General features: G+C 41.6%; 9 protein-coding genes and 1 non-coding gene across 19 annotated transcripts in view; 9 read left to right on the plus strand and 1 right to left on the minus strand.

Annotated features, from left to right (window-relative positions):
- The window catches only part of dlg5b.1 (discs, large homolog 5b (Drosophila), tandem duplicate 1), a 28,767-nt gene extending 26,578 nt beyond the window's left edge, over window positions 1-2,189 (plus strand). For all 3 annotated transcript variants that reach the window (XM_076999867.1, XM_076999869.1, XM_076999868.1), the window contains one exon: window positions 357-2,189. In XM_076999867.1, the coding sequence (XP_076855982.1) occupies window positions 357-460 (104 nt within the window). In that variant the 3' untranslated portion in view covers window positions 461-2,189. The remainder of the gene's footprint in view (window positions 1-356) is intronic.
- Window positions 2,190-3,861: 1,672 nt separating this feature from the next.
- LOC143510480 (calcium-activated potassium channel subunit alpha-1-like) lies at window positions 3,862-94,457 on the plus strand. Of its 4 annotated transcripts, none has more exons than XM_076999870.1 (33): window positions 3,862-4,146; window positions 23,576-23,740; window positions 40,388-40,449; window positions 47,253-47,346; window positions 47,705-47,816; window positions 51,351-51,426; window positions 52,370-52,445; window positions 52,688-52,858; window positions 53,876-53,967; window positions 55,876-55,986; window positions 56,358-56,463; window positions 56,904-56,986; window positions 57,107-57,176; window positions 58,172-58,327; window positions 58,923-59,032; window positions 59,119-59,187; window positions 59,545-59,631; window positions 60,341-60,417; window positions 61,650-61,823; window positions 67,459-67,491; window positions 68,081-68,152; window positions 68,603-68,693; window positions 69,258-69,354; window positions 73,198-73,422; window positions 73,726-73,918; window positions 74,094-74,198; window positions 75,487-75,570; window positions 75,970-76,100; window positions 76,271-76,465; window positions 77,153-77,271; window positions 86,864-87,073; window positions 91,942-91,970; window positions 92,672-94,457. In XM_076999870.1, the coding sequence occupies exons 1-33, from the start codon at window positions 3,862-3,864 to the stop codon at window positions 92,854-92,856; spliced, it is 3,945 nt and encodes a 1,314-aa protein (XP_076855985.1). In that variant the 3' UTR covers window positions 92,857-94,457. The 4 variants fall into 4 exon arrangements, with proteins under 4 accessions (XP_076855985.1, XP_076855986.1, XP_076855988.1 ...); XM_076999871.1 differs by having other exon boundaries at window positions 52,688-52,783; XM_076999873.1 differs by lacking the exon at window positions 61,650-61,823.
- A 9,949-nt stretch (window positions 94,458-104,406) lies between these two features.
- Window positions 104,407-238,676, plus strand: LOC143510484 (calcium-activated potassium channel subunit alpha-1-like). The gene is made up of 32 exons (XM_076999876.1): window positions 104,407-105,041; window positions 126,577-126,735; window positions 129,130-129,191; window positions 163,903-163,996; window positions 164,823-164,934; window positions 166,602-166,677; window positions 168,372-168,447; window positions 168,711-168,881; window positions 169,407-169,498; window positions 169,600-169,710; window positions 171,394-171,499; window positions 171,995-172,077; window positions 172,217-172,286; window positions 172,705-172,860; window positions 173,963-174,072; window positions 174,149-174,217; window positions 174,645-174,731; window positions 178,906-178,982; window positions 179,692-179,724; window positions 180,462-180,548; window positions 184,329-184,416; window positions 185,615-185,711; window positions 188,159-188,383; window positions 190,644-190,836; window positions 191,116-191,226; window positions 213,284-213,367; window positions 213,805-213,935; window positions 214,079-214,273; window positions 215,580-215,698; window positions 220,633-220,833; window positions 236,959-236,987; window positions 237,985-238,676. Exons 1-32 carry the CDS (start codon window positions 104,760-104,762, stop codon window positions 238,164-238,166), a joined length of 3,768 nt encoding a protein of 1,255 aa, XP_076855991.1. The 5' UTR covers window positions 104,407-104,759; the 3' UTR covers window positions 238,167-238,676.
- Window positions 238,677-241,080: 2,404 nt separating this feature from the next.
- On the plus strand, window positions 241,081-300,741 carry LOC143509622 (calcium-activated potassium channel subunit alpha-1a-like). The gene is made up of 20 exons (XM_076998475.1): window positions 241,081-241,787; window positions 252,576-252,737; window positions 267,429-267,490; window positions 268,742-268,835; window positions 271,635-271,746; window positions 279,653-279,728; window positions 280,324-280,399; window positions 280,615-280,785; window positions 282,376-282,467; window positions 284,670-284,780; window positions 287,561-287,666; window positions 287,948-288,030; window positions 288,178-288,247; window positions 291,990-292,145; window positions 292,621-292,730; window positions 292,818-292,886; window positions 293,272-293,460; window positions 294,555-294,631; window positions 300,142-300,209; window positions 300,574-300,741. The coding sequence occupies exons 1-20, from the start codon at window positions 241,506-241,508 to the stop codon at window positions 300,739-300,741; spliced, it is 2,334 nt and encodes a 777-aa protein (XP_076854590.1). The 5' UTR covers window positions 241,081-241,505.
- Window positions 294,452-345,934, plus strand: LOC143510489 (calcium-activated potassium channel subunit alpha-1-like). The gene is made up of 11 exons (XM_076999884.1): window positions 294,452-294,631; window positions 323,928-324,006; window positions 324,149-324,245; window positions 325,823-326,047; window positions 326,317-326,509; window positions 335,852-335,935; window positions 336,503-336,633; window positions 336,821-337,015; window positions 340,430-340,548; window positions 341,339-341,476; window positions 345,464-345,934. Exons 2-10 carry the CDS (start codon window positions 323,969-323,971, stop codon window positions 341,472-341,474), a joined length of 1,218 nt encoding a protein of 405 aa, XP_076855999.1. The 5' UTR covers window positions 294,452-294,631; window positions 323,928-323,968; the 3' UTR covers window positions 341,475-341,476; window positions 345,464-345,934.
- LOC143510490 (uncharacterized) lies at window positions 309,661-312,625 on the minus strand. The gene is made up of 3 exons (XM_076999885.1): window positions 311,927-312,625; window positions 310,319-310,635; window positions 309,661-310,184 (listed from the first exon to the last, which is right to left on the minus strand). The coding sequence occupies exons 1-3, from the start codon at window positions 312,400-312,402 to the stop codon at window positions 309,823-309,825; spliced, it is 1,155 nt and encodes a 384-aa protein (XP_076856000.1). The 5' UTR covers window positions 312,403-312,625; the 3' UTR covers window positions 309,661-309,822.
- Window positions 345,935-353,564: 7,630 nt separating the features above from the next.
- On the plus strand, window positions 353,565-400,869 carry LOC143510485 (calcium-activated potassium channel subunit alpha-1a-like). 2 transcript variants are annotated; one of them, XM_076999877.1, is made up of 19 exons: window positions 353,565-354,217; window positions 368,052-368,192; window positions 372,165-372,226; window positions 378,747-378,840; window positions 380,462-380,573; window positions 383,128-383,203; window positions 383,508-383,583; window positions 383,832-384,002; window positions 385,960-386,051; window positions 394,581-394,691; window positions 394,998-395,103; window positions 395,341-395,423; window positions 395,570-395,639; window positions 396,117-396,272; window positions 396,761-396,870; window positions 396,950-397,018; window positions 397,913-397,999; window positions 399,370-399,446; window positions 400,672-400,869. In XM_076999877.1, exons 1-19 carry the CDS (start codon window positions 353,936-353,938, stop codon window positions 400,818-400,820), a joined length of 2,124 nt encoding a protein of 707 aa, XP_076855992.1. In that variant the 5' UTR covers window positions 353,565-353,935; the 3' UTR covers window positions 400,821-400,869. The 2 variants fall into 2 exon arrangements, with proteins under 2 accessions (XP_076855992.1, XP_076855993.1); XM_076999878.1 differs by lacking the exon at window positions 353,565-354,217 and adding an exon at window positions 354,537-354,777.
- An 18,340-nt stretch (window positions 400,870-419,209) lies between these two features.
- LOC143510486 (calcium-activated potassium channel subunit alpha-1-like) lies at window positions 419,210-442,055 on the plus strand. Its single transcript, XM_076999879.1, has 11 exons — window positions 419,210-419,296; window positions 419,766-419,862; window positions 420,933-421,157; window positions 421,391-421,583; window positions 422,529-422,663; window positions 424,701-424,784; window positions 425,066-425,196; window positions 425,378-425,572; window positions 431,244-431,362; window positions 437,714-437,905; window positions 441,795-442,055. The coding sequence occupies exons 1-10, from the start codon at window positions 419,259-419,261 to the stop codon at window positions 437,892-437,894; spliced, it is 1,398 nt and encodes a 465-aa protein (XP_076855994.1). The 5' UTR covers window positions 419,210-419,258; the 3' UTR covers window positions 437,895-437,905; window positions 441,795-442,055.
- A 10,530-nt stretch (window positions 442,056-452,585) lies between these two features.
- LOC143510487 (calcium-activated potassium channel subunit alpha-1-like) lies at window positions 452,586-523,951 on the plus strand. Of its 4 annotated transcripts, XM_076999881.1 has the most exons (30): window positions 452,586-452,915; window positions 462,123-462,278; window positions 473,912-473,973; window positions 476,651-476,744; window positions 477,013-477,124; window positions 487,397-487,472; window positions 490,468-490,543; window positions 490,734-490,904; window positions 494,827-494,918; window positions 495,855-495,965; window positions 496,262-496,367; window positions 496,689-496,771; window positions 496,910-496,979; window positions 499,787-499,942; window positions 500,233-500,342; window positions 500,424-500,492; window positions 500,914-501,000; window positions 508,287-508,363; window positions 512,957-513,050; window positions 514,276-514,372; window positions 515,247-515,471; window positions 515,771-515,963; window positions 516,149-516,259; window positions 518,657-518,734; window positions 519,024-519,154; window positions 519,300-519,494; window positions 519,730-519,848; window positions 521,026-521,213; window positions 522,469-522,498; window positions 523,923-523,951. In XM_076999881.1, the coding sequence occupies exons 1-29, from the start codon at window positions 452,586-452,588 to the stop codon at window positions 522,477-522,479; spliced, it is 3,480 nt and encodes a 1,159-aa protein (XP_076855996.1). In that variant the 3' UTR covers window positions 522,480-522,498; window positions 523,923-523,951. The 4 variants fall into 4 exon arrangements, with proteins under 4 accessions (XP_076855996.1, XP_076855995.1, XP_076855997.1 ...); XM_076999880.1 differs by lacking the exon at window positions 522,469-522,498; XM_076999882.1 differs by lacking the exon at window positions 522,469-522,498 and having other exon boundaries at window positions 496,262-496,313.
- Window positions 523,952-536,426: 12,475 nt separating this feature from the next.
- LOC143511074 (U1 spliceosomal RNA) lies at window positions 536,427-536,596 on the plus strand. The gene has a single exon (XR_013130148.1). It is a non-coding gene; the product is annotated as a U1 spliceosomal RNA (small nuclear RNA).
- The last annotated feature ends 40,120 nt before the right edge of the window (window positions 536,597-576,716 follow it).

A 576,716-nucleotide genomic window follows, 5' to 3' on the forward strand; every position in this document is an offset into this window, starting at 1 on the left:
GTATTGGAATCCTAAGAGCTTGAAAGATTTTTCTATTGGGCAGTCATTGCTCACTATCTGCTTACAAGAGCCCAGCAGTAGGGAAGGTTCCAAATGAAACAAGTGACTTCCCTGAGCTAGCATATGCTTCTACTAAAAGAGCTTCTACACGATATAACGGAGCAAATGCACAACCTTATAAAGCTAAGCTGAGAACCTTAGCTTCTATAGAACCTTATAGAGCTAGCACACACCCTGATAGGACCTTATAGGGCTAATTCAGAACACTCATAGATGGTTTAGGTCCTTTAGCAGCCTTTACCAGAATGCTACTGATTATTAATTACCATTATTCATCACTATTGTTGTTGTTACAGGTGTGGTGCATGGAGGATCTCTCTCCTCCATCTGCACACAGGTGATGGCCATAGTGGAGCATGAGCAGACAAAAGCCTTGTGGCTGCCTGATGCATCGGTGTAAAACTGCAATTACAGCCCTAACTAAAACTACAGCTCCCATACTACTCTACTACAACTCCTCACTACTCAGACTCTTTAAAGCTGTATGGTAACAAATGTTCACAAATTGAATTAGCACAAGCCTCTACATGGCAACAATGCAAAATACAGGAATACTCCTGTACATCAATCTAACACTCAAATCAGCAGAAAGGTACTGTGAAGGTACACATCAAGTCCAGTTTGAGTGATCTGCAGTGCACTAAATCCACTACATTTGCTCAGTAGTTTGTACTGTGGTAACGTTGACTTATGATGGCTCTGATTCCTGCTTTGGTCTTTAACACGGTAAAGATTAGAGCAACGTAGTGATGCAGCAGGCACTTTCATAGACACTATTTATAATCTTATTACACTTTTACTCAATCATTTATTGTACTTGTCTCTTCAACTCATTCTGGGCTGTGTTCCAAATCACACCCAGCTAGACACCCTGGGCCCTACACCCAGTTACTCCCAGCTGCAGGAATGGTGGTAGGGGCAGGTACTTACAATGCAAAAATAGCCAAACTCCAAAACCTACATTTTAGTTTTACCCCTATTCAGTACTTAAAGATGGCGGCTTTATTTGTAGCAGTTAATTGTTAATAATATTTTATCTTATACTTGTGGTGTCTTAATTTTTTCTTATTTAAGTGAAAATATGCACCCAGAGCATCTTGCCCTGCTTTGTTGTTGTGCTTTTTTTTTTAAGAACATTTTATAATAATCCAACTCAGTTGAATGGCCAACATGGCTTTAATACCAGGCCTCTTTTTCAGGGTGCTAAATCCTCTTCAAACCTTTCCGTTGCCGTTTTGTGGGAGTAGTGAAATGGTTAAGATTACTTATGGCAAAAAAAGACAATAACAAGAAAGCAAGCCTGTGGAATTTTACTGCATTTGAGGTAAATGTTTTTTATTTGTTGTGTACATTTATCAGGCCATAACTAAATGATTTTGCTCCCCCTAAATGAAACATGATTTTCATGCCACTTTGAAATATGATCCTCAGAGGTCAGAGCAAAGCTTTTTTTTTTGGGGGGGGGGGGGGGCAGCAATCATAAGTCATAGCATGAATCACAAAACCAGTCAGCCAGAACCTAGACTGCATTGCAGTGACAGGTGCTGCTCCCCCACACGGGTCACCTTTACGTTCAGGAAAGGCAATGCTGCCATGATTGTCACTAAATGCTAAACACAACCAAAATGCAGTTATGTTCAGTTTGTTTTTGCATGATAAACATGCATACCTGATCCACGTGCCTGTCATTCCCACAGGCAATTTTTTTTGTATACTGTTAATCATGTGCCATTTTTGAGTAGGCCTGCATTAGTAAAAACTGATGCTTGCCCATACGCCACCGGCACCTGTCAGTAGAGCTAGGGTGGAGTCCACCACCGATGAAACCAGCAGCACTGCTCAAAAGCAGCAAGAAGGCTAGAAAGCCTGGAGGTGGACTGGAAGGGGGATGTTGTGACTCAGGCCTTGTTGGGGATGGCCCCCCAACCCCACTGACTCCTGAAAATGCCGTGTTCTGCCTCTAAGCCCTGTAGAAGAACAGGTTAGGATGGTAATGTTGCCATCGTATCTTCCTCTTACACAACAAATTAAAGGTCAAAAAGGGACTTCAGAGTCCCGTATCTAAATCTTGTCTTATGTTGATGGTAGAAAATCATCAGCATACTTCTAGACCAGTAAACCCCCCCCCCCCCCCCCCCCAAAAAAAAAAATAATAATAACCTGCACCACAAGAGATGCCATCTTGAATGTATGTAGTCAATGTGTTATTGTCAATGTGTTATTTTATAATCGTCGGTACTGTTATACCCTAATGAACAATGTCAAATAAACATTTAACTCTTGCTCATACTTGATCTGACTATTTTTCCTGACCTGAAGGAAAGAAACATGGAGCAATAATAAACATGGAGCAATTATTAAAAATATAAATTATATTTATGTATTATAATTGTACACTCGTGAAGGCTAAGATTTATAATATCCAACTGGTTTCATTAGAGTAGTTTGAATTGGTTTTCAGTTAAGTCCTTGACTTGTATTTCATTGTTCACGGATATTAATCAATTTTTTTGGAAATAATGAATCTTTGGAAATATTGAAAATGGATCCAGAAAACATTTGCAATAAGGTCTTCAGTTCACTAGGGGGCGGAAAAGCTCGCTAGTACGCGCTGACGATAGCCTTCCATTAAAAGAAACCGTTCAGTGTCGGTTGTACCAGCGATGGATCTGCTACATTCTGAAGTAGAAAGGTAATTGTAAACCTCTCCACGCTATAGTAACATTCATTCCTAAGTATCGTATCTATTAACATCTTATTTATCCAGCATCTATATATTTACATTACTAGGGTAAATCACAGATTACCAAAAAAAGAAAACGATAGCAGCAAGAACGGCATTTGCAGTAATTTGTGTAAATTAATTTCCTTTCCCCCAGAACAACTCGCTGATGTAGATGAGGCTGGTACATGCGTGACTGGTGCCAGTCTGTTTTGACGCATTTCTTCTCCGCGACAAAAAGTTCGCCATCCTGCCGGTAAAGCTGAAAAGGACTGAAACGAAATTACACAATCGACATTTGCAGCGTTCAGTCATCTTGCATTTTAGAACTTTGCATCAACCTGTTGCCATTTGAAAACCAGAGGACAAATACAACACTTTTGCTATATTTAACTCAATTTCGAATGTAAATCAAATACTAATTTTCCCCTGCATTCGACAACCATCTGTGTGGTCAGAAATATTAGCGATTTGAAGCGTTTTGTCGATTTGCACTACAGACTCCACCCTCCCCCTCCACCTGAGAAGCTCCTGCGAAGTCTCCAGCACAACTGCTGGTGTAACAGCTGGCCCCGGACACCACCGCCAGGGAGAGGGAGTCTGTCGCCGTCGTGCTTCAGTCTTTTAAACCAACGCTACGTAACCGAATGACGACTGGGTGACTGGGACCGTTCAGCCGTCAGTGAAGAGCGAGAACACCGGCGCGGTGGGCTGAGATAACGGGCTCCCCAAAGAACCTCGCCGAGAGACGGTCGGGTCAAATCCTGCTGGGTCACAACCTGACGGCCAACGCGAGGCCGATTTACTCTGTGGTGAGAAACTATGAAGTTCAATTTAAAGATGAAGAACGTGAAACGCCCCGAGTAGACTGGCGTTGTGGCGCAAGGGTTTGGAGAGCAAGGCTGTCACATCCGAGGATTTTCCGCTTAGCCAAAGTCCCCCGTACGTCACAGGTTGCGGTCTACTGATTTATCGCGAAGGGCTTCAGGAGAGCGTCCGGCCCGGAGGACAGCGGTGCCCACGCAGCATGGCCGGATAACCGTTCCGTGGACGCTGGGACGTTACCCAAAACATCCTTTATGTTTCCATCCGAGGATGGCGACTTGTGGTCCGACGCCATTGACTCCTTCCCGAGAAAGACGACAAATGAAAATACAAAAGGAGGTCGGCCACCAAAAAGCAAAATGGAAGTCATCATACCATACTCGCCAGATATTCCGTGCGACGAGAGCGGGCAGCGCATGTGGTGGGCGTTCCTCGCCTCGTCCTTGGTGACTTTCTTTGGAGGTCTCTTCATCATCCTGTTATGGAGAACTCTCAAATATATATGGACCGTTTGCTGCCAATGCGACATCACCAAGCAGGTAAGATATTTAGCACGTGTTTGTAAGCAGTGAAACATTTGGTCTACAGCGCTTCTACCATAAGACTCAAATAAAATACCGACTACTTTCTTGTAGAGTTCCTTTGCCCCTGGCACCTGTTGGTTCTGCACAGTTTTCTTAACGTCATGCTCCATAAGAAATCAGTCAGCGTCCCCAAAACGTGTACCACTAGAAGAGAAGGACTTCATCTGAAAGCTGCATATGCCAGCCTCCTTCCCTCAAACATGTCAGCCAGGTAGACGGACTAAGGTGTGCTGGTTCTGAGAGAGGCGTGTTAGATTAGGCTTGTAACTTATCCCCGCGGGACTGTAGTTTTAGCATTTGGGTGTTTTGAGTAGGTGTGAGCTTTGACGTCCATGTGATTTTAATTCGATTTATAAAACCACACGTCTGTCCTTGTTTCTAGCGAATCACAGTCATATAGGGCGTGGTGAATAAATGAGCTGTGGCTTTAAACGGGGGTTTATGCGGAGTTGTCAGGTCCGCAGTTTTCTCGCCTAACTGGGCTATTTGAACACGCTGTCGCGCCTAAATAATGTGAGGTCTGGATTGCGGATTAGCTATTTTTATAATGTACTGCAGATTGGAAGGGGGAAGAGAAATTAATCGTCTTTTGGAGGTGGCTCTTCACGTTGAAATGTGTTTGGTAGTCAAAACGAGACGCGCACAGAAAGACAGCGCGTCTGTCTACGTGACTTCATTAGGCGTGTATGTTGACTCGAACGGGTTCTCCATTCATCTTCATTCTCCACCACCACTGCGCCCACAGACGGACACGTAGAAGTGATGAAAGACAGACGAGTAGGGAGAGAGAGAGATTGGTGGAACGACAGAAATAAGAAATGTACAAACAAGTAACGTGAATGCCGAGGAATTGGAGTTGGAGAAAGGAAAGGGTTTAATGGAACGGACACTGAGCAGCATGTCAGGAAAGTGAGGAGCAAGTAACGTAAATAACACAAATAAGGGCGAGTCGCTGTGATGTGGCGGCACATGGTGCCGCGGAGAAGCACAAAGAGACTCGTCCTCAAGTGTCGGAGATCTGATTGACACAGTCGGTTTACTAGAACCAATGTTTGCGTGCACAGTTGCTCATGTTGCTTACCATTAAGGCTTCTTAACTGGTGGTGATTTGGTATGTGTTGTAGAAGAATTGTACAATAAAGGGAAACGTTTGCGCAGTATCAAATGCACAAAGCTAATCAGTTTAGTGTATGGGGCCTGTAAAGAATGTTGCTGAATACTTGATAACATACTTGTGAATATTTGGGGTGATAAGCGCACTATTGATTTGATTTTTTTTATTTTTATGTTTGGGTAGTTTCCGTGACTCTTTGGTGTTTTTAAGTGGTTTTTTTGGGGTTTTTTACGTTTGAGGTTTTTGCTTTTGCTGGATGTGGCATCCCAGGTTATGTGCGTTTGGCAAATGCATAACAGGGTCATAAAATGACCAAGAATGGCTGTTTATTCAAGTTTTTACTGTGACTTGACAGTAAACATTTAATTTGGAAATCAGGCTTCAACAGTTCTTTTTGGTGGAGGTTAGTCAAGTTAATTAATCTGACATCCCTTGACAAGGACAGATTCTGATTCTGCCTTTAATGTGTATTATCATTATGACATTTAGGCAATGTCTTCACTTGTATTTGACCCCTGATCTGCTAGGCAACATTGCTTGCTACAGTGGCTTCTCTGGGGGACAGACTGGTTGTTTTTAATGGTTAATTGCTCCAATCGGAAACCACCGTTTTGTAATTTAAAAATTGAACTAACCAGTTCTTGTGGAAATCACAGGGTCTGATACAGAGTGGCAAGTAAATGTTGCCTGCATATGTGCAGTGACTTTGCTCCTGAGGTAACTCACAGAAGTAAAGGTTTAATGACCTTTCTGTTAAATGTTCCACTGACATGTAGCTTGTGTGTCATCTAGACCTATAACTGGGCTAAGTGCTAGTCAACAGGTGTCAGTTATACAGAATCACAGTGGTAATGGTAGTTTGTCTGTTCAAGCCCCATCACTGACAATTTACCATTATCACGACCCCTGTGTCCCCTGAGCACGACACTGAACCCTCACTTGCTCTTTGTATAAAGGTGTCAGTTAAATGCTGTAAATGTAGATTGGAACATCATATAAAAAGTCTTGATATCGCTATCAATAAAACACCTAATATAAAAGATTATTAATTTACCTCCAATTTTTGTTAAAATATTAAAATGTTGCCTAACTTCTTTTAGCCCATTAGAATGACCCCAATTAGAATAAATTGTGACTAAACAAATGTTTTTAACTTTCATTATAATGCATACATATTAAAATGATCAGACTAAAAAAAATGTCTTTTTATCTTGTATCTTAGGGCGTACTCACACTAGGCACGGTTTGCTCGTTCAGTGCTGGGGCCCGGTTATCCCCCCTCCCCACTCCCCCTCTGGCCTGCACTCACACTGGCTTCAGCAACCCGGCCCGAGCACGCTTACGTCATCACAACGCCGCTTTATTTGGAAAAAAAGCGCACTCGCACAACACTATGGAGTTCACGATTCTCTTTTTATTGTATTTTTGGAGTCGTTTTGGGAGTGCAGAAACACGGTGCAAGCACAGATTTATCGATAATTTAACACAACGATTGTCTGCTAATCGCTTTGCCGCTATGACTGTTTAACGTGAGCATCGCATCACTGACGTCATGTTTGAGTTCCAGCGAAATGAACCAATCACACGAGGCACCAAGCGGGCCCGGGCACGGATAGCGCTCACACTAGAAGCGAACCGTGCCCGAGTCCACATGAATCGTGCCCTGGCCCACCTCTTCAAGCGGGCCCGAGCACGGTTAACTGATCCGGGCCCGGGCACGGTTGGAGCGCTCACACTAGCCAAACGAACCGTGCTTCGGCAGGCAACCGTGCCCGGGCCCGGATCACAGAGCCTAGTGTGAGTACGCCCTAAAAGTACTTCTAGTCTTTTGATATGTATGTGTGTGAGAGGTTCTATGTGATGGCTGGTTTTCCAGAAAAGAGCTGACCCTAATTGCTGTGCGAGTTTAATTTAAAAGCCAGAGCATGCCATATATGATTAGATTGTAATCTCAATTAACAATTGATAAAATAACATTTAATTCTAGATGGTATTAGAGAGAGAGAAAGATTTTGTGCTTATTGGAATTACCAGCAGCTTGGTTGCAAGAGGAAGTGACTTTTCTGATAACGTCTCTAACATACTAACATCTGTAGCCCGAGTTTGACATCCTACTGAGAGCCATAAATAGGTTTGATTAGCTTAGCTGCTTTGAACATTACACGCACACACATGAACACTCACACTGAGTCCTTAGCTGCTGGCTTCATCACTGGCTTGACACACACCCTGTGTGAATTGTATTAGATGGAATGCAGTGGTACAGTCTGAAATGTAGGCCAGGTGGGCGGGGCTAAACATGCTCAGTGCTGTGCTGGGTTGAATAGAGCATGCTCAGCATACATGTAGGTAGTACACTGATGGAGGTTGCCTTGGGCAATATTGTGAGGCCATGCTAGACCTACCATAAGGCACTTGACAGTTTATTTGACAATGACACAGTCCTTATATCATGTATAAAGACTAATGTGTTTCTGGAAACCCTGATCCACTGTATGTTTAATGGAAGAAAGAAACATTTATGTAGTCTGTAAACGGCAAATGGGGTATCACTACCCAATTTGCACTGTATCAAGCATGTAACTGTATATGCTGCCCATAGTGCTTATTTTTCAATATGATTATTTACTTTTTGTGATTTCTTGTTTTTGGTTTTAATTATACTTTATTTGAAGCTTTTCTCCCCCCCCCCCCCCCCCCCTGCTCTTTGATGAGATTTGCTGCTTGTTCTGTTTAAAAAATCAGGCTGGATCAGTTCATTCATTTGTATGTCATGACCCTGAAGGAGAGTCTAGTCCTCCTCTGTACTCTGGTCCAGCTCTGAACTCTGCAGTGACTTTAATTTCTACATCACATGATTTGTCTGACCAAGCACCAGTGTTGGGAACGTTACTTTAAAAAAGTAATTATAGTTACTCACTACTTGTTCAAAAAAGTAACGGAGTTAGTAACTGAATTACTCTATAATAAAAGTAACTTGTTACCAGGGAAAGTAACTATTTGCATTATAGTAAAAAAAAAGTTATATGCCAATGAATAAGGATTTTTTGAAAAAGCAAAAAATAAATTAAATTCTCTCAACCTGAGACAACTGTTTTTTTCACAACAGAAGTAAACTTAACAATAAAACCTCTATTCTTAATTAAATAAATCAAATACCCAGTCTGGTAGACATTCAGGAACTTCAAGTATTTTCTTAAATAATGTTTATATCGCCACCTTGAAAATGCAAATTTTCTTCGGGTTGCTCCTGACTCGCCATTTCTGCCTCTTCTCCGTTTGTGTCGTGTGTCACTGGTGTGCTTCAGCACGCATGTAAAAACACTGGCTCTGATTGGCTACCATAACGCTGCCTTAGCTAATCGCTTACTGACTTGTTAAACAGGTGTTACACCAAGAACTGTGACCTATCGAGATCTGTTACTCCTCACTAGCCTGGGCAGCAGTCCGCTCGCATTACTGTTAGTATATCAATATATAGTAACGCACCGCTTTTAATGACCAGTAACGTCAACGGCGTTGTAACGACAGGAAAAGTAATTAATTATATTATCCCGTTACTGACAAAATGACGCCGTTACCTAACGCCGTTATTTAGGTTATTCGCAACACTGCCAAGCACCACCGCAGATTATTCTTAATACATCTTTTAATAAAGCATTTTGTAAACTGCTTAAAAAGTGCTAAATAAATGATTAACAACTATAATTATTATTATTAACATTGTTGTTGTCTTTCTCTCTCCCTCTGTTACTCTCCCATTCTTCCTGTCTGCGTTCCTACCATGCTGACAGAACACTCTCTCCTTTTCCTCCCACACTACAAACACACAATGCTTCCAGGGTAAACATCCCTATTTCCTTTTTTTATGCAATACATGAGGACGTTGCTTGTTGCTAAGTAACAGGTAACTGTTCTTTGGCATGGGGTATATTGCTGGTAGATGTATCCATTCTGCTCTTGCCATGACTTAGTCAATGTTATTATGCTGGTGTAATTACATCTAATGTATTTTCTGATGTTTCCTGTATTGTGTATCTGTAAGCATCTCTGGGATTTTGGAAAGTGCTATATAAATTACATTTCTTATTATTAGATGTTCATGAGCAGAACACTCAAGGTTCTTGTAATAGACGATGGGACACATGTTCCTTTGAGTTGTTTAATGTGTGAAGTGTGTGTAGGTGGGTGTAATGTTTTAAGAATCCAGGTACCCATGGCTTTTGTGTTACCTTAATTACTTTTTTGGGGCATTTTGGTCTAATTAGGTCAACAAACACAAAGGCAGGGCAACTCCAATTACTCTATCCGTATCTGTGAAGATATCAGTATCCTTTGAAATACTTCATAGGTCTCCGGTATCATTACACAAATGAGGTCATATTAAATTCACTGCACTAGCTCCTGCAGTCACATTAAAGTCACTAGATAAATTATTATATCATCCATGCAGTTTTGTAAACTCAACCCTCCATTTCCCAGGACTTATGCTGTCTGATCGCAGGAATACAACAGGTGTCTGTTCTTGGTTAGGGCTATATTATTGAGTTATGTTAGAAAGTACACATCGGTATCCATTTAAATGGCAAATAAGACACCTATCTGTCCCAATGAGACTGTTAAGCACACTTTACAACCTTCTTTAAGAACTTCACAGCTTGGGTTTTACTGTTTAAAGCTCAAAAGGTTAGTGGGTTCACTTTTTACTATTTAAAAGGTTCTGGAGTTTATGGTTTTATGGTTTTGCTATTTGCAGTTCTCGGGAACAAAAATGTTCACTCCTTAGCCTACTGGTAATGCTCTCTTGAATTTTTCACTTTCAGATTTTACTGTTTAAATTTCACTAGACGTTCACCTGTCAGAAATAACTATTTTCTAACAGTTTTGAGTTGCTCAGATCCACTGGTTAGTGGTGTAGTGTGAGATTATATTGGACAGATCTGATGTTTTGGATCTGTATTTGTGTGACAATGTTCTCCTTCTTGTGAAATCTAAACAGTAGTGGACGAAGTACACAAACCACCTACCTGAGTTAAAGTACAGATACCTAAGTTAAAACATTATGCCAGTACAATTAGAAGTGCCCCCTTAGTCCTCTACTTGAGGAAAAATACAAAGGTATTGGCCTTCAAATGTACTTAAGTATTGAATGTAAAGGCTCTTATTTTTAGCACTATGCTCTGCATGTAACACCTGTCAAAATAGAATTAAGTTTTCTAATGTAAAGTGATATGTTCGAATGTTAACTAATTCACATTATCAATGCATTCAGGCAGCTGAAAGCACTAACTATGGTAAAACAAATAACTAACTAGCTAGCTAACTTAGCTAGCTATATGACAAGTGCGTCGCTAAGGCAGTTTTGTGTTCTAGCAATAGCCTACTTAGCTAGCTAGCTAACTAACCATGTATACATGCTAATGTCAAACCTATTTTAACATACACAAAGAAACCATTTGCTGCAATATATTGTTAGATTTCTCATTAAGGTAACTGACCAGTAGGCCTACGAAATTAGCTTACCTGTACATTTTTCCTTATATTAGATGGGGAATTCATATAAGAATAAATCTTATGGGACTGAGGCAAGCATAAAAGTTATTTTCGACTTCTTAAAATGTGTCACTCAGATAAGGTCATGGGTTTTGTGGCGAGATACATTTTGTTTACCATTTTTATGTAGGGATTTGCCCTTGCAGTGACATAGAACAGAACCCTGGTTGGTGCGCTTCATGCTTCTTTTGTGTTGCCGTTACATTTTGTAACACATGAAGCCTGAATGAACGACATATTTTGCATAATGTAGTGAGGTAAAATGTAAAAGATTTGACTTTTAAATGTAGTGGAGTTAAAGGAAAATGTTATAAAAATGGAAATAATTCAGTAAAGAAACACAATAAATTTACTTAGGTAAGGTAACGAATTACATTTACTTCGCTACTGTCCACCACTGGATCTAGATGCTGTGACTACACAGAAGGCAGCTAGGCCTTCTGGATAAACAAAAATGCTTGTCATTTTATTAATGTATAAATACACTATGTATTTGATAATTTGTCATTTTGATTATTACATTTTTCAGATGTGCTTTTAATAAAAGTCAGAGACCTTTAGATCAGTGAGCATTCCATTGTTCTGGATTGTTTTATCTGCTGTTATGGATTTGTTGTGTTGATTCACAGAGTTTAGTTTTGTTGAACAATTTATTGTTCATCATGAGGAGCACTTCTCAGCTTTCGAATAGCCAACTCATTTGTGTTTCAGTGAAGACAGACGACCTTTTCTGGCTGTGACTCCTCCATTTATAGGCCTGTCGCCTACACCAGCAGCCTTGCCCCGGTTATGTCTGACTTCAATTTGTGACATGAGCCCACTAGTGGCTCAGTGGCTGCTGTGTCAGGACACCGTGTGTGTGTGTGTGTGTGGGTGTGGGTGTGGATAAGATATCTGTTCTGTTCACAAGCATGCACACACACAATCACATATGTGTCAAGAGTTCAGTTAACGGAAGGCCATTAAGAAGGAGGTCAGCTTCCTGTTCTACAGCTTTGGCTTCCTCTTCTAAAACTCCACCTTCCTCTTCTAAAACTCCATCTTTCTCTTCTACAACTCCACCTTTCTCTTCTACAACTCCAGCTTCATCTTCTACAACTCCAGCTTACAGAGTAATAGTTATATTCGTGGTTTATGGGAGGATTAAAGTTATAATTACTGTTAAGATGATGGTTATAATTATGATGGGGACAATTGAATGTTATAGGGTTAAACTAGCGTTACAGATAATATAAAAAAACTTTCTTATTATATGGCTACTATGGATATTATATATTTAAAACAAGCCTGTGATATGATTATCCAAGTTGTGACCTTGACCTTGTGCAAGTTGGCTGATGTAAATGCTGTAATTGCTTTAACCAGGCAGAGACACTGATCTCTTCTAGAGGGGCTATGACTGGTCCAGGTGATCACAGCACACAAGAAGAAATGCTGTTATTTTAGACATTTACAAATGCATTTACATATTGTAGCCTTCTGGAGTCGTAATTGCAGAAGTCAAGAGATATCAGTCGATCAGGGCTGCAGCAGCCTAGTTAAATTATGCTTATGGTTGTGTTTACAGTTATGGTTCTATTCGTTGTTATGGTTTTGGTTAAAGTAATTTTACTTGGGGGTTAGTGTATGGGTGAATGTGTGGTGGGGGTCATAATTAACAATTGAGTCAAACTGTACAAAAATCATGATTTGTAAGAACCACCAGAAGCAAAGGCACTACACACACAGGGAGATTTTGCTGTAGTCCAGCCCACTATGACAAGTTTGAATTAACCAGATGCTGGTTTGAATAATGCAGAGACATGATGAAATTGTCTTGGCTCTAATGTTTTCAGCACATTTAATGTATTTCTTTGAACAGGGTTGGAGTGTAGATGGATGTCTGCTTGGTGCTGCTGCTAAATCGAGACGGCCTGCACCTAATTTTACTCTCCAGGGCAAATTATGAAACTCTCTTCAGGAGCAAGAAGTGATTATGCATGGAAAGGACAAATTCTTTTATGTATTTTGATCTACCACAAAACTTTTTTCATATCGCACATTGTATATTTTATGTGAAACTCAACAATAGTAATTTGATTATTTTTGTTTGTTTGTATTATGAGTGTTTGCCACGTGCCCTTTTGGTAAGTGGTGGGGACCTGTGGGAACTTGCCTGCAGCCAGGTTTGAGCTTCCAGGTAGTGAACCACCAAGAAGTAATAGAGAACAGTCGATTTTGTCTCGTCTCCTGTGGTGTATGTAATGCAGTTCTGGGTTTTGATATATAGGGTCACTATTTTCACATAAGGCATGACATTTTGCAAGATTTTGTTTAAAAATAAAAATTGTGTTTTGAGCCAAATCAATCTCTATTACACATTTCTGTAGAAGCATTTAATGCATTTAATTTTCTAACAGATATAATATCTAAATGGAATTGAAGAACATCCAGAACAATCATGAATATGGGAATCTGTGAAGCTTGCAGGTTCTGAGACTGGTACTGTTCCCTACCTCCTTCAGGCCTATCAGTAAGCTCACAGTCAAAGCAAGCAGCTGCTTTTGGAGATGGGTGTTTTAAGGTGTGATGATGAGGACAGATCTCTACAAACCTGCTACTCTATCCTGACCCGATCCTGAATCCAAACCCAGTCACGTTTATTTGTCGCGGAGCACTTTAATTTATCTAATTTGTCAATTGCCATTGCATCTTTACATCAGACAGGGTTGAAATCAGCTTTTTGTGAATTAACACTGGGTGACTTGAGTGTGGGAGGCCTGGGTTAGTGTGGAGGAAGAGGCTGTCTCTCGGCCAAATCCTCCCTGTGACAGGGTCATTCTCTCAGATACAGAGGCCAGACATTGCCTGGACCTCAGGACTGAGATGGACCACCTGTTCTGCCTCTGGGTCATGGTCTGATTCAACCCAGAGCTATGCCACGTGGTGTTGTGTGACATTCCTCTCTTCCTCATGGCCTAGGTCTGCCTCAGCAGGCTTCTAATAACTCTTGCTTTAGATTTAATATCAATATCAGTATGAATTTGTGAATGAAATGACAGCTATGTTCTGTCAGTAGTACATGCACACTGTTCACATGTAAATTCAAGAGCAGGCATGTGATTTGCAGAGATGGGCTACAGATAATTATCTCTTAAATTGAAAGCAGTTGAACTGAAATCTGATTCTTGAATAATGTCCTGCAGCCAGTCAAACAACGCATCATAAGAACAAAATATCCGGTCACTTAGAAAACACTTAAAACAGTGACATTTATATAAACCAGTGCGTGAGAAAAGCCTCCAAACACAAGCATTTCCTCACTGTTATAATAAGAAACTCCAAGAAGACTTGCATACAGTATATTTCAGACTGATTTGGACATGTCTGGAATATACTGCCGTGTTACTTGAGGGATGTACAAAAATATGATTTGACTTTAGAATTCGTCCAAAAAATAACAATTACCATCATGGCAAAATCCATCTGTGTTCTCAAGTTCTTCCCACACTGGAGTCAAGGTGTCAGAAAACTGCTGTAGGACTCATAAATGACACGTCTGCACTGAGTCATCTCTGAACGACTTCCTCCCACAGAAGAGGAGTGAGGCCTAGCTTGGGTCTCCAGGACAAAAAACACCTGAGCTGCATAGGTACAAGGACAAGCACAGTGAGAAACACAACACTGAACACAGCTGTCAGACCTTTCAATGCTCAGTCGTGAATATTCATGATTTTTAACTCATTGGGTGATGAGGTAAAGCCATTTATTAATGATACTTAGTTGTTTTACAAGTCGTTAGCAGTGACAACAGTGTGGTAGATATTACCTCAGGGTGGGTGCACATGTATGCAGAAGCCTACATAAGTGATGGCTTGGTAAGTTACATTTCAATCATTTTCCAGAACGTACTACCTCAGTAGTTTACAAATTCTTCTTGTTATAGCAGTCAACATCAATTCCTTTAATCTTAGAGGATAGATATAGGCCTAATGTATATTTCCGTCCCTTTGATTGTGGAGCACAGTAAAGATTTTAGTTGGTAGAATTCAAAAATTGGATTATTGCCAAGGCTGTAATTATAGGAAGGTTATGTGAGGGATATTATAGTGTATGGTGGAATATATGTCTGAAATGATTGATGACTTGTGAAATTTCCATAGAGCTGATACTATAGTTGGACTAATGAAGCAGGTGTGTTTTTATGAGTGTTTGGCTAATACGTCTGCTGCCTTAATAGCTTTGCATAAGATGTGCAGTCTGTCTGATTATGAATGATTCATTTTTATATATATTGTAATTGATTCACAAGAGAATAGTTGTAAATATTTGGGGCTTCTAAGTCTCCACGGGTCTTTGAATTCTATAATGTGGAATTCAAGAAATTTGAAATTGCTGCATGCATGGACTTAAATCCGGTTATGCAAGGTTGAGCAGGTATCATTGAGAATAACTCTGACAGCTGTTAGGAAATTGTAATGCCTAGATATGTGTTGAATATAGCACTCAGTGGAATAGACAGGGTCTGGACAGTGTTCTATGTGCTTTTATTTATTGGTAGGACTGTGAACCAGTAAATTGTATTGTAAATGAGTGGTACTATGAAATTTTTTAGTAATTTTCAATGCTTTCAATATTTTTTATATAGAGGAAAATGGATTTTGAGTAAAAACCGTCATCTGCATCTGAACAAATTTTTTTGTTACATTCTGACGTTGTTCATGGTTCTATGAATATGGCAAATAGATGGAGAGAGAGAGAAGGCATGCTATAGATTGTGTATAAGAATCCCAATTCACTGTATATATGATTCTCCAGAACCAAGTCTATGTAGTGTAGTGAAAAGAAATTTAGAAATTGTTTTTTTTCAAATGCTTTCTCTATAGATAGGTTTACCATTGCTCTTTGTGTATTTTGGTGTTTAGTGCATTTAGTGTTTTACAATACACTACGATACAAACTGAGAGGGTTTATTTGTTAAAAAGTTCTATACAGTTTGTTTAAAAGACAAATGGTATGGCATCTATCAAGTTCTTTGCAATTTTGCTTGTGTGTTGACTATTTGAACCTGGAACTGTTTTTTGTAATGGAACAATGATTCTGAATATGTGCAAAAAGTTACATATAGAACACCAGAATTTTTTTATACCAGAATACTAGGACTGTTACAAAAGCTAAAGTTTATTTACGATATTGGAAATCAATCCCCTCCCTTCTCTTGGCTACACTCAGACATTTTCCTGAGAGAAATAATGTCAGTTTACTGTAAACATCCACACTCTAGTGCATGATAATACTGATAAAATTGCAGAAGAAGAGGTGCTATTTATTTATTGAATTCAGTTGGGATAGCTATCCACTCCTGGGGCCTTACTTGACATTTTAGAAATGTGATCGAATATTTCTTTTGAGGTTAAGGAATTTCTTTCCTTAATTTCTTCTGTGTTATCTAATTCTTTTAAGTTAATTTAATTACATTTCCTTTTGTGACTGATGTGATCCTTGATAGATTAATCATACTCTGAAGCCTTGCAATTTTCCTTAAAAATCTGTCCATACTGTGCTTGTACTAAATATTTAATATGTCCTCTTCAACAATCTGTCTTCCTGAGTCTTGATTGAATCCCATAATGTCTGACCATAACTATCAGTAAAACCCATCCAGTCCTGTCAGGATGCAGTGACCTGTCAGGGTGGACCTTTGAGGAAAGGTTTTTCCTATAATATAATATTTTTTGTGTTTTGTACATGACATATCATTGCTAGTGTGTATACCATGCACAAAAACTGAATGCATTATCATTTATTCTATACAGGATCACTTATTTACTGATTTACTGAATTATATGATTCAGTGTGCCTTACCTTAGTTCTATTAAACACAGCATTGTCATGTGTCTTTGGAACACTTCTGAGTGTGTTTCTTTTTCAATTTGAACAGTAATTCTCATTTTCAATCAATCCCAAAAGTCTCAGTGCTGACTACCCTACCTCAGACCCGTGCCTGTGGGATAGGGCTGCTTCTCAAATGCAGACAAATGTATTGTGGAACCACAGTTTATTTCATAATAATTGTGATGCTGCAATATCTGTATGATAATTTCCACATTTTCTTTCACAAAGTGTCATAGGGAATATGTTATGTATATCATAACATTCATGAACAAAACAGCACATATGCTTTTAGGTCACACTGAATGCCTTAATTTACACTGGGCAAAAACATATTTTAAAAATGAACAAAGTTTTGTAAGTTGTGTCATTATACGTTCCAAGTTACTGGTCCTAGCACCAGTTAAACATTGCAATTGGTAAATGCATTGTTCTAACTCAACTTGCTAGTTTTTTTCCTAGTAAATTTAACCTTTTCAAAAAGCAGTGAAGGCTAATCTTACTAAGACATCAAGTCTAAACTCTAAAACATCTTTTTCCATACCCAAAATAAATGAGGTGAATGTCTGTCAGAGAGATCTATTGCAGTGTTGAAGAGGCAGGCTGAAATCTTTGATTCATGAGGGGACATTATCAGAATTAATTGGAAAGAGAGATTCTCCATCCACCATGGCTATCTGTCTTTGAACTTTGCCATGTTTAGAATGAAATATTAATCAAGGGCAAGTGTTTCAGAGTGATATTTTCAGACATGTTCATTATCCTGAGCAGGGCAGTACTCTGCAGCCAATCAGATATCCCTGTCCAGTCCGCAGTGCCGTTTAGACGTCCTTCAAACCACAGCACATTTTCCCACATGCTCCATGCATCCATGTGATTTGTGCCCGTATGTTGTTATACTTCCCTTAATTTCTAGAGGCTTTAAGTCACTACCTGGTTTATATTTTGTATTTTTTTTGTTTCGGTCTTGTAGGTCATTAGTGTCAGTAGCTCATCTGTTGCCATGCAGTTTTGTGTACACCATCCCCCAACTCCTTATGAGTGGCCAGTTTCTGACTGGAGGACTGCTGTTGGCTGAGTGACAGACCACTCTCAACCACTGACACCTGACGTGTGTAAAAATTCTGTGCCTGACTAACACACTCATACCAGGAGAATACATTGTGAGTGTTGAGAATGGTCCATCCACTACTGCAGATCCTGCAATGATACATGTGCTTGTGTGTGCTGTTCTGTCTATTATTTTCATGTACTGAGAATATGACATAGATATGGATATAAAAAAGTGTTTGTTGCACCCAAGTGGTGTAGCAGAAATGCATTGTGCTATTATCTGGAGATGATGAGTTTGATTTCCTAATGATGCCACAGCTGTCCAAGGCAAAATGGGAGGGGTGGGGTGGCATGCTCTCTCATACACAGTGAGAATGGCCAATCATGGCTCTCTGTGAGCTCATGAGCCTGCTGTCCTGTGGTGTTACCCCGCTCTCTGATGCTGTATGAGCTTGAAAAGATGCAGCGTTTGGCAGCATGTGCCTCAGAGGAAGCATGTGATGACCCTCGCTCTCCCTGATTGGCTACAGTTGTGTGATTGGGGAGAATAACCTCATTGGTGAGAATTGGCTATAATTAAAATGGGGGGGCTAAAAGGCTGATGTCTTTTGTGTGACGGGTCTTGGCACTGTAGACTAGCCAGCTGGTCTGTTACAGGTCTGTATGGATGTTCCGCCTGCAGGCTGGTCTTCACTGTATGCATCTCTTTTCCTTTCACTACTACACAAATTATTCACAGCTCAAGGTCAATATCTGATGATGACAGTGAATGAAGTACAAATATAGACAAAAGGTTACAAAGACTTAATTGACGGAGGCTATGAAGAAGCAATTAGTTTGTCCTCATTTCTCAAATGAATTTTAAATGATTTATGAGTAATTGGTAGTAGTAGTATATCTTGATAAATACCACAGAGGATATGACCGAGTATCAGGGATACTGGAAAATAATTTAAAATGATCCAATTATCGTGTGTGTGTGTGTGTGTGTGTGTGTGTGTGTGTGTGTGTGTATGCACACACATACACATAATCACCCTACAATACACCCTACAATTTACACCCAGCACATTTTTCTTTGTGAAACACACACACAGTCTGAGCCTGTCTAATACACTAAGTGTAATTTAAACAGTGATCAACTTAAAAGCTCACATACATATTACACTTAAGAAATTGGAGACTGTAACCAGCCTGGTACACTGATGCTCAGGTAGTTCCACATGCGTCAGACAGCACGTCCACTGGATTTCAGATGCTTTAATGGCTTAGAAGGCTTAGACACTGTTGTACATTGTCGTGTGTTTGTGTAACCGGCATGCAGGATTATAAAAAAGTAATTGTGAGTGTGTATATGTAAGATATTTGTAAAATAACTTATCATCAATAACTGTTTTGCAGAAGCTGATTCATTTGTATTAATGTAGGGTAACCCAAACAGTGATGCACTTCTGTACCCTTGACCTTACCTCTGCATGCTACAGGTCATGGCCAGTTCTCCTCCAAGACAGTTTTTCATGGCTGTGTATTGTGTAACTAAGCCCTGCTCAGTCGATCCCTAGTGCAGACCAAATGAGGCCAAGACCTTGTCTTGCTCAGTGGGGCATTTCCTCTGCCGAATGCAGCATTAAATTGCAGTAGCTAATAAAAGAGAATGTGTTGGAGTGTAAGCAATGAGTGTGGCCTGCATGTCTGTTGGGGTGTTTAGGTTTTTCGTCACCTGTGATGTGATGTGATGTGATCTTTGAGCTGATCTGTGAGCTGGTCTGTGATCTGATCTTTGAGTTGGACTGTGAGCTAGTATTTCAGCTGGTCTTTGAACTGGACTCAGCTGGTCTGTCAAATGGTCTATGATCTGATCTGTGAGCTGGTCTGTCAGCTGTTCTATGATCTGGTCTGTCAGCTGTTCTGTGAGCTGGTCTGTGATGTGGTCTGTGAGCTGGTGTGTGATCTGGTCTTTGAGCTGTACTTTGAGCTGGTCTGTGAGCTGGTCTGTAAGCTGGTCTCTGATCTGATCTGTGAGCTGGTCTGTGAGCTGGAATGAGAGCTGGACTAACAGCTAAATACACTTGTCTGTATTTAGGTATTCAGGACTCTGCAGTTGTTAAAAATAAAATCCCTCAGGAGCTACATGACTCCACCTCTACCCCACCCCAATGACGCAACACGAGGTGCCTCACTCCTCACTCTTGCAAGCTGGCTGCTCAGACACACACCTCAGTATAGAATAATGCTGCTGCTAATGATGGGGGATCGTCAGTGTCATTACTGATGCAGCTCTCAACCTGCCTTACTGTAACTTGCTATTACTGATAGAGTGTGATTTCAGTATTTGTTATGGTTCTCTTTTCAGTCCTGTTTTGTTCCTGTATCTATCTCCTCCTGCTCGTCACAGTGCAGTAGATCTATTTTAGGGAGTTTTGGGAATGCATGCGGGAAGAGACGAAGAATTATAGAGAGTTAGGCAGTTGGACTGAACTGCAGTACTGTAAGGAAAGAATGGAGTTCTTGACGGTCCTGATGTGGCATAATCAATCTACATTAAAACTGCAGCAAACAGCAAATGAGGTGATCAGTTAAACATTAGTTTAGGGTGAGACATGTTGAATGAGGTCAGGGACCAACAGACATGGAGAGGAGTCTGTGTGCGTGCATGCATGCGTGCGTGTGTGTGAGGTGTGGGAGAGTTTAGTTTGTGCTTTTCACTAAACTTTGAGAGCCCCTTGATGGTTATGGTTTAGTGTGTTAGTGTACTGTATTAGAGTTGTGGGACAGTGCTTTGCTTTAGTGCGTTAGTGTACTGTATTAGAGTTGTGGGACAGTGCTTTGCTTTAGTGCGTTAGTGTACTGTATTAGAGTTGTGGGACAGTGCTTTGCTTTAGTGCGTTAGTGTACTGTATTAGAGTTGTGGGACAGTGCTTTGCTTTAGTGCGTTAGTGTACTGTATTAGAGTTGTGGGACAGTGCTTTGCTTTAGTGCGTTAGTGTACTGTATTAGAGTTGTGGGACAGTGCTTTGCTTTAGTGCGTTAGTGTACTGTATTAGAGTTGTGGGACAGTGCTTTGCTTTAGTGCGTTAGTGTACTGTATTAGAGTTGTGGGACAGTGCTTTGCTTTAGTGCGTTAGTGTACTGTATTAGGGCCTCTTTGCTTGGTCCGCTGGCTCCAGGACCCACACTTGGATAAGCAGAGGATGGATGGATGGGTTCATGTTTACATTCATGGATTCATTAACATATAACTGTTTTTGACTTACACAATCATTTCTTTGACTAATTAAGATCATCATGTGTAATAGAGGAAGACTTGAGGTTTACTGTACTTTAAGTTTCTCCAGTGTTGCTTTAGCAGTGTGTATCATTGTTGAAATGGGATTTTCCTATCCAGTCTGAGTGTTTTGGCAGGGGGGAGTGTGTTTTGTATCCATGACGTATCTGTGCATCATTCGTCAGTGCTGCTACCAGCACCATATTTCACAGTAGAGATGGTGTTTCCTGGCAGATATGAAGTGTTACACTTATTCCACGCATACCGCTTCATTTCTGAGCCAAAATGTTCCACATTAATCACACGACAACACTCTCTGCCTCATTATTGTAGTGCCATCCAAGTGAAACTTTGCCATCTCTTATCGGGCAAGCATATGGGTGTTTGTTTATTTGTTTGTTTACTTTCAGCATCAGCTTCTTTCTTGATACACGTCCATGGAGGTCTTTTTGTGTAACAGCTTGAGAGGTGTTGATGCATGAACACCGTGCTTAACCTCTGCCACTGCCTCCTTCAAGAGGGCCACAGTGATGGTGTTGGTGCAGCAGCTGTAACATGTAACCTTCCTGATTTCCAGATGAGCTTAAAGCAGAGACCAGGTCTTGGCGGTGTGGTTGTAGTTTTTGTCATATTTGAGTACTTTCTGATGAGCTCGTGGTGGCATGTTAGTTAGCAATGTCAGTGAATTAAATCTGGAAATTATTTGGAGAGCTAACTCATTTTTAAAGCGCTGTGTAAATATCTTACATACTCTGCACATGTTACTGAAATCATTATAGAAGACAACTTGTATTTGTGGTGTCATTGTAGCATCTGCATGAAAGGAGAGATGGAAGCCATGTCTGCTCACAGGAATCACTTTATTGATAAGCTCACATGAATGGATGAATGAATGTTCGATATAAATAGTGCCTTTTAAGGAACCCAAGATTACTTTACAATTGAACACAGAAACACATGTACAGATCTTATCTGAGCATTCTCACACACACCGGTGAGATGTGGCAGCCAATTGCACACAGCGTTCTCTCTACCGGAAGTAACAGCCCCCTGGGGGAGTGAATTGGGTGCAGGACAGACCCAGGACAGAGCACCATCCACCACTGGACATGCAGAGACACACACACATGCACAGACACTCAGACAACTGGTTTTTATTGGACATGAGGAGACACACAGTCACACATACTCATGCTCAGAGAGAATTTTTCAGGGAAAAGCCAATTTACCTGACCTCCATGTTTTTGGACTGTGGGAGGAAACCGGAAACCCATGGAGGAAACCCACGCAGACAAATGGAGAACATGGAAACTCCACTCAGTAATGCAGCAGAAATAAGAACAGTGCAGAGTCTATCAGAGCAATGTGGGAGGACTATTAACTGAAAAACCCACCATAATGACAGGAACACACTCCTAACACAGTTATTAACACAAAAACCTAAAATCAACAATACATATTGGTTATTTAATGAATTTCTGTCTGCAGTGAGTCGCAGAGCATTCTGAGAATCCTAAGCATGCCCTGCCCACCCTGTCACCACAGCATTGTGAAGGTGGCCTGTGTGAGCTAATCTGAGGCCAGCAGCGTGGTGAATTTGGACTGTCCTTTAACAAGTAGACCTGACTAGGAAGACTTGCCTGACCTCAGCATTTTGGGGCAGAACCAATTAGCTAAAATGTGGTGAAGTGCCACTTGGAATTTTTGGACACAAGCCTCATCATAATTTTATCATTGCACATGGCAAAACTCAGAGACATATGCAGAATGAACAGGAGAGAGATATGAAAGGCACTTTGTGTTCTACATTTTACTGTATACTTTCACCCATTCAGATCATATGAAAGTAAATCCAGTTTACTGGAGATAAAGCTGAATGCTTGCATAGGCTCTGTGTGGTGGCATTACAAGGGCCAAGTTTCTCCTCAGAGCAGATAGTGTAGTTTGATTGCACATAGTCAATGTCAGCCGGTCAGGGACAGACATCTGCCGTTGCTGGCCATCCAAGAACTAGCTCAGTAGGGGGCGTCTGTTGAGAGTGTGCCCTGTGGTGGCCACACCCCACTGCTTCTGTGGTACCTCTGCTTATGTTCTCTCTCTCTATTTCCCTCTCTGTCTTTGTCTCTCTCTTTCTCTGTCCTCCCCTCTCTCTCTCTTACCCTTTCCCCCTCTCTCTTTCTGTCTCTCCCCCTCTCGTCCTCTATCTCTCTTTTTGTCTCCCCGTCTCTTCCTCTCTTTCTCTCTCTCTCTCTCTATCTGCCCCCCCTCTCAGTAGCAGAGCTGCACTCTGCCATGCTTTCTTTCCCCCCAGAGGGCAGACTGAGCCCTGCACACACTGAACTCGGCTTGTGAGATTTGTTGTGATTGAACGCTATGAGACATGCCGCAGCCATCCTTTGATGTTGAGCTTGTCTGTATGGATGCATGCGTGTATTTGTGTGTGTTTTCAGTTCTAGAACAGATTTTAAATGCTAAAAGCAAAAATAAAACCGTAATCTACTTTCCCCATTTTGTGTTTGTGTGTGTAGGATGCCCAGAGTGTCAGTAAGCCCGCTGAGGCTCCTCACTGTCCAGGTGAGGGCACGCAGGAGGAAGGCCATGAGCATATGGAGCTCCCGGTTGATTGGATGACCTCTGTGAAGGACTGGGCTGGGGTCATGATCTGCGCACAGAACCTGACCGGACGTGTGCTGGTGGGTCCCGCCTCTCCTAACCTCTGACCTTCTCGTCGTTTATATTTTGCCTCATAATTCCTAAATATGCTCTTTCTCTCGCTGACTCTTTCTCTCTCTCACAATGTGTATGTGTATGTGTTGATGTGTGGTGATAACGTTCAAGGACAGTTATCCTCAGAGAATATATCAAATCTAAAATAATTTTTCTCCCAGTTCACTAAAAAACAAGTAAAAAATACCGAAGCTTCTTTATTGTATTAGCCACACACACACACACACACACACACACACACACACACACACACACACACACACACACACACACACACACACACAAAGAGGCGATGGCAGTCAGAGTCTTAAAACAAAGATGAAATCAGCCATAAATAAATTATTACTTGGAGTTACAACTGCCAGCTGTACAGTTTACATAATTGGATGCTATATGGATATGAAGAGGTGTTTGTGTGTGTATGTTTGTGTTTGTGTGTGTGTGTGTGTGTGTGTGTGTGTGTGTGTGTTTGTGTGTGTGTAGCCTTTAGGCCTAACATTTATGCTGATCTTTAATTTGTTTTAAAAGTCTACTTTATTCTTAAAAAGGTTGGTGGCCACTGGGATGGGGACTGACGAGCTCTGAGGATGCCATGTAGTTCATGCTAGCTTATTTCTGCTTAGCGTGTGGTAAAATGTCTGTGCACATATCCATTTTAGAGTTAGTATGTTGTCTTCCTTTCTATAAAAAAGCATAGTGCATTACTGTGTTTACCTCACTCAGTCTGTAGTCATGGTAACATTAGCTTTATGTAGTGTGCATGTGCGTGTGTACAATTGTCAGACTTCATGGCCTGTTCCAGCTAAGAGCTAATTCTGTACTCAGAGCTAATTTAGTATTAGCAAAGTAGTCTCTCTTTTTTCAAGTGACTCCATCACCTGGTCACAGATTTACCCAGCAGGAAAAGCTGAGAAACAGAATTTTTCAGCCTCAAACCAGAGACACCTACGTCCTGCAGACTGTCGGAGATTCAGTACTTACTGTTGGAGATTCAGTACTTACTGTGCTTGTCTTTGACATGTGGTACAGCTACTCAAATCCTCTATTACATCAGGTCTTGCTCCACTGGACAATTAAAGTGTACTGAATCTGAAAGTCTCTGCAGAGCTGTAGTTACTGAGTGACTAGAACTACTGATGTATGCAATGTCGTATTTTGTGTTTTGCAGTTTTGTGGCAGTTCTGAAAACTCAAGTTGAACTTTGTGCTGAAGGATAATTTGGTTTCGTTTGGACATTACACTTTGCGAAATTGAATTAGAATCTAAGTTGCAAACAAATATTGGTAAGCTTAATCATGATTAGATGGTTGTGCATGTGAGGTGATATTTCTAAAGAGAGAATTCCTCCACTCGGAAGTGCATTTTGAACACCTGGGTATTTCTGTGCATTCTTTTCAGTATAGTACAGATATATGTGTTGAATCCAGTGTTACGTTTGCCCTCTGCTCCTTTTCACAACCACCACTATTGTCATGCAGTATTTAGAGTCAAGTCTTGTGACATGTGCCTTTAATCAATACTATGTTTAAACTTCAGATGAATTACATGAGTGTCCATTTGGAAGTGGTCTGAGACAGACCTGCAACAGACTTTCAATGTCTGAACACACCCTGATGCAGTATTCTTGTGTGTGTATATGCATGCATGAAAGTGTGTGCATACACACACACACACACAGATTCAGCCATATTCATATAATTATTTGAGCATATGGGATGTGCAGAGAGAAGGAAGTGCTTCACTTAACTGCACTCTTGAATATTAGATCTAAAATGAAATGCTGACTGCAATGCTGACCCTATAGGTATTCAAGTTACTAAAAATAACAACACTAATCTGATCATTTTATTTTTTTAGCTTTTTGATCATTTCATCATTAGCTTATGTACAGTTCTGGACTTGATTCTAGAGGTAATTCTGGCGTTTAGATCTAGAGAATATTGCCGCTTTTTTGTCGCGAGGACAAATGATTTGCCATTGGCTGTGCATATAAAGCTGAAAAATAATTAGTCAGTCGGTCTGAGAGCCAGAACGCTGGGAGTGTTGAGGTCATCTGCCCGGTGATTACTCTGAGGAGACAGCACGCTGCCTGTGCGTGAAATACTCGTCTCACCCCCAGTCCCAGAAGACACCTGGGTGCAGGCTTCGCTGAGCACGTCATTGAGCTCCACGTCTCCTCCTGCAGTCGTGTTCAGCTAGGAAGAGGCAGGTTGGGAGTGCGTTGGTTTGCACTTTCTAAGGTCTTTTCAAGCCCGTGGCATGAAGCAGCTCCTGGAGCTTGAATCTCCACTGAGCGGTGTGGAGTGAGATGATAGGAGAGATTCTCCAATTTTCTGTTTCCACAGCCCATATCACTGACCTGTTCAACAAACACTCCGCAAATATCCAAACACACCTGTGCATGCATACTCCCACTCACCCAATCACAGACATACAAAAACACACAGTTAAGAGCATGCATGCAAAAGCACAGAGTTAAGAGCATGTTGTCCTGTCAGAATCCCTAAAGCATTTATTACCGGTAGATTGACAACAGGCACATATTGGTGGGAATCATATGTGGACAGATGAAGAAGTGGAGCTGTTCATTACACTACATTACACTCTGTATTACACTAGAACAGAGTAACTGTACAAGTCCTGTTAGCAATGTGAAAGTCAGCACTATTTTAGCTGCGTACATCAGTGGCCAAAATCGCATGATGTAGACAAGGGAACATGCCATGCCCACTGCCGTAAAATGAAGGAGACGCCAGCGCCAAATCAAAATCTGTGTTTTCCCTGTATCCATGACGACACTGCCAATTTTCTTCCTGGACGTCTTCACCCTGGACGTTTTGCAGTGTGCATGTGGACGAAAGGTCAAAACGCAAAGAAAAAGCTATGCTTAAAAAAACACAAAGACGTATCCCAAGGCAAACTGAATAAAAATGCTGAAAAAGAAACGTCACAATTAAAGCACTGATAGCCATGTGTAACGGACGTAGCCATGTGTAACCCCTTTATTCTTCATCTTCAGTGATGACACATTAGCTGGAACTGTAGATTAAACTCAACAGAGAGTCGTGCACACTTTAGCATATTAGTTACAGCTCAGCCAAGACGTACGATGTATTCATCTCCCGCAATGACCCTAAATGAAGGAAAGTGGAATGTAATTTCTCATTGTGTGAAAGTTGCATTTGATGTCGTCTTTATCCTAATTTGTTAGGGCATATTTCTAACAGGGTAAATAAATTTTAGGTTATGGAGTCAGTATTAATTAATTACATTAATATACACTAAACCACACACATTACTGTTGCTGGTGCAAGTAAGCGAAGTACAGCAGAAACAAAAGGAAATGGATTACAACCCCCTATGTTCAGGATTAGATCACTTCCTGTTAGACTGAAGATCCGCTTCACCTCTTCAGTAGTAGAGGATTGAGGCTCATGTTATCCCTGTACGTTTCCTCTCACTTCTCTCGCGTGTGTGAGAGCTGCATCACTGATTCTCCCATCAGTCTATGCTGCTAAATACTAACAGCTTCATTCTGGACTCTGTGAATCCTGAGCAAATATCGTACATGTCTGTGTGCCTCATGCTCAATGTTTTTATCAGTGTAATGTGAGAGAGAGAGAGAGAGAGAACAAAGAAAGAGAGAAAGAGATTGAGAGATTCTGGCAGAGGGAGGAAGGCTGTCTTGGAAGTAAAGCAAGTTGTTGCTGATGGATTGTTGTTGCACAGTGAGGTCACTTAAGTGGTTTGACCCTCTCGCCATTAGTGTTGCTAACTTTCGGGAATATTTTAAAGGGAAACTGAACATCAACACGAGGTCATGGGATGATAAGAAACACAACAAGAGACATCACCCAGCAGGGTTCGGGTTAGGCTGGACTGATCAACGCTGGCATCTTTCAGTAGGTTTCTCTCTCTTTGAGTGTGTATAAAATGGACTTTATATAATTAGACTACCCATTCAGTCTAGGGGGAAACGGGAAAATTGAGATTAGATTAGTGCCTACGTGTCCCACTTAACAGGTCTTCCATGGAAAGCTGTGTGTGTGTGTGCGTGTGTGCGTGTGTGTGCGCGTGCATTTGTATGTGTGAAAATTGATGTTGGAAAAATTCCATCTGTTTAATTAAGATGATAAGATCTGAAAGATGTTTAAGTGGTTGTTCTCACGTCAATAACTCATTAACTCACAGCTCTGTCTGTAAGTTATGAAGTACAGTTTATGAAAAGCTGGTGGATGTGATTGTGTGTGCGTGCATATGTATGTGCATGTGTCTTGTTAATCTGCGCAGATAATCCAAGTGCCCTCCAGGTCATGGCAGACACACCCATGCACATGCACACATACCTGCAGGCTTCAGGACTAGTGTGCAGACTCCTTGACTGTGCCAGACAGGACAGAGTCCAGCCCAGTGCCCTGATTTCTCTGCTCTGACACCCCTGATCCCACTCAGCAGGTCATTACCAGGTTTAGGAGGACTGAATTGAGCCCTAGGGAGTTTAGCAGAAACCACCAGTAGCTAGGGGCCTTTTCGTAATCAGGAATAATCACACACCTATAGTAAACCATGTCTAGTTAAGTAAACAGTGTGATTTCTGCTCTTTTGCTACTTTTTATAGTTAACACTATGTCATTTTGAGGAACCATAGAGGCAGTTCTGGTTTTGCTTTACAACTTGTTTACTCACATCTCAATAAGGTGTGAGGCCAGTACTTTATGCACATTGTTTGGGTTGCTTTCTGCTTGTAGCACATCATCGTAAATTCACCCCCATTACTCATCAGGTGTCACAATTGCAACTCAAATATTTCTGCCAAGCCTTATAGTACAATCTGAGAGATATACTCAGGGTAATTGTTTTATCTGTGGATCTCATTATACACACACTATTACTTTTCCTGGCATTGACCCAGTCCTAATTATCGATAAAACCCCAGCATTCCAGTATTCCTGTTCCTGTCTTACACTTTAGTTATGTAAGCGGGATTGAAGAAAGGCGCATCCGTGAAGATAATAATCCATTTGAGAAGTCACATGTCTTATTTTGTCCCGTTTGTCTTATCTTTTTTGGCTGTGCTGTTGCAACAAGAAAGCACGATTCTGCTTCTCTCGTCACATCACCAGAGAGAATATCTGTTCTGCTGTGGACTTATTTTAAGCAAGTTAAAAGTTTTTTTTTGTTTAGCTTTGTCAAAAGAATGAAAGTTTAAATCCACCTTCTTTAGATTCTAGATGCATTGGCTGCATCGACACTTGCTCACATCTGTGGCATATGAAGTAGACCTTCAAGGAGAGGAAAACACCAGACAACTTTTCAAAGTTAAATCAAACACTTCTTTTCCAAACTCGTTAGTTTCAAAATATGATAAACTTTTTTTGCTCTGACTAGTCCTTGATCAGTGGAAAATCTGGACTTGTTTATAAACTAAATATAGGAAACACAGGTGAACACCGTGTACAATGTAGAATAACTACATTTTAACATCTAAATAAGATAAATAAATGACATTGAATGTTTTTCTGAGGATACCACAATATTTTCACCATTTTCATTAACATCCCAGATTGCTGTAATGATCCCAAAAGGTTTAATGGGCTTCCATGATGATTAACTTGCTCACTTTATACTGTGTTATAAATTCAAGCTCAACCTGAAGTACCACAAGCTCTGCCTCCTGAGCTGACATATGAGCAGGACATTTAAACAGCAGTTTCAAGTTCTGTCCTGGGTCTGACTATGCTTGTTCTGGGGCCTAGTCTGCCCAGCCAGCATGAACATTTCCAAGATACCTCAATGTATGTAGAAGTCTAGCCCGAAATAATGTGGTCCTAAGACTCCACTAGAGGATTCTTTTTTTGATTGGCATATATGCGCTTCTACATCTTCAACTCCTGGTTGGTGTGGCAGTACCAGTCCCTTCCCATTTCAGAGCCTTTTAGAATGGTGCAGTTGTGCTTGTGTAATCTGGGATAAAATTTCATAATTGACTGTGCCTAAAACCTAGATAATGAACCATGCAAGATGAGCTTTGACTTTGTTAATTTTGAAGCCAGCATTGCTGAGAGTTGTACCTTATATCAACCAGTTAAGATGATCCTCTAGTGCAGGTATCACCAAATGGCGGACCGCGGTCCGGATCCGGACCCGAACGCCGTCCTGTCCGGACCCAATCACATTCCTGATTAACTGGATACGGACCCAAATGCCAAAAAATTTTTAACGGGAGACTATATTTTAAACCGGAGAATTTATTTTCAGACGAGTGTTACGTTCACCAGCCATTTGAGTGTTACGTTCGCCACCACACGTTCGGCCCCCCCCCCCCCCCCCCCCCCCCCCGCTCAACAACTTTCGTTCGCCACCGCGGACCCGGACCTAAGGTCTGAGCTATCTGCCAAAAATGGACCGCGGAAAGATTTAATTGATTACCCCTGCTCTAGTGTGACACCTGTGTTAATAAAAATGTCATTCCCATAATGGAAGACATTCTCTGAACATATCAGAAAATTTAGGCATATAATATATTTTAGGCTGTCAGTTTTAGCCTTAGTTTTAAGATGACTGTGCAGTGAGAAATAGATGGATTATTGTGCAGGCCCTGTAATTACCTCTCCTGCAAATACTTCATCTGTTGAACAGTAAACACTGTTTTCCACTCATCCTGTGTTTTGACTGGATGTGACCAAGCCTGTTTGAGGTCTAACTCTAAGCCAGCTTGCTTGTGTAGCTTTGCTTGCTTGCATCTATAGTTAACTAACTTACTATGGTTGAAGGATTAGTGACACCTGAAGTGGCTTTCGGAAGATTGAATGAGATACTGATTCAGTTGTGAGCTGGTCACGTGCCATTGGCCTTTGGGACAGGATAAACAGATAAATGAGATAAGATAAGATCGTGACGTTGTCTGACGACGCCTCTGCTCCACAGTTTGACGAACTGCTGCCTCAGCCTTGGATTTACTGTTGTTCAGTTTTTGTGATGGAAGCTGATTTTCTTGCAAATGTGCAAATGATGTGCAGACCTACACGTCAGCCAGTATTTCTTTTGTCTTTTGCCTGAATGTGTGTGTTTATTCATTGTAATTGGTCTAGATTTAATTGCTCCCTAATGTTTATACAATTGCTGCAAATAGTTTTTTAATCAGTAGATAACCAACCCATACTTCTGCATGGTCTCCAGTCCGGTTCCTTCTGAATCCCCTGGAAGATACCAAAGTGGTTCTTCAATTAACACTGTACCTAAGTCTTGATGAATAGGTACTGTGCATGTACCTGCCATTAATCCATCGTCGATATTGTTTTGGGACTTGCATTTGCTTATCTGTCATCAAAAGCATTATAACTGTAACTGTACACTGGCCCACAAGGTTAGCTGTAATTCTAATGCAATTACCACAGTGGATAACACTGCTAACACAAAGGGTGGCCGCACACAGCTATTTGGGAAGTGCAGAATTTAGATAGCAGGTTTCCAAGGTCAAATTTTATGGGGTTTTGAGTTGCTGCCTTCTGCTGCATCTAATAGTTGATTTGCACAAGCTGCTCTCACTGCTGGGTGTAGACTGGGGGAGGGTGGTGAAGGTGGGGGGAGGGTGGGGGTGTTTGAGCACCTGCTTTCCTGGATGCTCCCTGGGCTTCTGCATTTCTGCAGCACCAGATTTAAGTTTATCTAGCTTGAAACATTCTTTGATTGAGCATTTGTCAAAATGACTAGGCCTGCTGGCTTCATCATGCTGAACTGCTACGACTGGTATTTTCTGCTCACCCGTGACCCACCAAACGAAAGAATTAAACATGCTATTTGAGGGACTTTGCTCCATGACTTGGTGCCTGTTGTGCACGTGGACCTATATTTTTAAGAAGCTACAGCAGGATTGAATTTGCCCTAGTCACACAGACACGTGCTGCAAGTAGTTAAAAGGGTCCTTGTCCTTGCTTCACGATCTTATCACATCATGCTGAAAATGTGCCTCTAAAATTTAGAAGGTCCTGTTTGCACGTTCATGAAATGTGTTTTCCTCGTGCTTTGCTTATCCTGGCACAGCTACAGCGAGGCCCTGACTGTTTCTGTCAGATCTCCTTCCACTTGGGCTTATGATCATGAGCTCGTCCTGCATCGTAGTTGTGGGTGGTGGCACAGGCTTTGACTCCACAGCCTGGGCCGCTCCACATAGGTGCAGTATCACAGCTGAAGAGTGCCAGGCATCACCATCCGCATGTGTTGGTACCGGCGGAGCAGCCTGGGTCAACCCCAAATTCTTTGTTAGTTATTAAAGTTATATTGTTTGGGGAAACCTTTAGGTACACTGGGGAAGTAATAAACTGATCTGCATTCTGAGAAATGTGCTTGGTTGTGCTGTGCTTGATTGTGTTGTGCTGTGCTTGACTGTATTGTGCTGTACTTGACTGTGTTGTGCTGTGCTTGGCTGTGCAGTGCTGTGATTGTGCTGTGGTGTACTTGACTGTGTTGTGCTGTGCTTGACTGTGCTGTGCTGGGCTTGACTGTGTTGTGCTGTACTTGACTGTTGTGCTGTGTTTGACGGTGCTGTGGTGTACTTGACTGTGTTGTGCTGTGTTTGACTGTGTTGTGCTGTACTTGACTGTGCTGTGATGAGCCCTTGCTCCGGTCCCCTGCAGCATTGTAATTATGGACGTTTACTATTCAGGATCCATCTGCAGTTCTCTTGCATTTGGATCAATACTGCAGTAATTAAAATCTTCAAGACGTTGAGTCACTATTGCTTAATACAGTTATCACTAGCTGATCACCTATTGACTAAATCACTGTGTGTATGTGTGTGAGAGAGAGACTTTTTCATGTCATTCCTACCACCTGGGATTTTCTCTGGAGATGGAGATGTAGGACACTAGTTTATTTCCCACCTGCACTGTACATGAGGAGTGTCTGAGAACTTCACCTGTCAGCATCTGTGTGGCTTGATAATGCTGCTCTCTAAAATGCGTGAGATTTGCATGTTGTGTGCTGTGTACCTTTGGACCATTACATCACCATTGACTTCTTCTAGATACAGTTTAAACACATTTCAGTTACAATCTGCTCATTCTATTTTCCTTTTCTCAGTATTTCTCATCCTTTTTGTGTCATGCAACTTCCCAAAAATGTAGGATAGGATTTGTTACCTACTTCCCTTTGGAATCCCCACAAATCATACAACAGTCATCATTTAAGAGTAGATTACATGATATGTATTATGAGTGCATTAGATAAATATTGATCTATACCATAGTATAGATATTTGTTGATTTATGTTTTATATTGTGGGAGTAATTTATATTATAGTAATTTAGATTTTTTGCTCTATATTGTGAGAGTTAATTAGAAGGTTTATGCTCTGCACTGTAAGAATGAATTAGAAAAGTCTCATAATTCATTAAACTTGTATAGCACTTATCAGTTACCCAAAGATGCTTTCTAAATGTGTCACAGAATCACGAACACACACAAGAATGAGAGAGCTTGTAAAAATATGACAAGAAAATAGAAAACAGTGTAAGTACAGTGGAAGAACATAGAAGAAAACAGTGAACTGAAGAGAGGGAGAGAGTTGTGGAACAGATTGGCAGTGGGACAGGCTGTGTGCAAGAGAAAAGAGCTCAGTTTGCATTTAAATGTATTGGGGGTGGAATTCCGTAGACAGGGAATAGTTCTAAATGCTCCATCACCAAAAGGGTGCTGGAACATGGAGAGCAGAGAGGGACAGAATTGTTAAGTGCCTTGAACGTGAAAAGGAAAATGTTGAAATGAATGTGATCTTTAACCTGTATTTTCTAAAAGATGTGGTGTAGTGTGCTGCTAAGACAGGCATGTATGAGTTAAAACAGGCTCCCGCGTGGTGCAGCTTAAAAGCATATGCCGGAATATCAGCGGGAGATCACAAGTTCGGACCCAGATGACGTTGCAGCCATCTGTGACTGGGAGCCTGAGAGAGCAAACTTGCTGTGCTCTCAGGGAGCGACGAGCGGCTTCCTCATCCTCACCTCCCCCGTCAGCCACAGTGAGCTGCAGAACTACAGGATGAATAACAGACTCTGCAGCAGACAGCTGAAAAAGGGGGGATGGTTTTCATCCTTGCACTATTGTGGAAGAAAGTTTTAGCAGAAGAATTAATATGAATGAGGGAGCTTTGGACAAGATCAAAGTTGAATCAAGGATGGCAGCCGGATTTCGGATGAGGCTGAAAGGAGAAACTGTTTCATCATCAGTGGAAAGAATTATTGAGCCAGTTCAATTAAGAGTTGATTGACAGTCAATGACAATGAGCTCAAGTCTCATCACTGTTTAACAGAGAAAATTGTTTCATCCAGAGGTTGATTTCTGAGGACAGGACTGCAGTTGTCAGAGATGGGCTATTGATGAATTTCATCCATACATAAATTTGAGTGTTATCCATATGTACATGAATGTCCAGTTGCTGCTGATAGTGACTATAAAAAGGGAAAAGGCAATGATTTAGGGATGATACAGACTGAAGCTACCATGGTGCTCCAGCACTGCTGATGCTCTGTGCATGTAGCAAAGACTGCAACACGTCACAAGCTATCAAGATAAGAGTAGGGATCAAACCAGTGTCCATGTCACTCTGCCAGATAATCTGAGTAATTCCTGTACCTGCTTTGAAGTCTTCAGTCAGTGAGGCACAAAAGATTAGTATGGCAGCAGTCAGGGTGCCTCAGAAGAAGTGAGCAGGACCCCTGAGGAGTATAACTTCATGCAAGGCAGCTGGACCCATACAACATCTCTGAGTATCTCGTCCATGGGTGGGCTTGCTCATTAGAGCTGGCTTGCAGACGTATTCTACATTTGTCTTGCAAAAGCCTCATACCTCTCTCCAAGAAGAGCTCAGTCACCTCAGACAGTCTGAGTGACTACCAGCTGCATATACTGACTCCTGTTGTGATGGAAGTTCTTTGAAAAGTTAGCACTGACTCACGCCCGGAAAAACACACCCAGTCTCTGGTTTTCTTATTATAAGCATACGTCTGCAGAGAATGTTGTGAACACTAGCGTGAACATAGCTCTCTCACATTTGGAGACCAAGGAAAGTATATAGTATATATAGTATTATGTTCCTCCATATACTTCATTCAACATTCTCATGACATCTCCATGCACTCAGACTGTAGACTACCTCTGCAACTGGGTCCTGAACTTTCTAAGAGTAAGAAATTGGCAACCATGCATATGAACTAGAAGCATGAGAGCTCCTCATGTCTGTGTTGTTTGCTGGATCCCATGTTCTACACTCTCTCCATGTACTGCCTGCCAAACCAACCCAGGTATTGTCAGAAAGGTTGATGATTCCACAGCACCTGGAGAATACCACTTCGCTCATATATGTTGTGAAAGGCAGCAGCAATGAAAAACTGAGTAGACAATACAGGCAGCGTTTGGACAGGTTTCCTTTTTGTTGTGAGCTTTTAGTGTGCTGTAATGGGACAGATGAAACATTTCTGATTTTTTTTTTTCAATCTCTCCAGAAGGTTTAGGATTAACAATGCTACTGTTTATGGAGTTTCATATGAATAGGGTTTCTCCTCCACCTTATATTACTTTTTTCTCAAGAGAACTATTTATAATATCCAGCGAAGGTTTGAGCAGCAGTAGCTAGGCTACATTTAGCTAAGCTAACCATGGCAGGTCACAAGTTTAGGTGAATGAGAGTGGATTAGATGATATATAATCCATCCTGTAAGAGTGATTTAGAGGAGTATGGCAAGGTGTGTTTGTCCTTTAATTTAAGACTGGATTAAAGCAGTGGTTCTAAACTGGTCTCACCCTGGGACCCATGTTTTCCCATGGTCATCGCAACCCACTTTTATAGTACTCAAACCAGGAAAATTTATATTTCAAAAATAGGCCAGAAAACCTATATATGTCAACATTTTTACATTAAATGTATACATAGTTTCACCCCTATATTCAGAACACATTAATTAAATAATAGAAATGAATGTGAACATCACACTGCATCTGATTTTTATGGATGTAAATATCTAATCGAATGTAATCTAATGAGATGGTATTCATTAATGGGATGGTATTTGCTCCTGTCAGGGTTTACTTCTGACATGAGTGGTAAGGTCTGGGGTGGTAGTAGACAGCTCCCAGATCATGCTCCGTATCCGACCAGGTCGTCTGCTTTGACTTGAGCTGGACCAAATGGAGATGCCACATTCACACTCTGAGTGAACGAGTGGCGAGTGATGGACACTCAGCCCTCACGTCTTTGCACTTGAACTGTGGGAGCCTTACCTCAACACATCTCTCTTTAGCACCTGATAACATGACCGCTCCATCAGCTGATCCTTCTGTTTGCTTGGTAAGAACACCTGTACACGCTCTGAGCCCAAGTCCTTTGAGCAACTTTGCAAAACACCAGCTGTTCTTGGCTGTCCATTCAATGTGATTAACCACTCTGTTGAGCTCATTCAGCATTTCATTAAGCACTGGTGTCATATTCTTTGCTGCCAGTGCCTCAGTGCTAAAACGCAGTGGTTCCATGTCGCACTCTGTATCCACTCAAGAACTCTCTTCACCAGCCCTGAATGTTTTCTGGTCATGAGGCAGCTGCATCAGTCCTGATTACCACACACTTTACCCAGCTCAGACTCACTGAACCTAAATACTAAACCACAGTACTGAAAATGTCCTGTGCATTTGTTGTGGTGGGGAGGTCTCCTTCTTACACTCTCACTAGGAAATGTCCTCAGTTATTGGAGTTGCTTTTGAAGTATTACACTGGTTTGTCTTCACGCATTTGATGTTAAATGACATTTAAATTTTGGTGGTTTGAAGCTTACAAGCTTTATTGTGGAAGCTACATATCATAGAGTAAGGTCCCTTTTCATCAATAACATACGTTAATCAATATTTTACATTCTCAGACATATTAGCATTTCTCCATTCGTCCTACAAATTGCACTGTAAATCTAGCATGTCATCTTCAATCATATGTTGGTGTCACCATGGTAATTGCTAATCTACAGCAATTTCCATCTGCCACAATATAAGTCCAAAATCAGTTAATCATTAAAAAAAATAATCCCCCCAAGACCCATCCCTGCAATCTTTTCAGAATGAGTCCATGACCCACCAGTTGAGAGTATGGCTTAGAGGAGTTTTGCAGGGTGTTTTTGTTCTGTGCTCTTAAGTGTGAATTAAAGGAGTGTGTGGATGTGTTTTTGTTCCGTGCTCTTAAAAGTGAATTAAAGGAGTGTGAGGAGGTGTTTTTGATCTATGCTCTTAAGAGTGAATTAAAGGAGTATGTGGAGGTGTTTTTGATCTATGCTCTTAAGAGTGAATTAAAGGTGTGTGTGGAGGTGTTTTGCTGCATTTGTTGCCATTTGCCAGAAGCATTTATTCTTGTTACTCCCTTGGCCTATGTATCTCTGTGTGTTTGTGTAATGATTCCTCTGTTTATTCCAGCGTTCCATCGAGATCTAGTGTATTTCATAATGTGATCATCCATGTCTACTGATACAGTACCATACTAATTCCTACATGCCTTCTTTAAAATTAACAGAATTTTTACCGTTTTGTAATGATTTTATGTGCTAGTATGCAGATTTGTAGTGTGCCCAATTTGCTCTAATGTTTAGTGTGCCACCTGCTCTAACATATGATTCGGAATTACCAGACCTGAGGCCTTCTGGCCTGTATAACCTTAAAGATCCTTTTACAGTATATTCTCAATAACTTCAAGAAAATAACTCCATTTATTCAGTGCAGAAAAAAACTTATATTCTGTCCTTTCAGTGAGTCATTTCAGTGAGTCACTGTAATAATGAAAAGTAAAAAATGTTAAGATATAAAACCATCCTTTAAATCCTTCAGGGTTCTCCCAGAGCAGGTGCTCTGGCTGCTGTTGTGATTATAAGCTGGATGGGTTTATTTGTGTTCTCCAAGCACTGTGTTGCTGTTATTTAAAGTCTATTAAAGTGAGACGTTATACTTCAGGACTTTGAACAGTGCTCAGTTCTTAATTTAACTGCTTCTGTAATCACGAGGAGTCTGTTGATCAAGAATCAGTTATTTTCCTGTTTTATACTCTAAATGTGTAATAGAGGAGTGTGCTGAAGTTTTTTGTGCCTGATCACTTGCAGATGGTTTGGAGCTTCATGAAAGCTGAGGCAAACGTCTACATGTTTAGATCAGTGTACGTGTGTTTGTATGTGTGCATGTGTGTTTGTGTGTGCATGGCACATGTACACGAGTTTGACCTACCTAATCTTGCTTATGTTCCACATGTTGGTAAGACTACAGCTCCCAGAAGTACTCTGTTATTTGCTATAATTGTATATCCAAGGCAGAAGCGCTTGGTCACAGCAGCTGATTCACTGAAACAGAGTTAAAAATATTAATGTAGTTTGGATAATTGAATGTAGTTTGCATAATTTACTTCAGGGAGAGCTGCAGTTTAGCTGCTGTATCAAGACTGTGTGTGTGTGTGTGTGTGTGTGTGTGTGTGTGTGTGTGTGTGTGTGTGTGTGTGTGTGTGTGTGTGTGTGTGTGTGTGTGTGTGTGTGTGTGTGTGTGTGTGTGTGAGAGAGAGAGAAATAGAGAAAAAAAGCTGGCTCATATCTAAAGGAGAGGAGCAGCACCCCAGTTGATGATGGACGGTCCTACATGTGATTCTCTCTCACTGATCTCTCTCTCACCGAGACAGGACACACAACTCAAGAAAGAGAAATGATGTTGTTTGTTTGTTTGTTTATTACATGTTTTTTCTTTTCTTTTTTACCAAAACATTATTGCAAAATATTGCTATTACATTATAATAATTCTTAAAAATAAATGTTTTTACATATCAGATATTAATTTGATCTATCTGTTATTCTGGACATCTGAGACATGCCCCCTAGTGGTTGACAGAAGATGTCAAAGGCTTCCCCCACTGCCATGGAAACCGCTGTGAAAGAGCATGATCATTCAACAAGTAGACAGGAGAGAGAGATAAAGAAAAATAATTAGTGAGAGAGGGAGAGAGAGAGATTATAGTGCTGATAAAGGTGTAAGGGTGATAAATGTGTTGACTGGTATACCTATCCAGTGAGCCTGTCTCCTGTTGACTTACCTGGCCATGGTGGTGTTTGTTTTGATGTGGTGGACATCATTGTGGAGGATCTCACCCTCAAGTGGATGAACAGGAATTAAAAATGCATGCTCACGTTTTCTCATGGGATAGGATCAACAGTAGTGCAGTGACAACATTTCCCATCATGGAAAATGATCAGCCTGCCTTATTTATAATGGATGCATTGAGCTGGCTGGGTGCAGAGGCAGGGAGGCAGCCCTTTGTGTAATATAGAAACAGGCCTTGATAGGCCACGCCTGTCCTGCTTTTTGCATACATTATGTAAAAGACCAGCTTGGAGTGGCTGTGGTATGAACATTGATCCTGGACTTTGATCTAATGTGCTTTACCCTCCTACACTGCTTTATCCAATCTTTCCCACACAGTCTGGTCTGACCATTCTAAAATTGGTAGGGTTGGTGTGGTAAATGTGGAAAAGAACAGCGGCTGTAGCCACAAAGAAACACAATCACAACAACATGAACCACAGCTTTACTTAATTGCCTGAAAAGAAGATCCTGTTGCTTGGGGAATATGGTGTTTTTCATGTGACAGCCAGAATGTGTGTGCGTGCGTGCGTGTGTGTGTGTGTTTGTATGTGTGTGTGTGCGCACACAAACAGAGTAATTGAAGTTCTGCGTGCTGCGGGATCTGGTTCTACAGTTCAGCCTGAGTGGATGCTTGTATAGAGCGAATCCAGCTCATGTTTCACACAGGGAGCTACTGTGTTCTCAAGCACCCTTACTTACACGCACAAGTTTACAATAGCATTAATAAACCACTGACCATACCGCACACACTTACTGTCTGATTGCATTTTTAACAAGCTTTGCTGGTTGATGTACTAGCATCGTTTAGCTGAATTAGCCTGACATTAAACCTTTATATTAGTTATTGCACTAATTACACAGTGTTTTATTACATTTAGGAAGCTTTCTGTTGTGCTTTCTAGAGTGGCAGATTCAATGAGTCTCTTCTTTGTAAATCACATTAAATCACAGTAATTATGCATCTCTGTCCGGGTGGGGGAAACCTGATTTACTTGGTCTTCACCAAAACCGCACATCTGAAATGTGTCTTGTCTGGCCACGACCTAATCTCTCAGCTTTTCCCCATCACAGCACGGTCGGAAATGCTTTGGAGTGTTCAATGTGAATTACATGTTGGCTGGAAATCCAGCTTAGCAGATGCGAACCAGGCTGGACTGAAATGACATCTGCCAATTTCTGCCTGATGTTTCTCAGCATATTCACAAAGCACTGTACTACCTGCAGCAACTGAAGGCCTGGCGAATATTGTACTGCTTTCTCACCTCCTAACCTTGATAAACTCATGAAAGCACTTGTTAATTGGGTTAGGGGATGAGCCTGGAATTGTTGAAAGCAGAGACCACACCGAAACATTGTGCAGAGGTAACTTTCAGTGCCTGGGCTGTATTGGTGACAGATTAAATGTTAATGGAATGTGTGTTATTAGCCATGTAAATCATTTGTCCTGTTCTCTGTTTGTTCTCCTGCAGGTGGTGCTAGTGTTCATCCTCAGCATCGGAGGACTGATCATTTACTTCATCGACTCCTCAGAGTGAGTACACCTGTTAATTTGCTGTGGATGGAGGGAGGGGTGGAGAGATGATTGGAGGTGTGTCATAGTACTTGCAAGTACACTTTCAATATTTTTCCTGCTTCTTTTCATTCTAAGCAGTCCTACAAACTGTACCAGTCTTTCTGGCCTTGTGCATACATCCCTAGCGCTCTTAAAATGACTGACATGGAACATTATGATGAAGTGTGAGTGAGTGAAATATTTGTTTCATACTTTTTTATCTAATTTGTATCATACTTCTTGTTTTTCATCACACATCTGATGATTGCTGGTTGTTACATAAACAGGCCACTAATGAGCTTAAAGTGGATGTGTTGGCGCAAAATGCATGTTGCAGTACATGCACTGTAATCTGATATGAACATTTGTTGTGGTTGTCATTCATTGCAAAAAACAGAAGCATAACAGTTCAAAAGTGGGACTTGTCTAAATTAATATTGGTCTACTTTCACTTTGTTTGTTTAAATCTCTGCTAATACCAGTCTGTTGGCACAGTGCACTCAATCAGGAGTGCCCATAGTGCGACAGCAGTTTACAATGGACAGGTCATTGAGCTGGGCTTTGTGCACCTTGACTGGGGGGTAGGTAACCTGGGCTTTGTGCACCTTGACTTGGGGTAGGTAATCTGGGCTTTGTGCACCTTGACTTGGGGTAGGTAATGTGGGCTTTGTGCACCTTGACTTGGTGTAGGTAATGTGGGCTTTGTGCACCTTGACTTGGGGTAGGTAATGTGGGCTTTGTGTACCTTGACTTGGGGTAGGTAATCTGGGTTTTGTGTACCTTGACTGGGGGTAGGTAATCTGGGCTTTGTGAAACTTGACTGGGGGTAGGTAATGTGGGCTTTGTACACCTTGACTGGGGGTTAGGTAATGTGGGCTTTGTGCACCTTGACTGGGGGTAGGTAATCTGGGCTTTGTGCACCTTGACTGGGGGTAGGTAATGTGGGCTTTGTGCACCTTGACTGGGGGTAGGTAATCTGGGCTTTGTGCACCTTGACTGGGGGTTAGGTAATTGTGAGTTCAGTCCGTTCACCATACACTTCCTGACTTCACTTTGGCCGGGAACTTTTGGTCGCAGCTTCTGTGTGTAGTTCAGAAATGTGTCTCCACATTTCCCTTCTTTGGAATCGCAATGGTTGTTTCACAAATCAAACAGATACATGTTGAGTCTTCCTCTGGCTGCTGAAAATACCACTGGGACTCGCACTCATTTAAGAAGATTGGCAGAGGAAAATTGCATTAAAAATGAATTAACTCATTTCCAGTAGAAAATGTCTTGGTTTTTGCTGCTTTGTTCTACCCTAACAGCAAAGTTCTTGATTAGCTGCACAGTAACTATGGCAAAAAGGAACAGAGCAGCAGACCAGTGGCCACATTTCCTGCCAATCAATCATGTTGACCTTTCCCCCCACCAGAATGTTGAAACTGCAAGAGTGCTGAAAATTAAAATGCTTTTTGAATAAGAAATCTTTTAAAATTGGGTCTCCCAACCTGGATTTTGATGATAGATCTGCAATCACGGTCAATGTGTTGGGTCAGGTTGGGGCAGTAGGTTCTGCTGTTGACTATAACGCAGTGGCTGGAGGACAGTAGTTTATCATTTGGTGTCAAGCTGTGGTGGCTGGTGACTCAGAACTGCTTGTTGAGTTGCACTAACGCGGTGATTAGGCAGAGGAAAAGGCTCTTTTCCTGTGTGAGTGAAACCAGCGTCAGGGAGTGCAGCAGAATGAAAGGGAGCCAGCACTCACCACCAGTCTGGCTCCTTCTCCAGACATCCCCGCCTCCCTTTGTCCTTTTAACTTTCCAACAGTGGTTTGACTACTGTGGAAGTAAAAGCACAAACTCTCCTCCCTCCTAACCCATCCCCTCCCCTCCTAATCCCTCTACTCTCCTCCTAATCCCTCCCCTCCTATCCTATCCCTTCCTCTCCTAACCCCATCTCTTATGTGTCACACCAGCCAAAAAACAATTCAAAAACCTTCCTTTCATTTATTCAGATTCCATTCGAAATTTATAGTTCACTGCAAGTTGTTACATTATGGTGCATACAACATACATTGTTAAAAGCATCTGCAGTTTAATATAATGTCAAAACTAGCAGTAATTATTTTGATTTCCTCATTTTGCTTCTCAAAATAAGTTTTGTTTTTAAATTTGATTACACATTTGAAAACATATTATTTATTATGCACTCTGTAGACTGGTTTCCTAGATACACTAGCCTTAGCCTAGACATTTTTCACTTTTATTCATTTTGCCTGCCCCCAGCTCCATTCATAGTGACAAAAAAGAACCAATAAATACTCTTGCTTCAGGTGTTAAAAAACTCAGTTCTGTGTTTATTCACACAGAGCAGGACTTGATGTATCTCTGACAACATACACAGCTGTGAAAGCTGCCACATCAAAAGAGAACAGAGAATAAAATAAATATGAGAGAAAAACTGAGGTGTGGACTAAAGTTTTATGAATTTCTAAGTTCTTGAAGTCACGGGAGGTGGTATATACACATCTAAAGCAACGAAGACCTCTGGGAACCATATGTTCAACCTTCTGGGCAGTTTTATTGTGAGCAGCTTCATTCGACAGTAAAGTTATAAACCCCTAGCTCACTGCTAAGAAGATTAAGACCTATTATCAAATTAAGTAGAGTTCTTAAAAAAATATGTGATCGCCTCAGAGCACAGACCTCTACATCATTTAATTTGGGATTGGCTGGATCATAAGAAGCAGAAAAGGTAACCAACTTCTAAAACCTTAAGTTGATGACCAGAAAAAAAATGTCTCTGCAGATGAGAAATTTATGGTTATTATTCCAAAGTAAGTCTTTCAAAACAATGAAAGTAAAAACTGAAAGAATGGTGCAAATATTGATCACTGATTGGGGCTCTTGCGGTACTGATTCGGACTGTTGCGGTACTGCTTGGTGCTCTTGCAGTATTGATTGGAGCCTTTGCAGTACTGATGGGGTTCTTGCAGTACTGATTGGGGCTGTTGCAGTACTGATTGGAGCCTTTGTGGTACTGATTGGGGCTGTTGTGGTGCAAGACAGATGTCTTCTTCAACATTCTCAGTGAAGCTCCTGCCTCCTGGCATATAGTGCTGGCCTTCCTGTGACCCAAGCCTTCAATGGGGGTATTAGTTGCGTTAAATATCTCTTAATTACAGAAGGTGCTTGGTTTCAGCTCACCCTCTAATCAAAGCACCATGACATACCTCTGCTCAGGCCTGGTGTAATATAGCAAAGTGCTGGTGTCTCCTGCTATACTGGAGCTCACCTGCTGGGGCCTTTTCAGCGGAGCCCGTCTTTGTGCTCCACTTTCCAGTCTTGGCTCCTGCCTATTATTTCCAATGTTTGCTAGTTGATTCACTTCAGCTTATTGCAAGCTCACTGTACACTTGTTTGCATGCACAGTAGTAAGGTGAGCCAAAGGCTATGGTTTAGTGGTTAGGGAGCCAGTCTTACGATCAGAGAGTTGTGGGTTTGACTCCTAGATAGGCCATAACTGATAGGCGCAGGGGCTAGGACAGCCTAATACATGGACATTTGAATGTTAAATGCAGCACAATGACCATACATAAAGAATTACAAATGCTGTTATATACAACCCAAAGCCTGTTTATCATAATAGGTACATGCAGAAATCCTCTCAGTAGCCAATGCTTGGCAAATTCTAGGAATCGATTTTAATTCTTGCTGTTTAAGTTTGAGCCTATGTTTATTTGCTGTACTAGGTAATGGCATCGATTCCAGTAGTTTAGTTTAGTTTAGTAGTAATCTGGGTCAAGGATATCTTGAATTTTTACCTATATATGCTACTACCTAGGATGCATTCTGTGACCAGATGCAAAGCTCTTTGTAAGTCCCTATGGGTAATAGCATAGCTAAATGCCCTAAATATAAACGTAAATTCCTCTTATTGCCATAAATTCCGTGGAAGAATACACATGGGAAGCCTGAGAGTTGATCTCCCACCACTGTTCAGAATGGTGCGAGAGCCCTCATGAAGAAATCTGGCTTTAGTGGTCCATCCACCTAGGGCTCACCCTAAAACTTCCTGTCTGCCTGTTTCTTCCTGTCTACCTATGTTTCATCCTGTTTGCCTCTGTTTCTTTCTGTCTTTCTTTTGTTACTCTTATTTGCTCTACCAGCCATCTTTACAATAAATTTACTTTGCAGTCACGTCAGACTTTTGTTTCAGCTCCTGCTAGTCACACTGGGGCATGTCACTAAAACGTAAACAAGTTAATTGGCCCAGGAACAAGAACGACTTCGAAAAACCTCACTCCATCCTTAATTTTAATACATTTCTGTATTCCAACAGTGTCCCATCAAATTTCATAAGAAAACCAAACACAGCAATGATGATCCTCTCATCCTCTTGTCACAACACTGATTTCAGTTTGTGGCTTGATGCAACATAATGAGATACCGCATGCTGTTCTGATTGGCTGCAGCTCAGTGAAACTCTCCTCTTGTTTGCATAAAGTTCAGAAAAGCTCAACTTTTCAATGTTCTTTATGTTTGGTTCATAATAAGCTCCCATAATCCTTTGCACACTTCTGCCCTGTCTTCAAATGAACAAGAGGGCAAGCGAAAATCTTTACCTCTCTTCACTGCAGTGTAAACTGGACATAGTGGCCTCAGAGAGGTGTAAAGGCCTACTCTCAGAGAATGAGAGAGAGAGATGGGGCTGATGAGGGCATGATGCTTGCAGTAACATGGGATACCAACAGCAGTATGGAATATGTACTGAAATATACAGTAGGAAGCAATGCAAAGGGGATGCAAATGAACCTCAGAACACTATTCTTCATTCCACTGAATGAGAAACATTGAATATTCTGTATTGGTAAACTGTTTCATGATATTTCACAAGTTTTGCAGCATACCTTTTGTATGTTGCACAAATAAATGATATGTTTTATAGAATGATTATTACATTCAGCTGGGAGTTAAATGGACTTCAAGTACCTTATATGGTATTTTCCCCATAATAATTATTATATGGTTGTTAGGCCCTGCTGTGCCTATTCCACATCATATTGCCCCCCACAATCCCCCTCGTTTAGGTCAGACGAATCATAAAATCATCCACCTTTACTTCCCCTTCATTCAAATTAGAAATCCAATTGAGTACGAAAATCAGATAAACCCAGCTGATTGAACTTGGGTCACTGGGTCTTTTGCATCTTCTTCTCTGTAATGACTGATCTTTGGACATCTCTGCTGCCCAGAGCAGCAGGCCTGGCTTTATTAGTAACGGCCAGATCCACGGAACCCAAGTGCCAGCTGTCACTTAAGCATAGACAATGGATTTATATAGTCCAAAGTGCTGGCAAGGTGCAGGTGCTGTCTGAAATGACTTTAGCCATACTTCTTAGCCCACATTCTTTATTTATGAAGGGTGTCTTATGTGACTTGTGTGCCTTGACTTCACTTAATGTGGGACAGACCCTGTGTAATGCACACCTGCTTTTACCTGCAGGGACGTCCTAAATGGAACAATAATATAGGGCTTTGTGGGGTCATTTCCATTATAGGTACAGTGGAAGCTGGAACATCAGCGTATGGGCCGAAGGGACTGGCCCGGGGTCTGCTCTACTGGTGTAGGGATTAGTGCCGGTCGTGAGCTCGTCCTCTCATTGGTCCTCGCATTGGTACAGTTGTTCATGAATGTCTGGGAGACATTTACAATCAGTTTGGGGGGACGTGGGATCTGACACATTTTGAGAAGAGAAAGAAACACTGGGACACTGGCTCCAGAGTTTTTCCAACACAGCTGTAAAACAGAATAACTGGCAAGGAGAACCCTGGGCTTCTATGCATGCATTTACTGAATGGAGGCATTATTTAGCCCAAAAACTATTTAGATGAGCTAAGCCCAGCCAGTAAAAGCGAGCAGGTCTGGCTAATGAAGCATTTGTGTTGGCATCAGCAGCGTGTCCAGCAAGAGAGGAGGTCTTCTCTTTGCACAAGACACCTAGCAATTTGTTTGTACTTTTTTATTTTGTACTTATGGTTTTTGTATTTTTGTACATTATTTTTTATGGTGATTTTGGATGACATCAAGAATGACCCATGAAGAGTGCTGTCTTTTCTGTCTCGGGCAGTATGAAGATTTACTCAGTTTGCCCTGCTGTTTTAGCTGCCAGGGATCATGGGGGACTGTGACTGTGTAATTCATCCATGCTCTTAACCTGTAACCCTGTTGGTACATACCTCTCACCACCCAGCCCACTTTACCATCACTGTTCATATTACAGAAATACCCCTTCAATCACTCATTAGCAACTTCATCAGTGAAGTTATTTCAGCAATCAAGGTTTTTAATAATGACTTATCTTTTTTGCAGGTCATATGGTATTTTGTTTATAATGTCTATTACACATTAAAATGTAGACAGCACTCGTATAATTCCTTCCTGGTAATTGGTCTCAGAGAGCAAACACAGAGGCATGTCAAAACATGACCTTCTTCAGCATACTAATGACATCACCAGGCCACTGTATAGTGGTCCAGTGCAAGACCACACCCACTTCAGCTGATAGCAGAGCTAATCACCAAATTACAAATTAAATAATGAAAGAGATACAAATCACAGCATCAATATCTGGCTTTCAAATGTCTTCTTTAATTAATTTACCATTTTACAACTAATGAATAAATACTTATTTTATGTAATCTTGCTTTAAAAATCTAATGTTAAAGCATATGGTTGGCTAGAAGTTCTCCTGAAATGTGAATATCTCAGGTTTGAATAATGCATTCCTGTTTTGACAGTCCTATAGAATCCTGCCAGGACTTCAGCAAGGACCTCAGCTTGCAGGTCGACATGGTGTTCAACATCTTCTTCTTGCTGTATTTTGGCCTTCGTGTAAGGAACCATCACATTAAACACAAGCAAATGATCCTATACAATTAATATGACTTCATATATTTTGGATATAAAGAAGTAGATTTAATTTTTTACACGATTATGGCTACTTTTTCATTATATTTAAATAATGTCCTTTGTATAGTACTATGTATTTGACACATCTAGATCTTATACCATATAAATATATTTTAATATAAAGTATCAGGTTTTAAGGAGGAAGCGTACTTGCCAGTTCTATACTGTATTTATTTTTTTACCTATTGTATTATGGTGTTGATATTCATACAGAGTACAGACCTTTAGCATGTAGGTGAACATTTACAACATGCATATGTATAATTTGTTCTCTGTTCAGTTCATTGCAGCTAATGATAAACTGTGGTTCTGGCTCGAGGTGAATTCAATTGTGGACTTCTTCACTGTGCCACCAGTATTTGTGTCTGTGTACCTGAACAGGAGTTGGCTGGGTAAGTGCTGAGCTTGAAAATTAATGAGCTCAGAGCATTTTAACATTGGTCTAGGGTCAGACTTGTTAGCACCATACACTCCCACAGGCAAAACTATTTATCATTCAGCTGTTCCTGGCTCAGCATTTTTGATCTTAGTAGTTGAATACATATGGATATGTAAGTGGGTTTCAGAGGAGTTCAGCATTCAGCAAGAGCTAGTCTGAATCTCCACCTAGTGGTTGTTCCAGTTATGGCACATAAAATAAAATCATTGAATGTGGTTCTCCTTTGGATGGCATAGCACATTGATTTATGGTTTTATTTGCTGATACCCAAGTACTCTTCTTTAGCTTAGTTTTATATATTTTTAATACAGTGTATAGAGATTCATCTGGTCAGGTCTGGCAAATGAAAGATTTTGTGTGTGTGTGTGTGTGTGTGTGTGTGTGTGTGTGTGTGTGTGTGTGTGTGTGTGTGTGTGTGTGTGGCTGGGTGTAAATCTGTTTTTGTCTAAGTTAGTGTAAGTCACTATAACAGTTAAATAGGCTTCCTCTGCAGCAGGGTAGTGTTATTGTGTGAGTGTGTGTTACTGTGTGTAAATCTGTTTTTGTCTAAGTCAGTGTTAGTCACTATCAGTTAAATAGGCTTCCTCTGCAGCAGGGTAGTCTGAACGTGTGTGTGTGTGTGCACGGACGTAATTTGGGGGGGGGGGGGGGGTTTCAAAAGCCGGTTTTGGTCCCCCCCAGTTTTTACGGTTAAAACCAAATATTTAAATAGCGACGAATCCATGTCCCCCCCACTTTTGAAATCAAAATTACATCCGTGTGTGTGTGTGTGTGTGTGTGTGTGTGTGTGTGTGTGAGTTAAATGGGCTTATTTTGCAGCAGGGTAGTCTAACTGGTGTGTGTGTGTGTGTGTGTGTGTGTGTGTGTGTGTGTGTGTGTGTGTGTGTGTGTGTGAGTGCACACATACGTGTGTGTGTGTGTGTACATGTATGCATATTTTATAACATTTGACCTTCTGTGTATTAAGGAGGAGATTTGCAGTAAATTCCCTGCCCTCGTTGGTCAGTCAGGCCTGATGTTAAAGCCATAGAACCTACTCAGCTTGTCCCTCTGTGGATACGATCCTGTGCTGGTGTCATCCTGTGCTGATGTAATCACAGTGGCATCTCTGCTCTCTCTCCCAGGCTTATCGGACCATGACTCTGTCAGGACAGCTCAGTACAGGAGAAGACATTTTGATATGGACCCTTTATCAGGAATTTTACAGGCTATCAACATTTTAGGGGCAGCTAAATTCACCAAATGCTATTTATACATTTGTTAGTTTGCAATACATAAAATATTAAACACTGAGCAGATTTGTTTTGACAAAAAATTTGTTACCAAAAATCAACTATATCATGATCTGAATCACGTCCCTAGTAGATGTAAGCACTGCACATGCTTTCATGTGAACGGTTGTTAAAACTATTCACCTCTAATTAGAATAATCAAATGTCAAATCATGATTTAGACCAATGCATGCAAAATGTAAAATAATTAGAAAGTAGCTATGACATGGATGCCTGATCCCCAGTCAGCCCTCTGTTCTGCAGTTCTTTGTACTTTGGTCCACTGGGCACCAGATTGAGTGGAAGCAGGTCAGTGATAACTGGACACTGCTGAAAGGAGCCCAAGCCAGAATGGACCCTGACTGAAGCTAGCTTGTGCTGAGCCTAGTGGATGTGTGTGAGCTCTGTGTCATTGCTTTCTCTGAGGCAGTGGTTGAGTTCTGAGCCTGCATGTTCTTCAAGGTCTGAGCCTTTTGCTTGTTCATGACCTATGAGTTTGCAGTTTTGTTTGTGAGTGGACCCTTGAAGGTTTGCTTGAGCTCTGCCACTGCACTTTCTCTGACGGTGGAGCTGCTGAAGTTGATCTTAATGCCCTTCTTTTTGATGGCCCACTGCTGCAACAGTAAAAGAAATGTTTTACTTTAGATATTTTCTTTTAAATAAAAATTCTTTCTTCATACTGTTAATCTGCTTTTCTTAGGAGTTTGAGGATGATGATAATGATGTGTGGACTTCAGAATACGCTTACCTGGTTCAGATGAATAGCATGCCTATGTGGTTTGTGGAAAAGGCTTTCTGTGGTGCCTGGGCACCTCCTAAAGAAGCTTATCCTGTAATATCCTGATGGAAAAGGGTTTGTTTAAGCTCATGCTGCATGCCAGCGCCATAACCGGAATGCAGATTTGACCCCCACCACGTGCTGTTGGGGGTTTCATTAAGGCCAGGCTTCAGATTAGATCACATACCCGCTGGAAGGTTTCTGCATGCTTTCTGCTGCATAGGGGCAAGGATCCAAATCAGGAAGGAACACTGTTCATCATGATCCCCTCAAAGATGTTGGTTAACATCAGGCATGACATCAGGCATCTGTGTCACACGCCCTGAGACCCATGCTAATGCTCACAGATGCAAAAAAGTGCCCTCGACACCACATGAAGATGGGACCAGGCCCTGTGCAAGTGGGCTAGAAGGACTGGGGTGAGGGGCAGGGCAACTTTGGTCCATTCTTCTCCTGCACCCATGGCAGGTGCTGCAGGGGTAAGACAGAGGAGCCTACCGGTCCCTCCCCCATCAGTGCACACTTCTCCACATTTCGACATTGTGTGGAACAGCCATAAAAAATATACATGGTATGGTTAATTGCAAACTTTCCTCAGAATATTATGTGAGCTTGTTTGCTCAACTTCCATAATTTGCTTTTTAATATAGGAAATTTGAATATAAGACTAAGATTAATTGTTAAAATGAATTGTTAGAATGTCTTAATTTTTTTTAAACCATTCAAACCTTGTAACAATATCACATACATTCTCTCTTATGTTTATGTACATATGGCCCATTATTATAGAAACGTTACAGAGCTTCAGGGATAGTCACTTTCCAAAATGATTTGCTGTGGATGTATTGTGTTCTTAACTTTAGTTTATTATTTTAGATTCAGGTAATTTTATAGTGTAAACTTTATTTTAATTGCCACGTGTGTGTGTGCGTGCGTGCGTGCGTGTGTGTGTGCGTGCGTGCGTGCGTGCGTGCGTGCGTGCGTGCAGGCGTGTGTATGTGTGTGTGTGTGCACATGCATGTGCAGGAAGTAGTTTGTTTGGCTGTAGTTTTCAGTTGTTTAGCAGTTTAAGAAGTGGCACTGATGTTGTTTTACATCCCTGGGTATTTACCCACTTCACAGGGCCAAACTTCATCCCTCATTCTGCTATATCAATCTATCATTAGACACCATTCTATAAATTGTCAGCATAGCAATGTGTCCTGTCTTCTCTTAGAGATACTTTTTTGGGTAAGATATTTTGTTGAGGTTTTTTCATCTCTGAGAGCTTCATTTCTCACCGTGGCTGAGAGACTACAACTTGTGCAATGAATTTGTGCGATATATCTGGTTTAAGCATCCTTATATTCACCGTATACAAGCTGGTAGTGGTATATTACATGATGGCTGAATTTGTTCTTCCTGTGTTTTTGTTTGTTTGTTTTGTCTTTCCATGCAGGCTTGCGTTTTTTAAGGGCTTTAAGATTGATACAGATCTCAGAAATATTACAGTTTTTAAATATTTTACAAACTAGGTAAGTGCATGGTTTGCTTTTCTGTGCATGTGATAATTATTGAATTGAATTAGTATTTACTGAAATGTCTCTTCATAGCATCTGTTCATGACATTCAGCATTTATTTGGTCCAAACGTATTTCTAGCCAGTAGATAAAAGCCATGTTGAATGTTTACTGATCTTCAGTTCATTCAAAATATGTAATTAACTTTATATCTTGACTAAGTTATAAAATTATTCTGTCACGTTCATGAAATCACAAATTATAAGGAATATAGTGTTTGCAAATGTTTTATATATTTACATACAAATGTTTTCAAGCTTCCTCACAAGATTCTTAACATGACTCTACCTGACTCTACCTGTGTTGCTTTTTTCTCTTATTTCTCTATTTTTGTAATACTTCTATTTTGGTGCTGTTAAAATAGACCTAAGTAGCACCTGCACCGTTTCCTCTAATTCTTTTCATAAAAGCAACACGAGTCTGTAATTGTGTTTTGTATGAGTTTGTTACTATGTGTACCCTTGGTCTAATTTATGAAAGATAATTACAGCTTTAAAGAATATTCTAGAACTTAACTTCTAAAAGGTGTTAATGTTTTAGTTGTAGTTACAGGTAACACTGTATAACCTTTTTTAAACCTCTGTAGGGCAGTTTTTGATTCAGTAAATATCCTGTGATCATGACCTACACCTAAAGTGTGCGTGTGTGTTTGTATGTGTTTGTGCTTTGTGTATAAGACCAAAGTATATGACCTGGTAAAAACTCTCAAAAGTGCTTGGAATAGCTACGTTGGATTACGCACTAAAGCATTTAGGAATGTACTCAGTCCTCTGAATAAACCAATCATTCATTTCCATGTAGACCTTACCGGCCAAGTAAAAAAAAACGTCTCTCACCCTTTTCTTTGTGAGATTATTTTTAGTGAGCATTCACTGATTTACTGATTTGTTTTCTGCAGCAATTCCATAAAGTTGGTGAACTTGTGTTCAATCTTCATAAGTACATGGCTAACTGGAGCAGGCTTTATACACCTGGTAAGGTCATAATCCCAACACATTCATCAAGAGGAAATAGTACAGCCTTTATGAGCTTTTACTAGTTATTCAGAATTTCCCCACTGTCCCAATGAGAAGCTCAAATATACAGTGAATTCATGTGACAGTGTGTACTTGACCAATATTTTTTCATGCACTCTAAACCTAAACATGTAAATGCCACTGAATGAAAATAACTCTATGTTTGTTGAAAGACATTCAGTGTTTATTTTATGTTCCAGGTGGAAAACTCAGGGGATCCTTGGGAAAATTTTGAAAATTCCCAGTCTCTTACCTACTGGGAATGTGTTTATCTGCTCATGGTAACCATGTCCACGGTGGGATATGGCGATATTTATGCTAAAACGGACCTTGGGCGCGTTTTCATGGTGTTTTTCATCCTCGGTGGTTTGGTAAAACAACAAATCCCATAATTCTTCTGTCCTTTTTGCTTTTAAGTTCCATGGTCACTGTAATCACATCCGCAGCCAGTGTATCCTTGAATACCAGAGCTGGATGCAGATTCTACTTCATACGATTCCAGCACTAATCTTAGCTCCGCCTATTCCATGCATACCTCCTGAGACTTCTAGCCTTCATTGTATGTTATAGTTCTTAATAACAGCTCCTCCAAAATGATATTTAATGTTTTTTGTGCCACCAGATTATTGTTCATTTTCCCCTTTTGTGTAAGTTAACTGGCACCATCAATTTGTAGATCTGCTCTTACTTCAGAACCTTCAGTTGTACATGTCCCACCCCTTGTTCTATTTTCCTAAACTCCAAGAAACTTTATCAAGGGTTGATACATGTCCTGATTCTGTGGAGTGCAGACTATGATAATGTTTGAATGCAGAAAATCAGAAGTTTACTTTTATTTGAAATACTTAATTGTTAAATTGAATACATTTAGCTATTTATGGTGTTTTAGCACTATAAGCAGCAATGCTAATAGCTGAGGTTTTGTTGATTTGCTTGTTTTGAATGGGTATCATTTCTGTGCAGTTATGTCAAATGAGGCAATGCTATCCACTCAGCCCTTGCATGAGTGTTTGTTGGACTACAAACATGGCTCTTGAGGGGTACTGCTCCTGTGCATTACTGCATTTCTCTGCTTTACTTAAGATTCTCCCTAAAATACATAGTGGTAGTCATCTGAGGCTCTTCCATATAGCCTAAACCTGGGATTTTTGATGAACACATAAGAATGCTTTTTTTTTCTTCTTGCTTCATCAAAAAATATTCCAACTGCTCAAAATGTTCAATCAAACTTTTCTTTTACCCTTTTAACCTAATTTTGTCATTACAAAAATTGCATTTTAATCTATTTTACTTTATACCTCTCTTTCTCCTGTTTTATAGAAATCCTCTGTAGCTGAAACCTTCTCAGACTTTTTAGTCTCTTCCTCTGTCTCCTGTCCTCTTCTCAGGCCATGTTTGCCAGCTACATCCCTGAAATCATAGAATTAATAGGAAACCGCAAGAAATACGGTGGTACCTATAGTGCAGTGAATGGGAGAAAGTAAGTACTGTGTGTGTCTGTTCCGCCTCGACTGCTACAGACCCCGCCTGCATGCCTGTGTCTCTGTGTCTTGTGCATGTAGGCCATGTTTGCTCGCTACGTGCCAGAAATCGCTGCTCTCATCCTTAATCGGCAGAAATATGGAGGGACTTATAACTTGACCCCAGGCAGAAAGTAAGTCATGCTAACCTGTCAAAATGTTTCCATAGTACACTGACACAAGAAATAGCTCAGTTGCTTTGACAAAGGTTGGTTTTTAAATGTTTGATTAGGAAGTCTGATTTCAAAGGAAGAATACAGCCTCCTTCCTCTGAACTCAGAGATTCCGGTTTGACTTTTGGAAACAGCATCACTCTGTGTCTGAGGGTCTAGGTGAAAGGACATACGCCATTCTATTGCTTATTGTGTAGTGTGTTTGCCACCATCGCTTGCAAAGTTGCTTTTGACATAAAGTTTGAGCTTTTGTGTTCATCTATGGGTATCGATGCTATAAAGTATGTCTACTTTAACCTGTTTCAGTTGGTTTTGTAGTGTTGCATTGAGAAACTTTTGCATTAAGATACAGCAAGGTGTAGAAGTAAAGACACTTTTGTTAAGGATGAACAAGGACTGATTACCAACAATTCAGCACAGATATAAAAATGCTGCTCACACATATCGGAAATATACAGACTTTTATTCTAGAATTATTAAATATAGGCTTAGGAAGGTGGTGATGGAACATGTGTGACTGTAGTGTTCAGTTGCGCAGTCACAATCAAGCCGAACTTTAGGTTTGTTAAAGCAACAGTTGCATTTTCTATTTAAAGGTGCCTTAGAATGGAAAACTTTATTTACTTTACCATCATTAAATTCATGGGCCAAATCATAGAGTTGACCAAAGTCAAACCATCAACCATCTATATAGACATCAAGAAAACTATTTAAAATACTGAATAAAGGTGTTCTAGGGTGCCTTTAAGTAACATTATGTGGAACCAGGACTACATGGAACCAGAAGAGCATGATTTTTTTCTCACGTTATGCTAAATAAATCCTGTAACTGAATGGCCCATATGACACACTGTACTGTATTTAATAAGACTACAATCACAGTAAACAGTGGCTTAATCATCTACAGTTTTACTCTAATATATGTCAGTAAGACAAACAGAGAAATCCCAAGGCAGCAAGTTCACACCACACCATATATACTGTAGTGGAAAATGTCTTCGCTGATTTTACAGCCCAGCAAATGAAGGCAGTCATTGATGAAGGCAGTTTTAAAGGCAAGGCAAGGCAATTTTACTTATATAGCACCTTTCATGCACACTGGCAGTTCAAAGTGTGAAATAAAGGAGCAGTCAGTCATTTTTACCAACATAAAGTAGCAATCACTTTATCACTTTGAATCACTTTGCTTTGTACTCCCCAAATAAACCAATTTTTGTTTCATAGAGTGGCTCCCCCCACATGAAGGTGGCCATGATTAAAGTGATTCATTTATCTCTGATACATCCAGGCTAGTAGGTGTCAGTATTATGGCTAGTATGTATTTCATCTCCAGAATCACTAGAGAAAATGACTTGCTCCTTTAAAATTTAGAGTACAGTTGAAGGTACATCGTTTTTATATGTTTATGAGGTGAAGGGGTACAGATACAGCTCACAGGTCTTTTTTTGTTTAAAGGTTTGTATTTGAAATTTACAAATTAGAGGTGGGTGTTAGTAGCTATGTTCCTTTATAAAAGAGTCACAGCTTTCATTGTGCATAGAATCTTTTATTACATTTGTTCCCCAGTGAGATTACCAGAAAAGAAGCCAATATGAGTCACTGAAGTAACTGCACTTTAAAGACTCATGTTGCTATCTTTTTAAAAAATATATTTTTGGAAGCAAATCGTGTGACTTTACAAATTTTGTCTCCCAGGCATATTGTGGTATGCGGTAACATAACTTTGGAAAGTGTTTCCAACTTCCTGAAAGACTTCCTACACGAGGACAGGGATGATGTTAATGTAGAAATTGTTTTTCTTCATAAGTAAGTACCACACAGATATGTAAAAAGGAAAATCACTGGAAATAGTCAAAGATGAAAACAGTGGTTACTATTTGATGAGCCTGTTTTTGACAGTACAAGAGCTGTTGGATTTGTTATAACATGTAAATTGTATGAGTTGTCTGAGTACTAAACCATTGTAACATTAAACCACAGGACACACCATTTCAAAATAGCACCTGCCAGCAGAGATTTGTTCTTGATATGTTCCACAGAGGTTAATAGAGAACAACTAATCAACTTTGTTATTGTTGTGACAACTGTGATTAGAAGTTGACTGCATTCCTGTAATCAGACACATCTGTATTCCTTTGTGTCTCCATTCACATACTCTGTTGTTTTGTGTGTTACAGTATTGAACCTAATCTTGAGCTGGAAGCCTTATTCAAACGCCACTTCACTCAGGTGGTATTCTTCCAGGGTTCTGTCCTAAATCCCTACGATCTCGCTCGAGTCAAGGTAAGGAGGTCTGCTTCTTGGAGAATAGATTTTACTTTTGTTCAGGTGTTAGATATTCGAAAATGCTGTAAAGTTCCACAGCTGAAAGCTGAAACTTCTAAAAGAAAGCCACTTTAAAAAACAAATTACCTATTTCTGTTCCTAGTCCATTAATAAATCTCACTGTTTATCAGTCTCTGTGTCTCCTCCCTTGTTTATAAAGCCAATAAATGTTCAAATGTTCACTTACTGTAGATTTGTTCAAGGCTTTTGTGTGATTATAGCATGACCTCTTGACACTCTGATTGTGACCACCGTTTAGTCACTGGGCAGGCGAAGGAAAAGGGCCCCTCATTCAGCTGTTACAGTTATGGGTGTTTGGCCTTAAGCAGCATGTGGCGCAGCTGGGACCAAACACTGAAAGCTACTTGACAAATACTCTTTGTTGTGTACTGTTGTAGATCGAACTAGCAGATGCCTGTTTGATTATAGCTAATAAATACTCTTCAGACCCTGATGCAGAGGATGCCTCAAATATCATGAGGTAAAATATACTTACCGATTTTAAATATAAGTATTTTAGTCTCTCATATTTCTATTAGCAGAACAAAAACTCAGACAAAGTTTGACTTTTACTACTGACTTTCCATGTGTATTTGTCTAGAGTGATATCCATCAAGAACTACCATTCAAAGATACGCATCATCACCCAGATGCTGCAGTACCATAATAAGGTGAGAATGTCACATTACAAGGGCACTTACACAGATGATTGTGAGTCTACAGGACTGTCCCAAGAGATCTTTTCATACAGCACTAAATGCTAACATTTTGATATACTGTTATATATTGATAGTGGTTTAGAAGGGTTAGTTCTGTGGATTTAAACATATCAATTAATAAAGGTTTATCGATGTAAATGTGTCTCCACATTGTCTAGTATCAGGCTTGATACTGCATAGAAAACATCTGATAAAGTTACAGCTGGAGCTGTTTGCTTTAGTCAGTTTCTAGCCTTCAGTGATGCCCTGGCTTTTGTTGGCGAACCATTGTCAGCCTATCAGTGACCTAAATGTATAAAAATGCTGTGGTCAGAAACTGACCAGTGATGTGTGGGACTGATGAAGGCAGACAATCTGTGCATGGCAACAGTCTGTATAAGTAGACCAACAATACACACCTGTAGGTTTAAGGTAGGTGGTCCAAATGAATGTTTAACTTATCCAGGGATTCTGACCGAAGTTTAAGCTTTACAAATCGCAGCCATTGTTAACATATTTTATGTGCGTGTAAAAGCGTAACTTCTAGGTGAGGAGTCAGTAGCTACATTAAATCCATTCAGGACAAGCGGTTTCATCAGAGTGTATGTTGGAGAGCTTGTCTGTGTGTACTTTTGTATGGGAACAATTGTATGATTAGGACCCGAAGTTTGTGTTTGCAGGACGTAAAGTGTGTGTGTGCGTGCGTGTGTGTGTGTGTGTGTGTGTGTGTGTGTGTGTGTGTGTGTATGAGAGAACATGTATGAAGTTTGTATGTGCATGTGTTTGTGAATATGCATGAGCATGTACATAAGTAGGAGCTACAGTCTCCTGTATGTGGACATGGTCATACGTGTGTGTGTGTGTGTGTGTGTGTGTGTGTGTGTGTGTGTGTGTGCCTGCGTGCGTGCGTGCGTGCGTGTGTGCCTGCACATGTGTATTGCCGGTACTAAGTGCATCTCTGGTCCCAGGCTCACCTGCTGAACATCCCCAGCTGGAACTGGAGGGAGGGTGACGATGCAATATGTCTGGCTGAGCTGAAGCTGGGATTCATTGCCCAGAGCTGCCTGGCCCAGGGTCTCTCTACCATGCTGGCCAACCTCTTCTCAATGAGGTCTGCCATTCAGGTATCTCCTGATCTCCAGTTACATATTGTTCAACCTCTTCTCCTTGAGATCCTCCATTCAGGTATCTCCTCCAGAGGTCTGGCAAAATGTTGCCCATTGGGAATGCTGTTATGTTGAAGTTTTGCTGTGTGCTGAATTGGGTTTGTGGACATTATCATTGTGTAGGTCAAAGTGATTAAGGAAGTGAAATTTTACAGGTTCCATTTGTAGGAAACATTTTTTCTAAGCTATCTTATCTAAGATAGTATATAAATGGAAAAGAACTGTGTAATTTAAATTACAAATAGATGTAGTTAGTGCAGACATATTAAACAGGCCTTTGTGCAGTTTTAAAAGATGCTGTATTTATGTGTGTATAATGGATTTTACAGATCCAGCACTTATAAGGCATACATGTTTATAGTCTGGATTGTTTTACTACATTTAATAAACTTGAGGAATACACTGTGTATTTTACTATTGTATTATATGTCAGAGGGGGCTCTATTTATGGAAATATGAATGAATCAAAACTCTGTCACATGCTCAATAGTAAATGATTTCATATTGATACTCTGTGTTAAATAACTTGAATATAAGCTTTACTCTTTATAAGATTGAAGAGGATATATGGCAGAAGTATTATCTGGAAGGAGTATCCCAAGAAATGTACACAGATTACTTATCTAATTCCTTTGTGGGATTATCATTCCCTGAGGTTTGTGAGTAAGTATTTATTCTATATTATATTATATAGAACATCACTTCATCATCACCTCCCTTCAGAAATGCTCACTGTTGTTTCCTTACAGGCTGTGCTTTGTGAAGCTAAATCTCTTGCTGATAGCCATTGAGTTCAAGTCTGATCAGAGAAATGTCAGGTGAGTGGACTTGCTCATGTGCAATTTTAGCCTCGTTCTGTGATCTGTAGCACATGTTTGCTTTCAGCTTTATCAATTCATGCTGTGAAGTGTGTGAGCCCTGCTAAATTCCCTTGAAATATTTACTGTGAAATGAAGTGTGAAATGAAGGTGTCTAGAAAAGCTCTCTCCACCCACTATACTGATCCTCTAAACTGATCCTGGGGATGTTGTTGCTAATACTGGCAGTGATTGAAAATGTATAGTGCTAAAATGCTCATATGTTATGTAAGACAAAATGTATTCCAAATCCAAAGCAGTCATGGTTGGTTTCATTAAGAGTGTGTGTATATGTGTGTGTGTGTATGTGTGTGACAGTATGATGATTAATCCAGGAAAACATGTGAAGTTGCAAGATAAAACACTGGGGATCTTCATCGCCAGTGATGCCAAAGAAGTAAAGAGGTAGAGAGATAGATTCCAAAATGGTGAATGATATCAGTTGCATTTTAAAGGGGATTTCACCTTTTTAAACACATTTTAAAGGGGATGTCACCTTTTTAAACACATCCGAACAGAACTAAGGTTTATGCCTTTAATAATTAATCACTTAAGATAGTCATATCAACCGCTGGAATAATTTGTTAAAAGGAATTAAAATAAAAGCCCCTCCCCAATGAACTCGATTCAGTTGCAACATACATATTACACATATTGTTCACATAACAATTGACACAGACATTATGTTCCTCATAATGACTTTCTTGACATTTTTGTTCATGAAAATAAATTTGTTCATTATGTTGACCATTGTAAAGGAAAGTAGGTATTTAATTAGTAAAAAGTAGCATTTCTTTACTGTTTTATTTTACAAGCAAGACAAGGCTCCTGCCTAAGTCCTGCATTGCTTTAAACAGATACTGTATCTAATAAACTGGCTAAATAAATCAGTGTAATGAAAAATGTGTCATCACTATAGATGATGCTGACATTATATTCCTAATCTATGTGGATGATCTAGTTTTATCACTTTCAACTCTTAAGGCAAGCTCATCAAATATTCAACATTCCAGGCTCAGTATCTCAACATATTACTATCATTTACACATCAACTTTTAAAAGCACACCATACATTACCACAGGACACAAAACACTGATGTTTTAATCTCCTCAGGGCCTCTGTGTACTGTAAGGCTTGCCATGATGACATCACAGACCCCAAAATGATCAAGAAGTGCGCATGCAAACGAAGTAAGTTTACAAAAGCAGTACCTGTTATAACAAGAGCACATGTCTCCATAATATGTGTTAAAAGCCCTACAATGAGATGGGATTAAAAACATCTCTCACTATGGAAAACAGGCTGTACAGGCTCACAGATCTCAGCATGCTGCTGTCTCTGGTGTATTTGGTACTTTGTGCCCTGCGTTGGTCTCCTTATGGCTTTACAAATGCCACTGAAACACTTACAAAATTATGTCCTTGTGCAGCTTGAAACCATGTGGGCTGCTTGTTCTGTATTTACTCAAATAGTAGATGAAAGGATGATATGTCCTGTTGCCAGAGGTGTTAAGAGTTATCATTTCCCTTTAGGGTTTTTTTTTTAAGCTTTGCTTTCTTCACGGTAATTATTACTTGTTTAATTGAAGTGTCTTGTTGCAGAGTTTTTTTTTCTGTGAGGGGGTTACTGAGCTTAATTCTTTTATTTAAAAAAACCTTTTGTTTAAAACTTTTGACTTATTCCTTTTCTGCTGCTATGGGAGCAATCTTGTTGTTTTCCATTGTGAGGAAATCTGGTTCTATCTATAATGTGAACCAGATTGATACTGGACATTGCATGTGTCAGTATAAGTGACACATTCTTCTACACTGTCCACTCACTGGCTATGCCATATTGAAAACATTCCTGAGGTATAAATCCTTTTTTCAATAGTTTGACCCAGTACACAGTAAAAAATAATTCCATGTTATCATCTTTGAGTCACCAGCATTACTGCAGTATTTAATAAAGCCCTTGAAGTTCACTCTTACTCCAAAGCCGTCTCCTAAACCAACCACTAGGGGGCAATCAAGGTCAGTTATTGGTGGTGATTACTCCTTGAACTTCACAAGCCAACAACAGATGAGTCTGTGCCACTGCTGTCATACATGTGCATGATGCATTAAAGCATTTAAAACCTGTGTATCCCTTAGTACATTATCCCCATAACAGAGAAAGCTGGCTAAGAACTACTGATGATCTTGACAATTAAACATATGTCCTTAGATTCCTCTTACTGCTTTTCACCACATCATCCATGTTGCCCTACAACTTACTCTCACTGTTCTAGTAATAACAGTAAATCAAACTTGCACACTCTAGGAAACTCTTCAGTCATTATGAAGGTGTGCCTCAGGGCTTAATACTAGATCCCACTATAGATTTTCCTGCAATGCTGTTAACCTCCTCCTCTCCCTCTCCACTCCTCCACTCTCAACTCCAGCTAACAAGGCTGGCATTCGCCGGGTGCGCCTGACAGGCTGTTTAGATTGCAGCGAGGTGGAGCATGGCTGTTCATGCGTCTCCCGCAGTGCCCATAGAAGTGCGGAGACGCCACCACGTGCATTTCCCCTCTCTCCCACCTCTCTTAGTGATAACTTGCCAACTTTGCGCTCCTGTAAGTCTTCCGTCGTCTCCTGCTTCACCTGCTGCTCCTGTGCGTAGTGTACATAATGATGTGGCTATTGCATCTGCTGTTCTGAGACATTTGTACTTCTTGGCGTCCTGTATCTGCCATGGGCTTTTGGGTCAATTCTGCATGTTTTAACTATGCTCAGGGTCAGGCATTCAATCAGATGCAGGCACCTTAATATCACTGACTAACCCTAACCTTGTTTGTGTCTTAGGTAATTAACACAGTGTTCTGCTGAAATATGCTTTCGCTGTTACAAAGAAAAATGTTCCTTATATTCTTATTATATGTAGTAGGATGTACAGGACCTTTTTTGTAACCTGTCTATTACTTTTTGTGAACTTTCTGGAACTTTCATGACCTCACAAATTTCATATAATTTATAACTAGCACTCCCATGTGTTTGAAGCAATCACATTGCAGGAATTTGTCACATAATTATATCCATGCTTCAGTGTGCATGAATAGTGCATAAGTAATAAGGAAATGTAAGTCACGAGTCCTGACTGAATGGAATTTACATGACCGCCAACAATAGATAAAAGAGGTCAGTTTTTGGGATGGTATTGGTATATGAGACAGGTTTTTTGTTTGTTTTTTCTCAACTAAGACTGGGGTGGTCATTCCCCTCTCTGACACTCACAAAAACAGGAAAGCATTTTTCATTATTACTCTAGGGTCTCCTTCTTTTTCTGAAATCTGGGATATGAAAAAAAGGACTGAATCACGTGCCATGTGTGTAAGGTTTTCTCTCTGACATCCTCTTATTGCTTCAGATGTGGGTACCTAACATTTATTTGTCATTGCACATATGCCTTCCCTACTCAGATATACTTTTGTTGAGTAATGTAGAAAGATGCTGAAGCTTTAATGTTAATAATACCTTGCTAAACTTTCACTATTTGTAGTACAACCTTTAACCTTCCAAATGCATGTTAGTTGAGAAAATAACATATTGAAGTTGTTAAACATTTGCTCAAAAACCTCCTATTAAAGTAGGCTAGGTCATAGTGGATGTTCAAAGGATTGTGGACAAGAATTAAAGATACCACTCCCAGGAACTCCAGTCTAGACATCTCTCAAGTTCAGCAAAGATGTTTGTTGTTGTTGTAATTATTTGTTACAATAAATTCCAATCAAAATTATTTAGATTTACACCTAGTGTTTAATGTTTTAAATCCTATTCTAATTTGTCTCTGCTCTCATATGTTCCATAAAATATTTGTTTCACTTATTTATTGCCACATCTAATTTTTGTCCACACGATTAAATAATTACTGGATATCTTTTTAAACAGTATCAGTTAAAATAGGTATTTTTGTTAGGCTAATGAACACATCCAGCAACAAATAATTGTATTTGTGAGCAAGAAGATTTTACTAATGACTTTTTATGTACAGTTGTAGATCTCCTAACCAATGCAGTTGTGGTAGGGTTACTTAACTTTTTACAATTTAATATTCCATGTTAAATGCAATTAGGAAATAAAATAAAACAGTCAATGTATGTTTATTTATTTGTATGGGTAGTAAAACCATTTCAGACCACTCTGTCCATTTAGTATGGATTCATAATCCTTTGTAATATAATAATAATCTTTATTTGTATAGTACATACACTACCGTTCAAAAGTTTGGGGTCACCTAGACAATTTTGAGTGTATAGAGTGTATTTTTTGATGCATTTAATGTTAGCTAAATTGAAAAAAAAAAAACTGCTTTTCTTTCAAAAATAAGAACATTTATTAGTGACCCCAAACTTTTGAAAGGTAGTGTACATACGTGGAACTCAAAGTGCTTTATAGAATAAAAAAACATAATAATAAAAGGACATAAATAATTATTAAAATAATAGAAAAACAACAATAAAATAGTGTAATAAAATGGCAAGACTAGAAAAAAATTATTAGAAGAATATAATCACATTGTATAATGGTCGTGGAGGTGACGTTGCCACAGTATACAGTGCCCTTCATAATTATTGGCACCCCTGGTTAAGAAGTGTTCTTTGACTTCTAATTAATAAATAAATAAATAAACAATTATTTTTATATATATATAACAACAATGCAAAAAAAACAGACAAATCTAAGCTTCAAGTGCCTTTATTTGGTAGGAAGAAAATCACACATTAAGAAATAAATATTTTGAATGAAATAATGTGTGCCACAATTATTGGCACCCCTGGTGTTAGTACTTTGTACAACCTCCTTTTGGCAACATAACAGCACCTAATGTTCTCCAATAATTCTGGAAAAGTACAGAAAGAGGCATCTTCGCCCATTCCTCTTTACACAACCTCTCTAAATCATCCAGAGTCCTGGGTCTTCTCCTATGCACTCTCATCTTCAGCTTACTCTCCTCTTCAGGATGTATTTATATATTTATTTTAAGGCTTTTAACACATTTTAACCGGGGGTGCCAATACTTATTGAGGGTGCTGTATTGCAAACAAATAGGCATCCTCAAACACTAGGCATCTGAGTTACCTATTTTGATTTGCTTACTCTAAATGCAACTGACTTTTATATTAATTAGCATTTCCTTGGAAATGAGCTTTGTTCTTATGAATTTCTGTGACCTCACAGAAGTATAATACGCTGTCCCACAAAGGTCAATACTAGGCCCGTTATTATTCTCATTATATATGCAATCATGCACACTTATTCAAAAGTAGCTATCATGGGTGGTGTTCAGTTATAGCTGTTAACCCTGATGATGCACATATACTGTGTAAAGGAAAAAAAAATGGATACTAACTAATGTTTTCCTTCTGAATGCTGATGCTAATGTGCTCCTTCTGAATGAGCAAATTATCTATCGAAAGAGAAAATATATTCTATATATATATATATACTAATTACTAATTATATACTAATATTCTAAATATATATATACTAAATCTTCATGGTATTTTAGTAGCACCCCAAAAAACTAGTTGTTCTTATTGATCTCTCAGTTGAAATTCACATATGTGATGTATATCCGCTGTGAGTCATGACAAACATGTATGTGAGGAGGTACATATGCAGAGCCTGCAAATGAAATGTTTAATTAAAGTTACCAAAACTACATAACAATGCATTTACTACTACAAAAGGAGCCAACATAACTTACAATGACTGGGAAATGGTATTGCAAACAGGTTTAAATAAGGCATGACATTATTACATAACAGTCCCTAGGTGGTGTGGAGAATAAGGGAGAACAACGCCCAAGGGAGACAGAAAACAAAAGGAAAGGAAAACAAAAGCATTTGTATGGCTCCTAGACTTAGTAAGTTTAATGCAAGTGATACAGCTTTCTCCTATATAGCCCTTCAGTGTTGATCAGTGTTAATGGTGTTATCCAGACATTTCATGTGTTCACTTGGGTTTGGGACAATGATGTGGGTGGAATGCAATGTCTTGATGTCTTGGACATCGTTGTTCATGATTACAAAACTAACAACTGTCATGGTACATCCCCTGACCCCTCCCTTCAGGCGTGTGTGTGTGGCCTTCGTCCATTTATGCCTATATATGTATACATTTACATTTACGGCATTTAGCAGACGCTCTTATCCAGAGCAACTTACAAAGTGATTTTATTATTTTTTATATTATTTTATTTGGGTGTGGTTCAACAGTATGTACATGTGTTCATCTGTCTCACCTATTGCTTGTCTCGTTATAGTTATGCATTGCACTTGGTTCATGTTTATATTAATTTATTTAATGTTTGTCGATGTTGTGCTTGTCACTCATCTTTGTCAGAGTCAAAGCCCTGTTGCGTCTGTGTCTGTCTTCCATGTCGTTAAGTGCCACCACGCTGCATAATAAATGCTATTTGTGCAAGAGCAGTGCCTCGGTTTTGGCATTCCCTACACCCTCCTCATTACAACACCTTATGTTCTTGCCTTATTTGCATGTTACTGCAGAGATGATGCCAACACTGGATTGGACCTGTTCATTGATGAAAAAACTCTGACATTAAAATTATTCAGAAAAAGTTCTGGTGCTAGTAGATGAGCTGGTGCTACCACAACCATAATGCCACCCCTTCTACTCCAGTTGGTGCCAAAGCAACTCTATAATAATCTTACAAAAACATCCACTGTACAGTAAGCGCAGAGTTGTAGAATGAGGGGTCATCCTTCTTTTTGTATCATAGAGTAATTATTTATGTGGAATAACAAAATGTTTTGAGTGTTTCGGTTCAAATCAAAACTTTTTTCCACAGATGCATGTCATTTATTCATCCTTCGATTGGTGGCAAATGACACCTCATTATGGTTAAAGATCTTTACTTTTAAGGCATTCACACCCTTCATTTATTCAGTGAGGTAATCCTGGGCTGGCTATTCTACAATTCAGTATGAAGTTTAGGTAAACATAGAATGCCATCTTCTGAATTCACCCCAATCCTGTTAATCAAATTTCAAACTTTGCATGCTTCAGGTGTTTTCATTTATTCAATAGAGGGACTGAAATAATTCATGCTTTTTGTGAAAGCAGTCAAGATGTTTTATATTTTTTTAAGGTAGGAGCTTGATTGTTGACCATTGCCAAGTGTCCATTGTGTGATATGACCCACAGTGTAATGGGGGTCGGGCTGCAGTTTTATGATCTCATGCATGAAATATCAGAACAATGATGGATGCCCTGAACAAGAGGAGGAAACACTGACACCTACACAAAAAAAGGAGCAAGAAACAAAAAACAAAAATGTTGCATACCAACACCCTCCCAAAAATGACTTTTTTTCTTTGTTGGCAAAGAGCTTGTCCATTCAGTCAGGACTAGTGAGCACCATGTAGCTGATTATTATCATATGTGCAATTCACTTATAATAAGTGTGAAGATTGAGGATGCAGTGTCGAGTTGCATGTTTAGTTATACAAGTACTAATTGTCGGCTCTACCAGCGCTTAACAAACATACCACTCATACCACTCACAAACACATACCATACTCAGGTCAACGCGTATCAGACTCACACAGATGAGCACAGGACAAGACTAACACACACAATATATACCTAACACATAATGTAACACATTAGATTAACGAGCCGGGTGAACACACATGGAAGTTCATATATATATATACACACACACACACACACACACAGACATCAACACATGCCCAAGGGAGGGAACTGGGGCTGTATTGTGACACCACTGCTGGACAGGAAGCATGGATATGATTATAATGTTGCAAATGTCGGCTGTGTGATCACTTTAAATACAGGGGAGTTACAGTGATATAATATATAGAGGGTTGGGTCATGAAAGTGCATAAAAAGTCACAGATCTGACAGTTTACAAAAAAGGTTTTTAAGCAAAAAGCAGAATGTTAGTTGTGTTCTAATGTTCTGTCCTTGTGGTCTCTTTTTCATGGTTTTCTCACCATCTCATTTTGATTAACAGCTGCTGCCTGTGTTCTCATGAGTTTGTCTCTAACCATTAGGCTCTTTAAGGACAAGGCTTCTGCTGGGGTCTTTAAGGGGTCTCACCTGGGCCGTAATCTGATTTCTGTCATGTCTGTGACTTGCCTTATTTGTTCCAGTCCAATTATTGTTCATCAGTTCATTGGAAATACATTATACCAGTCAACCTTTTTTCTGTTTGTCTTTTTGCAGCTAAAAATAACTATAATGGATATGTCAAATCCAGTAAGTAATTTCTCCCTCTCCCTACCTACCTGGAGTTATTTGTGTGGTGTTTACATTCAGCCCACATACCTTTTCTATTGGCCTTTGATATTGTTTGGTTCTCTTCACTGAAAATGTTTTTTATAAACAAAAATACATTTCTTAGTAAAGACATTCAATTGTTTGTCTATCCAAGAGTTCTTAATTTGCAGTGAATTGGAAGTGAATCTAATTGATTTTTAGTAGAATTACAAAATAAAATATAGCTAAATTATCATTTTTTAAATTAGTAATTAATCACCATGTAAACATTTGCATTTGTATTTGCATTGTAGACAGTGTTTGTGCACTTTAGCTCCATCTGTTGTCTATATTGGAATTATATTTATTTATATAATTATAAGCTTATATTTTTTTGTGTGTGTGTGTATATATATATATATATATATATATATATATATATATATATATATATATATATATATATATATATATATATATATATACGAGAACTATCCATTTTATAATGAAGCATTAACTACCTCTACATATTTTGCTACAGTACATAGCACTTTTCGCCTTTTGTGTATCTGTGTGTGTAACGGAATAGATGCTGACACAGAGGTAGGATCCATAAGCAGAGGGACTTTGAGGCAGAGGCAGTATGCAGAAACCAAGGCAGGCAAGTATGATTAGGAACAATCAGATCTCAGGAGATGAGGACCTCTGGTGGTCAGTTGTGGGATTTTCTGATTCATTACTGACTGTGTGTGTGTGTGTGTGTGTGTGTGTGGCCTGCCTCGTCATTGTTGTGCCTCCCTTCTACTTACTAAGTGTTTCTAGTTCTGCTTATGTCCTGCTGCCAAAGATTGTGGCAAAAACAACAACAATAAAAACCCCAGTTTGATCAATATATCATTTACAGATATGCTGGATTCTCCATTATGTTGGAGAGCATATGAAATTTAGTGAGTGATATTGATCATCATAATGGTTACCTTCTGAAAACTGGGACAAAATGTTGTCAAAAACATCATTTTGGGCTTTGAAAAACACTAGTTCTGGCTGTGTATGTCACATAAGCAGGTTAGTGTGGTGTCTTGAAGCCAAGGTCATGCCTGTGTCATTGTAGTTGAGCAGTCGGAATCCCCTCTGTCATCCAAGAAAAAACAACAGAATGAAGGAATGAGGGATTCAATGAGTTCTTCTCCACAAAACACAAGGTAACTGCATGTGTGTTCATGCGTGTGTGTGTGCTCTAACACAGCTACAGTGATCACTCTGCTTTCCTGTGGCCCTACATTTAAGGTTTTGGGCTCTGATCAGTGAAAGAACTGCTGTTCAATTATGGAACATGTTAATAAAGATGGACTGCAGAATAATGAATGAATGCTTTATTCACCGGTGACCTTCACACAGAGGGAGATGAGCAGTGAACAGGATATCACTCAGTCACATGAAAATAAATGACACAATGAAAGAGGCACTTCAGGTGATATGGAGAGAGAGAGAGAAACAGACAGAGAGAGAGAGACAGACAGACAGAGAGAGAGAAAGAGAATATTTTAAGTATAGGAGCACATGCCCGTGTATTTGCATTGTGGTCTAATAGGATAATATATAATGTCTTCTCTAGAAAAATCCCTATAAAGGGGACTAAACCAGCTGAAAAGGAGGAATACTTTTGCACCTCTTCCACTTGTGGTAGTGGAGTGGTGCTTCCCATACCACCATCACAATGGTTTAGCCTGTTTTTCTCCCCTTCTTCCTGACATCATGGTCTCAAGACACCCAATGGAGATGATGGACGACAATGTGAAGCGGTACGACTCTACAGGGATGTTTCACTGGTGCCCTGCCAAAGACATTGAAAAGGCTGTACTGGTGAGTACTGTTGTAGTCTAATCCCTGCCCAGCCTTGATACTGTTAGAAACAGTAGATAATGCACCTATATGGACAATGGACATGATAAAATAGACAAGTGTATATACAATATAGGCATACCCGAAATTGGTTCATCAGTATTTATATATCAATATTTAATTTACTGACATGGGGAATTGTGGTACATGCAGGATTTGTTAATTTTGAATTAAAAATGGAAACAAACAAAGATGTTTAAATAAAATATCCCTAGAAGTGCTGCATCAACAAATACACTACCGTTCAAAAGTTTGGGGTCACCTAGACAATTTTGTGTTTTCCCTGAAATCTCATACTTTTGTTTATCAAATGAGTTGCAAAATGAATAGAAATATAGTCCAGACATTGACAAGGTAGAAATAATGTTTTTCTTTATTTTATTTTTTTATAATTTTGTACTTTAAACTTAGCTTTCATCAAAGAATGCTCTCTTAGCAGCAATTACAGCATTGCAGACCTTTGGCATTCTAGCTGTTAATTTGCTGAGGTAATCTGGAGAAATTTCACCCCATGCTTCCAGAAGCTGCTCCCACAAGTTTGATTGGGTTAATGGGCACTTTTTTCGTACCATACGGTCAAGCTGCTCCCACAACAGCTCAATGGGGTTGAGATCTGGTGACTGCGCTGGCCACTCCATTATCGATAAAACACCGGCTGCCTGCTTCTTCTCTAAATAGTTTGTGCATAATTTGGAGGTGTGCTTTGGCTCACTGTCCTGTTGCAGGATGAAATTGGCTCCAATCAAGCGCTGTCCACAGGGTATGGCATGGTGTTGCAAAATGGAGTGATAGCCTTCCTTATTCAAAATCCCTTTTACCTTGTTCAAATCTCCCACTTTACCAGCACCAAAGCAATCCCAGACCATCACATTACCTCCACTATGTTTGACAGATGGTGTCAGGCACTCTTCCAGCATCTTTTCAGTTGTTCTGCGTCTCACAAATGTTCATCTGTGTGATCCAAACACCTCAAACTTTGATTCATCTGTCCATAACACTTTTTTCCAATCTTCCTCTGTTCAATGTCTGTGTTCTTTTGCCCATATTAATCTTTTTCTTTTATTAGCCAGATATGGCTTTTTCTTTGCCACTCTGCCCTGAAAGCCAGCATCCCGGAGTCGCCTCTTCACTGTAGACGTTGACACTGGCGTTTTGCGGGTACTATTTAATGAAGCTGCCAGTTGAGGACCTGTGAAGCGTCGATTTCTCAAACTGGAGACTCTAATGTACTTGTCTTCTTGCTCAGTCATGCAGCGGGGCCTTCCACTTCTCCTTCTACTCTGGTTAGAGCCTGTCTGTGCTCTCCTCTGAAGGGAGTAGTACACACCATTGTAGGAAATCTTCAGTTTCTTGGCAATGTCTCGCATGGAATAGACTTCATTTCTCAGAACAAGAATAGACTGTCGAGTTTCAATTGAAAGTTCTTTTTTTCTGGCCATTTTGTGAGTTTAATCGAACCAACAATTGTAATGCTCCAGATTCTCAACTAGCTCAAAGGAAGGTCAGTTTTATAGCTTCTCTAATCAGCAAAACTGTTTTCAGCTGTGCTAACCTACTTGCACAAGGGTTTTCAAGGGTTTTCTAAATATCCAATAGCCTCCTTACAGAGTTAACAAACACAATGTACCATTAGAACACTGGACTGATGGTTGTTGGAAATGGGTCTCCATACATCTATGTAGATATTGCATTAAAAACCAGATGTTTACCGCTAGAATAGTCATTTACCACATTAATAATGTATAGTGTATTTTTGATGCATTTAATGTTAGCTAAATTGAAAAAAAAACTGCTTTTCTTTAAAAAATAAGAACATTTCTAAGTGACCCCAAACTTTTGAACAGTAGTGTGTTCTCTTCCAGTCCTTGTATTGTGATGGAGTAGTGACTAGAGGTGTGCGAAAAAATCGATTCATATATCAAAAATCGATTGTCATTTACTACGATTCAGAATCTATTTTAAATGCCCCAAAATCGATTCTAAGTCGTGGTGAAGTCTCGCATTACGTAATTACAAAATTACACGACACTACGCAACAGATTCTGGGACACACTTACGTGCGGAAAAGTTTCATAACAAATGGAGGAAAGAGATATTCAACCTGTCCCGTCTTCATTTAAGGCAAAAATATGGGTTCATTTTGGTTTTTACCGAATGCCAGAGAAGCCCGAACTTGACACAATGTAGCTCGTGTGCAAGGCTTGTGTAACGTGGTGAGCACAGGAACGTACACATCGCGTGAAATAATATAGAGAAGGGTGGACCCAAGTGAAATAATATAGAGAAGGGTGAGAAATAATATAGAGAAGGGTGGACCCAAGTGCCAACTCGCAAGAGCAAGACGTTTGATACTTGTCAAATGTATTAGCAAGAGGGAAACGCGCACAGCGACCCAGAACAAACAAACAAAACAACGCGGAAGACTCAACGTGCAAAAGAATAGAAACAAAAACTGAGAGGGCTCGCTGTGTACGGTTACGCTGGTGGAACTGCATCCGAGACACCCCTGAGAGCTTGCAAAATGAAGCTAAAGAATTTTGGTAACAAAACAAAAAGCATTTTATTTTACCAAAGCACATTATTTTTGTTAATTAAAAGTGAAAGAAACTTTATTTTATGTATTCGTCATTCTGTCTTGCAAAGCAGACTGTAGTAGATCATGCAGATTTTATAGACTGAAGCAGAAATTTTTATAAGTCAAATCGTTTTTTGAATTGAAAATCGTTTTGAATTGAAAATCGATTTTGAATCGAATCGTGCCCCCCAAAATCGGAATCGAATCTGCGGCTCTGTCAGTTCTAACAACTGTTTTCGTTCTAAATAATAAAAGCGTATAATTAACGGCTGATATACCTTATAGATATGTATAACAGATATTGCATTAAATATTGTAACAGCTGGTTCAGTTGTGGCCCACTGAGCTAGCTAGTCGTGGGTAATATAGCCGTTTAGGTTATTGCTGGCAGAGCTATTTTAATGTGCCTTAAAGCTGTTACAGCTAATGTTGTTATGCCTACCAGAGCTGTTTTGGTTATAACCAATCAAGCTTTTTTAGATATAGCTAACAGACATTTTACATATAGCTAAAATTACTGTTTTGATCTAACAGAGCTCTCTTAGATAGGGTGTAACTAAAATGGCGAAGGATCAGTGATGGTTCTTAGCGGCTATATTGTGCTCTGCATCTTTAGTTACATCTCACATCTATTAGTTATAACTAACAGCTGGTTTGGTTGTGGCTAACAGCGCTGCTTCATGTGTGGCTAATAGAGCCATTTTAGTTGTTATCATGGATGTTTTAGTCATTGTTAAGTAGGGTGACCAAACGTCCGTATTTCCCGGGACATGTCCGTATTTCACGTCCTGTCCCGGGCGTCCCGGGATATTTTTTTAAACAGTGGAAATGTCCTGGTTTTTAAATTACGTTAATCGGGCCATTAATTATACAGGCACTAGGACCCTGAGCACGGCGCAGTATGACACGGAATCCCTGAGCCTCATCATACTCAACTGGCGGAGAACCCCCCCGCTCGACAAATTACGTTCGCCACCCCCCCGCTCGACAATTACTATTAATTTTAGTCATAGTTATTATGGACGTTCTAGTCATTGTTATTGATGTTTTAGTCACAGATAACAGATGTTTTAGTCATAGTCATAGCTAACTGCTGTCTCATTTATAAATAATAGCTTTTATTCATGGGTTTCAGAGAGATGTTTTGGCTGTAGCTAGCAGCTGATTTGTTTTAGACTGTTTTAGTTGTGCCCAGTAATTGCTAACGGCTGCTTTTTCTTTTCCCTCAGACCCGCAGTGAAGCGTCAATGACCGTTTTGAGCAGCCATGTTGTGGTGTGCATCTTTGGCGATATGAAGTCAGCTGTGGTGGGCCTGAGGAACCTGGTGATGCCTCTCAGGGCCAGTAACTTTCATTATCATGAGCTGAAGCCTATTGTCTTTGTGGGCTCACTGGACTTCCTAAAGAGGGAGTGGGACACTCTCAGCAACTTCCCCAAAGTCTCGATCTTACCTGTGAGTCTGCTCCAACTCAGTGTATTGGTTTGGTTCTGAAGTGCCTTGGCTGAATTAACATAATATATCTGTGTATAAAGTCCTTCCTGTGCAATGTCAGTCTACCACTTCAGTAAAAAATAAGTGTAGCTTTATTTAAACCATACCTTACTGTTATTACAAACTTACTTAATTACCGGTACTTAAATGACTTGACAATAGCTGAATTCAAGGATCCGCAGTAGAATTATGAAAGGGCTTACCTTGTATCAGTGTTTGAATAATGTTTGTAGTGTTGTTTATGAGGTATTTGTGTTTGTGAAGGGCTCTCCTCTGAGCAGAGCAAATCTGAGGGCTGTGAACATCAACCTGTGTGACATGTGCGTCATCATCTCAGCCAATCAGAATACTGTAGATGATACTTCAATGCAGGATAAGGAGTGCATCTTGGCCTCACTCAACATCAAATCTATGCAGTTTGACGACACCATAGGTGTGCTCCAGGCAAACTCGCATGGTACTGACACCCATAGCAGACACACACACACACACACACACACTTCCCATCCCCAAAATCAGGCACAGCCCTTACTAACAAATGTGTGCAGATAAATCACCCAGTGGTTTGCAGTGACCTGGGGGATTGACAGTTCTGTGTGGTATTGTGATGAGTGTGTGTGTTGTCTCTGCAGGCTTCACTCCTCCAGGTATGGACCGTTCTTCTGCTGAGAACAGCCCTGTGCACGGCTTGATGAGACAGACAGTTAATATGGAAAGCAACATCATCGCAGAGCTTGGTACCATACTTTCAGAGACACACACACAGCAACTCACACATGCAAAAGAACACAGAAATAATTTTTATTTTATTTTTTTTCTTTATTTGCACAATAAAAAAGAAATAATAAACACATGGGGGTGTAGCGTTCCCTCCTCTGGATATTTGGATTAAGCAGTTTCTGCCTCGGTTCCCAAACCCACTTCAGGGGCATTCTTTTTGGGGGCAGAAATATACTATTTTTTTAAATGATGCAAAAGGTTAAAATTTGATTTCTCAAATACAGAATGATACATAGAGCATGTGCGGGTTTCCTACGGGGTGAGCCGCATAACTGACATGTGTTTCAGGCTAGTAGCCCATCCACCAGAGAAATTGAGTCCTTTATGCCAACCCTTGTCTATTTTAAATGGCATATCACAAAATACGTGTCACAATATTTACATGCCACTTTCATATATTCCAAGAGTAAAACCTAATCTATATTGTTGTCACAAGACAACATGAGAACAAGTGGACACAGTGAGAAAACCGTGCGGCTCCCTAGCTCTCTTCTTAGCTCTCTGAAAGTAATCAATCAAGGAAAAACTACACCTCCCGTCTTACACGTAACCACACTCAAAAACCCTGCATAGCGCAATTCCAGTGCATCAAACGCAAAACAATTCAAATAATATAATATTTAAACATGCATTCCAAAACCATGTACATAAATCAAACAAACACCGTGTTCATCCCCAAAGAGTAACGGGGTGGCTAGTCAGGGGTGAACCATGCGAGCCACCATGTGGTTTTGGGTAGGTAGGACCCAACTGCTGAGTTTACTTGACTGGGAGTGAGAACAAAAAGGGAACAGCCAGGAGAAAGTGGAGAATCAAAGGAAAGGGGCAAAATCCCTGAACGGTTTGAGCAGGAAGAAAACAAATGATGCTGGGGGACTGGTAGCCAAAAGAAAACAACACAGAGAGGGGGACACATTAGTCCTTCTAGACTTTAGAGCCAATCGCTTCTGGAGAAGTTGAGAAAATAACCCAAGACCAGAGAGAGAGGGACTCGAGAGTAAAGAAGAAAAGAGACCTGAGCACACGCCCCGTAACCTCTACCAAAAAAAAAAAATACAGACCGAGCTGTATGCCAGAACACTGACCAACAATTCAGCAATTGGTTTCCTGGATGGAGCTGATTATATAAAGCTGTCAAACAGGTGTTGCTTGATTAGCTTGTTTTGGTTGACTCCCTCTGGTGGCCGGTGGTGTACTGGCCAGACACTGATTTGGTGTGTCTGTGTGTGTGTGTTTTGTCACTAGCTAAAGCAGACAGATTGCAGAACTCAGTGTGTGTGATACAGGATAGGAGCAAGGGTACCTCGATCCCTATGATAACCGAGCTTGGTAAGACACACCTGTTTGTGTTTGGGTGATTCTGGTAATAGTTTCAGTGCTTATATAATTTGGTGTGTGTGGGTGTATGTGTATACACGTGTGCGCATTTGCATATTAGCAGAGTTGCTTTGAGTGTATACATGTTTTGTAGGTTTTTGTAGGTAGCTTTGTATGTAAATGTACCCTTTTTGTTTTGGTGCCACATAAACTAATGGGTGTATCAACTGTCTGAAATGAAGGTTACACTGATTTTTCAGTGTAAATTCCTCAGATTTAAAATAATTGCATGAAACATTTGTCATGTCTTACGTGCATATGTGTTTGTGTCTGTTTGGTGATATTGGGGGGTCTGTCAGCATATTGTATTGAATGTATTTATATTGTGTATAAATGAATGTTTGTTCATAGTGAATGACGGTAATGTGCAGTACTTGGACCAGGATGATGATGATGACCCAGACACTGAGCTGTACCTCACACAGCCCTTCGCGTGTGGGACAGCATTTGCTGTCAGTGTGCTTGACTCTTTAATGAGTGCTGTGAGTGTTTACACACACACACACACACACACACACCCACACACACGTAAATGCATACATAAATAAGCACACAATCAGATGTGGGTGATGAAAAATTCTTTTTTTAATTTTTTATATCAGATTGACATAAAAAAACCATATTTCTGTTTTTCTTTGTTTCTCTCTAACAGACTTACTTCAATGATAACATTCTGACATTGATCCGGACGCTGGTCACAGGTGGATCTACTCCAGAACTGGAGGGTTTGTTGGCGGAGGAAAACACCCTGAGGGGGGGCTACAGCACCCCCGAAACACTGGTCAAGAGAGACAGGTGTCGTGTGACCCAGGTGGCCCTGGGTGAAGGGCCTTTTGCTGAACTTGGGGTGAGAAGGAGAAATAAAGTTGAGAAATAAGGAGAGAGAAAGAATGAGAGAGAGATAGCTGAAACCCACTTACATAACAATTACCAAAAAGCCAACAATCAGACCAAACTAAAGTATAACCAAAGAAATATGAAAAAACAATCACTTATGGGAAATTATCCACAAAACAACAGCAGAAATTTCATAAATCCAGACTGTCTGGTTATCTGACAGCAATCAAAGACTAAAAGGAAAGCATAAACGGTGTAGAGGTACAGTGAGCACAGTGTAGTTATCGTTCCTGGCAATCATAGGCAGAGCAGCCTGTGTAGAGAGAGTAGGCTGTGCTCCCACTGACAGCTGGGAGAGAGACAGAGGTGCATTTCCCAATTCAGTGTCTTAAATATGTATGAGCATTCTGTGAAAATCATCATCTGCTAGGAGTTTCTAGATTGCAGTAACAGAGAAAACTGTTGTACCCACGCAGAGTTGACCATCTAAAAGCAGGTGTATTAAATGCGTCCTGTTATGATCTTTCATGCTGACTACTGAAGTCAAATAGGCAAAGCAGTCTGATGTTTGAATACAGTATGTGTATGTAAGATTTTTACACACGTATTTGGTCTTATACCAATTTACAAAATAGTTTTTATGTACTTATACCTCTACAAGTACTGTACATGATTGTGTTCATTGTTCCATTTACAGGAAGGAGGTTTATATGGTGAATTATTCTGCAAGGCAATAAAAACGTACAACATGCTGTGTTTTGGAATATACCGGCTGCTGGACATGCCCCGCACCACCGAGACTGACTGCGTGAAGCGGTGAGTCAACCACATGTTTACACATGACCTACATGTTGGTTAAGATCTTTGTCACATGTGCACAAATATTGTTCATGCAAGATCCCTGGGTGTCGTTTCTTAAAAACATCAGCATTCAAAGATATCACACTGTTAACATCACAGTGTTTATTAGGTACACTACTCATTAACGCAAATCTTGAATCATCCAATCACATGGCAGCAACTCAATGCATTTAGGCATGTAGACATGGCCAAGACGATCTGCTGCAGTTCAAACCGAGCATCAGAATGGGGAAGAAAGGTGATTTCAGTGAGCTGGTCTGAGTATTTCAGAAACTGCTGATCTACTGGGACTTTCACGCAAAACCATCTCTAGGGTTAACAGAGAATGGTCCGAAAAAGAGAAAATATCCAGTAAGCAGCAGTTCTTTGGGCGCAAATGCCTTGTTGACACCAGAGGTCAGAGGAGAATGGCCAGACTGGTTCAAGCTGGTAGAACGGCAACAGTAACTCAAATAACAAGTCATTACAACCGAGGCATGCCAAAGACCAGCTCTGAACGCACAACACGTCAAACCTTGAGGAGGATGGAAGACCACACCGGGTAAAATTGGAAAAACGGTGCCTGGTCTGAGGAGTCTCGATTTCTGCTACGACATTCAGATGGTAGGGTCAGAATTTGGCGTCAACAACATGAAAGCATGGATCCATCCTGTATCAACGGTTCAATCTGATGGTGGTGGTGCAGTGGTGTGGGGGATATTTTCCTGGAAAACTTTGGGCCCATTAGTACCAATTGAGCATTGTGTCAGTGCCTCAGCCTACCTAAGTATTGGTGCTGACCATGTCCATCCCTTTATGACCACAGTTTACCCATCTTCTGATGGCTACTTTCAGCAGGATAAAACGCCATGTCATAAAGCGTGAATCATCCCATACTGGTTTCTTGAACACAACAATGAGTTCACTGTACTTGAATGGCCTCCACAGGCACCAGATCTCAATCCAATAGAGCACCTTTGGGTGGTGGAACGGGAGATTTGCATCATGGATGTGCAACTGCGTGATGCTATCATGTCAATATGGACCAGACTCTTTGAGGAATGTTTCCAGTACCTTGTTGAATCTATGCTAGGAAGGATTAAGGCAGTTCTGAAGGCAAAAGGGGGCTTAACCCAGTACTAACAAGGTGTAGCTAATAAAGTGGCCGGTGCATCATAGGGCTGAACGATTAATTGCATTTGCGATAATCTCGCAATATTTTAAAACGGGATTCTCTAATCGCACAGGCTGCGATTTAAACTGGTCACGTGACTTGGGAGCGAGCCGAGCCGTGCACGAACGGAGCAAACCCGAGCAGGAGGCAGGGAGGTGGAGAAGTGAAGTTAACACAGCACACTTTAACTTGTTGCACAATGGCTTCAGGTTCGACAGAAGCTGACACAACTGAAAGTCTAATACCAAAGAGGGGCAGCACATAAGTTGTGTGGAATTACTTTGGCTTTAAAAAAGATGCTGCTCAACGTCAGGTACCCTGCAAAATGCGCCTTGCTACTGTTGCTACGACGCGAGGTAACACTACAAACTTTTTTCAGCATAAAAAAAAAACACCACAAAGCCTCGTATGATATTTGCAAGGCTAAAATGCCATGACCAGTGCTGCATCTTCAAATACGCCAAGTACCAGCCGACAGGGATCACTGACCAAACTGTTTGAAAGTGTAACTCCTTATGGATATAATTCGAAGCGGCACGCTGAAATAACTCGTGCAGTAACAGAGTTCATAGCGAAAGACATGATGCCCGTTAATATAGTGAACAAGCCCGGCTTCATGGCTTTGTTAAACGCACTGGATATGCGCTACCAAATGCAGGGTTGCCAACTTTTCAAGATCGCTTGGAGTGAGATATGAACCTGGAGGAGGTGGCGAGTGTAAATTGTTGAGAAATCGGATGTGTGGCGTGAGAGCGTGTGAAGACAGTCAAATGCGTGTGTCTCACTCTCAATGCGTGAGAGTTGGCAACCCTGCAAATGCCCTCACGCACATATTTTAGCCAAGTTGTTATACCTGAGCTGTATAAAAAATGCCGAGTTTCAGCTGAGCTGAAAACAGTGGAAAAAATCGCATTTTAAATCGCAATCGCAATTTATAGATAAAAAATTGCAATTCAATTATTTTCCAAAATCGTTCAGCCCTAGTGCATCACATGTATGTGTCAGGGCTGGCTCGGATGCTACTCCTCCAGCTGCCACTGGAGGGGGCTCCCGAGTCAGTGACAGGCTTAACAAGCGCAATCCAAGGAAGCTTGTTGTGACAGATCACTGCTGATTAGTTTTGGCTTGCCGTTATGCTCTCAGCCCTTTCTCTGTTTCCTCAGTCACGATGTTGCGTTCCTATGTTAAAGGTGTCTCGCCACCTTACTCTCTCTCTCTTGTTCTCTCCCTATTCTCTGCCTTGTATTATTACTTATTTGAGTGTCTATCTCCTGCACCGCTTATTGGCCTATCTCAAGTTTTCCTCCAGCAATTTCTCTTCCTATCCATTACTCATTTATTTTGGGAAGGGTTTTGTTTTGTTGCAGCGTTCGCCTGCTGCCAGGTACTTCCCCTGGTGTCCTTAGTTTCGTTGGCACGCGTTGAGTTTTTTCCACGTTCTTTAAGTTGCCTTTATTATTTTCCTCCCATGCTTATACGGTTGAGTTTTGTCTTTTCACGTGTTGAGTATTCCACATTGTTTTCTGTTGGTTTTTTTCTCCCATGTTGTTGGGTTGTGCTGTATCATTGTGTACCATTTTATTATTCACACAATGAGATGAAGTTGAGCTGAGTTGTTTCCTGCGTCCTCTGTGCCAAGCCTGTTCGAGTTCAGGCAGTCAAATCTCTCGATAACTCGACACATGTTTTTAGGGTTGAGCTTCATTTTGCGCGTCGAGTTTTCCGCCTCCTTTAAGTTTCGTTTTGTGTGTGTTTACATGTGTGCAGTTTGGTTTCTCTGTCACGGTATCTGTTTGCCCATGTGTGTGTTTGGGCTAACAGATTCTGTCCCAAAATGTCTTCCGGCTTGTCCGTATTTGTGTGTTTAATACAGCCCAAACCGCTTAACATAAAGACTCAGTTCAAACTGCGTTTTGAAGGTCTTGACGCTGGGAAGTTTCAAATTTTTAAAATTCCTATAGGAATGAATGACGGAATGTTCATAACTTCAAATTATAAGTGCCAGTTAGAGTGTGTGCTGTCATGAAAAATTATCAAACATCTCCTGGATAAACTGCTGTAAAATCCTTCAACCTTCGCCTAGAAGCTAACTTTAAAGTTTAGATGGTAGAGAAACTTCTCCTTTCTGGCACACCAAAATATTTAATCATTGGATTAATTAGTTTAAGAGTTATGAGCATTTGTTTGGCCCTAGGCACCGAAAACTGCCCCATTGGCTCCCATGTAAATTTCTCAAAATTAGAATTAGATTTTTCACAATTTGCCTCTGTGTTTAACTTCTCATAAATAAGACAGTATTGGGTCAAACCACACAATAACACCAAAATCATCAGGAAGGCGTCCTTTGTAATACAATCTCTGCAGTTAAGCAATAAGTTAAATATGTCTCGAACTACGACTAGTGTGTTTGGAGGGTGCAAATCAGATTAAACAACCCTTCTTCACTCAGAGTAGCAGTGACAAGAGTTACAGTTAATTTTGAGTGTCTCTTCCCCCACACGCACACACGCAACCACATATATCTCTCTCATACCCACTCCACACTCACCTCACAGACATACACATACATACATCATCTCTCTCATATCCACTCCATACACACACACACACACACACACACACACACACATACACCTTGCGTCTCATACATACTCCACACTGACACCCACACACACATGCATCTTTCATGTATGCATCTTTCTTTCCACAAAGACACATATATAGCTAAGGAGGTGTTGTCATACACAAAATACACCATATACACCTTCATACACACAACATATGCATCATATATGCCATACACACTATACACCTTCATACACATCACATACAGTCCCATGAACCAAAGCACACACAATGCATTCTAATCCTCTCACAACCAGTAGCTCCCCGCACACACACGCACACACATACGTCTGTCTCATACACATGCCATACAGACACACACAGATGCGCACACCACACAGACACATACATACATCTCTCTCATACTCACTGCACACAGATACACACATACCTAAGGAGGTGTTCTCATACACACAATACACACTGCACACCTTCATACACATCACACTATACACCTTCATGCACTATGCACACTATATACACTAGGGCTGCACGATTAATCATATTTTTATCATTATTGCGATATTAGGTTTCATGATAAACACATCGAAAGAGCCACGATAACGCCTTTAATAACATCAAACTCAAATTGCATCACCTGTGTGCATTATCCGCGTCCAGCAATAGAGGGAGCTCTGCAGACTATGATCACGTGACATAAGTAGGCAAGAGGCAGAGCGAGGTGAACACGCTCATCAGACATGCGATTTCTTAAGCCTGGTTTACTTGACGCGTTGCGAGTGGAGCGAGGGTCCGCACGGCACAAATTATGTAATCTCGGTAGCTCTGCCCATGTGCGAGGGCCTCACATGCTGTCGATTCGCGAGGTCGTGCACCTCTCAAATTTTGTAACTTTGCGTGCGCCGTACCTCTGCGCAATGAACAAAGGCATGTTTGCAGGGTTCATACACCTTAACAAGGTGGAATTCGAGCACTTGTACGTCACTTTCAAGGTCCATTTCAATACTTCCCAGCATGTTAAACTTAATTAAGTTAAATATTTATACATACAGTGGGGAAAAATAAGTATTTAGTCAGTCACCAATTGTGCAAGTTCTCCCACTTAAAAAGATGAGAGAGGCCGGTAATTGACATCATAGGTAGACCTCAACTATGAGAGAAAAAATGTGAAAAAAAAATTGAGAAAATCATTTTGTCTGACTTTTAAAGAATTTATTTGCAAATAATGGTGGAAAATAAGTATTTGGTCAATAACAAAAGTTCATCTCAATACTTTGTTGTATATCCTCTGTTGGCAATGATAGAGGTCAAACGTTTTCTGTAAGTCTTCACAAGGTTGGCACACACTGTTGCTGGTATGTTGGCCCATTCCTCCATGCAGATCAGAGCAGTGATGTTTTGGGGCTGTCGGCGGGCAACACGGACTTTTAACTCCCTCCAAAGGTTTTCGATGGGGTTGAGATTGGGAGACTGGCTAGGCCACTCCAGGACTTTGAAATGTCCTTTGTTGCCCTGGCAGTGTGCTTGGGATCATTGTCATGCTGACAGACCCAGCCACGTTTCATCTTCATTGCCCTTGCTGATGGAAGGAGGTTTGCACCCAAAATCTCACAATACATGGCCCCATTCATTCTTTCATGTACACGGACCAGTCGTCCTAGTCCCTTTGCAGAGAAACAGCCCCAAAGCATGATGTTGCCACCCCCATGCTTCACAGTTGGTATGGTGTTCTTTGGATGCAACTCAGCATTCACTGTCCTCCAAACACGACGAGTTGTGTTTTTACCAAATAGTTCTACTTTGGTTTCATCTGACCATATGCCATTCTCCCAGTACTCTTCTGGAACATCCAAATGCTCTCTAGCAAACTTCAGACGTGCCTGGATATGGATTGGCTTAAGCAGGGGGACACGTCTGGCACTGCAAGATCTGAGTCCCTGGCGTCGTAGTGTGTTGCTGATGGTAGCCTTTGTAACGTTGGTCCCAGCTTTCTGCAGGTCATTCACTAGATCCCCCCTTGTGGTTCTGGGATTTTTCCTCACCGTTCTTGTGATCATTTTGACCCCACGGGCTGAGATCTTGCGTGGAGCCCCAGATCGAGGGAGATTAGTAGTGGTCTTGTAGGTCTTCCATTTTCTGATTATTGCTCCCACAGTAGATTTCTTCACACCAAGCTGCTTGCCTATTGCAGATTCAGTTTTCCCAGCCTGGTGCAGGTCTACAATTCGGTTTCTGGTGTCCTCCGACAGCTCTTTCGTCTTCACCATAGTGGAGTTTGGAGTGTGACTGTTTGAGGTTGTGGGCAGGTGTCTTTTATACTGTTAACGACTTCAAACAGGTGCCATTAATACAGGTAATGAGTGGGGGAAAGAGGAGCCTCTTAAAAAAGAAGTTACAGGTCTGTGACAGCCAGAAGTCTTGCTTGTTTGTAGGTGACCAAATACTTATTTTCCACCATTATTTGCAAATAAATTCTTTAAAAGTCAGACAAAATTATTTTCTCAATTTTTTTTCACATTTTGTCTCTCATAGTTGAGGTCTACCTATGATGTCAATTACCGGCCTCTCTCATCTTTTTAAGTGGGAGAACTTGCACAATTGGTGACTGACTAAATACTTATTTTCCCCACTGTATACTCGAAATGATTTGAAAAAATTCACTTTATCATATTATTTAATGGTTGTTTATTTTCAAAATGCCCAATGTTAATGTCTTCACGTTCTCTCATGTTTCGCCCTGGAATTACAAAAGGCTCGTATTTATTAATGTAATACAAGAAAACTGTTCAGTCAGACAGCTATTTGTTGTGAAATCAAGTTTTACAATTTTAAGTATTTTCAAGTACTTTAGCCTAAATTCCAGCACTTTTCAAACCTGAAACACAAAGCAACATTAAAATTCGTCGTTCCTTCCCCTGTTTTTGAGGGGTGTTTCTTTATACTACCACATATTGTTTCGGACAACACTGCAAAGAATGTGATGCGGCAAGTATAAACGCTTCCGCCATTCACGGAGGTTCGCACGAGGTCACTCGCGAAAGTATGAACTTAGTCGGGAAAAAAACGAGCACAGCCAGGCCAAGTGTTTAATCAACTTTAAATAAATACTTTTAATGTCTTTTTTTAGGTTGTACAGACAAACAGCATTTTACAGAGTATACTTAACTTTTAGAAAAAACTAAAAGTTTTTGTGCTTTTATGTTTGCTATGTTGCTTCTGTGATGCTGAGCTCTAGCTATAATAAGTTTGTGCTATTACCAGAAAAGAGAGCTTTTGTTTGTATTTTATTTCATTTATTTTAACCTTATTTTATTATTATTTATTATTACTAAATGTTGAGAGCCTTGCACCGCATAAAATGTTTGCACTATTATTAATTGTACACGTGTTATCTAATTTTAGGTTTCATCTATTGTTGAATAAACCTGCAAAATATTTGGAATTATTCTGGATTCATTACACAGTAAAATAAACAAAACAAATTAATGTGCTGCTGTTCAGAGAGACACTACATTCTGTATTTTAATCTTAATTTATCGTGTTTCACATCGATATCGGGATACACACCACTACACACCTTCAGACACACCACATATATTCCCACGCACCATAAACAACTTAATACACACTAGACCAGACATGGGCAAACTACGGCCCACGGGCCGTATATGGCTTGTTAGGCTTTTTAATTTGGCCCGCCGAAATTATTGTAAAAACCTCGATAATTTCTCAACTCATCTGCAATACCCTCGTTTCTCCAATAGAGAAGTCCCAACACATTGTCCAGACACATTGACCTCTGTTGGCATGTAACTTTCCCTCTGCCGTTTTTGCCCTTCGGTAAAAATGAGCGGACCAAAGAAAAGAAAAGTGGACACGGAGTGCCGAGTGTTTAAAAAGGAGTGGACAACAAAATATTTTTTCACAGAGGTCCGATCAGCGGCTGTATGTCTGGTATTCCAAGAAACGATTTTCAAATAGTACAATATTAGCCATCACTTTGCTATGAAGCATGCAAACTACGCTAGCAAGCAGTCAACAGAAGGACGAACGGCTACTGCTCAGAGTTTGGCAGTTTCTCTACTGTGTTATGAAAAAAATGCATATGGAAATTTTGGAGGAACATCTTTTAATTAAGTGCAATGTGCGCATTGACGGTTGTGAAGGAAATATTGATTATATTCATGTGTGAGTCATGTTAATCATGTCCATGCAGACACTATAGCGCAGTCTGTGTGAAAAGCACTGCTTGCACTTAGTAATTAACTGTGACCATATTGAAACTTTTTTTCTGTAAGACTGAAGTTTTTTGTGCTGCAGCAGAGTTAGAGATAACATTGCTTATCTGTTTCCATGCACCCAAGGTTGAATCCCAGGGAAACTGATAACTGCTCCTGGGAAGCAGGCATCCTTAGTTTTTCTACACACACTTTGACTATAAAGAATCTGGACTGAGAGAGACAGTTCAGAGTTACTGCGTGAAGCGTAAGCTTCACATCATATTTTTATACTTTTTATATTTTGTAACTCTCTTGCTATCAAATAAATACTGCTTAATATATTATAAGACCTCGAATTCTGTGCCATCAATTCCACCACACAGTACAGTAGCTTAATTAACACTCCGCACATCGCTCTCAATTTAAAGAGCCCTTTCTAGTTTCTGCTGCAGGAAGGATATTTAATGCAGTCTATCTCTCAGGACAATCCGTCCATGTTTTTGCGGGATTTAAAACAATTAGAAATTATTGAGATTGAGTATTTCGTTATGTAATAATGTGTTTTGAATGTTGAAAGTGTTCCATTTATCTTTTTCCAGTAAATGTTGATTTCATTAACTTTGCACCTTCAGTTGAAATGTATCAAAATAATAAATTAAACTGCGTGTCCAATTGCTCCTGACCCGGCCCCTCTGTCAAATTTTAGAACCTATTGTGGCCTGCAAGTCAAAAGGTTTGCCCATCCCTGCAGTAGACTCTATACTCTAACCCAGTCACAACCAGCAGTTCCCCCTCCCCCCCACACACACATACATCTCTGTCTCAGACACACACAGACACATACTTAGGGAGGTGTTGTTCACCTAAACATACACATAAACACACACACACTATACACATTTTCATAAAAACATGTTCACACGCTCACCTTCTTTCATGCCATATACGCACACCATATATACACACATTCACACAGAGTCATACCTAAGGTGGTGTTCAAGTACACAGACACAAACACACACACATAGTATGCACACAATACCCTCACTGTACACACTTTCGTACAAACACTCGCACTCACCTTCATTCACACATGCACACACCGTACACACTACAATATCATCACATCATATGCACCATCCACACTACACAACTTCATACACACCGCATACATCGCATATCGACTCTGATCGTCGATTATTTATATATACCAACCAACGCGGCCCAGTGTTGGTGACCACTGCTCTAGGGCACATCTTTTCAAGCCCTATAGTATTTTCCTTTCTAGTTTTTGATTGATGATTTATATTTCAATGATTTACTTTGATTATTGTTGAATATTTTTACATTACACTAATGATTCTTATGCGAATAATGATTATTTTATCTTAATGATTCAAATCTGAATGACTATTATCTTGTGCTCCTGCAGCAATTGGTGGTGGTGGGGGGTTACTGAACTATAAAATTGAGGGGCTTAGGTGCCTGGTTTGTATTGTTTAATTACACACACTCCCTCTCCCTCCATCCCTCTTTTATATCCATTATCTTAATCTTGCATTGTCATTCTCTCTCTTCTCTTTCACAGGTTTGTAATCACCAACCCTCCATATGACCTAGAGCTTATCCCTACGGATGTGGTCTTCTGCCTGATGCAGTTTGACCCTACTGCGGGTCAGTCGTGCACCACGCTGTCCCACTCCTCCCACTCCTCCTATGGCTCAAGCAAAAAGAACTCGACCACCACAGGCCCACGCAACGGTCGTCCAAAGAGCCGCGATCCGCGAGACAAGCAGAAGTATGTTCTATAACATGTTTCCTGCTCACTGTAACCTCTCTCCTTGATTCTCTCTGTCTCTGTCTTTCTCTATCCCACACACTCTATCTTTTTCCTCTATTCCTTTCTCATTTTGTCTTTCACGTTCTTGTTCTCTCTCTCTCTCTCTCTCTCTCTCTCTCTCTCTCTCTCTCTCTCTCTCTCTCTCTCTCTCTCTCTCTCTCTCTCTGCCTGTTTGATGTTTCTGGCTTTGTGCTGCTGAAAGGCAGAGAGAATCTCCTTCATGATCACCTGATCTGATGTGATATTTGGTCTGTACGGTGCCATCCTCCTCATACAAGTCCTTGTGAATGGTTAATCTTGCCTACTATTTTAGCCACATTACATTTAAAAGTGGTGCATTTTTCCTTCAGTGTCTGAATTTTGGTACAGGGTTGAAACATTTTTGCACTGTCACTGCACTTTAAGCATATGTCATCTCAGTCATCTCACTATGATATCAGGATTCTCTCTGTCCAGTAAATTAATTTTTTGTATTTTGCTGTTCTGGGTTATACCCTTGTGTTCCTCCTGATGTAAAATGTTATTTCCCTGTCATGGGAAAATCCCATTTTAAATCAAAACCCCACCTTATTGCACTTCCCAGCCTACTATGTTGGTCTTCATTCGGCACTGATGGCTTTACAGCATCTCCCTGCACATGAAGACCACTGCTGATGTTTCAGTACTTCTGTACAGATCACTGCCTTCTCATTGTTTCAGTATTTCTGTACGGATCACTGCCTTCTCAAAGTTTCAGTACTTATGTACAGATCACTGCTTTCTCAGTGGTCCAGAACTTCTGTACAGATCACTGCCTTTAGACAGACAGCCAAGTTCAAGGTCTCCTTCCTTGAGAAACAGGATGTGCTATTCATTTCAGTTTCTGTCCTTATCTCCACTCTTCTGGAGCAATTGATATTGCCATGTACACCACTGCAGTGTTACTAGGCCAGATAAATGGTTGTTTACTGCTATTTTAAAAGACTGATGATGTTTTGACTGACTGAATATGAGTGACCCCAGAGGTCTGATTATATGTATTTGTCATGGTGGAGCAGTTTTGAGTCTATGCAGTCATCAGGATAGCTGTCCTCATCAACTGGTATCCAGGTCTGAAGCATGCTATTCAATGTCTTCATATGGACCAATAATCTCAGTCTCAACCTTTATCTCACTAACAATCTCACTCTGAATGTCATATATTTTATTATTTTGATCATATAATTATGTGCATGCATTTATTTTTATAACAGTTGCTGAACAAATATGGAAATATTTCTATGGATAGAAAGTTTTCTTTCAGATATTTACAAATGTAAATTTTCACACAAATATGTTCTCCTTTTAGCCACTTCAAATACAAATTCGAAAACTGAACTCAAAAAACACCTTGACTTGTATAAACAAGAATATCAGAGGAATAATCAGATTAAACATTTCTGCAACTGATTGCTATGAAACATGCTAAGAAACAGTTTTACTTTCTTTACTGAATTCTTTGCATATATTCATGGGTGTATCAGAATTCCTGGACCAAAGTGTATAATTTCCTGGATGTAAAAAAATATGTGTAGAAAACCTTACAGATTTTTTTGCTGAGATATTTATACTCATTACATTATTTTTATTTATACTAAATTTACTCTAATAAAACATCTTTTTTTCTGGAATAAAGGAGTGATCAGCTGTTTGTTTTCCCACCTTTCCCACTTGTTGCAAATTACACGTGATTATTATTTTCTGTTTTTTTCTATAACCTGCATCTTCCTGTACCTTATCCTAAACAGCAAATAAGAAAATTCAACAAATGCAGTCATATAACATGGGCTCTGATTTACTGACCTTAACACAAGCAGTGCTGACACATTTGACATGATTGGTAGATTTTCTTTTACATTTACGGCATTTAGCAGACGCACTTATCCAGAGCGTCTTACAAAAGTGCTTTGCATCTGATCACAGTGTGCTTTGCATCTGATCACAGAATTCATCCTAGGTAATAGTAGCCTACGGATAGGCCAGAATTCAAGATACCATTGAGTCAGACTACTACTAAACTACAGGAGTCAATATCATTACCTAGTGCTTTGCAAGTTAAACGTTTGCCACAAATAACCATAGACAGACATACAATTTAAGAACAGCAGCAAGTGCCAAGTTAGTGCTCTGTTAAGAACTCAACAAACAGGTGAGTCTTCAGTCTACGCTTGAAAATAGCAATAGACTCTGCAGTCCGAACAGCTAATGGAAGATCGTTCCACCATCTTGGAGCCAGGATGGAGAATAGTCTGGAGCTTTGTCTTCCATGAGATTTTAAGCATGGAGTTTCGAGTCGAGCCAAGCTTGAGGTTCTGAGTGCTCCCTGTACTGATCGGCTTTTAACCATGGACATCATGTAGGGAGGGGCTAGTCCATTTTTGGCTTTGTAAGCAAGCATCAAGGTTTTACATCTGATGCGTGCTGCTACTCGAAGCCAGTGAAGTGAACGTAGCAGAGGAGTCACATGTGAGAACTTGGGGAGATTGAAGACCGTGCTGCAGCATTTTGAATTAGTTGTAGAGGTCTGATGACCCGTAGAGGAAGACCTGCAAGTAGAGAATTGCAGTAGTCCAGCTTTGAGATGACTAGAGACAGCACAAACACTTGAGTAGCTTCCTGTGAAAGGAAGGGTCGTATTCTCTGTATGTTGCAGAGGAGCAATCTGCAGGATCTGGTCAGTTTTGAAAAATGTGTTGAGAAGGACAACTGGTTGCCCAACGTTACACCTAGGCTCCGAGCAAATTCTGATGGTGTTAACAAGGTGTTCTCAAAGGAAACTGAGGTCGTTGTGTGGGTTTGGGGTTCCTTTTGAACTTGTTTGTTTTTGCTTTGTTTTGTTCTACACTAAAAGATTTTACTTGTATTGTAAAAGATGTATTTTTTTATTTTTTATTTCTTTGATGCAATTAGTGCAAGCTGAAAGGGGGGCATGGGATGAGGGAAACATAAACACGAGCACATGGGGAACATCAAACAGAAATAGCAGCAACCACAACAATAGCACATGGAGGGGTACCATGTGTGTCATGGGTGAATGGATTACACCGTGACAGAGCCCCTCCCAAAGGCATTGCTCGCAAAACACCCATGGGAAGGATGGTTGACCTTAGGCCCTTGAGGCCAGACATGGGCAGATTTCAGGATCCATCATATGACAGACAGGAGCCAGGATCTGATACTGGACAAGGAGCAGGACAAGAGAGAGAATCACAAGGACAATGACTGTGATGGGGGCGGGTACACAAACAGAGACGGGCAGAGACAGGAACATTAAGGGTGATGATAACAGGGACAGGATCAGACATTGTGATGGAAGTGGAAGACCAAGCAAGCGGACAAGACAGGCAGTAGGGGAGGGGTCCAATGACAGTCCTGGGAGCCAGAAGAAGTGGCAGTTTGGGTACAGCAGCTGTGGATGGCTGCTATGAACATGAGGGGTCCAAAGGCGTGGCAGACACGTCAAGAGAGGGGCCATTCAAGGTGGTGGACATTGCACAGGGATGCCGTGCCTACTGTGGTGTCAGGCGCTGGAGGTGTGTCCCCGGCTCCAGTGTCAGAGGGTGGTTCCAGCCCAGAAGCAGACTCTGGCCAGGTCTTTCTCTTCTTCCTCCGTTATAAGAGCCCAAATGCATAGCCAAGTCTTCAGACAGGCAGACCAGTCACATCTCTCCCCATCCAATGGCATCCCTAACAAGCAGCTAGCGTATAATTTTCTTTCTCTCACTTGGCTGCGTGGGAGCATCGGGGAGGCACATCCAGGAGCACACAGCCATATCAAGTCCTTGCACAGACAGTCACTGCATTTCTTGGTGGCCCAGAACAGGAAGATGTTAAAAAGGAAAACACAAAGATCAACAGGCACTCACTCACAGCAAACATGGCAGATGTGACGACAAGTCTGTTCATTGTGAAAACAATGACTAACAAAGGGAGACATCTACAAAGAGATTTAAATATGCTTACTAACAATGTGCGTAACAAGAGGCATGGGAAACGTATAGATCTAACAAGGGGGCTTGACAACAGATGAGCGGAACATAAACACATAAACAAAGTTTCATTTATTCTAACAATGTAATCCAGTGTTTTACATAGAAAATAATATGTAATCTGTGTAATCAGTGTCTTTAAAGCTGATTTAACAGGTTTTTTTTTTGGCTCAAATTTAGTTTTGTGATTTAATACTCATTAATCATAATATTCCAGAATCATCTTTGTTAAAATACTACTATTCTTTCTTTAGAAACATTGACATCTCTTCTGCAATCCACTCTGAAACATTTAGGACATTGAAGCATTAAACCATACCAGTGTACCATGACTTTGAATTAATATATTTGTCCTATGTGGTCTAAATAGAATAATTATGTAATTAGGATAGAATATATAAAATTGTATCTAAAACAAAAAATAATGATATTTAATGTGTGTGATAGATAAGCCTGATTGTTGCTGCCTCCTATTTCTGACCCTTGTCCTTGAGCACCCATGTGTAGAACATCAGTGTTTTCTCTGTTCTTAAACACCTGACCCATATGATTGGCTGATGGGGCCCTGGTTAGTGGTGGAGTCAGGTGTGCTGGAGCCGGGAGCACCACTGGTGTGTGCAGTGCTGGGACATTTCAGGACCAGTGCTGGAACAAACCTAGGGCAAACCCTGAGCATCGGAAGCTTAGAAACTTGTGCAACGTGAATGGATGTGCGACATGAATATTGGGAAGAAAAGTTTAAAATGAGCATGTTTTTTTTTGTATGAGGGAATACATTGTTCATAAGATCACACTAACAAGTTACCTTTCTCTCCAAAGTGCAACCAAGATGAGCAGAGAGGACACAGGTATGAACACTCAAACACATGAATGTCCTTCCCTGCCCCAGTGTCTCCTAACACCAGTGGTTAGGAGTGGACAACTGATGACCAGTGCATTCAGTGCCAGCCAAGCACCATGCTTCTGTTAACTCATCACTTTCTGCCCAAACTAACTGTTTGGTATTAGTGGTTGCATCAAAAACATCACAACAGTGCATGAGAGTTTGAGTGCTTTTCCTGCTTTTGCCCTTGCATTACACAAACATTTTCACAATTGCTGTTGCTGCTATAACCAGCAGTTAAGAATGCCAATTGGTTGGCAGTTTGAGTTTATACTCTGCATGTTTTTTTTTAGCTTTGGAGCATGACCAGATTCTTTAATTCAGTCTTGCTTAAACACTGCACTGACTTCTGTTTAGCTTGTGTGCTGGTAAGAGCAGTTGCTTGCTGAAATACACTGGGAGAATTGCTTTTGCTGTATTCTTGGCTTGATAAATGTCTAAAATGTCTTGACAAGAAACCTAAAAAGAACTATCCCAGAGACTCAGAAAAAGAGCATGGAGCATAAAGTTAAATAAGCATTTGAATGTTCAGTTGTGCTTCTGTAGTAGAGTGCAACAAAAAACAAACAAACAAAAAAGTTCAAAAACTCGATACGTAAGACTAATAAGACTAATGCACACACTGCCCTTGGGGGCTTTTTTTCTCCACTGTGCATCACTTTGCAGAAAAGACTTGGTACACAGATGAAGCAGAGAATTGCCTCAACAGAAAAACACCAGTCAGACCGATCAAACCAACACACCGCTCACATAAACAGTCTGGCCATGCAGTACAAACCTGCGACCAGTCCTATCCCTCCAATCAGAGAGACCGAAGAGGAGAACCCAGGACAAATCATGTGCATTGCTGACATGGTCCAGGTGCAACAGTCAGACTACTTTGACTGTTATTTCCCAAGATGACCTGGATCATAGAAGTAAAAAATATTGAGATAAACATGTCCACATTTTATTTAGCTACATTTTTGGTTGCCCAGGAAGTATACTTTTATTTGAACATGGTTAGTTACGTTTTTATATGTGAATATACTCAAATGTATTGTACATACTGTAGATGAGGGCAGACAATCATAGTGTTTTACTTCGCTAGAGCAGTTTGACTTTTATGTGTGAACTATGGCTAAGGGGCTAGAATGTCCTGATGTAAATGAACAGAGAGAAGCAGAAGCACATGTGAGAGTTGGGAGATCTCGGCATGTGCAGATTTTGCTTCTTCTCAGCAAACTATCGAGTGCAAATATGGAACAAGGTAATCAGAGACCATTGCCTTAAATGCAATAGAATAGAATAAAATAGAAATAAACATAAATCCACTCAGAGGAACAAGAGTCAGTAACCATGCATGCTGGCTTAGATCTGTGATGTACTACTTAATAACATAAACCATTTGTCTTACTGTATTTGTAGATAAATTAATAACAACAATAATAATATTCAGAATTTATTATTCATAATAATGTATTTTATATATTAGTTCCTAAAGCTTTTAAGTGCTATACATAAAAATAATTTCGAGTTCCCCTTTAAAAGCCACAAGCTTCATCATGATTGAGCTGTCTGGGTCAGACTGGCATGAATTTGATGCCACACATTGCAGAGTGGGCAGGTCCTCGTTTGGTCAAAGCCTCCGGGTTGGCATGAGGGTGAGACGAGCATAGATGTTCCTCATGCCTAACCTGAGTGAGCAACATGCAAATCATCTCACCAGTCCAGGAATAACTGACCACAATGACCGCTCAATCACTGATGGAGTAAATGTGGCTTGGCAGAATTATTTTTCAGAGATAATAACAGTATCATATTAAATATGGTTTCTTTCATCTTGTGTATATTTGTTTTTGATAATGTACTTACAATTATGAAAGCAACTAAATATTGTGTAGAACTAAAGAAGAGCAATTAAGTAAACAAATTTGTTAATAAAAATCAAACTTTTCCTGTACTATAAGTTAGTACATGCTTTGTATAGAGTTAATCATAGGCCTCATTAAATTTGTCACGGGTCTGGTCCTGTAACAATGCTGTACTGCACCACTGTGCACATTTTTTCAGTCAGTGTAGGCTGTTCTGAGATTAGCTGTCTGTTTGGCATTTCATCTTGTCTTTAGAGACATCTTGGCTGCACTCACCCTGAACACAAGCGCATTGCCATCAATGCAGAGACCAAACGAGGACCACCACAGCCTGCTCCAGCGAGAAGTGGCATCTAATAAACATTAAAGTTAACAGCTCAGCCATTGTGATCGTTCCATACAGCTACAGCATAAGTGCAAAGTGAACAACAACCTGGCTGAGAAAATCAGTATGGTTTTACCAGGCAATACATGCAATACATGTATTCCCATGCATACATTATATCAGGCAACCACAGTGAAAACATTTTCGCAAAAACTTTAATATTATTCCAGACACACACACACACACACATATATATATATATATATATATATATATATATATATATATATATATATATATATATATATATATATATATACATATAATAGATAGACAGGTAGATAGATAGAGGGTGCGTGAAAACACTGTATATTAAGACGTAATAGTGAAGTTTTTTTTTTTTAGCATTACACAATTATAATATTTCTTGTACAGATAGTTTGCAAATATCATGTACATGATTTCAGTTTGTATTTTCAAAGAATAAACCTGGGTGTTTTGTGATGTAAAGTTTGTGTTTTGTCCTTTAGGAGTAGAATTTCAATTCCACAGAAGTGAAAGTGTATGTATATTAAAATGGGATGATATTGTGTTATGACCTTTTCTAGGCTCCAGGCTGTAACAGGTATGTCAATAAATGGAAAATAGTGATACATTTGTACATGATGCCCTTAGGTTATTAAGCTTTTTAAAATAGATATGTCAGATAGGGAGGAATTTTTTTTTCAACTCTTGCATAAAATTAATGTAACATATTTGATGGCATTGTGGAGCTGGTTTCTAATTCAGTGCTATCATTTTATTCAGTCCTTACCAAGCCTTTACCATTCCAGCTTTCAATCCCATCTTAACAGTCACAAATGAACAAACAGGCTATAAGAACAAGGGAAGAAAACACAATTTTCTAACTGAATGGTCTAATGAAAGCAATGAAAGGAACATAAATATAATGCATAAACAACATAATATCAGTCACAGAGGGCTATAACACACAATGATGTAGCAGTACCCAGATGGTGTGCAATTAGGTAGACACACCACCCAGGATACACATGGCAAATGATAAATACATGATTACAAGAACAAAGCTAAAATAAAAAGGCAGGTGCTAAGCTGCCACCATTTAGGCTACCATCAGGTTGGTCACCACCTGTGAATTTTTAACCTTGTGCCCAGTTTCTTACTCACCTGTTGAAAATCATCAACCTGAAAAGCATTTTTGTTAATCCATGGTTTTTTATTTGGGTATTGTTTGATGTGCTTCATGTTTAATTACAGAGTCCACACAAAAGGTTTAGTAGGTTATAACTAGGGCTGGGTATTGATTCAAATTCCCAGAATCGATCCGATTCCGATTCTGAAGATTAAGAATCGATTTTTTTCGATTTAATCCGATTTAATCGATTCGATCCGATTCGATCAAATTCGGGGTTTAGTGTTATTAAAAATGTATTTGAGCTGTTTCCTGACTGTGTACAGAAGCAACATGTTAAAACTAGTATTATATCGATATTAATCAGCAAATAGTTACTGGTAGTTGGTAGTTACTGATGGCTGGAAGACTGGTGAAGACTGGTGAAAAGGGTCATCATAAATCTACCTTCAAGAAAGGTAATCCAGGACAATAAACAGAGGACATCTTTGAGGTGTCTATATCTGCAACAGTGGGCTCCTACTGGGACACTAACCAGTGCATTATTATTATGATTGAAATAATTAAGAATTCACCCAAAAGCTGTTTCTACCAAATGCATTTTTATTTTAAAAGTGCTCACACTTAATAAACTGAAAGTATAAAATGTAAACGTGTATTTTTCTTTAAAGTGAGAATATAAGAACAGAACTCTCACGTTACGGTCCCCGACCCCTCCGTTTTGGGCGTGTTAACGTCGTCTGCATCTAATCGTCTACGTCGGTGTACCTCCGTGGGTGCGGGTGCGTCTTGTGATAGTCCTCACCTGTGGCTCGTCTCGTAATCACGTGGGGTACGTAATAAACGTAACGATTTGGAAAGTGCAAAGGATTCTGTCTCGTCCATCGCCTTGCGCCCAATGTTACAAGAACATTTTAAACTTTTTTTAAACTGTAAAAACACTGGGTAAACGGTCAGTGACACGGACTAACTGTAAATAGTCACTGACACTGGATAAACTGTCCCTCTGTTTTTAGATTTCCGATTTGACTATCGTCGTTACCGGCACTGTCCGACGCCATGTTGTTTTATAGTAAAGCTGGGCGTACACTGTGCGATTTTTGGCCCATTTTCAGCTGATTTTTCACTCGTGCGACTATTTTTGCGATCGGGCCGAGTTTCGGCTCAATCGCGTGTCGTGCATCGTATAGTTTACACAGGTAAAGGAGGAGCGATTCACACCTCACGACCAACTCCCGATCAGAAATTGCAGCGTCGCAAGAATATCAAACATGTTTGAAATTCAAATCGCTCCTCGTGAGATCGCATGAGAGCGTCGGGTCGTATAGTGTGAGTATATGAATCGTGAGCTGTGAACTTTTAAACCCTGCGATTTAGTCGTACAGTTTGAGCTGGAGCTGAGTACACGATTTAAAATATCGTACAGTGTACGCCCAGCTTTAGTTAGACCGAGCACGCCTGCGTGAATTCAGTGACGAGACGGGGGTAAAAGTTCACTAAAAAATCGATCTTTGGACGTACGAATCGATAATCAGATCATCATATGCGAATCGATTCTGAATCGGAAAATCGATTTTTTCAACACAGGCCTAGTTATAACGTATATAATTATTGCTGCGATGTGTGTCATTTAAAATGAGTCCTACCCTCAACTCTTCCACTGTGTCACTTGTTGTGTGGAATATCTTCCTCCTTGACAATGACAATATCTCCAATTTTCACATTTCTCTTTGCAGAGTGCCAGCATTTTCTGTGGATAATGTTATTTATTCTTTTCTCCATCAACTCCACAAATTGCTCTGTAAAATATTGTCTGTGCCACATTTTGTGTAACGATCTGCGCGAGGCAGAACAGGGAGGCGGACACAAACGCTGAGGAGAGCGAGATTTATTCAAAGGAATTCCAAAATCATGGTCAAACGGACAGGCATGGGTCATACCAGGAGGGCAGCCAGAACAAGAAAGGTAATCAGGCATGACTTATGACAACACGGAGAACAGACAAACCAGGCAGGAACACACGGGGAATAAGGAACACTAAAACACCGACTGAGCGACTTGACAAATATCACAGACTGATGAGACGAAGCACGAACCAACTGAATGAACAAAACAACCGATTACTGACTAGGGGAACACAAGGACTATAAATACCCAGAACTTAACTGGGAACAGGTGATAACAATGACGACAGGGGCGTGGCAGACAATGGGAAAAGCATAGAAACAGACAAGCTGGGCGGGACTAATGAGCAAGGAACTACACAGACACGAGGAACAGGGAAACTGGAGTGACAGCTAGGAGAGGGGGCGTAGCCCTACGTGACACCTTGCTTTTAGGTCTTCTGCTACAAATTTGCCTGGTGATGGCAATGGAGTAGTGGGACGTCTTCAGTGGTGAGTGACTGACGTCAAAATTTACATGGCCTCATAAAAAGGGAAGTGTCATCCATTCTTCCAGCCCCCTGGAGAGTACACAGTGTTGGATTAGGATATAATCTGCCATTTCCAAATGCCTCCCATGTAACTGGCCTCAGGAAGATTCATAACTGTAATGTTGTGGGTGTTGCACAATACTAGGGTGGACACACTTACTGAAGAGAGATTGTCTCGGCGCAATCACAGCTAACCTCCTGAAATTTCCATAACGTGCAGGACAACAAAGATGAAACGAGATTGACATGAGGGGGTGGAGCCACCCATGACAATAACAAAGTCAGACTGTCTTAAGCTCTGTGCAAATTTCTTGTTTAACCTGACAATTTGTCCAACCTTATCTCCAATCTTAAGATTTCTTCGGACAGTTGAGGTTATCTTGCTTCAAAACATGGGGCGGATCTAAAGAGAACCGTGTCCTGGCATTTGTTGACTTGGGGGCTGCAGCCAGTTTTATTGATGCTGCCTTAGTTAAGGAGTTAGGCATTCCCTTATTGGCCCTGGAGACACCTCTCACTATTGCTGCTGTGGACAGTCGCACTCTAAAATCAGGCAAAATAGCCCAAAAAACCATCCCGGTTGAAATGCACATAGTGGGGCATCATGAACAACTGTCGTTTTGTTATTGAAGCTCCGCATTCGCATCTAATTTTGGGGTTTCCCTGGTTGCTGCATCACAACCCTGAAATTAACTGGTTGTCACAGACCGTTAGGGGCTGGGGTCCTTTCTGCAAAGAGTCATGTCTTAAAAATTATCCCTTCTCTCGTACCCACAGACCGCAGGACCCTGTAGACCTCTCACGTGTCCCCTCTGAATACCATGACTTCCAGGAGGTCTTCAGCAAGGAAAGGGCAGGTTTCCTTCCTCCTCATAAGCCTTATAATATAGCCATCGACCTACTACCTGGTACCAGTCCTTGTTGGCTGCCCCTGAGCGTAAGGCTATGGAGGAGTACATTCAGGAGGCTTTAGCTGCAGGGTTCATCCGTCCCTCTTCTTCACCTGCTGGCGCAGGGTTCTTTTTTGTAGGTAAAAAGGACAGAGGTTTGAGGCCCTGCATTGATTACCGAGGACTTAATAAAATAATCATAAAAGACCGCCATAACTTACCTCTGATGGCTACTGTCTTCAAAGCCCTACAACAAGCTGTCATTTTCACAAAGTTAGATCTCTGTAGTGCCTACACCTTGGTCAGGGTCAGGGAAGGAGATGAGTGGAAGACAGCATTCATCACACCCTCCAGGCACTATGAGTATCTGGTGATGCCCTTCGGGTTGATGAATGCGTCTGCCGTTTTCCAACATTTCATTAATGAGGTCCTTCATGAAGCTCTAGATCAGTACGCCTTCGTATATTTGGATGACATCCTAATCTACAGCAAAACCAAAGGCAAACATGTTAAGCATGTGCAGAGGGTTCTCCAGCTCCTCATGGAGCATCTCCTCTTCGATAAGTTGGAGCACTCCCTTTTCCACACCAAGGAAGTAAGCTTCTTGGGTTTTACTGTGGCTCGGAACACCCTGCTCATGGATCCTGCTAAGGTCAAGGCTGTCACTCAATGGCCAATTCCCACGTCACTCTGCCTCGTTCAAAGGTTTTTAGGTTTTGCTCATTTCTATTGGCAGTTCATTAAGGGGTACAGTGATGTGGTGGGGCCACTCATAGCTCTTACTAAGAAGACCCTGGATCCTTTTAGATGGACAGAAGAAGCACAATAGGCCTTCAGCACTTCACTTCCGCTCCAGTATTGTTTGCCTGATCACAATCTCCCTTTTGTCGTTGCCTTGGACCAGGGAATTGGGGCTATACTGTCTCAATGTTCAGGTACCCCTCCTGTTACACCCATGTGCTTACTACTCCCATCATCTCACACCTGCCGAATGCAACTACAACGTGGGAGATAAGGAGCTACTTGCTGTCAAGCTGGCTCTTGAAAAATGGCGGCACTGGTTGGAGAGGGCCAAACACCAGTTCATGGTCTGGACAGACCATAAAAACCTGGCCTACCTCCAATAAGCAAAACGTCTCAATCCTAGGCAGGCTAGGTGGTCCATGTTCTTTGGACGTTTTCATTTTATTCTCAAGGACTAAGAACGCTAAACCTGATGCCCTATTCCGTCAATTGGAGTCCCCTCCTGATCAGTCGGACCCAAGCACAGTCATCCCTGCAACCAAGATTGTTGCTCCTATCCAGTGGGATGTTGAGGCCACTGTTAAGCAGTCCCTGGCTACTACTCCTAGCCCTGGTGGTGAACCTGCCGGGCAATTATTTGTCCATTCACACATACGCCAACGCTTTGCTGTCCATCCTGGCTCCTGGCGCACCCTCGAGCTCCTTCAGAGATGGTTTTGGTGGCCCGGCATGGATCAGGAGGTCAGGAACTTTGTCGGGTCATGTGTTGTGTGCGCTAGGGGTAAGATGTCACGAGCCAAGCCAGCTGAACTGTTACGTCTTCTGCCCATTCCCATGTTCTGTCAGGGCTGGCTCGGATGTGACTCCCCGGACCACCACTAGGAGTCCACAAGGTTGTTCCAGGCGGAGTCTCCGCAATCAACAGTGATCTGTCATACCTGATGTCATCCCTACTTGAAGAGGGGATTTGTGACGGATCATTGCTGAATTGTTTGGTCTCTATGCCTCATGTTGCCCTTTTTCTGGTTTGGTTCCCGGTTATGGTTGTTGGTGTTTCGCCACCAGTTTCTCTTATGCTTGTTGTTCTGTCTCCTGCTGTTATTCGAGTACTTACCTCCTGAGCCGCTCCCTGGCCTTCCTCAAGTTTTCCCCCTGCTGTTTTCTTCCTATCCATTTTTGCTTTCGTTTGGGAAGGGTTTTTTGTTTGTTGCAGCATTCGCCTGCAAGCCAGATACTTCCCCTGGCGTCTTTAGTTTCTTTTCTCTTTTGCGCGTTGAGTATTGTATGCAATCTTTTCAGTTCCCTTTATTATTTTTCCCCACGTTTATTGATTATTTTTGTTTATACGTGTTGCAGTCTTTCCGCTTCATTTGAGTTTTTTCCTGTCTCCCTGTATCAGCCTGCCTCACACGCTCTTCAACATTCATTGTGGTTGTTAATAATGCGAGCCGGCACTTGGATCCACTTAATCTCAGAGTAGCCAATGCGTGATGACAGTTTCAGCAAGTCACCACTTTACATTATGCTGATAAGCCACTGTTTTATTAAGCTGTATGTATGGGTAGCTAATGTACCTGGTCATTGCCCTGTAGTCTATTTAAAATGATACCTAATAGTACTTACTAGCAGGAGTCATTAGAATTTCAACAAAACTATATTGATACTACACTGATAAACAATTCAGTTTGTGTTTGAGCCTACAAATGTATATAATATCACTTTTTATCTTTGACACTCAATATTCTTAATTTCATTCCTGGCCAGAAAAAGAGAAACAGTCACGGTACAGCCCCCGACCCTTCCATTCAGGTGTGTCTATGTGCCTATGTTCGACCATATATGGCTGTTTCTGTGTCTGTCTTGGTATGTGTGTGTTCATCTGTGTTGTTAGTGTTGTTTGCGTTATTCATCACACCTGTATCTTGTTTTGTCCGTGTTGTGTTGCACTTGTTTCTAGTCAGTACAATATGTATTTAAACGTATGTGTTGTCAGTGTTCTTTATCATTCTTTGTTTGCGTTAACGTGATCACTATATGTGTGTGCAATTTATGTGCATTTCAAAATTAAAAATGAAACTAAACAACGCTCTCCACCTGGCAGCCTGCTTTAAGCCTCGCCTGACTGAAAAGCTGACCACCCAGGATACCAAGGGGCAGACAGGGCACAAGGGTCCTGCATCTCCTGCCAGCACCCGCGACAGGAGAGCTAAAGCTGCCAAAGGCATACTGTCCCACGGAAGAGGACCAGCCGGCTATTTCCTCACCATGGAGCGGTACCCGACTGGCAATTCAGGGAAAGGCTAGCCGGCCAGCGAGGGGTTCCCGTCCGTGACCACCCAGTCTGCTTCTGGGAGATCAAGCAGTGATGCTAGGATGCAGTGATTCCCCTGGAGCGACAACTGCCCAGCCCGTGGGAAGTACCAAGATTGGTACAGCTTCTCCCTCTCCTTGCTCACCTCTGCAGTACACCCATCCTGGAGTACACTCCTGTAGAGTTACGAGAAGAGCAGGGCCGCTGTAGGGAGACAGCAGGCTTGACCGTGGAAGGAATTGAGCAGGGTTAATCTCCCGAGTTTGATGAGGGGGCAGAGCAACCCTGGTGTCCCAGAGGAGATTCCCCCAATCTCTCTAACAAGGACCCCCTTTTTTCCTGAAGAGGTGGGGCTCTCGGAGGAGGAGGACGGTTTTGGCAAGGGGGAATCTCCCAGTAAAGAGGAGGTGGAGGAATTCTCCAGGAATTCTCTGAGGAAGAGGAGACCCTGCCCACCTGGGGTTTTTCCAAGGCCAAGGCCAAAGCCTCTGGGGCAAAGGCAGCTCAGCAGTGGCAAGAGCACGCAGATCCATGACACCTAAGAGCAGTACCCCTTCCCAGACTGGCTCTGAGGAACATGTGCTCACCCCAGAGAAGCCAGAGATGAGTGCGCCTTTCTCAGCTGCATCCAGAGCTAGGGTGTACCCTCTGGGAAGAGCCCCGGCGCCTTAGGCACCTCAACCTCCTGCTACAACACCAGGATTGCCACTCCTGTTTACTGCAGGGCGTCCAGCATGGCATCTGGGGAATTAGTTAATTAATTTACCATCTTTCCTGTGTGTCTGAATATCCCTGTAATTCTTCCAAACCCCATTCCCTATTTTGCCTATTATGTTTAATATGCCAGTGTGTGTTCCTGTGACTGTCTCTGTTCCAGTGTTTGTCCCATCTGTTTCCCTCATTGTTCCTGGGGATGCGGTTGTAGGTTGCATCTGCTAGCGGACTCTCCTGAAGTGTTAAGCCCAGTTTTTAAAATTGCTACTTGTTTTTACATACATAACACTTTTACAGCTTTGGCGTGTAAGTGATATATAACAAATTGATAATCAAACTTTGACTACTTTCTTTAATTAATACAAAACACAATACTTGTGCTTTTTATTTTCAGTACTTGAGTAATTTTGCAATACTGAAGTACAAAATATGCTGAATACTTCTGTACTTCCACTTAAATAAAGTTTTTAAAGAACACTTCAACTTCTACTCAAGTCACTTTTAAGATCGAGTACTTGTACTTTAACTCAAATATGGGTCTCTAATACTTTATACATGTATGTTTATTGCCAAAGAGATTCAATTAGCCAAAAAGCCTGGATTTCAGAAATACCTACCTGTACCTGTACAGTGGTGCTATACAAAATGAGTTTTTCTTTTTAAAGCTATTGTGTAGGATGGTTTTTACTATGCTGTGATATCATAAACTATGAAAAAGGCAAGGTAATTATAATAAGAAATGTTTTTATTGGCACTATAGCAGTGCCTAACTGCAAAAAAAATAGGCCTGCTATTAAAAATGACTTGATCTGTGAGATTTGGTCCCTTCTGTTCAGTAATGAATAGAGTTCTATCCAATGACAGAGTTTCACGCATTCTTAGCTCGGTTAATGTCATCTTGTGTTCACTCTCTACAGTCATCCAGATTCTGGTCCCAGTTCTACATTTATCTATATTCTGGTTACAGTTCGGGTCTATGATTACACCATGCATATTATTTCTCGTGTGTGAGATGCGCGTTTCACTGCCACCTCGTGGTAGAATAATGTATAACCTTATTAACAGTAAAGTTTGTAGCATAATTTTCTTTCAAGATCAGTAAAATCTTATCAGTCAGTAATTACGTAGATTCCAGGAAGAAGCACCAGTGAAACCAACAACCTTTGAAAACCTAGCCAAATTCCTATACTTTGTCAGTGATTGGATGCAAGGACGTCCCCACTCCTCACCCCATTGGACGCAGGCACACGTAGCCTAGTCATAGATAACGTGACTGCTTTGGGCAACTCAGGAGAGTTGACCGCATCTGTTCGTTTCTGCAATCAGAAGAAATAGCTATCGTTTTCGCAATTTTAACACATTTTTTAAAATGCCACATCTGCCAGCTTATATCAATGCCTAACAATATCAGTGTTTTACTGCCCCCACCCTCCCCCTATTTTAGCAGGTTAGAACAACAAATTGAATGTATTAAATAATCGGCTAATCGAGCTCATTGCCTAAAGATCGAACTTTAACATCATTGGTGGGACACAAAACGTAATTTATAGCGCTTAATTCCAATTAAAATGTCAATTTTTTTAATGCTGAAGGCATGTGCTAGGACTTTTTTGGTATTTTAAAGCAAGTCAAATGTTTTAGGGCGTAAAAACGTAATAAAAATATAAAACCCAAAATACTTGTACGTGATTTCAATGTTATTATTTCTTTCTTTTGTATCCGAAAACCACAATGAAGCATTTGCAATTTGAAGCGGTATTATCATTTTATTCCGGGATGCACACCCCGCCCTTCCACCTGTACACCAACTTAGTAGTCCTTCGAGAAAAACTGCTATCCTGTAGTATCTGGTCTCTGCCAACTCCAACACGTCAGAGAGAGGGAATACCCGTCAACCTGTTGCACAGTTGCTTTAGTCTTCTAACGCTACGTAATCGAATGACGACCGAAAAACTGAATATCTGTCAGCGTACGGCGGGTGCATCAGCACATCGGTTGGAGACATCAGTCAACCAGGTCAAACACTGCTGGGTCGCTACTTCACAGTTGCTGTTGTCAGGGATAACATGAGTTCGATTTATCTATGTTGAGAAAGTTAATTTATGAACGTGAAACGCTTCGAATAGGTTGGCGCTCTAGTACAAGTTTGCGGAGAGAAATCTAGTCGTTTTCGGGTATTTACTGCTTAGACAATTTGAACAGGTTGGTTAGCGTCTATTGATTTACCGAGAATGGATTAGGGACAGGGGTTCGACACGCGTCCGCAGAAGAGGGCTAGCCGAGACAACAACCGTTTCGGGCGCACAGGTGTGTCGCCTAAAAGATCCAACATGTTTCCATCCGAGGGTGGCGATTCGGTGCCCGACACGGGTGAATTCCTACCGAGAAAGATTGCAAAAGGAAATATAAAAAGGGTTCGGCCAGCAAAAAGCCAAGCGGAAATCCTCATACTCTACTCGCCAGATATTCCGTGCGATGAGAACGGGCAGCGCATGTGGTGGGCGTTCCTCGGCGCATCCTTGGTGACTTTCTTTGGAGGTCTCATCATCATACTGTTATGGAGAACTCTCAAATATATATGGACCGTTTGCTGCCAATGCAGTAACAAGCAGGTAAGATAATGTGTTTATTATAAGATAATGTTTTTATAACAAAGTTACAGCTCTTCTATCCTTCCTTCTGTACATTGCCCCCGGCACCTGTTGGATCTAAACACGTTCTCTTAGTATCATACTTAACACAAAATCAGTGACTTAATACCACCAGAACAGGAACACTTAATCCTGCATATTGATCAGTGACGTGTCACAATTACCTTAAATGTACTTATTTTTTTATTTTTTCTGTAGCCTATCACACACGAATATTAAAAATTAAATGAATAATGCATGAGTGATTAATATGTCAGATACATAAATATAATTTTATTTAGAGTTTAATACCGTTACTATTAGTCATGTTACGTGATAACGGGTCACTCCAGATGACAAGACATCCCATTGTTAAAAATCTATTTGAAGAGATAAATAAACAATCAATTCTATTCAAAAATAGATTTAAACCAGATTTTAACATTTCACAGAACTGTAGTTTTCCTCTATTGTATCGCATTTGACTCTTGCTGCTTGGCATTATTAACACACTGCCTTTGGTGAGTGATTTTAAACTTACTTGGCAATGTCATCTGGTAAAATAGTTTAAAACAGATATAAATAAATTACAAATGAATTAATCAATTAACAAAAGAAAAATAATAAATAAAAATGCAGACTTACCAAAGGGAAATTACAAATAATATATATTTGTATATATATTTAGCATTTTTCTCATATGATACAAAGTTTAAACATACACTATATTGCCAAAAGTATTCAGTCACCCATCCAAATGATCAGAATCAGGTGTTCCAATCACTTCCATGGCCACAGGTGTATAAAATTAAGCACCTAGGCATGCAGACTGTTTTCACAAAAATTTGGGAAAGAATGAGTCACTCTCAGGAGCTCAGTGAATTCCAGCATGGAACTGTGTTAGGACACCACCCATGCAACAAATCCAGTCGTGAAATTTCCTCATTCCTAAATATACCCCAGTCAACTGTTAGCTGTATTATAAGAAAATGGAAGTGTTTTCGACGACAACAAGTCAGTCACGGAGTGGTAGGCCACGTAAACTAATCGAACGGGGTCAGCAGATGCTGAAGCAGATAGTGTGAAGAGGTCGCCAACTTTCTTCAGTGTCAGTCACTACAAATATCTAAACTTCATATGGCCTTCAGATCAATAACGCAGAAAGCTTCATGGAATGGGTTTCCATGGTCGAACAGCTGCATCCAAGCCATACATCACCAAGTGCAATGCAAAGCGTCAGATGCAGAGGTGTAAAGCACACCTTTTCAAGTTCATGCCAAATGTACAAGCACACAATTGGCCACCTTTACAGGCTACACTCAAAACATATCTGAATAGATATGAATAAATCTGAATAGATTTGTTTTCAAAATAGTAGTCAATCTTTTAACACTTTAAACGGCAACAAATATAATTTATAATGTTTAAATATAATGTATAATGTATAAATTGTTATAGATTTGTGAAAATCTAATGTACATGTATGGAAGAGAGAGTGCATATTAGGACATTTTAGCATTTGAGTGTTTTGAGTATGTGTAGCCTTGATACCCAGGTGATTTCACCTGTATTTATAGAACCACACATGTAGAATCAGGCATCCTTACTTATTTTTTTGTCTTTTTTTTAGTAAATCACAGTCCTGTAGAGCAAGGTTGATTGACAAGGCAAGGATTTAAACCAAGATTTATGTGCATTTGTCAAATGTCCAACAGGAAAAACAACCACAGTTCGTGGCACACATGAACACTCCACAGCTGATGTCTTCATTGAATCCTATGTCATACACTGAGTGCTGAGTGTCAGTCGTATGAGATGAAACTCAATGGTACAATCGGAAATATGGGCCAAGTGGGTGGGGCTTAGCATGCTGGTGGGCTACTGGAGGGTGGGACAGAGTATGCTCTGTATATATGTTAGTAGTACTCTGATGGGGGGTTGCTTTGGGCATTATTATACTTTGTAATATTATACAGTGCCTTTCTGTTCCTCTATAGGATTCCTTTGAATTGTTTTGTAGTTGTTAACTGCAACAAAGTGTGACATACAGTATTTTAGCGTGGTGTGGAAAGGAGAGGCAGTAGGCAAGTCCATTTTTGACATCATCGAATAACAGCATGACATCATCAGATCAACACAGCACGAATGCAGAGGCATCGCAGGAACATGGCGCAAACGGCACATGTCAAAACAGCATACATTAGGAGGGCAGAACAGCATCGCACACAACCATTTTTTTCACATCCCAAAAACACAGGATTTTAACAGGTTTGTCAGGCCATCAGTTCAGCCACAAATGGTGGCCCAGGCTAAGCGCTACCGTCGTCATTCAGAGGGGCGCTGAACGCGAAGTTGACCGGGGATCGCAGTTCATTCCTGAACATCAACATCACAGGTGTAAATCCAGTGGTCTCTTGGACTGCTGAGCGGCAGTCTCTTGGACTGCTGGTTCCCTTGAGTGGCTTTGGCTAGTTGAGTGGCCAGCGTTCGGTTGAACAACTCAAACAGCCCATCGCACTGCGGGTGAAGCGGAGTCGTGCGCGTCTTCTGAATCCCGAACAACTGGCAGACCTCTCCCATCACCTCTGACTCGAAGTTCTGGCCCTGGTTGTTGTGAAGCACCTCTGGAACATCGAACCGGCAGAAGAACTCATTGACCAAGGTCTCCGGCGTCATCACTGTCTGGTATCGCTTAGGCCTCTGGCCACTTGGTGAAATAGTCCATTGCTACCAGTATGTAGTGGTTCCCATCGCACCTGCTCCATCGGACAGCCTGAAGGGGCCCCTTCTTTTCAGTGCAGTCGTCACAATAGTGGACGAAGAGTTCAACGTCCGTATGGTGGCCCAGCCACCAGAATCGCTGACGTATGCGCCTCAAGATTTTGGTGATGCCAAAGTGCCCCGAGCCAGGCAACCTGTGGATGGCATGCAGGACCATATCACGCGAGCACCGCCGCACTACCGCCTGTGTCATCCGATGTCTATTGCTAGGGTCCTCCCACACGTGACAAAAGGTGTCCCTCACCAACTTCAGGGTCCCCCAGCTAGACCGTAGTGCTCTGGCCACGGGGCCCAGGTGTGCCACAGCGTCCCGGTCTGGTAGCGTGCTTGTCTCTAGCCTGCACAGGGCCCACCCAATCTCTGGGTCTCGTTTCTGTGCATCGGCCAGCTCGTCAGTGGAGACACATGTCAGTACAGGGTGGTCGGGGGGGGTCGCTGAGCTAACTGCTGTGCATTGCCCCACATCAGTGGCCTTCCCTTTAGCTCCTTGGCAGTGTTGGCAGTTCAGTGCAGCGCATGGATGATGGGACAGGGCATCTGCATTTCTGTGATTGCAGCCCGGGAGGTGCTCAGCTGTGTATTCCAACACCTGGAGCCTAGCAAGCCACCTTGCAAGCTGGCCCTGTGTTTCGCGGAAGCATATGAGCCACAGGAGTGACGCGTGGTCAGTGTGCAGCTTGGACGGCACCCTGTACATGTACTGTCGAAAGTGTCTCAGTCCCTCAACAACTCCCGCTGAGCCACACAGTAGTTCCGCTTCGCTTTGTCCAGCCATCATCTAAAGTACGCAATGACTCGCTCTGACCCGTCCCGAATTTGTGACAGCACGGCTCCCAGGCCATGGTCACTGGCGTCTGTGTCCACAATAAACTGTTCTGTCGAGATAGGGTAAGCTAGAACCAGCGTGCTGCATAGCCGCTTTTTCAGTGTGAGAGGTCATCCAGACACCTTAGCAGAGTGTTTGGTAGAAAGAAAGAGGCTAGATTAGCTTAAAGCATTGGGTTCAGTGCTACATAGCCTCTTATGGAAAGTATTTGGAATCCACTAGGTACCTGATAAGATTGCTAAAGAATATTCTCAGGATTTTCAATTATGTGTTAATATAGGGGAGTTTGTTATGCACTAGCAGAGACTGGAAATGGGTATAATGGCTTGTACCATTTCACGATTAGCATTCACAGCAAGGGTGTACTTCTTTATAGGGATGTCACGATCCAGCTTTTTGAACTTCCGATCCGATACCAATATGGGCCGATACCAATATCGGCCGATACCGATACCGGCCTATCCGAGCATGTATTAAAGTTTAAATGTATTAAAGTTATTTAGCCAACTTACTCTGTTGTCTAACTCATGCTGAAATGTGTTTTACTCTTGATAACAAGTAGCCAGCTGAATTAGGTGTGTTTGAATACACAATGGTTGGTAAGGAGAAACTGACCTGTTTAATTAGCAATTAATAAACTCAAAATAGACAAAATAATAAATAACAAACAGAAATGACATCAGTAAACCAAGGCTTAAAAAGCCATAAGTGCAAATAATATTGTAAATTGTATTTTAAAAAGTGGCAGTTCATCACGCTTAGTTTGTGTAGGACCTTTCTTTTTGTCTTTGGTTTTCTTTAGAATCTCTTCATGTTGTTTATGGTGGTATTTCGCTAAATGCTGGATTAGATTGGTTGTATTAAAAGTTCTTACAGCTACCATCATGCTTGACTTTACTGTGGTATATGTTGCACTCTACCTCTTTGTCTTTGTCGTCCTTTAAGGTAAAATAATCCCACACAACTGACATTTTTACTGATAACTTCACATTTACATGGCCGTCTTAATGGTTAGGAGATGCTATGCTAGTGTGCTGAAGGTGTGCTGGAAAATGCGGACCGGATTTTACTCTCACTGGCAAAAACACATCAAAAACTGGAATGGATTATCTAAATGGGTGCGTGGGAAACCCGGATCGGACTTTCAAAAAAAAAAAAAAAACTGGATTGGGAGTCTGGATCTGCATTTTCTCGTTCCTGCCAATCCGATACCGATACGCATTTTTTGCAAATATCGGCGGCCAATCCGATCCAAATATCGGATTGGGACAAGCCTACTTCTTTATACCAAGTAAATAAACAACTACACCAGAGAGACACAAATTACATTTTAACAGACCTGTTTACCCACAAAAATGTGTAATACAGTTACATAACATCAGGTACTTACAAAAATGTCTTCATGGGAGATATTGCAGCATCTTTCTGACACCAACTGATTGTCAGGCTCCAGAGAGGTAGTCCCAAGTCTGAGCACTGCCTGCAGGTTCTCATCAGTTAGTCTTGATCACAGGAGAGATTTATTCAGTTACATCAAGGAAAAGATTGGCTTCTGGGTTCAGTACATCACAGGCCTCCAACATACAAATTCACAATCAACAAGTAGATTTTGCTACGAGTTTAGCAATCCTGTAGCTAGCAATGGTACATACTTCTGATTCCTTTCACCTCTTTTCAAATACACCTTGTTGACTCACCAGTCATGTTTTTAGAACATCAATCTTTTGTTGTCTGTTCTCACCTCATAGTTTTGGGTGTTCGTTTCATAATGCCCCCATAAATTATACTCTTTTGCCACTGCTACGTATTCATAAAAAATACTTGGATGTCCATTCAGGGTTAAATTTCCTATGCTCAAGATCCACTTTTCTTTTTTTACTCGTACATGATTTGGACAAAGACATGGTAAATTGTATTTAGCTATTTTAGCAGTCACTTCTTTGTTTGTTTTTGGTTTTGTTCCAGTTTTTGGTGTTGGCAAAAAAATAATAATAAAACGGAATCACACACTCTTTGTCACGCTCGAGGGAGGAGGCACGACGAGCGAGGACGGTGCAACATTGAACATTTATTTAACAAAAGAGACGTGTAAGCTCCGTGTGGAGAGTGAGCCAAAACACAAACACTCACACTGGCACGAAACTTTAGACAAAGACGAGCACAAGACATTGCGCGAACGCACATTAAATAGGTGATTAACACAGACCCTCGTGACCTCGAGACAAGGCACAGGTGCGACTACGAACACGCTCACAAACAACCCACACCCACGGAAGTACATACATGGACATAACAGCACGCAGACAACGGGAAGGGAAGGGTCCGGGACTGTCATCGTAACAGAACCCCCTGCCAGGGGCTCGCTACTCCCGGAGCGTCCCGCGCAGCTGGAAAGCCCCAAACCTACACCGACGGGCAGGTCCGGAGCCGCCGGGATCACGAGCCTCTGAGTGCCGTCTCCTCTGATGGTGGGAACCGCCACGAGCAGCCCTAGTACACCCTCCCTGGGAAGACAGGGGAAAATACATTAAACACGGGCACAAGCACGAACACGCACACAGGAACATTAATCACAAAGGGCACAAGAGGGAACAGGGGGTTCGGGAGAAACACTGGGGTAGACACACAGACTGGAACAGGCAGCCACGACAATGTTTGGGCTGCCTGCCAGAGCGCCAATGGTGGCACTATCCCTCCTGGGAATGCCTGCGGGGCGAGCGAAGCCGGCGGAACAGGCGGCGGAGCCCCTCCGGTCCTCGGCGCTGCGCTTCCAGCGAGCGTTGCGCTGTTCGGTGCGCCCGTGGACCTCCCTCGGAGATCCTCGGCCACCCTCTTGGGCGCTACCGGAGTCCGAACCCGGCGCCGCACGCTCGCGGGTATCCGCGGTGTCTCCAGAGGCGCCCCGAACCCCCAACTTGGACCGCAGTCAGTGCAGGGACCCTCTCGCGCTCCCGGAGTTACCGGTGCTTCACCCTCCGCCATCTCCATTTCCTCCGCCGTCTCCATTTCCTCCTCCTCCAAGACGCTCCGACCCACGGACATCAGTTCCTCCGTGGTCGAGTCTCAGGAACGGCACATGCTGCTCACCGACGAGGGGGACCGAGGAACCTCTTTCCCGAGGTGGACGGTATTCCCCGAACACCCAGAGGCGCTGTCCTCCCCCTCGCTCTTGTCGTCACGCTCCGAGGGTGGTGCACAAATGGACGGAGGACGGCTGACGTCCTCTCCCTCCCCGTAATACTTGGTGGGAGCCGAGAAGATGGAAGGGGGAGGACTGACATCTTCCTCCGCACCGTGGCGCTCGGTGGAGGTCGCGTGGCTGGAGGGAATAGGGCTGGTGTCCTCGTCGCCTTCCCCATAATCTACCGTTGACTCGGAGAACAACGATGACGGCGGGCTGACCTTTTCCTCCTCGGACGTCCGGAGAGCTGCGGGAACGGAGGGGACGCAGCTGGTTTCGCCCTCGCTCTCCTCCGACCGAACGGAGGAGGGGGGGCTCTCCTCCTCTCCGGATCCATTGCTCCCGATCTCATACTTGGGAGGGGTCAGTGCAAAGGCATCAGCGCTCAAAACGATTGGCGCATTAGACTCCTCCTTGGGGAATGCCTGGATTGGAGCGCCCCGCCCTACGCTCCACAGCCTCTCAGCGGCCAAACGGAAGCACTCTGCCTCTGTTCTGTCTTCGGCCGCCTTCGTCCTGCTGCATCTCCCCGTCGGGTACTGGCATAGCGCAGCGATGCGCAGGGGAAGAGGCGTGACGGCGCTTAACCTTCAGCACACAGACAACGTAGCGGCACGCCCACAGGGAAGGGTCCGGGACTGTCACTGTAACACTCTTTAGATAATAGTTTGTGATGGCCATGAGCAGGTGGATTAAAATTATTGGCAGTAAACACCATGTGGCAGTGTTTAGCAATATCATAAAACTACCCTACTACTACTATAAAAAGTGCCTGCATCATTTATTTAAAAATGCATCAGCACTTCGTAATACCGGGCCAGATTAGTTTTGCCGGGCCGGATATTATGCACCCCTGATTTACAGTGATGACAGAAATAATAATAAGGTCCTCAAAGTGCATTGTAAGTGGGGAAGGACTACAGGACAATTTCCGACTGTCTCCAAGTAGGGGACACATGAATAACATAACATCTACTCTGCCATTTACAGGTAGGCAAGGATGGGCAGGAAAATGTCATAATGAAAGGAGTGATGTCATCTATACTGCACAAACCAATAGCTTAAAGAGTTTATGGTATAGTGCAGTACTAAATGATAAAGAGCAAATTGTGGGGCTAAAGATGGAATTGATTAAGGCTATTAATAGTATCAAGAAATTATCATAGGTAGCTCCACCACTGCTTTCCCATACTATGTTACGCTACTTAAACACCACAATTATTACTGTAAAATGATCAAATTCTTACTGTAGAACCTGTTTACAGCATGTTACTGAAAATCTGCAAAGCATCATGGTCAAAATTCAGTGGCGGGTGAATTCTACAGTAAATATAATTTTCCTATGAATCATAATACAGTAATTTTGAGCGGGATTTATTCAGTAATTTAAACAGAAATCCACTTTTGCTAATGATAGGCAACATCCACACAGACAGAGGATAATGTCTTTATATCCTTCATAGCTGATACATGCTGTGTAGTTTGCTGTATAACTATATATATAAACCCGCGATGAAATCACTGTTTTTTTATTTATGCACGTACACCAGCAGCCAGTCTTCTAGTGCTAATGGTTACTTCAGCTAATGCTATTAGCCGAGCCCTTTTTAGCTCTGTGTCGGTCTGTGTCGAGGTAGTAACTGGTACTAAGCGAGATAAATAGCATTGAAAGCTTTGCTTTCATCAGTTTATTCCAGTATAGTGTAAATGAACATGAAGCCGGTGTTTATCAGCACTCACTTCCACCATTCTAAGGTACTGCTCTGCTACATAATCCTACACTGCACTGGATGAGGGAAACGTTAGAGAGGCACCTTCCTTAGCTGCTAATGTGCGTTAAATGACCTAAACTTACTCATTGTATATGATATTTTGATAGAATTTGTTATTTTGTGACATTTAGCGGATAACATCATCAGTTTGCTGTAGGAGTAACGTTACTGCATAAACGTTAGTGTTTGCTAGCATGTATGTGTTGGTGTGCCAGCTAGCTGCATTTAGTGAAGCTCATCACTCGTTTTTTGCTAGCCGTGAGTACCAAGTACGGAAGACCTGTGTTGCCAACTTAGCTACTTTGTCGCTATACTTAGCGACTTTTCAGACCCTCTAGAGACTTTTGTAGTAAAAGGCGACTAGCGACAAATCTAGCGACTTTTTGTGGTGTTATTGGAGACTTTTGGAGACTCTGAACACACATGAATAAATTAAATTAAACACACAGTAAATAAATTAAACAATAAATTGAATTTTGTTGGACAAGAATGTCGTCTTCATTTTACAGTATATAATCCTTTTTTACAGTAATTAATTTACTATATTAAAATGAATACAGTAATTTTAAGCTGTAAAGCTCTTAATAATTACTGTAATAGAAAATACAGCACCCTATTACTGTGATAAAAATTACAGTAAGTACTGTGATTAAATGTACAGTATGCATACTGTGAAATTGATTACAGCAATTTACTAGCTAATTGCTGCCAGCAAGTTACTGTACATTTCACAGTAATCTTTTTACAGTGTAGACACTACCCTATTGCCTTTTTCATAATCCTGTCCTGCTTCTCTATTTGTGTAGAGAAGGGTTACATACACCAGTGGCCATCTAATAATACAAGACATCAGGCGAAACTGGAGACACCGCAATTTCAGTTTACCTAGCAATTTACTTTTTGCGGAAAAACGGGCCATGGGTCAGGTTATTCCTGGAAAGCAGGAGGCCACATTGCCAGAAAGAAGGTCAGTGATGGCTAGTTTTATTTGTGAGCAGGAAGAGCAAGTATTGTGTTCAGTAGCAGCATGGTGAGGCTAGAAAGGCCAGTGGCTTCGTTGGGAAAGTGTAGAGAAGAGAAAAGTCACATGGCAAGGACTGTTGGCAATGGATGCAAGTCACAACAAGGTTTTGCATTGAGCAACCTATGATGTCCTTCCAACTCAACAAAATCTCAAGACAGTGGGTAGGTGAGGACCTGAAGTGTAAATTCTTATATGAAGCTTTAATGATTTGCCATTGGATATATATTTTTTTTACATCTTATCTTGTACATCACTACAATTACTAAAACAATGCTTGGGTAACTGCAGTTCTTTACCATATTTCAAGACTGATGTCATTCAGTTGTTATTTTATAATTTCTTTAGTGTTGTGGAGGAAGTGCACATTTGGATTCAGATGACTTGGATCCATGGCTAGTAAGACACTAAAATCTAAATAAATAAAATTCAAATTTCAAAGTGAACTTTGTGCACTTTTATTTTTCAGATATTCCAGTTGTCTGACAATAGCTTAAAACAAAAAAAAAGTTCAATTGTAGCTAATGTTCTAAAATAATTGTTTCTTAAGAATGAACCACTATTCTCATGATTATTAATTAGTATGTATGTTTGTATTTATGTATTTAACACCCTTGATTTTGACAGAATATCTTGCACACACAATCACCCTGTCACACTTATGTCAAGAGTTCAGTAATTCAAAATGAATGAATTGTCTCAAACTACCACAGTAAGGGTGTGTGTGTAATTTTATTCCTCCCTGTTGAAGACAATGTGCACCTTTCCGGAATGTTTTTCTTTCTTTACTGCTATCCGCAATGTTTGGTGTCAGATGCCCTCTTACTCTAGCTTTTAGCACCTGTGTGGGTTTGTTTGCGCATGTAGATAAAATATCTTCTGCTTACGAGGATGCACGCATGCAATTACCCTGTTGCACTTATGTCAAGAATCCAGTTAACGGAAAGCCATTTAAGCGATAGGTCAGCTCTAATGCCAGGATCAGACTACACGATATTTTTGTCTTTCACAATGATAATGAAGGTTTCTATGCCAGATTAGACAGACATAGTGACAAATTCTTGCCACGTCTTAAATTGTGTGATAATCAGCACAATTTTGCTGCCATAGGCCAAATTGTGAATTTCATATGAATATCCTGGTCCTGAGTTAGTTAAGGTCAGTGGATATGGAACGCACAGTATGATATACTTTGCATCAGCCAAATTAGGGCCTTTGTGATCAAAGGTGGGCAACTCTTGAGGTCTGTCAGTGTCAGAAAATGTTGATAAAAAATCGCAGTGTGTGAGCGCTCCCGCAAGGTTCATTTACAAGCCACTAATGAGAGTACGTCATTAAGTGACGTAAAATAGGGAAGCTACAAATACTGGCCACAGATCGCTGCTTAATGACATGTACTGAACATAGTCATTTGCTTTAATCAAACATCTATTGTTGGAGAATCTCTATCATACAGTCTGACTTTACAAACACAGCATCACACAAACATAGAATTCTGCCAAGATTTTATTTATACTCATACTGTCATCATTTCATATGGTCTGACACCGGACTGGCTTATGAGAGCACTGAAACTGCACAGTGTAGGCCTTATTGTACTGGGGAGACTAGTAATCAGAATCTCAGATGCTACCATTTTTGTGTTCTAAAAAGTAAAAGAAAAGAAGAGTGAAGATTATGGACCCATGTCAGTGTATCATGAAGAGGAGATTGTGGGCTGAGATTGTTGCCACAGCCTCTGTTCTTGTTTCCAGATTCTGGGAATTAACAAACTAGGTAGGAAACTTTAAAAAATGCAAACATGCTAGACATATCCTTGATGTGTTGTGGGGTATCCCAGCTGCCAGATGTTCTTTGAGTGTCCTACTAAAAGGCCCTACAACAATACCATGTCAAAGTCAGTATGAATTCTTGAACACTTTCAGGGCCTTAAATTGACCTACCATCTCAGTTCTCAGTATTATGGCCCAAGTCATCACCCCCCTGCTGAAGTCTTGTTCGACCAGGATGGCTGTTTACCAACCATCCATCTGTAGCACAACATTCACCAGGGAATAAAACTGTTTTGATGATGTAAAATCTAAATTCATGGAATTTATAGGATTCAAGAAGTGCTCCAAGATTATAGAATTTGTATGCTCTATGGAATAGCCTCTTCCTGGTGCGATGTGAACATTTTGAACTCTGACTTGATAAAAAATGGCAGTGTGTGAGCGTTGAACATTGCTTGTGTAACTGCGTTGTGTTGGATGATAAACTCAGACATTTACCCATTTCCAGACTCGGTTTATTGTGTCTGACAAAACAAAAGAAAGCGTCGTCACTGCCAGCAAAATAGCATCCACTTTGTGATGTTTGCATTGCTGTGGCGCTCATCGACTGGGGCAATTCTAACTTAATATAAAATGTGAATAAAACAAACATATACCTGACAAAACAAAAGAAAGCGTCGTCACTGCCAGCAAAATAGCATCCACTTTGTGATGTTTGCTAAGAGGGGGGGAGGGGAGGAGCAGAAATTAGCTATATGCCAACTAGCTATACTGAAAAGCATTCTACATATACTATCCTATGAACACACAATGACAGAAATACTAATACAGACACTAAATACATTTTTACAAAGAATGACTAACAATAGACAATTAATTACTATTTATTACAGAGTAGTAATTCTTTAGTATGGCACAGCTACTATCATGTGCGCCTTACCATTGCTGTGGCGCTCATCGACTGGGGCAATTCTAACTTAAACACCGCCCCATGTCGGTGAGCACGCACACAGCAGCCAATCACATTAATAGTATCCATGTTTGCTGACTTACAAGTGGAATTAACCACTAACCCGTCACACTCCCCCTCACTGAATTCCACTTGCTCAACACCAGCAGTGACTAACGCAGGGCAAAAAAAATCAGGCATAGAAATATCCAAACTCCATACATGTGGCCATAATAATAAAAAAACAACAACAAAGGAAAACAAACAGACAACCAACAACTGTAGTGCAGGAGGTATCAAACAGCCACATACTAGTCTTTAAGTGTTTCAGTCTGAAGACTATTCTCTAAGAGAATTAGAAGGAGAAGGGGTTAGCTACTCCCCTAAGCCAACACAGATAAACATGCCTTACTACATGTTAAGCACACTCAGAGACTGCGGCAGGCCTCCAGTATAATTACATACGCTCACACGACAGTATAATACAATACAGTACAATACTGGCACAACCAATTTCAAAAAAAAAAAAAAAGAAGGAAACAAATAAATAAACAAACAAACAAGCGAAAACACCCATTCACCTGACCACAGTGTATACCAGTAACAACAGTGAACCATCAGAACAATAACTATGCGTACGCGGACCACTCCCTAACCCTCCATAACAGCTCATTGGTTCATCATCTCAATAAGTCTGCTGACTGGTTTAAGTAATCTTCCAGCCCGTGATCTGAATTCTCTCATTGTACTCTGAGCATCTGAAAGGTGAGTGTGGGGATTCTGAACTACCATACTGGTCACATCAGAGCCATCGGAGTGACTCGGGCGGCTCACAGCCTGGTTATTTGACTTCTCAGAGCAAACCCCCCCCCACATGACTGAGACTGCTGGAAGGATTCGGCAGGTCAGTACCGAGCAGGTCTGAGCCCGCACAGCTAAAATGTGTAGGTGACACAACATTCTGAGCAGGACCATCGAGTGCCACTTCAGCACAAGGAAGGACAGCAGAAAGATTTCCAATGTCTGTACCCATGGAATCTGGCACATCAAGGGGTAGTGCAGACACCCAACTCTTTGTTCTGTCTATAGCTAAAACCCCTGAATCATCAACAGTAGCCAAGCATCCATCCTCATCAGACGGAGTATCTGCAACAGTCATGTCAGAAGCCCCCGTGCTGCCCTCATTATCTATGTCAAGCGGGAGAAAGTTCACAGGCATAATCAGATTGCGATGCACTGTCTTAACCTGATCACTCCTGCAGTTCTGAATCTTAAAGGTATGGCTGGCATCATTCTTCTCAACAACCAGGTAGATGGTATTTTCCCAGCGATCAGCTAGCTTTCTCTTGCCACGTTCAGCTTTATTGGCCAGCAGAACTCGATCGCCAATGTCCACCGGCGCACCACGAACTTTCTTGTCATAAAGTTCAGCATGTCTCTTTAATTGCTTGGCAGCCACTGTCTGAGCCGTAGCCATCGCTTCCTTCAAATCCCGGCGCAGAGCCTGGACATATTGATCATAGTCCACAATGTCAGGATCTTTCAAGATGGCTCCAAAAAGAATGTCCACAGGCAGTTTTGGCAGCCTGCCAAACATCAGCAGAAATGGAGCAAAACCAGTTGTCTCATGGACAGTGCAATTATAAGCAAACGTGAGAGACTTGAGAGCCTGTGGCCACCTGTGCTTTGCTTTTGGTGGCAGGGCCCGAATCATATTTCCGAGTGTCCTGTTAAACCTCTCACAGGAGCCGTTGCCCATTGGGTGATATGGAGTCGTATGGGATTTTGCAACCCCTGCAACATCCAAAAGCTCAGCAATCAGTGCACTCTCAAAATTCGCACCCTGGTCAGAGTGAATTCGCTGCGGAAAACCATAAACACAGAAAAAGTTGTTCCACAACTGATGGGCGACAGACTTCGCTGATTGGTTTGGACACACAAAAGCATGAGAGACTTTCGTAAAGTGATCAGTGACGACAAGCACGTCAACAGATTTGTTATTTGAGTCCTCAGCAGACCAGAAATCGATACAAACGAGTTCGAGAGGCTCTGTAGTGATGATGTTTTCCAGAGGAGCCCTGGCTTCCGGCTCAGGAGATTTGCTGAAGACACATCGTCTGCATTGTTTGACATAATCGGCAACATCTCGGTCAAGGCCATGCCAGAAAAACCTCTGCCTGGCAAGATACAAAGTCCTCCGTCGACCCTGGTGGCCTGCGTCATCATGAACGCCCTTCAACACCCTGGCATACATGGAGCCTGGAACCACATACAAGTAGGACTTCCGCCCAGTGATCACATTCTTAGTAACCCGATACAGCACGCCCATCTTCAGAGTAAGCTTATGCCAGTGCTTCAATAGCCTCATGGTCTCCACAGACTCAGAACATCGTTCCCTTCTGGATGGGCGACGCCCCCTCTCCACAAAGAATATTACTCTGCTCAGTGTAGCATCCTCACGTTGTCCCCTCATCAGCTGTTCATGAGAAAGGGGTCGAACGTCAGTGTCTGCCCGTGGCAGTAAAGCTTGCGGAAGTTGAGGGAGTAGCAGAGCATGTGTGCTCAACTCATCACGCTCCCGGCAAGAATGCAAAACAGCCGAGACATCCAATCTTGAACAAGCTCCTGGAGGTCTGACGACAGCTGAAGCACAGGTCAAAGTCGCATCCTCAGCACCGGAACAACCATCCAAGGGATCAATGGACCACCGGAAAACATCCTGCACTTGTCCTGGATGCACGGCCGCCGCCTCCTTGAGGAGCATCGTGTAGGGGACTCTCGTCAATCGATGTAGGGCACTAGGCTGGACAAAAGGCTCTCTGCTTAGTGCATCAGCAACAATGTTCCTAGGACCAGGTATGTATTTGATGTCGAACTCATAAGGTGCCAACTTGGCAACCCACCTCTGTTCACAGGCATCCAGCTTGGCTTTTGACAAGATATAAGTCAACGGATTGTTGTCCGTCCAAACCGTGAAGCGGTGACCCCTTAACCAATGATGGAATTTGTCACAAATAGCCCACTTCATGGAGAAAAACTCAAGGCGGTGCGCTGGATATTTTGACTGTGCATAAGTGAGGGACTTACTAGCGAAAGCAATTGGTCTCGCTGTCAACTCTCCTTCTGGCACCTGAGAAAGCACAGCACCTAGCCCATTGCAGGAAGCATCCACTGAAAGCAGAAACGGCCTGCCAAAGTCTGGGTGAGCCAATACAACTTGCTCTATCAGTGCTTGCTTCAATGCACAGAAAGCTTGTCTGCACTCATCTGTCCAGTCATCTGCAGACAGAGTCCTACAAGGTGATCGCCTCCTCCCCTTTCGGCGAGGGGCTTGGTTACCAGTTGTCAGCCCAAACAGAGGTTTTGCTATAGAAGAGCATCCCTCAATGAACTGCTGATAAAACACTACCATCCCCAGGAATGACCTCAGCTTTTTCTGAGAAGGGACTCGTGAATTCTCCTCCATAAGGTCTTCTTCCATGATGGCAGTGATAGCTTTCACCTTATCGGGGTCAGTAGCGACTCCATCTGCACTAACAATATGACCCAGAAATTTCACTGACTTCCGAAGGAAGTGGCACTTTTTAGGAGCCAGCTTCAAATTGTGTGCCTTGAGTCGCTCAAAAACCATCCCCAAGCGCTGCAGAGCTAACTCCTCTGTGGGGGCAAACACCAAAACATCATCCAGGTAGCAGAGTAAACTGAGAAAGTTTTGATCTCCAAAAATGCCCAACATCATGCGCATAAAAGTCGCAGGGCTGTTGCATAATCCTTGTGGCATCCGGTTATATTCATATAACCCAAATGGTGACGTAAATGCAGTGAATTTCTTGTCATTCTCATGAACTTCAACGTTGTAGTAGCCAGAAGTGAGATCCATTGTAGAGAAGAACGCATTTCCACCCAAGGCAGCTAGAGCATCAGCTTGATGTGGCAGCGGGTGAGCATCCTTGATGGTACGCGAGTTGAGCCAGCGGAAGTCCGTGCAGAGTCTAAGATCTCCAGATTTCTTCCAAACTAAAACAAGTGGTGAAGCAAATTCACTAGCGGACTTTCGTATTATCTCTTGCTCCTCCATCTCGTCCAAAGCAGTTTTCAGCTTCACATAATGACTAGGTGAAAGGCGACGGTACGGTAGTCTAAAAGGCTTATCATCAAAGAGTCGAATGTGATGATAGTACCCACTGACTTTCCCACAATCTAACTTGTGCCTTGAGAAGATGGACTCATGCTCGGAAATCAGCTGGACAAGCTTGCTCACGATGCCAGGAGATGCCTGACAAGACTCAATGTCAATATCAGAGAGTCCCAACTCGTGCAGAGCAGAGTGAGATGACTGCAGTGGTCCCCCCTGGCTGTTGCTCTCCGCATGTTGGAGAAGACCGTCATCAGTCAGTCTGGACATACCATCCATTGTCTGCTGCACGTGTTGTCCCAAGAGCGTTGAAGACCCTCTATGTCTAGTCAAGGAGTCACTGTCGAAGTCCTCCAAAGCTACACAGGGCACCACATCAGCAATCTTTGCATTACGTCTCAGGGTTACGGATTTCTCTGCAGGATTCATGACTCTAACCGGAAGCCACCCATCACTCCTTAACAAGGCCACCGTTCTCCCCACCAAGACTTGTCTAGGCGCTGACCTTGAACTACTGGGCTCAATGATCACTGCACTTCCAGCTGAGATAGACTTTGTGTCCCTCATCCTGGCCCACACTAAATGCTCCCGCAGAGGCTCCAGAACAACAGCCTTCTTCAGCCTCAGTGAACCAACCCTATCGGGGGCTTCACCACCTCTCCATCTCTCAACATTCGCCAACAGGTCGACCAATTTCATTTCTTCATTACTACGATGCGTAGTATTACACGACCCTACCTGACAATAACCCGAGGACTTCAGTTGACTAATTAAATGTTTCAGAAGGTTGCTACCCAGAATGAGGTCTTCCGTCTGTCCATCTACCACCAGAACCGGGACAAGGACACGACAATCATACACCTCCATCATTAACTCACATACCCCCAGAGGGTGAGTTCTTGACCCCCCACAACCAATCAAGATAATGTCAGTAGGGCTCAAGGAGGAGCTTGTCAACACTTCCTCTTTTAATAGCTGCTGCAGAGCGCTGGACTTCAGAGTGCATGCCATTGACCCACTATCAAGCATGGCTTTCATTTCAACTTTTCCCCCAACTAAAACTTTGGTGTAGAACAGATCATCATGAGCAGCGAGTCTCTGTATGCATTGCACTATAAAATTCCCTTGCACACTCTCCTCACAAGCACCGTCACAGGCAGATTTCTGGTCAGTGTCACCAGTCCAAGGGGGATCCGAACCTGGCCCAGCACACACCCCCTCTAAATGTGGGCCAGTTCGTTTCCCGAAGATCTGGAAGCAGTAGTGGCGGGGGGCGCAGCACTAGGCTGGCCAGTTTGGGCCTTGGGGCATTCCACGCGTCTATGGCCAGCGTCATGGCAGAAATAACAGAGTCGGCTTGATCTACAGTGGAACTGAGTAGTGTGTTCCTCACTTCCACAAACCTCGCAAGGCGACACAGCCCTCAATCTCCCGGCCCGAGCATGTCTAAACCCTTGATTATGACGCCCATCTGATTGGAGTGGCCGTTGTTCCAATACACGCTCCAAAAGAGCAAGGACGCGGTCAATTGGCTCCACTGGGCACTGTGGAGGTGGTGACAATACAGCTGTAGGCGACGGTGCAGCCCCAGCCACATGCTGTGAAACTGGTCTGACATTATGAACCTCCTGTCTTGAGGCAGTGATGTCGAGGCTCCCTTTGGTTTGTCTTATGAATCTGTGTTCCCTCCAGTACTCATCTAATGTCTCTTTAACATCAGCGGCTGACCACTGGGACAGAGGCCTGCTCTTAAAAATCAGTGACAAGTCAGGGTCAGGGCAATGCCTGATAAACATAGCAGCCACTTCACGTGAGGGGTCTTCAATCATTTTGTGCCGCTGTCTAAGACAGTCTTCAGCAATCTCCATAGCTCGGTTAAGCCGCAGCCAGTAGTCAAATGGGAGTTCACCGGACAGGGGCAGAGTCGCATAGAAGTCAGCCAATGGCATACTAGAGAAGGAAGTGTCACCAAAATGTTGTATAAGCATGTCAAATATAGGGCCGGGCCCCCTAGAGAGATCAGTAGAGGGATTGCTACGCAAACTCGCCCTTACTATGTCCCTAGCCCGCCCCATAAGTCTACCAATGACTTCATCTGCCTGCTCCACAACTGGAATCCCTCTCTTACGCAGATAGATCCTCATCATTTCTTCCCACTCATGCACTGTACATTTTTCAGATCCATCTCCCCGAAAATACCCAGGTGCTTTTATATCTGACTTTAAAACAAGGCCCAAACCAGTCAGGTCAATCCCACCCAAATTGGAAGCACGTCCAGTATTATCTGATGTTGCCCCAATACCTCTAGATTCTAAACAAGATACAATGCTCTCACCAATGGAATGGCCAATTCTCTGAACCACTGTAGTTAGAACATCAGCAGTGCCCTCATCAAGCAGATGATCATGTGATGGATCGTTGTGATCAGATGAGGGCTCAAGAGAAGGCATGGGTGTGGACGTGACAGGAAATCTAGAAAAACCCCGTCCCACTGATGGCACAGGTGTAAACCCCAGTGAAGCATTCCCCCTTCCAGCACCATTAACACCAGCCATCACTGGAGTCTGGAGTAATATGGCAATACTCACACAAATATAAACAAACAACAATACAAAAATCCCTCAAAACAGATAAAAACAACCAAACCAAAATTCAGGTTCAGTTCAGCCTTGTATGTATATAAACAACTATAATGCTATGCTAGACTTAACCCTACACCCCACACAGCAAATATTGACTACTGTAGTATCATATACTACAGAACTGGTTTATTCCAGTTATCCTCCTTGATAACCCTTCAGAAAAGAAAAAAAAAAGAAGACCGATATGGAGGAAAAAAAATATATATATATGTATACACACGATTACTCAATCTGACATGAAAAAAAAAGAAAAAAACTCAATACTACACCCTAGCGGCTGAAGGCGTAATTGCAACCAACATCGAAAAACTCTCATTTGCAATGACCGCTACCAGCACGGAGAAAATGCAGATCCATCGAGTAAGTCCGCAGATGGTCCTCCGCACGTCTGATAATCCGGGTCACGGCACCATTGTAACTGCGTTGTGTTGGATGATAAACTCAGACATTTACCCGTTTCCAGACTCGGTTTATTGTGTCTGACAAAACAAAAGAAAGCGTCGTCACTGCCAGCAAAATAGCATCCACTTTGTGATGTTTGCATTGCTGTGGCGCTCATCGACTGGGGCAATTCTAACTTAATATAAAATGTGAATAAAACAAACATATACCTGACAAAACAAAAGAAAGCGTCGTCACTGCCAGCAAAATAGCATCCACTTTGTGATGTTTGCTAAGAGGGGGGGAGGGGAGGAGCAGAAATTAGCTATATGCCAACTAGCTATACTGAAAAGCATTCTACATATACTATCCTATGAACACACAATGACAGAAATACTAATACAGACACTAAATACATTTTTACAAAGAATGACTAACAATAGACAATTAATTACTATTTATTACAGAGTAGTAATTCTTTAGTATGGCACAGCTACTATCATGTGCGCCTTACCATTGCTGTGGCGCTCATCGACTGGGGCAATTCTAACTTAAACACCGCCCCATGTCGGTGAGCACGCACACAGCAGCCAATCACATTAATAGTATCCATGTTTGCTGACTTACAAGTGGAATTAACCACTAACCCGTCACACTTGAAATGTGAAATGATAGAGCTCCATTTCTCCTGCATCCACATTTGAAGTTTGCATCACCAGTATAGCTAAGTACACTGCTCAAAAAATAAAATAAAGGGAATATTTAACTTTATGTGTAGTGGGATGGGCTGCTCTGGATTGTTGCATTTGATGGATGAAAGGAGAGTTAGTGTTACGGGCTGGCGCTTGTACACGTTGAAATGTCAAGGTCAGTGACATAGACCGTGAGAGCAGTGGCGGACTTAGAAATTTGGGGGCTCAAGGCGAATTTTGCTAGGGGGCCCATCAACATTAATATGCGAGAAATAAGTCCGCTAATCAGGGGGCCCATACAGTGGGCTGCAGTGGGAGGGGCCCAAGGCAGTTGCCTAGCCACGCCTCTATGCAAAGACCGCCTCTGCGTGAGAGTAAGAGTGAGAGGTGTAGCCAGAAAGTGACAGTGAAGTGAGAACTGAATCTACTTGTTGGTGACTCAAACCTGGATAAAGGTGCATAACGTGCTGCCAGTCTTCACAGAAAGGACATCCATAAGGCAGTAATCTTATTGGAAGCAAACTGACACTGTTTTCAAGCTGCTTTGGAAGTGAAATGTGTGGTCTTCTCATGTGAATGTTTGCGAGTGTGTTGTAGATTGTTTGATACTTTATGAACTTTATTCACATCTGTAGTTTTATTATTTTCATAACTGTATGTTGCTAGCAATAGCAGCAAACAAGAAAGTTATTTGCAGGACGATTGTATGTATTTGTATACAGACATCCCAAGTCTCCCGGAAGCTGCGGGAGTCTCCCGCATTTCGGTAGTGTCTCCCTGATACCCGCGAGTCACATATAATCTCCCGGAATTCAGAACGAGTGACCCACACAAATGCGCACACGATTTTTTCTCTAATCGCGAGTGGGAAGGAGAGAGAAGGGGTTCTGATTGGCCTGTTCTCCGCTCAACAACTTACTTACATTCGCCGCCACCCCCCCGCTCAACAACGTTCACTCCCCCCCCCCCCCCCCCCGCTCAACAACTTAACCTCCGGGGGGGATAACATCCCTGAAATCAACTTTTGCAACTTGGGATGCCTGTGTATATATTTTTTTCTTCACACAATGGGGATCATTTACATGTACTCAATTCATAAACCATTAATTGAACCAATAATTTTTTGCCTTTGCACAAGACGGTAGCCTGGCAAAAAAAACAGATGCTGTAGAGGACATCAGAATTATGCTCTGAAATATTGTCATTGTCTATTGTCATCTGAGAGCTTGATGTTCAGAAGTGCTATGTTGATGACTGAAAACATTAATTTTTAGTCAGGCTTTCTAATATTTGTTTTATATGTTAAATGTTTTGTGTGTTAAATACGTTTACATTTATTCCAAAGGTTTTGTGTGTGTGTAACAGGCTCACCGTGTTGTTAATCCCACTAAGGATGATGATTGTCCATGTGAGGACAGGGGAGAGAAAAGCAATGAGGAAGCAGACCTCACGGACTGGATGACCTTGGTGAAGGACTGGGCTGAGATCATGATCTGTGCACAGAATGCGACTGGACGCATGCTGGTAAACCCCACCTTTCCTGACCTCTGATCTCTACAGAACCCAATAAAATGGAAAGTGTGATGCAATGAAATCTAAGTCCCAAGCTGAATCCTTTTGATTGTGGTGTATAAATATTTCACATACATAAGAAATATTAACTTATGGGGGGCTGTGTGAGGCTTTAATCTACTATGATACCATCAGTGTAGCAAGCAGGCATTTGGACTGACCTGTAATAAGAAGACATGACTAGGAAGACTTTCCTGACCTCAGTATTTTGGGACAGATTCCGTTAGCTAAAATGTGGTGAAGTGCCACCAGCCTCATAATTTTATCACTCAATGTAGCCCTGAAAAATGATAAAAGGAGAGACACAGATACATTGAGCTGTGTGTGTTTCTGAGTATATCTGTCCCCTCCATGTGTTTTGAAGATGGGTACACTGTGGTCATAAAGAGATGGACATGGTCAGTAACAATACTCAGGTAGGCTGTGGCGTTGACACGATGCCCAACTGGTACTAATGGGCCCAGAGTGTGCCAGAAAAATATCCCCCACACCATTGCACCACCACCAGCCTGAACCGTTGATACAAGGCCAGATGGATCCATGCTTTCATGTTTTTGACATTCTGACCTGACCATACAAATGTCGCAGCAGAAATCGAGACTCATCAGACCAGGCAACGTTTTTTCAATCTTCTATTGTCAAATTTTGGTGAGCCTGTGTGAATTGTAGACTCAGTTTCCTGTTCTTATCTGACAGGAGTGGCACCCAGTGTCGTCTGCTGCTGCTGTAGTCCATCAAGGTTTGACTTGTTGTGTGTTACTGTTGCCATTCTATCAGCCTGAACCAGTCTGGCCATTCTCCTCAGACCTCTGGCATCAACAAGGCGTTTGCACCCACAGAACCGCCGCTCACTGGATATTTTCTCTCATTCGGAACATTGTCTGTAATCCCTAGTGACGGTTGTGTGTGAAAATCCCAGTAGATCAGCAATTTATGAAATACTCAGACCAGCCCATTTGCCACATTCAAAGTCACTTAAACCTCAGTCTGATGCTCGGTTTGAACTGCAGCAGATCATCTTGGCCATGCCCAAATGCACTGAGTTGCAGCCATGTTATTGGCTGATTTGACATTTGCGTTTATGAACAGTTGGACAGGTGTACCTAATAACATGGCCGGTGAGAGTATAAGGCCAGCTTACACAGTGGCTGTGTACATTACCTGATCTCCTCTGACATCTCTGGTCTGATCTGCTATACTCTCCTACACTGCTTTATCAGATCTTATGTAAGTTTTCTAGTACTGTTGTCTGTAATCTGTCCAGTATGACTTTATCTTAACTTTCCTGTCCTTCCTTATCTGGCTATTCTAATCTCCTCCAGCCAACCCTGTCTGTGCTACAAAGTGTAGTTTCCTTTGGCCAACACCAAACTACATGTCTGTTCTTTTCTACCTTACATTACATTGTCTAAGTTTTCAAGTGCTGTCTTGTCGATTTTTCCTGCCTTTCATTGTCCATTGCCCCATGTGAGTCATTGTCTCTTTTGTTTTGCATTGCTTGTTCTCTTCTTCCTGTCTTGGCTGATCTCTTCACCTGACTGTAGGTTTGTAGTCCTATCTCTGGATAAAGGAACTCGATGCTCTTTCGTAAACTGTAATGTAATTAAGGGATATGAAAAAAAAAAACTGTTAAATTGATTTTCAGTTTTCCATCATTTGGACTGGGGCATTTATTACCCATTAGGACTTTCTACACATCCTGTTCCACAGAAAACCACTGGCAAGCTTTATGGAATTGTCTTTGTAGAAACATGTAACTGGCATACAAAATGCAGGTTAAATATGTAAACTTCAAAATAAACATCCTTGCATATAGCACATGTGCCAGTGATTAGTATGTGGCTCCGTCAGACTTACCTACAACAGCATAAACAGAGGGAGGGGCCTGCAGGTGACCACAATCATGAGGGCTCACTGAGACATTGCTTTCAACCCAATTAGTTGTCACAAACTAGAGTGAATGCATGGAATGTCTGGATGACGGCATCAATATCTCATATTACAAGAAGACTCAATGACTGAGCCCCCCTAAACTTCACACCATTATGAAGTACATTAACTGAACTGAAGACTTGATTAAATAGGTGAGTCTTAAGCCTAGATTTAAGGAATCGTGTCTGAATCTCGGATTGAAGCATAATTAAGTTGCTCTAAAGGTAGAGATTAGGCTAGATAGAATTTTATTGATCTCTTTGGGAGGGTTTCCTCATGTGCATAATGTGTTGTATTTTGTACAATGTAAAGTCTGCTGCATTATGTACAAGTTATAGTTTGTAAGTTATATAACCCTGGCTAAAGTGTTCTCAGCTCAGTGGGAATCTCTGCTCTCTGTTTGTTCTCCTGCAGGTGGTGCTAGTGTTCATCCTCAGCATTGGAGGACTGGTCATTTACTTCATTGACTCCGCAGAGTGAGTACCTCTGTTAGTATGGTGTGGGTGGATGGAGGGGTGGAGGGTGGCATAGGACTTTTTTTTTTTCCTCACCAGTCCTGTAAAGCTGTCCTAATCTCTCAGATTAGCGCATACGTCTCCAGACCTTCATTGTCATTAACATGCACGTTACAACCCAGTGTGTGTTTATGTAAGCCAAGGAAGAAGAGCAAGAGAGAACCCCTAGCTGTCTTTGCAACATATTTATGTCATTCCTACTTGAACTCCTAATTTAAGACATTTAGCATCTTCCTATTCCTGTTTAATGTCCTGTTCTGGGATCAGTAGGATACACCGTTTTCTTGACTTGCGCTGCTGTACACGACTGCACTCTCCCTGCACTGACTCATCTTGCTCCAGCTAATTTACAAGCTTAAAGTGGATCTGTTGGCATAAAAGGCATGTTGCAGGCCTATTCCAGGAGCTCAGCTGATGAGGTTCTTGGATCCTGCAACACAAGGCGTTACTGGACACTCAAGATTACACAGTAATTTGATATGAACATTTTGTATGATGCAAGAACTTAATTACAGAGGGTGCTCGGTTTCAGCTCACCCTCTGTCAAAGCACCATGACATACCTCTGCTCAGGCCTGGTACAATATAGCAAATTCCTGGTGTCTCCTGCTGGACTGGAGCTCACCTGCTAGGGCTGCAACTCCTTACAGTGGAGCCCATCCAGCGGAGCCCACTCTCCATTTTCCAGTTTTGGCCCCCTGCTTATTTCTTTCCACTGTTTGCTACAGTCTGTTGACTTTAGTTTAATTCAAGCTCAATGTACATACATGTACATGTGTGGTGATAATGTGACCCAAAGTTAACTCCACTTGTAAAAAAGGCTGAACATTCATCATGTCCAACATAATGTGACAATAAATACAAGATAAAAAACAGTATGTGGACATAGGAGTGTGACACAACAATGCCCAAACAAAAAGAAATACAAATGCTGTTATATACAACCTAAAACCTGAGGTCATATATATACAAGCAAATATAAGACCTCCACTCAGTAACCAATGGCTGGCAAATTCCACTGTTAGTGCTCCACATTGAATATATAGAATCCACATTAGAATCCACATTGGAGGCCCGAGACTCTTTCCCATAGAAAGAGTGGTGGCCTCCCACCACTGTTACCACTGAATGTTCTTTCTCTCTGTGCCTCTACTTGTCCTTACTTTCATCTGCTCTCTCAGCCATCTGCATACTGGACACAGTGGCCTCAAGAAAAGTGAAGAGAGAAGGGGAAGCAGGCCACCAGAGTTCACTCTCTCTCTCTCTCTCTCTCTCTCTCTCTCTCTCACACACACACACACACACAGGTATTTCCTATAGCTTTTAATTTGATGAAAGGTGTAAGAGATGATTTGGGCTTGACATTGATGGCATCTCTTCTGAGTTGAAGAATGCACAGGAGGAACAAAATACATAGGTCGGCTAATTAAATTCCATAATGTGTAGTTGGTACAGAGAAGACTCAAGATAATAGGGTCACTTACCTGGTCCAGCATTGCCCTGCATGACCTCAGTTGTTTAAATGAACCTGTAAGGAATTTCTGTGTCTGGACGCTTAGGATGTGGTATTCAGTGCAAATCAAGAGCAAGGTGAAGAGTTGAGTCTTTGTGTGTTTCACATACATTATGAACGCTACTTGTACAGCAGTTATCACAGTAACAATAGGTCTATTTTCAACACTACTGTATTAGGTGGAGCACTTAGGAGGACTGTTGATGCATCTATAGTGGGTATGCGCTGACATCACTTTTCTGTAAGAATACGCTCTTTCAGTCACACCGAGTAACAAACCATTCATCAACATGGATGCTTTTATTAGGGGAATACTTTTGTATTCTTTATTTTTACTGTACAATATACAGCTTTTCTGCTCTTCTGCATATTTTGTGTCTACAGTTGTAAAGCCAATACCTGGGCCAGACTATGAGCATTTCACATACAATGTACTCGGCATACTTGGAGTTTTTGATCTACCGTTGTTACCAGTGTAAGAATTCGAGATGTAAGACTGTTTCAGGCTTTTATTTTGAAAAGAGGAAGTGTTGCTGATAAAAGGAATAAAAACACACAAGACTGTGAAGCGTGAGTATATAAACAGTAGGCTACTGCTAAAGGATACTCAGATTACGTTCTCCATAACGTTGAACTCACAAACTTGCATTCGTTGGAAGTACTGCATTGTGTAGGTGGTTTTGTGCATTTTGGTGATTTTTCTTTTTTTCCCAACGAGGAGAGTATGTCTAAAATTGGAGAGAGAATGGCTTTTGCTGTTTGCTGAACATTCTAAGGATTTTAGGACTGGAAGGCATTGATGTATCTATTTTGTTTGACAGTGGTTCTACTTTTTCTGTTGTGGGTGAAGATTTCAGCACTGTGGAGATTCCGGATGAAAGCTGCCTCCATGCTTATTCGCTCAGTGAATGGATGGAGCTTAGACCACTAAGGCACCTTGACACTAGGCATTAGGCTAGGGAAAGAGTTACAGTATGAATTCCAAGTCGTCAGAGGAGCTCATTACCCAGTTATACTTGGATGGAACTTCTTGGAAAACATTGTGGCCTTCTCGATATCGGTAACAAAACACTGTTGCCTTGGAACATTTGCTTCCCACTGTTGCCAAATGGCACGAAGTAGCTGCCTATTGTAATGTCTCCATCTTAACATCTGCTAAGCTTCCTGTTATCAACCAAAACAGTCATCACAAGTTTCAGGAGTCACGGCTGCTTTTCTTGTACCCACAGACTATGTAGATGTTCTTGTACCTAATTCAGCTTGCAATGTCGTTGTGACCCACTCTCTCAGTGAAATTCAGAATGCCATGACTGTGTGACATTCTGTAATGACCTTTAACTACAGCTAGGTCAACATCTGTGCAAATATCACTTCATTCAGTGACACCACAATACAAGAAATGTTCAGGGGTGATAGTGGGAAAAATTCCTGAGCCTGAAATTTTTCTGAGCGGGGGGGGTGGGGGGTGGGTGTATGGAGTGGAAGTGTACCTTATTTTGAATATTTAATAATTAAACTTTAAATTAATTAATAATACATAAGTCAGCTAATTATTATGGTGAAATAAAAAAAAAACAAATTTCTATTAATATTCAGAGAAAATGCTGTAACCTAAAGATTCTTTTAACACAGACACAATATGTTAAAAACAGGCATGATAAATTTTTTATTCATTACTGTTAGTAAATTATAGGATACCAGACAACTCAAAGAAATTATGCAAATAAAGTTTAAAAGAATTATAAGTGTTATGATTATAGTTCGTTTTAATATATAAAATATTTAATAAATATTTTGTTTGATTATTAGGACATACATTTTGTGCTTTTGTTCATGTATTACACCTTACGCCGTAAGGTGGCCATGATGAACCAGATCGGCTGACCACTGGCGCAAAAAAAAACACTTTCTTATATTTCTGATAAAAATTAAACTTCATCAGAATAAAGATAAATAGAGAAATAAATATATAGAGATAAAATAAAATAGAGATAAATAGAGAAAATACTGAATTTATCTTGTATCTACCTCTGAAGCTCTTCTGATGTCTGAAATACAGGCGGTCCCTGGGTTACGACGTCGATCCGTCGTAAATCGATTTTCGGTGTAAATCGGAACATACATACTGTACGTAAATAATGTACTATACCGCAGTTGTCCTTTCCTAAAGCTAGCCTTTTGGTAAGTACCTTTATCCATAGCTGCGTTTAACTAAAGCTAAAGGCCTATCACGAGACGCACCTCCTGATTTTGCCAAGTCAAAAATGTCCTGAGGGCTACAATTGTGATGAAGTCCCTGGGCCAACATACACACCAGCCAATCAAAAGCACTTAATGTCTGACATCTGTGTTAGAAATTCTGAAACCCTTAAATGGTGAGCACAATAAAAGTCAGAAGCAGTTGGGTTAGATAATAAAGTACAATTATTTATTTCAACAAAACATGGATTAACCCCTGAGATCTCAGTCTGCTGTCGCAGAGAGCTAATTCCCCATTCCGAACTCTCATCTTGTAATCATCAATACACACGGTGTCCACGAGGTGAACATGAGGTGATCAACCAAATGTGATTGGACAATACATGACATAATTAACACAGATTTGACAGATGCATATGATGCATGCCCCCTCCACGCTCATCATCCACATGATGGCGTGACAGACTGGATGTCGCCGTAGTCCTTTCCAAGTGGAGATTAGGCGTCTCCAGCGAGGTCAGTTTAGGAACACCAGAGGAACATCAGATTAGGCCTCAGCCAAGGCCGTCCAGAGAGCACACAAACACATCTGAAGCCTACTGAAATCACGAGAATGGCTTCAGTGACATAATTAACACACGTATATGTAAAAAGATCTCTAACCCCTATATCTAATGTGTTTAATGTATACTAAGAAAGCCTGACATAAATGGAAATCATCAAATTTCCACCACATTTCCTTCCTTTTTGTCCTTTATGGACAAATTACATAGACTACAGATCATTCCAATACAGGCTTTCGACCGTAGCGTCACTTCCAGGAAGTACATGGAGTCTGTGCCCAGGAGTCGGTGCAGCTCATGTGACGTTGGCCTGAACTCACGGCAAAACATGTCCAGTTCATCTGCAAACTTACGCCCCCCAATGTCACCAGGGTGTTTGAGCTGCTTTACGACTTCCTGTAAATCTGCAACAGTCCATGTTCTCATAACAAGCATAGGCCCATCCTGACCCGCCACCACTAAATCAAATCAAATCAAATCAAAGTTTATTTGTATAGCGCTTTTCACAACACATGTTGTCACAAAGCACTTTACAGGATTTAAAAGGTTAACAATACTATGGGTCCAGAACCCTAATGAGCAAGCCAAAGGCGACAGTGGCGAGGAAAAACTCCCTATGATGGTGGGGAATAGGAAGAAACCTCGGGAGAACCAAGACTCAAAAGGGAACCCATCCTCCATTGTGCGGCCCCTTAACACACAAATTACACAAAATACAGACAAATACACAAGTCACACACAAATCACACAATCAGACAAAGTAAAGGTAAAAATGAAAGTTCTGGGTTTTGATATTGTCACTGTAAATGTCTATTGATGAACGCCAGGCTTTCATTCCGTGTCGGAGCAACGATGCTGGTATTGTAGGCTCCGACTGCAATGTTACTCTCCAGGGGCCTCATGTACAAAGACTTGCGTGGATTTCTTACTAAAAATTGTACGTACGAACAAATCCAAAAAATGGCGTACGCATTAAAAAATCCGGATGTATCAAACCGTGCGTACGCCGGAATCCACGCACATTTCTTTTGTACATCCCAATCAACGTGGAATTGAGCGCACATGGTGACACGCCCCCCTATAAATATGCAAATTCATTTAAATTTGCCCTGTACTGGAGAAGTTTGCTCTCTGATCTATCACAAACCACGTCTAAACGGGGAAAAAAGAAACTTCACTGAATGTGAAAGTAGAGACGCTACTGAATGAGGTAGAGGTGCGGAAAAAATGTTTGTTTGGCATGTTGTGGCATTACGGCAAAGCGTAAAAGGTCTGAGTGGGACAGCATGTGTGAAGCTTTAGATGTTGTGGGGTCAGAATAATGCACACTGGCAGAATAATATAATGCACCTAAAAATATCAGTGATGCGCTCACTAGCATCAGCGACTCAATAAAATAATTGGTTAAAATTTGCGCTGCGCATTAATTTGTCCTGGCTCTGGGTTCGCTGGGTGCTCCACCACCTCTAACAATGGCACGGCATACCTGTGCGCAACATTGTGCAGGACCCCACATGCCCTCACAATATGACACACCTTCTCTGGCCGATACACGAGCATCCCCCGGCCAGAGAATTGTATCTCCGCTCCCGGTCAGTCTGTGGATTACAGTCATCAGCCACGTCTTGAGCACGTAGCTACTGTTTCCTAAGTAATTTAACAGTTACCCATGTTTAAAATGAATTGTTCTAAGCTGGAAATGTCAAATGCTTTTATTTAAATGCTTAAAGTTTGTTGCTTACCAAGGAGCCACCCGTCATAGAAATGTGCCTTATAGAAATGTGTGTGCAGTCGATCGCTCCAATTACATTACGGAAACTGGCTATCGCTGCAAATTGCGCTTTATTGTTTGCCTGGTCAACCGCTTCATATGGGAACTTTATATACCTAGCTGACATTCAGATGATCCCATCCAAAACAGCTGGCATGGCACAGCTCAGAGATGACTGGGATCCCCGACCGGGCTGCCAGTTCTCTTTGAAACGAGCCAGTCGCCAGGAAGCCGAGCGTTGTTGCTGGTAATGCGCAACTCCTCGCGTTTCTCTCTCCAATACTGGACCCAACTCAACACGTTCAAATCACATTTCGTACATCTGACCGTTTGCGTGAAACATAGCGTACGCAATATTTTTGTGCGTACGTACCGTTCGTACATGAGGCCCCAGGTGAACCTCGGAGAAAAGATACGAGATGTAGTAAATATGTAACAGATTAATCAAAGGCCAAACTAAACAGATAAGTCTTTAATCGAGTTTTAAACATTGAGACTGTGTCTGAGTCCCGAATAGAGGCAGGGAGATTATTCCACAATTGTGGAGCTTTAAAAGAAAAGGCTCTTCCACCTGCTGTGATCTTTTTGATCCTAGGAACAGTTAATAACTCTGCGTCCTGCGAGAGAAGTGAATGCGCTGGGTTATATTGTTCAATAAGTTCACTAAGATAGTCTGGAGCTAAGCCATGCAGCGTTTTATATGTTAATAAAACCTCTACTATCGGGCACATCACCTGATCGTTGGTTGTTTCCGGAATCCACTTTTCCTCTGGAGGTGGGGGCAGGGACGGCTCGCTGACGTGGACCATCCGTCCTTGGCTTGGTCCGGCTTTTGCGTCTTGCCCGTCTCGCGATCTCGTGTGCAGAGCCACTGAGCTGATTGGACGTGCTGGAGGAGGCTTGTTTCCTCAGACTGGTTTCTGGGGCTTGACGTCGGTGGGGTTGGGTGGGGTTGGGTGGGGCCGTCAGGGCGATTGGGGGTTGCCTGGGACATCCGTCCAGGTCTGGATCTGCAACACACTTAACAGACTGGAGATTTTTAAGTTCCTGTCGAACCTCATATTTAGTTTTTGTAAGCAATTCATAATCTCGCCGTTTCGCCTCCCTCTCCCACAAGTCAAAAGCTTCCCAGTTGACTTTAACCCCATCGTATTGCTCTTTTATTAGATTTCGTTTTAATGCTGCAATTCAGTTCATGTTAAAACTCCCTCCCTCTGGGAAATCACACTTTGAAACCCACATGTGAAATTGTTTTAAACTTTCAGACCCATACCGTTCTTTCATGTACCTTATTCTAGGATGTTCACACAGTATCTCACTGACCTCACCGTCAGTTTGTCTACTGTTACATCCACCCATTTTGCTGCTTCTGGAGAAAAAATTACAACACTCCCCCACACAACACACACACTCTCGCAGAGCCTGACTCTCACTCTCCCTGATACTCCTGTAGGGGTTTCACCTACTAATCCTTTAAAGTAGATATAATTTGTTTTACCTTAATTATTAATCAGTCTCATTAATTTTAGAATCAGTCTCATATTCTAATTATACCAGAACCACAAGTTTAGTTATCAACTAAAGGTAATGAATGGTTTGGTATCTGAAGGATTTAACAATGAATTCTTTGGAGGTTTTGGCAACAACCACTTTTGAATGACATCAACACAGACAATTTGGTGAAAATAAATGATACATTTATTTAAAACCAACTATTCTAAAACACAAAGAGTATCAACATGGATCAGTATATTTACAGTGAAGACTCAGCATCTAGTGTGTGTGTGTGTGTGTAAAAAAAAGGGGAGGAGTAAGTGTGCGCGCTTGTGCGCGTGTGAGGAGGCGGAGTTGTAATCTCAGTTCTCCTATGGAGAACAAAGCAACTAAAATGGCGCCGACTTTAAACAGTAGAGCAGCGCGACTATGTTAATGAGCTCAGCTGGTTTATTCCAACGTGGTCAGAACAAAGAGTAATGGCGCTGGCTTACTAACTAAAAATTAATGTAGTGTGTCTGAGAATGGGAACTACAAGTTGTCAAATATTCAGAAGATAAAACATGGAGATTGCATGCCAGGTGGAGAACTTGTGTGTACAAATCTTAACGAAGTTTATGAAAATAAAGTTAAACACAAACAAACATTCAGAATGTATTAACAAAAAAACTTAGTTAACTCTGTAGTTCAAATAACTATGCCCTTTGATGAACTATGCCCAGCGGTAAGAGTCTCACGTGTTGAGGATTTGGGGTTTTGTCGTCCTCCCTGAATTCTCCTGGAATTAGGAGGGAATTTCCACAGCAGGCTCCTCGTTGATTAAACGACGTCGTCCAGGTGTGCTGGGGAATCGTCCAGGAATGAGAGTCTCGTTCACGGTTTAACAACAGGGAATTGATCGCCTTTGTTTCAGTCCGTGTGGCCGCGTTAGCAAGCTTGATTGAAGTAGTTAGGTGAATCTGTTGTCGCGGTACCGTTGATCAGTTGCTGGTTAGATTACACCGTAACTCGGGCTCGTTAATTAAGTAATACGACTTTCAGCTGTTTGCTGTTAGTCGTATGAAAGTTCGCGTGCTCTCAGAGAAAACCGGAGAGAGAGAAGTGGCGGAGCCTCTCTTTAATAGGTCTAACCTCGGTGTCAGTCAAACCAGAGAGAGAGGGAGATATTACGGAGCCTCTCTTTAATAGGTCTAACCTATGTGTCGGTCAAACCAGAGAGAGAGAGATGAATGGCTGTTCAGGGTATTTAAACACCTGAACTGTAGACACACCCTTACTTCCGTCAAAGCAAGCTTGTTCAATGTGTTGCCAGTGGTACTGCCACCTGCTGGTTTAGCATGGTACCTACATTCCCCCCTTGGTCTTCAGACTGGGGCTGATGTCGCAGTCCTGAAGAGCACAAAAGGTTATCCATGCAGTCCATGTTCCCTGTAGCATCCACTGGGAGGTGATCAATTCCATGAGTCAAGTTGTCCATCCTGCTCATAGCATAATCCATGAGATGGCTGGGAGACGCTGTAGAGACACATCTGGGCAACAAGTTCACTACTGGGCAGTTCTTGAACAGTAACTAAGGTTAACCAAATCAAGAAAAACAATGAAAGGATACTGATGCATGGCTTAGATTTCACTTGGCTTTACATAAGGAAAACAAGGTCACATGCAGGGTTAAATGCCTTTGATAGAGGAGAGGAAGTACATCAGGCATGGAGAAAGGTGTGGAGTTAGCACATGTTGGTGTTAGTCTGTTGGCTGGAACAAACCTAACAATGTTTAAAGTGAAGGATCTCGTTGGACCACGACGGACATTTGGGTTATGTCTAGTTAGAGTGTGGTTCCTTGTGGGATCTAAAGGTAATTGTAAATTGTAAAATGTAAATGGGGGTTTAACTGAGGTGTAATGCCTCATCCTATCTTGTGACAGTGAAGTATTTAAACAACCAAAATGCATTTCTAATGCTTCTATTGCTAAGTGTAGACTTGAGCATCAGGAGCTGTCATCATGCACTAACTAACATCTCTAGTGGTCCTGAGGAATAGTTATGCAATTTATGCCAGACTTATTCGCCAAGTCTGCATCACAGTGGTAGCGGATGTGCTTTCCTATATTCTGTGCACATTTGAGAAACGGTTTCACTAGTCTTGTTAGACAAAGCTGGACTGCCATATAGCGTCTCAAAAGTTAATAGCTCTTGCTATGCTGGTAGAGAAGAGAATACAAGATGTGTGAGGGGTAAAATGTAGTATAGCAGTTAGGAGGTAACGCCGGGTACACCCCCCTTAGTAAAGAACCTATTGCAAAAGTACAGAACTGTGAGCGGAGATGATGCCAGGAACATCTCCCTTTAAAAGATCAGAGATCTGGAAACATAGCTACATGTTTACAGGCTGAAGGTTTACATGTAACTTCGTATAAAGTCAGTTCTACCTCCTCCTGGCTCAGGCTGGAGGTCCACTAACTGATCCTTATCTATGGCTGTCCCCCCTTCCACTGGTTCTGCCTCTCTTTCCACCTCTTGGCTCTGTCCCTGTGACGAGAGTAGTGAGAGGGGCCTGCAGAAAGAACAGTGTCTGAATTTACAGGGAAATCATAGGGAGGATCTTGGAGCTCTTTGGAGTCTCCTTCAAGCATACTGGGCTGCACAACAGTCTCCCAAACTGTCTGCGTGGTCTTTCTGATCTCACGCATTGACAGGTCACCTTGGCGTGCTAAAAGTGTGACATGGGTTCTCACACAAGGGTGGAGATTATGCAAAAATAGGGATTTGAAGGTTCGGTCTTCTGTGAGACCTGGTCCATTTCTTCCCTGGAAAAATGTTTGTTTCAAGCGATTAACCCTGATGAGATCCGGGCGTGGTCTACCTTCTTGGGGTCCAGCTGGGCGTGGGGGACCCATTGCATTTTTTGTTAAAATAATCAGCAGATTTAGCCCAATTGCAAGTAAAATAAACAATACATATGTTAAATTAGTTTGCTCTCATTTATTTATTAGTTACTTTTTTATTAAAATGTAACACAATAAGGAAATGAATCATAAATCATGCTGGCTGACAGGCTGGTCCTATGGCTAGCTGCTGACGGGCTGGTGCTAACGGAGCTGGCTGCTGCTCATCCTCCTTTTCATTATCACTATCAGACTCTGATATTTCAGAAATGTGATCCTGAAATTTCTTCTTCTGAATCACCATCAAAATCCTCTGTCTCTTCCAATAGCAGCTGTAAGGCAGTCTGAACTGAGAATCGCTTTGCCATCTTTTATAGCATTTTTAGCATTTTTAGCATTTATAGCATCATGTCCCCATGATTGGATGAAACACACACTCACACACACATAGACACACACACACACACACACACACACACACACACACACACACACACACAGGTCCAGAGAGGAGGGAGGGATAATGAGGGCTGAGAGAAAAGATGCTTCTTTCAGATCTCACCCCTTTGTCTCTAATAGAGATTCTTCGTCTGCTGTCTGATAATATGCAATCAACCCCTGATGTGACAACCATCAAAAGTGTTGATGGTTGCTCACCTTTGCATGCCAAACTCCTCTGTCCTTTGTTTGTATATCCTTTAAAGTCATACAGACGACTATCAACTACCCAACCCAATGTTGATTGCCCACTTTGACTAGCCCAGGGCCCAGTGGACCCTGGACCCTGTATGTAATACAAATGTGAAGGGGGGGGTACGGGGGGGTGGTCATTGAAAATATTTTCTGATTTATGTTGCTCACAGAAAATGAGCCAAGGACCAATGAATCTCAGTTTGAAAAAAAAAAAATTGTAGAATTTTTTTAAGCTGATTTTTTAAAAATGGGTCCCACAGACCCTTGGACCATATAAGGGTTAAAGTAATCTCTGGGATGCTCTGAACGCTTGTGCTTAATTTTAATGGCCGACATGAATGCTGACGCTTCGTCAAAGAAAGGGGAATACTCCTCAGCGAGGGCTTTGCATAGCTGAGTGTAACTGTCCCTAATGGAAAACGGCTGTGATTCTATGAATGTGCGAACTGATCTAGAGGTGGTTTTCCAAATCAGCTTCACTTTCTCTCGTTCTGTTGCATAAGGCAAGTCCGAGAGGCTACACTCAATTTCTTTGAGGTAGTCTTCAACATGGTAGTTTGACCTTGCTGGGTCGAATGGCTCCATGTCCTTGGCTAGTGAATCTAGTAACTTTAACCGAGGGAAATGTTCAAGGACATGTCTATTAGAATAGGAAGGTGGACCTTCACTATCCAAGTGGTGTAACTCTTGGTCAATAGGATGCCTACTGCCTCCTGTCTCTCTGTGCCTAGGTGGCAGTAATGAGCCTTTATGCATCTCAAGTTGAGAAATATCTGTATTTCTCCTTGAGGAAAAAGCTGTAGCATGTACGTCACTGTGCCAGCCTGTGCGTGGGTCAGTGGAATGATGCTCAGCGTTTAAGTAAGGCCTGTTATCTGCTCTACCTGGTGAGACGTCCCTTGTCTGTACGTTCTGCCAGTGGTGTACATCAGCATGCCTTCTGCCGTCCTGCTCTGTGTCTATAGGGGGCAACAGTGAGCCTTTGTGCATCTCAAGTTGGGAAATTTTTGCATTTCCTCTTGAGGAAATAGCTGCAGCATGTACGTCACTGTGCCAGCCTGTGCGTGGGTCAGTGGAATGATGCTCAGCATTCATACAAGGCTTCTTAACTGTGGTACCTAATGAGATGTCCCTGGTCTGGACATCATGCGGAGGATAATGGTCACCAGCATGCTTTCTACCTTCCTGGTCTCTGTCCATAGGGGGCAACAGTGAGCCTTTGCGCATCTCAAGTTGAGAAATATCTGCATTTCTCCTTGAGGAAGAAGCTGGAACATGTACGTCACTGCGCCAGCCTGTGCGTGGGTCAGTGGAATGATGCTCAGCTTTTAAGTAAGGCTTCCTAGCTGCTGTACCTGACGGGATGTCCCTGGTCTGGACATCATGCAGAGAATAAGGAGGGCCAAAAGACATAGCAGGATTAGTATTACTCTTTTTGTTACTCAAGAGTAAGGGGGCAGAAGCTAGGGACGAGTAAGAGGGCTCTGCTGACTTGTAGCAAGAGGATGCAGACAGGGCATCTGCTCTTGGAGGGTGCTTCTCCACAGAGGCTTCACTTTGAGCTTCAGAAGCTGAACCGTCAGTAGTATCATATGGATACTCTGAGGAAGAACTAGTTACATCTAACCTAAGACTCGTGGGGACTGGAGCCGGGGCCTTAGGATGTACGACAGGTGTATCATCACCTGTGGAGTGCTGACTATATGGGCTTTCTACTGTAACTAATAAAGAAGGTCTAGAGGTGCCAGATCTAGTTATAAGGAAATCTTGCGCTCTTGCACGGGCAAACTCACTCTCCCCTTGGAGGCGGGCAGTTTCTGTTAAGCCCGTGTGACGTTCACTTACGGTGAGCACGTCATTCAGCGCACGAGTGGTCAGTTGGAGGTTGTGGCGAAGGCTCTCAACCTCAGAACTGAGCTTAGCAGTATCCTGTTTGAGGAGTCTATTTTCCTTGCGTAGTGCCTCTACTTCTAAGCGAGCCTGCTGCTGACATAGAAGGAACATTTTAAAAACTACATCTGGAACGGTAGGGGTCTCCTCAAAGGAGTCCTTTAGAGGTTTGTCAACTTCCTTTCTACCTTGTTCAAGCATCTGAAGGAGCTGAACAACCAGAGATGGACAAGTATTCTGCTTTAGAAAAGCCATGGTTAGTCTAAATGTACTTATAGACTAGCTCAAAAAAAAGGGACAAAATCAAGTCAGCTTCAGTACAATCTGGCTTAGTTAATGTGCCGCTATCCTGTGTCTGGCAAGTGTGGGCAGGTAAAAGGGTAATACCTAGATAGGCAAGCCAAATTGAAACTGGGATAAAAAGAATTGTGCAAAAGGTGATTACGGTCTCTGAAACTAAACACTAGCACACTGGACCAAAGACTGCAATAGTGAAGTTATACAAAGACTGTGAAATCTGATAACGGTGCTAAATAATTATCCCAATACTTCTGCAGTATAGGGGAAATCAGTGGGATGCCACACAAGTTAAAGCAACTGAGTTACTATTGAAGTAATCAGAGATTAAATGAGTAAAATAAATATACTGATCTTCAGTTGATTGCTCAATGAATGTGAATAGTAACCAAATGGTAAACAAATTAGAACAAGATATCACCAAACTAAAGTTACCAAGGATTAGCTTTCCTCTATAGGAAGACTTAGGAAGCGCTCTGGCGCCCTCTTCTGGCGAATTTGGAGATGGTCCTATTCTAATGGCTTGAAAGCCTGTGATATGAAGATATGGTCGATATCAAACAAATATGGTTGAGCCAGAAATCTCCCTCACACGGGGCACCAATTATGTAGGGGTTTCACCTACTAATCCTTTAAAGTAGATATAATTTGTTTTACCTTAATTATTAATCAGTCTCATTAATTTTAGAATCAGTCTCATATTCTAATTATACCAGAACCACAAGTTTAGTTATCAACTAAAGGTAATGAATGGTTTGGTATCTGAAGGATTTAACAATGAATTCTTTGGAGGTTTTGGCAACAACCACTTTTGAATGACATCAACACAGACAATTTGGTGAAAATAAATGATACATTTATTTAAAACCAACTATTCTAAAACACAAAGAGTATCAACATGGATCAGTATATTTACAGTGAAGACTCAGCATCTAGTGTGTGTGTGTGTGTGTAAAAAAAAGGGGAGGAGTAAGTGTGCGCGCTTGTGCGCGTGTGAGGAGGCGGAGTTGTAATCTCAGTTCTCCTATGGAGAACAAAGCAACTAAAATGGCGCCGACTTTAAACAGTAGAGCAGCGCGACTATGTTAATGAGCTCAGCTGGTTTATTCCAACGTGGTCAGAACAAAGAGTAATGGCGCTGGCTTACTAACTAAAAATTAATGTAGTGTGTCTGAGAATGGGAACTACAAGTTGTCAAATATTCAGAAGATAAAACATGGAGATTGCATGCCAGGTGGAGAACTTGTGTGTACAAATCTTAACGAAGTTTATGAAAATAAAGTTAAACACAAACAAACATTCAGAATGTATTAACAAAAAAACTTAGTTAACTCTGTAGTTCAAATAACTATGCCCTTTGATGAACTATGCCCAGCGGTAAGAGTCTCACGTGTTGAGGATTTGGGGTTTTGTCGTCCTCCCTGAATTCTCCTGGAATTAGGAGGGAATTTCCACAGCAGGCTCCTCGTTGATTAAACGACGTCGTCCAGGTGTGCTGGGGAATCGTCCAGGAATGAGAGTCTCGTTCACGGTTTAACAACAGGGAATTGATCGCCTTTGTTTCAGTCCGTGTGGCCGCGTTAGCAAGCTTGATTGAAGTAGTTAGGTGAATCTGTTGTCGCGGTACCGTTGATCAGTTGCTGGTTAGATTACACCGTAACTCGGGCTCGTTAATTAAGTAATACGACTTTCAGCTGTTTGCTGTTAGTCGTATGAAAGTTCGCGTGCTCTCAGAGAAAACCGGAGAGAGAGAAGTGGCGGAGCCTCTCTTTAATAGGTCTAACCTCGGTGTCAGTCAAACCAGAGAGAGAGGGAGATATTACGGAGCCTCTCTTTAATAGGTCTAACCTATGTGTCGGTCAAACCAGAGAGAGAGAGATGAATGGCTGTTCAGGGTATTTAAACACCTGAACTGTAGACACACCCTTACTTCCGTCAAAGCAAGCTTGTTCAATGTGTTGCCAGTGGTACTGCCACCTGCTGGTTTAGCATGGTACCTACACTCCCAGCCGAGGGTGAAACACTCAATCACTCAATTACCCCGCCCGATAACCACCCCCATGTATACACCAGGAGAGAAGTCCCAACTTCTGCAATAAGTTTATCTGACAGTTTGTGCTCACCGGGGTTTAGTTAATTTAACTGTTCTTCTGTTTACGGGAAAACTCCGACACAGAGGAGGCAAACACCTGCGAGTCCCGCCCAACGGAATTTGGCTGACTGAAGTAAGGCCTTCAGGAACTAAGCGCTTACTCTCCCCCTCGGGTGTGCCATCCTCAATCGTGGAGTCCCATCTGGGGTGCCAAAATGTGTTAGAAATTCTGAAACCCTTAAATGGTGAGCACAATAAAAGTCAGAAGCAGTTGGGTTAGATAATAAAGTACAATGATTTATTTCAACATAACATGGATTAACCCCTGAGATCTCAGTTACAAACACACCAGGTGTCTGTCGCAGAGAGCTAATTCCCCATTCCGAACTCTCATCTTTTATACTTTTAATCATCAATACATACGGTGTCCACGAGGTGAACATGAGGTGATCAACCAAATGTAAATGTAAATGTGCCATATTTTGTCAATTGTGATTTTTTACACCGCAATCGAAATTTGTCCTCCGCTTTTAACCCATCTGTGCAGTTAGAACACACACACACACACACACTAGTGATTACTAGGGGGCTGTGGATCACACGTGCCCAGAGCGGTGGGCAGCCCTAGCCCGGCGCCCGGGGAGCAGTTGGGGTTAGGTGCCTTGCTCAAGGGCACCTCAGTCATGGCCTCAGGTCTGGGAATCAAACCCACGACCCTCCGGTCATAAGACCAGTTCCCTACCACTAGGCCATGACTGCCAAATGTGATTGGACAATACATGACATAATTAACACTGATTTGACAGATGCATATGATGTATGCCCCCTCCACGCTCATCATCCACGTGATGGCGTGACAGAGTGGATGTCGCCGTAGTCCTTTCCAAGTGGAGATTAGGCGTCTCCAGCGAGGTCAGTTTAGGAACACCAGAGGAACATCAGATTAGGCCTCAGCCGAGGCCGTCCAGAGAGCACACAAACACATCTGAGGCCTACTGAAGTCACGAGAATGGCTTCAGTGGCATAATTAACACACGTATATGTAAAAAGATCTCTAACCCCTATATCTAATGTGTTTAATGTATACTAAGAAAGCCTGACATAAATGGAAATCATCAAATTTCCACCACGCATCACCAAAATGAGCCCGTTTAATTTTCTGAAGAAATTCAAATGAACTAACTGACCTCTGCCAAAGCCTCAGGTAAGCACAATCTCTTGCGTTTACATTTACAATATTTACATTACAAAAATTTATAAAAATATATTTAGAATATTAATTCTAACAATAAAGGAATATTATAATACATAAAATATGATTTACAGTGAATGGTGCATATTTACTCAGTGGATGAATACACACCAAACGAGAAGCAGCATCGCCCGCCTGAGATGCTACTTGCCTCTATGAGATTGTAAACACACGATTTATAAAGCCTTAAAATAGTGTATAAAAGCTTAAATAAATATAGCAGTGCATCCCTACTTTGTGGATTTTCATTTATCGTGGGTGGTTCTGGCGATAAACGAGGGAACACTGTACATTAAATACAGGTATTTCAATGCAGTGCTGATGTTTAGCCAAATTTGTAGTTAGCTTATCTAGCTAGCTATCCTAGCTAACTAGCAAGAACAACCTGCTCCACAGTGTGTAGGAATGTAGGGTTATATATACATTCGTTTTCATATATCTGTATTACTTGAAATGCAATTTGGGCATTTGTTTGAGCCAATTATGCTCAAGAATTTCTTTAAGACTTGTTGCTCTAATACAGACAGTGCTAAGATAAGCATTTGAAAAGCTTTGATAAGCATCTTGTTGAGTCAGTCATAATGCGTGTTGCAATCCAGGTTCAGAAAGTAAAAGTCCTCACCAGGATTTTGCTCAGGCTTCCTGGATTGTGCTAATTAGAAAATCTAGTAAGCTTGAGCAAAAACCTGGTGAGGACTTTTACTTTCTGAACCTGGATTATACACCTCTGGCTTGTTGTCCTGAGTCCATCATAATGCGTGTTGTCCTGAGTCCATCATCTCAAAATGACAAACATTATGATTATTATGAACATTATGAAGCCTGAAGCCAGTGATGGTCCTCATACCACTCCAGACCTCCCTCATGTTGTTCTGCTGGAGTTTCCACTCCAGTTTCCTCCTATATCTTTCCTTAGCCTCCCTGATGGTTCTCTTCAGTTCCCTCTGAATTGTTATCACCTCCTTCCGGTCACCAGCTCTGAAAGCCCTCTTCTTCTTGTTGAGGAGGGCTTTAATGTCTTTTGTTACCCATGGCTTGTTATTTGAGTAACATTTAACGGTCCTGGTTGGGACCATGGAGTCCACACAGAAATTTATGTAGTCTGTGATGCACTCTGTGAGCCCATCAATATCCTCTCCATGAGGCTCATAGAGTGCTGTCCAGTCTGTAGTCTCAAAGCAGTCCTGCAGCACTTCAGAAGTCTCCTCTGACCATCTCCTCACTGTCCTCATGGTCGCAGGCTGACTCTTCACCTGGGGCTGGACCCAACTCAGCACAAAGGTCTAAGACAGGGGTACTCAACTGGCGGACCGCGGTCCGGATCCGGACCCGAACGCAGTCCTGTCCGGACCCAATCTCATTCCTGATTAACTGGATACGGACCAAAACAAAACCGGAGCATTTATTTCAGGGCTATTGACAAAACACTCCGTCACGAGTGTTACGTTTACCACCCCCGCTCAACAACTTACGTTCGCCACCCCCTCAACAACTTAAAATAAAAGCCTGCCTTGTTGACGCTTCGCGAGCGGCGCGAGGGTCCGCGCGGCGAAAATGACGTAATCGCTGTGGCTCCGCGTGTGCGCGAGTGCCTCGCGCGCTGTCGGTTCGCGAGGTCGTGCACCTCTCGAATTTTGTAACTTCGCGCGCGCCGCGCTTCAGCGCAATGAACAAAGTCACGTTTTCAGGGTTCATACACCTTTATAAGGTGGAATTCAAGCACTTGTACGTCACTTTCAAGGTCCATTTTCAAGGCTTTACGTTCGCCACCCCCCGCTCAACAACTTACGTTCGCCACCCCCGCAACGGACCTCAGGTCACAGGTATCTGCCAAAATTGGACCGCGGACAAATTTAGTTGAGTACGCCTGGTCTAAGAGGACAGCTCTTGGAAATCTGAAACGGCTTATAAGCCAGTCATCATCATGGGCCAAAAAATCATAATGGTCACAGAAAACGTGCTATCGGCGAATTCGGCCATTAGCAATATCTTCTAGTAATGCCAACGCTGCCATCTCCCAAGAACTCCAGCGCAACATTTCATTCATGTTTATATACGTGGAAACACGTTGAATAATTATTTCAGTAAGGCAATGAAATTGTCTGATTAATTTAGTGTTGGCTACGCCCCCCTCTCTAGCTGTCATTCGGGTTCCCTGCTCCTGGTGTCTGTGTTGTTCCTTGCCCGTTATTCCCACCCTGCTTGTCTGTTTCTATGGTTTCCCTCTGTCTGCCACGCCTGTGTCGTAATTGTGTTTAGCTGTGTCTAGTTTAGTCCTGTGTACTTATATCCCTGTGTTTCCCTAGCCCGTTGTCGGTTATTTGTTCGGTTTGTGCATTGGTGTTCCTTGTGATCATGGCTATTTTGTCTTTTGCAATCTCTGTTGTTTTGTTCTGTCTGCTTGTTTTGCTCTCGCCTGTTCTGTGTTACCCTGCTCTGGTAGTTCAGTATGTCACTCCGTGTTTCATGTTCGGACTCTTTGGATGATCTGACCCATGCCTTTCTATTTGATGACTAGTTTGGAATTCCCTTTATTAAATCTCACTCTGCTCAGCATTTGTGTCTGCCTCCATGCTCTGCAGCGCGCTATGCGTTACAACTAGGGGTGTCACGATTTCGATATTTAATTGAAATCGATCGAAATTGTCACGATCTCGAGCCTCGAAGTCAAAAAGAAGATCGACGATCCCTCCTTCTAAGCTACGTAAGCACCCACACTACGCAAAGTAAAGCCTGGTTTATACTAGACGCATCGCGAGCAGCGCAAAATAACATAATCGTGGTGGCTCCGCACATGCGTGAGGGCCTCACGTGCTGGCGATTCGTGAGGTTGTGCACCTCTCGAATTTTGTAACTTTGCGCGCGCTGCGCTTTAGCGTAATTCATGTTTGTTAGCCTCATACACCTTTACAAGGTGGAATTAAAGCACTTTTACGACACGTTCAAGGTCCATTTCAATAATTCCCAGCACGTTCAATCAATCAATCAATCAAATTTTATTTATATAGCGCTTTTTACAACAGTTGTTGTCACAAAGCAGCTTTACAAGTGCCGAGTCCTAGCCCCCAGTGAGCAAGCCAAAGGCGACAGTGGCAAGGAAAAACTCCCTAGTTTTTGCATGAGGAAGAAACCTTGAGAGGAACCAAGACTCAGGGGGGGAACCCATCCTCCTCTGGCCGACACCGGTCACCATGACAACAACAACAATATAGACAGAATGTAGACAGAATGTAAAAGATGCAATAATGTCAATTTAGACCGAAAAATATGTAATAATGTCCATCATGGTGTAGGCATCCGGTTAGGCAGGAGGTGGCCGGCCAGGATGGATCGCTTGTCTCTCCTCATCTCATTATTCCTCAAGCAGGCGGGCAGCCATGTGGAGAAATGAAACAGGGAAAATTAGCTCTGTATGAGGACATATACAGGACAGGTAAAATTATAAACATTTCTGGAGTGTGGCAGCAACTCCGGCACCAAGTTAAATTATTACAGCCTAGCTAAAAAAAGGCAGAGCCAGAAGGTAACATAGGCTTGGGGGCATTCTGAGACAATGGCATCCGTCCACTGCACTGTCAACAAACTTGAGTGACCACGAGCAGTGACAGGATGACAGCACCAGTACCCCAGTCTACCATAAAACCCTTCGTCTATGAACCCCTGGATCTGTACCTTTATCTAAGGGGGATATTAATTATCAAACGCTAGACTAAATAAGTGGGTTTTCAACCTAGATTTAAAGATTGTGACTGTGTCAGAGTCCCGGACACATTTAGGAAGATTATTCCAAAGCTGGGGGGCCTTATAAGAAAAGGCTCTTCCCTCTGCTGTTACCTTGTTAATTTGTGGAACTAATAACAGACCAGCACCCTGTGATCTTAGTTGACGTGGGGGTTCATAGTAGGAAATAAGTTCCTGGAGGTATTCAGGAGCAAGCCCGTGTAGTGCTTTATATGCTAATAATAGAATTTTAAAATCAATACGAAATTTAACTGGGAGCCAATGCAGGGCTGATAGGACTGGTCTAATATGCTGAAATTTTCTAGTTCTGGTCAGAACTCTAGCTGCGGCATTTTGAACTACTTGAAGTTTATTTAGATTCCTATTTGAACATCCTGACAGTAGTGAATTGCAGTAGTCTAGTCTAGAGCTAACAAATGCGTGCACCAATTTTTCTGCATCATCCTGTGATAATGCATTTCTTAATTTGGCAATGTTGCGGAGATGTAGAAAAGCTATCCTAGTAGTATTATCTATATATTTATCAAATGATAGGTCGGAGTCAAGTATGACGCCTAGGTTTTTGGCTACTGTGCCAGGTGTAATGGGATAGTCTAAGATTAAGCATTAAATTTGGAATTTTCTGTCTTGCGGCCTTAGGGCCCACAAGGAGAACTTCTGTTTTGTCCTCATTTAATTGTAGGAAGTTTAGAGACATCCAGCATTTAATATCTCTTACACAGGCCTCAATTTTTCCTAAACTGAGTTTGTCATCGGGTTTGGCTGATATGTAAAGTTGAGTGTCATCCGCATAGCAGTGAAAATTGACACCATGTTTGTTTATAACTGTGCCCAATGGTAGCATATATAATGTAAATAATAGTGGTCCTAAGATGGAGCCTTGCGGGACCCCATATTTAACCATTGTACGTTTGGATGAAATATTATTGAGCTCTACAAACTGATAGCGATTTGTTAAGTAAGACTGAAACCATGAAAGGGCTGTGCCTGAGACTCCAACCCAGCGTTCTAACCTTTCTAGCAAGATCCTATGATCAATTGTGTCGAAAGCTGCACTAAGATCAAGAAGCACTAACAGTGATACATAGCCTTGATCTGATGCAAGGAGGAGATCATTTGTTACTTTAACTAATGCTGTTTCAGTACTGTGATGGGGCCTAAAACCAGATTGGAACTTTTCAAATGTGTTATTCCTATGCAGATATAGGCTTAATTGCTGGGCAACAGCTTTTTCTATGATCTTAGATATAAATGATGTGTTTGAAATGGGTCTATAATTAGATAGCACAGTCGGATCAAGATTTGGTTTCTTGATCAGAGGTTTGATAATTGCTAATTTACATGATTTGGGCATGTGACCTATTGTAATGGATGAGTTAACTATAGTTAGAAGAGGTTCAGTTACAGCTGGTAATACCTCTTTTAATAACTTTGAGGGAACTGAGTCTAATGTGCAGGTAGTACAATTTAAGGAAGAAATTATTTTCTCTAATTCTGATTTTGGGAGTGGATGAAAAGCATCAAGTTTTTCTCCCGGTATGTAATTTAAATCAATATCAACCAAACCAGATGACATACCAGTTGTATTGCTAATAAAGGGTTTTATATTTTGTCTAATATTCTCTATTTTATTATCAAAGAAATCTATAAATACATTACTAGTGAGGTTTACTGGAATCTGAGGTTCTGTGCCTGCTTGATTTTTTGTAAGTTTAGAAATAGTATTAAAAAGAAATCTAGGATTGTTTTTATTTTTCTCTATCAGTGAGGCTAAGTATGCTGAGCGTGCTTTAGTGAGTGCCCGTTTGTAGTCAATAATGCTATCCTTCCAGGCACAGTGGAATACTTCCAATTTAGTAGATCGCCATTTCCGCTCTAATTTACGTGCTATTTGTTTTAAGTTTCTAGTTTGGTCGGTGTACCATGGGGCGAGCTTTTTGGATCTAGCTTTTTTATATTTTAGTGGAGCTACTATATCTAGAGCTGATCTGCAGGTATTCTCTAAGTAGTCGGTTAGACTATCTAACTCTCCTGGATCGGATGGCGAGTGGGCTAAAGCAGTTAAGTCAGGGAGGGTTTCAATAAACCGTGCTGCTGTTGATGAATTTATTGAGCGCTTTATACACTGCCGAGGAGACGGGCGGGTATTTATGTTAAGGTGAAAATCGAATTTTACTAAATAATGATCGGAGATTGCTACGGTTTGCGGGAGTATGTTTATATTATCTACGTCGATACCCAGCGTTAATATTAGATCTAGGGTATGATTTCGATAATGTGTAGGTCCTACTACGTTTTGTTTAATGCCGACAGAGTTCAATATAGAAGTAAAAGCCCTTGTCAGTGGATCCTCCGCATTATCAAAGTGTATGTTAAAGTCTCCTACCATTATTATTTTGTCACTACATACTGCTAAATTTGCTGCAAAATCGGTGAAATCGTTTAAGAAATCTGAGTAAGGCCCTGGTGGTCTGTATACATTAGTTAGGGAGAATGTACTTTTATTTTCAGATGGACTAATAACATTAATAGACTGCATCTCAAATGAGTTTGAGATATCTAAGTATTTCTGATGAATTTCTAAACAATCACGATAGATTATACATATTCCACCTCCTCTGCCTGACAGTCTAGGTCTATGTATATAACTATATCCCACAGGAGTGGCTTCGTTTAGAGTTAAATAATCACCAGATTGAACCCACGTTTCAGTTAGACAAAGAATATCAATTTTCTGGTCTGTTATAAGTTCATTTACAAAAACTGCTTTTGAGTTGAGCGATCGAATATTGATTAATCCAATTTTCAGATCGGTCATATAGGTTGTAATAATTTGATGTGAAGTCTGAATATTAGTTAAAAACTTCGGGCGGACTATTTTCTTATGATTTAGTTTAACCCGGGGCACAGACACAGTCTCAATCCTAAGGGAACTTGGTGACGCCTCTAAGCAGCTCGCAGACAGGTTTAACCCGTTAGTCTGCGGCCTGGTCGCGACCCTGGACAGTCAGCAGCTCCTAGTGCTACTCTGCTGACTAGCTAACAGGCTATGGGCTATGCTGCAAGATAACAGGGCAGCGCCATCCCGGGTGGGGTGGACACCGTCCCTGCCTAAAAGACCAGGCTTGCCCTCGAACTCTTCCCAATTATTAATAAAGCCCACTTGATTTTCTGAACACCACTTGGACATCCAGCGGTTTAGCGACGTGAGCCTGCTGTACTGCTCATCACCGCGCTGCATTGGGATGGGGCCAGAGCAGATTACGGCATCGGACATCGTCTGGGCTAATTTAACCACCTCTTTAACATTAGCCTTATGGCGCATTTCCACTAGGGCCTGCTTGGCACGGTACGGTTCGATTCGCGACGGTTTGTGAGTGTTTCCATTAGTACCAGGACCCGTTTAGCCGGCCCCTTTGGGTACTTTTTTCGTACCGACTCGCTTGAGGTTCTAACCGTTCCGAAGCGGTACAGTTCTGTGACGTGGAGGGACAGCATGACACTGATTGGCCAGGGAGTGTCGTCACAGGTTGCGTCAGGAGAGCGACTCCTCCGCTATGCTATGGACTCCTCAGCCATTTTTAAAACCCAAGGAGCGAAGTCTGTTCCCTGGTCAAACGCCGAGGTACAAACCTTTCTGTTAATAATCAGCGATAAAAAAATCCAGGGTGAACTGGACGGGGCTACTAGAAATGTAAAGGTTTTTAGCGAGGTTTCCGCGCTAATGGCCACTCATGGCTACCAGCGGTCCGTTCAGCAGTGCCGGTCGGTCCAAGCTAAAAAAGCTTAACGTGATTACCGGGCGGTGAAGGACCATAACGGACGCAGCGGAGCAAACCGCAAAGACTGGAAATGGTTCCAGCAAATGGATGTCATATACGGTCACCGGCCAGCCAGTAACGGAAGAGAAAACGTGCTGGACATGGCGATGTCGGTGCTGGAGGCCACGGAGAATGGTGAGTGTATTGTGATTTCACAGTTTTACTACTAGGCTCGTAAAAGATGTAATATGAACGTAATATGAACGCATCTATTGTAAACACAGGAATTTAGAGCTGTGTTTGTAGTTAATGTTACCACCACAGTCACTACTGTACAATAGCTAGCTCTTAGCCTTGCTAGTTGCTAGTTAGCTGTAGCCATAGCAGCGATGACGTGCTACACATTTTGTGCAGTTACGCTATATTGTTGTTGCTTTCACGGGAATGCTTGTGTTTAATATTTGTTATTTTTTACGTTCAAGATTCCCCTTCCACTGACGAGGCGAGCGGAGTTGGCGGAAAATGTTTCCTTCAACCGGGCTTTCCTCGGGGTGCTTGGCGAACTTGTGAACACCATGCGAGACAGACGCCAGTAAAAGCACACAAAATGTTGCTTGTAGTACTATAAATATTTATTTCATATAAAGCTATACGTATATATTTGCTTTTTGCACTTTTTAAAACTATAACTATATTATTTACATATGTTGTACTTTAAATATCTATATTTCATAATAAAGTTTGATTTCATTTGATTGTATGACTGATGCTTTTTATGCAGGGTGTGTTCAGCCTGTTTGAGTAATACCAAATTATTATCAATAATTAGAGCAACCACATACAATAATGAAGATAAAGATAAATAAGATACAATAATGCTATTTGTTAAGGGGTGTTGTGCCGGTGTTGTGGTCGCATACAAATGATGTCACGACACTACAACCCGCGCGCCAACAGCGACTCCACCCACATTGGGGTGGTTCACAATTGTAATGGAAACACAACGCGACCGTACCGTTCCGTTGCGAAGCGACCCGTATCGAACCGTACCGCGCCAAGCAGGCCCTAGTGGAAATGCGCCATTAGTCACCTCTGACTGCCGCAGACGTATATCGTTGGCCCCTACATGTATAACTATCCTAGAAAACCTCCTATGAGCTAACAATCTAAGGTTGCCACTAATGTCCGGCGCTCTGGCTCCCGGTAAACAGCTGACTGTAACCGCTGGTGCCCCTACAGCTACAGCTACTTTCACGTGTCGGACTATAGAGTCTCCTATGACCAGAGTCTCCTCAGCGGGTGTAGCACTGAGCGGGGCAAACCTGTTGGACACGTGAACCGGGGAGTGGTGCTCTGGTGGGCTAGCGCTGGCGTTAGCGGTAGCTGCAGCCCTCGCTCTCCGACTACGCCGCCGAGACGTCACCCATTCGCCCCGCTGTGAGGGCTCTATCGCCGGAGTCGCGGAGGCGCTAGTTCTCCCTGGCGCGTCCACACCTACTACAGACCCTGTCTCTCTATCCCTCAATAATGAGTGGACGCGTCGCTCTAAACTTTCCACTTTCGCCACGAGAGAATTTACTAGTTTGCACCTCTGACAAATACTATCACTATTACTATCAGTGGCGAAAGGGTCTAGACTAAACATGCCACACTCCGAACACGGGAACAAACCAACACCAGCCATGAATAAATCAAAACACTTACCGTGTCTAGCCGATATATAAACTTACGCTAGCTGATTTGTGAAGGCAGAAAGTTGGTCAGCGGCCGGAATAAAACCTGTAAAATGTATCTAGGAATGCAAAAGGTAAAGGTTAGCACGTAAATAGATTATTATACTTTAGAAAACAATTTCAAAATTCGCTCCGCAACAGCGTCGGTCAGCAGGAAGCAGCGTCGGCAGGAAGCAGGAAGCCCCTGCTTAACGTTAAACCTAATTAAGTTAAATATTTATACATATACTCGTAATGATTCGAAATAATTCGCTTTTTCATCACATTATTTAATGGTTGTTTATTTTCAAAACGCCCAATCTTAACATCATGTTCTCTCATGTTTCGTCCTGGAATTACAAAACGTAATACAAGAGAACTGTTCTGTCAGACAGCTATTGTGAAATGAAGTAGTTACAATTTCAAGCATTTTCAAGTACTTTAGCCTAAATTCCAGCACTTTTCAAACCTGGAACACAATGCAACATTAAAAGGCGTCAGGTAAATGTACCTTGCCCTGTTTTTGAGGGGAGTTTCTTTATACTACCACATATTGTTATGGAGACCACTGCAAAGAATGTGACGCGCCAAGTATAAACGCCTCTGCTGTTCGCGCAAGGTGTGCGGAGTTGCACACTATGGGCACTCGCTAAAGTATAAGGTCACATCTTACAACTAAAGTGTTGCCCTCCATGTATGAAGACACTAAAGAAATTGTTTTTTAAGAATTTTGTAGGATAGAGTTTAGTTTGTTAAGGCTCTATTTGTTCTATTATTTTGTACATGACTGTGACCTCTCATTTATGTTATTATTATTTGTTTGTTTTTGTTGTTTTCCTCTGAGAACAAGATAGTTACATTTATCTTAATTAAATTATTTAAATTTGACCATTAGTGTCTAATTTAGTGTATTACAGATCACTTGTATCAATTTGCATCACTTATATCAAACCCACCTTTTGAAATAAGATATTGTAAATTTGATTAATCAAACCAATGACTGACCATAGACTAATCTAAAACTGGCAAATAGAGAATCAAATTGAATCGTGACCCTAAAATCGGAAATACAATCGAATCGAGGATATAGAGAATCATGACACCCCTAGTTACAACTGTTTAATTGTTGTGCACATGTCAATTGCTAAGCGGGAAGACCGCTAGCAACCACGGACAATCGCTAATAGCAGCAAAAACATAAACGATGCAGCGCTTTGGTGCATGGCAATATAGTGAGCTGTTTTTAAAACAAGCCCGCGGGCGACTCATAACGTCCTCGCGGGCGACATGGTGCCCGCGGGCACCACGTTGGTGACCCCTGGCGTACGCAATGTTTTTGTACATAAGCACCGTTCGTGAAGGAGGCCTCTGGTGTTTCGTCACCGGTCTTTCTCTTGCTCCTTCTCTTACCTTGCTCATTTGAGTACTTTACTCCTGCACCGCTTCCTGGCTTTTTTCACTTTTTCTTTTGCTGTTATTTTCTCTGTCTGGTTTTGTTTTCATTTGGGAAGGGTTTTGAGTTCGTAGCAGTGTCTACCTGCCAGCCTGTTACTTCCCCTGGCGTCTTTAGTTCTTTTATTTTTTGTTTTCTCTGTTTTTCCATGGAGGGTTGCTTTCATTTATATTGTGCTGCCTTCAGCTCTTTTCATTTGCGTGAGCTGGCATTTGGGTTCACCCCTGTCTCCTTGCATCACGCGTTGGGTACACTCCCTGCATCCCAACGCATTACAGAAACAAGGCATTTGCGCCCACAGAACTGCCGTGCACTGGATATTTTCTCTTTTTCTGAAAATTCTCTGTAAACTCTAGAGATGGTTGTGTGTGAAAATCCCAGTACATCAGCAGTTTTTTTAATACTCAGACAACCATGCCACGTTCAAAGTCACTTAACCTTATACTGCAGATTCGCACACCCGGTGGCCATTTTTAACATTTTTGACATAGTTCACATTAAAACTAGATATCTCAAGTTGTACATATAGGAAAATTATCATTCATGGCTCAAACTGAAGTAGGCAGTTGGGGGAACATATTAATACACTTCAGTATCATATTCACATAATTTGGTTTATTTTAGAGCCTCTATTGCAGATGCTAATATGCCAGGAATGTCACAAATGCTGACTTGAACTTGAACATGACTGGAATGTATATTCACATAGTTATTCAAATTAGGTATCAGAAATTACAATAAATTTCGCTAGGGTCTTTTCTAACAACACAGAAAAAATGGAGCAAATCCATGCAAGCATTGAAAAGTTATTCAGCTTTATCCAAGGTATGTCAAGTGCACCACACCCATGTCTAAATATGCCACACCCAACACACACCATTAGCCAACTAAGCTAACATGCCAACAAATTCCTTACACGAAACCGAGGAGCTACGACAAACAACAATGCTGCACATATTACAGCAAGACCAGAAAATTCCAATGACTAAATTTCATGTCCAAATATGAACGTTATGATATCATATTTATGTCCAATATAGTCCGACAGCATAAGCTAGGTTACCGTAGCCAACTCCGGTAGCATCCGACACGATACAGAGTGCTGCAGCACTCAAACGCTCTAAAACTGTTTATAATCTAACGCTTAGTTAATGTTTAGTATTAGAATATATATTTTGTACAATATCGCTTATGAAAAATTATCCATTGTTACTCACAGTACGTAGAATCGCGTCGTAGCCGGTGTACCGTCTTACTTCCGGGTTGGCGAAAATTCCGAAAATTGCTCATATATTCCACACAAAGTAATCCGTTTATGTTCAAAAGTATCCACAATCCGCATAAAAACGAACAAAATAATCCATGGCTGCTTCAGTTTCGCCGAACAGTGTGTTCTGGGGAGCTTAGCTTAGGTTAGCAAAGGGTTAGCTTATGTTGCTATGCTAGCGGCCGAAATTGGAAATGAAGCGCCAGTTTCCGAGGGCTCAATTTAAAAATATACTTGACCAATCATGTCATATGAGGGCTGGCTAGCTTCGGAAGGATGTACACTATTGGTTAGAACAGCTTTCAATCACTTCTGAGGCGCCAGCTTGTCTCTGTGGGCTTATTGGTTCACCCTCCCCCCCTCCCCTTCGCACCTCGCCGTGGGAGAGGTTGTAAAACCTGTCACTCAAAGTCACTACCCCACTTTAGACCAATAAAAACCACTCAAATCAAAGCAGAACCGCTGCAGCTTTGTAATGAGGGGTCAAATCAGCGTTAAGAATGCTTCTGTGACGCTTAGGGGGCAGATTTGTCGGAGTGTCTCATTCAGGAAGCGGATTTTGGAAAATTTTGCAGTGAGGTGAGCAAGCTTTTTAAGGTACTTAACCACAACGGATCTACGCTGTTAAGGTCTTAAATTAAAGCCTTATTAGTAAACGATTTTTAGGTGACAAAACATTAAGACATTTCACAACATAAATATGTTTTGTAAACGGATATGTCGGGAGACCCCCCCGCGGGGTGCACTTTTGTGGTCAACTTCAAAGCCGGATATCTCGCGATCGGCTGCACGTAGACGGCTGAAACTCGGTAGGCATGTAGATGGGATAGGAAATTTTGATTTAAGCGCTTTTGTTCGGAGATTCATTAATGTTTAATATGTTTTATATCGCCGTAAAGGAGCTGGGCCCGCCGGCGGGCCCACTAGGGGGCGCTTCTCCCTCATTCTGATGCTCAGTTTGAACTGCAGTAGATTGTCTTGGCCATGTCTACATGCCTAAATGTTGCTGCCATGTGATTGGCTGATTCGACATTTGAGTTAATGAGTAGTTGGACAGTTGTACCTAATAAAGTGGCTGGTGAGTGTATGTTGGTCTTTCTGTGCACATGTACTTTTGTTATGGAGTCACACTGTAGTGTGAGTTTCTCCTCGGTCTGTACTCCACCCAGGGAGGTATAGTTTACAAAGTAATGTACACACACATTATTGCAGTTTGATTTGAATAATGCATAATAATTTAACAAAGTGCTATTACCGTTACCAAAGTGCCTTGGGTATCCTGAAAGGCGCTATATAAATTGAACATTCATTCAAGTAGTAAGAGTGATTTTTATTCCAAGGAACAGATTAATCGCTGGCGGTGATGTTCAGTGGGGAAAATGTTCCTTGACATTCTTCTTTTGTGTGTGTTAGCAGTTTTGAGGAGCACTTAGCTGACATTTGTTTTATTTTTTATAGATAATCCAGATGAGTACTCCTATTGCCATATAGTTTTGTGAATTGTGATGATTAGTCAGGTTTGGCCGTATTCAATGTATGTGATATGGAATCAAAATGGCAGACGACATTTTATTTTCTTTCACGTGAAAATGTTATGTTACAGAAAAGGTAGCATTTGTTTAGGTGATGTCAGAATTGTGTAGAGGGTAAATGTGAAGTGTTTTGCATTAATGCATTATAAAACGAGTATACTGAAGATATATATTATCTTGTATTATGTATTTTTATGGGTCCCTTCTTTACAGACAATGCCACAGTAATGTTGATGCTCTTTCATTTTGCCTTGATGTGAACAGACTCAATAGGCATCTCGCCACCTCTACAAAGGCAATCTGTTCAAAACCAGTTGTAAGTGTCTGGCCATGTTACTCAGTCAAGTGCTTTCAGTACACCACGTCATGGCAGTTGCCTCAGTACTCAGCTCATGCCAGTGGATTTTACTATCACTTTGATAAAGCCAGAGCCACTTCACCCTGCTTTACAGTGTTCTTCTGAGCTATGTACTAAATTTGTACTTCAGCTGACATAAAATGAATTAAGAGAAAAACATCAGGACCCATTTCAGTAAGAGGTCAGGAGAAGGAAAGTTAATGGTCAGAGGCCACCTTACTGGTGTATGAAGAGATGCTCAAATGCAATTTCTCTGGCAATTCATGTCACGTGATATCTGTGAATGGTGAAAGGTGTGCTAAATGCAGTTTTTCATCATCAGAGCCCACCTAAGAAAATGATTGTTGCAACCTCAACATTTCAAAAAACTTGTGTACATGAAGTCCCTTTGAAATACTGGAATATCTTGGATATGATACAAGATTTGGTATCTGTGGAATCAGATTGATAAATCTGAAATTGTCCATTAAAATTAACCTCTCCCATGTTTCTACAGAAGGGTATGATGCAGCATTATGTGTCTCACCCCAGCAACCTTAACGTCTGTAGCTTACTGGAGTGCTGTGTCAGGTGCTCTGCCCTTCACACATTCAAAGTCTCTGACCACACCTAAGACATTCCCCTCAGTTTATTTAGAAGAATAATAAACTAACTGCCTTCTTCATTAAAATTAGAATTCAATTTACGTAAGAAAATCAGATAATGAAAGCACATAGACTGAACCTGGTTGGTAGTAGAACAGATAGCCAGGCTGTATTATGAGCTCTTTCATGTATTTGGGTCTTTTGCATCTTCCTCTCTGAAATTACTGATCTTAGTACACCTCTGCTGTTCAGAGGAATGCACCGACTTTGTTTAGAACAGCCAGATCCATGGAGCCCGATCTCAGTACACGTCAACTGCCACTCCAATGCAGACAATGTGTTTTTTATAGCCTAAAGTGCTGGCAAGGTAAAGCTGTTGTCTGAAATGACTTTGGCTATACTCCTTAGCCCATGTTCATTTTTTATGAAGGTTGTCTTTTATGGCATGAGCTCAACACGATGTTTCTATTGGCACCAGCAGTTGATCTATTCACAAAAGACCTATCGGGCACAAGTGCAAAACCAAACACAGCAGCAAATCACCTGCACCAGACACGAGAAATTCTTTGATTGCAATGGTATTCAGACACATAATAAATCATTATTGTTCTTTTTAAATGGTTTTTATAATATATTTTTATATTTAATTTTACTTGGTGTGCTTAAAGCTATATTAGTTTGACAACTATCTAAAAATTACATTTATGTTAGTACTTGATGATTTGGTGACTTGGTGATTTGTCAGTGTTGGGCATAATCTTGCTTTGAGAGTAAATATTTTCCTCAAGGCTACTTGGATTAAACAAGCACTTGGGTATGCAAGCCTGCAGATGCAGAAGACTAAAACTTATTGACTTCAACTTTGTTGTTCAAAATTGCTCAAAACTAAATTTGTTTAGGTGAGATGGCCTGCACACAGGCCCGTTGACAGTCTTGCTGGGGCCCGGGACAAGAAAGTTTCATGTGCACCCCCCTGTTTCTGACAGTTTATACTTGACGCGTTGCGAGCCACGCGAGGGTTTGCATAATCGCAGTGGCACCGCCCGTGCGCGAGGGCCTCACACGCTGTCGATTCGCGAGGTCGTGCACCTCTCGACTTTTGTAACTTCGCGCGCGCCGCGCCTCAGCACAATGAACAAAGTTATGTTTGCAGGGTTCATACACCTTTATAAGGTGGAATTCAAGCACTTGTGCGTCACTTTAAAGATCCATTTCAATATTTTCCAGCACGTTAAACTTAATTAAGTTCAATATTTATACATATACTCGAAATGATTCAAAATAATTAGCTTTTTATCACAGTATTTAATGGATGTTTATTTTCAAAACGCCCAATCTTAACGTCTTCATGTTCTCTCGTGTTTCATCCTGGAATTACAAAAGGCTCGTATTTGTTAACATAATACAAGAGAACTGTTCAGTCAGAGAGATATTTGTTGTGAAACAAAGTAGTTACAATTTCAAGTATTTTCAAGAACTTCAGCCTAAATTCCAGCACATTTCAAACCTGGAACACAATGCAACTTTAAAATTCGTCAGTGAATTTTATCGCTCTAGACAAGAGCAACATTTTTCCCCAACTGTTGATGCCTTGATAGAGTAGCAGATCTTGGATGAGAACCATGATGATGACGGAGCTTATCGGCTTCTAGGAACTGGCCAAATTCTGTCCATAAAAGTCCATAAAACGAATTGGTGACCTCAACCCAACCTGGAAACCAGTCTGACTTACTGCTGGCTATGCAAATCAAGCTTCTTCTGCGTTTGTGCAGGGACTGCATAACCTGTAGCAGCGGGCCCAGTACCCTATACTCCTGGAGCACCCCACAGAGGAATCCCAGAGGGACACGGTCAAATGCCTTCTCCAAATCCAGAAAACACACGTGGACTGTGCAAAGTCCCATGCACCCTCTAGGACCCCTGCAAGGGTGAAAAGTTGGTCCAGTGTTCCATGACCAGGACGGAACCCGCATTGCTCCTCTTCCAACCGAGATTCGACAGGACTCTTTTCTCCAGTAACCCTGTGTAGACCTTACCAGGGAGGCTGAGGAGTAGGATCCCCTATGCCTCTGCGACTATGCGACTATACGATGCGCTCCGCTTGGCCCTCCTGTACCCATCTGCTGCCTCTAGAGTCCCACAAGCCAACCAGGCCTGATAGGACTCTTTCTTCAGCATGAGGGCCTCTCTTAGCCGAGGCGTCCACCATCGGGTTTGGGGATTCCCACCATGACAGGCACAGACAACCATACGGCCAAAGCTCCTTTCTGCGGCATCAACAATGGAGGCACGGAACAAGGCCCACTTGGACTCAATGTCTCCGGCCTCCCAAAGCTCTGCTGGATATTGGAGTTAAAGATCTTTCTGACAGGTTCCTCTGCCAGACGTTCCCTGCAAACTCTCAAAATACGTTTGGATCTGCCAGGTCTGTCCGGCATCCTTGCCCGTCATTTGATCCAACTCACCACCAGCTAGTGATTGTTTGACAGCTCAGCTCCTCTCTTTACCCAAGTGTCCACGACTACAAAGTCAATCATCCAACTGTGACCTAGGGTGTTCTGGTGCCATGTGCACATATGGACACCATTGTGCTCAAACATGGTGTTTGTTATGGACAGACTGTGATGAGCACAGAAGTCCAGTAACAGAACACCACTTGGGTTCAGATCAAAGAGGCAGTTCCTCAGGCCCTTCAAAGTCCTACTGTCATTGCCTACGTGAGCATTGAAGTCTCCCAGCAGAACAATGGAACCTTCCAGTTCCATACTCGGATACGGAGGCCGAGTACTCCGAACTGCTATTTGGTGCAACACATGGGCAACTCTAGAAAGGGATCAAGTCCAGCCTCTCTTGACAGGATTGGTTCCAGACCCAAACTGCATTGAGATGAGCCCAACTATATATAGTTGGTATCTCTCAGCCTTGTGCACCAGCTCAGACTCCTTTCCAACCAGAGAGGTTATGTTTCATGTCCCAAGAACCAGCTTCAGGAACCAAGGATCTGAATGCCAAGGCCTCTGCCTTCAGCCACCACCCCATTCCGCAGTGCACCAGACCCCTAGTACTACCTCTCTCACAGGTAGTGGGCCCATGGGAGAGGGGACCCATGTCCCTCTTTGTGGCTGTCCCCGGCCCCATGGGTAAAGACCTGGCCACCAGACACTCACAAAGGAGCCCGTCTCCCATGCTTGAGTCCAGGTTGAGGCCCTGGTAACCCTGATCCGGGCAAAGGTATTTGGGTCCTGCTGTTCACAAATTCCATAGAGGTTTTTTATGGATCACTATTTGTCTGGCCCATCACCTAGGGACAACTTTGCCTTGGGATATCCGCCTGGGGCTATTGCACCCGACAACCTAGCTCCTAGGATCATGTAGACATGCAAACCCCTCCAGCATGATAAGGTGGTGATCCATGGAGGAGGCACCAACATAAGATGTTTTAAAATCAAAATGAAAACATTCCTATTTGGCCAGGCTTTTGGCACAGGATAAATATTGTTTCAGTTCCTGTAGTATTGCACCTCAACTGTTATTAATTCTTTTTATCTTATGCTTTTTAATCTTATTTCAGTCGTTTTTCTAATCTCTGTTCTTATAACGCATTCCTGTTTTAACAGTCCTATAGAGTCCTGCCCAGACTTCCGCACTGACTTCACATTGCAAGTCGACATGGTGCTCAACATCTTCTTCCTGCTGTACTTCGGTCTTCGTGTAAGGAGCAATCACATGAATGAATGAATGAACGAGTCTCTCTCTCTCTCTCTCTCTCACACACACACACACACACACACACAAAACATAAAAAATCAGTAAAATATCCTGTGAGATTCATCCGACTTCATATATGTTAGATACAAAAGAACAGATTTATATGATTTTAGATTATATAGTCCTTTTTCAATATTTTTAATTTTTACCCTTTCACATACAATTTTGTATTTGACACATACACCATATAAATATGTTTTTAATATCAAGAATCATGTTAGATTGAGAAGCTGTTATAAGTTAAATGTTGTTACCAGTTCTTTGCATTGTTTAATTATAAATTATTTATATGGCATAGGCTTTCATGTAGGGTGTATTACAGACCTGTTGCAGGGAGAAGACAATTTTCAAAACCAAAAACAAAGTGTGCAAATCCACACAATACAAATGGAACTATATGCATGATCCAAGTAATATATGTAAAGATTGTAGTTAGGTGCTCAAAGTCTCCATTGAAATAAGATGTTTAAACAGTTTTGCAAGAAAAATGCTTCTGGATTAGGAGTAGGATTAAGTCTAAATGAGTTTCCTCATTTAATTGCTGCCATAGCATCATCTGGCAATGTAAACAGACAAGTCATTAATACAGTGTCCAGTAGTATTAAAATGCCTTGACACTGGAAATGATAAATCCTTAATCCCAATGTGTTCCACAAACCAATAAGCAAACCTTCTCTTGGTTTCTCCACTAAAGCTGTTTACATCTCTTGCAAGTAATGCACAAAACTGAAAGTACTTTCTCTTTCTTTTTCAATCTCTCCCTGTTCAGTTCATAGCAGCTAATGATAAACTGTGGTTCTGGCTGGATTTGAATTCAATTGTGGACTTCTTCACTGTGCCACCAGTATTTGTGTCTGCATACCTGAACAGGAGTTGGCTGGGTAAGTGCATCTTATCACTGGCCAAGTGTCAGAATTGTTAGCCACATAAACTTACATTCTTTACAAAATGCAGAACTTGGGTGGGTTTCCCGAAACGTTCGTAGCGCTAAGTACTTCGTAACCTCGTATGAAACGTATGGGGTTAAGAAGTACTTAGCGCTAAGAACGTTTCGGGAAACTCACCCCTGTTTATCATAACTTTTCCTGGCTCAGCATTCTTGCTCTTAGTAGTACATATTAAATATACAAGTTGAATATATGATTTTGTCTGTATTTTGTGTAATTTGTGTGTTAACGGGCCACCCAATAGAGGATGGGTTCCCTTTTGAGTCTTGGTTCTCCCGAGGTTTCTTCCTATTCCCCACCATCATAGGGAGTTTTTCCTCGCCACTGTCGCCTTTGGCTTGCTCATTAGGGTTCTGGACCCATAGTATTGTTAAACCTGTAAATCCTGTAAAGCGCTTTGTGACAACATGTTGTGAAAAGCGCTATACAAATAAACTTTGATTTGATTTGATTTGAATATTTAAGTGCCATTCAGTGGATTTCAGTATTTAGGAAAAGCTAGCCTGAATCACCACCTAGTGTCTGTTCTAGTTAAGGCACATAAAATAAAGATTTTTGACTGCATGGCTTCGTCTTAGGATGGCCTAGCACATAGATTTATCATCTAAATGCCAAAATCTAATCTGAAATGTGTATGTGTGTGCGTGTGTGTAATTAAATTTAACTCGCTTGCAGACCGTGTGTGTGTGTGTGTGTGTGTGTGTGTGTGTGTGTGTGTGTGCGTGTGTATACACACACACACACACACACACACACACACACACACACACACACACACACACACATGCGTATGTACTCACCGGACACTTTATCACTATATTAGGTACACCTGTCCACCTGCTCATTAATGCAAGGGTTGAATCAGCCAATCACATGGCAGCAACTCAATGCATTTACGCATGTAGGCATGGCCAAGACGATCTGCTGCAGTTCAAACTGAGCATCAGAATGGGGAAGAAAGGTGATTTAAGCGACTTTGAACGTGGCATGTTTGTTGGTGCCAGACGGGCTGGTGTGAGTATTTCAGAAACTGCTGATCTATTCGGATTTTCACACCATCCAACTCGAGGGTTTACAATGAATGGTCCAAAAAAGAGAAAATATCCAGTGAGTGGAAGAGGGGCACAAATACCTTGTTGATGCCAGATGTCAGAGGAGATTGGCCAGACTGGTTTGAGCTGACAGAACGGCAACAGTAACTCAAATAACCAGTCGTTACAAACAAGGCACGTAGAAAAGCATCTCTGAACACACAACACGTCAAACCTTGAGGTGGATGGGCTACAGCAACAGAAGACCACACCGGGTACCACTCCAATCGGCTAAGAGTAGGAAACTGAGGCTACAGTTCGCACAGGTTCACTAAATTTGACAATTGAAAATTGGAAAAACGTTGCCTGGTCTGATGAGTCTCGATTTCTCTTATAGATACTTACTTTCTGTTGTGTAAGTGGTTTTGTTGATGTCCCGTATCTTCAGTGAGAGTAGAACGTCAAGGCTTTTAAACTTGTGCACTAAATTTGTGTGATACATAATCCAAGTGTGCTATGCTACTTGATGACTAAGTTTGTTCTTCCTGCTTTTTATTTTTTTCCATGCAGGGTTGCGTTTTTTAAAGGCCTTAAGATTGATAAAGATGTCAGAAATCTTACAGTTTTTAAATATTATACATACTAGGTAAGGTATTTTGCTTTTCTGTGCATGTGATAGATAGTTATATATATCAGGGGTGGCCAACCCGTCAGAGACCAAGAGCCACTATTTTTACTGTGGCCACATCATACACATGGGCATGCTTGAACATCACCCATCCCTTCCTCTTTTTCTCACACGCGCGCACACAGAGAGACCTCTGCTCAGAATAAATCTGTCATGGTCTGGTGGTTAGGGAACCGGTCTTGTGATTCCCAGGCCTGAGGCCATGACTGAGGTGCCCTTGAGCAAGGCACCTAAACCCAACCCCGGGTGCCGGGCTAGGGCTGCCTCTGCCCACTCTGTTAAAAACATCCTCTGTCCTCTTCATATTTTTGTTTTGTTGTGCATTTTTTCCCTGCCATTTTGAGAGCAAACTTGACACAAATTGTTTATTGAAATCATCTTATCCTGACTGGGAAGCTTGGCGATGTTTTCATCTCACGCACATGCGCTTTTGACAAAAATACTGGGGTGAACTCAAGCTAAGTGAACAGCACAAAAAAAAAAAGCATAAACACAAACTTCGATATAAACATAAGGCATGATATTCTTCAGGACTTTGGCACGGTTGGAGGAGGTGGGCCACAGCATGGCGTGGTTGCTCATGCATGCGTGCACACACACTACGAGCTCTGTTATGTACGCACCTGTTGTTTTCTATGTAAAAAGTGGATAAACTCTGTCATCAACACTCGTTACAACTGCACTGACCTGCGCTCACTTTTAGGAAGAAGAGAACAGACAGCAGCAGTAGTTTTGAAGCCTCCCTCAGTCACCTGCGGTGCCTTTGCTGCACCTCATATGTGGTTTATTCCAAAACGTGTGACAGAAGACCGTGTCTCACCAAGGAGACTCAAAGCAGAGTCACTTCATGCCGCTAGTCTCCTGTTTTCCACTACGCTGGTTTTAAAAGTATTAGCGGCTCGCTAGGCTTGTAAACAAACTGCGCACCACGAAGATGTAGCAGTTTGTCGCTCTCAGAATTGATGACGTAACCGTGCCATGGCACAGATCGTTTGTGCAGGTGAGAGCACGGGCCGGCTGAGGAGCCGCATGAAACCAGGCAAAGAGCCGCAAGCGGCGCCTCACGAGCCGCAGGTTGGCCACTCCTGATTTATAGTATTTATACATTGTTTGTGTGTGTGTGTGTGTGTGTGTGTGTGTGTATGTATGTATGTATTAATCTCCTTGGGGACTTCTCAACCTTTTACACAACGTTTTATCTCAATCTTTTCTCTGTGTGATATAACAGAATAATATTTTGTGACCATTCACTAATCCAGGGGCGCAGATGGCACTGGGGGCAGGGGGGACATGTCCCCTCCAGATTTATATTGACCCCATCCGAAATCTAGCATCTACAATATATATATTTTGCTCAGGCTTCCTGGATTGTGTTGATTCCACCAATTTGACCTGGATTGCTAATTAGAAAATCTGGCAAGCTTGAGCAAAATCCTGGTGAGGACTTTTAATCTTTAATCACCTGGAATTGACAGCACTAATATATATATATATATATATATATATATATATATATATATATATATATATATATATATATATATATATATATATATACACACATTTTTATTTTTTGTACAGCTTGGTCCCCCTCACTTCAGAATTTCCATCTGCGTCCATGGACTAATCCAGCTGCATTTTGTTTCCTGCAGCAATTCCATAAAGTTGGTGAACTTGTGTTCAATCTTCATAAGTACATGGCTAACTGGAGCAGGATTCATACATTTGGTAAGTTCATAATCCAAACATGTTAGTTAAGAGAAAACAGTGCAGCATTTGTCACCTATTCAAAATTTTTCAGTGAGAAACTCAAATATAAAATGCATTCAAACATGGTGGTATGTAACCTATTGTTTTTTACATTATAAAACAAACATGTAAATGTAGGTGATATTGAAATAATATATACATAATTGTACAAACTAATAATACATAATTGTCAAACTTTTGACAAGTTTTTACATAAATAAAGTGTTTATTTTATGTTCCAGGTGGAAAACTCAGGCGATCCTTGGGAAAACTTTGAAAATTCTCAGCCACTTAGCTACTGGGAATGTGTTTATCTGCTCATGGTAACCATGTCCACGGTGGGATATGGTGATCTGTTTGCTCAAACGGACCTTGGACGCATTTTCATGGTGTTTTTCATCCTTGGTGGTTTGGTAAAACAACAGATCCCATAATTATTTTGTCCGTCTTGCTTTTAAGTCCAGTGGTCACAGTAATTGCATACTCAGCAAATGTGTTGTTGAGTGGGATTCAGATTCTGATTCCAGCACTAATCTAAGATCCATCTGCACAGTGCATATCTCTTGAGACTTTTGTCTACGTTCCCACCACCAATGTTATTTACATTGTGTTATGGTTCTTAGAAACAACTCCTTCAAACAAAATATTGTTGTAGATATTGCAGATTTGCTTTTTACTTTTTGCAGTTGTACATATCCCACCCCCAATGTTTACTTTCAGAATCCTTCTGAAACTCCTTTTATCTGTTTTTTAGTCTCTTCCTGTCTCCTGTTCTCTCCTTTTCCAATATTTGCCCTCTACAGGCCTGAAATAATTCATAGTGAACTGGTTCCTATAGTGCAGTGAATGGGAGAAAGTAAGTACTGTGTGTGTCTGTTCCGCCTCGACTGCTACAGACCCCGCCTGCATGCCTGTGTCTCTGTGTCTTGTGCATGTAGGCCATGTTTGCTCGCTACGTACCAGAAATCGCTGCTCTCATCCTAAATCAGCCGAAATATGGAGGGACTTATACCTTGAGTTCAAAAAGAAAGTAAGTAAGATCAGTAAAATCTGCTATTTTTTATGTGTTTCCTGAGAAGCAGAGTGAAATTCCATTGCAGCATGTTCACATGGCATGTTTGTGTTTTCCAGGCATATTGTGGTGTGTGGTCACATTACTCTGGACAGTGTTTCCAACTTCCTGAAAGACTTCCTACACGAGGACAGGGATGATGTTAATGTGGAAATAGTTTTTCTGCATAAGTAAGTACTGTGTACAACTATTTAAAAAAATCACTGGAACTTGGAACAACTTCCTTTGCTGTTACAGTTGTTATATATATTGTAAATTGTAAGAGTTGTACTAAACCTTTGTAGCATAAAACCAGTGCATGCCTAAAGAAAAACCCACATTGGTAGCAAAAATAAGTTGAATTGACAAAAATAATAATAAGTAAACATTCTATAAAAATGAACAAATAAATTCGACATTGATTTTGAACCATGCTTCAACAAAATTATTTTAAAAAGTAAAGTCATTAAACAGGCCTGGACTTAAATGATGGTACCTCTGAAAGTAATGTCCCTACATACTAAATCAAGGTGTGTCCACTAATTAGCATCACGGGTATCTACAATCTAGTAATCAGTCAGTGGGCATACATGTAAGGCTACAGTTAGTCACTGTGCTGTTTGGTGACATGGTGTGTACCACACTCAACATGGACCAGAGAAAGCAAAGGAACGAGTTGTCTCAGGAGATTATAAAGAAAATTATAGACAAGCATGTTAAATGTAAATGTTATAAGACCATCTCCAAGCAGCTTGATGTTCCTGTGACTACAGTTGCACATATTATTCAGAAATGTAAGATACATGGAACTGTAGCCAAGTGTGGCCATTTCCTCCATGTGGCCACAGGAGGAAAATTGATGACAAATCTAAGAGAGGCATAATATGAATGGTAACAAGAGCCGAGAAAAACTTCTGAAGAGATTAATGTCAGACATCCTGCTACTTCCACAACTCGCCACCAGAGGACCCAGTCTCTGGAATTCTAGTCACTCCTTTCCTGAGAGTCTTCCAGTCTCCTCATCAACACTTACCTATTTAACCAAACTATTTTTGCATAACCTTGCAACTCTTAAAGTTGCATACCAAGTGTTGTTCTCTGACTTCTCATTTTGCCCTTTAGTGTAGCTACCATCTTTGCCTGTTTTGGATATATCGATTTTTGCTAGCCCTTACCTGTACCGTTGCCTTGTTTAATCAGCACTACTCTGGTTCCTGTTTCTGTCTACAATGCAGCTTTTGTCTCTTCCCTCTCTGTTAGTATCATTTAAATGCAGGTTTTTTATCTCCAAATAGATCCTCATTTAGCCTCTGTGTGCTCAGTGATTCAATTAAAGGATAACCATTGTGTGTAGAGAGAGCTTTCATTACATACTTCATATGATAGTAGGTATTTCAAGAGAATATAGCAGCTTACACACTTCATCTGATATTCACAGCATGGTTTGATCAAGTTCAAAGTAAATATTTGCTATAGATGACATAACTAGGCTAATAATCACTGTCCATAATCAATGCCTGTTTCATGAGTTTATTTGTTTTATAATTCTGTTGAAGCATAGTTCAAAAGCAATGTCTGACTTTATTGGGTAATTTTCATAGCGTTTTTATTTAATATAGATATTCAAGTTATTTCAGTGACCATTGTGGGTTTTTCTTTCATTAATCGAGGGGTACCAACAATTTGTGTGAAAGAACACCAGCCAGCAGAGATTTTTGATATGTTCCCACAGAGACTAGAAGAGGAAAATAGTCTTTGTTATTTGCTGTGACCACTGTGATTAGACTACATTACTGTAATAACACACATCTGTATTGCTTTGTCACCATTCACCATGTTCTTGTACACCATTCATACTATTTTGTGTATTACAGTGTTGAACCTAGTCTTGAGCTGGAAGCCTTATTCAAACGCCACTTCACTAAGGTGGTATTCTTCCAGGGATCCATCTTAAACCCGTACGATCTCGCTCGAGTCAAGGTACAGAAGTAACTATTTCTTAAAGAATTGGTTTTACTGTTGTTCAAGTGTTAGAAATTGGAAGTGTTAAGATTCCCCAGAAAATATGATTAGTTGTATGATTTAAGGTTCATTTATGCAAGGGAAATCCTATAATCTTAAGCTTTTAAAAGAAAGAAACAAATTCACCCGCTCTTTTCCAAGTCTATTAATAAATCTGTACATTTGAATGACAAAACAGCCAGTTTGTCCATCATGTCATGTTTATAAAGCCAGATTCAGATTCATTGAACATTCAGATAAGCCCATCACTTGCTGTAGATTTGCTCAAAGCTTTTGTGTAATAAGGCTCTACGCAGTAAGATTTTGCCATTAAGACACCGGACATGGTAGGGGAAATGGCAACTCATTCAACTCGTCCAATAAGAACACACAGTTATGGGTATTTGGCCATAGGCATATTGTGCTGCAGCTGGCCCTAAAACACTGAAAGCAGTTTGTTGTGTACTCTTGTAGATTGAACTAGCAGATGCCTGTATGATTATAGCTAATAAATACTCTTCAGACCCTGATGCAGAGGATGCATCCAATATCATGAGGTAAGAGATGCTTATCAATTATAAACAATGTAGATTTGAGTTGGTGTTTAAATGTGTATTAACAGAACAAGATCCACAAAGATTTTGGACAACTTCTTGTGTGCCATTTACTACTGAGTTTCAATGTGTATTCCTCTAGAGTGATATCCATCAAGAACTACCATTCAAAAACACGTGTGATCACTCAGATGCTACAGTATCACAATAAGGTGAGGATGTCACATCATCAGGGCATCCACACTGACGATTGTGAGACTTGGACAGTCCCAAGAATCTCTTAACCTATTAGACAGACAGCACTGAACACTAGCATATTGATGCATATACCTGTGTAGAAGGGCTAGTTCTCTGGGTTTAATATAATTTCACTTATCAGTATAAATTTGTCTCTGTGTTGTCTAATATCAGGCTTAATTTGTACCTAGAAAATTACAGTTTATAGCTCATCTGTTTGCCAGGCAATTTGTTCTTGTGAGCTTCTCGCCACTAGCAATGCTATGGAAAGCAGTTCTCTGGGAACAAAAAACACTGAAAGCTGCAACTCATGCTAGAAACTTGTGCCTAATGCATATGATGTGTGTGTGACTGCATGTGTATTGCCGGTGCTAAGTGCATCTCTGGTCCCAGGCTCACCTGCTGAACATCCCCAGCTGGAACTGGAGAGAGGGTGACGATGCAATCTGCCTGGCTGAGCTGAAGCTAGGATTCATTGCCCAGAGCTGCCTGGCCCAGGGTCTCTCTACCATGCTAGCCAACCTCTTCTCCATGAGATCTTCCATTCAGGTATCTTCTCCAGAGGTCTGGCAAAATGTTGCATATTGGGAGTGGTTTTATGCTGAGAAGTGTTGTATCCTGAATTGGGTTTGTGGACATTCCCAAAGTCTAGATCAGGACCTGTTACAGTAAATGAGGAATAAGCAGTCTCTATGCATGTAGGTTCTTCACATAGTTACAGGGCCCCAGACAAAAAAATGTATCAAGGAGCCAGTGACTCCTAAAAGGAAAAAAAAAATCATGTGCCAGTAACGTATTCTAGGCACCATAATATTCAAACTAATAAGCATTGCAACATTCACCACAGGTCTTTATTTAGGATCTTGCCATCCTTGTATGCCTTTTGAGCCCATTAAAATGAACCTAAAACTATGTACAGTTATAAAGAAGTGTGGATTCTTAGGGTCCGACAGAGATGTAGACTGTGTGGAAAAATTCAATATTTTCACTTCGCCATTTTCATTTAGCTAACACTTAGTGCTAAAGTTTCAGCTCTGCTAGATTGCTTTGTGAGTCACGCTTTTGATTGAATTCCTGCAAACATGCATGTATCTTTTGATAGGCAGATATGTCCATGTGAGTGGGAGCTAACGTAGCCTATCGTTGAACTTTTAAAATACAAACTCAAAGGAAATGGATATTTCTTTCCAATTACAAAATATCCTCACCAATAAAATAAATAATTAAATGCTGTTGTATCACCTGTCGCCACTGGCGAGAGAAATATTTATTACTCGCAAATAATAAATTAAGATTGTGACCATTTTACTCACAGTCTGGAGCCCTGTAGTTAGCTTTGGATCTAGTGCTTTATCTAGGCATGAATGGATTGAGTTCCACTTTAAATTACAAACTGAAGCAGTTTATGGTAGATATTTAAATCAGACCCATATGCATATTCTCAAGATACTCTATTTCTGTTGAGAGATATATAAATAATCTTATGGATGTTGAGGCTTAAATGTTTATAGTATGGATTGTTGTTTTACTACATTTACACTTGAATAATTCACTGAGGAAGGGGGGATCTATAGTCACATGCTCAATAAAAAATGATGTGATCTTAAGTGAGTATTAAATTGATTTGACTATATGCTTTGCTCTTTATTAGCTTGAAGAGGAGAGATGGCAGAAATATTATCTGGAAGGCATATCCCAAGAAATGTACACAGATTACTTATCTAATTCCTTTGTGGGATTATCATTCCCTGAGGTTTGTGAGTAAGTATATATTCTATTATACAGAACATCACTTCATCACCTCCCTTCAGAAATGCTCACTGTTGTTTCCATGCAGGCTGTGCTTTGTGAAGCTAAAACTTTTGCTAATAGCCATCGAGTTCAAGGATGAACAGAAAAACATCAAGTGAGTTCCTCTTGGTGAATGTATTCAGTGATTATTAGCCTAGTTATGTCATCTACAGTAAATATTTACTTTGAACTTGATCAAACCATGCTGTGAATATCAGATGAAGTGTGTAAGCTGCTATATTTCCTTGAAATATCTACTTACCTACTATCATATGAAGTATGTAATGAAAGCTCTCTCAACCCACAATGATTATCCTCTAATTTGACATCCTGGGAGTGTTGCTATTATTGGTAATGGATGAAAATGCCAAGTCAAATTTACACACACACACACACACACACACACACACACACACACACACACACACACACACACACACACACGACATGTATGGTTGGTTTCTTTAAACTTGTGTGTGTGTGTGTGTGTGTGTGTGTGTGTGTGTGTGTCTCCATGTGCATCTGTTGCATTTGTGTTGTAGCATAATGATTAATCCAGGAGAACATGTGAAGTTGCAAGATAAAACACTGGGTTTCTTCTTCGCCAGTGATGCCAAAGAAGTAAAGAGGTAGAGAGAAACCAAAATGGTGAATGGTACCAATGACTGATGTCTATGTGCTTTAGGAACATTATTATATCAATTGCTCAAATGACTTATTAAAAGGAAATAAAATAAAGCCCCCTCCCCATTGCACTCCATTCAGTTGCAATATTTCTTGTACATGAAAAGGCTTTTGGGGAGGCTTAAACAAGGTGGTTTTTAACTACTTTGTATGCATGAGTCATATGTGTATTTATTGCCAGAACAATAGGTGTATCAAGCAAAATGCACTCAACAACAATTTTTAAAAATATCTCTATGATGTTAGCCAAAACTAAAAAAAAGAATTGACCCAAACATTTTCACATTTTTACATTTTGCTTTAAATACAAATTCATCATACAAATACAAAGTGAAAGGCCTGGCGCTACTCGCACCTAAATATTCTACAGTCAACTGTCAGCTGTATTATAAGAAAATGGATGTGTTTGGGAACGACAGCAAATCAGCCACGAAGTGGTAAGCCATGTAAACTGATGGAGCAAGGTCAGCGGAAGCTAAAGTGCATAGTGCCCAGAGATTGCCACCTTTCTGCAAAGTCAATCACTACAGACATCCAGACTTTGTGGCCTTCAAATTACAGGGTTCGTATGAGTGCTTGGAATCCCGGAAAACGCTTGAATTTTAACATTCTATTTTTCAGGCCTGGAAAGTGCATGAGAGTGCTTGAAATTCTGCATTTTCTTTACAATAAATAAATATCTTACTAAATAAGTTTGCTTAAAGAAAAAATTGCAGAGCGTAAAATAAAAAAGGGTTTGCTCGCTCTTCCACGTATGTGTGACAAATTCCAGTTCTTCCTCGTAATACAAGAGCAGTTAGTTCACGAGGAACTGGCTCTTTTTGCCCACAGAAGCCACATAGTTTTACCACATCTGTGTTTTTTTTTTATATATGGCAAAATAAAAAATGTATTATTCTATAGCATTACAAAGAAAGGAAGAGCGAGTTAAATAAAGAAAAGCAGCTCTTTGAAGAGGAGCCGACTCCCAACTGATTCAGGGAGTTTGAGACCTGCTACCTTCCATTCTGCTGTGTTCCCTCACAGACACAGTGAGCCAGTGATAACAGCAATAATAGGACTAGAGGCTGCAATCTGCAAGTCGGTTTTTGTGTTTTCCTCGTCCCCTTGCAGACAGTGAAAATGATTCCGATATGCTGAGATTTCCATTTTAACGAGTGTTAGCTGGGAAAATAAGTACTTTTGTTCTCAGTAGCATAGTTGCTGTAAAGTTTGGAGAATATTTTTGCGATATATTAATTATAGCTAAATTGCAGTTTTGAGATATCACCATTATCATTAATTTACCACAGCTGAAAGGCGCTGGAAAATCTTGAAAATGGGCCTTGAAAGTGCTTGAAACATGCTTGAATTTTACCTTGTAAAAGGTGTATGAACCCTGAGATTAACTCAAGAACAGTGCGCAGAGAGCTTCATGGAATGGGTTTCCATGGTCGAGCAGCTGCATCCAAGCCATACATCACCAAGTGCAATGCAAAGTGGTGTAAAGCACACCGCCACTGGACTCTAGAACAGTGGAGGTGCGTTCTCTGGAGTGACGAATAGTACTTCTCCATCTGGCAATCTGATGGAAGAGTGGGTTTGGAGGTTCCCAGCAGAACGGTGCTTGTCTCACTGCATTTTGCCAAGTGTAAAGTTTGGTGGATTGGGTATTATGGTGTGGGGTTGTTTTTCAGGAGCTGGGCTTGGCCCCTTAGTTCCAGTGAAAGGAACTCTGAATGCTTCAGCATACCAAGAGATTTTGGACAATTCCATGTTCTCAACCTTGTGGGAACAGTTTGGAGCTGGCCCCTTCCTCTTCCAACATGACTGTGCACCAGTGCCCAAAGCAAGGTCCATAAAGACATGGATGGCAGAGTCTGGTGTGGATGAACTTGACTGACCTGCACTTGAGTCCTGACCTCAACCCGACAGAACACCTTTGGGATAAATTAGAGTGGAGGCTGAGAGCCAGGCCTTCTTGTCCAACATCAGTATGTGACCTCACAAATGTGCTTCTGAGAGAATGGTAAAAAAAATCCCAGAAACACACTCCTAAACCTTGTGGACAGCTTTTCCAGAAGAGTAGAATTTGTTCTAGCTGTAAAGGGGGGACCAACGCCACATTAAACCCTATGGATTAGGAATGGGATGTCACAAGATATGTGAAATCTTTTCTAAAATACACTGAGTAATAATTTTTTGAATAATAATTGCTAACAATTTTTTAAATAATGCACTTTTTTCTATTGTCATTTGTTGTCCCTTTTTGTTTATGGTAATCTCTTTGCCAACAATGGTACAACAATCAATTTGCTCACTGTTTGACTGCATAGATGATATACAGACATGGATGTCTGACAATGTTCTGCAAATAAATAAACTGAAGACAGAGGTTCTTGTTCTTGGCAGTGATTCACAAAGGAATGATGTCCAGACTTATTTAAATCAAATGAATCTGAATGCCAGACAATGTGTTAAGAACCTGGGCGTCACCTTTGATAATGAGCTCAGCTTCAAATCACACATCATGACTACATGCAAGACAGCTTATTTTCACCTTCGAAACATCGCTAAGGTCCGAGATATGCTCTCTCCTGCTGACAGTGAAAAACTTGTCCATGCATTTATCATATCAAGGCTAGATTATTGTAACGCTGTTCTATCTGCTCTTCCAAAGAGCTCTATTTCGCACCTACAGCGAGTTCAGAACGTGGCTGCAAGGATTTTGTCCCGCAGGAGAAAGAGAGATCATATTACACCTGCATTCCACTCACTGCACTGGTTACCTGTCAGCTTTAGAATAGATTTTAAGGTTCTAGTCATGGTTTTTTTTAAATGTCTTCATGGCCTTGCCCCTCTGAAATGATGGTTAGATATGTTCCAGTCAGGTCTCTCCGGTCTTCAAACAGTAATCTACTGGTGATTCCTAAAAGCCGATTAAAGATTGGTGAGGATGCTTTTAGGCACTATGGCCCAAAGCTCTGGAACTCTCTTCCTGAAGAGCTCAGAGGCATTTCATCCCTGCATAGTTTCAAGAAGAGTCTCAAAACATTCCTGTTTAGATCTGCTTTTTGTTAAGAAACCCTCAATCTTATTTACTTTATTACATGATGTTGTCTATTATTGTATAATTTGTCACTGTCACGTTGATGACCCCGGCCCCTCCCTTTTGGACGTGTGTATACGTTGTCCAAGTGCTTTGTCTGCGTCAGCGGAACTCCATGGTGATGGCTATGTCGTGTGAATAATGTGTCTCACCTGTGAATCGTCTCGTAATCACGTGGGGCTAATGTGGTCTGTCTATTTAATGTGCGCTCGCGCAGTGTCCTGTGCTCGTCGTTGTCTAAGTCTGCACGTTGTGTACCGTATTCATGTTTATCGTGCGCTGATTGCACAATCTCTGTTCTAAGTAAAGTGACGTCTGTCTCCAAAACCGAGGATTCTGTGTCTCGTCCTTGGCATAGCCCGAACGTCACAGTCACTTTATTTCATTATTTTATTGTGTTTGTTTCCTTTTTCCCCGATTATTATCTTATTTACTTTACTCTTTTTATTACTTTATTTACTTTACTTTTTTACATTTTATGCTATTTTAATATTTTTATCTTTAATTTCTTTTAACATATTTTCGTTTTGTCTTTTGATTTATACTGTAAAGCACTTTGAGTTGCATGTATGTATGAAAGGTGCTATACAAATAAAGATTAGTATTATTATTATTACTTGTAAGATTATGCTTGTGAAAAAAGCATAATTGAACTAAGAAAGAGACCAAGACTGGGAGAAAAATAAAGAGAGAGAGGTAAAGAGAGAGATGTGCAGAGAGGCTGACTGAATAATATGTCCCAAAACACTTCTTCTGCAAATATTCAGCATTCCAGAAGTCTCAGTATCTCTACACATTACTGTACATCACTTAGACACATCATTGTAAAATGCATCATGCACCACATTATGATACATACTAATAAACCCACACTATAGACAGCTAAATGTGTGCATGTATGAAAGTTCTCTAGGGTGAGGGAGTGTTCATGGAACACTGCACTGCTTTGTATGTGCCGCCTTATTTAGATGATTAGAAAATGAAGTTCAGTGAAATGTGGCAAAACACTGATATTGTTTTAATCTCCTCAGGGCCTCAGTGTACTGTAAGGCTTGCCATGATGACATTTCAGACCCCAGACTGATCAAGAAGTGCGCATGCAAGCGAAGTAAGTTTACAAAAGCAGCACCTGTTATATCAAAAGCACATCACCGTAAGACGTGGTTAAAGCCCTGCAGATGATGTGATTATAAATCACGTGGTTGGACAACGTGGTGGCTTGGTGGTTAGCACGTTTGCCTCTCAGCACTGGGGTCTTGGGTTCAAGTCCCTATCTGAGTGGAGTTTCCATGTTCTTCCAATGTCTGCATGGGTTTCCTCAATGGTCTCCGGTTTCCTCCCACAGTCCAAAAACATGGAGGTTAGGTAAATTGGCAGTCCTTGACAAATTCTCTGCCTGAGTATGTGACTGCATGTGTCTGTTCAATAAAAGCAGTTGTCTGAGTGTCTGTGTATGAATGTGTGTGTGCTTGTATGCCCAGTGGTGGATGGTGCTCTGTCTCTAGTGTCTGTCCTCTCTCCCCTTCCTGCACCCCATTCAGTCCCCCAGGGGGGTGTGGATTCCTGTGGAATCCGCTGTGCGCAATTGGCTGCCGCTTCTCGCCTGTGTGTGATTGGTTGTGTAAGACTTGTACCTGTGTTAATATTGTAAAGTGACCTTGGGTATTCTGAAAGGCGGTTTATAAATTGAACATTTATTCATTCAATCCCCTCTCACTATGAAAAAAGGCTGTACAGACTTACAGCTGTCTCTGGTGCCCTCTTTTACCCTCCTCATAACACCTGACAACCTTTTTTCTTTTTGTCTTTTTTTGTAGCTAAAAAAACCTTTGATGGATATTTCAAATCTAGTAAGTTATTTCTACTTTCGTTGTTTCTTAACCTGTATTTGTGTGTTGACTATCCAACATTCCTTAATTTGTAGTGCATTAGAAATGAATCTAATTCTAAAATTCTTGTTCGAAAGTCAAGAATCAGAAAGCTTAGGCTATATGTCTTTACGCATTCCTTCTACCAATCCACAAGATGCACCCTAATTAGTGGATAGTGGCAGGGAAGATTCCTTATCTAGTGAACTATGAACTACTGTAGCTTGAACACGCACGCCACCATCACGTAAACATTTGCAGTTGCACTGTAGCCTGTGTTTTGGCCCTTTACCGCCACCTGGTGAAAATATTGGAATTAGTCTAAACTATTATATAAAACTAATATAATACAAGCTAAATAACTATTCTTCACAACTCTTTGGACTGTGTAATATCTTTAAAAAAAAACTGATTATAAATGATAAAAAAATTTAAATGATTACATTTTTTTCATTTAAAATCTGAATAATTTTAAATGGTTTTATATTTTTGACTAATTAACCTAGAGATCAAATAAAATAGATATGATAAAAATGTTTTAAGATTTTCCAAACTTTAAATTAGTAAAGCTGCACTATTTTATCTATAAACACTATTTTATCCAGATACTCCTAATCTCTGAGAAAGTAGATGTTCTTTATGAAAATTCTATATGTGTGTGTAATTATTTCTTAATTCTTATGTGTTATTATATAATGTTTATTTATGTATTTTTGCAGAGAAGTCAACAAGGTTTCAAGAGACATTGGATGTTTTAGACAAAAGTCTGTTATCACCTGTCAAAAAAAATGCTTCTGATGTTCAAGGTGAAAAAGCAGATATTTAAATCATATCATGCTTTACTGAAGTACACATTGTCCCTTCCTTCTGCTTGTTAGGTGTTTCTAGCACTGTCTCTGTTCTGGTGCCATCGATTGTTGCAAAAGACCAATATACAGTGCAACACAAAAGTGAGTACATCCCTCACATTTCTGCAGATATTTAAGGATATCTTTTCATGGGACAACACTGACAAAATGACACTTTGGCACAATGAAACATACATCATCTGTGTGCAACTTATAAAAGTGTAAATTGATTCTTCCCTCAAAATAACTCAATATACAGCCATTAATGTCGAAACCACCAGCAACAAAAGTGAGTACAACCTTACGAAACTACACCCCTAAATGTCCAAATTGAGCACTGCCTGTTATTTTCCCTCCAAAATGCCATGTGACTCGGTAGTGTTACTAGCTCTCAGGTGTGCATAGGGAGCAGGTGTGTTCAGTTTTGTAGTACAGCTCTCACACTCTCTCATACTGGTCACTGAAAGTTCCAACATGGCACCTCATGGCATAGAACTCTGAGGATCTTAAAAGATGAGTTGTTGCGCTACATGAAGATGGCCAAGGTTACAAGATTACCAACCAGAGGTGTATAATCCAGGTTCAGAAAGTAAAAGTCCTCACCAGGATTTTGCTCAGGCTTCCTGGATTGTGTTGATTCCACTAATTTTACCTGGATTGCACTAATTAGAAATCTAGCAAGCTTGAACAAAACCCTGGTGAGGACTTTTACTTTCTGAACCTGGATTATAGACCTCTGTTACCAACACACTGAAACTGAGCTGTAGCACACTGGCCAAGATCATCCACCATTTTAAAAGAGCAGGGTCCACTCAGAACAGACCTCGCGTTGATCTTTCAAAAGAGCTGGGTGCAAATGCTCAGCGTCACATCCAAATGCTGTCTTTGAAAGATCAGCAGAGGAGTGCTGTCAGCATTGCTGCAAAGATTGAAGAGGTGAGGGGTCAGCCTGTCAGTGCTCAGATCATACGCCACACACTACAAATTGGTCTGCATGGCTGTCATCCCAGAAGGAAGCCTCTTCTGAAGTCTGTACACAAGAAAGCCTGTAAACAGTTTGCTGAATACATGTCAACAAAAGACATGGATCACTGGAACCATGTCCTATGGTTTGATGAGACCAGGATTAATTTGTTTGGTTCAGATGGTCTCCTGTGTAGTGGCAATCAGGTGAGGAGTACAAAGATAATTGTGTCATGCCTACAGTCCTTCATGGTGGTGTGAGTGCCATGGTCTGGGGCTGCACGAGTGCCGCAGGTGTTGAGAAGTTACAGTGGGATGCGAAAGTTTGGGCACCCTTGTTAACTTTCCTGATTTGCCTTTATAAATCATTGAATGTTGGGATAAAAAGATTCAGTTAAATATATCATATAGGAGTCAAACACAGTGATATTTGAGAAGTGAAACGAAGTTTATATGATTTACAGAACGTGTGCAATAATTGTCTAAACAAAAATAGGCAGGTGCATAAGTTTGGGCACCCAAAAAAAAAACCTTTAACTTAATATTTTGTAGATCCTCCTTTCGCAGAAATAACAGCCTCTAAACGCTTCCTATAGCTCCTAATGAGAGTCTAGATTGTGGCTGAAGGTATTGTAGACCATTCTTCTTTACAAAACATCTCTAGTTCATTCAGGTTTGATGGTTTCCGAGCATGGACAGCTCTCTTTAAGCGACACCACAGCTTTTCAATAATATTCAGGTCTGGGGACTGAGATGGCCATTCCAGAACGTTGTACTTGTTCCTCTGCATGAATGCCTTAGTAGATGTTGAGCAGTGTTTAAGGCCGTTGTCCTGTTGGAAGATCCAGCCCCGGTGCAGCTTCAGCTTCTTCACTGATTCCTGGACATTGGTCTCCAGAATCTGCTGATATTGATTGGAATCCATGCGTCCCTAAACTTTAACAAGATTCCCAGTCCCTGTACAGGCCACACTGCCCCACAGCATGATGGAACCACCACCAAATTTTACTGTAGGTAGCAGGTGTTTTTCTTGGAGTGATGTGTTCTTTTTCCTCCATGCATAACGGCCCTTGTTATGGCCAAATAACTCTATTTTGTTTTCATCAATCCACAGCACCTTACTTCAAAATGATGCTGGCTCGTCCAAATGTGCTTTAGCATACCTCATGCAGCTCTGTTTGTGATGTAGGTGAAGAAAAGGCTTCCTCTGCATCACTCTTCCATACAGCATCTTTTTGTGTAAAGTGCGCCGAATAGTTGAACGATGCATAGTGACTCCATCAGTAGCAAGATGATGTTGTAGGTCTTTGGTGCTGGTCTGTGGGTTGACTGACTGTTCTCAACATCTTTCGCTTCTGTTTATTAGAGATTTTGCTTGGTCTGCCACTTCAAGCCTTGACTTGAACTGTACCTGTCTTCTTCCATTTTCTCACAATGTTTCTCACACTGGAGACTGAGAGCTGAAATCTCTGACATAGCTTTCTGTATCCTTCCCCTAAACCATGACGGTGAACAATCTTTGTTTTCAGGTCATTTGAAAGTTGTTTTGAATCTCCCATGCTGCGACTCTTCAGAGAAGATGCAAAGAGGAGAAAAACATACAATTGCCACCCTTAACTACCCTTTCTCATAATTGCAGTCACCTCTGTATGGAGGTCAAGGGTCACTGAACTTACCAAACCAAATTTTTGTTCCAATAATTAGTTCTAAAGGTTTTGAAATCATAAAATGACAACAGTGCCCAAGCTTATGCACCTGCCTATTTTTGTTTAGACAATTATTGCACACTTTCTGTAAATCATATAAACTTCATTTCACCTCTCAAATATCACTGTGTTTGTCCCCTATATGATATATTTAACTCATTTTTTTATCCAAACATTCAATGATTTATAAAGGTAAATGAGAAAAATTAACAAGGGTGCCCAAATTTTCGCATCCCACTGTACATTTCATTGAGGGACACATTAACTACAATATGTACTGTGAAATACTGAAGCAGAGCATGATCCCCTCCCTCCAGAAACTGGCAGTTGCAGGGCAGTGTTCCAGCATGATAATGACCCCAAACACATCTGTAAGATGACCACTGCTTTATTGAAGAGGCTGAGGGTAAAGGTGATGGACTGGCCAATCATGTCTCCAGATCTAAACCCAATAGAACATCTTTGTGGCATCCTCAAGTGGAAGGTGGAGGAGCGCAAAGTCTCGAATATCTGCCAGCTATATGATGTCATCATGGAGGAGTTGAAAAGCATTCCAGTGGCCATCTGTGAAGCTCTGGTAAAGTCCATGCCCAGGAGAGTTAAGGCAGTTCTGGAAAATAATGGTGGTGGCACACTTTTGACACTTCAGGAACTTTCAATAAGGGATGTCCTCACTTTTGTTGCCGGTGGTTTAGACATTAATGGCTGTATATTGAGTTATTTTGAGGTAAGAATAAATTTACACTGTTACATATATTATATAAACTGAACACAGACTATCATTGTGTCAAAAGTATCATTTTGTCCTTGTTGTCCCATGAAAAGATATCTGCAGAAATGTGAGGGGTCTACTCAATTCTGTGATGCACTGTATCATTTAGCATATATGGTGGATTCTCCATCCTGTTGGAGACTATAAAACTTTAATGAATGATATTGTTGGTCAGCAGTTTCTAAAAAAACATGAGAGTATTTTTGACAATTTTCCTATATGTTTGGGCTGTGAAAACATCAAATAAGCAGGTTAGTGTGGTGTCTTGAGCCCAAAATGACATCTGTATCATTACAGTTGAGGAGTTTGGGTCCCACCTGCAATCTAGAAAGAAACAGCAGAATGAAAGAATGAGGGATTCACTCATGTCTCTTCCACAAAACAGGTAACAACACTGTGTGTGCGTGTGTGTGTGTGTGTGTGTGTGTGTGTGTGTGTGTGTGTGTGTGTGTGTGTGTGTGTGTGTGTGTGTGTGTATGCATATGTGGTAGCACAGCTGTGGTGAGTTCATGGACTCATGAATAAAAAAATCTTCTGCTGAATTATGAAATGCATTAATAGGGATGGACTGAGAACGAATGAACAGTTTAAAGAAGCTGAAGAGGAAACACTGGTGCCCTTCTCAGGGAGGTGTAATGTCTACTCCATCCCAACCCATGTCAAGTCTTTGTGTTCCCTTAGATTAGTCTTCATTCTGATCTCCGTCGAGTTCCTTCTGTTTGTCACACCCTCTCTGTTTCCCTACGCCCATTGTTTGTTCTGTTCAGCTGTTTCGGGTTTAGCCTTATGATGACTGGTTTATATTCACCGTGTGCCCAGTCCTTCCTTGTAAGTCTGTTTAATGCCTACTGTTGTGTGAGTTTCTATATTCCATCCTCTGCGTTCTCTACAAATACCTATACTTGTTTTCCCCCCATTTGTATTATTGTATTTTATTAATCTGGTCTTATCAGTATTTATATTTAGCCTTTCTCGACAGCCTGGACTTGTCTGTATTAATGCATAATTAGCATGTGTTAGTTCTACCAGTGCTCTGTCATATCCATGTGCCTTCGTGTCTCTATGTTTATTATGTTCAGTTAATGTATATCCGGTTAGTTAGGTTATGTTCACGTCCGTGCCTCATTGTCACTTTCAGTTTTGTTTATTAGTTATATAGTTGCCCTGTTATATCTGTGTGTCTCTGAGTAATCACACCTCATTGTTCTCGCACTATTCGCATCAGTGTGAATATTATGCAGGAAGCTACTCCCGCTCAATAAATTGGACTCTGCAGCACTTGTATCCTTCTCCTAGTTTCTGTACGTTACATGAAGGATGAACACTAAACAGAACTTCACTTAGCAAAGTGGATACAAACTCTACTAAAGAGACACTGAGGGTGATCGGGAGAGAGAAAGACAGAAAAACAGATGTGTTCACACGCATGTCTGTTTTTGTATGTGATAATAATATATGACATCTTTGCAGAATGCCTGTCACTGGGATTAAACTGTAGAGGAAGAAATATGTTTAATTCCATTACAATAATTTAGCCTGTTTTTCTCTGCCTCTTCTTGACATGAACCTCTGATGGTCTTCAGACACCTGCTGGACATGATTGACAATAATATCAAGAGATTCGACTCCACAGGGATGTTTCACTGGTGCCCCACCAGAGACATGGAGGAGGCCATACTGGTGAGTACTGCTGTAGTCTAATGCTATAGAGGTTAGAGGTTAGACTGATAAATAGACTGATAAATACTGGTGTATTAAATTGCTCAACTTACTATGACTGCACTCATGCTCTGCTTCTTGTCATGGTAACATACACTAACGGGTGCTCTACTCGTTTTGGATCAGATTTTTTGTAGTGTGCATATGAATAAATCTTCATCAGGCTGGTGAACAGAGTTTGCAACAGCTCAGTCTTACTCAATAATAGGAATGGTGTCAAAGCTGCAGAACCAAGAGCACTACAACACCCACAATCCCATTCGCCATATGCCTCGTTCCTCCTCCTCTAACTACTAACCTTCACACCTGTTTTCAATTTAGTCTCTGCCATATATACTCCACCCATCCATAGTCTCTTTGCAAGGTATTGCCTAAACTCCCTGTAGTAAGCATATGGAGCGTTTTTGTGGTGATATATATTTATGGTTCAATCTAGTTTTTGTATTACGATTATCTTTTGGATTTGCATGTTTGCACCTTTGCCTGGTGATAACAATTTTCCTATTCTGACCTGGATTGTTTCTGACACTGAAATTGGATTATGTTTGGATTCTGTCTGCTACTGTTGTCTGAATAAAAAATACCTTTTTTGCATCTGCACTTGTCTGCAAAACACTATGTTCCAGCCCTCAAATGGATTCAATTTGCTAACAGTTTTTGCATATAATCATGCACTATATTGTCAAAAGTATTCGCTCAGCTTCCTTGACTCACATATGAGCTTAAGTGACATCCCATTCCTAATCCATAGGGTTCAGTATGACGTTGGTCCACCCTTTGCAGCTAGAACAGCTTCAACTCTTTGCGGAAGGGTGTCCACAAGGTTTGAGTTTGTTTATGGGGATTCTTGACCATTCTTCCAGAAGTACATTTGTGAGGTCACATACTGATGTTGGACGAGAAGGCCTGGCTCCCAGCCTTCTCTGTAATTCATCCCAAAAGTTTTCTGTCGGGTTGAGGTCAGGACTCTATGAAGGCCAGTCAAGTTCATCCACACCAGACTCTGCCATCCATGTCTTCATGGACCTTGGTTTATGCACCGATGCATGCCATGTTGGAAGAGGAAGGGGCCAGCTCCAAAGTGTTCCCACAAGGTTTGGAGCATGGAATTATCCAAAATGTCTTAGTATACTGAAGCATTCTGAGTTCCTTTCACTGGAACTAAGGGACCAAGTCCTGCTCATGAAAAACAACTCCACCAAACTTGGCTCAATGTACTCAGACAAGTACTGTTCTCCTGGCAACTGCCAAACCCAGACTCGTCCATCAGATTGCGAGACATAGAAGCGTGATTCGTCATTCCAGAGAACATGCCTCCACTGCTCGAGTCCAGTGGTGGCGTGCTTTACACCACCATCCGACGCTTTGCATTGCACTCGGTGATGTATGGCTTGGATGCAGCTGCTCGACCATGGAAACCCATTCCATGAAGCTCTCTGTGCACTGTTCTTGAGCTAATCTGAAGGCCACGTGAAGTTTGGATGTCTGTATAAGCCGCACTTCGTGGATGAGTTGCTGTCATTCCCAAATAAATTCATTTTCTTTAATACAGCTGACAGTTGACTGTGGAATATTTAGGAGTGAATGAGGAAGATTCACGACTGGATTTGTTGCACAGGTGGCATCCTATCACTGGGCTCCTGAGTGCAACCCATTCTTTCACAAATGTTTGTAAAAACAGCCTGCATGCCTAGGCCATGGAAGTGATTGGAACACCTGATTCCGATAATTTGGATTGGTGAGCGAATACTTTTGTCAATGTAGTATAGTTAGTGGTAGGAACTGTTGCAGTATGTCTAAACTCTGAATTTTATACACATGAAAACATTTTGCCTTTCAGTGGAATGTATGAGTCCCCGCTTAATGACGGGTCTGGTTAACGATGGACCGGAGTTACAACTGACTTTTTTCTATTTTGCGCGGCACGCGGAGGAGCATTGGCAGTACAGTGGACAGTTGTGGAGTGTTGTGTATGATAAGCTGAGGCAGCGCAGCTGATTTTTTTTTCCATTGACTCAATCCAAAAAACTAAATTCATGACTAAATGAATTTAGTTTTTTAGATTGAGGCAATGAAAAAAAGTTTGTGTGATTGATTAATTCAATTTTATTACATTGAGCCAATGCTTTATTTTTTTCAGTGTGCATGCCACAGTATATGTGTCCCTCCCCCCTCCCAGGTGTCCTGGTTTTCCGAGATGAAATTATGGTCACCCTAGTATAGCTAACAGCTGTTTTAGTTATGAAAAACCCAGCTATTTTAGTTATAGCTAACATACCTTACTTTTTTACTTCTAAAGTCTATCTATAAGAGCTGTTTCAGTCATAACTAACACTGTTTTAGTTATAGCAAATAGCTAGTCAATAGCTAGTCAATGGCTAACAGTGCTGTTTTCTCTTTCCCCTCAGACCCGCAGCGAAGCATCAGTGATGGTTCTGAGTGGCCATGTGGTGGTGTGCATCTTTGGTGATATGAAGTCACCTTTGGTGGGCTTGAGGAGCCTGGTGATGCCTCTCAGGGCCAGTAACTTTCATTATAATGAGCTGAAACCCATCATGTTTGTGGGCTCACTGGACTACCTAAAGAGGGAGTGGGAGACACTCAGCAACTTCCCCAAAGTCTCCATCTTGCCTGTGAGTCTATTCCAACTGAGAGTGCAAGCAGTTAATTTATCTGTGAATAAAGTCCTTCCTGTGCCACATCTGGTTTAGTTAAAAAAATAACTTTTTTGCTGTATTTAGATGATACCTCACTTTTATAATTACAGGGATCAATACTATAATTTATTTTGAATATTGGCTACTGACCCGAGTTAGGACATCGGTCCATGAGCAGTCCAAATTTGTTTATGAAGGCTACTTAAATACCAACTTCATAACATGCATATCCACTGAATAACATATTTATAAAGCAATAGTTAGATATTTATGTATATTGTATGCAAGTGGTCACAAGATAACAATATTATCTGAAAAAATAACATTGTATTGACATTACACATGCATATGCTCCAAAAATAAAAGTCCAGTAAAAGCTCCATAACTTGCTAGAGGACAATTCTCTCTGCATAGCAGATGGAATGTGACTGTTTATAGTAAACACAATTTATCAAATTTATTTCTGTTTGGTCGTCACTTATTCAACCATGTTAAATAAAAGTTCTACACTAATACAGATTTTTTTTTAGCTCTTACAATGACTAATCTTATGATGATGAACTTATGAGGGCAGTGTATGTAGAAAATTGTGAGGTGGATGCAACATAGGACTATGATAAGGACTATAAAATGTATAGTCTCAGAGTTAAATATACTAGACTTGAAAATGATTATGTATCATGTCAGTATAATGGTAATTATTTCATAAAACATCTTATGTCATCTTGCATAAGATAACATGTAATAATTAATGTTATTGCATGCTTATTCACGTGTTGTGAAGTCCTTATGTAAGTAGCCTTAAAATAGTGTTATATAGTAGCTTAATTAAATTCTTTCAAAGATCAGATTTACATCAGTTTCTAGTGTTGACTCAGCCCTTTTGGCTAGATGGATTCTCCTCTTCCCATTTTTATTGCGATTTTAGTTCTTGTATTAGATAAGTTACTTGTTGTGCTAAGATGTTTGTTAGCTAGCTGGCTATCCACAACAGTACCTTGAGTCTTCAAACTCTGCTAGCATAAATGCTAATCCCTCGGTGTATAAAACTTATATAAATAAATTATTTCAAAGATCAGCAATATACCGTATTTTCTGGACTATAAGCCGCTACTTTTTTCACCAAGATTTGAACGATGCGGCTTATACTGAGGTGCGGCTTTTTTGTAGATTTTTCTTTACCCGTCAGGGGGTGGAGCAGAAAGTGAATCAGGTGGTAGGTCAAAGTTGTAAATCAAAGAAGAAAGTGCTCAATTTCATTTAGCTTATGCAAGTAGCAGGCACGATGGAGAATTTTTTTTCAAACCAACGTGTAGTGCCGAGTCCCCTCGTTTGCACACATATAAAGACGCTACAGATGATATTCGGGAGTTACAGTGATTATAACTTAGTTCACTGAGCACTCTAGTTTTGTCCTAACTAGATACATAATACTGTTGTAATACTGCGAAGTTATGTTCAGAGGTGAACTTTGTTATTGCCAGTGTGTATTTATTTAAAATAATTAACACCCTTGAGCCAGTGTGGCTTTGGACATAGATAATGCCATGCCGTTTGCTGAGATGGATAATTGAAGTCTAGCTCTTATTTATGCATAGATACATAAAACAACAATATAATCTGTAGCGTCTTTATGTGCGGATAAACGAGGGGAGTCGGAATTCCACACAACACTGGCTGAAAGTCAAAACTGTTGCACATGAAATGCTACAGGCACCGTTCAGAAACTGATCAGTTAAATGTACAGTTAGTCCTTGCTTAACGACAGGGTTAGAGACTGAAAAATCCGTCGTAAAGCAGTTTTCATCATTAAGCGTGACCCTAGATTTAGATGTGCTTTGATTGTAAATACAGTATAGAAAAAACTAACAATGTTCTCATGCGTGCGTACAGCGTGAAAAAGAGCGATCGCTTTGCCGAGATGGGATGCGGTGGAGGCTGCGCTGCTTCAGCCACTGCTCCTTCGCGCACCTCACAAAATTGAAAAAAAGTCGGTCGTAACTCCGGTTCATCGTTTATCAGACCCATAGTTAAGCGGGGACTCACTGTATTCAGTTCAGTAGATATATGCGGCTTATAGCCCGGTGCGGCTTATACAACATTTTCCATAAAAAAAAACTTGGTAGGTGCGGCTTATATTGAGGTGCGCTCTGTAGTCCAGAAAATACGGTAATTACTGAACAAGCTTACCCTGCCTCAGTGTTTAATGTTTGTACTCTTGTTTGTGTTTGTGAAGGGCTCTCCTCTGAGCAGAGCCAATCTGAGGGCTGTGAACATAAACTTGTGTGACATGTGCGTCATCATCTCAGCCAATCAGAATACTGTAGATGATGAATCAATGCAGGATAAGGAGTGCATTCTGGCCTCACTCAACATCAAATCCATGCAGTTTGATGACACCATAGGCCTTCTGCAGGCAAACTCCCACGGTACCGAAATGCACTCAGTAACTTATACATACACACACTCCTTGTTATACCTCAACAGGTTCAGGCTCACATACTCATACATATGAAATGTTTTTAATAAATGCATGCGCTATATATATATATATATATATATATATATATATATATATATATATATATATATATATATATATATATATATACTGTATATCGTCCTTCACCTTTAGCTGGAGTCTTGGCAAATTTATGTGATTTTGTGATGTGTGTGTGCCCGTATGTGGGCTTGTTCACTCTCTGCAGGCTTCACTCCTCTAGGTATGGATTGCTCTTCTGCTGATAACAGCCCTGTGCACAGCCTGATGAGGCAGTGTGAGACAATGGGAGGCAACATCTCCATCATCACACATTTAGGTATAATGGGTATGCACACACACACACATCACAACTTGCACATAAAAAAGGACAATACAGAATCTAAAAAGAAAGGAATCGTAAACGCATGCAGTACATAGCCAGTAGTGCAGTACTTAAAACATTAAGAGAACACTTAAATCACACAACAAGTCTTTATGAACAAAAGATTCAATTTGAAATCTTTACTGATATAAATTGTACTTTATTAGGAACAAAATGATGCAACAACTGGAATAATTCCTAGATAATGATAATTACAATTTAATATTACATATTTATACAACAATGTTTTTCTATGTTTCATAATGTGATTTGAGAGAGAACACTGAACTGAGATTAGTTCAAGCTGCTCTGGGCACTGGAGAAGAGCTAAATGTATCAATAACAAAACAGCCAATGGAATCCAAATTTTATATCCTGAATTCAAATTCACATGCCTAAAATCAAGGTAAAAAATATCACAGGCTGATCCAATTAGCATGAATTTTTCATGGCAGCTCATAATGTCACACAATAGTGTTTGTGGCTCATATGTGCCTGCATGCACTCCTGACAGTGTCAGGGCATACTCTCGGTGACACGGCAGATGCAGTCCTGGAGGATCTGCTTCCAGTCCTAGATCAGGATATCAGTAAGCACTGGACCATCTATGTGTGAGACTACATAACATCCCAGAGGTTCTCATTTGGCTTTTGGGGAACTTAATGCCAGTCAATGCTATCAACGTCTTGGTCATCCAGGACACCCTTTGGTCATAGCATGCCAGACATTTTCCTGCATCTGCAATCTCCCATCCTGTGAATTGACCTGAGCTTCTCACCTATACGATGCCTTCCACCTAACTCTTGGGTAATGCTTTCCTGTTATGACCCTGGAACAGAATGATCATGAGAAAAGCCTCCTATTCTGGACTAACTTAAAATGATTGGTCTCATACTTTGCATATACACACACAATATTGCAAATAAGTATTTGCTCACCAATCAAAATAATTGGATTCAGGTGTACCACTTCCATGGCTACAGGTGTATAAACCCAAGCTCCTAGGCATGCAGACAGCTTCTACAAACATTTGTGAAACATTGGAACATACTCAGGAGATCAGTGAATTTCAGAGTGGTATCGTGATAGAATGAAAGCTGTGCAACGAGTCAAATTTCCTCGCTGCTAAAGATTCCACAGTCAATTGTTAGAGGTATTATAAAAAATTGGAAGCGATTGGGAACGACAGCAACTCAACCTCGTAGTTATAAGCCTCTGAAATGATGGCGCGGGATCAACAGACGGTGTCCAGAGGTTGCAAACTTTCTGCAGTCAATCGTTACAGACCTCCAATGTTCAGTGACCTTCAGTTTACCTCAGGAACAGTGCATAGAGAGCTTCATGGAATGGGTTTCCATGGCCAAGCAGCTGCATCCAAGCCCAAGCCTTAAATCAGCGCATATATATATATATATATATATATATATATATATATATATATATATATATATATATATATATATATATTAGGGGTGGGCATAGATTAATTTTTTTAATCTAGGTTAATCTCACTGAAATCTTGAAATTAATCTAGATTAATCTATATTAAAATGGCTCATATGCGTGCTACCCAAGTAATGACTAAAAGTCAGTTTTTGAGATAGGGTTTCTTAATACAGAGGGTGCATTATACCAGGGGCTCATCTCCTGTTTCCAAAATGCATCAATGACTGCTTGAGAAAGCTGTTCTACTTTGATACTTGAAGAAAAAAAACATGCTCAATAAAATGTAGGCTACTCCTGTTCAACGGTTTATTCAGTTAAACATGAATTTGTAAGCCTACATCCATCCATCCATCCATCCATTATCTACCGCTTATCTGGAGCCGGGTCGCGGAGGTAGCAGTCTGAGCAGGGAAACCCAAACCTCCCTCTCCCCAGACACCTCAGCCAGCTCCTCGGGTGGAACACCGAGACGTTCCCAGGCCAGTCGAGAGACATAGTCTCGCCAACGTGTCCTGGGTCTTCCCCGGGGCCTCCTCCCCGGGGGACATGCCTGGAACACCTCCCTAGGAAGGCGTCCAGGGGGCGTCCGAAACAGGTGCCCAAGCCACCTCAACTGACTCCTCTCGATGTGGAGGAGCAGCGGTTCTACTCCGAGCTCCTCCCGAGTGACCGCGCTTCTCACCCTATCTCTAAGGGTGTGCCCAGCCACTCTGCGGAGGAAACTCATTTCGGCCGCTTGTATCCGCGATCTCGTTCTTTCGGTCATTACCCAAAGCTCATGACCATAGGTGAGAGTAGGAACATAAATCGACCGGTAAATCGAGAGCTTCGCCTTTTGGCTCAGCTCCTTCTTCACCACAACGGACCGGTACAGCGACCGCATTACTGCGGAAGCTGCACCAATCCGTCTGTCGATCTCACGCTCCATTCTTCCCTCACTCGTGAACAAGATCCCGAGATACTTAAACTCCTCCACTTTGAGGCAGGACTTCTCCACCCACCTGAAGGGAGCAAGCTACCCTTTTCCGGTCGAGAACCATGGCCATGGACTTAGAGGTGCTGATTCTCATCCCAGCTGCTTCACACTCGGCTGCAAACCGCCCTAATGCATGCTGAAGGTCCTGGCCCGAAGCTGCCAACAGAACAACATCATCTGCAAATAGCAGAGATGAGATCCTGTGGCCTCCAAACAGGACTCCCTCTGGCCCTTGGCTGCGCCTTGAGATCCTGTCCATAAAAATTATGAACAGGACCGGTGACAAGGGGCAGCCCTGACGGAGTCCAACATGCACCGGAAACAGGTCCGACTTACTGCCAGCAATGCGAACCAAACTCCTGCTCCGATCATACAGAGACCGGACAGCCCTTAGTAGAGGACCCCCGATTCCATACTCCTGGAGCACTCCCCACAGAATAGCACGAGGAACACGATCGAATGCCTTCTCCAGATCCACAAAACACACGTGGACTGGTTGGGCATACTCCCATGAACCCTCGAGCACCCTATGAAGGGTATAAAGCTGGTCCAGTGTTCCACGGCCAGGACGAAAACCGCATTGTTCCTCTTGGATCCAAGGTTCGACTATCAGCCGAACTCTCCTTTCCAGTACCCTAGAGTAGACCTTACCAGGAAGGCTAAGAAGTGTGATACCCCGATAATTGGGGCACACTCTCCGGTCCCCTTTTTTAAAAAGCGGAACCACCACCCCAGTCTGCCACTCCAGAGGAACTATCCCAGATTGCCATGCGATGTTGCAGAGGCGTGTCAGCCAAGACAACCCCACAACATCCAGAGACATAAGATACTCAGGATGAATCTCATCCACTCCCGCTGCCTTGCCACTGGGGAGTTTGCGAACCACCTCAGTGACTTCGGCTTGGGTAATGGACGGGTCCACCACTGAGTCGTCAGTCTCCACTTCCTCCATGGAAGACATGACAGAGGGATTTAGGAGATCCTCAAAGTATTCCTTCCACCGTGCGACAATATCCTCAGTCAAGGTCAACAGCTCCCCACCCGCACTGTAAACAGTGTTGACAGAGTACTGCTTATCCCTTCTGAGGTGCCGGACGGTTTGCCAGAATTTCTTTGAGGCCGACCGATAGTCCTCCTCCATGGCCTCACCAAACTCTTCCCAGCTCAGAGTTTTTGCTTCTACCACTGCCTGAGCCGCCGCACGCCTGGCCTGCCGATACCTATCAGCTGCCTCGGGAGTCCCAGTGGCCAACATGGCCCGATAGGACTCCTTCTTCAGCTTGACGGCATCCCGTACTTCCGGTGTCCACCATCTGATACGGGGATTGCTGCCGCGACAGGCAACAGTGATCTTTTGGCCACAACTCAGTACAGCAGCTTCAACGATAGAGTCGGAGAACATGGTCCACTCAGACTCCATGTCTCCCGACTCCCTCGAAGCTGGGAAAAGCTTTCCCGGAGGTGGCAGTTGTAGACCTCCCTGACAGAGTGCTCAGCCAGACGTTCCCAGCAGACCCTCACCATACGTTTGGGTCTTCCAGGTCTGTCCAGCCCCCTCCTCTGCCAGCGGATCCAACTTACCACCAGGTAGTGATCAGTTGACAGCTCAGCCCCTCTCTTTACCCGAGTGTCCAAAACATAGGGCCGGAGATCAGATGAAACGACAATAAAGTCGATCATCGACCTCCGACCTAAGGTGTCCTGGTGCCAGGTGCACTTGTGGACATCCATATGTTCGAACATGGTGTTCGTTATGGACAAACCATGACTAGCACAGAAGTCCAATAACAACAAAACACCACTCTGGTTCAGATCGGGGAGGCCGTTCCTCCCAATCACGCCCCTCCAGGTGTCACTGTCATTGCCCACGTGAGCATTGAAGTCCCCCAGTAGAACAATGGAGTCCCCCATTGGAGCACTTTTCAGTACCCCTCCCAGGGACTCCAAGAAGGCTGAATACTCTGTGCTGCTATTTGGTCCATAGGCACAAACAACAGCCAGAGCCCTGCTCCCAACCCAAAGGCGAAGACAGGCAACCCTCTCGTTCACCAGGGTAAACTCCAACACATAACGACTAAGCTGGGGAGCTATGAGAACGCCCACCCCAGCCTGCCGCCGTTCACCATGAGCAACTCCAGAGAAATTAAGAGTCCAACCCCTCTCAAGGAGCTGGGTTCCAGAGCCCATGCTGTGCGTAGCGGTGAGCCCAACTATCTCTAGCTGGTACCGCTCAGCCTCCCACACAAGCTCGGGCTCTTTTCCCCCTAGTGTGGTGACATTCCATGTCCCAACAGCTAGCTGCCCTGTCTAAGGATCAGGCCGCCGAGGTCCCCGCCTTCGGCTGCCACCTAATCCACACTGCACCGGCCCCCTACGATAGCCTCTGTGGGTGGTGAACCCACAGGAGGTTGAGCCCACGTCACCAGTTCGGGCTGAGCCCGGCCGGACCCTGTGGGCAAAGGCCCGGCCACCAGGCACTCGCTTACGAGCCCCAACCCTGGGCCTGGCTCCAGGGTGGGGCTCCGGCTGCGCCATACCAGGCGACGTCACCAAGGACCTGTTTGCCATGGGAGACCCTACCAGGGGACGCAATGCCCCAGGCAACATAGCCCCCAGGATCATTCAAGCACGCAAACCCCTCGACCACTGTAAGGTGGCAGTTCAAGGAGGGGGTAAGCCTACATACTGTACATTAAAAGGGGTTGATAACATGTTTATTCAGCTAAACATGATATTTGAAATGTAAGCCAACATTTAGAACATTTAACCTCACGGACGTAATTTGGGGGGGGGGGTTTCAAAAGCCGGTTTTGGTCCTCTGCAGTTTTAACGGTTAAAAAGAAATATTTAAATAGCGACGAATCTAGCGCTAGGACCATGCAGAAAACGAGCTCCGCTCCGGTAACATTTTATGGAAAAGATTTCATGCCAAATCGAAATGTAATCGCTTCTAGGCAAAAATGGAAATGCAATCCACAAAATGCATTGCTTTTCCATACAAACATGCAGAATACGTGCCACAATGAAATGCAAAAGCACTATTACATTACGTTTTAATGCACTTTATCTCTTTATTGAAAAACAATACACAAGAATTACCATTCAAAACCAAAACGCTGAATTTGTGCCAGAATTGAATATAATACAGCTCGAAATGTAATCATGGCACCGAGGTATTGCTTTTCACCGTACGGTATTTCTGACATAAATGTCTCCTTTAAATGTAATGATCACGAGATTGATTTAAACACTGATGTGATGAAAACATGTCACGATGAAAAGTAAAAGCTCCAGTGTGTGTGGATTTGTATTTAAAGAAAGAAACGCTGAATTCGTGCCAGAAGCCACCTTGAAATGCAATCGACTGAACGTCATTGTATTCCATTGTGTGTCTCTGCGAAGCTGTAATCGTGCCAGTATGAAATCTAATCACTGTCCAATAGGAACGCTTGCCTGCATTTGGGGCAGGGCTTAGACTCCAGTCAGAAGCAATCGCTCATAGTTGGACTTGAAAGCAGCAGAAATGTCTTTTCACGACAGAATAAAAGAGGAAATAAGTCTAACAGTCTAATTGGACAAATTGAGGCTGGTGCAGTTACAGACGACTACGTGCTTAACTTAATTAAGCTGAAGGTGCTGGACAATATTGAAAATGGACCTTGAAAGTGTCGTACATGTGCTTGAATTCCACCTTGTAAAGATGGATGAACCCTGCAAACAGAGCTGAAGAGCGGAACGCGACCTCGACCCGCCACAGCGGAGCCCCCGCGATTGCTACCCGTATTTTCCAGATTATAAACCGCTACTTATTCCCTCACGCTTTGAACCATGCGACTTATAATGAGGTGTGGCTTTTCTGTGGATGTTTCTTCAGGTGTTAATCAGGTGGTAGGACAAAGTTGTAAATCAAAGAAGAAAGTGCTCATTTTCATTTAACACATGCAAGCAGCAGGCACGACGGAGAATTTTTTTCAAATGAACCTGTTGTGCCGAATTCAGAGTCCCCTCGTTTGCACACACATAAAAACGCTACAGATGATATTCCGGAGTTACAGTGATTTTAACTTAGTTCATTGAGCACTCTAGTTTTGTCCTAACTAGATATTTAGACATAGTAGACATTAGACATTTTGCCTAGTAGCGATTACATTTAGATTTGGCTTGAATCTTTTCCATAACATTTTACATTCCTAAAAATGAATTTTCCATGAAGCAAACCTGGCGACTTCATGGCAGCATCCATGTAAACACACGTACAATTTGTAATTTACAGGTTTGAAAACTCGTTCTCGCCCCTACTGTGCAATTTGGTTAGGAATACAGCCGAGCTAAACTATCAAGTTGAAAGTCATCATAGTTTGCTTACCCATTTTGACCCAGTTCCCAACCCAACTTTAAGAATAGATTAACGGCGATAATTTTTTTATTGCCTGATAAGAGTATCAAATTAACGAACGCCGTTAACGGCCCACCACTAATATATATATATATATATATATATATATATATATATATATATATATATATATATATATATATATATACATACATACATACACACACACACACATGCAAACACATGTTTGCTGTCTTGTTGCTGGTCACTGTTTTGTACAAGGCTTTGTTGTGTGTTTCCCTGTGTTTCCTGTACAATTGCCTGGCCACCCTGTCTGCATCTGTCTCCAGTGTGTGCCACACCTCCTGTGCCTGTTCCTGTTCCCAACAAGGGAGTCGCCACCCAGTCTGTTCCTGTTACCACCGTGGAAGTTGCCAACCAACCCGTGCCTGTTTCTGATCTGGAAGACACCACCCTGGCTGTCCTTGATGCTGATGTGGAAAATGTCAACCAGCCTGTTCCTGGCATGGAGGGTGGAGTGAACCCCATTCCTGTGCCATTGTCTTGCCCCAGGCCTGTCTCCAAGCCTTGAGCCAGACCTGTTTTCCTGGCCATGCATCTGGAACAGTTGGAACCGTTGTTGCTCATTGCTGCCGTGCCTCTGGACTCACCTCCTGTGTCTGCCAGTTCCTTTCTGTCTCGTCTCACCCTGTTCTGTGTTTTTTGTGGCTTCCTGGTCATCGCCCATCCTGCCCTGTTCTGTGTCTCTGAGCTATGTCCATGTGGCTTTGTCACTTTCTGTGTTTTCTCCTTTTGGCCATTCTTCAATTGCTGTTCCCTTCTGTTTCTTTTTTGTTTTTGCCTTCCTCGTTTCCTGGTTTTGCTGTTGCCCCTGTTGTCTTGTCTGTGCCCTTACCTGTTCCTGTTTCTGTTCTGGTGTCTCCTTTTGTTCCAGTTCCTGTCTCAGTCATTGTTCCTGTTCCTTTATTATTTTCTTGGTCTGTGTTGCGTTATAGTTTTCCATGGTCTCCTGTTGTGCCTTCTGTTGTCCTTCCTCATTTGTCGCCCGTTGTTATTTCTCCTGCTTCTGTCCTGTTTGTCGTTCTTGGTCTGTTTGTGTTCCATTTTCTCTTAATACTGTTCCTGTGCCCGTGTCCATGTCTCTCTGCTCCTGTGTCCATTCTTCTGTTTGTGGTTGTTCCGCCCCTGTTTCTGGTTCTTGCTGGTGTTCCTATGTCTGCTCTGCTCCTGTGTCTTCTGTTCCTCTCCCTGCTCCTGCTTCTTTTTTAGCCCCTGTTCTGTTTCTGTCTCTGGTTCTACCTTGATGTCTGGTCCCATTCCTTCTGTCCCTGTTCCTGCCTTTGTTCCTGGTTTGGCCTCTCATGCTCTTTTGTCACCTGCTCCTTCTGTGCCCCCAGTTTTTTGTCTTCTGTTTTTGGTCCTGCATCTGCTCCTGTTTAGCTTGGTTCGTGGTCTCCTGCCTGTTTCTGTTGTTTTTATTTTGTGTGCTTTGGGGTGGGGGATGGATTCAAGGATGTTTATTTGTCAATTTCACTGTATGTCCATGACATAATATAATCGAGATACTGTTTCTCTCTCACCTAACATTTAACACATAACACATAACATTTAATTTAAAGAATAAAAAGTAAAGTGAGTAGTATTCATAAAATAAAGATGATAATAGTAACAGTAATAGTAGTGCTGAGGTACTACAGTGTTCACTGTGCAAAATAGCAGTAGTGCAAGTATTATTATAAGGGATGGGAATAGTGGTAGGGCAATTTAGTCAGTAGCAGCATGGTTGAGGTAGAGTTCTGGTGTGCAAAAAGGTTCTTATGTGGATATGTGTAGAGCCAGTCTGTTTATTGCATTAAAGTTCAGAGTATGAGATAGATGGTGGATAGAGTTCAGCTTCCTGACAGCCTGATGGACGAAGCTGTTTAGCAGTCTTGTGGTGCGGGCCCGAGGGCTCCGGTACCTTTTCCCTGAGGGCAAAAGACTGAAAGATGAGTGCAAGGGGTGGGAGGGGTTTCCAGCGATGCTGATGGCTCTACAGGTGAGGCGGGAGTGGTAGATGTCTCTGAGGGAGGGCTGAGGGGTACCGATGATATTACTGGCAGTATTTACAATGCTTTGTAGTGTTTTCCGGCAGGACGCACTGCAGCCTCCAAACCAAGCAGAGATGCAGCCAGTAAGTATGCTCTCAATTGTACCCCTGTATAATTAGGACATGATGGGGGGTGGGACTTGTGCACTCCTCAGTTTGCGTAGGAAGTATAGGCGTGTTTGTGCTTTCTTGGCCAACAATGCAGTGTTCTTGGACCAGGAGAGGTCTTCAGTGATGTTCATCCCCAGAAATTTGGTGCTGCTCACTCTCTCCACTGCAACTCCGTCAATGATCAGGGGGGAATGCTGTAGGTGGCCTCTCCTGTAGTCAACAACAATTTCTTTGGTCTTCCCCACATTCAAGAGCAGATTGTGTTTGTTGCTCCACTGTACCAGTTGGCTCACCTCATTCCTGTAGTTGGCTTCGTCGTTGTTAGAGATGAGACCTACCACTGTTGTGTCATCTGCAAATTTGATTATATGGTTTGTGCTGTGTCTTGGTACACAGTCGTGGGTCATCAGTGTGAACAGCAGCGGGCTTAGCCCACACCCTTGTGGTGCACCTGTGTTCAACATGATGGTTTTGGAGGTGTTGCTGCCAACCCGTACATATTGTGGCCGGCCTGTAAGGAAATCTAGTACTCAGTTGCAGAGAGAAGTGATTAGTCCTAAATGTCTAAGTTTCTGTATTAGTTGCTGGGGAATAATTGTGTTCAATGCTGAACTATAATCTAAGAACAGCATGCGCACATATGTGTTCCTTGAATCCAAGTGAATGAGGGTTGGGTGAAGGGCAGCAGAAATAGCATCCTCTGTGGACCTGTTTGACTTGTATGCAAACTGGAAAGGGTCATGGGAGGGAGGGAGGACGGACTTCATGTTCTGCATTACCAGTCGCTCAAAACACTTCATGATGGTAGAAGTCAGGGCAATGGGGCAGTAGTCGTTGTAGCTGGAAGGGAGAGGCTTCTTTGGCACTGGTGTGATACTTGTCACTTTGAAGCATGCAGGGACCACAGCTTGGTTCATGGAGATGTTAAAGATGTCAGTGAGCACATCTTTGAGCTCCATAGCACAGTCCTTCAGAACAAGACCAGGTATATTGTCTGGTCCAGCTGCTTTCCTTGGATTTATTCCGGAGAGTGCTTTTCCTACACTTGCTGGAGATAGACATAAGGCCTGCTCGCCCTGGGGGGAAGTGGTTTTCTGTGCTGGTGTATTGTTATGTGTGTCAAAGCATCCAAAGAAGTCATTTAGGCAGTCTAATAAGGGGATATCGTTACTCATACATGACTGTGGTGAAGGTTTATAGTTGGTAAGGGTTTGGATGCCACGCCAGAGAGACTGTGTATCTCTGGAGTTGTTAAAGTGGTTTGATATTTCCTTGCCATACTGACGTTTGGCTTCTCTGCCACGAGATAGGTTGGCCCTAGCAGTAGAAAGTTCTGCAGTGTCACCGGCCCTAAATGCTGCATCCCGAGCCCTCAGGAGCCTGTTGACTTCTCCTGTCAGCCAGGGTGTAACGTCGGTGGTAGGGACGCACACACCGCGTTAGAGAGAGCGAGAGAAAGGTGGAACCAAGTGCCACAAAAAATAACAGAACTAAAAGGAGCGCCTGAATAATAGCGGACTGCTCAACGCGTAAAAAGAAATAAGGCAAAAACAAGGACGTCAGGGGAAGTAGCTGACTAATAGCAAAAAGGCTACTCAAACAAAAAACCCTTCCCATACAAACAGCAACAGGATAGGAAGATAAACAGGTTGGGGAAAACTTGAGGAAGGTCAGTAAGCGACGCAGGAGAGGACTCGAAAAAGACAGAGAAAAACAGACAGGAGAGATAGGTGACGGGACACCTACAGAGGCCAACGCTGCAACAGAGAAAGACAAGAGAGGCTGAGAGCGTAACGGCATAACCACAACGAATCAGCAATGATCCGTCTCCACTGGCTTCCTTAAGAAGCCATGGCAACAGGTGAGACGGATCATTGCTGATTGCGTTGCCAGAGTCTAGGACTGGCTCGGGTGCCCCTTGTGGATGTAGATGGCACGGCATCCGAGCCAGCCCTGACAGAGCCCCCCCCTCTAGGCCCGAGACCCCGCGGGCCCAGAGCGACAGCCCTGTCACGACGGAAGTCACGAATAAGAGAGCGGTCGACAACCCGAGAGGCGGGGACCCATGACCGTTCCTCGGGCCCATAACCCACCCAATCAACAAGGTACTGGTCCCGACCACGAACACGGCGGTGATCCAACAACCGAGAAACGGTGTACACCGGACCGCCGTCAACCACGCGGGGAGGCGGCGGGGCCGGAGCGCGGGGCATGTGACACAAAACAGGGCGGAGACGCGAGACGTGGAACACCGGATGGACCCTCATGGAAGGAGGGAGCAACAGCCGGTAAGAGACGGGATTGATCCGCCTGTCCACCTTGAAGGGACCCAGGAACCGAGGGGCCAGCTTCTTGGTTCCACCACGGACCGGCAGATCCTTGGCGGAAAGCCAGACCTGCTGCCCGGGGCGGAAAGACAAAGCCGGAAGACGGTGCTTGTCTGCGTTGCGACGGTAACCGGCTGAGGCAGACAGAAGGGCCCTACGGGCCTTACTCCACGCCAACCGGCACCGCCGCACCAAGGCACGGGCACCCGGAACCGCCGCCTCGTCCTCCTGGTCAGCAAACATAGGAGGGGCATAGCCATAGAGACACTCAAAAGGCGACATCCCGAGGGCAGAGTGCCATAGGGTGTTGTGGGCGTATTCGGCCCAGAGGAGCTGGTCAGCCCAGGAGGAGGGGTTGGAGGACGCCAGGCACCTGAGAGTTTGCTCCAGGTCCTGATTGGTCCTCTCGGTCTGACCGTTGGTTTGGGGATGGAAACCCGAGGACAGACTGGCCTTGGCGTTAAGCAGACCCAGAAAAGCCCCCCAAAACCGGCTAGTGAATTGCGGCCCACGATCAGAAACCACGTCGACGGGGAACCCAAAATGCCTGACAATATGGTGCAGGAAGAGCGAGGCGGTCTCTTTGGCAGACGGGAGCTTGGGGAGGGCCACGAACCTAGCTACCTTGGAGAACCTGTCCACGATAACTAATATGGTAGTGTTGCCACGGGAGGGTGGCAACCCCGTAACGAAGTCTAATGAGGCGTGAGTCCAGGGCCTGGATGGAATAGGCAGGGGGCGAAGAAGACCCGAGGGCTTAGAGTGGGTCGTTTTGTTTTGTACGCACGTGACACAGGTCGAAACAAAGTCGCTAACGTCCTTATCAATCCCCGGCCACCAAAACCGTCTACGAATAAGTTCCGCCGTACGACGAGAGCCAGGATGCGCAGCAAAGGGTGAGTTGTGACCCCATTCCATGACCTTCTTTCGCAGGTTAGGGTGGACAAAGAGACGACCCGATGGCTCACCACCTGGGCCAGGATCGGCTGCTAACGCCCGTTTAACGGCGGTCTCGACCTCCCATTGAATGGGCGCAACAATTTTGGAGGCGGGAATGACAGTACCGGGCTCGGTGGAGTCGGGGGGTGTCTCCCATTGACGAGAGAGAGCATCGGGCTTAACGTTTTTAGTCCCTGGGCGATAGGAGAGGGTAAACTCGAAGCGCTCAAAGAAGAGCGACCACCTGGCCTGACGGGGATTGAGCCTTTTGGCTTGCTGGAGGTAGGCCAAGTTCTTGTGGTCTGTCCACACAAGAAACGGGTGTTTGGCCCCCTCCAGCCAATGCCGCCATTCTTCCAGGGCTAGCTTTACAGCCAAGAGTTCCTTATCACCCACATCGTAATTACGCTCGGCAGGAGACATACGGTGTGAGTAATAAGCACAAGGGTGGAGCTTAAGTGGCGTACCCGTTCTCTGGGAAAGGACGGCCCCAACCCCGTAGTCAGACGCATCGACTTCCACCACAAACGGTAGGTCAGGGTTAGGCATGCACAGAACCGGCGCCGAGGTAAACCGCTCCTTGAGCTTATCAAAAGACTCCTGGGCTGCAGGAGACCAGACAAAGGGACCCGGGGTTTTCTTGGTAAGCGCAATGAGGGGACCAGCCAAAGTGCTGTAGTTCTTAATAAAGCGACGGTAGAAATTAGCAAACCCCAAGAACCGTTGAACCAAACGAAGCGATGTGGGAGTGGGCCAGTCGGCGACTGCTCGGATCTTAGCAGGATCCATAGCAAGAACGTTTTGGGCTATTCTGTAGCCCAAAAAGGCCACCTCCTGGACGTGAAACAGGGATTTTTCTAATTTAACGAACAGGTGGTTCTCCTGACGTGTTTGACGTGCTCAGACCGTGAACTACTGTAAATAAGGATGTCGTCAAGATACACGAAGGCGTACCGGTCGAGAGCCTCACGCAACACCTCATTAATAAGTCTCTGGAAGACAGCCGGGGCGTTCATCAGACCAAACGGCATCACAAGGTACTCGTAGTGACCCGATGGTGTGATGAAGGCTGTCTTCCACTCATCCCCCTCTCTGACCCTCACTAGGTTGTAGGCACTCCGAAGGTCTAGCTTAGTGAAAATGGTAGCTTGTTGGAGTGCCTCAAAGGCCGTTGACATAAGTGGCAGGGGGTGACGGTCTTTGACAGTGATCTTATTGAGACCCCTGTAATCAATGCATGGCCTCAACCCACCATCTTTCTTGCCGACAAAGAAAAAACCAGCACCGGCTGGAGACGTGGAGGGCCGTATGAACCCAGCGGCTAACGCCTCCTGGATGTACGTTTCCATGGCTCTTCGCTCAGGGGCGGCCAAAGAGAAGAGACGACCCCTAGGAGGACTAGACCCGGGAAGTAGGTCAATGGCGATGTCGTAAGACCTGTGAGGCGGAAGAAAACTGGCCTTCTTTTTGCTGAACACCGCTTGGAGGTCGTGGTATTCAGCAGGGACAGAGGACAGGTCAACGATCTCGACCGGCTTTTCAGCAGAAGAAGCAGGGAGGCTCTTACGACATGTGTTTTTGCACATAGCACCCCAAGACCCGATACTGCGCGAGAGCCAGTCTATGTCAGGGTTGTGTCGTTGCAGCCATGGAAACCCTAGTATGAGCGGCATGTGAGGGGCGCTGATGACATATAGGGTGACTAACTCAAAGTGCTCCCCGACGTGCATCTCCAGCGGTATGGTTTGGCGGTCGATACCGCCGGAGATAAGGGCGCGGCCGTCCACCGCGGCGACAGCGAGGGGTTTTTCGAGGCGAACCAGAGGGATTTGTAATTCCTGCGCTAAAGAGCTGTCGATAAAATTTGCCGCGGCACCAGAATCAACAAAAGCCATAAGGCGCTTTTCCTGTGTTTTATGCCACGACAACGAAACGTGGATGGATAAACCGGTTGTGGGAGGACTTGTGTTACGACCCACCAGAGCCTTCCCGTCTACTGGTGGGTCGTGTCTTTTCCCTGCAGCTCGGGGCATTTGGTACGTTGGTGTCCCCCGCCCCCGCAATACAGACACCGCCCCTCCTGTAAACGCGCCTGTCTTTCCTGCCGTGACAGGCGTGTATGACCGAGCTGCATGGGTTGCGGTTCACTACTGGGATTATCGGTTTCACCGGACTGCACAACGTCAGGCATGCGGGGTGTTTCGCGATGGAAATGCTTTTTGGTGTTTTTGCGCTCGCGCTGGCGGTTATCGAGCCGTACCGTCAGGCTGATCAGCGTTTCTAGATCAGACGGAGGGTCGCGGAGAGCTAGTTCGTCCTTCAACTCCTCCGTTAGCCCTTCCAAAAACACGGACATGAGAGAGTCCGAACCCCAACCGCTTTCGGCTGCCAACGTGCGAAACTCTATGGAGTACTCTGCTACAGACCGCTTTCCCTGCTTGAGACGCAGAAGCCGCTGACCGACAACCCCGCCCGACGAGGGATGGTAGAAGGCTCCTTTCATGGCCCGGGAGAAGCTATCGTAAGTAGCACAAACTTCGTTCTGTTTTTCCCATACGGGGGTTGCCCAAGCCAGGGCTTTGTCTGTAAGTAAGGCTATCACGTATGCTATTTTTGCGCGCTCGGTAGGGAAGCGTAGAGGTTGTTGTTCGAATACAAGCGAACACTGTAGTAGAAAACCCCTACACCCTTCGGGATCCCCTGAATAGCGAGCCGGGGCGGGGAGAGTAGGCTCAAAGTGCCGCGGGGCTGCTGCGGGTTCGGCTGGGCTCGCGGGAGGCGGATCCCGATGAGCGGGAGACGGGTTACTTAAAGCCCGAATGGCAGTGGTCACGTTGTTGAGCTGATCCATGATCTGGCGAAGGACCTGGTCATGGCTGCCCAACAACTGACCCTGCTGGGAGAGGGCTGCCCTTAGTTCTGCTGCTTCGTTAGAAGCGGCTGGTTCCATGTCACAGGCTGATTCGTTCTGTAACGTCGGTGGTAGGGACGCACACACCGCGTTAGAGAGAGCGAGAGAAAGGTGGAACCAAGTGCCACAAAAAATAATAGAACTAAAAGGAGCGCCTGAATAATAGCGGACTGCTCAACGCGTAAAAAGAAATAAGGCAAAAACAAGGACGTCAGGGGAAGTAGCTGACTAATAGCAAAAAGGCTACTCAAACAAAAAACCCTTCCCATACAAACAGCAACAGGATAGGAAGATAAACAGGTTGGGGAAAACTTGAGGAAGGTCAGTAAGCGACGCAGGAGAGGACTCGAAAAAGACAGAGAAAAACAGACAGGAGAGATAGGTGACGGGACACCTACAGAGGCCAACGCTGCAACAGAGAAAGACAAGAGAGGCTGAGAGCGTAACGGCATAACCACAACGAATCAGCAATGATCAACAGGTGAGACGGATCATTGCTGATTGCGTTGCCGGAGTCTAGGACTGGCTCGGGTGCCCCTTGTGGATGTAGATGGCACGGCATCCGAGCCAGCCCTGACACAGGGCTTCTGATTTGCACGGATAGTGATGGTTTTCCTGTGTGACATCATCAATGCATTTTTCAATGTATGCTATGACTGCTGCTGTGTATTCCTCAATGTCTATATGGTCATTGTAAGTGGCTGCTTCTTTAAAGATGTCCCAGTGTGTGGTGCTAAAACAGTCCTTTAGAGCATGTGAGGCATCCTCTGGCCGTACTCGTACCTGCTTTTTTATTGGTTTGATGGTTCTTACTCTGGGTCTGTATGCAGGTTTCAGCATGATGTTTATGTGATCAGATAGACCCAGGTGGGGGAGAGGGGAGGCTTTGTAAGCTCCTTTATGAGTTGTATACACTAGGTCCAGTAAGCTGTCTACTCAGAGAAGTCTACATGTTGGTGTAGTTTGGGCAGAACAACCTTTAAGTTTGTATGATTAAAGTCTCCTGCTGTGATGAGAAATCCATCTGGGTGTGCTGTCTGTTGCTCACTGATGGCTTGATAGAGTTCGTCGAATGCCTCATTTCTTGTGTCGGTGTTGTTGGTGGGGGGGATGTAAACAGCAACGAGTAGAATCGATGTAAACTCCCTCGGTAGGTAGAAGGGTCGACACTTAATTATGATAAACTCTGCCAGAGCTGAGCAGTGTTTGTGGACCACAGTAGTATTTCGGCACCAAGCATCGCTAATATAGACACACACACCCCCACCGCGAGATTTTCCTCCTTCTGTAGGGACTCGGTCCGCACGATAGCATGTTAGCCCTGTTAGCTGGAGAGTAGAATCTGGAATGTTGTCATTTACCCACGATTCCGTGAAAATGTACACACAGCAGTCTCTGGCATGACGCAGTTTGGATCTCATGAGTTCTATGTGGTCAATTTTGTTGTTTAGTGAGTGTACGTTGGCCAGTATTATAGATGGTATCGCTGGTTTGTGCGGGCTAATGGCGAGCCTAGCATGGATACCTCCGCGCTTACCCCGCTTGTGTTTCCGCGCGCACCGCTTCCGGTGCCTCCTCTTTGGGTGGGATGCGACGGGCGAGTCCGGTGATGTTGTGGTCCGGTGGAGAAGGCCTAGGTTCTGTAGCTTCTCAGTGACTTCTCGATCTGAGACGAGATGTTTAGACTTTTCTCTGATATCAATAAGGCTATAGCGGCTATATCTTATTCCGATTTCCAGAACTGAGTCGGACGTAAAACAAGAAGACTGAACTGGACTTTTAGACAGACTTTTAGACAATAGACGCGGAGAGAGAGGGGTTGCTGCGTCTGTACGCGCCGCCGCCGCCATCTTCCTGGAGAGGTGAGCGTGGGTGCTGTCACGCTTGCCTCTTCCAATTTTCTGTTTCCTTGTTACTTGTGTTTAGATTTTGACATCCTGGTTTTTGTTATTTCATGCGCAATGTTTTTTTCATTTAGTTCCCCTTCCCATTGTCATTAGTTTCACCTGTTTCTTGTTTAGTTGTTTGTTAATGTGTATAATTCCTGTTTGTTTTTTGATGGTTATTGTGTTGTATAAGCCTTAATCGTATGTTTTCCTCACCTCTGGGTGTACTTAGCCTGTTGTTTTTCCGAGCCTCTATTTCTGTTCTAGGCGTGTTTTTTGTGTGTGTTTTGTTCATCATATCTTCTGGCACTCTTCATGTTAGTGATCTTACCCTGGACTGTCAAATGGATTATGAAATTGGAATTGCCCTGAATAAATCTCGCCATTATCAGCGTCCACCTCATGACACATATGCACAAATATTGTACACAAAAACATGCAAACCAGACAAACGTGGATATATTGAACACAAACATATAAACGGACAAAACTGACATATTTATTGCATACAAATACAAACTGATAAACATGCATAAATTGCACACATACGTGCATAAATTGACATGTAGACACATTGTACACAAACATACAAACTAATAATAATAATAATAATTTTATTTATATAGCACCTTTCATACATAAAATGCAGCTCAAAATGCTTCACAATAAAATTTGATAAAACAGAAAAAATAACACAATAAGTTATACAGAACAACTAAAACAATTAAACAGTAGATATTTAATAAGATATTAAATTATAAAATAAAGTATAGAAAGAACAACAGTCAATCAATTGTAACAGCTAATAGAAAGCTAGGTTAAAAAGAAAGGTTTTTAGTAGGGGTGACCTGCAATAGTCGCTGATTCGACTATAGTCGACTATACCCCCTAGTCGACTATGAACGTCATAGTCGAATGTACCATTCTAACTGCATGGGGATGCCCAAGGATGCAGCTAAGCATTAGTTGTTACATGAAATGTCTTTGTTTTCGTTATATATAGCCTTTTGTCAAATAAAATCATCCTAATTTCTGTTAATAAATATTTAAAATGATGTTTGCGCATTAACAATAGGCATCTTCCTTACTACACATTAATAAATCACACCCTGCAGTTGCACAATCCAAACGAGCGGAGCTGAACACGCTACAGAATACGCGCAGCATCTGCCAAGATTATAATGGCTACTAAAAAACTTCAAAAGTATTTTGAAAAAGATAAAGATGAATCAAACAAAGTAAAGTGCAAGTTATGTCATCAACGTTTCGCGCGGCAACAACCAACATGGCATAACATTTAAAATGCGTAAGGCGAAAAAAACAGTTCAGCCATTTGTCGTTTCGGTCGTGTCGTCGCGTCTCGTCACGGTGCATCTCGGCAAGTAGGCCTATAAACTTTTTTTATTGTTTGCTTTTAAAACTACGTTACTTGAACCTTACCTTATATTTTTTGCTGCTGTGTGGCATTTTTAAAAATATTTTCAGGCAGGCATATTTTATTTGACAGTTCGATATGCGCAATGCGCTCTGACGGTTAATGTTCTCTAACGTTTCATTAAAAAATAAATAAGTAAATAAATAAAAGCTGAATAAAGCCAACCTACCGTGTTTATTCATTTATCTGAGTGTTTTAGGTTTTTACTTTGAAGAGGAAAAAAGTCCTGAATGAGAATGGTATCCCATTTAAGGTGCTCTAAATAAAAAATAAAAAACATAAACCTGATTCGACTATTAGTCGACTAAAGGGAAAAGCTGACGAATCAGATTCGACTATGAAAATCCTTAGTTGAACACACCCCTAGTTTTTAGCTGCTTGTTAAAGCTAGTAAGACTCTATGCCTGAGGAATGTTAACTGGTAAAGCAGGGGTCGGCAACCTATGGCACGCGTGCCACCGTTGGCACACAGAGGCATAATCAGTGGCACGCGACACGCTGGACCAGCATCAGCAAAAAAAAAATCCTCCAATCGAAATCACTCCTCAACGCTCTGCTAAGCGAAGGCGTTTATACTTGGCGATCGATCGCGATATAATATAATATAATTGTGTTCATTTACACCCTCCCTAGATTCGCCACCCCCCGCTCAACAACTTACGTTTGCCCTCCCCCCCGCTCAACAACTTACGTTCGCTCACTACTCGGCACACTCATTGACCAGACATGTTAAAGTTGGCACTCCGTGTCTCAAAGGTTGCCAACCCCTGTGGTAAAGAGTTCCAGATTTTTGGAGCGTAAAAACAGAAAGCTGCTTCACCAGTCTTTTTGTGCTTCATCCTGGGAAGTTTAAGTAAGCTAGCTCCCGATGATCTCAGTGCACGATTTGGAACATAATCCATCAGACACTCTGAGATGTATGTAGGTGCTAACCCATTTAGAGATTTATAAACCAATAAGAGAAGTTTAAAATCAATCCTAAATGATACAGGTAGCCAATGAAGTGACACTAAAACAGGTGTTATATGTTCCCTCTTTTTTGTACGTGTTAAGACTCTGGCTGCAGTGTTCTGGACAAGTTGTAGTCTGTCAATTGTGGTTTTGGGCAGTCTAATGAAAAATCGTGAAAAAACAAGCATGGATCAGTTTTTCAGCATCTTGCAGTTTGAGAAAGGGTCTCACTCTTGCTCCATTCCTTTACTTTCTCCTTCGTTCGTGGTCATGTCTCGTGGTAAGTGTTTGTCTGTGTGGTGTTTGTTTGTTGTTGAAGAGCCCCGCCATGCTTAAATGTTGTGTGTGTGTGTGTGTGTAGCACGGCGGTGACCAGGGCAGTCGACCCCGGTAAGGCTCTTCATGTTGTGTGGTGACGTGTGTGTGTGTGTGTGTTTGTGTGTGAGTGAACGGACGTGTGGATCAGTGTGCGTCGCTCGCTTGTCTATCGTTGAGTGTTTTGTGTGTGACACGGTCGCCGCTCGTCACGATCGCCTCGCTCCCCGTGTGTCTAGTATTTTATGTGGGGAGCGACAGCAAACTTGAGCGGCGCGTCACCATTGTTTATGTGTAGAGCGTGTGTGTGTGGGTCCCGTCCGTTTGCTGTTTGCACCGTGTTTTTGTCTAGTCTTTGCGTGTTTTTGTCCTAGCGTGCTTGTGAATTGTTGAGTGTAATTCCATGTATGCTCCTCCCCTTATATGTGTGTTTGGGGGGGACCGGCTGTGTTCCCGTGCGGCGTCGCTCCTGAGGGAGGCCCTGAGCAGGGTAGTGCGCGTGTGTTTTGTGTCGGTGGGTGTGGGTGTGTGCGTTTATGTTTTCTGTGCAGGTGCTTCTCCCTGGCGGTGGATCGTAACGTTCCTGGGCCTTGTGGGGTGTCTCCACCTGGCAGGAGCCCCCTTATGTTGTGGGGTGACCGGAGCCCGGTCTTAAAGAGCCCCTCCCTAGAGGGCTGGGGCCCCCGGATGTTTGGGGACCATGGGGCTCCGGTCTGAAAAGCTCCTGCTCAAGATGGGAGATCCTTCCGCGGGGTCCGGGGGGTGACGTAGCCACACCTCGGGGAGGTAACCTGCACACACATACCTCGGACAAATAAGGAGCCGTAGCTCCTCATCCTCACACCTTGGGGATAAGCGGTTGAGTGTTGGTTAGGGCGTGAGGGCCCTGTGATCGACCGGGGCGTGGTTTTGTGGTGTTCACGGCCCAGTCGGTCCAGTGTCCCGCCCAGGGAGGTGAGCTGATGTATGTTTTGTGTTCTGTGTTACAGCTCCTGGACTGCAGGGGTGTGTCCCTGCCTTCCTGCCCCTTCATGTTTTGTGTGCTGCCGCTGTGTGTCGCACAGCCAGTGGAGGGGAGTGCGGCTTGGAGGGGGGATCCGTCACGATATGGCGGGCCCCCTACTGGTCGCCCCCGTTCACAGCGGCAGATGTCCTGTCAATCATGGCGTTGTGTTCGTCCCTCGGGTGGGCGGAGCCCGTGATCCGTCTCACCTGAGGGTCGTTTGTTTGTCTATATATGTCTTGTCTTTGTACCAGTTGACCGCTGGTTATTATATCCTTAATTCGGATCAGTTCACGGGTTTTGGTTTACGCACTTTTCATATTAAACCATTTTTTTCCCTGAGACTCGGTGTGATCGCTTCCATTTATGTTTGCTCACCCTGCCCGTCACATTACTAAAGAACAGTTTATAATTTCTAAAACACTAAAAATAAGATTATCTAATATCTGTTTAAAGAATGAGGAAGGAAATGGATCTAAAATGCAGGTTGAAGTAGTAAGCTGTGAAATTATCTTGCGGAGCTCTGTTTCAGATAACTTTATAAATTCACACATTATAGATTGTGGTTGCAAAGATTCCTGAAGTACAGGTCTGTAGTACATCAGGCTTGATCGAATATCAGTGATTTTATCCTTAAATATTGCACAAGATTCACATTTTGATGTAGATGGTTCTGATAGCCAGTCATCTATTGGACTGGTATTTAAAAGGCGATTAATAAATGAAAATAAGTCTTTTGGGTTGCTACTGTTTTCATTTATTAATTTAAAAAAAATGTAATTGCCTCTCCTTTCGCACCATTTTATTATACGTTTCAATGCAATTTTTAAGAATTCCATGGTGCACAGTTAATTTAGTTTTCCTCCAAACTGATGTACACTGTACATGATCACTCATACAGACTGTCAAAACACTCAAGCTCATACAAACCAACATACATGCATATTGTACACTAACACAGAAGCTTATATATACGCAGGAATATATTGTACACAATCACAGACACAAACTCACAAAAACACTGAACACAAGCAAACTGACAAATATTGAACATGATCATACAAAGTGACAAAATTGCACACAGTTGCCCTCAAAACAAAAAACACACTCACACTGAAACTGATATGAAAACACACATATTAATGTGCATAAGGAGATACTTTGCTGCCTGACAATTTCTGTTAAGCCCTTTTTTTCCACTAGCTAAATATGTCAGGTTGCTGAACACTGAGTTTTTGTATCTGTGTCTGTGTGATTTGTCACTAGCTAAAGCAGACAGATTGCAGAACTCATTGTGTGTGAGACTGAGTAAAAGCAGTGGTACCTCAATCCCTATGATTACAGAGCTTGGTAAGACACACCTGTGTGTGTTTTGGAGATATTGGTGTTTATTTCAGTGTATGTATATGGTGGTGTTTTGTATATGTATTTGTACTGGGTAAATTGTGTATGTTTGTGCACATTGTAAGTATGTTTTGTTAATGGTGTTGCTTTACGTGGATGTATGTTTTGTAGGTGTTTGTGTGTTTGTATAGTATTGTATATAAATGAATTGTGTGTGTATCAGGTTTCCCTCACATTCTTTTTCTCCTTTCATTTCTGGTGCCATATAAATAAAACTGTCTATCATTATGACACAGATTTTCAGTGTCACTGTAAATCCCACAAAACGTTGATATTTCTATAAATGTTGGCTAATATAACCACTTTTCAGAATACTATTTAGAACATAAAGCAAATGTGTGTGTGCATGTATGTGTATTTTGTTTGCGTTTGTGTGTTCATAGTGAATGACGGTAATGTGCAGTACCTGGACCAGGATGATGATGATGAACCAGACACTGAGCTGTACCTCACACAACCCTTTGCTTGTGGGACAGCATTTGCTGTCAGTGTGCTTGACTCTTTAATGAGTGCTGTGAGTGTTGACACACACAAATGTTACACTCACTCACACATGCACACATTCCCAAAAAAATGCGCAAACAAACATGGATGATAAAATTTTATCAGAAGCTGTAAAATGCTGTCTCAGGTCCTTTCTCTCACTCTCCATAACAGATCTACTTCAACGATAACATTCTGACATTGATCCGGACGCTGGTCACAGGTGGATCCACCCCGGAACTAGAGAGTTTGTTGGGGGAGGAGAACACCCTGAGGGGGGGCTACAGCACCCCTGAGACTCTGGCCAAGAGGGACCGGTGTCGTGTGACCCAGGTGGCCCTGGGTGAAGGGCCCTTTGCTGAATTTGGGGTGAGAAGGACAAATACAGATGAGAAATAAGGAGAGAGACAAAGTGAGACCCATGAACATAACAAGCTTCAAAGAGCCTCAGGCTAACTACAGACTCTTCCAATTACACCAAACAAACTTAACAAGAATAAATGAAATTTCAATGCAGTAAATGGTTGTGTAACAATTGATGCAAGGTGGGTTGGATGCAAGTGCAGGAGAAACAGGGTTTAATAAGTAATGGTAACTGTGACATTGGGTGCAGGGAGAAGGAAGAGGCACAGAGTCCAATCTTCCAAACACTAATGTAACTTTTAATATAACAAGGGCGCAGACAGCGCACGTATGTCATTATACATGATTATACACGTAAACGACTCAGACAAAGATGAGCACGGGACACTGCACGAACGCACATTAAATAGCCAAACCACATAAGACACGCTCAGACACAACCACACCCACGGAGATACATAGACAGACATAACTAGACATCGACAACTAGTCATAGACAACATGAACACACGCCCAAAGGGGAGGGGTCCGGGGCTGTAACGTGACAGTAACAAGGGGAGAGCGCAGTAGGACAAAACTAGGGCTAAAAATGGAGAAACACCAGGAATAATGGAGAACATAGAGAACACAAAAAAATATGATTCTAGCCACAAGAATTAACTAACAATGAAAACAAGGACAGACAGAGCTAGGACTAGGTGTAGGTTAAACAGAGAATTGACAATGAAACGCAAAAGGACTCAACACGTCAGGCAGGAACAAAAGTACAGGATTCTCAAGATGCACAGAAAAATGCAGGATACCAAATACGCAGGGCTTACCAGGGTTTGTCGGGATATGCAATAACCGACAATAAGGTTAGGACACATAGGGTTTAAATACAATGACCACATGAGAATAAAACAAGACACAGCTGAAAATTATAATGAAAAACTGAAACACAGTACCAGGACGTGGCAAATAGAGAGAAAACCAATGAAACCCAATGAAAACAAGGGTGGAACTAAACATACAAAAACAAGGTGCACAATAAACAAGGTGCACACATAAAAATAAGGATTTAAACTGACTCTCAAATATGAATCACTGTTCTATATAGTTTCTAGATGGCAGTAATAAGGGAAAATGTTCTGTATTTTGGGAGAATTGAGTGGGCTGATTATGCAAGCAGCAAAGGTCATTGTATTTTGTCATGGCCTAAAGCAGTGGTTTTCAACCTGTGAACTGCAGCAACTGTTCAATATATACCTCTATATGGTCTTTCATGCTGACTCCTGAAGTCAATTGAACATGTTTGGTGTTCCTTTTACAGGAAGGAGGTTTATATGGTGAATTATTCTGCAAGGCTATTAAAACGTACAACATGCTGTGTTTTGGAATATACCGGTTACTGGAGATGCCCCGCACCACTGAAACTGACTGTGTAAAGCGGTGAGTTGCCTGCAGCAGCACATGCATGTCACGTTTACACATGACATATGTATTGGTTAAGATCTTTGTCCATGTTTACACATGATATACGTGTTGATTAAGACCTTTCACACGTTTACCAGTGGTGAACCGTCAGGGCCTTCAAGGCCTTCTCTGATAGTCCATTGATCTTGAAAAAGATGCTTTATCTATTATATGTAATATATGTTAATAACGCTTCACCAATAATTTGTATTTTTCCTCTAAATTGGCTTTCAAATCCACTTTTTGTGCTTGTGCTAGAAAAAAAAACTCAGTGCTAAAATTTAAAATCAACCAATCAGAATATTTCAGACCGTTGTTTCTAGGTAAAACAGAGAAAGGACCTTCATTTTGCTGTTTAAGCATGGTTACATAAATGTGTCTCTATACATACTTAATTATAGCATTTTACCCACATGTCTCATATCAAAATGTTCAGAACAATCTCAGCTCTCTTCCTAATAAGGTTACATTGACTTAATTGCATAAATAAAAAATATGGTCCTAAACCTGGAAATATGAGGCATATTTTCAAAAATTCTTTCATATTTTATATGAAATTACACATTTACTGAAAGAGATCAATAATATTGTTGCTTGAAATATGTTTGCTCAAGGGTTTGCTTCACAAAAATAGTGAAACATGTAATATATATAGTAGTATACAAGTATAAAGTAGTGTACAGAACTCCCAAACTACAGGCTAAATCAGCTTAGCCAAAACCATATCCACTCATCTAGATTATTATATACTATACTTTCACATCTACAAAGCAAACATCTAGGCAAAAGACAAAAACGAAATAATAAAAAAATAAGTAAAAATAATTTCATAAAGAATAAATTATGAATTTTGCACAGAAGCAGTTTCTAGCCAGCCAGCCAGCTAGCTAGCTAGCTGGCTGGCTGGCTAGAAACTGCTTCTGTGCAAAATTCATAATTTATTCTTTATGAAATTATTTTTACTTATTTTTTTATTATTTCGTTTTTGTCTTTTGCCTAGATGCTTGCTAGTAACACATCGCGAGCCGATTGCTAGCTAGCTAGCGGCCGTCAAAGTCTGTATTTCCGTGTTTGTCCAAGGTAAAACGGATCCAAAGCCGTCTAAAACCCTCCCACATCCGTGAAGGGCGATGTGAGTGAGGTCAGCGGTCATGTAATGACTGACATTTGAATCCGCCACTAACAGGAGGAGAGGGCAGTCACACCGGGGTAGCAATAAACCCCCCCTTGTGCAAGCCATAAAAGGATTAGCCATATACGGGCATGCTTCAACTCGGTCATGTATTGCCACCTTGTGGCCAGTCTGCTCAAGCTTGAATTAACATTTAAAGGGACAGCTTCCAGTTTCCAAAAACGTATGAACCGTGTGTCTGCGATGTTGTATCGCTGAGATATTAATTAAATTATTAGATATACCTGCACGGCGGCCATCTTTGACGCACTGGTGCGTCAGTAGACCTGGAGAGCTTTTATTATGCAGATTGGCAGTTTAGTTCTATGATCTGAATCATTTTTTGCCAATACATTTAGCCACATTTTGATTTTTGGGGGGATTTAGTGCCTCATCTGAGATAAGAAAGAAAAAAAAAACTTGTGGGACAAAAAAAACACAAAGCGCAAAAAAACAGTAGGTTTGCTTGCGTGAGAGCATTTTTGCTTGCGCGAATAAGCACTTTTCCTCGCTCTAAATGATTTTTGAATTGTATTTGAGGTCATAGCCATGGGCCTTCACTAGACATAGCCAAATGAAAAAATGACCATAGTATTAAAAACACGTCCATACCTCTGTTGTCATAATTGCATGTACTATGTTCAACGTATTACCTATACAACTTCTACATCATTTGCCAGTTAGTTAGAAGTCCAAATATTGGTTCACAAATGTCAGCAAATTATTAATAGCTGAACACTTATTTATTATCTATTGTTGATTGACCATCTTGACAATGGTGTTGTTAGCAATTCGCTGACAATATCCTGCGATTCCATCCTTTCCGCTTGGTAAACCTCACGGTAGTGTTGGCTAGGAGCTAGCTTATGGTGTCAAATCCAATTCAAAAATTGCGAGCGGGGAAAAATAATAATTTCGCGCGAGGAAAAGTGCTTATTTGCATGAGCAAAAATGCTCTTGCGCGTGGAGAGAGCTTTCTTGCGTGAGGAAAATTTGTCACACCCTTTCTGCTTGCGATCCTGCTCGTGGAGCAGATCGTTTGATTTTTGACAGTCGTGGGAGGGACCCAGCCAGGATTTGCTGCGGCTGTTTTTAGGATGTGAATTGTCTTTGGCTGTCATTAGGGTCTGTTTGATGTTTATTTTTTCACTTAATCCCAAGCAGAAAGGGTGTGACAAATTTTCCTTGCGCAAGCAATTCTCTCCTCACGTGCGAAATGATTGTCCACGCTCACGATTTTTTTATTGGATTTGACTCCATACATGGCCATTAAGTCAGGGTGGCCGTGGGTCCTTAAAAAGTCTTAAATGGTATTAAATTTCTTTTTTGTCAAATAAGGCCTTGAAAAGTCTTATTTTGTCTTAAATTTTCAACCAAAATGTCTTAAATTTGCAGAGCTAAATTTAGGGAGGAATAATTCCGTCAGCCATGTGTTGAACTTCGGGGGCGGAAATCGGTAACCGTGCGGTGCACAACCTTCGCAATATTGCTCACAAGTATTTCGGGCTTAACGAGCACCCGTAATTTCATGCGGGCTGTATGTACGTTAACGTCTGTTCGGAGAGATGGGGAAATGCAAATTTAGCCAGAAATGGTTGGAAGATCCGAAATATTATTGATGGCTCAGAGCTGTCACAGATACCAGCGAGGCTCGTCAGCAGCAGCCTGCAATATCAACGTTTTGCCCCGCTGCCAGCAGTACAACAAGATAACCATTCAGTCGAGTTCTGCTCTACGTCGCATTCACGCTGTATGCGGCTCTACTTTGAAGGCAGAGGTAATATGGGCGCTAAAGTCACCAGTCATACAGATCCAACGAAGGAATTGACTCATTGTTTAAAACCATGTTCCCTGATTCCGCGTGAACGGCGGAAGCGTTGCAGTGTTGTCCAAAACGATATGTGGTAGTATAAAGAAACACCCCTCAAAAACAGGGAAAGGAACATTTATGACGAATTTTAATGTTTCTTTGTGTTTCAGGTTTGAAAAGTGCTGGAATGTAGGCTAAAGTACTTGAAAAATAATGTGATAAAAAAGCGAATTATTTCGAATCATTTCGAGTATATGTATAAATATTTAACTTAATTAAGTTTAACTTGCTCTGAAATATTGAAATGGACCTGGAAAGTGATGTCCAAGCGCTTTAATTCCACCTTATAAAGGTGTATGAACCCTGCAAACATGACTTTGTTCATTGCACTGAAGCGCGGCGCGCGAAGTTTTTACAAAATTCGAGAGGTGCATGACCTCGCGAATCGTCAGCGCTTGAGCCCCTCGCGCATTGGCGGAGCCACCGCAATTACATTTTTGCCGCACGGACCCTCGCGACGCGTCAAGTATAAACCAGTTATAATAATAATTTACTTGCTGAACAAGCCGAAGGGAAAACAGGAACCCTGATGGCCCAGGTGATCACAAAATCAAACATCCTTAGAAAGCGTTTCAGAAAAAAAGTAGCAGAACTGAAAGGGGTTGAGCATGAGCTGGAGTGTGAATCAGAAAAACACGAAAATGGCCTTGTGTGTGTGAGCGTGTGTAAGCACGTATATGTATATGACTAAATGAATTGTTTTTTAGATTGACTCAATGAAAAAAAATTTGTGTGATTGATTAATTCAATTTTATTACATTGAGCCAATGCTTTATTTTTTTCAGTGTACAGTGAAAACATTGTAACATTTGTGTCTCGTATTGTGTCTTGTGCATTCCCATTTGAAGTTTTCAAGTGGCTAGATGAAATAATGATTAAATAAAATTAAAATTAAGAACAACTCGCAAGATCATACACGTTAAAATAAAGCACAAAAACTAATAATCAGTTTTTGTGCTTTATTTTAACGTGTATGATCTTGCGAGTTGGTCTTAATTTTATTTGAAAAACGGTATTAAAAAGTCTTAATTTTCACTTGGTCAAACCTGTAGACACCCTGCAGTAAGTACGGTTTGCCACTGACGTTTACACATTACACATATGTTGGTTAAGACCTTTGTCACATATGCTCTTATTTCACGTATTGCTCAAGAGCACTGGTTTGTCATTTATTTAAAATAATGTTGCACACTGCACACTCTGCATCCCTGTTTGTATCTTACTGAACAAACACAATTGCACGAGATTTAAATTGATACAAGATAAATATAAAAGTTGAATAAATATACTGCAGTGCATTATTTTTCCTGAGAGCTAAAACTAGTTCAAACTTAAGCTTGAAATTGGTTTTCAGTAGGCTTTATTTAAAAATGTGTAAGGTCTGGCTACTTGTAAGGTTCTGTGATAATGGTTTCATCTGAGAGCAGCACTGAAGCTGATTGATGTTTCTCTGCGTTTATATAAGTATACTGACACTACAGTGTTCACATTGCAAAGTACACTATTTGCATCACAATGCTTATGTAACAATTTGTTGTAGATTATTCTTATTTGTGTAATTTGTTCTATTTAATGTTGATTATCATTGAATGTTTCCATAATAATTATTCATATTTTACTTTTTTATTGTAATGATGATTCTTATATCCTTACTTTACTGTAATGGTCCAGTGGGAGTTGGGTGAAGGTGAGCTGAACTATAAAATAGGGGGGCTTAGGTGCCTGGTATGCTTTACACACACACACACACACACACACACACACACACACACACACACACACACACTCTCTCTCTCTCTCTCTGTCTCTCTCCTTTTATATCCATTATCTTAATCTTTTATTATCATTTCTCTCTGTTCTTTGTCACAGGTTTGTAATCACCAACCCTCCATATCACTTGGAGCTGATACCTACTGATATGGTCTTCTGCCTGATGCAGTTTAAACATGCTGATGATCGTTCATGCAACATGATCTCGCACTCCTCCCGTTGCTCCTACAGCTCAACCAAAATGAACTCAGCCAGCACACGCAACGGCTACACAGAGAACCGTGAACCACGTGACATTAAGTATGTGGTCACTGCACCCTCTCTCCTTAACACACACATGCACACACATTCTCTCTCACCCTCTTTCTGTGCCTATCTAGTGTCTCTGGCCTCATTTGTGCTGCTAAATGGCAGAGCAAATCCCTGTCATGATCATGACCTGATGTGAACTTCAGACTGTGCAGTGCCATCCATAACATACATGCCCTCTTGAAAGTGTCATCTTACTTATTTTAAACACGAAATAAAAAGTGTGAAACTTGTTCGTTTTTAGTCAAAGTCAATGTATTTTTATGCCACTATTTACAACATATGTGATCACAAAACTGCTGTACAAGTGCATGAATCTAGATCTCTAATCTGCAAGCCAGAGTGGAGAGAGGCGAGGAAAAACTCCTTGGACGTGTTAAGGAAGATGACCAAAACTCAAGAGAGATCTATCGGGAACATCCTTTATTGGGTGGCCCAGCTAGTTAGCAGCTCATACTTCAGTCCTATATCTAGCTAGACTAAAGCTGGAGACTGTGTCTTCTCCTATATATGGACGTTGGATGTTTATCTCTACAAATTTGTATCTCTACAAATTTAACTTGCATTCTGCTTACATGTCTACAGACACAATGCTGCCAACTCACAAACTGTCCATCCACCATGGTTCTGCTGAAAAACCTGAGGTCCCACATTTTCATTGAAGGGACCAAGTCTAGATATTTAGGGTTCAAACACGTAGTGTGGGAAACCTATTGTAATTAGATATAATACTGCTGTAATACTGCGAAGTCATGTGATCAGAGGTGAACTTCAGTATAGCCAATGTATATTTTATTTAAAATAATTAACACCCTTGAGCCAGTGTGTCTTTGGACATAGATAATTCTGTGCCGTTTGCTGTAGTGGATAATTAAAGTCCAGCTCTTATTTATGCATAGAAATGTAAATATACGACAATATAATCTGTAGCGTCTTTATGCGCAGATAAACGAGGGGAGTCTGAATTGGGCACAACACCATCTGAAAGTGATGCACCCTCGAATGAAACGCGTATACCTTCACATTTTCGTGCAACTTTATTCTACAAAACCCACGGCTCAGTAATGCAGTGTATTCAATTTTCAGCCATCTCAGCGCTCCGTTCTTCTCACGGTGACAGCTCCGGACCCCTCCTTGTGGGCATATTGCTACGTTGTCTGCGTGCCGTTATGTCCATGTTTGTAGTTCCGTGGGTGTGGGTCGTCTGTGAGCGTGTTCGTAGTCTCACCTGTGCCTTGTCTCGTGATCACGAGGGTCTGTGTTAGGCACCTATTTAATGTGCGTTCGCGCAATGTCTTGTGCTTGTCTTTGTCTAAAGGTTGTGTCGTGTAATGTATATGTGCAGTGCTTGCGCGATATGTGTCGCACTTTGTTCTTTGTTCTGCACCATTAAACGTTTTGTGTCACAATACCTGCTCGTCATGCCTGCCTCCTCCCAGCGTTACATAAAGATGAGCCGACAAGATGCAGGGATACGTTCCTCTGAAAAAGAAGGGAAATAAGAAGGGCAAGCACCGCCATTCGTCCTTCCCTGCACCTGCCTGAGAAGCATTGATGGTGGAGGGAACCTTCCCCCCGGCAGACCTGGAGGAGGAGGGGCCTTTTTTTGTGGGCACCGGTGCGTGGGCCTTTGCCCAGCCCCCCCCCCCCCACACACACACACACACAGAGGACCCAGTGGAGGAGATGGAGAGAGAAGCCAGCTCCACTCCCTTCGAGCACTCTGCTCCCCTCCTGAATGAGGAAGTCAGCCCTCTGCCCTCTGTAGGTGCCGATCCAGTCGAGCAGTACGAAGAAGGTGAGGGTGAAGACGTCAGTCCCCCTCCATCCGTTTACTCGGCATCAACCAAGTACTATGGAGGAGACGATCAAGACGCCAGTCCCCCTCCGTCCGTTTACTCGGATCCAACTGGGTATTACACAGAGGAGGAGGATGACGTCAGCCCCCCGCCGTCCGTGTGTGCGCCCCTCGCCGAGTCAGACAGCGAGGGCGACGAGGCGGCTAGCTCTTCCCACTCTGTGCGGTCAGAGGTGATTCTCTGCCTGGTTCTCTCGACGTTGCCTTTGCCTTGCCCTCGACATTACCTCTGTTATCTGGATTATTCGACCCCTGCTTGTACGACTACGTTTTCTGGATTGTCCTATATTAAACCTTTTGACCTGCACATTAATCCCAACCTGCCTCAGGATTCTGATCCGTTACATAATCAAATAAATCAGTGTATTTGGCTTTTTTTTCTTATCATACATTCGAGTACTACAAAAGCCATATCTGTTGCAGGTGAAATGCTACATGCACTGTTTGGAAACTGATCAGTTCAATTAAATGTGTTCAGTTCAGTAGATATATGCGGCATTTACCCCAGTGCGGCTTATACAACATTTTCCTTCTTTTTTTTTACTTTGTAGGTGCGGCTTATATTGAGGTGTGCTCTGTAGTCGAGAAAATACGGTAATAAGAATAATATGGGGCTCAATATAGATCCTTGTGGGACACCATGCTTTGTTTTTGTGTGTTTAGAGCAGGGGTGTCAAACTCATTTTCACCACGGGCCACATTAGCATAATCGTTGCCCACAATAAATGTAACTTCTTAATGTTAAATAACTGAATTTATTACTTATTCAATATTACATATATATTTGCATAGGTGTAAAAAAATATGTTTGCTTGTTGCTCTGTTATTATAACATAAATCCTTTAAATTTGTTAGATTATGAAACCCACATTACTCCATCAATCATCGATCACACTATCCAAGTGAATAAAGAAAATTAACATAAAAGATATCACATTTACTTTGTTCAAAACTTGAAATATCAAATAACTGTGAAAATAGCAATTGTGCTTCAAAAACGCTCCCTCTGCGCAGCGATTTCTTCAACTACAAAAAAGCTAGCTTTTAATGCCGCATTGTTTATGGTTGTGAACACATTCTGTTGTGATCGCAGTTTGCCTTTTAATTCTTTGGCAATTTGTTGTTTTACTTGATTTGAATTTTGGCTTATTAGCTTCGTGTTTGGTAAAATGTCGACGAAGATTGTACTTTTTGACAACTGCCACTGCTTCAAAACATAAGAGACATACCGGTTTTTCTCCTTGAAGCACAAACATGTATTCACTTCCCCATCTTTCTTGAAACACCCTTCCATCTGCATTGATGTTTCTCTTCCTGGACATTTTGGGATCATTATTTGTATTTCTCAATTACACGTATTGGGAAAATCGCATCGATATGGAAACACTGCAGTGTTGAGATGCCATCTCTTTGCAGGTAGTATAATTGTGGGAAATGCAGTTTTTGGTCACTGCACTTTTTTTTTGGACAGTTAGGCTTTTTAAGCTCTTGTGGCAGGGGGCGGTTTGTTCATTAGGGCGATTGGGCGATGCACCACGAAAGAATGAAAAGGAAGTTTTTTTTCCTCACATTCTATCATGGCATTTAACTAGCGATGCCTGTTCTGGACAGCTTCTCTTGCCTCTGAATGCCATTATCCATTCCCTGTAGTACCGCCCCTTTTGGGGCGATTTGAGTCTGACTGAAAATTGCCCCGACTGCTCTCGTAGACTCTCATGTAAAAATTTATTTTTCTAAAGTGTAGACGCTTCAATGCAATGTCTATGGGTTCCGGGAGGGCTCGCCCTTACGTGCTTGCGTCAGACGTAACCTAGGGAAAATAATCTGCTCAACACAACCAGCGTTCCTTCAACCCAGAACAACTCAGTGGTTTCATTAAGAGAAGTGCCATTATGTCGTCGTAATAATCAAGATAAACTAGCAACTAACGAATTAGGGCCACCGAGACCAAATTTAAACATCAAACAAGTGAAGTATCCACAAAGGGAGGAAAAGAATATAACCGAGGATTTTCGCGAAACTGGTATGAAGGGAAAACATGGATAGCAGCAGGGCTGGACTGGGACAAAAAATCATCCCTGGCATTTTTGGTTTAGACCGGCCCCTCATAATTAGTGGAGCACAACCGACTTGTAATTTATGTATGTGTGGTAAAAATTACTGGTTAAAGTAATTGGATTCAATCTTAGCATTATTATATCACAATCACTTTTATGATTTTATTGAAATCATCTCTAATATGTATTTTCTGAATTTCTCTGATATAACAGCTCAATTCTAATTCTTCAGGTTAAAGGTGCTCCCTCCTTGAAACAGCTATAACATGCATCCAGCTACAAACTGTCACGGTGAGGCGGCCCCCTACCGGTCGCCACCGTCCACAGCGGCTGCTGTTGTTGTTGTTGTTTTGTTGCGTTGTGTGCGTCCCTCAGGTGGGCGGAGCCCGTGATCCGTCTCACCTGAGGGTCGTTTGTTTGCCTATATATGTCTTGTCTTTGTACCAGTTGACCGCTGGTCATTATATCCTTAATTCGGATCTATGTCACTGGTTTTTGGTTTGCGCACTTTCAATTAAACTATCATTTTTCCCAGAGACTTGGCGTGATCGTGGTAAGTGTTTGTCTGCGTGGTGTTTTGTGAAGAGTTCCGCCGTGCTTTTGTGTTGTGTTTGTGGCACGGCGAGGACTAGGGCTCTTCCTTGGGAACAACTCTTCGTGTTTGTTGTCTGTTTGTTTTGAAGAGTTCCGCCGTGCTTTTGTGTTTGTGGCACGGCGAGGACCAGGGCATCTTCCCTGGGAAGACTCTTCGTGTTTTGTGAGAGTTAAAATGTGTGTACGTGTTAACGGACGTGTGGATCAGTGTGCGTGCTCGTTGTGTGTCCGCTCCTCACCGTCGCCTCGCTCCCCGTTTTGTCTTGTGTTTCATGTGGGGAGCGACAGCGAACATGAGCGGCACGTCACTATTTGTGTGTATATGTAGAGCGAGCATTTGTGGGTCCCCTCTGTTTATTTGTACACCGTTTTTTTTTTGTCTAGTATTTGCGTGTGTGTTTTGTCCTCGCATGCATGTGAAATGTTGTGTGTAATTCCACGCATGCTCCTCCCCTTAAATGTGTGTTTGGGGGGGGGGGGGGGGGGGGCGGCTGTGGTCCCGTGCCACAGGGTATGGCATGGAGGGCGTCGATGGTGCGCGTTTGTGTTTTGTGTTGGTGTGTGGTTGGGTGTGTGTGTGTGTTTTCTGTGCAAGTGCTTCTCCTTGGTGGTGGATCATGGTGTTCCTGGACCTTGTGGGGGTCTCCACCTGGCAGGAGCCCCCTTATGTTGTGGGGTGACCGGAGCCCGGTCGTAAAGAGCCCCTCCCTAGAGAGCTGGGGCCCCCGGATGTTTGGGGACCATGGGGCTCCGGTTTGAAGAGCTCCTGCTGAAGATGGAGGTCCTCCCTCCTGCTCGGGGTGACCAGGAGGCCCTTGGGGCTGCTCCACAGCCCGTGACGGGGGTGCTCTGGGCCTTGGTCTCTGGCGCTCCTTGGTTGGGTGGAAGAGTCGACCTTGTAAAGGGAGGCCCCGGCTGAGGCTGACTTCCCAGGAGGCTGGGGTGGCCCCTAGCAGAAGGCAGGGGTCAGCTCCAGGAGGAGGTAGGTCCAGGAGGTGAAGTAGCCACGCCTCGGGGAGGTAACCTGCACACACACACACACACACACACTAGGGACGATAAAGGAGCTGTAGCTCCTCGTCCTCACATCTGTGGGGCTCTCCGGCTGAAGGCCGGTTAAGGTGTGGGGGCCCTGTGACCGACCGGGGCGTGGTTTTGTGTTGTTAACAGCCCAGTTGGTCCAGGGTCCTGCCCAGGGAGGTGAGCTAATGTTTTGTGTTTTGTGTTTCAGCTCCTGGACTGCAGGGGGTGTGTCCCTGCCTGTCCTTGCCTTCCTGCCCTTTCATGTTTTGTGTGCAGCCGCTGTGTGCCACACACCCAGTGGAGGGGAGTGCGGCTTGGTGGGGCGTCTGTCACGGTGAGACGGCCCCCTACCGGTCGCCTCTGTTCACAGCGGCTGTTGTTGTTGTTGTTTTGTTGCGTTGTGTGCTTCCCTCAGGTAGGCGGAGCCCGTGATCCGTCTCACCTGAGGGTCATTTGTTTGCCTATATATGTCTTGTCTTTGTACCAGTTGACCGCTGGTCATTATATCCTTAATTCGGATCTACTTTCTACTTTGCGCACTTTCAATTAAACCATCCTTTTTCCCTGAGACTTTGCGTGATCGCTTCCATTTTATTTCGCACTCCCTGCCCATCACACAAACAAAGCTGATTTATGAATTCATGCAACGCAAATATGTCTTAAACATTTGACACCATTTTACTCTTATTCAATGTGGGCATATCTTTTGCTAATATTACTTTAATATTTTTTTAAACTAACTGTGGTCATGCTTAAATTGTAAAGCTTTTATTTATCATTTATAAGTTTTTAAATCTGTAATTTCACTTGTTTGAGTGCTTTCTAAAACATGTATAAAACTATGCAGCCTTTCAATTAGGGTTGCCAGGTCCTACAAAAATATCCTGCACAAAGTCAGTGTAAAACCCGCCCTTCGGAAGCCTAAACTAGCCCAAAGCCCGGGGGGGGGGCGTTGTAAGTGTAAGTTGTCGATGGGGGGGGGGGGGGGGGGGGGGTGGCGAGTGTAAAATGGAGACAAATTAAGTATTATATTGCGATCGATTCTTAGTGTTTACTTGTAACTCCCGCGGTAGCCCAACTCAAAAGTAACCCAAAAAACTGCACCCCGCGACCCCAGAATTTTTACCCACGGCTGGACTTTCAAACAAGCCCAATTTGGCGTGAAAACCACAAACCTGGCAACTATGCTTTCAACACACCTTTAGCCTAAAATGGACACTTGCTGATCATCCAACACTTCTCAATCTTGATAATTTGCTATTTTATCAGAATAAGGGCGCATAGCTGCCAGATTTTGGGTATGTATGCAAATACCAATTAATATTTATATTAATCAATCGCCATTGCTCATCATTCTCATGTAATAAAGTCCCTGTGTTATCCTGACGTTACTACCTGCACTGTAAAAAATCTTTGTTTGCTTATGTTCTGTGAATATAAAAATGTATGTGGGCAAAGCATGAAACATAAAAATTGTTACTCCAAAAACAAAAAACGAGTTGTGCCATCAGCTGCTGCATTTTTACCATTCAACTTAATATTTTGTGTTCAGTGAATGAGCATTATGGTTCTCAGTCAACATGTCAAGTCCAAAGTAAAAAACTGTGTTGGGCGAGCAATAGTGGTAGTGGTGAAACTAATGCGCATGCTCGAGAGAAGATTTTCTTGGCGCCTTCTGCACCAAAACTAAAATGAAGACCCAGCGTTTCACCATTTATCTAGAGGACTTCAAACGTTCACTGAGTGAAGTTAATGTGGATCTTTACTAAGCTAACACAACTAACTTGGTGGTGTTTGTTGAGTTTGAATTTGAACTAGGTCATATTTCAACATATTTTCCAAACGTATAGTTATCAAAACTAGAGCTAAGCCAACAAGTTGTTTTTCAGTGTTTAACTTTGCTATGAGTTTAGTAATGTTAGTGTTAATACTGTTGTGGTTGGCAAGGACAAGCTACCGATTAACGGTTAACCGTTACGCGTTAACTGTCCGTTTGGAATTTAACTACCTCACGTCGGCAAACTGTTAGCATGCGGACTAACGTTAGCTACTTAGCTAGCTAGAACTGCGTAGTAATTAAGCATTTGCTGAAGCCCAATCGATTTCTAATTAAGTACTTTTTTAGATACTTTTTCCAAACACATACAGCTCCGCGGTCAGTTCTCCCGTTTCCCTGGATGTGTGTTGTATGCGTGTTAGTGTCCCCCTTCCCTTAGAACCAGTGTGTTTTTGCCGTTAGCGTATTGCTAATAAAATAGCATTGAGCTAACGTTGGTGTCATGGCTCATTCTTGTCCTCCTGACTCGACGACGTTTCAATTTTTATTACATTTATAAAGCAGCTGTCACGGTCACAGCTCCGGACCCTTCCCTGTGGGCGTGCCACTATGTCGTCTGCGTGTCGTTATGCCCATGTATGTACTTCCGTGGGTGTGGGTTGTTCGTGAGCGTGTTCGTAGTCGCACCTGTGCCTTGTCTCGAGATCACGAGGGTTTGTGTTATTCACCTATTTAATGTGCGTTCGCGCAGTGTCTTGTGCTCGTCTTTGTCTAAAGTTTCGTGCCTGTGTGAGAGGTGTGTTGTCTGTTTGCACTCCGCACGGAGCTTCACGTGTTTGTTTGTTTTCATTAAACGTTCAGTGTTGCACAGTTGACGTTCGTCGTGCTTCATATCTCGAGCGTCACAGCAGCTCTCATATGCCTGTTTGGTAATATTTTTGACATTTTGGTTTACTTTTTGACATGCAAATAAAATGCACAATTACTTAATTATATTCTGTATATTTTGAATTTACTTCATAAAGCATAAAATGTATAGTTCAGGCAACTTGGATACTAATGAATAATTACCTGAACTAAACAATTGTAGCTGGAACAACATAAAACATTTTGTTGGACTCACTAGGTGTATTTGGTTAATATATAACATTTTGTTGGCTCAACTTATTTTCTTTAATTAGACTGAATTCTGTAGTTGTCAGCAGAACTTAAAATTTGCAGAGCTTAAATTAGACCTAAAAAAACTTAAAAAATTAGGTGCAACGGGTCACTAAGATTTTTTTAGTTGGTGAGACTTGAAATTTTTTACAGTGTGCTTGCATCCTACACTTTCCCGCTCAGTCTGTCCCTCGGTTTCTCTTTCACAAGCCTGCATCTGCATCTCTGGCTGCTGCTCTCCCTGTCTGCTGCTGCTGTCTTCACCTACAGAGGACGCAGAGGCTACAGCAGCGAACATGTCTGTGATTTTTACACATTTTGTAGCATCTACATTGAGACTCTTCAATTTCTTCTCACATAACCTCTCCGCACCCTCTTTCTGCCGCTTCTGTTGCTCCATGCTGCCCCTCCGTTAACAACGCGCTCAACACTAAACGTAGAGGGAGTTACAGCGGACCACGCAGAGAAAGGGTGGGGCCGCTTTCATCCTATATCCTGATTGGTTCAGTCCACTGTCTATATTGAAGATGGGCCAATGGGCCGTCCCCTTTAAATTATGGGCTTGTCTCTTAGAAAAAAGGGAAGAAAAAATCCATCGGCCCCTGAGGACTGTCAGCCCACCGGGCAAATGCCCGGTACGCCAGATTACCAGTCCAGCCCTGGATAGCAGGCTGTGACGTAGCGCGCGCCCTGTTCTGCTTTCCCTGCATTCTGTTCCATCCTTAATGCTGTTGCCCATTTATATTCTAACACCTAAAATAAAATGCTGTCTGAGGAATACAAACCAACACTACTCAACTAATTTGTAATAATTTGACGGAGGAGAACCAATGAGTGTTTCCAGCGTATGATGATGTGGTTGATGGTGTCAAACGGAGCACTATGATTTAGGAGTATAAGAAAAGATATCTCCTTTATCAGAAGATATTGAGAGCATTAAGTACTTTAGTTTCAGAGCTGTGATGGGGTCTAAATCTAGACTGATATTCACAGATGTGATGTGTCTGCAAAAAGGCAGAGAGTTGAGAAGAAACTACTTTCTCTACACTGTAAAAAAAAAAAGTGTAAAAAAACGGTAATTTTCTGGAAATGGGGGCGCCAGAAAATTACTGTAAAAAAACAGATAAGTACTGTAAATTTAAAAACATACATAAACTGTAAAAAAACGGCAATTTTCTGGCGCCCCCGTTTCCAGAAAATTACCGTTTTTTTACAGTTTATGTAAAAAAACAGATAAGTACTGTAAATTAAAAAACATACATAAACTGTAAAAAAACGGTGATTATAACACTTAACATGCAACACTGTCATTTTAAAGGAAATATTCCTAAAATTGAATGTGGTCTTTACTCTAGTTCACATTCAATTATAACAATATTGCAGTGTGGTGTAGGAAGGAGAGGTAGCAAACAGATCCACCGCAGCACAAGGCTTTTTAAATTCAAACTGCCTCAACAACATAATCACGCCAGACCCCACGATCACGCAGAAGAGACTTAATTTAGACACAAAACATGAGAGAACGGCAATAACACGACAACACTACACAAACATGGCATAGAATAATTCACACAGTACAACTACATAAATTGATGAAGGGGGACTTAAACCAAGTAATGCACATAATCAAGTACACAATTAATCAACACATGCATAGACATCACATTAACAGATAACGATACCGGAGTCGCAGAGACTCATGGGAAGTAGCGCCGTTGTCACGTAGGGCAACGCCCCCTCTCGTGGCTGCCACTCTGGGTTCCCTCGTGTCTGTGTTCCGTGCCTGTTTACCCTGCCCCGCTCGTTGTCTCTGAGATTCCCTGATTGTCCGCCACGCCCCTGTCATAATCGTCCCCACCTGTTCCTAGTTTAGTTCAGTGTTCATATAGTCCCTGTATTTCCCCAGTCTGGTTGTCGGTTGTTTTGGATGTCTGACCGTTTATGTGTTTCTCAGTTTCGTGTTGCCCTGCTGTCGTTTGTTGCTTTCCGTGTCGTTATGCCCCTGTACCTGTCCAACCTTGATGGCTCTCCTGTTATGACCCCTGCCTGCCACTACGATGACGATTGTGGAATGCCCTGCAATAAATCTCGCTCTTCTCAGCGATTGTGTCCGTCTCCTCGCTCCGTGGCGCGAGCCACGTTACAGCCGTCCCCCATTGGACCGACGCTTCAATATAAAAATATATATAACATTAATAGTTAAAATGAGCCATAAACTCCGAACCGTCAGAACACACATTTCAACGCTACGGTTATAGTTAAACTATGATCGGACAGGAATGCCAGACACATGTTCTAGCACTATATGAACCGATAAGAATATATTACGCGTTAACTAAATAAGTTACATGCACTGAAAGCTGACGTTGCAAATACTCATTTGAAGAAACACTGATTTCAAAACTCATGCATTTGGGCTGCAGCGGGGTGATAACGAAAGGTTCTTCAAACAATATGCACAACCAGAACAACTCTTCATGCACACTGTGCAGTGGTCCGATTCAAACAGGCCCCACCCCTACCAATCATAAACTTAACATATTCAGTTATCTTTACTTAACATGATCATTGCAATGCCTATTTCAGCTCAATAATGATAACAACTAGTTTTATTTAGTAATGGCAATATTTTTTATGAAACATGAAATAATAATTAATGATTACTAAAATAATTTATTAAAACCTAATCCGGGTTTACAGTGTAGATACAGTGATACAGATACAGTGCATATTTAATAGTGGATTGAAAATGAGATGGATCTGGAACGCCTTAACTCTTTATGTATGTTATAAATATAAAAATAAATCACAGTCAAGAACATTTTACTTTTTACTCACTTTTATAACATGAAAATCACATATTTAACATGTCAAAACTTAAATTAAAACATGCATCAATGTTGTCTTGTAATATTTCCTTGAAATTAATTCCAGAAGATTCTATTACTTTGTCTCATTAAGATTAATCAATATTACTTTCTTTTTACAGTTTGTTTAGTTAAAATTATTATCTAAGTATTGTTAAAAAACAGATTTATAATGTATTTAATTTATACAGATTTTTCTTGTTAAATCACATGACATTTTTAAATAAACAGTTTGTTCTGGTAATTGTAATACACTTTCCCTGTCATTTTAAAATACAGGAAAAAACTGTAAAATTTATTGGGAAAAACCTGTAAAAAAACTGTTTTTTTTTACAGTGTAGAACTTTAAGAACAAACTAGAAATGATAAAGGACAAACTAGATAAAGAACAAACTTTAGGTTAATTGGTATTATGATCAAGTTTTTAATTAGGTGCTTAATGACAGCAAGTTTAAATGAACAAAGGTTGTATTAGGCAGTAGTTCTTTGAGTAAATGGGGTGAGAGAGCATCAAGTACACACATGGAGGATTTGGAAGAATTTGCCAAGAAAATAAGCTTCTAGGTGATCTAGGTGGTCTACTTTTTACAGGTCAGCTTATTTGTCTCTGGACAAACTCTGGACAAAGTTTACAGCAACATTAGCAAAGCCTAAAGGACAACTCCCTTACCAGATATAGGCTTCTCTGACCACATGTCCATGCTGCTGATTCCTGCATACACACCCTGCAGGAGGAGAATCCCTCCATCCACAAAAACTGTAACAACATGGCCTGAAGGAACACTGCTGCAGCTACAAGCTGGTCTTGAGAGTACAGACTGGACTGTATTCGAGCATGAGGATCTGGAGGTATATATCAATTCTGTGCTTTCCTACATCAACTTTTGTGTAGAAAACATCACTGTGGACAAACGTTGCCGGATCTACTCCAACCAGAGGCCCCCGGATGAATAAAGAAGTCCAGGTCCTTCTGAGACAACGTGACACAACTTTCAGGTCTGGCGATGAGGCACAGTACAGCGCCACCAGAGCTGACCTGAAGAGGGGGATTAGGAAAGCCAAATTGGAATACAAAAGGCAGATAGAGGACCACTTCATCAACAACAACGCAAGGCAAGTGTGGCAGGGGGTCCTACATCTCACCCACTACAAGCCCAGCAACACAGTAAAGGCAGACAATAACCCAATTCTAGCAGAGAGGCTGAACCACTTATTTGCATGTTTCAACAATGAAAGATCAGAAACAGCAGCAGTTCATTTGACTGCAGTGATTATAGCTTCACGGTGGAGGAACATGAGGTCAGGATAACATTGAAGATGGTGAACCCCAGGAAGGCTGCTGGACCAGATGCAGTCACTGGATGGGTCCTCAGAAAATGTGCAGACCAGCTGGCTGGAGTCTTTACAAAGATCTTCAACGCATCCCTATCCCAGTCCTTCATCCCGCCATGTCTGAAATCTGCCACAATTGTGCCAATCCCAAAACAGGCCAGCATCGGCAGCCTAAATGATTTCAGACCAGTCACCCTGACACCAGTCATCATGAAGGGTTTCGAGAAACTGGTGAGACACCACATCATCTTGCCTCCCAGTTACCCTCGACCCACTTCAGCTTGCATACAGAGCAAATAGATCAACAGCACTCCATGCCACCATTTCCCACCTGGAACTGCAGGGGCACTATGCCAGGCTGCTCTTCATCAATTGTAGCTCTGCTTTCATCACCATACTCCCAGACAGACTGATTGTCAAATTAATGGACATTGGTCATCCTTACACCATCTGCAGTTCGATAAGAAACTTCCTCTCAGACCATGTTCAGAGAGTTAGATTTGGCTTACATCTCTCCACAGCTCTCAGCATTAACACTGGCTCTCCACAGGGCTGTGTGCTGAGCCCACTCCTCTACACTCTGTACACCCATGACTGTGTCAGCAGCCACTCGGACAACGTCACAATCAAGTTCGCTGATGACACCACTCTGGTCAGACTGATCTCTGATGGTAATGAAACGGCATACAGGGAGTAGGTTCAAAGACTAGTGGAGTGGTGCTCAGAGAACAACTTGGTCATCAACACCTCCAAGACTAACGAACTGATTGTAGACTTCAGAAGGAGGAAACCCAACTTGCAGCCAATCCACATTGATGGACAGCATGTGGAGAGGGTGTCCGGCTTCAAGTTTGTGTAAAGAGGAGAGCTTAGTGTGATGCTGTGGTGCAGGAGGAAGGAGGAGACACGACCAGCGTCTTACGGTGCACACAGAACATTTATTGTCACTCACGCAACGCAAAGCTCAGCACGGACGGTGCAAGCACGCAAATTGCGGTGGCTTGCACAGGCATGAACTTTAGACAAAGACGAGCACAAGACACCGCGTTAACGCACATTAAATAGGTGAATTACACAGACCCACGTGACCTCGAGACAAGGCACAGGTGTAACCACGAACACGCTCACAAACAACCCACACCCACGGAAGTACAAACATGGACATAACAACACGCAGACAACATAGCGGCACGCCCACAGGGAAGGGTCCGGAGCTGTTCCGTAACAGAACCCCCCGCCAGGGGCTCGCTACTCCCGGAGCGTCCCGCGTAGCGGGAGAGCCCCGAACAAACACCAACGGGCAGTCACCCCCGACGGCGGGAACCGCTGCGGACAGCTCTAGCACACCCTCCCTGGGAAGACAGGGGAGAAAACATTAAACAATGGCACAGTCACAAACACGCACACGGGAACATGAAACACAAGAGGAACGAACGGGAAAAGGAGATTAGGGAGACATAGGGGAATGGACAAACATATAGGGACAGGCAGCCCTGGCACCGCTCCAGCTGCCTGCCAAAGCGCACACGGTGTTGCTATCCCTCCAGGGAAAGCAGGCTGGGCGGACGCGGCAGGCGGAACAGGCGGCGGAGTCCCTCCGGTCTTTGGGTTCCGACTCCTCGCGCGCGTTGCGCCGCTCGCAACTCCCGCTGGCCGCGCTCCCGGTGGCTTCCTTAGGGGAGCCTCGGTTCTCCCTCTGGGCGCGGCTGGAGTCCTGGCTTTCTGCCGCGCGCCGGCTGGTGTCCGCGGCGGCTCCAAGGGCGCGTGACACACCCACCTTGGACCGCTGACCACACCAGGACCCCCCTGCGCTCTTGGAGATGCCGTCGCCTCGCCCCCCGACGTCTCCATCTCCTCCTCGCTCTCGGAGACGCTCCGACCCAGCGACATGGGTTCCTCCGGGGTCGGGCAGCGGGAGCAGTCCATGCTGCTCGCCGCTGAGGGAGACTGAGGAACCTCCTTCCCTAGGTGGACTGTGCTCTCCGAACACCCAGAGGCGCTGTCCACCCCCTCGCTCTCTTCCTCGCGCCCCAAGGGTGATGAACAGGCGGACGGAGGGCGACTGACTTCCACCCCCTCCCCATAATACACGGTAGGAGCCGAGAATAGGGAAGGGGGAGGGCTGACGTCCTCCTCCGCCTCGTGGCGCTCGGTGGAGGATGTGTGGCTGGAGGGAAGAGAGCTGGTCTCCTCGTCACCCTCCCCGTAATAGACCGTCGATTCGGAGAACAACGACGACGGGGGGCTGACCTTCTCCTCCTCGGCCGTCCGGAGAGCTGCGGGAATAGAGGGAGCGCAGCTGGTTTCGCCCTCACTCTCCTCCGAACGAACGGAGGAGCGGGGGCTCTCCTCCTCTCCGGACTCGTCGCTGCCGAACTCGACTTCGGGAGGGGTGAGGGCAAAGGTACCTGCACCCACCATGAACGGCTCACTGGTCTCCTCCTCCTCAGGGAGAACCAGGAGCGGTGCGCTTGCTTCCTCCCTCTTACTGCTGCTCACAGCCATGGGTGGAAGCTCCAGGGACGCGTGGGGGTGTCTCTCCTCACATGCGCGTGCCGCGGATCGGCGGAAGTACTCCGCCGTCTCGGCATCCTCCGTCTCTCGAGCGGCACAGAGCAGGTACGTGCAGACAGGGTCCTGCTTCATCTGCTGCTCGGTAACGGGGACTTCTTGGCGCCGGACTGGGGAAGAGCCGTGGTGACGCCTGCTCCTTCTCTTCCCCCTCGGTGCTCGGGTGGCGTATCCTGGCATACGTCGTCTTGTTCGGCTCGTCTTTCTGTGACGCTGTGGTGCAGGAGGAAGGAGGAGACACGACCAGCGTCTTACGGTGCACACAGAACATTTATTGTCACGCAACGCAAAGCTCAGCACGGACGGTGCAAGCACGCAAATTGCGGTGGCTTGCACAGGCATGAACTTTAGACAAAGACGAGCACAAGACACCGCGTTAACGCACATTAAATAGGTGAATTACACAGACCCACGTGACCTCGAGACAAGGCACAGGTGTAACCACGAACACGCTCACAAACAACCCACACCCACGGAAGTACAAACATGGACATAACGACACGCAGACAACATAGCGGCACGCCCACAGGGAAGGGTCCGGAGCTGTTCCGTAACACTTAGTTAAATTATGCTTACGCCTGTATAGTTATTCGTAACTCTTAATCTGTTATTTAATTTGTTTATATTTAAAACTTTTCTATTTTATATTTAAATTTTTCTATTTTCTATTTGCACCAAGATGGGGAGGGGGGCTGTAAACCAATTTTGTTGCGCAACTGTACAAGTACAATGTGTAATGACAATAAAGGTTCATTTCATTTTTTTCATTTAATTTCAGAATGAATATTGGAAAGCCGTTTCAAATCAGCATGAAGTTTTTTGTATGAGGGAATACATTGTTCTTAAGATAACACTAACAAGTTACCTTTCTCTCCAAAGTGCAACCAGGACAAGCAGAGAGGACACAGGTATGAACACTCACACACATGAAAGAAATGTGAAATGTGCCATATTTGTCAATTGTGATTTCACCGCAATCGAAATTTGTCCTCTGCAATTACAATCTGTGCAATTGGAACATACACACAAACACACACTAATTATTACTAGGGGGCTGTGGTGTACACATGCCCAGAGCGGTGGGCAGCCCAAGCCCAACGCCTGGGAAGCAGTTGGGGTTAGGTGCCTTGCTCAAGGGCACCTTAGTCATGGCCTCAGGCCTGAGAATCGAACCCACGACCCTCCGGTCACAAGACCAGTTCCCTACCACAGGACCATGACTGCTCCCATGAATGTCCTGCCCTGCCCTAGTGTCTCCTAACACCAGTGGTTAGAAGTGGAAAACTGATGACCAGTGCATTCAGCACCAGCCAAACCCCATGCTTTTGTTAACTCTTCACTTTCTGCTCAAAAGCACTAACTTTTTGGTATTAGTGGTTGCATCAAAATCATCACAGCAGTGCATGAGGGTTTGAGAACTTTTCCTGCTTTTTCCCTTGCACTAGGGACACACTGGAACAGTTTCAGAGTTGCTGTTTCTGCTATAACCAGCAGTTGAGATACTTTAGCATTTGGTTGCTGGTTTGAGTTCATAGTTTGCATTATTTTCTCTTTAGCATAGAAGCATGATATGCTTTAGTTTACAATCTTGCTTAAACACTGTGTTGACGTCTGGTGAGCTTGTGAGCTGGTGAGAGGAGTTGATTGCAGAAATGCACTGGGAGTTTGCTTTTGCTGTTTTCTTTCATTGATGTTTAAAATGTCTTGACAAGAATATTCTGCAAAAATAAATATATTGGAAAATTTCAAAAGACCCAGAAAAAGAGCATGAGGCAGAAATGTTCTCAGAATAAGCATGTAAATGTTTCACTGTGGTTCTGCAGTAGTGAAGTTTGTGTACAAACTAAAAACTCCAATTTACACATGCTACCCTTGGGGGCTTTTTTGTTATGCATCATTTTGCAGAAAAGACTTGGTATACAGATGAAGCAGAGAATTGCCTCACCAAGATAACATCAGTCAGACCCACCAAACCAACACAGTGCTTACATGAACATTCTGGCCATACAGTGCAAACCTACAACAATTCCTCATCCAAACAGAGTGGCCGAAGAGGAGAATCGAGGACAAATCATGTGCATTGCTGACATGGTCCAAATGCAACAATCAGGCTACTTTTGACTGTTATTTCCCAGATTTAAATAGATCATATTCAACTATATTGATATTCATAAAGATGTCCATGTTTTTTAGCTATATTTCTGGCAGCACAGTAAGTATTATATTTACTGTATATTAGAATATGGTTAAAGTTATATTTTTATATATGAATATAGTTAAGTGTACATACCGTAGATGAGGGCAGACAATCAGAGTGCTTCACTTTTTGCTTCACTGGAGTGAGTTTTATGTATGAACTATGGAAAAGGACTTGAGTGTCCTGTTTTAAGTGAACAGAGAGTAGACGAACGCTTGTGAGCTGGAAGATCTCAGCATAGGGCACAAGATAATCAGAGACCTTTGCCTTAAATGCAGTCCAATAAAATACATATATTTTACTAAAGTCAACATGCATGTTGGCTTAGATCTGTGATGAACTCCTTAATAACATGTAACCCATTTGTTTTTAAAGAAAAATTTACAACCAGAATATTATCATAATTTATTATATTTAATATTATATATTAATTTGAAATTTAGTTTTTCTAAATGATTGAATGCTTTAAGTATAAATAATTTGATTCGAGTTCCCCTTTAAAAGCTAATAGCCCCATCATGACTGAGCAGCCCGTGTCAGACTGACATGAATTTTTAATACCACACATTTTACATTTTATAACCTAATCGTAGGCCTCATTCAGTTTGTCATGGGTGTTTCTATGACAATGCTGACTATAATTGGAACGCGTGTTTCTATGACATTGCTCACGCATTAAAACCGTGTGTATTAGCTCCATCTGTTGTTTGCAGAATTTCCTTTGGGCCCCAATTAATAGTTCTCTGAAAGCCCTACATATTCGTGAAATCGTAGATTTCTATATATGGCTTTTTACGTGTTTATTGGACGTATATATGTACATGTGTGTGTGTGTGTGAAAGAGAGAGAGAGAGATTTCAGAGATATTACATGGCTGTTACTGTAAAGTCTGTGGTCACCATATTGATTCAAAATTGGCCGTGTGTAGGGTAAAGCATACACTTTAATTTTAATGTATAATGACTGTGCATTCATTATTATGCATTTATAATTAGCTTTTAGTCAGAATCAATATTTGCAGTGTATGTTTTAGAACAGTTGTGTATCTTTATGACTGTTTGTGAATGTCATTATCATTATATGCATGTATAATGTTTGACATATTATGAAATGTATATGTAAGTGGTGGCTGCCCAAGAGAGGGTGCTAGGGCGGTGACTATTGTTTTGGTGTAAATTATGTTCACAGTAATGTGTAATATATAAAATATACTGGAGGAGATTGGCTTCGTGGTTATGTCTTCTGGGGTGCTAGAAATATAACCTAAGCAGCGCGGCCAATTGCTGACCGTTGCTGACACAAAATCCAAACGTAGCAATATGAACCAATCAGCATCCTTGAATCTGATGCCTAATAGTCATTTAGCGTCCAATCAGAGTCAGTCAGTAGTGGGGTGGATGTACTAGACCAGGGGTGTAAAACTCATTTTGGTCTGGGGGCTGCATACAACTTTTTTGGATCTCAAGGGAGCCAGACCAGTAAACTCATTTCAAAATTACATGGAACTAACAATAAGTCCCCTTTTGTATTAGTGCAAAGAAGTCAATTTAAAAAATCTTTATATGAAACGAATTGTTATTTTACTAAATATATTATGAACAACTTTTTCCTTTTACTTTTTATGTACACTTTTACTCAGTTAAACATTTATTTAAGTACATTATGCATAAAAACTGATCACAGTGACATTTTCCACATCTGGGAAGCAATTCTGAACACATGAACTTTCCATTTTTCTTGAAAAATCCGACACTGTCCACTTAAATCTTTTTTGATAAAGACATTTCACTTAAGAGTGCCAGGGTCAACAGAAAAAGCGGGTAAAGCGATCTACTGACTAAAACATACATATACAGGAACGAAGAGGGAGTCCACTGAACGACTGCGGTAAAGTTGGTTTCATGTTCGCATATTCGGAATTATTTGACACTATCAGCAAAAGTGCCAACATATGCAAATTCTAATTTCTGGCAAACGAAATACCTACAACTTTGTTTACGCCAGGAATAGACATATTTTAAGTTGTAGACAACATGTTATTTAAAATGTACTGTTGTGACCGCTGCAACGTCTAAGGCACCGTCTACAAATTACCTTAACAACAAACAACAAACAGGTAGCAGACGCCCAAATGCGTTCGCACCCCCCCCCCCCCGTAACCGGCCCCAGTGATTGAAAAAATAAAATGTGGCCCGTCATCATTTCTATTTGAGTACCCCTGCCTTAGACGTTGCAGCGGTGACAGCAGTACATTTAATAACTACTAGATCAATGACATTGGCTCCCTGATGTATTCTGAATTACACTATTACAGTCTATGTCATTCCGAGATATTATGCAATCTGGATATTACATATTGAATCACGATGTTGTGCAGCTTTCTCCGTTCATGTTCCTTTTTAAAGCCTTTTTTTGCCGTAAAAGAAGGAAAATATTTAACTAGCTTTCCATAGTACCGTGACCGTATGTCCATAGAAATAAAAGGACAAATTGAGTTTCTTATAAACGTCCTGGATCAAAATGATACAATACAGTTCTTTTTAAGCTGTATCAGCCTGCTGCCTTTAGAACTGAAGACAGTATAACAAATACTAATTGCACGATATTTTTATAATTCGTATTTTTAAATTTTCCTGCAACCACATCTGCGATCAGAAATATTTGCGTTTTGAATCGGTTTGATGATTTTATTTCGGGCTGGAAACTCCGCCCTCCCACCTGTACAGCACCTTGACAGTCTGTAGCAAGTCTGTTTCTGTTACTACTGCTAGTCCGTAACAGCTGGACTCTGCCAACGCCGTCAACCTGTTGCGCGTTTTCGTCTTTGACACGTCTTCGAACGACAAGGGCAGATGACTGTGAACGTTCAATCAGTCAGTGAACGGCGAGAACTTCGGTACATCCGTTATAGACCAGGGTCAGGTTAAACACTGCTGGGTCGCTAGTTGAAAACAATTAATGAGGGCTAACATGAAGTCTATTTCTCTGTTCTGATCAATATTCACTATACGATGAAGCATGTGAAACACTTCAAATAGGTTAGCGCTATAAGTGTTTGGAGAGGAATCTAGTAGTGTTTTCTACAATTTTCTTCAAGACATTCGTACATCAGGCTATAATCTGCAAAGGCTTACTTATCGTCGTGGTACGACGTGCGTGCGGAAAACGGCAGCAGTCGAGGCAACATAAACGTTACGGTCGCGCTGGTGTTTCATCTAAAAGAACAAATATGTTTCCGTCCGAGAATTGTAACATGTGGCCCGATCACGGTGCCTTGTCTTCGAAAAGGGGACTTAGACAACATGCAAGAAGGACCCGGTCACTAATAAGCAAAATGGAAATGCTCATACTCTACTTGCCAGAAATTGCGTGCGACGAGAGTGGGCAACGTATGTGGTGGGCTTTCCTAGTCACATCATTGGTCACTTTCTTTGGAGGTCTCGTCGTTATACTGTTATGGAGAAGTCTCAAATATGCATGGACCATTTGCTGCCAAAGTGGCAACGAGGAGGTAAGATAATTAAGTATAACCAGTGAAATTTAGTCGACAGCTCTTTCAAGACTCAAACTAATCACTGACTACTTATTAAGATGTTCTAGACTAGTGGGCTCGGCACGCAATTCTTTTAGTATCATAGTTGATACAAAGTAATTCATATTGTTTGTCACCATAACAGTTCCCTGCTGAGTGATAAACACATGAGACTTAATCATTTTAAGTGGGATTCCTTACAGGCTATGAAATGTGTATGTGTAAAGGAAATTTCTAATTTTGTATACACACAAAACAACTAAGGGTTGGGTGCATAAAGCCCATGAAAAACCCATGCTATGTTATCATCACATCAGCATGGTTAGACTGTTTTTCAGCGAGTCTAACTGTGAGGTCAGAACTAACTGTTGAACATAGTGACTTTCATTTGCACATAATAGGAAATGCCTTGCCAAGCAGCATTGTAGATTATGTTATTCCTGAAGTAAACCGATTTTGTAAACCTTGTATTTTAAATCCCTTTGTAAACCCTGTGTTATATAAAGCTTATATATATATGTTATATAAAGCTTATTATGTTGGCTTGACAAAGGTTTTACCTACGTAACAAAAGTTAAGGGGTCATTGCAAATTTTAACAGACCACAGTCTTTGTTGTGGAACCATCATATTCAGCACACATGCAAGCATATATAGGCATAGTATGCTTCTGCTTTTGGTATATATTAGACTAGTGGGTTTATGGCAGCCCAGCAAAGTTGACATTTGCCATAGAAAATGAATTGCAGAATGTTCGTAAAGGTAAGATTCTGTGATGTCACAGTATGCCATACTCACAGTACACACACAGACACTTTTCTCTCTCTCATGCCCTCAACTAGAACTACATCGATAACAATTAAATAACCCATCACCCACAAATACTTCCTGGCCAATTAAGTTTCATCCACAGCTTTCCCAAGAGGTAAAACCATTCTTAAGCCTCAACAACTGGGTGCGTGTGTGTGTGTACCTTAATTAGTTTGTTTGGGTGTCTTGGTCCCAACATGCACAAAGGCAGTGTAACTCAGATTACTCCAGACAATCTGTATCTTTGAAGATATCGGTATCCTGTCAAATACTTGACCTTATAGTGCTCATGTATCAGGTATTACTCAAATGAGATCATGTTCAGTGCACTGTGCTTTCATTCTCCTGCAGTCACTTTAAAATCACTAGATATATAATTTTCTTTAAAGTAGTTTAGTAAACTCAAATCTCCTTTTACCGGACTAATGCACTCTGAGAGCAGGAATACTGCAGGTGCTTATTTTTCAGCAGTGTCATTGTAATTAATAAACTGAAAAAAGTGCAATTACCATTACATCACTACCATTAGCACAAATCCAATTTGAATGACAAATATCCCACCTCTCTGTCCCCATGAGACTGTTCTGCATTTATGTCCGAAGGTTCTGGGGTTTATTGGCTTAAGGTTTCAATTATTTAGCAGAGAGGATGGATACCATATTTTTAGCTAAATGTTACACTATTGCAGCTGTATATGTCTTTCCATTTAGCACTCATCTTTCCATATGCAGTGAGATTGATTGTTGCTAGTGTAGTTGGTATTTTCAGTAGATGTGGGCATTGTGATGTGAACATCACAAAGTTTAATAAACATTTATGAAATGTATAGATTATTTTTGATCTATATCACCTTGTGGGATTTGTTGGCATTGAGTAGCACTACATCAATACATACTATTCATTCCTTCTCACCACTGGTGCCTCAGTGACTGCTGTGTCATGAGGGATTGAGTGTCTGACATGCAACCAAACCTTGCAATTGTTCTCTCACTCTTATGAGCACTGATGACCAGTGAGTTTGTTTGAAAATAATTCAAAATGCACTTATTTTGAATTTTAGTTTTCAGTGTTGATGGCTGTAACTGAGTTTGATCTGTATGGACAGCCGGTTAAGGCACGGCTGAACTGCTGAATAAACTACCTGTTCAAATATGTAATTCAAAAGGAATGGATTATCCCAGACTACCACAGCAGGGACACATGTGTAATTTTATTCTTGCCTGTTGAGGACAACGTGGACCTTTCTGGAATGTTTTTTCTCACCTGCTCGGTGAGAAACATTTCACAATGTTCGGTGTCAGATGCCACAGTATTTTTGTCTTTCATGATGATCAAGGCCTAAAATTCATTTTTCAAAAAGGGGCAAGCTATTCCTCTCTTAAATGCTTCACATAGGGGGATTTTTTTCTCACAGTGCAACTGTAGCACCAGCCATCACATTCTTCCTCAGGGTGTCCGCGGGGTTGTAAAAAGTATTAAAAGGTAGTAAATTCAGTTGGCCAAAATTAAGGCCATTAAAAAGTATTAAGCTTCATCTGACGAGGTATTAAATTTTCGAACGCTCATCCAACTGCCTAGACGTTTTTGAATTTGTGTTAAGCGCCTTTCTCCTAAAACTCATTTTTTATGAATGTGATTCACGTGACGTGACCTGATGTTTGTCCGCGCACGCGCCAGTCACCTACATAGCGGCTGGTTTGCCGCCAAACCTGTTAGCGAAACTCTGGGATTTAAACAGGCATGAAAATCTGTCACCTTTCGGTGAAATTCGCCGTTTTGGAGTTGAAAAGGGTGATCTACGCAAATCGTTTAGATCCGAGGAGTTTTTTTTTTGTGGTGCGGGGGTTCAGGAGATTTACATCTATATATTTTAATTATCATATTGACTTAATAAGCAAACAGAGCATTTCCGAAATCGGCTATTTCAATGGCATGGTTGGCCACCCAAAAATTAAATCACAGAGAAAGCGGAAACTATTTAAAAACTTTTTTTTCTAAAAGCGCGTTTTGGCAGCGCTCGCAGTTCACGCGCTGTGTTTGTTGTTATCAACTTGTCAGGCGCTCTCTGGTAGGGGTGGGCAGATCGATGTTTATATCGATAGTATCGATACAAAGGTGAGGATCGGTATCGGATCGATACCATGGCGAAAATATCGATTCTTTTGCTGCAGTTTAGAGGTCTGCGTGGGACTGCTTTTTTAATCCCGCTCCCGCCCGCACCTGCTTGTTTTAGTCCCGCTCCAGCCCGCACCGGCCAAAAAATCGCTTGTTTTAATCCCACACCCGCCCGCCACATACACATTTCTGTCGCCCCTGCCCGCAATCCTAATATGAATTGAATTAATTAGATTTAGTACTTGAAATTTTCTTATGTATTTATTAAAACAGCAATATAGCGATGGATCGCGCTGTCCCATTTCTTACCACAGTCCAAACACATGCCGTCAGGTGACGTACACCAACACTTTCTGATATCAATCACAAGAAGCCGATTTCCCTCTCCATTAATTACAATGGAATATGACTTCCATACATCAGACTTTCCTGTAGTTGGCTTAATTGTGGTGTATTCGCCTGTTTTAATTGAATTTTCCACAGCTGAAACTGGTTGACCGTCTACAGCAGGGGTTGTGCCACCATTGGCACGAGGCATAATCACTGGCACGCGACACGCTGGACCAGCATCAGCAAAAATATATATAATTTAATATAAATTATTATATTAATGGATTATAATTTAAAGTAAAAAGTACCCCCCCCAACGGTTTGGAAGTATCGGTATCGGCGATACTGACCAGTATCGTATCGGTATCGTATCGATACCAAAATTCCAAGTATCGCCCACCCCTACTCTCTGGGTCTTTCGCTTTCTGTGTATTCACACCGAAAGCGACGAGAGCGACACGGCGACCGGAAGTCATTCATTTTCAATGAGAGTGAGCTACATCCAGCGACGCGACGCGGCGCGACGCGAAGTGACTGTGCGTTCACACCGAAAGCGACGAGAGCGACACGGCGACCCGGAAGTCATTCATTTTCAATGAGAGTGAGCGACACCCAGCGACGCGACGCGAAGTGAGCGATTCGAGCGACGCGAACAAGTTGAGCTTGGCTCAACTTTATGCAAATGAGCAGTGACGCGCAGCGGCGACTACCAATCAGAAAGTATGTTTGCACCCTCCTCCGAAACCGCACCTCTGACTTTGGTTCCTACTGATTATTTGTTCCGATTGCAAAATGGAGGAGAGATTAATAGTGGATGTCTCTGGATGTCCCGCACTTTACGATGTTTATTTTTGGAGGGAATACTGTTCATTTGTTAAAAAACATCTGCAATAAATTAGCGTATACCCTATTATTGGTTATGATTTTTTTAATTCCTGTTTGATCTTCGGGTCTGGGGTAAAAAGTAAAAAAAAATACATAAACATTTTAAGTTTATATACTATATGTGTTTTATACACACACTATGTTTTATACACGCACTCCTTTATAATCGTGTGTCCTGTAATCAATAGATTAAAATAAATACTGCGTCCTGCTTTAAAAACGTGATTTGCATATCTGTCACGTGCTGCATGCAGGCGTGATGTTGGACACGCCCCCACGCGACGCGATGCTGGCGACTCGGCGACGGAGAGCGATTTTATCGCTTTCGGTGTGAACGCACAGTTAAGGCTTGCGTTGGGATGTTCAGAAATATCCCGCACTCATAGCGTCACTGACCCGAGCTTTCGCCTCGCTGCAGCGGCGGGTAGTTTGTGCCAGCGTTAAACGCGAGGTCTGTGATGAGAGCAATGAATAGCCAACCATATGACCATATATATGACAATAAAACAGCTTTATTGTAATGTGCTGTTATGGTCAGAGGCGGTCTTTGCATAGAGGCGTTGCTAGGCAATTGCCTTGGGCCCCTCCCACTGTAGGGCCCCCTTGTCTAGCTAAAGCCAGGTTCACACTTTTCAGTCGTCAGGTTTTTGTGCCATTCGCACTACACGGCTGGTTGTGCTGTAATCGCGAGTCTTTCAGTTGTTGTGGCTTTCACACTACATGACTGATCGGCGACGCGGGCTCACAAATTAAACGACTGGGGAATCGCCGACTCATCTGGCTGCCGTCCAAAAACACGAGAACACGAAAACAAATCTCTCGCGAGAACCAGCAACACCACATAGAAGAAAAAAATGTACATGCACTCCACATTTTCGTTATTATTATTATTATTATTACCGTTTAAACACTCCATAGTCCCAAATTGCCAGAATTATTTCATTTCTCCATTGCAGTGAACATAGATATAATCAATTGCACTATTTCTCCAGTGCTGTCACAATAACTTAAACACAGTGTTGTAGTAAAGTTGTAAGAAAGGTGAGGATTTTGTGTGTTTGCTGGGTTACTGTTTTGAAAGCATTCTTGAAAGTTTTTTACATTCTTCAGAGATATCTTCAGCGGTGCCGCGGTTCTCTCTCCGCGTTCCCATTGGCTGTAGCTAGACACTGCTGTTGACTCAGTCGCCGACTGGGCTAGATATTAAACATGCTAGATATTAAACATGCTAGATATCGGCCGGTCGTCCGCGATGAGTCGGTGACGGCTCGGCGAGCGTCTTTCAGCAGTTCACACTAGTGTTGTCAAAAAAAATCGATATATCGATACGTATCGATACTGAACATTCTGAAACGGTACAATACTCGTTTCCCTTAAGTATCGATTCTTTAATCGTTTAATTAATTTAAAAACTAAATTAATTAAGTATCGATTCTTTAAGCATTACATAAAATGCGCTTTCGTTTGACCCACCCAAGCTGCCGTAATGCACAGGACAGTTTGTAATGCTAATATGGCAGCTAAAGCAAACGCAGTGCTGTTGGATTCGAAGCAGATACAGATGGAAAACCGAAGGACATAAACAAGCTCGTTTGCAAGCGGTGCTTTTGGAACATTTCAACAAAGGGCGCTAAAGCCTGGTTGAGTGACCATAGCGCTCGACTCCGCACGCACCTCGCGCGAACCTCCGCAAGCGGTGGAGGCTTTATACTTTCCGCTTTGCAGTGTTGTCCGAAACTATATGTGGTAGTATAAAAGAAACACCCCTCAAAACAGGGGAATGAACACTTACCTGACGAATTTTAATGCTGCTTTGTGTTTCAGTGTGTTTCAGGTTTGAAAAGTGCTGCAATTTAGGCTAAAGTACTTGAAAATGTTGAAATTGTAACTACTTCGTTTCACAACAAATATCTGTCTGACTGAACAGTTTTCCTGTATTACATTAACAAATACGAGCCTCTTGTAATTCCAGGATGAAACATGAGAGAACGTGAAGACTAACGTCTTGGGCGTTTGAAAATAAACAACCATTAAATAATGTGATTAAAAAAATATTTTGAATCATTTCGAGTATATGTATAAATATTTAACTTAATTAAGTTTAACGTGCTGGGAAATATTGGTACAAGCGCTAGAATTGAACCCTGCAAACATGACTTTGTTCATTGCGCTGAGGCGTGGCACGCGCGAAGTTACAAAATTCGAGAGGTGCACGACCTCGCCTGCGCCGCGCTTCAGCGCGATGAACAAAATCATGTTTGCAGGGTTCATACACCTTGTGGAATTCAAACACTTGTATGTCACTTTCAAGGTCCATTTCAATATTTCCCAGCACGAGCAAAGACACTTTGTCAGACGTTCAAAAAACGTCCACTGAAAAGCCAGAATGAAAGTTTTAGCGACGTCTTTTTTAAACGTCTATTACTGCCGTTCAGTTGCAGTTTTTGCACGTCCTGACATCCAATAAAGGTCCTAGTCAGACGTTCAGATAGAAAACTCGTCATAGACGTTCATGTTAAGTTAAAAGGTTAAGGTCCTAGTCATACTGTCAGATTTAGAACCAGTTTTGAACGTCCACCAGATGTGCAAAAATGGGTCTGGACTGACCGACGTGATACAGACTTGATTTTAACGTCTTTCTGACGTCGCATGTTTGTTGGGATAAGTTAAATATTTATACATATACTCGAAATTATTCGCTTTTTTATCACATTATTTAATGGTTGTTTATTTTCAAAACGCCCAATCGTAACGTCTTCACGTTCTCTCATGTTTCATCCTGTAATTACAAGATGCTCGTATTTGTTAACACAAAAGGACTGTTCAGTCAGACAGATATTTGTTGTGAAATGAAGTTACAATTTCAAGCATTTTCAACCACAAAGCAACATACATTTGTTTGTTTATAAAAAAAAATAAAAAGGCTTTAAAACGGAAATTAGCACCGTATCTGACTTTGGTATCGAAAATGGTATCGAATTTCAATATTTTTTTAAGTATCGTATTGAAGTTGTAATTCTTAGTATTGTGACAAGCCTAGTTCACACTACACGACTGAGCGAGCGCCGAGTGATCGCCGATTTGCCTCCGACCACAGTTTCTGTCAGCGATCTACAAAAAACAGTCGGCGACTGAAAAACCAGCCTAAAATCGTGTAGTGTGAACCTGGCTTAACTTATTTCTCACATATTAATGTTGATGGGCCCCCTAGCTAAATTCGCCTTGAGCCCCCAAATTGCTAAGTCCGCCACTGGTTATGGTAACAGACTAGGAGGGTTTGGGTTAGCTAACTTTTATATTAACGCTTGTCAGAAAGCTCTCTGAAACGTAAAGTTACATTACTCTCTGGCCACGTCCCAAACTGCAGACTGCTACTACACTTAATGTGTAAAAAATAAAAAATAATAAATAAAACAAATAAACAAACGAATAAATAAAAGGACACCATGGTTTGAAGTGCTTTCAGTAGTGCAGTATGTAATGTTCCAGAGTGTGCTGTCTGGGACACAGCCTTACTGTCCAACATTAATGTTAGTCTTGTCTAGTCAGGAAACCTTAACATATATTTTTTGTCATTTCATTTCAGCATGCCACCAAAGAAAAAAAATAAAACCACAGGACACACTCCTGAGTTTTTTTTTTTAAAGAGTGGAAATAATTTAAGTATACAACAGAGTTTAGAAATAATAATAATAATCATCAAACCTGTTGTTGTATTATTTTAAATATTATGTATCACCTTATTAGGAGAGTACTGGTACAAAGATACAGTAACAGTGCAGAAGCTGCAGAGATCATTCGTGCTTTGCCTTCAGAGGTACATGGATTATTTGGGCAAGTGGAAGCTCTGGTCAGGTTGCTTTTAGTAGTATATGTTTCATCCTCTGAGGCAGAGAGAAGTTTTTTGGTTATATCTGAATATAATCCATACATTGCATGCATAATTTATTTTAAGTTTGTGGACAACAATCCATCATGTTGTATTTTGTTTATTATTTGCAATTTACCGTAATTCCACAAATGTTCTATGTCACTATACATACAGTGATTAACTACCTTACCTACAGTGGAATCAGTTTATATAAATATTTTAGAGGATAGGGTGGGCTTTGATTTAATAGCAAATGTGTCGTCGTCCCCCATGTCAAACCCTCTCCTAACGCCCTTGCGTAATGGTAATTGCCGTATCCCCATGCCATCACCTGTTATAAACCCCCCCCCCCCCCCCCCCCCCCCCCCACCCACCCATTTTTTTGCCTGTTTAAAGACTGGTTTAGGCAAGAGGTTAGCAATAACCAAGAGGCCACTTCAGTCGCCGCTTTAAGTCATGCTGGTATTCAAAAATATTTTGTAGGTATTAAAAAGGTATTAAATTCAACTTAAGAATCTCTGTATATACCCTGTTCCTGAATCTACCTCATGCTTTAAGTTTTAAGGCAGCTTTATGAGAAACTGTATCTGAGTGGTGACTTAAAATTGACATTTTGTAACATCGCCTGGTAAAAGGTGGAGCACTGCCCATTTTACAAATGAAGCGTCATTTCACTATTTATGAGCTCAAGCCGAGGATTATCTTCTAAGCCAGTTAACCTGAATCTTGTCTTTGGATTACTGCTTCACCTTGGTAATGTTACTGTTACCTGTCTTGACATCACTAGCCTTGCTGGTAACGCAAGTCCTTTCAGATGTTTTTTTTGTTTGTGTTTTTTAAGTGGGTTCCAGATTATGAAGATGAGGTAGATTTAATCCAATATAGATCCAAAAATGCTCTCTCATTTTAGACCCATTTCCAGGCTACCATTTCTCTCTAAAGTTCTGGAGAAGGTTGTCCTTTTGCAGCTACAAGATTTTTTGGATCAAAACAGTATCCTGGAGACTTTCCAGTCTGGGTTTAAACCACTTCTTTCTACTGAATCTGCACTTTTAAGAATTTTTAACGATCTTTCATTAAATACTGACATGGGGGATTCTGCCATTCTCATGCTTTTAGACCTTTCAGCTGCGTTTGATACAGTGGACTATGGCATCCTTTTGGCTCGGTTGGAGAAATGTGTTGGAATACTGCTCTGGAGTGGTTTAGGTCATATTTATCAGGAAGAAGCTTTTCAGTTTGTCTTGGGGATATTGTATCATATACAGGACCTCTCAAATGTGAGGTTCCCCAAGGGTCCATTCTTGGGCCTGTTTTATTTTCTTTGTATGTGCTTCCCTTAGCGTCTATTCTAAGGAGATATGGTATCTCTTTTCATATATATGCTGATGATACCCAAATTTATTTGCCTCTTAATCAAAGAGGAAAAACTCCTTAAAGAAGCTGTTAGATTGTCTTTAGGACATTAAATCTTGCATGACGTAAAAATTTTTTAAAGCTAAGTGAAAGTAAAACAGAAGTAGTGATTTTTAGACCCAGCAGTTCAGCGGTACTCAAATAGAAATGATGACGGGCCACATTTTATTTTTTCAATCACTGAAGGGGCCGGTTAGGTTGGGGGGGGGGGGGGGGGGGGGGGGCACGACGCATTTGGGCGTCTGCTACCTGTTTTTTGTTGCCATAAAGGCAATCCCCGGCATCGTCTTGAGATCGCGATTTCAAAATAAGAGCGGATAGCGCAATTGAAAAAAAAAGATTCCTAAAAAAAACACTTTTCAAAACAGCTCGCAGGCCAGAAATAGATAGCCCGCTATAGCCCGCAGGCTGCTATTTGAGTATGGGTGCAGTAGTTCCAGTGAGGCCCCCTGTGGAAATTTGGATTATTTGAGTGCCTTATGTAAAACTTAATGTAAAAAATCTTGGCGTGACAATAGACCATGATCTTAAGTTAGATAGACAGATTAACTCTGTCATTTAATCCAGTTTCTTTCAGTTGAGGCTTTTAAAGTCAAAATTTAAGCCGTACTTAAATTTTACTGATTTTGAGAGGGTTATACATGCTTTTATTTAATCTAGACTGGAATATTGTAATGGGCTTTATGCAGGTGTTGGTCAGACCTCCATCTCACGGCTGCAGCTGGTTCAAAATGCTATTGCCCGTCTTTTGACCAAAACACGTAAATGTGAGCACATCTCACCTGTATTGGCTTCCCGTCTGTTTTAGAGTAGATTTTAAGATTCTTTTGTATGTTTATAAAGCACTAAATGGCTTAGCTCCAATTTATCTCTCTGAACTCCAATTTACAAATAAATTGACATTGAAATTTTACTGTAATGATGAAATGTATGATTTACTGTAATTTACTGTAATGGCACTGGTGACCTGCATCTCCCCCATTGCTGTCTTCATGAGATGCAGTGTCTATAAAGTGCCTAGTATTTTGAATGAGAACATTTGAGAGCACAAGTCCCTCTGCCCATCTGAGGAGGACAGAACTGTGTCCCCCAGATGCAGGCAACAGAAACACTGCTCTCCCTCATCCACTAATAGCTAAGGATGTTATTATACAGCAGCATTATGCATTAAACATTTCCTGTCATCATTTTGGAGCTTGAAGCTTGGAAGTTTGTCATAATGACAAAAAAAATTAACTTTCAATCATGCTTAATACTTGACATTTTATGTGTTTTGTTGGTTAGAACAATGTAGAATTTTGAACATACTGTAAATGTGTGTGTGTGTTTGTGCGTGCATAGGAGGTTCAGGGTGTTATTGACTCTACTGAGGTTGCTAAACGTCCAGGTGAGAGCACAGAAGGGCAAAACCAAGATGAGGAACTGACAGTTGACTGGATGACCTCAGTGAAGGACTGGGCGGGGGTCATCATCTGTGCACAGAACAAGACAGGGCGTCTGCTGGTGAGTCCCGCCTCTTTTGACCTCTACAGAGCCTACATAATTAGCATAATTCCTAGATAACTACTGTAAGCTCTCTGATTTCCTCTCTCTCTCTTTCTCTCTCTCTCTCTCTCTCTCTCTCTCTCTCTCTGTACGTTTTGGCCTTTTTCTTTTGCTTTGACACAGTATCAGCATATAATCATTCTTTAGATTTTCTACAAAACATAAATAAAAACAATACTTTTTAAATGGACAATGTGATGCAATGAAATCCGAATCCTGAAAGTGAATCATTTTGATGTTGCTCTATAAATATTTCACAAAACAAGAAATGTTAAGAATGAGAAAGTGTCCAATTTGTCATCCTTGTAATGTCCTAATTGTGGGTTGTGTGAAGCTCCAAGCTAATCTGATACCAGCAGTAAAGCGAGAAGGCATTTGGACAGACCTGTAATGTGTGCTGAGCAACACACACATAGATAATGCACATAAGGTTTCCAAATTAGAAAAGAAACATATCAACATATCAACATTTTTCTTAATAAATTCGAAATACAAAATTGAAATGAGTGATCCCAGTTTGAGTATTGTGTTCCAATTATATGTAGCAGCAACTGAAATGGAGTCGAGCCATACAAAGTATTTGCATTTGGAACAATAAGTTGAATGTAAATATTACCTAGTGTAATATTTAACAGATGCTGGCTCTAATAGTTTTAAATACCCTGGAGTCTGACCTAGAACAGTCAGACAAAAAACACAAACCAGTGTACATTATGACAAATATGTAAGGAGGGCCTGTTTACTATAAAATTACACTACAGTTACAGTTGCACTATGCAACCTTTACCCATGGACTATATACAGTGGGATGCAAAAGTTTGGGCACCCTTGTTAATTTTCCTGATTTAACTTTATAAATCAATGAATGTTTGGATTAAAAAATTCAGTTAAGTATATCATATAGGGGATAAACAGTGATATTTGAGAAGTGAAATGAAGTTTATATGATTTACAGAAAGTGTGCAATAATTGTCTAAACAAAAATAGGCAGGTGCATAAGTTTGGGCACCCAAAAAAAAAAAATCCCTTAATATTTTGTAGATCCTCCTTTTCGCAAAAATAACAGCCTCTAAACGCTTCCTATAGCTTCTAATGAGAGTCTAGATTGTGGCTGAAGGTATTTTAGACCATTCTTCTTTACAAAACATCTCTAGTTCATTCAAGCTGGCTCGTCCAAATGTGCTTTAGCATACCTCAAGCAGCTCTGTTTGTGATGTGGGTCGAGAAAAGGCTTCCTCTGCATCACTCTTCCATACAGCATCTCCTTGTGTAAAGTGCACCGAATAGTTGAACGATGCACAGTGACCCCATCAGTAGCAAGATGATGATGTAGGTCTTTGGTGCTGGTCTGTGGGTTGACTCTAACTGTTCTCAACATCCTTCGCTTCTGTTTATTCGAGATTTTGCTTGGTCTGCCACTTCAAGCCTTGACTTGAACTGTACCTGTCTTCTTCCATTTTCTCACAATGTTTCTCACACTGGAGACTGAAAGCTGAAATCTCTGATTTCAGAACATGGTTCTGTATCCTTCCCCTAAATCATGACGGTGTGACGGGCAGGGTGAGCAACTAAAAAGGAAACGATCACGCCAAGTCTCAGGGAAAGAGGATGGTTTAATTGAAAGTGCGCAAACCAAAAACCTGTGACATTGTTCCAGATTAAGGACATAATAACCAGCAGTCAACTGGTACAAAGACAAGACATATATAGACGAACAAATGACCCTCAGGTGAGACGGATCACGGGTCCCGCCCACCTGAGGGACGAACATCACATGACCAAAACAGGACAGCTGCCGCTGTAAACGGGGGCGACCGGCAGGGGGCCACCCCACAACGTGACAGACGGTGAACTATCTTTGTTTTCAGGTCATTTGAAAGTTGTTTTGAATCTCCCATGCTGCGACTCTTCAGAGAAGATGCAAAGAGGAGAAAAACATACAATTGCCACCCTTAACTACCCTTTCTCATAATTGGAGTCACCTCTGTATGGAGGTCAAGGGTCACTGAACTTACCAAACCAAATTTGAGTTCCAATAATTAGTTCTAAAGGTTTTGAAATCAATAAAATGACAACAGTGCCCAAACGTATGCACCTGCCTATTTTTGTTTAGACAATTATTGCACACTTTCTGTAAATCATATAAACTTAGTTTCACCTCTCAAATATCACTGTTTGTCCCCTATATGATATATAACTATTTTTTTTATCCAAACATTCAATGATTTATAAAGGTAAATGAGGAAAATTAACAAGGGTGCCCAAACTTTCGCATTCCACTGTATGAATGAAGAGTACACATTAATTGTCTCTCAAAGTGAATATTTGAAGCCAACAAGATCTAAATAGGAACAAGATCAAGCACAGTAAAGACTAGCCAGGAGAGTATCTACATGGTTTAGCATCCAGTGCAGACAAAATATTATTTTAAGACCTTTAAAACAGCAGTAACATAAACATTGCATGAATGAACATTGCCAGATATAACATTTTTGTCATTTAGATAAATTAAACTAGCGAGTTAAGCAGTTTGGGTTACTTTGGTCACCATAGATCGACAGGTTGGACAATACCCAGTCTTTTGGTATTTGAGCAGTGCAAAGATCTGAAATAGGAGCAGCATATTAGGAGCTGCAATCTCTGGTATATATAGCACTGTCTCTGGTAAATATAGCACCGTCTCTGGTATATATAGCACCGTTTCTGGTATATAGCACCATCTGTGCTATATAGCACCATCTCTGGTATATATAGCACAATCTCTGATATGTAACACCATTTCTTGTATATAATGCCTTCTCTGGTATACAGCAGATGATGAAATTTTGGGGCGGGAAGAGTGTAAGTAGGGAGAGACTGACTAAAGTCCATATAATTTCAGCAGCATGTGTTTCTTGGTGTCACTTCTAGTCAGGTTATGGTGAATATGGCTGAGCTTGCTGGGATATTCGGGGATGGCACAGCTGCTTCCCTCTCCTGCCTCATTTTATTCCCTTTCTGCTTGTTTTCAGTATGGAAGCACCGCTGTTACAGGTTAGCAGCTTCTCACACAACAGCTGTTACAGCTGTTTTTACTGAAGTTCCTCATAAATTGGGTGTGTGTCTTTTGGCCATCTTTTATCTGTGTCACTTTTAGCCAGACTTTCCTCATTATGTGTGTCTAGGTTGTATGTTGCTGTTGATGCTTCAGGAACCTGGGCATCATTTAAAATGCTAATCAGGGATTAGCATTTTATCATCACATCTTGGGTTAGGGCATGTTTAGGGAAATCCAGGTTTATTTTATTTTATTTTATATCCTGTTTATTTAACAGGGTACCCGCGGGTCCTTAAAAAGTCTTAAAATGTCTTAAATTTAGTTTTCCATATTCAAGGCCTAAAAATGTCTTAAAATGTCTGGAATTTTATGAGGGGAGGCATTAAATTATTATAAGTGTGTGTTGTTCAGTAGTTCTGGCGCGATGTGAACTTTGCCGAATCTAGCGCTAGGACCATGCAGAAAATAACCGCTCCAGGGTCCTAGTGCTAGATTCCTAGAGTTGGAGTATACAGCCTCAACAACGTCAACAATTTTCGTTCGCCACACCCCCCCACCCCCCCTGAACACACCTGCATCCCCAGTAATAGTATTATTTTTTCTTGTGAGAGGTATTAAAAAGGTCTTAAAAGTCATTGAATTTGAGATAAAAAAATGTGCAGATACCCTGATTTAAACCTCTTTCACAGAGCTGGCTTGTCTTAAGGAATTTGACAAATTGTAATAATAAACAGAATTATAAACATGATAAAAATAGCATGTAACTATAATATTATATAACCAAGGCATGTTAGTTCACATGTTGGCATCAGTGGTGGAGGAAATATTCACATCCTTCAGTTTTATTACAACACTGTAAAGGTAGTCTTACATTAAAAATGTTATGTAAAAATACAAAAGTATTATCATAAAAAATGTATATGAAATAAAAGGAAATGCAGAAAAATACTGTACCAATATAATTCATTGTTATTAATTTTGTATAAAAGTAAGGAGGCAAGAGAATCTTTTTTTAAGGATTTTGTCATGGTAAATAGACATAATCTGAGGTTTTTTATTTACCACTATTGATTTTATCAATTTTTAGATCTTTTATTAATAATATGTATGTGTCAAGGGTGAGTTTTAGCAGAATGGAGAGACGAGCAACATTTGAAAACATGCAATTTTATTAAGAAAACTAGCGCTTAAATCATGCATCACCAGACAGAAATGGTTTTGACGTTGTGTGGGCAATGCATTGTGGGCAACGTAGTGTCCGCATGAGAATGGTTAACATACTGGCTAGTTAATAACATAATGGCTTCCGCACGACGTTACCCGTGATGAATTGCAGCAGAGCGGGGTAGGCATAGCACTTATAAGAACGTATAGTGATTTCTAGCTTGTACTTGTCACGTCTGGCTCCGCCCCCTTCTAGTCTCGTCGTTTTTATGTTTTCCTTGTTCTTGTTACGCCCCTCTGTTTCAGCTGTTCCGTGTTAGCTCGTCTTAGTTTTACAAGTGTGTGTGTGTGTTGCCTATGTCCAGACTATACCTTGAGGGATCATTGTCGTTTCTTTATCTCCTAGTTGGTGTGTATATGTCCAGACTATACCTTCAGGGATCATTGTCGTTTCTTTATCTCCTAGTTGGTGTGTATATATAGCCTATGTCCAGACTATACCTTCGGGGATCATTGTCGTTTCTTTATTTCCTAGTTGGGTGTGCACGGTATTCATGCCTTATCTGTGATTCGTGGTTTTGATTAGCTTCGTGTTTGTGTATGGTTAAAGTCTCTGTTCCATTTTCAGGTTCGTAGTGTTTTAGGTTTTCAGTTCATGTTTGGTCTCCGCGTTCTCTAACGTGATATCGTGCCTGGCAATACATGTATGTTCTGTTAGACTTCATGTTCATGTATGGCCGTTACTTGCTTCTCGTGTGTTTGTTCATGTCAGTGTATGTAACAATTAGTTGTACTCTTGTGTTTGGTCTAGTTTTGTGCCCTTGTCATTTCCGCTGCCTTTTAGTGTATTAAGCGTTAGTTCTCTATTCATCATGCCACGTCATTCGCGGTCCACTCGCGTGTCGTCTGCAAATGTAAGATGTGAAATAAAATCTAATGAGATTGTACTATCTACTTCGCATTTGTGTCCGCCCCTTGATTGCGCAACAGCCAAATCGTGAAAAAAGTATGTGAATATCTCACGACAAAAAGTCAAATGAACTGAACTTTCAACTAGTTCATAATTAAAATTGTGAACTTTGAATGTGAACTGTTCATGAAATACTTCCACACTACTGATGTAGCTCCTCGTTTAGGAACTAAATCATTCACAATGTGAGCACTGCTGCTCTCTCCGCTGTTGGCCATGTTTATTTTGCGCGCTGCACGCACAACCTGCGTCCTTGCGTCATAATGTCGCGATATAGCGAAATTCTATCGAATAAAGAAATGTACCGGTATTTTTGTGAACGATATTATATCGCCCACCTCTACCCATGTATGTCAGCAAATAGGGAAGATGTGAACACTCGTGAGCAAAGATGTGAACTGCCTTTGCACAAGTGCTTTTCACAAACCCGTCTCTGAGCTATACCACAAATAAAAATGCTGAAGTAGAAACTGGCATGGCTAAAATAGATGTTGCTGGAAATGTGAGCTAATACAGACTATTTGGTAATGGCAAATGGTATTTTTTAAGACACAAATTAAAACGGTATCACAGTTTACACTACCGTTCAAAAGTTTGGGGTCACTTAGTAATGTTCTTATTTTTGAAAAAAAAGTTTTTTTTTTTTTTATTTAGCTAACATTAAATGCATCAAAAATACACTATACATTATCATTGTGGTAAATGACTATTCTAGCTGTAAACGTTTTTTAATGCAATATCTACATAGATGTATGGAGACCCATTTCCAACAACCATTCCTCCAGTGTTGTAATGGTACATTGTGTTTGCTAACTGTGTAATAATAATAATAATAATAATAATCTTTATTTGTATAGCACGTTTCATACATACATGCAACTCAAAGTGCTTTACAGTATAAATAAAAGAAACATAAAAAGGAGAAGATAAAAAGGAAATGTTAGAAGAAATTAAAGTAAAATAACATAAAATGTAAAAAAGTAAAGTAAACAATATAATAAAAAAGTAAAGTAAATAAAACTATTAAGATAATTACAACAGATTTACCTCACCCACGCTCTCTAGAACAACAAACACACAGAGCGCGACCTTCATTCTCACTGGTTTTATGCGAACTGTGTGCTCGTAGGCCCACAGTTATGCACGGCCACCTGGTGAAATTGGCCGAGGGTGAAATTCCCAATCACTCAGTTACCCTGCCTGGTAACCACCAATGATGCCACCTGTAAAAAAAGTGTTATGGACAGACGAATCAAAGTTTGAGGTGTTTGGATCACACAGACGAACATTTGTGAGACGTAGAACAACTGAAAAGATGCTGGATGAGTGCCTGACACCATCTGTCAAACATGGTGGAGGTAATGTGATGGTCTAGGGTTGTTTTGGTGCTGGTAAAGTGGGAGATTTGTACAAGGTAAAAGGGATTTTGAATAAGGAAGGCTATCACTCCATTTTGCAGCACCATGCCATACCCTGTGGACAGCGCTTGATTGGAGCCAATTTCATCCTGCAACAGGAGAATGACCCAAAGCACACCTCCAAATTATGCACAAACTATTTAGAGAAGAATCAGGCAGCTGGTGTTTTATCAGTAATGGAGTGGCCAGCGCAGTCACCAGATCTCAACCCCATTGAGCTGTTGTGGGAGCAGCTTGACCGTATGGTACGAAAAAAGTGCCCATCAACCCAATCAAACTTGTAGGAGCGGCTCCTGGAAGCATGGGGTGAAATTTCTCCAGATTACCTCAGCAAATTAACAGCTAGAATGCCAAAGGTCTGCAATGCTGTAATTGCTGCTAAGGGAGCATTCTTTGACGAAAGCAAAGTTTAAAGTAGAAAATTTTTTCAAATTAAAAAAAAAAAACATTTTTTCTACCTTGTCAATGTCTGGACTATATTTCTATTCATTTTGCAACTCATTTGATAAATGTATGAGATTTCAGGGAAAACACAAAATTGTCTAGGTGACCCCAAACTTTTGAACGGTAGTGTAAATTGCAAATACAGTAGGTGTATTTATAATATAATGTAATAAATGTGATTATAATGTGATTTTTTTAGCAAAAAATATTATAATCTGTCTTTAGTAAGCCTTTGTTCAGGGTTCTCCCAGAGCAGGTGCTATAACTCTTTTCTCACTAGGAATTGTGCATGGCCAACACGAGAAGAGAGGGCTGGTTTTGCGATTATGAGCTGGATGGGTTGTGTTCTCCAAGCACTATATGTGTTGCTGTTTTTAATGTCTATTAAAGTGAGACCTTGTTCTTCAGGACCTTGAACATCATTCAGTTCTTTATTGAACTGCAGCTGTAGTCGTGGACTCTGCTGGTGATGGAGCTGTTACCTTCTCTGTTTTATACTTTATATGTGAAATAGAAAAGTGAGGTCAGGTGTTGGGTACCTAAGAGAGCCTGCAGATGGCTTGGAACTTCATGAAAGCTTAGGCCTCTGACTTTAGACCTGTGTGTGTGTGTGTGTGTGTGTGTGTGTGTGTGTGTGTGTGAGACGACTATCCATACTCCTGCAACCAAGCCCTGCTTGTTACAAGGTCAAGTCTTCCACTTCCTGCTTTCCTCCTGTACATACGCTTTTCTCTCAGCTCTGCCTGTTCTTTCATTTATTTGAGTTATATCTAAAAGTTAAAGTTATTTTTACAAGTTAAAAGGATCCATTACTCATTACTTCACTTGGTAAGCTTTTTTACATTCATCTATAAAGGATAATTTAGCATTTTTTACATTCCGACAGTCCGACACTGCGAGTGAACTCTTTTTTGCGCCTCATCCTTGTGAGTGGTTTTTGTGCACTGTTTTATCAGCAGCTGATATTGTTTTCAGCTGTGAAATACCTGCCAGAACTTATTGGGTGTTATTTTTGCACTTTGGATTTTTAACTTGGATATTTGAGCCTTGTGCCCGGTGCTTTTGCGATTATGGCTCATGCTTCCATATCATCTATTTGCTCTGAGTGTATCAAACTGTCTCAGAGGGTTGCAGAACTTCAGGAAAGAATCCATACCTTACATTCTATAAGGGAGGAGGAAGAATATCTGGACTCGATTCTTGCCACACAAACTGCTGACAAAACCGTCCCTGTGACTGGCAAAGAAAGAGACGATTGTCGCTGGGATGTACTGGGGGCAAAGCCTAAGCTCATCTTGGCCTCAACTCCTAATCCCGTTAACAACAACAATGATAAGGGCTGGAGTCTTGTTCGGGGGAAGGAACGTAGCAGAAACCAGCACAGCAGCGGTGGCAAGCAGCAATCTCGAGAACAGAACATTCTTCTCGATAACAGATATGAAGCTCTCGCCTCAACTGAAGTAGCAGAAACTGAACAGTCTCATCACAACAAACTGCCTCCCTCTCCAGGACATCAAGGACATCAAGCACACCCCAATCAGCATCAGAGATCCGACTCCAGTCTGGCTGCTAAGCATGCAAATAACTCTGGCCATTCGCGGACCAACCACCAGGCTGCCAACTGTGTTAGCCAGCAGCATGCTAACAAGCATGCTAAGAGGGTTAGCCATTGGGATGCTAACCATGTTGGCCATCGGGGTGGTAACCATGCTGGCCATCGGGGTGGTAACCATGCTGGCCATCGGGGTGGTAACCATGTTGGCCATCGGGGTGGTAACCATGTTAGCCGCCGAGGCATTAACGGTGAAAGAAGACGAGGAACACCGCCACAGCCCAAAACGCTGCTAATTGGGCTCAGTCATCAGAGATGTATGGAGCAACAGTATTAAGGCCTTTTGCTTTCCTCGTGTTACTGTCTGTGAAGTGATACCCATGATTCCACACATATTGCATGACCATCCAGCTACGGAAAGACTGATTGTACATGTCGGCTCTAGCGATGTTTACACACAACAGTCTGAGATTCTGAAACAGGATTTTAACCATCTGCTCGACATTCTGGAGTTTTCCCGGTGTGAAGTGTTCATTTCTGGACCGATACCAACTGCACGTCGAGGCAGTGGTCACTTTACCAGACTGCTGGCTCTAAACAGCTGGCTCACTACAGCCTGTGCTCATCAGAAGGTAAACTTCATTGACAATTTCAACATCTTTTGGAGGCGTCCTGAGCTTTTTAAATCAGCTTCACCCTAACAGGGCTGGGACTCAAATGCTTGTGGATAATCTAATGTATGGAATCACTCACATGCGGAATCTGCACCCAACCGCCAGCAGTAACGTCAGTAATGTCAGTCAAAGGAGCCCACCATCTCCTGTCAGAGAATCTGTCCACAGTCTCAGAGGTAAACTCCAGGAGGTTGAAGAGGTTCTGCAACACTACAGTCTGCAGTCTTGTAGGAACTCACCTACTTCTCCTGCACACTCAGTGAATTCTTAGGTCTGACACACTGGAACCCATGCTCCTAGTCAGTGCTACATTCCAGTTATTTTAAATAGCCGGTGGCATGGCTCTCAGAATCGAAATAAAAATGTAATCAGAAGAAAACATAAGGGTACAAAACATTGTAACAAACAAAATTTGATCCCAGTGAAATGCACAAGTGATGTAAGCGATGCTGATCAAACACATCAAGTCTTCAAAGTCTCCTTACTAAACGTCCGCTCACTCACAAACAAGTCTTTTATAATAGCTAAATTAATTGAAGATTACTGTCTGGACTTTCTTTTTCTAACAGAGACTTGGCTTGATAGCAATGGAGCAATAGTGCTAAATGAAGCTTCGCCTCCCGACTTTAACTATTTTAATGTCTCCAGGGTAAATAAGAGAGGTGGCGGTGTTGCATATTTTTACTATAAAGCATTCCGCTGTAAGCAGATCTCATTAGGGGAACATCCTACGTTTGAATATCTGGCAGTACAACTCAACAGTACTTATTCAGTTCTTTTGATTGTTATCTATCATCCTCCCAGACTACATGCAGATTTTCTTGAAGATTTTGAAGAAATGCTTTCAAGGATTTTAATTGATTTTGATTATGTTTTAATTACTGGGGATTTTAATATTCACATGGATATATCCACAAATACAATCACTTCAGAATTCATGAGGATGCTTAACTCTTTTGATCTCATACAGCATGTATCAGGCCCAACTCATAAGCATGGCCACATTTTAGATTTGATCATTTCTAAATGTATAGAGGTTAATAATACTGAAATTACTGATGTTGCAATCTCTGACCATTTTGGTGTATTTTTCAATATGTCATTATCTACTAGAACACTCAGTGAAAAGCGCACAATAACCAAGCGTTATCTCAGTGCTGGCAGTGTCGTGGCCTTCACAGACATGATACAGTCCCTCCCTCCCCTCTCAGAAAATGGGGATGAGCTAGTTGAAACATTCACACACAGAGTTAGGAACTGTATTGATGCTGTGGCACCAAAGGTAACTAAAATAATCTCTGGTAAAATTAAGATGCCATGGAGAAACACTCCATCTATTGTAAAATTTAGGCAAGATTGTAGGCAGGCTGAGAGACGTTGGTGAAAGTCAAAATTGCAAGTACATTTTGATATTTATAAAACAACATTGCAGAATTACAACAGTGAAGTGAAATCAGCAAGGAAAAACTACTTCTCTACCTTAATCAATTCATCCAATAATAACTCGGCTGTCTTGTTCAGAAGCATAGATCAGCTAGTAAACCCCACCTCCTGTGGCTTCCCTGAGACTGTTTCAGTTGAAAAATGTGAGGAGTTTGCTATATTTTTTAGGGACAAGATTACTAGTATAAGGCAGAACATAGCAACAAGCACTAATAGACCATCAACCCTTACATCAGTTACTCAGCCTAACTTTAATGTCTTATTTCCAAGAAGTTGACATGGTAACACTACTTGATGTGATCTCATCACTAAAATCCTCTACTTGTGAACTGGACCCTTTACCAACATGCTTTTTCAAGCAGGTTCTGAGCTCATTAGCAAATGAAGTTCTAACGATTGTTAATCAGTCTCTGCAATTGGGTGAATTCCCTAAAATTCTTAAAACTGCAATGGTTAAACCCAGGGGCGATTTTAGGATCTGGTCTTTAGGGGTGCCCAGCCCCCAGTGCTCACAGAGGCACAATACCAAAGTATTGCGCAGGTGCAGAGCAAGGTTTTTGCATAATATAATATTTAAAAAATGTGTTGAGCCAGGGGGTGCTGAGCAACTTCACGGTGGTGCTCTAGCACCACTAAAAATACCCTAGCCTCGCCCCTGGTTAAACCACTATTAAAGAACAGAAATCTTGATCCCACAATTCTTAATAATTATCGACCTATATCTAACCTTTTCTTTCTTAGCAAAATAATTGAAAAAGTAGTGTCAATCCAGTTGAATGACTATGTCAAAGTAAATCAAATAAATGACACTTTTCAATCTGGTTTCAGAGCTCTCCACAGCACTGAAACAGCCCTAGTTAAGGTAGTAAATGGCTTGAGATTGAATAAGGATGCAGGCAAACTCTCAGTCCTTTTTCTGCTAGATTTAAGCGCCGCTTTTGACACCGTTGATCATGAAATACTTCTTGATTGACTACAGAGCTGGGTAGGCCTTAGTGGCTTAGTCTTAGACTGGTTTAGATCGTACCAAACTGGGCGTGATTACTATGTAGCATTAGGTACCTCTTCCTCCACACGTCAAAAAATAACTTGTGGCGTCCCCCAAGGATCAATTCTTGGGCCGTTACTATTCAACCTATATATGCTTCCGTTACCACACATCATTAATAAACATGGTATTAGTTATCATCAATATGCAGATGACACTCAACTTTATATTTCGCTAGAACCTAAAGCCCTAAAATCAATTTGCTCACTGTTTGACTGCATAGATGATATACAGACATGGATGTCTGACAATTTTCTGCAGTTAAATAAACAGAAGACAGAGGTTCTTGTTATTGGCAGTGATTCACAAAGGAATGATGTCCAGACTTATTTAAATCAAATGAATCTGAATGCCAGACAGCTTATTTTCACCTTCGAAACATCGCTAAGGTCCGAGATATGCTCTCTCCTGCTGACAGTGAAAAACTTGTCCATGCATTTATCACATCAAGGCTAGATTATTGTAACGCTGTTCTATCTGCTCTTCCAAAGAGCTCTATTTCGCACCTACAGCGAGTTCAGAACGCGGCTGCAAGTGTTCTGACCCGCAGGAGAAAGATAGATCATATTACACCTGCACTCCACTCACTGCACTGGTTACCTGTCAGCTTTAGAATAGATTTTAAGGTTCTAGTCATGGTTTTTAAATGTCTTCATGGTCTTGCCCCTCTTTACCTGAGTGAAATGATGGTTAGATATGTTCCAGTCAGGTCTCTCAGGTCTTCAAACAGTAATCTACTGGTGATTCCTAAAAGCCGATTAAAGATTTAGCCACTATGGCCCAAAGCTCTGGAATTCTCTTCCTGAAGAGCTCAGAGGCATTTCATCCCTGCATAGTTTTAAGAGCAGTCTCAAAACATTCCTGTTTAGATCCGCTTTTAGTTAAGAAACTCTATCTTAATAGTTTTATCTTATTTACTTTACTTTTTATTATCTTATTTACTTTACTTTTTTACTTTTTGTTATTTTAATATTTTTATCTTTAATTTCTTTTAACATTTTCCTTTTGTCTTTTTGTCTTATCTCCTTTTAATGTTTCTTTTATTTATACTGTAAAGCACTTTGAGTTACATGTATGTATGAAAGGTGCTATACAAATAAAGATTATTATTATTATTATCTCATGGGGTAACATGCAACCAAAGACTCATATCTATACATATCATACACCACATGCATGCGTGCAGGCACACATATACAGTCTCTCTTCCTATCTGCCTCTAAAGCATTCTCACACATCCAGCTGTTTTGAAGGAGTGTGTATGTGTGAGTTTGAATGGTGTTACCTCACAACAACTGTCTGCCTCATCCTTTATGCATGTAAGCCTAGGTGCATCGGTAGCCTTTGTGTAATATAGGAACAGGCCCAGATAGGCCACGCCTGTCCTGCTCCACACATACTTAATTTATGTAAAAGATTAGTAGTGTCTGTTGTATAATCATTATCTGATCTGTCATTGCTGGTCTGATCTGCTATGCACTCCAACACTGCTTTATCATATAGTGTCTGAACTTTCTGGTAGTGGTGTCTGTGATCTGTGCAGGACTGCTTTATGTTATCTTTCCTTTCCTTCCTTATCTGATCTGGCTATTCTAATCTCCTTCAGACTACCCTGTCTGATCACTCCTGTGCTACAGTATGTAGTGTCCTTTGGCCTACACTGATCTCCATGTCTGTTCTTTTCTGCCTTACATCGTCTAAGTCTACAAGTGCTGTCTTATTGATCATTTCTGCCATTCATTGTCCATTGTCCTTTGTGAGTCATCTTTTGTTTTGCATTGCCTGTTCTCTCCTTCCTGTCTTGGCTGATCTCTTCTCCTGACTGTAGGTCCGCAGTCCTGTCTCTCGATATATTGAAGTCCCTTTCACAGGCCTTTGGTGTGTAATTAAGGAATATGAAGATTACTGGTAAATTGATTTTGAGTTTTATGTGAGCATTTATTAGCCACTGTGACTTTCAACATACCCTGTACCACAGAGAGATAGAAGGACAGAAATGTATTGGGAGAGTGAAATAGATTTACTGACAGAATTACCATAAATCAGGAAGTCAGTGAACTGTAGTGTGATAAAGGGAAAGAGAGAGATAGGGTGGTGTAGGTGTAGAGAGCGATAACGGGGATGGGTTGGAGAGATGGGGTGGATATACAGGTGCATCTCAATAAATTAGAATATCATCAAAAAGTTAATTTATTTCAGCAATTCAATACAAAAAGTGAATCGCATACATTATATAAATTCATGACAAACAGAGTTATCTTTTCCAAGTGTTAATGTTGATGATTATGGCATACAGTCAGTGAAAACCCCAAATTATTCTCTCAGAAAATTTGAATATTCAGACCAACTGACAAAAATATTTTTAATTCAGAAATGTTAGCCTACCTGAAAAGGATGTACAGTAAATTCACTTTTGCACAAATTACTACATCAATGCAGCATGACAATGTGGCCTGGCATCAATGCGGCGTGGCATTGACAGTGTAGACAAGTTGAAAGCTGCTAGCAAAGCAACCTGGGCTTCTGTAACACCAAAGAAGTGCCACAGGATAATCACCTCTATGCCATGCCACATTGATGCAGTAATTCATGCAAAAGGAGCCCTGACCATGTATTGAGAGCATTTACCGGTTGAAACAATTATTGTAGTTGACATTGTAATTGAAATGCCTTTTTCAAAGCTAGCTAAGTTTACTTTAAAAGTTGAGTTTACTTTAATCAGTTTAGCTTAATTTGTTTAGCCTTGTAATGTATAATATTGTTTCATTAAACATTCATTTTATGCTGCATCCTTGTCTGATTGGCCCATTCATTTCAGTAATTTATCTTTCACTTCAAACCTGGAAATGTGTGGTGATAGCCATGTAAAGCTTTTGTACTGCTCCCTGTTCTCCTGCAGGCGGTGCTAGTGTTCATCCTCAGCATCGGAGGACTTATCCTTTACTTCATCGACTCCTCAGAGTGAGTACATCTGTTGTATGGTGTGGGTAGAGGGAGGGTTAGAGACATGGGTGGACAGGTGGCAGTGGCAATTCTAGAGTCTGTTGGAGCCCTAGCCAAAAATCATGGGACATCCTTGGACAGTTCAGGTCTCAAATTGTCACTGCAAAGTTTGCATATTGTCACTGCTGAACTTGACCAGATTCCACATGGAGTACCTGAGGGTCCCCTGGGGAAAAACAAAGAGGGGAAGAGCGACCTCTGTTTTTGACTGTTCTATAGCGAGATATGTGATGTGATGTGGCCTCAAGTAGATGTCTGCTCATTAAGCATTAAAATTACACATGGAACTGAATCAGAAAATCAGATAATGAAACCTCCCTGATTAAACTGGGTGGTAATAGAGCAGACAGTAAGGCTGTTTTGCTGGGTCTTTCATGTCATTGGATCTTGTTATACTCTTTAATGGCTGATCTTAGCACACCTCTTTTCCTCCAAGGAGTGCACCTGACTTTAGAACAGTCAAATCCATGGAACCTGATCTCAGTTCATGTCAACTGCCACTCAAGTGCAGACAATGTGTTTTTTATAGTATAAAGTGTTGGCAGGGTTGAGATGCTGTCTGAAATGACTTTGGCCATACTCCGCAGTCCATGTTTATTTTTAATGAAGGTTGTCTTCTATGGCTGGAGCTCACTAAGATGTTTCTGTTGGCATGAGCAGCGTGTGCAATAAGACACTGCATGCTTTCTATTCACATGAGATCTATCAGTCACCAGCCAGAAACCAAACACTGCCCTAAATCTGCTCCAGGCAAGAGTTATTGTTCAATTGCAATGGAATTCAGTCAGTGAATGGGTTTTGTGTTTGCTGTATTTCTGTATTTTCTATGTTCCAGAGTGTCTTAGTAATCGCATCATAGGTGGTAAAGCAGGTGATATGGTGCATGTTACTGTCTGTGACTTTAAAATACTCTTCTTAATTATCATTAGCAAATTTATCAATGAACCACTATTTAAGCAATAAATGTGATGGTTTTAATGACTCTTCATTTTTTGCATGTTTATGTGCAAGTCATATGGTATTTCCTGTTCTGTTTATTAAAATACATAGATGTTTAAAATATGAATGTGAGTCATCTGAAATTATTGCGTGGTTTGAGTGCACGATTTCCCATTCCTAAACAATTTTACGAATAGCAATTTTTTTTGCTAGCAATTTTAGTGATAGATCAGTGTCTTCAGTCTGAATTATCTGTTCCTGTTTTAACAGTCCTATAGAAACCTGCCCAAACATCAGCACTGACTTCACCTTGCAGATCGACATGGCACTCAACATCTTCTTCCTGGTATACTTTGGCCTTCGTGTAAGGAGCAATCACATTAAACATGAAAAACTCAGTAGAAGATAATATAACATTTCATATGACTTTCATGCATGTTGGATAGAAAATAAGAGATGAAAAAAATGCATTATAGCTCCTTTTCAGTATTTTTCATTTATGGCCATTTAAATGCAACTTTGTATTTATAATATTCAATTTTAAACTTTGTATTTATAGATCTGACACATATAGATCTTGTACCATTTAAATATATTTTTATATCAAGTATCATGGCTTAAGGAGCTGTTATGTTAGCATTGACTATACTTGTAAGTTCTATATGTTTATTTTTAAAGTTCTGTTAGCATGTATATTAACATTTACACAACACAACCCAACACAACATCCAGATTCTACACAACCTAAATGGAACTGTACACACCTAAAGACAGATGTGCTGTTGGTTGCATTATCATTCAGACTGATGTTTTGATGAAAATCTTAGAGATAAGGATTGTCTTGTTTCATTTTATATCAGTGTTTCACTTGCACAGCTTTTCAAGTCACTTGAATCTGTGACGGGCAGGAGTGAGCAACGAAAAGGAAGCGATCACGCCAAGTCTCAGGGAAAAATGATGGTTTAATAGAAAGTGTGCAAACCTAAAACCCGTGCACTATCTCCAAATTAAGGATATAATGACCAGCGGTCAACTGGTACAAAGACAAGACATATATAGGCAAACAAACGACCCTCAGGTGAGACGGATCACGGGCTCCGCCCACCTGAGGGACGCACATGACGTCACCAGACAACAACAACAACAGCCGCTGTGGACAGAGGCGGCCGGTAGGGGGCCGCCTCACCGTGACAGACCCCCACCAAGCCGCACTCCCCTCCACTGGGTGTGTGGCACACAGTGGCTGCACACAAAACATGAAGGGGCAGGAAGGCAGAGACAGGCAGGAACACACCTCCTGCCGTCCGGGAGCTGAAACATAAAACACAAAACATTAGGCAGCTCACCTCCCCGGGCGGGACCCTGTGACCGACTGGGCCGTTAACAACACAAAACCATGCCCCAGTCGGTCACAGGGCCCTCACGCCCTAACCGGCATTCAGCCGGTAAGCCCCACGGGTGTGAGGACGAGGGCCTACGGCTCCTCTCGTCCCTTGTGTGTGTGTGTGGGTGTGCAGGCTACCTCTCCAAGGCGTAGCTACTTCACCTCCTGGACCTACCTCCTCCCAGAGCTGACCCCTGCCTTCTGCTAGGGGTTATCCCAGCCTCCTGGGGAGCCAACCCCTCCCGGGGCCTCTCATCTCAAGGTGGACTCCTCCACCCAACCCAGGAGCGCCAGAGACCGAGGCCCAGAGCACCCCCGACGCGGGCTAGGGAGCAGCCCCAAGGGCCTCCTGGTCACCCCGGGCAGGAGGAAAGATCTCCATCCCCAGCAGGAGCTTTTCAGACCGGAGCCCCATGGTCCCCAAACATCCGGGGGCCCCAGCCCTCTAGGGAGGGGCTCTTCACGACCGGGCTCTGGTCACCCCACAACACAAGGGGGCTCCTGCCAGGTGGAGACCCCCACAAGGTCCAGGAACACTGCCAAGGAGAAGCACCTGCACAAAGAACACAACCTCACACACACACACATATATACAAACAAACACAAACGCGCCTTAGACGCCCTCCGTGCCATACCCAGTGGCACGGGACCACAGCCGGTCCCCCCCCAAACACACATTTAAGGGGAGGAGCATGGGTGGAATTACATTTAACAGTTGACATCACGCTAGGACAAAACACACACGCAAAGACTAGACAAGCAAACAAAAACGGTGCACAGACCGACAGACGGGACCTACACATGCGCGCTCGACATAAACACACAGTGACGCGCGCCGCTCAGAGTCGCAGTCGCTCCCCACATTTAACACAAGACACACGGGGAGTGAGGCGACGGTGACGAGCGGCGACCGCGACACACACAAAACACGCAACATTAAACATAACGAGCACGCACACTGATCCACACATCCGTCGACAAACACACGTTTTAACAAACACGAAACATGAAGAGCCTTCCAGGGAAGACGCCCTGGTCTTCGCCGTGCCACAGACACGGCGGAGCTCTTCAAACAAGCAAACAAACAACAGACACGAAGAGTTTTCCCAGGGCAGACAGCCCTGGTCCACGCCGTACCACAAACACAACACAAAAGCACGGCGGAACTCTTCACAAAACACCACGCAGACAAACACTTACCACGAGACATGACCACGAACGAAGGAGAAAGAAAAAGAGACTCGGCGGCTTCCGAAGGGTGGCTGGTCATTCTGTGACGGGCAGGGGTGAGCAACGAAAAGGAAGCGATCACGCCAAGTCTCAGGGAAAAATGATGGTTTAATAGAAAGTGTGCAAACCTAAAACCCGTGCACTATCTCCAAATTAAGGATATAATGACCAGCGGTCAACTGGTACAAAGACAAGACATATATAGGCAAACAAACGACCCTCAGGTGAGACGGATCACGGGCTCCGCCCACCTGAGGGATGCACATGACGTCACCAGACAACAACAACAGCCGCTGTGGACAGAGGCGGCCGGTAGGGGGCCGCCTCACCGTGACAGAATCGATAAAAATAAACTTGACAAACAAAATTACCATCTTTCTCCTTTAAGCTTGGGTCTTCTACCATACAGAGGAGGTCCTTCATATATGATATATATATAATGAGAAGCACTTTGTTTGCAAAACTGATGAATGGTATATATAATATATTTTCTCATTCTCTCTCTCTCTGTCTCTCTCTCTCTCTCTCTCTCTCTGTGTGTGTGTTCAGTTCATCGCAGCTAATGATAAGTTAAAGTTCTGGTTTGAGTTGAATTCAATTGTGGACTTCTTCACTGTGCCACCAGTATTTGTGTCTGCGTACCTGAACAGGAGTTGGTTGGGTAAGTGCTGATCATACGAATTCATGAATTCATTCCTGTAAATCAGTCTATATTGTTGGCTGTATACAAGTAGGTCTATATATTGTTAGAATGTTTGGAATTGCATTGACAAGGATTTAGATATTTGCCTTACCTGTTAGACTACTTTCCTGTTTGTAGATAACATCTATACTTAGTTACCTGCATTGTCTGTGAAACATCTGCCATTACAATTGACTCTTAGCTAGTTTTCTAGGTATGTTACTTCCATACTTTGCAGTGTATTTTTGCCACACATTTGCAGTCACCAAACCCCATTTTCCAACATGGAAACAATTATGATTTTTAATACCTGAAGTTCAATATCCTAAAATTGGAAATATAATAGTTATTTTTGTCACTTTTCTTTGAATTCAAATAGAAATGATTTTGCTGCTTCGGTAAATATAAATAATGAGTTTTCTGCACATCCCTAGAAAGGTAAACACATTATTTGTATAAGGAACAGATTAATCGCTACCAAACGCTATTCATTTTACTTAAAATTTTAAATAATTAGAAAGTAGCTATGACATAGATGCCTGATCCCCAGTGAGCCATCTGTTCTGCAGTCCTTTGTACTTTGGCCCACTGGGCGCCAGTTTAAGTGGAAGCAGGTAATTGATAACTGGACACTGCTGAAAGGAGCCCAAGCCAGAATGGACACTGACTGGAAACACATGGAGTGTTTGTAGCTTGTGCTGAGCCTAGTAGCTCTGTGTCTGTGCTTTCTGTAAGGGAGTAGCCTAGTAGCTGTGTGTGAGCTCTGATTTGGCACTATGTCTGAGAAATAAAATGTAGCAGCTGCGAGCTGAGTTGATGCCATCTCTGAGGGTGGAGACTTGTACTTGTTGATGTACTATGAATCTGAGTATACACTTTCTCTGAGAGTGGAAGCTCATACCTGTGGGGTATTGTATTCTGAGACAGTGCTTTCTTCAGGGGAAGGGCGCCTCATGAGTTCTGAGTCACTGCTTTCTCTGAGGGAAGTTATTTATGAGCTCTGAGTCTTTGGTTTCTCTGAGAGTGGAGGTGTGTATGAAGGGTGAAGCTGGTAAAATCGAACGTAAACTGACGAGGGGGGGGGGGTGGTGTCTGCTACATGTTTGTTTGCATAAAGGCAATCCCCGGCATCGTCTTGAGATCACGGTGCGCGATTTCAAAATAAGAGCACATAACGCGCTTTTCAAAACAGCTCACGGGCCAGAAATAGATAGCCCGTGGGCCCGCTATTTGAGTATGGGTGGCCTATTCTTCCTGTTTGGAAGACCAACCAACTGTTACGGTGACAGTCCCGGACCCTTCCCTGTGGGCGTGCCGCTATGTTGTCTGCGTGCTGTTATGTCCATATTAGTACTTCCGTGGGTGTGGGTTGTCCGTGAGCGTGTTCGTAGTATCACCTGTGCCTTGTCTCGAGATCACGAGGGTCTGTGTTAATCACCTATTTAATGTGCGTTCGCGCAGTGTCTTGTGCTCGTCTTTGTCTAAAGTTCCGTGCCTGTGTGAGAGGTGTGCTTTCTCTTCGCACTCTGCACGGAGCTTCATGTGTATGTGTTCACAATAAAACGTTATTCGTTGCACAGTCCAACGTTCGTCGTGCCTCCTTATCGAGCGTCACACCAACATATTTACAAAGAAGTGCAACATTGAAGGCACACACAAAAAAAGAGCACACATTCAATTGGGTAAAACTGTGAGATTAGTGAAATAGGAAATAAAAGGCTGCCACTTGTGGTAAAATTTGGCTGTACATCCTCTCAATGTGTATTTGATTTTTTCCAATTTCAGAAATGACATAACGTCCCTGAGCCAATGGGAAATAGAGGGAGATGTGCTAGACTTCCACTGAAGCAGTAAAAGACATCTAGCTAGTAGGGATGTGAAGGCGATGATGTCCTTATGTACAGAGTTAAGAACGAGTGAGGGGTCGGTGATTCCAAATATGGCAATCAAGGGGCAAGGCTGAAGATTCACCCCAAGAACAGTTGACATGAATGAGAAATACCGAGCCCAAAAGTTTTTCAAGACAGGACAAATATAAAACATATGGCTAAGATGACAAGAGGAGCCATGGCATCGATTTTCCCAGCATTGCTCAGGAGGCAAGAAGAGATAATTTGGGAAATTTTTGGACACAAAGGTACGAATTTGAAAATAGCGAAATAGATGAGTACCAGGGAGGCCACAGTGAGATAAAAAGTTATCAAAGACACCGTCTACATATAAATGTTTAAACTGTGTAATCCCCTTGTCAGTCCATAATGTAAACGCTGAGTCTGAAAGTGATGGAGGAAATAAGTGGTTTTTATCTAAAGGACCCAAGGAAGATGCTGCGATGAATTTAAAGTGTCGCCTAAACTGATACCAGATCTTGAGTGTGTTAAGTAGTAGAACATTATCAGTATATAAGGAGGGCTTTATTGGTAAAGAAGAATAAATTAAAGAGGATCTCTTAGAGGATGATGACTCCATTTTACACCAAGCATATTGCGGGTATTTTAACAAATAACAGAGTTTATGAATGTGAGCAGCCCAATAATAAGACAGAACATTAGATAATGCAAGTCCACCACTAAGTCTGCATCTCTGCAGTGTCGCTTTACTGATCCTAGGAGACTTCCCATCCCAAATGAAAGACTGAATAATTTTATCCAATGAAGTAAAAAAATGTTTGGGCAAGAAAAGATGGATAGATTGGAACAAAAACAGAAATTTGGGTAGAACGTTCATTTTTACAACATTGATCCTGCCAGCCAGTGAAAGAGGAAGATTGCACCATCTTTGAAAATCAGATATAATCCTAGAGACCAGAGGAGTGAAATTGGCAGGTGCCAGGCTAGCTAAAGAACGAGTCACGTTAATACCCAAATATTTAAACCCAGAGGGACTAAAATTAAAAGGAAGGTCGGTGTCACGTTGAGGACCCCGGCCCCTCCCTTTTGGGCGTGTGTTTACGTTGTCCACGTGCATCGTCTGCGTCTGTGGATCTACGTGGTTATGGTTATGTCGTGTGATAATCCGTCTCACCTGTGATTCGTCTCGTAATCACGTGGGGCTAATGTGGTTTGTCTATTTAATGTGCGCTCGCACAGTGTCCTGTGGTCGTCGTTGTCTAAAGTCTACACGTTGTCGTGTCTGTGTTACTGTTCTCCGTGCGCTATTGCGCAATCTTTGTGGATATTAAAAGTGACGTTTGCTGCCATCGAGGGATTCTGTGTCTCGTCCTTCACGCCGCACCCACCGTCACAGAACGACGAGCCGTCTGAGACACCAACCATGCCAGGCTACAAGACCCGGCCAAAGAAGGGCAAGAAGCCCAGACATCACCACACGTCTTCCTCCCCCCCACGCCGCGACTCCACGCCGACTCTGGCGCAGCTGAAGCGGGACCCCGAGTGCTCCTATTTGCTGGGTGCGGCTCGGCAGACCTCTATTCCCGAGTTGGCAAGGGAGTACCGCCAGACAGCAATCCGAGTATGGCGGGAGAGGCACCCCTCGCCTTCCCGGGGAATCTCGTCCATAAGTGTAAGCGCCCCCGAGTTCTACGGGTCAGGGACGACACCAGAAGGCGAGCTTGAGGAGAAGATCTCCCCGTGCCACCAAGCCACACCGACGGCCGAGGAGCTGGATAAGGACCCGGTGTGTGCCTACCAGCCTCCCGGAGGCTTGAGAGCAGGGACCCCGAGCTGGCGGAGACCCTCCACCAGGGTGCGGTGCGAATTTGGAGGGAGCGTCACTCTCCTCCTTCCCGCACCCTCTCGCCTCTGAGGGTGGGCTCGTGCATCATCGGTGCCACCGAGTCCACCCCAGAGAGCGAGTTCGGGGAGAGGGACTCTGAGGAGGAGGAGCAGGAAGACGACGAGGAGAGCTACCCCCCGTCAATATGCGACGCCTCCACCGTCGACTACGGTGGGGAGGAGGAGGAAGCCTACCCTCCATCTTTGTCGACTGCGATGAGGAGGAGGAAGACTACCTCCTTCCGCCCGTAGGTCCCTCTCCCACCGTAGAGGAAGGTAGGGAGGAGGAAGCAGGACGAAGATGAGGAGGACTACTCTCCGTCAGAGTGCTCCGCGCTCACCGCTGACTATGGTGAGGTGGAGGAGGACTCCTACACGGGGGAAGAGGACAGTCCGCCCCCCTCTGAGAGATCTGTTGGGACTGTTAAAGGGAGTCCACCCTCCGATCGCTCCGGAGGAGAGAGGATGGACTGCTCCCGGGGTGGCAGCTCAGAGCAGTCCATGGAGTAGAGCCGGAGAGAAGAGGAGGAGATGGAGACCGAAGGGGATCTCCCACGCGGCCCGCTCGGTGCATCTGCCAGCCGCGCTGCACCTGGCTCGACAACAGGGTTTGAAAGATTCTGAAGAAATCGGTGTAAATTTATGTTGTTGGAAGAGGATTCAGATTTATATAATGATGAATAAAAGGATTTAAAGGTGGCATTCATTTCCAAGGGGTCTGTAGTAAGAACCCCCTGCATGTTTTTAATGCTGGGAATCAAACGAGAAGTGGCATGCCTACGTAGATGATGTGCCAGCAGACGACCCGCCTTATCACCATGTTCATAATAGGAGCCACGACTGTGCTTGCAGATGTAAGTTTATTAAGCCTAACATTGAGCTTTTTATCCAAAAGAGCAGAGTAGGAAATAATTTGGCCTCTCAGAAAACACTTAAGGGTATCACAAAGTAATGAATATGAAGTGGAGTCGTTTTGATTGTAATAAAAAAAATCATCGATGGAGTTGGAAATGAATTCACAAAATACTTTATCTGCCAAAAGAAGAGAATTAAATCTCCAATGTGGTGGGCTACGCTTATGGGTAGAAATTTGTAAATCTAATATTAAGGGAGAATGGTCAGATATTATAATACATGAGTAGTCAATAGAACTTACACAAGAATTAAGTGTGCTATCGATAAAAAAGTAATCAATCCTAGAATATAAGTGATGCACATGAGAAAAAAAAAGAAATGTTTTGGGTAGAGGGGTTACGAACAGTGATGGCTAAGTTACCTTGAGAAAGTAATCCGATTACTGATTACTGATTACTCCTTTTAAAAGTATCTTAGTTACGTTACATATTACTTGATTTTAAAAGTAACTACGTTAGATTACAAGTTACTTTAGTAGTTACATTCAGCAGCAAAATAAAATTTTGTGCATTTTTAACAGTAACAATGTATTGAAGCAGGTTCGGTAACCGAGGCAGAAACTGCTTAATCCAAAAATCCCGAGGAGGGAAACTTTATTGATAACGCAACCCTGGCGCGCGCCGTCCCCCCCAGCGTCACTTAAAGGGCAAGACTCGCCGTGAGGAGTAGGAGTCGCTATAGTATCTCCTGATTACGTGTGTGTAGCTGCGTGGTATTATTTGTAAATTTATTTGTAAACGTAATACAAGCGAACTGGGGTGGGTTTCCCGAAACGTTCGTAGCGCCAAGTACTTCGTAACCTCGTATGAAGCTACGAACGTTTCGGAAAACCCACCCCAGTTCAGTCAGACAGCTTGTGAAACGAAATACCATTACAATTTCAAGCATTTTAAAGTAGGTGACGTTAGTCAAAATTCCAGCACTTTTCAAACGTGGAACACAAAGCAACATTAAAATTCATCAGGTAAATGTTCCTTCCCCTGTTTTTGAGGGGTGTTTCTTTATACTACCACATATCGTTACGGGAGGACACTGCAAAAAATGACTTGTAAAACGTGCTCGCGCTCTCACAGGGTCGCGCGCAGCGTGCGGAGTCGAGCGCTACGGTCAGACGCAAAAGTAGAACTGAGCCAAGAAGAAAGCAAAAATATATATTTTACTAGGGAAAATATAAATAGTAACGCACAGTTATTTGGATAAGTAACTTTAATCTGATTACTGGACTGGAAATAGTAGCGCGTTATATTACTCGTTACCGAAAAAAGTGGTAAGATTAGAGTAACGCGTTACTTAGTAATGCGTTACTGACATCACTGGTTACGAATTCTCCACTGATCAACAAGCCCATTTTCCTTCATAAAATCAGAAAAAGCTGTAGACATGGCAGAACGAGACATATTAGGAGGATTGGACCGATCTAGAATTGGATCAAAAACACAATTTAGATCCCCTCCGAAAATCAACAAATGAGTATTTAAGAAAGGGATTTGGGCTGGTAACCTATTAGCAAATTCAACATTATTAAAATTTGGGGCATACATATTTACCAACAAAACCCTCTTTTGCATTAACGTACCAGCAACTATGACATACCTGCCATTCCTATCCGCTAAGACAGGGGTGCACAACATACGGCCCGCGGACCATTTGCCTCCGTTGCGGCCCGCTGGTTGATAAATAATTTGGCCCGCCTTCTGACTTCGTGCCTGAATTTGAACGACGAACCAACAGTGTTGTTTTTTGGGCTACATTTTAGTTGGGCTACCGCGGGAGTAGGTAAACATTAAGAATCGATTGCGACATAATTTGTTTCCATTTTACACTACTCGCCACAACACTACATTACACTACTTGAGTGGAAGACCTGACCTGCCCAGGGGCAATGTAACCTGTAATGATCAGTATTGCGAAGGTGTGTCTCCTGTAGAAAAACCAGATCAGAATTTTAACATTTCAAGTGCGAAAAAACCTTTGTTCTCTTGACAGGGTTGCCCATACCTCTAATATTCCAGCTGATAAACCTGAGAGGTGTGCCTGACCCAGCAGAGCTGGGATCCATATTGCCACTAACCATTACAATAAAGAAAACTAAAAAGATGTAGTTGATCGAAAAAAGCCGAGATGAGATACCCTCAAGAACCCCCTAAACAAAAATACACCCAAAGTCTTTAACTTTAATTTGTCAGAGTTCTTTAGCTCGGCAAAGAATGTCCACACAATCACTGTGATAATGAAATCTACAGATCACTGCTCGTGGACGATCGTGAGGCTTGGGTTTGGGTTGTAGAGACCGATGGGACCGGTCCAGAAGTGGCTCCTTCTCCAGACCGAACGCTTCCTTTAATAAAGTGGCTACCGACGCAGTAGAGCTTCAGTCGGGACCCTCCGGAACACCCAGAATACGAACATTATTCCACCGCGACCTGGACTCCAAGTCTTCACACTTTCTTCCAGTGTTGTAACTTTGGCTATGAGGGACACGATTGCATTTTTCATTTCGGTGATATCATCGGAACACACAGTGAGCCCATGCCCCATCTGACCCACCAAACCTTTTATCTCCGTTATAGAAGTGTCAACAACCACTCTATCCTTGGTGAGTTGATCGTTCACAGATCGTAAGTCCAGTTGTATCGTAGCCAATTGTTCCCCGAGTACTTCACGCAATTCCTTTTTAAAAATTTCGGCAATCTCGCTTCTCAAAGAGGCGAGTAACTCCAGCTTGAGGCTATCCATGTCGATCCCTGAGTGGGAAGGAGTGACCTCAGGTGTGGTCAGAGAGTCACTCGAGGTTGAGGACTCAGTACAGGTAGTGGGCCGTAGTTGTGTCTGAATAGTGTTGCACGTTTTTGTAGCTTTGCCGGCCATATTATTAAAATTAAAGTGACTATACAGCAACACAGATCACTGCAGAGCCAAGTAGTAATATTTATGTAACTAAACAGCGCAGAAAAAATAACAATTTTAATCGAAATCGGCAGGAGCTTCCAAACTCACGTTCTACTCCATTGATGCTCAGCAGCGCCTCCCGGTAACTGGTTTTTACTATATATGTGAGCAGAAAAGCTGTGGCTGACAGATTGAAACTTTGAGATTTTTTTGGGAAATAACTGGAATTAGCATCCTCATCCCCACATCCTCATTAGCATCCTCATTTGCACAGTGTGGGAGCTGATTGTGCTTTGTTATATGACGGCTGAGTTTGTGCTTCATGTGCTTTTTGCCTTTCCATGCAGGCATGCGTTTTTTAAGGGCCTTAAGATTGATACAGATCTCGGAAATCTTACAGTTTTTAAATGTTGTGCAAACTAGGTAAGAGCATGCTTTGCTTTGCTGTGCATGTGCTAAATACACAAGTCTTGAATTAAGAATATAACAAACTTGAAATCTTGACTATGGACAATTACAGCATTTCATGAATTAAAGAAATTGGTACATTTCTGTCAAAATGTTGAATATAAATATAATATATTAATAATAACAATAATAAGGTGTGCTTTTGTTAGAATCTGTCTGAAAGACAATACAACTCTTCCCCTTTGATGAAAATTTGATTGATAATAACTTGATTGATGACTTGTCTACCAGATTTTACCAGTCATCTCTCTCTCTATATATTGCTGTTTAGTGTAGAAAACTATATAAATATAATCAAAATTGCAGTGAAGTACACAGTGTTTTTTCAACATTTGAACAGCTAATGAAGGACTGCTGACCTATTTCTCTGGAAACCTGCAGTTTTGACAATTTATATGTACAGAACCAAGGATTGTATCTATGTATAGATGATTTGGTAAAAAACCCTCAGAACTGCTTGACAGCTGTTTTGAATTAAATAGATGACCTCTTCTCTCTGTGAGATTAGACAGGGAACATTCACTGATCCTTTTGATTTTACCTTCTGTAGGGATTCCATAAAGTTGATGAACTTGTGCTCAGTCTTCTTAAGCACATGGCTAACTGGTGCAGGCTTTCTACACCTGGTAAGTTCATGAAGAGGAAATAGTGGAGCTAGTCAGCTTTGGCCAGTTTTCCAGAATTGACACACTCTCCCACTGCAAAACTCAACTTTGCAGTATATTCACATGCAGTGTACTAAAACTGATTGTTTCTTTTTATTGCACTATAAATCAAACAAGTTAATATAGGTGAAATGAAAATTGTGTTTCAAGCAACATTCAAAGTGTTTATGTTCCAGGTGGAAAACTCAGGGGATCCTTGGAAAAACTTTGAAAATTCCCAGCCACTTAGCTACTGGGAATGTGTGTATCTGCTTATGGTAACCATGTCCATGGTGGGATATGGCGATATCTGTGCTCAAACGGACATTGGGCGCATTTTCATGGTGTTTTTCATCCTCGGTGGTTTGGTAAAACGCAATTCTTTGTCCTCCCTGCTAGGTCTCAAGGCATTTTCTCTGTTTTTGCAGATTTCCTAAATTTGTCTTTAAATGTACTTAAAGCTTTATACCCATTCAATACAAAGTGAACATTTATTAATAGACAGTCAATGAACTCGCAGTATTACAGAACGTCTGACCAACCAGGATACCGAACGGCAAACATGGCAGGAATGTTGGGAGGTTCCGATCATATTGGCAGAGGCGGTCTTTGCATAGAGGCATTGCTAGGCAATTGCCTTGGGCCCCTCCCACTGCAGCCCACTGTAGGGGCCCCCTGACTAGCTAACTTATTTCTCACATATTAATGTTGATGGGCCCCCTAGCTAAATTCGACTTGATCCCCCAAATTGCTAAGTCCGCCACTGCATATTGGAGTTCTGGCTCCAGAACTCTGGAGTTTTTTAAGTACTTACCGAGGTTGGCTAGCTTCTGTAGGGACTTTGCTGCTCATTCAGAGAGGAAGCTAGCCAGCCAGCTATCAGACTCCTCCTTAACAGACTGGGGAGGCTCCCCTGAGGAAGTCTTCAGCCCTCGTGGTGGGAGGGGTAGATGCTGTGGGGTTGTGCTCCCTCTCCGAGTCAGAGGGGAAGTCTGAGCTGACTCAGCATGCTGAGGAGGGAAGTGAGTACAGCAGAGAGTGTGTCTTCCCCCTGGGAAGTGGAGATGAGTCCCGCATGGGGGCACCACCCCGCCAACATGCATAAGGTGCGCTCCCTGTGAAAATGCGTTCCGCGAGGAGGACGGTACCCAGGGCCAAGAAGCTAACACCGAGCATGAGGCCTTCGGGGGTTGTGGGGGGGTTTAAGCCAAGGCCAGTGAGCATACCACAAGGAGTTTCGGTGGGTGCTTCCTCAAAAGCTGGGCTGCAACCTTCTGGCACCTGCTCTTCCAGGATTGCCAATCTTGCCTAACGCAGGGCTCAATGCGTGGCGCCTTGGGAGCCCCTTCATTGCTGTCCCTGTATCTGTGCTTGTGTGTGTGTGTGTGTGTGTGTGTGTATGTGTGTGCCTAACCCTTTGTTTCCTTTAGTGCCCCTACTGTCGTCTACCCTGGTGTTTGTTCCTGTGACTATCTTTGTCCTGTCCTTGTACTCCCCCATGTTAATCTCATCCTTGCTCTCCTCCGTGTTCCCAGGGAAGGTGTTTTAGAATGGCCAATTGGCAAGCTCCTCCTCGGGGGGGTATCCTGGACTTGCCTGGTGATGGCAGCCCCGTGTTCTGGTCCCGCCCTTCGTTGTGGGTCTAGAGTTGGACAGCTGTTGATGGGTGCTCCAGAGAAAGCAAATTGATATGCTCAGAACACCACTATTGGACGTCTGTTTGTTTTGAATGGCTGAGTTTTTATTCATTGTATGGAATGGGTATAATTTTTGTGCAGCTAATCAGGCACTTCAATCCATTCAGCCCTTGCATGAGTGTTTCTTGGACTAAACATGGCTCTTGAGGTGTGCTGCTCCTGTGCAATATGACATTTATTTGCTTCACTTAAGATTCCTCCATCTTTACATTTAAAAACCCTGCCTTCATGCCTCTGTGTCTCTGTGTCTTGTGCATGTAGGCCATGTTTGCTCGCTACGTGCCAGAAATCGCTGCTATCCTCCTTAGTCGGCCAAAATATGGAGGGACTTATATCATGACCCCAGGCAAAAAGTAAGTCATGCTGATCTGACAAAATGTTTCTAGTGCACATAAGTGGCTCAGTCTCTTTGCCAAATGCTGATCGTAAAATGCTGGTTAAGAAGCTCAATGAGAAATCTCCTCCTTCTGTACTCTGTGATGCTGCTCCCAAAAGTCAAATCTCTATATCTGAGGTGTTGATGAAATGGCACAGGTCTGTTAGCTTATTTTGAGTTGGGTGTGCCACCATCGGTTGCTAGGTCGGATTTGACATGAAACCTGACCTTTTGAGTTTACCTTGGCTATTAGCGTTATAAAATACACTATATTCTCAAAAGTTTTTGCTCACCTTCCTTGACTCAGATATGAGCTTAAGTGACATCCAATTCCTAATCCATAGGGTTCAATATGACGTTGGTCCACCCTTTGCAGCTACAACAGCTTCAACTCTTCTGTGAAAGCTGTCCACGAGGTTTAGGAGTGTGTTTATGGGGATTTTTAACCATTCTTTCAGAACCTTGCTTTGTGCACTGGTGCAGTTATGTTGGAAGAAAAAGGGGCCAGCTCCAAACTGTTCCCACAAAGTTGGGAGCATGGAATTGTCTTGGTATGCTGAAGCATTCAGAGTTCCTTTCACTGGAACTAAGGGACCAAGCCCAGCTCCTGAAAAACAACTCTGCAGAATCTGCAGAAATGTCAGAGGTGTACTCACTTTTGTGATACACTGTAAATCAAATGGATTTAACACTGGAAAGACTGAAATTACAGGATCTCCAGGACATCACCGCTCCTTTTGCCAGCGATTAGAGGGCCATTATCCATATTTATTATTCAAATGAATTTAACAGAGGAGCATGGAGGAGCTCTAGTACTAATATAGCTAAAATGACAAGAATATTCCTAAGGCAGACCAAACACTGACTAGCCCATTTTGTTTGTGTTTCATATGCATTTTACGCATATTTCTTCCAGGTTTGAACATTGCATAATATGCATAGAATTTATGGGAGGCTGTAAAAATGCACCCTAACATATGACAACATAATCATTGTATTTAATAAGACTGCAATGGCAGTAAACAGTTACTAACTGACTGCCTACTCTGACTGTAAGAGTAGAATAGTGAACATATTTTTACAAATTTGGAGCAACAGCCTCAGAGTGGGCCCAAGCCAACACAAACCAAAGGCATTCCACCCCTCAAAAATAAAGTTCCTACAACATAAAATATAACTTCCTGTAACCCTGAGGGAGGCAGGCACAACGAGGAAAGTAGCGTTGGCACACACAAACGTTTATTAGACACACGTTAAGTCTAGTGCGGATAGCGCACAGTAACTCAAATTTTAAACACGAAACGTACATTGGCATCTGACAAAGACAAGCATGGGACGTTGTGCGAACACACATTAAATAGATGAACTACATAAGCCCCAAGTGATCACTAGACGAGCCACAGGTGAGACCGATCACATACAACCACACCCACGGAAATACATACCCGGACATAACCAGATGTAGACGACATGAACACACGCCCAAAAGGAGGGGTCCGGAGCTCTTCCGTGACACTTCCTACCTACCTACAAAACATAAACAGGAAAAAGGCAAAAGAACAAGGCAACTCACCCCTTCAGCTCCAACAAAAGAACACAAAAATATAAACAAAACATTATATACAATTTATTCCCCAATTTATATTTAGTCAAAAGCTTACAAACATTACTTCTCATAATGCTCTATATAAGCATGGTTAATTAAATCCTAGATAAGGAAACAAATCACTATATCAGAACTCTCTCATAATGCCCTTTTAAGAACCACTGAACACATCTTAACTTGCAATGCCTAGATTTGGAAAGCATAAAAAATCACAACCAGCGTCACCCATGACCGTGTGGAACCTACCAGTCAAGACACCACAGACCACCATTATAAACTTGAGGCGAGCTTTTAACCCCGGGCCTTATTCAGCCTTAATGAATTATAATTGTCTGTCCATCATTATGCCATCTTCTAGACAAACCATAACAGCCAACCCACAGACATCCTAAAAACAGCAATAGCTGTAACAATTCTAAGTTACAAAAACTTTTTTTTTTTAAATACAGAGTGAATGGCAGAAAAGTAGCTAATGTGAGTCACTGGAGTAACTGAATTGTAATATTTTTGAAAGCAGGTTGGTGTTGTTGACTACTGTATGTCACATAATTGTTTATGAATTCTGTTTCCCAGGCATATTGTGGTGTGTGGCAATATTACATTGGAAAGTGTTTCCAACTTCCTGAAAGACTTCCTACACGAGGACAGGGATGATGTTAATGTAGAAATAGTTTTTCTCCATCAGTAAGTACTGTGTTGAAGTCTAAAAGAAAATCCCTGAAAAACTTAGTTAGATATTGTGGCTACTATATGATTATGTATACTATTATAACAAGAGCTGTTGCATTTGTTATAAGTTGTAAATACTAAGTCTTTTCAAAATAAAACCAAATACATACAATTTTAATTCCAAAGAAATAAAATAAACACGTGTATAACACAGTATAACACCTCTCTGCAGGTGTAGACTGGAGAGGTACCTGCCTTAACTTAAGCAGTCTGGCTGAGCATACCAACAAAAGCCTCAATGACACAGGGGACCAGTTATACTAGGTTCATTAGGGAGGTGCAGACATGTACACTGCTCAAAAAATAAAGGGAACACTTAAACAACACAATATAACTGTCAACCACACTTCTGTGAAACCAACCTGTTCAGTTAGGAAGCAGCACTGTGAATCAATTTCACCTGCTGTTGTGCAAATGGAATAGACAACAGGCAGAAATGAGAGGCAATTAGCAAGACCCCCCCTATAAAGAAGTGGTTCTGCAGGTGGGGACCACAGACCACTTCTCAGTACCTACGCTTTCTGGCTGATGTTTTGGTCACTTTTGAATGTTGGTGGTCCTTTCACACTTGTGTTAGCATGAGACGGACTCTACAACCCACACAAGTGGCTCAGGTAGTGCAGCTCATCCAGGATGGCACATCAATGCGAGCTGTGGCAAGAAGGTTTGCTGTGTCTGTCAGCATAGTGTCCAGAGTCTGGAGGCGCTACCAGGAGACAGGCCAGTACACCAGGAGATGTGGAGGAGGCCGTAGGAGGGCAAAAACCCAGCAGCAGGACCGCTACCTCCGCCTTTGTGCAAGAAGGAACAGGAGGAGCACTGCCAGAGCCCTGCAAAATGACCTCCAGCAGGCCACAAATGTGCATGTGTCTGCACAAACGGTTAGAAACCGACTCCATGAGGATGGTATGAGGTCCCGAAGTCCACAGATGGGGGTGGTGCTCACAGCCCAACACCATGCAGGATGCTTGGCATTTGCCAGAGAACACCAGGATTGGCAAATTTGCCACTGGCGCCTTGTGCTCTTCACAGATGAAAGCAGGTTCACACTGAGCACATGTGACAGACGTGACCGAGTCTGGAGATGCCGTGGAGAGCGATCTGCTGCCTGCAACATCCTTCAGCATGACCGGTTTGGCAGTGGGTCAGTAATGGTGTGGGGTGGCATTTCTTTGTAGGGCCGCACAGACCTCCATGTGCTCACCAGAGGTAGCCTGACTGCCATTAGGTACCGAGATGAGATCCTCAGACCCCTTGTGAGACCATATGCTGTTGCGGTTCCTCCTAATGCAGGACAATGCTAGACCTCATGTGGCTGGAGTGTGTCAGCAGTTCCTGCAAGATGAAGGCATTGAAGCTATGGACTGGCCCGCCCTTTCCCCAGACCTGAATCCGATTGAGCACATCTGGGACATCATGTCTCGCTCCATGCACCAACATCACGTTGCACCACAGACTGTCCAGGAGTTGGCGGATGCTTTAGTCCAGGTCTGGGAGGAGATCCCTCAGGAGACCATCCGCCACCTCATCAGGAGAATGCCCAGGCATTATAGGGAGGTCATACAGGCACGTGGAGGCCACACACAATACTGAGCCTCATTTTGACTTGTTTTAAGGACATTACATCAAAGTTGGATCAGCCTGTAGTGTGTTTTTCCCCTTTATTTTTGTGTGGCTCCAAATCCAGGCCTCTATTGGTTAATAAATTTGATTTCCATTGATGATTTTTGTGTGATTTTGTTGTCAGCGCATTCAACTTTGTACAGAACAAAGTACTCAATGAGAATATTTCATTCATTCAGATCTAGGATGTGTTATTTGAGTGTTCCCTTTATTTTTTTGAGCAGTGTATAACAGCAAGCGCTAGAGGCATCATTATGAATTAATTAATTACTTATTGAATGAGGGAAATGGGCACACAAGGATGGTTAAAGAAAGGAAATCAAGAACATTATGTGTTGTGTTTTCACCCCTTTGCCTCAATTCAGTTGGCCTACAATCATTTGGTTATTATTACCTAATTAGGTGCATTCATGTTTAATAGATCTGTAGATTTAAAATCTGACAAATTATCCTTATTTAGGTGTGTTTTATACTTTAATAGTTCTATAGATTTGAGTAATATTATCCTTAGTTGTTTTTGACAACTCAAGGTTATGGTTCAGTAATATAAAAATCCAAAATAAACTTAAAATTAGCATCAACAATACTATAACATGAGGAAAATACTGGTCTGTGTCACAACAGAGAAAATAAGGAGTTTCTAATTGGCAGTCCATCTACCTCACCAGTACATGTTTAAACTCCTGGGTGGCTTGCCATCTATCTGTTAGATGTTCCATCAACTGAAGTTCTTCAAGCACTGAAGATTCATGGTACAACAGCTTGCACCACTTAAAATGCTGAGTTGCTCTAAAAACACTTCATCAGCAGTTACTGGGTGGAGTGTTGCTAAACTCTACATTCTGACTGGCTGTGATTAGCAGTGTCTCTCACACCTTAGGCTACACTTAACTCTTCTCTTGCCATGAGGTAACTATGTTAACCGCACAAAACACAGGTTACACCAGAAGACATTTATTCTTAATATTGTGCCTGTGATAGATATGGTCGTACAGAAGGAAATATAGGAGAATAACTAGTCTTTGTTGTTGCTTTGACCACTGTGATTATATGCCGACTGCATTACTGTAATCAGCGACAACTGTATTCCTCTGTTGTTTTGTTTGTTACAGCATTGATCCTAGTCTTGAGCTGGAAGCCCTATTCAAACGGCACTTTACTCAGGTGGTATTCTTCCAGGGTTCTGTCCTAAATCCCTACGATCTTGCTCGAGTCAAGGTAAGGAGGTCTGTTTTTTATAGAATGTTTTACTTTTCGGACAAATTGGAAATACTTTGTTGGCTATATAATAGCTAATCGCTTTTCTCAAGGCTTTTGTGTGACTACATAGAGCCTTAAACACTTTAATTGTGACAGCCATTTAAGATAGCATACAGGCTAAGGGAAAGAGCAACTCAATTAATTCTTCAAGTAAGAACACACACAATTATGGTATGTGACCTTAGGCAGAGCGTGGCACATCTTGGACCAACTTCATATCTCTTTATTGTGTATTGTAGATTGAACTAGCAGATGCCTGTTTGATTATAGCTAATAAATACTCTTCAGACCCTGATGCAGAGGATGCCTCCAATATCATGAGGTAAGAGATGCTTACCAATTATAAACAATGTAGACTTTAGTTGTTTTTTTTTTGTGTGTGTGTGTGTGGGGGGGGGGGGGGGGGGGTCTCATATTGGTCATCCTCTTGTGTGACTTTTACTACTGACTTTCCATGTGTGTTTTCTAGAGTGGTATCTGTCAAGAACTACAATTCAGGCATACGTATCATCACCCAGATGCTACAGTATCACAACAAGGTGAGGTTGTCACATTACTAGAGTGCTCACACAGAACATGACTTTACTGGACTGTCCTAAGCCTATCTTAGCTTAAAACATTTTTTCAGACAGCACTAAACACTGACATATTGATACACGCACTCACCGGCCACTTTATTAGGTACATCTGTCCAACTGCTCATTATTGCAAATGTCGACATGGCCAATACGATTTGCTGTAGGTCAAACCAAACATCAGAATGGGGAAGGAATGTGATTTAAGTGACTTTGAATGTGTCATGGTTGTTGGTGCCAGATGGGCTGGTCTAAGTATTTCAGAAACAACTGATCTACTGGGATTTTCACACACAACCATCACTAGGGTTTACACAGAATGGACCGAAAAAGAGAAAATATCCAGTGAGTGGCAGTTATGTGGGAACAAATGCCTTGTTGATGCCAGAGGTCAGAGGAGAATGGCCAGACTGGTTTGAGCTGATAGAATGGCAACAGTAACTCAAAATACATTACAACCGAGGCATGTGGAAGAGCATCTCTGAATGCACAACATGTCGAACCTTGAAGCAGATGGGCTACAGCAGCAGAAGTCCACACCGGGTGCCACTCCTGTTAGCTAAGAACAGGAAACTAAGGCTACAATTTGCACAGACTCACCAAAATTGGACAATAGAAGATTGGAAAAACGTTGGTGGAACGGGAGATTCGCATCATGGATGTGCAGCTGACAAATCTGCAGCAACTGCGTGATGCTATCATGTCGGTATGTGTTCTGTCCATTTGTTCAATGCTGAGAAGCCCGGCATGATCAACGCACACTCTCTAAATGATCTAGGTATCATTACCACATATCAAAACACAATTCAATTTAAATACAGGTCTCAAGGTTCATTTGTGACTGTCCATTTGATTTTTCTATTTAAGCATCCACGGTTTTAAGTCAGGAATGATACATATCAAGACTTTTCAAGACTGAAAGTCTAAATACACATACACCTTAACCACTAAAAGCAATTAGATATGTTCAGTCTCGAGTAAAAGGCATAACTTAGTGATGGGCCTTTCCAATTCATTAGTTTGTGTTTTAACACGTACTCTGCGCACAAACCCATTGGCATCTTGCATAGTTTCCACAATCCTTCACCAATGTACACCATGAATTTCTAGGGGCTGAATCGTCTACTATTAGGACTAGATCCCCGACTGAGAAACTTCAGCGGGGTTTGTGCCATTTTTGACGAAGCTGCATTAAAGGAAGATACTCTTTAACCCATCTTTTCCAAAACAGATCACTAATGTATTTAACTTGTTTTCACCGTCGTGTTCCGTAAGTCTCCTGTTTATTGAACAATCCAGGTGGTAGAGTGGGTTTCCCTTTCAACAGCAGTAGGTGGTTTGGTGTTAATGCCTCAAGATCGTGTGGGTCATCACTGGACGGTGTTATTGATCGATCATTTAGAATAGCCTCAACTTCACAAAATATGGTGCTGAGAGATTCATCATCAACTGTCTGTTGCTTAATGACCGAACACAGGATCCTTTTAATCTGCTGTACAAGACGTTCCCAGACGCCACCATGGTGTGCTCCATAAGGTGGGTTAAAGGTGCATTTTATTCCATCCTGTGCAAGTGTTGTATTGACTGTATTTTGATTAAAATTTTGCATGGCCTGTTTTAGCTCACGGTTTGCACCTATGAAGTTCGTTCCATTATCTGACCTTATTTCTTTGACTTGTCCCCTTCGACAAATAAACCTTATTGCATTGATGCAGAAGTCTGTGTCAAGAGTATGAGCCACTTCTGAGTGGATGGCACGACATGTTAAACGTGAAAAGAACACCATATCTTTTAATGGTATGTCTTCCTCTTTTTACCTCGATAGGTCCAAAGTAATCCATTCCGACCAAAGTGAATGGGGGTAGGTCTGTTGAAAGTCTATCAGATGAAAGGTCTGACATTTTTTGTTCTCCTGGTTTCTGATACCATCGACGGCATGTCATGCATTCTCTGATGATCTTTCTAGCCAAGGAGTTTGCACGAGGAATCCAATACTGTCGTTGAAGTGTGGACAGCATGTGATTTCGACCGCTATGGCCAACTTTCTCATGTACATAATGGCAGACAAGTTCTGAAACGTTGCTATTCTTAGGTAAAATGGCAGAATGTTTTGCCTCTTCAGGTAATGCGGATTTGCTCAGCCGACCACCTACTCTAAGGATACCATATGTTATTTCAGCATCCAGTTTATGCAGATGACTGCATTTCTTTATGGATTTCCCATTGCTCAAATCTGAGATTTCGTCAGAGAAGTGTTGTCTTTACACCAGTACAATGATTCACTTCTCTGCTTTGTTAAGATCCTCCAACGAAAGTTGGTTAGTCAGTCCTTTTTTGTCAACATTGGAACTGATTTTGGATTCTGCGTTGTTTGTTCTTTTTCCTTCCTCACATCTGTATTTCAGTGTGTCTTTGAACTTTAAGAGCCAGGCCACTGCCCGTTTCGGGCGTTTCCAATTGGAAAAATATGAAAGTAGCCTTCTCATGGAACAAGATTCTTCCATAGGCTCAACAGCTGCAGTATTAACGAAGGTTTTTTGCTTGATATCAGGATCATTATCTTGAACAATGTCCATTTTAACTGTTCCTGGCCAATGAGTTTAAGAAATGCTGGTCCAGTGATCCAAGTTTTGCACTGAAAGAAAGCTTTAGCTGACGTTTTAGTCTAACGTCTTTTCCCCTGTATTCCCAGGGAGGGTGTTCTAGGCGGTTCGTGGCGGTGACTTCACCGAGGGCGGTCACCTCCCAGACGCAGGACTGAACGCTTCGGATCCGCCCATTGTCATGGGTTTGGGGCACTTGGTCCTGTTGGCACCCCGGGACGGGTAGTGCCCTTGGAGGGGGCGTCTGTCACGTTGAAGACCCTGGCCCCTCCCATTTGGGCGTGTGTTTACGTTGTCCACGTGTCATCGTCTGCGTCTGTGGATCTACGTGGTTGTGGTTATGTCTTGTGATAATCCGTCTCACCTGTGACTCGTCTCGTAATCACGTGGGGCTCATGTAGTTTGTCTATTTAATGTGCGCTCGCACAGTGTCCTGTGCTCGTTGTTGTATATACGCTATACGCGCTATATTTATCTTTATATTAAAGTGACGTTTGCTGCTAAAGAGGATCTGTGTCTCGTCCTTGACGCCGCACCCATGTACACTGATGGTCTGTGGGATTAAATAAAACTTCAATTAAATGTGTTTCAGTGTAACTTTCTCTCCAGTATCAGGCTTAATTTGTGTCTAGACATCATCCAGTGTATGATTTTCTGACTAGGTTTCAGACTTATAGTGCTCAGAGCTTATAGTGAAGTGAGAGGCACTCGTATCAATCAAACAAGTCTGAACAAGAAACAAGAATACATTGCAAATGTAGGAAACAAATGAAACCAAATACAGAGAAATCAAAGTATGAAGCAAGCAGGCTAACAGAATAAACCAAACAGAAAAACAGGGTAAGAATGAAACAAGTAAACAAAGCACAGAGAATACAAATGCAAAACATGCAGATGCATAATGTCAAACACAAACTGGTACAATTACCAGTAACAAGTAGAGCAGTGGTAGCTCAGTGGCTATGGTACTTGACTAGTAATTATCACGGTTGTATGGGCATGGTCATACATGTTTGTGGGTATAATATGTGCCTGTGGGTTCATGTCAATGTGTGTGCCTGCGCGGGTTTAGCTGATGCTAATTGCATCATCTCTGGTCCCAGGCTCACCTGCTGAACATCCCCAGCTGGAACTGGAAGGCAGGTGATGGTGCAATATGTCTGGCTGAGCTGAAGCTGGGATTTATTGCCCAGAGCTGTCTGGCCCAGGGTCTCTCTACCATGCTGGCCAACCTTTTCTCCATGAGATCCTCCATTCAGGTATTTCCTCCAGAGGTTTGCCAAAATGTTGCCCATTTGGGCATGCTCAGGACGTACTCTGCTGAACTGGGTTCATAGCCATTGACAGTCTAGGTCAGAACCAGGTACAGTACGTAACACATACACAGGTTCTGGTGATCTGGTGCTTTCAAATAATTGGAAAGAGTCTGTGCAGTTCTGTTTTAATTAATTTTATTTGAGTACTGTCTTAAATATAACAAATATATGCAGGTTACAGGAATAAGACTTTTTTGTATTTGTGTAGGTATAATGGTTCTTATTTATCTACCACTTATATGACTTAAATGTTTATAATGTGGATTAAATGTTAAATGCTTGTGGTGTGGATTACGTAGGTTCTCTTATTTAGGGAAATATAAAATATTTAGGATTCTATCATCACAAATTGAATATGAAATAATGTTATATTGAAATTAAATACTAAACACTTGAAATAAGCATTTCTTTTCATTAGCTTGAAGAGGAAATATGGCAGAAGTATTATCTGGAAGGAGTATCCCAAGAAATGTACACAGATTACTTATCTAGTTCCTTTGCGGGTTTATCATTCCCTGAGGTTTGTGAGTAAGTATTTATTATATTCTGTTACATAGAACATCACTTCTAATTATCAACTTCCCTTCAGAAACATTCGCTGTCTTTTCTTTGCAGGCTGTGCTTTGTGAAGCTAAATCTCTTGCTAATTGCCATTGAATTCAAGTCTGATGAGACAAATGTCAAGTGAGTGTACTGGCACTTTTTTTAAATGTGTGTATTCAGTGCCTTTACCCTAGTTATGTGAGCTCTAGAAAATGTTTACTTTGGGATTGATCATGCCATGCTGTGAATATCAGCTGCATTGTGTGAGACCTGCTGCATTCCCTTGAACCTTTACTGTGAAAGGAATAGTGAAATCAGCAGGTGTATAAAAACTCTGCCAGTCCATGTTCATCATCTAAGATGATGCTCTAAATTGATCCTGATGATGCTGTTGCTAATATTGGCAGTGGATGTAAATGCACAGTACAAAAAGGCTCATGTATCACTCAAATTTACAAAACAAAAGGTAATCTAAATCTTGCAGTAATGGTTCATTTCTCTAAACTAGTTTGTGTCTGTGTTACAGCATGATGATTAATCCTGGGAAAAATGTGAAGTTGGAAGAGAAGACACTGGGTATCTTTGTTGCCAGTGATGCCAAAGAAGTGAGGAGGTACAGAGAGCAAGACAGACAGAGCAAGACAGACAGACAGACAGAGAGACAGACAGAGAGACAGACAGAGAGAGAGACTGGTGAAAAGGAGAGACCAAAATGGTCAGTGATACAGATGGCATTTTAAATAAGATTTTTAAAATAAGATGCCCTAAATGGACAATCCTAAAACTTTATTGTTGGTTTCAAGTTTCAAATATAGGGTGCTTCCACACTATAATGCGGCAGGCTCATTTCCATGGACGGATGGTACAAAAATGGTCAGACTATTTATCACCTTACTGCTTTCAACTAATAAAAACATCACAGTCATCTATCATATTTTTGTCATCCACACTGTTTTGTTTGCTGTAGAAAATGCCTTGATGAAAATTATTTTAGACTTCTGTGAATTTAACAACAATATTACCACCTAAAAGTCAAGTTTGCTAAGATGGGCTGGTTTGATCAAGCACCAAGCCACTCTGTCAAGTACATGTTGATGTACTAAAGATGATTAGACATGTGTTGATTAAACATCCCTTTGGGATAATTTCTTACTTTGATTGTTTTATTTTATTGATGTCTCAAATACATGACGAAACCTACACATTTATGGAAAATAACCGAAAGAATATAAAAAGTTGTAAAAAAAACAAAAGCTGGCAGAAAATAGATAAAGGCTGATTCAGGATATAAGACAATAGAGGTATGTAGCAGAGGGGTATTCATTAAATGCGGGTATTAATGCATTACAGAATAAGTTGAAGGATACGCTGGAGGTGGTTGTGTAGAGTGGAGATCTTTAGGAAAAGGAGGAAGATCATGCTAGTGCCTTCTTTAAGAATCCTTTCAATTTGGTCAATACATTACTTAAAGCACACTATACACATACATTATGATACATTCTAAAGAACTACACTATAGAATGCTAAATGTGTGCATGTAATTATAAATGAACATGCCCTAGGGCAGGGGTGCTCATTACCCCGCTCAACAAATTACGTGCGCCCCCCCCCACCCCGGTAGATCTTTCTGACTTGGTCATCTTATAAGTAGCTCGCAAGCTGAAAACTGTGGGCACCCCTGCCCTAGGGTGAGGGAGTGTTCATGTAATACTGCACTGCTTTTGTGTGTGCCGCATTAAACAGATGATTAGAAAATTATGTTCAGTGAAATGTTTCAGCAAAACCCTGATGTTATTTTCCTCTCCTCAGGGCCTCAGTGTACTGTAGGGTTTGCCATGACAACATCTCAGACCCCAAATTGGTCAAGAAGTGTGGATGCAAGCGAGGTAAGTTTTAAGAATTAACAGGTAACACTTTTACAACAACACATTTATCAAGCCCTAAGATGTGATAAGTAAAATGTGATAAAGTATAAGTTGTGACTGTAAATTCCCCCTCACTATGGAAAACAGGCTGTACGACTCACATACACTATTTTGCCAAACATATTCGCTCACCCATCCAAATGATCGGAACCAGGTGTCCCAATCAATTTCAAGGTCACAGGTGTATAAAATTAAGCACCTAGGCATGCAGACTGTTTTTACAAACATTTGTGAAAGAATGGGTCACTCTCTGGAGCTCAGTGAATTACAGTGTGGAACTGTGATAGGATGCCATCTGTGCACCAAATCCGGTCGTGATATTTCCTCGTTTGACCCACCCAAGCTTCCGTAATGCACAGAACAGTTTGTAATGCTAAAATGGCAGCTAAAGCAAACGCAGTGTGTTCTCAGCTCGTCTTAATGAGCAAGGAAAGCAGCAGAAGTGCTGTGTGGAAATATTTTGGATTCGAAGCAGATACAGATGAAAAACTGAAGGACATGAACAAGCCAGTTTGCAAGCGGTGCTTTCGGAACATTTCAACGAAGGGCGCTACAGCCTGGTTTATATACTTGACGCGACGCGAGCAGTGCGAGGTAAAAATGACGTAATCGTGGTGGCCTTGCGTGCTGTCGATTCGCGAGGTCGTGCACCTCTCGAATTTTGTAACTTCGTGCGCACCGCAACGAACAAAGTCATGTTTCCAGGGTTCATACACCTTTACAAGGTGGAATTCAAGCACTTGTACGTCAAGGGCCATTTCAATATTTCCCAGCACGTTAAACTTAATTAAGTTAAATATTTATACATATACTCAAAATGATTCTCTTTTTAATCACATTATTTAATGGTGGTTTATTTTCAAAATGCCCAATCTTAACGTGCTCACGTTCTCTCATGTTTCGTCCTGGAATTACAATTAACGTGATACAGGAGAACTGTTCAGTCAGACAGATATTTGTTTCAAGCATTTTCAAGCAGTTTAACCTAAATACCAGCACTTTTCAAACCTGAAACACACTGAAACACAAAGCAACATTAAAGTTCGTCAAGTAAATGTTCCTGAAAAGGTGTGGTAGTAAAGAAAGGTGGATATGTGGTAGTAAAGAAAGGTGTTTCTTTACTACCACATATCGTTTCGGACAACACTTCAAAGAATGTGAGACACGGGAAGTATAAACGCCTCCGCCGTTCGAGCAGGGTCGCGCGAGGTGTGCGGACTCGCACGCTACCGTCACTCGCGAAAGTATAAACCTAGCTTAACACAACGAATCTGGCCAAACACCTGAAGGACCGGCACGCAGATTTGTACAAAACATTCCAGGAGGTTGGTGATTATTCCCATTTCTAGTATTATAGCATACAAGATTATGTGTCCGATTATGGTATCCTAGCAAATGTTTGTCATATTCTTGGTTTAAGAGCCGTAAGTGCGACAGCATACAGGGAGAAACAAAGAGTGATTGTACTACAACCGATCAATCATCTATGAATAGCCTACTGACCTCTTCTCTAATACAGAAGTTTTAGTTATTTAAAGACTTAGTTACTTAAAGTAGTTTAAAGTATACCTAAAATACACTTTTTGCACTAGCCTTTTTTGACTTCTAAATGTGAATTCCAGAGTGCACTACTATTATTTATGTTAATTTATATTAATGTGCAATTATTTATTTTTCTGTTTTAATGTGGTAGGGACTACACCTTTTATTTATTTGACATTTGTGAAACAAAATACAATATTCATTTGTTTGTATATAAAAAAATAATAAAAAGGCTTTAAAACGGAAATGAGCACAGTATCTGACTTTGGTATCGAAAATGGTATCGAATTTCAATATTTTTTAAAGTATCATATTGAAGTTGTAATTCTTAGTATCGTGACAACACTAAATCCCACATTATCAAGCCTGAGTCACTTGCATTATTGCAGTTTTTAATAAAGTGAACCATGAAGTTCATTCTTACACCAAGAGTTTTTCCAAACCTAAACACTACTGGGCAGCCAATTTCCATTATTGGTGGTGACTATACTCCTTGAACCGCACAATCCAACAGCTGATGAGTCTGTGGCACTGCTGTCATGCATGTCACCTGTTTTACATGTGCATAATGCATTAAGGCTTTGGATACTTGTGCATCCCTTAGTATGTTTTCCACATGAAGTGTCAACTGAGGACTCCTGATGCTTGTTCTTGAGTACTAAACACATGTTCCTTAATTTCTCTTCCTGTGTTCCACCACATCGTACATGTTGCCATGTACCAAACTGATGAATAAAAAATGATTTTTTGCTCATTAATGTCATTGCTCATTAGTGTCATTGTTCTAATAGTAAGAGTGTACTGAACTTGCAAAGTGTCACTCTAGGAAACTCTTAAGTCAGAGTGAAGGTGTGCCTCAGGACCTAATACTAGACTCCTATATAGATTATGCTGCTGTGCCATTTGGAAGAAGTGAAGATCATCCCATCCATTAACCTGCCTTTCTTCTCCTTAACCTCAGCTACCAAAGTTGGCATTTGTCAGGTACGCCCACCTGACTGGCTGTTTACATTGCGTCTTGGGGGAGCATGGCTGTTCATGCATCTCCTGCAGTGTCCATAGAAGTGTGAAGAATCCACCATTTCCCCTCTCTACCACCTCTCTTCCTGTAAGTCGTATGTTGTCTCCTGCTTCACTGCTGCTCCTGTGAACAGTGTGCTTGATGTAGCAACTGTGCGTCTACTTTGTGGTGAAGTTGTACTTGTCCTACTACTACTTGTCCTGTAGTTGCCATAGCTATGGGTCACTTCTGCATGTTTTTACTGTGGTCCAGGATAGACAGTCATTCAGATGATTACCCTAACTTTGTTTTCATTTTAGGAGATTAATACAAATAATAACAGTCAAATTAAATGAATTAAGCTTTTTCACTTTTTCACTACACAACTTTTTTTGTAGCTTTTGTACTTTTAAATAAATTTTGTTCATGACTTTCATGACTTGACCTCTGTCATATTATTTCATTTATCACTCATATTATTATATTATTGTCATATTATTTCATTTATCACATGTTCAAAGCTGCCACATTGCAAACTTCCTGTCTGGCAGTGTGTTGTGCATATGGTATTAATTCTGAAAGGTGGCCACAAACTGAGTGGTCATTCATGTGAGTGCCCTTTGCCAGCTAATAACGGATAAAATATTGGTTTGGGGAGGGTCTTAGTATTTGATATGTGTGTTTTTGTTTGTTTTTAATTAAAACGGAATGGTTGGTCTCCCCCTTACACACAGACACAGGAATTTTCATGAGAATCCACAAAATGAGTATCTGTTTTTGTTGACATCCAGGACACAAGATTTCCCTCTCTCCCAACAGTATTGAATTTACTCACTAATTGGCAAAAGTCAGTCTTCTGTCTGATGTCTTTCTTTTTGCTTCAGAGGTAGGTACCAAACTTGGATTTGTCATTATGCCTATGCCCTCCCTACTAAATCATAGGTTTATCAGATTTTGCAATCATATAAATGTTTTTGGAACATATTGTTTCTTATTATGTTTTCATTTTGATTTGTAGTCTCCTCAAAGAAGAAGAGTCCAAAGACATTTCTGCTTGTGAATACCCTTCAAACAGAAAACCATCAGAATAGAAATTGCATCAGAAAGGAGAAATGGGGGAGAATAACTAAAATGAACACATAGGACTAAGATGGTAATAAATCTACACACAACTAACTAAACCACCTACACAACCTGAATAATATTTTTGCAATAAATAGACATTGACTCACCAAGGTGTCCTGCTGTACTGCACATACCACCAAATATGCGTTTTCCCTGGGTCTTTAGTACTTTATCAGAGAGAGTTCAGAGTTGTTACAAACCCCTCAAGCTCTGTCTAGGGGGGAAGTAAGAGGATAGTATAACAATTTGAAATGGCAAACAGACACTAAAAGAAAGAACACAACAAAACAAACACACCTTAAGCTAGAAACACAAAACAACAATATCTAACTCCAATCTAAGAACAACAAAACACTGTCCTTCACTACCTACTCTAATAATCAAAACATACAAAAGTGGGTGTCCGCCAGAGGTGTCAATTCCAGGTTCAGAAAGTAAAAGTCCTCACCAGGATTTTTCTCAAGCTTGCTAGATCTTCTAATTAGTGCAATCCAGGTAAAATTAGTGGAATCAACACAACCCAGGAAGCCTGAGCAAAATCCTGGTAAGGTCTTTTACTTTCTGAACCTGGAATTGACACCTCTGATGTCCGCCCCATACCTAATGAATCTAAACAAGATAAGGCCTACCTGGTGGATATGTAGGAGCGTGCTCATCCTTATCCTTACCAAAACCGACAAAAAACAACATAATTCCAGAGGAACACCAATTGCAACTAAATTTCAAAACTCAATTCCATAGAGCTACATGCCTCATAGCTCAACCCTCACTCCATAGCTCAATAAACATTTTAGGTTAGAGCAGCATGGCCCAAGCTGCTCTTCCTCTGTGGTCTCTCCCTCATGTCTTCTTGTGTCTTCTTCCTCTACTGGCATCCGTCTTAAAAAGGCAAGCAATGAAACAAATATTTATGCCCAGAATTTACTGGGGTCAAAACTGTCATAGTTTTCTAGTTACTTCTCCCTGTCAATATAGTTCATGTAGTTGTCAGTACATAAGATTTAGCATAAAAGTTACCAAAAAGTTTTTTGTCCTTGACCCTGCTCCAGATACGCTTGACCCTCCTCTTGTCTACCTCTGTCTCCAACTCAGAGATGCCAGAGGGCTCTGTGGTGTCATAGCAGCACCCCTCCGAGCACTCCAACTCTTCATTATAGGAGGGAGCCTTGAAGGAAGCTTCGCGGAAGCTCTCTAGTTGGCAGACCCAAGGGTGCTAGTCTTCCTGACTGGGAGAGGAGTACTCTACCCAGCAGAAATACCCAGAGCCGACACACAACAGAGGACCAGGGATCTCCAGGGATGGGGTTTCCACTCCTTCCCTGCTTCTTTTTACTCTTATTAGCCAGGGGAGGAGCCATTTTGGAGCCCATTAGGACCTTGGGTAGAACCGGTGAGCTGAGGCTGAGACCACATTGGTGTCCTCTGGCCACAAGACCAATGAAGTCCGGCCAGAGGCAAGCCAGCTGGTCCTCTCTCTCTCATATGGGGAGTCACCACCTCCTCATCCTTCTTTTAATGTGCATGTACCCCTTTTCTGTTTCTAGGAAACAGCAGTCTGGTTTCTTGTTATTCTGCTATTCAGACTTGTTCCTTGTTTATTTTCCTTCTTATTTAATCCTCGACATCTCTATCTGGTAATAACTGACCACTCAAATCTCCAGTACCTTCAAACAACCAAAACCTTAACTTCTGCCAAGCCAGGTGGTCTGTTTTTTTTCCTCCAGGTAAAAGTTTACCATCACTTTTTGACCTGGATCAAAGAACACAAAGCAGACACCCTGTTCAACCCTGTTCAACTCTGAAGCTACATCCACTAGCCAGGAACCCATCCTGTCTTCTACCTGCAAGCCATCAGATGGGACCTCCAATGAGGTATCTTTGAGGTGAATCCTCAACCAAGCTGTCCAAATCACCAGTTGTATGTAATGCCTCTGAGGCTCTCCTCTCAACACATGGGTCCGACAGCGTTCGACTTTATCACCAGTCTCCCGGTTTAGATGGTAATACCACCATTCTTTCAATTGTCAATTACTTTTCTAAAATCGTTAATTTCATCCCTTTTCCAACTCTCCCTACAGCTCTACAGATGGCCACTCTCCTCTTCCATCACATTTTTTGTCAGTAAAAATTGCCAGAGGACAGTGTCAGATTGAGGGGTTCAATTTACATCGCACATCTGGTGAGATGTCTTGGACTGATTTGTATCATAGTGAGCCTGATCTCTGAAATCTGTCAGGCTAATGGTCAATTAGAGTGGGTTGGCTGTCAAGAGCGTCCTGACACATGGAGCACTTTCATGCCCTGGGCCAAATATGCCCAGAATTTGCTACATCACTCCTACTCCTACTCATCCATATTGCTTATCCAGTTTGAGTGCATCCTGGGTTCTCAACCACCACTGTAATCCTGGAGCTCAACAGTATTTTGGTTTCCATCTGGTGATCCAGAATGTATTGGAGGAGACACATCTGCAACATCAGAGGGCTACAGCTGTGTTTAAAAAAATAGATGATGGAAGGAGATCCATTTTTTCCAGCTGGGGCATCATGTGTGGGTGGTTACCATGGATGAAAGGTGGGAAGATCGACCCCGCCATAGGACCCCCTACACCATCCAAAGTCAAATGAATTTAGTCATCTACAGGATCAACTTACTTGTAGGCAGCCAACCGTCCTTGGTGTTTCATGTGTCCTCCTTTAAACCATTCACAGCCCTTTTAATGTCCTCTTTCAGTTTAATTCCCTCATGGGCCTGGATTCATTGCTTCACATTGAATGACCTAAGAAGACTGAGCAAGCCTAGCCATTATGCCTTTTTTTATTCATTATTTTATTTTGCCTTTACTGTTTGTAAAAAAACATTTTTGTGTTCCTGCACTCCTGCTTCTCAAAACTGAGACAACAGTGTGATGTCATTTGCCCTCCATTTGTTTATTAACAAGTAGTTGGGTCTTATTTTATTTTCCTTCAGCCTACAAGCTTCCTAGTGGAAGTGTTGCTGAGTTTTCCATTGGTGTAAATATTAAATATGTACACTAAGTATATCATAGATCCATCATAAGTACATTCATTACTTTTTATGTGATTCCATTGTTTGTCCAATAGTTTTTAAATTGCAATGTATTGGAAGTGAATCTAATTAATTTCAGTAGATTTTAAAATTATTTTTGCTAATTTATTATTCAACTGTTCATTCATTTTTGTTCTGTTAGTTTTGTCAGTGAAGTGTGGGCAAGAAACACCTCGGGTTTTGTTGAAGTTACTTTTTGGGTTTACCTTTATGTTGTAGTGTAGTAAAAAGTAATAAAAAAGTCATAAAATCTAAGAAAGAACCTGGCATGTGGGGGCAGGTTAGAATTTATTAGATCTCAAAGATCTAATAGATTTAGATTTATTATTCTCAAATATGAAATCGTCACTTGCTTTTCTTGCTTTTGTTTCCATAATTTGTTTTAATAATTTAAACCTATTACATCATCTCTGTGATTACTTAAAAATCAATAAACATAAACAACATTTAAAAGGACACTAAACAAATTGTGAATAAAAACTGAATGCAATGATGTAGAGGTGCCAACATCTAATATTTTATTCAGAATAGAACACAAATCACAGATCAAAAGTTTAAACTGAGAGAATGTATCATTTTAAGGGAAAAATATTTTGTTCCAAAAAAGTTGGGACAAGGCCATTGAAAAAGAGTCTTTGTGCTGATCTGGTGAACGTTGGAGGTTGGAAGCTCCGGTCAAAGAGCAGGGCTCAGAGAGATTTTGGTTATCTACTTTTGTTTATTGAACATGGAATTCCACGAGGATTGGATGAGAGAGGGATAATGCAGACATGAATTTGTATAGGTGTCCGAAAGGATATGTGTGGGTATTTGTATGTGTGTGGATGTAATTACAAGGAAAACAGATGAATTACTCAAACAGTACATTCAATCAGTTACTACAAGTATAAGCAAACAATAACTCCAAAATTAGTACAGTGACATAAACGGAGATTAATCCGATGAATGAAAGTTATATCTAACAGATCACCGATCATGTGTAGATAAACTGAATGATATAACAGAACACATGTAAATTACTCAATCGCGCGTAACAAGCTAACAAAGGCTACTGAATTTCTCCCGCACATGTACGCTAATTAGCCCGCTAGCTAAATTGACATTATAACACCGATTGAAATAATAATGGCTCGCATCAACCTAGCACATATATCACATATATCTCGTTGCAGCGTCTACTACATTAGTACCAACAGTATTGAACTCACTTTTGATGCATTGACGCACAACTTTAAGATGGAGATGAGATACACCACTGAACAAAGTTATCTCTCCAGTCCTTCTGGTAAGGACACACTGGTGCTGTGCATGCACACTCTACTAGCCCAGACTAATATACGGCAACGCAACGAGAACATATAAAACAACACAATAGAGGGGCAGTCTTTCATACATGGCCACCCCCAAATTTAGTGCTAAATTTGTCCTTATACTGTGCTTTAAGTCTCTGGATTGTCCTCATCATCTGTCCATGCCGGTAGTCTGACCAGTCATGCAACCGGTCGTAGATATGTCCAATCCTTGACCTGCACTTCTGCTGTATGGACAATTCCATCGCCACCCGGGTAAACATTAATCACCCGACCAATGGGGCATAAGGCTTGTGGCAAATTGTCCAAGTCCTTATTCAACTTCTGCAGCTTCTGAAGATAGGGCAAGTGATAATGAATAAAGTTAAACCAGAAATGGTCTGCTAGTTCTTGACTATGTCTTCAGCGTCGTCTACCGAGGATATATATTGCTTGTGGGAGCGATGCATCTTGTGGACCCATCAGTAATAGATTTGGTGTGATTGGGTCTGGATCAATTACATCTGATGAGATATATCCTAGTGGTTTTGAAATAATGATGCCTTCCACCTCAGTCATGATGGTGCGTAGCACAGTCTAGGTCACCATCTGTCCTCCCAGGACCACATGTAAAGCAGCTTTAACAGACTTGATCTCTCTCTCCCACGTGCCACCGAAGTGTGGAGCATTTGGTGTTGCCTGAGTGAGTCCTCAAGCAAGGCGAAGGCTTCTTGGAGTTCCACAGCTCCACCTCTGAAGTTTGTGCCTCTATCCGATAGGATCTCTAAAGGTTTACCCTTCCGGGCTACAAACCTTCTCAATGCCATCAAGAATGTGTCTGTATCTATACTCTCTAGTATGTCTAGATGGACACAGCCAGGGCCGGAGTGGGCCCCTTTTTTCAGCCCGGGAGTTTCATGCCCAAATCCGGCCCAAAATTATTTTTCCCTCCCAATCGGCCCAAACTAGAGATTGACATGAGCCGGCCCATCAGGAATCCTTCCGAATCTCCCGATTAGCCACTCCAGCTCTGGACACAGCTCGTCGTCATACATTTAAATATGATCCCTCAGCGTTTCTCTATACGCCGTCCAATCTTGACACTATAACGGCCAAAACAGTCTACCCCTGTAGACCAGAAAGGTGGTTTAAACAGAGTCTGGCAGGTGGTAGATCAGCCATCTTGGGGATCACTGGAGTAGCTCTCTACCTGTGACAGTTGTACTGGTGTTGTCTGATTGCCTCTCTACCCCATAGGAACTCACCAAAGACACGTTCTGCACCAGTAACTCTCCATCATATTTTTGAATGAGCAGCTGCACTACATGGTGCTTAGTGTCCAGCACTATTGGATGAATGGTATCTGGATCTATGTCCTCTTCTAAGTCTTCCTCCTGCAAGAGCAATCAGGCAGCTTTGCAGGTCACTGACCTGTCTGTAGACAGGGTGTCTAATTCTTCTGGAAAACTTTCTTTCTGAGCCTGTTTGAGCAGGTAAAGTTCAGTAACCAAGACATCCGCGGCAGTCATCTCAGCAGCATCCTGAGGGTTGGCCGCCCTGTGAAGGAACTCATGAGTGACATTCAAGAGAGCTGACCAGGTTTGGATTTGTGTGAGATCGGGTAGCTTAGGATTGCTGACTGTCATATTCCCAAGGAATGCACTTCTCTTCTCTTCAACATCCTCCTCTGGAAGTTTTAATGTGGGTAATATTGGCCATGAGTCCTTATGTTGATGGAGAAATGGTGGGCCATGCTGCCATCAGTGCGGGTGACTCAACCCAATTAGAGTCTTTCCCCTTGTGAAGTCATCTGCTGGGTTATCCTCTGTATTCATATATCTCCAATTGGTTACTTCAGTGACATTTTGTATCTCAGAGATCTGTGTGCCTACAAACACCTTGAATTAGACAAGAATTAGACTTAAACCAATTTAGCACTGTTATTGAATCAGACCACAGTGTTATGTCTCCGACAGGAATATCTAACTCCTGCCAGCTGTGCTCTAGTTGCACAAAATTTTAAGCACGGCATAGATATGTTTATGAGGAGCCACCCTGGATCTCGCTATAATGAATGACACGTGTACGTGTTCTTGTATACACTGCGTGCGAAGATAACCTACAGAACTATAGGTTTGTTCTGAGGCATCACAGAATATGTGAGCTTCTATCCTAGACCCTGCATTATCTGCACAGGGAGGACAGTAGCATCAAAGTATCTCCACTGAAGGTAAATGTTTCAGCTCGGCTTCCCATGTCCTCCATCCCTCTAGCAATCCCTCATTAGGTATGTGCTCATCCCAGGTTATTTTTGACTTCCAGAGATCTTGAACCAGGACTTTAGCTCTCGTCGTGTAGAGTATGAGGTACCCTAGGGTACTGCGTTGCTAGAACTTTGTTTAAGTTTCTGAGAGTTGGCTCAGAATACTCTACAGGTCGATGCCTGTAACCCAGGCAGCCTGTGAGACAATTCCAGCGCAGACCGAGAGTTGACTCTTGTGGATCCTGGCACTGTTCGGAGAGCCACAATTCTGTATTGGTAGTTTTAGCCTCAGTTGGAAGATGTTCTACTACAGCTGGAGTATTGTTGGCACTCTCTCATCTCAAATCCTCCCAGAGCCAATTATCCATGCAGCCGGTCTACGAGGTCTCTAGCCGCATCTACAGAGGTGAGACTTTGGAGGCAGCTGTCCACATAGAAAGGTTGTTCTATTGACTGTACGATGTCATCGTTGCCTTCTCTGTGCTCTCTCACATGGTACTGAAGTGCATAACCGATTCAAGCTGGCCGAGGGAGATCCTGAGCGAGAACAATGGAGCCGGCAAGAAACACCGTCGTCGTCGACCCCGGGGGAAAAGGGCAGGCATCAGGAACAGGCTAAGGGCTAGAGCACATCGAGTCCCCCAACCCAGTGTCCTGTTAGCCAACGTCCAGTCCCTAGAAAACAAACTGGACGACCTCCGGGCGAGAGTAAATTTCCAGAGAGACATCCATGACTCCGACCTCCTCTGCTTCTCTGAAACATGGCTAAACTCAGCGGTACCGGACCATGCCATCCTGCCGGCCGAGTTCTTTACAGCCTACCGCATGGACAGAACAGAGGAGTCGGGGAAATCGAGAGGAGGTGGGGTGTGTGTGTTTGTAAACAACCACTGGTGCGGCAATGCCAGCGTTGTTACCCTCGCTCGCTCCTGCACTCCCAGTCTGGAACTACTTGCTCTCAAGCTTTGTCCATTTTATCTCCCTCGAGAATTCACCTCGGTCATCATAATCACTGTCTATATTCCACCCCAGGCCAACAAGGACATTGCACTGTGTGAGCTTCATGATGTTCTCACACAGTTTCATACAAGACACCGGGACGCTGTTATCATTGTTGTTGGTGACTTTAACAACGCCAACCTCCAGAAAGCAGCGCCGGAGTTTTATCAACATATAAAGTGCCCAACCAGGGGCGACAGGACACTGGACCACTGCTACACCACGATAAAGGACAGCTACAAGGCGATTTCGCTTCCTCCATTTGGAAAGTCCGACCACACCACCATTCTCCTCATGCCGGAATATAAACACAAACTAAAACAGCAGCTTCTGGCTAAGAAGGAGGTGCGGCACTGGACCGACCAATCAGAGGGTGCCCTGCAGGACACTCTGGAAGATGTGGACTGGAACATGTTCGGTGTTAGCGCTGCTGACGACGTCAGTGTACTTGCAGACACTGTTGTGAGCTTTGTGGGGAAACTTGTTAGTGACACAATTCCAACCATCACTGTGAGGACTTTCCCCAATCAGAAGTCGTGGATAGACAAATCTGTCTGCAATGCTCTGTCAGCTCGCACAGTAGCGTACAATGCAGGACTGATCAGCAAGAACATGGACGAGTTTAAAGCCGCATCATACGGAGCGTGCAGGGCGGTAAGGCAGGCAAAACAACGCTACGGGAAGAAACTAGAGTCACAGTTTCAGCAGAGTGACTAGATCTCTGTGGCAAGGGCTTCGGACAATCACGGATTATAAAGCCCCGATCTCTGGACTGATGAGTGCGAACGGGATGCTGGCGAACGAGCTGAACAACTTTTATGCTCACTTCGGAGCTGCAGCCAGCAGTGCTAATAGTGGCGCTGACGGCGCATGCGCAGTACACCCCGGAGATCATCAGCCGCTTGTCATCACGGAGATAGATGTGAGAAAGGTGTTTAGAGGAGTAAACACCAGGAAAGCTGCAGAACCAGATGGGATTTGTGGACATGTCCTAAAATCCTGTGCATCCCAGCTCGCTCCAGTATTTACTCTGATCTTCAATCTCTCTCTCTCGCAGGGGATCGTACCATCCTGCTTTAAACAATCCACCATTGTGCCAGTCCCAAAGAAAACCCAGCCAACCTGCCTAAACGATTATCGCCCGGTAGCTTTGACATCATTGGTGATGAAATGTTTCGAAAAACTCATAAGAAACTTCATCACCTCCTCACTACCGAACCATCTGGACACACTACAATTCCTGACTTGAAGTCTATCTATCACAAAAGGTGCTTATCCAAAGCCAAAAAGATCGTGAAGGACCTCAGTCATCCGAACAACAAACTTTTCTCCCTGCTGCCCCCTCAGGTAAGCGTTTTGGCTCCCTAAAGGCAAGCTCAGAGAGGATGAGACTGAGCTTCTTTCCTACAGCTATTCAGACTCTGAACCAGGTCTAGCCTTGACTATTCATATCCTGACCCGTCCTTGAACTTTACAGTGTTGCGTGTTGCACATTAAACGCACTTGCACTTTATCCTCATTTAACTCGGTCACTCATTTCTTGCTGCTGACATTTTTATAATATTGTAATTTTTCATATTTTTATATTTTAAATCTTATATTTACTTATATTTTATATTTACTTATATTTTATATCTTATCATTATTTGCTTACCAACTGTCAGGTGTTGGGGATATGTTGCTCAAAGCATTTCACTACTTGTTGTACCGTGTATAACTGTGTATGTGACTAATAAACTTTGATTTGATTTGATTGGACCACACCTAATGAAAGTACATACATAACCACTTAGACAATCTTTATTGTCATTCATTATACACAGGTGTATGCAGAAGGAAATTTCGTTGCATTTTGTATACAGAGGAAAGTTACTGATAGTTATTTATAGTATCACAGAATTTAAATATAAAAATCAGATGTAACCAGATGTAGACTACACCTATACATGCTCAAGGGGAGGGGCCCGGGGTTAATATCACAAGATAATAATTGAGACACAACTGAAATTTTAATCTAAAAAACGTTTTTTAATCAAAATAAACAGAAAACTATATATTACAAATATATTTTCAACAAGAGTGCTGATGCTTTTTGTATTGATCAGCGCCAGCAGGCTTGACAAACAGTCATAAAACCTTTTGTGAACCTGTTCTTTTCAGTCGCAGCACTATTTTCAGTGAATGTTAGTGCCTAAGGACTTGATTTTTTAAACATGAATTTGAGGGGCAACTGATTTTAATGCAGCACCCAGTGTGCATTCTTGTCTTGTCTCTCTTGTCTCTTGAGCGATTTCCAATTTTCAAAATGTATTGAGTACTGTAACTGTAAATGTTCCTGAACAGTCATAATAGGCATGATATTTACATCTCCCCTTGGTCTGAGGATGGAGATGATTGGAACCTTCAGGGTGCAAAGTATCTTACCTATAGGTGTGAGTATGTACAGTATGTACAGGTCCTTCTCTGGTTAATAATTTACAGTTCATCATTAGCTGGTGTTTTCACTGCATTTGCAACAGGAATCTGATAGTTGTTTCAGACTTGGCAGCATGTTAAAAATGTAAATGTGCCATATTTGCCAATTGCAATTTTCACCCCAATCGAAATTTGTTCTCTGCATTTCCCCATCTGTGCAGTAGGACACACACACACTAGTGATCACTAGGGGGGCTGTGATGCACACATGCCCAATGCAGTGGGCAGCCCTAGCCCAGTGCCCGTGGAGCAGTTGGGGTTAAGAGCACTGCTCAAGGACACTTCAGTCATGGCTTAGGGCCAGGGAATCGAACCCACCACCCTCCAGCCAGTCACAAGACTAACCACCAGACCATGTCTGCATCTGAAGTCAGTAAACATCTGGGCAGTTTTTGTTCACTATTTTAACAGTCACAAAATTAACATACAAACTGAATACACTTCTAAAAAATGGAAAACAGAAAATCAGTCAGTAATAAGAGAAATATTAGTTGTATTAATGCGGAGTACATTTATCTACGGTCTTTTGTGAAGAGAGAGAAAGAGTTTTAATGATCCGAAGTGCAAGCTTTCTGAAATATTACTGTATGAATTTGTTTTTGCATGTAAAACCATCAGGCAGATAACAGTGGTGGACGAAGTACACCAACTATGTACTTGAGTAAAAGTACAGTTACCTTGCATTGAATATTACTCAAGTAAAAGTAAAAGTATTGACCTCAAATTTTTACTTGAGTAAAAGTACAAAAGTATCTGCCTTCAAAAATACTTAAGTATTAAAAGTAAAAGTAAAAACTTTTTTTTCTTAGCGTAATATCAAAACCCCTAGGCCTACTCGACCAACAAGTGAACAATGAAACAGTGCCTTACATTTGCCTAGCAAACACAAAATACTCAAAACTATATTATATTTAAGTAAGACCAAGTGCTTTTGGAGCAACAAAAAAAAGCATTCATTCAAGTTTCATTATTTTGTTTTTCATTTATTTCAGTTGTCAAAAAACTAATAATAACAAAACACCATCACAATAACACAACACTTATAAGTGTGTGTGTGTGTGTGTGTGTGTGTGTGTGTGTGTGTGTGTGTGTGTGTGTGTGTGTAAGGGTTGTAGGCATGTTTGGGTAAACTGAATATGTGGATGGATGGGCTGCATACAGTGTGTCACAGAAGTACACCCACCCCTTACATTTCTGCAGATTTGTAAGTTTATCTTTTTATGGGACAACATTAAAGTTAACAGCCATCATGCAACTTATATAACCGCTTCAATTAATTTTTTACAGAAATTTCACTAATACAGCCATGTTGTCCCATGAAAAGATAGACTTACAAATCTGCAAAAATGTGAGGGGTGTACTTACATGGCTACATAGAAATTGACCAAACTCAACTCAAAAACTTTCTGTTCCTCTTCAGTAAGAGCTGGTTTTCAAAATTTTTTGCATCTAGCCGTGCTCGCCTAGGACTGAAAATGAGCCCTGCTGTACTGAACAGGCGCTCACACGCTGCTGATGCAGGCAAGGCCGTGTTAAGCTTCAAAGACAGCTTGCATACAGCAGGGTACGACTTCAGTACATCCTTGTGGTCAATCTTTGAGGCAAGGTAACCCTCCAATTGCTTCACACCTTCTTGACCAGCAGACTTCTTGAAGCTAGCAAAGAAGTCCTCATCATCCGATTCACTGGAACCATTAGCTGGGGACAGGTGGGCAGAGTCTTCTTCCAGATGGCCCTTGATGTAATCCATGCCTGAAATAGACATGTCAATAAATAATTAGATTATTAATTTGTGTGCGTGTGTGTGCGTGCGTGTGTGCGTGCATGAGACTAGTTAACATTACTCCTTTTCTGGCATAAAAAAGGATAATTAAATGTTGACTTGCCTCGTTGTATGAGGTCTTCGTCACACGTCCACGATGTCTTAAACTTTGGGACAAGGATGGCAGCAGCAATGAATTCAGGTTCCACAAGCATGTCTGCAAAGCGGTGCTGCAGGCCCTCTTGAACGGCATCCACCAATGGCTTGCAGTATCTGCTAGTGATGCGGATTTTGTTGAGCTTTGTGATGAGGAGCGTCAAAGTAGGCAGGAGCCATCCCATCTGAACATCACTTTCTCCTTGAAGAATGTTGAGGGCTTTGCTCATTGGTCCCATGGTTCTGGCATACTCCTCCAGAAAGGCTATTTCAACTGAGCTCAACCTAAAAGACAACGACAAAACATCAATTAATGGGGTCACATGTTTAACTGTGTGTGTGTGTGTGTGTGTCTCAAAGTACTGGGCTGTATGCATGGGTTACAACATTTAGGCCCATCATAGAATCATAGATTATCTCCATGCAATGTTGGGATTGATACATACTCCAAATTTAACCATTTCATTTCATTCATGAGCAGGCTGGACCGCTCTACAAATGAGCCTAATGCTCAGAAGCTTATTCGTCTATGATCAGGGGAACACTGGTATGAGTGCATATCAGCCTTCCTTTAAAAATATATGTCTATTATACTGTAATGTTATGTATAGATGTAGTATGTGATTTCTTTCTTGTGGGCTTCAAATCTGTAATAATGTTTATAATAGGGATGCACCGAAAATTCAGCCACCGAAAATTTTCGGCCGAAATGGCTTAAATTAGCATTTTCGGTTTTCGGCCGAAATACTTTCATCACCGAAACAACACAGCCGAAACAATGTGTTGTGATGACGCAAGCAAAATTTGCCTGCACGTGTTTATTTGGATAAAGCTAGCAAAAAAGTTTTCCAGTGATGGCGCCAAGGAAAAGGACATTACACCAAAAATTATGGAACTCGTTGCCTTAGACGATCAGCCGTTCTCTGTCGTAGGGATTTCGTAGGCTAATAGAGAACATTGAGCCCCGTTATGTTTTGCTGAGCAGACGACATTTCTCAGAAGCGTGTTTACCTGAGCTATTTAATGTTGTTGCAACTCACGTCACGTTTTTATGAGAGAATTTATATTTATCTTTCAGGTCAGTCAGTTATAATTAAATTTAACTCGTATAAAATACATATATTTCTCCTCTCAGATAAAAACGGTCTGGAAGCGAGTTAAATTTAATCAGTGGTCGGCCATTGTCAGCGTTATCACCGTTAACGGCCCACCACTAATTTTATTTTATAATATGCATTACTGTAATGTCAGTGCTAAATACATATTTTCAAATCAAATTTTGTAGTTGATTTATTCTTTGAATAGCAATGCTTTGATTTTAGTGAGGTTAGCCATAAATCCAGTGTTACTAATAATTGGCATAATGTATTTCGGTGTTTCGGTTTTCGGCTTTCGGCCTTGGTTTTCTCATTTTCGGTTTTCAGTTTCGGCTAAGAATTTTCATTTCGGTGCATCCCTAGTTTATAATAATAACTTTACTGGTGTAGCACAATTCTTACAGATTATGAAGAATTTCACAAACAAAAATACATTTGAATCAGAGAAAGCATGCAGAATGTCCAAAAATAGTACTTACATGGGCAACTTGAGTGCAGTGAATAGGGTCCTCAGAGCTCCCTCTCCCTGATCTTTCACAATGCGCAGGATTCTCTCGACTGCAAGAAGCAATGAATTCCACCTTGTTGCATTGGGACGAATTAGCTGAATTTTGCACACATCTTCCACCATCTCTACAGCAGTTGTAGCTCGTCCGCACTTATTCCACAGTGCATAACATTTTGAAAATGTTGATCTTGACAGCCGTTTGTACGAATCATTTGAAGTTGCCTTTTCAGCATCCACTGTGGAGACCAGATTTAGCAGGTGGCAGGCGCATCTGTGATGTTTTGGGAGCTGAAATTGCAGGCCGTCATCTTCATTTAAGATGGCTGTGGCGTCGACAAAATCCACTTCACCTTCCAAATGTTGGTCTTCATCACCCATCTCCTCCCCATCATCTTCAGACTCATCTGAAACAGTGGCATTGTTGTTTTCATCCTGTTCTCCATACATTCGGAATGCCTTCAAAAAATTTGAACCATTATCTGTCGTTGAAAAACAATGGAAACAGGCAACACACCCAGAGTAAAAAGGTAAAGTAAAAGGTCCTTTATTCAAAAAAATGGACCTGCCATATAAAAGCCTACCGGTTTCGGTGACCAAATCACCTTCAACAGGGCTGTAGAGTTATGGCAAGTGACACAATCCACAGAGCTTATAAAGCTCAAACAAATGATGATGTCATCTGTGATGTCCAATCCGAGGGCACTTTTCCCCCGGGACCGTACCATCTTACTGAAAAGGGGGGGGGGGGGGAGTGGAACCTGGCCTAAATCTAAAAGACAAGAAATACTGCAAAAACAAATAGTGATGGACAAATTACAAGAAACATTTAAAATCTACCTCATCATTGAGGCCAGGATACTTGTCAGCTTGCAGCCTAATGATCCATCTAGTTTCCTGTTGTGCCAATTTCTTAAGACGGTCACCCCCTCTAACCAGGGGGGCCACTTGTTCAATGCCAATGATGCTAATGGCATGAGAGGTTCTTTCTGAGGCGAGAGAGAGGTGTTTGGCCATAGCGTAATCTGTGTTCTTTTTTCTAATGGCATACTTATGATCCCACAAGCGATCACGTAGCCGTCTTTTGGTCTGCCCCACGTAAAAAACCCCGCAGGTGCATTTCAACAGATAAATGATGAAGCAAGAATTACAGTTAATAAACTGTCGAATCTCATACTCTCTCCCTGCTGTGTGTGTTTTAAAAAATTTACACTGTTCCACCTCATTACAGTGATTACACTTAAAGCATTTAAAACAACCTGTCGGTTTGGAGAGCCAAGATGCAGTGTTGTTAGTTTTAAAATGGCTGTGAACCAGCTTGTCCCTCAAATTAGGAGCTCTTCTAAAAATGCATCTCGGGGTGTATTGGTGGAGTGGTGTAAGGGAGGAATCTGCTTTAATGATTTCCCAATTATTCATAATAATTCTCTTAAATTTATAGGATAATGTGTTGTAAGTGGAGATAAAATTGATATTCATCCCTTTATCAACATTTCGTTTACGGTCTATGGTTAAAAGGTCACTTCTAGCTTTGTTAAAAGCTGTTTCCCGGGCCTCTTGGATTACAGTGGTGTCGTAACCTCTTAGGGTGAATCTATCTTGCATCATGTTGGCTTGTACACTGAATTCATGGTCTGAGCTACAGATGCGTCGTGTCCTTAAAAATTGGCCTTTCGGGATGTTTCGTTTCATGAAATGTGGATGAAATGAATTACAATGTAAAATAGAGTTCACATCAGTGGGTTTACGATATAAGGTAGTGTTAATCCACCCATTGAGGTCTCTATATAGGGTAAGATCTAAAAAATGAATGTCTGATTTGGAGTGCTCTAGGGTCAGTTTGACACAAGGGTGTGTGTTGTTAATGTAATCATGGAATGCTAGAAGATTGGCTTCAGTGCCTTTGAATAAGATAAGAATGTCATCAATATAACGACCGTAATATATTAAATGATTAAAAAAAGGATTGTTGGTCTTATTGTAGACGAACTGGGCCTCCCACCAACCCATGAAGAGACAAGCAAATTGGGGAGCATATTTGGAGCCCATACTGGTGCCGCACAGCTGTAGGTAATAGTCACCATTGAATGTAAAATAGTTGTGGGTCAGTGACCACTCCAGTAATAGTAGCAGAAAATCCCTCTCTCTCTCCTCAGTATCATTATTTTCTAAATAAAACTTAACTGCATTTAGACCTGAGTCATGTGATATATTGGTGTATAGAGATTCTACATCCATACACAGAAAAAAATCAAAATCCACACTGTTGAGACTGTTCATGACAATTAACACCGATGTAGAATCTTTGATATAGGAGGGCAAGGCCTCCACCAAAGGGCGTAAGTGATGGTCAATGTAACTTGATGCTTTCTCTAAAAGTGAATTGTTAGCTGATACGATGGGACGGCCAGGGGGCGCATTTCCCTTGCCTTTGTGTATTTTGGGTAGAAGGTAGAGTGTGGGGGTGACTGGATTAAAATTGCATAGAAATTTAAAAGTGTTTTCATCTACCACTCCTGATTGTTTGGCATTTTCCAGAATTTTATGATATTCATTCATCATACTTAGAGTAGGGTTGAGGGTCAGTTTCTGATAGTATTTCGGATCATTCAATTGTCTTTGAGCCTCCTCAACATATTGTTTTTTGTCCCACACCACTACCGCCCCACCCTTATCTGCTGGTTTGATAATGATGTGTTCATTGTCATTGAGTTCCTTGATAGCTCTATATTCCTCTTTGGTAAGGTTAGAATAGTGCCCAAAAGATTGTTTCCCCGTTTGTATAAGTGTTTCAATGTCATGATCAGTTTTTCTTTTAAAAGCTGTCAGGCTAGCATTGTTGCATACAGGATAAAAGGTGGACTTAGGTTTAAAAGTCTTAGACCTAGTTGGTGTATCCACAACCTCATTGTTGCTGTTATCACTATACCATAATTTCAGATTCAAATTGCGGTAAAATCTATAAAGGTCTATTTTGACCTCACAGAGGTCCGGACCCGTGGTGGGGGAAAAGGTAAGTCCCTTGGATAGGACCTGTATCTGTGCTTGCGACAATGTAAAGTCAGTGAGGTTAACCACATTTAAGTTCTGGTTCCGCGCCCTGAGTTCTGTCCCCGTGGGGAAGGATGCGGTCTGTCGTGGCTGCGCAGTCTGTGATGGTGTGTAGCTCCTCTTCTTACCTCTTCTTGTCTTGTTGGTCTTTTTTTTGGCTTTGCCCCCAAATGTGGCCAGTCCTCTTCCAAAAAAGAAGGTGTGGATGGGGCTGATTTAGAAACGTAAGAATCCTGCTGTGATGTAGAAGGTTCCTTGTCCCAAGATGTAGAGGCCTCTGGTCTGGGCCTATTGTTCCACTGTGGTCCCCTTGATAGTCTGTGCCACTGATACACATGATTTTGGGCATAGTCAGTTTTATCTCTTTTCATTTTTCGTACCTTGATGGTCTTTATTTGTTCCTCCAGCTGTTTGAGCCCCGCTGATATCCTCTGTAGAAAAGGAGTGGTAGTGTTGGTGTCTCTCTGTTGCAGTGAAGTTTCAAAGGCCTCAATTAATTCAGCATTCTTCAATTTTTCAGCTTTGGCTTGTTGGATCAAAAGGAGGATGAGATCCTGGGAGCACTTGTTTAAAATGGCTTCCCATCTGTTTTTGAAGTCAGTGTCATTTGTTGCAAAAGAAGGAAATTTGTTAATTCTCAAACCTCTGGGAATGATCCCTTCTCTCCAGTAATCTGAGAGTGACACAATGTGCATGTGGAGTTTTAGGTCTTTTTCCTTCAATTTTTTCAATTCAAAGAAAGTGTGATGTACATCATCATCTGGTGTGGTTGAATTTGTCACAGGTAACAAAGTGTCAGCAACGATAATATTCTGACCTTCCTCTTTGGAAAACATAAAGGTATTGAGAGTCATGTTGCACACACAGACTGTAGGTAGGTCCGGTGCTACCTGACCAGAAAAAACGTGGGGAGCGCCGCTCCTACGATGATTCAGCAAAGCAGTGGGACAGGTGCTCAGGTGCTAAAGGAGTTCTTCAATGATGTTTGTTGGTGGTGCTCCGTGGACATAAGAGTCAGCAATGAAAAACAATGGAAACAGGCAACACACCCAGAGTAAAAAGGTAAAGTAAAAGGTCCTTTATTCAAAAAAATGGACCTGCCATATAAAAGCCTACCGGTTTCGGTGACCAAATCACCTTCAACAGGATATCATCAAATTCTGGAAAATGCCAAACAATCAGGAGTGGTAGATGAAAACACTTTTAAATTTCTATGCAATTTTAATCCAGTCACCCCCACACTCTACCTTCTACCCAAAATACACAAAGGCAAGGGAAATGCGCCCCCTGGCCGTCCCATCGTATCAGCTAACAATTCACTTTTAGAGAAAGCATCAAGTTACATTGACCATCACTTACGCCCTTTGGTGGAGGCCTTGCCCTCCTATATCAAAGATTCTACATCGGTGTTGAATGTCATGAACAGTCTCAACAGTGTGGATTTTGATTTTTTTCTGTGTATGGATGTAGAATCTCTATACACCAATATATCACATGACTCAGGTCTAAATGCAGTTAAGTTTTATTTAGAAAATAATGATACTGAGGAGAGAGAGAGGGATTTTCTGCTACTATTACTGGAGTGGTCACTGACCCACAACTATTTTACATTCAATGGTGACTATTACCTACAGCTGTGCGGCACCAGTATGGGCTCCAAATATGCTCCCCAATTTGCTTGTCTCTTCATGGGTTGGTGGGAGGCCCAGTTCGTCTACAATAAGACCAACAATCCTTTTTTTAATCATTTAATATATTACGGTCGTTATATTGATGACATTCTTATCTTATTCAAAGGCACTGAAGCCAATCTTCTAGCATTCCATGATTACATTAACAACACACACCCTTGTGTCAAACTGACCCTAGAGCACTCCAAATCAGACATTCATTTTTTAGATCTTACCCTATATAGAGACCTCAATGGGTGGATTAACACTACCTTATATCGTAAACCCACTGATGTGAACTCTATTTTACATTGTAATTCATTTCATCCACATTTCATGAAACGAAACATCCCGAAAGGCCAATTTTTAAGGACACGACGCATCTGTAGCTCAGACCATGAATTCAGTGTACAAGCCAACATGATGCAAGATAGATTCACCCTAAGAGGTTACGACACCACTGTAATCCAAGAGGCCCGGGAAACAGCTTTTAACAAAGCTAGAAGTGACCTTTTAACCATAGACCGTAAACGAAATGTTGATAAAGGGATGAATATCAATTTTATCTCCACTTACAACACATTATCCTATAAATTTAAGAGAATTATTATGAATAATTGGGAAATCATTAAAGCAGATTCCTCCCTTACACCACTCCACCAATACACCCCGAGATGCATTTTTAGAAGAGCTCCTAATTTGAGGGACAAGCTGGTTCACAGCCATTTTAAAACTAACAACACTGCATCTTGGCTCTCCAAACCGACAGGTTGTTTTAAATGCTTTAAGTGTAATCACTGTAATGAGGTGGAACAGTGTAAATTTTTTAAAACACACACAGCAGGGAGAGAGTATGAGATTCGACAGTTTATTAACTGTAATTCTTGCTTCATCATTTATCTGTTGAAATGCACCTGCGGGGTTTTTTACGTGGGGCAGACCAAAAGACGGCTACGTGATCGCTTGTGGGATCATAAGTATGCCATTAGAAAAAAGAACACAGATTACGCTATGGCCAAACACCTCTCTCTCGCCTCAGAAAGAACCTCTCATGCCATTAGCATCATTGGCATTGAACAAGTGGCCCCCCTGGTTAGAGGGGGTGACCGTCTTAAGAAATTGGCACAACAGGAAACTAGATGGATCATTAGGCTGCAAGCTGACAAGTATCCTGGCCTCAATGATGAGGTAGATTTTAAATGTTTCTTGTAATTTGTCCATCACTATTTGTTTTTGCAGTATTTCTTGTCTTTTAGATTTAGGCCAGGTTCCACTCTCCCCCCCCCCCCCCCCCCCCCCCCCCCCTTTTCAGTAAGATGGTACGGTCCCGGGGGAAAAGTGCCCTCGGATTGGACATCACAGATGACATCATCATTTGTTTGAGCTTTATAAGCTCTGTGGATTGTGTCACTTGCCATAACTCTACAGCCCTGTTGAAGGTGATTTGGTCACCGAAACCGGTAGGCTTTTATATGGCAGGTCCATTTTTTTGAATAAAGGACCTTTTACTTTACCTTTTTACTCTGGGTGTGTTGCCTGTTTCCATTGTTTTTCATTGCTGACTCTTATGTCCACGGAGCACCACCAACAAACATCATTGAAGAACTCCTTTAGCACCTGAGCACCTGTCCCACTGCTTTGCTGAATCATCGTAGGAGCGGCGCTCCCCACGTTTTTTCTGGTCAGGTAGCACCGGACCTACCTACAGTCTGTGTGTGCAACATGACTCTCAATACCTTTATGTTTTCCAAAGAGGAAGGTCAGAATATTATCGTTGCTGACACTTTGTTACCTGTGACAAATTCAACCACACCAGATGATGATGTACATCACACTTTCTTTGAATTGAAAAAATTGAAGGAAAAAGACCTAAAACTCCACATGCACATTGTGTCACTCTCAGATTACTGGAGAGAAGGGATCATTCCCAGAGGTTTGAGAATTAACAAATTTCCTTCTTTTGCAACAAATGACACTGACTTCAAAAACAGATGGGAAGCCATTTTAAACAAGTGCTCCCAGGATCTCATCCTCCTTTTGATCCAACAAGCCAAAGCTGAAAAATTGAAGAATGCTGAATTAATTGAGGCCTTTGAAACTTCACTGCAACAGAGAGACACCAACACTACCACTCCTTTTCTACAGAGGATATCAGCGGGGCTCAAACAGCTGGAGGAACAAATAAAGACCATCAAGGTACGAAAAATGAAAAGAGATAAAACTGACTATGCCCAAAATCATGTGTATCAGTGGCACAGACTATCAAGGGGACCACAGTGGAACAATAGGCCCAGACCGGAGGCCTCTACATCTTGGGACAAGGAACCTTCTACATCACAGCAGGATTCTTACGTTTCTAAATCAGCCCCATCCACACCTTCTTTTTTGGAAGAGGACTGGCCACATTTGGGGGCAAAGCCAAAAAAAAGACCAACAAGACAAGAAGAGGTAAGAAGAGGAGCTACACACCATCACAGACTGCGCAGCCACGACAGACCGCATCCTTCCCCACGGGGACAGAACTCAGGGCGCGGAACCAGAACTTAAATGTGGTTAACCTCACTGACTTTACATTGTCGCAAGCACAGATACAGGTCCTATCCAAGGGACTTACCTTTTCCCCCACCACGGGTCCGGACCTCTGTGAGGTCAAAATAGACCTTTATAGATTTTACCGCAATTTGAATCTGAAATTATGGTATAGTGATAACAGCAACAATGAGGTTGTGGATACACCAACTAGGTCTAAGACTTTTAAACCTAAGTCCACCTTTTATCCTGTATGCAACAATGCTAGCCTGACAGCTTTTAAAAGAAAAACTGATCATGACATTGAAACACTTATACAAACGGGGAAACAATCTTTTGGGCACTATTCTAACCTTACCAAAGAGGAATATAGAGCTATCAAGGAACTCAATGACAATGAACACATCATTATCAAACCAGCAGATAAGGGTGGGGCGGTAGTGGTGTGGGACAAAAAACAATATGTTGAGGAGGCTCAAAGACAATTGAATGATCCGAAATACTATCAGAAACTGACCCTCAACCCTACTCTAAGTATGATGAATGAATATCATCAAATTCTGGAAAATGCCAAACAATCAGGAGTGGTAGATGAAAACACTTTTAAATTTCTATGCAATTTTAATCCAGTCACCCCCACACTCTACCTTCTACCCAAAATACACAAAGGCAAGGGAAATGCGCCCCCTGGCCGTCCCATCGTATCAGCTAACAATTCACTTTTAGAGAAAGCATCAAGTTACATTGACCATCACTTACGCCCTTTGGTGGAGGCCTTGCCCTCCTATATCAAAGATTCTACATCGGTGTTGAATGTCATGAACAGTCTCAACAGTGTGGATTTTGATTTTTTTCTGTGTATGGATGTAGAATCTCTATACACCAATATATCACATGACTCAGGTCTAAATGCAGTTAAGTTTTATTTAGAAAATAATGATACTGAGGAGAGAGAGAGGGATTTTCTGCTACTATTACTGGAGTGGTCACTGACCCACAACTATTTTACATTCAATGGTGACTATTACCTACAGCTGTGCGGCACCAGTATGGGCTCCAAATATGCTCCCCAATTTGCTTGTCTCTTCATGGGTTGGTGGGAGGCCCAGTTCGTCTACAATAAGACCAACAATCCTTTTTTTAATCATTTAATATATTACGGTCGTTATATTGATGACATTCTTATCTTATTCAAAGGCACTGAAGCCAATCTTCTAGCATTCCATGATTACATTAACAACACACACCCTTGTGTCAAACTGACCCTAGAGCACTCCAAATCAGACATTCATTTTTTAGATCTTACCCTATATAGAGACCTCAATGGGTGGATTAACACTACCTTATATCGTAAACCCACTGATGTGAACTCTATTTTACATTGTAATTCATTTCATCCACATTTCATGAAACGAAACATCCCGAAAGGCCAATTTTTAAGGACACGACGCATCTGTAGCTCAGACCATGAATTCAGTGTACAAGCCAACATGATGCAAGATAGATTCACCCTAAGAGGTTACGACACCACTGTAATCCAAGAGGCCCGGGAAACAGCTTTTAACAAAGCTAGAAGTGACCTTTTAACCATAGACCGTAAACGAAATGTTGATAAAGGGATGAATATCAATTTTATCTCCACTTACAACACATTATCCTATAAATTTAAGAGAATTATTATGAATAATTGGGAAATCATTAAAGCAGATTCCTCCCTTACACCACTCCACCAATACACCCCGAGATGCATTTTTAGAAGAGCTCCTAATTTGAGGGACAAGCTGGTTCACAGCCATTTTAAAACTAACAACACTGCATCTTGGCTCTCCAAACCGACAGGTTGTTTTAAATGCTTTAAGTGTAATCACTGTAATGAGGTGGAACAGTGTAAATTTTTTAAAACACACACAGCAGGGAGAGAGTATGAGATTCGACAGTTTATTAACTGTAATTCTTGCTTCATCATTTATCTGTTGAAATGCACCTGCGGGGTTTTTTACGTGGGGCAGACCAAAAGACGGCTACGTGATCGCTTGTGGGATCACAAGTATGCCATTAGAAAAAAGAACACAGATTACGCTATGGCCAAACACCTCTCTCTCGCCTCAGAAAGAACCTCTCATGCCATTAGCATCATTGGCATTGAACAAGTGGCCCCCCTGGTTAGAGGGGGTGACCGTCTTAAGAAATTGGCACAACAGGAAACTAGATGGATCATTAGGCTGCAAGCTGACAAGTATCCTGGCCTCAATGATGAGGTAGATTTTAAATGTTTCTTGTAATTTGTCCATCACTATTTGTTTTTGCAGTATTTCTTGTCTTTTAGATTTAGGCCAGGTTCCACTCTCCCCCCCCCCCCCCCCCCCCCCTTTTCAGTAAGATGGTACGGTCCCGGGGGAAAAGTGCCCTCGGATTGGACATCACAGATGACATCATCATTTGTTTGAGCTTTATAAGCTCTGTGGATTGTGTCACTTGCCATAACTCTACAGCCCTGTTGAAGGTGATTTGGTCACCGAAACCGGTAGGCTTTTATATGGCAGGTCCATTTTTTTGAATAAAGGACCTTTTACTTTACCTTTTTACTCTGGGTGTGTTGCCTGTTTCCATTGTTTTTCATTGCTGACTCTTATGTCCACGGAGCACCACCAACAAACATCATTGAAGAACTCCTTTAGCACCTGAGCACCTGTCCCACTGCTTTGCTGCATTATCTGTCGTTGTTCTGACAATTTTGTGTTGTATGCCAAATTCAGAGTGGATCTCATTTAGTGAACTTCCCAGGACATCAAAAGTGTGTGAGCCTTTCAGTTGTCTGCATGCAAGTGCAACAGAGCATCTCTCCAGGGTACTGGGGTCCAGCCAGTGGGCAGTCACTCCTAAAAAACCCCTTCGCCTTGTGCTCCAACAGTCTGTTGTTGTAGCAATGACACTGACTGTGGACATTGCTTCTTTGATGTTCCTCTTCATGTCAAGTGCGGCGTCATCAATCCTTCTTCGCAACGTTGTTCTTGACATTAGAGGGGCATTGGGCTGAAGATCTTTCAGAAGCTCCTGAAAGGATGGCTGGTCCACCACGCTGAAGGGCTGGAGACTCTGAATCACGAAATTCATCACAGCTTGGTCCACACTTTTTCGATTAGCTACTGTTTCAACTAATTTCAGTTGCTTTGTAGGCCTAGATGATGAAGCATCTTCTGTTTTGGCTTTTCTCTTCCGTGGGGCTGTCATGGACAGGTATCTGGGTAATTGACTTGCATGTTTTCTCTGAGGAAAAAAAAAAAAGAATGATAAGAACCACACGACAGTCATTTCCAAACTTTATCCATATTAATAATTCACACTAGAAAGGTAGACAAGTAGACAAACCATTTAATATGAAAACAAAATTCACCACCAAACAGAACAATAATTTCGAACCGGTCACTTCAGTCCTAGCTTGGGGGACTTTTTCTGAGGTTATACGTTGTCTACCACATGGTGGGACAGGGAAGCTAGAAGCTCTAGCACCTAGAACTAGAACTGTGTGCAGCCCAACCAACTGAACTCATAATATTAAACTTGGCCGAATAAGTAATATAATTATTATAATCGTAATTTTAATAATAATAATTTTTATATTCTATTTTATTTTTGCTTGCCTTCGCCTCCCTCATAGGAATGAATTGCGATGTTCGCTTCGCTTGGCCAAAATCGCGTGTCCCCCCGGCTTTAACGTTTGATGTTGGAGTCTCCTGTGTTAAACTGCTTAGCATCTCCACAGATTGCAATTTGGGTACTAGCCAGTGACGGTATACGGTCTCTGGTACTAGCACACTGCTTTGGATAAAAGCATCTATTAAATGTAGTGTATTTCTATGTGATATAATTAACCGGGGTATATAAACCACCCTGTTGGTAGTACTCATCTAATGGCGAACTTACCTCGATGTGTTTTTTCAAATTTGATGGCGAATTGTTGAATGATGACAGCGAAGTGTTTTTTGGAAGGCATAGGAGACACTTGAAGGAATATGAATTTTTTTTTTCTTCTATGAATTCAAATAATTCGGCTAAATAAGGCCAGGGGTGTTGGGGAAAGTCATCCGCTGCAGCCATGTCCGATCTACGTACAAATTAACGTACAAATCTGAGCGCTGATTGGTTATAGTCTGTTACACGGTACACGTTAACCTTTCGGTATTTTATTAAGCGATTTAAAAATAGAAAAGGAACGAGATGTTTGTGTAAATGTAACGAAGTGAAAAGTAAAAATTTTCGCTTTGAAATGTAGTGAAGTATAAGTATAAAGTCTTACCAAATAAAAGTACTTGAGTAAAGTACAGATACATGGAAATGTTACTTAAGTACAGTAACGAATTACATTTACTTCGTTACTGTCCACCACTGGCAGATAATAACTACATTATTTACCCAACCAATGACTAGTCCAAGAAAACAGGTTTACTGTGCTTAATAAAGACTTTCTAACTCTGGGATTCAGTAATGTGGACTGAAGTATAGATTGGTGTAGATTGAACTGGAAGCTTATACTGGCTTCTAGCAGGAGTTGCTGCAGAAAGATGTCATCTTGCTCAATCTATAATTTGGCAAATATTGCTGGAGTCTACTGTTGAAGACTATAAGACTTTAGTGAGGGATATTATTGCTTTTACTATTAGTGAGGGAACTTTCATGAGGTTAGTGTGGTGACATTAGGCTAAACTGAAGCTTGTGTCTTTGCAGGAAGGACATATTCATATAAGAATAAACAGCAGAATGAAGGAATGAAGGAGTCAACCAAACCTACTCAACAAAAGTCAAGGTTACTCTGTGGCCTAATGACATAAAATATAATTTCTTCTGTAGCAGAATCCCTACAATACATTTGAATCTCTTTTTTTATGGGTGATAGATTTGTGATCCCAACCACCACCACAATGGTTTAGCCTGTATTTTCTTTCTAGGCAACCAATCGACACGATGGAAGACAATGTGAAGAGGTATGACTCCACAGGAATGTTCCACTGGTGTCCCCCCAGAGACATTGAGAAGGCTGTACTGGTGAGTAGGCTACTGCTGTATTCTAATACACAGAGAGAAAGTCATACTAGTCAGTTCTGGTGTAGTCTAACACACAGAGAATGTCATACCGGTAAGTAACACTCAGTGAAGGACATTCTGGTGGCGACTCTACTATAGTTTAAATAGGAGGTTCGGATCTCAAAGTTCTCCAGTGAGCCCAGTTGTCTAAATATGTAGTCTGGCTAGGGGGCATGGATGATTAGATTTGCATTCTATCATTGAACAGCTGTGAAGAATGTGGTCTGTTGTGATTAAACGTGTCTTTAAACTCCATGTCTCTCCTAGTGAAACCATGCTAGTGAACCTCTAATGAAGAAACAACAGTTGTGCTATAGATTATACTCACAGCTAAACTGGTTAAAACAGTGAAGAGAACACACTTCCACACAAATTAGTGAAACTCATACTGCTACACATACTAATAATGCTGATAATATGAAGAAGAAACACATATTACAATCCATCTGACCTTTAGCTTAAACGTTTTAGCCTTGCCACATGTTCAATAGTGCAGAACGTTTGGTCCAGTCATATGACTCCTGAATGATACATATTGCTTTTGTTTCAAAAACCACCCGAGGCAAGTAATCAGTACTCTACAGACCTCACTTATTTGGAGATGGAACACAATGAAAATGTGGACTGGCTAGGAGACCCTAAAGCAGAGGTCACCAACATGGCACCAGGTCGCCCCCAAGGACCTCATGAGTCGCCCGCGGGCCTGATCAAAAGCTACATCTTTTTTTTTTTGCTACTATTAGAGATTGTCTGCGGTTGCCGTGAGGCTACTAGCTAGCGGGCTATGTAAATAATGTACTCGCGGTTGCCGTGTGATACTCGCCGCCAAACCCCCCCCCCCCCCCCCCCCCCTCCGCTCAACAATCGACACTCCCCACCCCCCCCACCCCCCCCACCCCCGCTCAACAACTGTAATATACCGTGTATGTATCAAACTGGTAGCACTCCGCAATAATTGGTATCCAAGAGGTAGCTCCCAGTTTGAAAAAGGTTGGTGACCCCTGCCCTAAAGAATGAAGTTTTAATAACAACTCTTCTTGGTAATCATATTATTTTCCCTGTCCCCAGTCTTGTCTGTAACCCTGTCAGTTATGCTGCTGCCTGTCTTGGCCAAGACACTCTTGTAAAAGAGATTTTAAATCTCAATGAGTACATATTCTGGTTAGAAAAGGAAAAGTTAAGAAATAATCTAAAATGTATTTGTAATGTATGTACAATATACAATATATAATGCTACATTAGCTGTTGTTTTAATTGTCTGTTTTAATCTATGGAAATGTGTGCTAGACACACAGTTGTTGTATAGCTAACAGAGGTGTTTAATATTTAACAAGGCTGGTTTAGTTATAGCTATCAGAACTGTTTGCGGTATTTAACTTGTCAGAGAAATTTTATAACAGAGCTAGTTTTGGTTTGGCTAACAGTGCTAGTTTAGTTGTGGCTAACAGTGCTAGTTTAGTCATGGCTAACAGTTTAGTCATGACTAATAGTGCTAGTTTCATTGTGGCTAACAGAGCATCTTTCTCTTAATCCCCCAGACCCGCAGTGAGGCATCGGTGACGGCTTTGAAAGGCCATGTACTGGTGTGTGTCTTTGGTGATGTAAATTCAGCTGTGGTGGGCCTGAGGAACCTGGTGATGCCCCTCAGGGCCAGTAACTTCCACTTTCATGAGCTGAAGCACATCATCTTCGTGGGATCATTGGACTTCATTAAGAAGGAGTGGGACACCCTCAACATCTTCCCAAAAGTCTCCATCTTACCTGTGAGCCTGCTCCAACTCAGAGCATTGAATTAGTTCTGAGTTTTTTCTTCAGGTTAAAAAATAAAATGTAGCTGTATTTAGGCCATACTGCACTAATATTATTACAAAGGTCAATAATAGAATATATTATTTGCAAATTTAAATAACTGAACTTAGAAGTCAGTAACTGAGCTAAATTATTTCTGATAGTATTGTGAAAGTACTGACCTTGTATGAGTGTTTGACTAATGTTTGTACTGTTTATTTTGGTTTTGTTTGTTTTTGTGAAGGGCTCTCCACTGAGCAGAGCAAATCTGAGAGCTGTGAACATCAATCTGTGTGACATGTGCGTCATCATCTCTGCCAATCAGAGTACTGTAGAGGATTCGTCAATGCAGGATAAGGAGTGCATCCTGGCCTCACTAAATATCAAATCCATGCAGTTTCAAAACTCTGTATGTGTTCTGCAGGCTAATGGACAAGGTAGTGATACCTCTTCAACACACACATACAGATGTACCCTCCAGTAGGACCACCACGGTCTAGACCAGGGGTACTCAACTGGCGGACCGCGGTCCGGATCCGGACCCGAACGCAGTCCTGTCCGGACCCAATCTCATTCCTGATTAACTGGATACGGACCAAAACAAAACCGTAGCATATATTTCAGGGCTATTGAAAAAACACTCCGTCACAAGTGTTACATTCGCCACCCCGCTCAACAACTTACGTTCGCCACCCCCGCCACACCGGACCTCAGGTCACAGGTATCTGCCAAAATTGGACCGCGGACAAATTTAGTTGAGTACGCCTGGTCTAGACCTTATTTTTTCTGAAGTGTACTTAAAGTGAAATAACTGGCTGACAGATATTGTGCTGTGAAAATATTGTACAATGCCAAAATAATCTTCATCTGATTTGATCTCTGGTATTATTTCTTTCCTGTGCTAATAAATCTTTACTCAGCATAGTAGTTCTTTGATTATGTCAACAAAACCAAGAAGCTGAATTGAATGAAGGGTGATGTAAGAAATTAGAATTTCATTAATGGACTGCTTAGTTCATTAGCTCATGTTATTCATCCTCAGACACTAGCACGAACTAGACTAGCAGAACGACTAGCATGACTGCAGTTTCATTTTCATGAAAATATAAATGTGTTTTGATGACAATAAAACATTGCTGTACAATAAAGATTTATTTCACAATAAGAACAAAAATGTTTGGTACTGGGATTTAAACCAATGATTTTATTTTCTGCAAAAGAATACTGCGAATTTGCACTATTGAATTTGCACTATAACATAAGCAGCATGTAATATCAGTTATTGAAACTTCTTGAAGCTGTGTGAAAAGTGTTATATAGACAAGCTTGCCTTGTAGCCTTCACATTAGGTATTTTTTGTATTGTACAAGCTTTCTGAGGAAGTGGGGGTCAGTGCTTCCAACGTGCTATTTCTCATTACCAAGACAATAGGCGCTAATCACTTCACCATGGGGAAGTGTGCTTCTGGGTGGATGTACGAACATTTTCATAAGGTAAACCAGCCACCCAGTAGCCTTATGTGGGTTGCACTATATTTCTACCAAATTATGGGAAGTATGCCCAGCCCAGGTCAGGATCCACACAGTCATTCAGTGAAGTCAAGTATACTGGAGTGAAATCACACTGGCCTGACTATTCCTGTACTGTAGTACATACTTCTTGTGATTTGTTCCTCACTGTGTTTGTGTTGAATCATTGAATCATTACAGCCTGAAGCTGGCCCATAGGGTTGTATTCCCCAGCTCTTGATTAAGGTTTTTATAATCCTGTTGATGTTCTACACCAGGTATCACCAAATGGCGGACCGCGGCCCGGATCCGGACCCGAACGCCGTCCTGTCCGGACCCAATCACATTCCTGATTAACTGGATACGGACCCAAATGCCAAAAAAATTTATTTTCAGACGAGTGTTACGTTCACCACCCATTTGAGTGTTACGTTCGCCCCCCCCCCCCGCTCAACAACTTTCGTTCGCCCCCCCCCGCTCAACAACTTTCGTTCAACACACCCCCCCCCCCCCCCAAAAATGGACCGCGGAAAAATTTAATTGATTACCCCTGTTCTACACCCTCAAGCATTCCAAGCATTAATATATATATATATATATATATATATATATTAGTGGTGGGACTTTAACGCGTTAATTTCGATTAATTAATTACAGGAAAATTAACGCACTAAAAAAAATTAACGCATTTTAACGCATTTAACGGACGAGACACTTTTGCACCGTGGAATGTTTCTCAGTGAACGAGTTCCAGACATACAGATTATATGGACCAGATGGAAGTAGGCTACAAACAAAAATAGTGTTATTTACACTTTATGTAGGAAGGAGTTCGCTTATCACAGGAGCACTTCCACCCTTCGTTACCACCTCAACGCAAAACATGTTGCGGCTAAAGCTGGGCGTACACTGTGCGATATTTTAAATCGTGTACTCAGCTCCAGCTCAAACTGTACGACTAAATCGCAGGGAGATTCGGCTCGTGGAGCTGCTTCAACAGTGCGATACTCTCACGAGGAGCGATTTGAATTTCACACATGTTTGATATTCTTGCGACGCTGCGATTTCTGATCGGGAGTTGTGAATCGCTCCTCGTATACCTGTGTAAACTATACGATGCACGACACGCGATTGAGCTGAAACGAGTGAAAAATCGGCTGAAAATGGGCCAAAAATCGCAGTGTACGCCCAGCTTAATGCGCAGGTCAGTAATGATAACTTAGCTGCTAAATGTATTCCTAATACGATAGGGTGACCAAACGTCCGTAATTCACATCCTGTGAGGAAATGTCCTGGTTTTTAAATTACCTTCATTGGACCATTAAGACTGGATTTAACTTTCGCGAGTGGCCGTAGCGCGCGACTCCGCACGCGTTTATACATGACGCGTCACATTATTTGTGTTGTCCGCTCCCTGTGGTCGAAGATAAAGACTTACAAGAAGCGCTGCGAATTGCGTCAACTGATGCAAGTTACGAACTACCGTCCAGGGGTGAGTTTCCCAAAACGTTCTTAGCGCCAACCCAGCAAACAGTGAACGTCCCGGGGACGTTCGCGGACGTTCTTATTAGAGGTTTTTTATAACGTTCGTGATAGGACGTTCCTAGGCCATAACGGACGTTCCCAGCAGATCCCCTCGAAGTCCTGGCGGAACGTTCCCAAAGATACATTCACAGGACGTTCGGTGACGTCCCCGTATAGTCGTTGAAATAACGTTATTTTTGTTACATTTAGAGAATGTTTGAGAACGTCCGGACGTGGTCCCGCGACCGTTGTCATGGTGCGTGCGTGAAAGGCAGTCAGCTGATTTAGAGTTTTACTCACTAGAGGATTAGCAAGCGGGAACATAAACGCACGAGCCGTCTTCTCGCGACGTAGGAACGTTAGCTATCATGAATATTCTGACAGAAGCCGTTATTTTAAATTCAAGGTGAGTCACCAACATTTGATTAAAATATGGTTAGCTAGTAAATACATATCTTAGTAAATTTATCTTCTGAGTTGCGGCTAATGTATGAGGTGATTTTAATAAACCCTCAGCTAACCCCTCTGGATAATCATAAAACCCGATCAGCAAAATCAAACAGTTGTACCAAAAACGGATGCCCATCTGTGGCTGGACATTATTTCTATATGGTCATGGCTAGAGCTAAATTATCACTACGCTACGCTACCAAATGATAGTTATATGAATCACTGCATTAAGACTTCAATAGTAAGTAACGTTAACTGATGTTGATGGTCTCAGCCACAGATAACAGCCGACAATAGCATTCGCTATAAGTAGCTAGCCACATTAACAAGTTAATGCCAACTATAGCTACCTAGCTGGGTTAGCATTGATTTGAGTAGCTGATGTTCTTCAAGCAAAACGTTCAAATTACTTCATTTATCGAACACTTTATTATAACTAGAGGTCACAAAATTAAATGTTAACAAACGTGTATCTTTGTCTATTTTAGGCTTCACCCCAAGAAACGTGTGAAAAGGAGGCTTGAAACGGCGTTCAAAATGCGCACATCAGACACTTTTTTCGCATTTCAAATAAAAAATAATAACTTGTTTACAGCCTATCACTTCTTGTGTGTTCATTTTTATTCCATATGCAATACCCGGATTTACTAAATCAATAAAATCTAAGTTGTTTTAGAAGTAACATAAGAAGTAGACCTAAACAATTTAACACATAAGAGACGTTTAAAGGACGTTCCTTAAACATCCGCTCATTGTCCTCTGGATGTTTCCAGGTGGTCCTACAAACGTCCTTTGTAACGTCCACTGAACGTCCCCTGAAACATTTTGGCGACCCTACAAAAAAACGTCCAGAGGACGTTCGCAGTGTTGGTTCGCGGGACGTTTTTTTGTTAGCTGGGAAGTACTTCTTAACCTCGTACGTAAGAATGAGGTAACGAAGTACTTGGCGCTAAGAACGTTTTGGGAAACTCACCCCAGAAAGACAATGTCGAAGAAAATCCAGCAGCTGTATGATGAGGAATAGGAAGTAAAACAGGTTATTGTGAAGAGCGCCACAAATGTGGCTCTGACTGGGGATCACTGGACCTCTGTTAGCAACAAGAATTATCTTGGTGTGACAGCTCATATAGATGATGAATCTATAGATGATGAAGATCCAGTCATTTGCTTTGAGCATGCAGAAGACCACTTCTAGGCACTATGGAGATGCCTGTGGCAGAAGCCTGGGAAATTAAAGAAATTGCTAAAATGCTATTAAAAAACATCTTCTGATTTACTTCAATTCTTCCAATATCCTGAGCAAAACTCCCAAAATTAAACAACATTTTTGATCAGAATTTCCAATGTTCTGAACTGTTTTCTGCACACTACACATATATTGGTCTGTGTAGTAGACTGGTGGAAAAATAAACAAGATGTTGAAGTTTATGATTATGTTCATTGATTCATTCATCATTCAAACTTAAATTAATATTTCTCATGTTAAATACTGAAATGCGATTAAAATGCGATTAATTTCGATTAATTAATTACAAAGCTTCCGATTAATTCGATTAATTTTTTTAATCGTGTCCCACCCCTAATATATATATATATACAGTTGTGATCAAATTTATTCAACCCCCAATGCTGCGAAGGGTTTTATGGAATTCAGTGCACATTTGTAATTGTGTTCATAATGAAATCTTACAAGGACTTGTTAAAGAACTAAATGCAACTAAGATAGCATCAATTTTTTTTGTCATAAAGTATTAAATGGCCTTTTTGTGATTTCTTCATTGACACAATTATTCAACCCCTTTACGACTACCACTCCTAAGAACAGAGGTTCATTCCAGTGTTTTCCATCAGGTATTGAAAACATCTGTGGATGTCAACGAGCAGCAATCAAGCATGATAAGCACCAATTAGGCAGATTTAAAAGGACTGTGATACTCAGCTCCTTCTAGACATCTACTGGTGTGTTTCCAAGCATGGTGAAGGCAAGAGAATGGTCCCAGAAGACAAGAGAAGAGGTTATTGCTCTTCACAAGAATGGCAATGGATATAAAAAGATTGCGAAGTTGTTAAATATTCCAAGAGACACTATCGGAAGTATCATTCGCAAGTTCAAGTTAAAGGGCACAGTGGAAACGTTACCTGGTCGTGGCAGAAAGAAGATCATGACCGCGACTGCTGTGCGCTACCTGAAGCGTAATGTGGAGAAAAATCCCCGCGTGACTGCTAAGGAACTGAAAAAAGACCTGTCAGATGTGGGCACTGAAGTTTCAGCTCAGACAATAAGGCGCGCACTGCATAACGAAGACCTCCATGCCAGAACGCCCAGACGCACCCCCTTGCTGACTCCAAAGAACAAGAAAAGTCGACTGCAGTATGCCAAAAGTCATGTGGACAAGCCACAAAGGTTTTGGAACAGTGTACTGTGGTCAGATGAAACTAAATTAGAACTGTTTGGGACAATGGACCAGCGCTATGTTTGGAGAAGGAAGAACCAGGCTTATGAACAAAAGAACACCTTGCCTACTGTGAAGCATGGCGGGGGGTCAATTATGCTTTGGGGCTGTTTTGCTTCTAATGGTACAGGAAAGCTTCAACGTGTGCAGGGTACCATGAATTCCCTTCAGTACCAGGAGATCTTGGAGGAAAATGTGATGGAGTCAGTCACAAACCTGCGGCTTGGGAGACGTTGGACCTTCCAACAGGACAATGATCCGAAGCACACATCCAAGTCCACTAGAGCATGGTTGAACATGAAAGGCTGGAACATTCTAGAGTGGCCATCGCAATCACCAGACTTAAATCCAATTGAGAACCTCTGGTGGGACCTAAAGAAGGCAGTTGCAGTGCGCAAGCCTAAGAATGTGACTGAACTGGAGGCTTTTGCCCATGAAGAATGGGCTAAGATACCCATAGGTCGCTGCAAGACACTTGTGTCAAGCTATGCTTCACGCTTGAAAGCTGTCATAACTGGAAAAGGATGTTGTACTAAGTACTAAAAAATAATGTCACTAGGGGGTTGAATAAAACTGATAATGATGTGAGCACAGTAAAGACATTTGTGGTTATTCCATCATAAATATTATGTTATGTTTGTCTAATTTATAAGTGCCTCTTTGATATAATTGTAAATAAGATGACTGAAATGATCAAAATCAATGTCAAACCGGCCAAAACACTTTATTTCAGTGGGGGTTGAATAAATTTGATCACAACTGTATATATATATGGGCATTGAGTCATAGGATAGGATTTGTTGTGGTCAATCCAGGCAGTGCACAGGATGGGCTGCCTGGTCTACTAGTCTTCCAGAGTGACTTTTTTATCCACCAGTAGCTGGTACTTGGCTCCTCTGGTGTTCTTGCCAATGCCTTTCGGAGACCCGTACATTTATTGAGCCATGTGCCAAACATCTTAGCCATGGTAATTCCTGACAGTAGCCTCCATGAAGGCCAGAAATGCTGCCTTCACAGCAGGAGACCAGGGAGGCCTGAAGACAGCTAGGGCCAACCTGTCCCGTGGCATCAGGGAAGCGAAGAGGCAGTACTCTAAGAGGATATCTCTACACTTCAGTGACAGCAGAGACACACGGAATCTTTGGCAGGGAATTCAGACCATCACGGGCTACAAAACCTCTCTGCAGACCTGTGACAGACCTGGTCGTGTGCTGAAGAACTGTGCCTGGGAACTCGCAGAGGTCTTTACGGACATCTATAACGCCTCTCTGAGTCAGGCGGTGGTTCCTACCTGTTTCAAAGCCACCACCATTATCCCTGTCCCTATGAAGGCATTGCCATCCTGCTTCAATGACTACCGTCCGGTTGCACTAACCTCCATCCCCATGAAGTGCTTCGAACGACTAGTCATGCACCACATCAGGTGTTCCCTGCCCCCCTTCTTGGACCCCTACCAGTTTGCATATCGGTTTAATCTCTCGACCGCTGATGCCATCTCCACTGCTTTACACTCAGCCCTCACACACCTGGACAGGAAGGACACCTACGTCAGAATGCTGTTCCTTGACTTCAGTTCGGCATTCAATACAATCATCCATCAACAGCTCAGTCTGGGGCTGAGCACATCACTGTGGAACTGGCTGCAAGACTTCCTGACCGGAAGACCACAGGCAGGTGCAAACACAACAATCTCTCTCTGAACACCGACAAGACCAAGAATATTGTTGTGGACTTCAGGAGAACTTGCACTCAGCACACTGCCCTGTTCATCAACGATACTGCGGTGAAGAGGGTGAGCAGCACCACATTCTTGGGTGTGCATGTCACAGAGGACCTCTCCTGGACCATCAGCTCGGCATCATTAGCCAGAAAAGGCTAATCAGTGGCTCTACTTTCTCCGCAAACTAAGAAGAGCCGGTGCCCCAACCCCCACCATGAGCACCTTCTACAGTGGGGCCATTGAGAACATCCTGACCAGCTGTCTCACCATGTGGTATGGGGCCTGCACAGCATCCTGCCGCAGGACCCTCAAGTGCATTGTGAGTGCAGCTGAGAAGACCGTTGGTACGTCTCTTCCCTCCCTTCCGGACTTATTCAGCTCCCGCCTCACACGGAAAGCCCTCCACCTGGCAAGAGATCCAACCCACCCTCTACACAGTTTTTTCAGCCTGCTGCCATCAAGGAGGAGACTGTGGAGTCTCAGGGATAGGACCACCAGACTGAAGGACAGCTACATACACCAGGCTGTGAGGATGCTGAACACTCTCCCAGCTTTACCCCCCCTTCCACTCTTAACCCCAGCACACCAGTGGCGGATGCTGGTCTTTCTAGGAGGGGAAGCTCAATTTCAGCCTACATCATAAAATGTGTCGGTTTATTTATACATAAATTCTACCCTCCGTTCCTTTTCAAGAAAATGATCTGTGACCCTGTTGTACCAACAAGGTGTCAGAAAGAGTGATAGGAGTCAGTCTCCAAACACAAGCAGCTACAACAAAAACCACCAAAAATAGAAGCTCGGTTTGTCAGTCATTTTTAATGAAGAAAATGCCGCTAAGAAGAAAATCTCCAGTTCAACTCAGAACAGAATGAAAAACATAAAAAATTAAATTAAATGCTCCCACGGAGGTTTACACCAAAAGATCGCTGATTCGCTCATTTCGCTGTCAATCAAAAAGGGATTCAGCATCAGACAGATCATCCAATCATCATCCAGAAGCTGAGCATCCGGGCCAGCCGAGGCCAGCCCACTGCCCCATAGACCCCCAGAGATGCTGAGCGTCCGATGGGCGGGACAAAGCCCAGCATTTATCCAATGGCTCGTCTCGTTTCGCTGCACTCTTTGCTTCGCTATTGAACTCTGTAGACGCTCAGCGTCCACACCATTTAAAGCACTGTGAAGCTGCGGGACTGAGTGAGAGGAAAGCCGCGTCGTTACCAGCGATAAGAAGCTGATTCTGAACAAAAGTTGAGCGCGTTGTAGCTCATATTTTGTCAATGACATGTACACACAACAGTATATGTTTAATCACTTTTTTTTTTGACATTTTAGGGGAAGCTGAGCTTCCCTTGCAGTCTTAGAGCAATCGCCACTGCAGCACACACTCATACAGCATCCGGATCAACACAGTACTGAAAGCTAGTAACAGTACCTACAAGAACTGTTATGCACTCACACATCTCATACATGCACTACTGCTCACATTGCACTTTCTTACCCTTTTAATACCCCCTACCACTGTGTCCTAAAGAACTGCACAAAATTTTTCAATTACCAGCCATAAGCTACTATATTGCACTACTGTTCATACATGTTGCTACACTGGTACTGTTATTCCTTCTTAATCCCCCATCTCATTTCACTACCCTTGTATTGCACTATTGTCTACTCTGTACAGTTATTGTTGGTATTGTCTCACTCTTATTATTTATAATTTTATTTTTACTTCAGTGTACTTTCGTGTTGTTTTGTGCTGAAACTTGGGAAGGAGAGTAACGTAATTTCGATTCTCTGTACATATGCAGAATTGACAATAAAACTACTTGAACTTGAATGATGTGCAGAGGCAGATGATTGGCTGGTATTTGGACTGCCCCTTTTCAGGTCTTCAGTTAACCATTCACAGTGGGTTCCATCTATTACCCCTTAATTAATTTTGTGGTGCCTGGTCTTCATGGAGTGCAGTTAGCTTCTTCAGTGTGTAGGTGTGGACCATGTCAGGGTTAGGAGTTGTCCAGCATCATCTCTGGTGACCCTGACTGTGTGTGTGTGTGTGTGTGTGTGTGTGTGTGTGTGTGTGTGTGTGTGTGTGTGTGTGTGTGTGTGTGTGTATTTTGTCTCTAGCTAAAGCAGGCAAAACATTGAACTCAGTCTGTGTGATACAGAACAGGAGCTGTGGAGCCTCAGTCCCTATTATCACCGAGCTTGGTAAGACACACCGGTGTGTTTTGGGGTGATATTGGTGTTAATTTGAATATTTGTATTGCATTTGGTTTCCATGTTGTATATGTGTCCTTTTGTTCTATGTAAATGAATGTCTATGTGACTGTGTATACGATATCTGTGTGCACATTAAATGTTTGTTTGGTTAATATTGTTGCTTTCATTGGATGTATGTTTTGTAGTTGTATGGTATTGTTTAGTAATGATTTGTGTGTGTGTGTGTGTGTGTGTGTGTATTAAACGTCTGTCAACTTTTTTCTCCCTCCTTTATGTTCTGGTGCCATATAGCCACACTGGTGTATCATTCAGCAGATAAAACTGTCTTGTTTCACAGATAACATGTACATGTTTTTTTTAGTATCAGTGGGAATACCATGAAGAATAATGTCTCTGTGAGGGTCAGCTAACAGAACAACTTTCAAGAATGTAATGCTGTTTTGAACAGTGTTTTATGTGTGTCTTATGTTTGTCTGTTTTATGTGTGTTTGGGTGATATGGGGTGGCTATGAATAAATGTATGTTGTGTATGTTGTATGTTTTGTGTGTTCATAGTGAATGACAGTAATGTGCAATACCTGGAACAGGATGATGATGATGACCCAGACAGTGAACTGTACCTCACACAACCCTTCGCTTGTGGGACAGCATTCACTGTCAGTGTGCTTGACTCTTTAATGAGTGCTGTAAGTATTCTCTCACTCTCTCTCTCTATCTGACATACACACACACACACACACACACACACAGAAAATTACTTGCATAAGTACACATACAGTATGCACACACAGACATGGATGAATAAAGATCTTATTCTATCAGATGCTGTAAAAGCCCATGTACTTTCTCTGTTTCTCTCTGTCTCGCTTACAGACCTACTTCAATAATAACATTCTGACATTGATCCGGACACTGGTCACAGGTGGATCCACCCCGGAATTGGAGAGTTTGTTGGCGGAGGAGAACACCCTGAGGGGGGGCTACAGCACCCCTGAGACTCTAGAGAAGAGAGACAGGTGCCGCATCACTCAGGTGGCCCTGTGTGAAGGGCCCTTTTCTGTTTTTGGGGTAAGAGAAATAGAGATGAGAAATTAGGTAAGAGACAGAAAGTGAAAATTAATGCGAGAAAGAGAGAGACAGAAAGATAAAGAGAGAGACAGCTGAAATCCACTTACACAACAAACACCAAAGAGCCTCAGGACAACTACATAATTTTAATACCCCAGTCACAAACAAACAAAAGAAAATAATTGACAGTGTACAGATATAGAGAGTAGAGCCTAGCTATTGGTTATTAAATAGTGGGATGATTATACCTGCAGCAATATTTGTAGTATCTTATGATAGACTAAAAGAGAACCACTTGATCAGCCTTGTTGATTAATGACTTCATTATTTTGGCAATAATGTAACATGTTACATTCATATCAATTTTGTTAAAACAAAAATTGAATAGAGACAGAGAGCAGGAGAGAGGAAATAGTGACACAGAGAAAGAGAGAAAGACAAAGCAAGAGAAAGACAGACCACCAGAGGGAGACAGAGAGGTCCTCAGCACAAAACCTCCTATCCAACCACCACACACTACCATGCAGTCATTTCTCATCAGTGTAAATGTTCTTAGAAATTTCCTGATGCTATGCCATTCAAAAATTTTCTAATAGCAGTGGTCTGTGAAACACCGATCCCTGGCCACAGGGTCATGTACAGATAGATCTCCCATTGTACAAGAGTTTACACTACAGTTACAGTCATGGCCTGAATCCACACACTTGCAGCTGTTGTTAAGTGGCTCCTGAGCACTTTACTGAAGTACTGCTTTTGATAGAATACTTTGTTCACCAGTGCTGGTTTTGATGTTGCTTAATGTATCGGATGTCAAACAGACCATGACAGATTTTGCCAACAGACCTATTTTTTTTGGAGTGTGTTAAATGCTAGAGCAGAGTGTTGCTTAGAGTTTCTTAAACCCATTTTCTTCCCTTTGAAAGTTCAAATGCGGATATTTTTGTGGTTGTGCTAGGAGTCATTTGCATTTCACATAGCGATAATCTGGCTATAATTTTTGGGATTTCTAGCGATTTCTTTCTTGTAGCCTTATTTCATTTGCAAAATGTCTCATTACAGTTTTTTTCTTTAGGACATGGAAAAAATTGATCAACAATAGCTAGTGTTAAGAACCCCCACCCTGTAGTTCGAGGCACACTCAATTGCTCTGCCACAGCTCTCAATTTGGCAATAATAACAGTCACATTAGCGCTAGACAAGGCAGAGATGTCTGCCACTTGCTCGATTAACCTTTTACAATAATCGAGTGTAAATTCACCATAAGAACTTCTCTGCTACCCTTTGAATTAGTCTAATGAGCACTTCTGTGGCCATGTTTAAAAAAAACTGGCCTGTACTGCCTAGCCTGCTATAGTCCCGTCCTGATTGGCTGCCTGAGGTGGAAAGCTGTGGAACCTGATTGGCTGAATAAAGTTGAGGGCTCTGGAATATGATTGGAAGGCTTATGGAATCTAACCTGACTGTAGTGGAAGACCATGGCTCTGTTCGAAATAGCCTACTACATACTGGATACTGCATACTGGACTCAGTATATACTGGATACTGCATACTGGTCCTCGTAGTAGTATGCAGTACAGTTTCCAGTATGCGACAAAAGCAAAGCATACTACGGGGTCACGTGAACGTAGCATTGCATGATGGGATGCAGTACACCACGAAGATAGCTCTGTTCGCGTACTGGAATATTTTGCTGAAGTAGTAGGTCATCTGGGTATGTTTTGCGTACTGGAAAATTTCATTTTGGTCACATACTGCATACGGCATACTGATTTGGGGCTCGATCAGTACACCAGTAGTATGAAGTAGGCTATTTCAAACAGAGCACATGAAAATGAAAATGCATTCTGTTCCGAGTGCATTTTCAAAATGCTTTTTGACACAGATTGAGCGCTGTTGGTGTCGTAGTGTTATTGCAAACAGGAGAGGCGCTATTTCCCCTTTAAAGTTTGAATTTTGACACCTTTTTAGCGTGGTGGTGAGGTTGAAAATTACATTTCAAACGCGTTATCACATTTTAATTATAAGTTTGATACAACTTTTGCATGATCACATGAAACTTTATAAATCAAATCGACAAATACATTTTCATTTAAATAAAGGCACAAATAAATAAAGCAGCAAAATGTATGTGTAAATTAAATATGAATAGATGTCTACCACATTGCAAATGTAAATTGAATTATTTAATTTGAATTTTGAGCTCAAAGTTGCTTGTATGAGTGTAACATGTAAATGCAAATTTAGGAATACATTGTCATTTTGCGTATTATATTTTAATTTTAATATTAAAAGAATACCTTTCATACCACCAAACCACAGTCAAACTACCGTGTGCGCGCGTTCTCGGCGCAGCTTTGGGCAGAATGGTCCGGGATAGGGGTCACGGAGTGGATCATATAGGCTAGTTTTCAAATCGAGGAAATTGCGTCCATTAAAAAAATGACTTTTTACTCATATTTTTATGGGTGCTGAAACCTAAAAAGGAGTAGACACGCCTTTGATAATATTTCAATCATTCAAAATAGGGAAATTGGTAGTTTTCCCATTGCAGAATTAGAAACGGAAAACACAACACATTTGTGTTAACGGTAAGTAAGACGGACTTACACGGACCCAAGAGACGCAAGGTCTCGTTACTAAAACTGAACTGGCAGTTTGGACTGTGTCCAAAATGCCGACAGAGAATCCACACACGCCAAGCTTACGTTAAATAAAAAAACAGTTTGGACTGTATCCGAAAAGCCGACAGAGTACGCCCAACTACGTCAAATAGCAAAACACTGGATGCGCATACACGAAGAACGAACGTCAAGTAATACAGAGGAAGAGTATACACGCCGATCCTACGTCAAATCCCAGTACAAAAGACAGAAATAGAATTCTAGGAAATGCCTATAGGAATGGGATTGCCGGAGTAGAGGTCACAGCAGATTAGAAACGTAAGCGACAAAGCCTAACGAAGTAAGGGGAGACGTCTCTCTGATAACCTGAGCCCAGCACCACAGAGTCGTTAAAGTATTTCAGTTGTCAGCTTTTAGATATGTCCAGTTTATGACCCTCAATAACCTGGAGAAGGTCTCTGAGCAGCAAGGAGACTCAGTCAGTTTGCAGTCAGAAATACTCTATTTAGATTTATTGTAAAGCAGTGGGAGAAATGTATAGATTTGTGATCAATAAGTAGAACAGGGTTACACATATTAACAACATACATCACCTGTGACACATATTTGAATTCTAATTAATGTAAAGGAATATAGCCCTTCTAACCAGCAACAGATGGTGTTTTAATAACAGAAAGAGTTGGTGTGTGGCAGGCAGAACTGGCTTTCCATACTCTATATAAAGAACTTACACAGAGGCACATGTAGAGAAAACATGCATTTTATTCTTACATGTTCATATTTTTATTTACAGGAAGGAGGTATATATGGCGACTTATTCCGCAAGGCAATAAAAACGTACAACATGCTGTGTTTTGGAATATACCGGTTACTGGACATGCCCCGCACCACTGAGACTGACTGCGTGAAGCGGTGAGTCACCTGCAGCTGCACATGCATGTCACTCTCTGTTCACAATGCACTGTTCATATCGTAATGTTGACAACTCACTGTTCACATTACTGTTTTGGCATCAGTGTTGTCATCACACTGTTCAGATCACACCAAAGACACACCATATTTTTCATTACCTTTATCTTTTCTATTTAGATGAAATGGAATTGAAATTAAGTAAACAATAAACACATTAAGTGCATAACATTAAGAAAATGCTGGCAGATGAAACACTGGTGCAGTATTGATCCTGAGAAAAAAAACAGCACCTTATGGTTGCATTAAAGATAGATCAAATAAATAGATTTTCAGTATCAATTTTAAAATATGTAATATATTTAGTTTTGGCAGTTAGTTTGGGTTCTGTGATTGGTGGGTCCATGTAAGAGCTACAGAAAGCTAATTGGTGCTTTTCTGTGCTGTTTACAGTACAATGTTGACACTACAGTGTTCACATTGCAAAATTTACTATTCGAATCACACCGTTTACAATAACAATTCGTTATAATTTGAAGTGACTCCAATTTAAATATTTGAAACATTTTATTTCAGTGAATGATTTACCTTTAGTAATGTCTATGATTGAATATATTTTTATATAATAATAATAATTCTTATTTGAATAATGATTTTACATCTTAATGATTCATATCTGAATGACTAAAGTCTATTTTATCATAATGATGACTGTTAATTCCTCATTTTCCTACAATGCCCAGTGGCAACACAAACACAAGTCCTCATTCTCTCTCTCGCTCTTTTGTCACAGGTTTGTAATCACAAACCCTCCATACGACCTGGAACTGATCCCTACGGACATGGTCTTCTGCATGGTGCAGTTTGATCCATCTGGGGATCAGTTGTGCACCACTCTGCCAAAGTCTTCGAACAAAAAGAACTTGTAGAAGTATGCACACACTGCACCCTCTCTCTCTCTCTCTCTTTCGCACACACACACACACACACACACACACACACAAACCACACTCGCACTCACTTACTGTCTTTTTCCTCTGTCCCATCTCTCATTGTCTCCCTTTCTTTCACATTCCTTCTCTTTCTCTGCACTACTATGAGTGCGTGCGTGTGGTGTGTCTGACCTGGTGCTGCTGAATGGTGTGTGAGGTGTGAGATGTGAGTGCATGTGCACGTTTTCTGCTGCAGCGGTGTGCCGTTTGCATGTGAAGTCTATTCTGTTTTAGAATCTCCTTCATGATCACATGATCGGACGTGAAACAAACCTTACACAAACTCATGAAAGTGTCATCTTACCTATTCATTTAGTCTCAATGCAAGTTTGCCTATGACCACAGGTTACAATAATCTTAAGTGGTATATCCTCTCCTTTATTGACATTGTCTTATCTGAACATGATTTAAAAACACAATTATGAAAGCCATTGCTGATGTTTCAGTACTTCTGTACAGAGCACTGCCTTCTCAGTGTTTCAGTACTTCTGTACAGAGCACTGCCTTCTCAGTGTTTCAGTACTTCTGTACAGAGAACTGCCTTCTCAGTGTTTCAGTACTTCTGTACAGATCACTGCCTTCTCAGTGTATGAGTGTGAGAACCTTAATAATAATCCAGGCACAGACAACAAAGTTCGTGGTCTCCTTGCCTGAGAAACAAGGTGTGCTATTAATTTTGGTCTCTATCCTTAGCTCCACTCTCTGAACCAACCAGTACCATGAAGTACACAACGGCAATGTTTAAAAAGATGATGTTTTGTCTGACTGAATATAAGTGACCCCAGTCCATGTCATCAGGTTAGCTGTCCTCATCAGCTGTTATCTAGGACTGAGGAATCTGCATTCCCTTTGTTGTGGAATTTCTGGAGATTTATCACACCTAATAAAGATTTTGTTATTACAAGTAAAGGTGTTGATGAGAAGGAAAAGAAGACAAAAATGTCCTTGTGCACAGGAAATAACTCTATCTCACTCACACAGTGTTTGAGACAAGACAATACCAGAAGTCACTCACACAATTTCCCTCACACACACACACACACACACACACACACACACACACACACACACACACACACACACACACACACACACACACACACACACACACACACACACACACACACACACACACACACACCTTTACACCCCTCCCTTGCCCTCCATGGAAGCTCAGTTGTTATGGCACGTGTTGGAACTAGGCCTAATTTGGCAAGCACAACTCTTGTCTGGTTACCTTGGGAACTTTCCACTTACGGCTGGGAGATTGTAAACTAGACCTCATTCCATAGAAACATTAAATTAAATAGATTCATCACTAAATATTAAATGGACCATTAGACAGTCTTCAATCGGACCATTGATCTCACTTGCAATCTTAGTCTCACTCACAGTAAGCCTGTTCTTAAACACCTGACTTTGGCTGATTGGCTGATTTCAAGGTCCTGTTTAGTGGGGAGTCAGGTGTGCTGGAGCAGGGAGCACCACTGGTGTGTTCAATGCTGGGGAATTTCAGGACCAGTGCTGAAACAAACCTAGGACAAACCCTAAGCATCGGTAGCTTAGAAGCCACAACTTGTGCAATGTGAATGGTTGTGCAATGTGAATATTGGAAAGAAAAGTTTGCCAAGCACAAAGTGATTTGTATGAGTGAACACACTACTCATAAGATCACTTTGCCTTTCTCTCCAAAGTGCAAATGAGCAGAGAGGAAACAGGTATGAACACTCACACACATGAATGTCCTGCCCTGCCCCAGTGTCTTCTAACACCAGTGGTTAGGAGTGGAAAACTGATAACCAGTGCATTCACCGCCAGCCAAGCACCATGTTTCTGTTAACCCTTTGCTTTCTGCCCCAAAAGACTCACTTTTTGGTATACCCTTGCATGCTCTTGTCCTTGCTTTTGGGACCCACTGGAACATTTTGTCGATTGTTGTTTAAACTATAACTATCAGCTGAGATAGCTTAGCATTTGGTTGGTAGTTTATGAATTCACACTCTATATGGTCTTCTCTTCATCTCAGGAGCATTTATCTTTACCTTAGGAACATGCTTTAATTTACAGTCTTGCTTAGTCACTGTAACAGACAGCTATGCTGTACCTTTAAGAGCATATAGTTGTAAATTCTGAGAGAGAATGAGAGTTGGATCAGTAGAGAAGACAGCAGGAATCGGTAAGAGAAAGACCATTACCTTTCTGTTAGTCATCCTGCTAATGCTGTATGGTGTTTTACTCCATGTTCCTTTATGGATGAAATGTTCATAGCCATGTGATCTGGCTTAGCATAGTCTAGGTAGAGAGTGAATGAGCCTTCAGAGTACCCACACGTCCATGTCACTCCATGCTAACCTTCCCCGCATGACTGCTACCACAAAGCCCTGGTTCCCACTCCAGCCAAGAAGCATTACAACGACTTTAATGACTTAAGTGAGCTTTTGTGCTAGTGAGAGGGGTTGCTTACAGAACTGCAATGTCAGTTTTACTATAGTTAAGCTATAGTTAAAAATGGCTAATACACACACTCCCCTTGTGGGTTCTTTTTTTCCTCTGCATTGATCCAAGATAGCGCCTTTGTTTAGCGACTACCTGCTATGAATTTTCTGTTTGTTTATTTATTCACCCAAAATACAAGCAGTTAAACCATCTAGGGATAATTATTTCTCATAAGTAATATCTAGACATTGTCATATAAAGAACTGTTTAATATAAATAATTCTGTACTAAATCTCCTGGTGTACCATAGCCTGGATGTGTCTCTAAAAAGATTTCTCCTAAAAGGTTGGGTTTTTAAGCTTTTCATAGCACGAAATCCATCTTATTAAAAATGACATAAGATTTATAACTTGCTGTGGAATCTGGTAATAGTTCTGTTTTAATCTTTTTAGGTCTGAGTGCTGCTGTTCTGATACTATTGACCATAACATTCGCCTTGAGCACATGGTTGGGTTGCAGAGTCATATCCTAGTTTAAGTCATATACTGGTTTAAATGTTTTCTGTATCATAGGACCTTCTCAGCCAATGTGGCCAATAGCTTTCATCTATTGCCAACATTGAGTGAGGATAGTCATTCACTGGTTAAAATCTAGTCTGTGTCATTGGACCTTCCCAGTCAATGTGGGCAATAGCTTTCATCTGTTGCCAACATTGAGAATGGTGTCCCCCAAGGCTCTATATTAGGGCATGTTCTCTTTTTAGTGTATATGCTTCCATTAGGTAATATCAATCAGAAGCATAAAATCTCCTTTCATTACGCAGATGACGTCGTCCTCTAAAACTCAACATGTGCACATTTAAATGTCTTAGCAAGTGTTCAGATGGTATTAAAAGTTTGATGGCCAACAAAGACACATCTAAGGACATTTCTAAGTTACTTAGGATTGCAAAAGCCGTGGGTTAAGAATCTTTGTTATTTTTTAATTCTACAGATCAATTAAATTCTATGATCAAATACAGTTTTTATCAGATTTGTACAATCTCAAAAATCAAACCATTTCTTATATTTCAAGACTTTGTTTCACTATGTCTAGATTACTGTACTATATGCAAGAATTAATAATCCTTCAATGTGCCATTTTCAGTTCAGAATCCATTTCCTAGGCTGCTTATGGAAACCTAGAAATTAAACCATATCACCCTAGTCTCTCTTCATTCACTCTGCACTTAGGTCTATGAGGTTCTCAGATCAGATACTTCTGGCTGTTCTGGCTCCACATTTGTGGTCGAAGCTTAAAGGCAATCATGCTTTTGTAGTCACTGTTCTGAAGCTGTGAAACAGCATACTCCTTAATAATACAATTGCCTCATCTGTTACCGATTTTAAATCAAGACTTAAGACTTGCTTATTAATAACATGTCTTATTTCTGTTGTTGTTTTAAATGTGACCTAAAAAATAGCTTATTTCCATTGTGCATCACTTTGCAGAACACATGAAACATGGAAGAAGATGAAGAGAATTGCCTCTCCAAAAAAGCATCAGACCCACCCAACCAACACACTGCTCTCATGAACAGTTTGACCTTGCAGTACAAACGCATGACCACTTCTATCACAACAATAAACAGAAGAAGAAACAGAAGACGAGAACCAAGGACAAATCATATACATTGCTGACATGGTCCATATGCATCAATCAGTCAACTTTGATTATGATGTCCCAAACTGAACTGGATCATAGCAGTCAATATTATTGACAAGTATACTGTTTAAGATGCATTTTACCTGCATAGTAAATTATATGGTGGTATTTGAATATGGTTTGTATATGAATATTATGAGATTTGTTGTGCGTATATGTTGACGAGAGCAGATAATCCTAACACTTCAATTTGCTAGAGCAGTTTACACTCAGAGGAACTAAACTCAATAATAATGCATGCTGGTTTAAATGTGATGTATTCTGATGTTATACTACTACTTATATAATAATAATAATAGTTTAATGTTTGTATATTAATGTTTGATTCTAAAACTAAACATTAAAAGCTATTTAAAACATTAAAATTTGGCCACTTTTTCAGCCTGGGAGTTTCATGCCCAAATCCGGCCCAAAATAATTTTTCCCTCCCAATCGGCCCAAACTAGAGATTGACATGAGCCGGCCCATCGGAAATCCTCCCGAATATCCCGATTAGCCACTCCGGCTCTGGTCACAAACTTGAGGCCAGATGTTGTGTTGTATTCTGAAAGTAAGCGGATAGTGCATTTCATAGAGCTAACTGTTCCATTTGAAGACGAAGTTAATGCAACATATGAAAGGAAAAGGTTGAAGTATGCAGATTTGGTGGCTGAGGTAAGAGATTGGGGCTGGCAAGCACATATTAGACCTGTAAAGGTAGGGGCTAGGGGTTTCGTGGCGAAGTCTGCCACAAGACTACTGGCTGAGTTTGGATTTAGAGGCTGTGTGATGAGAGCAGTGGTAAAGGAGTTGTCAGCGGTAGGTGAGAGATCTAGTCAGTGGGTGTGGCTAAGAAGGGCTGAGGTAAGGTGGGGTAAGGATAGTACTTGAAGAGAAAAATTGTTTGGTGTGTGTGATGTTGAGATATGGGTAGGATTGTCACTTGGCTTTTCCAATAGCTGTCGGGTAGCAGGGTTGTTGGTAAAATTTTGTGATGGGCTACATTGTGAGCTTGGAGGGGGGTGGGTCTGGGACGCCAGACTCCACTGATTAGCCTTCTGGAGGTGTTGGGGGCTCAATTAATCAAAACACCAACGAAGGGAGGTGCCTTCCTGATGACCCCAAGGAAAAGCTTGCAAGGTATAGTGTGTGTCCTTGTCACTTTGTTTTGAAGGTCAGTCCAGGTTTGTGTGGTGGTCTGAGTTCTTGGCAGTTGAGGCAATGGAGCATGAACATAGTCCGCTGTGCTTCTGGATCCTTGTCGAGCCAGTATCAGATTGTAGCTGCTGCTGTGTTCTGTTCAAGCAACTAGCGTGTGCATAGGGTGTATGAAAAATGTCTTCTTAGTAGTATTGGGTAATTGAGACAATGGGTCATGGGCATAGTAGTAGGTATTATTAGATTATAGTCGTTGGTTGGTTAATACATCCTAGCCAAGCCCCTTTGCCTGACTCCAGATGTTAGGTGCAGGATTTTATCATCTTCCTTGTTACTTGTTTCTTTTGGTAATTTTTATACACTCAAATATTCAAAGCAGTTTGAATATTTATTATATACAACTAAAGAAAATATCCTTTATAGATTTAATCATAGGCCTGAAATTGATTGAGAGTCTATGTCTTCAAAGTTATAGTGAGGCTGTCCTGAGATCAGTCGTCTCTGATTGACATTCCATCTAGGAAGTGGCAACTGCTAAACAGAAAAAAAACAACCTGGCTGAGAAAATGAGTATAGTTAAATATAATTCTACTGTAACGGTGGCGCCGGAGAGTCGGACAAGTCCGTTGGTTTCAGACCAACAACGTTACGTTTATTGAGTAACATGAATTGCGCAATAGCGCACGAGAAGACAGACTTGCACACATTACGTGTAGACTCAGACAATGACAAGCACAGGACACTGCGCGAACGCACATTAAATAGACAAACCACATAAGCCCCGCGTGATTACGAGACGAGCCACAGGTGAGACGGATTATCACAAGACACAACCACACCCACGGAGATACACAGACACAGATGAGTAGACGTAGACGACGTAGACACACGCCCAAAAGGGAGGGGCCGGGGTCTTCAACGTGACATTTACCTTGGTAATACATGCAATTCAACTTCATCATTAGTTTTACACATGCACATAAAAATAAAGTGTACAGTAGGTTTCAAAACTATGCCTATGTCCAAAAACTATGCCTGTAGTTTTCAGTAAACATCTAGTTAATTAGTTTTTGTTCCCACACTGATTGATTTATTTTGATTTTACTTTTTCATGTACAAATAGATTGCAGATGATATGTACATGATATCAGTTAGGTTTTCTGAGAAAAAACCAGGATGTTTTGTGTTGAAAAGTGTGTGCTTTGTTTGTTGGTACTGCCTTCAAATTGCACACAGTTACCACAGTAGTAAAATGTTATATATATTAAAATTGGTGGGCTTTTGTCTGTTCACATTAAATAAGGGTTAATATTTGAAGTCCTTTTCCTAAATTGACAAACACAAAACGCCCAGAATTCCATGCATGGTCTGACCCATTTCTCCTGCCCGCAGTCTTAGCTATCACCTGTTTCTCATCACTACACCATGATATATTCCAGAACTTTCTCTAGACTCTTTGTGAAGTATTGCCTTCATTTCTTTGGAAGCATACAGTGTGTTCTACATGGTTCGACCAGGTTTGTCTTGTACCTGGTTTTGACCGCTGCTCTGTGTGATAACACTATATTTAATAAATCTCACTGTGTTCAAGTCTGTGTGCATTTGCAAAGTAATATGTACTGCATTTCTTTAGAATCACATCGGCCAGCTAAACATGAAATACCTACTGCAGTAAACAGAGTTTTCTAAAAGCTATGTTTACCTTTATCCGCACAACACCTGAGCTGCATTTTCAGAATGACCTCTTTTGGAGAATGGATTGGAAGCATTTTCCAGTGTTTTAGTGTGGCTGAGAAAACATGAAAACAGAGGCTTTTCAGTTTACCCATGGATGTGTGGTATGCCCTAGCCCTAGCTTGGTCTAGGTCTACAAAGCTTCACAGAGTAGGAGTGATGACGTCAGATCCCTCTTCTTTATTGAAACCTTGCGGACAACAACAGATCCCAGATCAGCCCTCTTACTCTCAGATGGTTTGTGAACACCAGGTGTGGGTGCTGGCAATTCTTGAAAGTTCATGAGGCAGTTGGTGCCCAGGGAGACTAAGAATTGGAGCAGTAACGCAACCATGCAAAAAGCATGTATACTCCAGCACCAATAACGCTATAATCAATATATTTGATGTTTGGCATCCCTCTGGAGCTTGTTGTGAGAAACCCTTCTTTGATGTTATGATTAATCATGACAAAAGTCTGAAATTTGACAATACTACAAACCCATAACTAGCTAGCTAATGAATCTATCATGTTTGTTACAAACGTTTTGTGTTTGTCCCTACAAGATGACAAGCTTCATTTCAGAATTCTTTGTGTGCAGCCAAATGTTTGTTTTTTATTAGTGTTTTACCAGTTTATCATACTGGATAACAGGGGCGATTTTAGGATCTGGTCTTTAGGGGTGCCCAGCCCCCAGTGCTCACAGAGGCACAATACCAAAGTATTGCGCAGGTGCAGAGCAAGGTTTTTGCATAATATAATATTTTAAAAATGTGTTGAGCCAGGGGGTGCTGAGCAACTTCACGGTGGTGCTCTAGCACCACTAAAAACACCCTAGCCTCGCCCCTGCTGGATAATTAACTTGTTTTAAAAATGGCCCTTACCTCGTTAATGTTGACTGAAGCAATTTAATTCTAAGTTATTCCATTAATAGTCAAGTGCATTCAATATCGTCTCACCCTAAGAAATAAAAGAAATCCATAGGTAATATTTTTCCTGCAATATATGTTATATTATATAGGGGGATTATACAAGTAGCTGTTCCAACCAGAGACCGTATATATACGGTCAATGGTTCCAACCTGCTGGGCATTGCTGTCTGTCGCACCTCCACCGGTGCCCATTGGTCAGAAGGGTCACCAGCCAGAAACAACCATTCATCAACGTTTCACTCTTTTAATTCTGGCATTATATTATATACATTTATAAATTTATCATATACATATATACATTTATTATATACAAAATTAATGTCTCTATTTAGGGAGCTGATGCATTCCCTGACTGTTTAACATTTAATTTGCCAAACTAACGAAAACCACGCTGATATGGTTATCAGTTTTATAACTGTTGCATTTTTTACAAGACAATTATGTCTACTTAAGAATATTTGCATACGGGTGTGTGAAAATGATTATCATTTTATGAATTTATGTTTGTGATGTCATTGTGTCTTTCTGGATATTCTGGAAATGTATTGTAATCAATGTAAGTTGATTCACAATACTGTATAACTTTCCAGTTTTTGAGGAATCATCTACAGCTCTGTTTATCACATTTCCTAATTTTTATAGCTTCCTAAAAATGACTTGAAACCTACGAAATATTACCATCACGTTAGAATCATTGTTGATTTTTGCATGTCCAGTGTTGGGAAATTTTGATGGCTATGATAACAGAAGCAGACACAATCACAAAATAAAACTTCCATTACTAGTTAAATTATGTACCTTTGATCACTTCAGAAACTTGAAAATCAACATTCTCACTGCATTTATTGCTGTGATTCTCGACATTCATCCAGGTTCCAATTCAGGTGTTGTGCCGAATTCCGACTCCCCTATTATATTCGCGTTTTACGTTTTTATGCATAAAAAGAGCTAGACTTTAATCATCCATCATTATTAATCATTATTATAAAGAAGAAAAAAAGAAATATTTTATACAGGCACAGAACTTGAGAAGAAAGAGGTTAATAAAGAAGTCAAAGCTGCTATCAGACGTGCAAAGCTAGCTTACAAAAACAAAATTGAACATACATTTAAATTAGGGAATCTTCATTCTGCTTGGCAAGGAATAAAGAACATGGCATCAGTAAACTCATCTGGAGTCCCTGTCAGAAGAGTTTCAGTTGAGGGAGTTACTGAAGATTGTTTGCCTGATTCATTTAACTCATTTTTTACTAGGTTTGAAAGGGATATTCCAGGCAAATTAGATTGGGAGGCTAACATGGGGCAAGGTTTTAGTTCTAGGCAACCTCTTAATCCTAATTTTAATATTAATATTGATATAGCTAGTGTTTCTCAGTGTTTCAAATCTATAAACGTAAATAAAGCAGCAGGACCAGATGGAATTTGTGGTCGGACATTAAGATATTGTGCAAATCAACTGGCAGTTGTATTCCAACAATTATTTCAATTTTCCCTGACCAGTGGTATCGTTCCCCAGACATGGAAACACTCCACAGTAGTTCCAGTTCCTAAAGTACCTCGTCCTAAGGTTATGGGAGATTTTGGCCCAATAGCTCTCACCTCATTAGTAATGAAATCATTGGAAAAGATTGTTAAATCTCATATTCTTAAAGTTACTCAAGATAATTTAGATCCTCTACAGTTTGCATATCGACCCGGAAGGGGAGTAGATGATTCTAAATTATTTTTGCTGGATGTACTTCATAGACATCTTGAAGGACCTAAGACGAGAGCAAGAATTCTATTTGTGGACTTTTCTTCTGCATTTAATACTTTACAGCCTTTTTTATTAGCTGAGAAACTTTTATATTCTTTTAGATTAGAGTATGGGCTGATATGTTGGATTATGGACTTCTTGACCAAGAGGTCACAGAGGGTACTTGTAAATGGAACCCTCTCAGACATTATGTATACTTCTACTGGTTCACCTCAAGGGTGCGTATTGTCCCCGTTATTATTCATCCTATACACTGATATCTGTAGAAGTGGTCATGAAAATCAGTACATTATAAAATTTGCAGATGATACAGTTCTGTTGTCTCTGCTCTCTGGTGAATATCAGGATCATGGTCCAGCTTTGCAGGAGTTTATAGATTGGTGTGATCGTTCATACTTAGTGATGAATGTCTCGAAAATCAAGGAGATGATTATTGATTTTTCCAAGTTGCCACCTGTGAATTCTGATACCTATATAAACGGAAGAGCAGTAGAGAAAGTTTGCACTTACAAATACTTGGGGACAATTCTTGATGATAAATTAAAATTCGAAGACAACACAGAGACTATTTTAAAAACAGGTCAGCAACGTATGTATTTTCTTAGGAAGCTTAAGTCTTTTTCTGTTGATACATCTGTGTTGTTTACATTTTATTGTTCTTTTATTGAGAGTGTTGTTTCATTTTCTTTTATCTGTTGGTTTCAGTCTCTGAGCTTAAAAAATAGGAAACAGTTGCAGTATTTAGTATCTACATGTTCAAAAATTGTCGGACTCCCACTTAGACCTTTGAGTGCATTGCACAAACAGTTAACACTGAAGAAAGGTCGGTCTATTATTAATGATCCTTCACATGCTCTTCATTATGAGTTTGAACTTTTGCCTCATGGCCATAGGTATCGTTGTCTTAGATGTCGGACTGTTCGGCGGAGAGTGACCTTTGTTCCTGAAGACATTAGACTACTAAATGAACACTGATATTTATCTTTGGATATTAGACTCCTTGCTTGTGATTGGTACTCATGTTTGTTTGTTTGTCTTGTGATGTTGTACCCAATATTAATTGCCCCCTTGGGGATAAATAAAGTTGATTCAATTCAATTCAATTCAATCACAGCAAACGGCACACCATTATCTATGTCCAAAGACACAATGACTCAAGGGTGTTAAATATTTTAAACAAAAACACACACTGGCTATACCGAAGTTCACCTCTGACCCCATGAATGTGCAGTATTACGGCAGAATTACCTGTCTAAATATCTAGTTAGGACAAAACTAGAGTGCTTAATTAACTACGATATAATCACTGTAACTCACAGGATTTAAATGTCTGGTTAATTATTATTATTATTTTTGTGACTTATCTGGATGTGTAGGCTATTCTATATGAAGCACATGTCTCTACGTCCAACAAGGGCTATTTTAATAAAGGGATTATAATTTTGGTGAGGCCAACACAATGCCTGCCAAAAATATATTTCCGAAAATCATCTGTACCGTCTTTATGCGCGTGCAAACGAGGGCGTTGAATTCTGCAGGGAAGTCGGAATTCGGCACAACACATCGTTCTACGTGTTTACACCACGCATGTTTATTTTTCATGCACAAGATGGTTTAGCTTTCCCCCGACACCTAGTAGAATAATTTATATAACATTATAAACACAATTCCATTCCAACAAAAAGCCCCACTGAAACCAACACCCTTTGGAAAACCAGCCAAATACCTCCTACCGCATAAAAAACTTGAAATGTTGGGGCGAATATCTGCAGTATTACCAATTACCAAACGTTTAACAAAGACTAAACATATTTTAACACCGAAAGAATTTGAACACATTTTTATAAATCTCTGGGAATAAAAATTCATGTGTAAACTTGTTCTAACGTAGGCTAATGTGAACACTGTATCCACTTCTAGGGTCTGTAATGAATAGTTTTGGTTTGTTTGTCAGTGATTGGGTGAAGGAAGTTCAAATGTGATTGCTGGCAGTAAATGGCAAATAAAGTCGTTGGAGGGACACGAGCGTATTTTGTTTTATTCCAGTTAAAATGTTTTATGCAGGTTTAAGCTAATATCCAAATGCTGGAAAAACAGCATTTGGATGGCATTCGGAGCGTATTTTAAAACATAGTCAAATATGGCGTATTTTATGACGCAAAAACTGTTAAAATGCTTTATGCATTTCATTTTAGATGAATGTGCACTTGTTTGCTTTTTAGTAGCACCGTGACCCTAGTTTTCCTGTATTCGACATTCAACTGCGCGATCAGAAATTAAATTTGAAGCGGTTTGATTATTTTATTTCGGGTTACAGACTCCGCCCTTCCACCTGTACATCACCTTGGTAGTTTCTGGAGCGCAACTGCTCTTGTAACACTTGGTCTCTGCCAACACCTTCAGAGACAAGGAATTTCATTCAACCTGTTGCGCTCGTGCTTCGGACTTTTCAAACAAACACCAATCGAATGAGCCGCGGAGCCTGAATCTTACTCTGCTCTCTACATCTCTACATCTTCATTGAAGAATGTGAAAGCTTTGGAGAGAAATCTAGTCGCTTTGGATTATTTTTTGCTTAACCAAGTCATCCGTACGCTACAGGTTACAACCTACTCGTTTATCTCGAGGGGTTTCGTCACGAGTACGGAGAAGAGTGACAGTCCAGGCAACATAACCGGAAAACCGTTCTGGACGCGCTGGTGTGTTACCTAAAATATCATATGTTTCAATCCGAGGATGGCAACATGTTGCCCAACACTGGTGAATTCTTGCCACGAAAGATGGCAAAAGGAAATTCAAAGAGGGTCCAACCATCAAAAAGCAAGTTGGAAGTCCTCATACTCTACTCACCAGATATTCCGTGCGACGAGGGCGGGCAGCGGGTGTGGTGGGCGTTCCTCGCCGCGTCCTTGGTGACTTTCTTTGGAGGTCTCATCATCATACTGTTATGGAGAACTCTCAGCTATATATGCTCCATTTGTTGCCAGTGCGGCAACAAGGAGGTAAGATAACTAACACGTGTTGGTAACCAGTGATACATCTAGTTACCTTAGTGTATAATATTTAATACAAAAAGTTTTTTTTTTACATTTAGACTACCACAAAGAGGAAAGTTAATCTGCATGCTACATATACTGACCCCCACCCCTTATCAAATACCTCAACCAAGTAGTTTGTCTAAGGTGTGCTTATTCTGAGAGTCAGGTGTCTTAGATTTGGGTTGCTGCTAAAACCCTAGTGATAGCAAAGTATTTTGGGTGCTTTGAGTAGGTGTATGCACAATGTGCTTTTACTTGGATATATCATCTTAGCTGTAGACATTCCTGTGGTATTTTGTTCTGGCAAATTTTAATGTGTATTCCAATCACCTTAGAAGTTTTTTACAAATTGAACAACACAATGAACTATTTTAAGTGGGGATTATTTGCAGTCTGGTTTGAAAATTTTCATTGTGAAAGGACTTTAAACTGAGCAGGGATTAGTTTTAGAAGAAATTGTCACTATTATGTGTAAACCTTCATGTCATTTGGCAGCAGTCATAATGTCTCGTCAAGATCTTCTGGTGAGTTCAACATCAAGTTTTGAGTAATTGTCTTGAATCCTGAACTTGACATTGTTGTTCTTGAAATGTAACTGATTTTATAACCGATTTATTTATAGTAAAAGATCATATGAACAAGCAAAAGAAAGAGCTGCCTGTGTGTTGTATCAGATTTCACCAAATTGAAAATTTAATTTTTGTAGTATTTTGTAAACCAAGAGAGAGCTTTTTGGCATTAATGGACGGACGTTTTCTCAGATTTGTTGGTGTTTGTTTGGTTACAGTGCTGGTCCTACCCAAAAGCCAAATGTTCTTTCTTCACAAGTCTGCCACCGATAGTCCAAAATCATGTAAAAATGTACAGTTATTGCTAAAAAAAAGGGGTGGTGGTGTGGGGTGGAGGTATGATTGGGTGCTGAACACCCCTAAAGCTCTGATCCTAAAACTGCCCCTGCTATCTATATTAGTTATTTTGGGGTTAATTTAGGCTGTAGTAAGCTGTTTAGCCAACAACTTAATATGTATCTGAAAAATAAAGGGTCAATGTTGCATAGACCGCTCCCAGCACCTGAGAAGTCTGGGCGGATCCGGGGTGACCTGTGCCCAGAGAGGTGTGTGCCCAGCTGATGAGAGGTGTGCGCTGAGCCGGTGGAACGAACTTACGGTGAGGAGGGCACCGTGGATGGGGATTCACGGCGCTGATGGCTCTGTCGATCTCCCAATCCACTGCGTTTAGGAAGCAGTCGGCCGAGAGGATCGGCTCCTCCGTGGACTCCCGACTCTCTGGGAACGATCGGGAGAGGGCATCAGCACATCCATTCTTGGCACCGGGGCAGTAGGTGACCTGGAAGCGAAACCTGGAGAAAAACAGACCAGCGTGCCTGCCGCGCGTTCATTCTCTTGGTCGTCTTGAGATACTCCAGGTTCTTGTGATCTGTGATGATGGTGAACGGGTGTTTCGCTCCCTCTAGCCAATGCCTCCACTCCTCCAAGGCTAACTTCATGGCTAGTAACTCGCGGTCACCTACCCCATAGTTCTGCTCTGCCGGGCTTAACTTCTTGGAGAAGAAGGAGAGTGGTTCGGTGAGCTGTGCTTCTTAAAGCGTTGCGATAGTACGGCTCCCACTCCTGCATCCGAGGCGTCCACCTCCACTATGAACGGCTTATTCGGGTCAGGCTGGTGTAACACGGGAGCGGAAGCGAACGCTTTCTTCAACGTCTCGAACGCCCTCTCTGCCTCGGCAGACCACTGCAGCCTCTTGGATCCCCCACGTAGCAGATTGGTGAGAGGCTTTGCTATACGGCTGTATGAACGGATGAATCGCCTGTAGAAGTTCGCGAAGCCCAGAAAATGCTGGAGCTCGCGCCGTGTGTGAGGCGCCTTCCATCCCTTCACAGCCTCCACTTTGCCAGGTTGTATGTGCACAGAGCCCGGCCTAATGATGTAGCCTAGGAAGCTCACCTCCGATAGGTGGAACTCGCACTTCTCAAGCTTGCAGTAGAGCCTATTGCGCAAGAGAGTGCCCAGGACAGCACGTACGTCATGCACATGTTGTTCCAGGGATGGCGAATAGATGAGGATGTCATCGATATAAGCGACGATGCATCTGTTCAGATACTCCTTAAGGACCTCGTTTATAAACGCCTGGAAAAACGATGGTGCCGAAGCCAAGCGGTACGGCAAGACCCGGTATTCGTAGTGTCCCGTGGACGTACTAAACGCCGTTTTCCACTCATCCCCCTCACGGATGCGGATGAGGTTATAGGCGCTGCGTAGATCAAGCTTGGTGAATACACTCGCTGCCCTCAACTGCTCCAGTGCCGATGGCACGAGCGGAAGCGGGTAGGAGTAATTCACCAGGAGGGAATTGAGCCCTCGATAATCCACGCACGGCCTCAGCCCACCGTCCCTCTTCTTCACAAAGAAGACGCTGGCTGAGGCAGCCAAGGTGGACGGAGTGATGTAGCCCTGTGCCAAAGCCTCCTTGACATACTGACCCATGACTTTCTCCTCCTCCTGAGAGAGTGGGCAGACTCTGCCCTTGGGGGGAGTGGTGCCTTCCTTGAGGGTGATTGTGCAGTCCCACGGGCGATGCGGAGGAAGCTGAGTCAGTCGCTCCGCCAAACTCCGCTCCATTATGTTGCCCGACGCTCTGGAATCGACTAGGGCGAAAACCCCCACAGAGCAACCCTTATAAGAAACCGATGCAGAAATGGAGAGCAAACTGCCGGTCAAGGAATTACTCACCCGAGCTCTGCCACTGCCCGGGCGAGCGGTCTCTCTGGCTGCGGTAGTCTCTCCCAGCTGCATCGGCTCAGGGGCTTGGCTTTCCCTAGGCGCGGGTGCTGGGGGTGTGCTGGGCATGAAACCAGATGCCGGACGCTTCTCCTGCAGCAAGCGGTCACCGCCAGCCGAACCAGCTGATTAAAGGACTGGCCCTCCTGGCACGCAACTCCGGCTTAAGGCTGGCCACAAACACGTCCACTAGAGCAGCATCGCCCCATCTGGTGCTGGCCGCCAGGGTCCGGAACTCTAGCGCGTATTCCGATACCGGCCGCATGCCCTGCCGCATCCTGAGGAGGCTCTGTCCACACGCCCTTCCCTGTCTTGGGTGGTGGAAAACCTCCTTAAGTTCGGCGATGAAACCGGCGTAGGTGGAAAGGAGCGGTGATTCGCTATTCAGGAGCGCCGCTGCCCATTCCAACGCTTTGCCGGTCAAACGTGTGATCACGTACGCAACCCTCTTCGATTCGGACAGGTGAGAATGGTACTTGAAGTATAGATCACACTGTACGAGGAACCCTCCGCACTTATCCGGGTCACCTCTGTAGGGCTCCGGGGGAGCCAGGTGGACCTTCTCCTCCTGGACCGGACAGGAGGAGGAAGCACTCGCCTGTGAGGAGAGGACCTGCAAACAGCTGGACATGGCCTGCGTTAGGTTCTTCAGCTCCTGTATCTCTTGTTGCTGTTTCCCGATGGTCCTGCCTGCTGTTTCCCGATGGTCCTGCCCTGCATGGCAAGGACCTCTAGTGGCGACGGCTCCTCAGCCCCGGCTGCCACAGGCTGCGCATTCTGTAAAACGGGGTTGGAGGCACCAGGAGGCAGAGGTTGAGAATCGAAGGTTTTATTCTCCATAACAGAACAAAAGACCTCAGGCCACTAGGCAGTACAAAACAGCAGGTTTAACGAAAGTAAGAAAGGCAGGAACGAAGAGTAGAGCAGAGACCAGCGAAGCGACGGGAGACTCTCACGTTGCGAGGCGAGGGGTGCAAGCAGTATGCGCAGCACTGGACGGCGCGACCTGTTGGAATATAAAGAGCACGAGGCTGATCAGTAACAGGTGTCAGAACTCGGGCGATTGGGAGCGAGGGTGTGACCGTGCGTGAGGAGGCGTGTGCAGCGCTAGAGTGGGCGTGTGGGTAGAGGAAGGTGTGTGTGTGTGTGTGTGTGTGTGCCCTCTGGCGGCGTCTGGGCTGACCCACCGTAACAGTATGTTTTACAGTAGACTTGGCAATTAATTAACTTTATACAAAATGCAATAAGGGCTTTTGATGTTTTTCATTTCTTCTTTCATGTTAAATGAGACAAATCCAGTCTGTCTTGAACCGAAGAAGTGCACAGAAGTTTGGATAAATGATAACTGATAGGGGAACATCGGCTCATCGGTGAGAGAGTAACTGTGTCTGGATTTGTTGATCATCCTTCAGAATGTTTGTTTACATATGTATGTAGCTCCAGATAGAATGCCTTTAGTGTCACTGTACAATGAGATTGAAAGCCACTCCTTTCTCAGTGCAAACATACATGGAATAGGAAAAAATTAAAATGGAATTTAACGTTATAATAGATTATACCACAGTTAGTTCCGACCCTACAATGTGATTGGCTGAGAGGCGATCTAGGAGTGCCAATATTACACGTTATAGCATTGTAACCGAAGCTCTCCATGTATTACTCCGCCACATATAGGTAACCTAGCAACGAAGCAGCGTTTACAAGCCAAACAGCGCAACTACAAACAAGCAGCAACATTATCAAAATGAATTACAGGGAGTTCGTTAAATCTATTGGCTTCGAAAGCATTTGTTTCGATCTGAAACTGGAGGATGAAGCTATAAATGACCAGCTTGATTCCTCCAATGAGCCAAGGTTTGTCACGCTTACAAACAATTATTTGGATGAGCTGGAAATGCAGAGAAACAAAGTTAATACCGTAAAACAAACATCCTGGGCTCTTAATGTATTTACATCCTGGTTAAAGAGCAATGACATTGCAGTGGATTTTAGTATTATCAACAAAAATGAAATGAATCAGCTTTTACGACGTTTTTATGGATCCGTCAGAAACGTGAAGGGAGAGTTATATGGCATCAGCAGCTTTGTTGGTTTAAGAGCTGGACTGAACAGATACCTGAACGAACCTCCAATCAGCCGTGGATGGTCAATAATTGTTGTACTTTATTTTTAATAAATACAACTTTATCAACAGTTGTTTTTGTGTATATTTACCTCTATAACATTTATTGGGTAAGGCTGTTCCAGTGTTGTGTAAGTTTAGCAGCGAGCCATTGAATGGAACTATTTTAACTGGCGGAGTTTTTTTTATCCAATCAAATCTTTCAATAAACAGCGATAATGGAACTGTGGTATAATCGCAATAATAAAGTAAAGTAAAGTAAAATTCATTTATATAGCACTTCTCACAGGCACAAGCCACAAAGTGCTTTACAACGGAAAATAAAATAAAATAACAAAAAATAAAAACACAAAAACACACTATAAAACAGAAATAAAATACAGTGCACAAGGTCAACTGCTGCAACCTCCACCACTAACTAAACGCCTGCGTAAAAAGGAAAGTCTTTAGCTGTTTTTAAAAGTATCCACAGAGTCAGCTGATCTTAAATGTGGAGGAAGTGTGTTCCACAGTTTTGGAGCAACCACCTTAAACGCTCGGTCTCCACAAGTCTTTAGACATGAGCGTGGCACAGACAGTAAACTCAGGTTGTTTGACCTGAGTGATCGCGATGAAGTGTAGGGGTGGAGCAGGTCAGCGACATATACAGGAGCTGTGTTGTGTAGTGCTCTGTATGTTAAAGTTAAAATCTTGAATTGGATCCTGAATTCTACAGGAAGCCAGTGTAAGGATTTTAAAATGGGTGTTATGCGAGACCGTCTGCTTGACTTGGTCAGTAACCTCGCTGCAGCGTTTTGAATTATCTGTTAACGTCCATGAGCCGATACACTGAGAGATGAAAACAAGGCATTACAGTAGTCTATGCGAGATGAAATAAACGCATGGATCAGTATCTCTAGATCTGCTGTTGAAACCATAGATCTCAGTTTACTGATATTTCTCAAGTGGAAGAAACAGGATCTTGACAGCTGTTTAACATGAGAATCAAATGCTAAAGACTGATCGAAAATAACTCCCAGATTTCGGAGGCTAGAGTGGACAGCAGAGGAAAGATGCCCAAGATTTTGCTTAATCATTTGACTAAGCCTTTCGGGAGCAATGATCAATACCTCAGTCTTGTTGTCATTTAGCTGTAGGAAGTTATTTGAGGTCCATTCTCTGATTGATTGAAGACAATCTAATAGCCTAGACAAACTATGAACCTCACTTGGTTTAAAAGAGAAATAAAGCTGAATATCATCAGCAAATAAATGATAGGAAATATTAAAACTATTTAAAATCTGCCCCAAAGGTAACATGTACAAAGAAAACAACAAAGGCCCTAAAACTGAACCCTGTGGAACCCCACAGGTTAATGGGGTTGCCTCAGTTGTGTAATCTCCCATCGTAACTGAGAAACTTCTCCCAGTGAGATAAGAAATAAACCAATCAAGTGCTGTTCCAGATATGCCCACCCAGTCACGTAACCTATTTATCAGTATTTCATGATCAATGGTATCAAACGCAGAACTGAGATCCAGCAGCACCAACACAGAGCAGTCACCAACATCAGCAGACATTAAAAGATCATTTGAGACCCTCAGGAGAGCAGTCTCTGTAGAATGCCTCTTCCGAAACCCAGATTGTAAAGAGTCGTAGCAATTGTGATTTTCTAAAACTGTAATCAGTTGGTTTGCCACCACTTTCTCTATAATACACTCGAGGTTTGTGCTATAACGTGCAATATTGGCACTGCTGTGCTGATCTACGGCACTCGGCCGCCTACGACCGCAGCACAGCAGTGCCAATATTACACGTTATTCACCGTATTTCGCCATGCCCACTTTCAAGTGTGTGTTTCTTCCGCCTTTGTGTTAGAACTTCCGGTCAGCTATTTTTGCATTAGTGTACACTACTACATTTTAATGATTTTTTTCATAAAATATGCATTCTTGTCTTCTTAATAGGGGTGCACGATATGGACTAGAATTGCGATGTGCGATAACATTGTTGGATATCCCGATATCGATGTGAACCACGATAAATTAAGATTAAAATACAGAAATGTAGTGTCTCTCTGAACAGCAGCACGTTAATTTGTTTTGTTTTTTACTGTGTAATGAATCCAGAATAATTCCAAATATTTTGCAGGTTTATTCAACAATAGATTCAATCTAGGTTTATACTTTCACGAGTGAGCGACTCCGCACACCTCGTTAACCTCCGCGAACGGCGGAAGCGTTTAATCTTGCCGTGTCACATTCTTTGCAGTGTTGTCCGAAACGATATGTAGGCCTAGTAGTATAAAAAAAACACCCCTCAAATACAGGGGAATGAACTTTTACCTGACCAATTTTAATGTTGCTTTGTGTTTCAGGTTTGAAAAGTGCTGGAATTTAGGCTAAAGTATTTGAAAAGGCTTGAAATTGTAACTACTTCGTTTCACAACAAATATCTGTCTGACTGAACAATTCTCTTGTATTACGTTAACAAATACGAGCCTCTTGTAATTCCAGGACGAAACATGAGAGAACGTGAAGACGTTAAGATTGGGCATTTTGAAAATAAATATCCATTAAATAATGTGATAAAAAAGCGAATTATTTCGAATCATTTAGAGTATTTGTATAAATATTTAATTCAATAACGTGCTGGGAATTATTGAAATGGACCTTGAAAGTGACATACAAGTGCTTGAATTCCACCTTGTATAGGTGTATGAACCCTGCAAACATGACTGTTGCTTGCGAGTGTGAACTGGAGACAAATTAAGTATTATATCGCGATCGATTCTTAGTGTTGACTTGTAACTTCCGCAGTAGCCCAACTCAAAAGTAGCCCAAAAAACCGCACCGCGCGGCCCCAGAATTTTTACCCGCGGCTGGATTTTCAAACAAGCCCAATTTGGCGTGAAAACCGCGAACCTGGCAACTCTGCCTCACTCTGCCTCTTGCCTACTTACGTCACGTGATCATAGTCTGCAGCGCGAATAGCTCCCTCTATTGCTGGACGAGGATAACGCAATTTGAGTTTGCTGTTATTCAAGGAGTTATCGTGGCTCTTTCGATGTGTTTATCGTGAAACTTCACATCGCGATAACGATAAAAATACGATTAATCGTGCAGCCCTACTTCTTAAAATTACAAAATGAATGCAAGGAAAACATGTGGCCACTGATTATAAAATAGTTACTTATCTGATAGCCTCACAAGCACCCGACGCGTTTGCTCCATCGGAGCTTCATAACCGAGCCATTTCTCGGGATAAGGATGATCTGGTGTTGGTTTCCCCTCCACAAAATGATAAGAGCAGACGTATGGACGTTTGGGTGGATGTTTTAAATTTAGCACCTTTAGCCTTAGACGCAGGTCCTCTTCTTTGGAAGGCGGTGGATGGACGTTTGGGTGGATGTTTTAAATTTAGCGCCTTCAGCCTTAGACGCAGGTCCTCTTCTTTGGAAGGCGGTGGATATAAGTTATAAGGTGCCCCACAACACTCAGATCTTTTCGAGCTGTGTTCGTAACACTGTTGGTCAAGCCAAGTTTTCCTCTTCTTCCAATTATTGTGACACCCTCTAACTGAACATATTATGCTAGTCATTTTGTGTTTGTTGTCGTTTTGCTTGTAATCGGTATCAGCGTATCCGTAGCACCAGAAGTTCTAACGCAAAGTCAACCAAGATGGCCCTGCCCAGCGTTGTCATGGAAAATAGCGTGAATAGCACGAACCTGTATTATTACGTAAATATTAAAATGAGATCTGACATTATAATAGAAATCTAACATTATAATAAAATGTAACATACATGTCAATCTCAACATAAAATAAGAAATAATAGAATAAAAAGGGGCAGCAGGATTTGCAGATCCGTGTACAATTTCAGAATATTTAAAAAAATATATGTTTTTTTATGGTGTTATATACATGGTTGTTATTGCACTTGCCTTGTTTATATTGCATATATTTAAATATTGCACTTATTATGTGAGTGAGAAGTCCAGGGGGTTTGGAGGTTGAATTGTGGAACCACTTGTTTTGTTTGTTCTTGTTTGGGTACACCCTAATGTTTTTATCAATAGTCATGTTCCCGATGCAGGACTTGATGTAGTCCAGTACAGTTCCTGTGTAAGTTTCATGCTCTTGGTTTTCAAATAGGTTCTAGTCAGTTTGTTTGAAACAGTTCTGTAGTGTGCTGGGTGCATTACTGGGCCAGGTTCTAACAGTCTTTGTGATGGGCCTCACATTGCATCTGAGGGGGGTATAAGTTGGGGAGAGCAGGAGGGAAAGATGGTCTGGTGGAGGGGTATATCTCTGTATGTATGTTTAATATTGGTGTAAACATGATCTAGAGCAGGGATGGGCAACTGGTGGCCCTCACTCAGTGCGGCCCACAAATAGATCAATAATAATTGAATAATTAAAAGAAAAAAAACCAATAGAGCAATAGAATTTTTTGTTCTTGTCACATAGGGCTAAGCCCCCCTCTCCCGTGTTGGTGTTGTTCCTTGCCCGGTTATCCCTCCCTGCGTGTCTGTTGCCCTGGCTTCGCTCTGTCTGCCACGCCCGTGTCGTCATTGTGTTCAGTTGTGTCTAGTTTAGTCCTGTGTACTTGTATCTCTGTGTTTCACCCGTTGTCGGTTATTTGTGGTTTGTTCGGTTATGTGGATTATCTCTGTCCTGGTATTTTCCGTCACCGTTGTGTTTCTCCGTTGTGAATGGCTCTCCTGTTAGGACTCCTGCCTGTCCTGTTGACCACTTGGACGGCTCTCCCGTTTTGACCCGTGCCTGTACAAACGACTTCGCCTATGGAATTCCCCTTATTAAACCTCGCTCTTCTCAGCGTTTGTGTCCGCCTCCTCGCTCCGCAGCGCGCTACGCGTTACAGTTCTTTGATATGAAGGTGTTCAAATTCCTTTCTGCACTTTTTTATTAAGCAAATGTTTTGTCTTTGTTGCTTATTAAGGACATGTTAATGCATTTATATGCAGAAAATAGATGTATGTTGGTGCAATAAACATACAGATCTGAATTCATTTCAAATGTGTTCTTATTGAGAATAATTTGTAGTGTCTTTCATATCCAATTATTTGAAGTGCGTGGTCATGTGGCCCTCCAATAATAGTGCTGAAAATTTTGTGGCCCTCTTTATTATGGAAGTTGCCCATCCCTGCTCTAGAGTGTTCTCACCTCTAGTGGAACACTTGACATGCTGGTTGAATTTTGGGTGTACAGTCTCCAGGTTGGCCTTTAGTGTTGGCAAGACGGTGAGAATATTGTCCTCCATTTGGTTTGAAACAAACTGCACCTCTCTCATGTACAAAAAAGGGGTGGTGGTACAAAACATATAAAAAAAATTTACAAAAAGGGTCATGTACAAAACAGTCCTGGCATTGTAGATTGGTATGTAGTTCTTTCATTAGTGCAGTCATCAACAGCAAATCCAAAATCTGCCATCCAGTGTGCATCTGATAACTCTGAGATGTCATTCTCTTTCTCCTCACTGAGTTCTTGAATCTCTGCTCTCAAAGTCTTGGCTGAGCCATCTGACAGCTGTGTGGTCACATATGTCATGCTATTTGATTCCATGCTCATCCAGAAGGGCAGTAAACTGAACTTGCCCTGAACTATTGAACTTTCTTAATTACATCAATGATGCGGTTAGTTTTTATTGCTGACTTACACAACACCTGATGTATAATGTATAAAAATAGCAATTTCTGTTGAAATTGAAATGGTCAAAGTAGGCCTTGCATTCTTGTCATGATTGCCCCTCTATAGTGTATGTTTCTCTATGTTACGGCTGTGACGAGAGAGCAAGAGGCAAGGGGTTTATTGAAAAATCTCATCTCAATGGTCACCATAGACCCCAGTTCAGGGACTGAAGCAGAAGAGCATCTTAATGGTCACTGTAGGCCACAGTGTTGTGACTTCTTGGCTCTGCATGCAGCGCACAGAGACGGCGGCACCAACATGTGGGTTTAAATAATGACTGAAGGAGAAAGATGAAACAAGCTGCACGTGAAAGGAATGAACTAATAATGAGGCGATAACGAGAGGTGCAGTGCAGTGCTTGTGATTGAGAGTATGAGGAGAAGGGTGTGTGTGTGTGTGTGTGTGTGTGTGTGTGTGTGTGTGTGTGTGTGTGTATAAGTAGGCGTGTCCCTCCATTGCGACACCCTTGTTATCTGTTTTTGTTTTTCACTTCCTGGATTTTGGTACCATGTGTTTCCTTTGTTTTGGTTTCAGTGTCTACGTCCCTCGATTATTTCAACGTCCTTTGTCGTTGTTTTCATCTGTGTCTAGTTTAGTTCCCGGTCTGTCCTTGTTATCTTGTTTATACACTGCCTGGCCAAAAAAAAAACCAAAAATGGTCACACTCTAATATTTAATTGGACTGCCTTTAGCTTAGATTACGGCACATGTTCACTGTGGCATCATTCACACAAGCTTCTGCAATGTCGTAACATTTATTTATGTACAGAGTTGCATAAATATTTTCCCCAAGATGATGGGAGATTTGGGCCACTGTGCAAAGTCATCTACAGCACACCCCAATGATGGATTGGACTCTGATGGCCAATCCATGTAAAGATGTCTCATTCTCTCTGAACCACTCTCATAATTTGGGCCTGATGAATCCTGGCATTGTCAGGGAAGAAAACAGTCATTGATGGAAAATCCTGGTCATTCAGTATATTCAAGAAGTCATCTGATCTCATGCTTTGAGCTCAGAATGTTGCTGATCCCAGACCTGACCAACTGCAGCAGCCTCAGATCATAGCCCCGCCCCATAGACTCGTACAGTAGGCACTAGGCACGATGGGAGCATCACTTCACTTGCCTCTCTTCTTACCCTGATGCACCCATCACTCTTGAACTGGGTAAATCTGGACCCATCAGACCACATGACTTTATTTTGTGGCTCCAGAGTCCAATCTTTATGTTCCCTAGCAAATTGAAGCCGTTTTAGCCAGTTAGCCTCACTGACAAGTGGTTTTCTTTTGCTTCTGTTTAGTCCCAATCCTTTTTGACTTTCACATTGTGTGTGTGTATATAGAAATGCTCTTACTTTCACTGCCCTGAGTTCTGCTGCTGTTATTTCTACAATTTGACTTCACCAAACCTTTCAGTGATAGCAGATGAAGATAATTCAAGATTTTTTTTTCTGATCACATTCCTTTCTGGAAGATTTCAAATAATGCGTTGGATAGTTCTTAACCTGATTTTAGTAGTTTCAACAATCTCCTTAGATGTTTTCTCTGCTTGATGCATCTCAACAATTTGAACATTCTGAAATTGATTAATATCTTGTCCATGAACACAGCATATGTCTTTCCACATGGTTGTTTAACAAATGAGAAGCTCCTCAGTGCATCGTTTAAGATTAAATAACTTGTTGGGAACTGAAACATCATCACCCATGGAGTAATTATCCAACGCGAAGCTCTTACCTATTTGCTTAGTTAAATCCATGTGGTGACCTTTTTTTGGCCAGGCATTGTATAAACCCTGTGTTCTGCTTTCCTGGTCGGTCTTTGTGAGTATCCCTGTTCATCATCTGCTGAGTAATTTCTGCTGTTCATAGAACAGGAGTTCTATGCCCCATGACCTCTCTGCTTTGTTTTGGTGTTATCTGCAGTCGTTGTTAATGTTGTCTTTGTCTTGTTTTTATTGTTGTTATATAAACCGAATTAGACTACGCATTACATCAGACTCCATTTAGAACATTTTAGAGTCAGACTGCAAACTTTTAATATTTTTGTCTTATTGATCTACGCTGCCTACAGGTTTGGTCTGTGGGACAAAAAGTTTTAAAGTATTAGAAGAACTCACTTGATTGAAGAACTCACTATCCATTTAGCTCATAGGTCTTGGCTATCTGCTCTGGAATAAGATTGAAATGGTTACTGAGATAACAGTAAACTACACTAAAATTCCCAATGGTCGAAATTTTAAATATTGTTACACTGATCATTAAGTTGATTACCACATTTTGAAGACTCATGATAAATACTGTCAATCATCAATCAAAGTGAGCACAAGTCTCCCAGGAACATCATGCAACTTGAGTGTGTTCTCGGTCAGTGAGAGCATTGCGGAAAGCAGTGATAATGCTCTGGAGAAATTTCAGCTTTTTAGAGAACCAAGATTCTGAAAATGAGTTCCATTCATGAAATCTCAGAGTTTTCATAATGTAAAGTGCTCCCTATTGCCACTTACTGCCTAACATCAGACTGGGCACTCTCCCAGATGTACACACTTTAATAATATATACAGAGAGAATATGTCTCAAATTAACACTATAACACAAAACAAGCTTCCAAATAAGTAAATCAATGCATAAAACTAAACATTAAATATTAAGTAGAAGTCTGATAAAAAAAAAAACATTTGACAAAATGTTTCACAAGTACTACTTTAAATTAACTTAACCATGTTAGTTATGTCAGTACCATCTTGCAATTGTGTGCTTATAAAACAATCATAAATATAATTATTTTTCAATACTTAACTTGATCTTGCAGAAATCATTGTAATTTGTTATGAGCTCCATGCTTTCTATCCCATCTGCCCTTTTGAGGAGGACAGAGCTATGTGGTGGAGCTGGACCTCCAACCTCCGCAGTGTCTGTCCCCTCCAGCTTGTCCCACTCAGTGTTCACCAGACCCAGGCAGCATAAACACTGCTCTCTCTCATCCACTCATCTTAGTTAAGAGTGCTGTTACACAACAGAATCACAATTAAGCTTTTAAAATGTTTCTTTCAACTGTCATCTAAGAGCTTAAAGTTAGGAAATTTCTGTCAAAATGACTGAAAATATTGACTTGTTATGCTTTTAATGTGTGAAGGTATACATGTTTTGTTAGCTAGGAGTTTAAATATATGCTGGGTGTGTAGGATGACAAAACCATTGAGAAACCCTCTGAGACTGCTGACGATCAAGGTGAGGAGGATGAGATCCCATCTGACTGGATGACCTCTGTGAAGGACTGGGCTGAGGGCATGATCTGTGCACAGAACACGACCGGGCGCGTGCTGGTGAGTCTTACCTCCAGGATGCTGTGTGTGGCAATTCAGGTTTGATTACCTCTACAGAGTTGTGTGGATTAATGTCTTGAGCTCCAATAAGTGTAGACAGAAGTTTTTTTTTCAACCAATTCTTAATTTTCATTCTAAAATTACACCCAAAATGACAGAAATACGATTCCAACTTATCATCTGTCATCATATGTTGTTCCCAGTTTCCCAAAATGTCAAGTTTCTGGACTATGATATTTTAATAATGTGCCTATTAATAATGTACCAGCACAAAATAGTATTTCCCAGCCACACTCATTTGACTACAGACTATACACCCAAAATTACTCATTCCCCTAACATTGTGCTTCCCATTCTCTTAAGAGCTACATTTTACAACAAAAAAGCATTTTCCTTACAGTTTCAAGTAACATATGACATTAGGAATAAAGTGCCAACACAAAACTATATCGTATATCAGTGAAGAACCCGATCCGAAACCATCCCAAAACCAGTCTCAAAATAGCACATTAGATAGTTTGTAGCTGCTGGTAGCAGCGAGGTTAGTTTTAGCAAGTCACATGTTAACAGTTGGGCTTGTTTGACCACAGTTTATACACTGCATGTGTAATTGTAGCATTTTCTTCCCACTATTGTGTTCAAAGGCAAAATATCCATGCTCTCACAAATGTGATTTATATCACTTTTGATCACCCAGTGTGGGATGATGAAAAAGCTACCTGCTTTCTATTGAAAGTTTAAAATAGTATTTTAGCACCATTCACTTACCAACCTTAGTTTATTAATTTGTTCTTTAAATATGCCGTTTCCAGTTTAACTGCAAAGTAAAGGCAATTCAGGATTGTGGAAATGAGAAAGCTGCAGAAAACTGACAAACATAAGTGGAGAGGAGAGTAATAACCAAACTAGTCACGTTACCTTCTCTAAAGTCACAAAGTTGTTCTGTGGCAAAGAGAATAAGAGAAAATTATAAGAGAGTGTAAATTTCAGGAGTGAATGAGTGAGGCACCCACACAAAGAGAGAACAAGAGTGTGTGTGCACACATGCTGAAGGCACATAAATCTGAGGACAAGGGGTGACCTGCTATAGTCGCTGATTCAACTATTCGATTGGAGGACCCCTAGTCGACTATGAATGTCATAGTCGAATGTACCATTCTGACTGCATGGGGGTGCCCAAGGATGCTGCTAAGCATTAGTTGTTACAACTAATTAGTTGTTTTTGTTATATATAGCCTTTTGTCAAATAAAATCATCCTAATTTCTGTTAATAAATATTATTAAATGATGTGTGTGCATTAATAATAGGCTTCTTCCTTACTACACATTAATAAATCACACCCTGCAGTTGCACAATCCAAATGAGCGGAGCTACAGGATCGACAGCATCTGCCGAGATTATAATGGCTACTAAAAAAACTTCAAAAGTGTGGGAGTATTTTGAAAAAGATAAAGATGAATCAAAGTAAAGTGCAAGTTATGTCATCAACGTCTTGCATTTCACATGACAATAACCAACATGGCATACCATTTAAAACGGGTAAGGCAAAAAAAAAAAAAAAACTGTTCAGCCGTCTCGCCACAGTACGTCTCGGCAAGTAGGCCTATAAATATTTTTTGTTGTTGTTTGTTTTTTAAACCCCGTTACTTGAAAAAAAATTGTTGTGGCAATTAAAAAAATAATAATTTTCAGGCAGGCATATTTTATTTTAAATATTTTTGACATTTTGCACAGTGCCTGTCTGATAAAGTTCGATATGCGCATTGTGCACTGACCGTGACTGACTGTGTGCACTCACTTTTTTTTTTGTTAATGTTCTCTAATGTTTCATAAAAAAAGTAATAAGTAAATAAATAAATAAAAGCTGAATAAAACCAACCTACCATGTTTATTCATTTATCTGAGTGTTTTAGGTTTTTCATGTGAAGTGGAAAAAAGTCCTGAATGAGAACGGGATCCCGTTTAAGGTGCTCTAGAAAAAAAAAAAACCTGATTCGACTATTAGTCGACTAAAGGGAAAATCTGACTAATCAGATTGGACTATGAAAATCCTTAATTGAAGACACCTCTACTGAGGACCAAATGATGACCAAGGCATTAAATGTCATTTCACTAAGAGACACTGACCATAAAGCAATCAAAGGCATGACATGTATGGCACCAGTAAAACGGTATATATAATGCATCTGACATTAAATCATTCCCCCAAACAGCTAAACTGCAGCTCCACAATAGTTGATGATGAAAAATATTAGAGCAGTATCAATATCAGGCGACATTCAAATGCAAACCATAATATGCTTTGCCTAACAGTGAATAGACATTAAAGTGACAAAAGTGGTACTTAAGGAAAGGACCAATAAAAAACCTGGCTTTTACATTTACTTTTTGTCCTCAATTTGTTTTATATTTTTCCTGTTCTGTTCTCCATTAAGCTATATTTTATCTCACTGCTTCTTTGTCAAAATGTCAGACCTTGTTGGTGGCATAATTCCTGTAGAATCACCTGCAATATGCAGTCATACAAAGAAAACAATGCAGTTCACATAAACATCTGGGTGCAGGGAAGTGAATTACAGCAGCAACTTTGTCTGACCTGTTTAGCTATGTAGGTAACAGTGGCATGTGCAAATTTGCATTTAGCCAAGTTGAAATGAAGATGCTGTCACGTTGTGGGGGGGCCCCCTGCCGGTCGTCCCCGTACACAGTGGCAGCTGTCCTGTTTTGGTCATGTGATGTTCGTCCTTCAGGTGGGCGGGGCCCGCGATCCGTCTCACCTGAGGGTCGTTTGTTCGTCTATATATGTCTTGTCTTTGTACCAGTTGACCGCTGGTTATTATATCCTTAATTCGGATCGACTCACGGGTTTTTGGTTTGTGCACTTTCTTCATTAAACCATCCTTTTTCCCTGAGACTTGGCGTGATCGCTTCCATTTTATTTCGCACTCCCTGCCCATCACAGATGCTTTTGTCAGTCAGGTATTCCCAGTCCTCAAAGTGTGTAAATATTCTAAAAATTCTTTAGAATAAAATAAGCAGACAATGACACATAAGCAACTTCTGATTATAAAAACCCAAAATCATTATCTCAGAAAATTTGAATATTACCCAACTGGAAAAATAATTTTTAATTCAGAAATGGCCTCCTGAAAAGTATGTACAGTAAATGCACTCAATACTTGGTCGGGGTTCCTTTTCCATGAATTACTGCATCACTGTGGCGTGGCATGGAGGCGATTAGCCTATGGCACTGCTGTGGTGTTATGGAAGCCCAGGATCCTTTAATAGCAGCCTTCAGCTCATCTTCATTGTTAGATCTGGTGTCTCTCATCTTCTTCTTGACAATACCCCATAGATGGGAAGGGAAGCATGCAGTGCTCTGAAATTATCAAGGCCAAAGTCAGTGTAGCCGTCTACCAGGAAATTTTATGATTCCCTCTGCCAACAAGCTAGAAATTTCATTTTCCAGCAAGACTTGTCACCTGTCCACACTGCCAAAATTACCAATACCTGGTTTAATAACCATAGTATCACTGTGCTTGATTGGCCAGCAAACTGGCCATGACCTAAACCACAGAGGGAATCTATGGGATATTGCCAAGAAGATGAGAGACACCAGAGCCAACAATGCAGATGAGCTGAAGGCTGCAATCAAAGGATCCTGGGCTTCCAAAATACCACAGCAGTGCCACAGGCTGATTGCCTCCATGCCACGCTGCATTGATGCAGTAATTCATGTAAAAGGAGCCCTCGACCAAGTATTGAGTGCATTTATGTATGATGGCAGAGAAGGGCAAAACAAATGTACATTTTAGGAAACAAATTTACAAGATACACAGTACACAGGAAGTACTTGTTGTGTCAATCAAACTTTCAATCAAAATTGGTTGTACTTTTGTAATTTTGTTTCCTAATGTAAATTTGTCTTGCCCTTCTTGGCCACTGTAGTCATGCTGTTTGTTCTCCTGCAGGTGGTGCTAGTGTTCGTCCTCAGCATCGGAGGACTGATCATTTACTTCATTGACTCCTCAGAGTGAGTACATCTGTTGTATGGTGATACATGAATGGTACATGGTATGGTGATACATGAATGTGGTATCGTTCTTGCAAGTGCTATTTTGAGCAGTTTCTTTAACTTCTCACTCTCAGCAGTTCTGTAAAACAGGCCTATGATGCTGACAGATCTTCTGATGAGAAACACACACCGGATGAACAAAATGCATTTTTTGACTAAACTTAATTAACATGTTATTGTGTGCCATAGATGAAGATGATAGATGAGTCTCAGCAAAATCATGACAAGATACAGAGAAAACATTTAAATAATTTAGTGTAAAACTAGGGCTATCTTTCCAAAAGTCCCACAATGTTTTTAACACCCAATCACGAGCCGCAGTTTGAAATGCGATCCTTCTTTCCAATTTTAAAATGTTCCATCGAGAACATCCAGAATTTAAACGATCTATTGGCTTATCTATTTGCGCCATTAAAATGAATATTGTATTAAAGACAAGTGTTAAATAACAGATTTCAAGTAGGCCTACTGCAGTAGCAGAATATACAAATGTTTATATATATATATATATATATATATATATATATATATATATATATATATATATATATATATATATATTACTGCTGTCAATTCCAGGTGCCGCGAATAAAAGTCCTCACCAGGATTTTGCTCAGGCTTCCTGGATTGTGTTGATTCCACTAATATTACCTGGATTGCTAATTAGAAAATCTAGCAATCTTGAGCAAAATCCTGGTGAGGACTTTTAATCGCGGCACCTGGAAATGACGGCACTAATATATACATATATATATATATATATATATATATATATGTATGTGGGCCGTTATTGGCGTTAACGGCGTTCGATAATGTGATACTCTTATCAGGAGATATAAAAAATATCTCCATTAATCTATTCTTAAAGTTGGGTTGGGAACTGGGTCAAAATAGGTAAGCAAACTATGATGACTTTCACCTTGATAGTTTAGTTTGGGTGTATTCCTAACCAAATTGCACAGTAGGGGGCGAGAACGAGTTTTCAAACCTGTGAATTACAAAGACTACCACAACAAATCGCACATGTGCTTACATGGATGCAGCCATGAAGCTGCCAGGTTTGCTTCATGGAAAATTCATTTTTAAGAAGTTTCCTAAATGAGACATTGACACATATATATATATATATATATATATATATATATATATATATATATATATATATATATATATATATATATATATATATATATATTGTGACGCTGGGCGGCGGTAGACGGACGAGACACAGAATCCGTACTTTAGTGGCAAACGTCACTTTAATCAACATATATATTGCGCAATAGCGCACAGAGAACAGAGATACACACACAACGTGTAGACTGTAGACAACGACGAGCACAGGACACTGCGCGAGCGCACATTAAATAGACAAACCACATTAACCCCAGGTGATTACGAGACGATTCACAGGTGAGACGGATTATCACATGACATAGCTATCACCACGAAATATCCACAGACGCAGACGATGCACGTAGACTACGTAAACACACGCCCAAAAGGGAGGGGCCGGGGTCCTCAACGTGACATATATATATATATATTATATTATATTATATTATACATATATACTTAGCAGTCATTCAATATATATAATATATATATGCCATTATTTATATATATATATATATTAGTGGTGGGACTTTAATGCGTTAATTTCGATTAATTAATTACAGGAAAATTAACGCACTAAAAAAATTAACGCATTTTAACGCACGATACACTTTTGCATCGTGGAATGTTTCTCAGTGCACGAGTTCCAGACATACAGATTATATGGACGCACGATAAGATGAGCATGATGCAGATGACTGAAGAGGCTACGCTGGTGGATGGGAAATTTAAATATAAGAAACTTCCAAATGGAAGTTCAAACAAAAATAGTGTTATTTACACTTTATGTAGGAAGAGTTCGCTTATCACAGGAGCACTTCCACCCTTCGTTACCACCTCAACGCAAAACATGTTGCAGCTAAAGCTGGGCGTACACTGTACGATATTTTAAATCGTGTACTCAGCTCCAGCTCAAACTGTACGACTAACTCGTTGCGGAGAGTCGGCTCGTGGAGCTGCTTCAACTCTGCGATACTCTCACGAGGAGCGATTTGAATTTCAAACATGTTTGATATTCTTGCGACGCTGCGATTTCTGATCGGGAGTTGGTCGTGAGGTGTGAATCGCTCCTCGTTTACCTGTGTAAACTATACGATGCACGACACGCGATTGAGCCGAAACGAGTGAAAATCGGCTGAAAATGGGCCAAAAATCGCACAGTGTACGCAGGCCCGTTGACAGTCTTGCTGGGGCCCGGGACAAGAAAGTTGCATGTGCCCCCCCCCCCCCCGCACTGTATATATACAGTCAGTGGTTAGGTCATATAGTATATAATATAGCCACACATCAAAGCTGTTTCTGACAGCTGACTGGTTTATACTTGACACGCGAGCGGCGCGAAGGTTCGCGCGAAAACGACGTAATCACAGTGGCACCGCCCGTGTGCGAGGACCTCACGCTGTCGATTCGCGAGGTCGTGCACCTCTCGAATTTTGTAACTTCGCGCGCCGCGCTTCAGCGCAAGGAACAAAGTCGTGTTTGCAGGGTTCATACACCTTTAAAAGGTGGAATTAAAGCGCTTGTACGTCACTTTCAAGGTCCAGTTCAATATTTCCCAGCACGTTAAACTTACTTAAGTTAAATATTTATACATATACTCGAAATGATTCGAAATAATTCGCTTTTTATCACATTATTTAATGGTTGTTTATTTTCAAAACGGCCAATCTTAACGTCTTCACGAGAACTGTTCAGTCAGACAGCTATTTGTTGTGAAACGAAGTAGTTACAATTTCAAGCATTTTCAAGTACTTTAGCCTAAATTCCAGCACTTTTCAAACCTGGAACACAATGCAACTTTAAAATTCGTCAGGTAAATGTTTTTCCTTTCTTTTCTGCACTACAGATTCCTGTTTACTTTAACTATCCACCACTGTATTTCCCGCTGTTGGGCGGGTACCAGCCGGTTACGGTCGGTGCTGGATCAAACCATTTTTCAGAGGGAGGCGGGGGTGTATGCACTTAATGGAAAATATGCAGATAGGTAAAAAACATATATATTTTAGACATTGAGCTTATTATGAGTACATAATTTTATATTAATGAAAGATTTCAAGATTATAAAAAAATTATAGACTTTAAATAAAAAATAAATTGCTGGGCTCTTTGATGGGCCCCCCTGGCCCTAGGGCCCGGGACAACAGACCCGGTTGTCCCCCCCTGTCGACGGGGCTGAGTGTACGCCCAGCTTAACGCGCAGGTCAGTAATGATAACTTAGCTGCTAAATGTATTCCTAGTACGATAGGGTGACCTAAACGTCCGCATTTCACATCCTGTCCCGGTCATCCCGGGTTTTTTTTAAAGTGAGGAAATGTCCTGGTTTTTAAAGTACCTTCATTGGACCATTAAGACTGGATTAAACTTTCGCGAGTGACCGTAGCGCGCGACTCCGCACGCGTTTATACATGACGCGTCATATTATTTGTGTTGTTCGCTCTCTGTGGTCGAAGATAAAGGCTTACAAGAAGCGCTGCACATTGCGTCAACTGATGCAAGTTATGAACTACCGTCCAGGGGTGAGTTTCCCAAAACGTTCTTAGCACCAAGTACTTCTTAACCTCGTACGTAAGAACGAGGGAAAAAAAACAGGTTATTACTCAAGTAAAACAGGTTATTGTGAAGAGCGCCACAAATGTGGCTCTGACTGGGGATCACTGGACCTCTGTTAGCAACAAGAATGATCTTGGTGTGACAGCTCATATTATAGATGATGAATGGAAGATCCAGTCATTTGCTTTGAGCATGCAGAAGACCACTTCTAGGCACTATGGAGATGCCTGTGGCAGAGGCCTGGGAAATTTAAGAAAAGTATACCATCTAAAATGGTATTAAAAAACATCTTCTGATTTACTTCAATTCTTCCAATATCCTGAGCAAAACTCCCAAAATTAAACAACATTTTTGGTCAGAATTTCCAATGTTCTGAACTGTTTTCTGCACTCATAGATTGGTCTGTGTAGTAGACTGGTGGAAAAATAAACAGGATGTTGAAGTTTGATTATGTTCATTGATTCATTCATCATTCAAACTTAAATTAATATTTCTCATGTTAAATACTGAAATGCGATTAAAATGCGATTAATTTCGATTAATTAATTACAAAGCTTCCGATTAATTCGATTAATTTTTTTAATCGCGTCCCACCTCTAATATATATATATATATATATATATATATATATATATATATATATATATATATATATATATATATATATATATATATATATTATGGCAAGCCGTTCAGGAAATAATTATATATATTGAATGACTGCTAAGTCTGAATATATGGAATGAAACCTGAGAGTATGGAATGAAAGTCTGAATATATGGAATGAAAGCTGAGAATATGGAATGAAGTCTGAATATATAGAATGAAACCTGAGAATATGAAACGAAAATTTGAATATATGGAATGAAAGTCTGAATATATGGAATAAAACCTGACAGCCTCCCCTTCTTTTAGTTAAAAGAATTCTAAAACCACTCTTTATGTTCTCTTAACTAAAATTAGATAACTAATTGCATCAGAAAATCAGATAATCAACCCTTTTAATTAACTGGGTGGTAGTAGAGCAGAGACCCAGGCTGTATTGCTGGGTCTGTCGTATCACTGGGTCTTTTGCATCTTCTTCTATGTAATGACTGATCATAGCGTGCATGTGCAGTACAGAGGAGCACGCCTGGCTTTGTTTAGTACAGCCAGGTGCACAGAGCCCGATCTCAGTACACGTCAACTGCCACTCAATGTGACAATGTGTCTTTTATAGTCTAAAATAATGGCAAGGTGGAGGTGGTGTCGGAAATTACGTTGGTCATAATTTTTAGCCAGTGTTCATTATTTATGAAGATAATGTTTATAATTATTTATGAAGAGTGTCTTATATGACTGGAGCTCATTAGGATGTTTATTGACATCAACAGGGCGTGCTCTCTATTCACAGGAGACCTATCAGTCACGAGCCAGAAACCAAACACTGCCCCAAATCTGCTCCAGACAAGAGTTATTATTCAACTGCTATGGAATTCAGTCACTTGGCTACTTTTGTGTTTACTGTATTTCTATTATGTTCCAGAGTGTCTTGGTAATCACTGTGTAGGTTTTACATTTCTCTTGGCAAAGCAGGTGATATGATACATGTTCCTGTCTGTGAATTTAAAATGTTGTACTTAAACGTTCACTGAGTAATGTGTGATGGATTTTACTGGTCTCCTGCTGGTCATATGACAAGCTGTGTAAATAGGGAGTAGTGTCTTGTTGTCGTGGCTGCATGTAGAAAGAAAATGTGAAAATAAACAACTTATTTCTTTATACTGCTATTTAATCTGGGTTTTATGATTCATTATACTAGGCGTGTACTATGTTCTACAAATTATTAGTGTATATATATATATATATATATATATATATATATATATATATATATATATATATATATATATATATCAGTATATATACCCCCCCCCCGAAAACTTGTTTTTTTTCCTCTCCTAATAAACTGCAATAAAGAATAAAGAAAGAACCGAAAAACCGAGACGACAGTATAGCTTTAGAAACGCAATAAACAATAACATTTGTACTAGATAACTTGTTAAGCAAAATAAGTTTCCAAACAAAATAAGGTTTCACAGCTCCGTGGTTCACGGAAGCGGAATATGTAAATGAGGACGTCAAAGGACTTAACGACAGCTAGCGTCACCACAGAGGGCGGAAATTATCATACAGTTAAGCCAGCCCACTAAGAGGGAAGATATGATTGGTCAATTTTGCTGTCATTTGAAACTGGTATTGCGCTGAATTATAACTGCCAGGCCCTCTGTAAACGAACAGCGGGCATCACAGTGCTGATAGGGGGAGACACAGGCTCACAGGCTTCCACTTAACCCCTCACCTTCCAACACAGATTGAATAGACACGGGTGAATAATTTATTTGCTTATGTTTTTGTAATTGTTTAGATGTCGATTGTAAAACTGTAAGTAGATAAAATAAAATTGGATAATTATATATATAATGTTTTAAGAATATTTTAGGTCCTCTGAGAGGGCGTAGAGGGCCCTGACGTTTCCCCACTGATATATATTGATTTGGGATATCATCAAAGATTACCCATGAAGAATTCTGTCTTTGCTGTCTCGGTCAGTATGAATATTTACTTAGTTTGCCCTGCTAGTTTAGTGATTGCCAGGGAACATGGAGGACTATGACTGTGACCCTTAACCCTGTTGGCACATAGTGTGATTTCCCATTAAAATTTAATTTATTCTACCTCAGAGGTTAATAGCTACAGCACACTGTTGGCTAGTGAATCTACTGATATGTAAATATCTGAAGTTTGAGTAATGTGTTCCTGTTTTAACAGTCCTATAGAGTCCTGCCCAGACTTCCGCACCGACTTCACGTTGCAGGTCGACATGGCGTTCAACATCTTCTTCCTGCTGTACTTTGGCCTTCGTGTAAGGAACCATCACATTAAATATGAAACAAAAACTTGTAAAAGATATGAAAAAAAATACATAAAATATGTGTATTTTATGACAATAATGACATCATGTTGTAAACAAAATAATAATATATACAAAATAATGGATTTTTTTTTTTACATGATTGTAACCCCTTTCTGTTATTTTTATTTATATCTTTTCACATACACTAAATTGCCAAAAGGTTTAGCTCCAATGACTTCCATGGCCACAGGTGTATAAAATTAAGCACCTAGGAATGCAGCCGGTTTTACAAACATTTGTGAAAGAAATGGGTCGCTCTCAGGAGCTCTGTGAATTCCAGAGCGTAACTGTGATAGGATGCCACCTGTGCAACAAATCCAGTCGTGAAATTTCCTCACTCCTAAGTATTCCACAGTCAATGATCAGCTTTATTATAAGGAAATAGAACTGTTTGGAAACGACAGCAATGCAGCCACGAAGTTATAGGCCACATAAACTGACAAAGCAGGGTCAGCGGATGCTGAAGTGCACAGTACGAAGAAGTCACCAACTTTTTGCAGTCAATCAATACAGACATCCAAACTTAATGTGGCCTTCGGATTAGCTCAAGAACAGTGCACAGAGAGCTTCATAGAATGGGTTTCCATGGTCAAGCAGCTGCATCCAAGCCATACATCACAAAAGTGCAATGCGAAGCGTTGGATGCAGTGGTATAAAGCATGCCGCCACTGGACTCTAGAGCAGTGGAGGCACTTTCACTGGAGTGACGAATCGCACTTCTCCATCTGGCAATCTGATGGATGAGTCTGGGTTTGGCGGTTGCCAGGAGAATGGTACTTGTCATTGTGCCAAGTAAAAAGTTTGGTGGAGGGGGATTATAGTGTGGGGTTGTTTTTCAGGAGCTGGGCATGGACCCTTAGTTCCAGTGAAAGGAACTCTGAATGCTTCAGCATACCAAGACATTTTGGACAATTCCATCCTCCCAACTTTGTGGGAACAGTTTGGAGCTGGCCCCTTCTTCTTCCAACACGACTGTGCAGCAGTGCACAAAGCAAGGTCCATAAATACATAGATGACAGAGTCTGGTATGGATGAACTTGACTGGCCTGCACAGTCCTGACCTCAACCCAATGGAACACCTTTGGGATGAATTAGAGCGGTGACTGAGAGCCAAGCCTTCTCGTCCAACATCAGTATGTGACCTCACAACAGAATGGTCAAAAATCCCCATAAACACAGTCCTAAACCTTGTGGACAGCCTTTCTAGAAGAGTTGTTCTAGCTGCAAAGGGTGGACCAACGTTATATTGAGCCTTATGGATTAGGAATAAGATCCTCATATGTGAGTCAAGCAAGGTGAGCGAATACTTTTGGCAAAATAGTGTATTTAACCTATATAGATCTTCTACCCTGCCATAGTAATATATTTTAATATCAAGTACATTTAAAATCAAGGTTAAGTAGTTAATTTGAATAATTTTAGCATTAAATGCACTTGCCATTTCTATACCTTCTTTATTTTTATGTATAGCATACGGTGTTGATGTTCATATATGTAGTGTGTACTACAGACCTTTAGCATGTAGGTGAACATTTACAACATGCATATGTATAATTTGTTCTCTGTTCAGTTCATTGCAGCTAATGATAAACTGTGGTTCTGGCTGGATTTGAATTCAATTGTGGACTTCTTCACTGTGCCACCAGTATTTGTGTCTGCGTACCTGAACAGGAGTTGGCTGGGTAAGTGCTGATCTTGAGAATTAATGAGAGTGTCTTGCCACTGGCTCAGGGTCAGACTTATTAGGCCCATAAGTTTTAATTCATTACAAATTAATGAAATGTTTGTTTTAACATACTGTTACTGTACTGATTGAGCATGTGTACTCATGTATGTGTCCATATATTTCACCCACATGTGTGATGAATGTAGTATTGAGTAGGGTAGGCAATATTTGAATAGGTGTGTGGTATACTGTAATCTTACCACTTTTTTCAGTAATGAGTAAGATAACGAGTTACTATTTTCAGTCCAGTAATCAGATTAAAGTTACTTATCCAAGTAAATGTGCGTTACTATTTTTATTTTCCTTAGTAAAAAATATTTGCTTTCTTCTTAGCTCAGTTATACTTTTGCGTCACCCCCCCAACAAATTATGTTTGCCACCCCCCCGCTCTTTCTGACTTGGTCATCTTATAAGTAGTTCGCAAGCTGAAAACTTGTGGGCACCCCTATAGTAGTGTAAAGAAATACCCCTCAAAAACAGGGGAAGGAACATTTACCTGATGAATTTTAATGTTTCATTGTGTTCCAAGTTTGAAAAGTGCTGGAATTTTGGCTAACGTACTAAGAAATGCTTGAAATTTTATTTTATTGTATGTGAGGAGACTTCCAGTAAAACACTTCCAGTAAAGTGAGTAGCTACTGGAAAAAAACTTATTTTGCTGCTGAATGTAACTACAAAAGTAACTTGTAATCTAACTTAGGTAATTTTAAAATCAAATAATATGTAAATGTAAAAAATGTAAATGTGCCATATTTTGTCAGTTGTGATTTTTTTTCACCGCAATCGAAATTTGTCCTCCGCTTTTAACCCATCTGTGCAGTTAGAACACACACACACTAGTGATTACTAGGGGGCTGTGGATCACACGTGGCCAGAGCGGTGGGCAGCCCTAGCTCGGCGCCTGGGGAGCAGTTAGGGTAAGGTGCCTTGCTCAAAGGTACCTCAGTCTTGGCTTCAGGTCTGGGAATCAAACCCATGACCCTCCGGTCACAAGACCAATTCCCTACCACCAGGCCATGACTGCCCCAGTTATATGTAACATGTTATATGTAACATAACTAAGTTACTTTTTAAAGGAGAAATCAGTAATCAGTAATCTGATTACTTTTTCAAGATAACTAAGCCATCACTGTTTGTATATCATTTATAGGTAGGACAGTGGAATTTTGTCTTCGTTTTATACTGGAAGATGAGATTTGAATGAAAATAGGATATCATCTGCATATAAACACATTTTATGTTGTTTGGTTAATTAATTAATTTGATATATAGCGCTATATAAATAAAATTTGATTGATTGATTGATTGATATTTGTGTTCAGACATGGAAGATTTAACAGTTTACATTTCAAGTTGGCACATAATTTCTTCCAAATGAAGGAAAATTCAGTTTTAACCTTACTAACAAAACCCTTCACCAGGCGTTCGGTTGAAAAAAAAGTGGATAAAGGAGCTTTGAGTGGACAGACCCAATTCCAGGGTTTGAATGGGTGCTTGAAATCCTTATGGGGTGGAGGGGGATGAGTAAGAACTGATGAGTGATGGGTTGGAGGAGGATAAGTAAGAGCTTATGAATGATGGGGTGGTGGGTGATGAATAAGGATTTTAATTAAACTGAGCAGTGTTGAAAAATATATCCAAAGATTATTACTTGTGTTGGCAAAAAATATTTGCGATACCAAAGGTTTACCGACTATTTATTCTTTACTTAATTTGTAAAATAAGGCCAGAATGGCCTTTGACTTTCTGACTGGAAGAACACACACATCGTTTGCAGCATGCTTGGAGCCTTGTAGCTTAGGGAGAAGTCTCCAGTCTTAAGGAGATGGTTTTATGGACCTCTGGTGGTGAGAAGTGGAATTTCCATCCAGTCCAGACAGAGTTAACAATGACTTGGTGTCTGGACATCCCTACACAAGGTTTATGATGGGGATGGGGGGTGTTAAAATCGTCTCAAATATTTACCCTGTATTCTCTAATATAACAACACTGTAATGGGATGTATTACAGCGATTTGTGTGCATGCTGAGTTGGTGCTGTCTCTGAGCATGGTGCCTTGTAGGCTTAGGAGCCCTGAGACTGAACTGTTTCTGAGGATAGAGCTGCTGAAGTTGATCTTTAGTAGTTTAGGGCCCTTAAACTTATTTTGCCATTTTGAGATGGTAACTCCTGTTCTTGTTTACTCTAGATCCATTTGCATTCTGCTCTCTGAATTTCCCAGTAAAATGATTCTGTGTATGGTCAGCGCTGTGAGACTTGTGTTCAATCCTCTATTAGAGGTATTTAGAGATCTTTTCTTTCTGTTGAGTAAGAGGTTTGTTAGAGCATTAAAAAATCCACATAATTGTTCACCTTGCCTGAGGGATTTAAACTCACATGTAAATACATGTAAATTTGAATTTGGGAGATATATCTGGAATAGACATCCTCATATCTCACAGTGTGGGAGCAGCTCTTGCTTTGTTAAATGATGGCTGCATTTGTTCCTGTTTTTTAATCTTTCCATGCAGGGTTGCGTTTTTTAAGGGCCTTACGATTGATACAGATGTCCGAAATTCTACAGCTTTTAAATATTTTACAAACTAGGTAAGTGCTTGATTTGCTTTTCTGTTTATGTTTTGGATAATCAAGCTTGATTCTTTCTCTTATGATTGACATTTACTATTTATATTATTGTAGTTCTTAGTTTTATAGCTATAACTTTTAGTGGTTATGTAAGCATTTAGGAATGCTCCCATCCCTCTACCTAAAACACAATCCATCATTTATTTCCATGGGGACCATACTTGCTAAAGCTTACTGTAAACAAACATATCTGCTTTGCTCTGTGAGATGAGACATGAATTTTTAGGGAGTACTCACTGTTCCAGGTGAATTTTGTTTTGTGCAGCGATTCCATAAAGTTGGTGAACTTGTGTTCAATCTTCATAAGTACATGGCTAACTGGTGCAGGCTTTATACACCTGGTAAGTTCATAATCCCAACACATTCGTCAAGAGGAAATAGTACAGCTTTTATGAGCTTTTACTAGTTATTCAGAATTTCCCCACTGTCCCACTGAGAAGCTCAAATGTATACAGTATATTCACATGAGGTGCTGTTTAATTGACCATTTTTCCTTGCACTATGATGCAAGCATGTAAATGTAGGTGAAAAGAAAATAACTGAAAGTTCAAATAACTGGTATGTTCAAAGTATCTATGTTATGTTCCAGGTGGAAAACTCGGGGGATCCTTGGGAAGATTTTGAAAACTTCCAACCACTTAGCTACTGGGAATGTGTGTATCTGCTCATGGTAACCATGTCCACAGTGGGATACGGTGATATCTTTGCTCAAACGGACCTGGGGCGCATTTTCATGGTGTTTTTCATCCTCAGTGGTTTGGTAAAACAACAAATCTCATAATTCTTTTGTCCTCCTTGTTTTTAAGTCCCATGGTCACTGTAATCACATCCTTAGCCAGTCCGTTCTTGAATACCAGAACTGGATGCAGATTCTCCTTCCAGCACCAATCCTAACTAGTTTTACTTTATCAAACTCCTAAACAAACTTTATCAAAGGTTGATGCATGATAAAAAATTTTTTACTTTCATAGTCTGCACTCCACAAAATGTTTGAAATTAAATGACCTTGTACCTTCGACTTACCTAAATATTTGTTAAATTGTTTTTTGTTTTTGTTTTGTTTTTGTTTATGTTTTGAATTAGGGCTGAACGATTAATTGCATTTGCGATAATCTCGCGATATTTTAACACGCGATTCTCTAATCGCACAGGCTGCGATTTAAACTGGTCATGTGACTTGGGAGCGAGCCGAGCCGAGGATGAACGGAGCAAACCTGAGCAGGAGGCAGGGAGGTGGAGAAGTGAAGTTAACACAGCACACTTTAACTTGTTGCACAATGGCTTCAGGCTCGACAGAAGCTGACACAACTGAAAGTCTAATACCAAAGAGGGGCAGCACATCAGTTGTGTGAAATTACTTTGGCTTTAAAAAAGATGCTGCTCAACGTCAGGTACCCTGCAAAACGTGCCTTGCTACTGTTGCTACGACGCGAGGTAACACTACAAACCTTCAGCATAAAAAAAAACACCACAAAGCCTCGTATGATATTTGTAAGGCTAAAATGCCAACGACCAGTGCTGCATCTTCAAATACGCAAGTGTTTCTCTGCGCTTATACAGCCTTAGTATGCGGTGAGCAGCGAAATACCGTAAAATCACGCATATAGGCGCAATAAGATTTAAAGCACGGATGAATCGCAAAAGCGCGGATAGCTTGACCGCGGTCCAGCAGACAGGGTTCACTGACCGAACCGTTTTATGGATATAATTGGAAGTGGCATGCTGAAATAACTCTGGCAGTAACAGAGTTCATAGTGAAAGACATGATGTCCGTTAATATAGTGAACAAGCCCGGCTTCATGGCTCTGTTAAACACACTGGTTATGCGCTACCAAATGCACTCACGCACATATTTTAGCCAAGTTGCTATACCTGCAGGGTTGCCAACTCTCACGCATTGAGCGTCTTAGACTAAAAAGTTACTAGTTCGTTCTGGCGCCAACCACAGGCGATCGATCGATCGCGATATAATAATAATAAATTTTGTCCATTTTACACCGCCCCGATAACAACAAATTACGTTCACCACCCACTCCAGGTTCAAGTCTCACTTCAAGAGATCTTGAAAAGTTGGCAACCCTGTATCTGAGCTGTATAAAAAATGCCGAAACAGAGTTTCCTGAAAACAGTGGAAAAAAATCGTGATTTTAAATCGCAATCGCAATTTATAGATAAAAAATTGCAATTAGATTATTTTCCAAAATCGTTCAGCCCTACGGGTATTATTTTTGTGCAATTATGTCAAATCAGGGAGTGCTATCCACTCAACTCTTGCATGAGAGTTTGTTGGACTAAACACATGACTCTTGATGTGTAATGATCCTGTGCATTACAGCATTTCTTGCTTAACTTAAGATTCCCTGTAACATACAGGATAGTAACCATCCAAGGTTATTTTTATTGCTGAAAACTTTATTCGATTTTTTCCATTCTTTTGTTGAAATTTTGTATTATAAAAATCACATTTTAGTGTATTTTTCTTTATACTTCTCTTTTATGTGTTTTATAAATATTGTCTGTCGCTGAATCTTTCTGAAACCTCTGTTCTATTTTTAGTCTCTTCCTTGGTCTCCTGTCCTATTCTCAGGCCATCTCCATAACAGAAGTAACTGCAAGATTTATAGTGGTTCATATATTGTAATGGGAGAAAGAAAGTTCCACCTCAACTGCTACAGACCCCACCTGCATGCATGTGTCTCTGTGTCTTGTGCATGTAGGCCATGTTTGCTCGCTATGTACCAGAAATCGCTGCTCTCATCCTTAATCGGCAGAGATATGGAGGGACTTATACCTTGACCCCAGGCAAAAAGTAAGTTATGCTTATCTGACAAGCCTTTTGTAATACATTGATGCAAAAAGTGGTTCACTCTCTGACATAGGTTGATTGCGAGATGGTGGATCAAGAACTCCAAATTCAGAGAAAAAAGAACAGGGCTCCTCATAAAGAGACAAAATCAGTAGGACACGTGTTTGAACAGCAGTTGTTAATGATGTATAGTAGAAAATGTTTCCATTAATTTTTATTTATTTGTATAGAATTATTTGGGTTTCTGCAGTGTTTGCAAGTGTGGAAAGCGTTAATAGCACTTTTTTTCTCTCAAACATGATATGAATGTGATGTGGCATAGTAAAAGAAATACAAGTGCATGATGCAAGTATGTCTCAAAAACCTCAAAAGGTGTTGAATGGCAAAACAAAAGTAAAATACAATAACAAAAACATGCAGACATGTAAACCTTTGCAGCGACAGTCATTCACAAAGACATTAATAGTAATCAAGGACAAAAAGACATATACACACAATGTGGCGGATGCTGGTCTTTCAAGGAGGGGAAGCTCAATTTCGGCTTGAGTGATAGAAGTCAGTCTCCAAACACAAGCAGCTACAACAAAAACCACCAGAAATAGAAGCTCGATTTGTCACTAGTCATTTTTAACGAAGAAAATTCCGCTAAGGGGATTAGGAAAATCGCACGGCGAAAATGACGTAATCACAGTGGCACGCGCTGTCGATTCGCGAGGTCGTGCACCTCTCGAATTTTGTAACTTCGCGCGCGCCTTCAGAGTCAGGGGCGCAGATGGAAATTCTGAAGTGAGGGGGGGGGGGGGGGGGGGGGTGACGGCGAACGTAACTTGTTGAGCGGGGGGATTTAGCCTAAATTCCAGCACTTTTCAAACCTGGAACACAATGCAACTTTAAAATTCGTCAGGTAAATGTTTTTCCTTTCTTTTCTGCGCTCCAGATTTCTGTATTTACTTTAACTACCCACCACTGTATGTATCTATATGTACCCGGTACATATAGATACATGTATATATGTATCTATATGTACCGGGTACCAGCCGGTTACGGTCGGTGCTGGATCAAACCATTTTTCAGTGGGAGGCGGGGGTGTATGCACTTAATGGAAACTATGCAGATAGGTAAAAAACATATATATTTTAGCCATTGAGCTTATTTTGAGTACAGAATTTTATATTAATCAAAGATTTTAAGATTATTTAAAAATTATAGACTTTAAATAAAAAATAAATTGCTGGGCTCTTTGATGGGCCCCCCTGGCCCTGGCCCCCGGGACAACAGACCCGGTTGTCCCCCCCTGTCGACGGGGCTGAATGTAATACTGCAGTAGCTGCTAGCAGGGCCGGAGTGGGCTCCTTTTTCAGCCCGGGAGTTTCATGCTCAAATCCGGCCCAAAATTATTTTTCCCTCCCAATCGGCCCAAACTAGAGATTGACATGAGCCGGCCCATCGGGAATCCTCCCGAATCTCCCGATTAACCACTCCGGCTCTGGCTGCTAGAGAAAGGCAGTCAGCATGTCAAAAAATTGCCAACAGAGTTGCGTGAGTGAAAATTATATTTTTATATTTAGCAGACGGGTGCGATTATATTATTATTTTCTCCACATTTATAATACTGTATTGAGTTTTTAAATATTTTTTTAATTAAATATTTACTAATTCCAGGTCTAATCTCAGTGGTGTGAAACACACATGGCATCAGATAAAAATGAAGTATAAGAATATTGTACAAAGTGGTATGGCTGTACATAACTATATCTTATTCTTAAAATATATTCTAAAATATATTTATTTACAGGAAAAATGAAATAATGAAACATAACAGTGAATTTGACTGTAATGTATATTAAAAGGTTACAGGGTGGATGGTGGGGTGGGTGGTGGTGCATGATTTAATGTGGAAAGCAGTGATTGCAGATGGAGTCTCTGACAACTCCACCATCTCTGTTGTCACCCACATGCATGTAAGGTTCCTCATCTGTGGGCATGTCAGAAATGGTAGGCTGTCGCTTTTCCTGGATGGTTGCAATGTTGTGTAATACCACATGTGCCATTATTATGTGGCACGCCCTATCAGGGGTTACTCTGAGCCCCTTCAGGCATTGGAACCTGGCCTCGAGGATTCCTAGGGTCATTTTAAATTCTTGGTGTTTTTGCTGGTTTTGCTGTGGGCCTGATTGTAGCGGGACTGTGATCCAGGTGCAGGATCTGAATAGGGAGTCATAAGGTAGGCCTATAGGACAGGCAGGGATACCCTCTGTCTCCATGAAGGAGGCCGTCATAGTGTCCTATAATCACACTAGGGTTTGCAATGATTTAACTATTACACTGCATGTGAATAACTAGCATAACTACCTCAGGCCTACTCTATTCAGATTTGTTGTACAGTGTGGAATCATACACGGATCCTGGCCATCTGGCTTCAACATTTGTGATGAGGTGGGAAGCATCACATATGATCTTGATGGGGAGAATGGTCAGTTCAATTCAATTCAACTTTATTGTCAGTATGCTGAAACAGTGTTGTACAGCACAACGAAACACTTTTAGGCTAGGCCTCAGTGCAGTTACATACTACAAAATATCACAGCAGCAATTACATACAACATAGTGCAGGACAACATAGTGCAAGACGGTCATGGTGCAAGCCTGGCAATAGACATTAAATAAGCAAGGTAAAAAAATGTAAAATAGATAACAGTATAAGGTATGAAATATAAAAATATAAGTACAGTATGTACAGTGTGTGTGAGTGGGTGTGAGGTAGGTAAATGGGACAGGGATAAAGTAAGGGACGTGTTTGTAACTCTGGTTCAGGTCCAAGTTAACCTGCCAGCGAGCAGCGTTCCATGTTACTTTGTTGTACTTACATTGTTCGTGTTTTTTTTTGTCATTTTCCGAGTTCGCTCACCTCTTCGCCACGTCTGGCCATTCTCAGGATTTCCAGCCCTGTTATTTCTCTATCCAGTTTCGTGTGTTATTTTGGGAAGGATTTGAGAGCCAGCTAATTCTCCTAGCGTCTTCAGTTTGTTTTTATTGTTTTGGTTTTCTTGCATCGAGTATTCCGCGATCTTTTAATTTCTCTTTCTGTTTTGAGTTTCCCTTTCACAGATGTTTTTCTTTTGCCCTTTTCCCGCATTCCTTTTGGCGGTTTCAGTTCACTGATTTATTTTGTGATTGGCATTTGGGTTTTCCCAGTTCAACATATCACGCGTTGTATGCGGGTTCGCATACCAATGCGTAACACGGAGCAGTTGGGGTTAGGTGCCTTGCTCAAGGGCACCTCAGTCATGGCCTCAGGCCTGGGAATTGAACCCAGGACCCTCCCAGCTCACAAGACCAGTTCCCTAACCACCAGACCATGACTGCCCCCGCACAGTTTGTGTGTGACATTTACAATAAATCTGAGCAGAGGTCTGTGTGTGTGTGTGTTTGACAGAGTGAGCGAGAGGAAGGGATAGGTGATGTTCAAGCGTGCCCAAGTGTATGATGTGGCTCTTTGTTACAGCAAAAAAAAAAAAAGTGGCTCTTTGTCTCTGACAGGTTGGCCACCCCTGGTGTAGGGCCTCCTTTTGCGGCCAATACAGCGTCATTTTGTCTTGGGAAAAACATATACCAGTCCTGCACAGTGGTCAGAGGGATTTTAAGCCATTCTTCTTGCAGGATAGTGGCCAGGTCACTATGTGATGCTGGTGGAGGAAAACTTTTCCTGGGTCGCTCCTCCAAAACACCCCAAAGTGGCTCAATAATATTTAGATCTGGTGACTGTGCAGGCTATGGGAGATGTTCATCTTCATTTTCATTTACATTCACAGCATTTCACAGATGCTCTTATCCAAAGCGACTTACAAAGTGCTTTGCATCTGATCACAGAATTCATCCTAGGCAATAGTATGGATAGGCCAGAATTCAAGATATCCTTGAGTCAGACTACTACTAAACTACAGGAGTCAATGTCATACCTAATTTTTTGCAAGTTAAACCAAGTATTTACCAAGAAACACAAATAACCATAGACAGGCATACAATTTAGGAACAACGGCAAGTGCTATCTGCTAAGTTAGTGTTCTTTTAAGAACTCAACAAACAGGTGAATCTTCAATCTATGCTTGAAGACAACAATAGACTCTGCAGTCCGAGCAGCTAATGGAAGATCATTCCACCATCTTGGAGCCAGGACAGAGAATAGTCTGGAGCTTTGTCTTTCATGAGACTGGAGTTTCGAGTCGAGCCAAGATTGAGGTTCTGAGTGATCACTGTACGGATCAGCTTTTGACCATGGACATCATGTAGGGAGGGGCTAGTCCATTTGTGGCTGTGTAAGCAAGCATCAAGGTTTTATATCTGATGCATGCTGCTACTAGAAGCAAGGAAGGGAGCATAGCAGAGGAGTCACATGTGAGAACTTGGGTAGATTGAAGACCAGTCGTGCTGCAGCATTCTGAATTAGTTGTAGAGGTCTGATGACCCGTAGAGGAAGACCTGCAAGTAGGGAATTGCAGTAGTCCAGCATTGAGATGAGTAGAGACAGCACAAACACTTGAGTAGCTTCCTGTGAAAGGGAGGGTCGTAGTCTTCGTATGTTGCAGAGGAGAAATCTGCAGGATCTGGTCAGCTTTGAAACATGTGTTGAGAAGGAAAACTGGTTGTCCAACGTTACACCCAGGCTTCGAGCAGTTTCTGATGGTATTAACAAGGTGTTCTCAAAGGAAATTGTGAGGTTGTTTTGTGGGTTTGGGGTACCTGGAATGTACAGAAGCTCAGTTTTGCTAGGGTTGAGCTTCAAGTGGTGAGCAGTCATCCATGAAGCAATATCTGACAAGCATGCCGAGATACGCCCAGAAACCTGGGTGTCAGAATGAGGAAATAGAAGAAAGAATTAGCTGGGTATCATCAGCATAGCAATGATAAGAGAAATCATGAGACAAAATAATGTCACCAAGGGAACGAGTATATAAAGAGAAGAGAAGAGGGCCTAGGACTGAGCCTTGGGGGACTCCAGTGGAAAGTTTACATGGATTGAATGTGGATCCTCTCCATGTTACCTGATGGGAATGGTCTTCAAGATATGACTGGAACCATTTATAAGAAGAGCCAGTTACACCGAGGCTAGAAAGAACAGAGAGGAGGATGTTGTGGTTGACCGTGTCAAAGGCTGCAGAAAGATCTAGAAGAATTAAAACTGATGATAGCTTGTTAGCCTTGGCAGTATGGAGCTTCTCGGTCACTGCTTTGAGGACCGTTTCTGTTGAGTGTGCCATTTTGAAGCCAGACTGATTAGGATCATGGAGTTGGTTCTGGGTGAGGAAGAGAGATAATTGGTCATAGACTGCTCATTCCAGAGTTTTGATAGAAAAGAAAGAAGTTATACTGGTCTATAGTTGTTCATGTCAGAGGTGTCAAGTGTTGCTTTTTTCAAGATTGGTACCACCCTTGCCATCTTGAACACGGTAGGTACATGACCTGAAACTAAGGAGTTGTTGAAGATTGCTGAGATGAATGGAAGGAGATCTCTTGACATATTCTGGAAAAGAGTGGAAGGAATTGGATCCAGTGGGCACGTAGTAGGATTGCTGGAAGTCATAAGTTGATGTATCTTGTCTGAGGAGAGAGGGGAGAAAGAAGCCAAGGAGTTGAGTGTTGGGTTAGTGATACTAGTAGGAAGGTTGGGAACTGGGGAGAAGAACTGATGGGCTGCTGCAATCTTCTCTTCAAAGAAGATGACAAAATCCTCAGGAGTGAGAGATGACCGAAGAGGGTGTGAGGAAGGGTTAAGGAGAGAAAAAAAATACTGAATAGCTTGCGTGTGTTGGTTGCAATTGATTCAATTTCTTTCTGTAGTAGGCTGACTTTGCTGATGTGACTTCCAATGAGAACTTTGAAAGGAGAGATTGATATGAGCTGAGGTCTGCATCTAGGCGACTTCTCTTCCACCTCCTCTCTGCAGTTCTTAGGTCTCTCCTGTGGCTGCGTAACACTTCAATTAGTCAGGGGGTGGATGGCACAGATCTCTTTAGCCTGGAGGAGAGAGGACACAGAAGATTGATGGATGAAGAAAGCATAGAGAGGAAAGTATTAGTAATTGTGTCCAGTGAGAGAGAAGACAGACAGTTCTGGTGAGGAAGGGAGGACAAAATAGTAGCAGCAAGGGTTGAGGGATCGATGGAGTGCAAATTTGGGTGAAAGTAAAAAGAATGCATGGTGGAAGTGTGAGTGGAAATGGCAGGGAGGGAGAATGAAAAGGATAGAAGGTGATGGTCTGACAGTGGTGAAGTGGGGTGACTGTGATGTCAGATGTTTCGGTGGCTTGTGTAAAGACCAGGTCCAAAATGTTGCCTGCTCTATGAGTCGGAGGAGACAGGTTGACGACAACAATGGAAGGATGCGAGATTAATGTAGTTTGTCGGATGGAAGGTTGAAGTTACCAAGGAGAATGTGAGCAGGTTTGCTTCAATGATGAATTGACTGAGTTCATCAATGAAGTTCTCAAGGGAACCTGGAGGGTGATAAATCACAATGATGTGAAGATTAGTGGGGTAGGATACAGTGATAGCATGGAACTCAAAGGAAGAAATTGAGAGCTGAGAAGGAGAGTTGGGTGAAACGCCACTCTGGAGATAGCAGTAGACCTGTGCCACCTCCCCTTCCAAGGCGCTGTTGGGAATGAGTGAATGAGAAGGCAAAAGACAGAGCAGCTGGAGTTGCAGAGTTCTGCGGAGTGATCCAGGTAGGGGTGACCTGCAATAGTCGCTGATTCGACTATAGTCGACTATACCCCCTAGTCGACTATGAACGTCTTAGTCGAATGTACCATTCTAACTGCATGGGGGTGCCCAAGGATGCAGCTAAGCATTAGTTGTTACATGAAATGTCTTTGTTTTCGTTATATATAGCCTTTTGTCAAATAAAATCATCCAAATTTCTGTTAATAAATATTTAAAAAATGATGTTTGCGCATTAACAATAGGCATCTTCCTTACTACACATTAATAAATCACACCCTGCTGTTGCACAATCCAAACGAGCGGAGCTGAACACGCTACAGAATACACAGCATCTGCCGAGATTATAATGGCTACTAAAAAACTTCAAAAGTATTTTGAAAAACATAAAGATGAATCAAACAAAGTAAAGTGCAACTTATGTCATCAACGTCTTTCATTTCGCACGACAACAACCAACTTGGCATACCATTTAAAACGCGTAAGGCGAAAAAAAATGTTTGTCGTTTCGGTCGTGTCGTCGCGGTGCGTCTCAAGTAGGTCTATAAACATTTTTTGTTATTGTTTGCTTTTAAACCCCGTTACTTGAACCTTTCCTTGTATTTTTTTGCTGTTGTGTGGCAATTTTAAAAATATTTTCAGGCAGGCATATTTTATTTAAAATATTTTTGACATTTTGCACGGACAGTTCGATATGTGAAATGCGCTCTGACGGTTAATGTTCTCTAACGTTTCATAAAAAAAATAAATAAATAAAAGCTGAATAAAGCCAACCTACCGTGTTTATTCATTTATCTAAGTGTTTTAGGTTTTTACTTTGAAGAGGAAAAAAGTCCTGAATGAGAACGACTGTTTAAGGCGCTCTAAAAATAAATAAATAAAATAAACCCGATTCGACTATTAGTCGACTAAAGGGAAAAGCAGACGAATCAGATTCGACTATGAAAATCCTTAGTTGAATACACCCCTAGATCCAGGTTTCGGTCAGAGCCAAGAAGTGTAGTGAGTGGAGAGATGCAAGAGCTCAGATGAAGTCAGCCTTCTGGACAGCAGATTGGCAATTACAGTCCTCCAGTCACTGTGATTGGTGCACTTTCATGTTCATTAAACCATTTTGAGGCTGTGCTCCAAGCTTCTCTCTCACACACACACACACACACACACACACACACACACACACACACACACACACAGCATTCATCATTCGGAAGTTCTGTGCAAGATTATGATATAGTGATGAGGATGTGATTTAAGACCAAACTTGAAACAATTTTGAAGATGAAAATAAAAAATGGTCAACCTATAACACTGTGTTTGATAAGACTGCAATGCCAGTAAACAGTGACTAACTTGGCCTCTAACAATTACCTATAAGAGAGGCAGAGCGAATCCCAAGGCAGCATGTTCACACCACACTATCCAAATAGACTGCAGAGGAAAATGTTTGCTGATTTTGCAGTCTAGCAAATGTTCATAAACAATCATGTAGGCTGTTTTAAAGTTTTGAGTTTAAGATTTGTCTGTGCATATGGTTTTTTGTTTGTTTAGGAGGTAAATGATTTTTACAGGTACAGCTGGTAAATGATTTTATTTTTGTTTAAAGGTTTGCATTTGAAATACAAGTTAGAAATGGGTGTTTTTATTATTTTATCATAGTTTTAATTTACTTAGTTTATTATATTTAAATCTGAAGTTTTTTTCCAGAGAGATTACTAAAAGCTTGGCAATGTGAGTCACTGGAGTAACTGAACTTTAATGACTCATGTTGCTGTTGACAGTGGTTTGTCTCATGACTGCAAATTTTGTTTCTCAGGCATATTGTGGTGTGTGGTCATATTACTCTGGAAAGTGTTTCCAACTTCCTGAAAGACTTCCTACATGAGGACAGGGATGATGTTAATGTGGAAATTGTTTTTCTCCATAAGTAAGTACATTGAAGAAGTATAAAAGAAAATATAATACAGTGTATATGAATTATGCGTTTTTCATTTATTACAAACTATAAAAGATTTCAATAATAAGCCATTGCCACAAAAAACTACAGCACACACAGTTTAAAATAAGTATACACCTGCCAGCACATGTTCTTGATGTGTTCCAGCAGATGTTATAAGAGGAGACTAGTCTTTGTTATTGCTGTGAAAACTCTGAATAGACATCAAATGCATTTATGTAATCATCTGTATTCCTCTGCGTCTCCATTCACATACCGTTGTTTTGTGTGTTACAGTATTGAACCTAATCTTGAGCTGGAAGCCTTATTCAAACGCCACTTCACTAAGGTGGTATTCTTCCAGGGTTCTGTCCTAGACCCCTTCGATCTCGCTCGAGTCAAGGTATTTTAGGGAATACATTTTGCTGTTGTTCAGAGTTAGAAATTGGAAATATTTTTATTTATTGTATGTCTTAATATTTATTTCCCAAGCATAATCTTATTTTCCAAGCATAATCCTATAGTGTAATTAGGGCAGAGCCCTTGGCACTCTAATTTTGACTTATGAAATTTCTTGAAGTTATGGGTATTTTCTGTTTTTCGGTTTTCAACAAAAACTCTTTATTGTGTTCTCTTGTAGATTGAACTAGCAGATGCCTGTTTGATTATAGCTAATAAATACTCTTCAGACCCTGATGCAGAGGATGCGTCCAATATCATGAGGTAAAAGATACTTACCAATTTTAAATAATGTAGATTAGAGTTGATATTTGGGTGTGTCGTATGTCTATTACCAGAACAAACTCAAGAGATGCTGGCCAACATCTTGTGTGCCTTTTACTACTGACTTTCCATGTGTATTCCTCTAGAGTGATATCAATCAAGAACTACAATTCAGACATACGTATCATCGTGCAGATGCTACAGTATCACAATAAGGTAAGGATGTAATATTACGAGATCAAACACACAAGATTGTGAATCTTTTGGACTGTCCAAGACAGATGATGATTTTATTTCTGCCTAATTTATTATTTAAATAATATTCAGCCGACGTATTTGATAGATAATACTGACATATAGATAAATATACTGGTATAGAGAAATCAGAGTGTGAAATGTATAGGTTAACAGAATTAACCAAACAGAAAAACAGGATAACAATGAAACATGCAAACAAAGTACAGAGAACACGTGATGTGAAATATGCATATGTGTAACATAGAACACAGGCTTAGTCCAATAACCAGCAATGAGACAAGAGAAACACAGGGCTTAATTATACAAGTAATTGTATACAGTGGAAGCTCAATATTTAAGGTACTCAATTGCCACTGTTGGGTGAACATGGTCATAAATGTTTGTGCACATGATGTGTGTGTAGCTGATGCTGATTCTCATCATCTCTGGTCCCAGGCTCACCTGCTGAACATCCCCAGCTGGAACTGGAGGGAGGGTGACGATGCAATCTGTCTGGCTGAGCTGAAGCTGGGATTCATTGCCCAGAGCTGCCTGGCTCAGGGTCTCTCTACTATGCTGGCCAACCTCTTCTCCATGAGATCCTCCATTCAGGTATCCCCTCCAGAGTTCTGGCAAAATGTTGCCCACTGGTAGTGGTTTTATGCTGGGAAGACATATCGTCTATATCATTGCCATAGTCTATATCAGAACCAGTTACTGTAAGTGATGAATACACAGTTCCTCACATAGCTAGCTTTAAATCTGGTACTTTTAAATATATTTTTCTAAACTATCTCATCGAAGGCATCATTGGAAAAAACGTGCAGTCAAGTCCCACTTTAAATGACAAATTGCAGCAGGTGACAGCAGACATGTTAAACAGTCCCATCTGCAGTTTGATATTGTATTTTTGTTGGTAGTTTGAATCTCATAGATCTACCACTGATTTAAGGCAGCACACACAAAGCAGTGCTGCCTTACACATATATTTAGACTCTGAATGGTTGTGATTAGTCCTAACTGATTTGTATTTATCTATATCAAATAATGTGATATTGAATGTAATAAATGACTTGAATATAAGTTTTGCTCTTTATGAGATTGAAGAGGAGATATGGCAAAAGTATTATCTGGAAGGAGTATCCCAGGAAATGTACACAGATTACTTATCTAATTCCTTTGTGGGATTATCATTCCCAGAGGTTTGTGAGTAAGTATTTATTCTATTATACAGAACATCACTTCATCGCCACATCCCTTCAGAAACGCTCACTGTTGTTTTCTTACAGGCTGTGCTTTGTGAAACTAAATCTCTTGCTGATAGCCATTGAGTTCAAGTCTGATGAGAGAAATGCCAAGTGAGTGAACTTGCCATTAAAAAAACTTGTAACTTGATCAGGCCATGCAGTGAATATCAGTTATTGCGTGTGAGACCCCATAAAGTCCCTTGAAATTTTTACTGTGAAATGAAGGGTTCTGAAAATGCTCTCCCTACCCACCATACTGATGCCTAAAGCCGATTGTCACGTCCAGCTTCTCCCTCCTCCCTGGTCCTGGCTAGTTTTCCCCATTTCCTTGGTTTCCCTTCTGTCTGCCACGCCCCTGTCCTCAGTGTTCCCACCTATGTCTCGTTTCACCTCCATGTTTCAATGCATTTAAACCCCTCTGTTCTACCCCTTGTTGTTGGTCAGTGTACGTGAGTCTCCCCCTTGCTCTGCTTCTCTTCTGTGGTTCCTGCTCTTAGTATTGTCGTTTGTTGCTTCTGTTAATTTGTCTTCTCCCTATTTGTCATTTGTTGTGTAGTTCGTTTCACTATAGCTTATGTGAACTCTTGTTGTATTCCTTTGAATTCCAGTTTGCTTATTCATTTATGGTTACTCTCGTCGTGTTCAGTAATTGTCTGGTTAAGTCTCTTGTCCTTTGTCTGTTGTGTTTCTCTTCTCTCTCTTCCGTTACTCGCTGCCCGCTTGGTTATGTTATAGTCCTACGTTTTGGTTGTTATGATCCTGTATTTGTCGTCTCTAGTTGTCTAGTACCCCCATTTAATTGTTATTCCGTTCTGTATCCTTTGTTGTAGTATAGTGTTTGTTTCCTTTTGAACAAACGTTACAAAGATCTTGGGGATGTTGTTGCTAATATGAAAATGCAAAGTACTAAAATGTTCATATGTCAGTGACATGCAAGAAATAAAATAATACCCTATATCTTGAAGGTGTTGTTGGTTTCTCTAAACTAACTTGTGTGTGTTGCAGTATGATGATTAATCCAGGGAGAAATGTGAAGTTGCAAGAGAAGACACTGGGTATCTTCATCGCCAGTGATGCCAAAGAAGTGAAGAGGTGGGGGGGGGGGGAACTGACTTTCCTGCAACCTTATTGTTGGTTTCAAATATAGGCTGCTTTCACAGTATAAAATGATCATATTCATGGGTGGATGGCACAAATGGGTCAGTCTATTTAAGCCATTGCTAACAAAACTACTAACACAAGCATCAGAATAATCTAGAATACTTTTGACACCCACAATGTCTTATTTGGTGTAAAGAATGCATTGAAGATTATTGTAGATGTCTGTGGACCTGAGAGCAGTATTGCCTTTTATATGTCACAAGATTGTCTAAGATATGCTGTTCTGATCAAGCACCAAGCTGTAGATTCACACACCATATTTGGCAATTGTTTGTTTGTTGTATTATATGCAGTGGAAATTCCGTTTGGATAAGACATCCATTTAGCTTAACTTCTTACTTTGATTGTCCGACTGTTGGTGTTTACATGTTGAAATCTTCACGTTTATGGAAGATAACCGAAAGAAAATAAAAGCTTAAATTCATCAGTGAATGTCACACTGTTAAAAATCACTTCCTTTCTTGTAAAAAAAAATCACTTATCTTAATAGGCCTTATAAAACATTTTACATTTTCTGTTAGAAAATAATGCTGTAAGCATAAACCAGGTTTGCATCCTACCATATGGAACAGTAGTATGGATTGAGATGCGAGTGTGAGCAAAGAGCTTCTTTATTCTCCATTAGCACAAAAGGAGAACAGTGGAGAACTGTCTAAAAGTATCTTTGGAAAGCAAACCACAGATATGCTGACAAGCACACTACAGCACAGAGCATCATCTTTAATGCTGCAAGAATGTGCAGTGTCCAGTACTGGAGTTCCTGTGGGCTTTTAGTAGAGGAGAAAACAAACAAGGTGCAGGTGACAATGGTCAGTAATTAGTGTCTCAGTGCGGGGCAGGTGCTTTGTGTGTGTGTGAGACAGTGGGTGTGTCCCTCAGGCTGGGTGCTCAGTGCCCCGTGACATTAAGACCACATTTTGTAAAAAAGAAATATTCAGCCTAACTTGCTAAAGTGAATTGCAATTCCTATAAATATTTGGCATAAAGAAGTCAAAGACCCCATATTTGAATTTGAATAAATGCTTGATTACTACAATAGATGGCGTATGACACAGAGTTTACACCAACTGTTGGAATGATGGAACTGTTGTAAAAGCAAATTACACACTAAATTATGATGCTTCCTAAAAACACATATAGAATGCTAAATGTGTCCATGTATGAAAGTTAGTATAAATGAACATGCCCTAGAGTAAGCGTTCATGGAACACTGCATTGCTTTGCGTGTGCTGCCTTAGATGATTGGAAAATGAAGTTCAGTGAAAAGTTCTGGCAAAACACTGATGTTTTAATCTCCTCAGGGCCTCAGTGTACTGTAAGGCTTGCCATGATGACATCACAGACCCCAGACTGATCAAGAAGTGCGCATGCAAGCGAAGTAAGTTTACAAAAGCAGCACCTGTTATACCAAAAGCACATCACCGTAAGATATGGTAAAAGCCCTGCAAATGTAAATGCGGCATATTTTGTCAATTGAGATTTTTTCACCGCAATTGAAATTTGTCATCCGCTTTTAACCCATCTGTGCAGTTAGAACACACACACACACACACACACACTAGTAATTACTAGGGGGCTGTGGATCACACGTGCCCAGAGCGGTGGGCAGCCCTAGCCCGGTGCCCGGGGAGCAGTTGGGGTTAGGTGCCTTGCTCAAGGGCACCTCAGTCATGACCTCAGGTCTGGGAATTGAAACCACGACCCTCACAAGACCAGTTCCCCGATGATGTGGTTGATGTAACAGTTAGCATACTAAGCATTAACCAAGATTTTTATTTTTTGGGGGAAAAAACATTTTGAGGAAAACTTTGACTCCTGAACATAATTTTTCTTTACTCATCAGGGCTTTGTTTAATTACATTGTACATATACAAGACTTTTTGTGATCTTCTATGATCGGACCCCTGTGATATTATTTATCACCACATGTGTGTTCAAAGTGGTTGTCACGAGCTCGAAGGAGGAGACACGGCGAGCGACGTACGGTGCACATGAAACTTTAATACAAAAACAAAGACGTGAGCTCCGTGCGGAGGATGAGCACAGGACTGCTGACACTCACACAGACACGAAACTTTAGACAAAGACGAGCACAAGACACTGCGCGAACGCACATTATATAGGTGATTAACACAGACCCTCGTGATCTCGAGACAAGGCACAGGTGCGACTACAAACACGCTCACGGACAACCCACACCCACGGAAGTACATACATGGACATAACGACACGCAGACAACGTAACGGCACGCCCACAGGGAAGGGTCCGGGGCTGTCACCGTAACAGAGGTGAAATTGCTGTTTGCACATTCGCTACCTGTTTACATCGGAGGGTGTAATTATACACAGAGTTCTTGTCCAGTTATGCACTGGATAATATTTACATGTTGGTCATTTATAATATTTATATGACCATTTTTTATCCAAACCAACTTAAAATTATGACTGAATGCAATTTGTGTGGGTCAGGAAGGTTGAGGGCCTTCCTTTGGGGCCCAACAGTGGCAACATGGTGGTGGGACATCGCATGCTCAGATTTTTGAGTCTAATGTATTTTATTAGCAAACTGTTTTTTATGATGGTGTTTTATTTTTGTTTTGCAGAGTCCTTCAACAAGAAGAGTCAGAAGACATATCTGCCTGTGAAAACCACTGAATCAGAAACAGGTGGAACAGAAAATGTATCAATATGGGGATATGGTGGGAGGATAGCTAAAAATTTACATACAACATGTTCACAACCAAAGGAATAAATAAACCAGACTCATTAACAATAAGGAAATAGCATTTAAACAATACATTTAAACTGAAAAACAACTGATACATTTAAACTGAAAAAATATCTGTGGGGAGGAGAAAGGCATCATGGGAGTCCCAGCTGTGCTCTATCCTTTCTAGTAATAGTAGTAGTAGTACTAGTAGTAATGTTATCTTAGAATGAGAGATATAAATCGTTGGTCTTATTGGTTGAAATATAAAAACTAAACTAAACTTAAGTGATGTTATCTCTCTTTGCTATAGACTTTAATACTGTCCATGTTCTGTCGTCTGTTTGCACAATTGTTGTTCTACCCTGTAATACACACTTCAGATATACAGGCATCTAAAAGGTGATAAGGGCCACTTGTTAACTTGATTTGCTACCTAGCTTACAGGGAAAAACTTCATAAACCAAGAATGCACCTCAGTGAGTTTAAACATTGGAATCATAAAAAAATAGCTTTGAGAATGCAACCTTTAACCTGAAATGAACATATTGAAGTCATTAAAGCTTCCATCATATTCCAGTGACAAATCTTATTCAGTACATAGCTCTTGCCAGGTTTCACACATTTGCAGACCTCACAGACATGCAGTTGTGACATGAGGGGAAGGCAGGGTGCCAAGACAAGAGAACACTTTCAGTAGCACTTTTATGTAGAGTGGTAGCGCATATAGCACTAGTATGAATGATAAACAATTAACATGGTATCCCATATTTTTTTTATGACCTGTAATATTCTTTGTGACCAGTCTTACTCAAGGGTTTAAACTCAAGGGTTTGCCCCTAAACTAACCACTAGAGGGCAACCAAGTTCCATTATTGGTGGTGACTACTCACAAACCAACAGCAGATGAACCTGTTGCACTGCTGTCATGCACGTTTTACACATGCATAACTCATTAAGTTCTTAAAAACTGGTGCACTCCTGAATAGCTTATCCTCATAAGAGAGAAGGTGAGCTAAGAACTCCTGATGATTGTTCATGAACTTGAACACGTCGTACACATTTCTCTTCATGTTCCACCACATCCTCCATTTTGCCAAACTGAAGTGTCACTCTAGGAAACTCTTTAGTTATTATTAAGATGTGCCTCAGGGACTAATCCTAGACCCCTTTATATTACAAACAATTATAAACAATTAACTCGCGCAGCTACACACACAGGCGGGACCAACAAAAACGAGCAACAGGCACAACCAACATACATTAAGAACCTTAACATAAACAAGAACCAAGTGCAACACATAATGACCACAAGGCAAGTCGTAAGTGTAAGTCGTGAGCATGAGGACTGAAATTGTGCCCTATTTACTGTTTGTAGGCTCACAAATGACCAACTTTTCACCCACAAGCAATTTAGACAGTATTTGTAAAAGTACATTTTAAACTGGCTTAATTGAATATCAACTGAATAATTCTTTACATGGTTAACAAATATTAGCTAGCTAGAATTGAGATTATTACCTGCGGTCACAAGATCTGCACTTTGCCAAAATTTCAGTTATGCTGTGTACACTAAAGGTACGAGTGGATGCTCATGTCTTGCATTATGATAGCCTGTCTATAGAATAAAAAGGAAAGGTTCTAGCAATTTCAGTGCAGACATCAAAAAGCCAGGTCTTCAACTCTCTGCTGTCCTTCAGTCCTGCCTTTTCCATGCACTGGAAGGATTGTCATATGTCAGGAACTTCTGCTATCATTTAAAGGAACTTGCATGGAGGGGCTCATCCTTCCATGGCACCATCTCTGCTTCCATGGCAACCACATCTCACATCTGACTGAGACACTCCTCTTTGGTCAAGTTGAATAACGTTATGACATGTTCACCATATTAATTGCACTTAAATGTGCTTAAACAAATTTATTTTTGTCCAAAATAAATCGCATGACAAAAATGCAATCGGTGTGTAACGGCCTTTAGGTTGGTCTGTTAGTAAGTGTTGCTTTGAACCTGTTACCTTACCATATGTACTTGCACATATGTTTATCCATCTTGGTGGCTGATATTCTTAATGTGATCTTCCATGTTATGGACATGGCAGCTTATTGGTCTGTAGTTAGATGTTGTTTGGCCCTTGCTGGAGTCCTTCTGTTAGCCAGCCCAGATGGAAGCAGGTGGTTCATGGTTCTGCTAGTCTGCCATGCAAAGCTACATTTTTCTTCACACTGTAGGCATAGATTATCAGGGTCTGGGGCTGCCATGTTCTTAATGTAAATGACCCACTTTTGGGCATCTGGTTTTATATGATGACAGATTTCATAGCAGAGTCACAATCTCTCAGAGCAGGAAACTATTAACAATGGTGCACTGGTGTTATGTGATGCTTCTTTCTCCCATATGCTCTTCCTGTACTGTTATGTTTCTGCCTGGGAGGATCCACAGTCAGGGTTATATTGCACTGCACCTGGCTGCTGCTTCTTTTGTATATCTCTGCCGTCTTGATGCCAGTGCTATTAACCTTTGTTTAGCAGACTATATAACCTTACCTGCTGGCTGACCATTGTATTTCTGTAACGTCACAGAAATACAATGGTCAGTCACTTGCAATACAATACAATTCAGTCACTTGAGGATAAAAGTAACCGTCACAGTGTGCTAGTCACCCAGACGGAGGGACACACCCGCACCACTCCTTTCTCATTCTCCATCCACAATCCACTGATTATTGATCACATATACCTGTTCTTTGTTCCTTTTAATATGACAGATGGATGAGAATTTTTAATGCGGAAGCATTTGTCAAGTTATACATTGCAGTAAACTGGATCTTTATCATGGTAAACGTCACATACTATTCTTAATTATCAGACATGCCTATACAGTGCAGTTGTGGCCTTAAAATTTAAAATGTTCTGATTAGAACTGAATAAATGATAGGTAATATTTACTTCATTTAATCAGTCACCTTATTTTATTGACTGTAGCACTCCATTCACAAATCACCAAGACAGGTGATAATTTCCAATGCAGCCAGTCTTCTAGGAAGAATTGCAAATAAGTATATTCTGCACAGGCTCTTAACTCTGTTAAACAAAGGTGTCAAAAATATTCACATTCATTACTTGGGTAGAAGTGTAGGTAGGGTTTAAAAATACTTCTGAAGAAGTTGAAGTCGACTCAAACCTTTTTACTCAAGTAAAAGTACTGGTTTCAGCTGTTTCAGCCGCATGTATGCCAATTGAAAACAAATGCATTTTGGTACAATGCAACTTTATTAAAACCATATAGTCACAGTGGTGAGGGAGGGGCAGTGAGTGATTATCATGACGACAAACAAACAAATGATAAGAAAAATAATTAAAAAATCTACAATGGATCGCTGTTGATATACAGCTGGTTAGCTGGTCTTCCTGGCAACCAATCTCGTCGCTGGTGCTTCGTTGGGACATTTCGTTCGAGTTCAAGTCTCTGCCATGAACATCTTCATACTAAGCTACTCATGTCTGCTGTGTCATTGCTGGAATGTGACTTGACATGTGTGATGGGTCACACAAAGCAGTAGGGTGTGGGAGTGGGGTATGTTTATACTTCTGATCCCACCACAATCAAATCCACTCTATCTGGATGTCGCAATTTATTTGGATAGTTTTTTTAACGATGACAAGCCAGATTGAGAACAAACCAGAAACTTGCATGAAAATGCAAGAAGTAAAAGTAAAAAGTCAGAAGAATAATGAAGAATAATTACTTCAGAAAAGTATAGATACCCAAAATTTTTACTTAAGTAAGGTAACAAAGTATTTGTACTTCTGTAAATGCACACTCTCCTAAAGTCCTTATCTAATCATGAGGCGTGTATGGAGCCTCTCTTTTCAAGCAGTGTTGGGTCAAGCTAATCTTGTTGCACATCACTGTCCAAATTGACAATGTGCAAGGGAATACCCTACCTTAAACCTAAAACCCACAGGTGATAACATGTATATGTAGCCTATATATTATATATATATTAGTGGTGGTCCGTTAACGGCGTTAACGGCGGTCGTTAATTTGATACTCTTATCGGGCGATATAAAAATTATCGCCGTTAATCTATTCTTAAAGTTGGGTTGGGAACTGGGTCAAAATGGATAAGCAAACTATGATGACTTTCAACTTGATAGTTTAGCTCGGTTGTATTCCTAACCAAATTGCACAGTAGGGGCGAGAACGAGTTTTTAAACCTGTGAATTACAAATCGTACGTGTTTTTACTTGGATGCAGCCACGAAGTCGCCAGGTTTGCTTCATGGAAAATTCATTTTTAGGAACGTAAAGTGTTACTGGAGCGGAGCTCGGAGCGGTCGTTTTCTGCATGGTCCTAGCGCTAGATTCGCTATTTAAATATTTATTTTTAACCGTTAAAACTACAGAGGACCAAAACTGACTTTTGAAAATTACGTCCGTGAGGTTAAATGTACTAAATGTTGGCTTACATTTCAAATATTATGTTTAGCTGAATAAACATGTTATTTAATGTTGTATGTAGGCTTACAAATTCATGTTTAACTGAATAAACCGTTGAACACGAGTAACCTACATTTTAATGAGCATGTTTTTTTTTTCTTCAAGTATCAAAGTAGAACAGCTTCCTCAAGCAGTCATTGATGCATTTTGGAAACAGGAGATGAGCCCCTGGTCACCCTCTGTATTAAGAAATCCTATCTCAAAAACTGACTTTTAGTCATTACTTGGGTAGCACGCATATGAGCCATTTTAATATAGATTAATCTACATTAATCTAGATTAATTTCAAGATTTCAGTGAAATTAATCTAGATAAAAAAAATTATTCTATGCCCACCCCTAATATATATATTGTGGCGTCGGCGAGTGAGGAGACTGGCTCAGGAAGCTCATTTCTACTCAGATGACTTATTTATTTATGAGTAACACAGAAAATGCTATTCAAATCCACTCTCACACTGGCGCTAATGGCAGCCATGTCATGCATTCACATACATTCCCCACTCATGGTGACTTGCCCCCTGAACACACCTTTTCCCCCCAAAGTATTCCCACCAACTATCTAAACAACTACTGACTTAACACACATTTATAGAACACTTTAAGAAACGTTATTACTGAATTATGTACAAGACTGATGCGCTTCCCAGCATCCTCCACAGCAGGTGGGCGGAGCCCACCAGTCCACTAGTCCACCGCCGTCACATAGCCCCCCCCCCCTACAGTCAGCCGTCCCGGCGACTCTCAACTCCAAGTCCGGTGATGAAATCATCCAGGTGACGGGGTGGTCCACGGACTCTCTGCGGTCTAGCAGTTTGAGGGCACGGTGGTGTCTGAAGTCCGTGCGCAACGGGAGGGCTGGGAGGCAGAGGCGCCTCAGCGTCCATTCGTCCATCGTCCAACCCCGCGCGCCTCTCCGTCGCGCCACCGTGCAAGTCCGCAGGGCCCTCCCCGCCGGTACTGTCAGCATCCTGTGGGTGAGATCGGACGAACCGCGGTGAGCCCTCTTGAACGCCCGGTTGGCAAAGGTAGCCCCTGGGCCTGTACGGTGCCAGCCGATCTCTGTGTACGACAACATGTTTTCTGCCCACCTTGATCCTGTAAACCACCTCACTAACGCGAGCCACCACGGAACACGGCCCCACCCAGTTTGACTGTAGTTTCGGACAGAGGCCCCTCGTACGCTTAGGGTTGTATAACCACACATCCTGCCCATTAGCTAGTGGTCCACCACTACACCGCACATCGTATGCTCGCTTTTGTTTCCGGCTCGCGGACCCCTGAGCGTCTCTCGCGTCCCTGTGAGCGTCCCTAAGCCTGCCCATCAGGTCCCTGACGAAAGCTGGCCCAGGCACACAAAGTGAATCCGCGTCCGGGTGCGGCCCAAAGGCTAGGTCCACGGGCGTGCGAAGTTCTCTACCAAACATAAGGCACGCTGGGGTGAACCCAGTCGACTCTTGGACTGCCGACCGGCATGCAAGTAGGACCGTGGGCAATCTCACGTCCCAGTCCTTCTGGTGCCTACTCACAACCATGGCAAGCTGGGTTGCCAGCGTGCGGTTGAATCGCTCGACGAGTCCGTCCCCCTGAGGGTGCAGTGGGGTGGTCCTGGTCTTGTTGATCCCCAGCAGCCTACAGACTTCACCCATGACCTCCGACTCGAAATTTCGCCCCTGGTCGCTGTGTAGCGTCTCTGGCACCCCGAACCGGCAGAAAAACTCATCCACCAGCACCCTAGCAGTAGTGGTCGCGCTCTGGTCGGCAACGGCGTAGGCCTCAGGCCACTTAGTGAAGTAGTCCATTGCCACCAGGACATACTTGTTACCCGCTTCGGTTACCGGGAATGGACCCATCACATCCACGGCAACTCTCTCCATGGGTGAGCCTGATTGCATCGGTATGAGCGGCGACCTAGGCTTTGTGGCCGGACCTTTTTTAGCAGCGCATTGGTCACAACAGTGGACGTACAACTCCACATCACGCCTGCACCCTGGCCACCAGAATCGCTGCCTAAGGCGGCGTAGCGTCTTTGACACCCCAAAGTGTCCGCTACCGAGCGCTCCATGCACCGAACCGAGAACCGCCTCTCTTAACTGTGCCGGAACCACGTTTTGTAGGGTGCGCCTATTTGAGCTGGGTTCAGACCATTCTCTACAAAGTAGTCCATTAATCACGCGCATATTGGCCCAGTTTGACTTGACCGCCTTTGCTACTGGACCCAGCGGGCATACCACGTCCCAATTGGGCGTGGAGCCGGCCTCCAAATGCTTTAACCCCCAGCTGATCTCTGGGTCGGCCAACTGGCCATCCCTAAACTGGTCGGTCGCCACCGCGTCTACACTCCGTTGCAGAGTCCTGTCTGCCGGTCCAAATGCAGCGCAGCACCTGGGCTCAGGCGTGCTCCCCTCGGCCTTCACGCAGTGCTTGCAGTCCGTGCTCTGGCACGGTCTGCGCGACAGCGCGTCCGCGTTGCCATGAACTTTACCCGGCCGGTGCACGATAGTGAAGTTGAATTCTTGCAACCTGGCCAGCCACCTAGCCAGCTGCCCCTCGGGGTCACGGAGGTTTATGAGCCACTGTAGGGATGCGTGGTCTGTACGTAGGCAGAATTTAGTGCCATATACGTACGGCCTAAAGTTCTCTAAACATGCTATCATGGCCAGCAGCTCGCGCCTGGTGACGCAGTAATTACGCTCCGTCTTGCTCAGGGCGCGACTGAAATACCCCACAACGCGCTCTATGTCACCGTGCACCTGTGACAGTACGCCACCTATACCATGGTCGCTCGCATCTGTGTCGATAATAAATTCATTATTAAACACAGGGAAGGCTAGTATGGGTGCGCAACACAGCCTTTTCTTTAGTTCCGTGAACGCGTTCTCGCACTCAGCCGACCACGCGAATTTCGCCCTACCCCCTGTAAGCCCATGGAGAGGCGCCGCTATCTCCGCAAAACCTCGCACGAACTTCCTATAATAGGAAGCCAGTCCCAGAAAGCTCCTGACCTGCTTGGCGCTATTGGGCCTAGGCCAGTTTTTGACCGCCTCCGTTTTTGCTGGGTCTGTGCTTACCCCTTCGCTACTGACAATGTGGCCCAAAAAACTCAGGCGCTCTTGCAGCAGATTGCATTTTTCAGGGTTAAGCTTTAGGTTAGCGTGCTTGATCCTATTCAAAACTAGCTCCAAGCTCGATAGCGCCGCCTCGAATGAATTAGCGTGCACCAGTACATCGTCAAGATAGACGATGCACTTAGTGCACGGGACCCCCTGTAATACCCTCTCCATCAATCTCTCGAAGGTCGCGGGTGCATTACAAAGCCCGAAGGGCAACACGTTGAACTGCCATAGTTCCTTACCGATAGTGAAGGCAGAACGTTCCTTAGCCGCTTCGGTTAGGGGGACCTGCCAGTAACCGCTGCGTAGGTCAAGGGAGCTAAACCACGCCGACCCCGCAAGCAGTTCTAGGGACTCGTCTACACGCGGTAGCGGGTACGCGTCCAATTTTGTCACCGCATTTAAACGTCTGTAGTCCACACAAAATCTCCAATCCCCGTTTTTCTTCTTTGACAGCACAACCGGCGACGACCACGGGCTGTGCGATGGCTCGATTATGCCCGCCTCAGCCATAATTTTAATTTGTCGCTCCGCTATTTCGCGCCTTGCGAACGGCAGCCGGTGTGGTCTCGAGCGAATTGGCCGCGCATCGCCTGTTATAATATCGTGTGTAGCTAAGCTGGTCCTAGTGCAGTCGCCTTCTGATACCGCAAAGATGTCCATGTAACGCTCCAAGAGTGACCAGACTTGGTCCCCTTGCTCCTCAGTAAGGTGGCTTACACAGCGTTTCCATAGGTCACGGACGGCCGCAGCGATCGCAGTCTCGTCGCGCGTCACGGCCGTTTGTCCTATGCTGCTCGCGGCGCGCGTATCAGGTGGCACACCGTTAAACGAAATCGCCCCAGTTTTGCAATCTATGTGCGCCCCTGTGCGTTTTAGGAAGTCGATTCCCAGTATACACTCTTCGCTAATTGCACCAAGCCAAAATTTGTGAACGCTGGGCCCCTGTCCGAAATCTACGCGAGCTAACGTGTGCTCGTGAAGTGTCACCTTCTCGCCTGTTACCGTGGTGAGGTTAATGCGCTCGCCCCTTATGGGTCTAATACCGCACTTGGACATGTTGTCGTCATTATGCTGCAACACAGAGACGGCAGAACCCGTATCGACAAGAGCACTCACCGCAAATCCGTTGATCTCTAGTGGGGCGTACTGTCTGTCCAGGCCCAAGCGACACGAAGCCAATGAGGATCCGACGAGATGAGCGGGGGCCGACCTGATCCTCAGTGGCCGGCCCCGTTCTCGTTTCCCTGCATCGTGCACTCCGCTGCTTTGTGGTCCGGCAGGCCGCAGGTCCAGCACGTCATCGGCTGGCGCCCCGCTGTTCTACGTCGTGGCCCAGTTGCGGTGGTCGAGTGTGCCCTGGGCCTTCTGGAGAAGATCAGCTCCGCCCTCTCTGCCTCCTCGATCGCCTGGTGAAGTGACGACGGGTCCTTCAGTAGCACGTGCGACTGCAGTTCGAATGGCTCCAGCGCCTCCACGAACCTGTCCAGCGCCAACATCCGTACTGTGTCCTCTGACAGCGTTGGGTATGCCCGTCGTGCCAGTCGCAGAACATCCGCCCCCAAGATCCCAATCCGTTCGCCGTAGGCGCGTCTCCGCAGACTCAGCTCTTGCTTCGCAGCAGCACTCGAGGGTTGTCTACTGAAACGTGTTGCTAGCGCGTCACATAGCGCGTATAGGTCGCCGTGATCCTCGTTTCTCAGCTCCGTCAGTGTGGTTCTGGCCTGGCCTCTGAGTGACAGACACAAACGGGCCGCGGTCTCCCCGTCCGACCATCCCATGCACCTGGCTGCTATTCTCAGCTGCGCGTCGTATTCTCCCCAGTCCGACAATCCGTCGTACAAAGGTAGCTCGAGCGGTGTTATCGGCCTGTTTAGTAGTGGGGCGCCGGCTGCTGTATCCACGCCGCTCGGTGTGGTGTAATCCGGCGCGCCGCTGTCCTCAATTCCGGCGTCGCGTCGCTCCCCGACGGCCCTTTCAGTCGTCATTGGCTTCACGGCATCAATCTGCGCGGCGCCATTCGCCGTCACCAGCCGACGCACCTCTTCCTGCAGCGTCATCCGATTCTCGGCTTCTGATTGGGCGTCGTTGTTGAACGCTTCCAGCCAATCCGCTGGTCGACGCGCCTCCTTCGCGGCGCTTCGTCCTTCCGCTTCCCATCGGAGCTTTTCTCGTCTCACCGCTGTCTCTTGCCGCCGTATTAGTTCTTCTACCTCGTCGATCCGGTCCAGTAACGGCCGAAGATCGCCCAGAGGCCCACTTCTTGACACCAGTTGTGGCGTCGGCGAGTGAGGAGACTGGCTCAGGAAGCTCATTTCTACTCAGATGACTTATTTATTTATGAGTAACACAGAAAATGCTATTCAAATCCACTCTCACACTGGCGCTAATGGCAGCCATGTCATGCATTCACATACATTCCCCACTCATGGTGACTTGCCCCCTGAACACACCTTTTCCCCCCAAAGTATTCCCACCAACTATCTAAACAACTACTGACTTAACACACATTTATAGAACACTTTAAGAAACGTTATTACTGAATTATGTACAAGACTGATGCGCTTCCCAGCATCCTCCACAGCAGGTGGGCGGAGCCCACCAGTCCACTAGTCCACCGCCGTCACAATATATATATATATATATATATATATATATATATATATATATATCCCCCAAAAAAAAAAAAAAAAATCACTTATTGAGTTAAGTGACTTCCCATTTGTAATCCATAGGGTTTCAATGACGTTGGTCCATTGGTCCACCCTTTGCAGCTTCAACTCTAATGGGAAGGTTGTCCACAAGGTTTCGTAGTGTGTTTATGTAGATTTTTTTTTACCATTCTTCCAGAAGCATATTTGTGAGATCACATATTGAATTTGGAAAAGAAATCCTGGCTCTCAGTCTCTGCTCTAATTCATCCCAAAGGTGTTCTATTGAGTTGAGGTCAGTACTCTGTGCAGGCCAGTCAAGTTCATCCACACTACTCTGCCATCCATGTCTTTATGGGCCTTGCTTTGTGCACTGGTGCACAGTCATGTTGGAAGAGGAAGAGGCCAGCTCCAAACTGTTCCCACAAAGTTGGAAGCATGGAATTGTCCTAAATGTCTTGGTATGCTGAAGCATTTAGAGTTCCTTTCACTGGAACCAAGGGGCCAGGCCCAGCTCCTGAAAAACAACCCCACACCATAATCCCCCCTCCACCAAATTTTACACTTGACACAATGCAGTCAGACAAGCACCGTTCTCCTGGGAACCTCCAAACCCAGATTTGTCTATCAGATTGCCAGATGGAGAAGTGTGATTCGTTACTCCAGAGAACGAACCTCGACTGCTATACAGTCCAGTGGCAGCATGCTTTACACCACTGCATCAGACACTTTGAAAATCCCAGTATATCAGCTTTTTCTGAAATATTTAGACCAGCCCATCTGGCACCAACCATGCCACGTTCAAAGTCACTTAAATCACCTTTCTTCCACATTCTGATGCTCGGTTTGAACTGCAGCAGATCATCTTGGCCATGTCTACATGTCTAAATGCTAGGGGTGTGACGATACACTCAGCTCACGAGACTAGACACGATATTGGGTTTACGAGATCGAGACAAGACGAGATTTTAAGAACATTAAAATGACAACTGAGTTAACTGAGTTACACATGCATTTTGAAATGTTTTATGATAACTCTTAACATGCATGATGTAAGAATGAACTTTTAATAAACTTCTTCCTCTACAAATAGAAAATAAAATAAAATTTCATAAAAGTTAAAATCAAATAAATAAAATGAAATATTTCTCCTTTTTTCAATCGCAAACAATATTACAGTGAGTCCCCGCTTACCAAAGGGGTTAGAGACTGAAAAGTCCGTCGTTAAGCGTGACCCTAGATTTAGATACGCTAAATTGTAAATATAGTAAAGAAAAAAACTAACAATGTTCTCGTGCGTACAGCGTGAGAAAGAGCGATTGCGTGGGCGAGATGGGTTGCGCTGCCTCAGCTTATCGTACACAACACCCCACAACACTCCACTGTGCTGCCACTGCTCCTCTGTGCACCGCGCGAAATAAAAAAAAAGTTGTTTACCAGACCTTTATTTTCATACAATATTTGCATATGGTCCATGTCTTATCAGTCACTCTCTTGCCGTTTATCATTTTTGCTGGCTACCCAAAATGCTGCCAAACAAATGATTTGAAAGTGGCGGGGGTATCTTTAATAGTAATACCTGTATTTTCTGACGTCATTCTAGCTGCTTGCTGGATCACAAATCTCGCGAGACAGATTTTTAACGCGACGAGAAATCTTGCTGAGTTACATCTCACCAGATCTCGTGACACGAGATCTTGTCACACCCCTACTAAATGCATTTAGTTGCTGCCATGTGATTGGCTGATTCAACATTTACGTTAAAGAGCAGTTGGACAGGTGTACCTTATAAAGTGGCCGGTGAGTATACATGCCATTGAGATACCCTTTTCAAATATCTAATGGCCACTTGCTTTGAATTCCATTTTTGTTTACATAATTTAAACCCTTAAAATGTGTATGGATGTCAAAGTTGTAATTAATTACATATCGAGATTTGTGTTCCTGGCTTCTATCTGTTATATTCCAGTGGCTTATGTGTAAAACAAACAAAAACAGCTATATTCTGTGACGCGGGTATGGAGGCAGCAGGAGGCAGAGGTAATTCAAAGTGAACTAAAGGCAGTAAGTAGGGCTTGTCGTAGAGCCGGACCAGCGTAGCAAACTTCTCCCACGGAGCGAGGCGAGGGGTGCAGGTAGTATGCGCAGCACTGGACGGCACGACCTGGAGAAATATAAAGAGCCCGAGTCTGATTAGTAGCAGGTGTCAGTACTCGGGCGATTGAGAGTGAGGGAGTGACCGGGAGTGAGGAGGTGTGCGCAACGCTGGTGTGGGTGTGTGTGTGGAGGAAGGAGTGACCGAACGTGTCCTCTGGCGGTGTCTGGGCTGACCCACCATAACATATTCACAGCAAACCCTTGCTCCTGAGACCAGGACAATGACACTAAAAGTGAAAGTATGCATCCAAATATTTACTTGAGTAAAAGTAAAAAAGTACTTATAAGCTACTCAAGTAGTGAGTAAATGCAGAGTACTGGCTCGTGTCAGTAAATTACATCATAGAAAACATGATGTAATTTAAAAAACAATAATGGACAATGATAACGAAAACTATTTATTATAAAAAAATATAATATATAAATATTATTTATTATAAATAATATGTATTTTTGATTATTCCTAATTATTAGGCCTGTATAACTTCAATGTGTTTCACAAAGGCACTAACTGAGGAGACTGTCAGCCAATACGTGTAGCTACAACTTGCCACCAACTGTCCCAATTTGTAGCAAACTTTGGTTCAACTTAATCATATATTGCTAGTGTGTACACTCGCAGTTTGAACTGGTTTTTAGTATTGCACTGCGTTACATTTAATAACAGGGGCGGTTTGTTCATTAGGGCAATTGGGCGACGCACCACAAGAGGATGAAAAGGAAGTTTTTTTTTCTCTCACATTCTATCACGTATTTAATTAGCGATGTCTGTTCTGGACAGCGTCTCTTGCCTCTGAATACCATTGTCCAATCAGCGTTGAGGTGCATTCCCTGTAGTACCGCCCCTTTTGTGGCGATTTGAGTCTAACTGAAAATCGCCCCGACTGCTCTCGTAGACTCTCATGTTAAATGTTTTTTTTTCTAAAGTGTAGGCGCTGCAATGCAACGTCTATGAATTCCGGGAGGGCTTGCCCTGATGTGCTTGCGTCAGACGTAACATAGGGAAAATTATCTGCGTAACACGGCCAGCGTTCCTTCAACTCGGAACAACTCAATTGTTTCATTAAGAGAAGTGCCATTCTGTCATCGTAATAATCAAGATAAACTAGCAACTAAGGAACTAGGGCCACAGAGACCAAATTTAAACATCAAACAAGTGAAGTGTCCACAAAGGGAGGAAAAGAATATAACTTGGGATATTCGCGAAACTGGTATGAACGGAAAACATGGCTAGCAGGCTGTGAAATAGCGCGTGCCCTGTTCTGCTCTCCCTGCATTCTGCTCCATCCTTAATGCTGTTAGCCATTTATATTCTAACACCTAAAATAAAATGCTGTCTGAGGAATACAGAAATTATTGTGAGTGGGAAAGATTCACTTTATTTAATTAATGGTAAATCTGGCCTCTCTCCATGTTTAAAGTTGTTTGTGAGGGCAAATTGAGAGAGGACAATCTCAGTTAAATGTTCAGTTATTGTAGAGCTTTAACCAAGATTATATTTACAAGATATATCGGTGCACAAATATTGTACAGTCTATAATGTAAAGAGAAATATATATTTATAATTATATTTTCATTGGTTAAGTCACTGTTCTTTATTTACCCACTGAAATGGTCACCTTGGATGTCATCACAACAATTGCCCCCCCTGAGATATTTGTCAGAGGCTGCCACTGTTTAATAATTACATTATACAAAAGTTATGCCTCCAGTTGTAACAGAAATATAGCATTACACAAAGAAGTCAAAATTATGCATACGGCAAACTTATCGCAACGTGTTTCCTCAAATTTGATGTCAGGTTCTTGTAGGCTGAAATGTCCACACGTTTTGGCAGACACAACTGACGGCGCATTATATAACTGTCCTTTTTACATGTTTATAATGTAAACACTGGCTGTATGTGAGGCCAGGGATGCTCAGTAGGTTTTTCTGTCATCATACTTTCTTGCTACCGGTGGAGAAAGTTTGCGTATGCGATCACGTGACTGACCAGCTTCATTTGATTGGTCAAACATACTCAGGTGATGAGACATTGGGCAGTCTTCTCACTGAAAAAATGAATTATTTACAAAACTAAAGTAACAGTAACGCGCGGCGCAAATCCGATTGTAATGGAGTAAAAGTCACATTTTTCTCACCACATATTTACTCAAGTAAAAGTAGAAGTCTTCCATATTAAAACTACTCTCACAATTTTTTGTCCAAAAAGCCTCTTGAGTAAATGTAACAGAGTAAATGTAACGTGTTCCTACCCAACTCTGCCCATCACGTTTCTAAAGTGTAAGCATATTATTCCACCTACACTTGGTATAATCCAGTTTACACTTAGGTATAAGTTTAACAAGGAATTACCAAGAGATGGCAAATTGGGGCTGAAACCTTGGGGAGTCAGATAAGTCTAGATTCTAGAATTTGAGTGAAGGTCCTTCCTGGGTTCTCGAGCTCTGTTTCCTCAGGAGAAGGGTGATAATGACCAGAGGATCCTTTGGCATTCTTTATTAGGGAACCAGAAAAGGTTAGGATCCTAAACTTTAGTAGCAGAGGTCATGGGTAGAAAACCTTCTTGTATTCCTTGTTACCTTTCCCAAGCACTTTAAGGGATTAGACAAGGTCAGTTTCTCACATTTTGCAAGGGAAGGTCATTTCTGTGTTGTTATCTGTGAAGTAGTAGAAAAGTATTTGCTTTCTCCACTACAACTGGCTTATTTGGAAAGTCATAGGTCTTCTTAGATAGGCATTTGAGAGGCAGGAGTTTGGTATCAATACATCCTTTGATGAAAATCTGTGAATAATTCATTGCTGGCCACCAGGCCTGTTGACAGTCTTGCTGGGGCCCAGGACAAGAAAGTGTCCCCCCCCCCCCCCCCCCCCCCCCACCTTACATTATTTGAATTTCCTCTGTAGCAGACAATCCTTGTGTTAGGTCATATAGTATATAATATAGCCACACATCAAAGCTGTTTCTGACAGCTAACTGGTTTATACTTTGCACAGCGAAAATGACGTAATCGCAGTAGCACCGCCTGTGCGCGAGGGCCTCACGCACTGTCGATTCGCGAGATCATACACCTCTCGAATTTTGTAACTTCACGCGCGCCGCGCCTCAGCGCAATGAATCAAGTCATGTTTGCAGGGTTCATACACCTTTATAAGGTGGAATTCAAGCACTCGTACGTCACTTTAAAGGTCCATTTCAGTATTTCCCAGCACGTTAAACTTAATTAAGTTAAATATTTATACATATACTCAAAATGATTTGAAATCATTCGCTTTTTCAAATTTTTTATTTTTTTTTCACTGGATCAAACCATTTTTCAGTGGGAGGCGGGGGTGTATGCACTTAATGGAAAATATGCAGATAGGTTAAAAACATATTTTAGCCATTGAGCTTATTTTGAGTACAGAATTTTATATTAATGAAAAATTTCAAGATTATTTAAAATTATAGACCTTAAATAAAAAATAAATTGCTGGGCTCTTTGATGGGCCCCCCTGGCCCTGGTGCCCAGGACAACAGACCCGGTTGTCCCCCCCTGTCGACGGGGCTGCTGGCCACACAATCTAGTCTCAATCAACACAACATGGTGAGTTTGCTTGAATTACGCTGTGTTGAGCAATTGCTGAAAAACCTCAGCTAAAATTAAGCACACCAACAAAAACAAATTAAAATAAGGAAAGATTAGATTCAAATCTGTTGGGTCTCTCACTCATAGTGTGAGCGAGGAGTGTACCACAACTGCCCATGGTGACAATCAATCAGTGGGACTAACCTGCTAAGCATGTCTTGACCAGTAATAAGCTATTCTATGTCAAGCTTGGTGTTCATCCTTTTATTATAAAAATGCTCATGTAAAATTTGCAGGACAGGAACACAAGAAACATGATGGATAGAAGCTTTTCTAATGGTGGGGGAGGGTCCCTGTCAAGGTGGACATTGGTTACCATCTCATAGTTTGTGAAAGATTTGGAGAGAAGATTGCCATTTTTAGGAAATTTGATGGATTTAACTTAGCATTGGTTTACAATGGTTTTATATCTACCTCCACCACAGTGTTTCCATTGCTGAAAAGTATTACTGTGGCTAGTAGTTATACCCTTTCTATTGAAGTATTTGTGGTTATGATGATGGTTCTATTTGCTGTAGTCTTTCTGGCAGTCACACAATTGGCAGTAATCACTAACTGGCTTGACTTTGTCAATCTCCACGTTCTCTCGTCGACTTGTATTTGGTTCTCGCAGTTACTGCTGAGAATAACATGGTGCTGCCACTCCATTGCTAATGAATCCTATTTTAATATATTGTATCCCAAACAGTCCAGTAATGGGTGGCTCTGAAGAACTTTACAATCTATTGCCATCTATTAAACCATCTATTTTGGTTTAACATAGCATGACAAGGTGTTATTTCATTATTTACTTTTACTTAAAACTACCTTGAGTAGTTAATATTTTTGTTTTACCATGATTCTGTTGTTTCATCATCATGAGCTTTTGTATATGAAATGTCAGGTTTATGTTAATCAATTCCATTTACTTGTTTTGAGGGAAATGAGTTACCAGCAGACTTCATGAAATATGAAAAATTTGCAAAAGTAAATGAACCACAGCTGCATTGGTAAAATCAATTAGGTGAAAGACTCAGGTGAAACACGTGAGTGCTCAAGTAATCAATTAAGCAAACAAATCAAATGAGAAATCTGTGGCAAAATATTTGAGCCACACTGATTAAAAGGGAGAGGAAAACGATCAAACCACTGTCATGCACACACCCACAATGCCAAGCTTTCAAAGGATTCTGGCAAATCATTTACAAACGCCGGGCACTCAGCATCACTGCAACTCTACCCAGAAGTAGATTTACACCAAGAAGCACTGGGGGGGAAATTAAGGTAAATGTCAAACCACACATCACCTCCAGAGAGTCGCAGACATCTCTGGCAGTATCGGGGATAAATGCACATGTGTCTACAATCAGGCAAAAAAATCAACAGACATTGAGAAGGAAGGAAGACTCTGCTCTCAAGAAAGAACAAAGTTGCCCATTTAAACTTTGACAGAGTGCACGTGGACAAACCAAAATCTTTATGGAAGTTCACTCTCTGGACAGATGAGTCCAAAATGTAATGATTTGACCAAAACCACAAGAACCATGTTTGGAGAAAAGTCAACAATGCATACAAAGAGAAGATTTGCTCTCTGGATTGGCCCATGTCAAAGTCTGAACCTCAATTTCATGCTGTGGCAAGATTTGTACGGGTGTACATGCCTGATGTCCTTCCAACTACTCAGGTGCTTTGTTCTGCAAAGGGGAGTGGGCAAAAATTCCACAAGCTACTAACTAAAAGAGTTCACATACTTTTGCACTTGGCAGATATTCAGTTTTGTTGAATAAATAGTGAACACATATATTGTTTTTCTGTGTGTCTCTTATTTGGAAGGTCTGCTTTACAAATTGAAATATGAATATTAATTTCATAAGATTATGAAAACTGTCATCAAAGCAAAGGGTGGCTACTTTGAGGATCCTAAAATAAATGTGTTTTGAGTTTTGCAGTGGAATTATGTTGTAAATACTTTTGTTTACTACATATTTCCATATGTGTACATGTAATAGTTTTGATTCAGTGAGAATCTAAAATGTAAATAGTCATGAAAGTAAAGAAAAATCATCGAATGAGAAGGTGTGTTCATACTTTTGACCAGTATTGTATATACATGTGTATTTTCAACTTCTCTTCGTTTTCTTGTTTGTGTGTCTTCCCCCATCTTTCTCCCTCTTGTACCCAGAGGCTGTAGGCCTATAGATTCCTGTATAGAGCACAGCGCTAAACATGTTCACTAATTATTGACGGATATTGTTGGAGCCTCTGTACTGTTGGAGTCTACAAAACACTAGGGATATTATTGGCCATCAGAAGTTTTAGCTTGTGAAAATTGGGCACTTGGCCAAATAAGCAAATTCGTGTTGTGACTATAGGCAAAACGGATGCATTTGATTTTGCAGGTGAGGCAGAGCCATATTCATCTGTGAAATCTAATAAAACACTGCAGAATGAAGGAATGAGGGATTCAACCAAAGTTTCTCCACAAAACTCAAGGTAACAGTGTGTTTGTGTGTGTGTGAGAGAGAGAGATCAGTTTGCCTGTCTGCAGGCACTACACCTAAGTGGATGTTGAAATATGCATGCATCAACTGATGAACTGAATACTGAATTAATTAATCCTTTATTAGAGAAGTTGAATTGGAAGCACTGGTGCCATTCTTATTAGTGGGTAAGGAACTCTGAACAGGATTTCATTCAAGTACAGATAAATGACAAAATGAAATAGCCACTAAAGGTGATATGGAGAGAGGGAGCAAGATGGACAGAAAGGGAGAGAAACTGTGTGTATGGGTGTGGCCTAATAATATATGAACTATTCTTTAAAACAGTGATATTTTTGCATGTTTTCCTTTGTCTTCCTTTAGCAGTGGTGGGGTTTTGCTACCCCGACCACAGCCACAATGGTTTAGCCTGTTTTTTTTTTATCCCTTTCTTCCTGCTATGAATGTCTACTTGTCCCCAGACCAATAATGGACACAATGGATGATAATGTGAAGAGGTACGACTCCACAGGAATGTTCCACTGGTGCCCCCCAAGAGACATTGAGAAGGCTGTACTGGTCAGTACTGCTGTAGTCTAATACATAGAGAGGCAGTCATACTGGTCAGTTTTGGTGTAGTTCACATACAGAGGATGTCATGTTGGTGAGTACCCGATACACAGAAGGACTCTACTATAGTTTAAATAGGAGGTTCAGTTCTTAAAGTTCCCGGGTCAGTCCAGTAAACAAAATATGTAGTATGGCTATAGGGAAGGTATAGTGAAGGTATCATGACTAGTGAAGGTATCACTGGTGTGCTGTGGTTGAATGTGGCTTTACAGGCGATGTCATTCTCTAAGTGTCTCCTAGTGAAACCATGGCATCAACCGCCTAATGATGAAACAACCAATGTATCATGAACTAAAGGAGCTAATTAAGAAGAAAAATCTCTTTTTTTTCAGTCAACACAGTTGACTGGATCTAATAAGTACAGATAAATGACGCGGGGGGCAGTCATGGCCTGGTGGTAGGGAACTGGTCTTGTGACCAGAGGGTCGTGGGTTTGATTCCCAGACCTGAGGCCATGACTGAGGTGCCCTTGAGCAAGGCACCTAACCCCAACTGCTCCCAGGGCGCCGGGCTAGGGCTGCCCACCGCTCTGGGCACGTGTGATCCACAGCCCCCTAGTAATCACTAGTGTGTGTGTGTGTGTTCTAACTGCACAGATGGGTTAAAAGCGGAGGACAAATTTCGATTGCAGTGTAAAAATCACAATTGACAAAAATACGGCACATTTACATTTTTTAATACAGATTATATGAAAAAGAAACATTAAGAGTATGTTTAATTCTTAGCTTAGTCACTTCACGACACTTCAACAGCATGGCTGACCTGCCCCCGAGCAATGTACCAAACCCCCAAACTGATCACCGGGCGCTGCAGCAGGTGGCTGCCCATTGCTGCATGTGTGTTAACTCTGGACAGCTAGAAGACCCTAGGAATTTAACTGAAAATTCTTTGATTGTTTCCAAAGATATCCGCTGTGGACAGCAGATCTACTTTAGTTTCAGCAAATAGTGCTTCATTAGTCATGGTTAACAGCGCTAGTTTAGTCATGGCTAACAGTGCTGGTTTCTGTTTTCCTTCAGACTCGCAGTGAAGCATCGATGACAGTTGTGAGTGGCCATGTTGTGGTGTGTGTCTTTGGTGATGTGAAGTCAGCTGTAATGGGCCTGAGGAACCTGGTGATGCCTCTCAGGGCCAGTAACTTCCACTTTCATGAGCTGAAGCCTATCATTTTCGTGGGCTCACTAGACTACCTAAAGAAGGAGTGGGACACACTCAACATCTTCCCCAAAGTCTCCATCTTACCTGTGAGTCTGCTCCATTGGTTTTTCAAGCGCCTTAGCTGTATTAACATTTGGTCAAAACTCACTTATATTGTCACTGACATCAATAGTTTATTTACAAATGTTAATAACTGAATTGAGCTGGAAAAGATGTCAACAGCTGAACTGAATCATTTCAAATAGACTTGTGAATGCACTTAACTTATATCAGTGTTTAACTGTTTTGTTGATTATTTGGTGTTTTTGTGTTTGTGAAGGGCTCTCCACTGAGCAGAGCAAATCTGAGAGCTGTGAACATCAACCTGTGTGACATGTGCGTCATCATCTCAGCCACTCAGAATAATGAAGAGGACACTTCAATGCAGGATAAGGAGAGCATCCTGGGCTCACTCAACATTCAGTCCATGCGGTTTGAAGATTCCATAAGTCTTCTGCAGGCAAATTCACATGGTACACACATTTGTGCACAAACACAAATACACACAGTTATAACCACCACTGAGGTTCAGGCCTGAGAATCTTTTCCAAAGTATGCATGAAAGTGAAATAATGGGCCAACAGATATTGTTCTACAAAGACATTGTACAACACCAAGATAATGTAGTTATTATTATGATAATTGATGCATCTGATCTGACCACTGGTGTCTTTGCTTTACTGTGGGTGTAGTAATCTGGTAATTATTGGGATAATGGACCTCAGTATTTGTAAAACCCTGCATATGACCAGGCAGAGAGAGACACACAAACACAATTGCAATCAAACATTATATCTATAGAGTAGACCAGGGTATCTGCACATTTTTAAATCTCAAATTCAATGACTTTTAAGACCTTTTTAATACCTCTCACAAGAAAAAATAATACTATTACCGGGGATGCAGGTGTGTTCCACATCGTTGACGGGGGGGGGTGGCGGCGAACGAGAATTGTTGACGGGGGGGGTGGTGAACGAAAATTGTTGACGTTGTTGAGGCCGTATACTCCAACGCTAGGAATCTAGCACTAGGACCCTGGAGCGGTTATTTTCTGCATTAGCGCTAGATTCGGCAAAGTTCACATCGCGCCAGAACAACTGAACAACACACACTTATAATAATTTAATGCCTCCCCTCATAAAATTCCAGACATTTTAAGACATTTTTAGGCCTTGAATATGGAAAAATAAATTTAAGACATTTTAAGACTTTTTAAGGACCCGCGGGTACCCTGGTAGACAGACACATCTATGTGTCCAGCAAACATACACATCCAGTGTGGCATCCTAAAACTTCACTCTGATCTGGAGACTGAGAGTCTTGTATAATATAGTGCCTTTGTGTTTGTGTGTGTGTGTGTGTGTGTGTGTGTGTGTGTGTGTGTGTGTGTGTGTGTGTGTACATTACAATCTCTGCAGGCTTCACTCCTCCAGGTATGGACTGTTTAAATGCTGAAAACAGCCCTGTGCATGGTCTGATGAGACAGAGTTTTACCCTGCAAAGCAACATCCCCATGGAATCCACTATGGAAAGCAGCATCATCGCAGAGCTTGGTATGTACACTAGGGATGTATATCTTCATCACTAAGCTAGATTCGATACACATCTCGATACACTGCCACCGATGCGATATAACTGCGATACTCTGAAACCCCTTGTCGATACGATGAGATACAAATCACTCCTGTTCACGATATGATGCGATTAAAAAATGATTGGTAACGATATGACTTATTATATGAGGATTCGGTTTGATAAGTGATCATTCGATACAGTTAGTTGAGGTTTGAGGATGTATTGGCCTAACCCATCAGTTTTCTTAACTCAATAGCACAATTCTACTTTACTCTCTATGAACATAGTGAATATTATGATCTGCAACACTACTGTCTGCTACACTTACGAGGGGGTAGCGGTCGCAGAGATGTCCACACCGTTGCCGTCTTTTCATGTGTGTCGCCAGGTTCGTTGTGCTACTAACGTATTTGATAGCCCCACGGCATTGTTTGCAGATTGCGTGCGTCTTGTCAAGTTGACCACATCGCTTAAAAAACCCGACATATTGCCACACGTTTGATTTGTGTGTCTTTTTTGGTGCCTTAAATATCTTTGTCTTTGCTAATGCTCTCGTTTCCCTCCATCTTTGTTGTGTACATCTGCATGTTTGCGTCAGTACCTGAGGACACGATGGTGCATTTATGTTGCCTCGAGAAAAAAAAAAAAGAAATCAATAAAAATAAAAAATATGTTGCCTCTGAAAATGTTAGAATAAGGAATAGATACTGGAAAACAAAACACCCGATTTAATCATGGTATTTGCCAATGCAAAAAGGCTAGAGGCGATGCATCGTGAATTCGCCCGCAAATTAAACCCGATGCACGTTGAATCTACCGGTGCAGTCGAATCGCAGACATGTGTATCTCCACATCCCTAATGTACACACACACACACACACACACACACACACACACACACACACACACACACACACACACACACACACACACAGCATACCTCACATATACAAAATGATAAAACAGAATACAACACAATTCACACACATGAACACAAACACTAATATAAAATGTCATGAAATATAAAATCATATATTGTACAGATACAGTTGCAAGAAAAAGTATCCCTTAGGATTTCTGCATAAATTGGTCATCAAATGTGTTCTGATCTTCATCTAAGTCATAACATTAGACACAGTCCGTTTTTTTGAGTTGTTTATTCCAAACAACTCAATTTTGTTTTCATCTCTCCACAGGATATTTTGCCAGTAATACTGTGGAACATCCAGGTGCTCTTTTGCCAACTTCAAACGTGCAGCGATGGGTCCTTCCATGAAATCCATTCCTGTGTAATGCTTTACGTATTGTAGATTTGTCAACAAAAATGTTATCATGTGCCAGAGATTTCTATAAGTCTTTAGCTGACACTGCACTGTGCTCTTGCAGTCATCTTTACAGGATGCTCACACCTAGGGAGAGTAGCAACAGTGCAGAACTTTCTCCATTTGTAGACCATCTGTCTTACCTTGGACACATGAACATCAAGGCTTTTAGAGATACTTTTGTAACCCTTTCAAGCTTCATGCAAGTCAACAATTCTTGAACATGGGTCTTCTGAGAGCTCTTTTGTGTGAGACATGATTCACATCAACAATGCTTCTTAAGAACAGCAAACTCAAAACTGGTGTGGGTGATTTTATAGGACCAGGTTGGCTGACACCTGGCTCCTTAGCTCTTCGAAATGTAATTTGCCTAGGGGTTCACATACTTTTCCACCATGCACTGTGGATGTTTACATGTTGTGTTCAATAAAACCATGCAAACAAAAAAAGTTTAAGCAGACTGTTTGCCTATTGTTGTGACTTAGATGAAGATCAGAACACATTTAATGACCAATTTTTGCAGCAATCCAAGTGATCCCTAAGGGTTAACATACTTTTCCTTGCAACTGACACAGGTTTGCCGCCTGATGCTTTCTGCTGAACCTTTGCTAGATAAATCTCACAGGTTTCTGAATCCTGTGTGTGTGTGTGTGTGTGTGTGTGTGCGCGCGTGTGTGCGTGTTTTGTCTCTAGCAAAAGCGGACATATTGCTGAACTCAGGGTGTATGATACAGGATAGGAGCAGGGGTACCTCAATCCCTATGATAACCGAGCTTGGTAAGGAACACTGGTGTGTGTGTGTGTTTGGGTGATATTGGTGATCATTTGAGTATGTGTATTTGTTGATGTGTTTGTAACATGTCATTGAATGTGCAAGTGTGTATATGTTTGTGTACACACAATATATGCGTGTTTGGGTAATAATGGTATTTTGACTGAATGTGTTTTATAGATGTATTTGTATTGTATAAATATGATCTAAGAATATGTGTTGTGTTATATGTGTGTTTGTATTTGTGTGTGTGTGTGTGTGTGTGTGTGTGTGTGTGTGTTCATAGTGAATGACGGTAATGTGCAGTACCTGGAACAGGATGACGATGATGACCCAGACAGTGAACTGTACATCACACAACCCTTTGCATGTGGGACAGCATTCACTATCAGTGTGCTTGACTCTTTAATGAGTGCTGTGAGTGTTCACACACACACACATACACACACACTTAATACACAAACAAGCACACACAGAGATATGGGTAATGAAACATCTTATTTTAGCAGTTATATTTAATGCTGTTATGAGCTAATATTCTGTCTCTACATTCTCTGATGCCTCTCTCTCTCCCTTTCTGTTTCTCTATCCATAACAGACTTACTTCAATGATAACATTCTTTCATTGATCCGGACACTGGTCACAGGTGGATCCACCCCAGAACTGGAGAGTTTGTTGGCGGAGGAGAACATCCTGCATGGGGGTTACAGCACCCCTGAGACTCTGGCCAAGAGGGACAGGTGTCGTGTGACGCAGGTGTCCCTGTGTGAAGGGCCCTTTGTTGAGCTCAGGGTGAGATGTAGAAATATGAAGTAATATTTATATTCTGCCTTTCAAGGAACCTAAGGCTGCCTTACAATTAAGACATAGCTTGTACTTCCGCTTACATGCCAGAGAGCATGGTATCCAATTGCACAGAGTGGTCTCAACCAGAAACCTCAGCTCCTAGGGGACCGAATCAGGTACAGGGAGGCGACAGAGGACAACACCCAGGGCACAGCACCATCCACCAATGGCATTCAAATACACACAATAGTATTCACACACTGACACAAAGACAATTTTATTAGGATATCGGGGATGCAGACACACAAAGTTATTCACAAACCTAAACCACAACCTAAGAAGTCTTCCCTTTAGTCCTTGAGGAAAAGTACAAAGGTATTGGCCTTTAGATGTACTTAAGTATTGAAAATAAAGTAAAGGCTCTAATATTTAGCAGCTTGCTCTGCATGTAAAACCTGTCAAAATAGAATTTGTTTTCTAACGTAAAGTGCTGTTCGAATGTTTGTTTCACAATTTCAGTGCATTTAGGCAGCTGAAAGCACCAAATACTATGAACTATGGTAAAACAAATATCTACATGACGAGTACATTGCTAAGGCAGTTTTTGGTTGTGTACCAACAATACACTACTTGACTAGTTAGCTAGCTAACTAACTGTTGTGTATACCATGTTAATGGCGGACTTATTTTAACATACACAAAAAAAATGGTTTGCTCCAAGATATGGTTAGATTTCTCATTAAGAAGAATAACCAGTTGTCCTATGAAAATATCCTATCTCTACGTGTTTCCTTAGAATGGATGAGGAATTTGTATAAGAAGAAATCTTATGGGACTGAGGCAAGCAGAAAAGGCACTTGAAAACGAACTACTAAGCAGTTATTTTTGACTACTTAAAAAATGTTACTCAGATAAGGCCATGGGTTTTGTGGTGAGTTACAATTTCTTTTTCAGTAGCCATTTTTATTTAGGGATATGTTCTCCGAAAATGTTACGCTGTTGCACTGGTGTTGAAATGAACACATATGCCTGAAGGAACAACATATTTCACATAGTTAGGTAAAAAGTAAAATATTTGATTTTGAAATGTTGTGGAGTTAAATTAAAAAGATATTAAAATGGAAATACTTGAGTAAAGAAACAAAAAAGTACAATAGTGAATTACATTTATTTAGTTACTGTCCAGTCCACCACTGCTTAAGGTAAAGAATCCATAAAATAGCACAAATTTCATGAATCCAGAGTGTACATTTACATTTTGGAAATTTAGGAGACTCTCTTATCCAGAATGACTTACAAAGTGCACATTAGTGATCACCAGTGTTGGGAACGTTACTTTAAAAAAGTAATTAGTTATAGTTACTCACTACTTGCTCAAAAAAGTAACTGAGTTAGTAACTGAATTACTCTATAATAAAAGTAACTAGTTACCAGGGAAAGTAACTTTGCATGTAATTTGCATTACAGTAAAAAAAAAGTTATATGCCATTGAATAAGGATTTTTTTGAAAAAGCAGTTTTCACAGTCAGTTGAAATGAGTAGATCAGAAAGGTGTTTAACTTTTGATATTTATTGCACATCAACAGACCAGTGCAGGATAAAATCCTTTAAATTCCCAAATCTTTGTATATATAAAAAAAAAGCTAAAGTAAACAGTTACACTATATAAAGTGCATTTACATCTATCAAATTAAATTAAATTCTCTCAACCTGAGACAACTGGTTTGTTCACAACAGAAGTAAACTTAACAATAAAACCTCTATTCTTAATTAAATAAATCAAATACCCAGTCTGGTAGACATTCAGGAACTTCCAAGTATTTACTTAAATAATGTTTATATCGCCACCTTGAAAATGCTAATTTTTCTTTGGCTTGCTCCTGACTCACCATTTCTGCCTCTTCTCCGGCACGCTTGTAAAAACACTGGCTCTGATTGGCTACCATAACGTTGCCATAGCCGATCGCTTACTGACTTGTTAAGTTAAACAGGTGTTACATCGAGAACTGTGACCTATCAAGATCTTTTACTCCTCACTAGCCTGGGCAGCGGTCCACTCGGATTACTGTTAGTATATCAATATATAGTAACGCACCGCTTTTAATGACCAGTAACGTCAACGGCGTTGTAACGACAGGAAAAGTAATTAATTATATTATCCCGTTACTAACAAAATGACGCCGTTACCTAACTTTTAACGGCGTTATTCGCAACCAGGGATGTCAGGAACGTGTTACTTAGTAACGCGTTACTCTAATCTTACCACTTTTTTCGGTAATGAGTAATATAACGTGCTACTATTTCCAGTCCAGTAATCAGATTAAAGTTACTTATCCAAGTAACTGTGCGTTACAATTTTTATTTTCCCTAGTAAAATATATATTTTTGCTTTCTTCTTGGCTCAGTTCTACTTTTGCGTCTGACCGTAGCGCTCGACTCCGCACGCTGAGCGCGAGCACGTTTTACAAGTCATTTTTTGCAGTGTCCTCCCGTAACGATATGTGGTAGTATAAAGAAACACCCCTCAAAAACAGGGGAAGGAACATTTACCTTAAGAATTTTAATGTTGCATTGTGTTCCACATTTGAAATGTGCTGGAATTTTGACTAACGTAGCCTACTTGAAAATGCTTTAAATTGTAATGGTATTTAGTTTCACAACAAATAGCTGTCCGACTGAACAGTTCGCTTGTATTACGTTACCAAATAAATGTACAAATAATACCGCGCAGCTACACAAACGTAATGTCAGGAGATACTGTAGCGACTACTACTCCTCACGGCGAATTCCCTAACGGACACTTGGACACTCAAGGAGTCTTAGCCCTTTAAGTGACACTAGGGGGGGGGGGGGTAGCCTGCTCGCGCCAGGGTTGCGTTATCAATAAAGTTTCCCTCCTCGAGATTTTTGGATTAAGCAGTTTCTGCCTTGGTTACCGAACCTGCTTCAATACATTGTTACTGTTAAAAATGCACTTCCAATAAAGTGAGTATTGGAAAAAATTATTTTGCTGCTGAATGTAACTACTAAAGTAACTTGTAATCTAACGTAGTTACTTTTAAAATCAAGTAATCAGTAACGTAACTAATTTACTTTTAAAAGGAGTAATCAGTAATCAGTAATCGGATTACTTTTTCAAGGTAACTAAGCCATCACTGTTCGCAACACTGGTGATCACTAAGGGGCTGTGGTGCCCTAGTCCAGTGCCAGGGGAGCAATGTGTTAGCAGTGTGGATGGCAAACCAACCTCAATGTCACTAATAGATGTAACTAACAGACCTTGAGAATCCTGTCTAATAGATGTCATGAGTTCCAGCTACAGCAAACAACCCCACACATTTCAGGACATAAATCATGGTAAGAACGGACAAAACCGTTCGTTGACGTCTCTTGTACAAACTTGCAGAAATTGCCAACTTTTGAGGCATTTCTGTTGGTTTGCTCTAAAAGTAGCTCTAAAAAGTTACCTTTGCGTCTTGGAATGATTAAGGATGGTGCTGTAATATATGTAAAAAAAAAAATTTTCTCTGGCACATCTCAAGTTCATCGCTGTTTGTTTGCACTTATCTTGCTTTAGAGAGCCAGCTATTTCCCCTGGCGTCCTGAGTTGCTTTTTCATGTTTTTTCATGTTTGTTATCTTTTTTCCATGCCATTCACTGTTTTTTCTTTCATATTGTTTACAGCATGGTTTTGCTGGAGATTTCAATTATCCAATTATTTTGTGGTTCAGCGCTTGGATTTGCCCGTTTCTGTTAAAATCCTTGTGGTGTTTTTACTATTATATAAACCACTGCGTCACAATACATTGATAAAACTGATTACTCAGCGATTCCAGCTAGTGTACAGTTTGGTGTGTGACCTGTGTTCAGAGCTAGACTAGGGCCTTATGTTGTTTTAAATGCATTGTGTCATGGTGTTTCATGCAGACTCCTGAAGGGCAAAGTAGAGTTTTATGTTTCAATTAGTGCATGTAAGAATTTTAGACACATATACAGTGTATTTGGCTTTACAATTTGGTCAGAATAACATATAAACACTACCGTTCAAAAGTTTGGGGTCACCTAGACAATTTTGTGTTTTCCCTGAAATCTCATACTTTTATTTATCAAATGAGTTGCAAAATGACTAGAAATATAGTCCAGACATTGACAAGGTAGAAATAATGTTTTTTTTTATTTGAAAAAATTTTCTACTTTAAACTTTGCTTTCGTCAAAGAATGCTCCCTTTGCAGCAATTACAGCATTGCAGACCATTGGCATTCTAGCTGTTAATTTGCTGAGGTAATCTGGAGACATTTCACCCCATGCTTCCAGAAGCCGCTCCCACAAGTTTGATTGGGTTGATGGGCACTTTTTTCGTACCATACGGTCAAGCTGTACCCACAACAGCTCAAAGGGATTGAGATCTGGTGACTGCGCTGGCCACTCCATTACCGAAAAAACACCAGCTGCCTGCTTCTTCTCTAAATAGTTTGTGCATAATTTGGAGGTGTGCTTTGGGTCATTGTCCTGTTGCAGGATGAAATTGGCTCCACTCAAGCGCTGTCCACAGGGTATGGCATGGTGTTGCACAATGGAGTGATAGCCTTCCTTATTCAAAATCCCTTTTACCTTGTTCAAATCTCCCACTTTACCAGCACCAAAGCAACCCTAGACCATCACATTACCTCCACCATGTTTGACAGATGGTGTCAGGCACTCCTCCAGCATCTTTTCAGTTGTTCTGCGTCTCACAAATGTTCGTCTGTGTGATCCAAACACCTCAAACTTTGATTCGTCTGTCCATAACACTTTTTTCCAATTTTCCTCTGTCCAATGTCTGGGTTCTTTTGCCCATATTAATCTTTTTCTTTTATTAGCCAGTCTCAGATAGGGCTTTTTCTTTGCCACTCTGCCCCGAAGGCCAGCATCCCGGAGTCGCCTCTTCAGGCGTTGACACTGGCGTTTTGCGGGTACTATTTAATGAAGCTGCCAGTTGATGACCTGTGAGGTGTCGATTTCTCAAACTTGAGACTCTAATGTACTTGTCTTCTTGCTCAGTTGTGCAGCAGGGCCTTCCACTTCTCCTTCTACTCTGGAAAGAGCCTGTCTGTGCTCTCCACTGAAGGGAGTAGTACACACCATTGTAGGAAATCTTCAGTTTCTTGGCAATGTCTCGCATGGAATAGCCTTCATTTCTCAGAACAAGAATAGACTGTTGGGTTTCAATTGAAAGTTGTCTTTTCCTGGCCATTTTGTGAGTTTAATCAAACCAACAATTATAATGCTCCAGATTCCCAACTAGCTCAAAGGAAGGTCAGTTTTATAGCTTCTCTAATCAGCAAAATTGTTTTCAGCTGTGCTAACCTACTTGCACAAGGGTTTTCAAGGGTTTTCTAAATATCCAATAGCCTTCTTACACAGTTAGCAAACACAATGTTCCATTAGAACACTGGAGTGATGGTTGTTGGAAATGGGTCTCCATACATCTATGTCAATATTGCAATAAAAACCAGACAGTTTACAGCTAGAATAGTCATTTACCACATTAATAAAGTATAGAGTGTATTTTTGATTCATTTAATGTTAGCTACATTGAAAAAAACTGCTTTTCTTTCAAAAATAAGAACATTTCTAAGTGATCCTAAACTTTTGAACGGTATTGTATTTATATAAGTATAATTGTTTTATTTACAGGAAGGAGGTTTATATGGTGAATTATTCTGCCAGGCAATAAAAACATACAACATGCTGTGTTTTGGAATATACCGGTTACTGGACATGCCCCGCACCACTGAGACTGACTGTGTGAAGCGGTGAGTCACCTGCAGCTGCACATGCATGTCACATGTTTCCATATTACACATGTTGCTTAAGGTCTTTGTTGCATGTTTACACATTATACATATGTTGGTTAAGATCTTTGTCACATGTTCACACTAGGCTTGTCCCGATCCGATATTTGGATCGAATTGGCCACTGATATTTGCAAAAAATGCGTATCGGTATCGTATTGGCAGGCACTAGAAAATGCCGATCCAGACCCCCGATCCGTTTTTTTTTTTTTTAAGCACACCCTTTTAGATAATCCCTTCCAATTTTTGCTGTGTTTTCGCCAGTGAGAGTAAAATCCGGTCCGCATTTTCCAGCACACCTTCAGCACATGAGCATATCATCTCCCCAATTTAGTTAGTAGCATCTCCTAACCATTAAGTCAGCCATTTTTATCGATAAAAATGTGTGGGATTATTTTACCTTAAAGGACGACAAAGACGAAGAGGTAGAGTGCAACATATGCCACAGTAAGGTCAAGCATGGTGGTAAAGCTGTAAGAACTTTTAATACAACCAATCTAGTCAAGCATTTAGTGAAATACCACCATAAACAACATGAAGAGATTCTAAAGAAAACCAAAGACAAAAAGAAAGTTTCTACACAACTAACACTGGCAGAAATGTTTGCGAAACGTGACAAACTCTCACTGAACAGTGCCAAAGCCCAGGGAATAACAAGAGTCATTTACAGTTTTATTTGCGCTTATAGCTTTTTAAGTCTTGTTTTACCAATGCCATTTCTGATTTATTTTTTTATTTTGTCTATTTTGAGTTTATTAATTTCTAAATAAAGAGGTGAGTTTCTCCTTACCAACCATTGTGTATTATTCAAACACACCTAATTCAGCTGGCTACTTGTTATCAAGAGTAAAATGCTTTTCAACATGAGTGACAACAAAGTAAGTTGGCAAAATAACTTTAAACTTTAATACATGCTTAGATAGGCCAGTACCGGCTGATATCGCTATCGGATCTGAAGTTCAAAAAGCTGGATCGGGACATCCCTAGTTTACACATTATACAGGTGTTGAGGTGTTGATTAAGACCTTTGTCACATGTTTATACATTATACATGCATTGGTTAAGACCTTTGTCACGTTTACACATGATATACGTGTTGGTTATGATCTTTAATACATGTGTAAATGTGACAGTATTTCTTCAGGCGCTACTGATTTCCTCTTCTACTGGTTCTCAGTAGAACTTATTTTAAAGAAGCATAATATGAATAGAGGTCTTGAGTAATCATTGGCCTATATCAAAACTATATTTTCTCTCTAACGTCTTTAGGAAAAAGCTGTGTTATCTCAATCATCATCTTTTATTGGCAGCATTGATATTTAAGACACTTTTCATTCAGACTTTAGGTCATTTCATAGCACCAAGTCTGCTCTCTTAAAAGTTACTAATGACCTTTTACTAAATGCTGATTCTGGAGATTGTTCAGGATTGGCTTTACTGGACTTGAGTGCTGTTTTTGATACTGTTGATCATGACCTACTCATCGAACGCTTGGAACATTGTATTTGGATTAAGGATGTGGCTCTTAGTTGGCTTATTTCCTATCTGCTTCTGCTACTGTAACATCAATTTGAGCTCCTGTTCTTTTTTCATTGTACATGTTCTCACATGGTCAAATTATTGAAAATTATGGAATCTAATTTCACTGCTATGCAAATCATCTGCATTTGTACTTACCATTGAAACCTGGGGATCAATGTTCTTTAAGTAGACTTAATGAGTGTATCATAGATACTAAGAATTGGATTACTTGGTTTCCTTCAATTGAATGACGGTAAAACAGAGGTTATTCTGTTTGGGCCTACATTAGTAGTTAACACTCTAGGCACCTTAAAACCTTTTTTGAAATCACAGGTTAAAAAATCTCGGAGTTATTTTTTTATTCTGATTTTAAATTTGGATCATTACCTTATCGTGGCGGAGGGGATTGTGTGCCTACATGATCCTAGGAGTGAGGTTGTCGGGGGTCAATGCCCCTGGTAGGGTCTCCCAAGGCAATTTGGTCCTAGGTGATGAGCCAGACAAAGAGTAATCCAAAAACCCCTATGGGACTCATAAATAACAGGACTCAATTACCCTCGCCCAGATCAGGGTTATCGGGGCCTCACCCTGGAGCCAGGCCTGGGGGAGAGGCTCCTTGGCGAGCGCCTGGTGATTGGGTTTCTACCCATGGGGCCCGGCCGGGCACAGCCCGAAGGAGATATATGGGTTCACTCTCCCATGGACCCACCACCTGTGGGAGAGGTGGTAGTAGTAGGGGTTTGGTGCATTGTGGATTGGGTGGTGGCCGAAGGCGTGGGCCTTGGCGTACCGATGCTCGGTTACTGAAACTAGCTCTTGGGACATGGAACGTAACCTCTCTGGTTGGGAAGGAGCCTGAGCTGGTGTGCGAGGCTGAGAGATACCAACTAGATATAGTTGGTGTCAACTCAACACACGGTTTGGGTTCTGGAACCAATCCACTCGAGAGAGGCTGGACTTTATTCTTTTTTGGAGTTGGCCAGGGTGAAAGGCAGAGGGCTGGAGTTGGCTTACTCATAGCACCCCGGCTTGCTGCCTGTGTGCTGGGGTTTTCCCCGGTAGACAAGAGGGTTGCTTCCCTGCACCTTCGGGTTGGGGAACGGGCTCTGACTGTTGACTTGTGCTTATGCACCAAATGGAAGTTCAGAGTAACCAGCCTTCTTGGAGTCCTTGGAGGGGATACTGGAAGGTGCCCCTTCTGGTGAGTCCATTGTTCTGCTGGGGGGATTCAATGCTCATGTGGACGACAGTAAGACCTGGAAGGGCGTGATTGGGAGGAATGGCCTCTCCGATCTGAACCCGAGTGGTCTCTCCCTTAGAGATAAGTTACGGAGCACAGTCATCAGGGAAAGTCTTGGAGTAGAGTCACTGCTCCTCCATGTAGAGAGGAGCCAGTTGAGGTGATTCAGGCATCTGGTCCGGATGCCACCTGAGCGCCTCCCTAGGGAGGTGCTCCAGGCATGTCCAACTGGGAGGAAGCCCTGGGGAAGACCCAGGAGCCGCTAGAGAGATTATATCTCTCGGCTGTCCTGGGATCACCTCGGTATCCTCCCACAGGAGCTAGAAGAGTTGGCTGGGGAGAGGGAAACCTGGGCCTCTTTGCTTAGGCTACTGTCCCCGCGACCCGAACCCAGACAAAGTGAATGACGATGGATGGATGGAAGGATAAATGTAGTGGTCAAGGGAAGTTTTTCAGTTAAGAACAATCTGCAAATTAATGTCATTTCTTAATATTTCCAGTCTTGAAAACGTCATTCATGCTTTTGTTACTGGATTACTGTAATGCACCAGTAACGCAGCGTATGCTACGGAGTGAGGAGGCGGACACAAACGCTGAGGAGAGCGAGATTTAATAAAGGGAATTCCAAAATCAGGGTCAAACAGAAAGGCGTTGGTCAAATCTGAGAGGGAGTCCGAACACGAAACATGGAGAGGCATAACAGAACAAAAACCTGAACCAAAACACGGGTAGAACAAAGAAACAAACAAAACCAGGAAATTGAAACACAGAGCGACTGGGCAGCGAAGACGAGAAGTACTCACGAAACAGCAACACAGAATCAGGATCACATTGGAATGAATATAGAAACACAATCACCGACAAGGGGCTAGGGAAATACAGGGACTATAAATACATGGAAGTGAACTAGACACAGGTGAGGACGATGATAACAAGGCATGGCAGACAGGGGAAACCAGGGCAACAGACAAGCTGGGCGGGATCAAGGAGCAGGGAACAACACAGACATGAGGGACAGAGACACCGGAGTGACAGCAAGGAGAGGGGGGCGTAGCCCTACGTGACAACATCGTACTTCGGAAATAATGAAACGTCAGAGCTTATAGTTGGTCCAAAATAGTGCAGCTAGACTACTAACTGGTTCCAAAAAAGAGCATATAACTAGCATTCTTGCATTGTCTTTCAGTGCATTATAGAATCCAATATAAAATAGCACTGTTGGTTTTTAAAGCTCTGAATGGTCTTGCACTTGCATATATGGTGGACATGCTCTGTATATGAGCCGTCAAGAGCTTTAGAGTCTTCTGGACGAGGTCCCATCTGAAACATAATGGGGATCATTGGGCTTTTTCTGTTGCGCCAAGATAGAGGTCTGCACGGGACTGCTTTTTTAATCCCGCTCCCGCCTGCTCCCGCTTGTTTTAGACCCGCTCCCGCCAATAAATCGCTTGTTTTAATCCCGCTCCCGCCCGCACCTGCTTGTTTTAATCCCGCTCCCGCCCGCACCAGCCAAAAAATCGCTTGTTTTAATCCCGCACCCGCCCGCCACATACACATTTCTGTCGCCCCCCGCCCGCAATCCTAATATGAATTGAATTAATTTCATTTAGTACTTGAAATTTTCTTATGTATTTATTAAAACAGCAATATAGCGATGGATCGCGCTGTCCCATTTCTTACCACAGTCCAAACACATGCCGTCAGGTGACGTACACCAACACTTTCTGACATCTATCACAACAAGCCGATTTCCATCTCCATTAATTACAATGGAATATGACTTCCATACATCAGACTTTCCTGTAGTTGGCTTAATTGTGGTGTATTCGCCTGTTTTAATTGAATTTTCCACAGCTGAAACTGGTTGACCGTCTACAGCAGGGGTCGGCAACCTATGGCATGCGTGCCACCATTGGCACGCCGAGGCATAGTCACTGGCACGCGACACGCTGGACCAGCATCAGCAAAAATATATATAATTTAATATAAATTATTATATTAATGGATTATACTTTCACGAGTGACCGTAGCGCGCAATTCCGCACGCACACCTCGCGCGAACGGCGGAGGCGTTTATACTTGGTGATCGATCGCGATATAATACTTAATTTGTGTCCATTTACACCCCCCCCCCCCCCCCCCCCCTCCTCTCCTCGGTCAACAATTTAAACTCGCCGCCATAGTGGCACACTCATTGACTGGACATGTTAAAGTTGGCACTCCATGTCTCAAAGGTTGCCGACCCCTGGTCTACAGTCTCTGCCATTTCTGTATCAAAATGACAAAATGACGCACACTTCATGTTCACGTGATCAGTTGCTTAGCCAATATTTTGAATTAGTTTATTGCTTACTTACTGAATGATTAGTTGTTTTCGTCCTGTTCCTTATGTACGGAAGCCCTAAGAGGACGTACACTGCAACTTATTCTTAATTCATTTTCCTTAGATTTTTATTTTTTTATAATCGTTTTCCCGAAATCCTGAGATAATTAACTCGTTATAACGAGAAAACAACATTTGTTTTCCCGAAATCCCGAGATAATTAACTCGTTATAACGAGAAAACATTAGTTTTCCTGAAATCCCGAGATAATTAAGTCGTTATAACGAGAAAACAACATTTGTTTTCCCGAAATCCCGAGATAATTAACTCGTTATAATGAGAAAACAACATTCGTTTTCCCGAAATCCCGAGATAATTAACTCGTTATAATGAGAAAACAACATTAGTTTTCCCAAAATTAGTTTTAATCCCTTCATATTTTGTTTACATTACAGTATTAATCAAGCAGCTTATCATAATCCCTATATAATTTGACTAGTCTTAAAGTATTAATCAAATTTCTTATATTAATCACTTTATGTTTTGCTTACATTCTAGTATTAATCAAATTGCTTGTTATCAAGAATGATTGGGAAAGTGCTTGTATGCTCATTCCCAGACTAGGTGCCTGCCGTTTTCTAAAAACAGGGTGCATAAGAGGAGCCTCTGTAAGTCAATCTGACAAGTTCAGCAAGCGAAGACCTCGCTTCCAAAATAAGAGAGAAAAAGCTGTAGGTTTAACATATGGAATGTACGTGCAGCTCCTATGAGAGGGGCTCATACCCAGGGCACACTATATAGTACAGGAGGAAAAGTGTCTCAGGTAGAGACCTGCACACAAAGTTACATTGTAGGGTTGTTAGGATTGTGTGTACTCTCTTCAGAGATCTCTGTTTTCTTATTTACTTTTAATAAAAGGTTAAAAGACAAGACTGGTAATGTTTTCTCTTGCAATCAACAAACATGCTGCGCTAAGGTGAAAGAGGATCAAAGCGTGACAGTTACCACGTGACAATACAATACAATAACAAAAAAAAATAAATCTCTGGAAAACGATTGTTGTTTTCTCGTTATAACGAGTTAAAATTATCTCGGGATTTGCAGAAATGCATAATGCATTGATTATATGATGAAGGCATAGGTATCCTGCATATGTTCTCTACACAGAGAGAGACACACACGTGCACACACACATACATCCTTATTCTCTCTGTCTCTCTCGTCACAGGTTTGTAATCACCAACCCTCCATATGACCTGGAGCTGATACCTACAGACATGGTTTTCTGCCTGATGCAGTTTGATCCTACAGGGGATCGGTCGTGCACTACGCGGTCCCACTCCTCAAACAAAAAGAATCCTGCCAGAGGAGGCACGTGCAACGGATGTCCCAAGAGCTTCAAGTCATAGGGAAAGCTGAAGTATGTGCCAACTGCACCCTCTTTCATGAACTCTAGGTCTGTGATGAACAGTGGTGGACACTTTCTCACTCGCATCCTCTTGCTATCTTTTTTCTGTCCATCTCTTATTTTGTCTCTTTACTGTCCTCTCTCTCTCTCTCTCTCTCCCACTCCCTGTGTGTCTCTGTGTGCATGTGTGGTGTATCTGACCTTTTGCTGAATGGTTATCTCTGTCTGTGTGTGTGTGTGTCTGTGTGCGTATGCGCGTGTTCAGGTGTGTGCCATTTGCGTGTGAAGTAAGAATGTTAGAGAATCTCCTTCATGTTCATGATTGGATGTGAAATTAGGTTCGTGCAGCACCACCCACAGCGTACACGTCTTCCTCAGTGTCGCCTTACCTATTCTATTAGCCTCGGTTCACGTTTGTCTATGACAAGTTTGCATTAACATTAAGTGGTATCTTTTTTCTTTGAGTGACGTCTTACCTGAAATAATCTGCTTGACTTTTTACTTTGTTTACAGAATTATTTTTTACAGAATTATTTTATAAAATCTGTAAGCATAGGTAATCTTCAAACATAAGCATTACATCACTTTGGGATTCTGTCTGTGTGTTTTTTTTATTACATCAGATCAGTTGCATTTCTCATTTGGGATAGCCACATGCTCTTCCTGATGTATTTTTCCCTAGCATGAGGCCAGAACTGAGGCCAGAACAAGGCTTTTACCATGTTTAAAAAGACTGATGTTTTGACTGACTGAATGAGTAACAGTGGTCTGATGTTGCATGTGTTTGCCCATGCTGGACCTTTTGTGAGTCTGCAGTCCATGCTAGCTGCCTGTTCTGTTTTTACATGTGTGCATTGGCCCTTATCCAGAGCAACTTACAACTTAAGTCATGTTACAGAGGTATGCAACTGCAGTATTTGGAATCTTGCCCAGAGGAAGATTGAACCCTGTCTTCCATAGAAGAGGCTGCATTCTTACCTACATTATCTCAACCACTCTCACTCTCGCTCTCAATTTTTGTGTTGTACATGTATCACTATTTCCATTGCACACTTTACTGTGATCAGAAACACATTTGTTTGTTTGTTTATACCAGTGTCTGAATTAATATTTCAGTTTTTATTATTAGTAAGTGAACATTCAGCTATCTTTCTATAAATTTGGAAATTTAATTTTCTCTTCCACATGAACAAAATTAGCTCGTTCTCTGTTCTCAAATACGATTTCAATATATTGAAGGCTATAAGCTTGAATATGACCGTGAACTGTTCAAGTGAACTGAACAAGTGTGCATATTTGCTTCCTTTACTGAACGGTTTGCTCATGTTCTTGTATTCTTGCACCAACGATTCTGAATTTCCAGATGAGAAAAATAATTTATATATATATATATATTAGTGGTGGGACTTTAACGCGTTAATTTCGATTAATTAATTACAGGAAAATTAACGCACTAAAAAAATTAACGCATTTTAACGCATTTAACGGACGAGACACTTTTGCACCGTGGAATGTTTCTCAGTGCGCGAGTTCCGGGCATACAGATTATGGACACACAATAAGATGATCATGATGGAGATGACTGAAGAGGCTACGCTGGTGGATGGGAAATTTAAATATAAGAAACTTTCAGATGGAAGTACAAACAAAAATAGTGTTATTTACACTTTATGTAGGAAGGAGTTCGCTTATCACAGGAGCACTTCCGCCCTTCGTTACCACCTCAACGCAAAACATGTTGCGGCTAAAGCTGGGCGTACACTGTGTGATATTTTAAATCGTGTACTCAGCTCCAGCTCAAACTGTACGACTAAATCGCAGGGAGAGTCGGCTCGTGGAGCTGCTTCAACAGTGCGATACTCTCACGAGGAGCGATTTGAATTTCAAACATGTTTGATGTTCTTGCGACGCTGCGATTTCTGATCGGGAGTTGGTCGTGAGGTGTGAATCGTTCCTCGTTTACCTGTGTAAACTATACGATGCATGACACGCGATTGAGCCGAAACGAGTGAAAAATCGGCTGAAAATGGGCCAAAAATCGCACAGTGTACGCCCAGCTTAACGCGCAGGTCAGTAATGATAACTTAGCTGCTAAATGTATTCCTAGTACGATAGGGTGACCAAACGTCCGTAATTCACATCCTGTGCGGAAACGTCCTGGTTTTTAAATGACCTTCATTGGACCATTAAGACTGGATTAAACTTTCGCGAATGGCCGTAGCGCGCGACTCCGCACGCGTTTATACATGATGCGTCACATTATTTGTGTTGTCCGCTCTCTGTGGTCGAAGATAAATGCTTACAAGAAGCGCTGCGAATTGCGTCAACTGATGCAAGTTACGAACTACCGTCCAGGGGTGAGTTTCCCAAAACGTTCTTAGCGCCAAGTACTTCTTAACCTCGTACGTAAGAACGAGGTGACGAAGTACTTGGCACTAAGAACGTTTTGGGAAACTCACCCCAGAAAGACAATGTCGAAGAAAATCCAGCAGCTGTATGATGAGGAAAGAATTAAAACAGGTTATTGTGAAGAGTGCCACAAATGTGGCTCTGACTGGGGATCACTGGACCTCTGTTAGCAACAAGAATGATCTTGGTGTGACAGCTCATATTATAGATGATGAATCTATAGATGATGAAGATCCAGTCATTTGCTTTGAGCATGCAGAAGACCACTTCTAGGCACTATGAAGATGCCTATGGCAGAGGCCTGGGAAATTAAAGAAAGTCTACCATCTAAAATGGTATTAAAAACATCTTCTGATTTACTTCAATTCTTCCAATATCCTGAGCAAAACTCCCTAAATTAAACAACATTTTTGGTCAGAATTTCCAATGTTCTGAACTGTTTTCTGCACACTACACATATATTGGTCTTCGTAGTAGACTGGTGGAAAAATAAACAAGATGTTGAAGTTAATGATTATGTTCATTGATTCATTCATCATTCAAACTTAAATTAATATTTCTCATGTTAAATACTGAAATGCGATTAAAATGCGATTAATTTCGATTAATTAATTACAAAGCTTCCGATTAATTCGATTAATTTTTTTAATCGCGTCCCACCCCTAATATATATATATATATATATATATATATATATATATATATATATATATATATATATATATATTATAACAAAATATTTAGAAAATTAGACCAAAAGAGCTCTACAAAGTACTGGAGTACTGAGTACTGGAAACAAATCAGCATTTCTCATCGGTTTGTGTGAGTGTTCATAAAACACTTTCTTTCCAAACTGCAACCAGGATGAGCAGAGAGGACACTGGTATGAACACTCACACACATGAATGTCCTGCCCTGCCCCAGTGTCTCCTTACACCAGTGGTTAGGAGGGGAAAACCGATAACCAGTGCTTTAAGTGCCAACCAAAACCTGTTTGGGTTTCCTCTGCTTTCTGCCCCAACACTCACTTTTTGGTACCAGTGGTTGCATCAAAATAATCACAGCCATGCATGAGTTTGAGTGGTTTCCAGCTTTTGCCCTTGCTTTAGGGACACACTGAACTGTTGTTGTTTCCATCTCAACCAGCATTGGTTAGCTCTTTATGAATTCAAACTCTGCATGGTTTTGTTTTTTTAGGAATTTGATGAGATGCTTAAATGTACAGTCTTGCTTAAACACTGCACACTTTTATGAAACACTTTTATGAGCTTATGTGCTGATGAAAGGAAATGCAGACATATTGTCTTTTTTTTATTATTATTATTTTTTTTAAGTCATTTGAATCTACTGTTGTGATTCTGCATTGAAGCTTATTTGCAAACCAAAGTTTAAAAATGCACTGCATAAAGCTAAAAGGAGATAAGACAAAAAGACAAAACGAAAATGTTAAAAGAAATTAAAGATAAAAATATAAAAATTTTGTCTTTTTCAGAAAAGACAGATGAAGCAGAAAATTTCCTTTCTGGGGAAAAAACATCAATCATACCCACCAAACCAACACACGTCACAGGAACAGTTTGGCCATGCAGAACAAACCTACGACCATTCCTGTTCTTCCAATCAGAGACCAAAGAGGAGAATCGAGGATAAATCATGTGCATTGCTGACATGCTCCAACTGCAACAGTCAGACTACTTTGACTATGATATCTCAACCTGAACTGGATCATAGCAGTCAACAATATTGAGTAACATTATGCCTGCACAGTAATTTATATGGTGTATTTGAACATGGTTACCATATGAATACTGTCAAATGTATTATCATATTTTGAGTTTTTGATTTGAAATATTTTAAGTGTTTTACATAAGATAAATGTAAGTGGGCACTTGCAGGTCCTCGTTTGGACAGAGCCTCTAGGTTGGCATGAGGGTGAAGTGAGCTTAGATGTTCCTCATACCTAATCTGAGTAAGCAATATGCAAATCAGCTCACCTGTCCAGGAATTACTGACTATGGGTGCGTTTCCCAAAACATTCGTAATGCTATGTACTTTGTAACCTCGTACTTAAGATCATTCCTAAATTTACATGTTTCCTGAAACTCTTCGTAACTTATGTCGTCCTTGCAGTCGCTCGTAACTTAATAGTATTCACACCCATTCGTTACTCACTAAGTACTTCTTAACTGGAAGTTCACATGCAGTTTTTCCACAAATAGGATAGAGATGACTTATTCCTTTTAAAAACATTTGCCTTTGTGTATAATTTATATTTTCTTTTGGAGTTATTACATCACATATACCACATTAAGTGTCAACTAAAATCAAATGTACTACCTTGAATTATTTAGCATTAGCTGATATGTTCTCAGTATTGAATTAAATAATTGTTTAGTTGATAGCGTTCCAGAATTTCACAATATATGCCTTGCAAATAAATGGCTACAAGTTGGCATATTAAGCTTGTTTTCACTTATCCATTCAAATTGACTGACTAATCAGTAGCACAGATAAGTAACCTGGAATAAGGATAGCAATTATTCTTGTGTGATGAACATAACAGCTCACCAAAGAATCTTGGTGATGAATATAAGACATAATTTAAGAAGACGACGTAATCCACAAAGCCATTCAGTTCGTCTGAATGCAGCACAGCATTTAAATACAAACTTCCTAGATCTTCCAGGTGATGTGCTGTGTGACAGATACCGGTTGCGTGGGGGCTCTCCCCACTGGCTCTCCTTGGGCTGTACTGTAATTGTATATGCTATGCAGCACAACATTGCAGTGCAAGCTGGCATATAACTTCAAGAAGAGGAAGATGATGAGGAGACAGGAAATAAATGTTCTGGTAGAGTTACCAGGAGGAAGGAGAGAAGAACTTTCCCAGGCTGGCCTGGAAAACCGAAGGCAAATTATAAGGAATGCTTTTGCCTAGATAAACCAAAAACTAAAATACTTTGGATAAGTGACCTGTGTGTGTTAGGTTTTTATTATAAACATACACTCTGAGGCATTTATTGTGGTGCAAGTCTTACTTTGAATAAATATTTTTCAAGTAATGTACAAAAGAAAGAATTACATGCAAAAAAAGGTCTCGCATCTTCTAGAAAACTCTTCTAGAGAGGAAAATATAATATTAATGTCAGTGCTACAAAATGGGAGTTATTTCAGAGATGAAAATTCAGTAAAGTATATTCACATTTACTATTGTTACTTGCTTAAGTATCTCACCTTGTTCATAGAGCAATATAATTGGTACAGAAATCAAGGGCCTACTTATCTGATACTCTGCCAGTGCTGTTTGGTCATACAGTAGAACCCCGGAACTACCTCAGAACCACGGAACTACCTCAGTACTCGACATATTCGGAGTTCGACACAAAATTTTGAGAAAATTTTGTCTCTGAGCTCGAACAAAACTTCGGAATCTGACTCAATTCATGTGACTTTTGTAAACAAAATACAGTTTGTGCTTCAGTCAAATGCCGCTAGTTGTTGTTCAATGGGTTTTAAACCATTTTGAGGCATGAAGCATGGGTCCCAAGAAAGACATAGCAGAAGAGAAAATGGTAAGAACAACAGAATTGAAAAAGGCAATCATAGACAAGTATGAAAAAGGCATTCGAGTAACGGGCTTAGCACTGGAATTCAACTTGATGGTTGAGAACGGATTAATCCGAATTCAACTTGATGGTTGAGAATGGATTAATCCGTTTTCTGTTATTTCTTATGGGGAAAATTGAAGAACTCGACTGCATCTCTTCTCGACGCTCCTTCTGGAATGAATTAGCGTTGAGTTCAGAGGTTCTATTTCAAGTTTGGCCTTCTTCAGTTATAGCCGCTCTTGATGGTGCTTCTCCATTTGTTGCATTTGCTCTCCTTTTGTTGGAGCTTTTCATGTTTCAGCTGCAGACAATCATTTTTGGGCTGCAGCCTTTTCTTTTTAAGAGCAATGAGTTTAACACCCACAGGTATTTTGTGGTGCAATGTATTCAAGTGAAGCACTCCGGCCTGTGCACATGAGGGCGCTGGAGATGCCTTAGAACTGCTGCACGGTGAAGGTTGCCCTGGGGATGTAGGTTCAAGCGGGGTAGATGGGAACTCACTCAAATACACATCTATACCCCCTGGTATTCCTTCAGTACCCATTGGGCCCCCTTTTTCTTGGCTTGACAAGCAAAGTCATGCTACTTTTTCTTATCTCAATGCCAGATCTTTCAATGCCACTACAAGCACTGATATTCTTAGCAATATCAACCAATTTTTTTGGTTCTTCCTCAAGAACTTTTGGAAACAGTACACTTTTGTTTTTTTCAACTTCGTCTACCCTTTGGCTGAGTTCACCTGAGGAAAAGTTTCTCTTTCGATGCCTGTTTGCCATGGTTTTGAATGACATGTGAAAGGTTAATTGTGTGCCCTATTTATAGGCTTGATATATGATAGGTCAGAATTGTAATAAAACCCTATGGTTTTAGGGTTCTTCTCATTTTTTTTCTTATACCAGAAATTTCAACACTTATTAGTTATTAGTACTTGTTAGATTTTATGATTGTTATTTTACTAATGATACTTTTGTGGCGTTATAATGAGAAAATGTTTGTTAATCGGTGGCTCGGTTATCGACTGGTGGAGCTTTTCCAGCGCAGATGCAGAGGCGGAGTCAGCAAAGAACTACTCATTTGTAAATTTGGACACTAAGAAGGCTTTTGGGAAACACTTGCAAAATTGCCATTCTTAAAGTTGTGTCGTTCTTAAAGTACGTAAATCTCTAAGATCATTCATAATTGGGAAACGCACCCCACGATGACAGCTCAATCACTGAAAATGTGATAATGGTTTTATTGATAAATGTTGGTTCTTTTGGTAATTTACTTATACTCAAATATTCACAACATTGTGAATAAACATTTTGTACATGTAATTGAAGAAAAGAATATATATAACGTATAACAACATATTTAAATATTTATTTTAATAATAATATTTTATTTAAATAATATATTTAAAAAATGTCATGTTTACTAATTTATATGTGCTTTGTTTGGCTTTAAACATAGGCCTCATAAAATGTATCATGAGTGTGTAGATTCCAAGTTATATTAGATACGCTGATTTCATTATATAGTATATTTCACCACCATCAGCTGTCTCTGTTTGGTATTTCATCTTGGCTACAGGGACACCTTAGCTACACCCTGAACACAAGTGCATTGCCATCAATGCAGAGGTGGACCCCCGCCACAGTGAGAAGTGGCATCTACTGAACATTAAATTTAGCAGGTCAGCCATTGTGGTCATTATATACAGTTACAGTATCAGTGTAAAGCAAACTGATGCTGGTCCACTCCTGAATAATTATAAACTAAAGTGAATTAAGGGTATTGGAAGTTGAATATCATATGACATATGTTCATGGCATAGAAACTGATGTTATCATGACCATGTATTATTAATTGTTCTTTGGTATCTTGTGGTATCTTGCTATTGTCATGGTTCCCCCTGTGGCGTCATAGTTCCCATGGGGACAACTACGCATGTCTATTGTTTTGGTTTTCTTCCTGGTTTGAGTTCCCATGTGCTTCCTTGTTTTCTGTTCTGTTCCGCCCCTGGTTTCTGTCCCCGCCTCATGTTATTCTCTTCACCTGATCCTAGTTTGTTCATTGTTATATCATGTATTTAAACCCTGTGTTTGGTCTATTCAGTTGTCAGCTATTTTTGGTTTTGGCTTTGTGTGTGTGTTATTCACACAGCTCTGTGTTTAGTCCAGTTCTTGCTTGTGTTCATGTTTTATTTAACTGTTTATCTTTCTAATATACTTACTATATTGGTCACTTTGATTACTTTGGACATTCAGTTATAATTAAATCCCTCCTGCATTTGCATCCTGCTTCTTGCACCATCATTCTGGTCCTCTATGTTACAGCTATGTCACATGGGCTACTGGGGCCACTATCCCCTTATTACTGATCGACCATTATACAGTCAAATGTTTTTTTTATTATTGCAGATAAATTAGTCCATGGGTGACACAGTAAAAAGGCTATAGCTACAGGAGGGAGGAATTTCAGGATATGCCAAGTTAATACAATGGAAAGACAGTAAATTATAGCGAATAATACAGTAAATACCATTTAATTCCTTGACTGAGTTCATATGACTGTCACACGTTTTACATGAAATCAGCCAAGGAATCATTAATTAGCAATTATTCCAATAAACAGTGGCGCAAAAAGGGGGTATGCAGCGTATGTGACGCATAGGGGCGCTGCACTAGAGGGGGCACCAAATCAATGCCAGAAAATTATTTGCTGAGTTGGTGGAGTGCGGGGGGCGCCGATAGTGTGTTTGCACACACCTCAGAAAGTATGTAGTTGCAACCCTGCCAATAATCATACTATGATCATTCCAATAATCATTAATTCCAATTTGAATGCATCCTATATAAATTGCGATTCCAATTTGAATTGCGATGTTCCTAAATTCATCCATTAGCTTGTAGAGGATGTTAAATCCATTATAAATAAAGATGCAGACATAAGTATCATTTGAAGAACATCTGGCCCCATTCCTTATAGCAGGTAAACATGACACATTACCAAAACACCCTCCAGATTATGCCCAACAAGCATACAAACAACTCAAATGTTGACACATTTTTAAAACCATGTGATTGTTCCACCTGCTTAAACAGAACTATTAATCATATCTGATAAAAATTGTGCTGTGCCATATATCTGAAGTTCCTTGTCATTGGAAAATGTGTGGGGAGAATTACCTGTGGTTCCTTTGGGCCCTCTGTCTTTGATTTGGAAAATTAAAAGCAGAGGTGGGCATTCCAGGTTTAGAATGTAAAACTCCTTCCCAGGATTTTACTCAAGCTTGCTGGATTTTCTACTTAGTGCACGCCAGGTAAAATTTGTGGAATCAACACAATCCAGGAAGTCTGAGCAAAATCTTGTTGAGGACTTACTTCTTGAACCAGGAATGCCCACTTCTGATTAAAAGTGAATAGGCAGTAATCAGTAATTTTACACACTAAGCTCATAGAGATGGATACATGTTCTCTAATTCTCTGTCCTTCATATGTAAAGTGTCAGGCCAACAATGACAGTGGTCACATGTGAAGAGTGTCAGGCCAACAGTGACAGTGGTCACATGTGAAGGCAAATGAAGAGTGTCAGGCCAACAGTGACAGTGGTCACATGTGAAGGCACATGAAGATTGTCAGGCCAACAGTGACAGTGGTCTCAGGTGGCTTTTCTGCTTGCTCCCTGCTTTGCTCACTAATTCAAACTAGACCATAATAAAATTAATAATTCAGACCCTCCAGAAAGTTGCGATGTTGCGATTTGCAACTTCAACGCAACTTCAAGCAAACCCCGCGAATTCAGGGCGGTGTTGCAACTTCAGCCAATCACCGCAACTTTCCCGCAAATTTGACCAATCACTGATGTCGTCTTGATGTGACGTCGACAAACTCTCGCCTTACTTCCGTATATACGTTTAAGAGGAGCAGACTGAAAGCAGCATGAGCGACGAAAATAACGGCAAAAAGATCGGGAAAAGCAGTATCCCGGTACACTACATGAAAGCGGGGATAAACTGTCCAGATCCGACCCGCGAATTGATTATCTATGGCCCCCTGGATGATATTTAATTACTATTAGAACCGGCCCGCAGGCCACAGCCGCCCGATGGTGTTTTGCACGCATAAACACTACATTCCCCACAATGCAACGGTAGCCCGCAAAGTCACTGCAGCGCACGCAAGTGGCGAGGGTCTGAGATAAAGTTTATAAGTTTAAACTTTAAACTGAGATAAAGTTTAAAGTCAGAGATAAAGTTTATTTATCTCTGATCCATATCTATGAGTTACTAGTTCGCTCTGGCGCCAACCACTGGCGATCGATCTCGATATAATACTTAATTTGTGTCCATTTTACAGGCCGCACGGTAACAACTTATGTTCGCTAACCCCGCCCCCCCCGTCAACAATTAATGTTCGCCACCCCCTCCAGGTTCAAATCTCACTCCAAGCGATCTTGAAAAGTTGCCAACCCTGAATAAATAGGTAAATAGATAATTAAAATGGACTACTAAATAGAGGAAACCATACAACATTTACTCCCTATTGTAATGTACTCACAAAAAAGCAAAAACACACCGCAACTTCCATCGCAATTTTTTTGAAAAACACCCGCAACATCAAACATTTTAGCCCGCAACAATCACAAAAAAGGCCCGCGAAATCCTGGTGGGTCTGATAATTAGACCAACATTTTTTGCATTTGCATCCATACTGGCATTTGTTCAGGGTTCAAATATATGCTCCCCTGAGATACCCTGTGCCTACTGCGGTTTTGCATAGGAATAAAGTGTGGTTGGATGGTTACAATGAGAGGAAAGGTAGCTGGAACTGAGGGGCTCATGTTACCAGAAGGGAACATAACAGGTTTTGAGGGCAGCTACAATAACATGTAAATCCCACAGGCAAATGATGGAGGCCACACGAAAAGCAGCCACTGCCAAATACATAGAAAGAGTGAGGCAAGTCCTACAAAGTAAGCAGAATGGGTAAAACACACGGACGTAATTTTGGGGGGGGACGGGGGGGACATGTCCCCCCCACTTTTTCAAAAGCCGGCTTTGGTCCCCCCCAGTTTTTACGGTTAAAACCAAATATTTAAATAGCGACGAATCTATGTCCCCCCCACTTTTGAAATCAAAATTACGTCCATGGTAATACAAGATCCAGTTTATCAACACTATACAACCAATTATAAGATTTGCTCATGGCATAATAATAAGCTGTTCAAAGCAGAAAATAGAAGCCACTGACTTCAAGACAATACAGTGTAAACTCATCACAATATATGGAGGGTTCCTTTCCAAATCCAGCACTCTGAGACTACACTAAGTGGAGGGACGGGGCAGAGATCTAGTGAGTGTCAGAGCATCTATCAAGAATGACCCAGAATGGACCATGGGAGGGTAAAGCTATGCATGGTATGTACGACCAGGAAACAATCTGACCATCACAAGGAATACAAGACCGATGGCTTTGGTGGGAAAATCCTGGGAAGAGTTGTGGTCATTGGTTGCGAGTCATATTAAATTTTTGCTTGGAGCAAAATACAATGTCCTTACAACCCCACAAAACTATTCGGTTGTGAAGGGTTGGGTTGGTGAAGATTCTAGTTGTAGATTGTAAAATGTGTGAGAGTTGGCACAATGAAGCACATGTTATCTACAACTAAGCTTAGTTTGTCACATGGAGGCATAATATACATGGAAACATATAGTATTAGCATGTTTAATCAGTGAACTGATGAACATGTCATAATATCTCAGGCATAATTTTCTACATTTCTTCTTATATATTTTGGTAATTTATCCTAACTTGATTAAATTGTTCTCAGGTGAATCTTGGCATTCAGTTCATAAAAGGAATTTGTGAAGGTTTAGATCAATGGTCTCAATCATAGGTCAGAGCTACGTCTCATGAACCTTTACCAAACATGTATATAGACACTAAGCACTGCAGTGCAGTATCACAAAGTGTCATAATGCAAAGACAAGACCATGTACAGGGTGAACAGCCAAGAAGAGGAGTAAGACTGTGGTGTAGACAGGTAAGGCTGTGTGGTGTAGAGGGATAAGACTGTGTGATGTAGAGGGGAAATGCTGTGTGGTGTAGAAGGGTAAGAATGTGTGGTGAAGAGGGGTAAGGATGCATGGTAGAAGACTGTGGGGACAAAATAGAGGAAAAGGTAGAAGGGTCCATGTCCCTAGATTTATCCCAGATGAAATAAGGGCATCAATTGTTTTACATGTAAATCATGGTCTTACAATGGCTGAAGCTGGTTGCCGGGTAGAGACGAATATTGAAAGAACAACTGTGTCTTAAATTATTAAAGCATTTTATAGAGAATATATTAATCAAAAATGTGCACTCTGCTGAAATGCTGCTCACTGACATAAATTCTGAAAATGTTATTTAATTTTATATTCTTAAACCATATAGAACCTCAAGACTAGCTTATAGGGGTGGCAGAGGCCCCATTTTCACACCTCATGAGGCTATATGTGCTTTGGCCATAACAAATACAGTAATGCCTTAATGATGAGGGAACTCCAGCAAGCCCTTATACAAGACAACAGTGTTTGTGGAAATAATCAATCTGTAAGTCAGATGACCCTGAAACAAGCTGTGCAAAGTTCAAAGAAGATCTTCCAGGAAGATATCCAGTGTGATGTGGATGACATGTGGCCCAACAGAGTTGGGAGTATAGGGATGTATAGAACAGAAAGTGCTAGAATTCCTTAAGTTGTTGTCTCAGGTTGTTTTGAATTAAGTTTCTAATTTTGCAGTTTTTTTTCCAGCCAAACAGTTGACTGTCTTTTCTGAATTTCAATCAGATTTGTTTTTGTCAACAAATTGCAGTGTGAATAATACAGTAAAAGAATATTACTGTATAAATTTGATTCCAGTCCAGTTTCTTGCTGTCAGTCTCCCACACAGTCATGTGTAACTGCGTTCTGTGTAAGTTTGTATTTTGTGTATAACGTGTTATTTCATTTGAAATACCACAGAATGTGCAGGGTTCTTGTAATCAAAAGCTTAGCTAGTTTCCATCAGAATATACTTACAGTCTTCATTGACTGACTTACAGTTGCACTGACAACATGACTAATTATTTTTGACTGCCTTGTTCATAGGCAATGACATACAAACTAGAACATATTCTGATAGCACTGACAAGCTGATTAACCTAAATATTTGTTTTTGAGGCAAAAATAAAAAAAAATTTTTTGGAAAATATAAAAGGAATTGAGATTCTCTCCCAGTTATATCCGTCGGTGTATCTGGTGAGTTTTATTTTTATGCAGTTTATATTTGTTTTTATGCCAGTCGTATCATTTTATTTCGTCGTATTAACCCCCACACTTTAAAGGCCGGTCAGAGAAAATATTGTCTGATATGTAACCGGTCCGTGGCGCAAAAAAGTTTGGGGACCGTTGCTTTAAGAGACTCTGGGGGAGCGGCGCCTGTGCGCTGTGGGTTTAGCAGGCTAGTGGGAAGACGCTAGAGAGAGATTACGCTTGTTGTTTCAGTCGAGTGCTTAATAAAGTTTCTCTCCTCGGGATTTTCGATAAAACGGTTTTCTGCCTCGTTCCCAAACCCCCTGGATAATTCATAAATCATATTTATTTGTGCTTTCTATGTTTTATCAGCTTTCTAGGTATTATCAGTTTTGTTGTAGTTGTGTGAAAATAATTAAAACACTTTCAAATTAAACGTCAAACGTCTTTTGATTTGCTGTCTTATATTTTTAAGCACCCACGATCAAACTGCAAATGGAATTAATGTTCTGTTAGCTTCTATGCTATTTCCATAAAAAAAAACCTTTCTGGCCATTTGCACACTAGCTCCTAACTCAGCCTAAGATTTGGCATGTCTGTATAACTGCAAGCGATCATGAATCAAGATAATTAGGAAAGGAGTCTGTTCTCTGGCGAAGACCTGATGCGGAGTAGGTATTTGCATGTATGACTATTTGTGTAGTAAAATATGACGTGGCCTAAGAACATCCAATTATGGCCTAAAACATCCAATCATATATTTCAGGCTGTAAAATAATTGAAAAACGTAGTAGGCATATTGTAGTAGTGTGACCATAGTATTGTGACGTTTTGTTTCCCATATTCATCGCCATATATCTGTATATAAGTGAGTTCCTTATAAAATGCCAAGGATAAAATGACACAACAGAGACGTTTACTGTATTTTTGGTTTTTCCAACCTGTTGAATTTTATTAAATATTAGGCAAAATGATAAAGAATTGTTGCCAATATTTTATGCTTTCCTGCATTCAACTAATGGAGCGATCAGAAATATTAGCAATTTGAAGATTTTGATGACCCCGCCCGCGCACAGCAACACTGCCAACATTGTCAGAGAGAAGGGAATACCTCGCGCGCGTACATTGGTCTTTTCAAGTAAACGCCACGCACTTGAAAGACAGGAGCGGCTCATCCGCTCATCAGTCAGAAAAGAGAGTCAGCCGAGTTCAAACACTACTGGGTCGGTACTTGGCCACAATTAATGAGGGCTAAGATCAGGTCTGTTTATCTATGCTGAGAAATAACCAAGTTCATGTTGATAGGAAAAATTAGGAACGTATGGCAAACGCTTAGTTAGCGCTATAGTACGAGCGTTTGGAAAGAAATCATTTGCAGCCTACTCATTAATCGCGACGAGCAGCCGAGGTAACACAAATGGATAACAGTTTCGGGCATGCTGGTATGTCAACTAAAGGAACCAACATGTTTCCACCCGAAGAAGGTAACATGTGGCTGGACACCCCTGAATTCCTGCCGAGAAAAGTTGGAAAAGGACAATCAAAAAAGACTCCTACGGTAAAAAGCAAGATGGAAATCCTCATACTCTACACACCAGACATTTCGTGCGACGAGAGCGGGCAGCGCATGTGGTGGGCGTTCCTCGCCTCGTCCTTGGTGACTTTCTTTGGAGGTCTCCTCATCATCCTGTTATGCAGAGCTATCCTACATGTTTTTTCCATTTGCTGCCAATGCGGCAGCAAGGAGGTAAGATCATTAACACGTGTTTATAACCATTGAAACATTTATGTTAATCTCTTCTACCATAAACTCAAACGAATTATGAAATACTTATTTAGATCTTCCATTGCACCTGCTTTGCACACAGCTCTCCTGTCATAATTAGTAGAAAATCAGTTTCATAAAAATGCATACTACCACAACAGGGAGACTTACTCTGAACCCTGCATATGTCAACCTCCAACTCTCAAACACCTCCGCCAGTTATACTGACTAAGATGTGCTGAGTCTGTATTATATTATGGTTGTAGTAAAAACCTGCAGGGCAGCAGAATTTTAGCATTTGGGTATTGTGATTAAGTGCAGCTTTTATGTCCCTCTCGTGAATTTATAGAACAAAACCTGTATAGTCAGACATTCTTACTTATGCTGGTCATCTTTCTAGCGAATCTAAATGTGCATCCCTGTCACCCTAGTAGTTCCCTGCAAAGTGTACAACACATGGAAATCTGGGAATCCTAGCGGTAGTGTGTGAAAATGTCCACACGGGGGGAGTAGTGTATAATATTTTTTTAACTACGCACGCGGCAAATTCGCTGGAACGTTTAACCAGCCCCGTCGACAGGGGGGGACAACCGGGTCTGTTGTCCCGGGCTCCAGGGCCAGGGGGCCCCATCAAAGAGCCCAGCAATTTATTTTTTATTTAAAGTCTATAATTTTTAAATAATCTTGAAATCTTTCATTAATATAAAATTCTGTACTCAAAATGGCTAAAATATATATGTTTTTTTTACCTATCTGCATATTTTCCATTAAGTGCATACACCCCCGCCTCCCACTGGAAAATGGTTTGATCCAGCACCGACCGTAACCGGCTGGTACCCGCCCAACAGCGGGAAATACAGTGGTGGATAGAGGTGGGCGATCCTGGGAATTGTGGTATCGATCCGATACCAAGTAAATACAGGGCCAGTATCGCCGATATCGATACCGATACAGATACTTTTTAATAGATCATAGATCCAAAGGATCCAAAAGATCTAGGATACAATTTCTCCAAACATTGTATGTGACAACAAAATACTTTATTATCACAATCAATATTTTTGTTTAGAAACAAGGGAACAGTAACAAAACAAAGTTTGCCTTAACATTAGGAAAATAAATCTTTTTTGAATGAATGAATGTTCAATTTATATAGCGCCTTTCAAGATAGCCAAGGTCGCTTTACAATTTTAACACAGGTACAAGTCTTACACAACCAATGACACACCAACTGGAAGCGGCAGCCAATTGCACACAGTGTACACTCTACCAGACGCCACAGCCCCCTTGAGGACTGAATGGGGTGCAGGAAGTGGAGAGAGGACAGACCCTAGTGGCAGAGCACCATCCACCACTGGGCATACAAGCACATACACATTCATGCACAGACACCTGCTTTTCTATTGAACAGAGACACACAGTTACACACTTAGGGAGAATTAGTCAGGGAATGCCAATTTACCTAACTTCCAAGTTTTTGGACTGTGGGAGGAAACCAGAGACACCTGAGGAAACCCACGTAGACACGGGGAGAAAATGGAAATTCCACTCAGATAGGGACATGAACCCAAGACCCCAGTGCTAACCACCAAGCCACAGTGTTGCCCAAACAAGTAGAATACACAAAAAATACAAAAATGAATAAAAATGATCTCCTCACTAGATATCTTTTCTATTCTTTTCTTGAAGTTAAATTGTTCATAATATTTTTTCTAGTCCACCTCTCATATCTTTCAAACCTTATGTAATTTTGTTGCACTATGTGCACTTTCCTGTTGCTTTAATTCTATAAAATTCCCTGTTGTGGGATAATTAAAGCTTAATCTAATGTTATCTTAGATAACACTTTTACAAATGTACTAGGTTATTATCTCAATGTCTTAATTATATATATTATATAATATATATACAGTGATTCCTCGCCACTTCACGCTTCAGCTTGTGCGGCTTTACTCTTTCGCAGATTTTTATAAGATATTAATTTGAAAAATAATTTGTGGATCTTCGCTTTTTCGTCGTTTTTTTGCGTCATTCGATCGGTGGAAAAAAATTTTTTTTATGAATTTGTACGTGAAAAAATCCCAAAATGTATACAAATATATTACAAATATTAATTCTAACAATAAAGGAATGTTATAAATAATAAAATAGTAAGAATTACAGTAAATATTGCATAAACAACGGATTTCTGTAGGCTACTTTTCTTCCTCTCGGACATTATAAAACTCCTGTGGCGTCTCTCTCCTTACTGTGAGTGTTTACTCCAGGAGAGCGCTGATTGGGTGGGCCAGGCTGAGTGGGCGGGACCAGGCTGAGCCTACCTGCATGGCTGTTTGGCTGGCGCCGCTGAGCCACGTGACAGTGCAACAACAAAAGAGAAGAGGGGGGCGGGTCACTGCTCCATGCTGTGTGACGCAGCGCTGCTCTTACAGACAGAGGAGACTTTGATGAATCCGCGTGCATAGCAGTCAGTGCGTGCGGGAAAGAAAAAAAGCTAGAGTATCGATCTTTTTACACGAGTATTGTTCAATATCAATACCAGCGTTGGTATCGATATTATCGATATTTGGATCGATCCGCCCACCTCTAGTGGTGCATAGTTAAAGTAAATACAGAAATCTGGAGCACAGAAAAGAAAGGAAAACATTTACCTGACAAATTTTAAAGTTGCATTGTGTTCCAGGTTTGGAAAGTGCTGGAATTTAGGCTAAAGTACTTGAAAATGTTTGAAATTGTAACTACTTCGTTTCACAACAAATAGCTGTCTGACTGAACAGTTCTCGTGAAGACGTTAAGATTGGGCATTTTGAAAATAAACATCCATTAAATACTGTGATAAAAAGCGAATTATTTCGAATCATTTCGATTATATGTATAAATATTTAACTTAATTAAGTTTAACGTGCTGGAAAATATTGAAATGGACCTTGAAAGTGACGTACAAGTGCTTGAATTCCACCTTATAAAGGTGTATGAACCCTGCAAACATGACTTTGTTCATTGCGCTGAGGCGCGGCGCGCGCGAAGTTACAAAATTCGAGAGGTGCACGACCTCGCAAATCAACAGGGCGTGAGGCCCTCTCGCACGGGCGGTGCGACTGCGATTATGTCATTTTCGCGCGAACCCTCGCGACGCGTCAAGTATAAACCAGTCAGCTGTCAGAAACAGCTTTGATGAGTGGCTATATTATATACTATATTACCTAACCTAAGGAAATTCAAATGACGTGCGGGGGGGGGGGGGGGGGGCACATGAAACTTTCTTGTCCCGGGCCCCAGCAAGACTGTCAACGGGCCTGCGTTTAACTATCAATCATTACCTGTCTTGTGATTATCTTCTGAGCTCAGCATGTTGCATGGGTGATTATCCAAGAGCAGCAAATAAATGGCAGAGTTGCCAACTTTTGAAGATCGCTTGGTGTGAGATTTGAACCTGGAGGAGGTGGCGAGGGGGGACGACGACACACAAATGGACACAAATTAAATGCGATCTATCGATCGCCGGTGGTTGGCGCCAGAGCGAACTAGTAACTCATTGAATCATAGATGTGGATCAGAGGTAAATAAACTAGATTTTTAAACTAGCAGCGTGAGATATCGGAAGTGTGGCGTCAGAGCGCGTGAAAACAGTCAAATGCGTGTGTCTCACGCTCAATGCGTGAGAGTTGGCAACCCTGTGAATACTTCTGTACTTCTACTTAAGTAGTTTTTAAAAAACACTTCAACTTCCACTCAAGTCAATTTTTTTTGTCATACTTTTACTCAAGTATGGGCCTGTAATACTTACAAAACTGCTATGGGTAAATTAAAGAACAAGAACACCAACTCTCTGTTTTGGGGATTGACAGATGTGGACAGGTTGTATGCTAGGTGGACTCAAAGGTCTTGCAGTTTCTCTTGTAGCATCAGTTAGGATGTTTTGTATTAGAGAGAGAGGTAGGATGACATTTTCCACTATCCACTTGAGAGCCAGCAAATTCAGTGTGAACATGGTCAGCTTGGGTCATAACCAAACAGTACCTATATGATCTGTCAAAATTTGCAGCTGTGCTTGTTATGTAACAAACGTTGTGTTGATGATGTGAATCTCAGCCCGCAGCATGCTTGCAACCAGCGACGTCATACTACCAAAAGAAGCATACACTGTGAAGGTAGTTCATTACAAACAACAGAATTAACTGCATAACCTTAGGCTGTATTGGAAAGAAATGTTCAAGCCAGATTTTCTGTGATTCGCTAAGATCTTCCAGGCTTCCAGCGTCCTCTAACCTTCTGATCTCTGCTTGGTTCATCTTATTCCAACCAGCAGGCAAAAGCTAAAATGTGCAAAGCCTGTGGTCAAAACTGCAAGCCTTTTTCACTGTACTGATTGGTGTGTCTTTGAAGTTGCAACAAATAACCTGGAGGAAATAACTGACACTGTAACATCAAACATGCGCCAATCAAAACATCACACTTTCAACATTAATAAGCCATGGTTCACAGCCAAGCTAAGAAACGTTTTATCAGGCCATGGAGTATTTAGAGATGGAGTCCTATACATGCAGGGCATGAACTCGCTGATGAAGAGTGGCAAAAATGAGCTACACTAAAAAACAAATTGTGCATCCTGTTTGACTTTAATTCTGCATTCAGCTCCATAATTCCAAAAAAGTTCTCCAAAATCTGCCAGTTCACTGTATCCCACGCCATTTGTCACTGGAGCACCACTTTCTCGACAGGATGGAAACAGCAACTGAGGCTGGGGAAATTTACCTCCAGCCTCTGACACTACGGTCATCAGTCTCATCCAAGATGGTGATGAGTCTGCATATTGGCAAAGTTGAATGGCTGGTACTGTGGTGTAGTCAGAACAACTTGGAAATGGACATGCAAGACTGCATAGATGACATTGTACTTTAGCCACCGAGCCACAATTGGCACAGTTCCCCCTCATACTACCCAGCAGTCCTGTGTGGAATCCTTAATTTTTCTGCCATCTACCATTTCCCCAAGATCTGAAATGGGAGCCCAATATCAACTCCCATCATCAAAAAGATCAATAAAAGATTGTGCTTTCTTTGACAAAGGAGGAAGTATGGTCTACCACAGGAGCTGTTAAGTCAGTTCTACAATGCAGTCATTGAATTTGTCCTGAGCACATCCTTCACTATCTGGTTCAGAGCAGCCGCTAAATTGCATGAGGGTTACCACCAGCTGGAATCAAATTCCTTGTGTCAGTATACTTCACCAGTGAACCCAATACTGATTCTGATGTTCAATTAGGCCTGCGAATTGGCATAATGAAAAGGGCACTGAGTGGTGTACTGTCTACCAGTGACGTTCAAGGTCTGCATTGTGCATGTTAGTCTGCATTGTGAACTGGTGTAATCCATAATCCAGATGCTACATCGAAGTTAGACAAGTATTTCTAATTGACTGTTTATAGCAGAATACATTGTTGTTAGGAATATATTTGGCCTCCCTAACCTTAAGGAGGTCTTGTTCTAATTGGCCTTCTGGATAGTTTGCGGTAATCAGTAGTAGATTGCCATCTACCATTAGGTACCAGACAGAATGGTGTGGAGTAAGTGCGATTGCCTGGTCTAATCCAATAATCCCTTTGTCGCACATGATTTCCTGCACTGACTCATATGACGCCATGGGAATTTAATATGGATGCACAAAAGTTAGGTGTGCATCAGGAAAAGTTGGAATGTCCCTAATGCTGGTGATTTGTCTGAATGGCAGCCAGTAGAATGCTGTTTGAAGACCTGAGAGACCTGACTGGAACATATATAACTATCATTTCACTAAGGTAAAGAGGGGCAAGGACACGAAGACATTTAAAAACCATAACCAGAACCTTAAAATCTATTCTAAAACTGACAGGTAACCAGTGCAGTGAGTGGATTGCAGGTGTAATATTATCCTCTTTCTCCTGTGGGTCAGGACCCTTGCAGCAGCATTCTGAACTTGCTGGAGGTGAGAAATTGAGCTCTTTGGGAGAGCAGATAAAACAGCATTACAACGTTTACTTCCTGCTTTCTTGCTGTTCATGTGCTTCTCTGCTAGCTCTGCTTGTTCTGTACAGTTATTTCATTTATTTAAGTTATTTGTACAAGTTAAAGAGCTATTTTTACAAGTTAAAAGGATTCATTGCTCATTACTTTTCCAGTTAACCTTTTTATTTATCTTTAGGATTGTTTTGCACTTTTGACATTCTGATGGGCTGATTGTTCCTCAACATTGCGAGTGAGCTGTTTTCATGCCTCAACCTTGTGAGTGAGTTGTTTTTGTGCACTGTTTCTGTCGGCAACTGGGGCTTTTCCCGGATGTGAAATACCTTCCAGAATTTCTTGCCATGAGTGTCAATAGCTGCCCTGTGCTTTTGATATTGTTTTGATTATGGCGCCCACTGCCACATCATCTACTTGCCCTGAGTGTGTCAATCTGTCTCAGAGGATCACAGAATTTCCATACCTTACACTCTATAAGGGAGGATGAGGAATTTCTGGACTCGATTCTTGCCACGCAAACTGCTGATAAACCGTCCCGGCGAGCAGATGTCTCTCTGCATTGTCACTGGGATGTACTGGGGACAAAGCCTATGCTCATCTTGGTCTCAACTCCCAATCCATTGAACAAAAACAATGATGAGGACTGGACTCTTGTTTGGGGGAAGGAGCGCAACAGAAACGGACACAACAGCTGTGGCAAGCAGCCATCTCCAGAACCGAACATTCTTTTAGATAACAGATATGAAGCTCTCGCCTCAACTTGAATAGCAGAAATCGAAGAGTCTCACCACAACAATGGACTCACAGGACAGCAATCACAACCCAGTCTGCATCAGAGAAACAGCTCCTGTCTCACTGCTAAACATCAGCATGCAACAAACTGGCAACATGTGGACCAATCACCAGGCTCCCAACTATGATAGGCAGCATGCTAACAGTGTTAGCTATCAGTATGGCCACACGCATCCCAACCACCAGCTTGCAAACCATGTCAGTCGACAGCTTACGAATAAGCATGCTAACAGGGTTAGTCATCGGGATGCTAACCTTGTTAGCCATCAGCATGCAGCTTATGTTAGCCACTGAGGCATGAACGGTGACAGGAGAAAAAGAGCACCTCCACAGCCCAAAACATTGCTGACTGGGGACTCTGTCATTAGAGATGTATGGAACAACAGTATTAAGGCTTTTTGTTTTCCTCATGTTACTGTCTGTGAAGTGATACCAAACATTCCACGCATACTGCATGATCATCCAGCTATTGAAAGACTGATTGTGCATGTTGGCTGTAGCGATGTTTACAAACAAAAGTCTGAGATTTTGAACCATCTGATTTTAACCATCTGCTCAGCATTCTGGAGTTTTCCTAAACTGAAGTGTTCAACTCTGGACCAATACCACCAACTGTGCATCCAGGCAGTGGTCACTTTATCAGACTGCTGGCTCTAAACAGCTGGCTTGCTACAGCCTGTGCACATTGGAAGGTAATCTTCATTGACAATTTCAACATCTTTTGTAGGCGAGCTTTTAAAATCTTATTGGCTTCACCCTAACAAAACTGGTCTTTTATAATAGCTAAATTAATTGAAGATTATTGTCTTGACTTTCTTTTACTGATATAGAGACTTGGCTTGATAGCAATGCAGCAATTGTGCAAAATGAAGCTTTGCCTCCTAATTATAACTTTTTAAATGTCTCTAGAGTAAATAAAAGAGGTGGTGGTGTTGCATGTTTGTACCATAAGCAGATTTCTTTAGGGGAGCATTCTACATTTGAATATCTGGAAGTACAATTGAACAGTAATTATCCAGTTCTATTGATTATCTATCATCTTCCAGAGACTACATACAGACTTTCTTGAAGATTTTGCATCACTGAGAGCTGTTGGTATCGTAGTGTTATTGCAAACAGTAGAGGCACTATTTCTCCATTAACATTTGAATATTGACATCTTTTTAGCGTGGTGGTGAGGTTGAAAATTACATTTCAAACACGTTATCACGAAATGCAAAGCATATTAAGCGAATAGCATTTTAATTACAATTTTGATACAACCTTTGCATGATCACATGAACTTGATAATTCAAATAGGGAAATACATTCTGATTTCAATAAAGGCACAAATAAAGCATCAAAATGTATGTATAAATGAAATATGAATAGACATCTATCACATTGCAAATGTAAATGGAATTATTGCATTTGAATTTGAATTTTGAGCTCAAAGTTGCTTGTATGAGTGGAACATGTAAATGCAAATGTGTATTACATTTTCATTTGAATATTGACGCAGAAAAACTTACATAACCTTCTTCCCTGAATCTGTTTCAGTTTAAAATATGATGAGTTTGTGACTATAAAAAAAAACTTTATCATTGGTTCTTCTGTCCTCCGTGGTTGGAGCTCATTGTATAGATGTAACAAGGCCTATTCAGCTACCAAATAACCCATTCCTGTGGTTAGCTCCTAGCATTGACATAATACTATAGGCTCTGGTGCAATTGTGTACCTTTTGTAAAGGATGTTTTCTGTCTGTGACTTAGGAATTGGCCATAAGAGTAAAATGTTAAATTGTTTTTTATATTTTCTTATGCAACAATATGTTTTTCACTCATTTTCACACCAGTCTCAGGGAAAAAGGAAGTATTTAATGAATAATGTGCACCCATGAAACCCATGAACTAATCCAAATTAAGGATACAATAACTAGCAGTCAAGACAAGAAATATATAGACAGACAAACGACCCACAGGTGTCAGGTTTCCTAATGGGCCCTGCCCACCTGATGGAACACAATGTCACAACAGCAGGACAATATGAAATACTGCCGCTGCTGATGGGGGTGGCTGACAGGGGGCCTCTGTACCAAGACAGAGGACAAATGGGGCACAGGTGCTTGTGGTAAAGAATTGCATCATTGAACATGAACAACAAAAAAAACAGCTTTCAAGTTTTTTCAAGTATGTTCATGGCAAAAACAAGAATGGCTACAAATTCTGTGAAAGATACTCATTTGTCAGTATTAAAGACACCCTAATTACTATGTTGCCCACTGTACTACATTTGCACAGTGATTTCCTCTTTTCCCTTACACCCTGATGCCTATACCGGGAGATGTGAGATTTGAGACAAGTATAGATTATACATGTCTTATCATCTTAGGGGTGTGTGTGTGTTTGTGTGTGTGTAGGAGGTCCAAACAGCTGAGGAACCCACTAAAGCTGCTGAAAGTCCAGCTGAGAATGAGGACGAAGAAGAGGTGGAGGTCCCAACTGATTTTATGACCTCTCTGAAGAACTGGGCTGAGGTCATGATCTGTGCACAGAACACGACAGGAAAAATGCTGGTGAGTCCCATCTCTCCTGACCTCTGACCCCTACAGAGCATAAAGTTAACATTTTATCTCATGACTCCTTGATAACCTATGCATGCTCTCTCGCTCTCTGTGAGTGTTGGCATTTTTCTTTTGATTTGACAATGTACTTTCTGTAGATTTATTGGAAAATAAAACTTTATAAATGGACAGTTTGATGACAAATCTGAATTGTAAAGCTGAATCATTTTTATGGCACTGTATAAATATTTCACATGCATAAGAAATATTAAGAATGGGAAAGTGTACAAATTCTATTTCTTGTGATCTTTGTAATATCCTTTGTAATATTCTCTTTTTTCATGTGATCTTTGTAATAATAAGTCTGGGCTGTGTGAGGCACTAAGCTAACCTTATTCCAGTAGGGTAGCGAAATGGAATTTGGACTGACCTGAGAAGACCTGATTAGGAAAGTGTGAGGACATTCACAAAACCACATAAATCTCAGCCATTGTCTAATGTGGCCAGTGCATTTGCTGTTGACGAGCTGATGTGCGTTAATGGGACGTTTCTATGCATTAGGTAATGGAGCAGTAATAGAGCAAGCAGGCAGAACAGAATGGGCTAAACTCCACTCCCTCAGTGGTAACAAAGAAGCCCGACATCTCTCCTGTTACACTCTTCTACTCCAGAACCCTACAGGGCTCTGAGAACTCTGCTCAACACAGCCTTCCTGTTTGATATTAATGATTTTCTTTGGAAAGGCAATTCATGGGTCGGAGCTGGTGTGCAGAAGAGATGGCGTTTTTTCTTCAAACTTCAAAATGCTTAAAAATAGCAACAGACATAAAGCTCACTGTAATGAGCTGTTTAGACAAGAATGAAATGCACAAAAATTTGAGCAAATTAAAATATATGCCACTGAGTATTTCAGGACAGTCCAACTGAAAACTTGGGTACCATACTGTTGCTCATTTTATTGTCATGGTAATGTATACATTACATTATACATTACATTATATTATATCTCTCGTGGTACTGTCATGGTAGGCCGGACCACTACATTCCACCTTTCGAACACTCCCCAGATCCCAATCACTCACCTACTAATTACTTAATCATCACTGCTCATTATCACGTACACCTGTCCCTCATTCCTCTAACTCCCTATATAAGCCCACTGGTCCTGCTGAACGTCGCTGTGCATTGCTTGTGTCTACCTGGACTCGTTGCTGCACTTTCCGCTGCACTACCATTTTCAGGGCAAGTTAGAAGTGACTGCTGACTGAGTTTTGAGCATGCTACACTCCTCTGTCTGTGTGTATATTACTGAGTTTTGAGTTGTGCTGTGTCTATTATGGAGATGGACCTTAAACTAGACCCAGCACTACCTACTGTGTCTGCTGCTTGTCACCCTGTTACAGGTGCTCCATTAATGCAGATAATTATGCATCTGATTTCTTTTGTACATATAAATGGATTTTTATGAGACTGTTGAGTAGATATTAGCAGCTCTATAATAGTCTTAATCTGTAATTGGAAAGATTTCAGTCAGATTCGTGAAAATCCTGTAACATAGCCAGTGATCTCATATGAACTGGTCAGAAGCAGTATGGATTGCTGTTCTCCTCATTCAAACACAAGACAGTGGTAGTTCATTGTAGAATTATTTAATTGTAAAGACTATTCAGAAGCCATAAGGTCGAAACAGTATGCAGTTGTCCTGTTACGAAATGTGAAACATCTTTTTAATAGATACATGTTTAGACACTCAATTTTTACAAAAAATCAATCCGTACATCTCCCATTTGAACAGGACATCAGGAGGAAAAAGGCACAAGAAAAATAATCTCTTATCATTTCTCTACATCTTAATAATCTCTTAATCTCTCTACATCGAAACTTCCAGGTCCATACTTGTCACAGATATTTATGCATACTATACTGGCCCCTTGGTTATGACATTCCATGTATGCACTCTGCTGTTCAGAGGCGTAGCGCAAAATTCTGGGGCCCCACCGCAAGGAGGCAATGAGGAGGCCCGTGCGTGAGCTAAAATCTCACTGACGCGCCTGGCATATGCTTCATAGCTCAAGCTAGCATTTAGTAATATGCAGCGATCTGTATTCAAGCTTACTAACAGATACAATGCAATAAAAAGGTTCTTACCTTTAGCAATGCCCAAAACGTCCTCTCCTTCTGACATTTTTCTGTGCAAATTCCTTTACAATGTCTGTCAGATCCATTCGACGAGTGCGCTGGCTTTCGATGCTGAGAATAGCAAGTCCGGAAAGTCTGTCCTGAGACATTGTGCTTCTCAGATAGTTTTTGATCATTTTCAGTTTTGAAAAGGACCTTTCTGCAGTAGCCACAGTGACGGGGATAGTTAAAAACAGTAGCCACGTCTGTCACACTAGACAGAATTGAGGAATGCCTCAGGAGCAAAAGCTCAATAAGACCTTTAACTGTACTCACAGTTTTTATCTCTGATCCGAGAGCATTTCGGAACGAAAGTAACTGTGATGGAAACTCGGATGAAAGATCATCCTTGTAAATAGCAGCGAGTGCCTCGGCAGATTCGTTTAGCGCATCGTCGCTGGCCCGTAAAAGTTCCGTTGGACATAGAAACTGAAATTTCCTTGTGACTGAATCCATGCCATGAAATCGCGTTCTGACTTGGAAAACAATCGTGTCAATGCACGTATAGAATACGTTTACTTTGAAAATCTCCTCTGGATTTGTTAGGCGCTGATCCTCAGAAAGTTCATCAAAATGTCTTTTTATCCAGCGTCTGCGTTTGTGACTGAAGTTGCACCAAATGCCCCACGAAGCTGCAACTTCTTGCGCCGTGCATTTGAGATTGTCAAACTGATCCCGAAGCTGTGCTAATGTATTAGTTGCATTCCGCAGTAAACTTGTTGCTTGAAAGAGATCCACATCCTTCTTCTGCAATACCTGTGACACAATATTGACGGTTTCCAAAATTTTTTCCTGGATCACAGTCATCATTACAAACTCAAACGTTTCCATTGCTTTCAGGAGTCCCGTGGCTTCTGTACGTTCGTCTGATTTTTTGGACTGCAGAGTGATTTTGGTCAATGCTTGTAAAATATCAGCATAGCGAAATCGAAGTGCGTAAAGAGCATCTCGTCTTGACGCCCACCGTGTTGGGCAAAGCCGTTTAAGTGTTGGCTTTGATTTAAGATGGTTCTCCAGAAGCTCCCACCGTTTGATACTTTGGCTAAAGAAAATGTAAAGTCTTTGCACTATATCATAATACTCTTTAATTTCTGTAATGTGCTGACAAGCATCATTTAGCACTAAATTTAAATTATGTGCTGCACAATGTACGTATACAGCATTTGGCTCTTGGTCAAGAATTCGCTTTTGCACACCAGAGTAAATGCCACTCATTGTACTAGCTCCGTCATATCCCTGTCCTCTACACTTATGGAGTGACAGTCCCTTGCTCTGAATAAGTTCAGTGATTTTTGTTTCCAGTCCCTGTGCAGTTTTATCTGAAATGTTTTGAAAGCCTAAAAAGCTCTCATTAATATCAACTGCAATTGCGTTGTCAGCTTCATCTTTTCGAACAGTCACATACCTAAATACTTGACTGAGCTGGTCCACTTTACTTAAATCCTGAGTAGTGTCCATAATTACAGAGTAAAACTCTGCTTCTTTTATTTCAGACACAATCTCATCATGTACTCTTTGTGACAACAGCGCAATCAATTCATTCTGAATCGAAGGGCTCAGATAGTTTACGTTGCCCTTTTTTTCAAGGAGCTCTCGTAAAACAGGATCATACCTTGCCAAGAGGTCAATTACTGAAAGAAAGTTTCCGCTGTTTAGTTCTCCTACTTTTTCACGGTGCCCCCTGAAAGCTAGGTTGCATGAAGCCAAAGTCAATGTCACGTCTGTGATTCGCATAAGCACATCTGTCCAAACTCTCACCTGACTTTTGTAGTCAGAGTCCAGTTCTTCCACCTATCAAATACTACACATGCTGCTAAATGTGCACGAGATGATTCGTGTTTTTTTATTTTAGCAGAAAGCCCTTGCCAATCATTAATTCCCACTGTCCACGAGGGATGATGGGATAAGCACATCCTATCCGAAAAAAGCCAGCATGGCTCACAATAAACACGGTCCATCTTTGGCGAGTAACACAGCCATTTTCGAGGTATTTTGCAACCCATTTTAGATGTTTTGCAGTAAAAATGGCTTGAAAAGCATCTTCCATTTTTGTCTCTGGGAAAAGGTCCTTTGGGCTTACACGAACCTTGGGAAATGATGGTCCTTTTAGTATTGGAATCAGTAATATCAACCGGAAAGTTGGCTCTGTCGGTTGGATATTCCTGTGTTTTCTCAATCTCAATATTAGCTTCATGATCAGCGCTAGAGGTAGCCGGAAAGTTGCTGTCGGCAGGATTGGGTTGCATGGACGAGGTGCTAATGCTAGCTGCCTCGTGTGTCTAAAAGATGAAAGATGAAATTTTTGGCAGCTTGGCATTAAATTCTTCTTTTCTGTGTTGGCTCTGCCTTTTCTGAGCACCACTTTTGTATTTTCTTTTGCTCATCTTTAATTTCTTCACTCACTCCAACTCGATTAACGTTTTAGCGCCCTAACATCACCCAGGAGGATGACTCGTCCTAAGGCGGGGCCCAGCTGTGTTCGGGGCCCCCCCGCAGTGCGTGCCTTGCGTGCCCCTCCCCTACGCCAGTGCTGCTGTTATGCGCTAGATTGTCTTAGGGACATCTTTGCACAGCTTGCTTCTGGGAGCCTTCCTGGTATGGTAGATGCCAGCTTCTATTGATCTTGTATGCATAGCTACTTCAAGTCTTTTTCAACTATTGGTAGGATTTCTCCATATCAGCCACTTCCACTACTTGCCAGTGGTACATACTATGCAAGGGTTTATCATCCCATGATAGTTCCTGTTCTTCATTATTCCAGTCCACCGTGGGGTTTCTACTGTCTCAGGTACTCACTAAACGTTTCATCACATGAGGCAATCATCTTTCTTCAGTGAGCAGCAGTTCTCAGTCCATCAATTCTTGATCAATGTATCAATCTTCTGATGGCTGCTTTTAGAGAGATAACATGCCATGCCACAAAGCTCAAAATATCTCAAACTGATTTCTTCAATGTGTGTATTGTCACGTTGAGGACCCCGGCCCCTCTCCTTTGGACACACAGACGCGGGTCTGTGGATCTCTGTGGGTGCGGGTGCGTTTTGTGCTGATTCGTCTCACCTGTGGCTCGTCTCGTCATCACGTGGGGTTGATGTGGTTTGTCTACTTAATGTGTGTTCGCGCAGTGTCCTGTGCTCATCGTTGTTTGAGTCTGCCCATTTGGTGTACACGTTTCTGTGTTTATACGTGCGCATACTGCGCTATTTGTTGTATTGATTTAATGTGACCGTGTGTGACGCTGGGATTCTGTGCCTTGTCCTTCGCCCTGCACCGGGCATCACAGAACGACGAGCCGAAGATGCCAGGCTATGCCACCTGGCCAAAGAAGGGCAAGCGGCCCAGCAAGCGGCACCATGCCACCTCCCCTGCCCAGCGCTGAAATCAGAGGAGGAATGGGAGGAAGACCATCCGCCCTCTGTGTGCTCTGCCCCCACCGTAAACTACGGTGAGGAGGAGGAGGAGGAGGAAGAGGACTACCCTCCATCCGTGTGCTCTGCTCCCACCATAGACTACGGTGAGGAGGAGGAGGAAGAGGACTACCCTCCGTCCGTGTGCTCCGCCCCCACCGTGGACTACAGTGAGGAGAAGGAGCAGGAAGAGGACTACCCTCCGTCCGTGTGCTCCACCCCCACCGTAGGCTACGGTGAGGAAGAGGAGGAGGAAGAGGCATACACGGAGGAGGAGGAGGAAGAGAGTCCGCCCCCTTCGGAGCTCTCCACCGGGACTGTGAAAGGGAGGAAGAGTCCCGAGGTGGGCTTATCCTCCAACCGCTCCAGGGGAAGCGACATGGAGTACTCCCGGGGTGGCAGCCCGGAGCAGCCCATGAGCTGGAGCCAGGGCAGAGAGGAGGAGGAGATGGAGACCGAAGGGGGACTACCATGTGGCCCATCGAGAGGAAAGACCAGTCGCGCTGCACCCGGCGCGTCCGCCAGCCGCGCTGCACCCGGTGGAGGGTTTGCAGCGAGGGCAGGAGGAGGACCGCCCACCGCAGCACCAGCAGCTCCCAGTTTCTCTCCCCTGGCCGCTCTCCTCCTGGCACGTAGCTTGGCGCCTGTTTCATGTGTATCTGTTCCAGTGTTTGTGTGTCTTCCCGTATGTCTGCCTAACCCCTGCTTCCCGTATGTCTGCCTATTTTGGCAGCAATTATATCTACCATTAATTTTAATATAACTTCTACTGATGAGCAAAATATACTGTTGCTAATGTTATTGCTAAGCAAAAAAAACATTTTCTCAACTATATATATATATATATATATATATATATATATATTAGGGGTGGGACACGATCAAAAAAATTAATCAAATTAATCGGAAGCTTTGTAATTAATTAATCGAAATTAATCGCATTTTAATCGCATTTCAGTATTTAACATGAGAAATATTAATTTAAGTTTGAATGATGAATGAATCAATGAACATAATCATAAACTTCAACATCTTGTTTATTTTTCCACCAGTCTACTACATAGACCAATAGATGAGTGCAGAAAACAGTTCAGAACACTGGAAATTCTGACCAAAAATGTTGTTTAATTTTGGAAGTTTTGCTCAGGATATTGGAAGAATTGAAGTAAATCAGAAGATGTTTTTTTAATACCATTTTAGATGGTATATTTTTCTTTAATTTCCCAGGCCTCTGCCACAGGGATCTCCATAGTGCCTAGAAGTGGTCTTCTGCATGCTCAAAGCAAATGACTGGATCTTCATCATCTATAGATTCATCATCTATAATATGAGCTGTCACACCAAGATAATTCTTGTTACTAACAGAGGTCCAGTGATCCCCAGTCAGAGCCACATTTGTGGCGCTCTTCACAATAACCTGTTTTACTTCCCTTTCCTCATCATACAGCTGCTGGATTTTCTTCGACATTGTCTTTCTGGACGGCAGTTCGTAACTTGCATCAGTTGACGCAATGTGCAGCACTTCTTGTAAGCCTTTATCTTCGACCACAGAGAGCGAACAACACTGCAAATAATATGACGCGTCATGTATAAACGCGTGCGGAGTAACGCGCTACGGTCACTCGCGAAAGTTTAATCCAGTCTTAATGGTTTAATGAAGGTCATTTAAAAACCAGGGGTGAGTTTCCCAAAACGTTCTTAGCGCTAAGTACTTCTTAACCTCTTATGTAAGAACGAGGTTACGAAGTACTTAGCGCTAAGAACGTTTTGGGAAACTCACCCCAGGACATTTCCTCACTTAAAAAAAAACCACGACGCCCGGGACATGATGTGAAATACGGACATGTCCCGGAAAATACGGACGTTTGTTCACCATATCGTACTAGGAATACATTTAGCAGCTAAGTGATCATTACTGACCTGCGCATTAGCACCAACATGTTTTGCGTTGAGGTGGTAACGAAGGGTGGAAGTGCTCCTGTGATAAGCGAACTCCTTCCTACATAAAGTGCAAATAACACTATTTTTGTTTGTACTTCCATCTGGAAGTTTCTGATATTTAAATTTCCCATCCACCAGCGTAGCCTCTTCAGTCATCTCCATCATGATTCATGATCTTATTGTGCGTCCATATAATCTGTATGTCTGGAACTCGTGCACAGAGAAACATTCCACGGTGTCTCATGCGTTAAAATGCGTTAATATTTTTAGTGCGTTAATTTTCATGTAATTAATTAATTGAAATTAACGCGTTAAAGTCTCACCACTAATTATATATATATATATATATATATATATATATATATATATATATATATATATATATATATATATATATATAATCGAATTAATTAGAAACTTTGTAATTAATTAATTGAAATTATTCGCATTTTAATCATTTTAATCGCATTTCAGTATTTAACATAAGAAATATAAATTTAAGTTTGAATGAAGAATGAATCAATGAACATAATCATGAACATGAACATCTTGTTTATTTTTCCACCAGTCTACTACACAGACGAGATGAGTGCAGAAAACAGAGCAAACAGTTTACAGAACACTGGAAATTCTGATCAAAAATGTTGTTAAATTTTGGGAGTTTTGCTCAGGATATTGGTAGAATATTGCGTCCCACCCCTAAGTATATATATATATATATATATATATATATATATATATATATATATATATATATATATATATATATATATATATATATATATATATATATAGTGTGTGTGTGTGTATAACATATATAAAACATATATATGTATATAGGTTTATGATATAAAACATATATATGTATATAGGTTTATGATATGTAAAACCTCAACAGACATAGAGGTAGAGCTCATATGCACATTAAAATATCAATCAATCAATCAATCGTCATTTATTTATATAGCACCTTACACAACCAAAGTTGACCAAAGCGCTGTACACAATGGAATCAATAATAAATTAGTATGATCGTAATTATTTTGTCTGTGTGCATTTGGTAATGATACAATTTGTAATTAGATGTTGAAAGCCGTTCTAAATAAGTGTGTTTTAAGTTTGGCTTTAAATACTGGCAGATCAGTGATAGAATGTAGAACAGTAGGCAAGGCATTCCAAAATTTAGGACCTGCTATCGAGAAAGATCTATCACCCAATTGCTTACACCTAGACCGGGGTACCTCCAGTAGATATTGTCCACCCGAACGAAGATCTCTGCCAGGCTGATGTAACTTTAAAGTGTCACATATGTAGGGAGGTACAAGTCCATGGACTGCACAGAAAACAAACAACAGGATTTTAAACTGAATTCTAAGTTTTACTGGGAGCCAGTAAAGAGAGTAAAGAACAGGAGTAATATGATCATGCTTGCGAGTGTTAGTAAGAAACCGTGCAAAAAGAAATACAAAGAGCTTTCAAAACATTCGAAATTTGTTGACTGATTGATGCAACATATTGGTAAAAGGTTCAGATACAGTGGCAAAATTTCTACAAAATCTGTAATATTCAATCAATAAAATTATGCAGTTTGCATTTAGACAGTTGCAGACAATTAAATTACAGCAGCAACTGTATCATTTAAAGGTCTGCCTCTACATCCTTGTCCGATCTGTTTACTTAAGTAGGTAACATTTTGGCATGTGCAAATCAAATATGCTTGTGTCAGTCAGGTTAAAGCAGTCTTCAGAACATCCAAATGTTCTGTACGTTCTTTGGAATAAATAATGTTGCTATACAAATAAACAGTGCATCTTTGAATGTTCTCGTAAGCACTAGCTGAAAAATTAGATTAGCCTATGCTAGATTGGAACATGTTGAACCATGAAAGGGCATCTGGCCCAAGATGTACTTGCATAAGATGGTGAGCTGCCAAAAACTTACAATGTAGAGGTTTACTGGACTGTAGAGTGTGGAATGTGTGTGTGGTTTGGTTGATGCACACACATTAATCAGTTAAATGTGTGTTAATGTCCAAACAGCTCTTCAACCATTAAACATTGAACATTAGGGACTCAACATTTCATGTGCATGCGCATTGTCAGCACCACATTTAATCACCACAGGACCTAACCAACAGCAGAATGAATGGGAGTATTCAGGCATTAATATACCATTGACTTGCTCTCTGGTTGCATTTTTAACAAGCTTTGATTGTTTACTAGAATCAGTTTAAAGCAAATGTCTATTTTTGTTATTGCAGCAGTTGCACAATGTAAATTACATTTAAGGAGCTTTCATTTCTGCTTTCTAGAGTGGCAGACCCAATAAGTCTTTTCCTTGAAAATCACATTATAAAAACACAGGTATGCATCTCTCAATGACTGTGGAAAAATTTGTTTACTACTTCAGCAAAATCCCATATCCCTAAAGTGTCTTAGTTGGCTACTATGGAGCTAGATTTCTTAGAGATTCTATGGAGCTTTTCGATGGCACAGTAACAAGAATTTTAGAGTGTCCAATGTGAATATATGTCCTCGGCTCACTGGTAATCCTTTTTAGCAGATGTGGCCCAAACTGAAATGGATAATTTGAGAACTAGCTTATAATCACCAGTGTTTAAGAGTCTAGAATATTTTTAATAACTATTAAAATATTTTTTCAGGCCTGAGTAACATTTTAGTGGTATCCCATCATCTAATATATCCTAAGACATTAGATTATGAGATATGCCTGGTGTTGCTGGATTCTTGGACCACACTGAAATATCCTGTGCAATGGAAACTTCACTGACAGGACTGGGAAACTCTTTGCAAAGTGCCATATCACTGCCTTCTTAACATGTTACTGGAATGTGTCATTAGTAGGGCTGGGTATTGATTCAAATTCCAAGAATCGATCCGATTCTGAAGATTAAGAATCGATTTTTTTCGATTTAATCCGATTTAATCGGGGTTTAGTGTTATTAAAAATGTATTTGAGCTGTTTCTTGACTGTGTACAGAAGCAACATGTTAAAACTAGTATTATATCGATATTAATCAGCAAATAGTTACTGGTAGTTGGTAGTTACTGATGGCTGGAAGACTGGTGAAAAGGGTCATCATAAATCTACCTTCAAGAAAGGTAATCCAGGACAATAAACAGAGGACATCTTTGAGGTGTCTATATCTGCAACAGTGGGCTCCTACTGGGACACTAACCAGTGCATTATTATTATGATTGAAATAATTAAGAATTCACCCAAAAGCTGTTGCTACCAAATGCATTTTTATTTTAAAAGTGCTCACACTTAATAAACTGAAAGTATAAAATGTAAACGTGTATTTTTCTTTAAAGTGAGAATATAAGAACAAAACTCTCACGTTACGGTCCCCGACCCCTCCGTTTTGGGCGCGTCGTCTGCGTCTAATCGTCTACGTCGGTGTATCTCCGTGGGTGCGGGTGCGTCTTGTGATAGTCCCCACCTGTGGCTCGTCTCGTAATCACGTGGGGCTAATGTGGTTTGTCTATTTAATTTGCGCTCACGCAGCGTCCTGTGCTCGTCGTTGGTTGAGTCACACATGTTCTATGTAAACGTGTTTTATGTGCGCTGTCTGCGCTTTGGTAAATGTAATAAACGTAACGATTTGGAAAGTGCAAAGGATTCTGTCTCGTCCATCGCCTTGCGCCCAACGTTACAAGAACATTTTAAACTTTTTTTAAACTGTAAAAACACTGGGTAAACGGTCAGTGACACGGACTAACTGTAAATAGTCACTGACACTGGATAAACTGTCCTTCTGTTTTTAGATTTCCGATTTGACTATCGTCCTGGCACTGTCCGACGCCAAGTCGTTTTACAGTTAGTTAGACCGAGCACGCCTGCGTGAATTCAGTGACGAGGCAGGGGTAAAAGTTCACTAAAAAAAATCGATCTTTGGACGTATGAATCGATAATCAGATCATCATATGCGAATCGATTCTGAATCGGAAAATCGATTTTTTCAACACAGGCCTAGTCATTAGCCATGTAAAGCATTTGTCTTTCCCTCAGTTTGATCTCCTGTTAAATGTAAAGTGATATTGAGTTCCTTGAAAGACGCTATATACAGTAAATATAACTTTTCATTAATTCCTGCAGGTGGTGCTAGTGTTCATTCTCAGCATTGGGGGACTGGTCATTTACTTCATCGACTCCTCAGAGTGAGTACATCTGTTAGTATGGTGTGGGTGGATGGAGGTGTGGAAAGATGGGTGATTTTGGGGTCTAGTCTGTAACAGTGCGAGGAAGGCAGGAATCAAAGACGAGTTGCAGTCAACATTTTAATAATAATAACACGTCGTAGGTGCTAGTAGCACTTAGCAAATTACATGTAAAACTCAGACGTAAACATAGAGGACTAATAAAGACAAGCACAGGACAAGACTAACACACAAACAACCTCACCCACGGAAGTACATATATAGAGACAGACTACACCTACACATGCCCGAAGGGAGGGGTACGGGGCTGTATCGTGACAGACTCCCCCACCAAGAGCAACTCTTCCCGGAGGGACCAGCGCAGCTTCCACGCCTGCAGCTCTGAGAATGGGGGAAAGGGCAGTCCTAGGATTATAGATGTTGGCCCCAACCCCTTCCCTCTCTGTCCTCTTACGGAACCCTGAGGTTGCCCCCCTGCAGTGCGAGCCGAAGGAGTTTGAGTAGGCTCCTGCCTCGACCCCAAATGGCATGCGGTCCTCTTAGGCGCCACTGGGGGCAAGCACCGGCATTAGGCTCCTTAGGAGTGCCTGAAGTCCTCAGGCGTACACATAGAGCACTCACAAAGATGAGCACAAGACAAGACTAACACACACAATGTATACCGATCACCTAACAAGCACACGTGCAGCACATTAGACCAACAAGACGAGTGAACATACACACAAACAAGTACATATATAGGCACAGACTACCTACACACGCCTGATGGGAGGGGTCCGGGTAGGGTTGCAACCTAGGTCTGACAAAAAACAAGGACGCTCTGTCATACGCGAACGTAAATTGTTTATTGGGGGGGGGGGGGGGGCAACGTTAATTGTTGACGGGGGGGGGGGGTGTAAAATGGACACGGCAAGAAAAAAAGATGGATTTTAAGTGTGCAGAAACAGTCTAAATAGTCGTTTGAACTAATGATTTTTTTTTTGCCGGGACCGAATATTAAAAAGAAGGAAAACCGGGACAGCGACGTGAAAACCGGGACAGTCCCGGGAAAACCGGGACAGGTGGCAACCCTAGGTCTGGGGCTGTTGGGCTGTTGAAAAATGGATTGTTGTATTTGCATTATTCTTCTAAAGAAGCCCAGTCAACAACGATATTGGATCCTGCAACACAGTTTGTTACTGGGGGACTCAAATATACTGTAATTTCATATGAACCATTGTGTATGATGTGAGACCTTGATTTAAGAGTTCTTGGTTTTAGCTCATCCTCTATAAAAGCTCTGTTACATACCTATGCTCAGGCTTGGCATTATATATTGAACTGCTTGTGTCTCCTGCTGTACTGGAGCAATACACGGAGTTATAATGGGGCTATACCTGCACCTCCAGGCTACATCACTGGGTATTTCATGTCACTGGCTCTTCTGCATCTTCTTCTCTGTAATGACTGACTTTAGCATACCTTTGCTGCCCAGGGGAGCAGGCCTGGCTTTGGTTACAACAGCCAGATCCACAGTCCAATTTCAGTACACGTCAGCCGCCACTTAAGCGCAATGTTTTTTTTATGGTCTAAAGTGCTGGCAAGGAACAGCCAGTGTCTGAAATTACGTTGGTCATAATTTTTAGCCTGCGTTCACTATTTATGAAGGGTGACTTATAAGACTGGATCTCACTAAGATGTTGCTGTTGGCATCAGCAGGGTGCTGTAAGGCGTGCTCTCTATTCACAGGAGACCTATCAGTCACCAGTCTGAAACTAAACACTGCTCTAAATCTGCACCAGACAAGTGTTATTATTCAACTGCAATGGAACTCATGCACTTAACTGGTTTTGTGTTTGCTGTATTTCTGATATGTTCCAGAGTGTCTTGGTAATCCCAACATAAATACAGTATATGTTTCTCTTGGCAAAGCAGATGACTGATGGATGTTAATGTCTCTGCATTAAAAGTACTCTGCTTAAAGTTGCATTGGGTAATCTATAGGACTTTGCTGAATTATTGCTGGTAAAATGACTAGTAAATATTGAGTTTCCTGTTGTCATGGCACCTGTAGAAAGGAAATCTAAAAATTAGCCACTGTGATACTTAACAAGTCATTGTTCATTTTTATTGATGGTTATTATTTTGACAAATTTGATCTGCAAATTAATTGGTGATTTGGGTGTCTCTGGCAGTATGAAGATTTTACTTTTACTCAGTTTGCCCTACTGTTTTAGTTGCAAGGGATCATGGAGGACTGTGAATGTGTATTTCCTGAATGCTCTTAACCCTTAAATCCCACTGACCACCTAGCCAACTGTAACATCACTATATTATAGATATAGATATATACTGTAACATGACTATATTATAGAAATATCCCTCATTAGCAACTTTCAGTGAGCCACTTTTTCAGGAATGTGATAAGTATTTCCTGTTCTGTTTTTGGTCTAATGCATATGTTTGGGAATAAAAACGTGATGTAAGAATTAATCTTTAAAATGTCTGTATCTTCTGAAATTATTGCCTGGTCCAATGCATGATTTCCCAAATAATTAATGAATACTTTCACAGTGTAATTTCCTATAAAAATATATAATTTATTCTGCTAATCACTACTCAAAGGTTAGTGGCTAGTGATTCTACTCATATGTGATTATCTTCAGAATATCTGAATAATCTGTTCTTGTTTTAACAGTCCTATAGAATCCTGCCCAGACTTCAGCACTGATTTGACCTTGCAGATCGACATGGCGTTCAACATCTTCTTCCTGATATACTTCGGCCTTCGTGTAAGGAACAATCACATAATCACATTAAACATGAAAAAACTCAGTAAAGGATCTTTGTAAAAGTTTCATATGACTTTATATATGTTGTACACAAAGTGATAGATATTTTTTACATTATTATAGACCTTTTGTGTATTGTTTATGTATGCCCATTCACATACATCTTTGCATTTGCCAAACGTAAATCTTATACCATATAAATGCATTTTAATATCATTATAAGGAGCTGTTATATATGCATTGCTCTCTCTGTCCATCTCTCTCTCAGTTCATCGCAGCTACTGATAAGCTAAAGTTCTGGCTGGATTTGAATTCCATTGTGGACTTCTTCACTGTGCCACCAGTATTTGTATCTATGTATCTGAATAGGAGTTGGCTGGGTAAGTGCAAATCATGAGAATTCAGGGTCAGACTTCTTAAAGTCTAGCTCTTATTTATGCATAGAAACATAAATCGACAATATAATCTGTAGCGTCTTTATGCGCGGATAAACGAATTCAACACCGGCTGAAAGACCTTACAGGCATGAACTCTGAACTGTCAGACACCGTTCAGAAACTGATCAGTTCAGTTAAATGTACAATGAGTCCCGCTTAACAGGGTTACAACTACATACTTTCTGAGGTGTATGCAAACATACTATCGGCGCCCCCCGCACTCCACCCCCCACCCCCACCAACTCGGCAAATAATTTTCTGGCATCGATTTGGCGCCCCCTCTAGTGCAGCGTCCCTATGCGTCGCATACGCTGCATACCCCCTTTTTGCGCCACTGCCGCTTAACGACGGGTTTAGAGACTGAAATGTCATGGCCTGGCGGTTAGGGAACTGGTCTTGTGACCGGAGGGTCGTGGGTTCGATTCCCAGACCTGAGGCCATGACTGAGGTGCCCTTGAGCAAGGCACCTAACCCCAACTGCTCCCCGGGCGCCGGGCTAGGGCTGCCCACCGCTCTGGGCACGTGTGATCCACAGCCCCCTAGTAATCACTAGTGTGTGTGTGTGTGTGTTCTGACTGCACAGATGGGTTAAAAGCGGAGGACAAATTTCGATTGGGGTGTAAAAATCACAATTGACAAAATATGGCACATTTCACATTTCATTGCACATTTCAAATGTTCGTCGTAAAGCAGCTTTCGTCGTTAAGCGTGACCCTAGATTTAGATACGCTTTGATCATAAATACAGTATAAAAAAAACTAACAATGTTCTCATGCGTACAGCTTGAGAAAGATCGATCGCATTGCCGAGATGGGCTTATCGTACACAACACTCCACTACGCTCCACTACACTCTACTACACTCCACAATCTTCGCAGTTTGAGATTCGTTTGGTTACTTATTCGCAGCTCCTTATTCGGAAGTTGGTTCCTTATTCAAAAAGGTTGTGTTCACGATGCGTGTTTGCTGCGCATTTTATTTAAAAGAGATAGATTAAACAAACGAGCATAGGAGCAAACATTTAAGAGGTTATTGTTTCCCATACTGATCTTGTGAATGTAGAAAAAAAATAAAAATATAATGAAAGCATTCCTTATGTAAAATGGTTTCTATTTCAAGTCGTTCCAATTGTATGAGATTTGTACATGATGATTGAATTCGTCAGCATTTCTAACGTAAGGAAATATATTCTTAGATTTTAAAAACACAGAAATGCTGATCTAGAACACAAATTAATTGGAAGAAGAAATAACAGCACACAACATGGCATATTGAGCAGTGGGCATATAGGTGAACAAATTTAAAGGGGCAGGTTCAGAGGCTTATTGAAGGCCTTATTGATGGTGGGCCAGAGAAATAACAAATGCATCATGAAGAACAGGTCACTCCTTAAGAGAGGAACCTGATTTTAGCCTGATCCAACATCATTTTATACCTCAAATCTATCTGGAAACACAGCATATTGAGTAGGTAAGCGCACAGAAAGCGCACTGAAATGATTCAGAGGGGCAAGTTCAGAGGCCTGCTGTATGCCTATAATGCGTTGGGCCAGACAAGCAACACATGCATCATACGTGAACGGTTACTATCTGTAAGAGAAACCTCATTTTGGCCTGGCCCGACATCATTTTATGCCTCAAATCTAACAGGAAACATGGCATATTGAGTAAAGCACACAGGTGAAATGGTTCAGAGGAGCAAGCTCAGAGGTATGCTGGATGCCTGTAAGGTCTTGGGCCAGGCAAACCTCAACTGCATCAAGTCAAGTCAAGTCAGCTTTATTTTTATAGCACATTTAAAAGACATCCAGTGTCGACCAAAGTGCTGAACAAGAATTAGAATCGCATATAAGAACAACATGTAAGTTTTAAATAGAAATTTTAAACTAGGTATAAAAGGAAATGTAAAATACACATAAAACATACACATAGTCAAAACACATATAACAGATTCTAACGTAAGATGCTCAAGATTCAAAGGCCTGTGAAAATAAAAAGGTTTTCAAATTGCATTTAAAAATATCCACAGTGGCTGATTCCTTTATAAAATTTGGAAGTGTGTTCCATAATTTAGGAGCTGCAACAGAAAAGGCCCGGTCACCTTTAAATTTTAGCCGAGAGCGTGGAATGTCTAAGCAGCACTGGTTGGAGGAGCGTAGAGCACGAGGGGTTGAGCGAGTATGAATCAAATCAGCAATGTACCGCGGAGCCAAGCCATGAAGGGCTTTGAAAACAAACAGTAAAACTTTGAATTCTATCCTGAATTTTACTGGGAGCCAATGCAGTGATGCCAGCACAGGAGTGATGCTTTGTCTTTTTCTGGTACCAGTCAGGAGACGTGCAGCTGCATTTTGAACCAGTTGAAGGCGTGATAGGCTCGACTGACAGATACCCAGGTACAATGTGTTACAGTAATCAACACGCGATGAGATAAAAGCATGGATGACTGTTTCTAGGTCCTTGAATGACAAAATTGTTTTAAGCTTAGCTATGTTTCTAAGCTGATAAAAACTACCTCTGACAACTGTGCTGATTTGTTTCTGGAAATTCAGATTAGTGTCAGATGAAGCCAAGGTTTCTGACATGGTCTTGCACATTAGATCTTAAAGGCCCCAGATCCCTGGCTATCACTTTAGCAGAATCGGGATTACCAATTATAATAATATCAGTTTTGTCTTTGTTTAGACTCAGAAAGTTATTGGACATCCAGCACTCAACATCCTTCAAACAATCTAGCATGACACCTAAAGAACCAGAACCACTGTCACCTAAATTAAGTGGAAGATATACCTGTGTGTCATCCGCATAGCAATGATATGAAATGTTATATTTTTCAAATATAGATCCAAGTGGGAGCATGTATAATGAGAAAAGGATAGGACCCAGAATAGATCCCTGAGGTACGCCATAGGCAACAGGTGCTGGAGATGAAAATAATTGACCCAATCTGACTGAGAAAGATCTATTCTCTAAGTATGATGCGAACCATTTTAGGGCAACTCCATCAATGCCGACACTAAACTTCAGCCGATCTAACAAGATGGTATGGTCAATGGTGTCGAAGGCTGCACTTAGGTCTAAAAGAATTAAAACTGCACAGTTTAATTATTAATTAAATAAATAATTAAATTATTAATAATTTAATAATTAATTAATTATCAATTAGACATTTATAAATAATTAATAAATTAATAATTTAATTATTAACTATTAATAATTAAAACTTTTAATTTAATTAACTTAATAATTAAATTAATTTAAATAATTAATTTTAATTTAATTAATAATTAATTAATTAATTTAGGTGTTAATTATTTAAAATAAAATACACACTGGCTATACGAGGTTCACCTCTGACCACGACTTTGCAGTATTACAGCAGTATTATGTCTAAATATCTAGTTAGGACAAACTAAGTTTGAACTAAGTTAAAATCACTGTAACTCCGGAATATCATCTGTAGCATTTTTATGCGTGTGCAAACGAGGGGACTCGGAATTCGGCACAACACGTTCATTTGAAAAAAATTCTCCGTCGTGCCTGCTGCTTGCATGTGTTAAATAAAAAAGAGCAGTTTCTTCTTTGATTTACAACTTTGTTCTACCACCTGATTAACTTTCTGTTCCACCCCTGACGTGTGAAGAAACATCTACAGCGCTGTTTGCAGGGTTCATCCACCTTTACAAAGTGGAATTCAAGCACATGTACGGCACTTTCAAGGTCCATTTTCAATATTGTCCAGCACCTTCAGCTTAAGTTAAGCACGTAGTTGGCTGTAACTGCACCAGCCTCAATTTGTCCACTTAGACTGTTTATTTCCTCTTTTATTCTGTCGTGAAAAGACATTTCTGCTGCTTCCAAGTCCAACTATGAGCAATTGCTTCTGACTGGAGTCTAAGCCCCTCCCCAAATTCAGGCGAGCGTTCCTATTGGACAGTGATTAGATTTCATTCTGGCACGAATACAGCTTCGCAGAGACACACAGTGGAATACAATGACGTTCAGACGATTGCATTTCAAGGTGGCTTCTGGCACGAATTCAGCGTTTCTTTCTTTAAATACAAATCCACACACACTGGAGCTTTTACTTTTCATTGTGGCATGTTTTCATCACATCAGTGTTTAAATCAATCTCATGGTCATTATATTTAAAGGAGACATTTATGTCTGAAATACCGTACAGTGAAAAGCAATACCTCTGTGCCGTGATTGCATTTCGAGCTGTATTATATGCAATTCTGGCACAAATTCAGCGTTTTGGTTTTGAATGCAAATTCGTGTGTATTGTTTTTCAATAAAGAGATAAAGTGCATTGAAATGTAATGTAATAGTGCTTTTGCATTTCATTTTGGCACGTATTCTGCATGTTTATATGGAAAAGCAATGCATTTTATGGATTGCATTTCCATTTTTGCCTAGTAGCGATTACTTTTCAAATTGGCACTGTTTCCTTTCCATAAGGAATTGGCACTGTTTCCTCTCCATCCTCACTTTTTTACACACAAAAACATATATTTATTTATTTGTCACTGCCACATAAGTGTTACTTTTCATGTATATGTGTATGTGTTGTGTTAGAAATTCTGAAACCCTTAAATGGTGAGCACAAATAACAAGTCAGAAGTAGTTGGGTTAGATCAGGGGTGCTCATTACGTCGATCGCGATCGACCGGTCGATCGCGAAGGAAGTGTCGGTTGATCGCGAAGGAATGTGCGTAGATCGCGTCACATAAAATAGTAGTAGATGAATCGCACATCTGCACTGACGGTTGTATTTTGATTGACATTCACGGTAGCCAATCTGCAATCCACTCAACAAATTACGTTCGCCACCCCCCCCCCCCCCCCCCGCTCAACAAATTACGTTCGCCGCCACCCCGGTAGATCTTTCTGACTTGGTCATCTTATAAGTAGCTCGCAAGCTGAAAACTGTGGGCACCCCTGGGTTAGATAATAAAGTACAATGATTTATTTTAACAAAGCATGGATTAACCCTGAGATCTCAGTTACAAACACACCAGGTGTCTGTAGCAGAGAGAGCTAATTTCCCATTCCGAACTCTCATCTTTTATACGTTTAATCATCAATACACACAGTGTGCACGAGGTGAACACGAGGTGATCAACCAAATGTGATTGGACACTACATGAAATAATTAACGCTGATTTGACAGATGCATATGACGCATGCCCCCTCCACGCTCAGCATCCTTGTGATGTCATGACAGACTGAGTGTCGCCGTAGTCCCTTCCAAGTAGAGATTTGGCGTCTCCAGCGAGGTCAGTTTAGGAACACCAGAGGAACATCAGATTAGGCCTCAGCCGAGGCCAGGGAAAACACGCACACACATCTGAGGCCTACTGAAGTCACGAGAATGGCTTTAGTGCTATGATTAACACACGTATATGTAAAAAGATCTCTAACACCTGTCTCTAATGTGTTTATTGTATACTAAGAAAGCCTGACATAAATGGAAATTACCAAATTTCCACCACATTTCCCTCTTTTTTGTCCTTTATGGACAAATTACATCGACTACAGACCACTCCAATACAGGCTTTCAATCGTAGCATAATTTCCAGGAAGTACATGGATGGTCAAACAAATTACACCTGATTACAAACAGATTACAACATTATTCAATGAATTTACTTAAACTAAATCATCATCATCAGCATCAGAAACACATCACAGGATGAGCAAGAGCACAGGGTTCATGGTGGGTGATCGTTGACCCTTCTTGACAGCTGTTGTGCTTGGAGTGCGGGCACGCCCGATCTGCACTTCCACCCACTCAGCTGAGGCACCCCGAACACCCTCCGTTCACCCCAGCTTCAGGTTGTGCTGCAGACCTTCCCATGGCTTAGGCAAGGCCTCTTACACCGACCTGTGAACTAGTGACAAGACAGAAGATCTATAGATATAAACGGTATGTAAAAATTCCCTTTCCTGTAACACTGCGGTAATACGTGAATTTCCCCGTCGTGGGATCATTAAAGTTCTATTCTATTCTATTCTATTCTAAGCATTGGCTGATCGGAAGGAGTCCCAGTTTGTGGATTCTAAGCATCCCCTCAGGTTCTCAATGGCATCAGGAGACCAATTCCTCACTGATTTTACCTCTGGCTTGATGGTTTTGAGCTTAGACTTATATAAGGGGATGAGAGAGTGATCAGAGTTACCAAGTGCAGCACGGGTGGAAGCCTGGTAAGCATCCAGTACTGTAGCAGAAGTTCTGTAACTTCCTTCTCTTGTTCAGCTAACACTGCCAAAACTTCTAGAGATGCGGCAGCTTCAGCTGCAGCCTCCTTTCTTTTGACTGAGTCAATGCTAGTATGAGTGGAACTACATTTTGATTGATAAGACATTGGTCTTGATAAGGAACCTGTTGAGTCTAGGACGGCTCCAACATCAGGCCAGGGTTCGTCTTCTTCATCTGCTGTATGGCCCTTAAGTTGGCTTTTTGCCCTTTGAATAATGAATTCTGAGAGTGCTATGCACGTGTCAACTCCACCGCAGATCTGGTTCTGGGGTTTGCACTCGGCGTAACTCTTCAAAAATATCCTTTACATCAGAAGAGTCATCTTCCATGTTCATCAACTCATTTAATTCATCTTCAGAGGCTCTGTCCCTCAATACTTCCTTGCCTATTCTTGCCTGACATCTCCATTTCTCTGACATTGTATGCTCTTTAGCTTTTCTTCTTGAAGTTCTCTTCCCTTTTCTGTCAAGATTTTAGGTTTTTCACTTCTTCGCAGTCCTTCTACCCTTTCTGCAAGCTTTGAATCCGTATGTCCAGGTTGAGTAGATACTTTAACATTTTTATGGAAGGTCTCATTGCTTGGGTCGGACATCTTAGGATAAACGAAAGGACTATGAGATGTATGTAATGTATGTATGTTTAAATTTGATTTCTATTAGGATTTGTGTAACTGTTAGTTAAGAAACTCATTCAAATTGTATCTATGCTTAAGCTTCATCTAAACTTACTAACCTTCGGTTGACTTCAATTCAAACAAGGCAAAGAAACTTTGGAAAGCATAAACCTTATTGCAAGAAGAATATACATATACAGGTACATATACAGAACATTCACTCAATTCACTTAAGAAAAGTTTTCACATCAGTGTAGTTACCCTTTAAACTTTACTTAAGTTGTCTTAAAACCGCAGCACCAGCACGTTACGTTCTTCCATAGGCGTAGGCTAAGTTTCTAGGGAACATCCCAGACTCTGCCATTCAGCTGGAGACTCATTCACTACACCGGTGTGATTGGACTGCAGCCTAACTACACAACGGCACTCAGCAAGCTCTATGACGTCATCAGCGCGTTGGAGACCGTTCATCCTGATGCTGTTTTCATTGTCGCTAGTGATTTCAACAAGTGCAACTTACGGACTGTACTAACAAAATATCAACAGCATGTGGACATCCCCACCCGTGGCAAGAACATCTTGGACCACGTTTACAGCAACGTACATGGTGGACTTAAGGCCGCACCCCGCCCCCCATAAACTGCAATAAAGAATAAAGAAAACACAGAGACGACAGTACAGCTTTAGAAGCGCAATAAACTATAATATCTGTACTAGATAACTTATTAAGCAAAATAAGTAAAATAAGTTTCCAAACACAATAAGGTTCACAGCTCTGTGGTTCTCGGAAGCGGAATATGTAAACGAGGACATCAAAGGGCTGAATCGAAATTAGCTAGCGGCGGTAGGCTAAGGACAGCTAACGTCGCCACAGCGGGCGGAAATTATCAAACAGTTAAGCCCGCCCACTAAGAGGGAAGATATGATTGGTCAATTTTGCTGTCATTTGAAACTGGTATTGTGCTGAATTATAACTGCCAGGCCCTCTGTAAATGAACAGCGGACATCACAGTCCTGATAGGGGGAGTCACAGGCTCACAGGCTTCCACTTAACCCCTCACCTTCCAACACAGATTGAATAGACACAGTTGAATCATTTATTTGCTTATATTTTTGTAATTGTTTAGATGTCGATTGTCAAACTGTAAGTAGATAAAATAAAACTGGATAAATTATATTATATATATTTATGTTTTAAGAATATTTTAGGCCCTCTGAGAGGGCGTAGACGGCCCTGACGGTTCCTCACTGAAACACACACACACCACTGAACCCCACTCCTCACCACCTGTCATTTCATCAGCCCAGGTACACAAAGCCCTGAGAGGAATCAAACTCCGCAAAGCTGCAGGACCGGACAACATTTATGGGCGAGCCCTCAAAGTGTGTGCCAACAAGCTGGCTGAGGTTTTTACTTCCATCTTCAACTTTTCCCTCAGACAATCCACTGTTCCCACCTGCTATAATACCACTACCATTGTCCCCCTCCTCAAGAAGAACCCACCATCCTGCTTGAATGATTACAGGCCAATAGCACTCACGTCAAGCATTATGAAGTGCTTTGAGAGAGTGTTGCTGTCCCACATTCAAAGCAGCATACCAAACACTACAGACCCCCTGCAATATGCCTACCGAGCCAACAGGTCTACCTCAGATGCTATTGCCACTGCCCTTCATGTCTCTCTCTCCCACCTGGAAAATAAGGACTCTTACGTTAGGATACTGTTCATCAACTACAGTTCCGCTTTCAACACGGTCATCCCTCACAAACTCACCCACAAACTTTCATCCATCTGACTACATCCCACCCTCTGTGGCTGGCTTCTGAACTTCCTGACTGGCAGACCTCAGTCTGTCAGAATTGGAAACAGGACCTCAGCCAGTATTACCACCAACATTGGTACCCCGCAGGGCTGTGTCCTCAGCCCCATTCTCTACACCCTGTACACCCACGACTGTCGCCTCGCACCCCGACAACGTCATCCTGAAGTTTGCTGATGACACTGCTGTGATAGGTCGTATCACTGGTGGAAACAAAGTAGCCTACAGGAAGGAGGTGAACAGTCTGGTGACCTGGTGTATGGACAACAACCTCGCCCTAAACACAGACAAGACCAAAGAGATGATAGTTGACATGAGGAAACTAAAGAGAACTCATCAGCCACTATTTATCCGGGACTTTGAAGTGGAGAGGGTCAGGAACTTTAAACACCTGGGGGTGCAGCGGCTGTATTTCGTGAGGAGACTGAGAAAATTTGGCATGTCACCCCAAATCCTCAACAACTTCTACAAATACATCATCGAGTCCATCCTGACCAACGGCATTACTGTGTGGTACAGCAGCACTACTGCAAAGTACCGCAAACGCCTGCAGAGTGTGGTAAAAACAGCCACAAAAATCACAGGGATTAAACAGCCCTCTCTGCAGAGCATTTATCAACGCAGAGTCCACAGGAGAGCCACCTCCATCATCAAAGACCCCACCCACCCCAACATGGACTATTCGCATTCTTACCGTCAGGCCAGAGGTACAGCAGTGTGAAGTGCAGAACTAGCAGGTTAAAGAACTCTTTTTTTTCCCACTACCATCAGACTTTTGAACAGCTGAGCTGCTTTCTACCTCACAAACTCTTTTGCACTAACTGTCAATTGCACTACATTACGGATTACTGCATTATATTTAATACTTAATGTACATCATTGCACAATGTAAATAGCTCTACTGTATTGCACTACCATTCCAACCATTGCACATTGTAAATAATTTTGTATTTGTATTTTGTATTTCTTTGAGAATATGTTTGTTTTTATATTTCCATTATTCCTCTATTCTTCTATTCTTTTTATTTATTAATTGCATCCAGGGTGGACAGCAAAGTAGGAATTTCATTGTACTGGGAAGCTTGCTCCTTACTGTGCATATGACAATAAAGCTTTGAATCCTTGAATCCTTAAGCACAGTTATCAAGGCTAATAAACGTGAGTTTTCAGTTACAATTTTCCGAGTTTAGCCGCTTCTCACACCACCTTAACTTGATGGTTGTGGCAGAGCACTTTGTGAATAGCTTGTAAGTTTGCATCTTCAAAATAGTCTGATCGAAGTTGCTTGAAATCCAAATTAAGGAAAGAATAACCAGCAGTCAACAGGTACAAAGACAAGACATATAGAGACAGACAAACAACCCTCAGGTGCCGAGAATCCCAATAGGCCCCGCCCACGTGAGGGACGAACACAACACAAAAACAACAGGACAACATAAACTACTATCGCTGTGGACGGATGCGGCCAGCAGGGGGCAACCGTATAGTGACACCTGTGTTTCTTTTCCCTTTCCATGCAGGGCTACGGTTTTTAAGGGCCTTAAGATTGATACAGATGTCTGAAATTTTACAGTTTTTAAATATTTTACAAACTAGGTAAGTGCATGATTTTATCTCTGCATCTAGATAAGCACATAGGGAATTTAGTATTTCTAGTATCTGATTGACATTCAGTATATATAAATATATATTAAATATTAAATTTATTCAGCATTTAATACACACACACACACACAAAATTGGAATATCATGGAAAAGTTGATTAATTTCTGAATTCCATTCAAAAAGTTAAACTTTCATAGATTTAGGGCCAACAATTCAATCAATTTCAAGTATTTATTTGTTTATTTTTACATAATGTAGGCTTCCAGGTCATAAAACCCACAAAAACAGGAATAAAAAAGTCAGCCCAAACTACATCTCAGTTTTGGTACTTTCAAAATGATATATTAATCTTCAATACTTGGTCAGGAATTCCTTTGCTTTAATCACTACCTCGTTGCATTGAGGCAATCAGCCTGTGGCATTGCCTGGGAGTTATGGAAGCCCAGATTTCCCTGATGCTTGCTGTCAGCTCTTTGTTGTTTGGTCTGGTGGCCCTCATTTTCCTATTGAGAATACCCCATAAATTCTCAATGGGGTTTAGGCCCAGCAAGTTAGCTGGCCAATCAAACACTGTGACGACATGGGCATCAAACCAGGCGTTGGTGCTTCTGGCGGTATGGGCAGGGGCCAGGTCCTGCTGGAAGATGTAATCTGCATCTCCATACATATCCTCAGCAAATTGAGGCATGAAGTCATCTAAAACATTTTGTTAGACTGCTGCAGTGACCTTGGATTGAAGAAAGCAGAATAATTTAGCCATGAAACCTTCCACACTAAAATGAAAGGTGTTTCAGTTGAATTGTCCAACCCCTGTATATGCCATTCAGTGTGATACCAACAGACCCTTAACCTCACTACTAAAGAACTGGAGCAGTTCATTGGTACAGCAGTGCTTTGTGCTTTCCAAAAAAAGTGAAACATTGATTCAATCTGTACCTCACAGGAACAAACATTCAGAAACACAAACACACATTGCAGCTAATTTCTAACCCACTGATTGATAAACCATTTGTGGAATTTGTGAAATAAAACTTCTATTGTGATTAATACTTGTTTGTACCTCATTACACTTATATGAAAATTACAGAAAACCTTGGCGTTTTAGTACCCTCATAGCGTCTTGTTGCCCTGAGGCAACAAACCAAAAACTGGGGGCAGGAGGGTGGGGGGGCAAATTTTATTATTTATATATTATAAGGGACCCCTAGTCTAGCAAATATTAGAATGAATTTTTTTTTTCCTCCTAAAATAACAATTCATGCCATAGAGGGTTAGGATGAGGGCTGAGATTGTTCTGAACATTCTGATAAGAAATATATGGGTAAAATGGTATAAGTAAATATGTTTAGAGACAAATTTATGAAAACATGCTTAAACATAAAAAAGGCCCAAAGACCTCAGGGTTGTCTAGTTATGTTCCAGAAACCGAATACTGTGGTTCCATCATCAAATAATCCTGTATTCTTTAGCTATAATTTATCCTTTTCTTTATTAGAATAATTCCAAGTTTGAAGTTTGGAATGGTCTTGAAGAGCTGCTTCCTCTAAAAGCGGTTAGAATTCAGTATCTATCCCAGAATATAGAGATATAAGAGATCATTGTCAATTTTGGCATTCTTGGATATAGGTCTGTTCGCAAATTCCAAAGGCAATGCTTTGTGGTTAGGAATGCATCAGCTAAACAACAGAGGCCATAAACAGGGGCCTCTGCCCTGGTGAAAACCATAATTCCTCAAACTAAGGTCTTGGTGAATCTGATAAGAAGGGTTTCCTCAGTCCTGGGGTCGTGAACTTTGGGTCCCCAGCAGATGAGCTGAAAGAAACCTTTTCTTAGCATTTTTCACTTCATGCTACAGAAGTTTAGTTTCAAACTTTGTGAGGCAATGCACTTCCTGTGATTCTGACAGTAGGCCCTCGGAGCAATGAACTCTTAGCTATGAACGTTTGTGGCTTACCCATCCTATGGAGGGTATCAGTGATGGTCTTCCAGCCAGTTGTTATCTCTGCAGTCTTCCCAATATTGAACCAAACTGAAGCAATTTAATGACCATATAGCTCCGCCCTCCCCCTCAGTCTTGTGACATGTGCCCTAGTCCCACCTTGTTTTTTTGTTTCCTTGGTTTCCTATCTGTCTATTACTCCCCTGTACCTTGCCTTAGTGATTATCGTGTTCAGCTGTTTCATTCCTCGTTTAGTCTGTGTTTATAATCCTTGTGTTCTCCTTGTGTTGGGTTATTGTAAGTTGGTATGTTCCTTGCACTTGTTAATCTCCTTGCGATTCCTGTATCCCAGATTGTTCTGTGTTTCATAGTTGTGTTTTATATATATGCCTGTCTTGGTTGTAGTTTCGTCATGTTTCCCCTAGTCCTTGTCAGTATCCACATAGAGTTTGTTGCCTTTAGTGGTTCCCTCATTGTGTTGGAGATTGTGTCTAGGTTCTGTTTGGGCTATGCTCCCCTTTGTCTATGTCTCCCGTTAGCATCTTGCTCTTTGTGTTTAGTTTATCTATTAGCTGTGTGTGTTTGTTATCTTTGATTTTGTTTGTTGTTGCATTCCCAGTCGTAAGTGTTATTATTTCAGTTCTGTTTACTGTCGCTATTAAAACCATAGCACTTACTTTGAATCTGGCCTCTCCTTTCGTTACAATGACACCTAGGGAAATCTGTGCAGGTACTTTGAGTTTAGTAGATGATTAGTGTGTCACTCAGTTTAAACCAAAATATGGGCTGATTTCTCCACAGAATTCTAATTTTTTGAATTCCTGTTTTTGTGGGTTTTATGGGCTTTTGTGGGTTTTTATTTGTTTATTTTTTATGTAAAAATAAACAAATAGGCTAAATACTTGAAATTGTTTAAATTGTGGGCCCTGAATCTATAATCTATGAAAGTATAACTTTTTGAATGGAATTATGGAAATTAATTTACTTTTCAATGATATTCAAATTTTTTGGAATGGGTCTGCATTTTTATGGGTCTGTTTTTTGTAGTGATTCCATAAAGTTGGTGAACTTGTGCTCAGTCTTCTTAAGCACGTGGCTAACTGGTGCAGGATTTATACACTTGGTAAGTTCATAATCCCAACATGTTAGTCAAGAGAAAACAGTACAGCTTTTACCAGTTATTCAAAACTATCCCACTGAGAAACTCAAATATACAATGCATTCACACATTTTTTATTATAGTACAAAACAAATGTTGGCGAATTAAAATACTCAAAATGTTTCAAATAATGTTCAAAGTGTTTATGTTCCAGGTGGAAAATTCAGGTGATCCTTGGGAAGACTTTGAAAATTTCCAGGAACTTAGCTACACGGAATGTTTGTATCTGCTCATGGTAACCATGTCTACCGTGGGATATGGTGACCTCTATGCTCAAACGGACCTTGGACGCATTTTCATGGTGTTTTTCATCCTCGGTGGATTGGTAAAACAACAAATCTCATAATTCTTTTGTCCTTCTTGAGTTTATGTCTCATGGTCACTGTAATCACATCCTCAGCTATTGTATGCGTGAATACCAGAACTGGTTGCAAATGATGCCTCATGTGATTCCAGCATCAGTCCAAAGTCATTCTGCCGAGTGCAAAACCCTTGAGACCTGCTTCCTGTGTTTTATACATTGTTTGTTATGGTTCCCCTTGTTCCCTGGTTTCCCCTTGTTTGGAGGGTCATCTTGCCCCATGGACTCGAGTTGCTTTACAAGGAATAGTTGTTCATATCTGCTCTTACAAAATGGGGCAGCCCTTCATTAACTATATACAGTGCTGCTTGAAAGTGTGTGAACCACCCGAACGTGGTAATTGTTTTCTGAAAAAAAAGTAAAAGAATCTTATCAAATGAACATCCAAATCTCACTTTGTAAAACAGACCTTCAAAATAAAGGATACACAAAGACATTTTCATTATTTATTCAAAAGAAATTTCTCTTGTGCAAAATGCACAAAAGTATGTGAACTATTTTAGTTAGTAGCTTGTGGCACCTCCTTTTGTAGCCATTACTTCGATCAAACATCTTCTGCAACCAAAAACTGTCACGGTACGGCGGGCTCCCTACTGGTCGCCCCCGTTTACAGTGGCAGATGTCCTGTAATTGTTGAGTTGTGTGCGTCCCTCAGGTGGGCGGAGCCCGTGATCCGTCTCACCTGAGGGACGTTTGTTTGCCTATATATGTCTTGTCTTTGTACCAGTTGACCGCTGGTTATTATATCCTTGATTTGGATCATGACACGGGTTTTTGGTTTACGCACTTTCTATATTAAACCATCCTTTTTCCCTGAGACTTGGCGTGATCGCTTCCATTTTATTTCGCTCACCCTGCCCGTCACAAAAACAAATGTCTGACATCTGCTTTTTGGGACTTTTGCCTCTTTGCAGAACTCTGCCAGTTGAAAGAGGTTGGCGGGACATTTGGCATATATTGCCCACGTCAGATCTTGCCACAGCATTTCTATGGGATTGTGGTCCAGACTTTGACTGGGCAATCCAGAGTGCAAATCTTTTTCTTAAGCCATTCCTTGGTAGTCTTGCTGGAATGCTGTGGGTTGTTGTCTTGTTTCATAATCTATTTCTGTGCCAGCTTCAATTCCATCACTGATGGCAGGTGATTCTGGATAATATAGGGTCATCCAGGCAGGAAAGCAGACCCAGATCTTCATATTTCTACCACCATGCTTCATTATCGGCAGGAGGTTCATCTCTTTATATGCAGTGTTGACTTTTGTCGCCTTGGCACGACAGTGATTTGGTTGGTTTCCTATCTTTTTTAATCAGTATGGCTCTAATCTTTTTCCAGTGATGTCTTATTTGATTGGGCTGCTAAATTGAGCACTCGTGTGTTTCACTCATTTGAGTCTTTAACCTAATAGATCAATGCAGTTGTAGTTTTTACATTTACAGTTGTGATCAAATTTATTCAACCCCCAATGCTGCGAAGGGTTTTATGGAATTCAGTGCACATTTGTAATTGTGTTCATAATGAAATCTTACAAGGACTTGTTAAAGAACTAAATGCAACTAAGATAGCATCAATTTTTTTTGTCATAAAGTATTAAATGGCCTTTTTGTGATTTCTTCATTGACACAATTATTCAACCCCTTTACGACTACCACTCCTAAGAACAGAGGTTCATTCCAGTGTTTTCCATCAGGTATTGAAAACATCTGTGGATGTCAACGAGCAGCAATCAAGCATGATAAGCACCAATTAGGCAGATTTAAAAGGACTGTGATACTCAGCTCCTTCTAGACATCTACTGGTGTGTTTCCAAGCATGGTGAAGGCAAGAGAATGGTCCCAGAAGACAAGAGAAGAGGTTATTGCTCTTCACAAGAATGGCAATGGATATAAAAAGATTGCGAAGTTGTTAAATATTCCAAGAGACACTATCGGAAGTATCATTCGCAAGTTCAAGTTAAAGGGCACAGTGGAAACGTTACCTGGTCGTGGCAGAAAGAAGATCCTGACCGCGACTGCTGTGCGCTACCTGAAGCGTAATGTGGAGAAAAATCCCCGCGTGACTGCTAAGGAACTGAAAAAAGACCTGTCAGATGTGGGCACTGAAGTTTCAGCTCAGACAATAAGGCGCGCACTGCATAACGAAGACCTCCATGCCAGAACGCCCAGACGCACCCCCTTGCTGACTCCAAAGAACAAGAAAAGTCGACTGCAGTATGCCAAAAGTCATGTGGACAAGCCACAAAGGTTTTGGAACAGTGTACTGTGGTCAGATGAAACTAAATTAGAACTGTTTGGGACAATGGACCAGCGCTATGTTTGGAGAAGGAAGAACCAGGCTTATGAACAAAAGAACACCTTGCCTACTGTGAAGCATGGCGGAGGGTCAATTATGCTTTGGGGCTGTTTTGCTTCTAATGGTACAGGAAAGCTTCAACGTGTGCAGGGTACCATGAATTCCCTTCAGTACCAGGAGATCTTGGAGGAAAATGTGATGGAGTCAGTCACAAACCTGCGGCTTGGGAGACGTTGGACCTTCCAACAGGACAATGATCCGAAGCACACATCCAAGTCCACTAGAGCATGGTTGAACATGAAAGGCTGGAACATTCTAGAGTGGCCATCGCAATCACCAGACTTAAATCCAATTGAGAACCTCTGGTGGGACCTAAAGAAGGCAGTTGCAGTGCGCAAGCCTAAGAATGTGACTGAACTGGAGGCTTTTGCCCATGAAGAATGGGCTAAGATACCCATAGGTCGCTGCAAAACACTTGTGTCAAGCTATGCTTCACGCTTGAAAGCTGTCATAACTGGAAAAGGATGTTGTACTAAGTACTAAAAAATAATGTCACTAGGGGGTTGAATAAAACTGATAATGATGTGAGCACAGTAAAGACATTTGTGGTTATTCCATCATAAATATTATGTTATGTTTGTCTAATTTATAAGTGCCTCTTTGATATAATTGTAAATAAGATGACTGAAATGATCAAAATCAATGTCAAACTGGCCAAAACACTTTATTTCAGTGGGGGTTGAATAAATTTGATCACAACTGTATTTCTGATTCCACGTTTCAGGATTTCATGTTTTCATCTGACAACTCACACATTTACCCTCAAAATAAGAAATGGAGTTAATGAACATAAACCTGACATTTCATAGAGAAAAACTGGTGTCGATATAACAACAATCTAAATTTCTCAAGGTCTTCACAAACTCTCAAGCAGCACTGTATATGAGAAGATTTTATACAAATAGACCGAACATGTTTGTGACAGACAATTACAATGCGCTCTACTCGGCTGTGGTCATCTGTCTTGTGTCTTATGGCCATCCTTTTATGATTGTCTGCAGTTGTTATTCACAACTCCAGTTTCACACATCAGTAAGTTCTCTGCCAGGGCAACTAGCAGGGTTTTCTAAGTAGCCCTGCCAGTCTGCATTGATATTAGAGTAGCAGAGAAGTTCATCAACCTCACTGATGGACAGTTTTATTTATTTATTTATTTTTAAATGGATGTCATTTATCTGCAACTATGTCAAATCAGGCAATGATACCCACTCAGCCCTTGCATGAGTGTGTGTTGGACTAAACATGGATTTAGACGTGTACTGCTACTGTGCATTATGGCATTTCTCTGCTTTACTTAAGATTCCCCATGAAATACACAGTGGTAATCATCCAAGGCTCTTGTGTATGCTTTTTTCTTCTTGCTTCATCAAAACATAAAAATATCCTGTCTTCTCAGGCCAAATTTGCCATCTGTATCCCTGAACTAATTCATAGTGCACTTATAGTGCAGTAAATAGGAGAAAGTAAGTGTTGTGTATCTGTTCTGCCTCAACTGCTATTAAACCCACCTGCATCCCTCTGTGTCTTGTGCATGTAGGCCATGTTTGCTCACTACGTTCCAGAAATTGCTTTTCTCATGCTTAATCGGCAGAAATATGGAGGGATTTATATGATGACCCCAGCCAAAAAGTAAGTCATGCTAAACTGATAGAAGCACACTTTCTTGTACACGGATGCAAAAAGTGGCTCAATCTCTTCACCTTGTGGTAATTTAATATTTAATCTAAAATGCTTTTTTATTATGCTAAATAAAATGTTTTATGGATTTATGCATTACCTAATTCACGTAGAATTTGTTAGAGAGTCAGCACACTGGCTATCACCAACACGCGACATCATACACACTATTTATTAAGACTGCAATGCCAGCAAACATTGGGAAACAATTTTAAGTTTTACCTTAATGTGACTGCCAGGAAGTGTTGAAGAATGAAACCCAAGGCAGCATGTTTTTACCACACCATATATATAGTAGTTGAAAATGTCTCAGTTGATTTTACTGCCCAGCATAACTTCATAAACAGTCAATAGGACTGTTTTAAGGTTTTGATTTTATTAACAGTCTGTGTTTAAATGCATATTTTTTTGTTTATGAGGTGGTACATGCACTTATTTTTGCTTAAAGGTTTGGATTTGATATGATAAAGTTAGAAGTGGGTGTCATTTTTATTATTTATTATATTACTGTAATGGAGGTTAGGGACGATAGGTGAGGGCAGTGATGTTCTGTATTCTTCATCAGATGTTGAAACAAGGAATTAAACATTGACAGTGCAGCAAAGCGAAGACAGTCACTAGCATAGACAGTGCAACAGAACAAATTTAAGAGTTGCAAGAGGGTTTGTGTGTGGGAGTGGACATGTCCGTCCTGGCCTGGGACCGGCCACCCCTGAAAATTACAATAGAGTTTTATTTTATGGTACTCCATGTAAGTCACTGAGGTAATTGAACTTTAATGACATATGTTGCTATCTTCTTTTTTTTTAAGATTTTTTGTGGCAAGTTGGTGCTTTTGAATTATGTGAGCTGTATGTCACATGATTGTTTATGAATTCTGTTTCCCAGGCATATTGTGGTGTGCGGTAACATTACTCTGGAAAGTGTTTCCAACTTCCTGAAAGACTTCCTACATGAGGACAGGGATGATGTTAATGTAGAAATTGTTTTTCTCCATCAGTAAGTACTGTGTAGAGTATGGTGGCCCTGAAAGTCCATCATTTGGATGCATTTGTTTTGTGTATTTGCAGTGCATGTTTCCTTTGCAGCGTGATGGACTTTCAGGGCCACCATAGTAGAGCTGTAAAAGAAAATCACTGGAGCTAAAAAAGGGAAAACGAGTAAAAATTATAATAAAATAACTACTGTTATTGTTGTGACCACTGTGACTAGACGTTGACTGCATTACTGTAATCAGACACATCTGTATTTCTTTGCATCTCCATTCACATACTTTGTTGTTTTGTGTGTTACAGAGTTGAACCTAATCTTGAGCTGGAAGCCTTATTCAAACGGCATTTTACTCAGGTGGTATTTTTCCAGGGTTCCATCCTAGACCCATTCGATCTCGCTCGAGTCAAGGTACAGAAGTCAGTATTTTAGAGAATAGATTTTGCTCAGAGTTCGAAATTGGAAAGTTTACACAGAATATTTGTACTTATTGTATGTTTTAAGATTTATTTTTCAAAGCAAAATCCTATAGTGTTATTATGGCAGACCCATCGGCACTCTGATTTTGACTGCCATTTAGACATTTGACAGGCTAAGGGAAAGACAAACTTATTCAACTCTTCCAGTAAGAACATAGAAAGTTATGGATATTTTGTGTGGTACCTTGGACCAAGCACTAAAAGCTACTTGACAAAAAAAATTTATTGTGTACTTTATTGTGCACTCTTGTAGATTGAACTAGCAGATGCCTGTTTGATTATAGCTAATAAATACTCTTCAAACCCTGATGCAGAGGATGCATCCAATATCATGAGGTAAAGGATGTTTACAAATTTTAAATTATGTAGATTTGAGTTGATATTTGGCTGTGTCATGCGTCTTTTAAACTCAAGAAATGCTGGCCAACCTCTTTTGTGCTTTTTACTACTGACGTTCCATGTGTATTCCTCTAGAGTGATATCCATCAAGAACTACAATTCAGACATACGTATCATCGTGCAGATGCTACAGTATCACAATAAGGTAAGGATGTTACATTACGAGGTAACACACAGAAGATTGATAGGCTATTGGACTGTCCCAATGTTTTCAGCCTAAAACATTTTCAGACAGCTGACATATTGATAGATATACTGGTGTAGAGAAAAAATAGCATGCAACAAAACGGCTAACAGAATTAACCTGAAAAATTTAACTGAAAAACAGGATAACAATGAAACTTGTATACAAAGCAGGCTACAGAGAACACAGACATCAAATATGACTATGTAAAAATGCATATGTGTGGAACACAAGTTTAGTTAAATGACCAGCAACAAGACAAAAGTAACATTCGTGACTAGTGACTGCCTTGCCACTAATAACTACTAATTGCCACTGTTGGATGGACATTAGGTGATGACTTTTTGATTTTTTTTTCTCAAACATTATTTCCTGTAGCACAAATTAATGAACTTTTGCCTATTAATGACTAAAATGATGTTTATTCCATTAAAATATTGAAAAAGGTCACGCACAAACTACTTTGAAATGTTATTTATGTAGGCATTTTAGCATTTTATGTAATTGTATTAACTATATATTATATATACACTACCGTTCAAAAGTTTGGGGTCACTTAGAAATGTTCTTATTTTTGAAAGAAAAGCAGTTTTTTTTTTCAATTTAGCTAACATTAAATGCATCAAAAATACACTCTATACATTATTAATGTGGTAAATGACTATTCTAGCTGTAAACATCTGGTTTTTAATGCAATATCTACATAGATCAGGGGTAATCAATTAAATCTTTCCGCGGTCCATTTTTGGCAGATAGCTCAGACCTTAGGTCCGGGTCCGCGGTGGCGAACGAAAGTTGTTGAGCGGGGGGGGCAACGTAACACTCAAATGGGTGGTGAACGTAACACTCGTCTCCGGTTTAAAATATAGTCTCCCGTTAAAATTTTTTTGGCATTTGGGTCCGTATCCAGTTAATCAGGAATGTAATTGGGTCCGGACAGGACGGCGTTCGGGTCCGGATCCGGACCGCGGTCCGCCATTTGGTGATACCTGACATAGATGTATGGAGACCCATTTCCAACAACCATCACTCCAGTGTTCTAATGGTACATTGTGTTTGCTAACTCTGTAAGGAGGCTATTGGATATTTAGAAAACCCTTGAAAACCCTTGTGCAAGTAGGTTAGCACAGCTGAAAACAGTTTTGCTGATTAGAGAAGCTATAAAACTGACCTTCCGTTGAGCTAGTTGAGAATCTGGTGCATTACAATTGTTGGTTCGATTAAACTCACAAAATGGCCAGAAAAAAACAACTTTCAATTGAAACTCGACAGTCTATTTGTGTTCTGAGAAATGAAGTCTATTCCATGTGAGACATTGCCAAGAAACTGAAGATTTCCTACAATGGTGTGTACTACTCCCTTCAGTGGAGAGCACAGACAGGCTCTAACCAGAGCAGAAGGAGAAGTGGAAGGCCCCGCTGCACAACTGAGCAAGAAGACAAGTACATTAGAGTCTCCAGTTTGAGAAATCGACGCCTCACAGGTCCTCAACTGGCAGCTTCATTAAATAGTACCCGCAAAACGCCAGTGTCAACGTCTACAGTGAAGAGGCGACTCCGGGATGCTGGCCTTCAGGGCAGAGTGGCAAAGAAAAAAAGCCATATCTGGCTAATTAAAAAAAAAGATTTATATGGGCAAAAGAACACAGACATTGGACAGAGGAAGATTGGAAAAAAGTGTTATGGACAGATGAATCAAAGTTTTAGGTGTTTGGATCACACAGACGAACATTTGTGAGACGCAGAACAACTGAAAAGATGCTGGAAGAGTGCCTGACACCATCTGTCAAAGGTAATGTGATGGTAATGTGATGGTCTGGGGTTGCTTTGGTGCTGGTAAAGTGGGAGATTTGAACAAGGTAAAAGGGATTTTGAATAAGGAAGGCTATCACTCCATTTTGCAACACCATGCCATACCCTGTGGACAGCGCTTGATTGGAGCCAATTTCATCCTGCAACAGGACAATGACCCAAAGCACACCTCCAAATTATGCACAAACTATTTAGAGAAGAAGCAGGCAGCTGGTGTTTTATCGGTAATGGAGTGGCCAGCGCAGTCACCAGATCTCAACCCCATTGAGCTGTTGTGGGAGCAGCTTGACCGTATGGTACGAAAAAAGTGCCCATTAACCCAATCAAATTTGTGGGAGCGGCTTCTGGAAGCATGGGGTGAAATTTCTCCAGATTACCTCAGCAAATTAACAGCTAGAATGCCAAAGGTCTGTAATGCTGTAATTGCTGCTAAGGGAGCATTCTTTGACGAAAGCAAAGTTTAAAGTAGAAAATTATTTCAAAAAAAAAAAAAAAACATTATTTCTACCTTGTCAATGTCTGGACTATATTTATATTCATTTTGCAACTCATTTGATAAATAAAGTATGAGATTTCAGGGAAAACACAAAATTCTCTAGGTGACCCCAAACTTTTGAACGGTAGTGTATATATATTATATATACTGTATATAACATAAGTCATGAAACCGACTTGTGCAATAATTTATGTAGCAGAGAAATGTATAGAATTTTCCAGAACATCGTATAACGCTGTGCGCCATCAGCCAGGACAGTCAAATCATTTTGTGCGTGAGGTTTTTTTTTATCAAATTGCCTTGAATGTAATATTTTATTTAATCTTAAATGAAAGTTCATCAAATTATGATACAGGGAAACGAGGTTGTATAAAAGTCATCACCCTAATGGACATGGTCATACATGTTTGTGCACATAATGTGTATGTAGCTGATGCTGATTGCATCATCTCTGGTCCCAGGCTCACCTGCTGAACATCCCCAGCTGGAACTGGAGGGCAGGTGACGATGCGATCTGTCTGGCTGAGCTGAAACTGGGATTCATTGCTCAGAGCTGCCTGGCCCAGGGTCTCACTACCATGCTGGCCAACCTCTTCTCCATGAGGTCTGCCATTCAGGTATCTCCTGATCTCCGGTTACAGCTGACATGTAAAACAGACCCATGTGCAGTTTGATGCTGCATTTGTGTTGGTATTTTGGATCTTATAGATCTACCACTGATGAGGATGAAATAGTTTAATAGTTTAATAATATTGTTTAAAACACTTGTAGAATGCACTGTGAAGCAAAGCAGGTTCTCTGATTAAGGGAAATAGAAATCAATTAGGACTCATCACAAACTTTATCAAATAATGTGATATTGACATGTAATATTAATGACTTGAATATAAGCTTTGCTCTTTATCAGCTTGAAGAGGAGATATGGCAGAAGTATTATATGGAAGGAGTAGGCCAAGAAATGTACACAGATTACTTATCTAGTTCCTTTGTAGGATTATCATTCCCTGAGGTTTGTGAGTAAGTATTTATTCTATTCTATTATACAGAACATCACTTCATCACCTCCCTTCAGAAATGCTCACTGGTGTTTCCTTGCAGGCTGTGCTTTGTGAAGTTAAATCTCTTGCTGATAGCCATTGAGTTCAAGTCTGATGAGAGAAATGTCAAGTGAGTGAACTGCTCATGTATATGTGTATTCAATATTATTTGCCTTGTTCCATGTTCTGTAGAACATTTGCTTTGAGCTTGATAATGACATGTCGTCAATATCTGCAGTGTGTGAGACTCCTAAATTCCCTTGAATTTTTACAGTTAGATGAAGTATGCATTGTAGGTGTCTAGAAAAGGTCTCTCTACCCACTATATTGATCCGCTAAGCTGATCCTGGGGATGTTGTTGCTAATACTGACAGTGGATGAAAATGCAAAGCACTACAATTCGCATATGTCAGTCAATTGTACACACATGCAAGATAAAACATAATTAAAATCTGTGTGTGTGTGTGTGTGTGTGTGTGTGTGTGTGTGTGCGTGCGTGCGTGCGTGCGTGCGTGCGTGCGTGCGTGGGTGCGTGCGTGCGTGTGTTGCAGTTTGATGATTAATCCAGGAAGAAATGTGATGTTGCAAGACAAGACCATGGGTATCTTCATCGCCAGTGATGCGAAAGAAGTGAAGAGGTACATACAGTGTGTAACGGTGGGGTGGTACCATGACTAGGGGGCGGACGCACTGGCGCTAGAGAGCAGGACTCAAGGCTGTTAGAGGTTGCCATACTGGCTAACCGGAAAGCGCCCACACGGATAACTCTACTCTTGCGTGGCATGGCAAAACACAAACACAATGACTACAAACTAATCAGATAGGAACACGACACATACTCAAGGTAACTCATACAACTAGATTTATGTGAAGTATACGAGAAAGATGATCATACACAAAGAACCACAACATACGACGAGAGGCTATACAAAGACACCGGGACTAAACACGAGACCTAAGCAGAACAAACAGAAACGAAGACCATAATACATACCATACTCTCTAAACCTGGAAACACTGAACACATCGACTACTACACTGAACACAGACTCTCAGAATAACACACAGCTTGATTACAACGTAAGGACAAGATAACACTGAATCACCTTACACACTTAAACTAGAACGAAGTACACACAGCAGACTTCAACAAGGAGAACGGATTCAAACATACAAACCGAAGTACATGCAAGACGTAGAGTGAAACAAACAGAACAGAAGCACACGCAAGATCCAACCCTATATCTACGACCTGAAACAAGACTCTCAAACATACATATGAAATGAAACATTGACCCACACCGAATACCTGGAACACAAAGAATAAATACAAACCCAAACGAACACACAACAAGTGACAGCTGAATCCAATGACAAAACAGAGGCGGAACTAAACAGAAACCGAAAAGACTAGAAGAGGAGGAGCCAGGCTACACAGACAGGGAGGGGGGCGGAGCCAGGTGTGACAGAACCCCCCCTCTAAAGCGCCACTCCGGGGCGCTTAAAACTATACCAGAAAACAAAAAGTCACGCAGAAACCGGGGCAAAACCAGGGAACAAGACAGGAGACATGGGGGCAGGACCAGAAGCAGAAGATGGTGAACACCTAAAACCAGAACCAAACAGTGAGGACACGGAAGAGGCAGGGGACACAGGGGAAGCGAACCGAAATGGAACACTGGTCGTTGTTGGCACATCACCGGATGGCACAGGCCCAAGTGACCCAGACGCCGAGAACGGACTGGATCCCACTGGAGGCACTCCAGAAGGCGAGGCTGCGGAAAAGGAAACATAACCGGGAGTGTGAATGGGAGTGGGTGAGGAACCAGCCGAACCATCAGAGGGAGAAGAGGTAAGTATAGGAGGAGACCTGGGGGGAAAAACCGGATTGGAGGAACAGGAGACAACCGCGGTGAGTATTCGAAAAACAACAGATACATGAACAGGAATGAGTTGAACACACAGACAAGGAACCGGAACCATACAGGGTACAAAAATACATGAACCTGAAACAGACATGGGTACAGAGACTACAGAGGAACAAGATGAGGTCACAGGAACTGGTACAAACACATATTCAGGGACAGGAGTCCAGAACAAAAGTTTCTTTTGGGACATATGTTCCAATAGTTCCCACATCACAGGGGTTACGCTGACCCCTGTAACACAGTCATAGTCCTCTTGGGTGGCTGTTCCCAGCAATCCCTGTGGCAGGGTAATGGGCACAGGTTGCGCAGGTCCTGGCCCAAGCGGAGTAGGTCCTGGCCCAAACTTAGCAATCTGAGGGACAGGCAAAGACCCCTTGCAGGACACCGGGACGGGCGGCGACGACCACCTCCCAGCAGCGGGAACAGGTAGCAGCGACGGCTCTGACCACCTCCGGACAGCAGGAACAGGCGCCGGCAACGGCGGCGACCCCCTCCGGATAGCAGGAACAGGCGGCGGCAACGGCGGCGACCCCCTCCGGACAGCAGGAACAGGCAGCGGCAACGGCGGCGACCCCTTCCGGGCAGCAGGAACAGGCGGCGGCAACGGCGGCGACCCCCTCCGGGCAGCAGGAACAGGCGGCGGCAGCGGCGGCGACCCCCTCCGGGCAGCAGGAACAGGCGGCGGCAGCGGCGGCGACCCCCTCCGGACAGCAGGAACAGGCGGCGGCAGCGGCGGCGACCCCCTCCGGACAGCAGGAACAGGCGGCGGCAACGACGGCGACCCCCTCCGGGCAGCAGGAACAGGCGGCGGCAATGGCTCAGACTTCCTGCGGGGCAAGGGAACAGGTGCAGACCCCTCCTGGGCCTGCGGCACGCTCGCCAACCTCTCCTGGGCTCCACACTCATAAACAGGCCTCTCCTGGGCCTCACGCTCACAGACAGGCCTCTCCTGGGCCTTAAACGCACAGACAGGCCTCTCCTGGGCCTCAAACGCACAGACAGGCCCCTCCTGGGCCTCGAACTCGCTGACAGGGCCCTCCGGGGCCTCGAACTCGCTGACAGGGCCCTCCGGGACCTCGAACTCGCTGACAGGGCCCTCCGGGACCTCGAACTCGCTGACAGGGCCCTCCGGGACCTCGAACTCGCTGACAGGGCCCTCCGGGACCTCGAACTCGCTGACAGGGCCCTCCGGGACCTCGAACTCGCTGACAGGGCCCTCCGGGACCTCGAACTCGCAGGCAGGACCCTCGGGGACGCTCACAGGCCGCTCCTGGACCTCGGGGACGCTCACAGGCCGCTCCTGGACCTCGGGTTCGCTCTCGGACCGCTCCTGGACCTCGGGTACGCTCTCGGACCGCTCCTGGACCTCGGGTACGCTCTCGGACCGCTCCTGGACCTCGGGTACGCTCTCGGACCGCTCCTGGGCGGCTGGCGTAGGCGTAGGCTGGGCGGCTGGCGTAGGCGTAGGCTGGGCGGCTGGCGTAGGCGTAGGCTGGGCGGCTGGCGTAGGCGTAGGCTGGGCGGCTGGCGCAGGCTGGGCGGCTGGCATCGCTCTGAGGTACTGTTCAGCCCTACGGGCTGCTACAACCTCTGGGTCGGACCAATCGTGTGTCCAATGTTCTGCATTATACTTGCCAAAGCGAGCTCTAAGCATTCCAAAAAACCCATCCAAAGTCTCCATCTCATGGGCTCTCCGTGACATTAGGAGATCGGCCCATTGTAGGGCCTTCCCCTCCAGGTATTGTAGCAGGTATCTAACCTTAAGAAATTCGGGAGGTTGTGGGCCGAGCAAACAGTCAAAAAACAATCTGCTCTGGTAAATAAAACCTTCCAGAGGGCCTTCCCCATTAAACTCATGTGGAGGACTAATCTCCGAAGGCAGTTCAAATGGTTCTCCTCGTTTTATCCGTTCATGCAGGTCCCTAGGAAAAGCGAGGACCTCCACCTTATGCTCTCTCGCTGCGTCCTGACTTGGTGGGTCAATCTGTAACGGTGGGGTGGTACCATGACTAGGGGGCGGACGCACTGGCGCTAGAGAGCAGGACTCAAGGCTGTTAGAGGTTGCCATACTGGCTAACCGGAAAGCGCCCACACGGATAACTCTACTCTTGCGTGGCATGGCAAAACACAAACACAATGACTACAAACTAATCAGATAGGAACACGACACATACTCAAGGTAACTCATACAACTAGATTTATGTGAAGTATACGAGAAAGATGATCATACACAAAGAACCACAACATACGACGAGAGGCTATACAAAGACACCGGGACTAAACACGAGACCTAAGCAGAACAAACAGAAACGAAGACCATAATACATACCATACTCTCTAAACCTGGAAACACTGAACACATCGACTACTACACTGAACACAGACTCTCAGAATAACACACAGCTTGATTACAACGTAAGGACAAGATAACACTGAATCACCTTACACACTTAAACTAGAACGAAGTACACACAGCAGACTTCAACAAGGAGAACGGATTCAAACATACAAACCGAAGTACATGCAAGACGTAGAGTGAAACAAACAGAACAGAAGCACACGCAAGATCCAACCCTATATCTACGACCTGAAACAAGACTCTCAAACATACATATGAAATGAAACATTGACCCACACCGAATACCTGGAACACAAAGAATAAATACAAACCCAAACGAACACACAACAAGTGACAGCTGAATCCAATGACAAAACAGAGGCGGAACTAAACAGAAACCGAAAAGACTAGAAGAGGAGGAGCCAGGCTACACAGACAGGGAGGGGGGCGGAGCCAGGTGTGACACAGTGGGGAATATAAGTATTTAGTCAGTCACCAATTGTGCAAGTTCTCCCACTTAAAAAGATGAGAGGCCTGTAATTGACATCATAGGTAGACCTCAACTATGAGAGACAAAATGTGAAAAAAAAATTAGAAAATCATTTTGTCTGACTTTTAAAGCATTTATTTGCAAATAATGGTGGAAAATAAGTATTTGGTCACCTACAAACAAGCAAGATTTCTGGCTGTCACAGACCTGTAACTTCTTTTTTAAGAGGCTCCTCTTTCCCCCACTCATTCCCTGTAATAATGGCACCAGTTTGAAGTCATTAACAGTATAAAAGACACCTGCCCACAACCTCAAACAGTCACACTCCAAACTCCACTATGGTGAAGACGAAAGAGCTGTCGGAGGACACCAGAAACCGAATTGTAGGCTGGGAAGACTGAATCTGCAATAGGCAAGCAGCTTGGTGTGAAGAAATCTACTGTGGGAGCAAGAATCAGAAAATGGAAGACCTACAAGACCACTACTAATCTCCCTCGATCTGGGGCTCCACGCAAAATCTCAGCCCGTGGGGTCAAAATGATCACAAGAACGGTGAGGAAAAATCTCAGAACCACAAGGGGGGATCTAGTGAATGACCTGCAGAAAGCTGGGACCAACGTTACAAAGGCTACCATCAGCAACACACTACGACGCCAGGGACTCAGACCTTGCAGTGCCAGACGTGTCCCCCTGCTTAAGCCAGGCACGTCTGAAGTTTGCTAGAGAGCATTTGGATGTTCCAGAAGAGTATTGGGAGAATGTCATATGGTCAGATGAAACCAAAGTAGAACTATTTGGTAAAAACACAACTTGTCGTGTTTGGAGGACAGTGAATGCTTAGTTGCATCCAAAGAACACCATACCAACTGTCAAGCATGGGGGTGGCAACAGCATGCTTTGGGGCTGTTTCTCTGCAAAGGGACCAGGACGACTGGTCCGTGTACATGAAAGAATGAATGGGGCCATGTATTGTGAGATTTTGGGTGCAAACCTCCTTCCATCAGCAAGGGCAATGAAGATGAAACGTGAGGAGATCTGCATGGAGGAATGGGCCAACATACCAGCAACAGTGTGTGCCAACCTTGTGAAGACTTACAGAAAACGTTTGACCTCTGTCATTGCCAACAGAGGATATACAACAAAGTATTGAGATGAACTTTTGTTATTGACCAAATACTTATTTTCCACCATTATTTGCAAATAAATTCTTTATAAGTCAGACAAAATGATTTTCTCAAATTTTTTTCACATTTTGTCTCTCATAGTTGAGGTCTACCTATGATGTCAATTACCGGCCTCTCTCATCTTTTTAAGTGGGAGAACTTGCACAATTGGTGACTGACTAAATACTTATTTTCCCCACTGTACAGAGAAAAAGATGGAGAAATGCCTTTTTGATTAGACATCCATTTGGGTTTGCTTCTTTCCTTGATTATTTCATTGTTATGTTTAATTTATGTTTTAAAAAAAACAATATGGTCTACACATCTAAATGAAATTACACATTTATGGAAGAACTGCAAGACTATAAAATGGAGTGCAAGCAAAAATATGTTTTATTCTCCATTAGCAAAGATAACAAAAGAGCAGGCTGAACATATAAAAGGAAAGCAAACACACTGGCACTAATGACTCGAAGCACAGAAATGCCAAAGAGTAGACTACAACTCAGAGTGGGAGCTTTACAGCTGTAGGTGTTATTGTGCAGCACTGGAGGAGAGTACCTGTGGGCTCTGAATAGGGTAGAATGCACAAGTACTCAACCTATTTGTTTCATTGATTTCTGTTGACAGTTGCTTGTAATTTCACCAACATGAAACCACAACTTCAGTCTCCATACATTCGGTAATATGTAAATCAGACTAAAGGCAAAATATTTTGTGGATAAAAAAAAAATTATTCATCAGGAATTGGCTAAAGCTGATGCCTAAATCCTACATTGTCATGATGGGTCAGCCTGGACACCACCAGAGAGCGCGCACACGCACTCCTTGCCTCACACGCATGCCCACAACTTCACAGAGCACACCCTCTCATTCCCGGACACTCCTTCCATCCCAATCACCCGAATACTGACACATGTCACTTAATCAGTTCAGGGCTGTATATATTCCCACAGGTCGCGCTATCCAGTGCTGCACATTCAGCCTGCACCCTCGCCTCTCATCGTGGGATAGCCTGCTGTGCATCTGGACTACCATGTCCCGTTGGTTCTGTTGCTTCTGCTCATCCTTTTCATTATCTTGTTATGTTTCTGCCTTGTGGCCTGAGTATTTGCGGTTTCTATTATGGATAATAAAGCTGCTCGCTCACAGCCTCTGCCTCCTGCTGCTTCTGTCCCGGCGTCACAACATTACTTAACATCTGTCATGGAAAGAGTGTGGTGATTATGCAAGCAGAAAGATTCATGGCGTCTTGTCTAAGGGACAAAAGTATTTTTGTAAAGTTGGTCAGTATTTTTGATGAATAATTATTTTGTAAATAATGAGCTTTTTATTTTTCCTTTTTGTTCATGGCAGTTTGCTTTGACAACAATGTAACTTTATGAAAATTTTGAGAGAAAGAAAGCGAGAGAGAGAGGGAGATATGAAGAAAGCCTGCTCCTGAAACATACTTCCTAAAACTCTACGACTCATGAAATGTTATGCATTCCAGAAGGCTCAGTATCCCTACATATTACTATACACCATTTAGACACATCACTGTTTTAAAACACATCATGTAAATGTGTAAATGTAAATGTGCCATATTTTGTCAATTGTGATTTTTTTTCACCGCAATCAAAATTTTTTCTCCTCTTTTTACCCATCTGGGCAGTTAGAACACACACACACACACACACACACACACTAGTGATTACAAGGGGGCTGTGGTGCACACGTGCCCAGAGCGGTGGGCAGCCCTAGCCCGGCGCCCGGGGAGCAATTGGGGTTAGGTGCCTTGCTCAAGGGACTATGCACTACATTATGATACATACTAATAAACCCACACTATAGAATACTAAATGTGTGCATGTATGAATGTTATTATGAATTAACATGCCCTAGGGTGAGGGAGCGTTTATGGAACACTGCACTGCTTTTTGTGTGCTGACTTATACAGATAATTAGAAAATGAAGTTCAGTGAAATGTTCTGGCAAAACACTGATGTTGTTTTAATCTCCTCAGGGCCTCAGTGTACTGTAAGGCTTGCCATGATGACATTTCAGACCCCAGACTGATCAAGAAGTGCGCATGCAAGCAAAGTAAGTTTATAGCAGCACCTGTTATAACAAGAGCACATGTCTCCATAATGTGTGTTTAAAGCCCTGCAATGAGATGGGATTAAAATCCTCCCTCACTATGGAAAACAGGCTGTACAGACTCACAGATCTCAGCATGATGCTGTCTCTGGTGTATTTGGTACTTTGCGCCCTCATGGCAACATGTACATATGCAGAGGAAACACCTAGGACAGTAATACCCAACATGACATCATCGTCTCTGTTAGACATGTTTAGGAATCTTTTAAATAAGTAATTTATTAACACTTATTTTTTCCTCCTTTTCTGGAATACACAAGTACACAGTTTTCATTTTTTTATATTTTCATGTCTGTCAACTGTATCACTACTATTTTTTATGAAGTCCTTGAAGTTCACTCTTTCTACTCTAAAGGTGTTTCCTAAACCAACCACTAGAGGGCAACCATAGTGCCTTATTGGTGGTGACCATACTCTTTTGAACCACACAATCCAACAGCTGATGAGTCTATGGCATTGCTTTCATGCATGTAATCTATTTTACATGTGCATAATGCATTAAGGCTTTGTACACGTGCACCCCCCTGAGTATGTTGAAAGGTCTGCATGAGAACTCCTGATGTTTGTTCTTGAGTAGGCCTACTAAACATGTGTTCTTACATTTCTCTTCCTGGATGCTGGATGGGCTGTTTAGATTTTAGCTTGCAATCACAAATCAAGCATTACACTCTCCAAACTGAATACAAAGACAAATGCCTCATTGAAATATGAAATAAATCACTGAGAAGAGTTAATATTTTATTAATGTGGCATGTACTCCACAGTGGAATCTTACTGCATTAATATGTTCTTACATGCACCACTTTCATGTATACCTGAGTAGCATCAAGCTAATATCTGCAATTATTATCCAGCAAATGAGAAGACCAAGAACAACCAGGTTTGCTGGAAGTTGTCTTCTTGCTACAGACTATGACCTATAAAAGCATCTGTTAACTCAAATTCTACTTGTGTTCTATAGTCAGTAATTAGTGACATTAACCTATTGTGTCAAGGGCAAATCTGCTTTATATCCAACTGCAATTTGGCAAATGGGCATGTTTGTAGTGTCTAGGTACTGGTCCTTCTAAAAATATTAGCATATTGTGATATAATACATAAGTTCATTATTTTCTGTAATGTACTGATAAACATTAGACTTTCATATATTTTAAATTCATTACACACAACTGAAGTAGTTCAAGCCTTTTATTGTTTTAATATTGATGATTTTGGCAAAATAGTAAAGAAAAAACAGAAATCCCCCCAAAAAATTAGCATTAAAATCTCAAAAAATCTAAAAAAATTAGCATATTTCATCCAACCAATAAAAAAAAAGTGTTTTTAATACAAATTTTTTTATATATAATTATGTTCAGTTATGCACTCAATACTTGGTCGGGAATCCTTTTCCAGAAATGACTGCTTCAATGCGGCGTGGCATGGAGGCAATCAGCCTGTGGTACTGCTGAGGTGTTATGGAGGCCCAGGATGCTTCGATAGCGGCCTTAAGCTCATCCAGAGTGTTGGGTCTTGCGTCTCTCAACTTTCTCTTCACAATATCCCACAGATTCTCTATGGCAGGGATGTCAAAGTCAAATACACCGAGGGCCAAAAAACCTAATTTGCTACAAGCCGAGGGCCGATGTTCAATGTTTATTAAAACATATTGAAATGATTGTACATAGCCTATTGAACCAAGACCTAACACAGTGTATAATATTTAATGCTTAAATGAATAAAGTAATATTTTCTTATGAATCTGTCAGTAATTTCAAGTGAAAACATTTTTCAACAAGCAAACAGATAAAAACAAACTTCCTTCAAAGAAGACATGTCCTGTACATTAAATGAATAAAGTAATAAAGATTTGAAAAGTGCTGGAATTTAGGCTAAAGTACTTGAAAATGCTTGAAATTGTAACTACTTCGTTTCACAACAAATATCTGTCTGACTGAACAGTTCTCTTGTATTACGTTAACAAATATGAGACTCTTGTAAGTCCAGGATGAAACATGAGAGAACGTGAAGACGTTAAGATTGCGCGTTTTGAAAATAAACAACCATTAAATAATGTGAATAAAAAGCGAATCATTTCGAATCATTTCGAATATATGTATAAATATTTAACTTAATTAAGTTTAACGTGCTAGGAAATATTGAAATGGACCTTGAAAGTGACGTACAAGTGCTTGAATTCCACCTTGTAAAGGTGTATGAACCCTGCAAACATGACTTTGTTCATTGCGCTGAGGTGCGGCGCGCGCAAAGTTACAAAATTGGACAGGTGCACGACCTCGCGAATCGACAGCGTGCGAGGCCCTCACGCACGGGTGGAGCCACTGAGATTACGTCATTTTCGCCGCGTGGACCCTCTGCGCTTGTTGCGCTGCAGTAACTTCGCTACCGTTACATTGTGGGGAATGTAGTGTTTGTGCACCAGCACAACAAACACCAGCGGGCGGCTGTGGCCTGCGGGCCGGTTCTAATAGTAATTAAATATCATCCAGGGGGGCATAGATAATCAATTCCTTGGGCCTTGACTTTGACATATGTGCTCTATGGGGTTCAGGTCAGGAGAGTTGGCAGGCCAATTGAGCACAGTAATACCATGGTCAGTAAACCATTTACCAGTGGTTTTGGCACTGTGAGCACGTGCCAGGAAAATCTCCTGATAGCTAGCTGCATTGACCCTGCCCTTGATAAAACACAGTGGACCAACACCAGCAGCTGACATGGCACCCCAGACCATCACTGACTGTGGGGATTTGACACTGGACTTCAGGGATTTTGGCATTTCCTTCTCCCCAGTCTTCCTCCAGACTCTGGCACCTTGATTTCTGAATGACATGCAAAATTTGCTGTCATCCAAAAAACTTACTTTGGACGACTGAGCAACAGTCCAGTGCTGCTTCTCTGTAGCCCAGGTCAGGTGCTTCTGCTGCTGTTTCTGGTTCCTACACACGCCTGTGCACGGTGTCTCTGGATGTTTCTATTCCAGACTCAGTCCACTGCTTCCACAAGTCCCCCAAGGTCTGGAATCGGCCCTTCTCCACAATCTTCCTCAGGGTCTGCTCACCTCTTCTCGTTGTGCAGCGTTTTCTGCCACACTTTTTCCTTCCCACAGACTTCCCACTGAGATGCCTTGATGCAGCACTCTGGGAACAGCCTATTCGTTCAGAAATTTCTTTCTGTCTTACCCTCTTGCTTGAGGGTGTCAATGATGGCCTTCTGGACAGAAGTCAGGTCGGCAATCTTACCCATGATTGCGGTTTTGAGTAATGAACCAGGCTAGGACTTTTTAAAATCCTCAGGAATCTTTTGCAGGTGTTTAAGGTTAATTTGTTGATTCAGATGATTAGGTTAGAGAACCTTTTCATGATATGCTAATTTTGTGAGATAGGAACTTTGGGTTTTCATGAGCTGTGTGCCAAAATCATCAGTATTAAAACAATAAAAGACATGAAATATTTCAGTTGGTGTGCAATGAATCTAAAATATATGAAAGTTTAATTTTTATCATTACATTATGGAATATAATGAACTTTATCACAATATGCAAATTTTTTTAGAAGGACCTGTACATGCTTGTAGTGTGTTTCTCCTAGGGTTAATTCTCAACAGTTGTGATATTGGCACAGAGCCCTATTCACTTTGGTACACTGCATAGAAGAAGAGGGTTGGAGTGAGCAGAGACTGAGCATCAATTAAAGGAAAAGGCACTTAAACCAGCCATTCTAAATAGGGCTGTTTAGACAAGATGAAAAGGTGTTATGGTGCTTAATCCTTCAGGAATTTTGACGCAAGCATGCCACAGACATTTTATTTGTTAACTATGTCAACGAATGTAAAGGGGATGTTAACAGGTTCAATTTAAGCCTTTACAGTGCAATGTATTACTTATTAGCTCAGTGGCTAAAGTTCTAAATAAAGCTATCTTAGGGGAAGGTATTTAGATGCTACATTTAAATGCTACATTTCATCTTTTTAAATTAACATTATAGTTATTTTCAAGACTATAGCACAGAAACTAAGTTATCTTTGTTAAAATATTTTAAGTTTATGAAAAACACACAAAACCAATCATGTCCAAACTTTTAACTAATAGTGTCTGTCAGAAATATGATTGAGAAAAAATTTACCGTCTCTTTTCTCTTTTCCCTCTCATAACTACGGTCCTCAGTGATTCTGTTGCTTTCTGCACTGTTCCTATAACCCTGAAATTTCCTGCAATCTATGTTGTTCTTAAAAGACTTATATCATAAAGACTAAAGAACTAAGGACCTGTTTTCAACCTTTTCTTTTTTTGGTGACTGCTTGAACATCCTGTGGTTAGCCAGTTGAAGGGATGCCTGTCCTTCAAAGTAAATTCCAGTCTGTTTTTGGTCAGAGTAATAAACGATTTACTGGTAACACCTGACTCAGTTCTTAGACATGTTTATTCTCCAGGACCATACAGCTGAGTAATAGCTGTGCAATGCTGTTGTTCAGGCTGTGAAGGTCAAATAAACGGGTTACTGGAGACTTTAGGCCAAACTGATGTCTGTGTCTTTGTAGACAATGCACAGACAAGGTCCTCTATGTCATCTACGAAAAAAAGACAGAATGAAGAAATGAGTAATTCAATCAAGATTCCTCCACAAAACACAAGGTAACTGTATGTGTGTGTGTGTGTGTGTGTGTGTGTGTGTGTGTGTGTGTGTGTGCATGTGAGAGAGAGAGAGTGGAAAGCGCAAAGTGAGAGCAAAGTGGAAATAAATGGCACAAGACATTGTTGATAGTGATGGACATCCTGCCATCTGGCTCTGTTGCACAAGACTCAACTATCTAACTTGCTCTGGGACACCACAGTGTCAACTGTGAACTGAATCATTGTTCATAACTATTATTAAACTAGTGTATTTGGGCCTACTACTATTACACACTATTTCCTCAGTGTGTAACACCTGCTGCGTTGTGGAGGGAACAGGCAGACACAAATGCTGACGAGCGGAATTTATTAAAGGACATTCGTAATCAGGGTTGTATAGGCAAGCTTGGGTCAAATCCGTTAATGGGTCTGAACACAAAACAGATGGAAACATCACGAATAGACATCATGACAATACAAATGAGCACAAACCGTAACACTGAAGCGCAAACAGACAGGGCTGTGAGTGAAACAATGACCAGCTACAGACAAAACCAAACTTACGATATAAATAGACCAGACTAAACAACCAACACATGAATCCAGTAATGAGGGGGCCAGGTTACAAATTACGAGGGGCTAGAACATGCACATGGTTAACAAAACATACATGATTGACAGCTGGTGGAGGTGGTAACCGTGACACAGTGAAAGGTATTAAACTATGTTTTGACAATGTACTGAGTGTGTATTCCATGCCTGCCTATTGTTAATGACCCTTTCTCTTCTGGATTATGCTTTTGTACTAATGTCTGTTTATCACCTGTACTGTTGCCTGCTTATCACCTGTCATCTGTTACTGTTTATGCTCTGGTCTAGCCTTCATTTTACTGGGATTCGGTGCTTTTTGGATTATCCATGTACTCAGTAAAATTGTGAATTTCCAACTATATCCGGAAATATCTGTATTCTGGTCGCAAGACAGCAAAAGAAAGACAGCAACTGAGTATGTGTTTCTTTGTGCATTTGCATGTGGACTAATACCATATGACCTTTCCTTAGCAGAATCAGTCAACTGAGGTTGAACCAACTGAAAAGGAGGGATATTTCTTACATGTCTTCCTTTAGGGGTGGTGAAGTCATGCCCTGAACCCCCCCCCCCCCCCCTTCCCCCCATCACCTCCACAATGATTTAGCCTGAATTGTTCCCATTTTCATCCTGATGTGAACTTCTGCTGGTCCCCAGACCACCAATAGACACAATGGAAGACAATGTGATGAGGTACGACTCAACAGGAATGTTCCACTGGTGCCCCCCTAGAGACATTGAGAAGGCTATACTGGTGAGTAGTGCTGTAGTCTAATACATAGAGAGGAAGTCAAAGCGGTCAGTCCTGGGATAGTCTAACACACCATCATTGCTTAACTGACTGGAAGTTCATTAAATGAGGGAAGAGAATAGCATGTACAAGTATTAAAAAATAGTAAAGATTGTCTGACCCTTAGCTTAGATACTTTAGCCTTCCTATATTTGCAGTAGTGCAGAAATGGTTTGGTCCAGTGGGTGAATCCCAGACAATACATGAATGAATGAATGAATGTTTCAATTTATATAGCGCCTTATCTAGATACCCAAGGCGCTTTACAATTGTTAACGCAGCTACGTTACAGATAACCAATCACACACCGGCGAGAAGCGGCAGCCAATTGCGCACAGCGTGTTGTACATAATAAATAAAATCCACCTGCGGCAGGTAATCAGCACTCTAAAGCCCTCACTTATCTTTCTGAGGTGTGTTTGGAGCTGGATCACAATGATAATCTGGACTGGCTGGGAGATCATAACAGGGCCTGACTTGGGGCCGTCATGGTCTGGTGGTAAAGCAACCGGTCTTGTGACTGGAGCGTCATGGATGCGATTCCCAGGCCCCAGGCCATGACTGAAGTGCCTGTGACCAAGACACTGCTACCTGTGTGCTGGGCTAGGGCTGCTCACCACTTTGGGCACGTGTGCACCACAGCCCCCTAGTGATCACTAGTGTGTGTGTGTGTGTGTTCTCACTGCACAGATGGGTAAATGCATAGGACAAAATTTGATTGGGATGAAAATCACAATTGACAAATATGTTTTAGTCAAGGCTAAAAGTGCTGTTTTAGTTATAGCTATCTGTGCTTGTTTACTTGTGGCTAACAGAGCTGCTTTCTCTTTTCCTTTAGTCTCGTAGCGAAGCATCAATGGCAGTTGTGAGTGGCCATGTGGTAGTGTGCGTGTTCGGTGATGTGAATTCACCTGTGGTGGGCCTGAGGAACCTGGTGATGCCTCTAAGGGCCAGTAACTTCCACTTTCATGAGCTAAAGCACATCATCTTCGTGGGCTGCTTAGACTACTTAAAGAAGGAGTGGGAAACTCTCAGCAACTTCCCTAAAGTCTCCATCTTACCCGTGAGTCTGTTCCAACTGAGAGCATTGGATTGGTTCTGAGGTGCCTTAGCAGTATTAACATTTGGCACTTATGAGCTTGCTAATATAGCTGTTCTTCTGCTAATATATCTGTAAAGCTTAGCTGTATTTAAACTGTACCTCACTGAATATTATCATTGGGTTATTACAAATGTTAATAACTCCTCTGATTACAACAGAAGTCAGTAACTGAATTATTTCAAAGATCCACAGTAGAATTATGAAAGCGCTTTTTGTGTTTTTGACTAATGTTTGGATGTTTGTCGTTTGTGTTTGTGAAGGGCACTCCTCTCAGCAGAGCAAATCTAAGGGCTGTGAACATCAACCTGTGTGACATGTGCGTCATTGTCTCAGCCAATCAGAATAATGACGAGGACACTTCAATGCAGGATAAAGAGTGCATCCTGGGCTCACTCAACATTCAGTCCATGCGGTTTGAGGACACCATAGGCCTGCTGCAGGCAAACTCACATGGTACTGACACCTCCCCAAGAAAATACACACACACACACACATTCCCTATTCCTCCCCCAAAGACATATGCACACATACAAAAAAAGGCATGTCGTTGTGTGTGTGTGTGTGTGTGTGTGTGTGTGTGTGTGTGTGTGTGTGTGTGTGTGTGTGTGTGTGCGCGTGCGCGCATGCACTCTTTGCAGGCTTCGCTCCTCCAACTATGGACCCCTCTTCTGTTGAAAACAGCCCTGTGCATGGCCTGATGAGAAACAGTGTTAAACTGGGGAAAAACATTCCTATCATCTCAGAGCTTGGTACAATATGTGCCGACATAAACACACGTCCACAGACCACAATATACACATACAAAAAGACAATGCAGAATCTAAAGTGAAAACACGTACAACATGACAGAATATGTATACATGCATACACGTTCATACAGTTGTGGTCTGAAATGTATATACAGTGGGGAAAATAAGTATTTAGTCAGTCACCAATTGTGCAAGTTCTCCCACTTAAAAAGATGAGAGAGGTGGGTAATTGACATCATAGGTAGACCTCAACTATGAGAGACAAAATGTGAAAAAAAATTGAGAAAATCATTTTGTCTGACTTTTAAAGAATTTATTTGCAAATAATGGTGGAAAATAAGTATTTGGTCAATACCAAAAGTTCATCTCAATACTTTTTTGTATATCCTCTGTTGGCAATGATAGAGGTCAAACGTTTTCTGTAAGTCTTCACAATGTTGGCACACACTGTTGTTGGTATGTTGGCCCATTCCTCCATGCAGATCTCCTCTAGAGCAGTGATGTTTTGGGGCTGTCGGCGGGCAACACAGAGTTTTAACTCCCTCCAAAGGTTTTCAATGGGGTTGAGATTGGGAGACTGACTAGGCCACTCCAGGACTTTGAAATGTTTCTTACGAAGCCACTCCTTTGTTGCCCTGGCAGTGTGCTTGGGATCATTGTCATGCTGAAAGACCCAGCCACGTTTCATCTTCATTGCCCTTGCTGATGGAAGGAGGTTTGCACCCAAAATCTCACAATACATGGCCCCATTCATTCTTTCATGTACACGGACCAGTCGTCCTGGTCCCTTTGCAGAGAAACAGCCCCAAAGCATGATGTTGCCATCCCCATGCTTCACAGTTGGTATGGTGTTTTTTGGATGCAACTCAGCATTCACTGTCCTCCAAACACGACGAGTTGTGTTTTTACCAAATAGTTCTACTTTGGTTTCATCTGACCATATGACATTCTCCCAATACTCTTCTGGAACATCCAAATGCTCTCTAGCAAACTTCAGACGTGCCTGGATATGGACTGGCTTAAGCAGGGGGACACGTCTGGCACTGCAAGATCTGAGTCCCTGGCGTCGTAGTGTGTTGCTGATGGTAGCCTTTGTAACGTTGGTCCCAGCTTTCTGCAGGTCATTCACTAGATCCCCCCTTGTGGTTCTGGGATTTTTCCTCACCGTTCTTGTGATCATTTTGACCCCACGGGCTGAGATCTTGCGTGGAGCCCCAGATCGAGGGAGATTAGTAGTGGTCTTGTAGGTCTTCCATTTTCTGATTATTGCTCCCACAGTAGATTTCTTCACACCAAGCTGCTTGCCTATTGCAGATTCAGTCTTCCCAGCCTGGTGCAGGTCTACAATTCGGTTTCTGGTGTCCTCCGACAGCTCTTTCGTCTTCACCATAGTGGAGTTTGGAGTGTGACTGTTTGAGGTTGTGGGCAGGTGTCTTTTATACTGTTAACGACTTCAAACAGGTACCATTAATACAGGTAATGAGTGGGGGAAAGAGGAGCCTCTTAAAAAAGAAGTTACAGGTCTGTGACAGCCAGAAATCTTGCTTGTTTGTAGGTGACCAAATACTTATTTTCCACCATTATTATCAAATAAATTCTTTAAAAGTCAGACAAAATGATTTTCTCAAATTTCTTTTCACATTTTGTCTCTCATAGTTGAGGTCTACCTATGATGTCAATTACAGGCCTCTCTCATCTTTTTAAGTGGGAGAACTTGCACAATTGGTGACTGACTAAATACTTATTTTCCCCACTGTACATTCATCATAGACATATCAGGCTCTCGGGGCAGAATTAGTGTATAACATGCATCTTTAATAAGCAAAAAATGATTTGCAGCACAAGGTTTACATTTGGTGTCTTGGATAAACAAGATACATACCTAATACCTAATATTTGGTTAAATGTTCCTTCACAAGTTGCAAATTGATCTGATGTACAAGTGCACAATTTCTTTCCATTAAATATGTTGTACACTCACTCTGCCCTAGAAAAACTCTCATATACACACACAGGCTACAAACTGACATACACACTCACTTAAAATGCACATAAACACACAAAACATAAAAACAAAACAATTTCAGAACAAAACAATTTATTGTTCAGAAACATAAAAATTAACATATAAACACATATATTGTACATACCTACAGAAGCTGGCATACACTTATTGTATCCAAACACAAGTGTAAATGCATATATACAGATGCCTGTATTGTACTGAAACACAAATTTTGTACACATATAATAAAAAACAACTAATAAACATATTGTACATGATCACTAGAACAAAGTTTTAAAACACACATTTTGCACAAACTCATCCAAACAAACACCAGCTAAATCTTTGTTTGCTGAACACTGAATTTGTGCGTGTGTGTCTGTTGTCACTAGCTAAAGCAGACAGATTGCACAGCTGTGTGATACAGGATAGAAGCATTGGAACCAAAATCCCTATGATCACTGAGCTTGGTAAGACACACCTGTTTGTGTTTGGATGATTCTTGTGATTATTTCAGTGTATGTATGTTTTATCGTTGCTTGAATGTTTTATAGTGTGTCTACATTGTATGTAAATGAATGTGTGTGTGTCTTATGTGCATGTGCGTTGTATGTATGCTAATTATCCATGCCTTTAAAAATGGGTATATAGTGGTATTTTTGTAAGTTAGTGTGTGTGTGTGTGTGTGTGTGTGTGTGTGTGTGTGTGTGTGTGTGTGTGTGTGTGTGTGTGTGTGTGTGTGTGTGTGTGTGTTCATAGTGAATGACGGTAATGTGCAGTACCTAGACCAGGATGATGATGATGACCCAGACACTGAGCTGTACCTCACACAACCCTTTGCTTGTGGGGCAGCGTTTGCTGTCAGTGTGCTTGACTCTTTAATGAGTGCTGTGAGTGTTTACACACACACAGACTGTACATACATAATCAAATACATGCACCTGTATACACGTGTGCCCACAGACATGGGTGATGAATGATTTTATTTTATCAGATGTTGTAAAAGCTCATGTGCTGTCTCTCTGTCTCTTACAGACTTACTTCAATAATAATATTCTGACATTGATCCGGACGCTGGTCACAGGTGGATCCACCCCAGAACTGGAGAGTTTGTTGGGGGAGGAGAACACCCTGAGGGGGGGCTACAGCACCCCTGAGACTCTGGCCAAGAGGGACCGGTGTCGTGTGACCCAGGTGGCCCTGGGTGAAGGGCCCTTTGCTGAACTCGGGGTGAGAAGGAGAAATAGAGATGACAAATAAGGGGAGAGAGAGAGAGAGAGAGAGAGAGAGAGAGCAGGAGAGGAGTGTCTGTATATGAGAGAGAGAGCAGGAGAGGATAGTGAGAGAAACAGACATAGGAAGAGAGAGAGAGAGAGAGAGAGAGACCACCAGAGGGAGACAGACAGGTCTTCAGAACAAAGCATCCTGTCTAATCATTGTTTCTAACTCATTGTTTCATTTACAGGAAGGAGGTTTATATGGTGAATTATTCTGCAAGGCAATAAAAACGTACAACATGCTGTGTTTTGGAATATACCGGTTGCTGGAAATGCCGCCGACCTTGGACACTGAATGTACTAAGCGGTGAGTCTCCAGAAGCTGCACATGCATGTCACATGTTGACACATCATACACGTTGGTTAAGATCTTTCTCACATGTTTACAAATTACACACATGTTGGTTAAGATCTTTGTTCTACATGCACGTGTTCTGCTCATGCAAGAGCTCTGGGTGTAATTTTTTAAAAGCATCAGTGTTCAAATACTTCACACTGTTCACATTGCTGTGTTCACATCACAGTGTCGACAGTACATTGTTCACATCAGTGTTGGCATCACTCTATTCCAGGGGTGGCCAACCCGTCAGAGACCAAGAGCCACTTTTTTTACTGTGTTACGGCAAAGAGCCACATCATACATGGGCATGTAAATTATTGACGGGAGGTGCCGAGTGTAGATTGTTGACGGGGGGGGGGGCTGTAATGGACAAAAAATAAGTATTATATCGCGATCGATCGCCAATAGTTGGCGAATTAGTAACAGCAGGTTGGCCACTCCTGCTCTATTCACATCTTATTGAACATGTTATGCTTTTTACATCAGTGTCATCATCACACTAAAGAAAATGTACAACAAAAACTTATAAAAAGTTTAATGTAATTTAATCATAAGTTAAACACACAGTGTATTATATTAAGTAAAGGCTGAAGATGAATGATGAGCATAAAAGACTGCAGTGCAGGACTCCCAGAGAGCTAAAACTAGGGTCTTCAGCTTGCTCAGTCGTGATATCAAGTGACAGGTGAGTCCATATAAGAGAATCACAAAAGTGACAGGTGACTCCACCTAAGAGCGTCACAGAAGCTAAATGACATATCACTGTAATTTACCTCACAATATTGACTTTACAGTGTTCATATTACAAAGTTTGCACCATGTTGCTTACATAGTGATTGTCACGTCAGCTTATTTGAATGATCATGATTATATATAGTATTGAATACATTTCATTAAAATAATGATTCTTGTTTGAATAATGATTTTTTTTACAGCCTAATGATTCACACTTGAATGACTATTTATGACAATGAATGTTCTTATTTCCTCATTTTCCTATAATGCTCCAGTAGGTTTGTCTGTGTAATGTACACACACACTCTCTCTTCCTTCCTCTGTTATATCCAATATCTTAATCTTTCATTATCATTCTCTCTCTCTCTCTCTTTCTCTCTCTCTCTCTCTCTCTTGTTCTCTGTCACAGGTTTGTAATCACAAACCCTCCATATGACCTGCAGCTGATCCCTACGGACATGGTCTTCTGCCTGATGCAGTTTGACTCTTCAGCGGGTCAGTCGTGCAACACCCTGGCACACTCCACCCGTTCCTCCCACTGCTCGACCAAAAAGAATATGGCCAACGGAAGCACACGCAACGGGCATCTAAAGACTGGTGAGCCACAGGACAAGCAGAAGGATGTGCCATAAGAGTGCATATCCTGCTCCCTTCACACTCTCCCCTTGACTCATACGTGCACACTTTGACTCCCCTTGACTGACACATGCACACACCCACACATTTTTCCTTCATTGATGTTGTCTCTTTGAATTTTTCCTATTCTGGGTAGCTCTCTGTTTCTAATGGAAACTTTTTTTTCCTTCAGTTATGGAAAAATCCCATTTTAAATCAACAACTTCACTCACTGCACTATTTTCTATCCTAAAGTGTAGGTCTTCCTTCAGCACTGATGGCTTTGCTGTGTCAGAGGGCTCTAGAGTTAGAGTTAGTACTTCTGTACAGATTGCTCAGTACTTCTGAGTGTGTGAGAACCTTAAGAATAATCCAAGCACAACTTCATTGTCTCCTTTCTTGAAAAACAATATGTGCTATTCCATTCAGTTTATATCATAATCTCCACTCTTCTGGCAATACTGCCATGTATACCACCGCAGGGTTATTAAGGCCGGAACAAGACTGTTACCATGTTTACAAAGATTGATGATGATTTGATTGACTTCTGATTAAATATGAGTACATGTTTGTAATGGTGAAACAGTTTCATACAGTGGCCACCAGAGGGAAGCAGACAGTGGCCACCGGAGCAAAGTCGTGAGCCAGGAGCTAATGTTGACTAATATATCTAAGAGGAAAAATCTTCCCTTGTGTATGTCCTCTTATTGCCATTTCTGGGGATGGGTTCTCCTCTCTATCAGTTGTAACAGTTGTCTGACACACCTCATCTGTATTGTTGTGGTGAGAGTTGAGGTCCTTGATTTGTGTGGACCCAGGTACAATCCTCGGCCATGCAAGTCTAGCAAACCTTATTCTCATTTGACTTTCTTTAGAAGCAGCTTTTTTGTCACCTATGAACTCATCTCATCTGGGAGAGCTCACTTCCTCCCTTTAGGGTCTTACCAAGCACACCACACACTCTACTTCATTTATGCTCAAGTTTGCCCTCACTTTCACAATAGTACCATGTGTTTCGTACTCTCACTACTTTGGCAACAAATCCTTTCAAATCCTGTCCCAGCTGCCTGGTTTCTTTTGCAGATGTCCTTCTTAATTCTTTATCCTCAGACGGATCATTAATCTTGGTGTCAGTCTTGGCATCACTCTCAATCTTGGTGTCAATCTTGTTCCTTTATTTCCATTGCATATTTTTTGCTGATCATGTGATTAAATCCACACATTTATTTTTTAACAGTTGCTGAATGAATATGGATATGTTTCTATGGTGAGTAAGTGGACTTTCTGATATTTCAGATAATTTCTTCTCCTTCTCCCTCATCATGTATGAATTCACAGTATTTTGAAAGCTGTCAAAACTAATCGCCTTTTTTTGAGATGGTATTGTCAAAGGGAACTCAGATATTGCAACACAAAACATCTTGACTTGATGTATACACATCAATACCAGAAATATGTTCAGTTCTTTGCTCATATTCATGTGTATCTGAATTCCTGGACCATTCTCATTTCCATGTTAAAAAAGTCATGTGTAAAACTTTCCAGATATACTGAAATACTGAAAATCTTTTTTTTCTGGAATAAAATAATGACCAGCTCTTTTTCTAAGATTTCTCACTTGTAGCTGACCACATGCGATTGTGAGTCCTGTTTTTCCACAGTCTGCATAGTCTTGCATAGTCACACACACACACCTACACACACACACACACACACACACACACACACACACACTGCACCTTCCCTGCTCCCACTCCTCAGATTACAGCTCATGTCTATCTGTGACTTGTCCTGACTCCATTGTCTTTGTCCCCTGTGTAAAGCTCTTCTCCAGGGCTGTGCGTTACTTGTCTTCCACACTGTGAGACTGCTGCTGCTCTGTCGAATCTTGTGCTCTGACTCTGTAATGCCATTTTACTCTCTATTATTATGCTTGCCAGCTCCCCGCTGTGCTTCTTCATTACTTTCCGTACTACAATGGAGAATAAGGAAGAGTCCTTATTTGCACTCCTATGTCCATCCCTGTCCCAGTATCAAATGTCCAAGATTGATCATGTGTGTAATTTTGTACATATGTTATTTGATAGTTTTATTTATTTTTTGCTTTTTCTTTTGGCTCACCACTGTACATTGTGGTTTCTTTTAGTTTTGTCATTGCATTTCATTGGTTTACATTAAAGTGCAAAATGTGTATAAATGGCACATTGAACAGTTTTTTTTTGCTTGCTAAACTTGTGATCATTTTAACAAGTGATTATTAACCATTTTAATAATATTCCAGTATCACATTAGTTTTTACAATATTTAAATGTTCCTTTTGAAACATTCACAATTCTTCTGCAACCCATTCAGAAACATTTAGGACATTAACATGTTAAACCAGAGCACTTTGATTGAATAATTTAGTCCTCTGTAGTCTAACTAGGATAATAAAGCAATTAAGATAGAATAGATGATGTCATATACAAAGCCCCCCCCCCCCCCCCCCCCCCTCCACCTCCATCACTTGTCCTGCATGTCCCATGTGTTCTGGAATGTTCTGGAAGCTTAGAAGCCCCAATATATTCTACAGAATAAATGTTGGAAAGCAGTTTCCATACTGCGTATTGAATATTGCAACTCAGCATGGAGTTGAATGAGTGAATACATTGTTCATAAGATCACACTAACAAGTTACCTTTCTCTCCAAAGTGCAAGCAGGATGAGCAGAGAGGACACAGGTATGAACACTCACACACATGAACATCCTGCCCTGCCCTAGTGCCTCCTAACACAACTGATAACCAGTGCATTCAGGCAAGAGGACTTGCTTGCTGAAATGCATGGCGAGTTTTACTTTTGCTGTTTTCTTGTCTTGATGGCTAAAATGGTTAATTTGTATACTAGACATTTTCTAAAAACTTCAAAAAGAGCAGATTTTCAAAATATATTTTTGAATATTCTATTGTAATTCTGCAGTTTTATTTACAAACCAAATTTATTTATTCTCTACATTATGCATCCCTTTGCAGAAATAACTTGGTCCAGAAGGACACCAATGAAACCCACTAAAACAACATACCTGTGACCACTCCTATCCTTCCAATCAGACAAACAGAAGAGTATAACCAAGGATGCATCATGTGAATAGCTGTCACACTCCAGATGAATTAGTCATGCTACTTTATTATTTGTCCAGCTGAACTGGATCATGGCAGTCAACAATGTTGGTATATATGTCCATGTTTTATTTAGCCACGTGTGTCTGCACAGTATTCTAATATTATCTTTACATGGTTAAAAGTTACATGTATTGTATGAATACATTGAACATATTGTAGATGAGGGCAGACAAGCAGTGCACTTTGCTAGAGCAGTTTGAGTTTTATGTGTGAACTATGGCTAAGGGGCTAGAATGTCCTAATGTAAATGAACAGAGAGAAGCAGAAGCACATGTGAGAGTTGGGAGATCTCGGCATGTGCAGATTTTGCTTCTTCTCAGCAAACTACCAAGTCTGCAAATATGAAACAAGGTAATGGAGACTATGAACTGCTTTGCATTAGACAAACATTAAAATGAATTAAATTTTAATAATTTAAATAATTTTAATTTCAAGGCCTTCCACAAGCCCTATCATGATTAACTGTATGCAAATCATCTTACCTGTCCAGACATTACAGACCACAATCACAGTTCAATCACTGTGTAAATGTGGCTTAGTGAAGTTCTTTTACAGAGATGATAATAGTGATATCTTTGTCAAAGATTAGCTCTTCCTGGCGCCACGGTTCCCACATACTTTCTGTTTTGGTTTTTGGTTTTGCCCTTGGTTTTGTTTGCTCTGTCACTTGTTTCGTTGTCAGTGATTTTCACCCATTTCTTGTTTTGCCCTTGTACGTTTGTATATTTGAACCCACTGAACTTTTTTTGCCAGTTATTGTTTATAAATGGTTTGTTATTTCTGGTCTAGTTCCTGTTGTAGTTTTGCCTTCTAGTTTGTTGTTAGTTTTGTGTTTTCTGTTGATTTCATTATAAAACCCTCCTGTGCTTGAATCCTGCCTCTTGTCTCTTCACTGCTAGTATTACACAATTAAAGTATTGTTTACAGCTAAAGAGTAAATGCCTGTGCCATGTTAATGAAGACACAAATGTTAACAAACAAAATGTTTATTCAGAAATTTACAAAACAAATATGAAAAAAGATGAGTTTCAAGTGATAGACCTGGCTTGTTCAGCCTCTAGATAGGGTTTAATGTTAAAAGCAAAGCAATAAACTCAATACCTTTTGGGGTTTAAATAAGAGGGAGGAGATTATTACACAGGTGTGTATTATGTAATAAGGTAGTGCTTGGGATCAGGGGAGTGGCTGAGGTTTGTGGTTGACGTGTGGGTACTGTGCCATGAACTGGCTGGAGCATAGTATCACCCCTGAAGACTCCACCAGAGCTCTCATGCAGAACCCTAACCTGTATAAAATGATATAAAACCTTCGTTTTAGCTTTTATCAACCTGTTATCTTTAGGAATATATATATATATTGAATTGAATTGAATCACTTTATTTATCCCCAAGGGGGCAATTAATATTGGGCACAACATCACAAGACAGACAAACAAACATGAATACCAATCACAAGCAAGGAGTCTAATATCCAAAGATAAATATCAGTGTTCATTTAGTAATCTAATGGCTTCAGGAACAAAGGTCACTCTCCGCCGAACAGTCCGACATCTAAGACAACGATACCTATGGCCATGAGGCAAAAGTTCAAACTCATGATGAAGAGCATGTGAAGGATCATTAATAATAGACCGACCTATATATATATACACACACACACACACACACACACACACACAGACTTCACCCTTCGAACCTGTACAGCTCCTTGGTAGTCAGTAACAGATGGATTGCCAACACTGTCAGAGCAAAGAAACGCCCTTCAACGTGCTGTGTGCGTGCTTTGGTCTTTGCAAACGCCACTGATCGAATGACGAGCAGATGACCTTGAACGTTCAATCTGTCAGAGCACGGAGAGTACATCAGAGCTGCTGTGAGACGGCCACTTTGCATCAATTAATGAGTGCTACTAATGAGTTCTCCATGCTGAGAAATTTGTTAATTTTACGATACAAATGTGAAATGCTTTGAATACTTTAGTGCTCTTGCACAAGTGTTTGGAGAGGAATCTAGTAGTTTTTCGTGAATGTTCTGCTTAGCCAAGTCATCTGTACGCTACAGGTTGAAGTCTACTCAAAGTTTCAAGTGAGTGGATCGTCACACGTCCGGAGAAGAGTAGCGGCAGAGGCAACATAATCGGATAACCATTTCGTACACGCTGCTGTGTCACCTAAACAATCATAAATGTATCCATCCGAGGATAACACGTTGTTGCCCAACAACGATGTTTTTATGGGAAGTGAAGATACAAATACAGTTGAGCCACAAGAAGATGAAATGGAAATTGTCGTAGTCTATTCACCGGAAGTTCCATGCGACGAGAATGGGGAGCGGATGTGGTGGGCGTTCCTCTTTGCATCCTTGGCCAGTTTCTTTGGAGGTCTTGTCATCATACTAATAGGAAGAATTATCTTGTATATATGGAACGTTTGCTGCCAAAGCAGCAAAAAGGAGGTAAGATGATTAACAGGTGTTTGTAACCAGTGAAACATTTAGGTTTCAGATATACCTTAGAATTCTGTTGTAAATTACTGACTTAAATTGCATTTCATTGATTTTAATGTTCAATTTCTTCTGGTACCTGTTGGCTCTGCACACAATTTTCCTAGTAACCGTATTAAGTAAAAAAAAAAAAAAAAACGGTGAAATAGCAAAATCCAACCCTTTTGAAACACCTCATTCAGGTCTGACCAAGTTGTTTTGATATTAAGAGAGAGATGTGTTAAATAAAAGTTGTAGTTAAACCCTGTGGTTTAGTAATATTTGGCATTTAGGTATTTTGAGTATTTGTGGTCTTGTCACAGTATTACAGGGCATGCTTAATTATCAAGATGGGGATTCAAGATTTATGTGCTTGTTAAACAGGATTGTAAACAACTCGTGAAAAACCCGCAATTTGGGACATGTTTATGAAGAGCTTTCCCCATGATATGGTTTGAAGACCTCAGTTTTTTTCTTTGGGGGAAAGAAAGATTTTGTGCTGTTTAGAATTACCAGCAGCTTGGTGGCAAGAGGAAGGGACTGTTCTGATAACTTCTCTAACATACTAACGTATGTATCTCATGTTTGACATCTTGCCAAGAACTATTAATAGGTTTGATTAGCTTAGCCATTGTGAACATTACACGCACACACATTAACAGTCAAACTCACTCCATAGCTGCTGGCTACACTATATGCCCTGTCATACATAGAACATTAAGGTCCCTCTGGGTCAGGTGAGTAAGGGCTGAGCATTCTCAGTAAAAAAAAAAAAAGACCAAACCCACCCAACAAACTGGCAGCCTTCCTACAACACCGTATACACAACAACTAAAATAACCACAATGTACACATGTACATGTACACATGTACATGCGTCCAAATGCACCCCCAGAAACTGGCTACCCTTTCCACACACTCCCCATTGATCCAAATTGGTTTCAGGTCAGATTTTATCTTTCTGAAGTCCACAATCAGTTATTTGGTCTTTGAGGTGTTCACGACCAAGTTGTTGTCTGCGCTCCACTCCACAAGCCTTTGGACATCCTCCCTATATGCCGATTCATCGCCATTGGAGATAAGCCCGACTAAAGTGATGTCTTCCGCGAACTTGATTGTGACATTGTTCTGGTGTTTACTGACACAGTCGTATGTGTACAGAGTGTAGAGTAGTGGACTAAGTACACATCTCTGTGGTGTCCCAGTGTTAAGTGTGAGGGTTGAGGAAAGATGTAAGCCAACTCTGACCTTCTGTGTCCTGTCTGAGAGAAAGTCTCTAATCCAGTTGCAGATGTTGGTTGAGATTCCAATGTCCATTAGTTTGAGAGTCAATTTATCCGGGATGATGGTATTAAACGCTGAACTAAAATCCACGAAGAGAAGCCTAGCATAGCGTCCATGCAGTTCTAGATGAGAGATGGTCGTGTGAAGTGCTGTTATTATAGCATCCTCCGTAGACCGGTTTGCCCTGTACGCAAACTGAAATGGGTTCAGATTGGGTGGGAGACACGACATGATGTGATGTTTTACCAGCTTCTCGAAACACTTCATGACTGTTGAAGTCAAAGTTACAGGTCATTAAGGCTGCTAATGCTGGTCTTTTTTGGCAGAGGTATGATTGTTGCTGCCTTCAGACATTGTGAGATCGAGGACTGAGAAAGAGATGCAGTTTAGTAAAAATCCCAGCTAACTGATCAGCACACTCTTTGAGGACCCTCGCAGACACTCCGTCAGGTCCGGCAGCTTTCCTGGGGTTTACTGCTTTCAGTGTGCACCTCACCTCATGCTCCTCTAACACCAGGTTGTAGCTGCTGCTGTTACTGGTCTCACCACATCAAAACGTGCGAAGAAGTGGTTCAACTCGTCCGCCAGTGCTGCGTTGTCTACAGCCATTGTGATGTTGCTGGACTTATAGTTGGTGAGGTGCTGAACTCCCTGCCACATTTGCTTGGTGTTGTTGCTCTCAAAATGGTTCTCAATCTCCTTTTTGTATTCCAACTTGGCCCTTTTGATGCCTTTCTTCAGTTCGAGTCTTGCGGCACTGTACTGCACACTGTCTCCAGATCTAAAAGCAGTGTTTCGTTGTTTCAGTAGGACCTGAACTTTTTTGGTCATCCAATATTTTAATTTGAATATTTAAAAGCCTTTTTACCCAATTCTGTTCTGACCTTTGGGACCTGCATCAAAATGATGTCCTGAGAATGCAGGCTATAATGGCTTAGGGTTCTAGACAGAAGTGAGCATAAATATGAAGGATGGTGCCCAAGAATGCATTCATAAATAAAAAACAGCCAATACGACAGTCTGCGGTTAGTCAGAGACAGACTTTTTGCATTTGCATACAAGGTACAGTGATGGGTTTGATATCCACAGTTTTTCATGAACCGCAGGGCACAATGAAATACAGCATCCAACTTTTTCAAATGCAGGCTGAAGCGTTCATAAATAGCAGATCCCCATAATCCAACAGGGGTAGAATGGTTGAAATAACCAGGTGCCTTCTGACTTGTTGTGAGAAACAATTTTTATTTCTAAACAAAAATTCCCAATTTAAGTTTTTATCTTGGAAGCCAGTTTGTCAATGTAAGTTTTGAAAGGCAGATTCTCATCAATCAAAATCCCTAAATATTTGAAGCATCTGACAACTTCAATTTTGACCCCTTGAACAGTTACCAAGCTGGGGAGTAAAGGTGGGAGCTGCTTACCATTTGAAAATATTATAGCCTTGGATTTATCTGCATTGAGAACTAACTTTAGCCCAGTCAAACGGGACTGAACAATGTCAAAAGCAGATTACAGAAGTTTAAAAGCTTGTGAGACAGATGAAGATGAACAATAAATAACAAGAACAATAATAAGTATCATCAGCATAAAGATGAGATTTGGAATGTGAGAAGTCTGGAACTGAAGCTATACGGAGTTGTTGCAATAAAATATGCCCAAGGATGCTTTTCTTAGCATATTATCAGTATTGTTATTATTTCTAAATCTACTGTATGTTTAATTGTAAAATGTTTACATATTGCCTATAAACAAAAAACAGGAGTGTCATTGCCTTACAGGTGCATTATTTGATTTTCCTGCTTTTCCTGCTAATTCTACCAAACTGTGTATCTGTGGAACATAAAGAATATTATAGCAGTGACATCAAACACATGTAAATTAGTTGCCTGAGAAAACTTGTTTGGAAACCCCTGCATTCAAGGATGCAATCTTATTTTGTGTTACGTTGACTTACTGTTAATCTTGGTCTGTTTGGCTAAGAAAATATGACCTAATCCGGTAAGCACTCTGCATTATCAAGTGCTTATACGTGGACAGCCTACAGAGGCATACAATTTAGCACTACTAAAGAATGTTTTCTGAACCTGAAAATAGGTGAAGCTACAAAGAACTTGGATAAAAATGTTAAAACAAAATATATTAAGAACTAAAAGAGTGTAATTTTAGGGTTCTTCAATTAGGCTAATTGTTTATCTTAATCTGTATACATTTTCTAATTGTGCAGTTAGACAAAAATAGTACACTGTAGGACATGTGTTTGTATGAGATTGCCCAACTCACTTCACTTCACTTGTGGCATTGGTGTCTTTTTTATTTTTCTCAAAGCAGTCAATTATGATCTTATCACTGTATTAATTTCCAATTTTGTATACTGTCAGCTGATTTTATGCTGGAGCAGAGGGCTGACTAATAAGGGAAGTATCAGACTCATACCAGCCAATACCAGCTTCTCCATTGTTGGGAGGTTCAGGTTGGGTGAGGAGGGAGATGGAGGAAAGTGTAGATTCATCATGGGCTTCCTGGGGGTAAGATGTTGTGGCTCTGGAGTAATAAAAGTCACTATTGGAAGGGTGTCCTTATGTGTTTATGCTAGTATGTTGTCTCTGATAGGGTTAGATAGATTTTGCACTGAAAAAATTTAGTTATTTCAAATCTTGACTCTGATTTTGTTTGTATATAGTCCATATCACCTAAACAATTCTCTCCAAAAAACAGGCTGATCACTGTGTTCCTGGGTATTCTCTGGTTAAATGTCTGTAACGAATGGGAAGACAGGAGTGACACAATTGCAAGATAGCAGGCTGATTTAAAGAACTGAACCACTTTAATAAAGAAAAGAGAAACACACAGGACAAAAGGAGCAGCAACATAAACACAACAAAGTGCGACACTTTGCAAACAAGTAACAAGACTAGATCTACTTAGACGGATCTAAACTAAATGGACAACCAGGTAAACGGTACTAGAACGGGCCGCACACAGAGGGTCTACATAAATCATGAGGGAGCACTACGAAGACATGAGAAACAGAACACGAGGGTAAAACATACAAAAGAGCAGGCTACTATAAACAATAAAGGTAACTGAACATAAGGGCTCTTCAATCTAACTGTACGCATGGGCAGAGGCGGTTGTTGTGTTGTTCAATAATGAGACCTGTTGATTACTTTAAGTTATTTTCCTTTATTCTCTCTCTTCATGTACTCCCGCTACACTTCTTCTCTCTCCTTCACTCCTCTCCTCTAGCACCCCCTAGCGGGCTCTATAACTATACTACATTTTCCTTCCCTTGTAGGATTTTAACTTCTAGCCCAACTAAATTGAACATCTTGTGGCCTAGTAACATTTCCAACATAGAACCTCACATAATAAAACACGTTTAAACCACCTTAACTACTAAAACAAAACCATTTCCCACATTCTTTTTTTTTTTCAATTCTAAATTCTGTAGCGAGCTGGCTTCCTGATAACCCTCCCAGATCTGGTGGTAAGTTCATCTGCAAGTGCGGTTTCCGGTACTGTGACAGTCTCTTGAGGAGTCTCAGTTGGCAAGTGTTGTGGCTGTAGTAAATCCTCGGGTGCCCTAATGTCTAAGTCTCTGGTTCTGGGATGTTGACCTCCCCTATTATGGGTGCATGTCGGAGGTGTTTGACATTCCTCATAACTCTACTTCTATTTTCAGTGTTGACCAGCTCAAAGGAAGAGTCAGAGGTACTCCTCACTATAACATAACGCACATCTTTGTATTTTGAATCCAACTTGTTGTTCTCCAGATTTGCAATGTATACAACGTCTCCGACCTCAAAACCATGTTCTTTTGCTCCATGTTTCTTGTCAGCATACTCTTTCATTTTCTTCTTATATTCATCATGATGCTTTCTTATGTCTCTGTTCTCATTTTCTTCTTCTCCCCAATGAGGTAGTTTGTTGCGCATATCCCTCCCAAAGATGAGATAAGCTGGGGTTTCCCCTGATGCTCTGTGGGTGGTTGTACGATACGCCATCAGGATCTTTGACAGTTCGTCTGTCCAACGCTTTCCTTCACACTTACTGACTCTGAAAGCCTTCTTCAGATAGCGATGGAAGCGCTCAATCTTGCCATTACTCTTTGGATAGTAAGGGGATGCTCTGATATGTTTGATTCCACAGGTTTTCAGAAAAGAGTCAAAAAGAGTGGACACAAATTGCCTTCCATTATCAGTCACTACCTCCAGGGGGTATCCAAACCTTGCAAATATCTTCATTAGTTCTCCAGTAACTGTCTGTGAAGATATATCAGACACTACTACTGCTTCTGGGTAAGACGTATAGTAATCAATTACTGTCAGTATATGCTTATTATCTATAGGGCCTACTAGATCCACACCTAGCTTTGTCCATGGCTTTGGGGGCAACTCCAGTGGCTGAAGTGGTTGGTCTTCATGCAGAGGTTGGTTCAGAATGCACGTATTACAGTGTCTAATCAATCTTTCAATGTCAATATCCATATTAGGCCAATAAAATTTGTTTCTCAAAGACTGTTTTGTCCTTACTATTCCTTGGTGTGTTTCGTGTGCAATGTTCATGGCCTGTTTTGTTTTGCTTTTGGGCAGCACAATCCTGTGGGCCCTAAGGATCAGTCCGTTGTGGGTCGACAATTCCTCTGCACATCTCTTATATGGTTGCAACTCCTCCGTCATGTTTGTTGGCCATTGTCCTGTCTCAATAATTGATATAAGTTGGTTCAGAGTATTGTCTTCTTGTGTGTCTTTTCTGATGTCCTCGAGTGTCATGGCTGGTACTTCACTTGCGAGTATGGAGAGTACCCTCTCCATGTATGTGTCAACGTACTTACTACATTCTGCGGCAGACAAGGGCAGTCTAGAGAGAGAGTCTGCTATGTTACACTTACCAACCACGTGTTCAATTTTGTATTCAAATGGATGCAGTCTCATCCCCAGTCTCTGAATTCGTGGTGGCAACATTGTTGCTTTTTCTGGATTGAACATATAGATCAGTGGCTTATGGTCTGTTTGTATGGTAAACTTGCCGCCCCATAGGTATGTTCTAAAGTGCTCTACAGCCCAAACACATCCAAGAGCCTCTCGTTCAATTTGTGAATATCGTCTTTCCGTGGCAGTTAGAGAGCGACTTGCATATGCTATTGGTTTGTTTTGTCCAGTGGACTGTTTTTGAAGTAGAACAGCTCCTAATCCTATTGGACTGGCATCAGCAATTACAGTGGTCGGTGCGTCTAACTTGAAGTAAGCTAGGCATGGTTGACTTACCAGTGCTCTTTTCATGTCTTTAAAAGACTTCAGTCTCTGTGGTCCACTGCCATTCTTCACCCTTTCGTGTCAGTCTCCTGAGTGGTTCGGACATGTTTGCATAATCTGGTATGAATTTCATCAAAAATCCACATGTACCTAAAAATGAACGTAGTTGTGAAATGTTCTCGGGTCTTGGTGCCTTGCTTATTGCTTCCACTTTTCTTGGATCAGGCTTTATTCCCTCTCCTGAGATCACATGACCTAGTATTTCAATCTGATTCAATCCTAACACACATTTGTCTTTGTTAAGTGTCAGTCCTCTCTCCTGAAATCTTTTGAACACTCTCCTCAGTCTTTCTTCTAGCTGTTCCTCGTCAACCTCATATAAGACCATGTCATCCATGTAGCACACTACTCCCGGCATACCACTAAGCAATAAATCCATAGCCTTCTGATAAGCCTCTGGTGCTGATGATAATCCAAATGGTACCTTTTTGTACCTGTAGCAACCTCGGTGTGTAATGAATGTGGTCAGGTGTCTTGACTCTGGATCTAAGTCAATTTGCCAGAAGCCTTTCCTTGCATCCAGTTTTGCGTAGACTTTAGATCCCTGAACTGCTTGGAGAATGCTATCTACAGTCGGTACTGGGTGTCTTTCCCTAATCACCGCTTTGTTCACCTCTCTGAGGTCTGCACAGAGCCTCAACTCTACTGTATCTTTCTTTGGCGTGAGCAGTAAATTCGAAACCCACTCAGATCCTTCATTTACTTATTCAATTATGTTCTGTTCAAGCATTTTGTCTAATTCTTGGTTCACAGCTTCTTTCATGTGATATGGAATTTGTCTTAATTTCTGTGCCACAGGTGGTATAGACTTATCTACTGTTATCTTGTGTGTGTACCCCTTTACATTTCCCAATCCTTTGAATAGTTCTCCATATTCTTTAAACAGGTTCTGAAATCTTTGAGACTGTTGTACTGCACTGACTGTCTCTCTCTTGTTCAGTATGTTCAGTGTAAAGCTGGACTTCCGTCCTAACAGTGGCTCAGCATTGCCTCTGATCACATAGACATCGTCCTTCATTCTGTTTCCCTTCCAGTAAAATTCAGCTTCAAAAAATCCAATGCATGGTAATGGTGTTTTCTGTCCATATGCATAAAACTTTTTCGTTGTTAATTTCAGCTTTGTGTTTGTTTTGAAAAGTCTATTGTAAAGACTGTCAGATATAAAGTTACTACTACTTCCTGTGTCTATTACCATTCGCACTATTTGTCCATTAATCCGTATTGGTTCTTTTCCTTCAGGGTCAACAGAATAAACAAACTCGTCAGAATCGTCTGAGCTGTATTCATCGACATTTCTCAATCTCTCTGGTTTGGTCCTGCCTGACTCTGATTTTCTTTGTTTTAGATCAGTGTTTCCATAACCACTCTCTTTGTCCGTAGTCTTCTTTCTGCAAACTCGTGCATAATGACCCACTTTCTTGCAATACATGCATTTAGCTGTTCTGGCCCCACAGTCATCTGCCTTGTGGTTAGTCAATCCACATCTGTAACACACATTGTTTTCCTCATCACAATCTCCTTTCTTGACAGGGCCCTTCTTTTCAAACCGTTGAGGCTGTGTGTGTCTGTCTTTGGTAAAGTTCACAGTACTGTCCTTTAGTCTATTGCCGTCTGACAGCGTTTTGGCTTCTGCTTGTGCAGCTTCAAAAACTCTTGCTACTGTGAGTGTTCTCTCCAATGTAAGTCCATCCTCCTGCAACAGCTTATCACAAAGCCTTCTATTTGCACATTTCTCCACAATTTGGTCCCGTATCATGTCTGATTCTAGCCCTGCAAAGTCACACGATCTGGCCAGTTCCCGGAGTGCATTTACATATGCATCAATAGTCTCGTCCTGAGCCTGAGTTCTCTGTCTAAATTTATGCCTCTCGAGCACTACATTTCTCCGTGGTGTAAAGTATTTGTCCAGCACGGTTATTGTCTGCTGATAAGTGTCCTTCGGACCTTCTAAGTTAGCAAAAATACGTTGGACGGAGGTTCCTATACAATGTAGCAAAGTAGCTCTTCTCACCTCATCCGTGCTGTGTATGGATCCACTGGCAATTTCGAAAATCTTATAAGAGTCCATCCACAGTTTATATTCCGTGTACAGATCTGCTACTCCCATATTCAAAGAATTGGGTGGTAATATTTGTACCATCGTATTCCCACCTGGCTGTGCTTGTCCATTAGCATTTCCCGTAGGCTCGTCCGCCATTTCGTTGTGCAGATCACGCTAACGCTGCTAGCTCACAAAATGCAATCAGGTCCTAAAGTTTCTAAAGTCGGTTCGGAACGTTAAATCCGTGTCGTTCTTCTCTTCACTTTAATGTGTCTTGATTCTTTGTTTATCCTCGTCGCCATAAATGTTGTGTTGTTCAATAATGAGACCTGTTGATTACTTTAAGTTATTTTCCTTTATTCTCTCTCTTCATGTACTCCCGCTACACTTCTTCTCTCTCCTTCACTCCTCTCCTCTAGCACCCCCTAGCGGGCTCTATAACTATACTACAGCGGTCTTTGCATAGAGGCATTGCTAGCCCCCCCACTGCAGCCCACTGTAGGGGCCCCCTGACTAGCTAACTTATTTCTCGCATATTAATGTTGATGGGCCCCCTAGCTAAATTCGCCTTGAGCCCCCATATTGCTAAGTCCACCACAGCACATGGGGAATATTCAAGGGAACAGGTTAAGATGAACATCGAGGGAATAAAATTTAAGAGTAGCATGACGTTACCTGAACATAGGGAGAAACGTAAGGGGAGCAGGCTACAGTGAACAACGGGGAAACCGGAACATAAGGGCAGAATATTACGAAAAACACACATGCAACAAAAGTCAGGGAAAAGGAGAAAGGAGGGCACTTAACGAAATATAGCTGGAACGTCACAGGAGGAGAAGACTCAGAGAGAACAGGTCCTTTGGAAAAACATACAGACTAAAAACAACCAGGAAATGACCGACAGGGCGCACATGATACTTACCTGGCAGGGGTGAGACCATGATCATGAAGGTGGTTCGCCCAAGGTGAGGCTCAGCCATTGCACTCAGGCTGTGCTGACCCTTGCGAATTCCCCAAATGCGGGAATCTCGACTGCATAATTTTTAGGGCAGTCATGGCCTGGCGGTTAGGGAACTGGTCTTGTGACCGGAGGGTCGTGGGTTCGATTCCCAGACAGGTCATGACTGAGTTGCCCTTGAGCAAGGCACCTAACCCCAACTGCTCCCCGGGCGCCGGGCTAGGGCTGCCCACCGCTCTGGGCACGTGTGATCCACAGCCCCCTAGTAATCACTAGTGTGTGTGTGTGTGTTCTGACTGCACAGATGGGTTAAAAGCGGAGGACAAATTTCGATTGGGGTGTAAAAATCACAATTGACAAAATATGGCACATTTCATTTCACATTTCATACGGCAGGGAATAAATACACGGAACCACTGGGAATTAACAAGACACAGGTGAATAGGAATATCGGAGGCGTGATAGACAAAGGGAAACCTAGGAAACGGGAAAACAAGGCGGGGCTAGGGTCGACAAACACGGGATTGGGAAGAAGGGCGGAGCTGGATGTGACAATGTCTCTTTGTACACATGCTGTTTTGGTGATGTAATATACAGGTGCTGTTAGAATATCATGAAATATATCATTTTAGAATATAGTCATAGATAGAATATCAATATTTATTTCAGTAATTCCATTCAAAAAGTGAAACATACTGAAAATTATACTGATTCACTGCACACAGACTGAATTATTTCAAGTGTATATTTATTTTTATTTGAAGATTATAACAACTAATGAAAACCCCAAATTCAGTATCTCAGAAAATTAGAATATTACTTAAGACCAATACACAAAAGGATTATTAGAAATGCTGGCCAACTGAAAAGTATGAACATGAAAACTATGAGCATGTGCACCACTCAGTACTTAGTTGGAGCTCCTTTTGCCTGAATTACTGCAGCAAAGTGGCATGACATGGAGTCGATGAGTCTGTGGCACTGCTCAGGCATTGAGAGCCCAGAGCCCAGGTTGCTCTGATAGTGGCCTTCAGCTCTTCTGCATTGTTGGGTCTGGCGTATTCCAGCTTCCTCTTCACATTACCCCATAGATTTTCTACGGGGTTATGGTCAGGTGAGTTTTATATATATATGTGTGTATTTATATATATATATGTGTGTGTGTGTGTGTGTGTGTGTGTGTGTGTGTGTGTATACACACGCACGCACGCACACACACACACACGCACACCCACCCACCCCTTCCAGGATGCTTGGGGAAAACCTCCATTGTTTACTAATGCTTTTTTCTACTTCACCGTGATTTTTTCATACAATTACATTACATTTACATTTTTCAATGATACCCAGATCCCTTATGGGGCTTAGGCCTTAGATCTTTTGAGCTTATTCATTATTCATTAATATGGTTTTACAAGTGGGGAACCGTCAGGGCCCTCTACGTCCTCTCAGAGGGCCTAAAATATTCTTAAAACTGTGACGGGCAGGGTGAGCAACTTAAAAAGGAAGCGATCACGCCAAGTCTCAGGGAAATAGGATGGTTTAATAGAAAGTGTGCAAACCAAAAACCCGTGCATTGTTCCAAATGTAGGAAATAATAACCAGCAGTCAACTGGTACAAAGACAAGACATATATAGACGAACAAACGACCCTCAGGTGAGACGGATCACGGGTCCCGCCCACCTGAAGGACGAACATCACGTGACCAAAAACAGGACCGCTGCCGCTGTAACCGGGGGCGACCGGCAGGGGCCCCCCCCACAACGTGACAAAAACATTATATATATAATTATCCAATTTTATTTTATCTACTTACAGTTTTACAATCGACATCTAAACAATTACAAAAATATAAGCAAATAAATTATTCACCCATGTCTATTCAATCTGTGTTGGAAGGTGAGGGGTTAAGTGGAAGCCTGTGAGCCTGTGTCTCCCCCTATCAGGACTGTGATGCCCGCTGTTCGTTTACAGAGGGCCTGGTAGTTATAATTCAGCGCAATACCAATTTCAAATGACAGCAAAATTGACCAATCATATCTTCCCTCTTAGTGGGCGGGCTTAACTGTATGATAATTTCCGCCCGCTGGGTCATTCCTGCTATTCGGTGCCATTTGAGTCCCCATGACAAAATATTATATATTTTGGGTAAAAATTAACTAATACTTATTTCTAAAAGCTTGTCCTACATGATTACACTCCCCTCTACCATAGAAAACAATGGTGTGTTCCCAGGATTATTTAATTTAAAATTAATACTGTGATTTTAGCTCAAGTAGGCTAGACTGCCATGTCCCCAATCATGTTTCCTCAAATTCATTTACAAATGTATGTAATACTAAATTTAAAAATTAAAAAAAAAATTTTTGTTGTGTTGCTTTATAATATTCTTTACCAAATGTTATTTTTTTATATCAATGCATTTTTAACACTTAAAATCTTTAAAATAAGTTTTGTCCCTGAGTTGACTGTCCCCCCTGTTACTGTAATGGAAAATCTGTCTGGACACGCCCACCTGACTCCTCCTCTAGTCACATGACTCTTAGGAAGTAGCATTAATTTTTGAGGAAAATCATCTGCAAGAAGCAAAGTGAGTATCATTCCTTATTCAGTCTTTTTTCAGTGTTTTAGAAAGGTTCACTGATGTGGTAAAGCATAACATGTCCACTCTGTTATGCATATTTATAGTGGAAACTAATTATTTTTTGTAATTTGAAAAATATAGTTAATAAACATGTTAAAAATCTTCCTCTGTGGTCGCTATAAAATAACATGAACTAGCATCACACAAGTAGTAATGTTAAATTTAGCATAAAATGTCCCTCCTGTTACTGTCCATCCTGTTACTGTTTTGCACAGTAACAGGGTGGACACAAAGAAAATCATTAGACTGAAAATGTTCTTGATATTTACTTTAGGTGTTCAGTACATTTTATGGTTGAAAGTGGTGGGCGGGGGACATGAGTTGCTTCTCTTTAATTATTTGTATTGTTGTTCACAGGTGTGATGTCCACCCTGTTACATCCTGTCCACCCTGTTTCTCCTCTGTCCACCCTGTTACCTGTGTGTTTTTATATATTAATTAAATAAAAACAACAATTAATATGCATAGCTTTGTGGTTACATGCAGGGAATGAACTGGAAAAATTAAATCATTTACGAATGGAACCAAATTCCATTAAAATTCATTTTTATTCTAAATGAAATGTATGGAAATTACACTGTGACATAAAATACAACATATGTTTTTTAGATAATGCTTGTTTATTAATACTTCCTTAAAATACATTTGCAGGATAAAGTGAGGGACATTTTGACTTTTAGAAAATATGAATATTAAAATAACTGTGCATTGAACACTTATTAATAGAGATGAGAATGTCTTGTAACAGAGTGGACATTTGTCTTATGTCATCAAAAGAAATTGGTTTAAAATTATTAGAGCATAATATCTTGAGCTGGACCAATGTCTATTTCTTATAGTTTATCAAGTCCTCCTGCAGAATAAATGATAAAATCATGAAAAGTTTCACATTGTTTTATACAAACTTACTGAGCTGAAATGGCACCGAATAGCAGGAATGACCCATTTACATATTCCGCTTCCGCGAACCACGGAGCTGTGAAACCTTATTTTGTTTGGAAACTTATTTTGCTTAACAAGTTATCTAGTAAAAATGTTATTGTTTATTGCGTTTCTAAAGCTATACTGTCGTCTCGGTTTTTCGGTTTTTTCTTTATTCTTTATTGCAGTTTATTAGAAGAGGAAAAAAAATTTTCGGGGGGGGTGGGGGTAGCGGGCCCAGGTTTAATGGTCACGGTTCGCTACTGGGTTTTACATGGTGTGCTTCTGAGGCTCAATACCTGTATGCTTTCTCAAAAGCTCTGAATTATTCAGATTTAAAATAAATAAAACTTGGTCCCTTTGTATGGATGAGCAAATCAGTGGAATAAGTTCTATTATTGGGTAAAATGGGGCCAGCACACAGGGGGAGTGAGAGAACAGAGTATGGTTAACATGGTCTTTATTATCCATCAACACATAAAGATGTAGAAAAAACAAAGTTGTGACAAAGTAAAAGAAAAAAAAGCTAGGAACTTCGGGTATAGCAGCAGACCACAGAGCAAAGGATGACGGCATCAGTATTTTTAGGCAGTCTGAACAAAAAATGTGCAGTGTCAACAGCAGGAATCTGTGAGGATTAAATGGTGCCTGTAAAGGGAATGAAAATGAGCATGAGCAGCAGGTGTTAACTAACAATGAGGTGATTGAGAGTGTGTTAGGCTTTGACTGGGTGTGTGCAAAGGAGCTGGTGTGTCCCTCATTCTCTGGGACTGGTATACCATGAAACTGGAGTAATATTGCCATCTATAATGTGCCCTAACATTGTTATGGAGGGTTGTTGCTAACAGCGCTAATAGCACTGAATTTGTGAAGTGATTATGTCTAATGGGTTGCTGTTGGCTAGCATGTCCTGTAATTAGCTTGATAGCTAATGTATGCGTCTTTGAGATCTATACAGTAGATTTGCACAACTGAGCGCACCTGTGCCGTTGCTGTCTTCCAAAGGTCCAGGACTGTAGAGTGTAGCAATATAAATACCAATAATTTGGCCATCAATACTGAGAAGAGCAGAGGTGTCAATTCCAGGTTCAGAAAGTAAAAGTCCTCACCAGGATTTTGCTCAAGCTTGCTAGATTTTCTAATTAGTGCAATCCAGGTAAAATTAGTGGAATCAACACAATCCAGGAAGCCTGAGCAAAATCCTGGTGAGGACTTTTACTTTCTGAACCTGGAATTGACACCTCTGGAGAAGAGTAATCGGGACACTACCTTGGTTAGCAGGGAAAATGTATTAATTTAAGATACATTATATAAATACTGCAATATGTGTAGACATAATAAGGATACTAACTCGTAATGCAAACAAGGAATGTCTGAATCGTTGGGCTCAACAAAGTCAGACTGTCTGAACAAGTAATGGGGAATCCTCTTTATGTCACACTGCAGGTTCAAAGAAGTGTACATGCAATGTGACCGATAGACAGTGACACAGTCTGGCTTTCTTTGACCTGGTGGACTGGATTTCCAAACCTAGCATGATGAGAAAGTCAGAGAGGCCTTTGCAGGTAGACCTTTCAGAAGCAGGAATCTTGGTTTCTGGGGTTCTGTATGCTGTTCTCATCGCTGGATACATGATTAAACTTCAGTCTCAACACAAAAGGGTGGCTTTGCTTGATCACAATTATAGGGGCAGGAGGTGAAGACCATAGCAATCTAAAAGTTCTGTTGGTGGAATAAGATATCTATCTTCACTACAAGAGATACTGTTGCGCTTGATTCCACTTTCACCTTAGCGCAGCATGTTCGTTGATGCAAGAGAAAAACATTACCAGTCTTGTCTTTAACCTTTTATTATAAGCAAGTAAAAATACAGAGATCTCTGGAGAGAGAGTATGCAAAACCCTATCTACTCTACCCTATAGCATTGTGCGCAGGTCTCTCTAACTCAGACACTTTTCCTCCTGTCCTATATAGTGTGGTCTGGGTATAAGCCCCCACCTTTGCTACTCAGCGATGGAGTCTCCCTATGTCTGATAACTTGTCTGCCTATTGCTCAAAAACTGTTTTTGCATGTTCTCCAAAAGTTGTTTGTCTAACACTTTCAGAATTAGATGAGCCCATCTTAGTTCCCTAAATCCTACAACATGTTTTGACAAATTAGCGATCACAAAGGTGAAAGAGGCCCCACATCTTGGGGTTGTAATCCACTTAACTTTCACTACTTGGGGTTGCACCTAAGTTACAGACGTCAAACACAACATACATTTCTTCTCTAGAAGTGAAAGCGATGTTTTCACTTCTTGGTTTGCAAATGTCAAGTGGACCTACAGAGGCTATTTTGAAGCTTTCTCTTTTTTAGCTAACTTTCTCCTGCACGTACTTAAAAAGGGCAGACAAGCATATTCTCAGATACTTTTGATAAAAAGTAATTTGATTAACACTGTAATGTAGACAAAATATAAAGGGATTACAATATTGATCTTAAGCAGTATGATTAACTGTAATGCTAATGTATTTTAAATATAATTTCCAACAATTCCCCCTTTTGATATCTTAAGATATCACAACTTGGTTTCTTCCAAAACTACCCTCTCATCTTCTGACTCCAACAATGACATCATACCCTATCATCCTTGTGGTTCCTTTCAGTCTTTCTGCTGATGAAACGTTCCACTAAGCTTCTTATGCATGGAATACAACAACATCCTCATATAATCACAATACTCAAAATGCAGCAATGGATGTTAATGCTGTCATAAGAACTTTATGCTTGCAAGATGGCCGTTCCAGCCGGCCAGTACTATAATTATCAACCCCTAAAGCTTTATGTGAAACTCTCCAAGCAAACTCAATTTTACAGTTACTATTAAGACAATAATGGCCTCGACCCACCATGGACCCACATACACAGGGGGCAGTCCCCTGGAAGGTCCTGGTGACCCAAACAGTGTATGGCCAACATGCTGTTGAGTTATAATAATCACACTGCTGCTAGTTTTAATGATAATGCAAAAACATGTAGTCAAATAAACAATGTTAAATAAGGCCTGTAAAACAAAATTAGATAATATTACCAAAAATCCAAATACATCACAAAACTTTTACTTAATCTCTGCCAGCGTCCTCTATTCTTCTTGGAGGTGAGATTATCTTCTTATCCCACGTAGGAGGTCAGGGTGGACTACCTGATTGTCGAACCTCCGCTCTCGGGTAACTTATTCTGACCCGTTGTTTGAGAGCTCCGTATCTCGGCGCGCTGGTTCTGATGCTCAGCACCGGCTGAGGTGGTACCACGTTTCTCCTTTGCCCTTCAGTCGGACGGAGTGTGATGTTCTCTTTAGTGACCTTGAATGGACTGGTCCACCTGGGCTCTGACCACTTTCTTTTGATGACCTTGAGCAGGACCCATTTAGTGACAGGCAAGTCTGCTCATTAGTTGGTTCTGACTCCTCTCCTTGTACCTGGACAGAATAAGCTTCACATATTGCTTTTTAGTGCATTGTAACCTTCTTTGTACAACCCCGAGTACATCTGTCAGGTTTCGCAAGCGCGTTGGGGGACCCCCGAAAACTTCTCACTGTCATGCGCTCAAACGGCATGAATCCTGTAACAAAATTCACTAAACATCTTCTGGCCAACAATACAAATACATTTGTGCACATACCTTTACCTTTATCCTTACCATTTATAATTTCCAATTTAGCCTGAGATTGAGAATGATAAACCAACCCATATTTGTGTCTCAAACCCAAATTTTGTTCCACAAATTTTAGCTCCTAGCTAGTGAAGTGCATCCCATTATCTGAGCACACTTAATTTAGTAAACAATGGTGCAGTATCCAGGAATTTTATCAACATTTTGCAGACTGACTTAGAGTCCTCTGCCCTGGTGGGAAATGCTTCTACCCAACCTGAGAATTTATCCACAACCGCTAACAAATACCTTAGTCCTTGTATTGGTATTAACATGTCCATGTAGTCAATCTGAATTTCTTCTCCTACATACATTGCATATATTTATACTCTTTATTTCTCTTGTATATCTGAATCTTACATATGTGTAGTTCCTTACACTTTTCTCTGCTGCTGTAACAATGCAAATTTCCTCACTATCTTATCTTAGCTCCTGTGGTCCAGGGAGCCTACTTAGACCTGGTCTTAAAGCATGACAGCTGTTTGGCACATTTCAAATATCACATTACTCTGTCCAGTCTGCTATTATGTCAGTATAGGTGCCATCAGTAACTAAAATGTTCCTTCATGTATTTGTACCCACGTGCTACCCTGTGTGCCTCAGTTCACACTGGTTTGATCAATAGACTCTGTACCCCGTTTGGTCCTTCCCAGACTTCCTTACTTCCTTATCTCTTACCATCTTTGTTCAACAATGCTATTTTATTTTATTTAATTAATTAATTAATTAATTAATTTTTTCTCTGGGGTAGATTTTTCCTGTAGTTTAAGTAGCTCTGGGCCCTGTGGTAGAAGATATCACTCCTGGTCTGCCCTGCAAACCATCTGATGGGCTCCTGTGACATAGCCTGCTTGCCTCTGTCTCTCAGCTCGCCCCCCTTTTGATATCCTGTAACTGTGTGTGTGCGACTTCTGCTTCATGCTGTGTGCTGTCTAACAGGAAGTTGAGGTGTATCAGCAACTTCCTCTTCCCCCTTATTCTGAAACCCACTCCGATCCTGCAGGAGTGTGTTTCAGACACATCTAAGAAAAATGGTAGGTTATAATCATCAACTGCCTAAGTCCACGGCCTGTGCCAATACCTGTTTTAGTTTAATGAATTGTCTTTCTCTGTAATGGGGAAATACTAGTCAAATGAAGTTGTTTTAATAAACTAGGTATTACAAGATTTAAATTAGCTCACCCTCAGAATGTTAGTTGTTACCGATGCCTTGCTGTACTCTATAAAAAAAGATTTTTGACATTGTAAATATAATTAAGTTTTTTTTAAGTACTATCTAAAGGAATAATCTAGTAAGAATCTCACAGAAAATTACATGCAATACTTGGTGTTTCTCTGTAATAGTTTGTCTTCAAATACATTTGTATATTTTAGTCTAAATAGCAAAGTAAAATTTACAATGCTTCTGTAATTTTTCTTTTTGTGAGAAGCTAAACTGAAAACAGCAAGTAAAAGGTCACTTGCAGGATCCACGCATGCGCAGTGATATCAGCAAGTCAAACGTTTTTCAGCGGAGTGCAGCTGAGATTTTGATACTGTTGCTGCACTAAAAGAAGCAATTTTTTCTTGCTTCACAAAATGTTGCACAATGCTTTGTAACATTTTAATGCTGGTTTTATATCAGAAATTAATACTGTTAATAAAAATATTTATCAGTTAAACATTACTAAAGAACTTCAAAAATTACTACTATTACGTAAATAATAAAAGCCATGGGAGAATGTGGTGCTACACTGTTGTAGTAAAATCTACTAAAGTACACCGAGTAAAATCTAATTGCATATATTGTGTTGCAAAGTAACATTTACTGAAACATTTTGTAGTTAAATACACTGAAAATTATGAGTACATATTACTTGAATATATGCTTTGTTAAATTTACTTGCTGTTTCTACATGGAAAAACTTTCCTAAGTTTTTTTTTTTTTTTGTAAACCATACTCCAAATTTTTCAGTGTACTGGCTCTCCTTGTCATGGTTCCCTACTCCTTCCCCATGTGACCAGGGTGTGAAGCTAACGAGATGTGTGGAGTGGCTGAATCTCCCATCATATACCAGCACTGCTGGGCATGTCTTAGCTTTACAGGGGTCGCCGCACCCTTAGGCCTCACAGACCCCTAGTTTCAATTTCCCATACTTGATCCTGTAGCTGTTCCTCAAATTCCTCCCATGAATTGGATCCCTTCCTATGTCATACAACAATATAACATGAAGTGGGTCGGGTGGTGGGACAAAGATTAAATCAAAGTGATCCGGCTTCAAGGTCATGAACTGGGAGTGGACGCCCCTCGCGGATCATGAGTGAGGCTTCAGGAAACCTCTGTAGATAGCAACCGTGGAGGGCAGTCTGTGGACATCAGGTGCATCAGGTGTCTGCTGTCTGTGAACAGTGCATTTGTAATGTCTCTTCCACACAGGTTAACAGGTGCAGTGTTTGAACCTGTGTTTAATGGCCTGCTGGCCGCAATGTACAGTCATTAGAACAGCTTTGTGCAGACTTTGATATTCTCCAGCCAGAAATGATAGTCTTTGAGTACCGCCAGTGAGGGACAACATAGGGTTTGCCGTGGTTTTGCTGTCCGGATTCTCATCAGGGCCCCGCCATTGCCCTGGTGCTGCTGAAGGGTTGGTGCTGGACCTCTGACCTCTGGCCCTCCTTCATCCTACGGTTTGTGGGGACTCTCTTTCGCCCAATGACTCTCCTGAACAGAAAGAGAACATCCACCCCACCTGCCACAACGAAGTTGCCAGGATCACTGTGACCATCCCCTTCCTCTAAAATTTAGGTTAAACCCAAACTGTGGATACTACTTCATAAAATAATACACTTAGGGGACATATTGAGGTCTCTGGGGCGGACCCCCGCTCTGAGGACTGTTGTAGAGCAACAACATGCTCAGAGACATTTCATCTCTGCCCAGCTTCAAGAAGAGTCTCAAAACCTTCCTGTTTAAATCTGCTTTTAATTAAGAAACTCCAACTCTGTTCTAAATGCCATCTTATTTACTTTATTGCATTATTTTTCCATTATTTCACAATTTGTCACTTTATTACATTCTTTTATTGTTTTCCATGTTTAATTTCTTTTAACATTCTTTTCCCTTTCTCTTTACTTCCTTTTAATGTTTTCTTTTTTTTTATTATTATTATTTATCCTGTAAAACACTGAGTTGCATGTATGTATGAAAGGTGCTATACAAATACAGATTATTATTATTATTATCATTATTATTATTGTTGTTATTATTATTAAACATTTCCCAGTCACTTTAACTGGCGTCAGGTTCCCCATATTGAACTGACAACATACAGACCCATTCCAAAAATTTGAAAAACATGGAAATGTTGATCAATATCCAAAAAAGGTACTTTCATGGATTATGTATTCAGGGCCCGCAGTGTAAACAATTTCAAGTATTTATTTTTATTATTTTTATTTGTTATTATTATTATTACTACCACTCCTCTAAGTCTCCCAGAGCCAAGCTCTTTCCTGCTGTCAGCTTATCCAGTTTAACTAGCCAAATGCCTCCTCCCTCACTGAGAGGGGGAAGTTGGTCAGACAGGGCAGTGAAGTCAGTCAATGGCAGAGACTAATATTCACCAAGGCCAGTGGGCCTGTGCACAAATGGCATGTTTAAAACTCCCTGTAATTTTGACTCACTTTTCCTAGATCTAGTGCCCTGGTACGGGCCTACAGACTCATCCAACTCACAACACTCTGGGGCTAAATGCTGGGGTGAGAGAAGCTGTTTTGTGACATTACGTCATTCTTCTCTGGCTTCTATCAGTTCCTCTACTAGGGAGACACTTCCTGACTTCAAACCATCGCCCCCACTGTTTCTCCCTCTGACCTGTTATCTTCACTCTCTTCACTTACCCCCACGTGTGCGCTCTCAACATCTGACTCCACCCAAGTCCCTTTTAATTTGCAGTTAATCCTTACCGCGCGACCTGACTTACTTTTATTGTCTATTTCCCTTTTTCTTGCTCCCTTAACTCCCTTCTTGGTCTTTCCTAGTTTAAATACTTTAACAGGACTAGCACGCTTCTCTACCTCTGCTCGCCTGCCTGTCTTCTGTGTGCAGCGTGTTCTAATGTTGTTCACCACTTCCTCTCTGTCAGTCTCTTCAGAGTACTCAGATTTCCTGATCTGGCTTCCTGTGAACTGTCGCAGTTCTCCCCCCCTCTCTCATCTTGTCGAATGGCTCAATTTGCATTGGTTTTTACACTCTTTATTGGGGGTTTTAACTATTTGCAGGGTTCCTGTTTTTACATTAACCACTGCATAGATTCCTTTTGTAGTGTTGGTGGTACTCTCCTGTGAGGGTGGCATATTTTTCTTACTATCCGCTATCTTCCTGGCCTGTTCCCCGATAGCCCAAGCCAACAACACTTATATTTTGCATCGCAATGCTAGTTCTCTTTCACAATTGATCATTTGTTGCTCTTTCAGTTGTTCTAATTTGCAGAGAGACTGTGATGATTTATGGTCAATGATGTCACCTCAAGACACACGGTCGTCACCTGCCTTCCTGCCTTGGACACCCATACTGTGACGATGGGTGCGGCGAGAAGGACGAGACACAGAATCCTCCAGTTTCAGCAAACGTCACTTTACTGATATATATAGTGTTGCGCAATCAGCGCACGAGAAACACGTACATAGTACACAAAACGTGTAGACTCAGACAACGACGAGCACAGGACACTGCGCGAGCGCACATTAAATAGACAAACCACATTAACCCCATGTGATTTACGAGATGATTCACAGGTGAGACGGATTATCACATGACATAACCATAACCACGGAATATCCACAGACGCAGACGATGCACGTAGACTACGTAAACACACGCCCAAAAGGGAGGGGCCGGGGTCCTCAACGTGACAGACGCCCCCTCCAAGGGCACTACCCGTCCCGGGGTGCCAACAGGACCGAGTGCCCCGAACCCACGACGATGGGCGGATCCGACGCGCTCAGTCCTGCGTCTGGGAGGTGACTGCCCTTGGCGAAGCGTCCATCACGAATCGCCTAGCACACCCTCCCTGGGAAGACGGGGGGAAAAACGTTAAACACATTAAACGGCACGTTCACAAACACACACACAGGCACGTTCACACACAGTGGCACAAGAGGGAAAAACGGGTTTGGTACACACAGGGGAAGACTGACAAACACTGGCACAGACAAACACATAACAGGCGCCAGGCTTCGCGCCAGGAGGAGAGCGAGCAGAGGAGAGAGGTCCGGAGCTGCTGGTGCTGCAGGCGCTGCGGTAGGCGGTGCTCCTCCTGCCTTTGCTGCGGACTCTCCGCCAGGTGCAGCGCGGCGGGCGGACGTGCCAGGGGCAGCGCGGCGGGCTGACGTGCCAGGGGCAGCGCGGCGGGCTGACGTGCCAGGGGCAGCGCGGCGGGCTGACGTGCCAGGGGCAGCGCGGCGGGCTGACGTGCCTGGTGCGTCGCGGCGGGCTGACGTGCCTGGTGCGTCGCGGCTGACGGACTGACCGAACGGGCCGTGTGAGCGGTCCCCCTCGATCTCCATTTCTTCCTCCTCCTCTCCTCCCCTACTCCACTCCATGGGCTGCTCCGGGCTGCCACCCCGGGAGCAGTCCATAGCACTGTCTCTGGAGCGAGCGGAAGAGGGCGTCCGCTTCCCTCTTACGGTCTCCGCAGACCTCTCTGAGGGGGGAGGGCTCTCTTCCTCCGTAGTGTAGGAGCCCTCCTCCTCCTCACCCTTCTCTGCGGTGCGAGAGGAGCACACGGGCGGAGGGAGGTAATCCTCGTCCTCTGATTCTTCCTCCGACTCCGCCTCCTCCCTACCGTAGTCCACGGTAGAGGCGGAGTCCTCTGACGGAGGGTATTCCTCTCCGTCCCCTCCACCGTAGTCCACTGTGGAGGCGAAGTCCTCAGGCGGAGGGTAGACCTCTTCCTCCGAGTCCTCTGCCCCAAACTCCTCCTCTGGGGTAGACGCGGTGGCGCCGACCACACATGAGCCTACCCTCAGAGGCGAGAGGGCGCGGGACGGAGGGGGGTCTCGCCTCATCCTCCATGTCCTGGCCGCGCCCTCGCGGATCATCTCCGCCAGCTCGGGGTTGTCGCGCTCGCAGTCCCGAGCCGCAGCCAGCTGGAAGGCACACGCCGGGTCCGTCTCCATCTCCTCTAACGTCGGCGTGGCTTCATGGCGCGGAGGGGAGGGAGAGGCACGGTGATGCCGTTTGCAGGGCTTTTTGCCCTTCTTCGGCTTGGTCTTGTAGCCTGGCATGTTAGGGTGTCTCTGGTCGGCTCGTCGTTCTGTGACGATGGGTGCGGCGAGAAGGACGAGACACAGAATCCTCCAGTTTCAGCAAACGTCACTTTACTGATATATATAGTGTTGCGCAATCAGCGCACGAGAAACACGTACATAGTACACAAAACGTGTAGACTCAGACAACGACGAGCACAGGACACTGCGCGAGCGCACATTAAATAGACAAACCACATTAACCCCATGTGATTTACGAGATGATTCACAGGTGAGACGGATTATCACATGACATAACCATAACCACGGAATATCCACAGACGCAGACGATGCACGTAGACTACGTAAACACACGCCCAAAAGGGAGGGGCCGGGGTCCTCAACGTGACACATACATCTAAGTCAGCATAACAGCCAGCCCTTATTTAGTTCCACTTCTTACAATTTTCTTCAATAGCATAAATTACTTTACTGGTCATATTCATCTGTTTCTCTAAAGTATTTCATTCCCATGAACCAACATTCCATTCTACATCAAACTGTTTGTATGACTTCTGCATTTCCTCACCATGTTGATAAAAAACAGATACTCACTTGAAATTGTCTTCAACCTTACTTACTAGACTGAGGGTTCTGTTGACACCGTAAGGTTTACCACCCTCAATCAATTCAGGTTCCTTGTCCGGCTTTTTGCTTGTCCAATTTGGGTATTTATGGATTCCTCCGGTCCAAAGGTCTACCAAAACCTAGCGCGCGGGGACTTTAACCCCTGCATATCCGTTCGCCCCGTCAGACGAACGGTTCGGCTCGCCACACCACGGAAACAAAACCACTTATTATGCCGGTAGGGACTCTAACCCTTTTTCCATAGGGACTCTAACCCTATATTTTCCTTTTTGGGACTGAAATCCTTTTCCTTTTAGGGACTAAAACCCTATTCCTTAGGGACTGAAACCCTATTCCTTAGGGACTGAAACCCTTTTTCCTTAGTTAAAAAAAATTATTTATTTATTTATTTTATTTTATTTATTTTTTTTAAACCAAAGACTGGATTTAATTTGGTATCGCCCAAGTGCCATTAGTTCATCACAATTTAGTTATGCACAATTTGCAGAAATTTGTTGTAACAGGTTTTCTGCTTACCCCTAGTTTTTGTGCCGGCACGGATGAACTAACAGCCTTTAGACGAACAATTCCAAAACGTCTCGCATCACGTCGGGGTCACCAAAAATGTTGCGCTTGATTCCACTTTCACCTTAGCGCAGCATGTTCGTTGATGCAAGAGAAAAACATTACCAGTCTTGTCTTTAACCTTTTATTATAAGCAAGTAAAAATACAGAGATCTCTGGAGAGAGAGTATGCAAAACCCTATCTACTCTACCCTATAGCATTGTGCGCAGGTCTCTCTAACTCAGACACTTTTCCTCCTGTCCTATATAGTGTGGTCTGGGTATAAGCCCCCACCTTTGCTACTCAGCAATGGAGTCTCCCTATGTCTGATAACTTGTCTGCCTATTGCTCAAAAACTGTTTTTGCATGTTCTCCAAAAGTTGTTTGTCTAACACTTTCAGAATTAGATGAGCCCATCTTAGTTCCCTAAATCCTACAACATGTTTTGACAAATTAGCGATCACAAAGGTGAAAGAGGCCCCACATCTTGGGGTTGTAATCCACTTAACTTTCACTACTTGGGGTTGCACCTAAGTTACAGACGTCAAACACAACATACATTTCTTCCCTAGAAGTGAAAGCGATGTTTTCACTTCTTGGTTTGCAAATGTCAAGTGGACCTACAGAGGCTATTTTGAAGCTTTCTCTTTTTTAGCTAACTTTCTCCTGCACGTACTTAAAAAGGGCAGACAAGCATATTCTCAGATACTTTTGATAAAAAGTAATTTGATTAACACTGTAATGTAGACAAAATATAAAGGGATTACAATATTGATCTTAAGCAGTATGATTAACTGTAATGCTAATGTATTTTAAATATAATTTCCAACAATACAGTGCCTAGTCCACAAGGCGCTATGTTCTGTTTTGGAAGAAAATCTGTTGGAGGGTTCCAGTCTTTATAACCCATCTGCCCATCTGAGGAGGACAGAGCTGTGTGTTGGAGCTGGACCTTCAATCTCCGCAGTGTTTGTCCCCTCCAGCTCATCCCACTCAGCATCATCCAGACCCAGGCAGCAGAAACACTGCCCTCCTTCATACACTCATCTTGGTTTACACCAGAGGTGCCCATTACATCGATCGCGAAGGAATGTGTGTAGAAGATCGCGAAGGAATGTGGGTAGATCGCATGACATTAAAAAGTAGTGGATGAATGACAGGCTATCGTCCATCTGCACTGACGGTTGTGTATATACACCGCCCCGGTAACAATTTACGTTCGACCCCCCCCCCCCCCCCCCCCGTCAACAAATTATGTTCACCACCCCCCACCCCTACATTTGAGGCGAGGTAGATCTTTCAGACTTGGTCATCTTATAGCTCGCAAGCTGAAAGTAGCTCGCAAGCTGAAAACTTGTGGGCACCCCTGGTTTACACGGACGTCATTATACACCAGAATCACAGTTATGCTTTAACACAGTCATTATTAATCATGTTCTTGAGCTTGAAGTTTAGAAATTTGTGTCAGAATGACTGAAAATATAAACATTTAGCCATGCTTTCAATGTTTGATGTTGTATGTTTTGTTTAAGACTTTAAATAAATGTTTAAACATATTGTAAATGTGTGTTTGTGTGTGTAGGAGTCTCAGCAAGTCAGTGATTCCAATAAGGCTGCTGACAGTCCAGACGAGGGTGGTGGGGAGAATGGTGAGCAAGTAGAGCTCCCATCTGACTGGGTGACCTTAGTGAAGGACTGGGCTGAGGTCATGATCTGCGCACAGAACACGACCGGTCGTATGATGGTGAGTGCCAACTAATAACATGACAATGGCATGTGTGGTAATTCAGGCAAGCTTATCTCTGTTGAGCATGTGGATTAATGTCTGTAGCTGTTCTGAGCAAAAGTGTAGTGAGCGCCTGTAATTCTGTTGCTCTACTGAAAGCATGTAGTAGCTCTACTGAATGTCTTGCTCTGTAGCTCTTTTTGGTGCATGTGCTAATGTCTGCAGCTCTACTGAGTGCATGCAGTAAACCACATTCATCTCAGTCTCTGGCTCATTGCCACCACTGTTTAATAAGGTGATATGGGAATCATATGGTGTATTAGGTAACAGACAAGTAATAGAGACAGCAGACAGAGCAGAATGGGCTAAACTCCACTCCCTCAGTGGTGATAAGGGAGCCTGTCTCTCCTGTTACATGCTTATACTTCTGAACCCTACGGAGCCCTGAGAACTTGGCTCAACACACTGTTCACGTTGATATCTCTTAAATGGGATATCTCTTGCTTAGAAAGGAGGTTCATGTTTAAATGAGTCAGAGCTCATAGTGAATTAATGTCCATCATTTTTCCGGATCAGGTGTACCATTCCACGTGACCCTGGCCATTATCCAGCTAGACGTTGAAGGGTGTGTGAAGAAAAAAAAAGTGTGATAAAATTATTTATCTTATAATATGATCCATCCATGTCTACTGATACAACACTGACTCTTACATATTTAATATAAATGACAGAAATGCACCTTTTTGTAATGATTTTATGTATGCAGGTTTGTAACATACCCAGTCCACCAGCTCTAACAGCTAATTTAGGATTGACATCTGGCAGTGGGCCACAACATTTTATATGCTCACTAGGAAATGTGCACGGCCAATAGAAAAGGAGATGGCTGCAGTTGTGATTGTAAGCTGGATGGGTTGGTTGTGTTCTCCAAGCACTATATGTGTTGCTTTTATTTAAAGTTAGAGACTTTGTGCAGCTACAGTTGTGGAGTCTGCTGGTCAAGGTATCATATTAACTATTTTATTATGCCTATAATTATAATGCCTATGCCTTTATGCCTGTGTGCATTTCAGTGTGACTCTGTGTGAAAACTATCTATGCCCCTGCCATGCTACCCATTGTTACAAGGTCTTGAGCTAATGGTTCACTCGAAGCTGAAAAGATTAACACCTCATGATTCATGATTGTTTGTCTTTGAGAAATACATGCGCAAAACAAGCCAGCTGGGTTGTAAACATGCTAACCTAAGCTAGGCTAAGCTAAGATACGCTAAGCTCTCCAGAACAAACGCGATTGACTCTGTTTGGCCAAACTGAAACAGTCGTGGATTTGTTGTTAGTTGATTTTTGGATTGCATATACTTTTGGATATCATAGAAAAGAAAAACCTTACTACCGAACCAACAACCGAAAACAGACAATATCTGACCACAAACCCATAAACCACAAAATACATACAAGAAGTGTCATAGAAATTCTCCGTCACAACAACCAGGCTCTCTGTAAGAATAGTTACGAGTGCTCAGAGAGTGTCAGTGAAAGCAACACGCACATGCCAATTGGTTACTTCACCAAAGCACTCTAGTTTATTGAACATTTTGCCAGTCCTTACAGTGGGGAGAACAAGTGTTTGATACACTGCTGATTTTTCTGGTTTTCCCACTTGCAAAGCATGTAGAAGACTGTAATTTTTATCATAGGTACTCTTCAACTGTGAGTGATGGAATCTAAAACAAAAATCCAGAAAAATACATTGTATGATTTTTAAATAATTAATTTCCATTTTATTGTGTGAAATAAGTATTTTCAGTTCCACAGTTGAGGAGTACCTATGATAAAAATTACAGTCTTCTACATGCTTTGCAAGTGGGAAAACCTGAAAAATCAGCAGTGTATCAAATACTTGTTCTCCCCACTGTATATATGTTTGAGAGACTAGTCATGTACACAAATAAACATACCATTCAAAGTCAAATGTATTTATATAGCGCTTTTCACAACACATGTTGTCACAAAGCAGCTTTTTTCGTATGGGTCCAGATCCCTAAATGAGCAAGCCAAAGGCGACAGTGGCAAGGAAAAACTCCCTATGATGGTAGGGATTAGGAAGAAAACTTGGGAGGACCAAGACTCAAAAGGGAACCCATCCTCCATTGGGCGGCCCATTAGCACAAGTCCGTGGTGCACAGAATCGTTCTACAGATAAAGTTAAGGTCCTTGTTCCCTAGCCAAGCAGTCACAGTCCCTTCGGTGTAGATGGTGAGCCTCAGGTAGGAGCTAGCATCAGCACGACGTCTTGTGGCAATGGCATATCCAACCCCGGCATCAGTACATCAACCGGCAAGCCAGACCATCTCATAGGTGCTTGTAGGTGCTTGTATGCAATCGTCTTGGGTGGAAGCATGCAAAATATAGACAATAAAGACTGAGCATGTGGACATCAATTTAAACCATCATTAAAGGGAGGGGTTCGGAGGTGACCACAGTCATGAGGGCTCACTGAGATATTACGTAAATGGAAAAAGGCAGCCTTAGTGACATTGCATATATGTGTGTCAAATGAAAGATCAGAATCAACTGTCAGTAACTGTCAGAGCGGGAGATGTAGGAGACGGAATCCCCCGCGGATGTCTTAAGGTGGCAGACCCAAGCGCCTTGTCCGTGCACTGAACAATAGTACACACGCGAGAAAACAAAGTCACGTCGCCCTGTATTTTCAGTGCCGACGCCGAAGGAGAACTTAAAGTAATCGTGGAGAAACTCTACACGTATAACGGGAGAACTGAAAATAATCGCGGAAATACTCAACGTGTATAACAGGGGAGAACTGAAAACAATCGCGGAAATACTCAATGCGTAAAGAACAAGCAGAAAACCAAAGAGAAACAAAGGACGCCAGGGGAAGTAGCTGGCTGGCTGGCAAACGCTGCGAAGAACAAAAAACCCTTCCCAAAAACCAAAACCAAACGGACAGGAAGAATAACAGCGGGAGGAAAACTTGAGAGAGGCCAGTGAGCGGCGCAGGAGGTAAGTACTCGAACAGACGGAGTAATAAACAAAATAACTGAAATAAGCAAGAGGCAGGGTGGTGAAACACCGAGAACAGACAGTAGCAAAAAGGGCTGGAGGTTGACGACATAAAGCAGACAACTCAGCGGTGAGGCACTGCGTCTGTCGTCCTTATAAACCCAGGATGACAGGTGCATGCCATCACCGCTGATTAGCCTGAGGTCTGGCTCGTGGGCTCCTCCTGGTGGCGACTGGAGGACCCGCCCTAGGGCCAGCCCTGACAGTAACACCCAAGCTTTTTGATTTAGATTTAGGTGTTAATGAAAAACCATCTAGGGTAAGGGGAATATCAGCCCAATTACGTCTAGCAGCTTTAGGCCCAAGAATCAGCACCTCAGTCGGAGTTTAATTGAAGAAAATTAGACGCCATCCAGTTTTTAATGTCCTGGACGCAGTTCTCAATCTTGAGAGTAGTAGTTCTGTCACTTATCCATGTTGTGGAAACAAAAGCTTATAACCTGACTTTAAATTCATCAATTGGTTTTAGAAATGACTCATATGAAAGCTGAAACCCTCCCAAATGAGATTTAATTTACAAAAATAAATTTGCTTTACTGTAGAAATATCGATCATTTAACGAACACAGAAAGGTCAGGACAAGACAAAAGTTTTGTCGCCCACAGAAAGTAAGGTGAAAATCAAACAAATAATTCACTTCATATACAAATATATGCTTCATAACACTGGTGAATGACGTTGTGGTGGTATTGGAGCCATATTTAATATTTTGTGTGACTTCCACGAGCTTGAAGGACCGCATCCATGCGGTTCGACAATGATTCATACAATTTATTGATGAAGTCATCAGGAATAGCAAAGAATGCAGTCTTACATGCCTCCCAGTGTTCATCAAAATGATTTGGTTTTGTCTTCCAAGCTTCCTCTTTCATCCTACCCCAAACATGCTCAATGATGTTCATGTCTGGTGACTGGGCTGGCCAGTCCTGGAGCACCTTGATCATCTTCGCCTTGAGGAACTTTGATGTATGAGATGGAGCACCATCCTGCTGCAGGATTTGACCCCTTTTATGATTGGGAATGCAAGATGTAGCTAATACTTCTTGATATTTTGGGCTATTGATATTGCCTTCCACCTTGCAAATATTTCACACACCCCTATTCTGAATGTAACCCCAGACCATGATCTTTCCACCACCAAACTTGACTGTTTTCTGGGTGAATCTTGGATCCATACTGAAGATTCATCTGAGAAATCCACCTTCTGCCACTTTTCCAGCGTTCATCCGTTTAGCAGGCTGTGGGCCTTGGAAAATGCCACATGGTTTTTTACCTGCCTTTTGTTTAGTGCTGGATTCTGGGCACTGATTGGACCATGGAGGCCATTTCGTGACAGAATCCTACAAACTGTTCTAGTTCACGCAGGGACTTGATGTGACCAGGCCTGGTGGAGCTCTGCTGCAGTGGAAGAGGGCTTTGGATTTTCTAACCAACAAACGTTCCTCCCGAGCAGTCTGCCGGACCTGGGCTTGTAAAAAACATCTCCAGTCTCTTCAAATCTTTTTTTAATTTTTTGCACTTGACGCTGAGACATATTAAAAGGTGCCAGCCACCTCTGCAGAAGATTTGGTTTTCAGCGTCTTGATAATCAAGGCTTTGGTCGCAGGATGGATTTTTGGCATGTTGTCAGAGGTCAAGTTGCAGTGCAAGTGAAGGTCTGGGGTGCTGGAGTTCTTTTTATACACACCCATTAATTAACCAATCAATTAGTGAGCACAGGTGAGGCTGTAACTGGGATTGGATGCATTATATGACAAGGCGACAAAAGTTTTGTCTTGCCAAAATCTGATCTTTCTGTGTTCATTAAATTATCAATATTTCTGCAGTGAAGCAAATTTATTTTCGTAAATTAAATCTCATTTGGGAGGGTTTCAGCTTTCATAGGAGTCATTTCTAAAACCAATCGATGAATTTAAAGTCAGGTTATCAAATCAAATATATTTGTATAGCGCTTTTCACAACAAATGTCACAAAGCGCTTTACAGGACTTACAAGGTTAACAATACTATGGGTCCAAATCCCTAATGAGCAAGCCAAAGGCAACAGTGACAAGGAAAAACTCCCTAGATGGTGGGGAATAGCAAGAAACCTTGGGAGGACCAAGATTCAAAAGGGAACCCATCCTCCATTGGGCGGCCCGTTAACACACAAATTACACAAAAACAAATTATATATACAGACGAATACTCAAGTTACAAACAAATCACACAATCAGGCTAAGTATAAGATTGTAACAGATTTGGCTGAGCAGGTGGGACGCATATGCAGCTTTTAAGTGGTTTAATATAAATGACCAACACAAAAATAACACAACTCATACAAAGAACAAAGGTGACATGAAAACTAACACAAAAGAAGCAAGAATCCCAAAAGTCATAGACACAAACCAATACTCACAACTTACACCGTACAACTTACAATAACCGACAACAACAGAGACCAAACACAGGACTTAAATACACTGACTAAACAAGGAACCCAACAAGACACACCTGAAAACAATAATGAGGGGCGGAGAACAAGGCAGGGGTGTGAAAAAACAGAGACAACTAGGAATTTCAAAATAAAAGACACTCAAACACAGAGAACAAAACAAAAGACATAACTGACAGGGGGAGGCAGGACCATGTGACCGAACCCCCCTCCAAGCCGCGCAACGGAAACCAAACAAAAAAAAAACCCAACATCAAGCACAGACAGGAGGAACCAAACCGAGAGCAGGAGACGAAAGACACGCAGGCAACTGGGGCGAAGGCACTGAGGAGAACACACCAGAAACAGAGGACCTAGGGGCAAAAAAAGAAGGCACAGAGGACAAAGGGCCAGGGGACACAAACACAGGAGCGGAAACAGGCTAAGGGGGACAGGCAAACGGGACCTCGGGAGACTGGACAGGGCTAGGATGTGCAACAGACACTGGGGAAGAAGGATCAGAACGGGGAACAGGGAACGAGGCAGAGACAGAGGCAAATATACTCAAGACTACAGACACATGGACAGGAACAAAATGGGTGACAACTCTAGGAACAGACACGGGCACAGGGACAGAAACAACAACTGCAGAGACAGAAACGGGCACATGAACCACAACGGTATCATGCACAGAGACAGGGAACAGAACAAAACCAGGCACAGAACAGGGCAAAAATGGGGACACAGGCACAGACAGGAAACCAACACTAGGGGGAGCAAAAACAATGTCAACATCGGGCCCACAGGCGGGCGGAACAGGCGCCGTAGTCGCAGGCTGCGGGTCTGGGGAACACAGGATTGCCCCTGCACCACCCATCAGTCCACTCATCCTCCCCTTATCGTCAATGGGGTTGGACAGAGGAGACGTGAGGACCTGACGCACAGACTCCCAGCGCCCCCCCAAAAAAGTCTTGGGATGGTCCACCACGCTGGCGGTGTAGACTTCTCCAAGAGGGGGTTTTTTCGCTGTCCATCACCGACACGTTGTAAGGCCGGGGGACAACACCAGAGAAATGTGCTTGTAAAAGCTTGAAAAAACCCTCCACCGTCCAGGCTTCCTCAGTCCTGTGGGTAAGGACAATGTTCGCCCATTCCAGCGCCTTACCCACTAGTCTTGTCTAGGGGTGTGTTTAAAAAAAAATTGATCTTTCGATTCAAATCAATCTTCATTTGAATGATTCGATATCGATTTATGAAACCTGAGATCGATCTTTAGAATTAGCCAATTTTCCCCGCATATGCGTACCGCTTTAACGTCTCATGTTTTATCTCGCGAGATAATCCTTTTTTTTCTCGAGCACCGCCACTTGGATGGGGTGATCAGTTAAGCATGGCTGCAGCAAGAGTAAAAAAAAAAAAACCTCTGATCCACATATATGATTCAATGAGTTACTAGTTTGCTCTGGCGCCAACCACTGGCGATTGATCGATCGCGATATAATACTTAATTTGTGTCCATTTTACACCGCCACCCCCTCCAGGTTCAAATCTCACTTCAAGCGATCCTGAAAAGTTGGCAACCCTGCAGATGTATGGTTTACATTTTGGATTCAGAAACCATGATGGTAGGGAAGAGTTGGATAAAAGCACAGCGGTGTGCAAACTGTGCAACATGGAGGTGAAATATTGTGGGAATACCACAAATCTGAGAAATCATTTAACGCGACACCATCCTGATATTCAAAAAATGCCAGAACCCAAATAAACTCCACTAGAGAAGGCTTTTGTGATTAAACTATCTACAAGTTCTCCCCGTGCCAAAAAAATAACCAAAGTGCTTGAATTCCACCTTTTAAAGGTGTATGAACCCTGCAAACATGACTTTGTTCATTGTGCCGAAGCGCGGGTGCACGCAAAGTTACAAAATTCGAGAGGTGCACGAGCTCATGAAGCGACAGCGCACGAGCGGAGCCACCACGATTACATTGTTTTCGGCGCGCGGACCCTCATGCCGGTTGTAACGCGTCAAGTATAAAGCTGTAAGGTTTTCTCAACAGTTGGCAATATTGTTACTGCACAAAGGAGCGGTCTCACTCCTCAACATGTTGATCAGCTCCTTTTCTTGCAGAAAAATTTGACAATCTCCAAGATGTCAAAAAGCAGTCATGAATAAATCTTAGTATTTGGACCTTAATGTTTACAATATTCAGAACCATGTTCATAAATGTTTTTGTTACATGTAAAAAAAAAAAAAAACTTAATTTGCACTTTAAAAGGCTGTTCAAAACCACTTTCAATGCCTTTTCTGGTAAAGGAGCTATGTGGAAGAGTGCATTCATTGATATAAAAAATTTTTTTTTACTGTTGTTCACAGTATAAACACTAATATCTTAATACATTTTAATAAAGTTTGAGTGTTCTTTGTATTATTACGACATTTCACATTCAAACTACACTTTTTATTGTAACTGAAATGTCCCTACAAGAATCGATATTGAATCGGATCGAATCGAAAATCGAATTGAATCAGGACCTTGTGAATCGAAATCGAATCGAAATGGGAAATCAGTGGTGATACCCACCCCTAGTCTCGTCCTCATAAACAGAACAAGGACCATGTCTGGCGGCTGAGGGCACATTAAAAACTGGAAGTAGGCCTTGCTCTGTAGCACAAAGCCATCAGCTGAAGTTCCCTCACCATCAAATATGTCCGGGCAATGAGTCAATGAGGGTAGTGCGATAGGCCTACCCGTAGTGTCCAGGGCAAGACATGACTGCAAACAATCCAGTTGCAACCTGTAGTCCTCCACATCCTTGGGAGGAGGTAGGGTAGGTACCGGCCTAACTCCAGCATCTGCTGCGTCCATTGCGACGGTGGGTTATTCTGTAACAGATTTGGCTGAGCAGGTGGGACGCATATGCAGCTTTTAAGTGGTTTAATATAAATGACTAACACAAAAATAACACAACTCATACAAAGAACAAAGGTGACATGAAAACTAACACAAAAGAAGCAAGAATCACAAAAGTCATAGACACAAACCAATACTCACAACTTACACCTCACAACTTACAATAACCGACAACAACAGAGACCAAATGCAGGACTTAAATACACTGACTAAAGAAGGAACCCAACAAGACACACCTGAAAACGAGGGGCGGAGAACAAGGCAGGGGTGTGAAAACAGAGACAACTAGGAATTTCAAAATAAAAGACACTCAAACACAGAGAACAAAACAAAAGACATGACTGATAGGGGGGAGGCAGGACCACGTGACAAAGGTAACTAGAATGAAAGTTCTGGGTGTGGATATTGTCAATGTAAATGTCTTGTGATGAATGCTAGGTTTTCATTCCGTGTCGGAGCGATGACACTGGTATTGTAGGCTCCAACTGCAGTGTTACTCCCCAGGTGAACCTCGGAGAAGAAAGATATGTGATGTGGTAAATATGTAACAGATTATTCAAAGGCCAAACTAAACAGATAAGTCTTTAGTCGAGTTTTAAACATTGAGACTGTGTCTGAGTCCCGAATAAAGGCAGGAAGATTATTCCACAGTTGTGGAGCTTTAAAAGAAAAGGCTCTTCCACCTGCTGTGATCTTTTTGATCCTAGGAACAGTTAATAACCCTGCGTCCTGTGAATGAAGTGAACATGCTGGGTTATAATGATCAATGGAAGCTAATACCATGCCTACGAATTATGGTGCCCAGTGGTAGCATATATAATGAGAATAATATGGGGCCCAGTACAGATCCTTGTGGGACACCATATTTTACCTTAGAATGTTCTGAGCATTCTTTATTTACTAGTACAAATTGGTAATGATCTGTTAGGTGAACCTGAACCAGGAGAGTGCTTGACCTCTTATGCCAATGAGTGTCTCCAGCCTATTAAGTAGAATATTATGATCAATGGTGTCAAAAGCAGGACTGAGGTCTAGCAGTATGAGAAAAGAAATGTGTTCTTTATCAGAGGATATTAAGAGATCATTCAGTACTTTAGTAAGTGCTGTTTCAGTGCCGTGATGGGGTCTAAATCCAGATTGAAATAACTCTAAGACATGTTCTGTCTGTAAGAAGGAAGAGAGTTGTGAAGAAACTACTTTCTTTTTTTTGGATATGAATGACAGATTAGAATTTGGACTATAGTTTGACAGTTTAGACCAGGTTTTTTAACTAGCGGCTTGAATACTGCTAGTTAAAAAGAACTGGGAATGTAGCCCAGGCTCAGAGAATAGTTAATCATAGTAAGCAAAGGTTCTACATTGCTATGGAGTAATTCTTTTTAATGAACAGTTTTAAATAGGAGTCCTGAATTGTTTTTATGTTTTTCTATTAGGACCGATAAGTATTAGGATTTTGCCTTATGGAGGGCATGCTTATATTCAATAAGGCTGCTTTTCCATGATAGTCTAAACACTTCTAATTTTGAATTTCACCATTTACGCTCCAGGATCCACGCGGCTCGTTTGAGACTATGTGTGTGTTCGTTGTACCATGGCGCCATTCTTCTCTCACTGACTCTCTTATATCGTAATGGCACAACCTTGTCTAAAGCTGTACGAAGTGAAGTCTCGACGTGCTTGGTAAAACGTTCTAGTCCTTCCGAAGCTACAGGTGGATCAATGTGTGTCAGACCCGGTAAAATATCAGTGAGCGCGGCTATGGTACTGGGTGTTATAGTTAGCTTAATTTGGTAGCGTGGCAGCCGATGAATATCGTCATTCAAAAGCAACTCATACGTTATGAGACTGTGGTCAGAAATGGCCTCACTCTGAGGGAGAATTACTAAACGGGATATGTTAATATCCAAGTTCTCACATGTGACTCCTCTGCTACACTCTCTTCACTGGCTTCCAGTAGCGGCACGCATCAGATATAAAACATTGATGCTTGCTTACAAAGCCAAAAATGGACTGGCCCCTCCCTATATGATGTCCATGGTCAAAAGCCGATCCGTACAGCAAAGACTCAGAACCTCAAGCTTGGCTCGACTCAAAACTCCATGCTTAAAGTCTCATGGAAGACAAAGCTCCAGACTATTCTCCGTCCTGGCTCCAAGATGGTGGAACAATCTTTCATTAGCTGCTAGGACTGCAGAGTCTATTGCTATCTTCAAGTGTAGACTGAAGACCCACCTGTTTGTTGAGTTCTTACCAGAGCACTAACTCAACTGATACCACTTGCCATTGTTCTTTAAATTGTATGTCTGTCTATGGTTATTTGTGCTTCTTGGCAAATGTCTAACTTGCAAAAACACTAGGTAATGACATTGACTCCTGTAGTTTAGTAGTAGTCTGACTCAATGGTATCTTGAATTCTGGCCTATCCGTACTATTTCCTAGGATGAATTCTGTGATCGGATGCAAAGCACTTTGTAAGTCGCTCTGGATAAGAGTGTCTGCTAAATGCCATAAATGTAAATGTAAATGTTAATGCCAAATAATAAGACCAAGTCTAAAGTATGACTACAATTATGCGTAGGACCCACCACATTCTGAGTGATACCCATTGAATCAAGAATTGCTTGAAAATGTATACTAAAAGAGTCACATAGATTTTCAAAATGGATGTTAAAATCACCAACTATAGCACTACATGACACAGGAAGTCTGAAAACTCCTGCAAGAACTCAGATTATGATCCAGGGGGCGGTAAATAGTAATTAACATAAATTACTGCGGTGCTTTGTTGGTTATTAAATTTGATACATTAGATACAGTGAGGATGAGATGTTCAAAATAATTTAACTTAAAGCCGAATTTTTGAGAAATGCCTATATTGGAGTCATATATTGTGGCGACACCACCTCCTCGACCCTTTGGACGGGGGTTATGGACATATCTATAGCTAGAGGGAGCAGCTTAGTTTAGGGCCATATAGTCGTCTGGTCGGGTCCAGGTTTCAGTCAATAATTTAATTAACAAGCTATGCTTTAGATGACAGGGATCTAATATTCAGCAGTCCTAATTACAGGATTAAACTACTCTCTGAGTGAGCGTAGTTGAATTTAATTAAATTTTGTTTACTAACTTTGTGAAAATTATTTTTTGGTACTCGAGGAACAGACACAGTTTCAATCTGGTGTGACCTAGGTGATGTCTCTTTGCAGCTCGCAGACAGTCGGTTTAGCCTGTGTGTTTGCTGCCTGGCCTAGGCTCTGGTTTGTCAATCCCCATTAACTACTCCTACACTATCACTATTAAGCCTAGCAGATATGCTACGGGAAATGAGAGCAGCACCCTCCCAAGAGGGGTGAATGCAGTCTCGCTTCAAAAGGCCAGGCCTCCCCTCAAAACGTGTCCAATTATCCATATAACCCACTTTGTTTTCTGAGCACCATTTAGACATCCAGCAGTATAACGCCCATAACCTGCTGTAGGTTTTGGCGCCACACCGAACTGGAATGGGACCAGAGCATATTACGGAATCTGACATCGTCCCCGCTAACTCACACACCTCTTTAACGTTATCCTTGGTGATCTCAGATTGTCTCAATCCCACATCATGGTGGAGTATTTACGTTTAGCCAGCACCTTAAGATTAGCCCTGATGTCAGGCGCTCTAGCTCACAGGATACATTTAACTATGGCCGCTGGTGTCTCTACAGGGGTCGCTACATTCACATGTCGAAGCTGTGAATCTTCTATCACCAGAGCTCTTTTAACAGGTCGCTCAGTCAGTGTTTTACCCGGGACTGTCCCGGTTTTCCCGGGCTGTCCCGGTTTTCCTTCTTTTTAATATTCGGTCCCGGCAACAACAACAAAAAAAAATCATTTAATTTAATGTCCTGGTTTTCACTACGTTAGTTCAAACGACTATTTTAGACTATTTAGTGTGTTTCTGCACACTTTAAATCCGTCTTTTTTTTTCTCGCTGTGTCCATTCCCCCCCGTAACATTTTACGTTTGTCACCCCCCCCCCCCCCCCCCCCCCCCCCCCCCGTCAACAATTTACGTTCGCGTATGACAGTGTCTCCTTGTTTTTTGTCAGACCTAGGTGGCAACCCTAGGCAGTGTATTACTGAGTAGGGCAAACCTGTTTGACACGGGAACCTGAGTCGAACGGTGCTCAGCCCTATGGTTATGCCGCCGAGACGTTACCCATTCACCCCCTTGCGAGGGCTCTAATGCCGGAGCTGGGGGCTCGCTAGCTACGGCTGTAAAACCGGGCCTGTTACGCTAGCTGCACTAGCTGCTACCGACCCTCTAGGACTTTCTAAAGCCCGGATGCGCTCCTCTAAAAGTGAAATCTTCACCGTCATGCTAATAATCAATCTACACTTCACACAAATAGAATTATCACTACTGATGGAAGAAGAGTAGCTATACATGCCACACTCAACACAAGCAACAAGCGACTCAGACATAATGAAATACTAAGATACTTAGCTTCAGTTAATATGAACTTCGATGTTTTTTGAGAGTCGAATAGGTATTTCGATGGCTTGTGGAGATTGTTGTAGCGGGAGTTATGAGTGAATATATCCACAAAGTATTTGTAGATATATCAATGTAAAAAACAGATAAGAAATAGCAGGCAAAAACACTCCGTAGCAGCATCAGCAGGAAGCAGCGTCAGCAGGAAGCCCACCAAGACACAAGATCAGACAGATAAGTCATATGCCAATCATCAGTACATTTGACTAAAGCACCGGATAAGTCTCCCTGGGGGGAACATTTTACCCAATTGAGTGATTCCATAATTTATTCCCGTTGCTTGTTCTAAAAATCTGTTAATGGCTACCACAATTATTTTTCTTGGTTTCTTTTAGCGTTTCTTAAAGCCAGAAAGTTGCCATTTGAAATGCCTTTAGTTTTTTGTCATGTCTTTGATTTGCTTTTTTCTACAAAATGAAACAACTGAAGGAACATCCTCAGAGACTGGTGATTCCATAATTTTTGCCAGGGGTTGTAGTAGGTGGTGAAAGCGGTCAAATGACCAGCCCTCTGCACTTCTAGGTATACAGTGCCTTGCAAAAGTATTCACCCCCCTTGGATTTTTCCCTATTTTACTACATTACAACCTGTATGTATTGTTTTTTTTATCTGAATTGAATGTGATGCATCTGCACAAAATAGTCTACGTTTTAGAAGTGAAATGAGGAAAAAAATATATGTATATAAAGAATATGAAAATAAAAAACTGAAAATTGGTAAGTGCATATGTATTCACCCCCTTTGTTATGAAGCCCCTAAAAAGTTCTGGTGCAACCAATTACCTTCAGAAGTCACATACTTAGTGAAATGAAGGCCACCTGTGTGCAATCTAAGTGTCACATGATCTGTCAGTATATACACACCTTTTCTGAAAGGCCCCAGAGGCTGCAACACCATTAAGCTAACCAAACAACACCATGAAGACCAAGGAACTCTCCAAGCAAGTCAGGGATAAAGTTGTAGAGAAGTATAAGTCAGGGTTGGGTTATAAAAAAATATCCAAATCTCTGATGATCCCCCGGAGCACCATCAAATCCATCATCATCAAATGGAAAGAACATGGTACCACAACAAACCTGCCAAGAGAGGGCCAGTGGCAAGATGTGGCAAACTCATAGAGACTTATTCAAAGCGACTTGCAGCTGCAATTGCTGTAAAAGGTGGCTCTACAAAGTACTGACTTACGGGGGTGAATAGTTATGCACACTAATGTTTTCAGTTATTTTGTTGTTTGCTTCACAATAAAAAAAAAAGTTAAATGTTGAAAATTGTAGGCATGGTCTGTAAATTAAATGATGCAGACCCTCAAATATTCCCTTTGAATTCCAGGTTGTGAGGTAACAAAATGTGAAAAATGTAAAGGGGGGTGAATACTTTCGCAAGGCACTGTAAGTATGTAAATTAGGCGCTGCGCTTCTAGCGCTAACTGTTAACCGTAACTTAAACACAAAGCATACACCCAAACACCAAGACAGAAGAACTACCAAACCAAGCTACTCCTAGAAACCCTTTGACATGAGATAACACAAAGGCTAGCAGACAACGAAGCAAAACCAGACTCTAATACCATGCAAGACAAGGATGAAATAAGTAAATGATCCCAGAGGGTTAACTCCAGCTATTTGTGCTAGCTAGTTAAAGCCTTAACAAACTGCTTTTGCAGTATTAATGCATAGGGGTGTTGCCAAGACCCATCTCCGAGATGACAAGTCGGTGAGGGCAGGGCTACATGTGACAGATGCATGTTCAACATGAGCCTTAAACTGGGACATGTTGTACAACTGTGGGAAACGTCTTGTACCGGTATTAAAGACGCCACAGCCAAGGATCTTGGTGACTACAGGCCAGTGGCACTGACATCACATCTGATGAAGACGCAAGAGAGATGGCCCATCTCTGCCCTCTAGTGAGCTCATCGTTTGACCTGCTTCAGTTTACCTACCAGCCTGGTATCGGTGTGGAGGATGCAGTCATCTGCTTCTTGCACAGACCTTTTACTCACCTGGACAAATGGGAGCACAGTGAGCACAGGGGAATCATTTTCTTTGATTTCTTGAGAGCTTTTAACACCATTCACCCTGGGCTCCTGAGAGTCACAGTGGAACAACTGGTGGTGTCCAACTAGAAGGCTCTAAGTTTTATTCATTACTTGATCTTGATTATATTTTGTAGAGTGCTTTGACACAATTGATCATAGGATCTTGCTAAAGCGTTTAGAATGCTGGGTTGGAGTCTCAGGCACAGCCCTTTCATGGTTTAACTCTTACTTGACAAATCGCCATCAGTTTGTAGAGCTCAATAATATTCCATCCAAACGTACAATAGTTAAATATGGGGTCCCGCAAGGCTCCATCTTAGGACCACTATTATTTACATTATATATGCTACCATTGGGCACAGTTATAAACAAACATGGTGTCAATTTTCACTGTTATGCAGATGACACTCAACTTTACATATCAGCCAAACCTGATGACAAACTCAGTTTAGGAAAAATTGAGGCCTGTGTAAGAAATATTAAATGGTGGATGTCTCTAAACTTCCTCCAACTAAATGAGGACAAAACAGAAGTTCTCCTCCTGGGCCCTAAGGCCTCAAGACAGAAAATTCCAGATCTAATGCTTAATCTCGCAGACTACCCCATTATACCTGGCACAGTAGCCAAAAACCTAGGCGTCATACTCGACTCTGACCTATCATTTGATAAATACATAGATAATAATACTAGGATAGCTTTTCTACATCTCCGCAACATTGCCAAGTTAAGAAATGCATTATCACAGGATGATGCAGAAAAATTGGTGCACGCCTTTGTTAGCTCCAGATTAAACTACTGTAACTCACTACTGTCAGGATGTTCAAATAGGAATCTAAATAAACTTCAAATAATTCAAAATGCCGCAGCCAGAGTTCTGACCAGAACTAGAAAATTTCTGCATATTAGACCAGTCCTATCAGCCCTGCATTGGCTCCCAGTTAAATTCCGTATTGATTTAAAAATTCTATTATTAACTTATAAAGCACTGCACGGGCTTGCTCCTGAATACCTCCAGGAACTTATTTCCTACTATGAACCCCCATGTCCACTAAGATCACAGGGTGCTGGTCTTTTATTAGGTCCACAAATTAATAAGGTAACAGCAGGGGGAAGAGCCTTTTCTTATAAGGCCCCCCAGCTTTGGAACAACCTTCCAAAATGTGTACGGTGTCACAATCTTTATGTCTAGGTTGAAAACCCACTTATTTGGTTTAGCGTTTGATAATTAACATCCCCTCTTAGATAAAGGTACAAATCCAGGGGTTCATAGACAAAGGGTTTTATGGTAGACTGGGGCGCTGGTGCTGTCGTCCTGTCACTGCTCGTGGTCACTCAAGTTTGTTGACAGTGCAGTGGATGGATGCGATTGTCTCAGATTGCCCCCAAGCCTATGTTACCTTCTGGTTCTGCCTTTTTAGCTAGGCTGTAATAGTTTAACTTAATGCCGGAGTTGCTGCCACACTCCAGAAATGTGTTTAATTTCATCTGTCCTGTATATGTCCTCATACAGAGCTAATTTTCCCTGTTTTATTTTCTCCACATGGCTGCCCGCCTGCTCGAGGAAAAATGAGATGAGGAGAGACAAGCGATCCATCCAGTGCCAGACACCTACTGCCTGACCGGATAAACCTACACCATGATGGACATTATTACATATTTTCCTTTTCTTTATTTTTTTCCTGTCTAAATTGTTGTTGTTGTTGTCGTCATGGTGACCGGTGTCGGCCAGAGGAGGATGGGTTCCCCCCGAGTCTTGGTTCCTCTCAAGGTTTCTTCCTCATGCAAAAAAACTAGGGAGTTTTTTCTTGCCACTGTTGCCCTTGGCTTTCTCACTGGGGGCTAGGACTCGGCGCTTGTAAAGCTGCTTTGTGACAACAACTGTTGTAAAAAGCGTTATATAAATAAAATTTGATTGACTGATTGAGTGTCTACCCGCTTCACCCTCCTCCCCTCCCCCTTCACTTTCCTCCCCTCCCCCATAGACTTCACAACTGAATGCACTACTGTCCCTTGCTGCTGTCACAATGTAAATTCATGAAAGTGTCCTTCTTTTGGCTAAAGTGTCCTTGGATCACTGGGAATCCAGCTTACCAGCAGCGTCCCAGACTGAAATGTATTATCTGGGAATTTTTGCCTGATATTTATCAGTATATTCCCAAAGTACTGTAGCAGGCCTGTTCTGCTTTCAACATCCTAATATTTCAACATCTTAACATTTCATTCATTAGTAATTAGTTTATTAGATTATGAGATGAGCCTGGCATTGTTGGCAGCATGGACCACACTGAATTGTCCTGTGCAGGGGGACCTTCAGTGCTAGAACTGGGAATAACAATTCTGCAATGTGCTATATAACTGCCATCTTAAATGTTACTGGGAATGTGTGGCGTTATCCATATTTGAACTGCTCTCCTTTCATTCTCCTGCAGGTGGTGCTAATGTTCAGTCTCAGCATTGCAGAATTGCTCATTTATTTCTTCAACTCCTCAGAGTGAGTACCTCTCTGCAAGTATCTTTCTGAACTTCTTCTCATTCTCTGTAGTCCTGAAACACATCAACATTACAATCAACATTACAATGCAGTTTGTTTGTGTGTGTCCGTGTCCGTGTGTGTGTCCGTGTGCGTGTGCGAGTACATGTGTGTGTGAGAGAGAGAGAGCTAGAGAGTAGAGGTCTGCACTCCCGCGGTAATCCCGCGGGTCCCGCGGGACCCGACAGAATATCTTGCGGCGCGGGACAGAATTTAATTGTTATTGGCGGGAGCGGGAGTTGAATTAGTTCAGGCGATGCGGGAGCGGGACCACATATACATGTAGGAAAATCCCGCAAATTAATAGTCTAGAAAATTATAATAATAACAACGCAATGATTTCCATGCAAAAGGAACAGGACTAAAACAACTAATCATTCAGTAAGTAAGCAATAAACCAATTCAAAATATTGGCTAAGCAACTGATCATGTGAACATGAAGTGTGTCATTTTGTCATTTTGATACAGAAATGGCAGAGACTAGACCAGGGGTCGGCAACCTTTGAGACATGAAGTGCCAACTTTAACATGTCCAGTCAATGAGTGTGCCACTATGGCCGCGAGTTTAAATTGTTGACCGAGGAGGGGGGGGTGTAAATGGACACAAATTAAGTATTATATCGCGATCGATCGCCAAGTATAAACGCCTCCGCCGTTCGCGCGAGGTGTGCGTGCGGAGTCGCGCGCTACGGTCACTCGCGAAAGTATAATCCATTAATGTAATAATTTATATTAAATTATATATATTTTTGCTGATGCTGGTCCAGCGTGTCGCGTGCCAGTGACTATGCCTCGGCGTGCCAATGGTGGCACACGTGCCATAGGTTGCCGGCCCCTGCTGTAGACGGTCAACCGTCTATTTAAAATTCTATTAAAACAGGCGAACACACCACAATTAAGCAAACTACAGGAAAGTGATGTATGTGTAGCCAGTGGTACTTGGGGCTGTGGTTAATGGGTTGCGAGTCGGCATTGGCTGAGCTTCCCGGGTTTTTTTGTGGACAGGCCGATATATGGGCAGCTACGGGGTCCTGTTAGCAGAAGTAGCTAAGCTAGCCAAACCTACGGCGTGTGTGGGATCAGCGCGAGTCACTGCAACGAAGCCAGAGTTTGAGACTGAGAGGCTGGTTGGAGCTGCGTGTGCGTGAGTGCTGGCTTGTGTGTATTGCAGCACAGAGAGTAACACAGAGCTCAGAAGTAACTAAAGGTATGTTGCGGTGTAATTCCCCCCTCTTTGTGTGTTCTTTTTATCTTAAATATTTGACTAGTAATTTAGCCTTGTGCTTAGGCTAGCTGAGAACTGCACTATGGTCATAAGAAGTTGACTGGGAGAACGATAGAATTGCTGCCTGTGAATGGGGTATGTATCTTTTAACATCCGTCTGATATTGTGCATATTTTAATAGACTGATGGATTTAACTCATTGATATGGTGCTTGTGTCGTGTATTTTCTTGTTAGAACCATTTAATGCTATGACTGGTGAAGACTGTTAGTAGATTGTTTAAAGCTAACATGCTATGTTCTCTTGCCCCTTCCGTTAAACAGATTCCAGTGTGTTTTTAATGGGGCTAGCTGCTGTTTTCTTTTTGTTTTAATTTCTTTTATGTAGCTGTTTTTACTAGGTCACTACGGGTTTTATGATTAGATGTGAAATATAAGTGCTGTTTTCTTTTTCCAAACACTTAGGTTTATTTTTAACTATTTTAACTGCTGCTCTGACTCCTAGAGTATATAACAATTGTTTAATTGTTATTTGCATTGACATTTTGCCTAGGGGGGTCTGGCTACGACTAAATATATCAGGTTTATTTAGATCTGGGTAATGAGACCGCTATCTACTCAGTAATTGTAGTGGTGTGCAGTGATCACTCATTTGATTTGCAGTGGAATTTTCTTATTACTAGTATTGGGTTTTCTTTATTTTTTTATTGGAAGTATAGTCACTACTGAGTGGTTTAGCTGTCCCATCCCTAACCCGGATATTTTCCGTTATGATTAGTTGTTTATTTATATTTAGTTGGCAATTAAAGATTTCTGTTTTATTATTTTCTTATTTGAGATTTACAATCATTATTTCTCTTGCTTGCCTGTCAACCTGGTGTGACCAAATTCTGTAATAAAGGAAATTTATATTTTTCTTGAAGTAACCTGTGTATCGATATTTCAGAGCTTCCCTTGCTCTAGGAATAAACTAAGGGGTGGCGTAGTTGGATTTTGTTAAATAGCCAAAAAGGGGTTTACGGGCCACATATTTGGCGTAGTCGGCAGGATCTATTTGGTCACTGTTAGGTTGGCTGACAAGATTTATTTTGTTTTTTTGGTTCGTTTGGTGGAGCAGAGCAGCATTAGTTTAGCCTTTTAGAAAAAACAGCAGCTAGCCCCATTAAAAACACACTGGAATCTGTTTAACGGAAGGGGCAAGAGAACATAGCATGTTAGCTTTAAACAATCTACTAACAGTCTTCACCAGTCATAGCATTAAATGGTTCTAACAAGAAAATACACGACACAAGCACCATATCAATGAGTTAAATCCATCAGTCTATTAAAATATGCACAATATCAGACGGATGTTAAAAGATACATACCCCATTCACAGGCAGCAATTCTATCGTTCTCCCAGTCAACTTCTTATGACCATAGTGCAGTTCTCAGCTAGCCTAAGCACAAGGCTAAATTACTAGTCAAATATTTAAGATAAAAAGAACACACAAAGGGGGGAATTACACCGCAACATACCTTTAGTTACTTCTGAGCTCTGTGTTACTCTCTGTGCTGCAATACACACAAGCCAGCACTCACGCACACGCAGCTCCAACCAGCCTCTCAGTCTCAAACTCTGGCTTCGTTGCAGTGACTCGCGCTGATCCCACACACGCCGTAGGTTTGGCTAGCTTAGCTACTTCTGCTAACAGGACCCCGTAGCTGCCCATATATCGGCCTGTCCACAAAAAAACCCGGGAAGCTCAGCCAATGCCGACTCGCAACCCATTAACCACAGCCCCAAGTACCACTGGCTACATATGGAAGTCATATTCCATTGTAATTAATGGAGATGGAAATCGGCTTGTTGTGATAGATGTCAGAAAGTGTTGGTGTACGTCACCTGACGGCACGTGTTTGGACTGTGCTAAGAAATGGGACAGCGCGATCCATCGCTATATTACTGTTTTAATTAATACATAAGAAAATTTCAAGTACTAAATCTAATTAATTCACGAGCCAATGGTGGCACACGTGCCATAGGTTGCCGACCCCTGCTGTAGACGGTCAACCGTCTATTTAAAATTCTATTAAAACAGGCGAATACACCACAATTAAGCAAACTACAGGAAAGTCTGATGTATGGAAGTCATATTCCATTGTAATTAATGGAGATGGAAATCGGCTTGTTGTGATAGATGTCAGAAAGTGTTGGTGTACGTCACCTGACGGCACGTGTTTGGACTGTGCAAAGAAAATGGGACAGCGCGATCCATCGCTATATTGCTGTTTTAATTAATACATAAGAAAATTTCAAGTACTAAATCTAATTAATTCAATTCATATTAGGATTGTGGGCGGGGGCGACAGAAATATATATGTGGCGGGCGGGTGCGGGATTAAAACAAGCGCTTTTTTGGCCGGTGCGGGCGGGAGTGGGATTAAAACAAGCAGGTGCGGGCGGGAGCGGGATGAAAACAAGCGATTTTTTGGCGGGAGCGGGCGGGAGCGGGTCTAAAACAAGCGGGAGCGGGCGGGAGCGGGATTAAAAAAGCAGTCCCGCAGACCTCTACTAGAGAGAGAGAGAGAGAGTGCAAGCAAGAGGGGGATATAAATAGTTGTCTTTGCATTATTATTTTTCTGTCCCCATTTTATCTCACATCTCAGTGACCTTTGTCAATGGTTACATTATTAATGAATAGAGATAAAAGAAAAGTTTGGTGTTTTGGAAATCTTTTATTCATCAAATACACAGCTTAAACATACATGTCTGCCACGGACCTCTTGAGCCAAAGAAGACCCCAGCTCTTTTCTGTCCCTTCCCAAAACATAGCAGTTCACGTTCAACCCCACATTCAGAATAAGAACAGAGTTTTTTAAACAGGCCACTAGAGACATATAGCACCTTCCTAGTTCTGTTTAATGTCCTCTTCTGGGATCAGCATAGAGCTAAAAGCGGCCTCAAACAGAGGTCTGGCTCTAACAGACCCAGAATGTCTATCTCTCTCTTCCTGTCCTTACACTGATCTGCTTTCCAACCCATCTGTTTACTGAACACAGCTCAGAGTGTAAAGGGAAAGCAGGCCATCAGAGTTCACTTAGGCCTACTCTGAGAGAGAGTGAGAGAGAGAAAGAGAAAGAGACAGAGAGAGAGAGCACGAGAGCTGATAATGGCATGATACTTACAGCAGCATCAGATGGTGAGAAACCCACAGGATGAACAAAATGTGTTATTGTATGCGATAAATGAAGAGAGTGGGCAGAAACATGACTATACAGAGAAGAAGCAGAAGACATCATTATTGTTGTCGCTTCTGATGTAAATTCTCATAACAAAAGAAGGCAGTATTCTATCTGTCTGTTGAAATTAAGTGTTTAATAGGAGTTACAATACCACTATAAAATTAGATGCCACATTGGACCAGGTATCTGCACTTAAGTCATTCGTTGAGAACCAAGTGCAAAGGGAAGAGTTTATAGAATAATTGACTCAAGACTTTGTAAAAGTCTTGTAACTAGACTTTGTAACTATTTATTGAACATGAGACAAATACTGATAATGCTGTCACATCATAGTTATGCTGAAATTCAGGCAGGAGCAGGATATAAATTGGTCTAAACAGTCTTCTGTACATTCAGCTAGCTTTGAGGCCGGGATAAAAAAAAAAAGCTGGCTCCACCACACCAGTGACAACATGTTTGTACAAGTGTAGGTAACACTGAAAGCCTCTGTTTAAATTATTGAAAAGCTATTAGCAAGTTTCACAAACAAAGCATGACATTTTCCTCTCTTCCAAACTCTCATCACCACACTTAATACTTAGTGATCTTAGTAAAGCTGAAAAATCTCCCGAGCAGTCTCTCTCTATTCCGCCATATTTTCTCTGACCTAGAACAAATCCAAGTTATACACAGTGCCTGCACACTTGACCACTGCTGCATTCGGTTGAGGCTACACTGTATGTAACATGAGTTTTTCAAACCACAGTGATCATCATCGATTGGTAGTAGAGCAGATAGCCATGCTGTATCACTGTGTCTTTTATATCACTGGGTCACTGCATCTTTCTCTCTGTAGTGCTGCCCAGAGCAGTGTACCTGACTTTGTTTAGAACAGCCAGATCCACGGAACCTGATCTCAGGACACGTCAACTGCCACTCCAGTGCAGACAATGTGTTTTTTATAGTATAAAGTGTTGGCAGGGTTGAGACGCTGTCTGAAATGACTTTGGCCATACTCCCCAGTCCATGTTTATTTTTAATGAAGGTTGTCTTCTATGGCTGGAGCTCACTAAGATGTTTCTGTTGGCATGAGCAGCGTGTGCAATAAGACACGGTGTGCTCTCTATTCAAAGGAGACCTATCAGTCACCAGCCAGAAACCAAACACTGCCCAAAAGAGTTATTCTTTGGCTGCAATGGAATTCAGTCAATTAACTTGTATTTGTTGTATTTCTAATATGTTTCAGAATGTCCTGGCAATCCCAATATATGTATGTTTCTCTTGGCAAAGCAGGTGATACAGTGCCCTCCATAATTATTGGCACCCCTGGTTAAGATGTGTTCTTTAGCTTCTTATAAATTGAGTTTTTTTCTAAATAATATAGGACCATGATGGAAAAAAAGAGTAAAATCCAACCTTTAACTCAAGTGCATTTATTCAGTAGGAAAAAAATCCCACATTAAGAAATAATTGTTTAACATCAAATAATGTGTGCCACAATTATTAGCACCCCTGATGTTAATACTTTGTACAACCCCCTTTTGCCAACAAAACAGCACCTAATCTTCTCCTATAATGTTTCACAAGATGGGTGAACACAGAAAGAGGGATCTTCGACCATTCCTCTTTGCACAATCTCTCTAAATCATGCAGCGACCTGGGTCCTCTCCTCTGCACTCTCCTCTTCAGCTCACCCCACAGGTTTTCAATGGGGTTGAGGTCTGGGGACTGAGATGGCCATGGGAGGAGCTTGATTTCGTGTGTGGTCAACCATTTCTGTGTAGATCTTGCCATATGTTTAGGGTCATTATCTTGCTGAAAGACCCAGTGACGACCCATCTTCAGCTTTCGGGCAGAAGCCACCAGATTTTGTTTTAAAATGTCCTGGTATTTCAAAGCATT

This window comes from Brachyhypopomus gauderio, chromosome 3 (assembly GCF_052324685.1).
Source record: "Brachyhypopomus gauderio isolate BG-103 chromosome 3, BGAUD_0.2, whole genome shotgun sequence".
Classification (NCBI taxonomy): Eukaryota; Metazoa; Chordata; class Actinopteri; order Gymnotiformes; family Hypopomidae; genus Brachyhypopomus; species Brachyhypopomus gauderio.

What these genes read in the sequence shown, in the direction of transcription:
- LOC143510480 (XM_076999870.1), top strand. Translation starts at nt 3,862, where the DNA reads ATGTTTCCATCCGAGGATGGCGACTTGTGGTCCGACGCCATTGACTCC. An exon ending in GAAATTGTTTTTCTTCATAA is followed by an intron (nt 55,987 to 56,357) that starts GTAAGTACCACA and finishes TGTGTGTTACAG; the next exon opens with TATTGAACCTAATCTTGAGC. An exon ending in GTATGCAGAAACCAAGGCAG is followed by an intron (nt 68,153 to 68,602) that starts GCAAGTATGATT and finishes GTGTCATTGTAG; the next exon opens with TTGAGCAGTCGGAATCCCCT.
- LOC143510484 (XM_076999876.1), top strand. Translation starts at nt 104,760, where the DNA reads ATGTTTCCATCCGAGGGTGGCGATTCGGTGCCCGACACGGGTGAATTC. An exon ending in CCCTATGATTACAGAGCTTG is followed by an intron (nt 213,368 to 213,804) that starts GTAAGACACACC and finishes GTGTGTTCATAG; the next exon opens with TGAATGACGGTAATGTGCAG. An exon ending in GACAAGCAGAGAGGACACAG is followed by an intron (nt 236,988 to 237,984) that starts GTATGAACACTC and finishes ATCATTTTGCAG; the next exon opens with AAAAGACTTGGTATACAGAT.
- LOC143509622 (XM_076998475.1), top strand. Translation starts at nt 241,506, where the DNA reads ATGTTTCCGTCCGAGAATTGTAACATGTGGCCCGATCACGGTGCCTTG. An exon ending in GATGCCTCCAATATCATGAG is followed by an intron (nt 288,031 to 288,177) that starts GTAAGAGATGCT and finishes TGTGTTTTCTAG; the next exon opens with AGTGGTATCTGTCAAGAACT. An exon ending in CCATGAGATCCTCCATTCAG is followed by an intron (nt 292,146 to 292,620) that starts GTATTTCCTCCA and finishes TCTTTTCATTAG; the next exon opens with CTTGAAGAGGAAATATGGCA.
- LOC143510490 (XM_076999885.1), bottom strand. Translation starts at nt 312,402, where the DNA reads ATGTATGGAGAACAGGATGAAAACAACAATGCCACTGTTTCAGATGAG. An exon ending in ACTGCACTCAAGTTGCCCAT is followed by an intron (nt 310,636 to 311,926) that starts GTAAGTACTATT and finishes GTTGTCTTTTAG; the next exon opens with GTTGAGCTCAGTTGAAATAG. An exon ending in CGAAGACCTCATACAACGAG is followed by an intron (nt 310,185 to 310,318) that starts GCAAGTCAACAT and finishes TGTCTATTTCAG; the next exon opens with GCATGGATTACATCAAGGGC.
- LOC143510489 (XM_076999884.1), top strand. Translation starts at nt 323,969, where the DNA reads ATGAAGGAGTCAACCAAACCTACTCAACAAAAGTCAAG. An exon ending in CCTACTCAACAAAAGTCAAG is followed by an intron (nt 324,007 to 324,148) that starts GTTACTCTGTGG and finishes TTTTCTTTCTAG; the next exon opens with GCAACCAATCGACACGATGG. An exon ending in GGCCCTTTTCTGTTTTTGGG is followed by an intron (nt 337,016 to 340,429) that starts GTAAGAGAAATA and finishes TTTTATTTACAG; the next exon opens with GAAGGAGGTATATATGGCGA.
- LOC143510485 (XM_076999877.1), top strand. Translation starts at nt 353,936, where the DNA reads ATGTTTCAATCCGAGGATGGCAACATGTTGCCCAACACTGGTGAATTC. An exon ending in TGCTGTACTTTGGCCTTCGT is followed by an intron (nt 378,841 to 380,461) that starts GTAAGGAACCAT and finishes TTCTCTGTTCAG; the next exon opens with TTCATTGCAGCTAATGATAA. An exon ending in GATGCGTCCAATATCATGAG is followed by an intron (nt 395,424 to 395,569) that starts GTAAAAGATACT and finishes GTATTCCTCTAG; the next exon opens with AGTGATATCAATCAAGAACT.
- LOC143510486 (XM_076999879.1), top strand. Translation starts at nt 419,259, where the DNA reads ATGAGGGATTCAACCAAAGTTTCTCCACAAAACTCAAG. An exon ending in TCTGCAGGCAAATTCACATG is followed by an intron (nt 421,584 to 422,528) that starts GTACACACATTT and finishes CAATCTCTGCAG; the next exon opens with GCTTCACTCCTCCAGGTATG. An exon ending in TTGACTCTTTAATGAGTGCT is followed by an intron (nt 425,197 to 425,377) that starts GTGAGTGTTCAC and finishes TATCCATAACAG; the next exon opens with ACTTACTTCAATGATAACAT.
- LOC143510487 (XM_076999880.1), top strand. Translation starts at nt 452,586, where the DNA reads ATGGATAACAGTTTCGGGCATGCTGGTATGTCAACTAAAGGAACCAAC. An exon ending in ATTCCTCCACAAAACACAAG is followed by an intron (nt 513,051 to 514,275) that starts GTAACTGTATGT and finishes GCTGGTCCCCAG; the next exon opens with ACCACCAATAGACACAATGG. An exon ending in GACACTGAATGTACTAAGCG is followed by an intron (nt 519,849 to 521,025) that starts GTGAGTCTCCAG and finishes TCTCTGTCACAG; the next exon opens with GTTTGTAATCACAAACCCTC.